The 576,716-nt window shown below is 38.9% G+C and overlaps 4 protein-coding genes across 8 annotated transcripts; 3 read left to right on the top strand and 1 right to left on the bottom strand.

Moving 5' to 3' along the window:
- Positions 1 to 11,011: 11,011 nt before the first annotated feature.
- On the top strand, positions 11,012 to 102,494 carry DNAJC1 (DnaJ heat shock protein family (Hsp40) member C1). The gene is made up of 12 exons (XM_065731387.1): positions 11,012 to 11,146; positions 43,122 to 43,223; positions 43,699 to 43,745; positions 50,880 to 51,045; positions 51,945 to 52,042; positions 53,119 to 53,212; positions 61,802 to 61,892; positions 70,243 to 70,409; positions 87,779 to 87,898; positions 100,454 to 100,502; positions 100,952 to 101,427; positions 102,276 to 102,494. The coding sequence occupies exons 1-12, from the start codon at positions 11,012 to 11,014 to the stop codon at positions 102,342 to 102,344; spliced, it is 1,614 nt and encodes a 537-aa protein (XP_065587459.1). The 3' UTR covers positions 102,345 to 102,494.
- A 4,241-nt stretch (positions 102,495 to 106,735) lies between these two features.
- MLLT10 (MLLT10 histone lysine methyltransferase DOT1L cofactor) lies at positions 106,736 to 215,076 on the bottom strand. Of its 3 annotated transcripts, none has more exons than XM_065731384.1 (20): positions 214,717 to 215,076; positions 211,488 to 211,567; positions 197,543 to 197,597; positions 187,080 to 187,189; positions 182,357 to 182,460; positions 179,760 to 179,853; positions 177,434 to 177,529; positions 169,237 to 169,332; positions 161,926 to 162,181; positions 159,752 to 160,318; positions 139,859 to 140,037; positions 124,637 to 124,754; positions 123,236 to 123,308; positions 118,770 to 118,924; positions 116,645 to 116,833; positions 116,140 to 116,228; positions 115,653 to 116,014; positions 109,932 to 110,034; positions 109,299 to 109,514; positions 106,736 to 107,143 (listed from the first exon to the last, which is right to left on the bottom strand). In XM_065731384.1, the coding sequence occupies exons 1-20, from the start codon at positions 214,883 to 214,885 to the stop codon at positions 107,075 to 107,077; spliced, it is 3,180 nt and encodes a 1,059-aa protein (XP_065587456.1). In that variant the 5' UTR covers positions 214,886 to 215,076; the 3' UTR covers positions 106,736 to 107,074. The 3 variants fall into 3 exon arrangements, with proteins under 3 accessions (XP_065587456.1, XP_065587457.1, XP_065587458.1); XM_065731385.1 differs by having other exon boundaries at positions 106,736 to 107,126; positions 214,717 to 215,075; XM_065731386.1 differs by lacking the exons at positions 197,543 to 197,597; positions 214,717 to 215,076 and having other exon boundaries at positions 211,488 to 211,560.
- A 13,232-nt stretch (positions 215,077 to 228,308) lies between these two features.
- On the top strand, positions 228,309 to 232,661 carry SKIDA1 (SKI/DACH domain containing 1). The gene has a single exon (XM_065731352.1). The coding sequence runs from the start codon at positions 229,946 to 229,948 to the stop codon at positions 232,448 to 232,450; it is 2,505 nt and encodes an 834-aa protein (XP_065587424.1). The 5' UTR covers positions 228,309 to 229,945; the 3' UTR covers positions 232,451 to 232,661.
- Positions 232,662 to 303,420: 70,759 nt separating this feature from the next.
- On the top strand, positions 303,421 to 543,363 carry NEBL (nebulette). 3 transcript variants are annotated; one of them, XM_065731351.1, is made up of 28 exons: positions 453,009 to 453,137; positions 455,517 to 455,596; positions 456,389 to 456,483; positions 456,579 to 456,650; positions 462,768 to 462,872; positions 464,935 to 465,045; positions 472,253 to 472,363; positions 480,098 to 480,199; positions 481,817 to 481,918; positions 488,540 to 488,647; positions 490,205 to 490,312; positions 495,000 to 495,107; positions 496,090 to 496,200; positions 498,895 to 499,005; positions 501,431 to 501,541; positions 502,177 to 502,287; positions 502,790 to 502,900; positions 503,358 to 503,462; positions 507,774 to 507,866; positions 511,980 to 512,072; positions 512,454 to 512,547; positions 513,572 to 513,663; positions 515,925 to 516,029; positions 517,162 to 517,333; positions 520,507 to 520,599; positions 521,442 to 521,570; positions 536,554 to 536,669; positions 541,395 to 543,363. In XM_065731351.1, exons 1-28 carry the CDS (start codon positions 453,103 to 453,105, stop codon positions 541,569 to 541,571), a joined length of 2,961 nt encoding a protein of 986 aa, XP_065587423.1. In that variant the 5' UTR covers positions 453,009 to 453,102; the 3' UTR covers positions 541,572 to 543,363. The 3 variants fall into 3 exon arrangements, with proteins under 3 accessions (XP_065587421.1, XP_065587422.1, XP_065587423.1); XM_065731349.1 differs by lacking the exons at positions 453,009 to 453,137; positions 455,517 to 455,596; positions 456,389 to 456,483; ... (18 more) ...; positions 513,572 to 513,663; positions 515,925 to 516,029 and adding exons at positions 303,421 to 303,721; positions 304,495 to 304,589; positions 374,482 to 374,566; positions 417,617 to 417,724; XM_065731350.1 differs by lacking the exons at positions 453,009 to 453,137; positions 455,517 to 455,596; positions 456,389 to 456,483; ... (20 more) ...; positions 520,507 to 520,599; positions 521,442 to 521,570 and adding exons at positions 303,424 to 303,721; positions 304,495 to 304,589; positions 374,482 to 374,566; positions 417,617 to 417,724.
- The last annotated feature ends 33,353 nt before the right edge of the window (positions 543,364 to 576,716 follow it).

Here is a 576,716-nt window from a genome sequence, read left to right as displayed (position 1 = left end):
CATCAAGGGCTTGTTCCTCATCATGTTGTAAGCTTGTCCTTTTAGCTTTGGTAGAATACCTTCCAAATCAGTGACTTTTTGTTCCATTCTTTATCTCTCAGTGAAATCAGCCTTGCAGTTATCTCAGTCAGGAGAGTAAAAGGAGATGGTAGCCTTTATGGACAGAATCTTGTTTACTGTATCTTTTAGAGCTTACCCTTTATACTCATTCTAAATATCTTCCTAAGTAGGATCAGAATTCTATGCCAGCTGGAAGAAGGATTTCTATCAGCTGTTTCTATGCTACATTCTTTCAGGGCTTAGCTGTCCCACACACCTTTGATATTATGTCTCTCATACTGTTACAGATAAGCTACCTCTCCTACTCTACTTTTCTATTCAATTATCCTTTTCATTATGGTATGCTCTCTCTTTATATTTCTTTGTAATTTTTTCAAAAAGTTCTCTGCTTTTTCATCTAATAAATATCTGCTTTTTCATCTAATATCTGATATTTCCAATCCTAGAGTAGAAACAGCACTATATTTCTGAAACAAATGCAAAAATTAACCTTCCCTAATTTTGTCTCGACTTTGCTTGCAGCTCCCGCTCACCACAGCACACTGTCCTATGAACTGACTTTTCATTTCAATTGTTTTTAATTTCACAATTCTTGCTGTAACTGCAAATAGAACATTACTTGGGTGCTGTGTCCAACTAAATAGCATGCAGTCTTTTCATACTCAAAGTGATTATCTAGTCTTTGCCTGTTCATCTCTCTAACAATTTTCAGTATGATTTATTCTTTCTAGCTCTTTGTTTATCTTCAGCTCTGGTCTGTAAACTTTATAGAATGGTTTTGTTTCTAATAAGCATAATGGATTTGCCCAAAGGCTGCTTTGGTTTACATTTTATTTCAAATCTTTGTGCAATCTTTTATGTGATTTCTTGCAAATCCACCCTGATTGTATTTTGTAGACTTCTCTGTAGAGTCTTGTTTTATTTCACAATTGCATCTTTTTATGGGTATACAGTTTAATACATATAAAGCAGCACACATCTCCTTTTTGATTTCTTATATGAAACTGATATGTCTTCAACTTTGCTTTTCTGCAACAGAAGAATATTGTGTATTTATTTAGTACTGTGGGGTTTTTTTTGTTTTTTGTTTTTTGTTTTTTTTAGGCTACCCTTTCACATTCTTAGGAAAGAAAGAAATACTCACTTTGCTTCAGTTTTTTAGTGTGTTTCCTTAGAGACACTCTGTAGTCGTTAATGGTTCCTCTAAGACTTCCTTTACTTGCTATTTTGTCTTCTACTTCTGTATCTATTCCATTGCCAGTATTATGTGTTTTTCTGAGGTGGCAGTGAAAACAAACTGAAAATTGGGATTTAGAAGTACAAGAAATTATTAAAACTAAAGTTAAGCTAATATTGGGAAAGATCTGTGTGTCCTTCCTCATTTGGATGGGTAGCACTGACTTCATGCAGCAAAAAATGCTTCAAAGTAGAATGCTTAGAGTGCTTTTTACCAGGAGTGTTACTTAGTGTTCATATGTGTTATGTACTTAAAATAGTCTCTGAAATTAAATGAGGAAGAAAATAAGTGGAATATTTATGCATCGCATTTAAAAGACCAAGGTTAAAAATTGGCCTGTAGTGCCTTACTGTTTGGGAGTTCTTACACTCAATTGAATTATTCAATGCTCTTTTTATGGAGGTGTTCCAGAAAACTGCTTTCAGTTCTGAAATGACCGATCTCCTTCTAACGGATAGAAACTTGGCAAGCCTCAGATGTAAAACAGCACAGAATACAGGTACAACCCTTTCATACAAAAATTATTTAAATAAGTATTCGATTTCTAAAATCAACATAGCTGAGAAACCCCCATTTTGTTTCACTTATTGTTCAGCAAGAGAGCAAAATGGAAACAGAAAGCAACAAGATCCAATTTGCTCATTTATCAACTGAAAAATCTTTTCTCCAAAATCTTTATGCCGCTTTGCTGTTCTTCCAGCAAATGTTTTGGTAAATTGCTGGAGAAAACGAAGACAGAAAGTAAGATAACAGTTCAAGATGAATCTTCCCACATGGGAAATAATACATTATAGTAACTCCAGTATAATCTGCTGTATCTCCAAATATAGCAGAAGTACAGAAAAGAAAGCAACGATGGTAAGTGCCTCCCAGGGTACTTCAGAGAAATTATAGTGTTCTGGCTGAGAGAGCTGACGGCTGAAGGCAATTTAGATGTTCAAACTGACCAGTTTAATTTTAGACTTAGATTGCTCCATTAACAGGCATGTATATTGACTGTGCAAGCAAGATTTTTTGGAGTGAGGCACACTTTGAGGAGACAACCTTCAAAAATACTGATAGAAGTGTGACAGAATCACCCATAAGATAACCTTGTGCATAGAGAAATGCATATTTAAACAATAGCCAGAAGACTGTCGTAATCACCATTTAGAGTTTACTTTGAGTGCCTTTGCCATTTTCTACAGTACTTACTATGGAGGTTCTCTTAGAAATACTTTTGCAAAATATTTTCTGAGTATTCTTTTCCATAAGGCAAATAGAATTTTCATGTAAATCATCAGATGAGTATCTTCAGCAGTGAGCCATGCAGTGAAATTATGGTTTTAGAAAGCAAACGGCAGCAGAATTTAACATTTTCTATAAAGACAAGTAGAACTTGCAGCTTAGGAGGGAATCACTCCTGCACTCATGCTTCTTTCCAGATCAATTTTCCTTTCAGTATTTCTGTACTCTAAAAACTCTGCACAGGTGATGAGATCTTGGCACAAACTGAAACTGTAAACATGTTGTTGAATTTTAGTCATGCCTGGGGGATGTCTGCTCAGTAAGAGCCTCATCCAATTGCCCACCTTCTATTGAGGAGCATGAAGAACCAAGGAGAAAGAATGTTGGATTTAGACATGCAGACACTCAAAGCAGTTCTCCCTTCCCTATAAGAAGAAGTGGGGGCGCCATCTGCAGCAGTTGCCCCATGACCCTGAGCCTGCATGAAACACCCGAAGACATGGGGATGGAGATGGGTGGAGGTGTGAGAAGAGAAAGGATGATAGCTGCCGGCTCTTGGTGTTGTCATGCAGAAAGAACAAAGGTAGAGCTGGTGGTGGGGAAGTAAAATTGCTGTGACCTGCAGGAATGGGGAAGCTGTGAGGAATGTGGGGCAGAATCAGTTACTGGGCCAGAACATGGGGAGCAGATATGTAAGTTGGCTCTCTTTCATTTACAGAAAAGCATAGGTTACATTTTTTCAATATTTCTGGGAAACCAGGCAACACTAACAGCCACATGTGTACTCAAGGGATAACTAAAAATCATTCAGAATCAAAACAGGGACCAAAAAACCACAGTTAATCTTTTCAGCAGCGAATGTCATTATTTTTACCCTGTGTTTGAACGCACTTCATTTGACATAAAATTTTGGCACAGTACTAGAACAGGATCATTACTGTTCCTGCTGGGAGCTGCCCTGTCCAGGGATCCTCCTTTTTCTCTGTCAGTTCCTCTGGGGCTGGCTCAGCCCACTGCCCGTGGGGTCTGGTGGCAGAACGGGGTGCCTTTACCCCTGCATGTGTAGGCCAATCTCACTCCATTGAGGGCAGGGAGAGCAGGCATCATGCCTCTCCTTGACTGGGATTGCCATTCCTGTAACACAGCACGGAACCATCGAATCATAGAATGGCTTTGGTCGGAAGGGACCTTAAAGATAATGTTCCAACCTTCCTACATCCAGCACGAAAACTGTGCATTTTGTGTGATTGTTGTGCAGGGCACAAGCTCGCCTGTACTTCTGTGGCAATTAGCTGCACAGCTGTGGCTCATTTGGACACACCGGCTTGCCTGCTTCACCTCCAGGTGTGTGATTTGCCGCGCATGCAGTCGTTAAGCAGAGCTTGCCTGGTTTGTAAGCACGATCTCTGGCCTGTGGTTGGTACGAGCACAGTCACTGATGGCTGGTGGCACATAAATTATCTGTCACTGACAAGGGAGTTGTGGGAGGGCAGCCTGCACCCAGCAGGAGGTACCGCAGAGAGAATTCCTTCTGCCCTTCCCTCCAATGCGCTGCAAGAATAGATCACCTACTGGCTTTAATGGAGCTTAAGTGATATAATGGAGTCCCTTGCTGGCCTGGAGACGGAGATAACGCCACTTTGATCCAGCACTGATTAAAACTGCTAGTCTGATGTTTGTTTACTGGCACAAAATAAATATGCTACTACAAAAATTAAGTTGAAAACTAGAATTTGTCTTTGCAAACACATCTGGAATAAATGGAGTAAGGACTATAATGGCTGTTCTTTAGCATATTGAAGATATCCTAAAGGCATACAAGGGACTTTGACATCAAATTCTGCCATATTTTCAGGACATTATTGCATTTTGGGCCAAAAAGAGAGTACTTGTTTGTCCTCCGAAGCACAGGTCAAATATTTGGGAATCTGTAATTTAGCTGTGTCCGTTCGCACTACTATTACAAGGTGGTTGCTTTCACCATTTTTCACATACAATCTTCATTTTAGGAGGGTTGCTACACTATTAAATACATACCTATAAATAAGTAATTTTTGCTTTGTAACTTTTTCTTACTATGTACTGAAAGCATGATTCATTAGTATGATGGAAATAAAAGTGGATCCAGATAATGCCATTAGGCAGGTTCCTTCTTCTGTGTGCCCTGCTAGCTGCTTCTCAGCATGCCAGTGCCTGAGAACATGTCTCAGGAGCATCCACAAACTAAGTGATCGTTTTCTGTACATGCCATGTGGAGAAGTCAATATTTATATGTCATACTTGATAGAATTCATTAAATATATTTTGCTAAATAACACTCTATATTACATATTCTTTGACTAATATTTGCCCACAGAATAAGTATTTGTTGTATGAATTGAATGCCTGGTTAAAAAGAATCAAATGAGTACAACATATTTAATATTTATTTGGTAGCACAACACAGTAGGCACAGAGGTGAGAGAGAATGCAAATACAGAAGGAAGAAAAAGTGATTAAAAGGAATGGACATAACATAAAATAATTCTATATGACAACAGTGATTCTGAGAAAAACAAACAGCAAGAGAAGTTCAGGAGTTAGGATTTTAGGTTTTTAAAATTAAATATTTTAGGTAACAGATTATACTTTAAATGACCTGGTCCTGTAAGATGGGGACCATTCAGGCTCTTCATGTTTGGGATATTTCATCTTCACTGATAGGTTCTTAGTCTGAGAAATCTTTGTTCTTGTTTTTTTAATTGCTTTTGAGTGACGTAGCTGTAATGAGCAAAATTCATACAGCAGTGAAGTCTATTAACAACAACAAAATGCTGACAATCTTGGAAGCTGTTAAAGCTCTCAGGACTACTTACTGGAGAATTTGGTTATGGAGAAATTGTACTGGGCAACAGGATTTTGTGAGAAATTATGTTGCAGAATTTTGGCAAAATTATTTGTTTTTTTTTTTTCCCTGAAAATAATGATTTGTACTCATGATTAAAGTAATATCTTGCTCTATTTTCTGATATAGATTCCTTGAAAGATAATGGAACATAATGATAATGTACAGACAGAGGAAGGATTTCCGCCATTTTTGTTACAGTTTGAAGAAAAGTCATTGATAATCTACCAGCAACAAGATGCTGTGATGTGTTTAACAACATATCACCCCAACACCAAGTGCTGTCCATGACTAACTCCTACAAACATTTACTGTAACAAGCCATCCCCTTGTGTTTTGGGCACATTGTGCTCACAGTTGAGCCGTCAGTCTGTGCATGGTCAGAGTTCTACGTTCAAATTTACAAAGTGATGGATTTTTGTCTTGTGCTTCACATCTCTTACACTTTTTGGTTATCTCTTCCTTTCTTGGGAAGGATAAATAATTCCTTTTTTTTTTGTTGTCCTTAATAGCAGGTTCTCAGTGGTAAAGCAAAGAAGAATACAAGGAGGGGCCAATGCAGGGAATTAAAATCAACTGTTAGGATACTGATTATAGATATGACTGAATTATTATAGGGAAGGTACTGTTACCTCCCTTAGTGCCTAGATAGTTCTCCTTGTAAAGAAGATAAAGCTTTAAACAACAAAATATTTAGTACCTCTGGCAGAGGGGTGCTAAAACCATGTGTACAGGAGGACAGAAGCTGCTCTCACATAGCAGCCATCTTGATCCACCTTTTCATGGTCAATCAATTCGCTTTCTCAGCTTTTGTCTTAAGGCAGTCAGAGTTAGAAAAAAAAATCAGAGATGTCCCTTTGGTGTATTTCTAGGGCTGCACACCTAAAAAAAGTATATCTATTTATCACTTCTGCAATTACTGTGAAATAGAAAAGGATCTTGGAAGAGTCATGCATCTATGAAACCGACAAAAATGTTCTCTCTGGAGAAATAGTTATTTGCCCCCTGGTGGTGAATTAATTTTTAAAAATATTAAAAAGCACTTTTAGGAAGTTTATTTGAAATTAAAAAATATACTAGTTGCTTTGGTAAATACAAGTAAAAGTAAATTGCTACATGATAATAAATATATAAAGTGTAACTAAAGAAAATCCTGTTGTGAACAAGCTTCACTGATCTTTGATAGCCACTGCAGAATAGAACAAAAGGAATCAATATCACCATTCAAAAAACTGATATGAGATCTTCAGTATTTCAAAATACGTTTCTTCTTTTTTTTTTTTTTTAGTTTCTGTGTTTAACACAAATTCCTTGAAAACACTGCGATGAGAATAATGAGAATACCTGATCTCCAGCATTCTTAATTACAGGTCCTAGATTGTTGTATCAGTGCACAATATCTTTAGATATGCTGGAAATTAGTAGTATCATCTGTACAGTCAGAGCTCTCATTCTGGGAGACCAGTAATAACATTCCCTTGATGGAAATATTAAGAGACCTGTACCTTTCTCTAAAAATTGTCTTGGGGTTTTCAGCTTGAGTGTGCCAAGTATTTCCATACATGAATAGAGCACCAGGATATTGTTCTTGGAAGATTAATAACAAAATTTACATAAAAATCATCCACTTTCAGTTAAAGCCACAAACCATTCTGAAAGATGTTGAGAACACCTTCTTTAAAAAGATAGTATAAGCCTTCTAGTCACTGATTTTGTTTGGTCTTCTAATTCTTGTGCCTCCTGAATTCTTCCCAAGATAGGTTGAAGTTCTTCAGGAAAATATGTATTAAAATACAATTATGTACTACTGATAAGTCATACAGCAAGACATTATTCATATACGCTGGAAAAAGGCCATTTATAATGATCAAACCTTTCATATGTTGCCTTACACTGCTAGGATATGGCTGGTCTTTGGAAGATGAAACTTTTTTCTGTCCCACAGTGTGATTACTTTGTAGGATGTTAATGTGCGTTCAGGTAGCTTTTTGGTTTGGAAAACATCATGACAGGGAACTGCACACTCAGACAGAGATTGTTTTGGTACAGGCACTAATGATGTAATATGGGGGGTGGGGGGAAAGAGTTACACAGTTAAAAGAGAGGGCTGAGCTGCCCAGACCAGGCATTAAATAGCTATTTCCTAAATAATATTCTTTCATGTCTGATGGACCGTAATAGAGTCGGCTTTCAGTTTTTAGCTGTGTTGCCTTTGTTTCTCTTTCCATTCCCACATTTCTTTCTCATTACTTTGACTTATGTCTGGCCTAAGGTAACAGCTGGTCCACACAAATGGCATATTCCTTACATAGATTTCACTGGGCAGCATTACTATAAAGTGAGCCCACTGCCCCCCATTTTACAACTTCCATGCTGGATGTTACCTTCCCTCTTCTCCACCCTATTCTGATTCACGTCTCTGTGGCTGCACTCCAGTCTGGGTCTGAGAAATGATGTGGCTTTAACAAATAAATCCTGTAAGAAGCCCACCAGCAGATTGCTGGCCTGGCAGGGCAGAGCACTCCAACACCTCAGAACAAGGCTGCTGCCACCTTGCCGGCTGCTCTTGCAGAACCCTATCTTCCAGTGCAAGTCCTCCAGCTCTCCTGCCAGCTGTGATGGAACATTCCTGCCCCTGCTTCACTTAGCCCACCACTTGGGGAACAGCTTGAGTTGAGCTCACAGGGTAGAGTTATACAAAGGTTTTATTTCCAGCAGGAAAGCCAGTTTAAGCCAGGCAGTTTCCTGCCTACTATGCCCTCTTGTCTGGCTCCTTCATCACAGCTCGTTGTGCCCTTGATTGTGCCGATGCAGCTGTTTCTGGGCTGTGCTGTAAATTGGATCACTGAAATAAATCTGAATTTTCGTGTGCGCATGTGTATATACATGTGTGTGAACAGCTTTTTATTTTTTTTTTTTTTTGAACCTGGATCATTTCAGCCATTTGATTTATAACGTGGCCCACAAAGAGGTGAATTAGCACAGCTGAGCGCAGCACAGAGGTGAGAACCAGCAGCAGGGCAGAGAGAGAGTGCAGGAAACCCTTCAGCCTGCTTTGTTAGCACAGAAACCACTGGCAATGTGAAGAACTACATAGCACCTAAACTCAATGGCCAGAAGAGATAACTGAAATAGGCCACTGAGCAGTCAAATTTGTGAACTGCTGGAGATAAGGCTTATCTTTAGGGGAAAAAAGGGATGATAAGCTCTTTCTGTGAGTTGTCTTCTGCCCATTGGAGACACCAAAACAGCATCTGTTTGGCCATGCAGAATATGACTGTGTGAACCTTGCTGGGCTTTAAAGGATGTTGGTCTTTCAGTGCTGTTAAAAACAGTCGTAATAATTGCTTCATGCCTCAGGCCTCATGTCTTGCTGTCAGTTAGCATCAGAACATAGATTTATTTAAACAAATGATATTCCTGTATATGTTTCTTGCCCTTACAGCTTGCTAAGGAGGGCTGATATGGTGATACCTGCCTGTGTGAGCAGGCAGAGAAAGCTCACAGCAGGGAATGGCAACACCACACTCACCTCCACATCTCTCAGCACTGTTAAAACAAAGAAGCTGCCCAGCTGGGGATACTGCATGCAGAATATGGTGTGAAATAATAAACCTTTCTCTGATCCTCCAGACTCTAGATGTGTTTTGGGAAAGAAAAAAAAAAAAAGTAGTAATACCTCCCGACATAAAAAGTTTTGGACCACAAAGAAAACGTTATGTGTAATTTTCTATGTTCTTCCCTACATGCATCAGTTCACAGAACTAAGAATTAGCTTGATCATCACACTTGGCCCATGTCAGTGGAAATTTCAGACATACATTGTTTCAGGCTCACAGGGAAAGCAACCATTGCTGAATTGGTGTATGTTTGTTAGGCATTTTAAGGTTCTCTCTGAAACCAGGAGAGAGAAGTGACTTTTAATTTAACCACATTACTTTGTATTGTGGAAGTCTGGTGTGAGTTGGATTCACTGAAATTCTGGAGAAGGGGGAGGGACTCAGTGGGACTCACCAGGACAAGACTGACTATGACTGAAACAAGAAAACAGAAAAATGAGAAGAGACTGACACTAATATGGTGGCAATTAAAGTACCATACTGGATCCACTTCACTGAGGAGGCTTAGAAGCTAATGAGGAAAAATGAAGTGCGTAATGGCAGGTACAGAATGAGGCAGAAAGGTAGAAGAGTTGAGAAAGAAAATATTACAGGTATGGAATATTGTTCATCTCACATTAAAAAAAAATCTTTAACCTCATTTAAAAATTATACCACTTTATTGTGCTCTCTATTTGACCCCAGTTCTGGAGTATTTTGCATCTTTAAGCTTTGTGCTGCATCCTCAGGGCAACTTTCTGAACAAAAACTGGTATTTCTGCACAATAAAGCTTCAAGCCTGAAAGCAAGATGAACACAGGCAAACCGTGCAGCTGTGGTGTGGAAAAAAGAGCAGGTGAAGAAAATAATTAAGAGGAAAGAAACCAACCTACTACAGATTCAGTGACTCCTACAAACTGAAACAACCAATAAATTAACTTATTCATGACTTTCTCATGACTCTGTGATTCTCTGCAAAAGGATTATTTATTTATTTTTTCTTTGGCTCTGTGATCAAGTGAAAGAATCACTTTATTTATTATTTTTTTAAGATCAGAATTAACAGTTAAATACCCCTTTTCGAGAAGAATTAATTAAAAAAGGGCCTCCATCAAATGTTGGTTAAATTATCATTTCCTGACAAAAAAGCTTTCCTTCAAAAAGCAGAGCCAGAGGCAGAATCACGATCCTATCAGCCCAGAGGGCATGCATATGGGATATGGAAACACGAGTTTAAATATCAATCTAATTAATATTTAAGTAGTTTATTCAAAGGGGAATGGTTTCAATAGAAGACAGTGTTTGAGACTATATGGGTTGGAAAATGGTAGTCACAGAATACGGTAAGGGTTGCGATACATACGGTAGGACCTGAGCATGTGTATTTCCTACGGTTACACAGATTCAAGCCCTTATTATTCCGAGGTAGGCAGGGTGTATTTCTAAAGCCGCTGCATGCGGGCAACGGCAACCGCGGAGCCACGAAGCCAGCGCTCATTTCCTCGCCCAGCATCAGTTTAAGCAAGGAAAGCACGAGAAGCCCGGAGCGCGGCGGGGGCCGCTGAGTGCGCGCTGTAACGCTGTCGGGTGTGACGGGGCACGGGAACCACGGGAACCGCGGGCACCGCGGGGCGGCACCGCTCTCTCCCGGTTCTCTTCTCCCGCAGCGGCAACGAGCAGCATCCCCTGCCTCTCCCAGCTGGGCCGCGCGCTCCGCCCCTCGTGATCCCGCTTGAGAAGGAGGAAAGGGAGGAGGAGGAGAAAGGCCGAGGCAGGAAGCGGGAGGTGGGGGGGGAAGGGCCGCAGCACCCAGCCCCCAACGGCCCGGCCTGCGCCAGCACTGCTGTTGCCGCGGCAGCCGACGTCAGGAGCAGCCGAGGCGGCGATTGGCCCGGGCGAGGCGCTCCCGACGGGGCCGGGCCCGCCCGCTTCCCTCATTGCCCAGCGGCTGCCGGCGCCGCGCTGCCTCAGCTGCGCCCGCCCGGCCACGTCCGCGCCGGGGCCATGGGCTGCCCGCTGTTGCTGTTGGCGCTGCTGCTGCTGCCCTGCGGCCGCGCCTGGGACAGCGGTGACCTGGAGCTGTTCGACCTGGTGGAGGAGGTGCCGCGCAACTTCTACGACTTCCTGGGGGTGCAGCAGGTGAGCGCGGCCCCGCGGTCCAAAGCGCTCCTGGAGCGCGGCCCCGCCGGCCCCGGGCGCTCCGTGCGGCCCGAACGTGGTGGGATCCCCCCTCCTCCCCGCGCCCGCCCGCTTCGGGCTCCCGCGGCCCCGCGCTGTCACGACGCGCCAATGCCCGGCCCGGCCCCGCTGCGTCCCGCCGCCCCTAGCCGTGCCCGGCCCGGCGCCGCCTGTTGCTCCTCCGCCTCGTGCCTGCGGCCGGGCCGGCTCAAGGGCTCCCAGCTCCGCGCACCGCCGTTCCTCGCCTCTCCCCGTTCTGCGCGGCTGCCGCTTCTCTGTGTGACACTGCGCATCCCCACGGGCTGCGGCTCCCGCTTTCCTTCACGCGTTGCCGTGCGGAGGGCTGCGGCCCTTTCCCGCGGTGGCGGCTTGTTCCTCTGGTTAGTTTCCATGCTCGTGTGGTCTCGATAGGAACGCCAGTTCCTGCACTGCGATCCCAGGTTTCCCAGTCTTGCTGCCCCTTGACGTCCCTAACTCGTGTCCTTTGTCTTGGACCCCACTTGATGTCCTCCTTCGTCGTCTGGGTGCTGCATTCTGCGTGGGAATTCTGCTCACCTTAGTGACCCATTCTGCAGTCAGTATTCCTCTCCTCAGGAGTTAAATATGGATTCTGTATAACATTACTTCACCAGTCCCCAAGAGGTGTTTATGCTGGTATCTCAACTGTATCTCTGTATTGTGGGTGATGCTGCTGGATGAACAGCTTCCTTGGCAGCTTATGGTCTGGTCTGATACAGCCCTCAGTTATTGAGGATAATAACTGGGTCTTCAGGTGTGTTTTGTTAGGGCTGTGCCTGCAAGGAGAGGGAGGGCTTTGCGGCATGGAGGGGTCCCGTTCTGGGAACTGTTGGCTGTGGTTGTCTAATGGTTGTTGGAAGATGTGGTCATCTTCATCTCTTTCTTTTACTCCTTAAGCATCTGGCATTAAATACTGAGGAATATCATCATGTGTGCAGGACAAGGTTTGTGGAGAGTGCACAAGGTTTCCTTTTGTGGGCCTGAAAATGTGGTGTTCAATTTTTCAAGTGCAGTTTTAGTGTTTAGGTAATGCATGGATACAGAACTTAGCGTTTCAGTTAGTGGTGCTTCTTTCTGCTGATATCATCCGTGACCTTTTTGTCTGGTGCTGAGAAGGTACCATGCACAATAAGACTGACAAAATATAATGTTACTTTTAGTAAGAGGATTCTCTGCTACTTCGTACTTCTCAGGTTTTACAGGATGATAGAAGATCTTAATGAAGAGCTCAGTTCTCCTTCAGTGTGTAACCAGGGAAGAAAGTGTGATGATGCAAGCCAGAGCAAATGAAGGTTAGGCTAGTCACAAGAATGGGCTGTTCGGCCATGTGTCATGGCATCCTGAGCTCATGGCAAACTGTATTTTGCAGGCATAGTGGAATATTCCTGTGATTACTGTAGTAGAGTATGCTATGTCAAAGTTGGTCTTTAACAGAAATGGGTGAGTGCTGGAAGGAACTATATAGGTTTACAGGTCTTCCCACATTTTATTCTTCTGCCCCTGCTGCATGCTTCTCCAGTGCTGCCCTGTCCCAGTGCCTCAAAATCTGGAGCAGGGCTCTGGCTGTTCTGGTTTGCATTGATGTGTTGAATCACTGCACTGGTTGGAGTTACGGTATGGGGAAAGTGGCTGGTCCTGTAGTTGGGTCTGGGAGTGCACGAATCTTGAGTATCCTGTCTTGGATGCCTTAAAACAAAGCGCCCTTTTACCGTAGTGTGTGCTGTTTGCATGTTTCTCAAGGTTTTCTGCTATTTTTAAAGCTGATTTAGTATACGCTGGTTATGTTGTATGTCAGTGTTACGGACTGGCCACTGACTACAGTACCCAGAACATTTTGTAGTTCTGGTATTGGTGGTTGTGTTCCTCTACACTCAGGTACCTGTTCTTCCTGGGACTTCAGCACAAGGAGGACAGGCCTGTGTGAGTATAGCCTTAGTGGCTGGGCCTGTGGTCTGTTTCATAATCTCTCATCCATTTTTTTTATTATTATTTCCTTCTCTCGCTCCGTATTCCTCTTCGTGTTCGTGGCCTTGTACTGTCTTAAGTAATCCTGTCTGCCTTCATGTATTCATGGGAGAGGAAGGCTCTGAGCAGGATACAAGTTCTGTATCAAAGGTGCAGTTGTCAGTCCATGCTTACTAACTGATATAGTTCTACAAACGCAGCGTATCAGGGTGCTGCGTTTCTCTAAATGTGTCACCTTGTGGCTTGGAAAAAAATGTCAGGGACAACTCTGATACATCTATAAGGCATTAAAGCAGTTTAACTTTTGATAGGGAAATAGTGCTGGCATTCTGTTGTACTTCATGTCCTATACCTCCTATGCAGTGTCCAAAGCTGATGCTGACTTCGTGTGACAAGGTTCAGAAAACACTGTGGCTCTCTTGCCTCTGGCTTCATTTTCCCCTGGAACTGAAGAGAAGTAGTGACTTCTGTGTAAGTCTCTGCTCACTGGACTAAGAGTTCTGCATGATGGCTTTTAAAAAGCCAAATTACCTGAAAATCTCATGGCATTGATGGGTAGCTGCTGTCCAGCACTGACAGCTGGCGTGTTTTACAACATTGGTGGCTGAGATAGAAGATGATCTGATGAAAATAATTTTTATTCTGAATGTGGAATGACAGAGGTAAGACTTGAGCTGTCTCAGTTATTTCAGTAACTGTCATTAGTGCTTGATCTCAAGCAGAAGTTGGCTGAGGTATCTACAGGTGCTCAAAGGGTGGTGAGGTTGGAAGGGACTTCTGGACAAGGTAATGGCCGGGCCCCAAGCTAAGTACCTGGATTATGAAGTATCTAATTATTATACAAGGACACAATCTATCTGTTAAGCCACTGCATGTGGTAATAACATAGCATATATAGGAAAGAGTTAAATTGTTACACTTTTATTACCTCTGTTTCGAACAATTCTTGAATTGTTATGCCTTCATATTTCTTCAGTTGTTCTTAAATCGATGATGTGATTTACTTGAATGGCACATTTAAAAAGTTACCATTGTAAAGAAGTTTGTCCTAGTAAAATGTGGAGACTAAGTTAACCTTTGACTTCAGGGAAGATTGTATTTCCACATCCCTCAGTTGGTTACTGAAGTTGTGTCCAAATGGGGAAAAGAGAATCAAACCCTTGACAGCTCAGGTGTAATAAACACTTCAGTAATCACTTCAGTATGGCCAGTTCTACACTGACAAAAAGATGAGGAACAGAGTATACATACGAAAACTCAGAGGAAGCAGTTGCATTAACCAGAGGCTGTGCAGACTTGGTAGCAAAATCACCTTGTTACCTGAGAGCGAGAACATACAAAAATGATTTCAGCTTTTTTGGAAAAATTCCAGGAAATCTGGTGGACAGCAGATCAAGCACAGATCAAGTTAATTGTACCATCCCATGCAGCTTTTGCTGATTGGTACTTGCACAATACAGTATGCTCTGGGTGAATCAGCTTGGTGTCGGCTGAGCCTCTCAACTTTGTGCTGAAGTATGCTGTTGATTAGGACTGTTTATATGACTTCAAGGGAATTACTTGCTCCTTTACTGGTTTTGGCTTGAAGTAAGGAAAGTGCTACAGGCCTCTGATGCCTTGTGAAACTTTGTGATATAGTTCTACAAGAGTTTTTATCAGAAAGTTTTTTTTAGGAAATGTTGCTTGTTTGCGTTAACAGCACTGCAGCATGCCGATTCAATGAAGATGTGTTAAAAACATGTGAGCTGTGTTGCTAGGATTGGCCAGTGCAGAGAAGTGTGTTCTGTCTCACTAGGACCAAGGAATTTCTGAATAAGGCTGTGGTTGCTGCTGGCAGTCAGGTAAGGGAGCAGGTTTGTATTGGAAGTTCTGCAGGGCCAGTGTGAAAGCAAACACAGTGCTCCTCCGAGCATCCTTTGATTCAGAAGGGGAGTTCCTGGCACCTCAGATTCCTGAGGAAGACCTAACACATGACTTGGTACCAACTGTGCATAAATACATAACCCTTTAAAATTTTGAGAGGTCTTTTCTTTAATGTTCTTATCTTTCTTGTGATGTTTACTTTGAATTTATTTTGACAGATCTAAATCATTCTTGTGGCTTTACTGGAAAAGCTGAGAGCGTTGTATCCACGTCACTGCCAGATTGTGGATCTGCTAGATGACAGCGTGGCACAGGCACAGCTTCATGTACAGAGCCTGTAGTCCTGCTGCCTGTAAGCCACAAGTATGCAAGCAGCTCCAGAGAGTGCTAGATGTGGGGAGCGATGCCTCGGGATCCTTTAGCTGTAGGAAGCCGCAGTGTCTCCAGAAGAGCTGGTGGTGGTGGGCTTGTAGGCCCTGCAGAGACCTGGAACAGACAAGCTGCTGTGTTACCTCAGCAAGCAGTGCACTGCAGGCCCGTGCCTGCCGAATGCCTGCCTGCTGCCAAGGAGCTGATGCTGTACTGTTTGCATTGCAGGGAGTTCTGCTGCTGGGCTTGTTCCAGGCTGGTTGTGTGGACTTGGTGGCTGGTTGTGCTCCCAGTATGTGTCTCACAGTTCAGTTCTAGCTGAAAGGGAACCACATCATCTGCTCCAGGACTGCTTCTTGATGCACAATCAGTGGGAACAATAAAAAAGTTAGCTTCATGTGATAAGAAATTGAGGTAGATGCACCTTTAAGGCTATCATTTATGGCTTGTGCTGAATTTTCTCTCTTGGCATTGTCTTTTAAGAACCTTACCAGAAATGAGCCCTGTGAGAAATGACATGGCTTTTATCATATTACCAGGCATGTGATGGAGTGCTGTATCTATTCAAGGAATGCTCTCAATCCCTCAGCAAAACCAGCCTATCTGCACAGCCTTCTGTCTCCCCAGGCTGGCAAGGTGCACACCAGCAGGACGAGGCAGGGGAGTAATGAGGGATGGCCCAGACACTGAGCAGTCTACTTCTTCCTCATAGTGACAAGATGGATCACACTCTTGAGATTCATTTTGGTTTATCTTCTGTCGCTCAAGGCTGTTCTCATCCATGATGCTTTTTAAGGGTAACAAGTGTTAGTAAAGTCATCTGCAGACTTTTCAGGGAAAACGTAGGAAAACCTAAATTCAACCTAGATTGAACCTAGTACTGGTTCAATCAAATACTGGAAGTATTTGGTCTACTGAGATAGAGCTTCATGCTCTTGCAGTTATGGCGTGGCTTTCTGAGATGGTCGTGTCAAAACTATGAGCTTTAGGGTATTCTTATTTTGTTTTGTAAGATTATTTTGTCTTTGTGTGACAGTTAGCTCTGTGACTTCAGGAAGGCTTGTGCCACATATCAGCTTGATGTCTCACTACTGTATTTGAGGAATTAAAGTTGCTGGGCAGATGAAACACATGAAACAGCTCAAATTCTTGATTCAGAAACCTGTTAAGGTTATTCTCTATTTTGTGTTCAGAATATATATTAGAGAGGCCTGGTAGCTCTGGAAGGCTTAGACTGATGTACTGTTCATCACGGAATTGGAGTTCTGTGTCCAAAAGAAGAAAAGAAAGATATGTTTCCTCATCTCTATTGCTCCAGACTGTCAGAAATAACTTTGCTTGGAAGAATTGCCCTAGACAACCAGTTGTGACAACTGTGCTAAGATTTGTAGCTGAAGATGATGCAGGATTTGGGTTTTTTAATTTATTTATGTTAAAGCAGCAGCTTACCATAAATAGCTTAATATCATGCATTCTGTGAGCGTGCTCACGCGTTCCTGTGAATAGCACTCCCTGATGTTTGTTGTTTGCAACTGAAATACTTAAAAACAGTTGAGACATCTAGACTTGTAGAACTTGTTGTTTCTAGTAAATGCATTTGCTATATTGTTTCCTAACTTTCTGCTTGAATGTTGTCCAAGGAAATCTGTTCTGTTGGTGTATTATTATTATTGTTATTTTGGCTTTGACTGTAGTTGGCTACTTTCTTAAAGACACTAAAATGTTTCAGAATTTACCATTGGAGGTAGTTTTAAACATTTACTCTTGACTTTCCCCAACAGCTTGCTTACATAATACTTTATAATTTTTTTCAGGTTTTATTTTTTCTTTTTGGCTCTGTAGGGAGATGGATGCATTACAGCAGCAAACGGCCGTGCTTGGGAACTGAGAGATCTAACAGTGTGTGGAGTGCTGTGAAAGGGGTGAAATAAGGAAAGCTTGTTTGCTTATTAATTTGGTCTGCAGCAGCAGTAATGTCGTAGCCGCTTCTCTCTTAACTCTCCATACTTTCTGCTTTGCTGGTCCTTTAAGCGTGTATCCATAATAGCTTGGTTTTCAAATTGCAGGAATAAAAAACAGGCTAGTTTAGCTCCTAGAAGTTCTGCAATTTATTAGCAATTCATTGTAGGGAACAACCAATTTCTTGTTGAGGGTAACCTGTGGTGGCCTCTGCTGCTTATAGAATGTTTTATGCTTGTTATGAATTCCTCTCCTTTGCTGGAGTTCTCCTGTATGTGCCTATGTTGGTGTCTAAACCACAGCCATTTTGCAGTGAAGATGAATGTGTTTTTTCTGATTGGCTCTGAGAAAAGTACAGTTTTAAAGGAGGTTTAGAGGTATATGTGTTGCCATTTTAACTTAAGAACCTGGCCAGATTTAAAATGAACGTTCAGCATTTAAAAATGTCCTTCAAATGAATCCGTGCTCCTGATGCTGTCGGCAGAGCTGCTAACAAAGAGCACTGATGCTGCCACACAGCTGAGCTGGGGGGATGAGTGTGAGCAATGACAAAGGGGTTTTCTTCTGTAAGAACAGGTCTGATGTTAACAGAAATAAATGGAGGAAATTAATGTACACCTGAAATTAATGTACACCTGAAATGTTGCTTGTTTTTCATGGTCTCTTAGTGGACTACGAAATTGATGCAGCATTTGAAAGCCTGCAGTTTTGCTTGTGAGTGTTCTTGCTTTTGCTTAGCAATATGCTGTGCCAGTTAAAAGCTTGGGCTCTTTTCTTTCAGTGTTGGATCCCTGAACAGTTGTGTGTACCCTTGTGTGTGTGCATCTCTCTCTCTATATATATATGTTCTCTGAAGCTTTAAATTATTTTTTTTTTATTTTTCATAAATCTAGAAGATCGCTGTTCTGTTGGTGATTTTTTCCCCCATTTTTGTTTGCTTGGCTGTCAGCCTTGTTTGGGTGTTACAGCTCTGTATCAAAGTGATTTTTAAACAATCCTAATGCATGTGGCAATACAGTTCTGCAGTCAGCGGTCTGAATGTAGCACTTTACAATAGGGTTTGTAGCAGGATGTTGGAAGTTACTGGGCTCTCATCCAACGGATTGCTTAGGTGCAAATTTTTTGAATGACTTGGCTCACAGGCCTTAGAAGCTGCTCTTCTTGGTGTCAAGTAATCGAGTGGTAGAATAAGAGCAGAAGAGAATTTGTGTAGTCTCCCATTTCTGTTAAATCTGAAATTCTTTCTTCTCAGTGTTAATCTGGCATTGCTGGGGAAAAAAGAATCAGAAGACATGTAGAAGTTGCTGAAATGTCACTCTTCAGTCTTTCGCTGACTAAAGAGTGAAGGAAGAACTAATGGAGTCTGGCTTTATCCATGGGCTGCAATTCTGAAATGCTGCTGTCTCAATGTGAAGTGCTTTTGCTTGTTTAAGAATTATTCAGTGCTGATAAGCAGATGAGAAAGCTGTGAAGTAGCCTTACTGTGCTGAGATGAGCAGTCCTTCTTTAAGGGGCAGTAATTGTTATTGTAGAATCATTTAGGTTGAAAGGGACTCCTAAGATCAAGTCCAACTGTCATTTAACATTACCTGTCTGCCACTGAACCATGTCCCTAAGTGCCACATCCATGTCTTAGTTAGCCCTGACACATTTTATCCATGAGTCTGGAGCCTGATCAATGCTTTAGTAGTTTCAGACTGATTTAAACTAATAATCACCATTTCATAGTCAGTGACTAATTCATATAGTCTCACCTTATGGAACACATACAGCTCTTCTGCTCTGGTGTCAGAGCATATGCCATTGAAAGTTTTGTGACAGTTTATTAGTAATTGTTTTATTGCATCTTGTGTCTAATTGCAGTGTTACAGCAAAAAAAAAATTAATCTGTGTAGGAGCCTCTTCTCATTTCTTTCTAAGAATTATTCAAAATCTTCTTCAATGGAAATACAAAATCTCAAGCTTTTATTTCAGTTGTTTAAAAATTAAATAGTAAAATAGTTTTCTTACAGAAGCCTCTCTTTGAGTACAACATATTTCTGTGAGTTTGTAATGTGTGTTGTTTGTAGTTTGTTCCTTTTTTTTTTTTGTACTCAGTACTTTTTCTGCATGACAAGTGAGCACAGCAATGTTCAAAATGAAATTGTGAACTCAAATGTTGGACTGTATCAGTTGGAACACAGCTGGAAGGTGTCAGCCACTCAGCTATGTTTTGGTATTTACAATGGTGAGAAAAGAACAAATCTCTTCCATACATAAGTTAGACCTCACTTTTATGTACAGGGTATAACTGGCTTGTGTTCAGGTTCAGATACACAGAACAGAGTTCCATGCTGTAATCCATTTAGCAAATCTTACTGGCTGCTGTGTTAATACTCGGTGCTTAACCAGAAAGCTGTGTTAATTCTGCACGCAGAAACCGCTTCCCTCCTGGACAGGTAGAGCTGCCAGCTCCAAGTTCTGTTCTGTAAGCATGGCTTAGTTGCACTTCCAGTGGAGTCAGCACACTCAGTCTGGCATTCACTCACCAGTGCCTACTCAAAGTGTGTACGTCACCTATGGACCCTGAGATTTCACTGTGTGCTCTTTCACTTTGTGTCATCGCTTAATGTACTGAGTATGGCCTGTCCCAGCACCGATCCCCAGCAGAACACCTTTGAGCTGCCTTTGTATCTACTCTGAAGGCCACTGAGCCTTGCTTTTTGTATTCTGTTGATTAGTCTTCTATTTGTAAGATGCTTTCCTACCGTCCTCTGGCAAGGTAGTTTCTTGGATGATCTGTAGTATGCAACATTGTCAGAATCATTCTCAAAATTGGTTCATCCCATGCCTGCTGAATCTTCTCCTTGTCCTCTTACTGTTGTACATGCAGGGCTCTGATTGTAGAGCTCTACAATTTTTTTTGGTTGTGTATTCAGCTGATTCTTTGGGAACTGGCAGTAAGCCACCAAATTGCCGATCTAGTCATCGTTCACTTGAAGAATGCATAGTTTTCTTGTCCTGCTTTTTCTCGTGTGCGATTAAGTATGTTCTCTCAGAGGCTCAGGCCTTTAACTAAGATATTCTGAAGGGATTCTAGAATATGTAATCCGTTTATGTTAGTTTTGTTCACTCTAGTAACTAGTGCTAACTCTCTAACCTCAGTCCTGGACAGTGGCTCTTCTTTTGAGAAGGTAAAAGGGAGGCCTTAGGTTTGTATTGTTTAGTTTCAGGATTATGCGGAGTTGTTCTCCTCCCTACTCCCTTCTGTCGATGAAACCTTTATACCTTGCTAATTCTATGGTTTTATTAACTTAGTCCTCAACAAGCTTCTTACTGTTTGGTGAAGTTTATCTGTTTGGATGCAATGAGATTACTTACTTTAATTGGTTTCTGCCAATTGTGATGCTGCCCATTACTAGCAACGTTGTTGCTCATTTCTGCTGGCTTAAGTAAGAACTTGGTTTTGCTTTTATTTTTTGATGTTATAAACTACTGTGAAAACATTTTTGTCCATTTTACCATTGAACTGTTAAAGCAAAAGACAGTAGACAGCTATAGTATACTATAGAGTATACTGTTTATAGTATACTATCACTTCTGCAAGCTTTTAATACTTACCAAGGTAAGCCTTGCAGCAGGCGATTGGTTCAAGTACATGAACTTTAAGTTAGCATATTAAAGCTAACAGTTGTACTGGGTGAAGTATTGCAAGGGTTTGGTGCAGTTCTGTAATAAACAATTTTCTCTTTCTGCCAAATACGGCGGAACTGACTGTTGTTCAGGTACTTGATTATAGTACAGGATAAACTTATGCTTGTAGGTATTACCTTAAAATAATTAGACCCTGGATGCAGTCCTGCCCTTTGCTTCCATGCTGTTTGAGCACCTTGTCTAATATCAAGAGATGCAAGTTTGGGGGAGACTTGATTTATTTGTTATCATCTGTATTGCTCCACAGAGAGATTGTTAGAGAACCCAGAAGAACGGACAATAATTAGTGTTGGGTAATGAAGGACTAGAGTGGGCTGCATTTTCTGGGAAGTCCAGTTTTGTAGGTACTGTGTATTCGGTGCAGAGTTCAGATGGCCTTAAGGTCACACAGATTCAGGGGAGAAGGGTTGTTGGTGAATGTTCTCTAGTTTGAGAAGTTATGATAATTGTAGAGCTGTGGATTGTCCTGAGGAGGCTCCAATTTGTCGCACTGTGACAGCAAAGTGAAATATGTTAAGTGCAATTAAACATCATTTAGTACTGCAGCCAATCGTTATCACATGTGCATTAGCTTTATCTCAATTTTGTGGTAAAACCAGAGTGTTGAATTCCATCAGATTTTGAAGTTGTAAGTTGGAGTAGAATGTATTGAAATACCAAAAGTTTGAGTAATACTGCATTGTCCCTATAAAACGGACACACAGAGAGAAAAATATACTTGAAGTAAAAATCCTGTCTTAATGATAGGAGACTTTGATCCTGATGTTACATTGTTTTTTAAACCACAATGTTTTAAAGATTGCAGTACAGAATATTTCTTTGCATTGATTTGAATTTGTGCCTGAAAATAAGGAACAGGATATAAGTAAGCACTAGAACTTGAGTTAGGACACTTTGGTTTAAAGTGCTCTCTCACTGGTTGCCATTTTGCACTGCAGCATGTCAGCTTCTCATTTGTGAATATAAACATTGCTTAACATTGAATACAGATGTCGTTTTCTTTCTTAGATAGAATTTCATTCATCTTCTTTGAGTTTGCTATTCTTAAAAGTTCAGCTTTTAACAAAGAACAACTGAAGTACTCTGTTGGTTGTTGTGTTTTTTGTTTTTGTTTTTTTTAATAAGGAAAACTGATACGTAGTTGTGGGCATGATGTCTTCTTAAATTTCTGTCCTAAAGAAAGGCTGTAAAACTTGTGTTTCTTCACTTCTGAAGTATGTAAAATGCAATAAAATAGTTTCTGTACTATTTTTCTCACAGACTAAGACCCTGCCATTGAATTTCCCCCATCGTTAGCAGGTGCTGGCTGTCCTGTCTGTTGTCAGGAGGAGGGTCCCACATGCCAGTTGGCTGCACCTCAACAGATTGATACTGTGGCCAGAAAAGAGAGTTCCGTCCTCTCTAGACTTCTTAGCTGATCAGTTTAGAGCTGCTCATCACACCTTCATTTTTTTTAGGCTAATCCGCTATTTGCCAAAAGCTTTACAGTTTTTACTGGGTATCACAGTATTTTAATTAAAAAGGTTTTTTTGTTTTTTTTTTACCTCATCCTCCATATTAAATTCCTCTTATCAAATTCTTAATCTCAGAATAGTGATAGAAAATGAAATAGTTATCTAAATGTCTTCTCCTTTGCTGTGCTTGAGCTTTACCATCCACCAAGACAGTCTGATGCTGGGGCTGCACAGTGCTGCTTTTCAGTCAGGACAGAGGATGTGGTCCTGGTGGCCACAGTGAAGCATCCCCAAGCTGACTAATGCTGTGTTGTCAAGGCTTTGTAAAGCCCTCAGGAACCTCCTGCATTGTGTTCTGTGGTGGTTGTCCATGCAGCCCCTACAGCTAATGACTACTCTCTTCTTTGAAGACAAGTTCCATGGCTTTTGCACTAGGTTATTTTTTTTTTTCCTTCTGCTGTGTTTTTCAGGGGTAGAAGCAGTGAACAGTCTAACAGTACTGCTTGAGTATATACTGTGACTTGTCTTCTCATTTTGTTTTTTTTCTCCTTCCATCTCCTCATTAAGAACTACAGCTATTGATCAGAGATACTGTAACTGTTAAAGCTTGCTCTAGGTTTTTTTTCCTATGGTTGTGTTCAGTGCATCCTTTTGAGAAATCCGCAATTAGCGTGAATGCCATCTAGTTCAGGAAAAAAAACTAAGGATTTTTATTTTCATTATTATTTTTTTAGGTCTCCAGAGCCTTCTGTTTGTCACCTTTGATCATGGAGGTTGTCTTTCCTTTTTATTGTGTGGTTGGTTTGTTGGTTTTTAAATGTATTCCTGCAGCTGTCATGTTTTACTGTAGCTTTCACTGCCCATCATAAATTCAGTCTTTCCTTCCAGCTCAGGAGCTGAAGTGGTTGTGTGCACCCTGGTCAACTTACATTTTAATTACTTCAAACAGTCTCTTTGTCTAATCTCTGTACTTTCTGTAGCTAAAGTTTCTGTCTGCAGTTGGTGTTGGCTTTTCAGTTGGGCCTTGAGACCAAATTGCTGAGCAGAAGGCAGTTCGCATCATCTCCAGCTTCACGCTGCCCATGGCTTTAGGCTGTGTGCTACAATCTTTCTCCTGTATGTTCTCATTTTTATACTTTTTTTTAATTATCATATATTTTTCCTTTTTTTGTCTCACTCATGCCATTTATTGAAGATCCTTTTTTACTTCTCCTTGTCAGTGACAATCCTACTCTTCATCATCCTTGCAGAAGAAATAATTACCCCAAGTTTTGTAATGTATGCTTTTTATTTCTTGTCTCTCCACAGTTATTCTTGAACAAATACTGGATATGGTCCCAACTTCGATGTATAGGTGTTATACCAGAGGTTGTTTGGAAAGAGAGTTTTTCACAGCTGTGTCTGAGGATTGCAGTAACACAGCATCTCCTGGCATGCAGCTGGGCTCCTAGGCCAGCGCACAGGCCAGGTGTTTAGCTCACCCCTTCTCATGTGGGCAGTGGGGTCTCTTTAAGGAGAGGCTGCTTTCCCGTGGCACAGCTGTGGCAGATGCTCTGTGTGAGCTGCCCTTGGTAGAGCTGTCCTGGTTTGTGCACAGTGCAGGTATGTCTGAGCCCTGCTAGGCAGTGCCTGAGAGGAGTATGTCTCTCTGCCCTATGGAAGTACAGATAAGGATAAAACACCTCTGGTACAGGGACTATTTTTTTTCAGTATATTTTAATCAAGTAATAGTTGCTTTTCCATTTTTACATTTCTGTAGCAGAGGTTGAATTCTCAAGCTCCATTGTGGATGGCAGGCACTGTACTCTCTAGGACATTGCCATGCAGTCTTTGTCAGCTTTTGTCATGTTCAGCACAGCCAGGTGGCTAACTGCTGAAGGGAAAGTCCAGTGAAATAAGGCAGTGTGCATGGGACAGCAGGTAGGGAGAGACAACAAATGCAGCTCATAAGTGAGGAAGTTTCTTTCAGAGATATTTCAAGTTGTGGGAAGCCATTGTGGGACTGCAGTAATTTGAAGCACTATATGTGAAAGTGATGGGTGACTGTGGGAGTAGCTGTGCCCTAAGTCACCCATGGGCAGATGTGGAAGTCATCAAGCTCTTGCAGTGTGGCTGCGTTCTGCTGTTGCTTTATTTGCTCTGTTTCCTATTTATTTCATTTGCACAAACCCTCCCAGTTTTTGGTGTGGTCGGTGTTGGTTTCCCTGCAGGTCACTGTTGATTGTGTCAGAAGTCTCAGCGTTCCACAGTGACTGCTGGCAGTTATCTCAGCTGTGGGGCACAAAGAGGCTCCATAGCTGCATACCTGCTGCACGAGATGCTGCCAGCGTGATGTGCTGCTGCCGTTTTGCCCTTTCTTTTGAGATGCTGCCAGTAGACAACATTGGGGCTGGGGAGATGGTTGTACTATTCCCTCTAATTTCGTTGTGGTCTTTCTTCTCGCAGCCAAATTTGGTATTTTTCCAATGTAAACTATAACATATGTTATTGCTTAAGATTTCTTTTTGCAATGAGACCTTTTTGTTCTAAATATAATGATGAGGAACATGAACGTAGATCTTTATTATGTGCAATTCAAGACAAAAATGGAACCTACAGAAGATATTTGGAAATAATTACTGAAATTACTGTGTGAGGCTTTTGAATGCTGTAGAGCAAAGGTACAAGAACTTCAGTGATGCACTCCATAAAGCTTTTCAGTATTCTATATTTATGGTTGTCTCTGTGCTATAGTGATCGTGTAATCTGATTATTGAGATTTTACATGTTTAAGCTCAGTTTTGGCTTCTTACCACTTGATGGCAGTGAAGGAGCTAGTGTTGCCAAGCAAAGGTTCAGGGCAAGACCCAATATGAATAACAAAAGAGGAGGTACAAAGGAAGCCTCTGACATTTAATATTGTTCACATTTCTAGGTGATATTACATATAGCACAAATGACAGTAGAGGAAGAAAAGCCTCTAGATGGAGCTTCAGTTCTTCCAGTGGGGAAGAGATTTTTATACTTCAGTCATTTACTCCTATTTATAATAATTATTTCAAACAGCAACTTTCCCATTTGGGAATGGAATGACACCAGACATGATCAATAAGTAATATCAGTGCTTCTGCTGTTATAAACATACTATCCTTCTGGAAGAGCATGAAATTCTGCTGTTTCTCTCACTCTTCAAATCCTGATGTCTCTCAATGTTTTTTTGAATATTTGGGTATTGGTAGAAATATGTTCTACAGATTAAGTATTGGAGTAATTATTCATGATTTTTTTTGTAAGGTTAGTTTGATTTATTTTATTATTTTTACTGTTGGGCCGGAAAGTGGTACATGAAGAGTAGTGCTCAAATTACAAACCGCCCTGCAGTATTTCCTGTTGTGCATGGTGCGGCCTCGGTGAAGGAGTGTTTGCTGTAACGTCAGATATTGCAGTGTATGTGTGTTTGAGGCCCTTTATTAGCAAAGGCTCTTTCGCACTTCCTACACCCATGTACACCTCTTGCCAAGCTGGTATGGGGAAATGAACCATATAATGGCCCCGCTATAGTAATTGGCTCCACATGGGTGGACTCCAGTACACAGACAAAACCTTATTTGAAGTAATTGGTGCTTTGTGTAGGTACAAGGGTCTGTACATGCAGATTTATTTTGGATCCTGGGTCAAACCTTGGCATTAGTTAAGGTTTCAATTTCATGCAGTGTCTTTGACATGTAAGTGATTTTGAATAAGTATCAAAAACATCCATACAGATAATAGCAAGTGAATTGATGGAACTCATTCATTTAAAATCCACGTTGCTGTTATTTTGCAGTTATAGTTTTTGCTTGAACACCGGTGGAAGAAGTTGGCTTGTTCAGTTTTGTGGAAGTGCAGCCTGTTACTAATTATAGAAAATACCGAAAAACCAAATGACGACTGTGTAACTACTAAATATCTTAATCATTAATAAGATTGTTCTAGTTCTGTGAAAGCCAGTGCTGTGAAAGCTCATGCTCAAAACAAAACAAAACAAAAAAATCACAGGAGTTATGAGACATTTACCTTCATTTCAGTTGCCATTCTTATTTCTAAAAAGCATTTTTAAAAAAGCACTTCAGTGCATCAGTTTGTGTGCTGGCTGGTGTCTGTAAGCCTGGCTGAAAGCCTTGTGAAATTGAGGCATTTCTTCATCATTGGTATTGAAACGAGTTTCTTATCGGTGTGTTCTGAGTAAAATTTGTTAGAGGATAACGAAGTGTTCCTTTGTCACGTGGTATAAGTTGGCTGCGTTTGTTTTCACATTGAACCACAGCAGCTAAATGCTTCCACCAATATGACTTTAAAAGTACAGCATGCTTTTCCAGCTGCTGCTATTTGATTTCGAGCAATTTGAAATTTGAAAGCTACCACCAACGTTATCTGAGCATTTGGAACATGAAATCAATTTGTTTTAGTAAGTTCGTGTTAATCTTGCTCTGTGTGCTTGCCAGGTTGAATGGCATAATTGCCAACAATCAGATACGGAAAGAGTACACATGCATGTGCACATTAAGCTTTGTTTTTGTAGGTGATTGTCTTCAGCACATGTTAACTCTACAAGTAGTGCTGAGGTAGCAGATCCCCAGAAGTAGTGTGTTGTTGATGTTGTGTCTCCTTGCCTGGTGGAGAGCTGCAGATAACGATAAAGATTTCATCTGTGTTAAAGACGGCACGTTAATTTTCATATTTTAAAAATCCTTTAGCTTCTTCCTTTTCTTGTATGACTTTTTGCTTTGAAATCTCCTCTTGCTTATATTCTTGTACTAATGCTATCATCAAAACTCTGAGGCTGCTCGATGGCTTTAAAAACCAAAAGCTTTTGGTGGCATTTTTATTTTTCTTTGTGTGCTGAGCAGAGCTCAAACAGTTGCTTCCTGTTTCGGTTGAAGGAACAAGCGAGTTCTTGGAAAAGGCGTAAAATGGCAAAAACTAGCAACCGGTGCGTGGACTGAATTGTCTCGAACGTTACTGGATTTGGAACAAAGAGTCAATTCCGCATCTGTGGGCAATGCTGAACCCCGCTGTTGATAAGTAAAATGCCGTGCCGCAGCTGAAGGCTGATGCTAACATGGAGCTCATTCTGACTCCTTCATAGCCGTGGAAAAGATACACTGATTCTGATTTTGAATGGGTGAGAATCATCTGAAGTTCCCCTTCTGTGGAAAGACCATCAAAACGATTTTATTTTACTTCAGGAAAATCTGATGATATAAAGCTGTGCGATAGCATCTCTTGCTATAGTGCTTAATGAGAGGAGGATAAATAAGCTCTAAGAAAGAACTTAGAATTGCTGGTAGAATTAACTTTTCAGGTTTTTGTTTTGTTTTACTGTGAGAGCACTTCAGAATTTTAATTTCATTGTGCTGCAGCACATTAATGCAGCAAGCAGCCACGTTTTGTTTGTGTGCCTTTATTTGATGTTTGCCTAAATTTCAGACCAATTAAAGAATTCCATAGATCTTTTCAGGGAAGAAAGCAAGAAAGAAATTTCCTTATTTTTTGTCTTACCACTAAAGCTTTTTTCTATCAGATTTTACTTGAACATTAACTGAACTAATATCCATGGGTGGTTGTCTTTGAAAAATACTTTTGTTTTCATTCAGTTGGTACAAACAGTGATAGAGAAATAAGAAACGTTACAGTTGTCACACATCCTGATGGGCCATGATCCTTTTGTCACTCCCACATTTCTGAGAGGTTTTTCCTCTCCCCCTGTCCCTTGCTTGGTGTCACTGAGGCTTATTAGTTGAAAAGAGACAAGTGGCAATGGGGACTTTTTCAGAAAAAGGGTACTTGTGTCAAGTCTTTCAGGTAGAAAACATTCTATAATGCATGTATATGCGTTTGTAAAGTTGATCTGGGATGATTATGAAAATTGTGTCCTCATTTCAGTTTTTCAGGGAATACTTGCTGTGTTAGGAATCCATTACAAATAGGACCTTTTTTGCGGCTCGAGATCAAATATAAACAGATTTTCATTGGATAAAATAAACTGTACAGGTATTTAAGTCTGAGTCAAGGTCTGTAAATAGTGCTGGATCAAAGCTTCATGCCCTGCTGTCAATCTGGGGCTACGATTCTCCACGTGGGTCGGCAGTAGCTGTGTCTGACTCTGTATAAGTATGGGCGTGAGTCCTGGGATTCCTAGTAACATGCAGAATTGCCACGTTCATATGGAAAATACTGCTTTAATTTAATGCAAATTTAAATTGATCCATGTGGGAATAGTGTTGGTCTTTATTTTAAGTAATTCTTTTGTACTTAATTCTTAAGTTGAGGAAAACTCTGACCAATATAAACAACATGAAATTGTGTTTCAAAAGCACTGCTACAAATATGTACATTCTTAACCTTTTTTTTTTCTTTCCATTTTTCTCTTTTGTTTAAAAAAAATCAAAGACTTAAATTGTTCATGTTTATTTGGCTTGACAGAGCTTGTCTTCCAGGGTACGTGAGGCTTTTTAATTCTTACACAAATGATTTATTTTGCAATGAGGTGCAGGTTGTGCAAAGTACAGCAGTACATCTTGTGTTGGTTCGTGGTGCCCAGCCCTTTGCGGCCGTCCAATGCTCCGGGGTTGTTTGCAATACAGTGTGCCCCCATTTGTTTTTTGACAAGATTCCTGGTACTTTTGATTAAAAAAATAAAAAATAAAATAGTGGTCTGAAAGTAGATGTCTTCATCTGTACTTCTGGAGTGCGCTCACGTGTGGAGCAGTAATACTGAATTATTAACGAAGAGCTCCGTTGCACCTTAACGAAATTGGTAATTAAAAAGCTGAGCCTGTTTCTCATGTGGCTGCCATTATTTTTAGAATCTCATTACTTTCATTATACTTGAGAGATTTTGCAAGGTGCTGGGTCTTGTCCTTCTTTGTCTGAGGCAATAAAAATACATATGCCTCGCAGAACGTGCCCGGGAAATGCTTCTGGGGCTTTGGTGGCAGAGCACAGCCAGCCCTGCAGGAGGGCCCGCAGCTGCCTGGGCACCGTGTGTCATGGGATTGCCCACTCACAGCCGGGCTCACCTGATGTGGTTCTGCCCTGTGCACTGCCCTAGGGGTTGGCCAGGGGCTCTCAGATACACCGTGCAGGTGCCACCTGAGCGCAGCCTCTGTTGTGCTTGGGAGTAAGCCTGTCTGCTTTATGACTGACTGAAGATCTGCGGTTTGGAATGGCAGGCTGATAGCCAGCCAGGCTGTCCTGCAGTTGGGTGGAACCTTTTAGTGTCAGAATGATTCTTCAGAGAGCATGGGCTTATTATTGCAGAGGAAAAAGACCACTGTTGCTTTTAAGTTGGCATCTAAAGCATGTCTGCACTGCTTATGCATGGGTTGGAAATCTTTTTTGCATTTAGAATTGACTTATTTTTCTACTATTTCCTACAACAGCCTTATGAAAAATCCTGTACTGCAGTGCCACTTCTAAAGACTTAGACAAATTTCTGGGGACATGTGCTGTAAAATTACTGAATGTCAGTTTTCTGAATGTCTCAAACCATAATTTGGTTTCTTTGTGCTTGTTCATTGTGATGATTTTAAATTCACTACGCTGTGTCCTACATAGTCTTTATTCAGGCTCAGGGAGAGATCTGGCACCGGTACACCTTCAGGCTTCTGTGCTGAAAGAGGCCGTTGTCTGCAAAAACGGTAACCTGTAGGTGCTGAGGGTGTTGGGGGGAGAAGACTGCGGGAAGAAGCAGCTCCATGGGTAAAGCAGTCAGATGGAAAGTGCCCCTGAGGACGGGATTCTGCTCTTCTCTCTGCCACAGAATTCCTATGTGATGCCAGGCGAGTCGTTTAAACGGAACTTTTCCCAAGTGGTGACTAATTGATTTGAGTGCTCTGCAATTCTGGTTGCATAATTTGAGATACTGGGGGCTTCTGTGCAGAAATAGAGAGCGCTTGCAGCTGCAGCTGAAGTCGATTGAAGTCTGTCCTCTAAGTATGGAATGCTGTTTGATACTAAGCACTTGGAAGAATCCTATCTGTGATAAAATTAGCACCCGGGATAGCTGTGCCTCATTTTGCAATCAAAAAAAAAAAAAAAAAAAAAAGATAGTAATGCATGCTTATCTTAAAGTTACCACAAAGGTGAATGATGCTACTGATGAACTCTGGTGCCATTGTGATAGGCTTCAAAACAAATAACCATGTCTTCAAAACGTGTTTGAATAGCATATGGTGACAGGCAGATGAGGCCACACGTGGGCAAATGTGTGCAGAACTGCACTGAGTAGCTCTCCCTGGGCAGGCACTTGTTCTGTGCAGCACTCAGAGCTGGGGCACAGCAAGAGGAGAGGCTGCAGGGAGCTGTCCTCCCAAACCCTCACCTGCTCCTTGACACCATTGCTGTCTTTGTTAAGAATGAGCTTTGTCAGATTTTGGGGTTTGTTTGGCACTGATGGGTAGAGGCAAACTGTAAGGAAACAGGCTTATGTTAGTCTCCTCCTTCCTTTCTTTCTGTTTCTGCAATTTCATAGCTCTGCAGCAAATGTTTCTCTTATTTTGGTCAGTGGCACTTAGCTATGACTTTCAGAAATAGCTTTGCAATATTTCTGCCGCAGCTATTTTAAAAATTATTACTATTTTCATTTACTTCTGAAAATGTCTTTCCCCACCCCCGTGAGTTACAAAGGAAGAAATTGCATCTGGCTGATGCAATTTCTTGGATTCGACTCCATGGCTGATGTTATGTGATAGAGGGAAACGTGGCTTTGGCTTATACTCAAAGGATTGTCAAGAGTGTTGCCTTTTCTTTTCTTATTTTCTTTTTTTTCTTTTTCCATGCAGCAGCTTGCAGACCTGCAGTTTCATTTCTTTCTTCCCTGCTTGTGACAGAAGTTACTAAATGTTCTTGCTTGTCTGTTGATCCTTCTTTAAGTCTTGACTTTCTGTTTATAACTTGAAAACGTGGGGGTCATTGTGCTGCATGGAGAATTTATCTTTGTGGCCACAAGTCTTATGTGAAGCAAAACTTTTCCTTTTGGTTTTGAAATGCTTCACATTTATCAGTGTTTCTACCAGAGTCTGTGGGATCAGAGTTTTATCTCCCAGCTTTCACTGTTATCTTTAATGCTGATAATCCTGTAATCCTATGTTGAGAGGCAAGTAAATGAATTAGTAATAGTCACTATCTTCTGCAGTCAGTTGGCTGAAAGAGCTTTCTGGTAGCGTAGTTAATGAGATGCAACCTGTGCCAAGTTTTTATTGCTACTCACTCAACTGCTAATTCCTCTTTTCCATAGGCATGGAAGAATGCATACTTTTCCCCTTTATTTTGATCTTTCCTCCTTTTGCAGTCTGTCTTGCTGCTGGCTTGGTTCAGCCCCCTCTGTGGTTCCTGCTTTGGCTGTGTCTGTTGCAGGGTGAGGAGGCAACCAGAGCCCACCAGTGTCAGGGGAGAATTCCTCCTATCTGCTTCTTGCTTCTGATGGTGAGGAGATGAAACTGGAGATGAGGCACATGGGTGTATTCCTTTCAGCTGTCCATCTCTGTATCTCCATCGTGACCCTACGTTGGGTCTCTGTGGGTGAACACTGCCTTTCTCAGTCAGTGGCTGGAAGACAGACCTTACCTTACGTTTGTTCTATTGCTTGACTTCAGAGGGTGAGAACTATTGTTTCATCTCTGTCATCCCTGTGGCAGTATTGCTGGGCTGCTTTGCTTCCCAGCAGAAGGCTTGTTATGCTGGAATTATTATCTTTTTTTTAAGTCTGGGTGAAGAGTGGAGTGGGTGCATGTGCTCACACAGCTGTTTGATAACCACCGACTGCTGCAGTGTGTTGCACTGGAAAACACTTAAAGTAGACAAGGAAGTGTTTCCTCTGCACTGATCCTCTCAGCTTATGCCCTCTGTACGTCCCTGCTCACTCACTGCCTCCTCTGGACTTGTCTGGGAGGTCGGAACATGTGGTTTGGCTGCAGCCTCAGGTGGAGCTTGCCTGCTGCAAGGGGTTCTCCACGTGGGCAGAGCCTTTAGTTCTGTTTTGTTCTCCTCCTGGCTGTCAAGGGGGGATGCTTATGGATTCATGTGAATTACTTCTTCCTTTCCTGCGGCAAACTGGGTCTCTCCAAGACAGTGCAGGAAAAGAGCAGTAACTGCTTGCAAGGAGTGGTTTTACGGGAAGCAGAGAAGTGATCATTCTGCCTCTCATTTGGGCACATGCAAATTTCCTTCTCTCACTTGGCTACACTGCAAACACTTCAATCCAAAAAACAGAGCAGTTTAGGGAGCAGTGTGCAGTGTCTGCCCACAGCTGCAATGAAGTGTGGGAGGCAGCCATCTTCCTTCAGGGTGGTTTGACTCATTCTCACTACAGATAATGTCAGCTAGGCTTTCTCGGTGACCCAAGTTTTCTGTATTAAGTTATTAGTGAAAGGGAGGGGCTGTCTTTTAAGTCAGTTCCGTCACAAGTCATGGAGTATGAATGGCTTTTCTCAAATAAGGACAAGATTTTTTTCATTTTTACTTAACTTTTAGTTGTACATTACTTCATTGTGTGTGAATTTTAATCGATTGTTCCTAATGGTAAACTTGATTTCTTTATCCAGATTCCTTTGAACATCTGTTGGCTTATTTACAGCTCATAAAGACTCTGACAGGTTTTGTGAATAGTCATTTGTGATGTCCATGTCCTCTGCTTTCTGCCTTATACCTTTAGCAGGTGTGTCTCTTTTTGTGCCAGCAGACTGAGCTGGTGCTGTGGGGCAGAGCTCTGGCTTTCAGCTCACTCTGTTAGAAGGGTGGTTACTTCCAGTAAAGTGGTGAGCTGCAGTAAGGTGTAATCCGTTAAGCTCGTTAGAGTTTAACTGAGACGTTTTTCATTAGGTTTTAGGCTGGGTTGCACCTTACATACAGGAATTTTGCTGATGCTGGCATCTGTGCTACAGCAAGTGATGGAGGGCATTCCTGTATTCTTTCAAGGAGGCCATGTACTAACTCAGCAGTGAATTACTGTATGGGTAGTGGCATGTTACAACCTCCCTGAGGTCTTCTGAGTCCCGAGGTAGTAATAGCTCATTAAAATGGTAGTTAATGAGTATAAAGGGATCATTATGTGACTCCTTTACATGGTGGGTAGGGCTAAATCCTAACTAGTTTGGTAGTAAGTAGTCTAAATAAAGATGGAAGGAGATTGATAAATGCTGCTGGTAGTTATTTATAAACCTGGCTACTTAAAGCACTGTATCTGGGGGGTAGTGGAAAAAGAAAAAACCCACCCAAATACATCTTGAGTAAATTAATAGCTGTTTCTGAATGCCTTTTGGAGTTTCTGGAGGTGTTCACATCCTATATATCTTAAAGTTACTTTAACATAGCTTGTGATGAAATGTCTGAGAGCATTTTGCTGTTTCTGATATTTTTAAACTAACAGCAAAATGCTCTATCAGTTGGTTTGAGGAGAAAGGAACAGAGGAAAACCCCTCTATTATTTTATTTATCATCCTGAAATCAGTAGATATTTTCTGTGCTGTGTGCCAAAAATAAATGGTGAAGCAATTATTTTTTCTGAGAGAGAGAGGAGAGAAACATTCTTGTTATGTGATATTACTCAAGGAAAATATAACTACACATGAGACCTTCATGATCTGGTCACTTGTTTATGCCTTTCATTTAGTTAATGTTATTTTCTGGAGAAAGTTAATAAGGATTTACCCAGACCAAATATGTATTTTATAGTAGATAATGAGATCAGGAAGGTTTTTGTCTAAAGTTCTTCCTGTCTTCTTCCATACTCTGGAAGGACAAACAAGCCACTGCAGACAGAGGTGCACTGAGATCTCAAAACTCAAGTTCAGACCATTTTTAGATGTTTCTAAGCTAATAAAAATAGAATTGTTACTGTGAAAAAGCTGCTTCAGCAGTATTATATTATGGTACAGGAAATGGCTAAACAATGGGAAACAGAGGATGGAAGCAAATACTGCGTTAAAATGTGCAGCATTTTGAGAGAGGTGCCCCTCAAAGTCAGCTTTGCTTGGATATGGTTTACTGCAGTATCTCAACCATATCCTCATTTAGATGTTTTTGCTGCAGAAATCAAGTATATATTTAAAATACACCAATCACAGAGCACTTTTAAATGAAAAGTTTCATTTGGTTTAAAATGTTATGCTGTTCGTTGGAAATTCCTGTCTGCTTTTTAACTTCACCTGGTTTAGAACTGCTTTCCTTCTGATGTTCCCAAGGAAACCTTGCTGATTGTGACTGTCTGCAGTGCCTTGCTAGTCTTAAAGCTCATAACTGATGGAGAAAGTCTTCTAAACTCAGATTGTATGGATGATGTATTAGTGAACGCTTACTACACAGTGATTTCCATAGTAATTCAGAGTAACTGACCTGTAACAGGAAAAAAAGGAGTATTGCCTAGTGGTTCAAGTCATGGAGCCGGGCCCACTGCAGTTCACGTTCATCAGACAGGAGTGCTTCCTGGCACCTCCTGGTACTGCTGCTCCTGTCAGTGACCTCTGAGGTGCTGTGAATATCTCAGCACCTTCTGGCAGGAGAAGCTGTCGCCTTTAGTATGACAAGAGTGCTGTCTGCTGACAGACACTGTAAATCCAGTTGAAATATTGTCAGTGTAATTATTAAATTGATCATCAAGGAGTTATTTGAATCCTAAAGTACAGGAATGTTAGTGATCTACTGTACCCTGCTGTGACAGAACCAATTAAAGCTGAGTCACACCTGATGAATGTGTGCAAGATCAGCCCTCCGTGGAGGCTCTGTTGGACTGTGCTATGGTGAGCTAGCAGTGCTGCTGGGAGGTTTCCAGTGCATCTACCCTGAGCTGCTTGTGTCATTATTCAGGTGCTGCTGCTCAGATGTGATGTGGGGCAGCTGCCTGGCACGTGCTGTTGGTGTCACAGCTGTGCCGAGCTACTCATGCAGGCAGCAGCATGCCACTGGCTGTGAGGGGCTGGCCATTGTGTCCGGGTGCCGTCCTGCACTTGTGTCGTTGGTGATTTCTGTCCACGTGTGGTCCATTAATCTTTCCCTTACGAAACTAACAGGGCGATTCTGTGGTTTGTCCTGATCTTCAAAAATTATAATACTGTTGAACAGCATCTTTTGCAGGTTTTCAAGTCTGGTGTTAGCTGGTTCAGTAGCGATTCTGCAAATCAACTAGATGGTTTAATACTGAGTATCAGTGGGCGTGGGACAGAGCTCCCAACCTCCTATTTGATACATCTTTTCATTTTTTGATAGGATGGTTCACTACCCGAAGTATGGGCTTTTTCTTTCCACCTTGCTTTGCACCTCGGTTTTATGTTACTCATGTTTTTGTCATTTGGTTAAAGAGTGTCATGTATTAAAAGAATTACTTAAATTGTGAAAATGACCAGGTAGCAGCTTTTATTTACCTGCTCTAAAAATGAATTGTGAAGCTGAGGAACAATTAAAAACATAAATTAGAGCATGGTTGGAACATTAAAGACAGCTGCGGAGGTATACTTGTTTACATGAGTTTTTAAATTAACATCTGTGTGTGGATGTGACAAAATATGTATGATGGAAGTGTAGGTGTCAGTGTCCTTCCCAGCCAATGGAGCTGAGGAAGTTACCAACAAATAGATGACGTTTATTTTGGAAATAGATATGTGCAGGGATTGCTCAACGTGTCAGTGCTGGGCTGATGTGTAAGGAAGAGGGCAGATTTTAACAGCTTCTGTGTTAGAGATAAATGTTCTCTAATGGCTTCTTGTATGGCTTTGTGATTTTTTTTTGCCTATACATCCTGTATCCTGCTTCTCGTGTACCCTTTCTTTCCTCATTTTTTTGGACATCAGAATTGGAAGTTGTTTATAAATAATTTCAAAAATGTAAAAAACCTCACATTCTTACCAAGGTTACAGGTCAGTTAAAGATGGAGTCACAAAAGTGGCAGCAACAACTCAGGTGGCATCGTAGTTCAGTAATGAGAAAGCAGCTAGAGCTGTGTGTAGTTTTTTATTATTATTACTATTTTTTTTTAAATTTATTTTGGTCTCTTTTTTCCCCTCCTGTAAGACCTTCATCATTAAGTCTGTGGTTGTAATCTACCTTTAAAATTTATGCTTAAATTGAGGTCTGGGAAGTGGTTGCTTGAAGGGGTAGAGGAGATGTGTATGAGAGTATGAGTCAGTTGTGCCAGTTCTGCTGGCAGGTCGTGATGGGAATGGGATAAGCAGTGGAGGAGAGGAGAGAAGGTCCTTGTATGGGTGTAGCTTTGCTGATTCTGATTTCCTCTTAATTCCTTACATACTTAGAAACATACTAAAGCTGAAATGTAGCATGAAAACTGTATAAACAATCAAGCAGCAGCATATTTTGGGGATTACATAGAAGGAGGGGTTGGAACTGTCAGATCCAATACCCGAAAATCTTCACTGCTGTACAGTGGTGCTCCACAGATGTGTGAGCACAGCACAGTGTCCGCTATAGCGAGAGGCAAAGGTGTTGAGCAAGAAATGCTCTGCAGAAGGCATCATGCTTTGCTATCCCTGCTCACCTGGGCTGTAAAAGCAGAAGTCTTACTGTGTAAACATACAGATAACATTATATAAATATATAAACAATAAATATATAAAATAATAAAAACAAAATAGCATTCATAGGGGGAAAAAAAGTGAAATAAATGGAAGATACCTACTTATTCCTTCCTTTTGAGCTACCAGAAAGAAAACCTAAAAGAAAATAAACCCTAACTCTATCAGGATTTCAGATTAGTTTGTTTTGGCTTGAACAATACATATATCCTCAGATATATAATACAATACATTCTCAGATATTGTCTGGGGGCTTTTCTCCATTCTGAATTTTAGGGAGTAATTCTAAAAAACCTGAGAGAACTATTGAGTGTTCTCTGCGTTTCAGATGCAAAGCTCACGTTAAATTGTACCTTACAGCTACACAGGACAGTGTTCTTTTGATTATTCATATCTAAATAATCAATTGCTGAAAACCTAAGTAAAAAAGATAAAAAGCTAAAAGAGTTTCAGCAGAGGAAAAAAAAAAAAGACAAATTCTGTTGTTCAAAATGGTCAAGAAAATCTAAGCCTGTGTAATTGTGCACATGTGCTGAAGAGAACATTCTTTTTTTGGTTTCTCAAGCATGAGGCAGCAGAATTTTCATTCATTTGGCATGCTAGGCTGAAAACAGAGTCTTCTTTCATCTGACACACTCCCCTGGAAACAAGCATGCCAGTTAAGGGATTGTGCCAGTTATCAGAAGCCTACAGGAATACATTGTGCTGGTTTGTATTCATTTTCATTTCATGAATTGCTTTAAAACTTAGCAAAATAAAAAAGCATTAAAACACCATTTTAGCATTATTTTTGGTTCTTACATATTTCCCTGCTGTGCTGTTATTCTGTTTAAATCAATGGAATGTTGAGAGATGCATGGCCCCTTCTGCAGCAGTGCAAATACCTCCTCCTCCCTGGGTGTGCTTGGAGCAGCCATCTGCAGCGGAGCAGCAAACATGGGTTGAACTCAATTTACATCCTTGAAAAAGAGGAGTGTCTTCATCCTTTACTTTTATTAAGCCTGTTTCTAATTGAAGGAAGGTTGTGTGGCTTTGTGCAGGCCTCATGTGGAAACAACTGCGTGGAAGGTTGTGATGGTGATCTCATGTTTGATGGTCAGCTGTAGCTTCTGTGTGGTCATCTGCTCTGGTTTGTGCTGTGGGTTTTGGTGGGACTCTGTGTGTCCTGTAGGTTCACAAAAGAAAAGTATGAAATCTTGTGTTTACAAAGCTTACTTGTTTCTTTTTTTCTGCCGTTCAACTTGTACACCTAATGGTTACCAAATGGGACTTATGCCCTTTCTTCTACACACAAATTCTGATTGAAAGATGGTATTGAAGGAATCATACATGTTTGAATTGCTCTTGAATTTAAAATAAAACCAAACTAAGGACTTCTAGTCAATCAGATTTAAATAATCAGGTTTATAATTCATAGAGACTAAAAAAGACACATTCTGTCTCATGAAGGCCTGCCCCTCCTGAGAGCATTAATAGGTACAAGATCTCATGTTACAGATGCATTTGCCTGTGCTCTGTACAGTCATCATTTTTGACTGCCTTATATTTCAGTAGTTCATGTGGCTGAAAACTCAGCAGCACAGTGATGAAGTAGATGCACTGGTGCTGTTCTCATGTAGCTCATTAATAAGCTATTGGGCAAATAGCAGGTCAGTAGCAAAGTGACTTCTGTCAAAGTGGTTGTCCTCTGGACCACTGCCTCCCTATCTCTAGAGAAGGTAATGCCACCTATTTGAAGACATCAGTGGGCATATTTAAAACCTAAGATGAAATGAGCACATTTGCTGTGTTAGAAACAGTTGCTAAATTGTAAGTAACTAAGTCTTGTTCAGTAACTGCATTGCACTCAAGGGAACAATTTAGGTTTCGAATTGTATATGTTAGTAAGTGAAAACTATGTAGACATTGATTATTTTTTTTCCCCTTGACCCAATCATTGTTTGCCTATGGCAATATCTGATACGTTATGTGTTCAGGAATTGTCTTGGGACTGCAAAGAGGCTTTTTTTTTTTTTTTTTGGAGCTTCATTAGTAATCGTAGTTAGAGCAATCATAGTTACATTAAGCATGGAAGGCATGGGGTAATATAGAGCTGTAACGCTCTACACCAATTTTTCTATTTATTATGAAGGTGGAAGTGAACTTTGCAGGTGGGACCCTGAATTAAATTACTGTAGGCTATTGAGATGAGATTCAAGTCTTCTAACTCTTAGGCATTTTCAGCAAGATTGTCATTTTAAAAATACAGAAAGCAAATTTACATTATTTTTTGTTCTGTTATCAATTGTGATAAAAAAAATCCATTCTTAATTTCTCCCTATCTATTTGCATTCTAATTATGCACTTTTCCTGATAGTATTGGGTAATGTGGAAATGACAGAGTAAAATAAATTTTAGTAATATTAATATATATTAAATAATAATATTGTCTGAACAGAAGAAGCTGCTTAAAGTAAATGGCACAAATAGACAAATATCTCCTCTTCTCCCCTACCTCAGGAGTCTGACATGTATCGTCTTTTAGAAAAAAATTCACTATGTCTTCAACCTTTTTAGCTTACTGTTAATGCCTTCAAATGTTTAGCTTGTTTCTGTGTCAAAATACTTGGTTGTAGTGAAAGGCTTTATGCTAAAATGTTTGAAAGATGAACTTTTTAATTCTACCTGGATGTCTTGTATCTAAGCACCTGATAACTCTACTTGTTCAGTAGTGTTAGCAATTAAAAACTTCCCTCAAGAATACTAGCATATATTTCCATGCATACAAGGCCAGACTGTAACCTAACAAAATATAGATTTGTTTTGTATTTCTGAGAACTAATTGTAGCATAAAACACTGTTCCTTTTTTGATTTGTCTGTGTGCTTTCCAGCTGTGTGCTAGCAACTGAGTGTCCATTGGTTCAGGTTGGAGCATCCATTTTGTGTTATTGGTTTTTTTTTTTCCTTCCCCTTCCCCCCTCCCCCCCCCCCCCCCCCCGGTATGTATGCATGATGGAGTATTGCTTCTGAAGTAGTTATGCTTTGCAGAGAAGATCTGGGCTTGGGAGATCCATTAAGCAGAAACAGGGTTGTAAAGAGATGTTCAACTTTGGGGGTCTTATGGGACTGTGTTGCTGTCAAAGGATAGTTACTGAGGAATAAAGCTGTGCTTCTGATGTTGTTTCCACATGAGAGAGGCAGTGTGGCAGACTCATCTGGCTGGATCAGTGGCATGACACAGGGTTGGAGAAACTGCTTACTGCTGTCTCTATCCATCTATAATAACATCAGTTCCTACTGCTATTATTTTCTCTTCCTCAAGTGTAACTGAGATTGAGGTGTCTAATGTACACGAGGCCATCCTTTCTTTCCCTCATCTTTGGATTTTTGCCTAGTAGATGAAATAAACCTTACTCTTAGAAAGCTCTGGCTCTTTAGTTTGGTGTTTTGCTGCCCAGCCATTAAGGAAAGTAGCAATAAGTTAAAGTCTGTTAGAGCAGCTGACTTCATTATGGTGGATGCTTCTTTATTAGTTTGAAAATGATTGTTGTTTGGATTCTTCTTAGAACTGTACACTGCTAGGAAGTTTTGTAGAGGTGAGAGGCTTTTAATTAAATTACTCCATTTTGCACCTCTGAGAATGTTCAGGAAAGCTCCTGATGGATCTGGAGCCTCTCCTGAAGATGCTTAACCTTACCCATAGGTAGCACTCATAAACAAAGCATTTGGAACTTGATTTTCAAAACGTATGTTTTTCTGCACAGTATTTTAAAGAATCAGCTAACTGGCAGTGTTACTGCCACTTTCCAAATTTATGTGGACCAGTAGTGGTTAAATAATTTATAGCAACATCTATATTTAATTTTCTATTGCTATTATTGTCCCCTTTTTGACCTTTGGGGGGCTTAATTACAATTAGCTGATGTGTTAATAAAGATCATTTTCACAGTTAAGTTAAGAATATACCAGTAAACTATATTCTGATTCTTATTTGCTGTAGTGTTGAAATACTGTATTTTGTATTAAGGAGGAGCTCATGTGGTTTATGAGGTAGCTGATTGGGTTGGGAGGATACAGCAAACAAAATGGTCGTTCAATTTTTGTGTAAATAAGACAGACTGTTTCTGCAAATCTAGAAATATTTATTCTCAAGGTGAAGCAACGTATGTGTTTAAGCAACTTTATTTTTTCAAAGCTGAATTTAGGATCTCTTGTTTTGTTTAAGTGTAAAACAGAAGAAGTTTTGTCTCAGCCTTGTACATGAAAACTTGTGCTGCTCCCATATGGAATTTAAATTGTCTGGATAAACTGAAAACATCATACTCTTCTTTGCTTGTCGTTTGTTTGAAATAGTTAGAAGAACACTGCCAGACAGCTCTTAAAGTGTGCTTCATTCAGGTTTTACACTGCCCATCACGAATGTTCCAAAAATAATACCAAGCACATTGAAGCTTGTAGTAGAGAAGGAGTAAGCTGTGGTCTGTCCCAAACACACAGTCTGGAGGGACTCATTTCTTGAGGTTTTTGTGGCCTAAATCTCTAATTTTTAAAAGATTTGTTTCTGTTATGTTTTCTTCTTTATTTCAAGTAATTCTGTTAAGCCTGCATCTTGTAAGTTTGTGTTTAGAATATCTGTTTCATCACTGTCTTCCTTCCCTTTAACCAACAGTTAAAAATAAACCTATCGTATAGCATCAGTTGGAAACAACTTGTTTGCAGTAATCGAGATGGAAGCAAGCTGTTCCTTACCCACTCAAATTCAGCTTTTGTGCGCCATAGGAATAGCTGTTGGAAAATATGAAAATGAAAAAATGCAGATGCAGTCATTTCAGGAGAAATCTTCCCAGTGAGTAATCAAAGCACCTTCTTTGGAGAGAAGGGAATATGGAAATTCTGGTCTTACATGAGGGGATAATACCAATTTCCTCAAAGCATCATTTCATAGCTGATTTTTCTCAAATACTGCACTTTTCCCCCACTTTCTCCTTTTTCTCTGCTCCTCTCCCAAATCTTTCTCTAATGTTCATTCCTGGCCCAAAGTGGTGTATGGCATTATTATACCTTGGTGTTATAAAACTGAAATTTTTAAAATGAAAATAATGATTTATAATAAAAAGCCTGACAGGCTAATTACAGTATTGCATTAATTATTATCTTATTTCAGCTCTGTTCCTCTCTCAGCCAATTCAGATCTGTCTTTTTGGTGTTTTTTAATCCCAGTTGACACTGTAATTTTGAGAGAGAGACTATATTGGGAACAATATATGTATAAAGTCAAGAAATTAAAATTGTCAGAAGAATATTTCTAAAATGTTGCCTTTGACATGTTTGCAATAAAATGCAAGTAGTTCTGTTTCTATTTGGAGCTTTGTAGATCTTCTGATGAGCCTAACACTTACCACATATTATAACCCTCAAAATCTTCCTTTTCTGGGTATCTTCATTGCATGTACTGCATGACAGTCAGTAATGTAGAAATTTGTTCATAGTGAAGCTAATTTGATGCATTTTATGTTCTGAATTTTATTTCTTCTCCCAAAACGTGTGCCAGTTTGTCATCAAAATACAGATTGATGTTGATGCCACAAAACAGCCTCAGGATTGTAATTTGAAGCTCCTCTAGCAAAATACACTTGTGTACTTCACTTGTGTACACAGGTGGTGAAGCTGAAGTTGAATGCAAATCCCATTGGTGAATTTCATGTAAATGTTAGGGAAGAGCTCACAGCAAGTCCCAAGTTGGGAAGTTGAGCACAATAGTTTGCAGAAATGGTGACTTGAAGGTATATTGGTTGTAATAATTTTCAGTTTTTAATTCAAACTTTCAGGTGGTGCAGGAGGTGCACTGGTTAATTTTTAAGCAAGAGAGCATTTGAAAATCTTGACAAATAGTGTTGTCATGAGTGTCCAGTAATGAAGAAGTATAGGTGAAAGGTACCATGGACATGGTGATCATTCAGCTGGTTGTACGGTTTGGTGGTTAGATTCCTCCAATGTTACTGCCTAATGTCCTGCACTTTCTCGTCTGCCTTCACCTCCTAATGAAGTGCTGGGAATTGTTTCTGACAGTTTGCTCTGTTTATGTTTTGCAGGATGCTTCATCAGCAGATATTCGGAAAGCGTATCGGAAGCTTTCACTGATTTTACACCCAGACAAGAACAAAGATGAAAATGCAGAAACACAGTTTAGGCAAGTAAGTGCAGTGTGTGGTTATATACATTTTGGGAAAATGAGATCAGGTTTTTATAGAACGATGGCATTTTACGAAGAGCAATGAATCTTTTTTTTTTACCTTTAAAAAAAATATTTACAGACCAAAACCATGAGGCTGTTGTCATTAGTTCTGCATTTAAAATATGCTGATGACCAAATATTGACTAATTCATTTAAAGAAGATCTTTTGGATGAAACAAATGATAACTAGTTTACAACTGAGACACGGGTCACTTTGAGAGATGAGAGGAGGAAAATGTCCTTTGCAGGAGTTGCTTGTTCGTCTCTGATGACAGCTTGTGTCTGAGTATGTCCCTGTTTCTTTTGCATACGGAGTCTAACTTGTATTGCTGTAAGGAGAGCTACCAAGGAGCTCTTTTTTTTTTCAGAAGTGACGTGATATTACTATTAATATTTTATGAACTCTATTCTAAAGTAATTTTTTTTTGTTGTAGTTGGTGGCTATCTATGAGATTTTAAAGGATGAAGAAAGAAGGAAGAGGTGAGTTAATGTGCTGTTTCCTACATAAAGTATTCATTTGTCAGTGATAAACTGAAGTCCTGTTTGTCTTAATTGTAAGTATTTGGATGATTTTTGCATAATTTCAGTTTATAACTGTTCTGACTGTGGGCTGAAGGGGGAAGCTGATAGGGTTTTTTTGTGTGATACACTCATTATCCTCCTTTAAAAGCAGTGGTATGAAAGAACTTTAAAATCTGTCAGTTATTTGGTGCAAATCGTTGTTTTAACATTTCTCAACTGTACCACTTATTTTAAGTTGTGTTAATTATCGCCTGTTTTATTAAAGCTGTGGTTGGACATACAGATCATTGATTGAACTGTCATTTGTAACTCAGTGTACCAAGAAATGTTTATTTGTGTGATACTTGGGGCTACCTCCAGTTTATGCCTTCTTTAACTTTTTTTTTTCTGCTGCTTATTTCATTGCTTTTCTTTCAAATGTGTTTGTTGTCTGTGGTATTTTAAACTTTGATGTGAATACTATTATATTTTATTGCTAATTGTCCTCTCAGCTTTGGGAGCAGGTCCAGCAGAATATGAAGGGGTTAGGACTAAAAACTGAGAAACTGTGCTTTTCTGGCAGACGTTGTTTTGTTTTTCTTTTTAAGATGCTGTCCAAATAAGCTCATGATTGTGAGGGAAACAGGGCCATTGTAAAAGTATATTAGGTTGGAGTTCTAGTAAAGCATCTTTTGGTTTACAAGTCTAAGCTGGGGTTTGTGAAGCATTTCTGGAAGTATTTTTGGTTTCTTGTAATGACTCCTGGTTTGATAGCACAGATAGTACAGTCTTTGATCCTTTCTTCAGGTGTCATGAAAATGTAGTTCAGAGAAGTACTTCTGAAAATCAGTAGTGTTTTTCATTTCTCCTCTTGCCAGAGATTATTTTAACCTTTCCTTGATTAGGACTTCCCAAGAACAAATAAGTAATCAGCTAAATTGTTTCAGACTTTTCAAAAAGTGTGTTGTCCCAAACATTTTCTCACTTGTTTGTTCATAACTTTGTTTATATCTGGTATGTGATGCTGCCTTTTTGGAACTCAGGGGATTACCTTGCAGATTATATGGTGTCTTTTTTGTGGAACCGTAGCTTGTGAAAATTGTTTTTAAGCCTTGTATACACTGTGAAACTTACTGATTTAACCAGCTTGTTTAAGCAAATGTTATTAATTAGTATAGCACAGTAATTAATAATGAGAAGCTAAAGAAGAGGATTGCTCTAGCTTATGTTGATTTCAGTGTCAATAACTTATTTTGTACATAGGCAGCATCTGCTGTATTTTTGTTTGCAGTGTGGATATGTGGTTGATCACTTCTTTCACTGATTAAGCATAAATATAGTTTAATAAAATAGCATTTACCATCAGATCACAGAATTGTCGGGGTTGGAAGGGACCTCTAGAGATCATCTAGTCCAACCTCCCTGCCAAAGTAACTCCCTAGACCTGGTTGTGCAGGTAAGCATCCAGGCAGGTCTTGAATATCTCCAGAGAAGGAGACTCCACCACGTCTCTGGGCAGCCTGTGCCAGTGATAATTTCCTGGAACTAATATGCAGGATAAGCTGCAGAGTTGGGTGGAGAGTAACCTTATGACTTTTGAAGAACAAGCTCAAAGTCCTACACCTTGGGGGGAGTAACTGCAAGTGTCAGTACAGGCAGGGGCAGACCTGCTGGAGAGGAGCTCTGCAGAGAAGGACTGGATGTCCTAGTGGGCAGCAGGTTGGCTGTGAGCCAGCAGTGTACCCCTGTGGCCAAGAAGGCCAACGGTGTCCTGGAGAGTGTTAAAAAGAGTGTGGCCAGCAGATTGAGGGAGGTGATTACTCCTCCCTCTGCCCTGCCTTGGTAGGGCCACATGTGGAGTGCTCCGTCCAGTTTGGGCTCCTAAGTTCAAGAAAGATAGGGAACTTCTGGAGAGGGACCAATGGAGGGCCACAAAGATTACTGGGGGCCTGGAGCCCCTTTTGTCCCTAATGAGAAAAGATTTACCTAGGACTGTTCACCCTGAAGAAGAGAGAAGACTGCAGGAGGGGTTATCAATGCATGTGAATAAATATCTAATGAGCAGGAGTCAAGTGGATGGGGCTAGGCTCTTCTCAGTGGTGCTCAGCGACTGAACAAGGGGCAGTGGGCATCAGAAAGGCAATCTGGAGTGTATGAAGTTCCACCCAAACATGAGGAAAAACTTCTTTGCTGTGAAGGTGACAGAGCAGTGGAGCTGCCCAGAGAGGTTGTGGGTCTCCTTCTCTGGATATATTCAGAAATTCCCTGGATACTTTCCTATGCAACCTGCTGTAGGGAACCTGCTTTAGCAGGGCATTGGACAAGATGATCTCCAGAGGTCCTTTCAGTTCTGTGATTCTGTGATTTAGGAATAATGTGAACTTGGAAAAGACCTCTAAGATCATCTAACCTTGGTGATTTTATAAACGAAGGTGTATGATTTCTTTAAGAAAACATTTGTTCCTCAGCTTTTTTACACAGTCTAATGGTAAACTCGCACTGAGCTTGTGAGTATTTGCTCCTTTTTCCTTTAAGGAATTGCTGCCTCATGTCCTTAAAACAAGCCTCAAGTAATTTTGCTAAGTGCTGCCTCTCTCTCATAATGTAAGATAACTCACGTGTTTCTTGCAGCCATGTGGCAAAAGAAAAGGGAGAGTGGTTACTTTGGGGCATTTTCCTACTTTGAATGTTATTTGGTTAGCTGTTGTGTGAAGTGATGGATGTAGTGGAAGAAGCTCGAGGTTTTACCTTCCTACCCATGCACAGGGTGCTGCACTCTTTGTCTCAGGGCTTATCAACTCACTGTTACCCTAATTCCAGAGACAACTATTTGGGTCTGCTGCAATGAGGCTTTCTGCCAGATTTTTTTTCCCCCTGGCAGCATGCTAGTTTTTATTTCTAAAGTAACTCAAAGACCTGCTGGGGTGAGATGGAAATTGATCTTGCAAATTAGTGGCATGTTCTGGTAGTTCAACTGGGAATCCCTTTGGAATGGGATGTGTAAATGGTTTGGGGCATAAGATTACATGGCTTTAAGAAGAGTGAGCTGCAGACCCTTTCTGGGGATGTTTGCAGTACCTGCCTGCCTCTGGCTGTTCATCTCAGGAGTGATGTAATCTGGCATTGATCTTGGTGCATATACAGAAGGCAGAAATAGTATGAACAGGAGTAAAAGGACCTGCCCTGTGTGAGTGAGCGACAAACTTGCTTGGAAACAATAGAACTCTGTCTAATGAAACCCTTCCTCCATGTCTGTGTGAATGTCAGAAGCGTTAATTGTTTGTGTGTGTGTGTACAGACAGGGTGTTCTGAAAGGCAGATCTGTTGGCCAGCTAAATGTAATGGCTGTTCAAAAACCTTTCTATTTTTGTATTTATTGGTGGATTTTACTATATCCGATGACAGAAGCCTGTCTTAAAGTATTGCAATTCTTCTGTTAAAAACTTTTAGCTTATAGAACTGATAATTTAGTTTGCTTTTCTTGAGAAAGGTTCATAACTGTCTGTGAATTATAATAATAGTGGTACTGTAGAATATGATAATATTGCCGTGGTAGTGCTTTTCACTTACACATTTTACCTGATGCATAATTAAAACATTCTGATGTTCTAACATGAAACATAAATGTGGATTGTTTAGTGTAGCATTGTTTAATGTTTAATGTTTTATGCTTTGTCACACTACATGAATTTCTACAGAAAAGTTTCTTGAGGGTATGTAGAAGTAGGTTCATTTCCTGAAATGTATTTTCAGTTATGTATTGGTAAATAAGCCTGATGATGATATTTTATTACCTTTTGATTATTTTTAATTCATGAAAAAGTTTGCACAGTTCCATTAGTTGCAATTAAATCTAGATTTTAATTTCACTGTTTATTGACATTTTAAGGAGCTTTTTACCTGCCAGGCCCATTCTCTGTAACGATGTGGACTTGATTACAGGAAGAATTTGTAAAGGAATCATGATATGCTTGCTTAGAGTAAGAAAGGTGTTTATCTTTGCTCTCATTACAATAATGCGTGTGCGTGCATAGGTATAAATTATTCTGGCTGATGTTGCACTGGATGCCTTTGACAGAATGAGGAGGAAAAGCCCCCAAATAAAAAATGTCAGTGGAATATTCCCATAGTTCAGAATAGATCTCATTAATTAAAGCTTATAGTATATGAAATATATCAGATCTCTGAAATAATTTGAAATATGCAGTGGCTGTATTAAAGGGAGGAGTAAATTATATTAAAATAGATGATACTGTAATTAGCTGCTACACGTAATGGATTTTTCTTGCAATATAACTGATTCCACAAAGAGGTCTAAAATGAAACTTTACAACAGAATGAAATTTTATTACTCGTGCAATTGGTTGCTTGTATGACTTGGATTCCTGTACTAACATAGAATCATGAGTTCTTAAACAAAGATTCAACTTAAGTTACAAGTATATATTATATAAATGTAGAGTTTTGTCTTTTTGTTAATATACTGGTATTCTGTGGTTTTTTAGTTTGCTGACTGCTACATGTCAGAGATAATGGGTGAGCATATACCCGGTGCAGAACATTTATTGCGTTCTTTGTGCATAGGTCTGAGGGAAAAGTACAGCAGATACTTTTCTTTTTTCTTTTCAGTTTGATTTTTCTTGTAGAGAGTAGCAATTAATTTACGTCACCAAAGGAAGAATGCTTTGTAACTCAGTTATGAATGTAGTTCTACACACGGATTAGCTGACTATCCTCCATAGTTAGTACAGATTTCTATAAATAAATGATTTAATGAGAAACCTGCTTTTAATTAAACCACGTCCTAAATTTGGAAAGCAAGATTTAAAAGTTATGGGAAGCTTCTGAGTTTCGGTAGGATCATTTTCCAGTTGCAAACCTAAATATCATTGGTATCCTTATTTTTCAAATACAGAGCTTAATTACTATTGAAAGCAGTGATTTATCTTTTAACAGTATATATTCTAAAAAGTGGGTTATAATAGAAGCTATCTTCCCTTAAAATGGCCAGTCGTGTGAGCCATAATGCTCATTGATAGTAAAATCAATAGAGCATTGATTCTGAGACTTAATCCTTGGAGACTGTTGTTCCGAACAGCGGACATAGCCTAGTAAATAAAGAGTGCTGTTTAAAGTGTTTAATGCAAGAGGCTCTGCTGTCTTAATTTATTTTTTCTTAACAGATAATTTATAATAGAATGTGGTTGTCAAACATTTTTTCCCAGTCCTGTTTTGAGCATTACGATATTGTTACCATTAGCGTATATGGACCCTATTTAAATCTCTAGACAAAGTTTCAATGCCTCAATTAACATTTCTTATTGTATAAGGAAACAAATGCTTAATAAATCTGTAGTTGTATTCAAGAAATTTGTTTCTTCTTGATTTTTGCATTTTTATTTCTCTGAAGCTGTCAACAGCAGAACATATTTTGTGGAGTCATATCAATTTAGTTTTAAAAAGAGGTTTTATCTGTTTTTTGTTCTAGAATATATGTATGAAATATTTCAGCAAATACATTACTTTTAAATGCTAAAACATTAAAACTTTTTTTTTGTAAGAATATAGTACTTCTGAGACTGCTTGCTAAGCAGTTCATCTGAGCAGTGAGTTTGTGTTAAGGCATCAGTAATGATCTCTTCCTAACTTACTGGGAAAGTGAAAATGTTGTTTAACAACATTTTCGCTAACATATTAATCTTGGTGTTCTCATCATTGTCAGGGAAGATACAATTTTGCAATACATATTTTACATACTCAGAACATTGCAGAATCTTCAAGTGTTAAATCTTTTTGCATAGAAAGAGCCTAACAACACTTGCCAGCTTGAGCAAATGCTTTATCAGAAGTCAGCTTTTCTGGATGTGCTGAATTAAAGGATATTATCTTATTTAGAAGCACTGCTTCTTTTTCTGCTTTAAAAAAAAAAAAATGAATTTGCCGGTGGACATTTTTTTTTTTAGTACATCTCCAAGGTATCAATTTAATAACTATCAAAGTAGCTAGTGCAGTTGTTGCATTTAAATTGATTTACATGTCAAGACTGGCAGTTTAGCAGCTGCGCTATTATTCCTGGATCGGTCAATTTACTTGAGAAAAACCTACTACTGAGTTCTACTGACCTGCATGACAATATAGGCCCTATTTCTATTCCTGTAATTAGGCCTGCGACTAACTCAGAATATTTTTAATTAAAATATTTTGGTCAATGTGTTGCACCAAATTAGGCCTTTCAGCGCAGATTTAATTCTGGAAACGGTGTGATTAGAATGGGTAATGAGCTGCGTTCAGTTTCAGATGAACAGGTTGTGCGTCGCCAGCGCATTCAGGTTTTGGCATTTACTGTAGGGGTCTGTGCTGGAAACTTCACTCTGAAAAGGTAACAAATAGGAAAGCGGCGGCTGTGAATGGCCGCGCTCGATCTTTAGCGAATCGATGATGTTGGCGCGGCGTAATTAAACGATGCTGCAGGCGTACCGAGATGCCTCGAGAATTTCGTTAGGAGAAAAGCTGACAAGTTGTCATAAACAAGGTTCCTGCAGAGACGGTAGGGTCGCTAAAATTAAGCGGCATTAGGTCAGATTGATTTTTGGAGGCAGCCTTTCACGCAGCGAGCGGAGCCGCGCTGAGCGGAGCGTGTTCCCCGCGCTCGGGCCGCGGAGATGCTCGGCTGCCCGCGCGATTCACGGCCGCGCTGCCGCCGCACAGCGGAACAAAAGCGCGGGCGCTTCTCCCCTCCCCCACCACTTGCGCTTTTAATTTGGGAAAGGAAGAAGGGGCGACCGTGGTCGAGGCGTTTCTCCTCGCTCCGCGCCCCTCCTGCCCGCGCTGTTAGCGCCGTTGGTGCGGTGCGCCGAGCGGGGCTGCTCCGCCTGCGGTCGGCTTTGAAAAAAGACTGCGTTTCCGTCTGGATCTTGTTGGTCCGCAGCTCCGTGCCTGGCGCTCCAGCAGCGACGCACCGCTGTACCAGAGAAAACGATTGCGAAATGAGCTTTCGTGCGCGCTTTATTCGAGCAGTCTGTGCGTTACCGTTTGTTTTTGCTGTATGATGGGATGGTTGGGCTGATTTCCTTTTTAGCTCTCCATGAAAGCCTGTTATATTTGCTACTGTAGGTATGATGATATTCTGATCAATGGACTACCAGATTGGCGACAGCCTGTATTCTACTACAGGCGGGTGAGAAAAATGAGCAATGCTGAGCTGGCATTACTCTTGTTCATTATACTCACAGTGGGTCATTATGCTGTGGTTTGGTCAATCTACCTGGAAAAACAGCTGGTAAGTATTGGTAATAAATCAAACTTGCTTCGATTATTAGCATCAAGTTCCCTGCGAAAGTTTGCATATTATAGGGATCCCTGCAGCTTCCCCTGTTTTGAATTTGATTTTTTTTTGAATTTTAAAATTATTACGCTTAAAATGGCAAGAAATATAGCATGAGATATTCAACGTGTCCGATATAGTAATCTTGAACCCGTTTATCAAGAATAGGTAATAGATAAGAGAGGTGATTCTTTGGTTTATAATTGGCAGAAAGAAGGAAAAATAAAAGCTCTTCTATCATTTATTGGTGCGGAGTCATGTGCTCCTGTAGTCATGTTTATGACTTTCCTAAATGTTATTTAAAAATAATCAGTTTTTATTCGTTTAGAAGTCATCCTTGCTTTGCCTTTGTTTCTAGCTAGAAGCTTTTTTTTTTTTCTTCCATTTTGGGTTTTTGTTAACATGGGTAAGCAGCATAAACTAATTTTTGTTACATTATTTTAGGGTTTTACATATAAAAGTCTATTGCAGTTATCAAGCTAGGAAGAAAAACAACCTAAGCATAACTTGAAAAATATTCATACATTAGCATCTATTTACTTTTTTATTTTCCACTGCATTATTGAAGTTGATGAATGAGAAAGGAGGCAAGTTGAATGCTTTCTCCTCTTAGAAAACTTTGATTGCTATGGAGATACACATGAGTGACAGAACTGGACTTCATGTGTGTTTAAAGACTGGATGCCATGGCAACAGTTATTGTTAAGATAGATCATTTTACTTAATCATGTAGGACCCCTAGATACATTTGCATAAATGCTACTCTAATGTTTACCCTTCACAGAAGAGTCCCAGTAACATTTGTGGTTTACATGTTAATGATAACCTGTAACTGTAGTTCTTTCTACATCAAGGATGAACTGCTTAGCAGAAAAAAGAGGGAGAAGAAGAAAAAAACCGGAGGCAAAAGTACAGATGAAGCCAAACTTGCTGCTCTTGAAAAAAATGAAAGGTGGGAAGAAACTTGTTTGCTGCATTTTTAAAACCTTTTAAGATTTTGTTTATTTTGTCCTTCCATTTTTGAAGTATTTGTATGAGAGAGATGTATGTAACATTCATCTCTGATGTCAAGTGTGCTGTTGTCCGTGTGCTTGCAGTTTTTAATACCGTAAACAAATGTGTGGTATTTATTCAACAGATGAGCACTAAGTGAAATATTAAGGCTGAATTAATGGCATCTTGTGTGTAGGAGGGTGCTGTTCCTAGACGTTGGTCTTTTTCTTTTTCTTTTTTTTTTTTGAAGATTTTACTACTACTTCTGTCTTTTGAAGATTTTTGCTTTTGATTAAAATTTCTTAATTTTTATTTATTTAAGCTTTAATTTATCACCATAACAAATTGGGAGGTTTTTATGGGTTTTTTAATGCATGTCTGATTTAATGCCTTTGTCTGATTTAACTTGAAAACATGCATGTTGGTGAAGGCTCGTAATGCTATTTTTCAGTTAAGAAACACGTAGGGAAATAGTGACTTTCAGGACACTCTAAAAGATACCACCATTTCTTCTATTGATTCATAGAAAGAAATAAAGGGTTTAAATAGTTCACACAGCAGGGGCATGAACTGGATCAATGCAGGATGGAGATCAGAGACCATTCTGCCTGTCGTCTTTCCTGATGACATCAGTGAGTAATGCTTCAGTGAACTGCAAATGACATTAATTTTTATGTATTGTTTTGTTTATGCTACAGTCTTCATATCTGGTTGTCAGCACTTGTGAACACTTGATTGAGGCTTGAGGTTGTTTTTTTTAACTGAAGTGATTATGTGACTTACGAATTTATTTTCTTGAAGGAAAGTGCTTTTCAAGATACTAAAATACTGAGGTGATTAGAAGTTGGATGTTGTTATGTGTTTTGAAATAAATATTCAGAACGTGTCTTTTGTATTTGTGCTAAGCATTTTTCTTACAGGAATTGGTAAGTGCTAATCATTTTAAAGGATAATGGAAGTGTTGTGAAATTTTTTGGAAGAGTTTTGAAATTGTATAGTAATAGTGGAAATACTTACAATTTTGTTTGGCTGTAGAGCAATGGACAAACCACAGTGGCATGACTTACTTCCATGCAAGCTGGGAATATGGTTCTGTCTCACTGTGAAAGCTTTGCCTCAGCTGTTCCAGGTAAAGTACTGTAACTTTAAATTATTATTTTTTTTAATTGTGGTATGTATAATCGTTACACTTGTTTATATTAATTTCCTGGCTCAAGCTTATACTTTCTCTATATCTCCAAATAACATTATTTATATATAAAAATATATTTTTGATATCATAAATATATATGAATGTGAGTATATTAAAAATTGTTATTAATCATAATATGTTAGGGCAGTCAGCAGAACTTGCTGCTGAGCACAATTACAGGAATGGTAGGAGATGGAAAATATATACACCTATATTAATGGTCGCGATCTCTTTTAAGCGGTCTCTTAAAAAAAACCAAAACACTTTATCTCAAATAAGCAAATGCTATGTATCTAAATTCGAAAGAACAGTGCAATTACTTCTGAGTGAGCTTTCTTTTTGAGGCACAGGATAATGATAGAAATGTATACCTGACTTTAACAAGGTAAAGTGGCAAATATATGTTTGTAATTTGGATACTTAAACATTGGGAGAGTTAGAGTGGCTAGAACATGTGATGTTTTCTACTTTGTAGACACTTAACTGATCGCTTTTGCTTTTTCTTTTAAATCCATTAAATTCTAGTGAAAAATTAGGTGTCCAATAACTCATGGAAAATGGGAGACCAGCAAGCCAGGGATATGGTGGCAGGGGAAGAACAACTTAGAGGAATTCAGTGCAGGAAGGTTTTCAGAGCAAGCAGGAAGCGAAGAGAAGTGGCTCTAGAGTGAGTTGTCTCATACTTAAAACACTGCTTTATTCCAGGGCTTTTGTTGTTCCTTGACGTGACATAGCATATATGTCAGTGAAAAAGCAATGAATTATGAGTAATCTGAAATCCTGAGAATTCCTTATATTGAAGCTGAGTTGTTGTAGTAAATTGGTTAAAAAATACTTGAGTATCACCTCTTCTGAAGAGCCGCGATAGCAGTGACCTCATGTTGGGTATGAGAAGAACAACGCAAAAGAAAATGTTTATGTTCTACCTAGCTGGTCAGAGAGACTTCTGGGCTCTTGAGTTTAAGGTTTTAGTAATAAATAAATAAAGCTGTATTCCTTGGTACAGATATCCTCTTTTCAAAGTAAGTGTCATTACCTTCAGCAATACACTAATGTCAATTTGAGACTTCAGAGTATTTGAGTCTTCTAGGGTAGGTAGAATCACTAGAGCCAGTTAGCTAAAAGATGAGATAACAACAGATACTGAGTAACTCAGTGTTATGTGTGCTTGTTATACATGCTCATTATTTATTAACAAGATGTTACGGGGTTGACATAAGGATATCTGCTGCAGTTTCTTGGTCTTCATTGGGTTAATCTAAATGAGTTTTCACTAATTTACAAGCCGAGAAATTATTATCCAAGTTGGCTTTCATTCGTATACAACTAATGCAATCACAGAATAAGTTTTAAAATATCATCCATATCAAAATATACTATATGGGACTGAAAAGGTTGAGTTTTAGCAATACTTGTAATTAGATGTAGCTTCTGCCACTCATATCCCTCAAGACTTTCAGTGAAATAACTGAACTGTTAGCTCAAATGAAGGAAACAAAACTGCTCGTTTGTGTACACAAGATCTTCCTAAAAGGAAACTGTATTAATTTGTTTTTTTCTGTAAGTGAAGAAGTTGTCTATTTAAACTTCCTGCCACTTTTCAAATTAGTTCATTTTGCCTAGCATCCCCCCCTGCATTAGTTAGTGTGAGTGTTCTTGCCACAACTACAGCTCTGTCTGAGGATTCGGGTTGCTGAGCTTCTGCCCGTGCCTGACTCTCATTTATCCAATTGAGTGTCTTTCTCCTACTTCCCCTCCTCCTTCAAAATGTCAGATTTCAGAAGGAGGCACTTAAAATAATTAAGGTAGGCCTTTACTGAAGAAAAATGCTTTGTTTGCATGCCCCTGTGATGGCCTATGCCATTTTATTGTAGTCTGCATTTTATGTCAAGAAACTAGGAGAAAAATGAGTGAGAGGAGGATGAGAGAAACTCAGAAATGATTGTTTTTTTAAGTGTTGACAATTGTATTTTGAGGGAAACTACGTGGGTTTTTATATCCCTGCATTTAGTGTAGTTCAATTTCAGGGTGAAAACAACATCTTAAAGCTTATTTCAAGAAGTGAAGGGAGAAGAAAACAAATGTATCATCAATCAAATATATCTGTGATGAGAAAGAAGTATTAAATGGAGACTAAATTACATTGGCTATTGTAGATTTTAATTTTTCTAATGAAGACACAAGAAAAAGATAGAACAAAGGATGCAAGTTATTTCTAGGGTCATGAGAATGACCTGGAAGAAGGCTATTTACTTAAAAATCAAAAATCTCAATAAAAATGCTTGTTGGAACTGAATGCTGGTCTCACAAAGAAATAACGTAGCTAAATATAGTGTGCAAGAATTTCAGTTCAAATGGTGCATGTAATACAGAATAGACAGTTTTGTTAATTATCTTTTTTTTTTTTGTGGCAGAAGAGTCAAGTGAAATGCAGTTTATTCCCAAAATAGCTGATGAGAGGTTTTTTTTTTTTTTTTTCCTTTGGATGTACAGACATACAACATAAGAACTGGCATTTCTTAAAAATGTTCTTAGTTACTTTTCTCAAAATATTTTATTCTGAAAACTGAAGATAAGCATGTTTGTTTGTGTTGCTGACAGCTGCATTTCTCCCAACTTCATGTGGTGAAGCTTAGTTACGAATGTGGTTATTTTTACACCAACTTCAGCACTAGGATATGTTTTTTATTAGTTCAGTTTCGTTCCAACTGTTGTTAGGAGAGTAATGAAGGAGGAAGCATTTTGTTTGTTTCATACAGAAATTGATTCTTAATAAGAAAATAAACTTCCCTTTTGTCTTCCGTCAGTAATAAGGTAGGTGTATTGCAGACCCTATTGGTTTGTTGTTGGAAGAGCTTCTGGTGCTCTCCAGCAATGTGGAGGCAGTTCATTCTCTATAAATACATAGCTGCAGTGGGTACAGCCTAGCAAGATTATGAACAAAGCTTTCAGTTAATGACTGAAACTTCTGTTTGTAAAGACCTTTGCATAGTATGAAGTGAATTAGAACAAAAAGGCCAGTAATTTATTTTTATGTAGACTACCAGATGGTAATTACTGTAGCTGATTTGGTAGCCTGGAATAGATTCAAACTAGTGACCCAGAGGTGTTTAATTTCTTGGCATTTTTTCCTCAGGTTTTCTTTTAATCCATGATTACATTTCAACACCTGCTTAAGAGATGGTTCAGCTCTGGCCTTAAACGGATTGGCAGTGTGTCATTAAACTCAAGAGGCTTTGCCAGCAGGGCATCTCCTTTGGCAAAGTTAGCTTTTAAGCAGGATTTGATTAGGTCAGCAAACGTTTATGTGGGTTGTTTTTGTCTTTTATATAAAATCAGAATGTGAGATTAAAATGAAGTATATTGAGTTTCGTTAAGTCTGCTTTAAAAATAGATTCTTGAAAGGATTTATTCAAATACCAAAAGTTAAATGTCTCCATAATTCATAGGTTACAGTTTTGAGTTGTTGCAGGCTAATGTACAGCACTGACATTGGTGTAAGTTGTGGGAGTGAGCAGATGCAGGATGTGTGGCACGAGTGATTGCCCATTTGCTCTGTTTCTTTCTGTTTTGCAGCGGTTGGGAGAACCAAAGTAGGGATGAAGCTCTTGACCCTGAGGTCAATTAGAAGCTTAGATAAAGGTCAGAGGAGGGTGGATGATAAAACAAGTATTCTGGTGTATGCAAGTGAGCAAAAATAATCTACCTCTAAAAGGGTGCTTACTATCTGATCCACTGGAGAAAAAAATGTGCTTTGTTGCTTAGTAGAAGTTTGAAGTGAACTTAAGACCCAAAATAAACTTGTCTGTCTGTGTTGTGCTGTGGTGGCCAGTTTTGCTGCACTCCTTCAACTGATCACTTGGTGCGTGTCCACACCTCTCAGCATTTGGAGGAGTGTAGCTTGTGAGTGCAAGGTGATGCTGGCTCTCAGTGCATTGGACTGTTCTGCTGGGTTATGAGGCTTCACTGGGCATGAATGGGGTTCCTGGTCAGGCCTTGCAGTTCCCCCTTCTGGCTGCCTTTGTTTTCTCACTGTGAATCCGGAATACCCATCAGATCCTGCATTAGCACAGTCCGCTGATGGTCACCCCATGCATCTGATGCTTGCTTCGACTGCCCCCAGCTATACACAACTGCAGGGCCTGCCCACACCTGGTACTGCTCCAAGGTCAGAGCATAATTTCCTGATTAAAAACAATATTTATTTACTGTTTTGCCTCTGAGTAAAGCTGCACAAATGATGAATGAATTTAAATCACGGTGTTTTTTTTTTTGTTGTTGTTGTTCTTTACACTATTTGTTGCCATAACACTTCATTTTACAGTATCTAAGCCTGTCAAAATGTACTTTTCCTCGGTGTGACGACACGCATTTTTAGTGCAAAGAAATAGCCTATTGAAGGTTGGATGGTGCCATAATTTTGACTACTTTACCATCAACAGTTGCATACAAATTTGTTCTTTTACAAGTGTGACAACAGTCAAAGAAAAATGGTACAAGAACACCGTGCTTAAAGACAAAAACCAGACTAAGAGCTTCATGTAAATATTAGTTGATAGATTGATTTCAGATTAATGCAGAGAAAATTATTTAAGTGTACTGATTCTTAATCTGCTTGTAACAAAGTGCCTAGTTAACTGTAAATTCAAAGCAGGAGGTGCAGGTTTTTTATTTTTGTGTGTTATCTGTCACTCCAGAGAAGTAGAATGTGGAGTTGGCTCTATGACAGAATCTATAGTGAAGATTCATATATGGTGAAGCAGCAGAAGTTGTTTCCATTGTTTGCCTTATTTCTATTATCTGTGGTCTTTCTGAAAAGCCAGGAAGATTAACTGGAGGAAAGAAAACCGCCACCAGCAAACCTTCTCCCCCCTACCCCCTCTCCAAAACAAACAAACCAATAAAACCTCATCGCTGTTCTTTCCCAAATGACAAGGAGAGGCTGGAGCCATTGAGTATTACTTAAAACTGAACATTTTAGTTACAGGATTATAGCAGTTTAAATAAATACTTTTAGCTATGTTTGAAAAACAAGCAAACAAAAACCTTAAAAGTCCAGTATTGAGAGTTTCTGTACATAGCTCAGTAAGAAGTACAGCTTTGTCCTGGCAATCTCAAATTTATTGGCTGGAGACTCGCATTTATTGACTCATACAGAGGAGAAACTGAAATACACTAATTTTACAGTATTCTTAGTTCCTGTTTGTGATTAAAATATTGAAAACATGTTAATAGTTTCTGTCATTTTATTGTTCATCTGCAGCACTTTTTGAAACTTTTAGTTTGGTGTTATAATAGTCACAGGAGCTTCCTATACACATCAGTTGACATGATTTGGATCTACGAGCTGCACAGTTTTCAGACCCTAAAACATTCCTTTCTCATTCCGTTCTTTCTTGGAAAGTGAATGTTTGAATCATAACATAGTAATCCAGTGTTCTTTTTTTTTTTTTTTTTTTTGCTTAACTACATGCATATTACCACTTCAATAGTGAAATAATGTATTTGTGGGGTTTTTTTTTTGTTTTTTTTTTTAACATCTCACTTACCTGCAAATGAGAAAATGTTATAATAAAACGAGTAGTTAAGTTTCAGGCTTTAGTTAGAACAGTTCCAAGCTTTGTATTTGTATGCATCTTTCCTCAGTCCCTTTCTACCTTCTGAAGGATCAAAATGTTACTTTTTTCCTGTTTATCACCTGTATGGTGGATTATGCATCAGGTACAAAGTCCTGAGGGTGTACATATTTTGTACTCTTGGGTAAAAAAAAAAAAAAAAAAAAAGCTTTAAAAGAAAGTTCATTACTGAATCTTCGGGAAGGAATGGTAGGTTGGAAATGGCTATACTGTATTGTCACTGTTTTTAGGCTAATGTATGATTACTTTGACCCCAAACTATTTGTACTGATAAAAAAAAGATTGTGTAAATCATTTCAGAAAAGTAAAATATCTGGACATAAATCTGTTTTGAAATTCTCTTCCTACTAAAACTCAGTATGCTTGAAAACTGATTTCTTAGACTGATAGTATTCAAACCACAGTTATTCATGTAAAAGCAGAAGTTTTCTCTGAAGAAACTCCTATGTTCTCCAGTATTTATTTTGTTGTAACTTAGCACACATAGTGTCCATATTGTTTGGCTAAAATCTCTGTTCAGGTATGCCTTCTAATTTCTCTTCACAACCTGTGGAGCTGTTTCTTGTGCTTTGGTGGTAAGATTTTGATTTTCAAATCTCCAAAATCCACTTTGAATCATTTTTGTTTTGCTTTTTATGTATACATTATTATATGTGCTACAGAATGCTCACTATCCTTGTGATGTTTTTTTTTCTGATTATGGTATCATATGAAATGTATGATTAATAAAATAAAAGATAAATGTTACATTTGTTACCTGCATATTACATCATTTCTGTGATAGATAATCCATTTTAAATCTTTAAAGCAGCAATACTAGTAAATTTCGTTTACATGCTTCTGACTAGTTTTCTTTGTTGTTCAGCTATTGTGTCTCATTTTCGTCTGAGCCACATTTCCAATTGTTCTGTGATTGACATGCTGGAGAGATTGACAGTTACCCCCTAGTGCCTGCTGTCTGGAGATCCCACAAGCAATAATGGATCTTACACCAGAATTTAGCATCAAATATTGGCTTTCAGTGTCAAATGGGTTAAATTTAAATGCCGGCTAATTGTAGCCATTTTGAAATCATATCCTTAAACAAAAGCATCTTTTAGATATTAGTATGTCTAAGTCCTATGTAGGTCACACAATACAAATGTCTCAAACTTGCAGCAGAAGTTAGTCATTACATTTGTGGCTGTTTCTATCTTTTCAAGAATGCAAATAGTCCAAGTCAGGAGAACATTAGGAAAGTTTCTATATGTGGCAAGTAAACCAGGAAGTCCCAATATTGATCCTAATTTCATGATTCTGTGTTTCAGCATTCAAACTGAATGTGTTTATCTTAGGCCCTAATGTAGTAAATGGTAGTCCTCCTGCATGTTATCTATGCATTCTTAGCCCTGGTTCTACTGAAAAACTACACCTCTTCCCCATCCCTTAAAACAAAGCTATAAGCCTGTGGGATGCTGTGTGCTGGAAGTGAAAATTTGTGTGAACTTGTAAAATTTCTTCTGTGCTAAGAGTGATCTCCAACAGAATCTTGGCAGAGAAATATGAATTCTTGTTTCCCAAACCCAAATGTAAAGAGAGAGAAAGTAAGAAAAAGTATTTTGGAAGAAGAGAAAACCTAATTGTGGAGTGTTGTCTTATACTGATAGCATTTTTCTGAAACATTATGATGCTCTGCTCAGAGTTAGAACAGGATTCTGTCCTCGTTGTCCCACATCCCCCGTGTGACTTTGAGGAGGTAGATGTGTAATGCAGCATAAAGAGCAATGTTTATGTATAACTTCTACTATTAGATGCAGCAGTAGTGACTGCTTAACTCAGTTTTAATTTTCAAAATTAGTTAGGATGTCTCAATTTGATTTTAATGAGTGATCTATGGTATTTTAATGGAAATTCAAGAAAGATTTACCAAGATTAATAATAATTTATTCACTGAAATTTAGATCACCTTTTTAATACGTAAGGTGGGACTGTGATGTAAAAACAAGAATAAATGAATGTTTGATTGTGAAGAGGTATATTTAAGTTATGCTAAGCTACAGTTGATTTTGATGTAATTCAAGTTGTGTTCTGTATGACTGGAAGTAATAATGTGCCTTTTCCAGTGTTTATATTATAGTTCCTTGGTTTTTGGATGAAAATAGAAATACTAATAAGCAAGAATAAGAAGACACTCCTTATCTCTTAATTCAACCGTCTGGTTGCTCACATTTAGAAAGCTTTCAACGTAAATCTATAACTATTAATTAATCAGATTTTGGAAACTTATCTCAAATCTTGTAATAAGATATAGGACTTCTAATTTTGTGTTAACTCGATAAATAAATTTTAGATTTGAATCAAATTATTGGGAGAGAAAGGAAACTTGGTTTTCATTTTTTAGCACTTCAATAGCAATTTAAAAAATGTATATATATTAAAAAAACAAACACAAAAAAGTTGTTTTTCAGAACAGTTAATGTTACCTTAATAAGTTCATGTTGAGAAGAGTGCTACCTGGCAATTGCCTTGGTTTGTCCATGCATGCACTGCTCTAATTAAAAACTCTACATTCTTCCTTAAACTTCCAGATTGCTGATGTGAGTGAAGTGGGTGCATGCACTCTTAAAAAGCTGTAGGTGGTGATCAGAAATGTTTTCCTAACCATTTTCCTTTTTAGGTTGTCAGTAAGCATGGTAATCTATAGTGTCAATGTTATTACATTAAAACCTTTAGTACATTAAAAAAATTTACATTCTAAGCAAATATTTTATGTACTGAAAAATCCTGTATTTCAAGGAAGCAAATGTATCTTAATATTTTTTGGGGGAGGTTAAATGAGAAATTAAAACAGAGCCATTGCAATAACTTGTTTGTATAAGGATGCTAATGTCATTGCAACATTTTCTTAAAGGATGCCAGACAATTATATGTAGAATATAAAGAAACAAAAATGAAGGAGAAAGAAGATGCCCTGGCTAAGGCTGAACTTGAAACACTTCAGAGTGAGTTTTTATCACTGTCTTAATAAACAAAGATGTAATATAATTACCCACTCAGTGAGATGTATGTGAACAAATGTTTTTATAATCTTCTATAATAATGTGCTTTATGTATTTCTGCAGTGCTGTTAAATTTAAATGGGCTTTTAATTTTGTGTCTGTTGGCTTGCTTCTGTAGAAGCTTAAACTCAGTTTATAGCTGGGTGGTATCAAGAAAAGTATGCTTTGCTGGGAATGTTGCTTTACAGAAGAGGGAAATCTCAAAAGCATAGATCTTGAAGTGTGAATTTTTACAAGGGACCTCTGCATTTTCAACATTCCTGTCTTATTTTCTTCTCCTGTAATTATTTAAAATAATATATTTTGTATTTCTTTTATATAAATTGAGTTGATTTTCATGATACGAACAGAAAGTGAAGATAGTTTGAATTTCTAGAAGTGTGGGTATAGTCTTTGGAGAGGTATTCTTGCTATTGTTGAAATAAATGTCTTCAAAGTCTTTACACTTTTATAAAAGACTAGAGAAGGCAATTAGCATTTTCCATAGGAAAGTATTCAGAATAATTATAATTAACTTCCTTACTTCCATTATTTTGTTTACACAATGATTAAACCTACCCTCTTCTGAAGACAATTTTTAAAAACTTTTGTTTGTATTTTTGTGCTTGCTTTTATTTTCTATACTTAACTGCATGCTTTTAAGTTCTATTCTGACAAGTGCATTGAGTTGGCTATAATAATTTACTAGCTTTGAGTACACATAAGCCTTTAGACGCTTAAAATATAGCTGCATTGTTTATATTTACAAAATAGCTTAATTTTAAAAAAATTAGTGACAAGATAAACTTTGAGCAATAATTCTGCTAATAATTCTGTTACCTAAACTTTTTTTTTTTTTTTTTTAAGAAAACAGGCAGTATTTAGCATCTCATTGAACACTGTGGACCCTTGCCAAATCTGGCAGGATTGTGCATTTGCAGCTGTATTTGAGATACTGATCAAAAAATGGGCCCTTGAAATGGGTCTTGACTTCAGTTATGTCAAAAACTTGCTAGATTGCTGGATAATGATGTAGTGCATTGTTGAGTCTAAATGGGATGTATTCTTCATTTAAATCCATGAGCTACTTTGTATATATTGTTTTAACAGGGTTAATTTTGAAAACAGAAGTGCAGATGAAGGTGTTGAGGTCATTAAAATTATACTTTGTGTGTTCCTATGTTTCACTGAATGACATTTGTGAACTTCTCAGTGTTTCTTCTCTGTGCATATCTGCCAGGCATCATGTGAGAGTTGCTGCTTTTACCTCCTCTTCCGAGGGCCTCTGCCAGTAGCAGTATTCACACTGAGAGGTTGCAGGTTTGGTGCCCTTGCCCCCTCCAGGTCTCCCTTGAATTGTCGCAGAAGCACTGCCCTGTCCTCTTGTCACACCAGGGTGTGACCTGGCATCTGACCCCTTTGTCCATCAGGAGGCTTGATATCACACATCTGGAGCAAGAGGAGGGATTGGTAGTCCCCACCTGTAATTAGTGGAGTTTGAAATAGGGCATAGAATTAATTTGGTCAACTATAGTAGTACTGCTGCTGGCCATCAGTTGCTTTTTCTGTAAGAAATGACAAGAAAAAAAATAAGAGATGCATCTATGTTACTGTAAGGGAAAAAACCCACCAACATTCTTTTTCTTGAAGCCTGCATGCAAAGCATCTGCTAACATTGTTTATTTCATCATATTGTTCTTCATTGTCCTCTTTGGATAAGCATAACAAGGTTGTAAATCTTCAAATGTGTATTTAGTGATCACCTGCCCCCATTCTTAATTTTGGAAACAATCCATGGAGTGTGAGTTCCTAGTAACAGTTCCATCTATCTAATTGAGTAAATGCATCTCATGCAGATTAGAAATAGCTACTTTACAGTGTTTGTTTTTTCATGACCTAATTGCTGGTTTACCCCCATGTCTGCCTGCTTTCCTGCTGAAAACATTCAGTCATCTATAGGCTCCTTGAACTAAAACCAGGGAAGGGTATCAGAGGAGGAATACACAGTTTGCCAGGTGGGAGAAAGAATGGTACTGAAATGTTGTTAAAGTGCTATATTTGATAAGGAGGGTGAAAAAGTATATCTTGGTGAATCAAAATTGTTCATAATTCTGACTTATTTTGTTAGTACTTTGCACTATTTATGTTCTTAGTTCATTCAAAACACTAATTACCTTGCAAAATATGGCAACTAACAGTACTGACTTTATTTCTAGGAAATATATTTTTTTGTGTGCAGTTACAGGTATCTGTGTTTTAGCCACCAGAACAGAAAGGGTTTATCTTCCATTTTTTTATATCCTTTTTAGGTACCAGAACACAAAATTCCTCTTTAAATGAGTGCTTTAATTAATGCAACTGTTACCTTTTCATTTTTAGTACTGTCACATTTGCATATAATCTCTGCATCTGGCAGTGATAGTCTTGGTTTTTCATAGTCCTGGGAAGTGAAATAGAATATATATGTATTACCTGAACTGGCTAATTAAACTAAAGATGTAAACATATATTATCAGGATAGATGACTCTGAGAGTTTTTAAACTTAAATTACAAAGTTTCAGTAGTTTTCAAGACCAATTCTAGCATCTATCTGGGACTAGTTCTCTGTGAGGTTTTCATCAGTGTTTTGGATAATGGGCTTTGGCTTGTATGCTAAGGCAGCCTGCATATGATGCTAAATTGAGAGGAACTGAGGTCCCTTGTTTTGTTCCAGAGTAGAGGTGGCCTCATCGTGTCCTATAGCCCCTCACGAGGGGATTTGTTTAAATAATTAATTTTAGTGTTATATAGTTGTATCTTAATTTCAGTGTGGATTTCTCAAGCTTTCAGGTTTTTATTAGTAGCATTTTTCAGTGCTTAAAATCTACAGACAAAGACAAGTTCTTACTTTCTTTATATAAAAACACTTCTTTAGCCCTTAATTTTTGTCTTTTTTGTACTGAATTGTTTTCCATTATAACAGCAGATATTGGACCCTGGCTTTGTACATAGGGTTCTAATATTTACCATCTTCTAATTATAAAGTCATGTTTATAGTGTTATCACTGTTCTGTTTACAGAATCACTGATTACATTAGCTCCCCAACACTGATAGCTCATTTCTGATCACGTGTGCTACCGTAACTTTAAGCTCTACATCAAAGGTTCCTTGCACACATTGCATTTAAGTGCAGATGTGCCTAAGGTCCTAAGCTGTGTAATTTTATTGGTGATCCAAAATGCTTTTGATTTGAATAATCCCAGATTGTCTGCCGGTCTATGTTCCTAAATCTTACTGTAGTTTCCTCTTCTCTGTAAACAGTCTTGCTGAAGTTTATGTAATCCAGCAATATACTGAAGGTGACTTTTCATTTATTTCCAAATAAATGAAAAACGTGTTGGATAATTGTGTTTAGTATTAATCCCTGCCAAGATGCAGTATTCACATGCCTGCTTAGCAGTGAGTTGCTGACAGCAGGTTTGGAGAAAATTATTTCATATAATGCATGCTTTTTTTTTGTTAGCGTGGGTGTGAATGTTCTGATCGCTTAATTGTTACCTATGAAGCCTATTTATGGCAAACTCAGTATCATCTGTTTTACTGACTGTTTTTGCAGGCTTGCCAAAGGGATTCCGAACTTGCAGCTCAGGTGCTTTTCCCTGTTGTATCAGCTAGTCTGTATGATTCCTCTCCCTGCAAAACTTGCTTCAAATTTAAAAAACAACAAAAAAGTTCATCTTAACAGACAATTTTATGAAGTTTGCTTGAAAGAGGCATGTGTTTTATTTTTCGTTTCTTGAAAGGCAGATTAGGTAGTCAATATTAAATGCTTAGTCATGTCATTGGAGGAGGTATTTGGGGTGAACAAGAAACTTGGGGAAGAGTGAGTATTCAGAGAAATAAAAGTCCTCAAGTCCTCATGAGGCGTTTTTTATGAAATTGAGGTTATATTCATCACTAAATATGCTTTTATTCTCTTTGCTCAAAAATAAGCTAACTTCTCAGTCTCTATACAATGTATGTATTTATCTGACTCTGCATTCATGTAATCCCATTGATTTTATTATGAAAACAAAAATGTGTATTTTTTTTAAAAAGTATTTTCACCATAATTTTTCGATATTGAATTTGTTTACTCAGTTTTTTCAGTAGCCTAAACTTTAGGACAACATTTTTTTCTAGACTTTTGGATCTGTTGTATTGTATCTGACTGTGTTGATGTACATGGCGGATGAATTTTTTGTGTCATGTTTAAGAAAATTTTAGTGCTGTAAGTGCTTGTTTGTCTTTTATAGTTACGTAGGTAAATGAACAGCACTGAAAGTAAAAAAGATTGCAGTGCCATATCTTAGTGACATGCCAAAACAGTGCTTGCTGTCTGCCTGTGTTTGTTCTTGCTTATCAACACTTGGGATAACAGTCAGTGTCCTTGCTTTCTGTGATTTTTTTTTCAAGTCATCATTGTCTTTTTTTCTGCGAGTTTTTCTTGATGCTGAAATGGAAGGCTTATAGGCCTTGTTAAGAGAAAGAACTCCAGCTTCATTGCTTGTACCTTCTTTGCAGAAGTTCAGCTTTTTTTTTTTTGTTTCTTCTTTCCTGTATGTAGTAGTCTTTTTTTCTTTGGAATTTTTAAATGCTGTTATAATTCTTTAAGGTTACATCATCTGACAGGTAAAATTAGGATATATTCTTCTGAAAACTTAAAAAATATATCAGGAATCTGTACTTTAATTAAAATGGTGCTATTCTTACATGGCATTCTCAATTCAGAATGCTAGGTGATTCCTCGTTGTCTGAAAATGACAGCTGGTAGATCCTAAAGCTAATAACCATTAGCCAGATACTATCAATTCTGCCGTTAATACAGTAAAATTTAAAGTGATCCTAAGGCAGAAGGACCAACAAGTCCAAATTATCTGCAAGTCATTCATGAAACTTCAGTGCCTGAATCAGTATGCCATAAACCAACAAAACATTTAGCCAGTTCTGGAATAGTGTTGAAGGCCTTTAGAAGCAGTGAGTGCTGCGTAGGTAAGACAGTCAGCTAATTGTTGTACCCTGCACACTGTTTAAATGTAGCAAACAAATTATATCTCTTTTTGTTAACTGTAAGATATAAATGCACTGTAAAATTTAATCTTCTAGTGAATAACTTTATGGTTGTATTGGTGGAAAATACAGAAGTTTAAAATCCTTGTGGTATGAATTCAGGAAATGACTAATTTTTCCTACTGCAGAAGGATGAGTAGTATCTAAAAGTCAGTTCACAGAATATAGTAATAAAACAGTACCTGTGGTGCTTATGATATTGGATTATCCATTGTTGCTGCCTTTTTTTTATTCTACCAAATGAACTGGAGGAGTTAGTATACTGTATCTTTACAGATAAAGTATATAGTATTCACAGAATATAGCAGTGAGACTAAGATGTTCATTTACCTTGTTGAGCTTGAAATCTGGCTCTGGTTTCACCAAGACCGTCCAGCTCCACTGTATTTAGTTGTGTGAGCACCAGTAACTCTAGCCGTAATTCAGGTCTGCTGGATGTTGGTGCCCACATGGGGCATAGGGATCTAATTGCATAGTCTAAACCCAGCACCATTAGGAAATTACAATATTAAGGGAATACCTGTGTTTCAAAACTTTATATCATATCACATCTTAAGATTATGGTTGTGGCAGCAGCATCAGGCCCAGTGGTCTGTCAGGCCTTAGCTGATAAAGGATTCAGCTCTCTAGAAATCATTTAATACATAAAAGACCTGATCCTTATTCTTAGAGAAAAGCAGCAAGTCAGGTCATGAGTGTCTTTTGGTCTTCTTACTGAAGTTCTGATAATGAAAATGCAGCATAGAAACAGGTAGATTTTATTCCTAGGTGTCTGCTGTGGACTTCTGATGTTGATGTTCAGTGAAATGAGTTTTCAGAGATGTGTTTTCCTTTCTCCACCTGAAAGAAGCACAGGAGTCAGTTTCCTTAAGTTGGAGCTTAGTACTGTGCATCATGACTTCTGAACAGCATTCTTCACAGGTGCACACAAACCAAGTTCCTTCTGGCAATACTTGAAGCCCATTAATGCTCCTCCAAAACTCCTAATGTGCCATTATTTTTAAATTGTAAATACATCTCCATCTGCCTTTTAAATAGTAAATATTCACCTGGCTTTTGAAAATTCTGAGTTGAAGCTGTTTTCAATGAGTTTTGGGGAGTCCTGTGTTAAAGGTGCTGTGACTTCAGTTCTTTTTATTTTTTTTAATTCAGTGTGTATGGCAGCCACTGCAGAATATAAAGGATATGCTGAACTTGTTCATCTTTTAGTATCTGCATGGGAGAAAGCAGAGACAGGCTTTTTAATTCTAGCTGAGAGTTTGTTTGAGAATATACAGCCATCTTCGTTAGGCGAGATTTCTCTTTGCTTTGGTAGTTAACAAACAGAAGGATGTCTTATCTGCTGTAGCTCTTTCTCACTGATCTGCCTGAAGAAAGTTTGGATACTGGCTTTGATACTGGATTTTAAAATGGGATGCATTGCCCTCAGGAAATACTGTTACAGAATTACTTCTACAAATAAAGAAGGAGCCTAGGTGACCTGTGTAGAGGTTGGGTTCTAAATTTTGCTATTTGCATCTTTTGGGAGGGAAAATTAGCGAGCAGTAACTTATGAGGTGCAAAATATGTGAAAAATCAATTATATCAGTGTTTTCAAGTAATTCCAAGTGACTACTTGTGGTATATTTAATTATTTTGCAGTTGAAATACAGTGATGAAAATTGTCACTTAAGGTAACTTGCTAGAATATTTTTGTTGATGTATTTGCAGTAAATGGTTTGTGAAGTCGTTAATTGTACTTGCAAATCTGAGCACTGACTTCAGAAGCTACTGCATGTAGTGGTGTTGGAAAAAAAAAAAAGATAACAATTGATACATATGACTTGGTTATTTAAAAAAGAAAAAAAACACTTTTTGAAATAGGCAAAAATTTTTGCACCAGTATTGTCAAGACTATTCATGCTCCAGTCGTTGTTTTTCTAAGTATTCAGTTCCTAGGAGCATGTTTGTCAAGTCCATGAAACATATCCCCAGTGCTATTCTCATATATATGGTGTTACAAAAAAGAACTCTGTGTCAGTGTCTGTAGGGAGCAGTTGTCCTCTTTAGGAATTAAAAAATAATATTTTTTTACAAATCATGAAAAGCATACTTTATTTAGCTGATTGGGTTAATATTGGGGTATGGTTACAAAGGCAGTTAGATAAATGTTGATCTTGTGGCTCACTGCTGCTGAAAAGTGTGGTTCTCTTTCTTGCCCACCATCTTTAACTGGCTTGGATATTTTCATTTTGTTTAGAGTGTGAAAGGGTAAATTCCTACTAGATTAGTGAATTGAATTTTTTACTAAATGATTGGATGGCTGTCAAAGCAGAAAAGGAAGAGGAGCACACAGGCTTGAATTAGAGAGCAGAAAGGTGGAAGCAGTGCAGAACTGCTAAAACTGGAGAGAGGAATAAGAAAAAGGAAAAAAAAGAATAAACTCAGATATAGCCGTGGCTTCTGAGTGCTTCCTTGTGCTCTAGATTCTTTTTCTTTCTGATCCTCTTACTCCCTAGATTTCTGTCAATTTTCAGTCAATCTTGAGGCTTTCTTCTGAGATCATGTAGTATATTGGATCTGTTTTCAGTTACTGGATTATAGGTGGTTGTTTTCCCTCCTACCTTGGTGTCTCTTGGTTTGCGGATCTCATTAAATTATATGTGAAAGGCTTAGAAGCAGGAAAGAGTGATCAGTTTGGGAAATGAGGTCCCACATTTAAATATTCCTAAAGGTATGATGACAGACCTATTTGTAATTAGTGGAAACTGAGAACAGTGAAGCTGTCTGCTGGCTCAGCTTTTACTCTACACAGCTAACCATAAAATAATACAGAACTGTCTAAAACTCACTTCTCTGCCTTCACTGTTTTTGTTTTAAGGCTAGCAAGACTTTGGAAATCTTGTAACCACTCCCTGTACTTTTGCTTCAACTAATCTTAATTGTCAGATGGTGTAGCATTTACAGGAGGTAGCTATGTTTTTGAGGTGCTCTACGTTTGGTACTGTTAAGTCATAGCTGCAGGTAGACGTGGTGCTAAGTATATACATTGCTATTTACTTTTCATAAAAATAAAATGATTATGCAGTTTAAGTTATCTATTTTTACAAAGAAACTGAAGACCCTTCCAAAATGAAAACCGAATATAGCATTTGGTGTTGAGGAGCTAAGCCTGCTTTGAATTCATACTTCCCTGTAGTATTTGAAGCACTACTTTTTCTATTTTCTTTTCTGTTTCTGTGTAGAGGAGAAGAAGCCTAAAGTCAAGAAACCAAAATCTGAATTCCCTGTGTACACTGTTCTGGAATCAAGTGCATACATACCATCATATGACCATGGAACTTCTATTGAAGAGATTGAGGAACAGATGGATGACTGGTTGGGAAACAGGAACAGAACACATAAAAAGAAGGCAAGTTCAAAATCTTTAACATAGTTATACATTTTAAATGTTTTCACTTGCTTGCCTCTTAAGAAAATGGGATAAGTACAACCATATTTGTGTATAGTTGAAGTCTAGAGAAATTTTAATTGTAGGTTAGAGATTATATCAGTGTTCAATGCAATTTGTGTAATGATACTGGAGATCTTGTTGTAATAAGATGTAGCTGATTAAATCATATGAAAGCTCTCTGTGGCTTCTAATATAAATACTATTCTTGTTCACTAAAAATTAGCAGAACATAGTGCTGTCAGATTGCATGAGGCTTGTTTCTCTCTCTTAATTGTGGTTAATAACATTTTGCTTTCCATAATAGATTCTTCTGTGTTTTGAAAAAAACAAAACACACATACAAACCCACATGTTCTTAATATCCATGTGCATTTCTTTTTGATTATGAAACTCCTGATATATTTTGTATATTTGATCTGACTTATAATATGATATATGCCTATTGCTAAGATTCTTGCTTCTTGATTCATGCTGGTCAGGATTCTTCCTGTGATTAACTTCTGGTAAATTTTATTTAAACATACTGGCTTGAGAATGTATAGTTTTCATCTTAGTTATACAGGTGACAGGAAAAAAGGTGTTATAAATTGGTCTAATTACTTGAAATCCTGCCTTATTCGACCAACTGAGGTGAGAAGGATTGCATTCAGGGTGAAGTTAGGGCAGCATGTTGACTTCAGTGTCAAAGTAGCAAAAGAAGTTGCTGTTGTCTGTTTACTGTGTGCTGAAGATTTTCTTACTCTTTGGTTGTATTCAGACCTGTGAAAAACTGTCTCCTTTTTTAGCCAGACTTTTTTTTTTTACTAAAATAAATTACATTTTGTGTATCAAACTTAATCATCTGCCAGTATTGTATTCCTATGTTTCAAGAGTCCTCAGTTGACAAGTTTCTTGCTATATGTTTTTGTGCCTATTAATTTTTTCTGTCTTATTTGTATATATATTTATATATTTATGTTATGGTTTTTTATATTTCCATAACAAATTTATTCTTCAAAAAGCTCAGCTTTTGACTTCTGTGTAAGGAATTGAAACTCTGAATCCTTATACACTGGAGCATAGTTGCACCCACTTTCTCTTAAGCAGGAACTCATCCTTAATTCTGAGATATGCTCTTAACTCCCAGACAGCTTATGTTTATAGTCGTTGCTTTGTGTACCTTAATGCAAGAAGTCCTTGTGGCTGGAGTCTTTCCTTGGATTTCCTTTGGATTTTTTTATTGGATGAGACTGAGTCCATTGCATCTGTGATTTTGCACCTTCAACACAGAGCAAGTAGAAATTGTGTTGTCAGAGACACTGTTAAGGGAACAAAAGTTTTATGTTCATCCTTTCAGACATAAGAGTCACAGAAATGAAAATGTCTTGAAGAACTCTTATTAGAAGGTAAGTAACTTGTTTTTCTATGTTTATTTGTGGAGGTTCATTGTTAAAGCTGATGAAATTGATTTATGAGCTTATTTTTTGAATTGCATTCTGTTACGAATGGAGTTAACATTTTAGGGATTGTTGGGCAATTTCAAAGTATACTGTCTGTGTAAGGTATTTGACTTGAACAAGCTGTGATGAGGTGTGCTTGACTGCAGTGCAACTTTTGATATAGTGGTACTGAGCAGCAGATCCATGAAATGTACTAAGAATTTGAGAATGTACGTTTACTGGCTGTAGTGGCCTATAGGAGCCATTCGTATATCAATACAAGGATGTTTGTGTCATGTAATCTGTAATAATCTCACTGGGAAAATAGCTGTACCACAAGTGAGTTGTTTCTGACTTTCATTCAGTGCATTTTCTGTTTTGGGAAGATGTCTTTTTCTGCTACACAGCGCAGATATACTGTGTCATCTATCCATAAATATTAATATTGGAGTTGCTGTCTCTGATGTTGGTATCCCAGGTCTTGCTTTACATTGTCCATGGGCTCCTTTGCTCTGTTTTCATTGGCTCATTAGAGGAGTTGCCAGTAATCTATGGACTTGTTTGGGAAGTTCTGTATCATGCCAAATGACCAGTTTGAAAGTTTATCTACACTCCCTGGAAAACTAAGATTCTCTATTTAGGTATCTTGAAGATGTATAAAAGGAAAATTTAAGATTTTTATTGTTCTATCTTCAACAGTAGTCTGGGCATTCCTCTGATGGTACTTATCTAGGAAATATTATAGAATGAATGAACAGAAAGAACAGATCAGAAATAAATTTTGCAAATAATATATTCTAAATAGGAAAGGTTGGATAGATTGTGTTTTAGCCCAGTAACTGGATTGCATTGTTTTTCCAGTCCATTCCAGGATGTTTTAGGCAGAACAGTAATCACTTCATGTTACTTACTGCCCTTTACAAATATATAGAGAGAGTGTTATTTGAAACAAATTTAGGTTCAAATTTAAGAACACATGAAGAGGGAGAAGCATGTTACATTTACTATGTTTGAAACCTTTTTTTGATTGCCTGTCCTATTCCTGTGCTTATACTGTTGAAAATTGTACAAGCAGACTGAATTGTATTGTAGAGCATGGAAATGGAGCAGTGAGACTCCTGAGACCTTTTTTCTGTATGAGAAATCACGTACTTTGCTAAGGTTAAATTACAAATTCATTGTAACTCTGTATGTGTTTAACAGAATGAGTAATGCCAAATAGTATTGTAGTTGAGATATTTTACAGATGGTATAGTTAGAAAGACTACCACGATGGAAAGAGACAATCAAAACAAAGGAAAATGCTCACCTGTGTCCTGGGCTCACAGGAAAGAGATCCTTCCCTAGTGGTGGTCAGCTGTTAAATGGGGTCTGGGAGAGGTGCAGCCAGGCTCCACCCCTTCTGGTTACACAGGTGAATTGCCTTCACCTGTGCTCCCATGGCTGACTCAGTGCTCACCTCAGGTGATCAAGCAGTGGTTCAGGCCATCATTCAGCAGTTCCCATACACTCTGTTTATGCAAACTGCATGACTCAGAGCTGAGAGGAATGGCTAAAAACTCATTCTCACGCCAGTGACAGATTCTTTCAGTACTTTGACAGAGTTTTATTCCTAAAGTTATTTTGTTTGGTCATTGAATGTTAATACTTCCAGATTATATCTTCATTCGAGTTATTAAGAGCAGATAAGTAGCTAAATTTACTTAACTTCAGCTTCTGATTTTTATCTGTCACCCAGAATGTAATACAATAAGTGTTCTGTATGTGCTTGTTAAGAATTGAGGAAAATGAAAAGTTTCAGTTTCCTTTTAGGTTGTGTTATTTTGTTGACCGCCGTATATTGTGAAGTATCGCATTACTTTGTAGCTAATTAACCCTTCATTTTCCTCTGGGCAACCTGGTAAGTAGGCGTGGAATTAAAAAGAGCATCTGGATATGTTACATTTGAACTTGTTCTGTCCTTCCTGCACATATTCATGCAAAAATATATGCGTTTGTCATTTCTGGACTCGTTCTTTTGATGAATCATTTCTAAGTAATTTCTCTCCGCGTGGGATTTCTCTCGTAATCTTCGTTCTGATCAAATTTTACATGATTTGTGACACACGTTTTCATGAGAGTTCATTGTTTGTGTGAATAATGTGTTGATGCTGCAGGAAAATCTAGGCCCTTGAGAAATCAATGTGAGGTTTATCATGGTCCTGAGTGGGTCCAGGAACATAATTCCTTTTGGTTTACAAATTCCTCATATTCTCCCACTGGAATCTACTCTTTATTCATCTCTGAAGATAGGATTCCTAGTTGTTCCTCAGTGAGGGATGAATACTTTTAACCTTTTGATATTTACTTGCTCTGTTAAGGGGAAATAAAGGTGGAGAAAGACAGTGCCTGATCCCTTCCAGCTGGACCAGATGTATCGATTAAAAAAAAAAAAAAAAACATGTTTCTCATTATTTTTGTTTTTCATGTAATCCTGCAGCACTTCTTGGCATTTGGGTGTTTTTGATATTGCTGGAACACCTGGCTTGATTTTACTAAAGTAAGAATAGCAACAACTGTTTTTGTGCACAGGGATGGGAGTTTTAGATAATGTGCATCTCCTGCATTTTCCACACTTTGCAATTAAACCTGATTCTGACACTTTCTGGTTAAAATGCTGTTTGTGCTTTTTTTTTCTTTTGGACCATTTTTTCATTGTACTTCATAGATGGGGTGCTGATAAGGTGTGAAGAGTTTTACTTGAAAGCTAGCTGTGTAACAATGATATAAAGTAACCAAACTTTCCCATTACAAAGTAGGTTTCTGCTTCACAACTTTTTAAGGCAAAAGGCTGTACAAATGCTAGATTGTTATTCTGTTAGCTTTAAGAGTATGGTTTTGACAATTAAACGTTAGTTATTTTATAATCTTGCTCATTGCATAATTGCCAGATAGCCTGCCACCTGCTCTCTTCTGCCTTGAATCTTCCCACATCTGTGCTGCTTTGAAATCTGAGTATGCGTTTTCTTTAGTAGCAAATAACATGGTGCTTGTTCTAATCAGACATCATATGACGGATTACCTGAGTACAGTTTCCAGGCTTTTAAAAAATGTTAATGCCTTAAGCAAGTAGTTTGTATCTTAGCAGTATTAAGGTGCTGCATAAACCAGATGTTTTAATAAGTTGCTCTTTGAGGGGAAAGGTTATACTACTTTAGTGTGCTACCTGAGGTCATCTAGTTTTGAAATACTCAGTTTTCTTTTTCTATGCAGTGAAACATATAGTATGTGGTAAGCATGTTTGTGTTCTAACTCTTTTATTCCTGGGACAGATAAATGTGAGCAAATGGCAGTCTGAGGGTTGCTCCTGTTGTCCTGCTAGTGTGCCTCGACCCTGACCCAGAGAGATTGCTGTAGGTTGAGAAAGTAAATCACTCTGTATGCCCATTGAATTTAAGCCTCTATATTGAGACTGCCAGCAACCATACCTGTTAGTGTCAGTTATGATGCTATTCACTAGGAGCTAGCCTGAGCTCATAATACATTTTAACCTGAACTCCAAACTCTCATCAAATGGTGATGACTTTGAGTCACTATTGATCTGGGCCATATCGAATTTAGTGACCCTGAGGTGAAAATCTCAGTATTCTATTACCAAACCCTTAAGCAATGTAGTTTCACTGAAAAGATAACTTCGTTTAAGAAAAAAAAAATCTGCATTAGCACGGTACTGAAAGCGTTAAGTCAGAAGACTGTAGGTTTCCTGTAGTTTATTATGCTTTGTGTTACTGCAGAGGATGCAGTCTTAGCCCAACTAAAATATTGTTTTTTCCATTTCAAAATAACTCTACAGTGCCTGTCCTATAGGTAACTCCTACAATTTTCATATTTACTTCAGAGTTAATGAAATTGATGACATATACATACTTCTGAAAGTAGTATTGGTGCCTACTTCTATAACATACTCAGGCTCTTGCCTGAGCTCAGTGAACAAGTGCAGAACTACATATATACATCTTTCTTCCATGGAGCAGAAAGATACTAGTAAGGCATTCATGGTAACAGCTGAGATGGTGAGGAGAAGACACTCTTCTGTTACTGTGTTTGCAAAGTAGGTGATAGGACTTTATTAATGCATTAGATGGTTGCCTCAGTTATTCAAGAACTGGATATTTTATCCATCCAGTGCACACATGATATTGATTCTCTTCCTTTTCCTATTCCTCATTACAAGCCACGTAGTAATGGACAAAAGAATACTTGAAAAACTTCAGTATCGTCAAACACCATACTCAACAGCCAATGGCTTGTTGATTTTATGACTTGCCTTTTTTGTTTACTTCTGTGACTGTTGAAACAGAGCAGTTTCTTGCAGAATCAGTGCATTTTACAGATTTCTGGCCAAATAGTATTTGTTTAATTTTGTTGAGGAAGAAGTGCAATTTTCTGCTTTTTGAATCCTCTTTCCCTGAATACAAAAAATAAGGTTTCTTTTAGGCTTGTACCTTAAATATTTATGCCGCTATGGACTTTACTTTGTACTTGAATACCAAAATATTATTTTTAATTTGCATTTTTCTTGGCTATGAGGACCTACATTTCAACTGCAGTATTAAACATGCATTGTCTTTAGTTTTCTCAGCATTTCTTATGGAAGGATGAAGTTGCAGATGATTATGACAGAATCCTTGAGTGACATCTCAAATTGGTGTCTTTAGTGCTATGATAGATAGAGATTAAAGAACAAACTGCATTTGCGAATACAAAACAAAGAATAGGAATTATGCTACTGATATTTTCAGAGAAAACGAAGTTGTTATGGCTGGCATAAATGCCAGAAGTGGCTTTCAGAAGAGTTGGAGAGTTGGGATATTATTTCATAATAATTAATAGTATTATTTCATATACATTTCTGAACACTTTCTGAACCACTGCTAATGTAAGAATGTGGAATTTATGCATTTCATTTTCTGTCTTTTTTCTTTGACCTATTACTTTAGTGTGGATAGGTTAACAAAGAATAGGAAACTTCTTATTTCTTCATTTATTCTTTTATTTATAGAAGGTGTTGGTGTGATTATATGTAATTCAGTAATATTTTACTCTCAAATATACTACATTCATGCTGCCTGCAACTAGATATCGTAATATATGTAAGCAGGAAAGTTATGCTGTGAGTCACTAAGGAGATTATAGAAATATAGTATAAATTATTTGATGTGAAATGGAAAAACGTGTAAAAACTACATACTTACATGAACTACCAGAATCATCTAGATTGTAAAGGAAACCAGCAGTCCAAATACATGTTCCCATAAGGAGATTTTCAGTGTACATAATAATATGATATATAAATGCTGTTATACTACCTTTTATTTAAACAAAAATTAAAAAAGATCAGTGGTGTATATGTACTGAATTAAGGCCACATAATTTATTTTTTCCTGATATTTCCTGATCTTGATTTAGTTTTTAATCTTTTTGTCTAATCAAATATAAGAGGATAGGTGCTTGTACTGTATGAACTAATACAGTCTGATTTCAACACCATGCTGTTGCTGTGTGGTGTCAAGTTATAGCTTTCAGACATGATTTATGTGCCTTGCAGCCATAATTCAATCTGACCACAGTTTTACACGTGCTTTTTTTTATATTTAGTCTTCAGTTTTGGGAGCTTGAAAACCACCCAGAAAATAAGTTGAAAACCACCCAAAAGCTCAAGTTAATTGTTTGAAGTGTTAATCTGTGCAGACAGATGTACAGGGTTTTTCAATTCATCTCTGTTTTAGCACAAGGCAGCACTATAACCTCTGTGTAGACGTCGGCTTGTGTCCAAACCAGGGCTGTGTAACTTCTAAGGCTAATGTCAGTTCTGTTACATTAATTTCTAGGACTTGGGATGGATGTCTTAATTTGCTGCATGTCCCAAGCCTTGTTTCATTTCTGAGACTGACATGGTCACCTATTGCAGAAAGACTTGATCTTGGACATAAGAGAAACCTTGAACTTGTGAGTGATAGGGACTTGATCTTTCCCAATTAGCCACTAAAAATCTAAGTCTTGCTGTTGGAAGTCTCTCTTCTGTTTTGAATCTTGTATCCATTTTACATACATTTGCAAGAAGCTGTTGTAAACGTTAGTCTTTATTGCCCAGCCTGGGAAGAGGTAGAAAGCAATCACTGAGGCTGCTCCAGCTTGGCCCATTTGGGTCCAGGAGGTGCTGGAAATCCCGACTTCCCTTGTCAGTGCTACCTCCTAGTCATCTCCCAGTATGAGCAGTCGCTCCAGTCTTTTAACATAGAAAGGAAGAGTAGAGGAGTAAGAAGGAGATTACAGTTGTGCCTCTACAGGGTAGGAACTGGAGGAAGAGGTGAAAGTAGTTAGTGTGAGCCTGTCCCATTTGCTCCTGCCCCTCCAGCATAGCAGGGTGAGCAGTCCAGCTATGACACACTGTATCCTTGAAATTTCACCAGAAAAATGAAAGGCAGGAGCTATAAATCTATAAAAATCTATATATATCCCTAAAATGTTTTTTTTAATAGGATTCACAATGTAGGGATCAGAAAGAATTTGCAGTTCATGGCGTTAATTTCTGTAGTGCAATACACTGGTTCTGTTCTCAGCTTTTTGATGTAAATTTGAAATGTTTGGACCTTCGTGAAGTAGTTACTTTTCTTGGTATGTGTTTGGCTGTTCTTAAATTGGAGAATGAAGCTAGCTTCAAATAAATCTAGTTTCAATTTATAATTTAAAATATATATTATTTTTTCAGTATTTCTGTATTGTCCTTTCCAAACAAACCAGTTAAAAAAATATCCAATTAGGTTCAGCATCTTATTTTGTTGCACAGTGTTGCTTCTTTCCTTCTCTCCCTGGGAAGTGCAAGACTTATGGTCACATTTCTGGATAATTTCTATGAATAAATTATAATCAAAGGTGAACCCCAGCAACTAAATGTACCAGGTGATGTGAGTTGTTTGGCTTTTGTTTATCCAGTAAAGATAAATGTGTAATCCTGCTTTGCTGAGGAATGACTTAATGCTATTGTCATAAGCTTTCTGCCACTTAGAGATTTTCAGAGAATCTCAATCTGGTTATTAGCCATTTTCTGTATGGCTTTTGACAGGCAGGATGCAGTCTTGAATATATCACCTTTAGTCTTCAAACCCTCTGTTGAGCACAGTTAAGTGTGCAATTGTATTCTATTTAAATGAATAGGAATTGTGTCCATATTTGGAGTGAAGTGCTCTTTGAATTGGGATGCAAATTATTTGGCCTGAACAATTCTTTATAAAATGTTGCAGGGTAATATATTACTTGCCCAAACCTGCAAAAAAGGAGAGCACTCTTACTGATTGTGAGAAATTGTACATTGTGATTGAGGTTTGTTTATCATGTTGGCTATTGGCCCTTACCAATGTTTTCAATAAAAAATATGGTGCCTGTGCTTGAGATGTACGTTGTCAAGGAGGGGAGGTTCATGCATCATTTTCAGTTGAGTGCTGTTCTGTGAAAGGAAAACCTGTGTTTTGCTTCAACCCTTGGTCTCCTACAAAGTGCACTTACTTATGAAAACAGCAGATTTTGTTGTGTTGTTTAGCATCAAATTTTTTCATACATGGACCTAGTTAAGAAATGTCAGCATTCTGACCATCCAGCATTCCTACAGAGGTGCTGTCGTCTTACTCATGAGAGAAAGTGGGCCTGGGTTCATTTGTTAAAATCATACATGAACGAAGAAAACACAGTGCTTCAAATTTTACAATTTTCTAGGTGGTGCTGGTAATTCACATTGGAAATTTGAATTATAACAGAAAATAATGTCAACGGAGTGTCTAGGTAGTAAGTTAGTAACTTTACATTTGTTGTGGGTTTTCCTGTATTGTTTTTTTGGGGATCCAGAATACCTCCTGTATTCAAGGTAAAAAATAAGAGATCAGAAAATCTAGGCTGTTCTAGGAAAGAACTGATGATAGTCAGAGCAATATAGCAGTGCTAGTAAAAATAATCTAGTTGCATTGGATGCCAAGGAAGAATGTAATTCAGATGGTGTTGAGGTAATTCTGATAGAAACAATTCAGAATTATGAAGACAGGCAAGGGTCAGCATAGCAACCACTATTTCTGGATAAGCCATTTAAAGTGAATGAAGGTAGGAGAATCACATTGATAGATGCAGACTAAGGTAAAAAAATAAATAAATACAAAAATCCAGAAATCATTGGGATAAAATCTTTTTTTATCATAAAGCACACTCGGAAGGAAGACAAAAAAGCTGAACAAAGGAGAGAAGCGGGCAGCACTGTGGATCAGTCAGTAGGACAAGCAGCTTAGTAATATCTTGTATTCTGTGAAACAGTCTTTGAGATTGAAGATGGTTTAAAATACTGAATGCTTTTTGATGTCATATGTTAGTAGTTTCAAAATCCCCATAACATGCAGTGTTATACTGAAGTGCATTAAGGAAGAGTGAGTTTTGTATTGATCAGACTGTTACGTGTTTGAGACTTGCTTAGTCTGCCTAGTATTTTGTGAAACAAATAATAACCTTGCAAGTGAAAACACACTGTAGTAATAAGGACTAATCATATACTTTGATGTATCTGCATGGCTTTGGGTTCACCTTACATAGCAAGTTGAACAGTATGGCCAAGGTCTTACAAACGCTTGATGCATTTTAAGAAAGTTGCCACCAGCAGTCTGTTGTGGACTTACAATCTTACACATTTATTGAAGTTTATGAAAGCTGCAGAATTGTTTTCCTGAACATTTAATAGATGTGTGTTCTGGAAGACTTCCAGTGTGATCTTCTCTATCAAATGGAAATTCTTTCAAAACTGCATTTAAATACCCGAGTAAAGTGTTGTTTAGAGAGAAAATTAAACTAAAAACATTTGGTACCTTTCTTTGGGAATTTGTCTCCACATTAATGTATCACAGGCCAAACCTAATTACCTATTCAACCTATACTTTATTTGATCTGCATGCCTGAGTGTCCTACAATCAAATTTACTGAAGAGCTTCTCACTTCTTTCTGCATTAAAACAATTGCCTTGAAGCAGCTAACAATTAAAAAATAAATGAGTTAACACTTTCTGTTAAGTGCTACCATTTAAGTTGTAATATGCAATTAAAAACTACATTTTAATTTCTGTTCAATTACATTGACTTAAGGAGTAATTTTAGTGTTATATTTATGAACCATTTAATTGTGACATTTTTTCTTTGGCTTCCTTGATGGAAAGTAGATTTGATTTTGAAAATATAGGAAGAAATAACCTTTTAAATCTTTTACCCTCATGGTTTGCTATAATGGTGAATAGGGAAAAAAAAGGAAAAAAACCTTCCACTTACACAAATCAGCTGGGTTTTGTATAAACACTACAGAAAATTTTCATTTTCAAGTCATGAAAATGTCATTGAATTATTTTTCATGTTTTTAAAGATTCACTGTATAGGAGGAACATTCAGATTGCGCTGTGAAAACACTGGTATTGGAAAACGTACCTGTGTGTACTCTGTGATGTTAACTGCTGTATGTTAAAGACACTTGCATATTAAATCTAGAATCGGAACCTGGTAGAACCTCACCCGTGAAAACAAATTGCAGAGCAGCTGCCTTTTGAAAGCTGTGTATTGGTGTAAAGCATCTATCTCTAGCAAGTTGGGTTTACTGTTTCTTGTCTTCAGCAGGTGCCTTCATGGGAGAAAGTACATGGTGTTAAAGGGCTGGTCAATTTGGAAGGATGAAATGCAGGGCCAATGTCTACCAGTGAAAGCCAGATAGGTTAAAATGAATCTAGCAGTATAGCAATTATCTTGTGAGTTAATGGCTCACCAGGTGTGTCATTTTTAAGGCACTTTTTCTGTCAGATGACTAATTACTACTGTTCTGGAGTATCTGCAACTTGCTGAATGCAGTAATAACTTTAAAAATTGTCTTGCTGTTTCACGTAACTGCTGCTTAGCTTGATTTATTTCTCATCCTTCTCCCCTCTTTTCTGTCTGTGAGAACACAAATTTTTCAGTGTTAAGGTATGACTTATTAAATGTCTATGAATAACCTGGCAGTATCATGTAAAATACCCACAGTTTCCTGCTGAGGTTAAACACCCAATAAAAGTAATAATATATTCATATGCAGTATTATTTATGTTGTTGAATAAGAGTGAAAATGAGATAGGGAGACCAGAAGACTTCATCGCTGACTCTTTAACGAAGAAATGGACTCAACTTAATTTTTAGGAAATACCTGACCCAGGTTGGAGCCAGCTGTGAAGAAAAGAATATCTCTTTCTTGAAACATTTGCTGTTGCTCTCAACAGAAAACCTGGTATTAAGGCAGATGAGTCCTTTTACTCCTGGGCTCTCCGTCTTCTTTGGGAACTGTTCAGTACTTACATAATTTATATTGTTAAATACTTGAAGGCTTTTAATACTGGAGCATTAGATATCATGTGAGGAACAGTATAAGCAAAAATGGTTATGGCTAGGATATTACCTTGACAAGCTTATGATCTAAATGAAGATCATAGAATTGCTTAGGCTCGATGAGACTTTAAAGCCCATCCAGTTCCAACTCCCTTTCAAGGGCAGGGCTGCCCCCAGCAGCTCAGGCTGCTTAGGGCCTCGTCCAGCCCAGCTTTGAACACCTCCAGTGTTGGGGCATCCATAGCTTCTCTGGGCAGCCTGTGCCAGTGCCTCACCGCCCAAAGCTAATAAACTGTACCTCCATATTTACAAAGAGTTGCTTTAAAAAAAAATAAAATTAAGTAATGTGTATTCCTTATGTTCTTTCATAACTATGTAATATGTTGTTTACATTTTTTATTTTGCTGAAACCAGAAAATATCCAACTGAAAATCTGAAGAAAATTTAAGGAAGATAATAATTGAATTAATGTGTCTGAGGACCAAAATGGCAAATGTGTTATTCTGATTATTTTCTAATTTGTCGGTGGAATTCAGGGACCTTTATATGTACCTGTGTATCTGATACATGTTTCAGGAAAATTAGCAAAAACTGAACTGCACGGTGTATTCTTATGGTATAATGAATGGTAATACAAAGAGTGAACACTGGGGTTAGAGACTATCAATAGCAGGATTATTTGGAATAGCAAAGGTAAAAACAGGCAGTAAGAACTGTAGAATGGGATGATAAAAAGGCAGAAAAGCTTCCCGGCAGGTAAATCTAGGGTGATGCAAATCTTAATGTAGTTAATGATAGTCCTAACTTCATGCATGAGGTGATGAGCTGTTAGCTGAGTTAGCTGTTATTCTTGAGAAGAGAGATCCTGAGAATTGTCAGTGCTTTTTTATCATTGGAAACAACACCTTACTATAATTCAACAACAACAACAAAAGTAAATAAGAAAGGAATAGAAAATAAAACAGAAGATTCCTTATTGCATGGATTTATGATTAATCACACAGACTGACTGTGCAGCTTAGTATCTCATTTCAAAGAGGTTGTATTGGAATTTGAGAAGGTTTAGAAAAAGGCATGAAGAACAGTGTTGTGCGTGAAATGGCTGTTACATGAAAAACCAGCTGAGTAGGCTTGGGCTCTTGAGCCAGGAAGAAACAACTTAGAGGGGAATGGGTACTATAGAATTGAAGTCAACTAGCTGCTGGCTCTTTACTCAACACCAAGAGCGAGTTGTCAAAGCTAGCAGGAGCTGTTCAAACAGACACAGTAATGCAGTTATTTCCATAATGGGTAGATATCTGCTGCTTCTCATGAAGGAGATACTGCAAATATAGAAAGTTTACATAGTTCAGGGGAGACTGGACAAACCATTGAAAAAGAGATTCATTAAGTTACTAAGTACATAAGATAAAAAAAAATCTTGAAATGAAAATAATTGGATGCTGGGGAAATGTTAGATAAAGTATGGGTAAAATAATTGCTTAGTTTCCTCTTAATGTTGGTATCGGCATATGACCCTGTTTTTGTTTTTTTTAGAGTAGGACTGGAAAGGATGAACAGTAAACAGAGTTATCACAAAGTCTATGTAAAGTTTTTTCCAGCTGTACTCTCTGAGCACTAATTGAGTCATTGGCCTAGCTTGACCGCTGCCTTTGTTTTTTGTTGTTTCACTTAATAAAAATTGTTCTGCTGGAAGTTGGATTTCACTAAGAGCTTTGAAAGACCAAAGGGTTATGTGAAAGTTTTGAAGGTTTGGATATTAATTGAGATCACTGATAGATTTAGCAGATACTTTGAGTTTCAGAACAGGTCTTTAGAATCCTAGCAGATCTTTAGTGTTCAGCAAAAAGTTGGATAACAAAGCCAGATATGTATGAGACTTGATAAAAGCAAGAATGACTTCTGACTTCTTACAGTGAAAAACACAAAATTTTAAGGGTATGGAAGAAAAATGTAAGAGAAATGAGACTGTTATAGGTAAGAAATTAAATTAGAAGTGTTTTTCATTCTATTCTTGTGGTTACTGGGTAGAAACACCACCTACTCGTAATTTAAATTTATTTGCAATTACAGAACCATTTGGAAGTTTACTAGGACCCTTGTACCACAGATATTTCTACAAATTATTTGCAAGGTAATTGCCTTCACTTGCTTAAGTCCGTAAATTACCAAAATCAGGTGACACACAAAATTCTGACCAGACTTAAAATATTATCGAAACTTCTGCATAACTTTGATTTTAATGTAGAATGTGCAGTGTACTGATAACAGGAAGAAAGTGCCTAAAGATAAATTCAATCTAAAAAAGCACATTACGATTTACTGTCAAGTCAGTATAAATATCTTCTATACTTTATAAGCTCTCAAAAACTGACCGCTTCCCAGTTGTACCAGTAAAATGATTTGTATTTCTACTGATGTTAACAGGTATAAAGACATTCTGCTGTTTTCTTGATAAATACTTTGTCTAAAAATTTACTTTCATGTCACTGAAAATAGAACTTCTTGAATTCAAAGATATATCCTAATAGTGTAAATTCTGTTTTGCTAAAAGAGATGGAAGTGAGGATGCGTGCAAAAGAGTAATGATAAACAGTAAACAGCATTCCTCTTTCTTTGCCATATGTGGCCCATTGCAGTTTGAGTGAACTAATACTCCAATATTGCCAGTTGAGTGTGATGAACCATGTTAAGGGATTTGTATTTAAGAGAACGCTATGAATTTTTATGTTTACACTTGCAGTTTATTTTCATTTTCAAGACTGTAGAGCACAACTCTGTACTTTTAATTTTGTATTCGGTACGGGAGGGTAGTCCCAGAGCATGGCTTTTTTGATGCAAAATCTGAATGCTTATGTAGTAACAACAGCTGTCCCCTCACCATGTGGTGCCTTGCACTGCTTTACTGTAAAGATGAATTTTGGCCCAGCATTTCAGTTATATTGGACACACATGGTTCTAGGTGACGGAGTGGTATGTTTATGCATTGATTTGACTCTGGCAGTTACAGTTGGCTACAGATTAGAACAGGGAGAATACATTCACACCATGACCACCCTCGTAGCTGCTTGTCGTGGTTGGATCACAGTAGGCACTGTTGCATCTAAAGACACAATTAACTGTTGCTGAGGAATTGCAAATTCACAAAAGCTCTTTACAGCTTTAGTGGTTCCGAGTGGATTTCCTAAAAGCTTTTTCAAAGATTTCCCAAGTTTATAGATGTTTTAGATCTTTCATTCTAAAATTGTTGGCTTGAAATAAGATTAATCAGTTGATGTTTTAATTTAGCTAATGAATTCCTGTGCTGTGAATAAGCTATATAATTTGTTTCAGATCTACAAAATAATTATAGTTATACCCTCTATTTAGGAAGATAAAATTAATTCTGATATTTTCAAGTGGTTAGTAGAGTTCTGAGCACAAAGAAAACACAAAGATTACCAAGAAGTCTGAAAATGCATCTTACTGGAAGGCATCTACAGCAAGTACATGACTGAAAAGATCATCTTGATTTCCATGTGTAATTGGTTAGATATGCTTTGATGTGGTAAGGAAAAATAGCTGTGGATCTATTAAAAAAAATAACAAAAACAAACAAAAAAAACCCGGTTTTAATGTAAATTAAATAAGAACTTACAGTTAACTGCATATTAAGGCTAATTTTGATGTATGAAGTTTGACTACCTTTTGAACAAAATTATTTTAACCAGAACGTAAGAATAATTGTTATTTAAATAATAGTGATAAAAACCTTTGTAAGTAGAACATTGTCCCCTAAACTTGCCTTCTGAAAATCTGAGGGAAATATCTTAGCATAGGATATGAAGAATACTGACTTGCTTGATACAGCAAAAATAATAATGTTGTTGTACTGTGTGGGGATCTGCTGTGTGTTTGTCCCATCTTCCTTCAGCCATGGTGCAGTCGTATGATTGTGCATGTAATGTGCATGAGATCGTTCTCACATACACACGTTATTTAAACATCCTGAATTCTCTGCAGTGACTCAAATATATATTACACTTGTATTAAAAATATATGAATATGAATGTCTGAGGCTTTCAGCCCTGAATAAAGGGCTACATGGATCCAAACCAGGACGATTGATGAAATCCTTGCTACTATTGGCTATTATTTACTGTCTTTTAAGTGGCAGGTTGTATTTATGCCAATTTATCTGCTTCAGGGAACACTCTTGATAGCAGAACAAAGTGAATAAAAGTAGTTTGCTTTGCAAATGAATGCAAATGGTGGAGCCTTTCGGGAAGCCCTTTAACAGGAGCAATGCACTTTGATTATGAGTGAAGCTGCCATTTGGACATGGTGAAAAGAGCACGCTTGAACCATTGATTGGGGGAGACAGTAAAAAGTCAGGAAGGGCCCCGTTAAGCTCGCAGTGCGGCAGGCGGATGTCAGTGTGGTTAGAGCACAGTGGGAGAATGACAGGCAGGATTAGTGTCAGGGAGAAGCTTTGCTGTAGTTGTGGAGATGGTCCCTGGGGTCACTCACCTCTGACTGTTGTTCTGTGCTGATGGCTCTGTAATGCAAACTGCTTGATATGTGCTGTTCATTATCGGAAATGGTGATTAGAAGAGGTATGTCATAAGGAATTCCTTAAAAATAAATAAAATGGCAAACTACTGGTGGTAACAAAGGTTGGGCTCTGCGGATGTCGCCAAGGATGCTGCAAATGTCAGGGATGGTTACTGTGCCTTCTGAGGCAAGCGGGATTTCATGGCTTAAGCTGCCGTAATTGTGTGCTCCCCGGCTTTGTTCACTTTATTTGGCCATTATGAAGACAGTCATTTCTAACAGATTGTCTGGTGTTGTTAGAGTACTGCGTTGCAATGTATTTTGGTTATTGGATTGCAGAAACATCCTGTTTGTGGTAGAGTTGGTGTGTTATTGCTGGCCAGGGCTCTTAGTGGAATATTAGAATCAACAGATTTCATTCCTGAGTCACACAAGAATGTTAAAACATGCAATGGCTGCAGTGACCAAAAGCTAGAACGACTTTTCTGATTCATTCAGTGAATGTTTAAAATATTATTTTTATATTTTCTTTCTTTTTGCTGAAAAAAATCTTGTGTGTGAAATTACAGAAATATCTAAAATTTCCTATCTTTAAGTTCATAAGTTTAATCTTTAATAAAGGCCTTGTTGCTTTATATCTTTACTGCAGTTTTCTGGTGTTATGTACATTGCATAAATGTGCTAATATAAATGAAACAGATCTGTGTATGTAACATACAAAACATATTTTTCCTGTGTTAAGGATTTTTAATAGCTCACTGTTGGCCTATTGTTCCTACCTGTTTTCTGCCATAGAACAGGGAGACCATACCCAAATATTTCAAACTATTACATTTTGGTGGTGTTTTTTTTTTTTTTTTTTTTACAAGACTTGATTAATTCATGTGAGGAATTTTTCCAGTATATTACCTCACAGATATATGTCCAATATCCCCGCAGTAATGAATGTTTTACAAATGTTTTACAGGCACCTGAATGGACAGAAGAGGACCTCAGCCAGCTGACAAGAAGTATGGTTAAGTTCCCAGGGGGGACTCCAGGTCGATGGGAAAAGATTGCTCACGAATTGGGTCGATCAGTGGCAGATGTGAGTTCACTCAGATTTGCATTGTAGAGAGAGTGACAAACCAGAACAAGACAGGCAGTGTAGAAGGCAGACATATACGGGGCCGACATTGTCTTTTGAGAGAGGCTACAATCCTTTTAGGACCTGGAAGTGAACCATTAACTAACTATGCAAGAAGCAGATGTCAGCCCATTTCTCCCTCTGCAATTAGCAGCTGTAACTGATCAGCTGTAATGGGGGATTCTGGTGCTGGGAGACTCACACCACTGTAACCCAATAACAGAAAAACGGTGCCACTTTGGGTTTTGTAGGGACCCTTTTAACTGCGAGCGAATATTTGTGGGACATGGCTAAAGATTACGTTTCTGTTCTAAGCCAGTCCTTCAAAACATAGATGAGCTAATGGTGTTTAGACAGATGGTTTCCATTAATTAAACTGAAGTATCTCTGCAAATTTTAAAACAAGTTATACATGTGATACTATTTCAGTCCATTTTTCTGGATTATAGCGTTGGTAATAACACTGTGTAAAATGATTAATATCCTTGTTAATTCATATTTTATAGTATTGTACCACATATCAAAGAAAGCTTGTACTTATGGATTTTAAGTGTTATGATCTTAAAACCCTCGGGGGGCCAAGCCGTAAAAGACTTTTCCTTTTCAAGCAATAGATCACTGGAACATGATGTAGTGTCTGCTGAGGACCCTTTGAAAGCCCTCTCAGCTGACCCTATTTTATAGGCTCTGGAGGGGTTAATGAGAATAATGTTTAAAGCTGTTGATGTATGTTTTGAGATTAGATATTCTTCATTTATTGTATTTCAGGAATTATCTTATATAATGGGAAACACAGCCTCTAGGTAGAGTGACCTGCTGTACCCTTTGGGCAGTGTGGATAATTGTTTGTTTTTCGTCCTTGTTGATAGAATCACAAAAAGATATTTTTAGAAGTTGCTTTTAAAGATTTTATCTAGAGTTCTATTGTTCAATTACTCGTTTATACTGGAAAACAAGCCGTTTACGTTCCTGTCATTTTAGAACAAGCCATATTATTTGCAAGTAATAAGTGAATGTAAACAAGAAGTTATAAAGCTGCTGTGCGAATGTAATTGATTTTTTGTTAGTTTGTTTACTCTGATTAGATTCTGTTCAGTGTTGTTCATCATAATAGCAAGGAGGAGTGACTACTAAAAAGCTGCTACATTTCACTAAAGCGAAGTTTAATAGGAGAAATATTTCACATGACACGTAGTAGGCAGTGCACATGGGATGGATCTCTGAGATTGCTTTCAGAAAGGATGAAGTTGCTGCTTACTGATAGTACAAACATGTGGATAGCTTCCACTTATGCCCATCACTACACTAACATATCATCTTAAGACTTCTTGCAGCTGTTTTTTGCTTTATTCCTTGAAACAGTTATAAAAGCATTCGATGTTCAGAATCCTTTATGTAATGTATTTGCATGCCATACTTACATGCTGGCAGGGCTGGAAGGAAAAATGAAGCTTCACGTCTCCCATGAGGTGAGAAGATCTCAGTACCATGAATTGGGTAGAGAAGTGAAAGATCTAAGAGTTGTCATTTTCTTCTATGAGAAAAGGAAATTTTGGGGGTTTTTGTGTGTGGAGCAAAGTCTGAGTATCATCCTTTTCACTTCCTGTGGCCCCTAACCTTATGATCGTATTGAGTGTGCTGTATGCAGTCTTCTATTTCTCTAAAAATGTCACGCTGCTGCTAATGCTAGGTCAGCTTTCCTGATACAGACTACTTAGCAGTGTTTCTCCTTCTTTCAACGTTGCACTGCACAGTTTCAGTGATTAGACCTAAGAGGAAACACTTAAAAGTTTCTTGGAAACTTTCTATCTTAAACCATATAGTGGCAGAGATGCTGAAACTGGGAACTACTTCAGGTACATCCTTTCTACTGCTGAACAGTATGGCAGCATATCCTTTATACTTGTTGAAGGAGAGAAAGAGTAGAAAGTACATGTGCAGTAGGGATTCCTAAGTTTGTTTTGCCTGGTTATCACTGTAAGAGAATAAAGAATATGATGTGAGAGCTGCAGGAATTAGTCCAGTGTTGTTGAACATAATGCAGAAGAAAGGTGCAGGCAGCATTTCCTGCCCAAACGGCTGCTCCCTGCTTCCACTGAAGAGGGTCAGGGAGAATAAGGTTTTTTGTGTGTGTGAGGGACTATTTTGAAATGGCCTGTACAGCACAGTTTGGAGTTCCCTTGTTTACATCTAATTTGACATCTGACTCTGGCTTGACTGAAGTATAATCAAGGGTGAAGGACTGAAGTATTCAAGGGCAAATTTGAGGACATGAAATACATTTTAAAAACTTCAGATCATTTTCTTGTATTTTGTCCTGTGAAACATGAGGAGCAGTAAGTCTTGGTTTCCTTTCACAGATAGAGAACTACATAAAGCATTCACAGGGTACAGTGTGTCCCTTTTTAACTGTTGAGTAGATAAGTATGTGTTAATAAAAAGTTTGAAGTGATGCAATCCAAAGCGATCTTTCCATTGCTGCTTGTGACTCCAAAGCTCTCTTCCTTAGCAGAAGTGTGGGGAAAATATTGCAGTACTTTTTAAAGAATAAGCTGAAGCTGTTCATGTGCACCAGAATGATGATAGTGAAATTTTCTGACCGCCCCCCCTCCCCTGCCGAGACAAAGTCTTTTTTTTTTCACTTCATTCTTTTTTGAAGTAAGTTCCTCTATAAAGCTGTATTAATTTCCACTGGCTTTTTTTTGCTCTTGGCTTTTGTCAACTTTTTGGCTTTGTGGTGTTCTTTTAACTTAGTTCTGTGGTTTTCTTTGTTTTGGAGTTTTTTCATCATTCTGGATTTTCCTCATACCATTATATTAATGACCCTCTGAACAGGAGGAGGAACTTCTAATGCTTGGAGCTTTAGCTCTGGTTTTTTGTTTGTTTGTTTGTTTTCCCCACACACGCACACACATACAAAGAAGGCATGAAAAGTTTCTTCCTTATTTCCAGAGAGATTTGTTTGGCTTGGAAAATTCCTCCATGATTTTCCTAGAACGTTGCTTTGATACCTCAGAGCCCAGTTTGCACTTGCTGAAAGAGTATTCTGAATAGAAGGTTTGGATTTTGAACCGTTCATGTTAGCAGAACTTCTTCAAGATGATTGTCATCTGAAGATAAACAGACATTAATTAATGACAAAACATTCAATTTGGCAATAAGTTGTCCTCTTTGTCATCTCTTTCCTGGAGGTGACAGTGCCATAGTGTGTCCCACCATAGTTCATAGATTCATAGATACATTAGGTTGGAAAGGACCTACAAGATCATCTAGTCCAACCATCCTCCTATCACCATCCCTACCCACTGAACTACTAAATCAAATCCCTTAGCACCTCATCTAAACGCTTCTTGAACAGCGCTAGGGATGGTGCCTCAACCACCTCCCTAGGCAGGCCATTCCAGTGCCTGACCACTCTTTCAGAGAAAAAATGTTTCCTCAGGTCTAATCTAAATCTTCCCTGGTGCAACTTGTGGCCATTCCCTCTCGTCCTGTCATTATTTATCAGGGAGAAGAGGCCCACCCCCTCCTCACCACAACCCCCCTTCAGGAAGTGGTAGAGTGCAATAAGGTCTCCTCTGAGCCTCCTCTTCTCCAGACTAAACAATCCCAGCTCCCTCAGCCGCTCCTCATAAGACTTGTGCTCCAGACCCCTCACCAGTTTTGTTGCCCTTCTCTGAACACGCTCCAGGGCCTCAATGTCCTTCTTGTAGTGAGGGGCCCAAAACTGAACACAGTACTCGAGGTGCGGACAGTGTATCTGTCCTCCATGTGTATCTGTCCGTCCAGTTCTGCAGAAATCATTAGTGGGTCACTGAAAGGCTTTATGAAATCCAACTGAAGGATTTTATTAAGTAATGCAACAGGTTATATTTTGCATTTGTTTTACACCTTTACAACTTTGCTGACCTGAGTGATGAAAGATGATGGGATAACATAACTGCTTCTTAAACATGGATGCTGTTTGAAACTCTTAGAAAGTGAAGAAGGAACTGTGAATATACTGCAAGATGAGTAGAATTCATAATGATCAGGACAAATTAGAGAGATCATATGCAAAAAGTAGGGCTATTGGTTGCAGTAGGCAAATTAAACAGTCAGTATGCAAGTGCACACAGCATTATAACGACAGGGTTCACAAATGAAAGATGGCAAACAACTAGAGTGCAGGAGAAATGCAGAAATTAGAAGAGGCAGTACAGGTCAACAAATAGCAAGTTTTCTGAAAAAAGGCAAGCATGATACTGAGAAAATACAGGAGGATGGGAAACCTGCATCTACATCTCTAGCTTCTGATAGTTTCCCCTATTACATGTAAGCACATGATTCAGTGTAAAGAGCCCAGAAGATAATAAGGAGAGTGACAGATCTTTAGAGATACACCAGAAAAGATTGTGAAGGTATTCTCATGGGCTGAGAACTGAAAGAAAATACGATGTAAGCATTCAAATATCTAAAAAGCGAACTATAAAAAGAAGTTGGTTGTGCTCTCTATCAGTTTTATAGGGCAAGAAGTAGTTACCTGAAATTTTAACATAGATGGCGGAGTAAGCCATGAAGGGGCAGAGATTTAAAAGGTATAATAAAGCAGTGAAATAAGCTGCTGGGCAGTATCCACCTTTGAAAGCCTTTGAAAAACAGGTTAGGGAAACATCTGCAAGAAACAACACCAATATAGAGATTCTGCCTCGGGTTAGGTCCTTCTCTTCATATGGTCTGTGATTAGACTAGCAAGTGCAAGCTATCTAGGAGGAAAGGGGGAGGAAACAAAACCCTCCTGCAATTGGAAGCATGTGTGAACTCATTTTAAAAAATGTAAAATTAAAGCCAGATAGTCACTATGGTTGGTTATTAATCACTGCATATACCTTACCTTGATACTTTTAGTAATTCCTAGCAAAGTCATCTTTCAGATGCTTTTTTCTTTTATACCATTATTAAAATCCTTTGAGTTTGGATTGGTTAGTTTTGTTGGAGTTTTTTGTTTTGTTTATTTATTTATTTATTTTGTAGGCATTTAAGTCTATTAATGTTGTGATTTCCCAAAATGCCTCACCAATAAGAATAAGACCCGTTATATGGATCTGCCTGCCAGATGCCCTGTCCAAATAGATGCTTCTACACAATGTGATTCAGGACAGTGGGAAAGTGCCAGCCAAAATCCAACAATAAACAGCTGTGTCCATACTGTAATGCATCTGAGCTCATGCAGCTGTACTGTTTCTGTTCGTGCTGTCTTATGTGATACCAGCATAGATATCTTTGCAACATATTCCTTCAGCTTAGCTACTTTAGGCTAGCAGCCGTGGTGTAGGCATGCTGTGAGAACGGGGTTGCTCTAACTTCGGTCATGTCAAGTATAAAGTATTTCTTGTCTCTCTTTAGGAAACCATCCTTCAACAGCCAATGAATAGCTGACCCAAAATGGATGCAATTGTGCTCATTTTATCAGTATGTTCCATTATTTAAATGGCTAATTGACATATTAATATGTGCATATTGGGGGTTTATCAACCTTTTCCCATAAAGATGATTTTCAGCTGGCTTAGTATAATGAAATCTTACTGCTTTCACAACCAAAAGCTTCTACAGCTTTTTAAGTCATTTTTATTGCAGTTGGCTGGTGGTATAAATTAGATTTTCAAGTATTTTGATTATGAAAGGGAAATGGAGTTCAGTTCACTCTAATCAGAGTTCCTGCCGGCTGACCTGGTTACCTGTACCACTGCTCTCTGCCATCCCCTGAACATCTGTTCTTTGACCCATTTTCCTTGCAGAATTTGTTGCTCCAGGGTTAGTTCTCATTCCTGTCCTCCAGTACTTAAGGAAATAATTGACCTTTTAAAACAAAATAAAAAGTTAGGTTTGAATTTCCTAAACACTATGAACGCCGTAGAACCTAAAATAAATTATGAAAAGAATTTCAAGGTGACTATTTCTGCAAAAATTACATTCTTTGATTTGACAAATGCTGTGCTTTATGAAGATTTATAATGATGGCTGGCTTTTGTTGAACTCAGATTGAGAAAAAGCACTTAAGTGTGGAATTATAGCAGCATATTTTACTTGACAATGCCTACCCTTACAGATTAAAAAAAAAATAAAAAATATTTGCTGAAAGGCATAAATTAATTTCAGTAACTACAAAGGACATTCAAATTGTAAAAATAACAGAGGAAGTAAAAGCTGTCTGGCATGCCAAACAGACTTTAATGTGATTATTAGGTACAGGTTTTTTAAATTAAAGGCAAAGAGATCTCAGATTTCATACTTGTGAAGTAATATCATTCACTTGTCTTACAGGATTTAAACTGATTCTGTTTGCTCCTGCAGTCACTAATCTCATGCATTTGTGTTGCAAAAACAGACTGATAGGGATTTGCTGCTTGTATAGAAAAAGACTAAGGCAGACAGGAAAACAATAGACAGGTGTATGTATTTGAGCAGACATCCTGAATTATGGTGAAACCTGAAAGCACAAGATTGGGAGGGAGTGATTATTTTGTGCTTTCTCATCTCTCCAACAGTTTCAACCTCAAGTCTTAACTGTGTGAGTTCACATTCATTGTACATTTATATGCCATTATAAAATAGTCCTCTCATTTTTGGTAAGTGCAAGCTTGTTACATTGCCAGCAAGCGTCTATATGAGAAGTAATTCGTATGTAGAAGTTAATGAATTTATTAGGGTTTGTTGGTTTTGGTTTTTTTTTTTTTGCTTTTGGAGGTTGCTTTTCCTAAGTCTGTTTTATATTTCATTTTGTGTACTGTGCATGTGTTAACTCGGTTATTGTAACCTCCAGTGGTGGATGTTCTGAAACAGTCCCTCTCAGCAGCTTGCATATATTTATGTAATCAGTAGTTCTTTCAGTTGCTTATTGAGATATAAAGACCTAGTTGTTGATCAAGGTCCAAAAGAGGTTATGAATATCTAAGGTGGGATTTAGATGGTATGTAGGTCACGTAGATCCCTAAATGTAGGAGTGAAATCTTCAGAACACCTGTCTAATCCCACAGACACACCAGCGTGCCTTGGTACTTAGTGTGAGGATTGCTGTTCACGGTTCCGTGATTGCACGAAGTTTTCTTCTGAGCTGTTGTACAACTGACTGCCATTTTTGCAGAATCAGGGAGCACGGAACATCTTATACCCAAATACAAAACAGATTGATTTTCTTCTTGTGAGGAATGACAAGAGCATTCCTGTCACTTAACAGAGAAAGCTATTTGCAGAAGCCAGTGGGACACCGACTTTAATTCAAATACATGTCTTATATGATGGTGAGGACAGTGCTGCTATAACTTTTCAGTGTGGCTTGAATAACAAAACATTCCCTGTACGTCCTGATGAACTGACTTTAAATTCCATTGCGTAGTTCAAATCTTAAGGCTCTCAGGAAAGGTAATGCATTTTGCATCAAATGTCATAAAATGCCCAAGCAATTGTTGCAAGGCTTGTTTGAGTCCAGCTCCTCTTTATTACCTACCTGAATTTCCGCAGATCTTAAGACTCACAAATGTAGATTGTGACTGACAGAGGAATAAAAGGCGTAGTTTGAAGTCTCTAGTATCATGACAGTCCTAGGCAGTGAGTTCTTCCTCTTAGTCCTGCAAAAAGGGAGCAATTATTCTTCTGTTTTAAATTAACTTTTCAGACACTTAAACCAAAGAGTAACTGACGTTCTAAATCCAATGGTTTAGGCCACATCCCAAGATGTATCATCCCTAAACACAGCTGTTGCATCTCTGCTGTAACTGCCTCCTCCCCTCGACTGTGGCAAGGTTTGCAATCACACACAGCTCCAAAGGTCATAACCATAAGAAAGCCATCCAGCTGCAGGCTGGCAGTGGCTAAGCAAATCCAGTTTTTAAGATCTCTGAACTCTTTCAAGAACAAAAGCTTTTGCTGGTCCAGTTCTCTGGTTATATTGCACACTTTTGAAGAAGTTGCTAACAATTTACTGAGCAAATCGATAGAAGCAGCATCAAAACAAAATGTGTCTTCTAACTGGTAGTGCTTCATTTCTACTAAGACCTAGTAAGTTGGAAATAAGTTATTTAAAAAAAAAGAGGAACAGAATGATTTGGCTTGATGTTTCACCAGTCTGTTAAAACTGGAAGACAGTGTTAGCAATCTTGAATTAAACTTATGGAAAGATGTTTTATAAGACATCGAATTTTGGGTCTGTCCTGTGAAAATAAAGGAATGACTCACTACTGTTGGCTGACTTGGGTCAAACCATTCTTGATGTAGTTGTGGTTGCTGTGAATTAGCTGTTTAGATTTAGACTGGGACATCAATTCAGTGCAACAAGTAATACTTTGCCTATAAGGAGAGAACCTCAAATTTGGCAGATTGTTCTGCACTGTTCCCAAAGATCAGCAAAGCCTATTTCTTACACGAAGACGAGAAGTAATTGAAAATCCTTCTGTATCCAGCTTCCCTTTATGAGAAAAATGTGATTTTGGCTCAAATTAGCTTCAAAGATTTAAGAAATTTCTCTTTGCTGCACATTAACTTCAGCTGCTTCCAGGCTGCATCTATACTTTCTGTAATTCCACAGATCTTGGATTTTTTGCACAACATATATAGATGGAAAGCAGAAAGGTAAGAACTGGCTGGATGGAACAGCAGGGTTTTTTTTTATTGAAACAGCAGGTTTCTGGTAGATAAAGCTGCCTGAGTTTCTCAGCATCATAGATACTAGATAACTTTTGCTCAGGAAGATGCTAAGAACAGTAAAACAGCTTTGTCAGTGTGTCGAGTTGGCAGCAGCACACCAAGATGGCATCCTGCTTTGCAAGCTTAGATACATCTGTGAGCCAGGTGACACGGGTTATCTCTTTGTCTACTCATGTTTTCTCTGAGTGTTTTCAAAACACAGGAGACTTGTACTTCTGTATTCACCTGGTGCAGCCCTGATCAAAATAGTATTGTATCCAGAAGAGGACAGCCTGGAGGCAGCAGGATGGGAAAGGCTTCAAAGCTGGATTGGCCAGTGCCAGCCCTGCAAAGCGGGGCTGGCCGTGGTGCTGGAAGGGCCAGCTTATGTTGTGGCTGCTGCTGTGGGAATGGGGAATTTGATCTTCACTTTCTGCCAATGGGCTGTTCATGTTTGTTTAGCATGGCTACGATCACCACGCCTGACTTTACAGGGCTTTCCCCCTAGACCAGTCACAATTCTGTGCTTTCTTTATGCCTGCCTTCCCAGCAGGACAAGAAGCATAGCCTCTCACCCGTGCTGTAGCAAACCTGAATTTTGCCTATGCTACCAAAAGCCTTTTAAGCTGACTCTGAATAATACTTTTTTTCTCCTGTACATCTCTGAAGCATTGATTGTCCCATCTGAAAGAGGTGGCAGGTGTCCAGGGTAACGAGATGTAATGTCAGGATGGTCAGGGTGAGGAATGTTTTTACTGCTAGGTGTCTTGTTGAGTAGCAACTGGTCTCGTGATCCAGATTAATTGTCAGGAGTACAAGAGGAAGCCAGCTCTGCCTGGCTTTCATTGCATAAAGTCATCCCACTAATCCTAGCTTTCAGTACAGTCTTTTTGTAGCTGAAGAGCTATTGAAACTGAATTCAGAAGGGAGTTCACAGAAGCAAACTGTTCCCGTGGCTTCTTTCTGTGTGTCCCACAGTAAGATGGCTCACTTTCTACTTCAGCAATTAAATTGCTCACAGCAAACATTTTTTCTCATCTTCCTTTGTCTGAGAAAAATGTTTCATTGTACATGTGATTACCTGACTTCATTTGTGACTTCACTTATCCCTGGAGGACTACAAGGATGCTGGGGATGTTTGGGCATGGAAACTGTGAAGATGAAAGTTGATTCCTATGAAACTATGCAGTATGCCCTTCTAGCAGTGAAGTTATTTGTGGAAGCATGAGATCTGCCCTTTTCTGTTCTAAAACTATTTCACAGTTGCGGTGCTTATTATTTAAGGTGTCCCCAGACCCAAGTTTTCTTCAGAGCTAACTAGTACTTTGATGAAAGCTGTTGTCAAATAACAACAGGCTTTTAGCACAACTTTTCACAGTAATGTTAAAACTCATAGTTCGATATACGTTACAACTATATTTTTTAGAGCATTAGGTACCAGCGATGTCAGTAATAATTAGAAGCATAATGCTACAACTGCTCCATGCTTTGAATAATAGTATTTCCAAGTATGTTATCTGCTACTTAATGAAACAGTAATAAATAGAGGAAGTTCTGTTAAGAGATGGAGTTGGGAACGCAACGGAGCACCTTCTGCTTTTCAAAACAACTGCTAAGAACTACCCAGCAGATGACTCTGCTTAGCACTGGTGAGCAGTGTCTGACGTTAGGGCTATCAGTGTGTGGAGGAGCTGGCACCAGAGGAGACTGCAAATTTGAGTGGCAAGAGCAGTGATTAAACTCCAGTACAGATTTCATATATTCCATAGTATGGATTGCTAATAATCCGTAATAGGTTAATGCTGACATGTTATGATTCTTCCCCTGTGTCAGCATCTCTAACAGCAAGGACAGTTGGAACTGATGGACAAATAAGTCTTAAGTCTGAATACATGATACCTGAACTCTGAGTGAGAAGAGCTAAACCTGGATTTTGCAACTAGAAAAGAAGAAAGCTATTAAAAAAAAAAAAAAAAAGAGGAAAAAAGAAGAGTAATAGATTAATCATCTTCTTAGGAAAGATGGCAGTGATGATAGGGAAGCTGTTGATGAGCTATCCGAGTTATGTCAGCAGGAGGTGCTTGACTGAACTTGTTCAGGTTCTGGTATGGTATATTGTCAGTATCTAAACCTTACACACAGCTGTTATTTCTGCATTCCCTGCTGAAGGTTCAAATTGAAAGTCCAAAAAAAAAAATTATGATTAATGCCTTCAGAAATCTTGTGCAATAGATGGAGTAACTTACTACAGATCATAAATCTGGGCTCGCTGAAGTGCTGGTGTCACCCAAAAAGAAGACGGGATGAGGTGAGCCTGGTACTTCTTACACATGAGGGAAGGTGAAACACCATTGGGATCTCAGAATAAGCTGAAGTCCTTCACTGTTTCAGCAGAAGGAGCCATTTTAGCCTTTAATTCAATTGGATGTAACATGAAGCAAAACTTGTATCTACTGTGGGACACCAGCACTAGCCTGATTTGAGAACATCCATCCTGTAAAAAATACCTGAATCCAAGTTATTAACTTGCACCACTTGCAGTGTAGGTTTTTGTTGCGTGTGTCTTCCCAGTTTGAAGGATGAATCAGTGATGTCAGCCTGCCATGCCATCAGTGCTTCAGCATGCAGAGAGCAGAGCAGTGGCAGTAAGGCTGCTGGACGTGTACTCGGCTCTCTTTGGCTCAGGGAAATCTCCCGTCTCTTTTCCTCTCTCCTTGGCTTTCTGAGTAGCTCGCAAGTCTTTGAAAGAAGTACTTTGACATTAACAGGTGGCTTCAGGATCAGCACTGTGCACATCACAGAATGGCTGGTGCTGGTTGGACTCATTTGTTCATCTCTGCGTTCTTACATTGTTCCTCTTTGAACAATTACAAGTTTATCACACTGCAGCAGTAGGGACTGGGTTTTTTTAATGCCAGATGTCTATCTCTGATAAAGACTTTAGCTAATTAGAGCTAGGATTTTTTTTTTTTTTTTTTTTTTGCCTGTGAAGTTCTCATTTAAATTTAATCGTCCCTGAAAATCAGGTTTAATTTGTGGGGGAGATCTTTCCTGTTCTTGTAGAGAAGTGCTGCACAGCCACGGGCTGTTCTCTCCCCAGTGCTGCTCTGTGTAGGGATAGGAGTCTGCTGCCATTAGTGTGCTCAGCTGGGACAGCTGAGGTCTGCACTGGGGCTCTGAAAGTGATTCATTGGAGGCTGAGCAGGATCACATGTGTGGGAATGTCTGACTTGAGATGGCGGTGTGCTGCTCAGTGCAAGGTTTAAGTCCAATGTCATATACCAAGGGACTGTTCACATCTGCAGCCCTGGGTGCAGCCAGCAGGGTGTCCCCATCCCAGGTGTGTGTGCTGTCACCTGGTTACTTGTCCAGTTTTTATTTGCATGGCTCAGACTACCTAATTACAATGTATAGCTTTGTTCACAAATACATCATGTTCTTAAAAGAAGGCATTGAAATCTGACATTCATTTAAAGTGTTCAGTACTTTTAAGAGTGCATTTCTTGGAGTAGTACGTTTTAAAATGCTTTTATGTGGGACTTGACTGTTGCAGCTCATTTGGCACAATACAGTTCTTAAGTGATGGAAGAACCCAACTACTTGAATTTTGTGTTGAGCCTGGGATCTGTAGTGAGGTCTGCAAGTTGGCAAAGCTCCACATTCTTGGCAGGGGGAGAGAATGCCTGCTTACGTCTTCACTGCAGTGAGGAAAACTCAGTGTGCTGTTAGATGCCCCCAGGCCACAGGCTGAGGCATTAACAGAGGGGACAAAGCAGGGATTCTTCACGTATGGATTCTCATGTGATAAACGTGTAATTTTTTAATGGTCCCATTTTTTCTGCCTCTTCTGTGCAGGTCACCATGAAAGCCAAACAGCTGAAGGACTCTGTGACGTATACACCAGGTGTGTGCTGCCAGCTCCTCGCCCGTGCTTGTAGAGAGCACCATATTCAGATGCCTGCACACACATGGGTGTGCTCTGCACAATTCTGCAGCCTGCCTTGATCAGGGAAACGACCTGATGCTCTCTGAAGGAGTGCTGCCTTTGTAGCTATGTCCTCCCAGTATTTCTTAGTTGATTTAACTGTGGGCTTTGTTCATTTGTTGCTGCTGTTGTGTTGTCGTTTGTCAGTATGGTAATTTACTTGGCACTTTGCATGTACCAGATGAGCTCATAACTGACAAAGTTCATTGCTTCATACACATGCCTTGATTTCTGGGTAAACGTAAGGAATTCAGCATGATCCATAAGGGCTTTGCCTGCTCTCTGTGCTGCTCCGGGTACCTCCTACTTGCAGTACCTCTTGTTTGTGGTTTATTTATTCAGAAGTATAACAGCAGTGCTTTGCACAGGTGTCACCAGGCTCTCTGAGCTTAAAACCTTGGCGCAGAATTCCAAGAACGCCAAAATCACCATGAATCTACCAGACCACATCATCACGCAGAGGGAAAGAGAGGAGGAAGAGGAGGAGGAGGGGAACTTCAGTCCCAGCCCAGAACAGACAGATGCCCAAACAGATCCCAAGGAGGGCACTGCTGGTGAGACCAGGCATCGCCGCAGGAAGATGACCAAAGCACCTGAAGTGCCAGCAGCAGCAAGGGAGGGACAGGAGGAGAAGGGCAGGGGGAGGCGCCAGAGGGATTTCGATAACGCAGAGCAAGAGGAAGAAAGTGGTGACGAGAGCAGAAAAAGAGAGAAGAGCCGTGCCTTCGAAGAATTCTGGACTCAAAATCAACAGAAACTTCTGGAAATGGCCTTGCAGCAGTATCCAAAGGGAACCTCGGATCGCTGGGACAAGATAGCAAAGTGCGTGCCTGGAAAAAGCAAGGTACAGTCACTGCTGTTTGGGTTAGAAGGTAAATAGAGAGGAAATGTATGCTCTACCAGTTCATGAGTATCTTAAGAAGTGAAGGTCCATGCAGGAAGGATGGGGCGTTGCTTCACCTGCAGCCTTATGTCAGGGCATCGGGCTGTTACTGCCACGTTTGCTGGGTTTGTAGGTATTTTCCATTCAATCAGTCTGCTTAAGATGTTGCAGAAATGTTGAGGTAACTCCTGTTTCATTTGGAGCTCCTCCCTCTCCTCTGCTATCCAGACCTTCAGTTGCAGACAAGTTAGATTTTAAAACAATTTTTGATTCAGAGTTAGTAACCAGCTGTTGGTTACCTGCTTTGCTTGCATTTTTACCATACTCTTCTCCTCCCATCTCATCAGCAACCCAAGCATTCCAGCTGCAGGTTTTAAATGCTCAGGCATCTGTCTTTTGCAAGTTTTACAATAGCACTATGATAGAGTTGTGCTAGAGTCCATCCTAAGCTGTGCCAGCTCCAATCGTGTGCTTCAGTCATTGTAGCTGCAGAAAATGCTTATCTGATCTGTGCCAAAAGCAGTGTGAGAAAGCTGGAGGTGTGGGCAGGGGCTGCAGGCAGCGTGTGGCTCTGAAGCTGTGCCCCAGTGCAGGACAGCAGCCGTGCTGCTGGAGGTGACTGCAGAACTCATCTTCAGCAGAGCTCAGTACCTGCAGTGCGGCTCACAGCGGTCTGACTGCTCTGGAAGGGACTGTACAGTGCAGCTGCTTTACATCTGCTCTCGGAGAGAGAAATTACCCACTAAGAAATGGCAACTAAAACTTAGAGCAGTACCAAGCTGTCAAATTATAATTTGTTTTCCTTTTAGGAGGAGTGCATAGGAAGATACAAGCTGCTTGTTGAACTGGTACAGAAGAAGAAGATGGCCAAAAGCTGAGTGCACTGAGCAGAAGACTTCCCATCATCTTCGTCAAAGTGGGGTTGTAAAACTCATATGCAGGAAACTGCAGTTTTGTACCTCGGTATTTCTATAATTCATGTGCCTTAGTAAGAGAAAGTATCAATAAATCTTTTGTCATCTTACCAACTGTCCTGTGTGTTGAAGAAGGGAGGTGTACTTCTGTGTAGGAGCTGCTTACACAGAGATGTGCTGATGTCTGAAGCAGGAGGGGCCTTCAGGAACCCCACCCCTCTGACCGCTGGGGTTCCAGCTGCTGTGGACACAGAACGCAGAGGAAATCTGCACTCTGAAACAGAATCTGAAAGTGCCATGTGAGCGTGGGGATAACAGAGCACTGCAGCTAAGGGCATGTCTGCACTTTTTTCCTGCTCTACTATTGAACTTCGTCGTTATGCTGAGATTACTCGTGATTGGTTTTCTGTATCTGCTGCATTCAGTGTGGGCTGAGCCCAGGGCTGCAGCGCAGGTTTATGGGCAGGATTGGTTTTCATAACTTTGAAAAAATCATACCAACCTTTAACCAGGGCACAGCAGGCACATAATGGGCTGTAAACCCATTATGTAAAGCAGAACACTGACTGTAATTTGTTGCAAAAAGACATTAAGGGTTCTTTAAAGAATTATTTACCAGTGTAATGGCGGGGCTCTTACCAGCCTTTGAGTTTCAATCTAAAATCAAAAGGAAAAAGCAGAAGTCCAAATCCTCTCAGATTTGGAGCTGGATGGACAGAAATCCTCCTGGTAACAGTGTGCCCGCTGTGCTGCTGCTGACAGAGTGGCAGCGCATCAGATTTGTTCCCATCTCCATAAAACTGGAAGGGAGAAGCACTTAGGAAAGATGGCAGCATTCTGTATTTGTTCTTTACCAAGTGGAACAACAGTTGGTTGTATATGGAAATCAACCTTAGGCTGTAAGGAAAGATGGGAGCCTAACAATGAATAACAGGGAAAAGAGTACGGACTTGGGAGGACTTTGATGCTTTTACCAATGGAAATCTTGAAAAGCCATGTGCAGGCTGTGTGTGAGACTTGCCTGTTACTCTGCAGACCAACACCTGCAGCTTCTCCAAGCCCCCGAGCTTCTGCAGGGGCAGGCACGCATCAGGAAGCGCACACCTCACCGTGTTGGTAAGCCCATCTGCACCAGGATACTTGAAACCGACAAACACTATTTATGTGAAGGCACGTCGTTAAGGAGCAGCAGCAGCTGGGACGCAGCCTTGTGTCACACTTGTCTTGTCGAGTCCCTGAAGCAATAGAGGCACGGCTGAGTGGGAATGCTGAAACACAGCGTTGGCCCTTCGTGGATGGAGGTGGCGGAGGGCCTGTGGCCATTGGGCCAGGAGCACAGCCTGCCTGCAGCACAGGCCCACGGAGGGCACAAGTAGCAGCAGCTGCCCAGGGAAGGGACACACGTTGGTCCCGACAGCAGGAGGACTGCCCCACAGCCTGCTCTCATCACACTGCATTAGGAGCAGTTCCTACTGAGCTGCTGCCAAACACCAGCCCCTTTGATGCCAGGATCTGCGAAGTCATTGAAACAAGGTTGGCTTCAGACTGCACCTGGCCTTCATGTGAATTTTGCTTTGATGTGGTCTCTATTTTTATTTTTTTTTTAACAAGCAAATCAGAGCTTTGTTTTATGTCATATATGTCCTTTTCATTACTTTCCTGCTGTTGTTTTTCTGTCCATCAGGAATATGAGCACCATACACCATCCACCACACCACACCAACCTCTGCCAAGTGGAGAAGTTCAGATTGCCCTGAATTTGGCCCTCTCTTTCCACCTTCATCACTGCTGTGCTTCTCTACATCTGCCCAGGAACAGCAGAAATCAGGCAGGCCCTCTTTGATGAAACACAGCCTTTAAGATCTGATAGTACCACCCCTGCCATAGGCAGGGACACCTCCCTCTAGACCACGTCCCTTGCAAAGAGAGGAACACATACAAGGAGAAGGCAGACATTAACCACTTCAGCACTGAGACTGCTCAGTGCAATGAGGATTTTGGATGCAGGTTCGATCCATAAATGAAGATGAGGGCACTTAACACTTTCACAACTGCAGTGGAAGGGTCACTCAGAATCCCCTAGAAGCATCTGGGAGCATCTTGGGCTGCTCTCCCCTCCTTTAGGCAGGAGGAGTTCTGGTACAAAAAAAGACCGGGATATCCTCAAAAGAGCTCAGCAGAGGGCTGCGAAGATTATACAGGACATGGAGCACCTCCCTTACGAGGGGAGGCTGAGAGAGCTGGGGCTGTTCAGCCTTGGAAAAAGAAGACTCAGAGGGGATCTGATCCACGTCTATCAATATCCAAGGAGGAGGAGGCCAAGGGACGAGGCCGGACTCTTCTCAGCAGTGTGTGGCGATAGGACGAGGGGAAATGGCCACAGACTGAAGCATAGGAAGTTCTGCACAGATGTGTGTGGGAACTTCTTCACAGTGCAGTGACGGAGCACTGGAAGCTACTGGAGGCTACCTGTGCAACCTGGGCTAGGGAGCTGCTTTGGCAGTAGGGTTGGACTCGATGATCTCTAGAGGTCCCTTCCAACCCCTACAGCTCTGTGAGCAAGTGGAAATGTAGGGGTTCAGAGTTTACATGCCCTGGCTCTCTCTTAATGCTGACTGTCCCAGCAGAAGCAGAAGGGCAGTGCCCTTCCTAGCCAGGGTCAGATGGTGCCTTGCTCTAGAGAAGATGTTTCATTAATTCTGAGCTCGTTCCTTTATCAGCTTTCTTCCAGGACTTTGCTTTCCCCCATTTGAAAATAGAAACGTTTGATCCTCAGCACTGGAGCAGAGGATCCAGCGTACCAACGGCACAGCCTACAGCAGCACGCAGAGCTGCTCGTCCCAAAAGCTGCTCTCAGCCTGGGGCCTGAGCCACGAGGAACGCACAGCACCTCCACGGACAGCAGGCAGAATTCCTGGAAAGAAGCAAGCTCAGTTTATGGGAAATACAACACTGCCGGCAACAACCCCGGACCTCCATCATCCTATGCACAAGGCACCACCGCACAGCAGCTCACCTCTCCCACTGCACGGAAGGGAGAGCTCTGCCATGAGCACAGAGCACAGCACTGCAAGGAGACGTGGTACGGAGCGCGTGCTGGCAGAGGCACAGCAGCCACGTGCAGCTGTGGCCACACGGGTGGGGGCCCTCTGCGAGACTGACGTTCACACGAGCAGGGTGCAACTATAAACATCATTAAAGTTTATTAACAAAAGCTTTGTACATATCTTTTCATACACTTGGAATTTTACATCTAGTGAAAATAACAGCACGTTTCCATCTTACCTTTTGTACAAATTGTTACACAATATTCACCAGTGGGGCGGAGGGTAAAATAAACCACCGGTTTTACTTCTGTCAAGTATCTACAAAAGCCTTTGTGACATTTCTTAAAAAATTCCCCGGAACATATAAAAATAAATTATTTTTTACTTCTTCAATTAAATCTACTAATTAGAAATATTACAAATCAAAATATCCCATGTTTTCTTATGAATTCTTCACAATACAAAACAGATTCACAAAACTTTATTTACAGAAATGAGGTAAGAACTGTGCAATGTTTAACTAAGAAACATATTGCAGAATTAACATGTTCTTCTAAATAAGTACACAGTGGAGGTCTAATTACAGCTGGGTCTCTCCCCCTAATAATCCCCACCGTCACGCTCGTTCGTGGCCGCAGTTGGGACACCTCAGCCACCGCCGCCTCAGCGCCGTCAGAGGGCAGCGGGCGGTGCTCTCACTGCTTGGTAGTTTATTAGCGAAAAGCGACCCAGGTAACGATCTGCCTGAGCTAGCTACAGTGGTATAAACACTTGGAGTAAAGGCAGAAGGACAAGGCTGCTGGTGCAACACCGACTCTTCCCGCTGCTCACAAGGACACGCCCAGTGCGCCATCAGCTGCTGGCAGCCGTGCCATGGAGCGGAGGTAGCAACAGGCACTTGGTTTAGGCCGAACACTACACCTCATTCTTCCAGTGTGGCCCTCTCATCTGATAAGAAAAACTTTCGTCGCTGGAACCGAAGCGGTTCCTTAAAAAACCTCAGCACTCGAAAACCTACACCAAAATTAATTCGCTTTCGACTCCATACTGTAATTGTTACGCAGGAAAAACTCCCGCTATATCACAACAGGAATTTAAAGGACTACAAACTCGGAATAGATTCCCTCATGAGTCAGATTTCCAAATGCAGCGTGTGTAAAAGGAAACAAACAGCGAGTCCAGGCTGCCAGCACAGCTCAGCCTGAGAGACAGGCTGCAACTGCAGCCGAGATCGGATGCTTCCGATGGGCTTTTAATTAACAAAACAAAGAAACCCTACTGCTCCGAAATCAAGGTAACTGTGCCTGCAGATAGTTCTCCAGCCTCTGGTTTTAAGATTAGTACTGATAAGTCAAGCAAATCTTTTTCTGTGGTTTAAGTTGGACTTAGTACCACTGTACTAACAAAATAACTGTGGTTTGCAGAGTTTTATCTACTTCACAGTCTGAAACATTAAATATCACATCCATTTTAGTGCAACAAGAAAGCAAATCAAAGCCTACCAAAAATATCCTTATGGAAATTATTAACCTTTAGCTGTGCAGTTAGATTCCTTGTTGCATTTCTTCCTATCTGCAGAAAGGAAAACTGCAGTTTGCAGGCAGATGAAGTGCTATCACAGCAGGACGTGCAGGCCTCAAGCATCGCTCAAATGTCAACTCTTCTCTGATGCAACTGGTCCAGTTTTATCGTTGAGCCTCTGTGTAAAAGAAAATACTTCTAAAAATCAGATTATAAAATACAGAGGTAAGTAAAACCGAATTGCAAATAAAGCAGAAATGAAATAAGCAGTACATGAAGCAGATGAGGTAAATCAAACACTGCTATCTAAACAGGAAGTTGTTTACTTCATGTATCACAGAATAAGAATGAGTAATTACAGGAGCAGAACTCTACACTTGCAGAACTCACAGCTGAGCTCACACTGCAGCGCTCAAGCCTGGCTTGGGCCTTCATTTCCAACAGGACCTCCTGTTCCCAGCTCCTGGTCTGCCCTTGGGTCCCAATGACAGTCAAGAAAAATACAAGGTGACCTTTGCTGCCCACTGCAGAGGGTTAAAATCTACCCTTTTCTAACAGAAGTGCAGTTCTCATTCTGTTGCTGCCACGGTTGAGGTTCCTTCATAAATTGTGAGAAAGACATTTCCTGTAAACGCTGAACAGGACTGAGCTGAAGCCTCACTTCACCACTGAGCACTCTGAAACGTTGGAAAAACCTCTTCCAATTTGAAATGAGGTTAAAACACTTAAGCTTTCTGCAGATAGTTTGCTTAAAATTCTTCTTGGATTAAAATAGTTCAATGATCAAATGCAATCTCTCAAATCTAGCCTTAAAAAAAAGCAATTTCAAAAAATACATATAAATTTCTAAGGGTTTCATTGGGAAGATGTTCTCAGATTTCCTTGAATTGTTTACAGCTCACTGTTATAGGAACAAAAAATATAACTAACTGCACATTGATAAAACGACTGCTGCCTGGTCCTCTTCTCCAAAGCCAGGAAGAGCCATTTGAAGCCATTCAAAGCAAGCACATACATCACACAAAGTGGATTGCTCTGATGCAAAGCCAGTGGAGGATCTCAACCTCATTCACTGTACATTTTTATAAAATGGAGATAATTCTTAAGCACACAAGAACCAACGCGTACACTTCTAAAGGAGGCAAAGCACTGAGCTGTGATATCATCCTTGTGCTCCTTCAGCTGGTGACCAGGAAAGGAGATGATCTTATCAGTGTCCTGTGGGTTGCAGTACAGTTCACAACACCACAGGAAAGGACCAAGCTGGCAAGTGACAACCATCACACAAAACAACTTATTAAGCAAAGGCCTCTATTTCTGATCAGAAGGGAGCTGTTTCTAGAAAACTATTGTGAAAAATTCATCATCTTTTGTGTCTCTCCACTTTTTGGGGAAGCACCATCCGAGGTCCAGCTGCTCATGGTGCCCCTGAGGCATCTTCAGGCTCTGTGAGTGGGGGGCAGAGGGGCGGCCAGGGTCTGGCCCTAAAGTCTTCCCACCTCCTGTTGCAGACAACATTCCTTTTTCTCGCTACTGTTGCTACTTCAGGAGTCCTCCAAGAAATACTGGAACTTTGTCTTCCTGTTCTACTCCTCTTTTGATTTTACAAGTTCCATATGCTCCTTCCCTTCATCCTCTCTTATCTTAATTGCACAACCCTGAGAGAATGAAGTCTATTCTTTCACTCCTTGAAGAGTAATAAAGAAAGAATTCGTCTCTTGGGGATGGAGGTTACAGGGCAAAGTTAAAGAAAATGGAACATCTTTCCCGGAAAAAATGTCTTGCCTTTTTCTCTATCCGGGAAAGGTTTTATTACTGTAATGAGCAAAGGAGGAACTGCTCAGTCTCCCAGCATACGGCCTCACTTCCCTGTGCCAGATCCAAGACACACATAATCATTGTCCAAATACAGATTTCACTGTCCCAGCAAAGGGCTCCCCACCTCTCAAGCTGCCAGCCAGTCCCTGCGGCCCAGGGAGGTCAAGTTTTTCAAGTGCTAAGAGGAGGGACTGGCAGTGGCACAGAGCTGGGGAAGGAGGAGGGCTGAGGGCTGGGTTAGAGTCTCAAGGGGAAGGCAGGAGCCACTGGACTGGAGTCCTAAGCCAGGGAAGCAGGAGCATGCAAGAAAGCATCGTGGTGTAAGTGACTACAAGATGTTACGTCACATACAGGATGAGTTCTGAAGCTCATTAACTGCAGCCCAAAACCTCAGAAAAATTAAATATACAACTAAAAAAAATAAGAAAAAATCCACCGTCTTTGAGTTGTGAATACACACACACACAACTTGCTTTGTATCACTTACGTTATGGAGACACTTCATTGAAAACGAGGTGAGAAATATACTTACTGTCACCTTCTGAGCTGCATTATCTCCATGAATTGTCAGAAATGGGTTGGTAGAAGCTGCATTAAGTGGCGATGCCTGTGTGCCTGAAAGTAAGTTGTTTATGGGTATCTGTGCTCCTCCAGTAATCTGCAGTTGCTGAACCTCAGACTGATGGTGGTGTTGGTGGTGGTGGTGGTGCTGCTGTACTAGCTGATACAAAAGGGCCTGATGCTGTTCCTTGAGGAATAAGATGGGAGGGGGTGGGAAAACAACCAAGAATTAGTTATTGAGTTATATATTCTCCTTGGGTTCTTGCTTATCCAAATCTTCCATCAGTGCAACCCTTAACCTAATCCCAGCTCATTTAGTTTACACTAACAAGGTTCCACAAGACTGGAGGAAAGGGAAGAAAGTGTCTGTGAAACTTTCTGATATCAGGAGCTCAGCTGAACTGAGCCTGCTGGCTTCACCAGGTCTCTATCAAAAGAAACACATCTGAGAAGACTGTCATCCTAAAAGGCTGAAACAACTGAAGCATTTCAAAAGCCATAATACCAAGTTAAACACATCGCTGATATTTGTTTTGGGGTAGGAAATCTATTCATGCCTTAGGCTATACAAGAAGAGTAAGTTATAATTAACTAGAAAACTTACTGATGTGAGTTGCTGAGTACTTAGTAACTGCTGGAATTGCTGGTGCTGCTGATGGAGTAGAAGTTGTCTCTGTTGGTCAGGAAGTAATCCTAGTCCCGAGGCACTGCAGGGTTTGAGAGGGTGATACTGTAGTTTATATGAAACTATGGGAGCTTTTTACTTCAGCATTCTTTTGAAACAGTCTTTCTATAAACAGACAGCTCCTATTAGTCATTTTGACTCCATAATGTCTAATATTAAATCCTGATTATTAGCATTTTTGATACATACCTAGTCACCACCAATCCAGGTAATGCACCTTTTCTTCTCATTTACTTTGAGCATTAGCAGCACCTTGCCTGTAAGTCGGGCAGCTCAGGAGACGTAAGCAGACCTAAGGCTACTTAAACTTGTGTAATAATTACCGTGCCTTAATTTTTCAAATGTTATATGTCATCTGGAACACAGCCTTCCCGTGACCGCTGTTGCCAGCCCATAATACTCCATACCTGTCACTGGAAGTTGTATGTCTGTCACTAAAACTTGTATTTGGTTCCCAGCTGAAGGAACGTAATGTCACGAGGCTCGCATCCACCTGTCACACTCATTTTCCTATCCCCACTCTTGGTCCGACTCTCATCAAATTCAAATCCCTCAAGCTCCTTCTCAATCCATCTCTTCTAACGCCATCTGCAACATCTTCTAGACGAGCTGTCTCCCTACAGGGCAAGCTGTACCATCAGTTGGGTTAGTACTCAAGTTGAGCACTGGCTATTCCGCAGCATTCTCAGGCAATGTTCTGCTGAGTACAACTTCAGCCAACTCTGAGAGCACTGCAGCACACAGCACCTCGCCCCGTACCGACAGCAGTGCCTCCGCAAGCCAGGAGGACAAAACTGCCAACGGCAGCCTGCCACAGAAGGCATCTTCAGCCCGCTGCTGCTGCCCTGCAGAGGCAGTTGGCCACGGAAACCTCAACTGTGGAGAAAACGACCACAGGCAACCAGAGCCAGGATGGAGCTGCCCTCGCTCTGAGGGTCTTCGCAGTGGCACAGAACTGCCAAACACTTGTTCTAAAGCCACGGGCTCCGCAGATTGTTTTAGGATACATACACATTTCAGTGAGTGTAAACTGTCTCTCTTCCACTCAGATTTCAGTGCTTCCTCATATAAAGTAATGAGATTCAAATCCAAACTAATGAACTAATCAAATTCATCGTTTTCCAAATCTCTCTGGAAGCATTACTGCGTACCCACAAGCAGTCAATAAAGCTGTGTGTGCACATGCACTTGTGTGTTTTTAAAGGCACAAAAGCTAATATTTACTTCACCCTGTGTTTTTTTTTTAATTCTCTTTTCTTACTGTATTTAAATCTATCACTATTGCCTATACCTTACCTGTAATTTAGCAAGCACATTCAGCCCTGAGCAGATCAACTGATGCTGCCACAGAATGAAGCTGGCAGCTACTCAACCTGGCTATGACATAGCTCCCATTCTCTCTCGGAGAGAGGAGAACTTCTGCAGCTATTTAGGAAATCAGGTAGGGAACTGATCCAGCTGACACCTTGCCTGGAAATGCAGACTTTCCACAGCTGTGCCAGTTCACTGTGAGGCCAACAGATCAGGGGTGGTATTGGAACAGACAACCAGGGAGACAGCTGGATTTACTCTTCTGGTACCAGCATTAGCTTTTACTAGTTTAAAACACCCATCAAATTACTAAGGTGCAGTTTTGTGATAGGTTTAAGCTGATCTTACTAAGCTTATCCTGCTGCTGAAAGGTTAAGTATTTCCCTTTCAGCTCTACGTTGCAGTCCCCTCCCCTTGCCCTAGCTCTTGAGGGCTCAGTGAGCTTTATCTCCCAGGAATCGAGCTGAAACATAAGCCAACACAAAACGCGCTGCAAGATCATCTGTTAATGTGGAGGAGGTCATTGTGTGAATGCACGAGCACTGGCACCAGCACGAAGCCGTGTGCAGGATGGCCAACAGCACAAGAGGATAGCTGGCTGGGATCAGCAGTAAGAAATTAAAGCAGCCATGAACCTGCACAATTAGATTACTGACACTAACCATCCTGACTCTCCACAGCAGCCAGTGCTCTGCAGCCCTGTTCCTGGATGTTTTTGCTTTTACTGGGAGCTAACCAGCCCATATGGAAATGGCAGTAGCATGGCTTTCTCTATGGCTGGAACCGGGCAGCTGACAAATCCACTTTATTTCACATTTCACTGGATTGCCTCAAAGCTGTGGGAAACCCTGGGCTGCACTACATTCCCCACAGTTACCTTTGCAACATTCACTGCTCTCTCCAGGTTCTCAAAGCACTTGTGCAATGGTCCTCTCCCCAAGCCAAGAGTCGGTTCTACTGACCCTGTGTGCTCTGTAGGTCCCTCTGCCTCTGATTAACCTTTTTCTAGATGAACTGTGTCCTTTCAGGAAAGCATACACAACACTGAAGGTGCAGACACATCAGAGATTTAAGGCAACATAATGATGGAGTCCATCTGGTGTCCTATTTATTTCCCAGTAATTCAAACTATGTTTATTACATTATTTTCACCTCTCCAGGGAAACTCTCAGGTTTTCCTCCTGACTGTGACAGGAAAAATAAGGTGTACCATCAAACAGGAATAAGGTAGAACCATTTCCCCCCTACACGTGTTTGCCTTCCAAATGGCAACATCAATTATTGGAAATCATTTCACTCAGTTTTAAATTCAACTGTAGGAGAAGCGTTTGTAACAGCAGCAAAAAATAAGCATCTTCAGCAAGGCCAGCATGATCACTATTTTCCTCTTTCTACCTTACTTTTTCTATACTGGAACAAGCCTTCTCTATTTTTTTTCCTTTATGTTTTACCTTAAGACTTATCTGGTTCTGCTGCAGCCATCATTTCTGCATTCTGCCTTCCCTTCCTGTTCTACAGAGGCACCTGAAGTACCCACGGGCAGCAGCTGAGATGCTTCTAGAAACAGAACCTCACTGCAGCAGGCACATCTGTGCAGCTCCTGAGCTTCCTGGAAGGGGCAGTTCACTGGATTTCACCACAGAGCTCTCCAAATCAGATCAGTCAGGAATGTAAATTTCTCTCCTTTGGCCTCTCACTGAAAGGTACAATCAGTCTGAAACTCTCTGTCCTCCACTCTTCTCAGGTTGCTAGCATGTAAAGAAACAGCCCTATCTTCTTCCTCAAATCACTTTATCTCCTGGTAGCATGCAGTCTCCATTAAGCTATCTTTCCCCCCAGAGAAAGGCAGAGTATTTTTCTCCACTGAATGAATGTAGGCTTTTACCTACAATTTGAAACTTTCCCAAACAGGAGTGTGTAAATCAGTGTTTTCTCACTTCCCCACATCCCACAGTTAACAGAGAGCTCATGTGAGTAAGAACAATATGCATAGTTTCTCATATGAAACTGAGCAGATTGTGAAGCTGGGAAAGTTACCGTAAGTAGCAACATACAGGAACATCTGGGAGGTCTTTATAATTATAGAACAATACCAAAAAAAAGTTTGAAAGTTGGACCGAGATCTCAAGTTTTCATCATCTTGGGAGTAGTGATTTAAACCAGCTCCGATGCTGTTTGCCACCACAGCATCCAACCATGCTCAGAGAGCTGGAAGCAGCATGGCAGCAGCCCCTCAGGTCTGCCCCTGCCTTTGACAATCTACCCCTCCCACTCACGCAGTTCAAAGAGCAGTGATACCTAGAGGAATTTAGCACTGGCAGAACAGTCAGCTCCTTGCCACAGGAACAGCAGCGGCCCCTGGGGCAGCAGAACAAACGCTGTCCTATGTCGTCTCAGAAACTTTGGTATCTCAGTCAGTGGAAAGTATTTATAGATTTTTTTTCCATTTTTAATTCATCCAAAGTCATCCCAGAATCCCCTCACAACACAGTTAAAAGAAAGGTGGGTTTTGTTCATATTTTTCACAAGAACGTTGTCAAATGAATAATGAAGAAACAGGAACAAGGAATGTATGCATCGCTACAGACATCACTCTGGCCCCAGCAAGCCTCAGTGCTTGCTTGGCCTCAACTTTCTTCCTCTAAATGCAAAAGCAGAAAGAGTGGAAACTTGTGGACAATGGGGGCAATTACATCACCACCTCAAAAGTAACGGCCCAGCAAAAAAAGCAGAGTTGTATGAGAACCACAGTAAAATTAAGTAAGGATCAATACAGAAAGAGATCATGCAGGAGAAGAAGAAATCAAAATGCTGACGAGAAACAGGAAGGGAAGCGCTGACAAAATCACACATCACAAACTTGCTGCAGCAAGTATGGGGAATCACAGGAACATTCCAGACTACAGCAGCAGTCGGGGTGAGAGCTAACTGCCAGGACCTGCTGCAGCACTGCTGAGCTGGAGCAGCCATGCCCAGGCTCCTGGGGACAGCTCTTAATGATAGATACAAAAGAACTTCTGCACTACAGACTGAGCTGAATTATCTTCGCAGTAATGAAAAGCATGAGACAACACCAGCACTGTGACCTGGCACTACCTGCAAGGGGACAGCATGATACAACGCCTCGGGATTACTGACTTTGTTGAGACTCTTGCTACAAAGTACTCCTCACACTTCTGGGGAAGGAAAATGGAAACTCCTGTATTCTTCCAAGATCTCTGACACACAAAGAAGAAAAAAATAAGAAATAAAAAGAAAAAAACCCCACAATCTCCTCAGTAAAAATACTGTAGCATATAAACACTCATAGAAGTATCAGGTGTTACAAGCCTACTGAAGCAAGAGCAGGCAGCGAGGCTGTACAAGAGCATTCACAAACTGCCAAAGAACAGTGAGGGAAGACACCAGCAGAAGCTACAGAAGCAGGAATCCCTTACACCGTTCCAATCGTGTGTTCCTTTTTTTGTGGAAGGGTAATCCAACATAACGTCCAAAAATAAACTCAAAGGCAAGTAAGTCACTCCCTATTTGCAGGCATTTTTTTCTACAAACAGATGCATTTCTCCTTCCTAAGCAAAGGCAATGAAAGGGATGGGGGAAGGGAAGCAGGAGTTACGAGTTCCATGAATCAGTATCCCTGGCTCTGCTCTACCCCAAAACAATTCCAGACTGAGCAGCCCAGAGCCCCTCCTGGAAAGCAGCTCTCTCCTTTTGTTACCCATTTACCTTGCATCTCAAGCAGCAGTTTTGTCTGCTTTTAGCAAAAGGGCTGTCACTACCACACAGACACGGACCTTTTTACACATTAAAAATCCTTAAGAACAGGACTTGAAAAACCTAATTTGGAGGCAGATGCAGAAAACTGAACACCCCACACAGCTGCACCACTGCTCTGCTTTGCTGTGCCTATTCCCCCACTAACTGCACGACCAAACACTGCTCCCCTTCTCCCTCCCCTCCACCCTCAGAACTGAACAAACACAGTAGCTCTCCCAGTGCTACTTGAATCCTGGAAGAATTGGCAGGACAAAAAATACAGTTTTCTGAACCAAAAGTAGATCTGAAACACATCTGCATAATTGCATTTGTTTTGCAACGTGACTATTAAAAAAATAAATAAAAGGAGACCAGTGTGATTCACATAACAGAAAACATCGTTAATGTGACTGTTCACACTTTGCCTTTCTTCTTACTTTCTTTCACTAATCAGTTTGACAATTGCAGGCTGAAGAAGAAAACATACCCTTTTACAGAAAACAGTTAAGAAATAAAGCTAAACTGAAGAATGGGAGACCTTATCAAGAGAAAGATAAATCAGCAAATTCTTACCTGTTGTTCAATGTAGTTGGCAGAGGATGCGTTGCATTGGGTGGCACGGTTGCATGAGTGAGAGGAGAAGGGTTCTGTGATATTGTTGCTGGGGTCTGAATTACCCCATTTAAAGCCCCTACAATTCCATTGATTGCCAGCTGGCTGGCTGGCAGCGCTCCAATTATTCCACCCACACCAGGCACTGCAGGAATGGTGGAGGTTACAGTCTGCATACCACTAGCTAGTGCCCCCACTGTCACACCATTGACCTGTTGAACTCCCGTGACTCCTGAGCCTTGCTGAGCTGGACTCTGCCCAGCAGGTGGTGGAGTGGAAAGAGCTGATGAACTGCTGGTGCTTTGTCCGCTGGAGGTTATCTCCTGGTGTAAAAACAAACAGCAAAACCCTCTCAGCTGCTTAAAATTTCACATAGCAGCAAAACAGAAGGACTACGATGAGTTAACTTGTAACAAGTTTAAGTCAAGAAGAAAGAAATAAGTGTTACCTGATTTAACACGGGAAGAGAATTGTCCGGTAAAAAACTGTTTCCCAGATGAGGGCTTTTACTGCTGCTCAGGGAATCCGTGCTAGGTGCTAAAGCAATTATTTCAAAAAAAAAAAAAACAACAACAACACAGTGATTACATTTCTGTAGCATGTGAAGAGATTCAGAATAATTATTTCAAAATAATGCCAGAGGCAAACACAGAAAATGTAAAATCAACCTCAGAATCACTGCTGGACAGTAAAATATTAACTACATGATTAGCCAATCAATAGACTCAAGCAGATGTGCTTCAGTCTGAAAAACAAAACAACCTTGCTGAAACAAGTAACTTATACATGCTTTCCAATTGATTTTAAACATGGGAGGTATTCTTTTAATCCCCACATCAAGATGTACTTACTCTGTTCTCGTACTACAACTATACACACCTTCCACCCATGGCATGTGCCATTATGTCACATAAACCATTCTAATTGCTTCAACACTTCCGTACTCCACTTACCTGCTTGAACAGGAAAGGTGTGTACTTGGTGAGAAGGGCTAGGATTTGAAGTCAGCGTTGGAAAGGGCACTGAGAGCTGTGCATTGAGAAGCTGAAGCCGTTCCTTTTTAGCAGTCAGGTTCTTTATCTGCTCTTCTAACCTCCTGTTTTCAACCTGAAGTTGGTGTAACGACTTAAGCATTCCTAAAACTAAGATAAAAACACGGACGTTATCTTTCCTGACCACGCTCCAAGTTTTTCTTCTTTCGGTAAAAAGTCACTCATGATGACACGACATGCCTTAAGTTTAGGACATGAATAATGCTAATTTACATATTACAAAATAGGACTAACAAATGGAGCTACGTGTGAAAGTAAAAGCAACATTGTCAATGAGAGATAAGGACAAAGGTGACTTACCTGGACCTAACTGGACTATGAAGTGTGGGAAAAAGTATGTAACATGAGATAGTAACTGCGTGCTGTACCTACACCATGCCTCTCTATGTACATGGAGCCTCAGCACTGGGGCCAACGCTGAGTAAAAACAGAAGTACACAACAACTCTGCTCCAAAACAAGGATACAAAACCAGTATTATTTTAGCGGTGCAGGTTAAGAGTCTAATTGGGAAAACTATTTCAGGTGTCATATTGAAAGTTTTAACATCATCAAAACAGAGAAGGTTTCAAAACTATGCATTCAACCAACAATACAGCCAACCAACACCACCTGCGTAAAAACAGAAGTCCGTGAAAGTGGAATTATTATTTTCACCTCCTGTACAGCAGAACCCAAACCTGGATAGACAGTGACAAGATCTCACCCATTGATAAGCTCCCACGACCCACCTCGCTGGCAGCACTCTCCATTTGCTTTCAGTGGCAATCTACAAATCACCCAGCAGGGAGCACTGTGTGAGCACTCCAGTTACCACCCCCCCCCCCTTTTTTTTTTCTTCTCCCTTCTTTTTTTCCTTTCTTCTTTTTCCTCCAGATAAAGAGCATCATCTTCTGTACTAACATGATTTTTTTAGCAAGCTCACTTTCCTCAAACTCTGATTTTGTTTCACATCATGGATTTCCCAACTAGCATTAGAGTATGACTGTAAAGGCACAAGGACAGCCATTTATTTATTTATTTATTTTAATTCTAAATTGTATTTGTTTAACATGACCTCTGGGCCTACTACAGACATAAGTCTACTGGTATAGGCACATCTGGTCATTTCCCAAGGATTTAGCTTTTATCCCTCCTCTTCAAGAACATACAAAGGAACCCTCAGTGAGCCCAAATGAGATGCAATAAGACTTAGCTAAACCTGTCCTCCAGCTATCATGTTTAAAGGATTATCCCTGCATGAATTTCCTCACAATTAGCATTTTTGTAAGGATACCATTCATAAAAATACCAACTAGATACCACTTTACACTACCAACAAGAAGAATAACACATTCAATAAAATATAACGACAGAAAAAAAAACAACAACAGGAAATATATATATTTTTTAAGGTATTCTATCACTGCCTTAGATACTGATAGATTCTGGAATACAGAGATCCAAGCGATCAACTCATCCCTTCTGCACTTTGCTACTCACTCTGAGACTATTGCAACCAATTAAACTTAACTGGAAAAAACAATCTGCTTACTCAGAGAACTCACTGAGAGACACAAGATACGAAACACTGAGTGCAGCAGGACACCTGCCTAACATTTGTAAATGTACCTTTTAAAAGCAGCAACAGAAATGGCAGTTTCTTAAATCTAGAAATAAAAAAAAATTACCACTGTAGATCGTATTAAACGAAGCAAACTGTGCTTTGCTAGCACACAGTCTGTAAGAGCTGTGCACACTGGCAGCAGTGGATCTAAGAGTGCAGGATGTTTTTGAACTCTGCAGCCAACCAGCAGGATCTACGCTTCCTCTGGCCTGACTCAACTTCCCCATTCGTAACGATGCAGAGACAGAACTCTCCTGTATCCTCTGTCATGCTAACATCTATGTTGTAATTCAACACTACGTCTATATTTCTGTTTCTAACAGAAAATAAGTGTTTATAAAATCCTTGGCCAAAGACTGAGTGGCAGTTTGGATAACAGAGGTAACAGAAAACTGTCCTGGAACAGAACAGGAGTACTTACTGTCACTGGGGGTGCCTTGTTCCAGTAGGAACTGCTGTCCTTCGCTCCACTGCCTCTCCAGGAGCTGTTCTATGCTGGCTGCCACGGGAGGCAAACTGTCCCCACAACTGTTTCCTGACTGATCGTAGCGGACCTGCAAGCTGCTTACAGGGGATCTGTTGAAAATATTGCAATTTATTGATTAAGGAAAGAGAATTAAGGAGAAATATTACCAAAAGCCCACTGAAGTTTTGTACCTTGTATCAGCCCTCAGCATCTACATATCTTACACTTACAAAACTAAGCTAATTCATCACTGTGAACTCCTGGTTCTCACTGCCAAGAGTTTCATAAAAATACAACGTAATATTTCACAGCATGAGAATTTATACTGGGAAAAACACGTAACCTCTTGCACAGAGACTCTGTAGCATCTAAGTGACAAACAACATTGCACTGAATTGCACAACAAACCCCTCCCTGCAGGAAACCACTACACGCAGTTCTACAGATCACCTAGGTTTAAAGAAAAATTCAAACCTTTAGAGAAAATTAGGGAAATAAAAGGCATTTATTAAAATCAGCACAGTAATAGCATTTATACCTAGAAAGGTCATACGTAATTCTACTGCCTAACCTGCACTAAAAAGAATCTTGTAAAGCACTTTTTTGTTTTGTTTTTTTTTACATGAAAACATTATTTGACAAGGAGCACAATGGACGTTAAAGTTGCCTCCTGCCTGTCCTGTGCACACTGAATGTACTTCCCCCCCCCTCCACTCACAATCACACATATTTTAAGGAATAATCCCTCCTGCCACATGTCTTTTCTCGTTCAGGAGAAAATGAAATATTCAGCACACAGCCACTATTAAAGCTGGGGAGCCCTCAGGACCTACGAGCAGGCTCCTTTTTCATTGGATGGGGCAAACTCCAACCTGTGAGCAAAACCAGATGCACAGTATATTTCTCAGAAACTTCTCCATTTCTCATCCAGGGCCAACACCAAAAGTTAGTTGCTTGGTTTGTTTGTTTTTAAAACAACTGGAGTGAGTCGAGATTCAGGCTGTTATATATATATTATATCAGCTGTATCAATAAATAGTGGCCCCACCACAGGATCACAGCTGTACTGCTCTACTCGACGCAGACTTACCAGTAAGACCACCACAGTGCAGTACGGGACAACATTCGTGGCTCAGGAAATCGGTGTGTTAATTATGACCAGTGCAATGAGCAGTGGTCACAGCACATTAGCTACCTAATGACTGGCAAGCATTTTGTAGGCAGCAGAGCGAAGTGATTTTTATGAGAAAAGGTTTTAAATAGGTGACTTAAGAGCTCTGTAGGTATTTATAAATAATTCCTCTTTTGCATACAGGATGAAAGAATAACACCCATTAAAAGAAGTCTGGTGAATGGGTAACCCAGGTAGTGCTTTTTGACAAGAGATGACAACCCAACAGCGGTCAACAGTTCAGCACAGACATGAAGTTAAAAAAAAAAACAAAAAAAAAACCTTGAAACTAAATGCCTGCAAGAGGTGCTGAAGTGATAAAGGTTCCAGCACAAACATTCTAAACAGACGCACTACACTCCAGCACAGCTGATCTTCATCAAACAAACAAACAAACAACACACAGGCACCCCAAACACTTCCCAGTGCATTTTAAAAGCCTGTAACACTGCCCTAACAGATTACTCCATTTGAATTGTAGATGAACAACAAAAGGCTCCTTGGGCTCAGGACAGTTTCCTGTCAGCTTCAACGCAGAAACAAAGCAACACACAAGTACACAGTCCTGCAATCCTTCCCTGGAAGCCTGTAGGGTTGGAAAGAAATATATATATCTAGATTTCTCCATCTCAACACGAGCCAACTCATCCTCTTCCAGCTGACCCTTTACTTCATCTCTTTGGTATGGTACAGTTTCTGTGTGCTAGATTTGAATCCTTATCCCATATAGCATTTGATCAGTTTCCTATAGGACTGTAAGTGTGCTGTACACACTGCTTTGATGCGGTCAGTGAGACAGCAATCCCTTCTTGGTTTCGTTTTCACACCTTGCTCACTTTCACAACTGATCTTTTTGGTTGCAGTGTACCTGTTTGTACTCTTACAGTATTAACTGTAAGCCACACAACTGAAGGGCACTCAGACATACCAACGTACACCGATGCAGATTCTGCAAAGCACGTTTTTAAATCAAAGGTTAAGGGTTGGGCAAAAAAGTTTAACTGCTACCTTGGGAAAAGCAGCTACTCCTTGGCAAAATGGAAACAGCTCCCCCACACCAAGTACATTTACATGTAACATATATTTCATATACTACACGTAGTATAATTTTAAATGAGAAAGCTTAAATATCAATCAGTGATTACAGTGGAGGTAACAGAGACACAACAGTGGGAAGGGTCCCTTCTGAAAGGGCCATACAGCTCATGCATCACACACACCTTCGCAGAGAGCTGCAATCTGCTGCCATCAACAGCAAACAGCCACTTCTGCAAATCTTTTTATTTTAAGCAACCATTTAAAAATTATGATTCTTTTCCAGAAGTTTGTGATTTTCAAATCTCATAAGCTTCAAAGGGATGAGTCAGAACTCACAGTAAAAAAATCATTGTAATACACAATGTGGGTAACATTAAAAACATTTAAAGATTTTTGAAGTCAGCTTCCCCCCACAGCCTGCTCTAAAAATTGTATTTTAAGTAACCAGAGTTGTTTATTTAGCTCACGACAGTGGGGAATTACCTAAATATCTCAGAAGTATCTGTGCACTGTTTACAGGAGCACCAGATTGCTGAGCACTGGACACATTACATAGCCAGAAATGCACAGCAGAGCAGCACTGAAAGGTGCTGGCTGATGAACTTCTTTTTTTAAGGCTAGATATTTCAAACTGATTTTTCAATCTTTCTGTTTCAGAGTAACAGCAGTGATTTTTTTTCTTTGGCACTTAATGAAGGAAGATGAGGAATGTGGGACCAAGATGGCTTTTGAATAAAGCAGTTTTCCTCTGCCGTTCTCATGAAAATCAGCTGAAATCTGATCACGGAGTAAGTACGGGACTATGCATACATAAACTGAGCATACACTCAATTAAAGTGCTTTAAATACATGTTAAAAAAATGTTTATGAAGTTTAGTTTCCAAAATAATCTACCTAGAGCCAGCCTGAACACAGCTCAGCCCACTGGCTTTGCAAACCTAAGCATGCACTACAGCTTGGAACTGCCACACGTGCAGTAATGATTACATAATACCGACATTCAGGAATCTCCCAATTGCTGAGCATTTCCCTTTCAAAAATCTCTCTAACTTTCTTCTAAGGATATACATAGGCACGGTCCTTATTTATGTAAATATTTATATGGTAATATACATATCTGTAAGAGAACAGAGTCTAATCTAATTCATAAATTTTCCATTTATCGTTTTAGAAGTAACACGTACTAGAAAATGTAAAAGTCAGTTCATGCATAAGTGATACTATGGATATATATATAACTACAATTACAATGGATATTCTCACCCTATGCAACAAGAAGTCTTCTGATTAATTAAGGAAAATAACAGAAAGGTCAACAAAAAGATGTGTACGTTAAATTACCTCATTTGATGATATTTATGATGTTACTACAACAAACACAGGACAAATAAAAATGTTACAATGCTATATCTTTCTAACTACCATTTTTTAGCTATTCTAAAATTCTTTCCAAGATAAAATTGCTATGCTCAGCCCTTCAGTCAAAAAAAAAAAAATGATAATAATAATCCGATAATATTGCTATATCGAATAATCAATATGGGATCCAGAATGGAAAACAAAGCCCTTCAAACAACAAAAAGATTTAATTACAGAAAAATCGAAAGCATCACTGATGTTATTAAAAACACAATTTTTAAATTTAACAGTCAATATTTTAAACCAAAATAACTTGATACAATTCCAACAGCAGAATGCTTACATCAGCCCTTTGTAGCAGAGGTGAACTGCAGCAGAACAAAAAAGGCTCTCTCCCTCGACAGAGCATTACTGCATATTTGTAGTGCTGAGGAGAATTTATTTCAGAATTTGTACCAACAGTTAATTTCTCCGAGCCTTCTCACTGAGCTCTTTGTCTCTTCCGAGACAGTGGGGTTTGGGGCCCTTTGCAATACGAACACAAATATAACGACAGTAACAAAACGAAGCAGGTAATTAGTACGCACGCCTTAAATGATGAGTAAATCCCTTTAAAGCAAGTCTCCATTTTGTAAGTCCTTCATTCATAAACCTAATTTTGTTCACATGTAAGTAAATTACAGACCATTTTTAGCTGTTTGTACACATTAGCTGTTTTTTTAATGTACATTTCTACCATACTTATACACACAGGCTTTTAAAACACTTACATATTACAAGCAAAAAGGCAGTGAGGTTTCCAGATCTTACAGCATTTCCTCTGCCTGCATTCTGCAAAGTAAATGCTGCTTACCGTGGTGAGAGACTTCCTCTGGGTGAGCCTCCTCTGCCAGCAAGGCTGCGGCTGTTATCTCCCACATCTTGATCTGCAGTGTAAATATTTCACAGCTGATAAATCGACTCTCCTTAGATAAGAGTTTTAAAGCTGATGCAGAGATCTTTAAAATATCTTAAATCTTAACTTCTATCCGCAGTTTCTACTGAAGAGCGAAGCCGTAACTAGTTTAAGATTGCTGAACTGTAGCATGTAAGGTGTTGTCCTTACACATTTCTGAGGCTGTACCAGGCCATGGATTATGTTCACTTCTTTCATTCCTTTCAGTTTTACAGCACAGAAGCGTGGTTTGCATTTGCAGTACCCTCCCCTCAGCCACTTTTAATTTCTACGGTGAAAGTAATGAATCACAGCTGTGGACAGCTAATCTGTATGCTTATCACAGCAAATCCTGATGCTCTGTATTTTTTTTAACACTTTGCATCCCAAAACAACTCGTAAAATAGGAAACGTGCTAAACTTACCACTACCACCTAACAAGCACGTGATACCCTGCAAATTTACTGAAAACTTTATGAAAGCGTGTAATTCACAAATTCCTATTTATAAGCTGAAGCGTAGGAAAGTCCCTTGCTAAAAACGTAGTAAAACAAACAAAAAAGGCCTCATTAAATATACGAAAACGTTTTGCTTGGAAGGACTCAAAAGGGTTATTTTCCCTATGGCCTCTCAATAAAATAACCCTATCTGCCCCCTTCAAGGTTGCCCTCCCCCTATTCTGAGTCAAGCGACCCCCGACCTCTTGGAGGGCAAAGACATGACTGATCCATTCTTGGTAAACTGCTAAACTCATTCCCTTCCCCCAAACAGGCATGACTACTACGACATGTCAACAAATCCCTAGGATGGAATGAAACAAAGCAAATCCAGTGGCTCATTAAAACCGGAGAGGAGCCCGAATGTTACAAAAATGTCAATCGGTAAATATTCACAAGATTATTGAATGCTGCAGAAGTTCTCTAACGGGATCTCTTTCACACCAAGTTGTATGTAATGCAATTTCATGAATTATGCAAATAGAGGTTTAAACTATTCACGACAAAACCCAGAGCTGTGTTGCTCTCATTGCAAAGAGCTAAGAACTGAACACATCAATCACCGAAGTCACAGGAGACATTGTTGCATTCCTGCCTGCTGATGGCTCTGCTTAAACATTTACATTTCAGAAAGTTAAAAAAAAAAAAAGCTGTTCTGAACTACCAAGGATTTACTGGCAACACCTAACAACTTTAAACAGAGACGCTTAATAACCAAATGCCGCGCAGAATTCAAAAATAAAATCTTAGAAGCTTCTGAAAAAATACTTCAGTTTAAGTCTGTAAAGTGCCAGAGCGTCTTCACCAGCACCAGGACGCTTACCTGCTTGGCTGTTCTCAGACTGAGCTATAAGTGCTGCCATGGTCGAATTTGGATTCAGCCTATTGCCATACATATGAGACGGAGGCAGACTGACAGAAGATCCAGGTAGGGTGTTTGCCTGCAAGAAACCAAATAAAGCTTGAATCCTTTTTTTTTTTTTTTTTAAATGAAGGGAAATACTAAATACACCTGAAAGAAGCCTGCCTAATGCACAACAGCTTGTTTTATTGGGTGGCTGTTCTTTTAAGTTGCATTTTCTTTTTGAAAGATAAGTGTATTTAACAGAAAAATCACTTCCCGCGCGTGAGTACAGAAACAGGACTGCAGTTCTTTTAAAATGCACCACGTACTGAAGTATGCTCTTTTATAGATATGCTAATTAAAACAACTCTAATAAAAATGTACCGTAGCAAATACTGAAAACACCTAAGCTGCATTTTAAAGCAACTGGCATGGAAAAAGGACGGAGAGACCCTGCAGTCCCAAAGTATGCACTCAATGCTAGGACTTAGTAGCATGGCGACCATGTGGTTATCCTCCTAATTATTTAATCTTATTAAACCATTTACAAAATAAGGGCAGGTAGACAACAGATGTCTCACAAATGCTTGGGTTCCTTACATCACAAGCCGGCTGTGGAGGTCAAAAGGTCCAACTTTCAGCTCTATAGTTTAACTACACAGAGCCATATTTCCTTTGCTCTGCAGCGTCATTAGTAAAACCTGCACACTATTTTGTTACTTCCTATTTTGATAGACTTGGAAGCCTGGTGTTTTTTTGTTTTGTTTTGTTTTTATTTTAAAGAACGCAAACAGCCATTACAAGTATGTTTTCTATACAATAGGGGGCTCAACGAATCACAGCTTTGCCCTGACCCCATATAAGGAACTGTATTTTTGGCAGTTGGCCAGCTCTACTTATTGAAGAGCTCCCAAAGTTTGTGTTCATTCATGTTGCTAACCACAATTCTGAAGGTCTCTGCTGGGACTTGTGCCAAACAAGCGAAAATGAACCCTTAAACAGATGAAGCTAAGGAGGCTGGCCAAAATCTTGCATAATCCAATGCAATAAAAATACCTTCCTCCTTGGCTGCTTATGCTTTTTCCCTTTCGAAGAAAAGATTTGTGTCAAATGCTGAGCTTCAGAGACAACCAATCAAAGAAAAAAGGCGCTGCTGCTTATTAAAAAGGCATTTCCCCACCTGACAAAAGGACTGCTTCCAAACAAACAAGAGGTTGCAATATTCAGGGGCGAACAAAATCACAGATACACAGCGTGTGCGACCACAGGTTTTAGAATGAACCTTTTAAGAAAATGTAAACGGCCTTTAGAAAGGAAACTTTTTTCAGAAAATGGAAAAAAAATAAAAGGGTGATCAGTAAGGAACTCAATTTGTGGGACATTTTGACATGTATAACTGCACACGAGAGACGAGGGAAACATACTGGTTATTACAGCAAAATATTACTGAGTATAAACTATGTCTCTGGAAAGAATCACACACTACCATTAAGTTTTGGCTTTCAGCCAACATATTAAACTTGATGAATGGACTTTTATGAATTCACACAACTGTTTTCAATGATGCTTTATTTACTATATACTGGTGAGAAACTGTGCCTGATACTTGCATTCTTCTACCGTCACAAAGTTAGAAAAAAGCCACAAGTAATTACTTACAATGATGAGGGTTTTTTCACTCCATATTTTAAAGGTATGTGCAAAACAGCCAGACACAGAATTGTAGTTTCAATCCAAATCTGGCTTCTATTTCTTTATTTGCACAACTGCACGTCTCCAGCAGAATTCATCTGCATTAGTGCTCAGTCTTAAAGTAAAGCAGGCGCTTCCACCTACTGATATAACATCTTCCAGAAACACAGTACACAGTGGTACTGTGACACTTAGAGCTAGAGAAGGCAGCAGTGCACAACTTCTGCTATAGGAGTTTGTTAGAGAAATAGCAGGAGTCCAAATCGACTACTACCATTCACCAGCAAACTTCCACTGCTTTCCTCTCAGAAAGGAAAAACCAAAAACAAAAAACCAATTCTTTCACTGAAGAAACTTTACAGAACAGCACATTCTAAGACACAACTGTTACTTGTTTCCACATCTGAGAGACAAGACTAGCAAATTAAAAATCTACATACTCCTCCTCATGTAAATAAATGGGCTGAGATTACAATACTGCCTGTTAGCTTTTGTACTGCAAACACAAGTTATTTGTGCTTAGCGTTAGGATGCTTCCATAAAAGATTCTTCTAAATTCCACTGAGAATTTACACAGAAACAGCAGCATTTACCCTCATTCTGTGTAATTCATTATCAGACTTCTTAACACTGTACGATAGCAACTATATAGTAATTTATAAACTGCAGGGCAGCTAAAATCAGCGTGGAGAATAAATGTTTATTTGACAGAAACATGCCCAAAAAGCCTTAAGAACCTTCTAAAACGTATCTAAGTATCTTGAAAGGCATTGCTAAAGTCTGTTGAGTAACCATCACATCACAAAACAGAAGACATCAAAGGAATTAAACAATGTTTGCCAAGTGAACTGATATAGCAGATCAAAAGACTTAGCATGATTTAAACAATATCTAAGTTGATTTTTTCACAAGCAGTGGTTCACCCTAAACTTAACCCCTGTTTATACCTTTAAAATAATAGTAACGGTGTCCTACAAGTCAGAACTACAGAAGTTCTAGTGACATCACATATCCTATGCAACTCTTCAAAGGAAAAGTCGTGTTAACAAAAACATTCAAGAAGCTGGAGATAAAATTAAAAAGTTTTTAAATGTTTTTATAAACGGCGATGTAAAATGACAAGAATAACGATTTGTGAAGCTTTATTATGTTACGTGACGACTTCATCTGACAGGAAAGTGGAGGAAGTGGAGGAGTACTACATTATTTAAAGGTGAAATAGGAGCTTCGTGTTTCGCTCACAGCCGAAACAAGCTGTAGCAAGCATTTATTAAAAATGCGCAATCATCCTGTCAATACACATTAAGATCATAGGACTGAAACATGCTCTAAAATCCAGAACTTCTAAAGCCATAGCATTCTTTGTTTCAACTGATTCAGTCAACGTAACACACGATCAAAATGTACAAACTAATAAAGAGACCGCTAAGCATTGATTTTGTAAAGGCTGCAAATTTTCCTTATGAAGGTTTTAGCAGAAGGATTTAAGCCCATCTAGAGGTATACAACACACTACTTTCATTTATAGCATGTTCAATAAATCAGTAAAGCAATAAGCAGCAGAGCAGCACAGAAGGAAGATGCACTGTTATTCACAGAATGCCCCATTCCAATAAGAGCAAATGACTGATACTTGATTGATGCTCAGAAACACTTCCTCCAGCAGGGATGTATTAGAGGGTATTCCTCTAATTAAAGAATTACGTCTGCAAGTTAACTAAACTTTGCTAAATACAAACACACTGTCCAATATTTAAAACCATTTTCTATTTTGCTTACGACTTCCAAATTTCAAAAGTTAAAAGTTATTTAAGAAAAAAAGAAGAGAAATGCAACAATGCATAGTTGCATATAACTGCACCCGGCCTCAAAAATTTGAGAATCTCTGAGCATGCCAATTCCCCTGTTCCTTTCAAGTTTTATGCTCTGAAATATTTTCTGATAACAGGCCTCATTTCTGTCTCAGCTCTATACCAGTAAGGTTTTAATACTCAGCGTGTGATGAGAGATGAAACCAAGTGTGAACAACTTTCAGGTCCCATGAGTAGGCTGACTGTTGAAGCTGTCAGGTTCAATTGCATCATTCCACATTATTCAATGCCCCAAACTGCTCCCTAATTGTTAGGGGCTTAACATATTCAAAACCATTGTTTAGGCTAATGCTGAAATGCCTACAGTTGAGTTTCCATAAAGAAAGGGGAGGGATTTAATTGTAGTTAAACCATTACTGAACTCTCCTCCTTTCATGATAGGACAACAAGGATGGCCTGAGCGACCAATTCCAAGACAGCATCTTAAACAGTTTATACCCAATCAACATATCTTTTTCCTTCTGCTTTTTAAAAATGGTCATTGCTGAATTCTAGCGTTGTGTCACATTGTGAAGATGCTTTAGAAATTAGTGACATCATTTCTTTACCTGCTTCAGCTGATAGAAGTTGTCAAGAATAACTGAAAGGGATGTTTTAATTTCTTATTTAAAACAAAAACATCATTGCTCTTGTGCTGTCTGTATCTCTTTAAGTTGTAATATTTACCTACCCATACTACTTTTTTTTCCACCACAGAATGATGCTTTATAGCACAAAATAGCTCTCAGTTCCAGCAACATGAGCAGAGCCCTACATATCACAAAAACCAAACAAACTTCTGAAAACTACATAGGAAACTACTAACACCAGTATTTAAAAAATAAATAAAAATGATGAAATGAAGTTTTTAAGCTATATTCTGCTACACTTACTAAAGCAATACCATGCAATTGCCCAGTTTCATGAGACATGGAAGGAAATTCAACTCCTGACCAAATGTTTACACCAGCATACTTTATCAAGAAGCTATCTTAAAATAATGTATTTTGGTCAGTGACAAGTAATATTTATCTGAAAAATCTTACTGTCAAAAATAACATCAAAATTAAAACCTACATCATAATTTAAAAGTTTGGATATTCAAACACATTCATGTTATGCACATTAAACAAAAAAAATCAGTAAGAGACATAAATTAACTGCTTTTCTTGACAAGGTGAAAGAGCTTGCCAATTAGGTTATAGCTCCAAAAGCAACCTTGCTTTCTGTTTTCTAGTTTAACTCAGACAAATGAAGAAAAGTTATTTTAGCCCTAGAATATTTTTAAGCCAATTACACGACTTGGAGCTTTGCATTGCATTCAGCGCAATGGAAAGAATGTGCTACCAGATTCTTTCAGTACCTTTAGTACCATCTTTAACGTCACTTAAGAGGTGTGGGGAGGAAGCAACTGCTACACATCATCAATCATTTGCCTTCTATGAATTCTGTTAGCTCATCATATGGGTTGACAATACACAGCTACATAGGGTTGTCAGACTGCAGTTAACTGCAGTGACACGCCAAATTTCTAGGAACCCCAAGAGGGAGTTCTGCCAAATCAACTGCTGAATTTCAGCTCTTCAGTACCTTTGCCACAAGTATCCAGACCTTGAATCCAATGAAAACAAAAATACCTGAAAGATTTCTATTCCAAGAAATACAGATGGAATTGAGACAACAAAGAAAATTCTGAATACAATACTCTGTTTCCACTTCTCTCCTGAAAGCCATCATACAAGTTTGCAACATCATTTTAAAATGCAACGTGATAAGCTCAGTTTATATTTTAATTGAATAAAAATGTTCTTTACATCTTTTTTTTTCTTTTTTAATTTATTGGTTGAATTAACTTTCAAGCAAACTATTGTATTGACTCCTTGATTAATACAGCCTACAGCACTACTGATGCAGGAACTGCACACGGCCTTTTACAGCTAATCTCATCTCATCTGGTATCACACATACCAATACATCAGCAATATCAGTCAACCTCAAATGTCTACTACAGCCTTTTACTCATTCCTTCCCCTAAAGGAGTAATGGGATTGAAAAGATTATCCATCCCATTTTCTGCCCACCAGTACCATCAAGCACAGGTCCCTGAAGTTTGGTGGGTTTTTGTTTTTGAGAGATAATAAAGGTGGAATTTTCTGAAATCAAATGGACTGTACATCCACACACAAAAATTGCTAACTCAGCGAAATAAAGAATTAGCTTAGAAGTGTGATCGGGATGCTGGAAAAACTAAAATGAAATCAGACAAAGGCTTTGTGATATCACAAGGGAAAAAAATAACTTTCCAATCAAAAAGCATTCATTAAAAATGTACAAATTGCTGTAATTAAAATGTTAGGAAAACTGTATATGTGGCTTATAAAATCATCCTATGTATACACCACTTACATCATTAGTACTTTTTATGCTACTAGCATTAAACCAGATGTCATGAAGACTCTTGCTTATCAACAAGCAGATTAACAAATACTATATTTGAGAATCAATTGTTTTGATTGAAAGTACAAATAAATCCTCCAATTAAATGCAATATCTAACCTTCAAACAACAACACTCATTTTCCAAGAAAGGCATGAATGAGTGCAACTGGGAAACTCAGTGGGATTTGAAAGGCAAAATGAAAAATTAATGGCACACCTTACAGAAACTCATTTATACCTCTGCCCACTGTACAGCAAGGACACATCAAGTCATTAAAAACCACATGGGTGGAAGGTCTATGTTCATAGACCATAACTTCAACTGTCTAACCAGTTTACTGGTCTCTTTCACAATAACTAAGCTGTATATTCCGTAAAATTTTAGCCAACTGGTATTGATAAATTAAATATTAAAAAATAAATAGGCCTGTACATAAACTTACTAGAATGCCATCTTATTACGCTCAATAATCTTTTTTCCTCTCTCTCCTCTCCCTCCTTCTTAAAAAAAAAAAAAAAAGGAAAAAAAGGAGAAAGTTGGATTTACAGAGATGAGACTGGGATTCCTCCACCTCCCCCAAAAACATAAATGCCAACAGAACTGCCACTTCCACACAAATCCCTTTTACCTCAAGTTTGTTTCACCATCCTTTCCATCTACCTCTGCTTTTGTAGCACTTAACCTTTACGTGCTCTACAAAGACAATGGAAGTAATGTCCTGCCTATGAATTTGTTTTCCTTAAGAATGTGAACCTATGCATCAGGAATCACAATTTCACTTTCGTAATGACTAGCAGAAAGAAAGGCTTGATTAGGAAACAGACCCAGTATACCAATTTAGCAATCTGTCTTCTTCATGAGTATTCCAAAGGAACCCTGTTTAGTATGACAAATAATAAATCTGAGAGAAAAGTAATCACTTTCAAGATCATCCACAATTTTAAAAATAGAGATAATGAATCAGCTGTCTATTCACACATATTGACATGTAAAATTTCTAAATAAACCTCAACAGCCTTTGGTATTTAAGTGATCAAACAAACACCTATGGTAGCAGAATTCCTGCTGTGTAAAAATGCTTGCAAGATACTCAACACTATAGAAGGCATGTAAGGACTGCCTCCACAACGAACTTTGCAGCTTGAAGGGAACAAAGGATACACCACATAAACTTGAAATCTGTTTCAAGTCAAAACTAAACATTTGGTCTCAGCTGAAATTTTATTTAATCTCTCCGTTGCGTACAGACTAGAAAATTTCACATTTTTCACATTCAACACCATTACTATTGTCTCAGGCAGCTAAATTGAAGTAGTGCTACACTCAGTTCAACGAAGAGGTCAATGTGCCTCAGTTGCCTGGAGACTGATGGTTGCTACAGCAGCACCAGATAAGCCAAGCTAAATAAGCTTCAGCTTGAAGGCAGAAAACATTTATTGCTAGACCGAAACATTGATGCAGTTGTCTCAGCATGCAGCGCTGCACAAGATCATGCAACTGCCTTTCAAGCTACCTGTACACTGCATAAGTGCATGTGAAGATAATCTCACTCAGGCAAGAGAAGAATATGAAAAGTAAAGATTTTAATTGAGCTAAATACTAGATTACTTGCAACTATGATTCCTTTGTTCTTCTACTTGAGTCACATGTTACAAGGAATTTTCCCTCTGGCTGTAAATTCTTCCTCCTTGCTACTCTCCTCCACCCCCACCCCAAAAATCCTCAGTCACATTGTACGAAAAGAAAATTAGATTTTTACCCATTTTGCCTAGAAGTAATGAAGAATTAAAACAGGTTTTAAGTGTCCAACGAGGAAACTGCAATGGCAAAATCTTTAGTAGTATCGTTCTTTTTTCATTTTTAATTTTTTAAGACTAAAATTGAAGTGGCTGTGACACAAATATAGTTTAGTGATTTAGGAAGGAAAGTCTTTATTTTGCACTGATAATTCATGTAACAATACACAACTCTTCTCTGTCTACGAATCACTGGGGGATGCATACAGAACACCTTCTAAATATACTGACATGAACTACTTCCCGTAGCAATGAGTCCCAAGGATGAACAACATACTTTTTTTTAAGAATAACCTTTTTGTTTTGGATGTGCTGCTTTTCCCTTTTTCATCTTTTTAAGTTGTGAGATAAGGAGCACAGAGTAATCTCAGCATCCAAACAGTCTGTGATCCATGGCGATATTTCACCTTTGACCCCGTGGCTAGGAGCCTCTTCTGAGAGATCTTATCACCAAGAGCTGTTTTGATAGTCAAATAAAATATGTTAAGTGGTTTTCATTTATCCACCGTGTCTATTTATTAGAGAATTCTAGTACAGCAGTAAGGATACGATTTCCTCTTTCTGGAATCATGCTGCTCAAACTATGCACCATCATGATTTCCAGATGGTTTAATAGTCTATTTTTAATTACTACTCCTATTAAACTAAATGCAAATCATCTTTGGAAATACAAATCCAGAAAGATACAACTAACCTGACCACACACATCTGTTAGACCTCCTACTTTTACGCAAGTTCTGAAAAAACAGAAACAAACAACCAAAAATACAACTATATTGGAATATAAATTATAAAAGAATAAGCTAAAATAAAAAAAATGCAGAACATACGGCATGAACAATCATATAAGTCTTGATTATAACAATTTTGTATCAAATAAAGAAAAAGTCTGGTGAGACCTGAAGTCACTATCAGCAGAGACTGTTTTTTGGAGAAGCCTATCAATAAGGTACTGTCATAAGCACTATCTAATGGTTTCTAAGAGTTTAAGAGGTTCCATTACAAGGCAGCCTGTGATGCAAACCAATACAAGTCACTAGGCTTTGCAGATAAGGAGTCCATCCTAACTGCACTCTGGGCTTCATATCTGGCATTCAGCACCCAAACCATTTACAGTAGGAAATGCTTTAGGAAATGACCTGAAAAAATGTGAAAACAACATAATGGTTTTTCCAAGCTATGGAAATCATATTTGATTACATGGCTAACGTAATTTATCATAATTAAGACAAATTCTTTCACATACAAAGAAAGGATTACACTATTTAAATCTCTCTGTAGGGATACTTTCAAAGTTTCTAGTTTTTAAGTCTTAAGATGCTCTGATCCAAATATGTCGACACAAGCAGTACACCAGATTCAGCCATTACATGCAGCTGCAATATGTACCTTGGGGATGCTCATTTAAGCAACCAACCACCTAGTGCAGGCTACTTGAAGACTGAGATTATCACGTCTGTCACATCAGTGTGCTAGAACTGAGGACAATTTGTCTTTTTTCATGTTTTCATTCCATCTCCTAAAGTGAAGCTCATTAAAGCACTGACAGCTACCACACCTGCCATTTTTCTAGAGTACCCATGAAGAGGATGGAGCATAAACCTCTTTAAATGGACTTATACTTTCACCTGCCCAGCTCTACCACATGTTAGAAGGTCATTGTGAAACTCCCTCCCTCATGTTTATTTAAGCTGAATAGCTTACAAATATATATATATATATGTGTGTGTGTGTGTGTGTGTTTCTCTGAACAACAAACAGAAGCGAAGAATATCTTCTCTGGTCATAGTGAATCTGAGAATATGACATCCATTTGTGGCCACAGCTGAAAGTTCAGCCACAGTATCAGTCAGGAATGTGCTTTTTATTGTCCTAATGTGCCAAATCTGCTTTCTGAAGATTTACAAAAAAGAAAAAAAATTTTTTGTAAAGACTACTTGCTGAAGCAGTATTTTCATGTAATCATGATTTCAGCTACAGAGAACATTCCACTCCCATTCTGGAAGGCATAAACAACATTGCTTTTGAAATTGCTCCTAACCTCTGTTGATAAGGACCAGAATTAACAACAATTCATTTTTCCAGTATTTTCAATTATTTTCCTGTGGGTGTCAGAATATAAAAGAAAAAGGGGGAGAAGGTTGCCTTTGACAGTATGAACAATGATGAGTAGATTTGAACCACGATAAGAAAAAATACTAAAATAGGAAATACAAAAATAGCGTAAATTAGCGGTGTGGAGAAAGAGCAGGGGGCTACAGAGACCCAGAATTAGGAGCTATAGTAACCCAGAAAGTGAGAAAATAAAAACCACAGGACAGAAGCGTCTGAAACATAAGGTGCCATACATTCAGCATCTGAAAAGATCTCTGGATTCCTGAGCTTTCACATTCCTCTATTGTTAACAAATAACTCCAAACCTATTGAAAAAATTAAGCCTTATCTCTCTCTAAAGGCTGCATCACACAAAGGAGGATAACCACCACTATATGAATGCTAAAGAAAACCCTGCTGTTTTCCTACTGCTCCTAAGGGGAGTAAAGCCAAACAGACTTCAGGGATAATGGAAGTGATTAAAGCAAACTTATTTCACTTAGAATTGCAACTGAGTAGCAGCACCTACCTTCCCAATTATCACATCTCCACCACGGAGGCTGTAGTTTACTCCATCATAATTAAATCCCGGACTAAAGTAACGAACAGCAGCTATTCAGTTTCCCTATCACTGCGCAAGTCACAAGGACTGCTGTTACAGATGCTTCTTTTCCTTCCCTCTATTAGCTGTTACTGTGGTCAAGGAAACACAGTGCATAGAGATGGGAACTTAGGGAGAAAACAAAACAAACTAAGCAGAAAGAAAAACAGCTTGAGAAAAGAAGGAAACCACTAGCAGAAACATCTTTCTCTCTGTCCTAAGAAACAGAAAATAATATTTAGGACTGTATCTGTAAAACAAGCTATTGTCATGTATGTGCAACACTGCTTGAAAAGCACCTCGCAGTTGTTGCAGTCATTAGAAGCGCAGACACCATCACATGGGAGGAAAATAAATCTAAAACCACAACTTAAATATATTGTTTCCAGCATAAAAATAAAATTCTGAAGATTTCTGCATAAGCTGCAACTACTATAATCTGAACCATGCAATACCAGCACAAGAGAGTTTATTAGCTCCAAATCTTTACAACAAAAGGCTCTGTTTTAAAGAAACCACTACATGCCCATTCTACTCCCATTGAAAATATCGGAATTGGATGACATGTTAAGTTTTTCTTAAAAGGAATACAGTTTGAGAGATTAATAATCAATGAGTGGAAGAAAACCAAGCCAAAAACCTTTGCTTCCGCTTCTGCAGTCTGATACTATATTCTGAGTGCACACAGAGCCCAGAAACAAATGGCCCCAGAGCGCTACTAGGATAATTTCCCTGATTTAGGTAATCAAAAAGAATAGACAGCTCAACCAATCTCAGTCTCTACCAAAGCAGTAAACATCTCCTTCCCTATAAAACACGTGACCTACTAAAACTAATTAAAAATTTTAAAACTGAAAGTAAATTAATCTCCCAACCACCATTTCCTGGCAAGTAGGGAACAAATGCTGCTGTACGATACCAAAAGATTCTGAGGCACCTACATCACTACTTCCAATGTAAATAAATATTCATCACTAAGAGTAACTTATCAGAAAGACCAATACAGCAGGCTGACACAGAACAATGCAACAGACCAACAACCATCTTTGCTATAATCAAGCACAAAACACAAAGAAATCCTTACGATGAAAACTGAGCACTGTGGTGCAACATAAGACTTGGTTCAACAATATTGAAATCCAAAATATGAGAAAGTGATTTTTTTCTAACAAAACGTTACTTTTCATGCAATAGTTAAAGACACGTTTCAGAGACAAAAGATGCAGTATTTAGCTGTTACCTGCTAAACAGGCAGTTCCTACCAACACCGAGAGTAACCATTCCCAGAAAACCAGAAACAAGTATGTGTATGTATACCCTTTTTGCCTGTATGCTTTCTCCTACATTTTCACAATTGTTAATTGCATTGTCATGCTAATGAAGTCTCACTAGATTATACAGCGTAATCTATCACAGTCTATGCCCATGAATTATAAAAAAGAGGAAAAGGATGCAAAAAAAAAAAAAGAAATCCATATATATGCCCACATTTCTTGCAAGCAGACCATCAACTCCCACCCGGTGAGGAACACCAGCATTTAAATTCAGTTATAGCACAGCATGGAACACAAGCTAATAATCTCTTCTGGATTTATTAGATTGGAATAAAAATTACGGGTGGCATGAAGGCAGAATAAAATGAGACAGAGAAGAAAAGGTGATTGCAATGAGGCCAGTCTTAAACAAAAAAGCACAGTGTTGGAGCCACTGTATCAGTCAACAGAATCAAAGAATTAAAATCCAGAATTAAATAACCAAACATATTTTACACTTTAAAACTGGAATTGTTTAGTTGCTGGAGGAAAAAGAGCTATTACTTTTTTGGCCTTTCCTTAGTGCTTAACATGGGCACAGTGGAGATTCAGCAGTACTGGTGTAACAGTACCACTTTCTAGTTTTATTAATATTTTGAGTAAATTTTTCCTGTACTAAATGTCTACCATGGCCTCCCAATCAAAACAACTCACCCACTTTTAAAAACTCAGTGTTTGAAAATACTTTTTCCCAAGACCTTCTCTTCAGAATTTCCTAATACCTTCACTTCAAAAAAAAAATCCATTAAGAAACAGAAAATATATGATCAAAGCCTTAGATGAGTGTACCTTAACAGCATATATTTGATGCTTTTCAGTACTATTCCAACTGCATGCCTGACCAAACAGCTCAGCAATCAAGTTTTGGCCATAGTAGCTCTCTTAACTACCAGTTAAAAAACAACTTTCTAACCAATACTTTTTACCTGCTGTAGATGCCCAAGTTTATCTCATCTTATAAACATTTTTGGTGCACCTAGGATCTTGGCTGATTTTCTTTTAATCAAAATACTACTCAGTGAATGCATTAGCACACCAGTATTTGAAGACTTTCAGGGTCAAGAAATGGTAACTGTTAATATTTACACAAGGTCTCAGTAAGCAGGCACATGGAAACCTCGTAGAACTAAGTAGGTAAACTCTCACCCTTAAAGTATAATCAGTCGTTTAAAGTAACTGCATGGTAAAATGGCTTGAATTAAGGAACAACTAGATGGTAAACCAGGTTCTCTTGACGAGTCTCTTCAAATACCTCATGAGCTGAAACTGAAAACAAAGTCCCAGAGTCCAGGCAAAACAAAGACACCTTAGGGGCAGTTTTCATGATCCAGCGTGAAATAAAAATACCTGCAGTGGGAAGATCTGCTTGGTATTTTCAAGTCTTTTAAGTTGGTAAACTGCATACAGGCTTTGTCCAATTGTTTTTTCAATCCATTTATCCTCCATCAGAGTTTAACAAATAGAAAACAATAGTGTATCACCTGTGTTAATTTAGCCATCTCATGTCAGCTTTGACTTTACAGACCTTTAGCTTATCCCATACAAGAGACTCTTTTTCAAGCCAGAAGCTCTAAATTTACTCGTTCCTTAAAGAGATGCTGTTTCTTGCCACTGCTCATTACTGATGTTCTTCTGTAACTCTTACAGATTTGCTATATCTGTTTCGAATAGTGATTGTTTTCCTTTTAATGTGAATTTCATTTGTCCTCTTACCACCTTGTCAACAAAGGCTGGTGAGGTCTTCCAGCAGTTTTGACAGGTGATCCTCATAATAGCTCACTGCATCACCTACTATAATCAGTAAACATGGCCTCTGTTCCTCCTTTTTTTCCCACATCATTTATGAATACACTGAACTGTACAAAAGGCCATAATGCTGACTGTTCCAAGATTCCAAAGGAAAACCTCATCACTGTGAGAGCAGAGCATATATACCTTATTTTGTGTATGCGTGTGTTGGGGTTTTTTTGGTTGTTTTTTTGTTTTGTTTTTTTAATATATTTTAATCAGCTACTAAACTATGACACAACCTCTTCCCTTTTCTCCTGTCTGCTTAATTGAAGGGACCTCACTGAGTTATTTTATGTAATACGCTAAGGAAAGGGGGGGAGAAGGAAAAAAAGAAAAAAAAGAAGAAAAACCAGTCAGTTGTTCCTTCCCCTCCAAAAAAGACACAAAGGTTGCCAAAGATACTGCATGTTTAAATTTATTCCCTTAAAATGGTTTCTCTCAATTTCTGCAGAGATGTCACCCAATTTTGGTTCCAAAAGTTCTGATTCAGAAATTGCACTGACACGCTGGGAATATACAAGGCTTGTGTCTTTAGAACATGAATCCAGAACAATTACTTTAAAATATGAACTACCACCTCTACCAACAGTGTTATGTGATACTGAAACATATTCTACACTGGTCTGCATGCAGCATTACTGCTATACACTTATTATGCACATCTTCACATCCATGTGCTGCATGCAAATCCATACACAAGTATTAAGCTTGACTTTAATTTTTCAGTTTTTATTCACTATCTTAAATCACTGCAGACTCTACAAACTTAAGAATTGGTGCCTTATATGCACACACACAAAGCTGCATTTGATGCATTAGTTGTAAAACAGATCCTCAACAGAGAAAGAAAAATACAAAAAATTGAAGTGCAAAAACATTATGCCCTTTGGACTGACTTTAATCATGCTGGCTCTTTACAACTATAGCTTCATAGTCCATGGTGTTGATAAATATAATCTTGCCCAACTTCAATTCATATAAAATGCTACCATAACTTTTCTGGTTCATTACTATGACCACACTGTGATTCCTTCTGCACTCTTCCAGTGAATCACATATCCCTTCACCTCTAACTACACGTCTTCATTTGTATAATCTTTCAAACATAAAGCTATAGCATGTCTGTCAACTCTGCAATCAAGATGTCAGCCTTGTCCTCCTGTTGGCCTAGGCAGGCTTTAGTTATCCATCTGCTACATTTCCCAAACAAACCCATATTCTTTAACTGATACCACCACATTTAGATGCAACATCCAAAATCTGCACTCCATTTTCTTTTAAATTCTTTTTTACTGTTCTGATAACAGACATTGGTTAGAGCACTGATGAACTAGCAGCATTTATGCTATCAGTTGCAATATAAACGGTATTATTATGTACTTTCACAGACTTTATTTCTCTCTTTTTTTTTTCTTTTTTTTTTCCTTTTTTTTTTTTTAAGATCTCCATACTCTACAGAGACTGGACTATGAAATGATGTGGGGAAACTTTAGCCACTACAATGTTTGCACAACAAATACAATGTTTATTAACCTACTTTCCAAATAAATGATCGTTTCTTGTAACACTGAAAATAAGCGGGTCAGTAACATTGCTTGCTATCTTAAACTCTTGTGATAGTTTACCTGAGTTGCAGCAACAACAGTAGTTATAGAAGGCGCAGTTGAAGGTGATAGAGCTCCCACTTGCTGCAAGTGGCCTGAAGCCTGCTGAGGTAAATGAGAACTGGAAACGGGAGTGCTAGATCCTGAGCCAGATACTGCATTTGGAAATGATACTGCTACATCATTGCTGCTAAAAATACCTGAAAAAAATTACAAAAATGATTACATGCATCTCTCTCCCCCCTCCCTGTTTTCTAGTAACCGTGTAAATACGCAGTAGAAAAATTAACAAGACAAACAAGTTTACTTAATATATAATGCAGATAGTTCCAGAGTTGAATTTCTAACCATGCTGATTGATAACAGTGCTTTCATCATGTGACGTTCTGCAATTCAGGGAACACAGACTGCCTCCATTCTACGTTTTACAAAGATAATGCACATAAAATATTTGTTCTAAGAACTACACTCAAATATTTAAGTAGTTTTTTTTTTTTTTGCTAAAATACCTGCCTTCAAATTAGTCTGCTATCTGACAGTACTGTTCCAAAGAATACTGTTGAAGTTATTGAAGTAGATAAGGAATATTCAGCTGATCATACACGATTTGAATACAAAAATACTTGGAATTCAAAGTAACATTTCTGAATGACATACATTTGTTCAAAAAAATAATTTTGACAACTATGAATTTCTTGTGTATTTTCAGAAAAAAATGACAGCAAATCTGAGGACCACGTCCTCAGATTTGCTGGTAGAACTGGTGGTATTTTGTTTACTCACAAACTAGAACTCCATCTGCGATCTAGGAATGGTTGACTAGCATTTCTGCCAGAGCAGCCAGCAAGTAAATGACTGAACATTTTAACATTAGTCAGAATTGTACACAACTTTAAGAGTTCACACCCCTCAGTGAAGCCATTACTTCTGTTCATCTACATGCAGGGTAAAGTTCATTATATAGATTGGGGAAAGAACCCTACTGACCAGAAGCCCAGGACAAGAAGTAGTACCTGTCTATGAAACTGTTAGGCTCCACGTGCATTAGATAAGTGAGCTGTCAGCTGGCCAAGGAATATCAAGCATGGTAGCACTGAACGGCAGTTAGAGGAAGAGTGCCACAGGGAGTAAACAGAAGTAGAATGAACATGGTTAGATCAAAAAAAGCAACAGAAGTGAAATGCCAGTTAGAAGGCAAAGGGTGGAGCAGCTTGTCACTCAACAAATAATGATCTGAAGAAGGCAGTGATAAGACACGCAATATTAAAAAAAACACTTGCCACCCAGCATTCCTTCTGAGCCCCAACATCTGGGGAGACTAATATCACCCAAACCCATACATGCTGTGCAAACACCAATGCATCTTGAATTTCCTGCCTGTATGAGCCACCAAAAAAACTGAAGAGAAAGTAGCCTAGCAGGGAAAGGAGAGATGAAAAACAGCCAGACACATGCTGACAGCATTAGTTCCCCTGTCTAAGCTAGGCTAGGTAAAAGCTTGCAATCTTCTCAACCTCTTCATGGCACAATTTCATACCTGCTCTACTTTTCTGCCGATCTTCATAAGCTTTTCTTCTCCCATTCAGCATACTTTTCATGGTCATCTTTCCCTTTTTTTTTTTGTCAACATTCCCCTATTCTATAATTATGGCACTACTAGCAGTTAAGATCCTGACGCATTCACATTGTTACAACCATTCTCCAACTGAATATGCCTCATCAAACTCACAGACAGTAAATTCTGTGGATCCTGCTCATGGTTCGTCCCTACACCCTACACAATGAGCATGGTTAACAAACAGTCTTGTTACTGAGCCTGTTCTCAAATGCAACATCAGCCACCACAGAAGCTAGAATATAATCCAGGTCCTCAGAAGAATTTTAGGATCTGTTGTAAGTCAATTTTAAATTAACAAAAATGAGGAGATCCTCTCCCCTCCACATTTTGAAAGTATCCTTAAAACAATTAAAGCCACAACATTTACTGAGAATGATGAGATTCTCCCAAAAACTAAACAGCTTTGTGAATTTAAAACTTAAAAATACAGAAATATCACAACACAGATCATATCACAAAAGTTAGTCACTACAAATGCTACAGGTCTCGTAAAGCATCAATGATCACAAGTAAAGAAAACTAAATACTTGGAGAAAGTCAAATTGTAAAAAAAACTCATTTTTTGCCAGAAGGGTAAAAAAAACATACAGACTTTAAAACATACTATCTTAAAATGCTTCTTCATTTTCAGAAGATTTTTAATAAGTGCAGAGCTTCCACTGCTTCTATTTTAATTGTAAGGTTTATTCTTCCTCTTTAAAATGAACTGCTGGTATTCCAGCAGACAGTTGTAAAACCATGGGCATCAAACTACTTCAAAAAGACAGTAAACTAGTTTGCCAATGAAACGAGGTAAGCTTTCTCCTTTGTTTTGTTTTTTTTTCCCATTATTACTGCTTTGTTCATTTCTTTTTGAACACTTGCTACTTCTTGCTGTTGCAAAATACCAGAAAATTCCATGCGTCCAGATACTCTGGGCAAAATACTTCCATTTAGCAGTACCTTAGGTAATACACAAAGTCAGCACACGCTCTGGAAGCAGTCATGCAATCAAGACTTCGTGCAGGCACTCAAACAACAACTGAATAAGGCACACACAAATAAATCCTTGATTTTTGCATCATTTCAAAAATACCTGTTTAAAAACTAAGTGCTTATCATAAAATCAGGAAAGCACACATTCAAAATATCTCAAGTCTATTAAGTTGTCCTTTCGTTCTCTGAAGGGAGAAAAATCGCTCTGAATCTATAAGGAATAATAACTGAAAATAAACCAAAGTTGTAAGTGCCAAACAAACCATTCACCTTGCAGTCCTTCTCATACTATTGAAAAGTTAAACAGCTGTAACTTGTGACAAATGGAGCACTGTGTCATTTGCCAGAGGCATAAACACCATTATTAAACCCAATCTTCAGTGTCTTAAACAGTACCCAATTCTTCAACTACATGTGGACATGTAGCACCATCCAGGCATAGCCTGACTATGCTTACCATAGCTGACACATGCAAAGCATGATTTCAGGTTCTGAGAGATTAAATGCACGTGTAGCCTGCATTGCTGGAGCAAAATGCTTAACAGAAAGGCAACTGGCAAACAAAACAAAACAAAACCATCTCTGAACAAGAAATAACTGCCTGCTTAGCACGGAAGTACATTAATATAGGGCAGGGAACAGATTATCAGATTATGCAGATTGGGAAAAGCTGCAACCGTTTTGCTGACAATCAATGATGAAACAGATAATAAAGAAAATAAAAGAACATCAAGATTAGTGAGAACTAGCTGTGCAGCAACACGCACCAAGTGGCACACAGAGCTATTTTAACGGTCTTATTAAAAGCCTCAAAAAAGTAGTTCCATAAGCAGAAGAATTAACAAATCAGATGAATTTTTCACTTTTAACAGCGCTGCCTCAATAAACTACATTTTCCCATCACAACCCCTGTAGCTGAAGTTGGACTTCAGTGTGACAGTTCCTTTCAGGTAACTACTCTATTTATCTGCAGCATCTACCACAGGTTGTTGCTCTCAGTATTTTGCAAAAGCTTAAGAAATAACATATAGCCAAAGAGCTTTTTTAAAAATGTAAATTTTTAAGTTTATAGAAGTCGCACAGAACCTAAGATTTGTCCTCCTACTTGGGAAAAGTGGGGGAAGAGGGAATAAACTTCAGTCATGCAGCAAAGCTCACATGAATCAAAGAAAAAATTGCATTTTAAGAACAAAAACTCCTTCACAAAAAAAGAAAGCCACATACATTTCCTGTGATCATCTCAAGAAATCAACCCTAAAGCCACAATTTTCCTCACAGAGCAAAATGGCAAAATGAAAGTGCCCTTTAATGACATTGTCTGTTGAGTAGTAGCCAAATTTTATTTATTTTAAACAAGCAAGAACATGCTCTAATAGAACGTTAACTGTGGGAGAATTATCACCTAGGTCATTAATTTGCAATATGGATGAAATATAAGTTTAACTGCACCTAATGTTAAACACAAGCAAATAAAAACCAGTTACTGTGACCAACAGCAGTCGCATGCAGAAAGGCTTAAGAAAGGTAGGTATGAAGTAAGATTCCTTTGCATAATCTCCCAGCAGTTAGAACCCTGTGATTTAGGGATTCTGAGCTTGAGGCATGTAGCCTTGGGTTTGCTTCCAGCTCTGTCCCAATGAATTCCTTGCAACCTTCTCTGAACCAATGCAAATTCCCACAGCGTGTCCTGTGGCAAAGCTGTACCACAGAGAGACTGCATGTCTGGGGAGAGGGACGCCAACAACACGGTGCTACCAGTAACTGTGCAGAGGAGTCATTCTGGCAGGAGAATTTTCACAGGTAAGAAATATTAAGTTTGAAGGAGCTGCAAGAATTGAAGTTAATTTGGGGAAATGGGTCCCAACACAGGAATAGGTTGTGAGGAGTGGAGAGAACTTAAATGTAACAGCAGAAAAAGTGGAGGCATGCCTGCTGGCACATAGGTAACAATTACCTTTGCAGAGAGTTTTGAAATCTTTAAGAAATTCCAAGGTAACTTCTCCCTTTCCCTCAACAAATAGGTTAGAGTATGTCGTTCTGATTCGTGCTTCTAGCTGGCACCATACACACATTTGGGACGCGTGCAAGAAACATCAGTGCCCAGCAAGAAGTGCATCATTCCTGTCTCATCTCTCCAAAGCCACCCAGAATTACTAGCTGAATGGATTTTCCTAAATTCTCAGCCCCTGTAACATTGCCTTTTCACTTTGTCCTTTGGTTTCTTACTGTGCAGACTCCTTTTACTCTGACTAGAGGTGCATGGTCTTCTCTCCACCACATGACTGGAACAGCCCGTTTGCACAGACAGGCTGCGATACCAAAGCCTATCCCGTTAGTCTTATCACATGACAGACTCACTGAGCCCTTCCAGTGCCCCAGGAATACGTTCTAGGGCTGAGCTAAAAGTCACTTAGAAACAGGGTCGTCTTGGTTCCTAAGTTCCAGGTGCCATCAGGTTCAATATATTATATTACATGAACACATCCTAAAACAAAGAGCAAAATTCTGCGATAATATGGTGATTACTAATTTTGGGGTAGTGTTGGCTTGGCCATTATTCTTCCACACAAACATGTTTAAAAGTTAATAGCACAACTCACACAATTTTTTTTCCCCTATTCACTTTTGCACTGTGATATCTATACTAAAATTAACCCCAGTGAAAGCATTAGCAGGGATCACTCTAAAGAAGAGTTTCCTAATTATTTACTTGTTTTGTAATCATGAACCTCTAGGTGTTCTGATTTTCCAGAATGAATCTTTGAGATGCTTTGTAACAGTCCGCTTAAGGTTCACATTAATTCAGCTTTATAGAGAATAAGGCACATTAAAAATGTAATTTTTATTCTAGTATGATTCAACTCTAGTATGATTCAATACAGAAAAGACCTGAATTTCCAAGTGTGTAAAAGCAGTTAAAGATCTTTGCAAGAAAAAAACCAAAACAGATATAGAAGAACAACTGAAAAAATCTTTGTTTCCTTTTATCACAGTAATCCAAAACATACAAGTTTAAGTTACTCTAATACAGCATATACTAGTAGTACTAGCTCCACAAAATGAGTATTCCCAAGCAAGATCATGACGTTTGTGATCTAACTTGAGAGGGAACCCGAGGAAGAACTTAACATGTTAGCTTAAGATTCCTGAGAACCTTCCATAGCTTCAGAACCAGTCTGACTGCAATCTACCTTAGCACTGGAACACTGAATCAATGGAAACACTATATTCCTCGTCACTATTATATAGAGTATTTAATTCCTTTAAATACTACTGCTTACAGTAGAAACTCTTCAGGTGCAATCTGTCTTATTAAAAAATATATCATATTCTATATATTAAATTTGCCAGCATTTATGCTGTGCAGAACTGAAAACTTCCTTTGCAAATACAGTCTTCTAAAGCTGGTCACAGTACTGGAAGTGGCTTGATTGCTGCCTGTTCCGTGCTACAACAGCCTACACTGTGACTCAAAAAACAGCGTAAGATGGAATAAAAAAGGAAGAGGAATAAGAAATAAAACAGAGAGCAGACAGAACAAGTAAGGACAAAAGTAGCCAGAGAAAGCCTACAACTAACCATTACAATTTACAGCTAGCTCTAACATGAAATTACAACTGTCAGGTCATCACTCCCCATAGTCTTTAGTATGCTCTAAAATCCCCAACAGACACGTATGCCTGCATTACCTCCTGCTTTCCAGTGATAAAAGATGATGCAGAATAGATAAGACTTCAAGGTCAAGTAAAAAAGTTTGACTACCCAGAGTAAGACAAAGCATGAAGTTATCACACAGAGAACAGCACTGCAATCTTAAAATCTCTCAACTGAATTTTCCAGTGATCTTTTTAAAACAACATATATATATATGTATATATATATATATATATAAAAGAATCAATATTAACCAAAACCAACAATCAAAGAACTATCTCTTGCTGGAAAAAGTGCATCGCACCACTTCTGCCTTCACGTATCCTGACCTCCCCTCTACTAAGACAGGTATTTTTATTGGAAGACACAGCCTGCATGACTCTATTTTCTATTCCTCCTTTTTAACTGACACTTTCAAACGTGTTCCAGCCTTTTGCTATTATCTTTCTTCCTTCACTCTTGGTCAGCACTGAATTCAACTCATTGATTTCAACCATCACCTTTATATTAAGCATAGCTATCAAATGAACCTCTCTGTTTCAAACTTGCATTTGTCTCCACTTTCCTTTTTGTCTGTATTACCAAGATTTCTGCCTACCTTCATTGCTCTCATTCCTATACACACTTCTGCCAAAACAAGAATATGCAAAAACATTCCTCTGGAATGAGGCTGGAGGAGGAAGGTAGTAAGCACCTTTAAAATATTACTCAGAGAAACATGGGAAGGAAAATAGCACGCATACATGCACACCTCCATGCACACCGGGCAGATTAGACAAAAAACCCTATCCTGCTCCAAAACAAACATGTAGGTAACATTACTCTGTCGCACAACCCATTCCTACAAAGCACTGTTACTTCTTGACAAGAAAGTATACAATATTAAGTAACCACTTCCCTCTGTGCTGCTTGAACTTCTGCACTGGTGCTAGAATACACAATCAGTTTTTAAAAATATTGCAATGTGGAAAGAAGTAATGATAAATGGTTTTCCTCTTTTTTTTTTTTATTCTGCACTTCATTGTGAACCTATACCTCTTCAACATTAAACAGCAAAAAAGCTCTGCTTACAAAACAGCAGAAACTCACCAAGTCCAAATTCAGCACACTTTCTCAGATACCCTTCAGATGTTTTATTTTTGTTCAGAAAAATGGTGAGCTTGCTTTCCTTCATCTCAAAGCTGGTTCAGAGCACTGTACACCTGGGAGAGTGAGAGGGAAACCCTATATCAAAAGGGAAAAAGCTAAACCTGTTTTACTAAAGAAAAGCAAATCTAGAGAAATTTCAGCATTTCTCATTACACGTAGACTACAATTTATTTATTTCTTTATTCTTAAAAAGACCTACCACTACAGACATCTGCCTCACATGAAGTTCATGCCTCCAGTATGAAAAGCAGAAGCCCTACACAATCTTACTGAATGTTAGCTTAAGATGTGAGGAATTTCAACAGGCGAAGTTTAAAGTTCGTTTGGATACGCTGCATTCCACACTCATAGAATTTACAATGAGTACAATGCTGCTTTTCCCACACACACACACCCCAATAAGAAAATAATTCTATATGGCTGATATCAATTGGAAAAAAAAAAAAACCAAAAAAACAAACTCTGAAGTTCATTACTAGCTTGTCTGATACCACTTAATACAACACAGAAATAATCTTGATCACCTTCAAGACTATCCTCACACAATCATTTTAACTGTAAATACCCCACTTAATCTTTCAGTAACTTGTGAATACAGCTATGATTGTTTCCGATATATGAATGAAAGCCTTGAAAAAGTAAATTTAATAAGATATATTTGATTTCCACAAGCAATGAGTGAATACACAACTAGGGACATAAAGATAATACTGAATACTAGAGGGAGAGAGGGAAACTGCAATCAGATACATTAAAGATTCAATATTGCCCCCTCTGAAAGTGATCGTACTGCTACCAGCGACACAAATGGAAGCACTGGGCTGTCAGAACAAAGAATGGACAAAACAAGGATACCTTCACATGCATTACTTGTAGTAATTTAAGTAGTCAGGAAGGTAAGTGAGAGAATTCCTGAGGCAGATACCACTATAACACACCTATGAATGGAGCACAGAAGAAGAACTAAAAACACTATTCACAAAATTAAAGAAAAGAATCTTAGAACCAGAATAAAACTGTTATCATTTTACTGCGCACACACAAAAAGATCATAAAAAGGGAACTGAGGAACTATTGACCTATCAGGCTCCTGCAGACAATCTACAAAGTTTTCACTCAAGTACTGAACAATTGACTCACTGCAGACCTGTATTTCACCCAATCAATAGAATATGCAGACCTTCAATCAGGATTTTCTACAAAAGGCTACCCTTTGGGATAAATGAACCTCTGAAAAAGATTCTAATATAACTTACCATTATGTATGGTATTCATCAACTTCGAGAAAGCTTTTGAGTTAGGAGAAAAAGGGCTTCATGTTAAGATCATGTTTAACAGACACACAAAAGAATATATGTATAGACAGGAATTTCAGTGAACAATAATATACCTGAATACATCTTTCTTGTATTAGAGCTCTGATCATTTACAGTAGCTCAAATTGTAAAACGGATTTATTTCTACCCACTATAATTTTTTACTCGTATTTCCTTTGTAAGTGTTTGTTAGCTTTTAAATGTCTGGTATAATAAGAACGTTCCAGCACGTGCCAATTAGCTGCATTCTAAAGCTACCATTACAAATAAAAAGTCAAATACTTCCTAGTGACATTCAGTCTCCCCAGCAAAAGACTGATTTTAATTTCACTGTCTACAACAAATTTGGAAAGTTAAACAATGCTGACATGCTAATTTTAATCACGAGGCGTCCTTCTGCTTCACTGATATACTGCGTGCAGCTCTGCAATCGCCAAGCCCAACACTCAACAGCCGTCTCTCCCGGACTTGTGGAGGTCACTGAGGAAGAGCTCAGATAAACAGAGAGGAAGAACTCCAACCAGTGGCAAACCAAAAAAGAGGCACACATGACTTTTCTTCAAGAGCTTTTCTTTTTTTGCCACCTAGGGAATGCAGGTCTCTGCCCATGAAGTGCCTATGAACACACTCATACCCTCTGCCAGTGGTCGCTGCAGTTCAGCCTAAGTGGTAATCCAGCACTTGGGTGCCCAGTTACAAATGATGGCTGCTGTGCTGATGGCACACCTCTATCACTTACACCACCATTTTATTGATACTCAAGAATAACGACCTCACGACTAAAAAATCATTTCATTTTCCATTTACTGCTTCACTCTTTCCACACCATTAATGAAAACAGCGCTCGGCACATACATCAGTTTAGACAAGATGACAGAACGTAGTGAACATCTCCGCAACGTTTCCGTGGGAGAACTTTGTAGCTGCACCAGTCCCTGCAGTCTGACAATTAGAAATGTTCATCATCTAACAGGGTGACTGACTTTCACAACTTTTATTCTTCTTTATTCTCCCCACAACAACTTTAAAATAATAATACTAACTGAAATAAAGTCAATTTTAACTTTTGGCACAGCTTCAAGAAAACCATAACACTAAGTTATGATTTTGAAAGTCATTAAAAAAAAAATCATGGCTGTTTACACACTGCCTAATTTTGAATAACTAGACAAAGGCACTTCTATGTAAAAAAAAAAAGTAAGTTTAGAAAATTTCCCTGTACCTAGAGTTACTCAAAGAAAATAGCAATACCATCAATAAATAGCAAAAAAAAGTAATTGCCACATCAATATTACAGACTTAAATATAATAGTTAAATATAATAGTTTAAAAAAATTAGTTTTGTAATAGAGAAAAAAACACAACAGACAAAATCCCGATTCTGTATGTTTTTGAAAACTGATGAAACTGATAAAAATGAAATAATTTTAATCAACCCTGTCAACAGTCTTCAGAGAGCTAGTGATACTGTACAACATACTTTAAAATGAAAACTATTGCTTTAACATGACCAAAAAACATCTATTACAAAAATACATAGAGCTAATATGGCTTTAGTGTGTTCATATAAATTAAATTATTAGGTCTAATTCTGCCTCAGGTGTAGAGGACATGATGCAACTGCTGCCTGCTACCCTTACAAGCTGAATCATTTCACCCACACTTACTCTGCAAAGCCTTTATTTGATTACAATGCCATCAATTTGTTCCAGTTATGCTCGATCTTTCTGTACTAAGGAAATCCTCTTTCAAATTTAAAGAGATAGGGTTTTTTTAAGTACTATTTTTCTTACTCAAGGACACTCTGGATAGCCTGAAGCTATACTTCTGGGTTTTGTTTCTCTAAAACTATACAGCATAGGGTCTACCAAACTGTCATATGCATCGTGTTCCCGAACATCACTCAGACCTTTCTGAGAGTTTCCAAGGAGAATGTACTAGATATGCCCCAGTGAATAATTTACTACTACAAGGCACATACTTTATGGACAAATTAGGAAGAGATGCAGTTGAAGAGCTGACAAAACAGTTCCGTAGACCCAGTCAGCACTACAGTTAACACAAGTAGCTGTCTGGCAACTCACGGACATAACTAAAGAAAGTGAGATAAACAAGCTGCAGTATAACTCATTCCAACTTCAACTATTAAACTATGCAACTATGGGAAAAAAAAGTTATTTTAGCATTCATAATACACTAAACTCTTAAAAGAACAGTACCATCTCCAGCACACACATCAGAATTTAACAGTCTCATACTGTGCTTATCACCTGTCCAACATGACTACTAATGAAGCTCATCCTAGGCCCTTGCAAACTCCAAAAAGAACAGAAGAACTGCTCCTCCACCACGGCTCCTAAACCTGTGTCAGTAGAGGGCAGATGAAAAAGAAGAGCAGCTGCCTGGCTCCTGGTGTAACATACACTACTGGCAGCCATCCTTTTCTGACTTTACCCCACTGAAGAGCCACCCCAGCCACCACCCAGCTTTCTCCTACAAACACAGCCAAGCTATTGAACTCCAATATGCTGACATGACAAGAAAGGTTAGGAATGGTGAACAGTAATAGTATCTGTTTTTGGAAAGTACGCTTAAAAATTAGAACTCACTCCTCCATTTTCCATCTCTGCTCCCTTATGAACTTTCTTCTCATTCGTGGCTGAATCCCTCCTTTGAAAGCCTCAACTTACGTTAGCAGCCATTGCTTGCTTTAAAACTCATAACTATTATTCCTCAGAATCAGTGCTCTTCAAAATATCAGGAAGATTTTGCTACTTCCAGCTTTTTCATTTCAAAATACATTAGAACTGACTGTATGTTAATACATTCGCCTGGGTTACCATCTCATTACTGCTCATTAACTGTTCTTAAGAGAAATGTTTTTGCACACAAAAGTAAAGGTCCCCCAAAAGAATGTTATTTGCCCTAATGAACCTCTGAATCCTTCAGATCAGGAATTAGTTTGAGACAGTTAGCAAAAACTTATTTCTTTTAAACCTGCATTTGTGATTTCCATATGAAAGCAAACTATATTAATGACTTACAGGTAGCTTTTTGTTTGTTTAAAAACATACCTGAAACTTCTAGTCATTCCTATCAAGAAAATCTTCTCAAACATGCAGAATAAAACAATGGGAAATAGGTATAAAACAAGTCAGGGAGTCAAGTACAAATGATACGAGAAGACAACACATGCACAATCCCCAGACCCACAATGAAACTTCTTCATCACCATTTACAGCTTTCCTGAATCTCTTCTAAATTAAAGTTCTTACAGCTGTACAGTTTGAGAGACTTCACTGTTTTGGATTTAAAAATTCCAGTTTCGTCAAGTCACTTAGATTAACTAAAATCTAAAAAAACCTTCAGGATTTTTTTTAATTTGTTTTTCATAAAAACACTGCACTCCTGCCTAAATATTTTTCCTCGTAAAAAAAAGCAGCAAGCTAGACCACCTTCAAAATTAACACCTTTTTTGAATATTATCCTTATGGCCTTCTTGCAGACACCGCAGGTTATCTACAAGATCTGACAACAAAAAATGAATTCTAATCAAAAGCTGAATAAAAACTAAAAGTATGATAAGAGCAATACAAAGTAGTGAGTTTACATCTAAACTAGTTAAGTTCCAGTTCAGTTCAAATTGACAAAAATTCCACTTTGAAGTGCAGATCAGGATTGGAAATAAAGCAGCTTTTCCAACAGTATGTGATAGTTTGTTTCACTTACTCCTTGTGTTCCCATCACACAAGCTCTTACAGGAACTTTGCTAAGTATTCTGACAGTATACTTCCTGCATACAGCATACTTCTATACAGAGCTCCTACAGCACTTTTGAAATTATGCCTGATACTCCTGAAAGAGGTTTATTTGAATAATCTAGAAATACACTGTTGGTCTATTTGGACAACTTTATGCATTTCATTTATGCTAGGGAGATTTATTGAAAACTCACATCCAAATGAATTATCACAAGAATCTCGCAGGTTTTAAGCAAATGGTAGAGGTAACATTTGTAAAGCATAAGGAACTGACATACAGTTAAAACGCACTGGGTTATATTATCACTCAGTATGGCTAAGCCAAATCATTATGTCAGGATAGACACTGGATTCTACAGTGCCAAATCTAGATTATTCAGTGGGCGTAGTTGTGTTCAGTCCAGCCAAGACTGACAACGTGCTGGCCTTCAAATTGGTATGGGGTCTGGCATTATCCCCTTGCAAGAGAAAGCTGTCTTCTCCAGCCTGATACTGGAAGTTTGACCCTTCTACTTAGCATCACAATGTAGCAAATAAAGTTGATGGTTTGTCTTGTGTTCCAGGAAATCCAGAAAGACCATCTCTTCCCTATCACAAAAGACAGGGCACATCACTTCTACCACTGAGGGCTACATGTAGTTTTTCAGTGGGGAATTGTCTTAGTTTCACTAGGACAGAACTGCATTTTTCAGTGTCTGGTATGACGCTGTTTTTCTTCTAGAAACAAAACGTTTTTAACACGCTGTTCTTTAAGATATTCTAAGCAGCACTGGACAACCGTTCTGGTTTCTCAGCTCATACTAAGGGCAGCAAGGGCAAAGAATCAGGACAGCTGACTGAAAACTGGCCAAAAGGATATTCCATACTGTATGACATCAGGCGCATCATACAGAAGGAGAGTTTTGAAGAGGGTGGGAATCCATCTGGCTCTCTTCCTTTTGCTGGGGGCTAGATGGGCATCTGTTGGTGGGTGGTGAGCAACTGGCTTGTGCATTACTTGTTATATGCACTCATACGTATAGTCATAACTATTACCCTTTTCCCTTCCTCTATCTTAGTAAATAGTTACATCTCAGTGCACAAGCTCTGTGTTGTTTTGTGGTTTTTTATTCCCTTCCACATGCTGCTAGAAAGAGGGGAACAAGCAAACAACTGTGTGGTGCCGAGCCACCTGCCAGGGTTAAACAACTACAGGAATTCACATGTTGCCGCCCCATGGACTGCTGCTTTGACTCAGGCTTATCATGGTAACACCACGTTTTGCCACCATTAATGATGCAACACAGGAAACTGTCACCTTCAGCCTCACAGCATTTCAACAAGTCCTGACAAACTTGTGTATGCTGTACCTCTTGTTATTGTGTGAGCATTTGCGAGACCCACCTGGTACAAAGTTTCTGTTAATTCAGCACTGCCAACATAGTTTTCAACGCTTTGAAGCCAATATTCAGCTCCATACACAGTCTCCTGGTCATAATCAGCTGATACACATGGATGAGCTGATCAATATGTTCTTTATTTTGTGCTGTAACAGCCATGAATGCCCATCCAGTAAATGGCTTGTCTTTCACACTGCTGCCACCACAGCTGAAATGTACCACCCACCAAATTCACTCTTGGGTTTCTGTAAGTGTCAATGAATATCAATGGAAGCCACTTTTTTCCAGCACTGAGGAATTCAATTCCACCCTTTTGCTTCATCCAGACTTCCATATCAGATGCCATTTTGACAGACATTTCTCAGCCCCTCTGCTCCCATCTGTCACATGACAGCAAAATGTTAACGATTCCTACTGGCAGGAAGGTTCCACCTCTACTGTCATACCAACATCTCCCACTGACATCACAGGCCAATATAATAAAATAGGAGGCATTACTTTCAGAGCAGACCCAGCATTTCACCGCATAGCAAGAATTTCTACAGTTTACAGGCCCCAACATCATACCCAACTACACACACAGTACCACACAACAGCACAGGTTATTGCAACCTTCAAGAGGCTTAGTTCTGAGATGTTTCACTCCCATGCAACTTGCTTAAGAAAGTAACATAAATGATTTGAATTACAAGGAAGTACAGGGAAATGGAGAGTCGATAATCACATACTGGGTCTACCTGTTTAAAAACAGGACAGAGCTTCTGGGAGATGCTGTACATCAAAATAGGATTCTGTCTACTGCCAAGTCTTATGGATTTGTCTTCAAAGACTCTCAATTAAAACCTCAATTATTTTAAGGTGTCTAGTCTTCCTTACACTACTGTATTATTTCAGGGGTCTAACTAGGGTTGTTCTTTAGTTTTGTTTGCATTTTCTTTTAAAACTTTATAGTCCCAGAAAGGATTAGGATAATCTACTACAGGCTCTGGACATCAGCCTCTTACACAGAAGGCAGTCATTCTGATCTTAATCCTGAAACAACTTTCACCCAATTTAACTTCCGATACTGGGGCTCTTCTCTTCACATCTAATAAATGTAATATTTAACCACTGGGTACAATTCCTTACGATTTTAAAAACCTGACTATAATCACCTCCAACTCAGAAAATCAACAGCAGTTTTACCACATGAACTGGATAAGTCTTTGCAGTACAAAACCACTGCAAATACATCACTTGCTTTCAGCTATGTCTGCTTTCTTTAAGAGACTGGAAAGTCTGTAAGATCTGAAAAGTACAACTTTCAAGGCAGAGTAAACAAAAAAAAATCCCAAGCCACAGCCGCTTTTACAGTCAAGCCTCATCTTTCCCTTCCCCTGCCTGCACACTTTTTATGTTCTCCTGTCACCTTTAACAGATTTTATGGAGTTAAAAGACTGATTGCTATCTCGCATTTGACTTACAAGGAATGCTGTACTCTAGTAAATTGACTCCAGATGCTGAAAAATGTTCACACTCAGAATTGTACATTTTAATTTTTAAACATACAGATATTTTCACAATGATATAAAATGATGTTTCAGAAGTTTAATTTTTTAAAGGAGATCCTCAGAACTAAACATTAAAAGTAGGGAAAAAAACTCCCATAGCTCATGACAAACATACCTAAAGCAAATATCAGCTCCTTCAAAGACACCTGCAGTAAAAGAAATCTTCTTTGTTTCAGTGTCTTTCTATTCCCCTCTATTTTTAAATCCTAATTCTTAGCTTTATAAAACAAGTTGAAGAACTAACATAACCCAAGTAGAAAACTGTAACTCCCAGTAATAATTTTCTTTCACACACACCCATTTTTTAAAAAATACAGTAATGATAACATCACATATTCACTGAATCTGCAAAGATAATCAGCCCCTGAAAGAGCAGACTATTCTGTTCACTATGCAGCAACAACACCAACACTGCCACAGCCAGTCCTCAGCTACGCAGCCTGGCTTACTTTCATTAGCCACAGATAAAATAGGTGAGTTTTTGTTAACATTCAAACCTAAACCTAAGATTGTAGGCTTACACGTGAAATGTAACTAAAGAGTAGAGTTTACAAAAAAAAATTCTAAGACTTCTTAGAAAAACTACCCCCACCAAACACTAAAGAGTTGTAGCTGCATTTGGAAAGCATTAAGCAGAGCAATTAGGTAGCTTTTACACCCTGTTCACTTTCTTCTCTGCTAGTACTGACAACTAACAAAGCATTCCTATAGATATCATACTGTTGCACAAACATCATCTTCCGATGCCAAATTTGCAAATAGTTTGTTATAGGTAAATATTCAGACCTACAGAATTTATTTTAATCATAATGGAAGTCATATTTGGGTAGATTTGCAAAGCATGGATTAAACAACTTCAAACAGTCACTTACTAATTATTTCATCTTTCTACAAAGCTGTTTTAAAAATACTAATGCCTTTTCCAGAAAAAAGAACAACCAAAAACATTTTTTAATCCAAAATGCATTAAATGTACATAACCAATTTAAACATACTGTTCACTGCTGATTACCAGAGCACAGTGAGTATAGAATCATCTTAAATAAATGTACAGAGATATGATATGACTTTGCAATGGAACTAGAAACCAACACCCAGAGTCAAACTAAATTTAGGAGTCTAGTTTCAAGTATTTAATCTTCAAAACTTCCTTTTTAACCTGATCGACACTTATGTTCTCATACAGCAATTAATTGGTCAGGTAAAATCTCGCTCCCACAGCTGTCAAGAACTTCTCTGATATAAGCTGGCCTAAGCAGCCTGATATGCAATCCACATCTCAGTTAGTAGAATTTACCTTCCCATCCTCAGGAAGCATTATCACTTCAGAAAGCCCTTGGATCTGCTTTCACTCTTTTTTTTTTCCTACAGCTCATTATGATAAGAAAACTGTCCTTTTCTTTTTCCCCAATCAAGTTTTGTTTCAAAACAGCACTCTAGCAGTTTCGAAAGCCTTGCAGTACTGGGAGGGGAGCTGACGTACAACAGAGCCGGGCAGCCAAGAGACATCCAAGAGGAAAGGCTGGGCACCTCTAGCCAGCAGCAGCCTGGCTAACTAACTGCTCTGGGTCCATGTTTTGATTTTTCTCTCACACCACCACCAATGAAAAGTTCTTGATCAGAAGTATCAATTCTTTCTGCACAACAATTATGGTCACACTGACTCATAACCAGTTCTGTGAACTGAAATGATCTCAAAGATATTTCAGTCTATCATAGCACTTAAGACTCTCTCCAAAAAAGACTTCTTAGCAATTTTCTGTTCTATATGTCTCATCTCAACTCTCCAAAATTATTTTTTAGGAGGAAATAAATACCACTATTAAATATAGTACTCTAATACTTGTATTATTTATGCAAAAAATTTAAAGGAACGTAGCTTTTATATCACTCTGAAATGAATATCACAGAGACGACAAATACATTTTTAGAAAAATATCTCAGCATGAACTTTGGACAAAAATTGGGCCTTGTGTGTTTCTTACACAGTCTGCTCAGTCCTGAAAGTCATTAATATCTATTATTAACAATTTGTGCTTTCTATCTGATCCTCTCTGGACTACAAACCAGCTTTTTAACACAGTAAGATTTCTTGCTGATAAAACATAACAGCAGAAATCACTTCAGAATAATTTAATCTATCCCCCAATAGATTTAGCTTGTGAGTCAAAGACTACATGGGAGTTTAAACACAACTTCTTGAAGACTTAGCCATGAGCTCTAAGGGCCTCAATCTCAATAAGTTACTTATGTACTTAAAAGCTCGACACTGTCTTACATCATCAGTAAGATGACCTTCAAAGTAAGATAATCTCCTTGCACAGGACCATAATGCCCAGAAGAGGCATCACCTCTGCTTGAACCAGATGAGAAAGAAGAATGAAAAATATTACTCAACACTTCAGCACTGTCAAACTCCTATGTAAAGCTGAAAATTTGTCTGGATAAGGTGTAAGATAAGCCCAGAGGGGCCAGTGCCAAAAATCATTAACTGTTTCTAAATAAGAATTTATAATACTGCTATACTTAAGTACAATACTGGGTTTGGATAGGTTTTTCAGTGTAAAAATACCTAGCAATCCTAGCCAGAGCATACTGAAGAAGAGCAGAATATGTCTTATGTAGAGAGAGAAGAATGTAGGAAATAGTAAGGTTGCCTCAACTGTGACAAAGGAATTCCAGAAGATGGGAAAAGCACAGGTTCTGAAAGCATGGGATAGGCATTCTGAGGCACAATTTGATAGCTAACCTCCAAAAAAAAAAAACAAAAAAAAAAACCAGTATTTCCTAAAGGAACCTAAAAAAAAAAAAACACCTGAAGAGGATTCTTTTAAAAGGTACTTCGAATTCTTTGTTAATATGCTCTAAGTCACTCCTGATTCTGCTTTTTTGAAGTAACACAATTCCAAATATGAATCATCAAACTTTTTGCCTCAACTTTCTCTACATTTCTTATACGTTTACATTACATTTAAGTCAGATAGCTTAGATTCACTTGTCTGTCCTATCCTGCTACCAGGCAATACAGAGACATTTTAAAGGAAGAGAAAAATCAGCATATCATACATGAGAAGATGTATGCACCTGATTAATACTGATACAGGCTTCTGTGATGTAACTATGTTTTAAATGCTCTGCTAAATCCAGAAAATGCTTATGATGAAGTGAGGAAAGAAGCACTACAACCAAAAGAAGGGGGAAAAGGGGAAAAAGACTACATTAAAACAATATGCCCAGACTTAACCATAAGCTAGTGGATGAATTTTCAGCTCAGATTTCCCATCTGGTTTTGTTTCTTTTCTGTCCTTTTTTCTTTTTTTTTTTTTTTTTTTTTTTTGCTTGGGGTTCACTATCTCTACCCCAGGATGCTGGGAAGAGATTTTCAAATATGTTCAACAAAGGCAAAATAGTCATGTCGTGATACATTTAGTGAAACCAGCAAGGTGTTCCTATCCACGTATTTCAAAGATTTTTCTGCAGTATGTTTAACATTATCACCAGTCAGAGGAATGAGATCTCAAAGAGGACTAAGGATGCGAGGACAGCTGTGGCAAGAGGAAGTCCTGAACTAGGAGCTGACAAGACCAGAATATTCTCAGATGAATACAAAGCAAGGAAACACAGGTCATTTTCTTCAAAACAAAACCTCGTACTTCCATCTGTTATCTCAATTACAACAATTTATTTTCCTTCTCAAAAAATGAAAACAAAGCAAAAAAAATCCATAACGATAACAAAAATGACAAGTTAGTGAGCCTCAGTTTGCTATTATTTTTACCTAAACCCAAAGGCTTCAAGGAAAACTTCAAAGCAGGACAGACTTTGGTACAGTACTCTGCAACATCATCTACACATAGGTTTACTGAAAACAGAAAGCCTATCACAGCCCAAACTCTACAAATATTTCAAACAGATGAAGAACAAACCAGCCAATTTCAACTGCTAAAAGCCACACACGGTCATGAAATTATCATCTGAAGTGAACAGGAGTCCAGATTCAGAATCACCTCTTACATGTTTAAACTGATATGTTCGTATATATGTTTTGATTTTTAAGTAAGCTAAATTGAAAAAGAAAAAAAGAAATGGAGGGATATTTAGCACAGTTGACATGCTTGAGTACTTATTTTCTCTATGTAACAAAAAGCATACAGACTACACAGTCAGTATACTCTCTCAAGTTATCTGAACCTACCACACAACTTCCTGATAATCTACTTTCATGCTATTCATTTTTCCCCCAAAGCCACAAAAGTGTCATTTATATAATATATAGATGATTATATATGTCAATCCACTACAGCCAACTACAACATAGTGGCACCTGTATATGGGACAAAACTTACTCTTCCAACTTCTATATTCTAAATTTGACTTTTTTTTTCCCCCCCCCACCAATGAGACTTTCAAGATAACTGAAATGATACTCTGTTCATGAAAAGCATACTCAGAATTAAGGCTAAAATAACAGAGGTTTTCTGAAACAAGAAAACAAACCCAGTGAATGCCTACCTGAACCCACTGGAGATGAGCCAACACTAAGACTTTGTAAACTTCCATTCCTGAGCAAAGTTGGAGATTTTTGAAGACCAGAGCTTGTCACACTTCCTGCAGCAGATGCCACAGATGAAGTTGGGGAAGCAGAAGAAACTGAAAGATGGGAAATACTTTCTTGACTTTTGTTTCCTTTGGGTCTACCAGGCCCATGTTTACTTTGCTTATTTCCTTTCCGTTTCTTCTCTGTTACAGTTTCCTCTTCTATTCCAGAAGTTTGAGCTCTTTTGTAAGCTGTAGAAGTAAGGCTTGAATTACCTATGTCTCCAGGTGAGCTGTCAAAGTTTTTAGATTGGGAAACAGCTGATGATGATGGGAGACCAATTAAGGAAGTGAAACAGTTGACACCTCCCTCTTGACTCCCAGTCTCTCCTTTATGTACATCTTTGGTTGACGAAGGCTGTTGAGAATGAGTGAAACTGTCACTTCGCAGATCTGTTTCTGTAAAACTCAAAAAATCCTGGGGAGACTGAACTGAACTTCCAGAAGATGACTTTATGCTCCCAGGAGTGCCCAAAAAGCTTCCTACAGAGGGGGGAAAAAAAAGTTTTTGTTTTTTTTCCACAGTGATGGAAATTCATGGAAAATATCAGTATTTTAAAATACAAAACTTAGAAGTGCAAAAACTTTATGAAAAGTGACACAAAGAGATACAGAATTTATTTTAAAAAAATTCATTTTTATCCCTACTGTTTATCTTCGTTCTTCTGGATGTGAACCTCACACCACTGAATTTGAGGCACAGAAAGGGTAAAAATGAATGAAAGAAGAATAGCAACTTCTGTTTTAAAACACTTCTGATATCTCTTGTGTATTGAAGCCTCAACAAACATATGACAAAGCAAGTTGTTTTGTTGCATTGTTTTTTTTCTTTTTAACACATTTTCATATAAAAAGAAGGCAGATGATAAAACATGCTGTGATCACATTTACACTATGCCTGCAATCTTCCTTGCCATTCTGCCTAAATCAGGGGTCTGACATAGGTCAAGTGAACAGCAATTGCACTTAATTTACCCTGGCTGAGGAAGTGTTCCACAGAAGAGGTATTTTTCAAAAGGACAGGAAAGCAAGTGGAGAAAAGTGTATAAAATTGGTATTTTAAGACTTCTTTACATTGTCACAGAACTATAAAGATTTTTTATGTAATAGAACTGCACCATTTCTGAAGTACCTGGAATGCAGTCATTTCAATGCTGAGTTAGCACATGCAAGACAGAAAAATAAGCACATTTACAAAATACAAACACCTATCTATTTCACTGAAATTCAGTAATTTTTTCAGGGTGAATGCATGCATGGGCATTATATTGTAAAACTTCAACTGGTGCCCACCATCTCACCAAGAAAATACTCCCTAAATAATGACAGTAAGTACTGAAACAAGTCCTATAAAAATTAGCATTTTATCACTAGTAGTCCATTAAATATTAATTACAATTGCTTTATGTTCATTTTTAAATCATAAAAAGTGTTGTTTTATATAGTTTTATTTTGCCACTTACAGTAGGCAAGATTTTTATTTAAATGTGAGATTCTAAAGGTTAATAAAGGTTAAGTTTCAAAAATTCAAACAAAAAACACTGCAGTATTTCATGTGAATAAAACTGAGTACGTGCAAGACAAGTTTGGAAGTGCTCATCACGTTAACAGATTAAAACTCAGATAAACATCACTATCTTTGAGGAAAGTAGCATATTTTAAAAGTGTGCAACCTTTAGTGTTACTCAGCAGTCATTCTACTCTATGTTAGCCCAGCTTTATTCTAATATGAACTAGTTAAAAAGTAGAGCTCCAAAACAGCCAAAGACTCCATTTCATGTTAAATGTTAACCCAGAATAGCTGTTCAGAAGAAACGAAACTTCTGGTTTTATCAGTTAAGGAAAATACCCTAAACAACCTAAACAAAAATATCACCTTTGCCCTTTAAAGATCCACAACCTTCTTTTTCATGTTATGACAATAAACATTTATTCCTGAAAAAAGTTACGCTTTCCCAAGTAAAACAACATTCTCATTACTGAGGATAAAGGATGAACTACTTTTCAATATGTAATCTTTCTAAAATATGTGAGATTTTCATCTAATTCATGTCAAAGCAAAAGAAGTATTACTGCATAACAATTAATACCTTGCTGAAAAGGGCTAGCTGCAGTCACAGTTGTTCCTGGATTTCTTCCAGCACCAGGCTTTCTTCCCCTCTGACCCGAGCTGTGACCTGCAGATTTCTTCCCTTTGCTCTCTGACCCTCTAGCCTCAGAAGAATCTTTTCCACTTGAAACGTGTGTAGAAACTTCCTGGAAATTTGCATTTGTAAATCGAGCTGTAGTATCTTCCAGACGCTTCAAGGAGCCTGACATGGAGCTGTTGCTAGTGCTTGTATACGTCTAGCATTGTGATAACAGAAGAGGAATTAAAGAAAAGAAACAGTAAGGTCACACAAAGATTTTTTTTTTACTACCAATACACCAACTAGAACCCTACATGCACTGAAATTTCCATCATAAAACTTAAAATAGTTTATTTCTTCTTATATGAAGAACAGTCCATTATCATTACAAATCACTTAGTTAAGTGACATTACAGTCATATCAATTTACTATCAAATTAGAGCAATCAGTGGAAGCCTACTTGATGACTTAGCTTATGCAAAGCTATTTTTTACTATGCAAAACATCAGTAATTAGTAATAAAATTTTAGTAATGCAATACAAAATCCTAGAAACAGTTCAATAAACTTGCCAGTACATTCAATTTTATTCATCTAGTATTCCTATTTAAGTCAGCAGAACTAGTCAAGGCACAACAAACTCCAAACAAACACAGAAATCCTACACCAAGGGCTAGAAGGAGTACCAGGGTCTCAAATTTATTTTTAGTAGATGAAGAAGAGAACCTTTGAGTTATACTTGCCATGAGACTGATATTTTGGCCTCAGGTGTGTATTTGTTTTCATAACTATATGTGCTGCATGTTTGTATATACATGCTGAATATGAGTTTTCTCCATGTCTGCTCACACAATTTTAATGATTTGGAAAACATACAAGACTATTTTTTCTATATTCCTATATGCCTGAAGGTATAAAAGAAGCCACTCTTTCAAATAACAAATTTAGAAGATTTCACATACTAAGGTAATTGGCAATAACACAAGTTACATAAAATTAATTGTTAAGACTGTCGATTAAAGTGCAATTACTTTGTGAAAAAGAATGCTCAAATATAACATCAACTTTGGTGGAAGAAGAAAAGACTTTAAACAGTGCAATCAAACGGGAAATGTTTTTTCACCAGCAACAGATCTGATGAAGGTTTCAAAACCTAAGCAGTCGCACTTTTAAGACTTTACAGTCTCATCACCAAATAAAATCAACTGTAACAAGCTGTTACACATTCAGTTCCGGGTGTCACACCAGCCTACCCTCGGTCAGCAGCTTCTTCAAAGCATGGTCTCCACACAAATTGATGTGCTTGAATTCTATCTCTACTCCCTTACCTTAGTGTTACTCTGTACTGTAGGTTTCTTTTTTAAGTTGTTACATACAAATAGCATAAGCCAAGCTAAGACTGACACCACATTTCAAACTACAACAGCAAGCAGACCCAAATTACTCCAGAGACAGCAAAGTAATACACAAAGGATTCAGAATGGTTAGACTTCATGTCTTGTTTTACAGGTGCCAGCCTTTCCATGCAGAATAGGTCAATGCAGGTAAATGAACTTGGTCTTGAAGGACTTTCCCCATTAGCTTAGGATATTCCTGAGGCTCTCTGTCCCACTTACATCATACCTATGTGACCTAGTGCAATAAAAAGCCACGCAAAGACAATGCTTCTAGACTCTGAAAAGTGGAGCACACCCTACAGAGAAGAAATGCTAAGAACCATTATGACTTGGAGGCCCACAAGTAACAATTTCTAAACCAATCATTAACAAATGGTGTTTCACATTTTCATACTGTTCAGGTACTGCTATTTTAAATTCCTATAGCAAATATGTCAAACCACAGCACCTAATAAAATGAATCTCACTACATAATAGTCTAAATGAAAAATATACATTGTTATGAACACACACAAAGTATCTGTAAAGTACCCACTCACATAAATAAACTCTGCACAGTCTGTCTAAAATAGAACTTCTTTTTAACTAGCAAAAATGTTATTTTCATGTACCTACCTAAGTAGAAATGCAAAATATAGCTCTTCAAATTTGTGAATACAATCCTATTAAAAACTGCAATGGAAATATATTACAGGCTTTCTGAGTAACAGTAAATAAAGGATATTAGCTTAGGTCTTTTAAAGTACAACATTAGGAACAATTTACCTCAATTTGACATTACTATACTGATAACTGTTTTCAATGAAGATGGAGCCAATTCTAAGGTAAACGTAGTAGTTAACTTTTTGAACTGTTGCAAAGTCCACAAGTATGCTCAATTTTCCTGAAACTGATGAGTCACTTGACCTGTGTTAAGAAGCAGTGGTTCAAATTTGGGTCATTTGAACAAAGGATTTCCAGACATGAAATAACCCACTCCCTACAAGTCAGCTTTTCCTGGGAACTGTGATTACTCCTGTTATCTAACTCTTTACTTTCCAGTCCTTATCTACTACCCCCTCAGTTGAATATTAATTGCCAGAATAATTCCCTATGGGTATCAACAAACACATTTCAATGCTACCTAGTACCTCTTCTCCATTATTGTAGGGTTGGTTTGGAGGGCTTTTCAATTGTGGGTTTTCGCTTGGTAAAAAGGAAATTAAGGGCTTAACTAGCTCCACAAGACCTGGCCAGGACTAATTAATGACTGGTAGGCAGTCATTTGCATACACTGCGCCGAGATTTGAAGTGAGGATATAATGTTTCATTTGCCATCACTAGAAAGATCAGAATAAAATGATTTAACTATTAATACCAAAGAAATATTCAGAGACTGCATGCCTGAATCCTGCACATGCATACACTGCAGTTTCACTCAACAGGTATTTTGTTTCAGCACGTGCTGTGAAATACTCTGAAACATACATGCTTGCTCAGAATATCTTGAACACTAATAGGATGTAACAGACACGAAGCAAAGTAAAATTGCAACAACTGACCAGAAATTTTTTTTCCCAGATTCTATTCCTCTCACTTTAAGGAGTTAATTACAACAAAGCATCCTAAGCAGATCTGCATATTAATTACTTTAAGAATCCAAAAGATGTACATTAGCATCCAAGATGAAAGGTCAGCACAATTCGATTATTAAGCTGACTGGTTAATAAAAAAAATCTTACACACTCCTAAACAGTTTATCTAAAATGCTGTACTCTAAAAGACAAAGGACTAATAAAAATGCCATCACCAATGGTGAAGTTAGATTGATTTGGCTGCTTTTTTTTTTTTTTTTTTTTTTTGAGGTGATGCAAGTGAGGGTGGCAAGGAAAACTGATCTAAGGATGGAGGGAGAACTTCCTTGGTTCCTTAATAACTGGTTTCAGATTCTGCTGTCTCCTGGAGCTCACCATACCTTCCCCACTCCCCCCAGAGCATGCTTTTTGTAGTGAATACACAGCTTAAGGCATCCCCAGCCTCTGCTCATACTGCCATCAGCCATTTCCCTTCACTTCAGTACCAACATCCCCCCAAAACAGAGATTCCTCTGATGTTGTCCCCCAAGCCCATTCCTTGGTTTATTTTGGAGAACTGAAACAACCAGTTCATGAATGTTCCTCCTGTTCTGCAAATCAGTCAGCAATTGCTACTGCAATTGTCAAGCGAACTCTGTGTACATCACAGCTCCTCTATGCTTCTCATAAATCACTTTCCAGGTTTTTTTTCCTAAAGTTTACTTCTCCATTGCCAACTTGGTACAGAGTTACTGTCACTTTCATACTTCACATATATTACCATGTGTTCCACAGCAAGTCTTAAAATCAAGGAAAACGTCTTAGGAAAAGCTTTAGATTCACTGTGAAAGCATAATATTCATAATAGACACAGCTCATCCCAATACTTGAAAAGCCTTTAGCCCTAATACAGATGTACAGAACAGTACTCTTAAAGAAGGAAGGGCCACAGCAGGACATCAACCGCAGCAGTCCCAGGTGTTAAGAAATGAAACCAACCAGAACAAACCAACAAAAAGGCATGTACACACAAACCCATAGCCCACAAACACCACACTGACGGAGTACAGAGATGTTCAGTCATAAAATGGGGATTACCCTTTCTTCTCGTTCCCTTCTGTATTCTACTGCAATAATATCAGGGCAACTCCCCTGAGAACCTGTCTGCTGACATTCAGGGTGACAACTCTCACAGATACTGGCTACAATTTGAAAGTGGATATGCTATCTTAGTATCTTGGGGGGGCTGAGTTTGGGTTGTTTTTTCTTGGGTTACAGATAAAAGATAACCACAAAAAAGTGACCATTTTTCTGGATCTATTAAGCTACACATATTTAGGTAAAAACCCAACCTCCCAAGGCTCAGAATACAAGAAAGGAGTTCTCATCAGGACTAAATAAAGGGCTGGTGGTTCTCAAGTAGATGCTAAAACTACAGTGAAACAGAATATTCACAACTTAGTAACAGAAATGACAGAAGAAAAAAGCCCTCATCTGAAAAGGCAAAGAGAAAAAGCCTAAGTTATTCCACTTCTTAAAACATTCAGCAGCTATGTCCCAAAAGAAAGATGAAAAAATGCCAGCAGTAATCAGGGATGTACAGAATTTCCTATTTCAAACTTTTTCCAACATAACCGGACCAGACTCAGCGGTGCCTGCTGAGACATCCCAGTGATGCACAGAAGTGCCTCTCGGGAGGCATGCTCCAAACTGCACACAGCCACTGCACTGGGGCTTCAGTATAACTGCTTCAAATTATATTTTACAGAACAACCAAACAGTCCACACATACTAACTCACATAATGTAAACTCATAGTTTTACTATGCAGTTCTTTATGAATACAACTTAAGAAGCCGCTCATCCAGATAAAAACATACTCCAAGGCACCACCTGCATAAATGGTCATTACCACTTTTACCACAAAGGCTTTCACCTCTTAAATAGGAAAAGATGAATTCATTTCAAATTCCAGCTCCCACAACAGAAAGATCGTGATAGCATAAGTGATTATAAACAATGATAACAATGTGCTCACTGCAAAGATCGACTGATGTGAAAAAGACAGCAAGTTCAAATCAATTCTGACAACACAATGTAAAAGAACACACAAAAGTAGAATAATAAAAAAAGAAAATGTTCTGAAGCAAATATTTTACCCAGAAGAAAGCAAAGCTTCTAAAATTACTAAAATTTCAAACTTTAGAGGAACACATTTTTGAGGAACACAGTATGACTGTATAATTTAGAAAACCAAATGCATGTAAATTGTGTCAAAGGGACTTAAGAAAAAAATTAAAAGAAGGCATCTGAAGAAACTGGACACAAAACAAACTTCCAAGCAGACATTAAAAAAAATAAAATAAAATAACATTCAGTAGCTTCAATAAAAAATTACCATTAAAAGTATCTAGAAAATGCTAGGCCACTTAAGTAGAATGAAACATAGTCAGAATGTAATAAACAAAAACAAACAGAAGTGTTGCTGTTTCAGTTCTACAATGAATACTTCTGTTTGTTGTTTTTTTTTTATCATTACAATTATAAATTTCTAGAATTACAGACATCTCTTGTTCTCAGTATTTACTCTAGTTCTACCCTGTTATTAGTTGTACTGGGTTTTTTTTGATAACACTATATATTTAACAACTTTTGAGGACTATCAAGAGGCAAAGTTTAAATATTTAAAGAATGTAAAAATGATTTAAATGTTCACATTATTTACAGATTTAACTACATAAATTGACTTGAAAAAAAATATATATATAGTACAGTTAATCCTGATTAACAACTGTATGGCTAACAACTCAGCAATGTTCTCGTTTTTAACTTACTAAACAGTCAGAGGTCTGTTAAAAATGTTTCACTGTTGCGAAAAATGGTATTTTATTCTTGTTCATCTTAAAAAGTGCACACCATTCAACTGCACACCTTGAAATTATGAAAAAATATTAGAAAATAGATTAGCAAAAAAACAATCCAACTCTCTCTCCCAGGGAGGGAGTTGGATTAAAGGATATTCTGACAGGTAGGACTTACAAATGTCTAATATTTCAACGTATTTTCTTTAACTCTTACACAAACATATGGTAACACCACTTGTTAACAAAACTTTTGATGTCAATTATGCTATGGAAGTACAAAAGGGATATATACCCAAGTCATACATAGTATAAAATTGAAACGAAAATGCTACAGTCCACAGGATCTTCTCACAAAAGAAAATTCTCTTATAAGCTGTTTTTAAGAGTTGTCTGAGACTCAAGAGAAACAGGTTCCAGACAAATTAACAAAAAGAAGTTTAAAAAAAATATACCACATGGACCGGTCAGTATAATTCAAGAAGTTCTACAACTATTTAAATAAAAATCCACCGAATTCCCAACTGCACACTAACTGCAGTATCTGATCACTCTTAAATCAAAAAGAACAAAGCAGTAAATCAACTATATTTTTTATTTAGAAATAAGAAATACAGAATTATTGTGAGATTCAGAAAGCCACTGATCAGTAGGTCTCAGTTGATTTATTGAAAGGATACAACAGAACTAGAAACAGGACTAGTCTATCAGAAGAATGAGTCACATATAACAGTTTTAACATGTACACATCTTCACGTCAATACTCATACTACCAAGAACAGAAAATTACACAAAGCATACTATAAAGCTTGCATTCTTGGTGATGATTCTTGAAGTTTATGGCATTCATTAGTTGAGAGAAGAATTACAGGGACTAGCAAAAGCTGGCATTTCAATTCTTTTACCCTGTCCTGATTTGGTTTCAGTACAGCACAGGCAAATAAACGTGTTTACTGAATAATGCACCTCATCAACAAAACTACACACAGTTAAAACAAGCTTCAGCATCTGAAGTACAAAGTACTCCATGTACCACTGGCTAGTTAATTCAGCTATGACTCCCTGACTTGCATGTCAGATATTCCCAACGTGAACGGAACAAGTGTTTCCCAACTTTGAAGTGAGAGAACTTCTTTCTTACTACTGCTATGCCATTCTGTAATACCATCATTAGAGTCTTCTTTTTATGGGGGGGGAAGAGGGTTGGAGGCAGATAACAGAAGCTATTCTTTTAGAGTACAATCAGAATAGTTTTCAAACTTTACCTCTGTATATTTCCTGAGTTATGAATTTCCAGCAGGCTAACAGGAATGAAAGAACACAGAACCCAACAGAGTAGGCTGCTGAAACAAGACTGCTAGACTGTCATTTTATAAGCTCTTACAGTATACACTGGAAACATTATCAGGCATCAGCATAAGTAATTAAAGTGGAAGAAGAGTAAAAAAATACATCAACTTACTTTCTCTGTAGTTACAGTAAGAGAGGGAACCAAAGACGGTGATGACTCCGACTGCTTCTTATATTTTTGCTTGTGTTTATCTTTCTCTTTATATTTCTGCAAGTTACAAAAGAAAACATGATCCAGCTTCAACTTTAACGTAGCCCACTTTAGTAACATCATGTTACTTAATGTAAGAAAGAGCGGTAACAACTTTGGTCTTGATAAATGTCTTGAATTTTTAATAATATATTCTTTATAATAAAAGCAAATTAAGGATTTACATTTGTTTTCAAATCAAACAAACTGAAATTCTTCTAGTAACTTATCATTATTTAATTCACTGTTGCTAATACCCATCTTGCCAGTAAACAAGCAGCTAAGGAAACTGGATTAAAAAGAAAGATATCAACTGCATCTCATTCAAAGGTCTTTTCACATTTCCACACCAAATATTCCTGTTTTCATGTATTTTCACCCTGGCACAGCATTTCTGTCAGGATACTACTATAAATTAATGGAAAGCTTTAGCTTTGGCTCCACTATTAGCATGAATGCCAAACTTGATTTCAGTGTCATTCCCCAAAAAGCCCATACTATTTATATACTGTTAATGAGTCCTCTGTGTTAAATTGAACTGAAAACTATACAAATCAAGTGTCCTTTCTAGAGAGGCTAAGCATTTTACTTTTTTAATCACAATGTGAAGCAATGGCAGCATGAACAACATGGAGCAACAGGGAAAATAATTCATTAATCTAGAGCTTTTAAAATACCGTGGAAATACTTCATACTGGTAGAAATTAGTTCTTAGAGGATTGAATAATCAGACTCAATTTTTATTTATTTAAATAATTCAACAGACAAATACAAAAATACCAAGTTTGACAAAATTAGCAATTCAACTTTGAATCCAGCACCAGCTGATTCCTATTGAGCCACTGAAAATGCTGATGAGGTTCAAAAGGTTAAGCTGACACTTAGAAGTTATTCACCTGAGTAGCCCTTCTAAAAGTCAGGATACGTTCTAAACTTTGAAAACAATCCATGGTGACCTTCTCCCAACTATCAATTAGCCAGGCACAAAAAAGAAAAGAGAAGTTGTTCAAAAGTGACTGACTGCACAGCCACCCTTACCAAGTACCACAACAAGATGTAATCTGTGCGTACTCTATTCAGATCTATTCAAATCTCTCTCCCACGTCCAAAATATCAACATAAGGTTTGCTAGGACAGGTTACCAAGGTGCACACAGACAGCATTGGCAGCTGTCACCAGAAGATGCTGGAAGGGTACCCCACCTGAAGGCCCTCTACACATGAAGATACTGATCACAGGAGGTCTGATGTTCTTTGCTCCATATTCCCTCCTGCTTTTAGGTTATACCTCCAACAAACCATCCCTCCATTCTTCCTCTTTTCTTGCTTTTCAGATATCCTACTTGTGAATGTGAATTGACTCCTGATGGAAATAACTTCAAAGTAGTAGAGAAAAATTCACTTGCAGGAAAACCTTAGAAATGAATGTTCAGGTTTTACACAGATAAGAATAAATGTTTCAACAACCTGCTGAGATGAAGAGCCTTAGCTCCCAGTAAACTGACTCCTTGCAGTTGCACACTCATCTCACCATAAAGAGGCATACATAGCATAGCAAGAGTTCTAAATTATTATTCACTTCTTGTTCTGGAAAAGGAGTAAGAAAGCAACATGAATTCCCACAACATTTAATAAATATCAAAACTTTCAGTCACATCAGTCTGAAAGGATGTACAAACCAACAATCTTTCCCATCTACAGAAAAAAAAATAAACAAACAGCTGGTCTTTCATGGTAACTCAGTGCATGCTTCACTTTTTATCAGATCTGCTTCTCTGATCAGCCTTAGCTCCCAAGACACCCATCGTGTAAGCCACTGGAAACCCTCCATTCTAGAGAAAGCATTGTATCAGCTGGCTGACAGCAGAGCAAATCTTCTACATGGGAAAAACAGCAGAAAATAAATACTCTTAACAAGGACTATAGCTGGCAGAGTACTCCCTCTGTCACAAAAACCATGACCTCCACTGCCTTTGGTTGCCCCAAGTTTTTTTTTAGCATATTTTCAAAACTAATTCCTTAAGTAATTCTCAGAAGCAAAACCAGCCAAATGACTCAAACATTATTTTTCAACCACTACTTTTCACTCCATCGAATAATTACAACATATAAGAATGCCCTTTTATCAGAGCACTCTTACTGTTCTTCTGTCACTCATGGATTTTCTGCACCATCTTTCCATCTCTGAAGCTTGAAAATCCATAGCAGTCACTGTCACAACTCATGTCCTTCATAAACAACTGTGTATAGTTCTTACTAATCACTGAGCAGTTTTTAGTAATATAGCTATAACAATTCCAGAATGAAAGATGCCCACAGTCCACACATTTCACGTTCAAGCCCTAATTTATCTCATCTTGACAAGAGTAGTCCTCACTCAGGTATCTATCATTTTATACAATATAAACCATAGCAGGAAAATTTAACACAGTAGCAGCATTGCTACAGTCACAGTAGTAAAAGAAAATATACAAGGGGTAGTTTACAAGATGAGGTGGAACATACTGACAACACTATTTAAGCACATACATATTCATCCCTAAGCATGAAACCTGTTAGTAACTGCCAATCCTTGACACTCTACTTGAAAGACTCAAAAAGCTCACTTCAGGACAGTGATCATGTCAGCTCTAGCCAGCAACCAGGAACTGGGAAGAAAAATTGACAAAAAAATCCACAGCTTCCATTTTATACAAGAGTACAACTCAGTGAACCACTCCTCTTTTGAATAAGCAGTGCTCTAGAAGCAATGCTTCCTGTTTCATTTTGTTGGCCCACGATGTCAGAGACAAACGCTGGTGGTATGACAGTAGAGACTGAACCTTCCAACCAATATTCCATTACATTTTGTTCTCGTGTGACAGATGGCAGCAGAGGGGAAGTCTGACAGAATGACGTCTGACACGGAAATGCACATGAAGCAAAGAGGTGGAACTGAATGCCTCCACACAGAAAAAATGGCACCCACTGACATTCATCGACACTTGGCGAACACGCACGGAGATCAAAAAGTAGATGTGTGCACAGTGAGGCAGCGGGTGGTGAGGTTCAGCAGTAATGACAGCCATGTGAAAGACAAGACACGTTCTGGGTGGCCATGAGGATTTCTATGAACGCAGCATTCACTCTCTCATTCACTGCTGGCTAAAGTACACAGCTAAAGGAGGTGACTGTGCTGAAAAGTAGCATTCTGTAGCTCAGACTTTGCTCTATCAAATATTCGTTATTTAGACACTTTCAAGTCAATGCTTAGCAGTGGATACTTAGTTCTGTTCACTTTACAACGTAGGAATTCATAAACTTAAGTCCCCAGTTAACAGAAAAAGGGAAAGATCACTTCAAGGGAGAAAGAAATTAAAGACCAAGGGAGCAACAAGCTGGTGAATATCACATCTGCACCTAGGATGATCTTGAAGCAGATCCTCCTGGAAGATACATTACAGGGCATGCAGGACAAGGAAATGACCTGGGACAGTCAGCAAGGCATCTGACATGGTCCCACACCATATTCTCATCTCAACATTGGAGAAATACAGATTTGAAGGCTGTACTATTTGGTGAATTAAGAACTAGCTGCATGATCACAGAAAGAGGGTTGAGATAAACAGCTCTATGCTCAGATGGAAGCCAGTCACAAGTGACAGCCCCCAGACATCTGTCTGGAGAACAGTGCTCTTCAGCACCTTTCTCAGTGACATAGCTGTAGATGCCTCATCCCTGCAGGCTTTCAAGATCAGGCTGGATAAGGCTGTGGGCAAACAAATCTACTGGTTGGCAACCCTGTTCACAGGAGGGGGCTGGAACTGGATGATATCTCTTCCAATCTAAGCTACCTATTATTCTATCTATTGTCCATCTTCACCTTCATATGTTACATACTATGAAACACTACACTGTCTTCAAGGTAGCTTTAAAGATATTCATCAAGTACATGCCAAGAAATATGCAAATACAATGGTAAATATAAAGTGGATACATTCCATTTTCCTGGTTCAGTAAGTTTAACACTGCAGTTCACCTTTAATTACAATACTTGGTGTCTGCTGAACACAATGTAGGTACAATTATTATTTTTTTCAATAAAGTAACAAGCATAGCTTCTAAGAACAGCTGCAAGTTAAACAAGCCAAAGAGTCACAAATCAAACAAAGTCAACATGAAGTACTAATAATTGTGGTGTAATCTAGGATCCAAAGCAAATAAGAAGAGTATCTTAAAGCACCATTTACTTCTATGTCTTTCATAGTTTCTGTTAGAGAATACAAATATAGGTACATACATTGCTCAAATCGAAACAAAATCAAGCAATAAACTCAATGACCTACTTTTAATATTTAGACAATATTTCATTTTCAAATTACTAACAACATACACTGCATAATTTTCTCAAATAAAAAATGTGCAAGTCACTTCAAATTTCAGTTTAATTTTTACTGTAGTTGTTAGAAAGTTACTCTCCTCCATCTTGTAATGTGGCAGAATACCAACACTAAGGAGTTAAGCAAAGGATACCATAACATACTGAGATTGAAGAAAAAAAAAATCAAAAATCACAGTCAGTGCAATAATGCCTTTACTTCAAAGTGTCAGAAAACTATTGATGAAACTAAAGTAAATACTCTCATAGTAATGAATAAAATTCAAAGACTTAATAATATGAGAAGTATATAATGGCTATTTTTAACTGAAAGTATTTTAGTTGATCCCTGCAGGGTAAGAAGGCAATCTGGAGAAGCAGTGTGATCTTTCTGAAAAAAGTCTTTGATGAGTGTAGAAAGAACTAACTACAGAAGCCAAAGTGAAATAGTTTCACAAAAGAAATAAAAGAGCAGCTAAGGCTTCCCTATGCTCTTCTCTCAAGTCCTTCTCTTCATCGTTCAACCTTAACAGACACAGATTGTTTTTCCCTAAAGGATCATTTTTGTGGCCCTCCTCTGGACATACGCCAAGGGGTCTACATCTCTCCTCTACTGAGGACTCCACATCTGGACACAGTACCGCAGGTGAGGTCTCACAGTGCAGAAAAGAGGGGCAGGATCACCTCCCTGACCTGCTGAACACACTGCTTGGATGCAGCCCACAATACAGTTGGTTTTCTGGGCTGCAGGGGCATGTTGCTGGTTCACGTCTGGCTTGCCAAGCACATGTAAGCACTTTTCAGCCAGGCTCTGCTCCATCCTTTCATCCCCCAGGTTGTACTGACAGTGAGGGTTGCCATGATTCAGGAGCAAACCTTGCACTTAGCTGTGTTATACCTGTTCACCTGTGCCCACTGCTCAGCCTGTCTATATCTCTCTGAATGGCATCTCATCCCTCACAATTGTGCCAAACAGTTCAGTGTCATCTGCAAACTTGCACTCAATCGATCCCACTGATGAAGATATTAAACAGCACTGGTAAAACAACTGGATAGTTTTTCAGGTCTGAGCAAAATAACTACAACGGATTTTCAGCTCACAGTTTCTGCCTTTTTCAAAGGAAAGTTTTAAGGGTGCCCGAAGATGAGATTATCCAGATTTCCACAGTACAAAGACGAAAGATAGTACAAAAAAAAAACCCACTCTAAAACTCTTAATCTATATAGAAATAAAAATACAAACATCTAATCAGAGAACAATCAAGATTCCAAACAAATCTGCAGAAGACAAAATAAGTCATTCTAAATAATAAACCTTCTCCTCCAAGATGTAGTATATCACATATGAAGTACAATAAAATAAGTCATCACATGGAGATGATGATGAATTTTACCACAAGAGCCTCTGTATGGGGACCATTAGGGCACAGCCTGAACCAGACACTGAGCACCTGGAGAAGGGACACAGCCAGCACTGGGAGAAACAATACACCTGTGTGACTGGAAGGGGCGGACCCTTCCCTAACCCCTCCCTAACCTTATATAAGGGCTGGCAGCTGCAAGGAAAGCATCTCTACTCTGAGACTGCCTCCTCTGGAGTGTTTGGTGAGCTCTAATCCCCCAGAAAACAGTGATTCCTTCTTTATTACTGTACTGTGACCTCTGCCTTTCTTGAGTGATCTAAAACTTGTTTAAATCAGCTGTAACTGCTAACACCTATTCTTACAGCCTCCATACCAAATTCATTTTACTGACCAATATTTGGCAAAGCATGGATCATTAACCATTAAACCTGTCAGACAAAGCTCCAATACAAAAGACCTTAGCCATGAAAACTTAAGTGATTTACAAATTCTGAAAACTGCGACTCTTTTCTACCAAACAATGGTTTAAATCATCAATTAATTTAACTTAAAGCAGCATCTTACAATACAACATATAAAGGAAATTAAATTTGATTACATGAAGATGCTATCACATGCCATGAGAACCTCCGAAATCAATCCAGAGGTAAATGCATTAAAAAGTATTGCTTCACCTCATATTACAGGTCATGCAATCTTCTGAGTGCTGTGTTTCAGTTTATGAAAGGTAGAAGAAACTTTAAAATCCTATTTATTGCAAACTTAGCATAGTCGTAGAAAAAGGTCAGGAGTTGCAAAGGCAAAACGCAACACTAACGATTTCAAGAAGAGCTCAGTGCAAGAGAAGCCAAGCAGTTAGCAGAACAAACACAAGATACATTGGTGTTCTCAAACGACTTCACAGATATTATAGCCTGAAACATATTTCCAACCAAAGTCATTTTTTTGTACTGGTCAGACACGCAAAACAACTCCAAGTATCTTCAAATTCAACTTTAAAGTTTTGTCAATTTGAGTAAAAATACACACATGTACTTTACAAAGTATGACCAGCAATGCAATAACGGTCCAAGATTAAGCAAATTAAAGAAAAAGTAAAGCAGATACTAACAGAGTTTTAATTTGCAGCTAATTCTGCACTGTCATTCAAAATAGTTTCCTTCCATACTGACATTGCTAGGAAAAATACTGCTAAGAACCTATACTACTGTTATTTTCAGTCAATTTTAATTTAGAAGTACTACTACATCACAGCACACATACTCCTTCAGCGCCAGATGAAAACAGAACTGTTCACCACTACTATTAAACAGACCAAGAGACATCTTTTTAAAAGGTAATCCTGGAACAATGAAGAACAACACCCACAGAGTGAAAGTAAGCTAGAAAATCCAATGTTAAGGAGACTAGTGGCTTGAAGACAGACATTTGTTATTAAATGCCACTATAACAATAGCTCCTCCATATAATACACATTTGATTAATACACATTTTCAACACGTACTTTGTTGGATTTTTTATTTTTTTACGTTTCTGAATAATACAAAATTAAGTCGACCCATACCCACAGAAAAATCTATTTTGTTGTATAGGATGAATGCAGGTGAACAGTTTTCATATATTCTCAAAAAGGAGGGTAAAAAACAGATTCAACATTAATTTGTACTGTTGTGTCACTGTTTGTTTGTTCTTTCTCTGTGTTGTATTTAGATGACAAATTTCCCATAGACAAACATTAATCCACAGCACTAGAAATGTAAAATAATAATCACCATATATGTTTAAAAATGATTTTAAATATGTGAAGTTAAATTCTTACAAAAATTCACCAATGAAGACAAGCTAGCAATTGATTTGCTACCTTTGTAACTTCATTGGCAAAATCCCAGGAGAATCACGAGGTATTCTGCCACCACAGTGGATCTGATCACCACTACCACTGAAATGTGTCAAAAAGAGATGTGAAATCCTTGAAAAGGACAAACATGCAACAGACAAACTTAATGAACTAGATGTTGATTATTCAGACATTTGCTGACAAATCTACTCCCTTTATTTTTGCCCTCCCAGTCACAAAGACTATACAAAAAAGAAAAATCTCAAATGTAAAGAATAAAGAGAACAAAGCTGCACAGAAACAGCCTTCCCATCAGAAATGTTTCAGCATGCGTATGAAAACTAGCCATAAAGAAACAGCAAAAGACAGGCATACATACAAACACACCTGAATGTGCTTCTTCACTGGAGCCTAGAACCTCTAGCTTATCACTTCTGTTATCCAGTACTTCAGGAACAAGGTTTCCTTCATGCTTTTCAGCAAAAGTTAAGCTAAATGTTTATCAGAAAGTTCTACTATTAATCAAATGTGCCACATAATTAGCAACAACAAATCCACTTACTTTTTTCTCTTTCTCATGATGTTTATCCTGAGAGTGAGAGGAAGAATCACTTAAACTTTGATCATATGACCTATTAGATCCCCGTTTGCTCTTTTTCTAAAAAAAGAAAATATATTCATTGATATATAAAAGGAATCATTTGAATAAATAAAAAATATAAAGCCTTTCAACTGATAAAAACACCCTACTACTTGAAGAAAAAACAACTTCAGTTACTGAAAACCTGACAAATAATTAACACTAGGAAAATTAACAAGACTACTGAATGTACATCAGAAGATGGCTATCCTTTTACTGACTTTTATACCTCCCAGACAAAATATATACAATAAAGAAAAAGGATGTGCCATTTTCTAAAGGTTAAAAGATTTCATAACATGAAATAGAAAAGATGCTGCTCAAATGAAGAAGTTGCATCACTAATACTGTCACATGCCTGAAACGCATCGTGAGGCAGCAGCTTTACAGCTTCACTGTTTATTATTCAAGTGACCTCTCTGCAGCGTTACCATTAAAATTGTTTGTGTTTTATCTAAAGACACCATTTTTTCCTGTATTTCCACAATGTTCAAGAGCCTATTCTGAAACCACAAATATTTTATGCTAGCCACTGCCCAAATTGTGTATTATAACTGATGTAGCTCTTAACTGAGTAGTTTATACAACTTCAAGTTAGCGCTTTTCCAGTCAAGGTTTTGGTAGATACACAGCACCCACCATTTTCAGTAATAGATAACAAATACCTGTATCAATCAGGCATCAATGGTCCCAATATCTCTAAAGAAATATTAAAACACTACCATGATCTTTCCAGTCTTTACTGTTCTTAACACTTGTAACAGCAAGCTACACATCAAATATGATGCTGCATCCTTACTGTTTTTATGGGAACTGCTGAATCACAGCCTGAACCACTGACTGATCACCTGTGGCAAGCACTGAGTCAGCTGCAGGAGCGCAGGTGAAGGCAATGCACCTGAGTGATCAGAAGGGGTGGAGTCTGGTTCTACCTCTCCCAGATCCCATTTAAGGGCTGAACACCACTGGGGAAGGATCTCTTGCTGGAGATCCGTCCCTTGTGGAGTTATTGGTGAGCCTCTCTTTATTCACTGGTTGTCTGTTTACCATCCAGATAAGCCAAGCAAAATATACCAGCCACCTTGTTATTTTCTGTGAATACTATTCTTTTGAGTTATTCACCCTACACTATTACCCTCTGTTTTAAATAGTAGTACATGTTCTCAAACACAGCTGCACTGGCACATTAAAACTGAATGTCTAAAAGCACAGAGCTTGCCTTCACTGCTGAGTAATGAATAGCTTTTGTTCTTTTCATATACTTAGCTCAATATTTAATTAAAAAAAAAAAGAAATTAGATTAATTCAAGTCTAGAAGGCCCTGACTTACCTTCATTACGAAACAAACTCATCAGTATTCACAGAACTAACCTCCCTGAGCTTATATTCTAGAAACCTAAATTGGCTCATTGGCCCTGTTTTCACCTCACTGAAACTTGAATAACGTCTCCAAAACATTCAGCTTTTCAGCAGTGAGAACAAGTAGCCTTCAAGTTTATCTGTATTTACAGCAATATATGAATTCCAATCTATATATTTTAATTTTCATAAGTCAATATTCATAAATAATGCTTTTAAAATATCACTAAGTCCTTTAAGTTGGCTTGGAAGAAGACCCATCCTTGGAGACACTCAAGTTCAAACTGGATGTGGCTTAGAGCACCTGATCTAGCTGTAGGTGCCCTTGTTCACTTTAGGGATTTGGACAAGATGGCCTTTAAGGGTCTCTTTTCAACTCAAACAATTCTAGGATTCTCTAAGTCCATACACACATCTGGAACTGCCAAACAGGTGTTAAATGGAAAGCTCAAGAGGTCTGACACAAAAAGGTGCTGAGAAGTTTCAAAGTTAATTCGTTTTTAAAAAAGATCAACGCCCAAGCCATGTTCTTGAGGTTGGGTTTAAGAGAACTAATGAGTAGGAAGTCCACTGTCTACACAGTGAAGACAGCAAAAGAGAATGACAGAGGGAGAAAGAAATTTTAGCCTCTATAATCCAGTGTACAGAACATCAAAGAAAAAGTATTTTCAACTACTGATTATGAAAATATGCAAATAAAAACACATGCTATTTCTGCCAGAGGAAAAAAAATACGTATAACCTTAACCCATTTTTATCTGGAATTTCAATCTTAAAAAAAGTCTAATCTTCTGAGCCACATGATAATGTTATTACTAGCATTAGTAGCAATTTAGAGTGAAAAAAATAATTTAGTGTCATTAATGTACAGAATTTAATCATCACTTACCAGCTTACTAAAATGGTATTTACAGTAGCCACAGTATTGGACATTATCTGCACCATTGCCTTCTTCTTCACAAAGAAGTCCTGCAAACTGTGCACTAAAAATGAAACAAACAATATTCAAGACAAGCAAATACCAACTTACACCAAAATAGCACAGCTGATAACATGTGGATACCTGTATCTGTATTTAATTAGAGGAGATTTCCACTAGCTACTTCTAATACCAAGCAACATCTATCCCACCTTGATAACTCAATGGAAACCTGTCATTACTTATAGCTCACGACTTTCTCCTAGATCTGTAAGTCACTGAAACAAATATACAGCTTGAAAAATTTGAGTTACTTTCACAAATAAATAACCATTGCCAACTGCTTGGTTTATTAACTCAAACTGAAGTCAAAATTATGTACAGAAAGGTTGGTTTTTGCTTTGTTTTGAAATGAAACTATAGTGTGGATCTAAAGAAATTCTTCTGAAGTTGTATATATGCTTCTCTGCTCTGCCAAGAAAATTACTTTTTTTAATTTTTTTTTTAATAGAACTTCAATGACATAATAAATCTAACTATATTTCACTGGTTTAAAAGACTATGGCAGGTTAATTTCTTTTAAAAGAAGAAAATGACTTACAATGTCACTTTGTCTGGGCTAATATTACCTTATTCAACTACATTTTTCAAATCAAATTTGCTTTTCACCATTAGTAAAATTGATTTATTTTCTGCATCAAAACCAACTTAGATATTGAACAACCAAGTATTCGGTTTCATTTTCTATATCATTTTCATTAGCATAATAATGCAATGTTACAAAGTGATGCAAGGAAGTATGTAAATGAAAGAACAACATACATGGCAGCTTATTTTCATTGTTTTTAAAAATCACTTTTCCCTCATTTATATATCACTCTCTTGTGCAATCCAGAAATACTGCCTACTAAATACATGCACACCTATAGCAGATGCCAGCTATAAGCAAAAATCTGTCATTCTAAGCTTGTCATAAAAAAAAAACAAAACAGATGGACTCCAGCTCTCTCTTCTTTAGAGATTAGTTTCTTAACACAGAACTGGCACAGCTTGATCTGGATCTCTATTTTCTGTAGTTTTCACACTTTCCTTCCATTTTATAAATATTACAGAAGCCTCGCAATATCCTCAATACAATATCAATGTAGTACTCTTGGATTAGATATCATTTTATGGTACATATCTGTCCACAACAAAACAAAAATTCTAAGAATTGGCAAGATTATGAATGGTAAATATTGTTTTGAATGTGATTCCCATGTTCTTTCTATACTCACTGACAATAGGATTTTGGAAGAAAGAGACAACAGATGAAAAAGTCTCTTCTTTCAAACAACTGGATGCATACTTTTTTTTTTTTTTTTTTTTTTTTTCTTACCTCCATGAGAAATTTCTCTAGATGGTATGCAAGTTTTCAGGAGCAAAGCCTGCTTTTACCATCAAGCCAAACTTGACACTGATTACATCCAATGAAAAGTTAGACACTTATGAAGTAAGATTTCAACATCCTACCAGGTAACTAAATACTGGAAGACCAAACAAAAAAAAACAAACAAACAAACAAACAAACAAAAAAACACAGAATAGAGAGGCCCCCACCTCTGAAAATGAGGATGTGCAGAGATGCAAAGAAATTAGTACTTAATTTGAACAAGATATTCAAAGTAATGCTTGATTACACTGAAGAAAATATTTTTAAGTAGATGTGCAAATACCTTTTCTTAGACAGAGCTGGCGTATAGAAATTATGAAGTGCAATGGGGCACTCATAAAACTGATGAGTAAATCTACAGATAAATGCACCTAGATCATCTGTGTAAATCTGCTATTACAAAATAGCTACAGCTGAATTTGAAAGAGTAAATATCCCCTAGAAATTCTGGGGTGGAAATCTCTTTGCTTCATCTTACTTGCTGACATTTGTTGTCATCTAATTATAAGGACTCTTTTAGACACCCATAAAGTGAGACAAGCATCTCCTGAATGCCTGCCAACCACAACAGCTTAAAGTGGAATGAATCAGACGGACATGGCTGTTTTCCCTCCAGCAGCTATAGATGAAACCTAAATAAATAGTTCAGGATAGATGTGTACCATTTATATGATGTTAGTGAGGTGCTAGTGCTAGTGACATCACTCAAATGTTTGAAAACCAGAAGCAGTCACTTCACTGCATTTTTAATGTATATTTCAACACTTTCTCCTACTGATTTATCAAAAGCAACATCAAAACAGTATGTCAATAATTCACATTCCTTCCCATTCCTGTACCCTATAAAACATATCTAAAAAAAGAAGAGAGGATGAGAAACACTAAACCTTACTTACATGAGCACAGTGCACCCAGCACAACATCAAGGAGTATTATCAGACAATTCCTACAGCTCCCAGCAATGTATATGACACCACTACCATACGGTCAGTCAACTTTAATAAAATTAAGCATTTCTACACAAACCACTTTACTGTATTTCTTTGCTCCAAAATAAAGCACATGTTCATTTTATAGTATAGAGCTGACTCTCCAGAAAATCCTTTCAGAGATGGTAAATAATAAATACACTTACCATGTAACATGAAAAGCTTGTCGACATCCGTGTTTATTACATGTCATGCATGCACCAGTGGCTGCTTTACTTTCTCTGCCTTGTTCATCACAGATATAGCATGTCTATCAAAGAGAAAATACGTAGTATGATGAAAAGCAAAGAAATAAGTTACATGTTACAGGAAATTCTAGGATGAGAAGAGTTGGATTTTGCAGCTAACCTTAAGTAATAACTTCTTATAAAGAAGTCTAATTACACTTGTTTGCAAAAGAAGATTATCCGGTAGATGCTTTGGACACGTGTAACACTTCCATCAATGCTAAAGCAGTACAAATACTAATTTATTTAAATTCTATACTGCTACTCAATCAGCCAAAATGGTTAAACAACCAGAGGCTAATAGCATTAGGCTTTCAGATTTTCCTGGCTTTCACGTTAGCATTTATGTCTTTTTAAGTTGCAATCATTTTGACAGTCATTTAACAGTACTTGTACCAATGACATTCAGAAACATCAAACTACACTGAGTGCCTACCATTACTAGGTACCATAAGGTATACATGCATCTATCTACAAAAACTACCAACAGAAAAGCTGCAAGCTTAAAATTTTACTTGCACATTTGCTGTAAACAATTTTCAGCAGTTTCATAGCATGCTTCAATATTCACATGACATTTCGTTACCTTCAATTAAATATTGTGTTTAACAGAGTTCTGCTTTAATTTCAGATGTAAGACAGCTCCATAAGCATCTTAGAAAGTAATCAAGTAAGAGTTTTCTGTAAACAGAGTTTAAATTAATGTACTAAACCTATCTCAAGCTTAAAAACAAGCTAAAATGAAAACAAGTGGTCCATTACCAGAAATCTTTTCACAGAATTTCTCTCAGTAAATTTGCATAGTGGCAGTTTATAAGATTTTTAGAAAACATTCTCAATAAAATGTGGGGAAGAAAAAAAAAGATAAAAAGAATTTAGTATATATCACGTTATTTTATACATAGCTGATGAACAGGGACACTTGTATGGAAGCTCACTATTACACTAGACATACCTACAGACTCTCACTAGCATTTCAGTGAGAAACATTAGTCAAAAGTACATTTTCTTCCATCATTCCTCTAATAACCAAAATGTCATTCAAAAAATCTATCACATCACATTTGTATCATCGGCTCCAAACTACAGTCTAAATAAAATTTAACTTTTAATCTGTTGATTGTTAATGAATTCAGATCAGTACAATCAAGTTCCTATTTCTAAATAAGACAGAATCTTATTGAAGGGACAAATATCAATGGCACGCTGCTATCCATAGGTATTCCATTGTAAAAGCTTAAGTGTAATTGATTTGTTCCAACTGCACTGCAACCTCCTCCAGAAAGGCAAGGAAATCAAGCAGAATGATAAATAAATAAATAAAAAGAACATAAACTGTTGTCTACTACCCCATGTCTAAGAAAACTGTCCCAAAAATCACTGAAATTGAGAATGAAAAAGGATATAATGCAAAACTCATGTTCTTTACAAAGTAGTGTAAATTATGAAATCAGAACTGCCTTGAATGGAGTTATCCACATTCAACACTTAACATGAAAAGTCAGTCAACTAAAGCACTTCTGTTACCACACAAGACCGAGATAGATTATTTATTTGGCATGGTTTCCTCTAGGCTTCTGAAAAGCACCACAAGCAGTAGCTAATATAACCCTAAACCACACCCTATCTCCTAACACTTGAAGGCTGAGGAAGGGGGACTTGATTCTTTGCCTTGCTCCCATTGTACCAGGTAATGCACACTACCCATTGGTCATTTGCCATGGTCAGAGACAGGCCACTTCTTACTTTTCCATACCGTGACTTGACACGAAGATTTTACAAGCAAACTAGGTCATAATCTATCAACTGCATCTGAATAACTATTTCTAAGTTTCAACATAAGATAGCAGTATAAGCAGAGTTCAATAAGCTCCAGAAAACTCAAGCTACAGTTACCACTATGTTCTGTCAAGAGTTTTATCTAGAGTTTTCCTCACTGAGGTTCAGAAGTGGTGTAAGCATTCCATTTAGTAAGGATACAGGTCCTGCTTCTTTGACAGAGCATGCTGCATTTAGGACTCCTTAAACTGATTTATAGTAAAATTAATGGAGAAAAAAAAAGACTGGACAGATTACAAACAAGTTTAAACACAACACTGTGGACTGCCTACTTAATACTAATATCTTAAGACATTTTGCAAAGCTGTCTTGAGTTGTCTGTGAGTAATTTTCCTTCACAAATTCAAAACTTCAAATCTCCACTGCAAAAAAAGGCAGATGTGAAAATGAGGCAAGGAAAGCCTTGCAAAAAAAAAAAAAAAGTAATCTGAGAAACTGTTCACAACTTGTAAAAGCTACCTCAGAGTATTGTCTATTTACAGAATTGAACTTAGAAGTCATACAGAAGTTTCTCACTGTTGCAGCAAATAATGGAATAAAATTTTAATAGCTGCCTTTACTGCTAGGTGGATCAAGAAACTCTAAATGCACTTATTTTTTAAATCAACTCTGAAGAGGCTCTTAAAAGCAATAATTATATTCAATTACCACAGCCTTCAAATGTACCTAAGACAAATAAAGCTCACATAAATCAAGTAAGAGATGATACATGCATAAGCAGTCAAGAAGTAACAAATATCTATTCAACAGGAGAGCGATTTCTAGTCCATCTCCTTTTTGGAAGCAGTTGTGTAAGAAGAGCTTTCCTGTTAACTCACTGTTAGGTCACCCAGTGGGTTTATTCTGTAACACAAGAGGCTTTTATCTGAGAAGAAGGTAAACTCCACAGAATGAGCAGCCAAAAGCCTCATGTGCTGGCGTCATCTGTGTTCCTCCTTGTACCCAGGATTACAGTGCTCCTGTAATACTACATATTTTACGGTATAAAATAAGGAAACAACTACATTAAAAAATCCTATGTAAATCAAGTAGTATCTCCTGGCAGAATTCCAAGGAGGTTTTTCTTTCTTTTAAAGACTATGGTATGAATTCTTCCTTATGGCAATTTTTGGTGACCTACCTTTTACCCCAATTCCATATGGAAGACTACTTCCATACATACACAGCTGCATACACAAAATCAGTCAGCACTTCACAACAAATCAAATCTTCCTAGAAATTGTTCTTTTCCAACCTAAGTTGACAAGCAGAATGAAAGTGACTGGAGTTGTGACCCCAAATCTTGCAATTTCTGATATATTATTACATTTTCAAATGTACTGAATTGGCCTGTATTGAAGTAGTTTTAGGAAAACAGGCCCAAATACAGACATCAACAAAAAAGCAGATAATTAAAAATCTGACAACAGGAACTCTACGCAATCTGTATGCCATAACTATTCAATGAAATGCTTTAAGTACATTAAGGAAGAATCATTACAATTAAAAAAATAAATGAATAAATAAAAATAAACAACACCATCTATGACTACTGATGAGGGAAAATGAGAAAATAGAAATTCTGTTTGCCCACAGTTGAGCAGAGAAAAAAAAATAAAAAATATGCAGCAGCAAATCTATACCACTTTATGTCCAAGCACAACACATTTATTAGTCCTGCAATTAATCTCACTATTGCATTTTCTTCCCAATACAGAAGGAAACTGACAGTCAAAGGCTGATACAGATACTCAGGTAGCATGTAATGAGGAAAGATGTACAGTTTGACTTTTCATACACTGGTAAGTAAGAAGAGCATAACAAAGAGCAATTATCAGAAAATGAAAGAGACAAAGAAAAGACCAACATCTTGAACAGGAACAAAGACAAGAAAGAAAGGAAAAAGAGTAGAAGTATAGTGTGGATCTTTCTGAGAGAGTAGGAAAAAAGAAGAAAAAAATCAGAAATGTAAACTGAAAAAAAAATTACAGAAACAACATGAGAAGGACTGGTTTCCCCATAGGAAATATGTTTTAAAAGGTTTATATATATAATAGTCTATTCTTCTTTTGCTCCTATATCCACCAACCATCATAGAATAAAGCAAGAGAAAGAAACCAGAATTAAAAAGAATAGCACCAAAAAAAGTCTAACTACTCAGAAATTCAACTTGCTGCCTACAAGAGGGAAAATACAAAAACAGAAAGGAGGAAGTAGTTAGGTGTCATGGGGAAAAAGTAGAGCAAGTGAAACACCAAGCAGAAAAAAGTAAGCTATCAGTATAAAATATTAACAATTTATTTTATATTTAGGAGCAGTTACTCCATTTCCTCTACAGGCAAATGATCCTATTATATTAAACCCTGTTTGCAAAAGCAAAAGTTGGAAGTTTTAGCCTTAATATATTGGTATTGCTGTTCTTGTTTATGAACTAACTATTAATACTTGAAGTAGGACTCAGTGGTAATTTATATCAACATTTCAAATAAGGTGTAATAATATTCTTACATATGGGAAATACTTCACATTGCTTTCAAAATAAGCCATAATTCAAAGATCACAATATTTTTAATTAACAAAACATTCCCTGCTCTGTATAAGAACAAGGAGACCACTGCAGATAACTCTGCAGCTTAACTGAATGACACAGCTTTCTCAGTTCTTGAATTTATCAATGAGCCACGGAAGAAAATATACAACATTATGGTAGATATTTATACGTTTAATGCAAACTACACTTTAATAACTGTAGTTTTAGACTACTAAAGCTCACAACTTTTCAAATAAATACATTGCATATAGACAAAGAGACACATAATTATACCTTATTATAACGATCATGAGGAACAGACTGCAGCACAATAGGTTCCATTGTAGCCACATTCGCAAACTGCACCTCGGGAATGTACAGAGCACAAACCACATGAGCCCAACCTACAAAAAGTTATAATTGTATTTAATTTTAATGTTTTCTACAAGCTCAAAGCACATTTCAATTACTGTACAGAGTACCTTTTAGAACACTCTTCTCCATTAACTATTTTAACTGTTCAGAATATTGCAGACATGAATGAGTTAAATCACGTTTATATTTCATTTTATATTATCCAAAGTTGAGATGAGCTGTAAAACATTCTCAAGTTTACTGTGTGGAGAATTCCTAAAAATATTACTTCATGAACTGCAGATAGCGGTGATTTATATAAACACAAATGGAAAAACATGTTATTTCTTTAAATTCCTTGGATTACTATAATAAACATTTATAAACTATGCAAATTCCTGGAAAAGGAAAATACGGTCTGAAGAAAGTATTCATGCAAGCACTACCTTCATGTAAGACTTTGTGTACATGTGTTATTTAAACAAAACAATTCTAAATTAACTAGACCCATCTATTCTCTCTCTAAAGCAAGAAATCCTATACCAAGCACACACACAAAGAACAAAACAAAACAAAACAAAAATATATATATATACTTACCAAATTTCTTCATTTCCTAGTTTTAAAGATTTAGACAACTTATTTATCCTAACTAGATCAACTCCTATATCCAGCCCTGTTCTAAGCCATTGACTTGAGGGTCATCAACAATCGCTCATTTATTTACTACATTGTGCTTTAAGTACACATCAAGAAGTGAAAGTTCCTAATTGCTCAAAATATCATTAGGAAGGGTGGGGCAGGGGCGTGGATGGAAGGGCCTATTTAGAAAGAAAACCACTGATTTCAGGCTTTCTTTTAATACCAAGATTCTGAGAGTTGCAAGCTTGTTCCAATAGAGGCTAGTTTCCCATGTGTGTGAAAAGACTGTCCATATTCTATCCTTAGCTACATTCAGCAAAAGCTAACCCAACATCAGAAGCAACAGTGCTGCCTCATCATCATAAATTCTTAACACAAGGAACAAGTATTTGACAAGTAAAAGAGCAGGGAGAATGAAGTACAAACTGCCATTTTGAGCTACTTCTAAAAAATTTCCTATAGACCATTTTAAAACTATTGCTAACAGACTGACTAGGCAAAGAAAAACAACTAAACACGTATGAAAACCATAGACTTTCTGTTCTCTGTTTGAAATATCTTCAGGGAATTTGTGTTTATAAGGACTTTCCTAAGACTTGAATTCTGCCCTGAGCAACAACTATCTTACTAGAGCCAGTTAAGCAAATGCAAACATGGTGTTAATGGTGAATATTTATCTATAAATCTCCTCACCCCCAAAAAATCAGAAAGTATTAAATACCCAGAAAAGTGACAGATAGCATCTAGATAGTGAAACAAATGACGTACAACATACTGATAAAACTTCTTGGAAAAGAGGTTCAAAACTGCACAAGGAACTAAGGACCAGGGACCTTCTTCACCTGTCTCTAGTATCTTCTTTAGATCCCACACGATCTGAACTTGCTGAAAAATGACAGTTTGTCCAGTAAGAAATTAAATCATAGGGAAGGTTGCAGCATTTTTACGATCATACATGAGCCACAAATGCCTAACCCTGCACGACCTCCCACTGGGACTCCAGAGTCCATGCACCCAACTCCTTAAATGTTCCTTTGGACAAAGCTTCGCCAGTTAAGAAAAACTGAAGCATGAGAAAGCAACACCCAGCTCATCCAGAAGAACCAAAACCAGCACATTCAGGAGTTCCTTCTTAAAAAAGCACAGGGAAGAAATTCTTCCCTCATGAATGTGGTTAAGGACTGGTTTCCAGAAGAGGCAGAAAAGAGGTGGTCGAGAACATTCAGTTTCACCACAGAAGCACCAAATGATAGTGGAAAACAGAATAGGGAGCAAACAACCATCATCTTTTTCCTGAACATCAAAAGATTACTGAAGACTACTCCAAAGCAAGAAACCAAGGATACCTACAGCCAAAGGAGGCAAGTGTGACAGCTCTCTGTCTCACTGATGGAAGAACTGCTACTACTAGTGTACAAGCAGACCCTACTTCTATGTCTTCTGGAACCAAGAGGCTTTTGCCTGCATAACAAAGTGAGAAATTGCCTCCCTCATCTTCCTATGGAGGGAAGTGAATGGCCAGGGCTTTGTTTCCTGCTCTGCCTCCTCCTAATGCCTTTTGCATTTTTAAACTCTATCAACATACATAAACAGCACAGAAAATAGAGAAAAAAAAATCCAGTATCGTCTTCCCCACAAAAACACCTCAAAAGTGAACAGTCACAAGGCTATCATAAGGCTATATATGATCCTTCACGTGCTTATTATCACAAGCAGTTTATTTCTAGCTAATTTGTATTCTTCACTCCATATTGGCCCAGGCTTAAAAGGCAAAATGAAACAACACACAAACACACAATATTTAGCCAGACAAAGCAGGACATCTTCACTGGAATGCTCAGACTCCTAGTTCACAGGACAGAACTCATACCTTCCTCTTCCTTGCCAAGTACTTACACCATTTGCTGCCTGCCCCAGAGAAACTGCTACTCCCTTCCCCTTTACACAACTCAGAGACTCCTGCAATGTTCAGAGCTGAGTGGTTTTGTCTGTTATTTCTTACAGGATGACAGGGCCACTTTCTAGAAGAAAAACATTCTGAAGATAGACCCACCCAAACTGCGCGCAAATATAATCTGCTGAAGAAGCAAACATTGTTATCTGGATTTATAACATTTAAGGCCATATTAAAATTCACATTTTCAATTGGCTTCAAACATATGCCATAAACTTCCTATTCAATTAACTTATTACAATATTTTTGGGCAACTATACATCTACCTCCACCCCAAAAAAGATGTAATTAAATTTAGTTCTTTTGAGCCTTCCCAACATTAAAGTGAAGAATATTGCTGTACACCCACATCTTAAGAGTAAAACAAAAACAAAGCTTTCTGGTCACGGACATCTTAAAAGTCAGTGTATTTCAATGGCACTTTCTAGTCTTACTCACTACTTTCAGTAACTACAGGAAATGCTAACAGAAATATTTATGCATACCTATTTTGCTTTATAAGGTAACTCAAGTGTAGTTATAACACTTTCCCTTAAAGAGATCTTAGGAAACAACCTCAATTAACATTAAAACACCATCAAAACCACATTTAAAAACATGTCCAAGATATGTTTCTGTAACAATAATAATAAAAACAGTTATTTCAAATGGCAAGAATTGAAATTCATACCTCAAAGCCTTCAAAAATATATCTTATGAAAGCTTTTTTCTTGAGCCCCACTGCCACCTATTTTCTCTCTCTCAGTATCTCTCAGAAAAGCGTACTATTGAGTTTTGCCAATTTTAGGTTTTGTTCTGGCATGTCAAATGTTTGATTACAACCTCAGAATCCATCCACATTTTACACATCTTTTGCTGAGATTCTGATTTCAGATGACTAACTAATCTTTGTCTCAGTACATTACATATTCAAATTACATTTAAGTGTGTAATATTCATTGACTTTCAGAGTAACAAATCTGGAGTTCCAGAATCTTAACTTAAAACAGCCTGTCATCCCAGTGACAGTGAACAGGTAACTATTTCATCACTAGTTAATAAAAGCTGTTGCCAGCACAGCATTCTATAACTAGAAACGAACCTGAACCAAGTAATATAAAATTAGCAAAGGAAACCCAAGAAGATAAATAACATAGCAGTACATTATCCTTCTAACTAAACTGTTGCCTTTACCGTTACTGTTTATCTGCCTAAAAACTAGATTCCCAAGCACTTTCATAAAAGAAACTTGATCACCTTAGACCGTGAAATTTAAAGCCTTGCTTTTATGATCTTTTACCTCACAGTAAAATAACAGCAACAGACTTTTACAGTAATAATCCACCCTACCACTCAAATACAGAGAAGGCTGAGAGCTAACACACACACAGGAGGCTCTGCACAATCAACGCCAAAGGAGCACAGCAGAGCAGTAGCAGCCAGGAAGCCAGAACCATGGAGTCACAGAGAAGTCCAGCTGCAATGGCAGCCTGGTCCCAAAACAGAACTGTGGGATGTCACCAACACCTCCTAACTCTGGTCCAACTCCTGAGTAAGACCTGCCTATGCATTCTGTGTGAGTTCCTAAAGAGTCCATTCTATTTCACTAAGGAAATTCCATTTCATTTCATTCAGAAACGCAGCTCACTCCTAACCCAAGTGAACTTCATTTTCTAGCATGTAAAAACCTTTCTATGCTGAAACACTGATTTTCTTATTAGGGTCACTCCAGGACCTATCCTAAGGATACACCTCAATCCGTTTCAACTGTGAGCTGTCTATAAAGTCCCACGCTCCCTCTCCCTGAAGTACAAGCTTTCCATACACCGGGGCAGATAAACTTGTAGTCATCTCATTACTAACCCTGGGGGGAAACAGAAATTTACCTTCCAGTCAGATCAGCAAGTTGATGAAAGGCATACTAAGGTTTTATGTTTACCATAAACAAAACCACAGGTGAATAAACAAACTGGCATGGGAAAAGCACAGCCCTCTCCTTTCTGCAAAGGTCTGGACTACAGGGAACTGCACTCCAGGTTTCACTGCCAGCACAACTGCTATCTGATCCCAAAACTCAGCCCTATCCCACCCTGAAGGGTGAAGTCAGAGAAGATGTGCATGAGACCAGAATTGTTACTGTTTGCTACACGGAAAGATTAAGTAATATTTTAAACCCTAAGTCTAAATGCGTCAGTAAAGCATTCCATACACCTCCATTTTAACCCTGACCCTCCTTTCCTGCAAAGATGAGGAAACTTGCAGAAAATATGAGGCTGCTGGAGGTACTGCAGTTTCCTGAACCTGGTAAATACTGCTTCAGAGGTAGCTGGAGCTGACACGGCAGTATTCACTACACTGTTTGATCCATTCCTTGAAAAGAAGGAAAAAGGCTCCCCGAGCAGCTGACAGCCAACCTCATCACTAGTATGCAGAATCAGTGACAATTTCTACTAAAAATAATAGTAATAAACCAGTTATCTGTGAAGAGAAGGCTCCATTCCACAGAGCTTTACTACACAATTTCACCTAATTCTGCATTTATCAATACTTGCTCCTCAATTAAAGAATAAGTACATATGAAAAATTCTCTCTGGTTCTTCATTTGGCAGCACAACAAATAGTTTGTTTCTGAAACAGCTCCAGCTTGCATCCCACTGGTCCACTAAGTAAGCTAACAGCTTTAATCATCTTATCTTGCATGCAATGGCATTAACAAGTCTCTTACTTGTAACTCTCTAAAGACATTTTATACAACAAAAGGAAAAAATGTCAAATTGTTCCCAGTATGGGTTCTTACATTGCATTTGTTAGTAAAATAAACAGTAAATATTTAATACAGATTATATGTTAATACGTGTATTTGTTAGGAAAATATTTTAGCATTGCTTATATAATATTACTGCCTTTCCCAGTAAAAAATACATATGCTAAATCCTGCAAATCTCTATAAAAGGTCCTGAACATTTTTAGGTTAACACCTCTTGCAAAATGCATAAGCCTAAATATATAACGTTATACCATCCATACTCTTAGACCTAATACCACTAAAACACATCAGAACAGCAAACCCGACAGTGAGAGATGCTGACACCAGCAATGCTAAGAGTAAGAAAAGCTGGCATGAAGTGTTTTCATAGACATGGGGGATCCCAACGCTGACCCAGGGGATGGGAAGAGGGCCTGAAGGATGACATAAAACCACGGCATTGTTAGCTGGCCTTTTCCCAAGCAGCTGCATGAAAGAAGCCTTGGTGAAAAGTCGACACAAAGAATGCTGTTACACCGCATTCCTGATCATCAGCCAGTGGAATCGGATTTCAAAGCAACAACTTGCACACCAAGCTGAAGCCTCTTCGGCTCAGAGAGAAATGCGGACAAAGATTACTGTAAGAGAACTATTTAAGCATCCAAAAAATATCCCCAACTGAACAATATGCCTTAAAATAGAACACGTGAGCATTTTTTTTAATCTATTAAATGTGTTTTTATACTCTGCCCAACTCCTAAGCTGCACAGGGAACAGATACTGCTACAAATAGCTGAGCTGCTCTTTCAGTAGCCTTCTTACACATTAAGACAGCAACCAGCAAGGAACTCCAGCACACAGCAGTTCTTCCTCATTTTCAAAACCTTTTATATTCAGTTCTGTATTTTAAACCACGGTGATGCCCCTAAACGAACACTACTACAAAATTTAACATGGGCTTTTCTTCATAAGCATATTCAAAGACAAAAGTTCTTTCAATCCTACTCTTATAACTTTCATTAAAAAATAACAAAACACAGACTTTCTAGAACTGCAGTCAGAGGCCACAGACCTGTTTTTTATGTAAATAGTTCCACAGGGTCCAGGTACAGACAAGATCCTCTTTCCCCAAGATATTAAGCAGGCAAAACATTACAGTATATTATTTATGTGTTCAAAGCTTATTTTTGAAGTTTCTGGCAATCACCATGCAATGTCCCATCACTATTAACAGATGAATTAATGCCCTGAAAGGACACTGAAGCAGCCTAAGGTACATTCAGCTCAAATCCAGGCCAAACTCTCTCTGGGCTCACCAGCAGCAGGAGCAGCCACTGCCACCGGGCCAAGACAGGCAGCTCATGCAGTTACCTCAGATAACTCCACCTCTAATTACCCAAATGGTCTAGAGTTAACAAAGACTGTAAAAACACGTACATTGCCCATGTATTCAGTTTTCAGAACAGATGCAGAAAACCAAGTGCTCGATGTTAAGAATATTCAGGCAAATAGTCAGGCAGAAGCCTTGTTAAAATTAATACTTGCGTTCCAATTTGAGGTTCTGTTCCAGATTCAATCTAGTATGAATTAGTGGCTAGTGTATTTTGTAATTACTGAGAAAAAAATCTGCATCAAAAAATGGTGGCCTGTAACCACATTAGCAGTCTATGCTATAGAACACTAAATGATACTGTTATCATTTGGCAGCTTAGATGGATACAGATTTGCTTCTCTAAAATTTCACATGCAGTTCTGGTAAGGATTATGTATTATTCGGAAGAGGAAGAGAAACAGTAAGGAGACGGGTCACACTCCATACAAGGAATACCCCACCAGCCTGGGGCTCCCTGAAAGGAGAGAGAAAAAGAATACGACAAGGGTCTAAAAAACCACAAGTGGAACTGAAAATAAAATAACTGGTCTTTGTCACTTCCCTGGATTTAACAACTGCTATGTGTCATCAAATAAAACTGCGATTTAATGGACTCACAATCTGCATGCAAATGTTACAAATCATACTGATCAACTGTGAGAGGTCTTGCTATGGACACTAACACTCAAGAAGAAATGGACAAATTAAATGTGTAACCGACATGCTTAAAGCACACTTAACAACATTTTGTTTTCTCTGAAAGCACAAAAAAGACCACTGGTTCAAGAAGTCCCAAAGCATACATACCTGCACGCTGGGAACGTATTCTGAGAAAGGATACAAGAAATTTCCCAAGAACCAAGTTCATACTGATAAAGAGAGCATGATCCTCTCCTCTTGCTATCGCATACTGACACTTCCAATTTACATAGACGATATAGGACAGAACTGCACCAAAAATGTTGCATCTGTGGTATTACTGAAAACCGTAATTCCTTATTTATCATAAATGAGTCTGGAAAACCAACCATTTCTCCCTTGGCAACTGTACCAATAAGCATTATTAAGGAGTATTAGATGTTTCCAAACAGAACTATACAACCTAAAAAGGAAATTTAAAGAAACAGTGATCTCCAAAAAAAAAAATCAAGTGAGTTGTAACAGGTTAAAAGTAAAAGGGAGGGAGGAGAAAGAACATGCACAAAAGAACAAAAGCAACACACACAACTATCACTATTCTTAGTAAGTAACACTTCAAAACAACACGAGTTTGATTCATGGACTATTGCGTCATAGATAAATAGATATTATAGTGCCCCAGTGTTCTTAAAGACAAGATAATACAACTAGGTAAGAGCTATAAGCTTAGGCTGCTTTCAGGGACAGCTGTACAGCTGACTTAAGACAGCTTATGTACAAGCTGCTGGTAAAAGAATGGTCCTGGTCATCCCCCCAACATCAGCATTACCACTGTCAGCTGAATCAGGGAACTGATTTAATTTAACTGAAAATGAACACAGGAAAAAGTTTGAAACACCAATGCCACCACAAAGGAGGAAGCAGTAATGCACAGTAAGGGCCCTACCTGCAGTAACAGTGCCTTACTGTGGATTAAGAAAACCATGGAACTCTACAGTAAAACTCAGTAGGCAAAACATTAAGAAAAGAAAATACAGCACCTTCAACACCCCAAACAAAGCATGTTTCTTACACTGGTAAAAATAAAAATATCCAGAAGACTGCTACCACAAAAGAAAAAAAAAAGTTATCTACAAAACTAGCAGAACACGTATGAGTTATCTGCACACTGAAACAAAAGTTGTGTTGACTTTCTAGTCAGTGTTGGTGGAAAAGAATTTTTAAAATTAGGTTTTACCTTGAGATGCCCAGAACATGACCTCTTACAATACTACTGACTTTGAAATTCTTCTGTCACAATCCCTTATATTAAGCAACATTTTTGAGAGTCGGACAGCTTCAGATTAACCATGTAGGTTTCCATGACACAATACCAGTTGGGGTCCATTTTTCCAAGGTTCACATCCATCTATAAAGCTGTTACTAAAAGTCCAGTTGGTCCATAAAGCAGGATTTGCTGCATTCACCCCCACAGACATCATATATTATTAAGGGAAATTTCCAGACAGTAAAACACAAATTCTCATGACTTCTCTGATATCAGCTTTTCACTGATAAAAACTCCTGGTTGTGAAAACTAAAGAAGAGATGATACCATGTGTCCAGTGTAACGCCTTTGCTATTTAAACTCCACTTCAATCAGATAGAGCAATTCTCTTTCAGACAGAAATTCATAATTACAAAGAATATAGTTGCAAGAGAGAATCAAAAGGATGCTCAGATATTTGATGCACACTGTCAAAATACACTCTCAAGACTTTCTGAAAAGAAAATTCTTCCAAATTACCATACAGAATAGCAAGGCAATCCCAAACACTACTTTAAGTACAAAAGCGGAAAACCCTTCAGCTACCTCACGCTTCACTTGCCATTCTGAAGAAATTAATTCAGTGCTGCCGCGTATTAACCTGTCTGAGAGGCTTAGTTCTAAGGCTAAAGTACTGTGCTGGCACTTACTATGGTAGTTTCAGTGACACACTAACTTAATACAATCTCCTAACACTCACGAATGACATAAAATTCACTAACATGTTTGAGATAAGCAGACAGTACAACGGTGAGTACCAGAATGTATGCTATACATTATTGTCAAAGCATACTGATTAGAAAGGGAAAGAGGAGACCAGCCCAAATGCAAGCAGGCCCTGGCTCGTGCAACTCAACTGTAAAAGAAATAGCAAAGCCACATCAACTACATCAACACTGAACTGAGATGAAGATAAAAATTCGGTAGAATACTATGTATGCAGCACAAAGTCTCCAGAACACAATTAACACAGACTGCCCAAATGATGTCAGGAATCCTGATCAACCTTTCTCCTCTGACAAGAGGAAGGTCACAGTATCAACATTACTGGGCTATTTACAGATAGATGATGAGTGGGAATTTGGAAGTAGCTAATATAGACAGAAGATGACAATCCAGAAGTGACTGGGAAGTTAATTGAAAGATTTCATTCACATCACCCAACTATTAGTAAAAACAAACAAACAACCAACACATGATATTCCATGGAGATTTCTTTTAGCAGTTCTACCGGGTAGGAGCAGAACTGATCATAGATGATAACCTGAAGGACACAATTAAAAAGATGCAAAGGATAGATGCAATTTTTCAGCTCTAGCTTCTTTGTTACTGAACCTATTAGTAAACCAAACATGAAAGAGCCATCTTTGAAAATGCACCGAAGTATTCAGTCTGGCTACAGACATAAAAATTCACTTTCTCCCATGAATGATGCACTTTGAATAGCTTTCTATAAATGTTCAAACTCCAACTAAATATACATAAAATTTATCTGTTTTCCTTGTAAAATCTTGTGTTAAAATGCAGTTTCTCCTTTTATCTACAAGTAAATCTAAGAATAATGATTGTTGTTCTCAAACTTAAATTCATCCCAATCTGGACAACTGCAGGCTACTGTAAAATAGTTATCACTTTCCAAGCCAGCTAGTGTGATAAAACAGCTGATTGTTTTCAGTTGTTATTAGGAGCCCTACATTTTCTTTTCACAGTCTTATTCCCCTCACACAAAATAAGAGAGTTCACAAATAGTAAGAATAAAACTTACCCCCATTATCTGTTCTCTTTAAAGCACCATCCTTATGAGGGCATAATTCACATCTCTAGGAAAAAAAAGCAAAAATAAAATAAAAAAATGGAATGATCACAGAAGCATTACAAAAGAAACCATTCAAATCAAATCTATTAGGTGTCATTAAAAAAGTAACCATTCTATAAAAGTGAATGGGCATATTTTTCCTTAACCCCTACTGTTGTATTAATGCTAGTTTGTCACAAACAAAGCCTTCTCCTTTGGATCTTGAAACCACAATGTATTTAAGCTATTCACAATTCTACCTCCAACTTTTAATCCCTGGATTCCACACCACAGAATTCTGGATACATGTCACCAAGAATGGGGTAGACTCACTTGACAAGAAACTTGGGCACAGTCCAAAGACTCCCTACTGTATGTCTTTCTCCTTGGATCTTTGTACTCACCAAAACGGTCAATCACAAAGATGTGCCATGGATATAATTAGCGCAGAGCACAGCTATAATAAGAACTGGCTTCATAGTCCCTGCTGACTCACACTTAACCCAACACGCAAAAAACAATTTCATTTTCTGTTTCATGAACTGCTCAAAAGTTGACTCATCCCTGAAATTCCAGAAGACTGTTTGTCTCGAAACATGCAGCTGGGCATCCTTTTCTTGTGACATACCAGGATCACAACAGTGAAATCTTTCTGCTACCACTGCTTCTATCAACTACCCAGCATCAAGTGTACCACAAAGTAGAATCAATCAATCCCAAATCAGTCCAGAGACCATAGGAACTGAACAGGTTTGATGCACATTCCATTTAACTAGTCCAGATTATGTGAAAAGGAACACTGCTACAGGAAAACCTGTAGCTAGATATCATTTTATTGCAATCTTATTGCAAATTAGAAACAACCCAAAGCATACCAGGCTTACAAGCTTTTTAAGCAACCCCATAACAGTCAGATCTTTAGATGCATCCTTTTATCACACCCTTCAAATGCACGCAGACGTCTAGCATCAGGACAGATCTTCTCTGTTTCCTGAACTGTACAGTTCTCTGTTACCAGCCAACTGCAAAGTCAGCAGCTGAAGGAGCCTATGACACTCTAAGTGCCTCAAAAATAGACTGTGCAGATCTGGGGAATTCCTGAAACTAATACAGATGAAGAATATCTTCAGAACTATTTAACCTGCAACAAAACTAGTATTAGCAGCAAAGAGGCTTTCATGAAGGGAAGAACAGAAAAGTTTTTGAATTCTTGCTCAGTACTGACAGATGCACACAAGAACCTTTATGATTCCTCCTTCCTGACTTTTGCTTCACTTATCCCTCCCTCACATCAGCCCACAAAAATGGTTAGCTATTTATTAAAAGGCAGCATTAAGTCTGCAGTGAAATTCAAATGTCCCAGTGTTTGAAAACCTCCAAACTGTACCATAATCTGCCTGCAGACTATACCACTATTACCACTTATTTTTCAAGTCAAGATTATAATGACCTTCTTGCTACTGAAATGAACCATGGGTTCATTCCTTGTCCATGGCAGGGGATTGGAACTAGATTATTTTTAAGGTCCTTTCCAACCTAAGCCCTTTTATGACTCCATTATTTCTCTTCAAAAAATCTTACATATGTAGTGTATGTGCTGCATCTTAGCACTTCATCTCTCCAAACACTACATGCAAGCTGCTGAGACACTCAGTAGCTGCAGGTTAATTTGAATGAATTCCATATACTCTGGATTAAATTCTCAAAGCAAGAAGCCTGGTACATGTTGACAATGACTGTGCAATAAAGTTTGTTTCCACCCCAAAGCTGCAACCCCGTAGAGCTTAAGGGCAATGAGATGACATATCTAGCACAGAGACAAGCTAAGCTATTAACATAGTTTACCTTGCCCCACCTCCACAAACCTGAGAAAATCTGTCCTGCATTTTCACTAGTGGCAAAACTAGTTTAGGAGGTTCCCTTCTTCTTCCCTTCACCACTCCCTTATTAATCTCTCCTTCCATCACTCCCACAGTCGCTAAACTCTGCAGGGCTGCCCATTTCACTGATCTGGTTTAAAGAAGTGAAATAAACTTTTAGTATTTTTGATTCAGGTTGTATTTCTGATGCCATTTACAGCATAATCCCACAGTCAGCTACAACAGCAAAACTGAAGGCGGGAATGGCAGCACTGCAGCATAAATAAGAACGAACAAACTTCGTCAACAAGCTTTGCCACAGAACAAAAAATTAAAAACAATCACAGGATACTGAGTGACAAGGAACGGAACCAGCTATTTATGCCTGAGTTCAGAATGCTCCTTTGTCTCTTCAGAGCTCAGTTTCAACTCATTTCTTTTTGTCTCATATCCCCATAGGGTTCAGGTCCATTAGATCTACCCTCATTATTCCTCTGTAGCCCTAGCTGCAACCAGTAGAAAAGAAATAAGATATGAGACAGAAAACTGAACTGGATGAGGGAGCTTTGACAACGAAAGAAAACTGAAGTCTTGGGAATTCTGCAGAGTATCCTGCTGCTGGCAAAGAGCAGAACACCTGCACTCAGCTCTCAAGGAGCTGGAGTTGGGATTCTGATGATATGTAGCACTTCTTGTGCTGTGAATTCTGCCTACTATCTGCAATAAAGTACCATCGTAATACCCTAATATACCACAGAGTGACCCTTTGGCCTTTTTGCTCTAGGTTATGAATCTACTGGTTCCCAGCTTACACACTCTCATTTGTTACCTCCTCATTTTCAACATGCACCACAGGGCAGAATCAGTGCCCTTGCCTGCTGGGCCCCACATGCCTCATTCACGCCTGATTGAGAAAAGTAAGTAAAGTAGCAGATCATTTTTCCATTACATTTTTTAACTAACATTTACTACTAGTTTTAAAATCTTAGAGCAATATACTTCAAAAATAAATAAATAAATAAAAGCAATAGCTTCAACTGAGAATTTGCAAAGTAGCTCAAAAAAAAATCCCAGGTACTTTTAAAATGCTTAAAAACTTGTTACAGAAGATTCTACAGGAGAAAGGAAATTAAATAGCATCCACGTATATGTACCTCAAAAGTCCAGTTACTTTTAATTTCTAATTTGAATGTTTTCATCCAAAATCATGTCTCCTTGAGTTACCTTATGGACTGACCTTAATGCTGAAGTGAACAACAGCTGAATCTCTCTACTAAATGCCACATCTGCATACAACTCACACAATAGAATAAAGCTTCAATCTCTGTGACAGTTGAAGGCATAAAGGTTCTATATGGATGGCCAGATGACCTATAATATTCAAGCACTGACAATGGCTAGGCTCTCTCCTCCAGTTGTGGGTCTCAGCCCTCGCAAAGGATTTCTGAGATCTATTGTTCATGGAACTACTAAATTGACTGGGGAAAAAACAAATACAGCATAAACAGGGCAAACTCCTAAGATTGATCAACAATTCAGACAAAACATCAGGTGTGATCATGCAAATGGGAGTACCAGAAAGGCTGACTGTGATGCAAAGGAACAGTCACATCCTTTGCTGTGTGCACTGAGGGGCATCAGTGCACGTGGTGCTGTAGATACAACCAATTGATTTAGATTTGAGGAAGAAGACTGGAAAAAGGAGCATTACTGGCTTACTGAACATAACGTGCAGACTTCATGCTTCAATTTCTTAGGTGGAACAGACTGAGTTCACAGATATAGCTTCTGTCTTAAACAAGTAAAAATAACCAAGAAGTAAAGAACAGTAAACTAAAAAGAATAAAGTATGGAAGCGTACACTAAAGACTCATCATTGGAAAACTTTAGAAAGAAAGACCAAAACAGTTCAAGTAAAGCAAGAGCTACATAAACTCAGCTTTCTATACTGAATTAGTCAGAATACAATTCAGCTTCGCTGCGTTAGGTCCCAAGTTTTCTCTTCCATTTTGAATAAATACATCATTTCATTTTAACCAGGAATAACGACTATTAAACCCAGCAGCAGGTATTACACAAATTAATTAATTTGGGTTAACTTTATTAAAAAAAAATTCCATTTAGAAAAAGAGGAAACAGAGAAACTGATTTAATCCATCAGACCAGCTTATCCATGTTGAAATGAAGAGACATATAGTAAACAGAGTAGATAAATAGGACAAAGGCTATAAAAGAGAGAAGAAAAAAAGGAAGGTAGAAATACAGTCTTGTTCTTCCCAAAGGGTTCTATAAATATGAAGCAAGTTTCATACAGCATAATGTGGAGATGTACTGTATAAAGTGGATCTTGCCATAAGAATACAAAACAAAACAAAAAACACATACAAAAAAAAGGAAGTAATTTACCAAACTGAAATCCAAGGTAGGCCAATGGATCCATTCACCTGAGTAATGACTGTCCAAACAAGCCGAGCCCTACAGGACTAAATTCCCACCATTGCAATAATGCAATAAATAGCATGTCTCAGTATGACCCGTTAACCTAAATAACGCAAAAGATCTACAGCAGCTAAAATAGACTCCAGCTCCTAGCTGTTAGCTGAGAAATTAGGCTGCAGTTCCAGCTGACTTCAATTCAGATTCACTTTAAGCTAACATAATTGCTGACTTCTGCCAAAAGAAGATCACTGGCCACCCCCTGCTGTGTACTTTCTACTGTCTCCCTTGCTCTTGGAAGAGCAGTCATTCGACCATATGGAAATCCTGATCAGCAAGCTAAAAATAAAATACTTCTTTTCCCTGCCTAGTTTTCAGCCAGATCACTTCGAGTCATCTCTCCATAAGGCCATATGAACAGCAATGCTAGATAATGAACATAACAGGAATGAAGATAAGGAGTAAGACAAGAATACAACCACATTTTACTAATAAACAAATTTCTTGTGCCAATATTTTTCCCCAGCATACAAACATTTCTAATTTTTGAACTAGCACCAGCCACGTGAGGCCTGATGTACTTACAAGCTTAACTTCCATCTTGAACTGTACTGTTTCAAGAGGCTAGGACACAGAAGATAGTGTATCAAGTTTTATCTTTTTTTAAGCTTTTTCTTTCAATCTCTCCTCCTCATAATTTTTGGCCCTCTGACACAAAAAAAAAAAAATACAAATGCACTGAAATGAAAACACTGAACATAAGAAAAACTGCAGACTCCACACACGTACACACAGAAATAAATAAATAAATAAACAAACAAATTGGGGTAAAGCAAGCTTCCTCTAACAAACGGATGCCATACTCTGAAAAGACCCGCATAAAAACAGAGTAAGTATAATCTAATTGTCTGTTGTTTCATTAACAGAAAACCTAACTCAAACTCAGCAAATCCACAGAAGAACACATGCTTGACAGTCTGCAAAGAGGTCAGGTTTTCCAAGATTAAACAACCAGAAGGAAAAAGAAAATCACAGATATTTGCAGAGTGGGGCAAACCAGCATGCTGGAAATTTAGATCTTGGCATATCAATAGATGAGAAATCACAGGTGGTTAGTACAAAAACAGATCCAGCAACAGGATGTATACCAGACTGACCATGTCTACATCTGCTGGTAATAACCTGCCCCAGCCCTCAGAATCCAGTGACATTTCATTTTTCCATTCACCACTTCAAACTGTCTCACGTGAAACAAAACTGATACTGCTGACATACTAACCAGAGATCAACCTTGCAGCACCTGAAAACAACAGAAAATCCAGTCCACTCAAATTCACAAGAGTTCCTAAGGACTGCTGAAATTACTCAACTCAGACCAACCTCAGACTACTTACTCATATAAATTTTTTTACTCTGATTATTAATATTTTTTCTATTTTTTTCCTTAGAACTAATTAGGTACTTTCAAGCCTCCCATTAGAGATTACTTCTGATTTCTCACAAGCTCCCTTACTAGTACTCACAAAGTCAAAATTTCATATTTTCAGCTCATTGTTCAGTGGAACAAAAAGGATTAATTATACATAACTACTTCTTTAAAAGCATCTATAGGAATATATTGCCCAGTCAACACAGATAGTCATTATTGTTACCTACACAGCATGCAGTATTTATGCTATCTATATAATGTATCTGTCATGTAACCAAATACACATTTCCTTGTATCAGTTTCTGAACCACAGCTTGATAGCAAGATAACTTATCAATAATCTCAACCTGCAGGATTTCAGAATTATGACCTTACTCATAAACCCACAGAGTGTCCACCTTCCACATCTTTATCTTAGATGTCTCTATAAATAATAGCTTTCAAGCATACAAGTACTTTAAGCAAAAGTCAGCAAGTAGCTAACTACACAATTTTTCAAACCAAGGTATCTAAAAAGAGGCAAATGAAAACTACTTAAGTTCCAATGCTCCTAACCCATGATTTATACCAGGCTCCAGTATTCACATGCTGCAGTGAAGAACCAACAGGAATCAAAAGATCTTCTACCACCACCGGGAAAGCATTCAAGAATCCCCAACTGGCTGACACCACTAATAGAGCAAACGAACGCATACTGTCACACTTCTAAAGTGCCATGTTCTGCAACTTGACAACTTAAGAAATTAAGTCATCTCCCTCTTCAAACAATCATTTCTTGATGCTGACAAATTTGCCAAATCTCTGCCCCATTTCTATTCAGTCATCTGTCCCAGGAGGAGGAGAAAACTTTTTTTTTTAAGCAGGCAGTTGACAGGTAAGAGAAAAACAGACTGACTACCAAAAGTATTTGGGGCTTTATACCTGGATACATTACACAGACTCAATCTAGTTCGCTTTATCAAGAGATAGATAAAGATATATGCAGATTCAGTTAGCTCAGTCAAAGACATCTACAGGCAATAAATTTACTGAATATGACAAGAAGATTAAAGGCACTCAACATGCAAATCAGCATTCTTTCAAGACCATCCAGTCAGTACACACTACAGGTGACAGTCAGTCATCCTTTAACTCAGTGCAAATCAGGTAACTACAAGAGATAACACCCAGCACAACTGAACATGAGCAACAACCCCCAGCTCCACACAGCACGTATGGAAATGTGGCCAGTCCAACCTCAGGAATCCCAAGTCATAAATTTCCCAGAACATGTTTAAGCCTACCAAGTCCTGATGTCACCGGAACATAAGCTATAAGCGTACACAAAATTTAAAATGCACACATTTATCCTTACTGGAAACCATCAGAAGGCTTTGGATTCTGAAAGTATTGGGATGTTGAAAGTTTGCTGAAAGATTGCTGAAAGTATCCCAATGAAATCAACAGCTGAAGAAAAGTGAGTTTGAGCTGGTTCACTTCAGTGTCTTCCTGAAACATGTTAGTGCTGTACCCTAAAAATCCTGAGGTATAAAATTCTAGTGCACACTTTATGACCCCTTGGTAAAGAGCTGAGAAGCTCTTCGAAGAATTTTTCTGACTGGATTTAACAAATTTTCCACCAATTAAGGAAATGAAACTAGTGGTCACAAAACATTTCTGTGTAAGCACTAAGCATTTCTGATGATAGAAAATATTTTGCTTTAGGCTCTATTCTCATTTTAGTTACTCATTTTGCCACAGGACATTTAGATTATTTCATGGGTGCCCAACCTTTTTGCTTGCCTGGGCCACCCGCACTGAGGGAACAGGGGCTGTCAGCAACATCAAATCTACAGTATAGTTAATGTACATAAGTAACAAAACTTTCTTTTTTATGTATTTTTTATTAAAACATAGAAAACAAAGAAAAAAAATAAAATTAGTGGGATATTTGACCCTGTTTTTATGAAAATAATGCATCAATGTCTGGTTCGATTGAAGTGGTTGCAATTTTAGTGAGCTCTCAAGGCATTTGTCAGAGATTTTGGATGAAATATTACTTTTCATCCTTGACAATTACTGCTCACAAATGTATGCTCTGACAAAAAGTGACTGCATGAACAAGGTGTGACTACGAAGTAAAGGATATTCTGCTCTGGGAAAAAAGGTCTTATAAAAGTCTGGTAAAGAGACACAACCAAAATTCTATTGGAATTGAATTTCTGACTACAACTCCACACCTTCCACTTGAAAACTCACAGTACTTATGTTGACAGAAAACAGAATTGCAAATATACCAAAATACTGATCTTCAAATTTATTCTCAAATTTATTTATTTTACTCATATTTCACATTTTTCACTGTTCACAGGACTGTTTAGCCAATGCAACAAAGTGCATGACATTATTTGCCATGTCTTGAGCTTGCCATGATTTAAGTTATTTCAAATGCTATTACGGTTTGAAACATAGCACAGGTAAGCTGATTCTCACCTTGAAGACATACATTTAATTCATTTCAATGAATGGTCAAATCCACCAAAAATGCAAAATGTGAGAGCTGTTTTTCATCTTCACATCCTGGCACAAATTTTCCTTTTGATCCCATAAAGGATTGTCTCACACTTTGCAAATCATGAAGTCTTTCTTAGTGTTTTAACACAACTTAGACATCTTCCTTCAGAAAAGGTGACAGCATCTATACTTCTAAGCAACTCCTGGAATAGGCAATGATGCGATCCCTTGGATTTCATGAAATTCTTAACTTTGATGACAATCTGCATGACATACCCATTCTTAAAGCTTTCACACTTTAATTTTCTTGATGCCCAACAGTGATATTTCATCAAACTTGCATTGCAAGCATCCCTTCTATTAATTTTTAAGTCCCTCTTTTTTTTTTTTTTTTTACCAACCATTGTCAGGGTGCCATCAGTAGCTATACCACATATGTTAACAAACGTTTAAGAAAACTGTCTTAATGTATGTTTTTTTTACTGCTTCAAGCAAATGAATAGATTTAGTTGTGTCTTTAAATGGCACCAAAGAAGCCCTTTCTTCAATGACACTGCATTTGTTATCAGTATCTACAAGGAAAATGGCCACGCAGAAATCAACAGCTATGTCTGTAGCATCAACAGTCCTACTAACATTAACACCAGAGACTACAGGATCCTACGTAACTTTGTCATCTTTTGAGACACAGTGTGATGAAGTTAAAGGTCTGTCATCATTACTTACATGAAAATGGTCTGAACATGAAACATTATTCTCTCCTTACTCAGGCCATGCAAGGCAAACAACAGTCACTGGGTTAATAGGCAAGAAACGTACATCACTCAATCCATATGGGTTCAGGATAAAAGCGTAAATGTCAAGTCCTATGCCCGTGTATCTTCAGACAGGCAGTTTACCTCACTTAGCCAACTACAAATAAACATGTGCTGACTTCTAAGCAGAGAGGAAGCATGGGGATATTACAGTAGTTTCTCATAAACTTATTAAAAAAATCTCTTCCGGTAATTTATATTTTACAATCATTTCTCTTACTGAGAAGTTTACTATTCGCTATTGAGCAGAAAATACAAATGACAAATATAAGTACATTTTTCCCCTGCACACTCCAAACTAAAGCAACTTTACTTACTGTACTGCTAAAGTAGTTGTAATTATAGTCTAATAAACATGTCCTTTAGTATTAATTACAGATACACACAACAGAGCATTCATTTCCAAATTTCTTTAGGAATTACTTCAAGGAGAATCTTCAGAGAGAACACACAGCAAAATAATCCTGAAATTCTCTATTCAGCAGCCAGTATTTCACATAAAGGGAAAAAGAAAGAAACCAGTAAGTCATTACTAACCACTTTCTGCTTCTAAAATTTAGTTCACTCCTACTGCAATCATATTTATCAACATGCATTCTATTTAACAGATACAAGTCAAATAATCACACCAAAAAAGACTCTCGGCACAGGCCCAGAGATCCCATTCCCACAGCAGCAACTTGTTGTGCCAGAGCTGTCAGAGCTCTGATCACAAACCTATATGCTTCTCCAAATAAGTCTGCAATCCTGTTTCCTCCTCCTGTTCAGGCAAAATGCAAGCAGTGCTACATGCATGGTTATTTTATATTACATAAATGCTGGGGGGAAGCGAGGGCTAAATTATGGATACATCATACAACCCTTATGAGCAACTTTTCAATAACGAACTTGCAGACGCGTGATGAAAGCTTTAAAAGAAGAAAAAAAAGAGGAATCTGGAAAGGCAAACTACACCCATTGCTATATTATAGATAAAAATAAAATTATTCTCGAGTGTTCAGACTGCAGCTCATCTGTGCAGCAGATGCAGGAACAGCTCAGGTCTGGCAGGACTTGCAGCAGAAACCTATCACTACAACAGCACAACGTACCTGAACTCACACTGGACATAAACACTACAGCTGTATTTCTACAGTCTGGAAGCCCTAACCATAAGGTACTGTGTAATCAGAACTGACTGCACAGTCTGCCTGTCTCCACAACAGATTCCAAGAAGTACATGTAAGTGTCGAGACTCCAGTAACCCTTGACTCAGCTGACATCCAGATGACTACTACTCCAATGTGGCTAACGCCACAGGGAGGCACGGTCCCTCTGTGCATTCCCCAGAACTCAAATCCAGGTGGCTTATGAAGCCAGCCACGCAAACGTCAGGACTCCGTTCCAAGCCTGACTTCATAAACCAACCCATCAAAAAAGAACAATACAGAAATGACAAGTGGAAAAAAATCATCTTTAACAAGCTTAAGCAATTTCAACCAAGTACGTTTTTCTAGATGCAGTGACATGCTTACAACATGCACATTCCAGTAAAGAAAAAAATTAATATTGTGTTACTTCACTTGCAATACTGCAAGTAAAACAATTCCCACGTATGATATGAACTGTGCATCCCAGAATTCCAAACTACCAAGATCTCCTCGTCTCTCTGAATCAAACTGCATCCACAAGGACCCATGCAGCTAAAAGCCTGACCACACAAAAGCTAACTGTGCAAACGTCAGATGTCTCTGTGCTGCCTGGTATCTCTATCACATGAATTACTCTCCAGCTCCCTCATGATAAGCATAAGGAAGAATAGCTTATAGTAAAACACATTGCCTATTTCTATCCCAGTAAATACCATAATTAAATCATTCTTGAAGTAAGATTATCAAGAAATATGTCTTGAACATAATAGCAAGATGGGGGAAAAAAAGTTTATTTCTGAACTGTTGTGCTATAAATTCTGAACTTAACTTCTCTAGGCTCTCTTTGGATAACAGCACTATCATGCTCTGAAGAACTTACACACATCATGAAGCTTCCTCGAGTCTCAACCCCAAGCCTTTAACATTCTATTTCCTAAGTATGCATTCCCTCATGGACCCTAATATTAATTTTTCTTACAGTGACATGTATCTGCCCAGTTTTTTGATTCAGAAGTTCTGAAGACATCAAAAATGCCCACTGTGCAGTGCTGTAACAGTCAACGCTGACATCAGCAAAACTGAAAGCAATTACCACCTATCTTGAAGGGAGTCAACATACCATGAGTCAGTTAAGATAAGTCAGCTCACTTAGGAGTCAGGCAATACTTAAAAGAAAAATAAATAAATAACACCCTTACACATTTACAGTAAAAAAGGGCACACTGTGATTACTTCTTACTTATTCTTATGCACTGTATATGCATGATTATAAGTCAAATAGTGACCTAACATCTCAATATGTACATTAATCAGCTTAACTTTACCAAAATTGCAGTTTCTCTCACACACACAAAAATACCACTCCAACATAACCAAGGCACAAGATGACTTTCAGCCACCACACTGTGCTCTCCAACAAACAGCTGACCATCCGAAACCCAGAACACTGGCAACGACCTCACTATCAAAACCACAGAAGTCAATCAACCAGGAGGGCTGCATTGCTTACAAACCAGCCACTAGTTCCTCAGACAAGTAGTATGTACCAGGTTAGCTGAAAAAAAAAAAAAAAAGGGAAAGAAAGTAGACAGCACAAAGACTGAAAGTATAGAGGAAGATGATTTCTAATCTGCTGTTAAGTTGTCTGAAGATCAACCTACCTGAGTTACATCTCTTACGCAAGTCTGCTTTGTTCAATTGTTAAAGTAAGTCCAAATTTAGTGCAAGCAACTAACCCTTCTTGGATTTGACTGCTGCTTCAAACAGGCAATAAGAAATCTTTTGAGCACGCGGCATGGAAACATCTGCCTTAAGACTTGGGTCCTTTAACCATTAAAGGTAAGCAGAAGAAGCATGTTCAACATGAAACAGTTAATTTGATTCTGGCTTTATTTCTACACAAAAATGCAAACGGAAAAAATAAGCCTTCAGCCTCCTACAATGATGAAGGGGTTGCTTCTGTAAGTCAGTGCAGTACACTTTCTGCGTCTGATAAATTATAAAGTTCCAGTTCTCTACCAAAGCCAGATTGTCAGTTCAGCTTCTATACATTAAGGACTTCACTGAGACACCTCAGAGACAGCAACCATGCTTGTAATTCATGAGCGAACATGCAGTTCTTGAAACATTAACTATTATCAAGCTGTTCTACCCCTACCCCAAACATGAGGTCGTTTAAGAACCATTTAAACATATGCTGTATTACAAATAGGAGACATTTTTACTTTTTAAGAAAGAAATCAATAATCAGCTTTTTTAACTGTACAGTACACAGACATGAGGTGGAAACACAAATACAAATATACTGCAGAGAGAACTCAATTGAGCTAACTGCCATATTTTCCTAAACCAGTTCCATCAGGGAAGGAAAGCAGTGCAATGCTCATCAAAGCTATTTTCTTTGGTGGACTCAGTAAACCATCAGGCAGCAGTGATACACGGCTTATTTCAGAAGTCAGCACAGTTCTCCTTCATACCTTAGGTCAGGAGAAGACAGGAGTAATTATACCCCAAATCCTGATGAGAATTCCCTATTATGAACCAGAAAACCCTTCCTTCCAGCCACTATCCCTCTTTTCCCCCCTATAATTTTTCTTCCATTCTCAAACTGTATGTATCAAATTCACCAACACGATAAAAAATAATAATTAAAAAAAAAAAACATTCCTCTTAAAACTTCACACTGCTGATGATCTTCCCAGGAAAAGGAAAAAAAATGACCTTTCTTCACAAAGAGTAGTGGTTTTGATTTTCTGTTGACAAATATTTGGAGAGCACATTGATTCCAATCTGTTCTTGCTTCCATCAACAGATCTGCTCTGAAGGAGTAGGAAACACACTCTTGGGCATTAGGAAAATGCTAGATGTGAGATGGGAAAAGTAGATGAACATGTTTCTTCAACTCTGTGCCAAAAATTTCACACCCTGGGGAAGTCTTCCTAACATTTTTATAGTACGTTATATTAGAAATGAAAATAAGAAACAGCAAGCAGTTCACATAAACATCCTGCCAGCCACTTATGAAACTAAAAACTCGGTTTTAGGCTCTTTGTTTGTCTTCAACTTTGAAAATTAAAAATAGTTCACACTGACCCAAGACACTGAACCGCCTCTTTTGATTTTTGTACACATAATTTGTTTTCAGATATTAAAAAAAAAACCAACTTCATCTTTCAAAGCATTCTCATTTTAGCTTTTGCTGGAAAACCAACTAAAAGCAGAGATAAGCACGATTCTCTCTTACTAAAAATGTACGTTATTAACTCAAGCTGCATGCTGTCAAGTAAAAAACAGAATAGAACTGCATGTAATCATGAAAAAAGTGGTTATAATTGTTTCCTTGGTTGGCTGTTTTTTGATCAGAAGGATTACCTGAGTCCCCAACACTTACCATTAATAAATAAATAAGAGGACAGAAGAACATATTTATTTATTTAGAACTATTGTACCACAATTGCCAATTCAAAGGATGCACTAGATTCTGAAATTAACAACAATAACCATAAAAATATTCAGCAGACAGACATACACAAGACCCCCACCACAGATAAGAAGAAAATAACCACATGAACAGTTGTTTCAAGAAAAAAAGTCAGAACAACTAGAGATTGCCTTAAAAAAGTCTTTCAGAATAGCATCTAGATGGAATTACGACAGAAAACAGAGCTACTTTCTACTGTTACTGAGATACTTCAGCAAACATTACCCACATGATAATCACAAGCAGCATGATGTAACAAACAAAGCACGTACCACTCTGGCCGCTCTTTCCTGAGATTCACACTTTCTGCAAAACCAAGGTCCAGTGGGTACTTGAACAATTCCATAGCAAGCTGTTTTGAACAAGACACAGTATTTCAGCAAATTTTCAGTATCACTACGGCATTATACTATGCTTTTTTGTGAAACTCATATTAATACATCTCACATTGATAATCCAAATTCACATGTATAAAGAATGATAATCTTCCACTTAAATTTATGAAAAAATATTTGGTTCAATTAATTTTTAAGTCACATAATAATTCAAGAGCAGCAATACATTCTATATGCAGTATGTATTGCTAGTTATTTACCAGCAAAACAAGTAGAATATCTTACAGTAATAAGCATTCATCATTTGTTGAACAGATTTTTCCAAACAGAAAGCCAAAAGCAGCTTGAGTTGTTTTAACACATTCACATGCTTGTTACAACCATGCTTTCTTACTCTTTGTGAATAACATAACCAGTTTGAAGTAGGAAGTCTATAATGAACTTACAGACAAAACGTTGGCTTTTTTGTCCTGAAAATTCATACGAAGCTTTAAATACAAACCAATTTGAACATCTGTAACTGTAACCAGACTACAACATAAACCCTTAGGAAAGGGATTTTTTGAGGATTTTTTATTTAAATTTTTAAAAATCTGGGGAGATCAGATCATTAATATTTTTAATTAAAAAGGAAAGTTGAGAACATATTGCTATCTTCCAGAATAAATCCAAAAACACTGTTGTTTTTTCATTAGCCTGTATAAACAAAACAACAAATAATGCAGCAATAGCACATAAAACATCTTTCCTTCCACTACACAGCCATTCCTTCCACAAAATACCTTTCCTGCTACAAAGAGTGATGAAACTATTTCCTATTCTATGCGTACACCTGGTCATCCTAAGAACAGTTGTCAGATTTTCAAATACATCATCCAAGCACTGACAGACAGATAACCTCTTTCCACCATACAACAAACTTTTTTAACATGAGAAAAACCTTCTTGTTTTAGTTGCACAGTATTAGCTACAGACAGGAGGGGTGGGGATTCTGAACACCTCTATAAACTGAGAGACTTTAAACATGCAAATACACATTTAATACCAGAAGGCCGAGCAGAGTAAGAAACAAACTACAGAATGCAACCTGGAGATGGGGTTGCCAATGAGACCCAAAGGCAATGCAAGTTGGGCAAAGACCATAGCTGAAGTACTTTGTACTAATACAAGAGTACATCCAGAGCCTGGAAGAATTCCACCACAGCTCTGTGCTCTGACACCCTGTGATACTATTTCTTGAGTTTCACAGCTTCCTTTGGTTTCTTCATCTGCTACCATGCAACAAAAGCACACTGATGAATTTTGTACTTCACAATTTGACAGTGGCTTAATGCTGGAAAAGGTAATTCCTCTGAACTAATTAAACCTACCTACAATAATTTATAAATGGAGGTAAGAACATCTCATTGGGAATTCCTCTATCTGATTTTCAACCAAGGAGCACCAGCTTTTACCTTGGCAACTATTATTTCTACTGCAGAAAGAATACAAAAAGAAAACTTAGAATCAGCATGTTTCTTCCACCACCTTCACATGACACATCAAATTAAAAAATGTTACCAATACAATACAGCAAAACACAGTTTTCCTTTTCTTATTATCTCAACAGCACCTGGATAATTTAGAGGCAGGACTCTGGATGCTTCCTTTTGTATTCAGTTAAGATTCAGACCTGAACTTCAATAAGCACAATGCTCCTGTACCAACTTACTTCACTCCCTCCCTCTATTAGGGATACCTCCTAAACCACACCTCCCAATTGTTACGTTTTCAGCTCCACGAGTACTGGGAGTACCACACTGTTCCTATCAGATCCGTTCACTGATATCATTAGTGAGACTCCAAATCTAAAGGAAGATGCTAAACATAATACAATAGTAATAGGTGGTTCAGATATGACTTCTAGAACAATTGTTTTTGTGTTCTTTTTCACGACTCTAAAATTCCGCAACAGTTAACTTACCAGTTAACTTCATTCAGCTCTTAAGACAACACAAAACTAACTCAAAACTTGGCTGATCTTTGACACTAACAGCTCCTCTCTGCCTGATCTCCAGCATTAAGAACAACTGAATTCTTCAGCAGATCTCCTTAAATTATTACTGCTACTTAAGAACATATACATTAAACAAACAGCTACTCCGTCGTCTTATTGTAGGACTAAGCATGAGAGATACAATAATAGTATTTTCACATGCAGCAGGCATTCAGACTAGTAAATTGGATTAAGGATGTTCTCTCACCTTGTTTATTCACCACCTAGAAGGATGAAGAGAATCACCTATGAAGTTCACCTGACTACTTGGGAGTTTACAGTGAGAAACTACAATTTAATTCCTTATTTCTGTTACACATAAACCAAAAGTGATTGTAACTTCCTTTCTTACAACGTAAGCAGCAAAACCCAGTCTCTCTGTTCTCAGAAGAAGGGTCGGCCCGCTGACAAAAACAAAACACAGAACACGCCAGCTCCTGCACTGAGCAGGAAACCAACCAACCGGTCTCACTAATCCAAACAAATCCTGCATCAGCCGCCGCAACCGGCATCCTCCTGCTGCACGACCACAACAGGAAGTCTCCCTGTCTACTAGGCGACCTCGGCCAAACAACACTCACCGACAGGCGGGCAGAGGCAGAAATCACATGACAGCTGAGCTGCCCCACATGCTGCCACCTAAACCCTCCTCCTCTGCTACTGGCTGACAATTTATCTAACTCGGGCAAGGCAGAGACAACAGGGATTGAGAAGAGGGAGAAACAGATAAAGCAACGACTACCAGGACAGAGAAAAAAAAATAATAATAATGACAGGAGTTTTCAGCAGGTGAGGCTGTTAACAGACTAAAAGGACTAGGAACCACAAGCACTGCATGGTCTGAGGGGAGGGAGAAGGGACGAAATGCTTTAAGGGCTGTTCCTTCTCTCTACCAGTCACAATACAGGAAGTCACAGCGTAGGAAGTCTCACGTGAGGGAAAAGACAGACGGTGAGGCACGGGATGACAGGCCGGGTCAGCTCAGCGAGCACGTGGGCCTGCGGGCAGGGAAAGCGCTCTGGGGGTGCCAAGAGGGGACGAGGGGAGGGGAAGGGAAGCAGCCAGGGGCACGGACACGGCCCCGCGGGACAGGGACCCCACGAGGAGGGCGCGGGTCCCCCGCCCACTCACCTTGATGCACTGCGACATTGCAGCCGTGCCCGTCGCAGTAGACGAGCGGGTTCTCGGCCCAGCCCCTCTCGTCGGAGCACACGCAGCAGCCGCCGATCATCTCCTTCATGCTAGTGGAGAACTCGCCCTCCAGTGACACCGGCAGCAGCAGCGGCTCGCTAGAGACCATCTAAGGGTTAAACACACCGCCGTCAGCGCCGCACACGCACACACGCGCTTCGCCCCTGCCCGTCCGCTCCCCGCCGCCCTCAGGCACTCAGTCACTCAGCCGCCTCCGCCGCCACCGCCGCCACGGCGACGATTTCGGGCCCATGGCCGCGTGCCGAGCGCCGCTTCTCGCCCCCGCCGGACCCGGCGCCGGGTGCGTCAGTGAGCGCGGGGCGGCCCGGCGGCGGAGCGGGCGGCGCGCAGCAGGCGGCGGGCAGAGCGGGCCGCGCGCAGGCGCACTGCGCGCCCCCGCGGGGAAGGCCCGGGCCCGGGGCCTCCTCGCGATGGTTCGGAGCCGCCCAGGGAACGTGCGCGGCGGCCGAGCGCGCGCCCACCCCCCCACCACCCCTCCTCCTCCTTCTTCTCCTCCTCCTCCTCCCTCCCCAGCTCGGCTCCGACCGCCGCGCCGAGAGAGCGTGCGCGAGCCGCCCCTCGCCTCGCCCGGCCGCCACCTGAGCGAGGGCCCGGCCCGGCCCGGCCCGGCCCGGCCGCGCGGCCCCGCGCCCACACCCACCTCTGCGCGCTGCCACTCCGCCTCCGCCGGGCGCGCCATGTCGCCGCCGCCGGGCGGGCCCCGGCCTCGCGCTGCACCGCGCCGCGGCCCGCTGCCGCGGCTGCTGGCGGGCCGGGCCGCGCCGCGCCGAGCCGCCTCCCCGCGTAGCCCAGGCGAGCGCTGGCCGGGCGCCGCGCTGCCCCCCTCCCCTCGCGGCGCGGGGGCGGGGAGGTGGCAGACATGCGCCCCGCTCCCACCGCCATGTCGCCGCTCGTGCCCCCTTCAGGGGACTGACGGAGTCGCCCCCGCCGCTCCTTTCCTCCCGCCCCGCGGTCGCGGCTTTTACCGTCCCGTTTGTTTGCCCCGCGACGCGGTCGCGGGACTCGCGCGCTCCCGCTCCCAACTGGTCCGCGTCTGCCTCCGTCCCCTCGCCGCGCCCGCGGAGCCGCGCGCTCCCGCCGCCCTCGCGCCGTTCCGGTCCCCGCTCCGTGGAGGCTCCGGGAGCCCCGCGCCGCTCTGCCGCCGCCGCAGCGGAGCGGGAGGTGCGAGCGGGAGGGCTGTGCCGCTTCACGCGGAGGTGCCCGTTCCCTCCCGGCGGTTGGGGTGGGATTTACTGATGTGGGGCAAGCGGGCATTGTTTTTCTAACATTTTTATTTATCCGGAGGGGTGTGTGTGTGTGTGTGTGTGTGTGTGTGTGTGTGTGTGTGTGTGAGGGGGGGGAGGGGGATTTTTTTAATTTTTATTTAAGTAAAACAATTTTTTTTAATTTTGATTATTAGTATTAAGATTAAAAATTAACGTTAAAAAAAAATCGCAAACCTGTTTGAGCGGAGGCAGCCCGCGCTGAGGACAGTCCCGAGCTGCACGCTGCACACAGGTACACTGCTCCTGGCACGGCTTGGGAGCACAGAAATTCACGCGGCCCTGCCCTGTCCTTTGTCACCCACCCCACGGGCACTATTTATTTATTTTGTTTCTTCATCTGTGTTGGGCCAGGAAGCTGTCTCTGCTTTATGCCGGTTGCCGAGCTAAAAGGCAGACGTGTAGAATTTGTGTGGGGACCTCGTGCTTTTCATGACAATTTTGCAAGGCCAGCTCAGTCGATTTGGGATCTGCACAAATCACTGCTGAGCTGTGTGCGTTCCTGGATGTGTAGCTACCTGGACCTATACATACACACGTTTTATACATTGTTAACTAATGTCTGTGGGAGCAGGGAGAAGGGATCTGTGTAAGGATGTGCCCAGCTCCACCCCCAGAGCGCAGGACAGCTCAGGTCACGGTCTTTTCTCTCCCTGAAAGTTTTAAGTGAAATTAGATAAATAGAGGAAGAATGGAGGCTGAAGGCAAGGGGAGTGATGGAGGCAGCTTCCTCCGTGAAGGCCCGGCCCAGCGCAATTAGCACAGCCATTTGGGACGTGCTATTACATTTCTCTCTAAATACATGCTCCAATATCCCTGTTTAGAAATTTTTAACGCAAATGACAAAAATAAAAAATAAATAAAATAAAATAAAAGAATGCGGGAAGGATATCGGAATGTAGAATGTTTCAGTTTGCATTAAATAATTTAGTTATTGCTCCAGAAAAAGCCAGCCCACAAAAAACCGCCCCATCTTAGCAGGGAAGAACACACATCTGAACTCGGAACTGTTTGTACGATCAAACATACAACACTGTTTTTATTACTTTAAAGTCTTGTAACAAAATACACTGAAAATTGCAGGTGTGAGCAGTGACTAAGTGAGAAAATAAAGCACCTAATAGAACCCACTGTTTTAAAAAAATGCAAATTATCTGCAGATAGATACACCCTCCTGGCCCTTCCTCATTTGTGTCAAGAAAATGACATCTAATTTAAAAAGCATTCCCAATGATTCTGTTAACCCTGACAAGGAAAAAAAAATCACGGTACAGCAGCAAATCTGTCCTTTATTTCCCTGACAGGTAAATTAAAATAAATATACTTTTGAAAGGAAAACATATTAAGTATATTTTAATTTGTTGGATGAATGTATACATATAGTAAAGCTTGTATTGCAACAAACAATTGTACATTTTTCTCACAGCTTTTTTTTCTTTTTTTAATTAATTGGGATGGTTTTCCTGCAACTTCATCTCTGAAAAGCAATGTGTACAGTTCCTAGTAGCGTTGGGTTTCAGGCTTTGTTGTTTTTTTGGTTTTTTTTTATGTAATTCTGAAACCCAGTTTCTAGCTTTATAAAAATGCATTGCTGAAGAAAAAAAATTGTTCTGCAACATCTTGGTTAAAGCTGCACTGAGAAATCAAGAATACATTTGTGAGAAACCCAGAGCAGAGTTTTCAAATAAAAATATTTTACTGTGAGAGTATTTAACACCAGCTTAATGGTGAGCAGCTTGAAATTTTGCTTTGGTCCAAATTCAGTCTAACCTAATACACTGAACTGTTTAATAAAAGATTTGTTGTGGGTTTTTTTTTTGTGCATTTCTGTTCAGTTCTTTCTATAGAGAGAATGTAAATGAATGGAAAGAAACTCCATGACTACCACCTTATGGTGCTGTGTAATATTTGATGGAGAAATTTAGATAACCTCTCGATAGCTCTGTAAAACAATTGTTTAGAGGAGACCTTTGAAATGCAAAATAGGAAAAGAAATGCATTACCACTAAATAAATACTGCAAATGCTAAGCCCGTAACAGCTATGGAATCAGAACATAAAATCTTGTAGAGTATATGTTCTTATGATTGTACTATTTAATAAGTGCTGACACGACACAGAAGGCCAATTTTCTTTTTGAAAAAAAAGAAGCCTGTCCTTCTTATAGTGATATATAAGAGATTAAAATAATTAGAGAGGAATATAATTCAGGGGTAAGAATGAATAATTTCATTGTTGATCTAAACACAAGGAGAAAAGACAATTCTCTTAAAAGAAACATACAAAATCTATCTGCTAGACAAGTTTGGTTATAAAAAACATACAACCAGATGATACACATCCATGTTTTTTAGATATTTTTTAAAATAGAATGAATGCATAAGTGAATGAAAATTACACTGCCCAAACATAAAGCATTTTAAAACTTTAAGGGATTGCTCATGAAAATGTTAACGTAAAGGATTGTGTGCCACTTCAGCTTCATTAGCAAAAATAAAGAGGTATTCACCTTAAATTTTTACTACCATTAATCACTTCCAACAACAATGCTAGGGTCTGCATACTTGCTTTAAATGTCACTGCTTTTTTTCCACAAGGTATACAATCACTGTAACTTCGGTGAATAAAACAAAGCATTGAACAAGCAAAAGTCTTCCCTTCACAAAGGCACGTCACTGGTTGGATGTAAGCATCAGAGGGGTCTTCCACGAATAACAGAAAAAGCAGAGGTTTTACACAAAATGCGTTCTGTATTGCAAAACATGAACTGACATCGGAGTTGGAATTGTCCAGTGGGAAAACTCACTTCACAGGAAATTCTTTATAGCAAATTTCTCATAGCCATTTTTAGTCCGTTTTCAAATGGCAACTTTGTTGGGAAAGCTTTGATCTTTACCTCAGTACAAAAGGACACACGCTACACAGTGAGCGGATGCAACCGAGACCAGGACAACTGCAGTAACTCGGATGTTCGCTATATGTACAATAATACTTCCCCTGTTTATCTCTTTAAAATAGATTGATGTTCGTCTGCCTTTTGTTTCTCTGGGTATAAATCATTAACAGTCCTCATGGAAATACATTCTAATCGTGGCTACTTGCTTCACTTCTGGGGAGGCAGCAGCAAAATGGTCACCCTACACAAAACAGAACGCGGCTCCTGCATGCTGACCTTTGCACGTAGTGTGTTCTAAATGGCAGTCCGCCTCGATCCAACAAATTATTTCTGCCCATGTGCAGTTAGGATGTATATGGCATGTCCACAGAACCCACGTTGAAGTGCTGATGCATCTTTACATGCTTACTCTTAAATTACACCAAGAAAGTAAAGTTTTCTTTTCCCTTCTACTCTTTAATATATCAGTCAAATCAGCCTCTAACACCTACCCAAATGCAAGCTGCTCAATAGTGAAAGCGTTCTAACATTCGAGATGCAGTGACTTCATCACGGGGAGCTGGCACGTTGCACATCCACCCGTGACACGGGTACAGGTAGCAGCACCAGAGGTCACGCTGGTGCATCTCCTGGACACTGTGCCCCTCCACATCTTGTGCTATTTTCTTTTGTGAGAATAGAATTACAAATTTTCTAATTCCTCAGAGTGCAAAGGAAGGGGAAAGTAATTCCACCAACTATTGTATTCATTTTCTTGGTTTTAATTGTATTATCACCTTCGGAGACTTTGGTAAATTCCACGCAGCTAGCAGAGATGGATAACGGTGGTGGTTTTCAAGTACTGTTTCTGTTATAACGTTGGCATTTAAATGTTAATTTCTGACTGAGGTTTACAGTAAACACAAAACAAGGGATTTTCTTTGAATGAATCACCTCAAACCAAAATTCTAAATGAAAGAATCCTAGCACCGGATATTTTTAAGCGCAGTGATTATTTCCCTGTGAAAGACTTAACATTCCCTAAGTGATAGAAGCTAAAAGATTTACATGTGACAGTTAATTTATAATTCTCTACATTAAAAAGACATTTAAGCGTTAACCACATTTTTATGTGAGTCAAGTCAAAGCAGTGATAATTACAGTATGATACAAAAGAACCTGAAATAAACTTCCAGCAAACCAAATTGAATATTAATGCCCGTTAAGCCCCAGAAAGCTGCATTAGTAAACTCTGGAATTTAAATTATATGCTACTTAAACGTAACATAGAGCTTTTCATTAAAGCAAACATCATTTCAAAGTTTGGATTTTTAGGAGGAATATATTAATTGATTGGATTTTTATTAAATACATTTACATAGCACCATGCCAAAACCAAGCCTCAGATTACTGTTCCTGCCCAGGCATACCTCAGCATAGGATTTGCTAAATTAACATTCCATATAAATTAACAGCCTTTTCTCATGTTCGTGGTGTTACGATGAGCAGTGTGATACTGTATCATGTCACTGCTCACGTGCATTTCATTTCCATTTAGGAACTGTATCTGTGCTACCCACTATATAGGAGAAATGACATGCTGAATTTCCCATCAAATATCTTAAATACAGACCCATCTTAGGTGGATTTGTATAAACAAAACACATATCTAACATAGGCGTGGGAAAGAAAAAGCTAGTTTGGTATATGCTAAAGCAAATTGGAGTAAATCAACCGCATCCATGGGCTGTATCAACAGTACCGCTCTGCTTTTCCCAGTACCATTTGGACACAACAATGTTACTTTTTTATTTAAAGTGTTTTCTTCTCAACAAGGGGCCACCACTTCCCAATCGCAAAAACACGCCCCAGAATATGTTAATTAATTGTATTGTGTCTCTGAAAGAAAAGAGGTTGCCAAATGCAATAAAAAAAAAAAAAAGTCTTTCGATCAGAGAGCTCCGTTCCCACTGGTTACCATCTAATTTCAATTCCCCACATATGTACGAGGAAGAAATATATCTATGTAGATTTTGACCACGAGGAACTACCGAAGAGCGAAAGGCTGGCACGGCCATGCTGGGGATCTGGGAAGCCTCACACTGCTGGCGGATGCAGGGCGCGAGCCTCGGCCCCGCTTTTTGTCACTCTTACATGGGCACTGCAGAGTGGGGAACCCGGGTCATTTTTGTATCGTGGTACTTCCCCATTAAATGTAACAACAGTGCTCCTTTCAAAAAAAATTTTTTAAATAAATTGTACGTGAAATACAACAACACGTTCCACATAAATAAAGAGCAACAAAGAATGGCAACGTGCAGGCTTTCTCTGTATTTTTCCCCATCTTCCCTTTCCATCAGACGCCTTTTAAATAGTGACATATTCTTTTAGTAAATGCAAGAGCATTAAACGGCTTTCTGAAATGACGCATTCTAAATTTGCAGTTCCCTTTTGAAAATGGCCAAACAGCAATTAACAGTAAACGCATCTCCAGAACACTCAGCAGGAGAGGTAAAACGGAACAAATAAAATCTTTTCTCCTCGATTTTAAAGTTATTGCTTTTAGATGCTATCGTGGTGGGGTTTTTCTATTAAATATCTCCATCCCCCTCAACTTCCCACTAACAGAAATGCTTTTTCCCATCCGAACTGAAGCGGGCTTTGATTTGGAGGAGTCCCACAAAGGAGCGGAGCTCACAAAGAGCGAAAGAGGAGTCCCGAGCTGTTATCTCAGACAATGCCCGCGAGCAGGCAACTTCCCGGGGGGCGGGGGGAGTCACTACTGAATTATTTTCAACCGTGATATCCATTAATATCACCCTTTAACTTCTTCTACTTCTTACTCACGAGCTTGCAGAATGTTAATTTTGTGGCGATACATTTAAAAATTTTAAAATAAAATAAGAAATAAGAAATTTAAAAAGCTCGACACCAGCTCGATTCTTCTAAACAAATTTCCACACACTCTGAACTAACTTGCTACAAATGAGCACCGTTCTCGTAGAAAGGGTTCCCTTACAAAAATCACATTCTCTGGAAAGCGTTCCCCCCCGCAAGCAGAAGCCCTTTCCGAGTCAAAGCGCTCTTCGAGAGCCAACGTGCGGGGCCACGTTTCTCCCGCAGCGGAGCGGGGCACTTGTTGGAAATCGCCTCGCACATCGAGTTCGGCAGCTCTCCTCCACGCGAACACACGAGAACGTTCCTGTCGGAACGGCGTACCAGAGCTATGTAATTCCTAATGATTTCTAAGGGGGGGAGGGGGGGGAGTTGGAACAGACGCCATTCCTTTCCAAGCACTTTTTTTTTTTTTTTTTGAACCAACGTACAACAATCATTTTGGAAAACGAAAAGAACGAAAAGAAATCCAGACTTCGCGGTGCTTTTACGGAACAGAAGAAGGTTAATCTCCGTTTTTTTATAAACAGAACATTACGAGGAGTTCCTTCCAAACTTCTCTGTCTACGTTTACGATTCCAAACGCTGCGGCGCGGAGCGGTTCCTCTCCGTCCCTGCGAGCAGAGCTGCCCACCATCCGCCCACAAACAGATGTTATTTACGCACGAGCCCGCCGCCGGAGCGGGCTTTTACCTTTGCAGTAACAGTGAGGTACAGCCCCACTGGAGCGCGGCGCTCCCGCACCGAGCGCCGCCGGAGCCGCCGCGCTCCGGACTGCGGGCTGTGAGCTGCGGGCTGTGAGCTGCCGCACCGAGCTCCGCGGCCGCGCGGTAGGAGCCGCTCCGCACTCCTCGGGCCAGAGGACGCCGCCGGCTGCACGAACAATGGGAGCGCCCGCAGAGGGCCCGGCCCCGCTCTCCCCGGGTCCGGCGCGCTTCCTGCCCGGCTGCTCCGTCCTCCTCCCGCAGCCCCGGGATGCCCGGCTCCCCTTGGAGCTCCGTCGGCTCTCGCCCAGGGCACCGCGGCTTTACCCTCCCGGCTACTCACCCTCGCACTCTATCGCCCTCAGCGCAAAGCGTGCCGCGGGGCGAACGGGACGGCTGGGCTGGCCCGTGGCCAGCTGCGCTCCGAGCCTATCCCGGGGTCGGCGGGACGGCCTATGGGAGCCGCGCAGCCCCGCTCGCCGCCCTGACCTCCTCCCGCCCCGCGTGCCGTGAGCGCTGCCGGCGGGAGGGGAGGCAGCGCCGCGCGGCCCCACCTGGGCTGCAATGTGTGCCGCTTCCCTTCAGGGGACGGTGCTGCGCACAGAGGGCCGCGCAGCATTGTTCTCCGCTGACCCCGGGTCCCCGCGCCCGGAGAAGGGCCGAGGAGAGCCGGGGAAGGTACGGGCGGGCGGTGAGGGGACGAGGGAGGCCCGCTCTGCCGTTCCCCCCCTCCAACACAGCTTCTCCATCCCCTCGGGCACGAGCCCTGCTCCGCTCGTTCCCACGCCACGCGGCGGGACGCGGGGCGCCGGTGGACAGCGACGGACGGGACGGGACGGAGCAAGTGAAGCCACGGCTCCATTTAAATAACTGCACAACGTTAGGATTTAACTTCCCACTGTTCACATGGGCGTCACTCGGCCAGCGCCAGGACTGACTTCCTCCAGGACCCCGAGGATCGCCGCTAACGCGAGGCGCGGCCTGGCCCGGCCCGCTCCACACACTCGGCCTTTGTGCCGCCCCCTCTGCCGTCCTCTCCCCGCAGCTCGGTGACCCCAGCCCTTCCTCACGCACCGCCGCCGTTCGAACGCGGCGCGGCCCCTCCCCGCCCCCCACCACCGCCGCCACGGGGCCGCCCCGCCCCAGGGCGCTGCCCCCGCTCGGCCGGGGCTGGGGGAGGGGAGCGGCGGGGGAGGGGGCGTTCCGGGAGGCTCGAGCGCGGCACGAGCGCGGCCGGCGCGGGGCATTGTGGGTAGGCGAGCGGCCGGCGGCGGAGGAAGCGGCGGGAGGAGGGGAGGGGTCAAAGGTCAGCGGCCGCCGGCCCCGATGGCGGGCGGCGCCTCCGCGGGCGGGCGGGACCGCGCCGCGCCACCTCCTCCGCGCCCGGTTCCTCGGTGGCCCCGAGGGGCGCGGGACGGGACGGGACCGAGCGGGGCTCGGCAGCCTTTGTTCCCCGGGGCTCTGTGGAGCCCCGCCTTTACCTTCCGTGCCCCCGTCAGCTCCGCGCCGCCGTCCGCCGTGAGGTGCCCGTGGGGTCGGGCGGAGCCTCCTCCACGCGGGGCCCCGGAGCTCCCGAGGGAGAGCGGCGGTGCTCTGTGCCGCGGCCGCACGTGTGGGAGCCTCGTAAAGGTTAAATGCAGCGAATCTCGGCCTCGGGCGGGATGAGCCAAGCGCGAAGCGAGCCCGGCCCTGCCCGGAGCACCGAGCACAAACAAATGAGCGCGTCCCATAGAAACATCAGCCGGGAAGTTTGAAGGGAAACAGCCCCCGAGCGGAAGCCGGCGGCTGGATGCATAACCTCGCCGTGTTGCGGTGCCCCATCCTCGCACAGCGGCCGCTTTCCCTCGCCTTGGTTTTTGTTCTCTTACGTTTTGGGTTGTTTTTTATTCCAGAACGCCGGGCAGACCGCGCTCTGCGTTTCCCGCACATCCCAATGGTGGCCCCAGGGCACCCCCTCCCTTCCATCCCCAAACCTCGCTTTAATCTGATTACGGTGGGATCTGCTGATACCGTGAATATTTGAAATGATCGCGGGCTCTAGGGGAGCGGAGCTCTCTATGCTGCCGTTCCCCCCATCCCCCCGCAGAGGCACCCCCTGGGCAGCTGCAAAATGAATGCAGAGGTGCCCCCCCGGTGCGGCCGTTCTATTTCCTTGGGCCACGTTGCGACCACGGGGTAAAATAAATAAGGAGTGATGGGGGGGAAGGAGGCAGGAAGAGGGGCTTTTCTTTGATAGCGTTTGATTGGAATTGAAGCACTTTGGGGCTGTAAACGTTCGGTATTTATCCAGCACACATCAGCGGGCGTTGTTTTATCACCGTCGTAATGACGATGTCCTTTGAGCTGAGTGATGGCAGCGATAAGGGACGTGCCCGGCCCGACTCGGCACGGTGCGCAGCGGCGAGAGACCGCGGTCCGTCCGTCCCCACGACACGAGCTGAGCGGTACCACATCGCCGATTTGGGGCGACCCAGAACCTCGGATCCCGTCCGCTTCAGGCTGCGGCGCGGCTTGGGGACGCGGATCCCCGGTGCAGAAATTCAGAGTGATCACCTCCGTGCGGGATGGGCTCCCTTTTCCCAGCGCTCGGTGCTGTACCTTTGCCTAATTAAAAATGCAAACTTTTGGGAGCCTTTCCGAACAAAGCCGCGCCAAATCCCCTTTACGTCCAAGGATTTGCAAATTTATAAAGGCTGCATTGAATTCAGCGTGGGTCAAGGGGCAAAAAAAGGGTAGGAGGTCACCGCGTTTTGATTATGGGTCAGTAAACAACATGGCATGGAGTATGCGGCCAGAAACTCCTGCGGAAAGTGTCTTAAAGCTGCGGGAGCGCCGAGCTCGGGCAGAGCCTCAACCCGCCGTGATTGTGAATCGCACCAAATTCTCACGTGCGGGGGACGGGCGGCCCCCGCGAAACCATCACAACTTACAGAGCGCTCCGCGGAACTGCACAGCGCTGCTTTGTTTGCAAAGGGGGAAAAGGAAAAAAAAAAAAAAGCCCTCCAACTCCTGGACACAGCGGTGCGATGATTTTTGTTCAGGCCGATATTTGGCACTTCTTTGTCCTACGTATATAGGAGATTTAGTTGAACATTCTCATTTGTTGTCACAGCAGAATTTACGGCGATTTTTAAGTCCTACAGTCACATTTGGCTGACTTTAAAATAGCAGAAGGATCCCATTATACTGTTCTTTGACCCCATTATATTTACGTTCCCGGCCCTTTGTGATAGCCCCTGGCTGCTCGCTGCTCCTCCCCGAGAGCGGTGCGCACGGCGGGGTCTGGGAGCGGGGAGCAGAGCAGTGATCCTTCGGAGCGTACATTTCTGCCGAAGTCGTGAAAGCAAAAGGTTTATTTGCGTCTTGTCAGTACCTGAAGGCGCGGCCCAGCGCTTAAGAAATAATAATTAATAATGATAATTCTCTAATAAGGTGGCAACCCCTGGGTGGAAATGGCACACGGCCTCTCGGGCTGCCCTGGAGGTTCCCGAAGCGCTCTCCCATCGGCGCAGCTGCCGGTGGGCATCGCTGCTGCATTTCCCACTGAGCGCTCCGTGGTGTGTGTGTTGCTCCTGCGGGGGGAAGAGGTCAGGGGGAATTGCGACGGTATTTAAACATCACCGTTCTGTGAAAATAAATCAAACCATCGCGAAAAGGCGAATTTCCAGCGCTACACTTATTATTTTTTTTTTCCCGGAACACCGTGGTTAAGCACTTCCCTGCGAGCGTATATATATATGAACACGAGTTCACAAAAATGAAAGTATGCGATTTATAGAAAATGGGAATAGGTCTGCAGCGGACTACTGCGAATATGTTTTTTCTCTTTATTTTCTAAAGAGGTTTCTACTTCGGACAAACAGCTCCGGGGCTGGAACACCGCTCAGTGTAGAGTGCAGATTGCGCATTGCACGCTGCTCAGCGTGAAAAGGAGCGCGGCTGATTGATGGTGTGTGTGTGTGTGTGTGTGCCCGGACACACCACCCCGGAGCCGTGTGTATGTGTACGTGTGTGTGTGCTCGGCCACAGAGAGGGCACCTCTGCGTCCTTCTCCCAGTAAACGTGGGACAGACCGCGGCCCTTCGTCGTGGGCATCTGTGATCGCGGGCGGGGTGACACCGTTTGTAAAATTTACAAAGGAAACCCCTGGCTTCTGTGAGCCCCGCACACACAGCCGGGTCTGCACATGGATGTGGACACACGGACGTACACGCGGGCTCCGATCGAGTCAGTGACTGCACAACTTTCCGCGTAATTGATGCCAGACACCTTTAATTGTTCATTTTAATTCTTTTGGCCGGCGTTCACGTTACCGATCCCGGCCACAAACGGTGATCGCTATCGATCGCAATCCCCTGTGTGCGTACAAACCCACCCGGCAGTCCCCGGCCCTTCGTGTGCGTGCGCGCGGGGCCCGCGGCCCTTCCTCGGGGTCTCCCGGCGGGGCCGGGCCCGGATGCTCACCGCGCCGGGGGAGAGCTGGGCCGGGCCGGGCCGGGGCCGCGTCGCCGCGGGGGGAGGAGGGCTGCGGGAAGCGGGCAGAGGCGTGCGGGGTGAGGGAGTGCGGGGCTGGGTGCGGGTGTGGGTACGTGGGGGGGGACGTTTCCTAGGAGTTCTGTTGCCTTCCTCCCTTTCCACACGGGCCTCCTGCTCGAGCCAGCGGCCGTGGCCGTACCTTTCTGAACACGAAGGGTGTGCAGACAGCCGCTGCTGCTCCCCGGCGTTCGGCAGCGGTGGAATTGCACCAACAGAAATAAGGCATTTTGGAAATAACTGCCGGGCTGTCACCGCAGGGTGTGTGTGCCTCTGTGTGTCCCCGCGGGAATTTCAGCAGGGACCGAACCGCCCAGCTCCGTGCAGATAAAGGACCTCGGGACTCATCGCGTTTTGTTGTTGTTGTTGGTGGTGGTGGTGTGTGTGTGTGTGTGTGTGTGTGTGTATTTTTATTTATTTCTTTTTTTTTTTTTTTTTGGTAACGTCTTCTGAAAAGCTCTCTCGGAGTTCACTGCTCCCTCACTGTTGACTCCAACGCCTTAACCTTAAAGCAGGGGGAGGAGAGCAGCGGGAGGGGGTGGGGGTGTTGGCAGCATATAAGTACATCAGGAGGAATTTTTAAACGCCCGTATTGTCTCTCGCTCTACAAACACCACGAGGGTTTCCGTCCCACGCGGGCAGCGCGTTACCCCGCAACTCCGCGGCCGCCCCCGGGTCCCTCCCGGCCGGGGCACAGCGCGGTGCCGGGGGCAGAGCCGCGGGCGAGGGGAGCGACGGAGGCATTGTTCGGCCGCGCGGCGCGGGATGCGCCCCGGAGCCTCTCCCGTACGGGGGCCGCGATGTAATGGGCTCTAGCTCTGGTTTCCTGGATGGGAATGCTGCCCTTAGATTTCAAAGGGAAGAAGTAGACATCGCGGGCCGGGCACACATGGATTAAGTTGAACGGCGGCGATTACATCTGCGCTGAGAGCAACAGTAGTTCGAGGCTGACTTGAAACCTCAGCCCGTGACTCGGAGGCTCTCTGCCACAGACTTCCTCAATTTCCGGATGCACTGCTCGAAATTCCCGGCTCGCTCTCGAATTCCTGCGGCACGGGGGGATCGCGTGCTTCCCCCATGCCGAGCCTTTTTCGGGGGGATGATGCCCTTCATTTTAGCTGTGCCTGACGCGGTAACGCGACCTCCGCGCACCGTATCGCCAATCCATGGAGTGGATATTGACAGTCGGGATTGAAGGTTGTTTTTTTTTGTTTGTTTGTTTTTTCCTTTTTTTTTTTTTTTTTTCCCTTGCCAAGCCCCGGCAGTCGGGGATGTGTCATTCCCCTCGCGGATTCGTGTGACTTCGGGCCACACGGCCGTGCCCGCAGCTGAGCTCACACCACGAGCATCACTTGGACGTGACACGGAGCGGCGTGCCGCGGGGCAGCGAGTCCGGAACCATCGCTCCTCGCACTGCCATAATTCCGCATTCCCAAGAAGAGGTTAAACCTTCACGTTGATGTTAAGGGGCTGCTCCCATGGAACACCGCACAGTCGCGGAAGGGCCGCCCCTGCCCGGCCATGCCCAGCGCGGGGCAGCCTCTCCGTAGCCCCTCGCAGCCCCGCTCACGGTGCACGCAGCGCTCGGTGTTGTTACGTAGAGCCCTGGAAGCACCTGGGGTATTCCGCCTTCTCCTTCCTCCGCTGGAAACGATCGGCGCGCAGCAATCCCGACGCGGGCTCCGGGACCGTAGCACACCGCAGCACACCGCAGCTCGCCATCCGGCACGGTTAACTGCGGGAAGTGTGCGCCTTTCTGCCTTCTCTATGCTTTGTTACGGGTCTGACGCCAGCCCGCGTCCTCCTCCCCCTCCCGCAATATTCGAACCGCGGCTCCAAGCGCTCGGGCAGCGCGGGGTGCGGGCAGCAAAATAGCCCCGGCTGCACAGAGCGAATTGCGCAGGAAAGGAAAATCAGAGCAGCCCGCACATGTAAGTATCCCTCGCTCCGAGCCTTCAAGTTGGGAGCGCCGGGCCCGGGGCGCGGAGCCGCACAATGCGCGGCGAACGCCGCTGCCGAGCGGCCGCGTTAGCGGAGGATCTTCCACCGCCGCGCTCACACTTCCGTCCCTCACACTCACGGCGCGCACAAAAGAGCAACGTTGGTCCGAAATAGCCTAAAAAAATACGCGAAACGCTACGAAAAAGCACCGAAATCCTTCGTGGGGAGCGAGCGAGGAGCAAGCCGGAGAGGTCGGAGCGTGCTGGAGCCCGGATTGTTTAATAGAAAGATTTATCTGCGAACTGTATTATTTACTTTGGGAGGGGAGGCGGCGGTATGAGGGTATGCTAATTAGCGGGAGATTTTTGGGGGGAAGGGGTGGAATATCAATTTTTATTGCATCACCTGTCAGGAGTGTCCAATCAGCGTTGGCTTTAGGGGAATTAATTGATGAAGGTGTCTCCGGACGAGCTCACTTCACTCTGTCATTTTATTTGTAGCTAAAGCAGCGGCGGGAATAGCAGCTGCATTGCTTTTCTCTTCCTCCCTTCACATTCCATTATCATAGTTTCCAATGGAAAAGCAGGGAATGAAAGGGAACAGGTACTGATCTGCAGCAGCAACTTAGAGAAACACTTTGGCAAAGCTGATTTTTAAGATTACATATCGATTGTATCCTCACGGTGGTGTTTTTTTTTTTAATTTATTTTTTATTTTTTAAATTTTGTCTAAAGTTTGGCACTTCACCCACCAGGAATAGCAGCAGCCTTTGTTGCGCTCTGTTAGCAGGATGCCTTGAGACAAATACAGCATCTGGCCGAGGATTGTGTGTGTGTGGCTTTTTCTTTTTTTTTTTTTTTTCCTTTTTTTTTTCCCCTATATATTTTTTTTTCTTCTTTCTCTCTCTCCACAAATGCCGGGAATGATTTAATTCGCGAAATGGGAGACCTGAAGTCGGGGTTTGAAGAGGTGGATGGCGTGCGGCTCGGCTACCTCATCATTAAAGGAAAGCAAATGTTTGCACTCTCCCAGGTTTTCACCGACCTGCTCAAAAACATCCCGCGGACCACCGTGCACAAGCGAATGGATCATTTGAAAGTCAAAAAGCACCACTGCGACCTGGAGGAGTTGAGGAAACTCAAAGCCATCAACTCCATCGCGTTCCACGCCGCCAAATGCACGCTCATCTCCAGAGAGGACGTGGAAGCGCTCTACACCTCCTGCAAAACCGAGCGGGTCCTCAGGACAAAGCGGCGGAAGCTCGGCCGGGCCCTGGCGGGCGGCGAGCTGCGGCCGGAGCGGGCGCCCGCCGACCCCTTCCGCGGCTTCTGGAAGGAGAACAAACTTTGGCTGGGTTTGAATGACTCTCCCCGGCCGCTGCTGCCAATCAGGCGGAAAGCTCTGCGGCCGGGGGCCGCGGCCCTGCTGCCGGCCTCCCATCTACCTCACCTTTTTAGTAAATACACTGGCCACGGCTACCCGGAGCTGGCCCGGGCGCCTCGCAAACCCCCCGGCAGCTATGAAACGGCGACGGGCGGCTGCGCTCCCCTTCGCGCCCGCCGCCCTCCCGCCGCCCGCCCCCCGCCCGCCGCCGCCACGGCGCGGCCTCGGCTCCCGGCCGCCGGGCCCCCGCCCCTGCCCCTGCCCCTGCCCGCCCGCTGCCGCCGCCGCCGCCACGGGGCCGCCGCCGCCGCCGCCGCCGCCGTCGCCGCCGCGCTGGGCCCCCCCCGGCGGCCCCTGGCCCTGGCGCGGCCCTGCCGGCCCCGCGGCGCCCCGCGGCTGCCTCTGCCGCTGCCGCGCGGCTTCGGGCCTCCGCCTTCGCCCGCCTTCGCCGAGAGCGGCAGCAGCGACTCGGAGTCCAGCTGCTGCTCCGGCCGCGCCGCGCACGACTCGGACTGCGGCTCCAGCCTGTCCAGCTCTAGCGAGGGCAGCTCGGAGGAGGAGGACGAGGAGGAGGAGGACGAGGAGGGCAGCGGCGGCTCGGACTCCAGCGAGGGCAGCTCGGAGGAGGAGGAGGAAGAGGAGGAGGAGGAGGAGGAGGAGGAGGAAGAGGAGGAGGAGGAGGAGGACAGCACCTCGGACTCCGACTCCAGCTCGGTCTCCAGCCAGGTCTCGGTGCAGAGCATCCGCTTCAGGCGCACCAGCTTCTGCAGCCCTCCCGCCGTGGTGCACGCCAACTTCTTGTACCATCTGGCCGCCGCCGCCGCCGCCCCCCGGCCCCCGGCCCCGGCCCCGACGGATCCCGGCGGGCCGCCCGCCCTCCGCCGCGCCGCGGGCTGCGTGAAGCCGGAGCTGCCCGAGGAGTGGGGCCGGCCCGGCTGGGGCCCGGCTCTGCGCTGCCCCGGCGGCCCTGGGAGCTGCTTCGCGGAGATAAGGGAGCGGAGGGCGGCCGAGATCACATTCCCACACTCTGAATTTCCCAATAACGCCAAGAGTACTGACCTAACAATTAACTGCGTTGCAAAGGGGGCCTCTTCACCTAGCCCAAAGACAAACAATGCATTTCCACAACAAAGAATACTCAGAGAGGCAAGGAAATGCCTTCCAGCAACTACTACACACTGTGCAGATAACAATACAATAGCTGCTAGGATCTTAAATAATGATTCTTCATCAGCGGCTGCGAATTCCGAAAAAGATTCCCAAATCCCTCATTGTATTGAATTTGCCACGGATTTGCCCTCGTTACGGACCGACCCCGCGGAGGACGTCGCCTCTCCGGGGGCTGCGGAGCTGCGGAGCGCCGAGCCGGGGAACGAGGTGCTGCCCTTCCCGCACCGCGTCCGCGTCAAAACCGAGGAGGAGGCGAGCGGCGAGGACGGGCCCGACCCTCCGCCCCACGAGCTGCAGTGTGAGTGCAATGATCCCGAGGAGGAGTGTCGCGGTGTGACGGAGGGCAGCGAGCAGGACGCTTTAGGAACGGCCAAGGAGGATTCTGCATGCACTGAGAAAGAAACCACTTCCTTCCCCCCGCTGACTCAGAGTCAGGGCCTCTCATGCACTTTAGGTACTCCAAAACCTGAGGATGGGGAGTATAAATTTGGAGCGAGGGTGAGAAAGAACTACAGGACGCTGGTTCTGGGCAAGCGGCCTGCACTGCAGCCTCCTCCGCTCAAACCAAATCTGAAATCGGCGCGGAGCCCGCGGCCCGCAGGTAAAGCCGAGCCCGAAGGAACACTGGACGATCTCACGGCCAACAATAGGCGCAGAAGGGTAGCCGGCAATGTAGCATCAGCGGTGAAAAGGCCGTTTAATTTCATGGCAAATTTTCCCTGTCCACCATCGCTAATTATTGGCCATGACGGGGATTTGTTGCCAGCTTACTCCTTAAGCACCACTAAGGACTCGCAAGCACCTCACAGGGCCCATCCCGTATGGAAATGGCAGCTGGGCGGCTCTGCAATACCTCTCCCACCTAGCCACAAATTCAGGAAATTTAATTAATAAAATACTTTGGAAAATATTTGCTGGAACCACCTCTCGGTCTGTGCGCTGCGTGAGCCCGGCAGGAAGGTCGGTGCGGCCCTTAACGCCGTGCTCGCTGTTGGGATCCGTTGTGTCATTTGTGGAGACAGAACCCGGATTACCGTTTTCTTTCCCGTTCCAATAGTGGTTTTGGTTTGGTTTGCTTGGGTCTTTTTTGTTTTTATTTTTTTGTTTTTTGTTTCCCTTTTTTTGTTTTTTTGTTTTTTTCCTGATACATTTGGGTATTTTTTGTTACATTCCACAGCGTACTTCAGGCAAAGACTCAACTCAACTCAGTTACGCCGGTAGAGCTGGAACACTTTACTGTTTGAATGCTAATAATGCACCAGTACCTCAATTCAACTGCTGCAAATAAATGTCAAAAGGTTGAATAATAAATACTAGAATGAGCCATTAAATTTATGCACTAGATTTCGAACATGGCAGTCTAACTGTTAATTCAGTTAAAGTTTGTGAAGTGCCACGGCCGCACAGGAGGGCCGGCCGCACCTCGGTGCTCGGAGCAGGGCGGTGCGGTGCCCCGGGCCCATAGCTCTGCGCTCAGCCCCTGGGGAAGGCGGGGGCCGAGAGCTCTACGAAATGGGGGATTGCAGTGTGGGGAAAGGGTGTCCTTTCGCTCGTACAGCCCCTCGTTGCGATTGGAAGCCTTTTTTTGTTTCACCCAGAGGTCTTAAAAACAAGGTTACTGTTACCCGCTCACTCCTTGCCGAAGCCGTGCTCCGAACGCGCCCCTGCAAACTTGCACAGCGCTGAGAGCTCAGCCCGGCCCGCAGCGATTTATGGGCAACCCCGCGCGGGCCGCAGGAAATAGCGAAGCAGTAAATGCGGCGCAGAGAGCGGAGTGAGGGGCCAGGAGTGGGAACAGCACACCAAACGCGAACCCCGCGCTGCTCGTGGCTCTCTGGCCCTGAACTCGGGCGTGCTGCCCCGTGCTGTCCTCAGCCCCGAACCTCGGGGCTGTCGGTTTTTGTTTCCAGGCCGTACTCTCTATGTAGCAGAAAACGTTTCTACCGCACGTGACAATCAGAGGCGATTATCTCTATTTGCACTTAATATCGAAATAGTGGAGCGGGCGGGGGCGAGGGCCTCGCCTCGGAGAGTCATGCCGGTATAATATATTGTGATGATGGAAGCAGTAAATCAAAATGATGGAAATTTGCACTGTTGAAAAGCATGCTTTAGCTTTATTTTCAATTAAAAACACTGTTTAAAAATTCCTGATTCCCTACACTTTGAATTATTGCAGTTTATCCAAGCCTTCCCCTCCGTTTGGGAGCTCCCCGGTTGCATTCGGAGGAAATACGCTTCAAGAGGTTCACTGTTTCCCTCCCTGCCCCCAAAGCCCCTCCAAAAGAAAGAAAAAAAAAAAAAAAAGAAAGAAAAAAGAAAGAAAGGCCTCCGCTCAGCAGCCGGGCCCGGGGCCGAGGGCTGCAGAAGGGCCCCGTCGTGGGGGGACGGGCGCAGCTCCGAGGGAGAGCGGCCCAAAAGTTTGCGGCCCCGGGAAGGCCGAGCACTGAATCAGCGGGGTTTCGGCTGAAGGACTGCTGGTTTCTTTCTTTGGATTGGCGCTTTATTTATACTAGATCATTCCTAAATTAAATGTTAAGGATTCCACTCATCGATCAATCTCGGGAGGATAATTTATCGTAAATCAAAGGAAAAAAAAAAAAAAAGGAAGAAAAAAAAAAGGGAAAACAAAGCCACAACGTGATGTTTACCGTGTGACTCAAAGTCAACATTCTGCCGGCGATCTGCTGCCGCTCTCGGCTGTTTCATCCCTGCCTTTGTGGTGCCCCCCGCAGCCCTCGTGGCTCCGCGCACGCCGCCGCCCGCGGCTCTGCGCTATCCCCGCACCCTCCTTTTCCCCCATTGTAAAGCCCCGCTCTAGGAATACCTGCACCAAATATAGTTAGAGAGAGTAAACAATCGCCCTTCGGCGGGGTTACCCTTCCCCCGCACGCTCACATCACTTAGAGCTGCCAATTGCAAAAGGTGCTCTGCATACTCAACCGCGCTGCTGAAATTACGGCGGTCGTGAAAAATCGTCTCGCAGGGTGGCTCGGGGGCCGAGGGTTTGCCCGAGTGAGTTTGGGGACGAGCAGACCGTGGCCCGATTTCCAGAGAGCTGTGAATACGGTAGGAGTGCACTACTCCGGGAAGCCCCGGCTCTCCTTTGCCTGACAGAGGTCTTCTCAGCACACGCACACACACACACACACACAAAATCCCAAATTCAAAAGCTGCAGAGATGTAATATGCAAACTGGAAGCCTAAAATTTTGCCGTGTCAATTAAACAACGTATCGCTTTCAGAGGAACTCCGTCCCCTGACCCTGTTTACTTCCAATTACGCTGTGCTGATGTGGCTGGGAATTGTAAATTGCAGAGGTGCCTTTTCGGGTTCCTGAAATAATACTGAGGGGGGGAGGGGAGAGAGACACACAGTGATCCCAAACAGGCCCTGCAGGGCCAGGGACGTATGGCGCCTGGCCAGGGTGCAGGCACCGAGTCACACATCCCCATCGCCACACGTGTGCACTCGGTGCTGTGCTCACGGGGCCCCGTGGTGTCACTGCGCTGGGAAAGGCACCAGGTACATAACGCACTGCGATGCGAAATACGGTACTGGTCCCAATTCGGGTGGTCAGAAGGCTGCTGGAGATGGCACTGTAACAGTGCTGCACCAGAGCTCATTCCCGTTCCAGCCTCACTAATACAAACTCGAGCAAACACCAATAACGCATTTCTCCCCTAACGGTAAGTTTTAACTTGAGGAAAAACGAAGGTGATCACATGGGCCAGGCCACAGTTTTGTCGTGATGTTCACGGCAAAGAAAATGAGATGGCACAATTTCCCTACTCCGGGTGCACAAAAATCCACAGAATCTCCATGAAGGAAAAGCAACGTGGCACAGCGTGCGTGTTCCTCCCAGGTACACAACAGGCCGAGCTCCCTGCACTGCTCGTGAGGGAGACGTCTGCGGCCAGGCCGAGGACAAAAGACAGTTTGGGACCGCGCTGAACGCTCCCGAGCACCGAGAAGGGAACACGTGCGGTGCTCGGGCAGCGGGGATGCTGCCGTACCGGGCACCTCGCGGTACAGCCCTCCCTGCCCGCAGCGGGCACTGCTTTTGCAGTGCGGTGCTGCAAGCTGCTGTACTTTGGTGTCAACTTTGCTGTTCTTCCCTCGGTGATTTATTTATTTATGTTTTTTTTAAATTATTATTATTATTTGACGCGATCCTTTTCCCTTCACCAGATTTAGGTGCTAATAAAATTTAAGTTTCTGCGGAAACGAGAACGGCGCTACCACGTTTTGTCTGTCGCCGTTTGCACGTGTGAGCAGTGAAAGGAGAGGTGCGCAAAGAAAGTGGATGCTTTCTACACAGGGAGATGCGCTCGCTGCGGGAAGCGGCTGCGGATAACCGTGGTTTTCCTGGGTGCGATGGCGACGAGAAAGAGCACGCAGCTCCTCAGCCACGGGTCCGGCTCCGAAGTACAAAAGAAGGGCGAGCACGGAGCGGAAATAGCGGCCGGGGCCCACCTCGCCTGAGCCACGCTCGCGGCCTCCGCCATTCCCCTTGTAGCCGTGCTCCGAGCGGGCGGCTGCGGCCCGGGGACAGCGGGAACAGCGGGGACAGCGTGCCGGGCGTTCCCCGCGCGCAGCCGCTCCCCGGCACAATGCTGCGCCGCGCCTCGGCCCCTCCGTCCGCGCTGCTTTCGCTGCCGGGCGGCCCCGCGCCGAAGGGCCGCGATGTTTGGCGCGAGGCGCTCACAATAGCGGCCGGGAGAGCGGACGGCCCCGGACAGCGCCCGGCCCTCGCGATGCCGAGGAACCCTCTCCCGCACCGGCCCTCGTTCGCCGCTGGCGGCTCCGTCCTTAGCATTGCAAATACGCCGCAACAGCTGTGTTTGTAAACAGCGGCACTTCGGCGGGAGCCGCTCCTCGCGGCGCCGCCTCCGCTCGCCGGCACGGGAACGCTAAAACGAGGGCGAACGGGGCAGCGACGAACGGCCCCCGGCTCCCGCAGGCCGCGGGCGGTGCCGGGCCGCTCTCGGGGCGGCCCCATCGCGGGGCACGGCGCGCCTCGGGCCGCCATCTTGCCCGGCTCCATGCCGCCGGCCCCGCGCGCCGCGCCGCGCCGCGTCCCAAGCCGCTCCCCGCTGCCCCCCCCCCCCCCCGGGGTCCGCCGCGCAGCGCTCCCCGGCCCGCGCCCCCCGCCGGCCCCGCGCCCGCGGAGTCCGTGTGCGCCGCCCCCCCGCTTTGTGCGCGGCGGGGAGAGGCCCGCGGGCCCCGGGAACGGCTCCGGGGTCGTCCCGGGAGGGGACGGGGAGAGGCTCCGCGCGGAGCGCAACAGGGCCGTCCGCTGCGTGCTGCGAACCGGCTGTAAAGTGTGTGAAATTACGCACCGCTCTCTTAAAGAGCGGCTAATTTATCGTAAATAGCGCGGGCTTTGTAAATGGCTTTATTATGTTGTTTCTTGTTAATTGTTGAGAAAATCCCCATTGTTGAGTGTGAATGGCTTTATGAGCTAACCTGGGCGCCGCTGCAATCCGGGGGCAGTAAATGGCCGCTCCGCTAATGCGGCCCGGAGCGGGGAGCAGCGCAGCGCGGAGGGCCGGAGGGACCGCGCGCACGTGGAGGGGCCGCTCCGCCTTTGTTAGCGGCCGCCGTGGCCCGGCTCCGCCGAGGGGCTCGGGGTGGGGGTGGGGAGGGTCGGGGTGGCCCGGGCTCGGCGCCTCCGGAGTGGCCTTCGCGGGAGCGAGCGCCCGGGGCCGCGGGGAAAAGGAGCCGCGGTCGCCGCCCCGGTTCGGGCTCTGTCCCAGGGATCCGTTCCCCGCCGCCGCCGGAGCGGCCCGGGCCGCGGGGCCCTCCCCACCGCCGCAGCGCAACGCGCCCCGCGCGCACGTGTCGGCCCATTATAAACCATAAATCGCGGTGAATTGCAAATCCCGCTCGAGGAACTTATATCGGGCCGTTCCGTTCCCTGAAACCTCGCTCTCTCTGATTTCGCCGTGAGGAGAAATCCCACCGGGTTAAGCACTCGGATTTCTGCACAGTCCGCAGCTGCGGTTCCCCCTGGCCGGGCTGCGGGCCCAGCCCCGCGCTGCCTCCCGGGGCCGAGGTGCAGACGCAGCCGAGGCATTGCTCTGCCCCGGGCGCCGCAGCCCCGCTCCAGCCCGGTCGGTGCTGGCTGCGGTCAGGTAGTGCGTTTATCTCGAGACAGGATATTCCCGTCAACCTGCATTGGTTTTCCCCGAAGAGAGTTCAGCGGGGTAACGCATCCCAGCAAACCCTCTCCTTCTGCCGCTCCGCAGCTCCGTGTGACATTTCGTCCCCGCGTTGCCCCTTCTCTGCCTTCTCGGCCCGGCTAACGGCCCGCAGCGGGGAGCGGCGCGGGGGAACGGGCCGCTCGCCTTCGGAAGCGGTCGCTCCCATCCATGTACGCGGACATGAGAGTCTGGGAGAGGGCACACGGCGCGTTATAGCCGGGGGAGGGACGGTCGGGTTGTTCCCTGCGGTGACATCTGCCCGGGGAAAAGGATGGCCGTACGTCGGAGGGGGAGGGGAGACGGGATGGGAATGAGCAGCGGGTAATACTCCATAAAATAGTGTCCGACCCGAGCTCTGTGATCTCGGAGCTCCTTTTATATTCCAGGGGAAGTTTATAGGTGATTACCTGGCGTTACACATTTCGGTAGTAAAGTGTCATTAATTCCTCGATGATCTCTGCATCTTTTCCCCATAAAGGAGCCTCTGTAAGATGCATTACTCGTGCCCGAGCCCGGCACTCCTCGAGTCCCTCCCGCGGCCCCGGGGGCCGATAAGGCGAGGGCTCCGCGGATAACCGAGCTCCGTCCCGAGCTCCCGGCTCTGAGTTCCGTGCCAGAAAGAGTCGGTGGAAAGGGGGAAGGCGAGGGGGGGGAGGGTTGGCTTCTGCGGACGCTCCTGGGAGCGAGGAGTCCAGGGGCTCCGCTGCCTGCGGCACACGGGGCTCCTCGGGGCAGCCCTAACGCGGCGCCGCAGCCCGAGGCCTCTTCGTGTCCCCCGGTACTCCGCCGCTTTATGGCTCCGGTGCCCGCAAACCGAGCTCCGGGGGCTCCCGGCGGCCCCGGCCCGAGGTGACCGTGGCTCCGTGCAGCCCGCCCTGACCCCGCCGCAGCCATCGTCCCTCGGATGATGCTGCGTTCAGCGCTCGCGTTTTTTTTTTGCCACGCTGATCGCGTCTGATCATCGGGAAAGACAAAACGCACCAGCATCTGATCGTTTGTGTCAGAATCCAGCGCGGTGACAATTGCACGGAGCTGGTTTTAATTTTATGCCCAAGTGTTTACACATCGACATATGGTAAATTTATCTTCATGAAGAAAGTTAAGAATCAATAGCGCTACGAGCTTGGCGCACACGCGGCAGCGCCGAGCATCGCCGCGTCCCTCCCGGCCTCGGGTCCGCGGCTCCGCTGGAAGGAACGGCCGATCTCGGCTGGGCGGCCGTGCCCGCAGCACCCCTATGGGGTCGGGGTGCGGAGAGCGGCGGTTCCCCCTCTCTACCCTCTTATTCACCTACAGGGAATGCGCTCGCCGCTCCTTGCAGCGTCCTGTCCAGCCCGGAGAGCGGCGAACTGCGCCTGACTAAATATATATATGTGTATATATACACGCGAATGTATACATGCACACACACAGCCGATGCACACGAGCGATCGACATTTGCGGACGATGCCGGAGCACACATTTGTCATTTCCCCCCGCACTTCAGAACTGCCTTTTCCCATTGCCAAACACTGCTCGAAGGAGATGGAGACGTCGCAGAGAAACACCGTAGCCGCCCCGGCCCGCAGATGCCCGTGCCCGTCCCCACCTCGCGCAGCCACAGAGTTTTTTGTAGCGCATTTACCGAGAGGAAAAACAAAAGGAGTGCGGACTGGAAACCTGTGGGGGCACGACGAAGGGAGAGAGGGCAGAGAGAAACATCGCACAGCGGATTATGAGGTTACGGGACGGGTCACGTAGGATAGTTAAGCAAAATCATGAAGGGTACTTTATATAAATCCCCCACAGTTAAAAGCAGTTCGCTCCGACGTTGTAGTCGCACCCTCAGGTATTTGCTGAGTTTGTTCAGCGGTGTCTGTGAGATTACTGGGAACGTGTTCAGTGAATACACCTTTATTTACCGACGTTTGGGTTTCATTTTTTCGCATGTGATTCCCGAAGTGTCTGCAGCCCAAGCTGCCGTGTGCTGAGCGGGGACGGCCGCTGTGTCACCCGCAATGTCCGGCGAGAAGTGGAAACGGAGTGGGACGAGCAATAGCCACCGCATGAAGGAAGGGGACTCGGAGACGCGATATATCCAATACTTGGGGTGCACACGGGAATAAAAATTCTCTCCGGGATGCAATGAGTGGGAACTCTTTGTTGGGAACGAAAACCCGCGATTCTCTGCAGCTCTTTTTGTTCGGGTTTGAGAGTCCGGAGAGCAACTTTGAGCTGCGCGCTGCCACCGGGGCACCGCGGAGCAATGCGCGCTCCTAGAGCCGCCGTTACCGCGCTGCGTTCCGCGCAGCTCCGCGCCTCGGATGCCCCTCGGGGCAGTGGCGTTAGGGAAACCCGGGACAGGACGGGACGGGGCGGCTCCGCGGTACCGGCACTGCGGTACTCGGGTACCGGCGCTGGAGGGAAAGGCACCGAGCGGCCCCCGCAGCCCCTGTGTGGATCGGCCAATTCCAGCGGCACAGCCTCAGCCCCCCTCAGCTCCGGCCTTTTTCAGCTTTAATTATTAATTAAAAGTCGGCATGGAAATTAAAGAGGGGCAGGAGAGGGGCGAGGGGTTTCCGCTCCTCGCGGGAACCCGCCTGGGAGAGAGGGGGGTGAAAGGTGCGGGGCTGCCGACCTCTGTCTCTCCGCAGTCCTCACGCACCTCCTTCCTCCTTCCTCCTCCTCCTCGGGGGTGCCTAAAGAGCCGCGCTCCCGGTTCGCTCCACTCTCGCCCGGAGGACGGGAACTGTTGGGTGCCGCATCCCGGGGGTGGGCCCGGGGGGCTGCCGCGTTCCCCAGCCCGTGGGGTTGAGATGCCACCGCCGGGCCCCTGATTCACCTGTCACTGCGATCACGGCCCCCGAGCACTGACAAATATTCACAATAAAAGAGTGAAAGGGTCCCTTAAGGTTCACTGATTTGTGTGTAGAACTTCGGGAAACTGCAAATAAGCGAGAAAAATTGTCCATTCTTGTGAAGGGAAATACAAGTCTGCACGTAACCGCTCCGCGACAAAACCCGAGGACCGGCCAAAGCCCGGCGGCACACACCGCGATCCCCGGAACAATTCCATTTCCTCTCTCCCCTCTCTCGTCCTTTCCCGGTCGGAAAAGGGGATGGTGAGAGGATTTAAGCCCGGGGAGAAGGGCCGCGAGAGGAGCAACGTCCTGAGAAGCGCTGGGGCGGGTGGGAAGCGCCCATGCTCGGCTCGGGGGCAGGATGAATCCCGACCCATTGCTTTTCCTTTAAGTGTGCTTCAGATTAACTGCACTAGGGATCCGGCAATCAAGGCCTTTCTCTTTAGATAATTCTTTTTCAGTTTCGTATTCCAGCGTCGGGCGCGATCGCTGCGCGTTCGAAGGGAAAAGAAAGGACTGATTTTTCCTCTGAGCATCAAACTCTGGTGCCACACAAGTGCTATTTTCGCAAAGACAGCGCTGAACTGCGGGCTGATGGCACCGGGGGATCCGTCTCGCAGCGCCTTAGGCCCCGCAGTCCGCTGTTCCCGCCCCGCTCAGAGCGGGGAAAAGCATTTTCCGATTAAATTCTGCCTTAATGGAACTTGGCAACCGGCAACAAAACCTTGCTTAAGTGAAATGAAGAGACAAAAGGCGCTTTAAACGTCAGGGCCGGGGGCTGGGCAGCCCCTGCTACTAACTTGAAATGGAAGCGGCGTTGGGGCGCGCAGCCCACGCGGAGCCACGAGTGGGATCGCGCTAATTCCTCCCCAGGCCGGGCCGGGCCGGGCCGCGTGTCCTCGAGCTGTCCCCCAGCCCCGGGGCCAAGCACTTTGTGGCCGAGCTCCGGAGATGCGCGGCGGCTGCGCCCACCGAGCGGAACTACTCCGCTCCGCGCGTCCCGAGGGGATTGAGCCCCGTCCCGGCCCCACGCGTGTCCCGGCTCGGCCCGGAAATAGAAATATAATATCTCCGCAGGTATGTTAGTTTTTGACAGATTTATGGCACTGTTCGCTTTCATGACATCGGCTGGCTCTCCCAATGAGCTCAAGCCCAGGGGCAGAGGTGTGAAGGCGCAGTGCCCGCTCCGCGCACACCCCAGGGCAGCCAGAGGTCCGGACACTGCGCGATGCGCGCAGATAATGCCGTATTCCGAGCGAGCGATCAGAGAACCGCGGCATTGTGAGGGCGAACGGGAGGAAGGCAGTGACGTGGGAGCCCACAATGGCATTTCTGAATCACTTCGTTTGATTGACGTCCGGGGGCTCCGTGACCCGAGGGAATAGGACTCATTACCGTGAATACACCAAAACATCAGCCGGGATTAGAGCCGCGGATCTTTTAAAAATCCCATTTCAGTCGAAATTATAGTGGGAAAATACCAATTCTAAGAAAAATTAAAAAATAAAAAGCAACATAAAGAGAGGGGAAAGAGATGACTGCTTTACGCTCCTTTAATGGCACAACCCCTCAAAAATAGAGGAAAAAAACAGCGTTAAAATTTTAGGAGGCGTTTAAGAGTAGAAAACACACTTGGCGAACCGAAACTATCGCCAACAGAATGCTGGGTGCGGGGCAGTGGCGTTTCGGGGCTGCGGCCGTGCCCGGTCTGCAGAGCGCTGAGTCCCGAGGCAGGTGCCGCTCCGGTACTGCGCCCGAAATCTTCAGGAAAAGGGCAAGAGGGGGAAAAAAAGAAAAAGAAAAACATTGAAAAGGTGAGGAAAAGCGTCCAAGCCGGGCTGGTCGGCGCGGGCACAGCCTGGGCGAGGTGTGGGCTGCAGGGATCGCAGCTCTGAGCTCTGCCATCCGCTCCGCCGGCAGCAGCCGGGACCCGCGGCCCCGCGCCGTGCACACGAGCATCAGCCCGACGCCGCTGCGCCTTGGAGATCATCTTCATACGGAGACGTACGAATAAATTAATTCAGCTTTAGTTAATGACTGCTTTATTCTCATTATTCTCGAGGAAAAATAGAGGTCGCGTCCCATTACAGATAGGATTGCGTTAATTTATTTGCGCTCATAAGCGAAGCCCCTCCCGACGACACCTCAAAGGGTTACGGGCGATGCTGCTCAGCCCGCGCGGAGCGGAACAAAGCGGTGCCGGCGCGGAGCGGGGCCCGGAGCGGCCTGCCCCCCCACCCCATAACCGCGGGGACGAACGGAGGGCGGAGGGGCCGAGCCCCGCACCGCCGACAACGCCCCGCGGGGCAGCGCCGCGGTCCCGTCCCGAGAGGCGGAGCGGGACCGCGTTAGGGCGCGGGGCCGCTGCCGGTACCGCGGGTCCCCGCTCCCCGTCCGCCGGGGGAACAAAGGCGGCGCGGCGGGGCCGAGGGAGGCCGCGGGCGGAGGGCGGAGGGCGGAGGGGCCCCGGCTCCGAGGCCGCGGTCCCCGCCCGCTGCTGGCGGAGACAAACGCGGACCGGCAGCGCCCCCTGCAGGGCGGCGGCGCCGCTGCACGGCCCGGCGGCGGCCCCTCCCCTTAAAAAGGAAAGCGCTCTTAAGGTGGAACGGAGGTTCCTCCGCGCCGCGCCTCGGGCGGCCGCGCTCCGTCCTCCTCCAGCCCTGAGGCGGTCCCGGGGTACCGCATCCGCTCGCGAAGTGGACCCGAGCGCAGCTCGAGGCCCCGCGGCCCAGAGACGGGCGCTTGGAGAACCCACGCGCGTCCCGAGAGCGGAGTGCACGAAATCAGGAAAGAAAAGAAATGTTAAAAGAACGGGCAGAGCCCTCGCAGCGCGGACAGGCGGCAGCGTCGGGGAACTCCGGGCACTGGGGGGACACGCGCGCGTCACCTCCGGCACCCGCGGAGAAACGCTCGGAAGGAGCTGAGAGCAGCTCCGAATATTCGGGGCAAAACCGCTGATGTGTACTGACGATTCTGTTTTTTTTTTTCTTTTTTGGAGGGGGCTGGGTGGTGGAACCTAATGAAGATAAATTCGCGCTCCAGCTGCCGCGCACAGGCCATTAAGCACGCCCAGGGTTCCCTCTCGTGTTTTAACTGTGATTTGTGAGCTCCCGTGGAGGAGCGGCGACGCGAGCCCCCCGCGCAGCCTCGGGCAGCCCGAAACGCACCGAAAATGTTTCAAAATCCCCCTCCGTGTTTGTGTTCCCCCCCTCCCCCCGGTCCTGGGGTCACTGACGACGGCGCGGGGCTGCGCGGGGAGATCTCCAGTGCTTGAAGCGCTGGGACAGGACAGTGCCCGGTGGGGAAATAGGGCAGCGTTCTCCGCGCATCGCGGAGAATCTTTCTTTTCTTTATTCCTTCCTTCATTTATTTATTTATTTTAATTATTGTTATTTGTTTTCTATTCTTTTTTGTCCGCTTGAAGTTCGCGCGCAGCAGCCGAGGAGGCAGCTCTGGGTCTGCTCCCAGTGGACAGCGCGGCCCTGCGACCCATGCGTTGGCACCGAAATCGGGCACTTCCGTGTATTTCCATTTTCCTCTCTTCATCATAGGGCTGCGAGCACAGAAAAATAGACAAAAGTACGGATAACGCAGGCAGAAAGACGCGCCCTGACACACTGCCCGAGGGACGCAGTTCTGGAGTGGGCGAGGGATGCTTCAGCTCGGGTTCAGACGCGGGAGAGTTACAAATAGAGCGCCGTGTGCTGGGGAATCCAACTGCGGAGGAACGCAGTGATGTCCCGGAGGGACGAGCGGTGCCCCGCGAGCGGCAGTCCTGCACTGAGCAGCACAACGAGCCCAAGCTATCGCGATTAAAGCACCTCGGGTCCCTTGTCTCCTCTCTTTATCAGAATATTCCGCCGTCTTTGGTCGAAGGAACCCTCATCCAAAGCATTTTGTTCCCGTTGCCGGAATGAAATGCATTTTCCTGCCCAAAGTAAACACGACGCGTGTGACACACACACACCGGCGGGGCCAGCAGCGGGATTTGAACTTTTAAAGAAACCGATCTGTGCCGTGATTGATGCCGTGTCGCTCTGACAACAGAGAGCGTGCAGCTAATTGCCTCTATAAACGAAAAAGATACTGCCCTCATTTTATCAAACGCATTCTTTGTCCGGGGCTAAAACAAGTGTCACAGTAAATGAAAAAGACTGTAGACATTAATAGTTTCCCGGCAGTGAAATCCGAAGGAGAACCCCTCGTCGACAATCAGTGTCTGGTCGGAGCTGGAAGGAGGTGCGGGTCCACCCCTTAGAGGCAGTTTCCTCTTCCAGGACCCATCCGTTGGGTGCTGCCGGCTGGGCAACCACAGCTGAAGGTCCCTGCCACCTGGAGCTCGTGGCCCTTGAGGTCCTCGTGGAGGTCCCTGAGACCCCTTCAGCCTCTTCTGACCCTCTAGTCTGGATTTTGGCAATCGGGAATACTAAGACAGGCTGGTTTATAGGGCACAGCCCTTCCACCAGCTGCCACGAGGTATCGTGGAAAAGGGACTGCAGTGAGTTTCCTTTGGGTTTCACTGAAGAAAATAATGATTCTGGCTTTTTCTCTTCTCTCTTCTTTCTCTCTTCTTTCTCTCTTCTTTCTCTCTTCTTTCTCTCTTCTTTCTCTCTTCTTTCTCTCTTCTTTCTCTCTTCTTTCCCTTCCCTTCCCTTCCCTTCCCTTCCCTTCCCTTCCCTTCCCTTCCCTTCCCTTCCCTTCCCTTCCCTTCCCTTCCCTTCCCTTCCCTTCCCTTCCCTTCCCTTCCCTTCCCTTCCCTTCCCTTCCCTTCCCTTCCCTTCCCTTCCCTTCCCTTCCCTTCCCTTCCCTTCCCTTCCCTTCCCTTCCCTTCCCTTCCCTTCCCTTCCCTTCCCTTCCCTTCCCTTCCCTTCTTCCCTCCCTCCCTTCCCCCCTCCTTTCTCCCCTCCTTTCCTCCCTTCCTTCCTCCTTCACTTCCCTTCCCTTCCTTCTTCCCTCCCAGAAAGACATCAGATTTATCAGACTTTTTTCTTCTTTATAAATATAATTTTATCTTCGAAGGACAACAGTGAGTCAATGACCATTAAGAAGAAAAAGGGAAAGTTACCAGCAATTTTTATTCAAAAAGGTAACTGCAGATTGTGTACATCTGACCAAATAAAGTTTTGCCTTCAGCCAATACCAGAATACGACTTCAGGGCTCCCTCTCCCAGCTGCCCACATTACCCTTTTCTTCCCATCCTTCCCCTCATCTCTGTGCCCAGGCAGGGTTACGATGCCTTGTCACACCCTCAGACTTTTTTCAAAGGGACACTGACATTTTGAAGAGCATGGAGAAGAGCCCCTGACCTCCACCCCATACATTTGAAACTCCAGACTGCCACACAAAACTCTCTGGAAGCATATATTCTCTTAAAGGACTGGATTACAACATGAAATACCCCACGAGCTGTACAAGTGAGCTGTGGAGGGTCTTTTTAACACAACGAGGAAAGGCAGAGCCTGAACAAATAATTACAAGATGAAGTGGACAAATTTATGTGTAAAGGAAAGCACTCATTTGTCAGATAGTGTCGAGGGAAGTGGCAAATTCAGTTATTGATTTTTTCTAATTTCCTGGAAAACATGCTTTTGTCAGACACAAATTATTGGACACAATTGTAGGTAAAGTAGGATGAGATCTAAGGACTGGTGCTAAGCAAAACCCTATCTGCTCCACGTGGACGTGGTGTTCTTGTAGATTCACAGAATTAATGTTAAGGTCACAGTCCTTCATCTTAACCCCAACTGTGGCCAAGAAATATGTGGGATCCTGAAGCATGGGTGGCTTCCCTGGGGGCTGCCAGGTTCCTTTTTTCTTCTGAGAGCTCTAGTAATGAACTACCTCCAAAGTAACGTAAGGTTGCACAATTATTTATGCTAAGATTGTTTATCCTCTCCAATAGTTTCCCTGATCTTTGTCTCTAAGATTTTTCCTTACTCCGTGGAACAGCAAGCACATTCCTTGTGCCGCTGTTTCCCCAGCTGAACCTGCCCTACAGATAGCATGAACTGTGCAGTTATGCCTATTAGTCACAGTGCTCGGCCCTGGTGTTAGACTAATTTGGAAAGACTTCCTGCATAGCAAGGAACAGCAGGATTTGATCAGAGCCCGAGATCCATCACAATGCAGCAAAGCTTTGCCAGGAGCCCATAGCACCTGGGACACTTAAAAAGCTGCACTGCAATGCTGCAACAACACGAGATCCCTCGATCTGCTGGATCCTTTCTGTCACTGAGTTCTGGGACAGTGATTTGATTCAATAACAATAAGAAAAAGATCTGACAGAACAAGGACAGAGTGGCGAGAGAATATTGAGTCTTCAGCCACACTCTATTGTGGAATATTAAGTTAGTGTTCCCCCCATGATGTCCAGGCATCAGTCCCGATGATGCCTGGTGACATTTCTATTGCCTCCAGTGAAAGAGGGCTATTTATCCGAAGGCATCTTGATCAAAAGAAACACAAGGAAATAGATTGTACGTGAAAATATTTTGAACTTCCTTTTGCTCGATTCAAACAATTGCTTTGGTCCTAGGTTATTAAATCTCGACTTTACCCCAAGAGAGGTTGCTGTTGCATTACTATCCTCTCCTTTGCTGCAGGGATAATCAAACATTTCAATAGCTTTCTGCTGACTGTGAGGCTGTTGTTACTTTTAACCCTTTCTCAGCCCAGTCAAACAGAAATGTTAATGAGAACATTTTCAGGCAGCGCTGGGTCAATCTAAATATCAATTAGTCTTTAAAAAAAAACCGGACTCCTCTTTCTTTACTGTTAAAAAGTAATTATTTCACAGGGACGGAAGCGCTGAGGGGAAATTCACTCTGTGAAATCGGAGTCACCGGTGCCGGGCACCCATACACATTCCGATAGCATTTCTGTTTGAAATGCTGCCCGAGATCTCCGAGCCACAGTTCGGGATCACAGCAGCGGTGCGTTCTCTGTTTTAACAAAAGAAAGCTCCTCCGTCTTTCAGAAAAAAAAGAAAAAAGAAAAAAGAAAAAAAGTGGTTTACATTAAGCTGTCCATTTTTTTGCCCCCTAAAAACATCCTCCCAATAAGATTCACAAGTGTTTACATGAACGTCTGACTCCATTGGCTGTGAAGGGGGAGAGCTATAAACTTTCCCCGTTATTCCGTGGTTTTAACTAATGTAGCTGTCACTGAATTTTCCTCTCGGTTCCCAGGGCAGTAGTGGGAAAACGCGGTTTTCCAAACATCTTTCTGTAGGATGCCGTAAATAACAGCATGCGGGGTACGAGCCCCGTGGTGGTGCGTGACCCCTCGGGAAAGGTAGGAGTCCGGTTTTATGCAGCCCTGCTGCGGCTCCACCGCGTCCGTAGGAACCGGGAGGGAGGGGCACGGCCGGGCTGCGCCCGCCGGCGGTTGAACAAGAAGACAGGGGAATGGGGCTCCCATCCCATCCCATCCCATCCCATCCCATCCCATCCCATCCCATCCCATCCCATCCCATCCCATCCCATCCCATCCCATCCCATCCCATCCCATCCCATCCCATCCCATCCCATCCCATCCCATCCCATCCCATCCCATCCCATCCCATCCCATCTCCCTCCTCCTTTTTTTCCCCTCTTTCTCCCTCCCTCCCCCCTCCCCGCTCCCGAGCAGTAAATGTTTCCTAAATGGCTTCTTGCCTCAATCGTTCGGCTCTCCCGGAGGGGCCGGTGCAGGCACCCCTCCGGCCCTCTCGCTCCCTCCGTCTTCTTTCTGCCCCGTGTGCCTCCTCCCCAGTCGCAGCCCTCTGCCCCTTCGCATATCCACTGCTACGGGCGCAGCAGCAGAAGCAGAAATACCCGCGGTCAGGTGTTCCCGAGGAGCTCCAGAAGTCTCTTTGGGAAAGTAAGGGTGGTGCAAATCTGGGAGTTGCCTGTTCAGGACAGAATCCTTACCCGGGGGTGAAGACAGTGAAATAAATGTATTAAATGCTGAACCTCAGTGGGATAAATATTTCCATATATATGATCTAATTAATTACATAAACTCGATTAATGCTTTGTTTCTGTCATCGTTTATTGACTACCGAATACAAATCTCATGGAAAGAAACAAAACAAAACAAAACACACCAAATCCTAATAATACATGACTGTGCAATTATAGACTGTCTCACTGTGTATGCAAGAGGGACTACATTAAAGTCGTGTAAGCAGTCTGCACTCTGGCATCCTCACTTCTCAGTACCTTTCCTTGTAGGCTCACTTTTCCGAAGGTGGAAGCAATCTCTCTGTATCTTTTTGTTGTTGTTGTTGTTTTCCTCCTCTTAAACGTGGTATTCCCAGCAACTGCTGCGGCATACCTCGTTAGCAAGCTCTGAAACCTGAACCTTCAGCAGGGCACAGCAGCTTGAGTTACAGGACTACCCGCGCTGGCTGCATCCAGGATGACAGCGTTATTTTGGGTGTGGAGAATGGGTTCCCGGGGTCATGCCGGCAGCGGGCAGCGCCTGTGCACTCCTCGGGCCCCATCCCCACCCCCAGATGCCCCCACTCTCCATTACATTGAGTGCTCCCTGAGCCACAACTTGGCCTGGCCATCATCACCACCACTTTCAGACTGAAAAGAATATCCACCACTTTACTCCTTGGCCAAATCATAACACAGAGTCACGGTACAGAGGGAAGGCTGGATTTCAAAAATCTTCTGCAAGTGAGTTGAAGGCATCATCAAGTCCCAAACATATTCTGTAAGTGTTCTATAAAGAGAAGTGCTTTGCAGCACAAGCTCTGAGGTAACCACATGGTTTACCAACATTTTAATTTAATCATGTACATTCCTGAACACCACTGACAAGCTGTTAATTGCATGTGTTTTCCACCTTCATTTAAAAATTGTTAGTAATTTTGACATTGCAAAGGATGGATTTTATTATTGCTATGTGTGTCTATGTTTGAAAATTTACCACTAAACTGATACTTTTGTTTTTTTTTTCAGAGAAGTGCATAGGGAAGAATGTTTTTCTTCTCTCTTCACAAGAACTCTGCTAATCCCTGTCATATTTCTGCAGGCCACTGCTGATTTTACTAAAATGGAGCTGCTTACTTTTACTTTTTGTTGTGCACTATTGTAACAGCCTAAGATGGCATATAAACACCTTTTATCTACTTTCCCTCCTACTGGGCTTGTAACATCAAAGATCATCCCATTCATCTCTGTATCAAGGCGGGCTGTAAGTTTTTATCTGACAGGGCTGTTGAAAATCAAACTGACTTTACTTGATCACAGTAGGATCTGCATGAAAATCCGTCTGTAAGTTGAGTCATAATACTTACCTGTCTAGGTCAATTTGAGAACAACAAGAATGATAAGCACGTAAAGCTGAAATGCTGTTGTTTCACAGTAGGACTCTTCCACTGTTGATATAGCAGAAGAGGGTGGTTTAAATAAATGCAGAGCTGCGTGCAAAGTCATGTGGCTGTATCTCATAGATTATTGGATTGTGATAATTTTTATCCCACTTGCCATGACTTTGTATGTCATATTGCCTGGGCATTATCCCAGCAAAGAGTAAGGATTAAGGTATGTGAAAGAGTAGGGTGGAAGAGCCAATAGAGATTTTCTGTTGAACAGGGAAAGAGAAAAATATTTGTGTGTATGCCATGATGTCATGGGAGAAAATATACTGATGGCCTTTATTCATTTTTTTCCCCTCATTTCTTTTCACTTTTTTCCATTATAGAAAAATGTGAAAAATGCTTTCCTCTTTCAAATGGGAAAGACAGTATGCTACAATGTCACCACTTCAGTGCAGACTCATGTACTGAATAATTAGAGCTTATTACAGGTAAGTGAGCAAAATGTGTTTTTCTAAGAGTTAGCCTTGCTTAAAAAAAAAAAAGGTGTAAATTGACTTAGTTGTATTGGCTTCACACAGAATCATAGATTCATGGAATAATAGAATCACAGCGTCATAGACTCATAGATGGTTTGAGCTGGAAGGGACATTAAAGGTCATCTAGTTCCAGCTCTCCTTCCATGGGGAGGGACACTTTCCATTAGACCAGTTTGCCCAAAGCCCCATTCAACCTGGCCTTGAACACAACAGCTCCAAGGATGGAGCTTCCACAGCTTCTCTTGGCAAGGGTAATAACCCTAAGGAAGCTACTTCTGTAAGTCTTGGCCATTATCTGCTTATTTGGAAATTCAGTCATTAGTGTATCTTACTATAATTCGATCAAGTTAGCCAGATACAGGGGTGTTCATATGTATACTAGCGGTTGAGCTAGTAATACTGATAATATAACTAAAAAATTATTAGTAGAGCCATTTAACTAAAGCTTTCTGACTCTGTTATGCAGTCGTAGTTATAATCTAGCCAAGCTTCAACGGCTCAGACTGAAGCTTTCCATAGCAATATTGAGCCTGAGGCAGAATTCGCAATGGAAAGTTTCAGCTAAAAGATTTCTCTAAAAACGAGAGTGAGAAAATTGCTTTGTTTGGTTTATGTTAACAAAAACAAACAAACAAACAAACAAACAAACCAAACCAAACCAAACCACAACAAAACAAAAAAGCAAAAACAAAAGCAGAAAAGGTGCAATGTTTTCTGTAATGGTGTCTTGGTCTAGTACAGAAAAAAAAAAACTAGTAGTGCTTGGAAAGATACTTTTATCTGCTCCATCAAAAATGCATATGAGCTTGCCTGAGTTCCGGTCCTCATGGAAGTTACAGTTTGAGAATGCTTGAGTTTTTGTGCTCAGGATCTCCCGAGGATCTGACCCAGCTGGAGCCCTTGCTTATCCTGGCCTTGGAGGTCACCATGGGGCTGAGGTCCCTGGGAGGGTTGCAGCCAGGTGAGGGGAGGCAGAGAAGTTGTGGAGTAGGTGTGGGGATGTGTATAGTTGTTAATGTTGTCATTTTTGAGAGCTATAACTGTTCTTATAGTTTTATCCTTAAAGGCATTTATTTTCTTGTGATAATGGGTAATTTTAAAAATTGTTCAGTAGCTATAGACAAATGGCTATGAATACTGCAGAGTAAAAACATTTTATATTTTTTTTAAATAAAATTTTGATGCTGCTGAAAACAGGTGTCCCACGACCCCAGTGGAGATGGATATCTGTAAATGCGTTGGATCTGTTAGAGCTGTTATTTCTCTTCCTTCTCTTTTGTTTGCTGTTCTCACTTTTTTTTTTTTTTTAATGTTCTTGGTCCTTATCTTAATGTAGCAAGGAGAATAGTATTCAGAAAAACAAAACACTTTGGCTAAACCAGAACAGCTCATGTTGCCCTCAAGAGGAAGGAAGGATGCCTCTTCCTGCCTAACTGACGGCATGCCACGAAAGACGTTACTTATTGCTAAGCTTTCCCCTGCATGTTTCCTGGATATGGTGGAAAGCAGAATGATAAACATCCTTGTCTGAAGCTTGCACAAGTTAAATTACAGAGACAAATCACTCTCCAGACCTTATTATTTTATGTCTTTGGCAGGTTTTGTCTAAAATGAAAGGTAAATATTCCATATGTATCCATTCCATTATTATCTGCATATATACAAGTGAAAAAAATCAAGGAAGAATGGACTCTGGAAGACTACCATGTTATATTTTATTCAGAAAAGAAAGAAGTCTGAGTAAGGAAGATGCAGGTGCAGTGGTAAAGTTCCTGCTTTCATGCTGACTCAATCCTGACTCTCAACTTCTAGCATTTAAAAAGCAAAACTTAACGATAGAGTTGAGAGAAAGTATAACAAACATAATTATAAAAGCTTCATTAATTATTATAAAATGGGAGATCAGGTGGATGCCAAAGAAGACTGTGTTCTAGATTTTTTTTCTTAAGGGATGACACATCAGCTTTTTTATCAGTGCACACAGAATTCTCAGCAGTTTCTCAACTCAGTAAAATTCCCTTGAAGAAGATCGGTGCCTGGGATTTTTTTCCCACATTGTTCCCAATGTACCACTGGGAGTTTTATCCACCCTCCCTGCAGGATGGGCACCCACCTCTGCTCTCACTTACAGTCTTGTTCCTGGCATGTTCATGTCTGAGAGTCTCAGGCTCTCCGGCACCTCTTGGCATTGTGTTGTCCTTGGGGCCTTGCATCTCCCACATCTATAGAGAGGCAGAACACCTTCTCTGAAAATCAAGACAGTGTTTGTATGATTAGAAATAATCTAACTGGAAATCAGATGGATATTTGGGCATTGACTCAACAATTGTAATTGTTTGAAGGGACCTTTCTCACTGAGTCCTGTTGTTTTTGAATGAGAACTTTGGGCATGAAACCTGCAGGATGATTACTCTTCATTCCTTTTATAAACCACCTTATAACACATTTTGTTTATATATTATACAGTATATAATATAATCACACAATTACCTTAATTACCTCAGGACGAGAGGGAATGGCCACAAGTTGCGCCAGGGAAGATTTAGATTAGACCTCAGGAAGCATTTCTTTTCTGAAAGAGTGGTCAGGCACTGGAATGGCCTGCCTAGGGAGGTGGTTGAGGCACCATCCCTAGCGCTGTTCAAGAAGCGTTTAGATGAGGTACTAAAGGATTTAATTTAGTAGTTGGGTAGAGATAGTGATAGGAGGATGGTTGGACTAGATGATCTTATAGGTCCTTTCCAACCTTATGAACTTATGAACTTATGAACTTAAGTTTTTGGCACTCTTACCACGTGTTTCCTCTGTCTCAACGTAGATGCAGCCCCATGGGCTGAACCACAGTGCTAGACAGTTCATCAAGGCATCTGCAGCAGTCTCAGGCTCCTTTTCATGCTTCAGTAGCTCAGCTGGTACATATTTTCCAAAGTGTCATACACAACCATAAAGCAGAGATTTCCAGATGGTATTTTTCAGTTCTTGAAATTAATCCCTATGAACTCCAGGCAATTGCTCTGGTAAATGAACTAGGGTTTCCTTTGATAGAACTTTCTGTGGAGAAATAGTAATCAGGATCCCTAAGTTGGTATTCTTGAATGTGACAAGATCAGAGTGAACCTGTGCAGGATTGTGCCCTGGAAAGTAGCAGTCACACTTTCATTTGCTTTCTGTTGGGCTGTGGATGTTTATTTGGATAATTTGAGATTCCATCTCCATGGATGTCTTTCTAGGATGTGCTTGATGAGGAGTTGCTGAAGGCTGTTATTAATCTGTGTACACTAAATTTCTTGTGAAGTAAATGTAAGCGAGGGGAGCTGAGGACTTCCACAATAATTGAACTCCTCAGTTCTGTAGCAATCTTTGTTTCATTTGTAGAAACTCATCAAAGGGTTCCTACCAACCTCACCAGTTTCCTGTGCCACCTGGAGATTCTGGGGCCTTGCAGATTCCCACAATCTGAGAGACGGGTCCAAAAATGTAAGCTTGACATGGTTCAGAAACCATTTTTTGTTTCTCTCCTAAGCTTTGTATTCTTCCCTTGTCTGGATAATCTCTTCCTTAAACAACAAGCTCACACTGCCCATTCTGATAACAGATAAAACTGTTTTAGATTTGTCATCTCCTGTGCAGATAACCTGTGGTTTAGCCAGTGTCTCTGCTGTGTGCTTGCTGGTGGTGGGGACCCAAAACTCTTAGACTGTCCTTGCTACCTGTGTGCTCAGGATGCAGCTTCCTGAGTACTGTTACTTATTTCTTGACATTTAAACCTTCAAAAGGTTCAAAAATTGCTGCCAGTCCTAATGTGTCTTATTTAATATGAAGGCTTCTTCATTACTCAGAAATATATTTTATCCTTTTGTTTGCCTATATATATAAGCAGGAAATTATCTTGACCTTCCTGTATTCCTGTATTACACCTCACCCAGCCTGTGCGTGTTTCTACATCTCTTTCAGAACTTCAAGGGTTTGCAGATGGGAATGTCCAGGATTAGGCATGTTGACCAGTGAGGCTAACCTCCAGAATATCACTTAGCTGCACTGTAACCTGATATTCAGGGAATTTAAGCTGGGAATTGCCTGCCAGGAATACTCTCCATTTTAAGTGCAATCTGATGTTGCAGTTGATCAAATCCTAACAAGCTTGCCTTTATTCCTGGATTCTTGGAGGATATACTGGGGCGGTGTTACTGAAGCTGTGCTAATTGCTTCCTTTTGCTGCCTTATACCAAAGCTTCTATTAACTCAATCTCCAACTCATTCTGTCCAAGCTACCTTTCCACCTATCACCGCTGTTGTGGTCAGATGTTTCGAGGTGCTGATGTTTCCACAGTCTGATCTTTCACTAGCTGCACCTCTTGCTCAGCCTTGGAAATGGCCTTTGTGTTCAATTCAGCCTATAACATCCATCTGCTGAATGGCAACCCTGGCTTCTCAAAGCTTCAGCAGCACAGTAACAGATTGGCCTCATCAAGTTCAGAAAGGGATGGATCTCTGTAGCTACCTGCAACAGGTACTTGGCGATTACCATTGTTTTGATCTGTGTAGAAAAAACTCTCTTTTCTTGCACCATGTAGTTTTTTTTTTTTTTTCCCAGTAGCTCAACTAAAATCATATATCTGAGCCATTGCTGCAGTGTGCTTTTTGCTGCTGTCTTCTAAACCAAAGGTTTTTTGTGCAGCTCTTTGCATGGCTCATGTTAGCAGTTGCTGTTGGTAGCTCTTGCCTGGCAGCAACTTGATTACCTTGCATCCCTTTTCCCTTAGTGTCATTGCCCACTCAGCATGGCCTGTGGGTAGCACCTAGCCTGGGATCCAGTGGGAAAAACTTTGTTTAATCCAGTGTAGGTCAGAGCTTCTGTCCTATAGCTATAGTAATGGGGTATTTGCTCCACTCCCATCATTTCATTCAAGTGCAGAAAGATTTGACAAAAGGAGCCCTCCTCTGTCAGTTTTTAAAGAAACCACATTTCTCTTCCTAAACTTTCATTTCTCCATTTGCAGTCTGTAGCAGAACCTGTGGCTTTAGGAAATAGAAAGCTGAAGGGGCAACAAACCTCTGCAGACTGCTGCAGAATGGAGATTTGCTGTCTGTCCTGCTTGTGTCAAAATGCAGGAAGAGAATTCTTGCTTCTGTCCACCAGATAACACTCGGGAGCTGCTCTGCTCCAAGTTTCTCTCTACTAGGCAACAGCAATGTGCAACTCTGCCTTATTCTCCATTCAGCTCTGCCTGTTCCCAGGAGTTTTATGGCTGCAGACCCCTTGGCACAGTGTGTTGTCAGCCAGGCTGGTCTCCTGATGAGCAGGGGCATGTCACACTGTGGCACAGACCTCTACACAGTGTGACACAGGCCTCTCTGTGGTGTGGCACAGACCAGACCACCACTATCTCTGCCATCTGGAACAATAGCAAGTGCTGAATCATTTGAAGTGGATATTCTAAACAGAACTTTTGCTGCATCTGTAAATCTTTAAAAAACAAATGGCAAGGCAAAACTTTGACCTTACAGCCCTGTTTTGTGTTACCAATCATTCAGTTCTTCCAGCTCTGAAGAGAGGATGCAGGTGGCAGAGGATCTTGTTAGAGAAGCTTGTTAGGATTGATCAACTGCCTTCAGACACATTCTATGGCCAACTGTGCAAAAGCATGTAGGATAACTTTAAAACTCTGTATCTTTGTCACTTCAGATGACTCCTCTTTGAAGGAATGTTACTTACTGTCTTCTCTTGGTGAGAAGGGGTGCACCTTGTGCATTGGTGGAGGACTTTGTGTCATCCCACTCACTTTTGACCTCTCGTGGTATACCTGGAAGATGGCCACATTGAGAACCTGTGTTACTGCAGGTCACATCACCATGCTGAAACACAGCTATCCAGTACACTGACCAGCATCAGGTTTTTCCTACCCAAATTACAAAGGCTTTTCTGTTTTTACATTCCTCATAGCTCAGGTCTCTTGAAACACTGTTCTTTCCTTTTCTCATTTTTCTTGATCTTGATGATATTAATTGGCTTAACTATTATTTCAAGTCTATTCAACATGATTTGTTTAATGTCAGATCTTGTGAGTTTCTAGAGGGGGGCTGTTTCTTTGTTTCATGCCTAATAGACATCCTATACCATGTTTTTATCCAGTGAAGAGATAGCAAATGTGGCCAGAGCCGTGGTTAGCAGTCGGTGGTGAGCAGTTTGCAGAAGGAGCCGGGAGTACACTGAGCAACCAAAGAGAGCAGAAGAAGCATTTCTTATCCTCTGAGGGGGCTTTTTGTCCTGCTGGCCAGCCAGAAGATGGTAGGATGTCCTGCTGACCAGCCAGAGGATGGTAACTGGCACAGTTAACATCTGAAAACAGGTGAGGGAAGAAGGGTTATTTAAGCCAAAGAGCAGTGTTGGGTCGAGTGAGATATAAATAGCCAGTGAAGAAATGTAGGTTGGAAGTTACAAGAAAGCTTCTTACCATTAGGAGAGCATGGTTTTGGAGACTTGATGGTGTTTCCTGAGGTTATGTGGCATGGTGTGTGTGCAGCAACTGGGAACTCCCTTTTTGAACTACTGTTAGGGATTTAAACCACTTCTTTGTTGCTGACGTGTAAACTAGGATCAGTGTTTCAGCAGCTTTCAGATTTAAGAGGCTTCCTGCTTTGGTGACAAAATAGCATATTTTCTCAATTGAGATAAAACTGAGGAAGGATTAGTGTTTTTTATTTATTTGTCCGATTTTCTCCTTGTATGTCATTAGGGCAATAAATCTACTATAAGATGTGGATATAAATATTAAGTACATTTTATACCTTGGTACATTTAATAGCTTTGTGATTCTTAGTGTAGTAATTACTTGAAACTAGAAGCTGGTATCCAGCATGGATAAGAAGCTGAAGTACAGTCTCCCAGAAACGAAGATCCGGGGTTTAGTGTGGATTGCTGAAAATGGAAACCCAGAGCCACAGCAGACTTTGAGTTGCCCCTGCTGTGTTCCTCTCTCTCTCCAAGGTGAGAAGATGTCAGATGACAGAAGCCTGTTTCTGTAGGTAGGGCGAGAACTGTTAACTGTGAATTTTAAGTCTTGTGGTGGGAGTCCTGCAGCTCCTACACCGGATCCATTTAAATACTGGGATATGTTAAGCTAATAAAGTTACAGTCTGGAACTGAAATCCATCTCAGAGTCTGTCTTCAATAGCCTCCTTGTAGTGATCAATGACAGCAAGCCCATTGCTGTTTGCAGTGAAGGATTTGCTTGTATTTGCCTGCATTTGCAGACAGTGTTTCAGATAATGGTTTATAGTTCCTGTGGTTTTTTGTTGCCTAGAACATGGCACAGAAATTTTACACTCCTCTAAATTGTTGTCAAGTGCTGCAATTATGGTTTAGTTATATATGTGTACATTTTGCACAGCTGTAACCAAATTGTTATGGTATAACGTTGGGAGGAGAACCAGGACCTTTGATTCCAGTGGTGTTGCCATGTCAGTAGTTCCGACAGCTTTCCCCTTCCACTTCTGGGTAGACATATATACAGGATGTTTTCATAGCTATTGGTAGCCCAAGAAAGAATAATTAGCACGATCAGGGCTAGAAATTTGACAGCAGTGGTTTTTCTTATTAACAAAACATGTTTGTTTTAAGTCCTCTTTCCCTTTATTATTGTGCTTACTGCCAAGACATTAACACTTTTAACATATATTTGTTTAAAAAATAAAGACTACATGAAAGCTTGCTTAAGTATAAATAAAATAAACTCCAGGAATCATAAAGGTATCAAATGCCTTATATGTAAATATGACTAACCATTCTCTAATTGTACTTCAAATGTTCTGCAGTTCTTGTTGGGATGAGGAGGTATAAAAGCAGAAGAAAAAAAAATCAAATAATTCAGATATCTGATTTCCCAAGACCATGGATTGGCTATTGCCAAGGCTGTGATGAGTAAGTCCAGTTTTCTCACTTCCGATCCTAAGATGAAGGAAGAAATGGACTTACTGCAATTCCCCAGTCCTGCCTTTCTACTGAAGCTCTAAACGCTTTTCAGATTTCTTTTGTGCTTTGTGAAATAGCCTCAGGCATTAGTTAGACCTCTCAGTTAGAAGTATAGCATAATGGTAAATGTTTTGACTGTCAAAACCATTCCTGTCATTTGTAATACAGCAGTGAAGTCCAACAGACATGTACATATACTTGCAAACCAGAAGTACCTTTCCATTTGGTTTGGTTCTGGTCACAGTGAGTGTAAGTACAGCATGTTTGATGTGTGCAACCACAGGGCATTTTGTTTATTTTGTTGGAGAAAATGTCTCCCATTAGACTCAGGTGAGTGCTTTAAAAAGCCCTCAGTCATGCAGATTTCTGCAGAGACTTCAAGTATTCAGACACCACTTGTATTATTAATGTTTTCACTATATTTCTAACTCCATGTTACACTTATAGATACTTTGGATTGCATTCTTCCCTTGAGCTGTGTACTGCCATCCTTCCAGCATCATTTGTGTCAAAATTAGTCTGAATATTTCCCTACAGGGGAAGGCAGGAAGAGGTAGGCGAGAAACGGAGATCACATTCATCACTTTGGAAGTTCTGATGGTGTTGAATGAAATCTTCCACTCATTCAGTTTCTATGGCCTAATATTCACCACACTGTGGCTCTCTGGTTTGTGCCCATAGTGCACTGAATTCCCAGATGGTCGCTGTATTGAAATGCTAGCCAGGCCTGGGACTGTTCAGCTTCCAAGATCAGGCAAAACTGTGTGCATTGACTCTTACATGGCTAAAGGCCAATCTGCACCTAACCATGTAATAAATTACAGATACATACAAATCTTTCATATTCTGGAAGATATTTTTCATTTAGCATACATATATATGTCCCATTAAATCGAGTAGCAGTTAGCATGTTCATGAAGAGGAGAATAACTTCTGTGTTTTGCTGCTTACAAGGCATATGCTGTTACGATATATATTTTTAATTGATTAAGAGGTGGGAACAGTAACAGTGTATTTGATCCAAGTTTTTTAGCAATAGACTCTTTATTGGCCTCCATACTGTAAAACATTATTCTAGGCATGATCCCAAAGGAATTTTTAATCATCAGGCTAGATGAAAAGAATATACGTTTCTAAGTATCCTGGAAGTACTAGTAATTTAAATTACAAGTTTATCTTGTTAACATTTTGTTTGTTGGGCAATAAGCCACAATTCAGGAATGTTGAACAGAATCTGACTTTTTGAAAATACATGTTTCAGAGCTTTGGGAGCTTTACCTTCTCAGACCTTCGCAGCTCCTGCAGTAGGATCCCATACATCTGTGAGAAATATTCTTGTTATCAGTAGAGGAATGGTCAAGATACTCTGAGTTTGGAGTGACTGGGGCATTCCAGGTTATCATTTTACATGAGCGTGTTTATCCATGCTATGAGGCCCCTGCAACTCATCAACCTGTCCTAGGTGTTATAGGATCAAAAATGATCCTATAACATCCATCACATCAGAAGTACAAAAAGTGATTTTTCTGGTATTTTCAACGTAGTGACCATGGCTGAAGTTGCAGCTTTAGCTCATACTTACAGGTAGTTGCAGCGTTGCTTTGTGAATGTTGCACCGTGCATTTACCTGCTTGGGACCATAGCTCTTGCTGAGTGTTTATCCTCCACCCACAGTCTGAGCATGGTCTTGGCAGTGTTCTCCTGAAACATGTTTTCCTGATCAAAAACTTCTCCTATAATTATATTTACTTATCAAATAATGCTCAAACATTTTAATACTAAGGGCCAATATAAACAATATTGACACTTAAATAAACCAAATGGTTGTTCCTGGTCTATAGACTCTTTTCCAAAAACATCACTTTACTTTCCTTTGCAAATGATTTATAGTATGAGATTATATCATTATTTTCATAAGTTCATATGGTATGAAAATGTAGCATGGACTATCTCAGAGCAATTGAAACAGGTGATGAAAACCATGAAGTTAAGAAAGTACACAGTTGTATGATAACTATTCATATGTCTGCTTTGAAATAAGAATATGCCACGTAAAAGTTAAGTTTTATGAGCAGACAAGTTAGCACGACCTCTTATTAAGGTCTTCTGTTATTTTCTACTAAAAGACCTAGTTCTCAATTGCTTAAAACTGTGCCATCTGTTGTCTGCTTAGACTGAAATTTCCCTTACTGTGAACCTGGGTTGGTCTGAATTTATTTGGAAATCTTCAGCCAAAATGCTTCATCTGCTGAAGAAAATGGACAACTGCTTTAGCTATCTCCAGAGTTTTTAGTAATGTTCTTTAATGGTATACGAGCTTCTTGTTTTGGAACATGTTTCTTGATATTGGAATGGGGATTAATAATCTTTGGTTGGGATTTTTTTCTTATTCCGAAACAGAAAAGCTGGCCAAATGTACCTATAAAATGAAGTCACACATTACAGACTGTAGTCTCTATACTTCTATTAAAAAATCCTATGTGTGTAGAACATCTTGGGCCCTGCTAGGTAGTATGTGTGATTAGAAAATGCTTGTCACGGCAGAGAGGTGATGGTGAACCCTAGCTCATGGAGGCATGTGCCTGGGGCAGTCTAGTATTGTGAAACCACCCCCAAACAGGATAGCTCAATGGGATAAACACAGTCCTGCATGGACTGTTATTTTGTGAAAGACATTTGGCAGGCAATGTTGAGCACTTTAGAGCCATCATCTTACCACGTTCAGTAGTAGCATTATGACCCTGAAGGATGTCAAGGTTCCCATTTCACAGATCAGTGATCTCACTCCTGATCTTCCTCTGGGTCAGGCAGGGGGCACAAACAGGACACGACTGTTCTTAGTGGACAAGACTAGAATTTCATTTGATCTCTCTCCATTAGCCACTTTTTTGTGCATGTGTCTGTGTGTTTCTGTTTACCAAGAACCCAATGCTGCTTTCTGAGATGTATATGCCTCTGTACTTGCTGTGCCCAGAGTAGTGAGCTTGAAGAGATATCTAAGCAACCCAGTTGTGGTAAAGGTTTGCTGGATGGCAGAATGGCTAATGCGGGTCAGAGGTTTTCAATAAATGGAATGGTGAAAATTGAAGGTAGAACTGCAGTTTTCTATCTTTTCCTATTTTTTCCCTTCTCATTACTTGTCTTGTTTGACCCTAAAAATAAAAGGTTTAGGCTTAACTATTTACACATGAAAGCTGAGAGTTATTACTTAAACCTTTTTACCAACAAGGGACATTTTATATTCTTTGAGACACTGCCAAGTAAAGAAACGATAAAGAAAGATTGTTCAAAATTTGGCATTGCAAGTATTTTATTTGCTTTCCCCTTTTCTTTCCAGGTTTTAAACATTTGTCCTTGTAGAAGAAATGTTACAAGTGAAAACAACTTTTTGGTAGCAAAATCTCAGTGCCCAACTGAATTTACTTGGGCTACTGGGGCTGAGCCTGCTATCTTATGCTTTGGATAGTGTGTCTTTTCTGGCTGAAGGCTTGAACTAGGTGGTGATTCCAGATTTTGAGGAAAATATATCTATGAAACAATCATCAGTGTTTATTTTAGATTTTCTACCCCATACCTAAAACTTCATGCATGACTTCAAAATAAATATTATGTTCAGCTTTTGAATGTAGAATGGTATTATTAAAGTGAGTAATATATTGGCTGAAATTAATAGTTTTGGTTATAGTTCTGTAAAGATGAAACAAACACTCCTTAACAGGGTGCAGCAAAAGCCTAAAATGTCCTTGAGAAAGGACTCTGAGCAGAGGAACTGAAATGCAAAGTAGGCGCTTTTCCTAACTGCCCCGGCCCAGCAGTGCGATGCTTGCTAAAAGCAAAGAGATGGTTTTAACAACTAATAGGAGCCACCAGAATGGAAGGCACGGTGGAAAAGCTTTCCTTTTTCTGACAAAAGCAGAAATAAGCACCTGTGAAAGAAGGGCAGCTCAGACAGTGGCTCCGACTGTGCTGAAGACCCGGAGAGCTGTGGAGGCTGATGTGAATTTTTAGTTAGACAGGCATATAGAAATCCAAGGAAAGATGTCAACTCACAAAGAAAGAAGATAGACTGGCTGAAAACATCTGCAAGGTATTTACTGAAAGCATGGCTATAAAATAGTTTGTAGAGTTCAGTTAATCTGTACAGCCTGGTAAGAAAGGGTATTTCATGCAGTCTATCTATTACAGGCCTCTATTAGTACCAAAATAGTGGAGAAGACTTTACTTACTGTGATTAAAGTAACAAGCTTTCGTATGGATGCACTCTTGCATATTAATAAGTAAAAAATTCTTATTTTAATATAATTACTGTAAACAGGAATTAGCCGAAGAAACTATTAAAAATCATGTTGTATGGGAATGATTCTTTTATGAAGCAGATATTTAATTTGCACATCATGTTACCTTATGTTAATTGGCGTCTGTTTCAAAAGAAGAATTGGCAGAGATGATATAATAATCATGCATGCGATCATACTGGTTATGCTAGGAATGATTATATTCCATATCATTATAAGAACTGTGTCAAGAATGACTACCAATTTAAAGAGGAAAATGAAATGTGTAAGAAATAAATTACTCATTTGAAAAAGTAGAATTAACTTTCCTCAATCTCATCAATAAATTTCAGAAAGGATTTGAGTCCAGCATTGGAATTCATTGAGGAAAAATGTTGCTTTTATTTGTATTATTTAATATCTTCTATAAAGTAGAAATTCTTAATGATGTTAGCATTTTTTTCTGTATTCCTTACAGTTATTTTATTCTCTTAGGAGACTCATAAATCATTTCTGTTTAATTTGTGTATATGCGTACTTTTTTATATACGTACCAGAAAGTAAATAAAGCTCACTATTTTCTCTAAATAAAATTTTCTTCACTATAAACCACTCTCAAATTCTGCTGTTTGCTAGTTTCAAAAGAGGTGAGCATTTAGATTCTGTGTTTTATTTTTAGTAGTGGAGAGTGGAAGAATACATAAGAACAAAGCTCCTTTTTTATCTGCATTTTCTTCTTATCCACAACATTAGATTCATGTCATGATGAATCACATCTGCTTCTAGCCAAGAGGTACACAAGCAGATTGCATGAATGACATGGAGCATGTGTATGGTGACATTCCTGAAAGGTCCCTCTTGCTTTCATTGTGTTTCTAAATAAGTTTGAACCTGGAACTTGTTTCCCTGTAACCTGGCCATTAGACTCTTTTTCCACTGGCTTGAGACAGACAACTTGGTGTGTTTGCCCGGCTCAGAGCCCCATTTGTACAAATTTACTGTGCCAGAAGTTACATTTAAGCATCATACTGCCGTGGTTGTTTCAGAACAGGATTCTGTATCATGGTAAACGTTCCTACATAAACATTTACCCATGTGGAATTTATGCTGTACATTTTTGCCTTTAAAAAAAATCACATTTTTCTTTCTTGAAGTGGTGAAGACAACTTTCACATATGCACCACTGCATTACCTTTCCTGTTTCCAGAGAAAAAAAACAAAACGTTGTCTACTATAAAGGCTGGTCTTTTCCTTAAGTTTACAACATTATCTGCAAATCTATTTGGCTGAAAAGGATGAAGAGGCAGAAGTCAAACAAATGAACACTGCTGGCCATACCAGAAAATCCTCTGCAAAAAAATAACGAGGGAAGGCAGCCTCAGTGTATTCTATTTCACACTAAATGATGATAAACATAACATAAATTACTTCTTCTAATAGCTCTGTCTGTACTTTCACCTGTGGACATCTGGTACTCGCCACGTTTTGGACATGGATGGAGAATAGTGTATATGCTGACTTAGCTAGAAATGAGACTTCAGGGCAGAACTTTAGAAAACTCTTCCATGAGATGATGTGTCTATGAGTAACAGGGTACCATGCTCCAAGGAGGCAGAGTGAACCAAACACAAGTAGGAGGTAAACAGGCAAATTTGCTGGAAGAATGGTTAGAATTACATACATAGAAGAATTGCATTCTGAATCGTAAGTGTATTTTATTGTGTGATAACTTGGAAGTCAGTACCCAAGTAAAGTTGCTCAAACACTAATTGAAATGACAGCGAATACATTCCACGAAGATCAAAATGGGATCAATACTGAACACACTAAATTGTTGGTACACTAGCTTTCATTTATTTTGTTGTGCAAATCACCATCTGAACTGTGAAAATGGTGTAACTTTGTGTTTATTTGGCATTTACACATGGTAATATCCTTTAACTAATTTGTTTGGGTGGGGGAGTTTGGATCTAACTGATCTTTATGGTTCCTTCCAAAACAAGACATTCTATTATTCTACAATTGCATGCTGGTGGTACTGTTTCCCTTTTGTAACACGTTGACTGTATTTTATGCTGGAGAAATCCTTGGGAAAGGCTGTGATGTGCAGGGCTGCTGGTGTCAGCAGGAGTTTGCCTGTTCTGGGGACAGTGATGGGCAGACGCAGCCCCACAGCTTGGTGCTAGCAGTGTGTGGGCTGGGGTTGGCTGCCACCTCCCTGCCACACCATGAGAGCCTCAGGCTGGCCCCAGAAGGCCTTGGGACAATTAATTTTTCTTCAGAAGTCTTGCCCCACTGAACTCGTTGGCAAAACTGCAGTTGACTTCACAGGAGTAAAGCCTGTCTCTTATTCTTGCTAGATTTGGGCTCGAAATCTCAGCTTCCACTAGAGCTAATGAAAGTCACATGCATGTTCCAGGAGGAGAGCAGAACTCTTTCATCTTTTGAGTACCATGTTTGTCTGTGGCACTTCCAAGGCTGCATCAGTTATCGCAGGTCCGTTTATTTTAATGATGCAGCATGAGCGTCCTAACTTCCTATGAAGGTACTTTGTTGTAATTATCTTGTATGTCTAGGGGCACCACGAGGGGTTACATTTATTTTACTGCCAAAGGACTGTTGTTTCAGCTGCAGTTCTATGAAGAAACAATCACATCTCCAGCAGTTTGTTAGATTAATCACAGGTGTGTAATCCCAGCACATACCCTAGAGGGTGTATCTTTTGACCTGTTTCCCTTTTTAAAGGGGAAACTCTGAATTAATATCAGTTGCATTGTTTACCATGGTTTGAGTTGGTTTTTTTGCTGGATGCTCTGAGAAACAAACCAGAAGCTTCTGTGACCTTTATTTTACTTGTGTGTGAGTACTGTAGTCTAATAAACCTGAATTGCTTGTTGGCAAAATCACATGGAAAACTGAAAATGAATGAAAAGAGATGGTCCAGGAACTAAGTAAAGACTGAAGAAGGGAGGAATTTGTCCACTCTTAGAACTTAGTGGTGCTTTGGTGTTTTGTTGGAATTATATGAAAGTTAGTTCATCACCTCATCGTTGGCTATTTTGCAGTAAAGCAATAACTGAAGATCACTGATCCTCTGCAATCTATGTGGTGGTTGCATAGGTTTAAAAGTGAACCCTCTTTGATATTAACACCATAATTGTTTCTCCAGGACAAGAGTATCTCAAGGATGTGCTGTTTTTCAGCTTCATTCAACACCTCGTGTTACAAAATGTCATCAAGCACAGGTTAGGGGGCTCCTGGGGATAAAACTGATGGTTTTCTAAAGAATAGAAGACTTTTACATTTTAATCAAGTAATCTTCCAATATAGAAATGAGTAAATACCTGGGAAGTATATTTTTGCAAACCACAGCATGTTTAAAAGCCTCATCTGAGTGAAGTTTGATGCTTATATCAGAAGGGACATTCTTTTGCCTTTATTGTGAGTTGACTTCTTACAGTAAAAAAACTTAGGAACAGATTCTCTGTAGAGGAATGGATTTCTGTATGTTAAGAAGTAATATGTGTAATGATTCATAGAAACATAAGAACTGTGAGAAACAGAAGACCAGTAGTGTGTCTTCAAGTGATTTTTTCTGCTTATTCTGCTCTTCTTCCTTTTTCTTTTTTCTTTTTACTTGAAGCAGGAAACACAGTGTGGTGGTATCAGTGTCTATCATAGCCCTCTAGAGAGATGTGCGCACTTGGAGACAGTGGGATGAAGTACTGAGGGTTCAGAATATCTGTATTTTCAAGATTCCATGCTGAGCACTATGAAACAAAGCCAGACCAAAGGAAAACCATTGCAGGAGGATCATTCCAAACCAAGACACAGCTCCGCATCAAAATCTTAATCAGTGCACACGCACCCAAACAGGCCATTGATTGCAAATAATGAAGGACTGCTGGAGTAGGTGTTGTGAGGGCTGGGGGTGGACTGCAGGCTTTCCTCAGTGCAAAGCCATGCTGACCACTGCTCTGTGAGGTAGGTGGACAGTGAGTCACGGCAGTCTGCAAAGCAGGGGGGAAATTTGGGGAAAAAAACACTCTGGAAGGGGTTGAACCCTCACCTTCCTGCTGTCTGTGTTTCTCACTCAGGGTCTCCTGAAAAGTCTGGAGTGACTCATGGATACTTAGGAGTTGGGTCTAATGCAAATCTTTGTGTGCCCTGAGGATCTGCTCAATATGCATCACGAAGCACAGGAACACTTGCTATTGTTTTAGCAGGAGTGCCTCTAGGAAAGCAGTCAGGTTGGTCTTGGAGAATGAGGCAGAGCTGCAATTCCTCAAGATATTTATATGAAATGTATCCAATGGGAATTAAGATTCCTCCTGGGATTTCCTTATTGGATGGAGTACTAACCTTTAATTGCAAGTAGTAACCTTTAACTGCTATTAATTATCTATTAGCTCCTTTGGTGGGTCTAGAGAATACAGCTGTGTGACAGGAAATCTTGTTTTGGGAGAATGGATGTATGGAGTCAGTTCACCCTGAAAAAGATATTTGTGGGAAGAAGAAAAGAGATTTAAAAAAAAACAACAACAAATGTGCTTGCCTCAGCTGAGTGTTTGTTTCTCATAATATTGTGTTTTGTAACAGCACCAACTTCAAAGACCAATTAGCACTTCCATGAACACGGTATGACTGCTGAAGCAGCTCATGTGCTTCTTGCTGAAAAGAAAGATGTTTTCTGCTAGGGTGAATTCCTTTAAGGCATTTCTCCAAACGTAGTTTTTGAAACTTAATTGAAATTGACAACCTATAATTCTAAACTTTAAAAATGAACTCTTTTTTTAATCTTAATGGTCTTCTTTAGAGTTGCTCTGATTGGTGACATATACCTGCTTGGCTTCCTACTTAAGGGTGCTCTGTAACAGTAACAGGAAATTAATAAGAGAAAATGACTAATACTGGAAATATAATACTTAATGTTTTAGGCACTGATAATTTGTCAAATCTAGGCTGCAGTGATCCAAACTATTAACAACCACAGTGTTATAACAGGAGGAAGAAACCTGGCTTGTTCCTACTGAATCAATCCATATGCTAGTATCTGCTTTGGCACCTTGAGGAAGATTACTAACAGCAAGGAGGCATACTAACTTTATAAAAAAAGAGCAAACCTCCCATTTTGATTACTTCCAATAAACGTTCAGCTCTGCAAGTACTGCCAAAGGACCACATAAGACCTAAATAAAGCCATCAGCGTTTCTCTGCACTGGGATAACCTGGACCTGTACCAGATATTTCTATTGCACAATGCTGGGAGTGTTTACACTCTGTGTAAGTCTTGGCTGGAGAGAGTTGTAGCAATTGCTGCAAACAGACTCTGGAATCAGTTTATTAATATTTACAAGCAGAGGTAACTGAATGATCATAAATCCTATGCCGGTGGAGCATTTTATGCTGCCATAATCATTTGAATTTTAAGTTGGGAAATGATGACTTGTGGAAGCTTGCTTTTACTGAAATTGATGGAAAAATTTTGCAGTGATTGTTATTAAGCAGAATTTCATCTGAGATCTCTATTTGAAGGATTTTTTTTTTAAATTAGAATGAGAATGATGCATGTTGAACACTTCACTGCAGTGGGGTGCAGAGGAAGCCCCTCTCCCTCAGCTTTGGGTATGTATTAATTGAGATGCACAGCTCTTCTGAACGGGAAGGAACAGCCACTCTGCTTATAAAGAACTGAGTTCCTTCCAGCTGGATTAAAGACAGGGGGTATCTGCAATCACTGGCCAGATAGGCCTCACTTACTTGTATACTCACATGCAATTCACATAAATCTGCACACTGTTCCCTGATATCTCACTGGGCTTTATGGGATACCCTGTGAAACTCCACTGGCCAGCACTGATCTGACCATGGTCCTCTGTTGCAAAGTTGGCATTAAATATGAATGCCTGGGGTGTATATCCATAGGCAACCCTTTTTCTTATTTTCAATGAAAGACCCATACTGGAGCATATTAATGCATTAAATCCCTCCCTCCCTCTCTCTCTTTCTCTCTCCACCTTGAAAGGCTGCTTTGAACCACATCTGTTTTTTTCCAACAACGGAGGGCTGTGTGAGCACTGCTCTTAGGATTTGTCCTGCAAAGTGTGGAGAAGCCCAGATTTGATGTTTTGGTGACAGTGTTCTGATTTTTCTTCCTTTAAAGGACTTCCTCATGATGGCTGTGTGCTGTAGTGTTAGTGTGAGATGATTTGAGGATAAAGTCTGGGATCCTGTGTGTGCTGAGTGGCTGCCATTGTTTTCTATAAGTACTTCACAAGGCAGCGTGCCTACCTAGCAAGAGAAAGGAAAAGAAAGGGGAAAAGGGAAAAAACAAAAAAACAAAAAGAAAAAGGAAAAAGAAAAAACCTCTTGATACAAGATAATTTTGTTCTAAAATTCTGTTGTATCCCAGATGTGTCTGATGTTTTATAGTATTTGACATGTATGTGTTTATGTAATGTGAGAGATGGTAATCTCTCTGAAATTAGCTGTGTATTGCTGTTGCCTGTTCGTCTGCTTCACATGCAATTGCTTTGGGATTTAATGCTGTGTAACCCTTCCTGGAAAAACAGCCCTCTGCCTGCTGCTTTGGCAAAGATTTGAAATGAGAAGAGAACATAGCAGAATTACAGAGAACACTGATTCAGTGCCCCTGTTCAGTGACATTAATATCAACTGTGTTTCTATTTTTTAAATCTAGGAAGCCTCATTTATTTATTTATTTATTTATTCACCTAGCAGAAATAAGAGCTTCTACCCAGAAAATGAAGGCTTAATCTGTATTTTGATTTCTCATCACTCACTGTAACGATGCATTCAGAGACACCTGAACACACAAAGTAGTGCCAAGTTGTTGCTGAAACCCTATTACAAGGGAAGGACTTTATGAAAGTTACTTTTCTTCGCCCCTCTAATGATAAGTAATTTTACTATAATTATTTCCACCTCAGTGCTGGTACTGCACTGATTGTACCCTTCCAAGCTCCCATTTTGCTGATTATTGTAAAGGGAAGCACCAGGACCATCTTCGGTGCAGACAGAACATGGGCCAAAGTACCACATGGATATATAACTTATGTAATCTTTCAACAGAAAGAGAGTAACCTAAGCACAGAAAAGCTATTTAACTGCTGACATCTTAGAATTATTTGAGTTGGAAGCAACCCTTACAGGTCATCCAGTCCAACTCTTCTGTAATGTACAGAGATACCCACACTAGATCAGCTGCTCAGAGTCCTGTCCAGCCTGACCGTGTCTCTAGAGACGGGGCATCCACTGCCTCTCTGGGCAACCTGGGCCAGTGCCTCACCACCCTTACTGTAAAAAACTTCCTTATACCCAACCTAAATCTCCTCTCTTGTAGTTTGAAACTGCTTCCCCTTGTTCTATCATGACAAACTGTCCCTTTCTTTCTTACAGCCCCCCTTTCAATACAAAAAGGTTGCTTTCAGGTCCCCCCAGAGCCTTCTCTTCTCCAGGTGAACAGCCTGTCCTCATAGGAGAGATGTTCCATCCCTGGGATCATTTTCATGGCCCTCTTCTGGACACATCCCAACAGGCCCACATCTCTCCTGTACTGAGGACTTTAAATCTGGATGCGATACTCCAGGTGAGATCTCATAGTGCAGAGTAGAGGAGCAGGATCACCTCCCTGCTCATGGTTCTTTTGATGCAGCCTGGGATACAGTTGGCTTTCTGGGCTGCAAGGGCATGTTTGTGGCACATGTCCATTATGCCATCCCCCAGATCCTTTTCGGCAGGGCTGTATTCCATCCCACAGCTTGTACTGATAATGAGTGTTGCCAAGACCAAGATACAAGACCTTGCACTTGGATTTATTGAACCTCGTGAGATACTCCTGGGCCCACTGCTCAGCCTAAGTCCTTCTGGATGGCATCCCACTCTTTGAGTGTTTCAACCACACCCCACAGCTTGGTGTTATCAGCAAAGTTGCTGAGAATGCACTTGATTCCACTGCCAGTGTCACTGATGAAGATGTTAAAGAGTGATTTTCCCAGTACTGATCCTTGTGGGATGTTGCTCATCACTGATCTCCATCTAGACATTGAACCATTGACCACCACTCTCTGGGTATGACTTTGAAACCAGTTCCTTCCAAATCGAACAGTCCACCTGCCAAATCCATACCTTTCCAATCTGGAGAGAAGGATGCTGTTTGTCACCACATCAAAGGCTTTACTGAAGTCCAGACAGATGACTTCAGTGACTCATCCCTTGTCCACTGCTGATAACCTTGTCCTGGTCATTCCCGTTACTATTTCTCTTACTGTAGCTTCTTTTTTTGTCTTTGTTTTTGTGGTTAAGTTCATAGGCTAAGTTGACAGCACTCTGTCAGCTAAAGGTCCATGAAAGGGTATAAAGCTGCCAGATTTTAGTGGACCTGTGTCCCTCCTGCCACTTTTTTCATTATTTGCCACTTGTTTTAAATGTTAGGAGGGTCTCTGGGGTCCTTGATGCCGCTCAGGGTTGGTATGGGGTATCAGGGCCATCTGTTTGCTCCAAATATGCTGCAGTTAGGCCAGGCAGTAGCAGCAGCGGGAATTAATGCAACTGTAGAAGATTATTCACTTGTGAAAAAGATGCTGTGTCATCCTCTGGGCTTGGTTTTTACTAGCAGAAGTGCTTCCTGCTCTGTCCTATTGCTGAAGATGTTCTAATGCTTTGCTCCTTCCTTGTTTGCCAGGGAGAGGAATTGTGTAAATAAAAGGAGCTGGGAGCAGCAAGGATCTGGCAGTATTTAGTTGGAGTAGATGAAGGAGCCAGAGCTCACCTCAGGACTGCGAGGCTGCAGGAAAAGCAGTTTCACTTTGCAGCTAATTCGTAAAACACTGCAGTCACCTGAAAACTGAAGATTGAGTTGGGATCAAAGAGTAACTGCTAATTCACAAGTAGATTGCACAGAAATTTGTGCAGTGTTAACCTGAGATTGGATGCAGTGTTTCTGTTTTGGACAATCTCATTCCTGTTGGAAAATAGTGTGAAATAATACCCATGTCAAAATCACTTCTGGTAATGCCATAGGAAAAAAGACTCAGAGATATCCTGAAATAATGAGTGTTAATCATTGCTGAAATATAATACGTAAGCCTGAATTGTTAGTAATATAGACATGTGTTTTCCCTTACTCAACAAGTACACTGCCTATGTCTGTAGCCAGAATCTCTCTGGAGAAAGTTTCATGCAGTGACAAGCTTTACAATGCTGTGTGACCCAAACTTAGCACATTTCTCCCAAGATTTAACTGTCATATACTAGTTAAAATTTGATATCTGTAGTAACGCCTTCTAGCCATTTACAGTAATATTGCTTCTTTCTGCTAATATTTGATGTCTTGTACTGCATATTGTGATTGACTTGTGGCTGGAGAGTGAAATAAGTGGAAATAAAAGAATTCCTAGGGGTGATGGCTGATTAGAGGAGAGAGAAAAATAACACTGCCTTTAAGATACTATGTAACTCTGTGGGAATAGAGTAGTTAAACTCAAAATTGCGATCAAAGATTTTTTGATAGATGAGTGGATGTAAAGGTTAAATGAGATGGGCTCTGCCTACACACCTTGTTCCCCCCCAGGTTACGGCTGTCATGCTCTCTTCAGTGTTACTATTTCAAAAGGAAACAATGCAGTGCATTATGACAGTGTTTTTTATAACACATCTGCATAACCTAGAGAGAGGTTTTAGATGTTAAACCAACATGTGACTCTGGAACTCAGATATTGAACATGAGTGTTGAAGAAATTTCCTTGTTAGTCACTTGAGTGGGTAGAGAGGTTCAGGTTGGGTATCAGGAAAAGGTTCTTCACCAATGGGTGGTGGGCATGGAACAGGCTGCCCAGGGCACTGTCCCAGGTGCAAGAATTCAAGGAGAGTCTGGGCAATGCTCTCAGACATAAGGTCTGATTTTGGGTGGAGCTGGGAGTTGGACTCAATACTTACGAGACCATTCCAACTCAAGATATTCTATGATTCTATGAGTGTTGATTCAGTAGCGTCTCAGCTACAATAAGCTGTTAGTTGTCCTCAGTTATTTGCTCTAAATGGAGAAGTTTCTGATCTGAATAGTTTCATGATGGGCTTGCCTAACACTGTAAGTCAGTCACAATCTCATTTTTAGCAATTAAATACTAAGTCTATCAGCAGATAATTGCCTTATCCCCTTTAGTTACTGCCAAAACAAATAACAACAGGTCAAAACACATCTTTTTCTGTGCTTTGAATTTCCTTAAGAAAATAAAAGGAAAGCACAAAATCCATTCAGAGTACCTCCGCAGGGCTGGCTGCCTTCCAAGGCTTGTCCTGCTCCCACCTTCATCCTCCTGGAAGAAGCAGTAATGAACACAGGAGTCCTAATGAGCACAGAGCCGCCACTCCAGCCTTCAGCATGGCTGGGAAAGCATCCCACCTGCCCCATACCTTCTAATACAAATATAAGAAGATGACAGGAGAAATTAGACAAGTGCGCTGCTTCCCCTGGAGGCGGAAGGTGACACTTCAGAGCTGCAGTTGGGCTCCTCTCCATCCTGGCTTTTGCAGCTTGAGGCCTTCAAAGGCTGAGGGTGTGTCACTGCAGCTGCTGCATCAAACCAAATCAAAGAGATTTGGTTAGTATAAACTTCAAAATCAGTGCCATCTTTCTTTCACAAAATACTTCAAACACAGCAAGAAATGTCATCTGCCAGATGATGGGGGTTAATCTGCTTAATCTCCCCTTTTCCTCACATCTGAATGTAAACTACTGGCAGATACCCAATTATTTCTTGTCAGTCAGAATAAATTTTTCATTTCCACTACTTCAATCAAATTTTAAGGGAAGAGTTCTGGTACTTTTGTAATATCTTCTTAGCCCATGAAACAGTGCATATCAGGATGGACAAAACGGCAGCCACCAGCTCCCAACTGTCACTCCATCAGAAGAGAGCAATTAAATGATTCTGGACTAAATGTGGTTTTGGATTGAAACCTCTGAGCTCACTGGAAGTGGCAGGGGTTGGAGTGAGACTCACTGATATTATTTGTCGCTGAGAATCAGATGTTCAAAACGTTTGTGCATTTGGTGAAATTGCATGCATTTTTCTTAGCAGTCCTGAAGCACAGGAGTGTCCCCCAGCCCCTGTGAAAAATCTTATGGCACAAAGCAAATAGGTGTAAGCATGATTCTGTTAGTGTAGCATCTCTTAATCTAATACAAGACTGGAAATGAAGTATTCAGCTTTAAGATTACAAAAAAGAACAATTCTAAATCCCTTATATCAGGTTAGACACCAAAGAAATCAAAATGGAATTGAAACAACCATTTTTCCCCTGTGGATTCACATCATGGCTGCAGAATGGTGCAGTCCACATTCAAAAATTCAGTGTCTCCTACGATGTAACGTAGTCACACTGTAACATTCAGTTGATACCTGTATAAAACCTCACTAAAACTTAGTCACATTAAGATAATGAATGAAGGCTTTACTGTTTGTAGCACTAAATAACTTGAGGTATATTTTGGAATAATAGGAACCAACAAATAAGTTCACAAGCACGATCACTTCATGTTTAAGTTGGCATTATTTTTAATGGGATGATTCGTTTGCTTTTTGATACTAAATTAGTTACCTCAGCTTTTCCAGCTACAGAAGATTTTTATGAGCCTGTTTTAAATGGCTACTTTAGAGGAGAAAATCCAGACGGCAATTTTCTTTAGTACTTCCCTGCATTTAAATAGCCCTTTGGAACCAGTCATGGCGAGATGGCTGCCAAATTCCCAATTGCTGCTGAATGAAAAACAAATATAACAAACAGTTGCCAGATGGGGCAGTATTTCGATGTTTTTGGCGATAATACATGTGCATGCGAATTTTTAGTTTTGCATTAGTCAAATGGGGTGGTTGAATGGAAATGGATCCTGGTGCGGCCTGGAGGGCAAAGCTTTGCTCCTTACCTGCTTTTCTGGGTCTTCTCTGTGGGACTGGGAGGTAGCAATAAGGGCTCGCTAAGTCTAGGCATGGCTGAAGTAGAACACAAGTGCTCAGAATCTGTGCTATGGCATGATTAGGTTACTCTGGAGAATATTTTTACATCAGGATTTCCTGTATTTCATAACACATCCAACAGTTAATATTGGCTGGTCGTCAGCAGCCAAAGAGTGCGAAGAAAACTCAGCTCTCTGTGAGGTAAAATTAGCAGCAGAGCACTTTAAGATGTCATGCAAACCCCTCTGGTGTTAAATGTATTTGTTTGTGATCTTGAAAGTAGAGAGACAAACAGAGAAAGAGAGACTACAAATCAAAGTTGTCTGTGTTGGTTGACCACTGTAAAAGAAAACTATGATGAAGTTAGCTGAGATTCAAACCAGTGAAAGAAACAAGAAAAAAGATAGTAAATTTGATGTTGGAAAATGCAAAGAAGTATACAGTAGATGGAAAATCTAGTGTGTTTCTATTCCTTTGAAATCACCTTGACCATAACAACTGCAAAGTATCGGATTGCATACGCACAGAAAAGTGAACAATATCAGGGTAACTTCACAGAAACAAACGGAGCTCACCTCTTGGGGGGAAAGTCCTTTTGCTCCAGAGAGGTACAGCAGAATTAGAATAGTGAGAGATGGCCAGGACTGAAGAATCTGCATCTAACCACAAATATAACAAATATGGAGGATAAGATTCAGTTTCTTAAATGTAGCCCTGGTGTCGATTTTGTTGCAGGAGGAAATCTTCCCTAATGTCCAGAAAGGCACAAATCTCCTACAAGTCCTTTGCTTCAAGTGGTCTTGGAAAACCCAAGGCAAATCAAACAGCACTGTGTTTAGGCAGCAAAATTTAATGTTCTCATCTTGCCTTTTTTTCTCAGGACTGTTTAGCCCAGTGGCTAAAACACTAAATTTCTCATAAATCCCACTCATGCCTGGACAAATTGGTGCGCAGTAGAAGAAAATACTCATGATGCTATTTACTGTGCTTAGTGGGGAGTTGTGATAACCAGCGTTTAGACTAATCACTACACAGTAATTCTTCACCTGATGTCTGTATAGCCTATGTTTGCTAGAAGACTATTGGGAGAGTTTGTGATCTTGTCCATACAGTATGTTTGAGCTGCCTGTTTCATTTGACATCCCTCATAAATTGAATGTCCTCGCAGTACAATGTCATGCGACTGCCCAGCTGGCAACCATGTGGTGACAAAGAGCATGGAAATGTATCTGGGATAATTATGGAAAAAAGCCAGGGGCACAGGTTTTCTGTTTCTTTGTTTTTTGTTTTTTGGTTTTTTTTTGGCTAGCTGACATTAAAATTAAGGAGGTCATGCATACAGCTACTGTGGTCTACATTCAGGGAGCTATTTTCACAATAGTGAAGGCTGAACGTTCCTTTTTATCCTTAAAAGAGAGCTTAAGTTCTGATTAAACTGCTTGGGGTCACCTGCGGTGCACACAATGTTGCATTAGTAAGTAAGCATTAGTAAGTTAAATATAAGCACTGTTAGCTCTGCCTGGCCCTGCATTCAATCATTTTGTCGAGGAACTGCACTGGCCAACTTTTTTCTAATCCTTTGTATAGTTGTAGTGAATCAATCTGATACACCTGACATCCTCTCCCTCTAATGCTGTTAGTGGTATTTTCCATATTTACCCTTGAGATTGTATACAATCTATAGTACCCTAATACTCAAAATATATGGGCAGTTTCCAGACATGTTGCTGGCCGTGCTCAGCTAATGGGAGAACTGACTTCAGCTGTAGGTATGACCTGACTGAGGTAGTGCTAGCTGATGAATTAGTGAAAGACAAAAGAGTCTTATGGTTGTTATACAGATTTCCCAGTGTTTCCAAATTCCTTTCTAAAGTAGAGTGCCTCCCTTAGTAAAGCTCTTCTTCCTCAGCTTGGCCTCACAGAGGGGTGCTGTTCGTCTTCCCCTCTTATTCTGGTCTCCTGCAGCTCAGACATCCCTCTTGGCACTGATGTCCTGCCTCACCCTGCTGACATGGCTGACAGAGCTGCCTGTGGGCAGCCACCCTCTCCCCCCAGCATGACTCCTCTTTACAACTCTGTGGCTAGGAAATTCCAGGCCTGCTTTTCCCATTCCTCCTGGTTTTCCCAACCTAAATTGCATGAGCAGACCTCATCCCAGGGAAGGTTCCCACAGGCCCCAGGAGGGGTGCTTGCTCCCTGCATACTTGGGAAACACTGCTGGGACTGAGAACCCTGCAGATTACTCAGCTGTGGATTGACTCCTTCCTAGAATGATGTGAAGATCATGAGTTGTGAAGAGCCAGCAGCTGTGTTGATATTATCTTCTTGGCACAAGTGCTACCACTATTCCAGAGGATCCTACCTTCTGAACCATGAAAACCCAAAACTTATCTCCCAAATAATATGCTCTTTAGTCTTGCATGTTATGAAACTTTTCTTTGATGAAGCAAATGGCTCACTCTGTGCTCCCATTTGTCTGTGATATCTTGACACCTGTTTTTTTTTACTCCTATTTACAGTGGAAAGCTTTTCTTTCCTGTGAGTATTCAGAATTCAGATTCCTTTCCTAAATCTCAGTTTAATGACTTAGAAATGTGCCTGGGGAAACTTCATTTTTTCATTTTCCTGCTAATATTTACCTATACAGAGGAGCTACTTTAGTTTCTTACATTGTAGTGCATAGATCTAAGACTTGAGCAAGAGACTAGCTGGGCCGTGGGAAAAGGTGGTGGTGGTTTTTTACACATATATTGTTGGCAAATAGTTTTAAGTGTGCTTAAACATATTTTGTACTTTCCATAACTTACCATTTTCTCCTGTGATATTCTTGAAATGCAGCAAACAGTCAGAAAATTGGAGTCTACTGCATGCATCCTTATGAATCCCACTTTAGTAGTCCAATGACATATTGACCTCTATAATGTTGAACTTAATTTGCTGTCAGCTTAACTTTTTTTTTTTTTACATTTTATCATTTATTGCTTTTCTTGTATTCTGTACACTTTTCTTTACTTCTCTCTTCTCTGTTTCCATTTCCTTTTCCCAAGGTAAATATGTTCCAAATATTTAGTTACTGCCTGTGGCAGCCACATTAGAGGTTCATCTGGCCCAATTTAGTGCTGCATGTGGAGGCCAGCTTCAGAGAAGGAATTACAGGCTGCACAATTACCTTTCAGTTCCCCGTAGAACCCAATAAGTCTAATTCCCTGTAGTATAAGGGCTTATAGCCTCATTTTTATTTTTTTTTCTTCTAATGTGTGAATTATTTCTACTCAATTCATGCAGTACATCTAAACATTTTTTTCAGGTCTTTCTTTCCAGCAGTTGGCCTGCCCTTGTGAATGAATTCCACAGACCAGTATTACATGGTAGTTTTTCTGAGGAAATAAGTGTTTTCTTTCATCAAATCTATGTATGTTGCTGCCACTGGCAGTCTCCTTTCTCATGTAGCCCCCTCAAAAAAAGTTTTTCTCTGTATATTTTTCAGTTCTCTCCTTCTCTCAGTTAAACAGTCCCAATCTCTATCTGAAAGTTCTTCCTACACTTCTGTTCATTTGCCATCTGTCTCTGAGATCAGCTGACCAGAGTACATCAGTTCAAATGCAGGCATTGATTCATACAATGCTATTTCTTGTTCTTTCTGTCTCCCTCCACAGATGCTCACACTTTGTTTAGTTGTTTGTTCACCTCTGTAAATTAAATGCGGCCACAAGCATAAGTCAGAGGTCCTGAGGGACAGTACAAAGTGCTGTTTGTAGCCCAGTAGTTAGAGCACCCCTTAGCCAGTGCACCCACTTTTTTGATCTGTGGTCCACATGTTTCCGTCCATGGCCCATTCAGGGCTGCACAGAGGCCCCATGTTAACAGACAACAGAGGCAGAGAGCAGGCATGCATTGTACATCCTCCTTGCCTGTTCCTGGCTACACAACTCCTGATGTGGCTGTTCTTCTGCTGTGGGGAAGGTGGGGGGCTCACGTCCCTCTGGAAGTAAGAGGCTGGCACTGATGAACCCACATGGTCATTTTGGGTTCCCTGTATTACTTTCCTGATAGGAGGTTTTCCACATTAATAACAAATATACAGTCCTATTAGGACTTCATACTGCTCTTCCTTCATCAGCCTCCTGTGGCAGTGAGTTATGCAGTTTAATTATCCAAATTGTTAAATGGGACTCTATTTTACTGTTTTGCTGTATTCTGTTCTAAATTTAATCAAATGTTCCTTCACTGTTGCATTTGATTGGTAGACCAGCAATCCTGTATCACTGTTGCTCTTCAGAACCTACAGCTTTTTATATTTTCTCTTTTTTATTCTCTTTGTGAAGCATTTCCAAAGAAAAATTCAGCAGTTTTGCCCTGTTTTCCCATAAGAAGTTCCTATACCCTTGATCATTCCTATTTTAAACAAAAAAACCTATACTTGAGAGATCAAAAGCAGCAACACTGAGAAGAGAGCACTCTTACTGTAACTACTTAAACAAATGAAAGCACAGTTTCTTAAGTAAATATACAAGGCAGAGCTTATCCTCCTGAATTAGTGAAGCACCAATTACAGTATGAAAGCCATAGTCTGTTGCAAGTCTGTTTCACAAAAACAGTGAAAGTCAGTATTCTTTAGCAAGGTGGCTGAGGCACACTGATGCAAAATAAATGAAAGTACTACATTTTAATGAAGAGTTCCTGCCTGTTGATTTAGATTGCTTTGTTCTTGTTTGTGGTAACAGCTGTGCTGTCTGATGGAGGAGGAAGCCAAGCAATATCCACTGAGAGCTGCTGTCATGAGGTGGGCTCACCCAGGCCTGCAACCCTTGCCATTACTGCCATTACATCAGGAGGTGAGGTGGGCATAAGCCCAAGCCAGTGCTGGGTTTGTGTGGCGGTGGCTGTGCACAAGAAGCAGGAACTGCAGCAGGACTGAGCAGGTGATTGCTATGACATAGATATCCCTGTCCTGTCTTGATGCTGTCCAGCTCAGGAGCCAGTTTTTCGGGTAGATATTGCGTGCAGCAGATCTACTTTGCATAGACTGTATATAACGAAAATATTTTTCCTGTGCAGACAACTAAGCAATGGGGCAGTTTCTCTATACCAGACCAGACAAATCCTTGAGCAACCTGTTCTGCTGTTGTTGACCTTGCTTTAGGCAGAGGGTTGGACTAGAGACCTTCTAAGATCCCTTTCCATAATATGTGTTATCCAATCATGACCTCCATGTCCCAAACTCACACAGGAGAATTTGCAAGGTGAAGCAGTAAGCTGAGTCATGCCCTTTTCCATGTCTTTCCCTCTGTCCTCCTCCTTGTAGGAAACCACTTTACAAAAATAATTAAATTTCAGGTGAAAGAAGTGAGAAAGAAAGTATGACCAGAAATTCTGTGCCTAAATACTTTAATGTACACCACAGATGCAGGCGTTTGGATTCTGAATATTTCCTTGCATGATATTCTTGAAGGGGTGGCAGAAGTAGACAGTGCTGCATGAGCTGCTTATGATCTAAGATATTATGCATGGGAAGGATTTAGATGACATCTAAGGGGAAACCAGGGTCATGACTGAAGCAAGTTCATTATTTGGAGTGATTCAGACCATTGGCCTAACAGCATCTTACAGTTGGGCCACAAGTCTCAGCATTAACTGTCTTCCTTGCTGCTGCCGGAAGGCTGACTGACAGTCAAATATTTAGTGGAGCTTGTGGCTGGGCAGAAGATGGCTGAGGACAGTGCTTGGAAAGGACAGGTAAGAAACAATCTCTGGGGCAGCTTGACCCTGGAGTGTCAATAGTCCTGCAGTAATGGATGGCCACAATGAGATAGAATGGCAAAATGAAAAGTGAGGCTGCAAGCTGCAGGCAAGGTGCATACTTAATTTTATAAAATAATATGCAAGATTGAAGGAATGAGACTAGATAACATGTACAGCTATCTGAGTGTACATCTCTGAAACTTTGTGAAGGCCATAATGACTCCCATCTTTGTTCAGTCTCACAGGAGAATAGTGAAGTACTGCTTTCATTGGGTTGTTCTACAAAAGTGTTACTTTGAAAATTCTTCTCCTTATTTCATCCTTAGGTGTTTTTCATCAGGCAGATCTGGATTTCGGATTCACTACTAGATCATGCTTTGCTGTGGTATGCAAGTGCTGGCCTCTCTTTCACTGACTGGATTTTATACGATATGGCAAATGTATGTAACGAACCATTATGTTCCAGTGTTACAACATACGAGGCAGAAACATGTGCACAGTACATGCTTAGCATGCAGGCTTAAAGACCATATAAAGACTTCCCCAAGACTGAATACTAAAAGTATACCCTAAAACTGCATCTTGCTGGTACAGTGAGAGGGATTCTATCTTTTTAATAACTGCAATAAAGTATATTCAAAGCATACAACAATAAAGGAAGCAGATAGTTTTCATTGAGGTCTGGGATCGATTTCCACATCAGTGAGGAAGGAGCTAAGTGAAAGGCATGTGACTGCACGAGTGAAATAGCAATAGCACTGGTATCCTAGCTCACAAAGTCGTTCATCAAAAATCTTCAAACAGTTGGCTCAAAGCCTAAAGAGAATATAAGTTTATGTATAGATGAATAGTCCAGAAATCCTTGTTGCTGTTAGCACAGAATGTAGAGATAGGGGAAAAAAAAAAAAGAGAAGGGTTCCACTAATGATCTGCTTTTAGACACTGATAATTTGTATTTCTCTCTGAATGCATGTAGCCAGATCTTCTCCAATGCTGCCCAGGCTTTTTCTCTCAACTTTAGTAGTTCTCTATGTGATTTGAAGCATTATTGTGAAGTTTAAGCAAATATAGTATTGCTCAGTACAATGTTTAAATCGTAGAATTATTATACCTCAGTCTTTTTCCATTCTCCCCTTGTTAGCCAGTTCTGGCAATATGTATTTCGACATCTCTAATAACCTACCTTCAATATACGACCCGCTATTTTTGCAGCAATATGGAAAGATTCCAGCGAGAGGCGTCTATACACACATCACCCTCTGCTGAACAGGTTAACAACATCCCCTCCCAAAGGTGCCCCCCGTACCTGCTGCCCGCCCTACCGGCTGCTCCCAGCAGATGGTGCCGCTCTGCAGCAGAAGCCCTCTGCGGAGGACACGGCCCGGCGCTCGGAGAGGGGAAGTTTTCCTGTCCGCAGATTTCAGGTTGCCAAGTGCACCTTTTACTCTGTGACATACCTTCTTTATATGATAATCTACAACAGCTTTTTTTTTTTTTCCTCACTTTCCCCCTCCCCCCTCCTTCCCGCCTTAATAATCTAAATTAGTTGCTGTGCTGTGGGGGAGATGAAGGGAGCAAGAACCTTAACAAAATCACAAAGAAGCTCTGTTCCACAAGCTGGCTTCTTAAGTGCTGTCTCTATCATGCAATAGGTACTTCATTCTGCTTTCCACCTACGTTTACCACTGATACAATTTTTGGAAGTATTATGCATACTTCTGAGTACGTAAATGTATTCAGTGCTTCCACCTGGAACAGTTGTGGAGTGAAGAAAAACTCTTCTGCATGGAAGTTGGTGCTAGGGGTGAAGGGCTGCTGCAATGAGCCACTGCTCCCACAGCTGTGCTAATAAAGGAGGGAGACACTTCTACAGTCCCAAAGGACTGAGCTTGGTCCATTTTTCTGGTTCTCAAAATTCTATTTTATGTGCTTTAGCACAGTAAACTTTTTGAGTTATCCCATGCAATGTAACAGGAGCACCTACCATGCTCAGGTGTAGTGTGTACAGCATTGCAGAGCCACCCAGCACCCTCCAGACTCTGGCAGGTCACGGGTCCCTCTGCCAGGGACCAAACAAAGGTGGAACTGAGTGACAGGGACTAATTGTTTCACTTAAAAAGCATATGGACATCCTAAATGAACACGTGGAACTAACACATCTTTTATTGCTGTTTCAGTTTCTCTCTCCCACTAGACTTTGCCAGAAGATGGTCAGGTTCACATCTAAAGAGTGATGGGTTGGTTCCATTTACCAGTGCCCGTGGAGCTAACAGTTTTTATTCCTTCTGCAATTGGAAAATTGTCTGTCAATTAGTCTGCCTGTCATCTTAACCACCTTTCTGATTAAATCTCTTCTTACAATTCGCATGTAACCTCCTCCATATCATCTCAGTAGAAACTGAGGAATTTGTAAACCTCTCAAGGCTGCAGTGTGTGAATCTCCCTGGCTTGGCTCATCACTGACAAGAAAACATCACAAGTGATTATCTCTGCATGTCTCATCCTGTCACAGTGATTCCAAAAGCCAAATATTTGGGCCCAGTTGCAGCTCTTCTGGGAGTCAGTTTCAGCCAAACCCATCTTAAATGAGTGGTACACATGGATGGTGTCAGAGCATATATTTATTTCTGCTTACTATTGAAAAGGAAAAATCAAGAAGTAGCTATTAATTGTGTTCAATAAAATTACATTTCATCTCAGTTTTTTGGTCTTCTTCAATTAATATTGACTTTGATCAGACTCAGCTGCTGACTATTCTGTTCTCTTCCAAATTGTGTTGGACATTCTGCTTTACAGACCATTGCTGTGATTGGAGGAGCAGTGGGCTATAGCTGCTTGGGGGTGCTGCTTCATCAAAGTCTGGAGGCTGCACATTCACCTTCCTTTCACACCAGTGAGCCTGGATAGGAGCGTTCCAAACAAACTTCGGGTCTGGTTTCTTCTCTTCACAAGTCTGACTAATTATAGTTCGTGACAATGCTGTAACATGGTACGGTAAGGCACAGGTTATATTTAAACGTAAAGACATCTCCACTGTGGCAATAAAGGCAACACATTTTATTATTTGCTTTTGAATAACTACGGTTTCTTTCTTAAAAGTTATTTTACAAATCACTAAAACTGAGGTATGTGCACAGTTCTTTATGTTAACTGCAGAAAAGGTGTAATGAAGCTGACATTTGCAGTGGAGTAATAGCTGAGATATTCTACAGAAGAAAAGTTTCAAGTTTTATATTTATTGGAAATAAAACATATTTTTGGCTTCTAGTCTAACAAGTTTAGCTTGTTCCCAGCAGTTAATCCTCATTTGTATTTAAGTTGCCACTTTCCCCAGCTATTTATCCTTATCCTCAGGAGCTGTCAGGGAGCAGACACGCTGCCAAGAAGCCATCCTCCCGGAAGATAGAGGCAAGGGTCTCCTCCCAGCAGGAGCTCAGATGCATAAGAATGAAGTGGGCTCTGTTCTCCCTTCGCAGACACACAGTGCTCCTGCACACTGCTGACTTGATGAGAAAAAGTCCCGAACATGCCCCAGACCCCGAGACACCTGGCCGGCTTCTTTAACCTTTTTGTGGAGGCCTTCTAAGCCAAGTAATTTATTTATAGCAATATTTATCCCTCTCAGACATTTTCCTGGGGCAGTCTCTTTCATACTTCTCTTCATCTGATTAGTTTCCATAGTGACACTTATTTGTAGAGTTTAGAGTTGTTCCTAGCAGGTTTCTGCAAATGCCAGCCGCATGTGCGCCATGTTAATAAGACAAAGGCAGCCCTAGTTCTTTCCTTTTGGTGGTTTGATTTTGCTCTGTTTGGGAGCACACTTGGGGAAAAAAAAACAAACCAAAACAAAAAGAAGTGGGGCAGAGGCTCCTTTGGATCCCAGAAGCTTATTTTTCTGGGTGTTACTTTTGGTTGAACTAGTTCTGTCTGAACGTCAGTGGCAGGCTCTGAAGTGCTGTCTGCCTGCGTGAACTATTATATAAGCGAGGGAAACCTTCCATTATAGCAAAGCCTTGAGACTGCTGCTTTATTTAAAATGCAGAATTACATGAAAAAGCAATTCAGTTGAGTGGTGCCTTGTAGGTTGCCTTTTATCCCAGGCTGAAGTAGGAACTTGTTTTTCTTCTAGGGAAATTACTACTATTTTAAAAATAGAAGAACGCAAAAATCAGATGCAAACTTGTAAACATGTACACATGTACACACACATCTTAACAGCATGCTGTTCTGTGAAAGGGCTAAACAAACATCTGCAATCAGGGGATAAAAGCGATCTCCACACTGACAAGAGCAATTTCAGGAATATGGCTATTAAAAATAAAAAAAGAAAGCTGATTCTTTGCAGCAATCATAATGATTTTGTAAGAAAAAAATGATCACTGTAGAAGGAGACCTAAAATTTCAAAATTTGTGCTTTCTCGCTCCTCACCCCTTCTGAATCTTTATAAAATGAAAGCAATCAGTGAGGGGGAGGAAGACAGATTTGTGAAGCAGAAAACCTCCTTGACTTCAGTGTAAGGCTGACACTAGAGTGTCAATTCCATGTAACGTTTGCCTTCAGATACGCTGCAGAGAGGAGGAGAAGGATGTCCTCGATGCCTCCCATGCTGCTCAGTAAGAAGGGATCTGCTGTGGAAACTCAGTGAGACAGATGGTGGCTGCAGGTTAAATCTTGACAAGAAATCAAATGAAATCTCCAGTGAATATTATTATAGGGAGGAGAACACCACTTTCTCTATTTAGGTTGTCTACAATTAAAAATATTACCGAACTTTTTTAGTTTGTGGAAGCCCTTAGAAACTTGGCAGGGAGAAAGTGCTGTGACTATAAAAGTGTTTTGCCCTTGTCCTATGAAATTCCATTCAAATTTGATTGATAGATTTAGTCTGACAGAAAAGAAAGGATGATTTTTAGTTGAATAATGAACAAAATAATGGCAGTATGTCAAAAGCAGTAGGTAAACACAAAAATTCTCATCTAGGACTGCTTCTGTTCCAGCATGAAGCACGGTGGTGCTGGGAAGGACAGATGGCCTCTCTGGGGCAGGGAGGGCAATTAAGGTCGTCCTTCGGGCCCACCACCCTGCAGATGGGTGGCAGTGGCAGTGGCTGTGCTGGGCAGTGGCAGCACCTTGGTGTTCTGGCAAATAGGCAATGTTATGTAGAACAAAGTGCTGCCTGGCAGCTTGGGAGCTGCTTGAGATCCCAGCCTCAGCTCCGAAGTGGATTGTATCTTCAGGCAATCCTATTTAGCTCATCTTACCCTTTGTGCTATCAAGACAGTCATATTCTTTTCCTGCAGTAGTGATTACACATTTAGAAGGCACAAAGAAATGTGAGTACTTAAGAAAGGCCTTGAGGAAACAAATAACTCCTCATTAATTACTGGCATTGGTGGATCACTGAAAGAAATATGCCCTACTAATTAAAAAGTAAGGATAAAAATATCAAATGCCTCCATCATTTTATGAGCATCAGTCAAAGAGGTGAGAAGAGGCAGCACATGGTCATGATACACATACATGACCACGCTCACAGCGTGTATAACTGCAGGTTACGAAGCTGTCTCTGTGTACATTGGTTACCCAGGCAGGTAAGACTCACATGGATGCACTATGTGCCCATTTATCAATCTTTCTGTCCTTTACTCTCAGGAATATTTGAAGTTGGCTAAATTCAATCAAATCTGAGAAATGTAAGAACTCTAAAAGTAATGAAAATCAGTGTCTTAGCAAAAACAGAGTCCCGGATTGCCCTTGCTTTGGAGTGTATTGTGACAAATCAGTTTACTATCTAGTCCATTGGTACATACTTCAGTTGGCCTGGATGAATTGGCATGATCTGTCTCAGGGAGACAAGGCATGTGCCTTCGTGGGGGACAGCTGGAAGAACTGGAGGTCACAGTTACCTTAGTGGGATATGCTGAGACAGGATACAAATCTATGGGAGAGCAGACATTACTAGATCTAGGACTGTTTAATGATTTACAGTCAGCATCTATATAAAGAATACAGATTTAAGGGAAGATTTTTTTGGTGTTCAAAGCTGCAAAGACAATATTGTTCTTTTTCAAAGTATTTAGGCATTTGTGTCTATTGTCTGATTTCACAGGAATAAATTGAGTTTTGTGGTACTGCAATATTTTCAGGCCATAAACAAATAGTTTACTGTAAGATGAAATGATATCCAACAAATAGACTTGATACTCACATAATTAAACTGTATGATAAATTGCAGGTCCAGAAATACCAAAAAAGTTATTAAATGACCGATTTTGTCTTTACAGTCATATTTTACCTCTTCTTTGGTAGATCTTGGACACATCTTGGACAGATATACCAATACCACTGTATGGGAACTGCTGAATCACAGCCTGAACAACTGATTAATCACCTGAGGCGAGCACTGAGTCAGCTGCAGGAGCACAAGTGAAGGCAATGCACCTCTGTGATCAGAGGGGGTGGAGCCTGGCTCTACCTCTCCCAGACCCCATTTAAGGGCTGACCAGCACCAGGGAAGGCTCTCTTGTTGGAGATCCCTCCTCTGTGGAGTTATTGGTGAGCCCTGACCATCTGCAAAAGGTGAGCTTCTCTTTATTTACTGGTTGTCAGTTTACCATCCATATAAGCCAAGCAAAGTATGCAATCCACCTCGTTATTATCTGTGAATACTATTCTTATGGATTGTTCACTCTACAACCAGTTGAATAATTACCTGTGTGTTTTGGTTGCTTCCTATTTGCTCCTTGTGCTAAATGCATTTATACAATGATACCCTATAATGAAGTTTATCTTATTCTCTAATAATTAAGTGGTAATTTATTTGACTACTGTGACCTGGATAAAAAAATGCATTCTATGAGTAATGTCTGTTTTAGAGAGGAGTGAGCTGAATAGCATAGTAAAACCAAGCTAAGGTTTTAGCAATATTTAACCATGCAGTTAGGATCAGATTTTGAAGGTGCTTTATAGATACTAGATGGTTCCCCCCAAAAGTATTCAGCCTATAGGCTAAAACCTCCAACCTCTCTGTCTCCCTCACTGCCCCCAGCTTCTTTATGGCCCTAGAGCAGTAAACAAAACACAGTGTCTCTTTTCTGAGCCTGAACTCATCAGCTGAGGCAGTGCCTAATGATTTAAGTGCAGTATACGTGCCAACACCATGCAGAGATATGAGAGCTGCCTTTGAACCAAACCTGCTGGGGTAGCAAAATGATTGGTACTAAATCATCCCCCTTGGAGCGATTTGCAGCCTCGCCTTTCCTGTTGGAATGTACTTGCTCAGGTGAAAGCACTCTGTGTACACAAGTTAGTTTTCTCCCTCCCCTCCCCTTGTTCATCTTGCAACTCTTACTCAGTACATGGTCTGTTTTGTCTCTGTCTTCTTCCCTGCAAACAATATAAAAGTCAAGCATCTATTCTAATAATGACTTTGGTGTATCTTGTACATCTTTAGATCTCTTGTCATGATTGACAGCACTGTGCCTTTTATTTATCATGCATTAGAATTTCATAGAGTAACACTGCTAGTTGATGATGTGAAAAAGCGATGTAATACAGAGTATGGCATCCCCTGCTTCAGAGCAAGTACTTTCCCTGCCAAACCCTGCCAAATGTGCACGTATTAAGTTCCAAATATTTCTTTCTGTGCTGGAGAATATTAGCTTAGTTTCATAATTTTAAATAGGATTTGATGACATTTCCTAGGCTGCTTCCACCTCCAGAAAAAAAATCAACATTCAAAATACTCACATTCCTCCCCAAAAAGCTGAATTTTACTTCTAGTTGTAGACTCTTCAAATATAATAAAAAATTCCTCCTCATGTATTTAAATAGTGCATACATTTTATTTAAGGATAAATAGCTGTTAAAATACTTTCAGCTCATCTAGCAACTAAAAAAATCTGTAGTAAAATGTTCAGATGTACAGGATAACACTCAGAGCCTTAGGAAAAAGTACTGAAACAGCACCAGAAACATCATCAAAAGGACACCCAGAAAAGTGAATACATCTGGAAGACTTTTCTATCATAAAATCACAGAAGCACTGAAGGTGAAAAAGACCTCTAAGATATCATTTAGCTTATAAAACAAAGTGAGTTTTCAGTATTCCTGTTTTGATTTTTTTTCAAATGTGATTTCCTTTCATATAGATTATTTCAGAAAAAAGACCAAAGTATCAACAGATATTACACTCATGTAATATTCATATTCACCTGAGCTTTATCCCATTTCACAGTATTTTGCCTATAAGTTTAAGCATAGATGACAAAAACTGATGTCCAATTAAAAAGCTGCTCAGGAATGGTTGAAGTCATTAATGACCTTGGATTTCAAAGCAGTTATAGGAAGAATTAAGGAATTAATATTAATATGTGGTAACCTCATTAGTCATGAGGCCCTGAAGCTATAAAATTTGATACCAAATCTAAATTGGGACAACAAGGTTGAATCTGTACTTTTCAATGAACTCTAGGTAGGGGTAGCATAACACCTAGTTTTGTTGCCTTTGTTTTAATGATTAATTACAGATCCTTCAAAGTAAAAATTGCAGCACACTGTGTAACTTGAGGCATGGGTTCCAAAGTCTGTGCTGTAGTGTGTACATCATCTGCAGTAAATGTTACCCCATAGATATGCATCTCAGAATCTGAAGTCATAAATAGTAGGAAGGAGGCAGATTCTGTGTCAATAAAGGGGCTTAGAATTAAAGATTATTTTTAATAAGTTCAAAATAGGAAATATTTTTCTACACTTGATTCCACTCTTTTTTCTTATATGCATGTAATTCATGTAGATTGAATACAGCAATACAAAGTACATAGTATTTGAGAGTCATACTCTCTTGAGTTTGAGAGCATATAAAGAGCATGGGATGAACAAATGCACAGGAAATAAAAAAAACTTAGTTCCTGGGAACTTTAAAAAAATAATTTCACTAGGAGCCAGTTAGAAATATGCAAAGGGATCTGCAGGATCAGTGAATCAGTTAGAAATATGCAAGGGAGCCAGTTAGAAATATGCAAAGGGATCTGCAGGATCAGTGAATCAGTTAGAAATATGCAAGGGAGCCAGTTAGAAATATGCAAAGGGATCTGCAGGATCAGGATCAGCTCTTTCAGTTACCAGACCTGAAGTAACAAATAAATGCTTTTAAAAGAATTTTAATGAATTTTTTATCTTCTTAAAGAATTATTATTTTTCCCAAAGTTCTATTAAACATATTTGAGATTGAGTTCTCTCAGGCCTGTGTGAATGAATCATTATGAGGAAAATCTTGTGCTTTAGAGATGTGTTCAATTTGTGCAGCTGGCTGGAGGTGGGACACAGCATCTCACTGCTGTGTGCAGAGTAGTGCTGCAGCCAGCCTGGAATGAGAGGCATCAATGATGCATCCTCACAGTGGGTTAGTGAGCTGCGTAATGAGACACTTTGCTCTGCAGGTTCTTCATCGTCTGCTCCTAGGCTACCATTGCTTACAGACTGTGTGTGCTCTGATCAATGCACTGCCTTTGTGGGCTGCTTGTTAGCTTTTCAAACAAAATTCCCTTGTCCTTTCTCTCTTATCTGAATGAAGCTCACAAAGACATTCCCAAGACCATATTGTCTTTTAAACACTTTCCTTCCCAGCTGTCTATAAACTAGTTAGCCTAATTCTGTGAGAAAGTGGTATCACAGTTACCAATATCATCTCATTCTGGTTTTGTATTTCCTTATGTCTTCAACCACTTTTCGTCCTTTGCCTTAAACAGCCAAGTAGCTATGAAATTTAATGTCTTCTGAATTTGTTTGGAAAATCATAGAATGGATTCTGAACCAGTGTATAAAATGGACATGTCTTACAATATCAAAGGGCATCAGCTGGGGAGGAAGACCCCTTGTGATGTCATGTTTTGGAACTGGCTGTTTCCTGAACTTTGCAGGTCTGAGGATTTGCTCAAAATCAAACCACAGTGTGTTCTTAACTTGTTTGTATTTAAACTTTCCTCATCTTTATTTTGACCACAACTTTCAGGATTCTTTATCCCTTGAAAAAAATGTACAGGCCATCTGAAGTGGATATTTAGGGCTTTTCTCAAAGGCAGAGAAAGCTGCATTGATGTTTAGAAGTAATTCTTTAAAATGGGGAACTGATTGAGCACTGGCCAGGTGTCTATAACTACATGATTTTTGGAGAGGAGTCTGACACAGGAGCTTTCCCAATACTGGAGGTGGTGTTCTGTATTTGTTGGGCCACTATGAAGCTGGCAGCACCTTCCTCAGCTCTGTCACTGCTGAACACCAACTTTCAGTGCGTTAAGTGGAATGAAGCCAAAGCCAGGGGCTAAGGACTTCCTGGCCTCCTCTTGGAAACCTGTGCTCATGTTTCTCTTTTCAAAAAATGTGCAACAGTGCAAGTTATTAACATGCAGATTCAGCAGAGGGAATGTTATGTAAGCATGTGCTGCCTTCCCTCTAACCTCAATTTTGCTTATGAAGAAAATGCAGAGGGCTTGCAGATCCACACAAAAACAACAACCGAGATTCTTCAGGCACCTCTGACCCACTAGTGCTTGTCAGCCCTACGCTATCTGAAGACCCCAGTTTTCATCTCCCTTTGTATTCTTTGGTTATTCTTCGTAGCTCTCACTCAGCAAAAGGGAGAGAAATAGATGATATCTCACTCCAATACAAATTCTGGGTGCTTTCTCCCACATGCTTCCATCATCCTCAGTATGATTAACAGCTAATGAATTTTGCAGATTTACCATCAGCTTTATGTGCAGATTCAAATGTAATTCTTACTACTCAGGTGCTCCTAGTTGTCGACTTCTACCCGCTGTATAAGTGAAATAGACTTATTCACAGTTTTAAGTCATGATAATTCTGTAACACAGCTTCTGTGCAGTATATGACAGTTCCTGTTAGCAGATCGCTGATTCATTCTACATGGAAACATTCAGCGATACAGACATTTAATAAAATCAATTGGAGTTTGCAGGCTTATGTAGATAGATTTCCTGGTGTCAAAATAATAATAAGAAAAGGATAATCATTTTTCTTATAGATTTATTCAGAAGATAGTGATTTTAAACAATTATTAAGAGACAGTTTCTACAAGGCAGCTATTTAAATCTCATTAGTTTTTCAAAGACTTCCATGACAGTGGAAACTGATATATCACACTTTGAGACAGTCTTTGGGCACTCAATTCAGCACTGTTTGGAGTGTGTACTGTGGCAATTTTGCATCTCTGGAGAAATGCATTTGCTAGACTGCAGATAACAGGTTGATCAGTTCAAATTCTCAGAACAATGAGTTGTATCTGCACACACTAAATTTATTATTTTTTCCTTGAAAAAGCTCTTTCTGAAATTTTGAATCGCTATTTTCTGCTAGTTCAATTAAAGGATATGGCCAGGATTTCTTTTGGCCATAGTTTGCCTATTCTGGGCTGCAGTATTTACTGCATTTTAGAGAGAGGTATCTCCATAGTGGATAAATTGTTTCAGTCCCTGCACTGACTGATGAAACTAGTACCAAGCCAATGTTTTAATAAATTAAGGAAAAGAGTTTTAAGTATCACACTGAAATGAAAAGACTATGGAAAATATAATGGTCGCACAATTTCTACTAAGTAAATATTTAGCTTACTTGAATATATGCATCCTTCTCAGGTTATTTAGAATGTCTTATGGAGAGAGCACTCATTACTTTGGGGAGAGGTAAATACATCCATTCAAAGTCCATTATAGACCTTCCAGGCAGAATTATACTACTACTACTACTTCTGCATACATAGAGTACACTCAGTGACTGTTCTTTTTTATCAACATTTCCTATGGATAAATACCTTCTGTTTTCTATCAAGATGACCATCCTTGAGATGTCAGGAAATAATGTTCTAATCCATCACTAAAGCAGACAAAATAGGCTGGCACAATGTTGTGCAATAATAAACCTGCAATTTTCAAAGTTGGATGGTGTACAAAATAAAATTCAGTGAAATCCTTAATTATAAGCAGTCATTCATTATCTTGAGTGAACATTGAAAGCTGCTGGAATATTGTAAACATGAACATTAAAGTTAAAATGGAAAGAAAATTCAACATTTTGAACTATTTTTTCCTCTGAATAAAATGTTTTGACCTCTTCCAGGAAGGTGTGCACTTAAATAATCTCTTTACACTTAACGAAGCTTCAAGAAATATAAACATGCATGTAAAATCACCTAAATAATTTTGCCACTGCTTCCTTACAACTAATAAAATATAGTACAAAAAATAACAGCATTTAGTTCTCTTTTTGGACAACTGATGCCGTCACTGCTTCAGTGACTTGGAAAATTGAGGAGCTATCTAGCTGAGCTGTATGACTTGTTTACAGACCAGTTGGTTTTTAGATTAATATTTTGATGGAATTTCACTTGCCTTTATTTAGGTAAAGCCAAATTTTATCTTAAATAATTTGACAAAATATTTTGAAGGAAATACAGTATTACTTTACATTATTTTCCTACTCTTTAGATAAGAGATACAATCTTCATTCTAATTTAGATTATTTTTGCCTTAGAAATGCTGTTTTCATTGTTTCAGAATTACCCATTTGCTTACAGCCACTGTAGATTTTTGTAGGGCAAGATTCTGCCTTTGCCCAAATCTTAACTATTGCTTCAGATTGTTGTTGCATAGATGTTTGCTCCTGTGGTGTTGTTTAGATCCACTGCTGGATCCTCAACAGCAAAGTTACAAAGGAAGTCCCCACTCCAAACACAATGTACTTCAAAAAGTTGACCTGTCCCAGTTCTTGTCTACAAACAATTTCAGTACTATCTTCACTATTTTTGATAATAACTAAAAACTATTTAGGTTGTGTGGGACCTCTGGGCATCACCTCACTCTTCTCACAGCTAATGCTGGGTAACTTTACCCCTGGCCTTAATGCCCAGCAAGCATGTGTATTCCATCACCAGCTCTCCCACGCAATTTATTCCAGTGCTTTACTGTCCTTATTCTTACATTTTTTCTTATAATTTAACCTGAATTTAATTAATAATAGAACAAAAAGTTTATGGTCTTTTCTGTATGGTCCAAGAAAAAAAACTATTGACAAGAGGGAAAAAAATAATAATCTATTTCCATTGCTATAAGAACAGCCAGCTTCATACAAGGTAGCTAATTAATCTGCTACAGTTGTGAAGGCTGGAAATGGGCTGTTTTCTCATTATTATTAATTTTCATTATTATTTCTCTTCAGTACTTTGTAACAAATATGTTTTAATATTGCACATAATTTTGTGCTGGGATTTGTCATCCCTAATTTTATTAACAATGTTGCATATTTTAGCTCTGTAAATTACATTTGGTTGTTATTATTATACTACCCCCAATATAAATCTGTGGTTGTATTTCAGGAGGTCTGATTAGTTAGCTGAGGGTCTTGACTTACATTTTGAACAGTTTGCAGGGTAAGTTAATATGATGGCAAAAAAAGAATAAAGAGATACTTCACATGGTAGTTACTGTATGTAATTATTAGGATTTGCTTGACAAATTCTGGTATAATTTGAAAATCTGACAGCTTGTGGGTTTTCTGACCTATCATTAACTGAGTGGATTAATTTTACAACTACAACTTATATATGATGAATCTTTCCTTAATTATTTCCCCTATTTTCTTCCTTTCCAGGACTACAAATAACTTTAGAGTGCTACAAGTGCTAGAAAAGTTATACCTTGTAGGAGGAGTGTATTTGAAAACAAATTAAAGATAACAAACTTTTGAGAACAGATATTTTTATTTGGTTTTGGATTATTTTTTAATGCAGTTGAGTTATTTTTTATTCTTCTAAAAATAGGGTCAGTACTCTCACTGAGGAGGACAGTTTTCTGAAACGTTGCATAATATTAACTTAAGACCTGATCCTTTGTACAGTCACCCTCCCTCTGCAGAGGAACTCAGAGGTACAAGGGAAGTAGGAAGATACCTTTTGGACTAAGCACTGACTGCTTTGGTGTTAAGATCTTGATGTCAGAGCTAGCTGTAAATGCCTACCCCAGTTTAGATGTGGGTAAGTACAATCTCAATTTTACTTATGGGGAAATTTTTCTGATAGGATATAATATTTGACCTGCTGTGAGTAATCCTGCCTAATTTAACTGGATTTATGGAGACTAGATGTACTGCAGTTATACCAAGCATTTATCCAGAGTGATATCTATGCACTGACCTCGATATTTATGCCAGTTGGAATGTGAGCTGAGCAGAGGAAATTGGCAGCCAAGCACCAGCTTGGAAATGCCTAGAAATGATTGTAGGGATGCTCTTCTTCTGGGTTCTGAAGGCAAGCACAGAACAGGTCGTGGCTGTGAGGATGGGGATGGTGGCACAATTTCTGAACAATAGTTGCAGGAACACATATTTACTGTACTAAGCAGTGTATATGTCACGTTGACATTTTTTCCTCTTAAAGTCATTTTGATAGCAGTAAACTTCCCCACTTTGATGTTATCTGTGCTTTGTTTGAAAGTTTTCCCATAGTACGGTTTCCAGGGTGTTACACTAATAAATTTTCTCTAGGCACAAAGAATTTGTTTCTGTTGGGAGGCTCTCTGAAAAGTAGCTGAGGGTAGTTAGCATCTATTTGTCAGGGACTGATAGATAAACAGCCCCAAAGTTTAATTCAGTGCTATAGTATCTGGAATAGCCCCTAGAAATCTGATTTTCTTTCATCAAAAAGTTAACTACAATGGAGGACAAATCATAGCAGTAACTTCCTGTCCACTTATGCTAATTGATGCTGTGAAAGGAGCTCATGACATTTAATATTGGTGCCAGCACGTAACCAACAACACTGTTTTCTGTTTATGCTGAACCTCCTCTGTAGCACATGTTGTGTAGCCTGTTGTATTTGAACCCTAACCTCACACATGTGGATTTCAGTGGGAGTCTTTCCACTGGTTGTGGTGTGTGTTGGATGAAGCCCAAGCAGATCTACAAAGTATGTCAACATCACTGCAATCTGGAGGTGTCTTCAGGAGCGAGCCTTGGGCTGTCAATCACAGCAGTCAGCCTCCACACCACACTGCTGGGCACAAAGCTTTCCTTCAAGGCTTCGCAGAAGGGAAGGCAAGGTCCTTACAGCCCTTAGCTCACTCCTTTGCCTCTCATTTGTGATTCACCATAAAAAGTCCTTTCTGATATCTGTTATTATTGCTCTTAGCAAAGGGACTGAGAGCAGGCAATCAGATTCAGCCTGGCTCAGGTGTCGGAACAGCTCTCACCCCACCCTGGCTGTCTCTGAGTGAGGAGTGCAAATGGGGGAGTTGATTAACACAGATGGGAGGGCACTTAAATCATGCTGTGGTCAGAGGAAGGAGAGCGGAAAGGATCCTCTCCTGCTCAGATGATAGCATCCTAGAAAAGCTGCTGGCTTTGAAATGTGTTTCTCTTTACTATCTAGTGTGCAACAGCTTCTATGGGGAAAACGGCAGTAAGTATACAGTGCCTGTGATCCGAGGTGGTGGGGCATGCTGCAGCACTGCATCCCAGAGCAGTGCAGATGCCAGCAAGACAGATGTGAGTCACCTGTCCACCACCAGAGCAGGGCACTAGTTTTAGGGAGAAGGGAAAGGCTGCTTAGAAATCTGGTGCTCTAGCCATACAGCTTAATTTGGGAAGCTCACCTAGAACAGCAGTGATTATTTCAGTACTGCAGCATGAGTCCTATGTGATGTGCTTCTTGAGACAACTGCAGTTGCTGGCTGTGGACAGCTCAGCTTTCTTGGTGAGTCATATGCTGCTGAGGATGCTGAAAGCCAAGCACTCGGGAGTTTTCCCTCCTTCCCTTGCTGGACCAAGTAGGTCACTCTCATGAGAATTTGAAACACGCTCTGCTGCCAAGCCACCATGGGCAGCCAGCTCAGATGGTCTGCAGAGTACAGAGGGAAGGTGCAGACACAGCAAAATGGTTTGGGCTTTTAAAATGGAAATGAAAAAACAAAATGTTCTCTATAATTAATATTATAATAACTCCCTTTGTGCTTATGTTCCATAACTGTATCCTTCATGTGGCAATACAACCACTGCTTGCCACTGCACAACTTTAGATCCACTTAACAATGCTGTTTTCCTTTGTTTATGGTTCAGTAGTCAAGGGGAAATTAACTGGCATCTCAGAAGTGAAGCAATATTTGTGCTTTGCTTAATGCTCCACATAATAACTGCATTCTCTAAGATACTGTTTAAGATAAGTCACAGTAAACTGTTAGGGGAAAATGAGAAATTCACACTGAAAATCCTTATTATAAAATTTCACTTGTGATATGTTGCTGCACATTTACTTCCAGAGCTAGCTCTGATTCTAAACCTCAAAGGAAAGAAGAAAAAGTAGTCCATTTTTGAAGTTCTTTCTTGCTTTGTGTAATGTTTTCGCATCGCACTAAAAATTAACTCCTCCAAAATGCAACATTACTGAGAATCTTGCTCAAGGTGTAGAAGTTGAACTTCTGGCTGAATATTTACTTTTTCTCTTCTCTTTATATACATATTTAATTAATGAATGAGTGTAAAGATGAAAAGACGGATATCTGAGTTTTAAACTCTATCTTCTTCATGACAGTAGCATTGGATCTGCTGTTCCCCACATCCTCTAATGCAGAGGGGAAGTAAATACAAACACAGAAGTGTTCAGGCTTAAAGAGATGACATAGGTTTTATGAAATGTGTCTGTACTTACAGCATAATTTCTGGTCACATCATAATTTTACTAATTAAAATAGTTAAGCTTAAAAAACACCTTTATATTTATTTATTATTAATGCAGTTGTATTTAAGGTTTAAAAAAAAAAAGATTGTCTTTCTCCATCCAAGGTTCATGTAGTCAAATAAGATAGTTCTGTATTTAGGTGCTGGTATGAATTAGACTTCACTCTGGCCCTGGTAAAGTTGCCTATGGAAATATGCTCTGAAAGATGTTGGAGAGTGAAGAGATTTTGCCTTTAAGTCATTATCCGTGCCTTTTCAATGAAAGCAGCAGTGTACTAGGCCATAAATAATGCCTCTCAGGTCTCTAGTAGTCCAAATGGTGTGAGGGTGAGGACTGAGCCTCTGCCTTGGCCTTTTGACCCCAACCCTTCAATTCTTTGAAGCATGGCTGTTACAAACATAGGTATAAGGCAGAACTCAGTGACATCCTTAACACATATGAGCTGAGCTTAAAGTGAGATGGGCTTTGTTAAACCTATGAAAGAGGTTTCTTTGGTTTTCAGCAGTATTTGGTTTCATTTTCACCTCTCTGGTATGTTGAGAAAGGTGAATAATCCTTGATCCCGCTTCCTGTTCTAGTAGTATGTTCTGTAAGCTTGAGACTAGGAACATCATTGCAGAAGCCCATGTTCCTATTCTTGTTGAGATAAGACTCTCAGAAATCATTATTTTAATGACTTAAGCCTGTAACATACCTTGACTTTTTTTCCCATTTATGTATAGGTAATAATTTAAAAATTGTAAGATTTTTTTAATAGTTCTGGTGCTCATCTTTTCTATGTTCAAAAAATGAAGAGTTAAAAAGTAACATATATTGGAAAAACACTAACACTGATCCACAAAGAGATTTCACTTGTTACCATCTGGAAAGGGATTTTTCTAAAAGTCCAGGAATTCCCCATCCTTCTCTTCATCAGTGCAGTATTGCTGCATCACACTTCCTCCTCTCCTGCTCCCAGTGCCACAGGGCAGTGGCAGCTGTTTGGCAGGCTGCAGTGGGCCATCCAGCTGTTCCTGGCATGTGGGTCAGAGAATGGGAGGGAAGCCATGGTGCAGTGTTGCAAATGAGTGTGATATGGGTCTAGCTGCAGGGGAGGTAAGCTGGGAGCCAAACGTGTGAGGCTCCATCTCAATGTGTGAGATTTGACAGGTCTGTGAAGGCTTTAATTTTAAAATCTTGCTCACAGGGTTGGAAATAGCCTCCTCTGAAGCCTGGAGTTGGGCTTACTAATGATTCTGTACCTGTACTGCAAGAAGTTTTCTTGTAGCAATGGAAGAAGTGTATTCCCTGTAACACTCTCACCCCGTCTATGGGGTAAGTGTATGCAGTTACTCTGAAACAGTCACGTAACCTTTTAGAACACTAAACCGAAGGATCCGGTCCAATCACAGCCCAACCCTTCCTGTATTTCACCATGTCATTCAGTTTAAAAAAGGAAACCTTATTTTGAAAAGCTTTATAGACTAATTTCCATCTACGCGAACTCTTTTATTTAGGCAGGAAGCTACTCTGCTACTATTTCTGGAAATAATGGGAAAGTAGTTGCATAGACAAGAGCATGAATACTGCCATTGTTGTCCTTTTCTTCAAAGCTACCAGAACCCTCTTATTAGTTTTTAAAATTCACTTTAGAACCCAAATTTGATCTCCAAATCCCTATTCTTTTAGGCTAAACATAGGCCAGTAAACAATACCCACAATTAACAAATAATCTTTTATTTCCATTTCATCTTCATAAGCAAAACACAATAGCTTTATATTTTTACTCCACACAGCAAATAAAATGTGGCAGTTATTATGTCAGGCAGAATAATTAACATTTTGTCCTTCTGAAGCTGCTCAGCTGATGTAGCACAGAGCCTTTCTCCTGGACTGTGTTGGATGGATTTTCTGTGGAGGTAAAATTTCTGGAAATCTGTCTGGATTGGGATGAGATAAGCAGTTTTGACAAGAGTCAGAGATGACTGCAGACAGTTTTTTCCTTCAGCTTCTCTAAGAGCTCTGAAAATATCTTTTCATTATCGATAGTTCATGAAAATTAATTAAATATTTGTTTTAGCTCCCCCAGTCCTTATTTATTCTTCATTTGTTTTTATTCCTGCAAAATATGTTAGGAATCTAATTCTGTCTAGGAAGGGAGAGGAAACAGTTAAACATTAGAGCTGGTAGAAAATTTCCCAACACGTTCAGAGCAATATACATAAAGTTTTGCTCCATGTGTCTGAAACATTCTGAGTTGTAACTATTGAAATATGAGACTATACAACAGAGAAAGGAATAATAGTAATACTAAACTACTAATAATGTTTATTTCTAAGCACTGCCATTGAATACAGAAGTTTGGTTTAAAAGCACCCTGATTCCAAACTACTTTCTATGCAGACACTGTTTTGTGTTCAGTGAGTTCCTCACTTCCACCTGCAAGCTGAATGATAAAATGAATGGTTGAAATGGGGCACTGGGACTAACATGCCTTTGGTAGCAAGGAACACTGTGCTTTGCCTGCACCTGTTTGCATTGCTTTTAATCTATATACCATGTAAGATTAATGTGAAGAGAGAGTAGGCAAGCTTCTGATATTCGAATATGTTGCTGAGCTGTAAGATAGGCTGAATGCTTTTCCCAAATCTCAGAAGGCACAATTTACAAAGTACTGGATGTTAGTTGATGCTAACTCATTGTGCTCACATACCTCCATCTCTGGATGTGTTTTAAAAAAAGCTATCATTTAAGCATGCATTGCCAAATCTTCATGACAGCCTGTGTATTGCCATCCACAAAACTGTACCTGAGTTACAGAGTGCATATGCTTTGCTGATGCTCAGCTGCTTTCTCTGAAACAATACATATGCACACGGGTAATAAGATTTGGACCAGAGTGAAGTTTTGAAACTGCTTTCTGCTTGCACATGAGCTGTTCTAGGTTCAAGAAAAACAAAATGAGCCAGGTAACAGCCTTCAGCAGTCCATGCAACAATCTGTTTTTCACTAAGCTTTATTAAAGTTCCCTTTTGCCTTCAGTAAAATACAAAGACAACCCCCCTTTTTTTTTTCCCCCATAATTTGAAATTATCAGCCAGGTATCCTGAAAGATCCATTAATAAGGGAAGGCCTTGACCCCTTGCATAAAATGATAGAAACTTCTGTGGCGCCTTTAATGTTGAGGGAATAAAATTCTCTTCTTTTAGACAATTCTGTTGTCACGCTGACTCCTGATTATCACTTCATGTATCTGCTGAGGACATGGATGTTGCAGGTTGCAATACTCAGTTTGCATGCATTTAAGCGAAGAAAGGTGACTCTAAGAACAGAAAATGCTGCTGGCAATTGACTGTCCACTTTCTTTGTAGTGTTCCCTTACCTTGTTAGATTAATCTGAGTGGCTAAACATTGGCTAATTCTGGGAATGTGTGTTGAGATTTCACTGCAGAGTGTTGTTTGGATCATATTACAGAAAATTATGAAGTCTAACCATGCTGGCTTTGGTTCAGTGTTGATAGGAAAACATTCACTTTTGGTTTTATCTTTTCTAAAGTTGAAGTTGAAAATAGGCTCTTACTGACCCTTGCATATGAAAAGTATGACTTGCTCTTTCACAGCAAAGAATTTAAAAGCACGTTTCTCCAGCAGCACCCTGGGTAGCTCTAAACAAGGTCACATTAAAATTGCATTGTTTCTATTTGAAATGTAACTATGCAGTTCTTTCTTTTATGTAGTTAAATGTAAGCTCAGACAGGAAGGGTCAGAAATTGATTGGCAGCTCCTGTGCCAACCAATACAGGTTTAATGCTCTCTGTTCCTACATAATTAAGGACAGCCACAGAAATTCACAAAACCTCTTTCAGCATAATTTATCTGTATTGCAGTACTGCTAAGAGGCTTCATCTGCAATTCTCCATGCAGTGCCTTAACCATGAGATCATCCTTTTACTTAAACATGATACAATATCTGTTATCAGCTGGAACTTGCACACAAACTCTACGAACTGGTTACAGTAGTAAGGTTGAATGCATTATTGTAACTTGTTAGCTATCTCACCTTTTATAACCTTAAAAAGAACACATCTGATAGGAAAAAAACAAAAAACAGTGAAATCTGTCAAATTATTTTCCTGATGGGCAATAGCCATGTCCCTCAGTGCCCTAGCAACGTGGTTCTTGAACACCTCCAAGAATATTGACTCCACCCATTCCTGGGCAGCCTGTTTCATCTTGGGATGCAACAAACAACTTGCCAACATGTACCAGTTGGGAATTAATTTTTTACTCTAACCTGATGTCCACCTTCTACTAATATCTATGCTTGTGGCAACAGCTCTGTAGCTAGAGCTACAGAGTATGGTTTTCACTCTTCTGTGCGCCATAGTCCCTCTAGTTATTTCTAATGAGCTATGGAGCATTTTCACCTGTAAACCATCCAAAATATATATTTTCCTTATAAATAACTTTTGGTACTCTCTATCTGTGATTAACTTAGCTGGGTCTCCATCCCACTTCCTATTACAGGCTTGAGGCAAAAATACAATTCAGCTGTGGTCTTAGATGGATCCCTAAATGACAGCTCCTGCGGAACATACAGAGTTACTATGAATTCAAGTTTCTTTTACCAACACATGCAGATGCCTAGCATTCAGAGTTCCCTGAATAAAAGCCGTTATATACCTCCAGTCAGACCATCCAGCAGAAAGAGCAAGGCAATCTGTACAGCACAGAGGCAGCAGAGGAAGGGACTCTGTACTACAGGGCACGTATGTTCCTATTTCTATCAGTTAAATTCCATATTCTAATAAGCTGATTGGTCTTCAAGTGTTTATGATAAATCAAGCTATCTTCTGAGAAGACAAATTTTACATTCCAGATTAAAATCTGGAATCAAAACATCAAAAAATCCTATTAATGACTTCTGAAATCTGCAAATTGTAGCAATGGCCCTGACATGGACCATACTGCAGACTGCAGGAAAGGAATCCTGGTTGGTCAGCAGTTTCTCTGTTTTGTACTGCACAAAGAGCCAGAGCAGATGATAAACATTTACAGGACTGCCTGCAAATCTGCTTTCCTGTTGCTTGCATCACAGCTAGCATCTCAACATTATGAGTCTCATTGTGTGCCAGGTGTTTATGTCTAGATGAGGCAGAAGAAGCATTATAACTTCTGTCATTTAATATTTAAAGCCTGATTAGGTATTTCTCATTTAATCACATATATTATTAATTTCAATTAAATCAGCCTTTCTCCCCACGCCTTCAACCAGTCAGTGCATAGAAGTTGGGTTGCCAAGGAAGAATGATTGCCAAATATTCCAGTTGAGCTGACTGCATTCTGATTACTTAATAACATTCAACTATGTGCAGAATTTGTCCTTGCTGTTAGGCACACAAAGCTCTGCACTACTGAAATGGAAAAACTTCCCTCGCCTCAGAAAAGCCTGCACTGTATTGACTTATGGTGTGGTTTGTGTTCCAGGTAGTTAAAGAGGTCCACAGCTAAGGAAAAAGGTACAACTTCTTGCTGCATCCACAGCACTAATGAGCCAATCAAAAATGGCAAAAGCCTACTCTGAGGAGCTGAATTTATCCTTCCTGCAGAGATTTGGAGAGGCATATTGGAGCCTCCCATGGGACCGGTGTGCCTGGTGACACAGCCACATTTCGGAAGCAGAACCGAGCTCTTAAAGTCATCGAGACACAAAGAGGAGGGAACGCACGCGCGTTCCTCGCTGCACTGGTGGGAGCGATAGGTCTGCACATCAGAACCTCCCTGAGGTTGCGTGATATTCCTATCACACATCCCTCCAGGTGGGGCTCCCACAGCTCTCAGGTGACGCTGCTCTGCTGGAACGATTTCACCGAGACCTGGGCGAGGACAGCCCCGTTTCCCCCTCGAAGTTTCAATGCGTTCAGCGTCGTTTTGCCTTTTAGAGAATCAAACACCTCTTTCCTCCCTCCTGAAATCACTTTTCCATCCCGCGTCGTGCCGGGCTGGGCTCCATCCCCAGGCCTCGGGAACCCTCCATCTCACCCCCTCCCCTCGGGATGGCTGCTGCGCGGGGCTCGTCCTCCTTTCCTCCCTCCCTCCCCTCTCTGCGGGCCGCGTTTCGCTGCTCCCGTGGGCTTGGCTTACGGCCGCTGCCCGCGCGGGGCTCGGCGTGAGTCACTCCGCCGGCGGCGCGGAGAGCCGAGCGCGCAGGCACACGGAGGCGGCGGGGGCGGGTGGATGCGGGGCGGCGAGCGGGCGGGGGCGACTGGCAGCGGCTCCCCGCCCGCCCACTCACACATGCTGCCGAGCCGCAGTCAGCTGGAGCGCCGCTTCCTCCCCAGCCGCCGCCGCCGATGATGACCTTCTCGCCCGCCGGCAGCCGCTGAGGAGATCCGGCGTCCCCGCGCGGGTAGGGGATGCTCCATCGGCCGCCCGCAGCCCCGTGCAGCCCGCCCGCCGCGCAGCAGCCTCGGCCGCAAGGAGCCGCAGCCCGGGAGGAGCCGCACCATGAACCCCCAGTGCGCTCGCTGTGGGAAAGTGGTCTATCCCACCGAGAAAGTCAACTGCCTGGACAAGGTACCGCGGCGGGGAGCGTGGCGGCAGGTGGCCCGCACGGTACCGGGGGCTGCGGCTCATCGGCGCAGGGCGGGCGGCGGTCGCCGTGTCACCGCGCTGACGCAGGGCTCGCTCCGGGCCGCGGCCGCAGCGGGCACCCCGGCTGAGGGCACGGGGCCCGGCGTGGGCACGGCGGCAGCGGCCGCCCGCGACGCTTCCCGAGGGCCGGAGTCGCCTGCGCAGCCCGTTCGCTGGGCAGCCGGTGCCTTCCCCGAGCCGGGGCTTCTGCAGCCGCTTACGCAACGGTGCCCCGGCGGGGCCGGGGACAGCGCCCCGAACCCCGGCCCTTCCGTGGCCGCTTCGCAGAGTGCTCCGCGCTGTGGCACTGCGCCCGGCACCGACCCGCCGGGAGCTACTCGAGGGAAACGCCGTCTTATGCACTAAATGTAGTTTTCTATTGAGTGTACCGATGAGCCAAACATCGCACCTCGGGTTTCTTCTTTTTACTAGGCAAAAACGCCCAGCTCTTGCTTCGGTTATCTTTAAAACAGTTCTGGCAAGGTCACCGTGCTTACGTCTCGGTGTTCGCTTCAGCAGAGAATTTGCATTTCTGAGAGTGTTACAGAAGCTCCTTCAATTTTGCATGAAAGCGATTCCTTTGATGTAGTTTACAGAAATGTATAACGCGTGGCCAAAAATATTGACGTGTAACTGTGTTTTTACATGTCCTGTACCCTAAAATACCTTTCAGAACATCGGGATTGTAAGTAATGCTACTCTACATTTCTTTACAGTATTGGCATAAAGGATGTTTCCACTGTGAAGTTTGCAAAATGGCTCTGAACATGAATAACTACAAAGGATATGAAAAGAAACCTTATTGCAATGCGTAAGTATTGTAAATGTCAAGTCTTGCAGAAATGCACATGAAAGGGAAACCTGACTATGGATGTTGTCAAATAAGTATATAGTGCTGTAAAAACTTAATCTAGGATGGAGCAGTGCAGTCCAGCGGTGTTCAAATCTTTGCAGATGGAGTATTCTACGTGCATTCAAGTGGCAGATGAAGATATTTGATTATGATGTGTTTGAGCAATGTTTTAGTATCAGATCTCAGGATACAGGTCCTTTCCTCCAAGAAAGTGCTGGATCTGGTGCTGACTCCTATTACATTCATTACTGACCTGCTAGGTTACAGTTATCCATTATGCAGCTCTCTGTTAAGGCTTATGGACCTGATCAGCATTTTGTAATAAGAAAACAAAGTCCTCCTCTGTTGTGTAGTTTACCAGAGGCAATATCCTGTGACAGATCGTGACAACCTATTTTTAAAACTGTTATGCTGTTCAGAAATCTCAGATTACTAAGGTAGATGTTCACAAAATCCCTGCTTCTGGTGCTTTGTGCTATTTTGTGTTTTCCTTTTCTCTTACATTTTGATAAAGAAAATGGATTAATTTCAACTGTAGAGTATAATCATGTGGTATTCCATTCCAAGATTTTGTTGTTATTTGGGTTTTGAAGAGTGCTTTGATGCTTGGCTTGCAGGTACTACAAAAGAGGCTTTTGAGGACACACACATGGCAAAGGTGCTTATTGCTCTTTGTACCATGCCCCTGAGATTTGTTAAGTGCATTTCAGTACATTGTCATCTTCAGAAATAATATATTTTGTTAAAAGGATATTTCTAAAGAATTTTGATCCAGATCTGATCACAGTGTTATTCCAAATGTTGCTTTTATATTGCCATTATTTTTATATTTACCTGCTTAAATATTTATATATGTTAAGAGAGAGGAAGTATAACTATAGGCACACCATATATATACATATATTTTAAGAAATATTTTCTTACAATCCTCTTGAAATATTTGTTTCCTGTTGAAGTAGGGGGACCATGGCTGGCCTTTGTGGAATAGTTCAACAGTACATACTCATTTCTTCCAGGTTAAACTTGAAGGCAATGCCTATTTGTCTGAAATGTGAGTTTTGTTATAAAAAGTGCTGTACTGCTGAAACCTGAAACACCTGTTTTGGTGTGCTTAGTTGTCCTTAAGTTGTTTTAGGAGCACGTGCAGTTGTGCACATTCTAGCTTTCCTTGAAGTGCTCTGTGTGGCCAGTTGGTGTCTAACAAGCAGTGGGGAAGGTTTCTGACAAGGTAGACTTGTTGAAGCACAAGTGGGATGTTGGAAGTTGAGACTGACAAAAAGCTTACTGACCCTAGATTGGGTCTGCTCTTGGTAGTATTTGAGCTGAATTTTAAGTACAGGCTTATATAATTTACAGTGATTAAAGCTTTGATGACACTTCGGTGCCTTTTACCTAATGTTCTGGAGTTAATCTTAGTGGTGACACTTTTGACTGCTTGATCTTTCCTTCTTTGATGCTTGATAACAGTTTTCACATAGTTCATGCTATTGCTTGGGGTTTCCATGCTGTGTTTATTTTCTTTCTGTTGAAGGAGAGTTTTTCATTTATGTAGTTATGTTGCTCGGTGCCTCTTTCTATTCATAAATGAGGGGGAGTGAGGATGATGGATCTGTTGCGTACTGTTCACCTGCTGTTCTTCCTATTAGCTGCTTTAAGAACTTTTGTCATATGAATCCCTATGTTTGCAATGTCCCTTAAACATGATTATGAAACAGGAAGGAACAATGTAAAACCACGGAAAGTGGGTTTATTAAATAAGAGACAAAATTTTATGTATTTTTACATATCTACGAAAACAATGTATACTTTGTGCATATAAGTGTGATTTATTTATTTATTTTGAGATACTTTAAAAAAACAGTTTAAAGAATTGTAAGAGTCCTACAGAACTACTATGGGAGACCAATGTGCATTTTGTGTTTTCAATGAAATTTAATATCCTTCAAAGTAGGAATATGTTGTCTGTGCAAAGATGTGTTTTGAATACACAATTTATTTAAATTACAATATTTTGACACTGTACTCTTGCATCTCAAAATTTCCTTATTTGCAAAGCAGATGCCATTATAGTATTTTCAATTATGATGTCTTATCCAGTGTTCATTAGTATGAAGCAAATCCATTTTTATGTTAAATACTTCTCGATCAGAAAATCAGCAAAGAAAAGAATGCAAATTTACTCATACAAACACCTACAAGCACTTGACAAAGAACAATTACTCTTAACTGTTTATTGAGCCCATCCATCAATGAAAATGTAATTTGTAGATGAAAGTGAAAAAGTATGCACTAATTTGAATAGGAGAGCATTACCACTAAATTATTTAATGTGTTTGGAAGCTGTGGTTAGCTTTTTATAAGGACAAGTTGGAAAGCATGTATCTGCATTCCTGATTCTCTTTGTTAGTTCAAGAGTTAGATAACATATTCAATATATTTTGACCTTTGAACTGGAAGTATTCCATTTTTTTCTTCCCAGGTGCAGCAATTAATATTTTTTGAGTATTAGTAAAAAAGCAGAAGTTACTTTGACTGTAAAACATAATTATTTTTCCATTAATACAAGAAAAAGATACAGGTTGTGAATGTTTCACTTCAATTAAACTTTTGGTGCACAAGGACAAGGGTTAGAAATTAATGGATTAATGAGGACTAGTGAGCCAAGAAGTAACATATTATGAAATACTTCAGTTTCAGTTTTCAGTAGAAAGGAGCACAAATACTGGTTAAAACCCTGCTTTTTTAACAGCAAGATTTTTTTTTTTGCTGGTTACATTTTCAGCTATTGGTTATATGCACTGCTTGTGTTACGGATACATTGACAACAAAAGTAGCTATTGGGTGGCAGAAGTAATACAGATCATGAAGCTGGATTTCCCAGTACCGTGGTTTTGATACCACTTTTGTAAAATTGTAGATTTATTAAAGGTCTTGTAACTAAGATAAAAGGCAAAACTTTGTGTGGTAGCATCTAGTGTGGCTTTAATGAACTTCACAGAACTCCATAACAGAAAGTTCACTCTTGATGTGTCCATTAGACCTTTCAGTTCTCTTATCTAAAAGCTTACTCATTTTTCTTCTTACTATCTCTTCTATTATTTACATAACTTGTAAGTTGCGTAAGTCAGAATAGCTTCTACTTGTTTGTGTAGTGCCTAGAATACTGGGGCTTTGATCTCAGCTGGGACCTCCATGTGTAATAGTTTTCTCATGGTTATATTATGTTTCTCTGTTTACTTGCATTCACATTTCACTTGAAAGGCATCAGGCAAAAAATTTCGTATGTTTGTAGCTGCTTAGCATTTGGGTGCTTCTAGGTTCAGCTAATAATGTTAGTCTTAGTTTCCATTTGCTGTCAGATTTCATACACACTTCTTTGCCAGAGAGCTGCCTTATTTGTGCAGTAATATCAATGAGGCTAAGAACACAGACTTATAGTCCAGTTTTGCATTTCAGCCTGGTGCTGTGCATTGCCTGAAGCAGGTGAATTAGCCACACTCTGTGACTCTGACTATTCACATAAGTAGTAAAAGAAGTATTAAGACAACTAAAGTTGCTTTTGGGTCATACAAAAGCTTGGTCAAGTCAACACATCTTTAATGCAAATTGGAACCCCTATTATGCTTCAACACCTGCAGATAGAGAATATGAAATGCTTATTTAATAAATATGGAAATGGCAAAAAATAATTTTCTCCTTGTCAACTCAGAGCTGATTTTTTTTCAACTGCAAATAAGCAAATTGATTTTAGGAAATGAATGTCATTTTGGCAACTAACTCTCTGTGTACTAGTTCTCGAGCTTGTTAAATTATCGGTAGGATGATTACATAGTAACTAATTCTTACAAATATTCATGTAAATACTTTATTTTTATTTTTATTTTTATTTTTATTTTTATTTTTATTTTTATTTTTATTTTTATTTTTATTTTTATTTTTATTTTTATTTTTATTTTTATTTTTATTTTTATTTTTATTTTTATTTTTATTTTTATTTTTATTTTTATTGACAGATTCACTAGACCAAAACATAAGACTTTTTTATGCAAAGTGTAGAAGCGGAAAAGCATATTTTTGGAACATGCTTTCCACGTTAGCTATACCTGCTGATAGAAACAGACTCCCTACAAGTCTGAACACATCCAACAGTGATGTATTTTTTAATTTCTGTGAAACCTAATAGCTTCTCTAGATCTGATATACTCTCTTGCCAAAGGAAAACAGCCTAACTATTGGAATAAATCCTTCTGAAATAGTTGGTATCTAATCTTTTGCTAATCACCCACTTACAGGGTAGCTTCATTCAAGTTTTTGTTTATGACAGTTACCATATGGATGATTACATAACTTTGAAATTTAAATCTACTGCCATCAGTCTTAGCATGAGTTACTGTCATGAAGAAAAGCTCATCATCACTTTATTTTTTCCAGGTTTATTTTTTTTAACTCATGCCAGTAGGATATAGATATGCAAATACATTCACAATGTGAACTGTGATGTTAGAAGAATTGTACTACAGGTTGAATCTACAAATGCAGACAAACTTCATGTTTTAGAGTATGATTGGAAAGAGATGAAAAATGTCAGCTATTTTATAGCAACTTGGAAATGATAAAAATGTGGAACAACATTTTGGAGAGTCAGATAGGTTGGAAGGGGATGCAGTTGCTGGTGATTAGATGTAATCCATTGCCCTTAAAGAGGAACTTCAGAACAGGGGCTTGATTTTAGCTGTGAAACATGCGGAAGTTTGCTTTCTACAAGTAAGGAAGCTTTTAAAAGGTGAACAGGTGTGTGATTATATGATTCATGGTGAAATTAGTTAGCATTATCTTATTTTTCAGCAGTGATTTCAGTGGATGATTATTTCTGAATTTATATGTGACAGGAATTAAAAAAAATGGGTAAGAAGAGACAAGAATAATCCTCATGAAATACACTGGAGATAGTTCTAAGATTTACAGGAAGGAGTGCAAAGAGTAAACAGATTTATTTATTTATTGAATTCTCCATCATCAATTGTTACCGAATGCCATGTTAAAAGGATAATAAAGATTTTGGGTTTAGGAAGCAGATGGTTTTATGCTATGATTACCCTTACTGACAGTCATGTTAAAAAAAAAAAAAAAAAATTAATATTCTTCTCTTTTTGAGCTTTTCAGCTGTTTCAGATTATTAGTTTGTTAAAAAATAAGCTATTATATAGACTAGCCCCACAAGGTCATTCATACAAAAAGAAAGTATAAAGTGAACAATGCAAATAACAGAATCATTAGAAAAGTGACTCGAGTCAGAGCCAAATGTGTACTTCAAGTAGTTATTTCTGGTTCAGCATCTTGTGAACTACAAACTCCTGTACTTGGAAACATCTGTTGTGTCTCCTGTCGGTCCTGTTTTTAAACAGCTCTAACTTTGCCCTCACAGATAGTATTTTCTGTTCATTCTTGTTTATCTACCCTCAGTTATCTCTGAGATTTCTGTTTTGAACTGTAGCACCCAATGCAGCATTACCACAACTGGTAGGAAAGTGCGCCTGTTCAGCTTTTATGTGTGTTTTCTCTTAAGACCCAGTACTGTCTTGGACGCTTTATTGTTACTATTTTTTGTCATTGTCAGTTTGTTGTGGACTATATTCTTATCTTCCTGTGCAGAACTGTTGCCTCAGTGGTTGCTGTCCATTGTCTGAGGAGTTAATTATTCTTGGTTAAGCATGGAATCTTCTACTTGCTTCTGACTGAATTAAACCCTTTTTTATTTTTTTTTCCCTTGGCTGATTCTCCAATTTGCCAAATTCATTTTATGTTCTAATTCTGTTCTCTAATGTGCTTATGGTCCCATCCTGTCTACCTGACAGCCTTCCCACTGGAGAGCCTGCAAGCACATTGGAAACATGAGTGCAATCTTAATTTCATCGTCCACATCACCAACTGAAAGCACAGAACGGTATTGGGCCCAGCGTGCACCTCTGTGCAGCCTTCCTTTCTGACAGTGAGCATTGATGAGTGAATGAAGTATTTTCTTCTCTGCCTATTCATGAAGTGCTAGATCAGGTGTTGAATTCTCCATATGAAGAAAGTACATAAAACTGAACAAATGTAATAATTGCTAATATTTATGCAAATTCCACTTAAATATGAGGAACAGATACAGGCACTTCTGTGGAGCAGACTTCTGCTTCTGTGGTATCTGAATTGGTTAACTGAGTATGAAGTCCTAATTAGTACTGATGGTACTGAGTAATGGAAAGGCAGGTGGGACAAGAAGCCAAGTCTCCTTGCTAGGAGAGCTGAAGGAGCTTCTTAGGCAAAATTTATTCAACTTTCAGAAAGATGCTTGATGTTTGTGTTTACACTGTTTGAACAAGGTACAAAAGAACAGATTGCTGAGTTGTTGAATGCTGTGCATGAGATTGATGGTTAGTTGCAAAGGAATCACTAAAGCATAGTCATCACTGACGCTCTGGTATTGGAAGAGTTGGGAAACGTTTTGATCCCCTGACTGCATTTCAGTAATGGGATGCAAATAATTTTGCAAGTTCCATTTCGACATGTTCAGCTGGCTGTGTCCTGACCATGTGTTTGAACAAGACCTGTACACAACACCTCATTTGAAAGTGCTGGTGGTTGGGTAGGGAGGGAGCTCTGTGTGCTCCCTTGGTTCAGATTGTTGAAGGCTTAGAAAAGCATATTGGAGTGCTGCAGCTTAGCTGCAACCAGCCTGCTTCCCTGCTGGTGCAAATGGAGTAGAAAAACTGCCCAGAGGGAGACGAGCTACATTTTTAATGTCAGAGTGGGTGAATTCATAGACTGCAACCATAGCATCTAGTATCTGATATGAATGTAGGGCCTGTGTTTGGAATTCTGTCAGCTGGTGTAATTACTTCAAAGAGGTGGTTACAATTTGGTGTTACTTAGGACATTGCTAGGGAAAATAAATAGGAAGTGTGGAAGTGGCATTAAACATTTTATTTTTATGTAAGACTACAATAAACATGATATTCAAAATTATGACATGCTTGTAGAAATCCTTGCTCTTTGAAATTCTGATTTATTGCCAGTCTATATTTTGGTTTATGAAAATACATGATTTTAATTTGTATGGTTGTTGGCCCCCACAGACTGCAAATAATTTTTCCTAGTAAGAGTGTGATCATCTCTTTAGAACTCATAGTCACAGGATAAAGAGTGAGTATTCTTGGGATGCTGGAACTAGACAGTTTCATTAATTGTGTTTGTCTTTGCTTGGTGGTGTTTTAACCACTCTTCATTCTCAACATATGTGTTTTTTAAATGGTATCACTTCTTGTGATACCTATATAAAAATTGGTGAAATTTATTTTAGTTGTGTTTACTAAAATATTTAGGCAACGTAACCAGAACAATAGATGAAATTTTCTGATTCCAAATAATTCATTTATTTGCACTGCACAGCTTGAGCTTTGGAAGGGGTAATAACTGGTTGTAGCAAGCCTGTGAAATCTTGATGGTATGTTTTGTTAATAGTTTTGTGATTTAACTGTTTGGGGATCTTAAACTCTCTTAGCCATATAATTTCCTGTTGTATTTGCTAAGGAACTTAAATTTATTTTCATTTTTCTGAATTTGAAATTGTGTTACTCTGTTAATATCATTGATGATTAAAAGTAAAGGTGCTGATTACCTGTGTAGAGCTTGAAGAAAAATGTGTGTTCCACCCCATCATGTCGCACTGAATTTTCAGAATAGGTGATGTCAATAAAGAATGACAGCATTGTGCCAATCAGCTCAGTGTCAATGAACAGGTTTTGATGTTTACATAGAGTATCACTGGAGGCTTCACAGAATTACCCAGGGAAGTTACAATTGTGACTGAGGTCAGTTCCTGTTATTTGTATAATGTAAATGTTGCAGAGTGCTTAAATTTTTTTTGTCAAATTTAGGTATTGTGTAAGTTGCACAGAGTTGAGTTGTGTTGATGTTTAGGTTCCTTAAAAAAGAGGCTGTAGGCAAGAAAAGCTTACTATGAGGAGAGGTGACTGAAGTACTTGTTGAATAACTGGTCTGTCTGCATAGAAATGTAATCAGCTGGCTCATTCTGCACGTAATCATATCATCTCTCAAAACAACTTACTGAAAAGCCAGGAAAACACAGTTCTCTTTCTTCATTTGCAAATTAGAACCATTTCTCCTCTCTTGATGTTAGAGTTGATAGTGTATCAGAATTGACCGTGCTGTTTTCTTTTGCTCTGTAGTTCTGAAGGCTGAAGAGAACGGGGTTGTTACCTCTGTAACTTTTATTTGTGCCAGGAGGAAGAGTCTGAATGATGAGCAGTGCAGAATTTTTCATCTCTTGTATTTCCTCCTCCACCTGTCTCTTCCTCCTCCACTCTTCCAAATCCTTTTGTTCTCAGTTGCGTTAAAATTGTATGACTGTAGTTGATTCCGTAAAATCTTGAGGGAGGAGGACATAAAAATATGCCATCAGTGTCACAGTTGGGAGAGAACTAGAGCAGCTTATTTTTAGAGATGAAGAAGTAATTGTAATTTGGCCAGTAACTATTCAAGCATATATTATGAAAGCTTTCTGGGAGATGCACAGGCACCTTTCAAAGAGTCTTTCTTAAAATATAAGACTATTTAGAAGCTCAGTAAATTTCCTTCTTTTATAATCTTGCTCTACAGTTTCAAAAAATTTGAGTGGGTTTCTTTTTCCTTAGGAGAGCTCATGTTTGGAGGTAGTCCATCATATTCTACTTCTTGAAGTGGCAGCGTGTTTCATGCAGGTGTATTGGTGTAATGCCAGTTTCACATATTTAAAAACAAATATGTATTGCATTTTAGTTGAGTTATATTATACCTCAGGTATTTTTTTGAACTTGGCAGACTAAATGGTAATAGCTGTTTTCATTTTATTTTGTTTCAGTTTTACTCTGGAAGAATTCAGTACTTGTAATACAATTCCTTCTAGCATCAGAATACTATAAATAGAAATATTTTTGGAAAGATTGAATCAACAAGACACTGCTTTTAGATTAGTTAAAATGAAATAACTATGCTTTGTAGAGGGGAAAAATTGGTAAAATGAGATAATTAGCCTAAACTAAGAAAACAAAACAAAACCAAACCCCAGCATATGACAAACAGCACAGATATTGCTTTATTTAAAAAAAAATCCATGAACTCATGAACTATTCCTGCAGAACAGTATCAAGTGCCATGTATTTGATACAGTAAATAGTGTGTGCAGGTGTTGTATGATGATATTTATGTGCATGTGTGAATGCTAGAGTGGGTTTGTCAGGGCATAGAGAAAGAAGAGGGATCAGTGAGTAGATTTTTAGCAGCAAAGGTGCTTAACCAGTGGCTAGCCAGGAGACCATTACAACAGCACTGTGCTTTCCATGGTGATGGCTTGGCTGCAGTCTGTGTGTTAAAGAACCTGCCTTAAAGGACTCACTTGATCATGTGTTTGATACAGTGGTGCTAGTGGTTTTGTTGATGTTAGTGTTTGAGAAACTGTATTGAAATGATATTGATGGGAGGGAAAAGAGAAGGAAAGCCTGTTGGAAAAAGTGTGCAAAAACCAGTGCTGAATGGCCTATTCTGCTGGTGTATTTGATATAAATCTTGCTTAAACATAAAATAGGTTTGTGAATTTTATTTTGCAATAGTTGATGTGATTTTGTCAGGCTACCAGGGAGCAGATGAAGTTTGTTCCAATAGCTATTAGCCTAACTCTGTGGCATTATCACAAAATTGTTGGAATTAATGGAGAAAGGGTTAATCAGACTGGAGGAAAAGTATCATAAAATACTTCCTTGAAATATCTGAAAGGGCTTGACAGGCCTGTTGTGTTAGAAATGTTGGAAGTGCATATTAGCATGGATGGAAGAAGATGGGAGAAGGAATAAGAGAAAGTAGCTTAGATTTGGCTGAGTTAATGGCCAGTTTGCTGCAGCTCATACTTCTCCATGCAGCCAGGTTTCAGTTCTTGCAGGGTGATGCAGGATACTCAACCACAGTCTTGAGTGCTGTTAGTTACGGTGTTAGCTTAACAATAATAAATGGATATTCAGAAAACAACGTGAGATACCATTACGTAGAATATGATTTTGTTTATTGGCATTGTAGGTACCAAAGATTTAGTTCTGCTTTGAGGAACTTAACAGTTTTTTTTAAAGTGTTATGAAGTTAGAAATTCATGAGAAAACTTGTGACAATAGGATAAAATACAGTTTCTCACTGAATGTGGTGTACACTGAAAAGTGTATCTGAATACTGATGTACTAGGCTATATAATTTGCAATCAAGATGAAACTAAGAAATGTGGTGAGAATTGTGAAAATGATTAATATCATCTGGGATTAGTTTTTCTGACAGTTTAACACAGGTAGAAGTATACTGGAATGTTTTTTTCAGTGAGATGAAAATGGATATTCTTCTCTGTAGTAATAAGTTAAATTTTGCATTTACCAATTATGGACAGCTCAGCATAGCTACATAATTATTTTGAAGTATATATTTAAATGTTGTGGATCTGGTTTTATTGACTCCTATGCTTCTTCAGTACCAGTGAATGTTTTCCAAAAACTTAGAAATTTTTTTAAAATAGAGATTTCTGTGCTTGTCACTGCATGAGGTTTGGAAGGAGATTCTGAAGTCTGAACAGAAGCTGGACAAGTTTTACATGTAATAAATCTGTGCTGAAGATGTTCTTTCAGGGTGACTTTTGCCTTTGTGAAAGAGAAGCACCAAGGAGTAACACACAAAATCCTTGCACTGACTAAATGCTTGACTTTCATGACCAAGCTACTGGTGTTTCAAGCCTCATTTGAGTCAGAAGCAGGAATCTTACTGCCCAAAAGGCAATGACAGATTATATATCTTCTATGCAGAATAACACTGTACATGGGTTATATTAACAGAGGGAAAATTTAAGCTTGTCAAGCTGGGTACAGATGCAAAAGACTGTAACATGTTTTTAGAAGCTGAAGGAAATAGGGTAAAAAATAATTGTTTATCTCTAATTACTTATTCCACCCTGAGGGGAATGGGAGCTCCTTTTTGTTAGTAGCATGCTCCATCCTATCTTTTCTGTTGTTCTGTAGACAGACTCTTTTTTTAGGTTAGTAGATCAGCCTCTTTCTGCCATTTTTCATTTTATGTTGGCAAAGCCACCTTGTAGTTCAGCTTCTCACTCTGATGAGTTTCTCTTCTCTATTCCAATTGCATACTTCACGTGTGACTAATTTAATGTGTGATGTGCTATGACCACTGCCAATGATATGAGACAAGATGTCTCCCTTGTATTTTCCATCTGCATTGTTTGTTTACATCCTGGATCTCAATTGTAAATGTCTCATGGTCTTTGGATGTGTGTTTTCAAAGTGTTGTTGCAATAAGGCACTACTTCACAACTGGTATATGTGACATTAATAGATAAGGTAATAGTAGCTAACACCTCATGCTGGAGGAATTGGAACTGGACATGCAGAAGCAGAGCAATTACTATGAAACACGCACTGATAGCGTGTTATATTAATACTTCATAGTAATAATTGAGAATACTTCTATACTTGCTCCTTTTTAAAAAAAATCATTTCAACAATTCCTGGCTATAAGATGTTTTGCAAGAATTTTACATTTCCAACATATTTTTTTCTTGTTTTTTACAGTAGTGTTAGAACACTTGATTCCAAGGTCAAAATATTTAGCTTTGCCAGTTGGGCTTATTTTGCTTAGATGTATTTTAGCATTTTTTTAAATTAAAACATTAAAATATTGTGTTAGTTATTTATGTTTGCTATAGTTGTGCATTACATTTAGTGTTATGATGATGGTTTACAAATTATAGAGTCGTAGAATGGTTTGGGTTGGAAAGAACCTTAAAGATCATCTCATCCACGCCCACTGATATGGGTAGGGATGTATTTCGCTAGACTAGGTTGTTCAAAGACACATCCAACCTGTTTTTCAACATTTCCAGTGACAAAGCATCTGCAGCTTTTCTGGGCAACTTCTTCCATTGTCTCACCGCCCATGTCATGAAAAATTTCTTCTGTGTATCCAATTTAAATTTTCAGTTTGAAACTTCTGTTCCTTGTCCTGTCACTGTAGGCGCTGTTAAACAGTCTATCAACTTGGAAGAAAATAAAGTATGCTATTTTTAGGACTGTGGAGTCTTAATATAGCTGCAATTCTGTAACATAGCATCTGATTTGCAACCACTTTGGTGTTTTTTTTTTTTTTTTAAAGAAAAGACCCTTGAGTATGAGAAGCTCTGCTCTCTCAGAAGGTGTAGGAGGAAGTTTAAAGGAAGTCTGTAGTACTATTGTCCTCGTGGAGCACTTTGACACAGGCTTTATAGCTCTGTCTCCAATTTAAACTTTTCCTTATTATACATACTTTTTTTATTGGGGCTTTATTAGTAATGGTGTTGTTTCTTTTTTATACAGATTTAAATTAAAATTTCTGGACTGCTCCCCATTACTTTAATGTGTCAAGTAACGTGTTGGAAAGGGAATCTAGAAGGATGCTGAATATTACCCTTGGAAGCAAAGTATTAAGCTAGAACACAATTGACTCCAAACTGTCCCAAGGCTGTTAAAATGTTCACAAGGACAGCATCTCAGTATATTCAAATTTATCTTCTTCCAAACATATAGAATTAATTTATTTTGAATTGGATTCCTTACTTTAACTGGATTTTGCTCACTGTAGGATCATTTTGAGAGGTTTTGGTTTAAGGTCTAAAACTGATAGTGGATAGTGATAGCTGGAGTTTTTGGTCTTGATGCAACACAGGTAAATTTAGATTTGTACATCAGAGGACTTCCTTTGGAGCTCGACGTCTTCTGTAATTGTGTAATTAATACACTATTATATAATATATAATATACTGTTAGTATCTTTAAACTTAAAATAATTAAAAAATTATGAATAAACATGTTTCACATTCCATGCACGATGATTCTGTTTTCATATTTAAGTCTTATTTGAAGGAAATCTTTCAGAGAAGAGTCTCTGATTTGCAAAGCTGTCTTTTCCTACTGGAAATGCGGAGTGTTTTGTAATTTGTATTATGTTGCCAGGAGCAACTGTCTCATATTTACAATGAAAAAGAAAGACTGTAAGGTTGGGAGATTTTAAATTTGACTCATTGGTGCTTTCTTGTTTTTCACAGTGAATTGAACTATTATGATTTTGTACATTTTTCTGTTGCAACATAAGAACTATTTGCTTAGTAACTGTGAGCAAATTTCAGTTGTTATAAATGATTTCTCTTTCTCAGATCTGTATGCGGACCTACAGACCTGAACCAGATGCTTTTTGATTCTAGACTTGAAATACCGATACGTGCTAAACAAAGTATTCTCATCCTTTGTTTATTGTAGTGAAAAGGTATACTGAACTGTAAAATACATTATTTGAAATACATTAATACTGGAAAGAATTATGTAGGTCATTTCAGTGCATACATTCCTTGCAATCTTTTGCAGATTTGTTCTGTTTCATTGTTAGTTGTAAGAAAGCTAATATTGATTTTCAAAAATTATTTTTCTGTAGTAAAATAAGAGAAAAAGAAGTAACCTGGTACCTTCTTTAAAGAAATATAAATCTCAGAAAGCCTTCAAGGCACCATTTCCATATCTGCCATGAAATAAGTATACTAAAAAATCATTTGTTTTGGTTGTAGTAAATTAAAGAGTAGATGGGCAAGAACTGGGAATGCATTGGCATTCAGACTTCTATAAATAGGCAGGCAGCCATCAGTTTTCTCAAGGAAGTGATGGGGTTATTTTTGAATAGGGACAGCACAATCACAACTTTATAATGTGGAAGGCACTATACACAAAACTAGTGGGTACTGTTTGAAATAGACATCTAAGATGGAAAGATTTTCCATATGCTACAATCTTTACAGCATATACTAAATAGACCTTCATAAACAATTCTGTTGATGCATGGGAATTCATCCTAGCTGTTTTGAACTTGCAGTAAAGATGGGTGAGAAGTATAAAATACTGTTCCTGTAGAAAAGACAGAAGGGAAAAGATCCTGAAAAGTCAGAAAGGCATTTGTGCTATCATTTTAAAAGTAAAGTACTTGAAGAACGCACTCATCAATTACTTATTTGTTTGGTTAGTGTCTTGTCCTTGTGGGCCCTGCTACCCAGACAGCTTAGATGCATAGAGCTGATGGGGAAAAAAGTTATAAAACAATAAATGTATGTGATGAAAGACTGGAGTTCTTCATGTCCTGGAGCACTGTTTCAAGGAGTTACCAGTAAAGGGTAGGAAAATTGATTGAAACACCATTGTCCTAAATGTAGAGTATTAAAGGAAGGTTGGCAGGATTAAATACTGAAAAATACATGGTGCCAGTTTTTCTGGACAGTGTTTTGAGGAGGATAGCTGAAGGTACTTTTCAGATAGTTGACTTTTAGAACAGTTGCTTGTCTCTCAAGCATTTCCCATTACAGATAAGTGATAGTGTAGATAGCGCGTCTGAAAAGTAACTGAAATAGGTCTCTACTTACTCCACATTCTGTTTTCTCATTGCAAGATGTTAAGAAATACAGCCTGTTGTACTTTGAGTGCTCAATTTGGCATCCTTGTCCCAGAGGTAAAAGCATTCTCAGAGGAATATCTTGTTATGGCTTGATTTCTATCTTACTGTAAGCAGAAAAGCTTTTATTGACCTAACAAATAGATGTACATACTAGGATAGTGGAGAATGCGGTTTTATTTTAACTGATATAAAATTTTAAGACTAGCAGCCATTTCTGTAAGACAAGAAATATGTAAAGCATTGTTGAGAGAAGTATTTACTACATGGCAGCAATGGTATAGAGAAGAAGCACATAAAAGGACACCCTGGATGAAACTGGAATGAGGAAAGGCAGAAATGTGACATTCCAGGAGGGCTGGGGTACAGATGACGTTGTTACTGCATGAGTATTCAGAGTAGAAAGGACTCTGCACATATTATTTGTTCATTCAATGTTTAAAACATCTAGTCCTGACTTTTAAATTCTTTTACCTAATACTGGCAAGTTTCCCTTTCTGTTCCGTCTACATAGATTGTTAAATGATTCATCTTGCCATGGTAGCTGAGAGCCTGCCAGGAGCATGTTAAGGGACATGATTAATGTCTGTCACATGTTTTTTCTCTCATCTTCTTCTCAGCAGGTGGTATGTATATGCAATGTGGGTTTTTTCTTTTTTCTTTTTTTTCTTTTTGTAGGTTTAAAGAAAGAGATTCATGTATCTTTGCAAACAATGTGTAAAGGAAGAATTTTTCAAAGTGGGATGTGTACACTGTAGAATCATAGGGATTGGAAGGGACCTTTGAAGATCACCTAGTCCAACCCCCTGATAAATCTAGTTTCCTGCAGCAGGTTGCACAGGAAAGTATCCAGATGAGTCTGGAATATCTCCAGAGAAGGAAACTCCACAACCTCTCTAGGCAGCTTGCTTCACTCTTCTGTCACCCTCAAAATAAATTTTTCTTCATGTCTGTGTGGAACTTGCTATGTTCCAGCTCGTACTCATTGCGCCCTGCTCTGTCACTGGGCACAGCTTGAGCAAAAAGGATTAGTGGTGGCCCTGAGTTTCTGGAAACTGGACTGAGTAAGGAACAAATTTCTTCAAGGAAAGTTTTATCTCAATTTTGGATGATTTTAATTTTTATTTTTCACTTGTGTAGATACTTTTCACAGAGCAAAGAGTGGCGTACTGGGAAATGGGTCTTCTTCCATTAACTCTGGGTTGCCTTTTAAAATACTAAGTCACATTCAGAATAAGGGCAGATAAGTTGAACTTTGTAACTCTGTAGGAAGTCAGCATTCACAATGGAAGAAAGTTTTCATATGCTTATAACTTCTTTTGCTTAGGGGTATTCTGTTATATTCTGTCTGGAGTTTCCTTACATTACCTTATACTGCCTAGTGAATATCTGAGTGTTGGAATGATAGGGACAAAATAGCATACAAAATCGTGTCGGTTATTAGAAAAATGCTTATACTTAAGTGTATTTGTTACTAGAAAAAATGCTTTCATGTTCTACATGCAGCAAATAAATTAATTCCTGAATTACTATATTGTTTCAGACCTTACATGTAAGTTAAATTTCTTAATAGTTTTAGTATTAATACATTATTTAAAGTAGTCTAGATTTCTGTATAGTTTGGGTAGCATTAGGTAGAAGAATGAAATGAATATGGCAAATAATGAAACTTGTTCGAAGAAATTTTGGAGCTTTTCTGAAAAATATACTGGGATCGATAGATCTTTGCACGGTTCATTGTATGAGGGAAGTGCCTCCAACTTGTACTCACAGGTTTACCTTTTCTATGTGTGTAAGATAGTTCAAAAGCCATAAACAGTTATTTTTCTTTTAATATGAGCACATTCATCTTTCCTTGACTAGTAAATATGATGTTGTATGTGATTATTGTTACCTTGGAATTTTAATCTCAGTTTCAGAAGGTCTTGGTTACAGTTGCTTAGTAACACGTTACAGAAACAGATCTGTTGATATATGATAATATATCTACAATATCCTTATAACTAAATACGTTGTAAGGGAAGCAAGTACACAATGTGGGTGTGGATTTCAGCTGAATGTTTCTAATAACCTCTATCTTCACAAGGTATCTTACAATAAGTGTCTTTGTACTGGTTGATCTGTTATGTAACTTACAAAGCATGTGATTTACAGTGTTGTTCTTTGTTTGGTTTTAGTTTTGGATGATGTTGACTTGCTACCTTCAAACACTGCCATTTCTAAGTGAGCCTGAAAACTGACAGTGTGGCCACCTACTTTCAGGGGACTGCAATTCCAGTGTAGTAGTTATAAGACTTGCATTAGGAACAAGCTGTAGAATAGTGAGGAGCTCATGGCTCATTTTTACACAGTGTTAAACTTCAACTGCCAGGAGAGAGAGAAGTATGTTAGAGATTAAGTGTCACAAGGTTTGATTTAAATAAATAAATAAATATTTTTTGACAGCTAGGGGAAGTATCTTGGGAAGTGTTAACTGTTGCATATGTTTAAGTATTTGTAACTAATGTTTTTTAAGGTTTCTTGGAATGTTTGAGGTCTTTCACTTCTTTGCAAGTAGGACTCAAGATTTCTGTTTACGTCCTCTGCAGTGTATTGCAGGAGAATTCAGAAACTGAGAATTTTCCAACATTAGCATGCTTTTTCTGTATCTTATCTGTGAAAGCAAAAATTAAGCAAGCACCTCCGAAACAGATGGAGTGTTATTCAAAATCCTGGAGCCTTAAACACAGACCAAGGAATAAAGGCACATAAATTTTAGCAGATTTATATATATGAAAAAACTACAAAACTAAACATCTTCTATAATGAGGCCTGAATTCAGTATGCTGTTCTGTGTATATTTTAAAGCACAAAAGTTTTCTTTAATTCTGAACATGTAAATAATTCTTAAGCAAGATATGTGGATGCTTTGTGCTGGGCCAAACATGCTGGTGTTATATGATGAAATAATTATAGTTTTTCCTCTATATGCTACAGTTTCACTGTGAAATAATGTCGTTCAGGTTCCTATCAAGCTCAAAAAATTCATTGTGAATCTTCAGAATTTCTTCTGGTTTTATAATGTAAAAATGCGGAGGGAATAACTGATATTTTAACAGTGGCATTCACATGGCTCTGTTAGGTTTCTGCTTCCAAACCCTTGTAAGCTATTACAGTTGTTCTGATACTGTCACGTCCCTTTATTGGAAAGCGGTGGGTGGCATTCATCTCATCTACCTCCAACGCATCCCATGCCCATGTATGTGAGCTGAAATAGTTGTTCTGATCGTCCGTCTTTGTAGTCAGTGAAGAAATAAACGCATTGAGTCAGATGAACTGAAATTTACTTTATGACAGAGGAAACTGGCTTTATTCATTGTTAATTACGTGGGCTTACTCAGAGAGTTACTTTTCATGAAACGAGACTCGTCCTCTGTGGGAGCTGACTTACAGTGGTTATCCCTGGTCAGCTGTTAGAGCCAGTGACCTCAGTTTTTTGAAACTCCTACCAACTTCTCATATTCTCATGTCTTGTACTTAATAGGTACTTAAGCAAATTTGTGGGAGAGGGAAAATTTCAGTTCCTCCATTTTTTGTTTTTATTCCGTTTTAGTGTTCTGTTACCTCACTGCACATGGACCTCTAGGAGGTCATATCCCTGCACTGCTGCCTTCTTGAGATTCTAGTTATTCATATTATTAATGTAAAAAAATGTTAACATCTTTGATTTCAAAGTATTTATGTTCCCATCTAAGACAAACAAGATTTGTTCTGTCATCAGTCAATAGTTGTTCTGCGTTTGCACTTTAAGTCAATATTTTTTTTCTACAGTTTAATTTTATTCTTTCAGAATAATTTGATTAATGGTCATTCAGCATATGGAAACCCTTTCAATGATCTTCCATAAAAAATTAATTTGCAAAGTCCAAGTCAGCAATTTATCTCCTCATTTTGAGCTCTCTATTTGTTTCATAATCTCCTGTGTTTTTCCTAGCTGTTATTTAATCTTTATTTACATGTGAAGGAAGAAACGTTAAAATTCTTGGAGTAAAGACCTCTGCTTATGATACTGTACATGAAGTAAATCTTAAATTGAAATAATAAAAATCCATCCTTGACTTCTTGATAGAAACTGAAACAGTATAAACTACTACTAATGTAACTTTTAAATTAAAAGCTCAGAAAACATTTTTCTTACGTCGCTGTTAATTTTGTAGACAATGGAAGTGTATTTTCAGAATTATTCAGCTGGATAGTTGTGAGGTTTTTTTTTTTTTTTTTTAAAGTGTATGTATTTACCAGGCTTTCTGGAAGTGGTAGCTGGCATGTCACTATGATTCCTAGTCAGCACTGCAACAAAAATGTATTCCCTTGACCACTCTTCTAACAGTCGGCAGTTGTGGCTCTTGTTTTACGATGTCTGGATTCACTTCAGAAAGAAAACAGCAACATGTTGTGATGCCCTGCCTACAGAATGGCCCGAATTCTTCTTTTTGTATATATATTTTTTAATTCAGTAGATTTTCTGTCCACAGCAAAGCATTGCACTGCCTTTTACCACATGGAATCATTCAGCTGGTGCAGTGACTTCCACATAGACTGTCCCCACTTTCATTCTGCTTTTTTGAAGTGCTTGCTTCCCAGTTGTTTTAAAATAACAAGCCTGCTACTGATGCTGCTTTTAGACACCAGCCTGAGTATGCCACGTGACCATCACTTACAACTTTTGAAAAAGGCGAGAAACAAATAGCTGATATCTGTTTGGTGTTCCAAAGATGGACCATTTCGAAGTAGAAAAATTCTAATGCTGTAACTGGGATTATAGGAATGCAACTGCATAGGTAAGTCCTTCTCTGATCTTTTTAGATTCCAGCCTAGATCTGTACAGTTCACACACAGTATGAATAGAATATTTTTCTAAGAAATATTCTTACTTGCTCAGTGTTTTTTGTTTATGTTTGATGGTTAATGTCAATGAGCTGTCTGGCTAACGCACAGATTCAGATTTAAAGGGAGCTTAACAGTTGGCCCACGTATGAATGTTGCCTTTGACTATTTCTGTTGTCATTCTTTGAGTAATTTAAAAAGTTCTGAAAAACCTTGAAGCTAGAGAGTATAGTGACCTGAAACCTGTCACAGTGAGAGAATGCACAGAAGTACTTCCTTTGTTGAAGAGGATAATTCTATATTGAAAACCTTCTTTCATGAGAGTTAAATGCTCAAGTTCAACGTTTAGACTCGGATATTTTAACTCATGGAAAAAATCCATTTAATTTCTTACTACTTTTTGAGCAAGGTCTTTCCTACTCATTTACTTGCTGAACTAAATTTTCCATGAGATACACATTTAATATTTAATTTCTGGCCTAGTTATAAATGTACCTATAATCTCATAAGTATTATTCTGACATTATCTATAAAATGAAATGGAAGTTATGAATACAATTCTTTCTCTGCCTTTATAATATCTTATGCAAGAAATATTCTTCAGCCTACACATAAATTAGAATTTTCTTTGTTCATAGAATAGTTCCTATATCATTAAAATGGATAGTTTTTAATCACTAACATTGATTTACTTGGAATATTGATTTGATCTTTGCCCAGCAGAGATACAGAGAAAATATATAAATAAATATATAAAAATAATTATTTTTACGCAAAATACAGGGAATAATAGTAACAACCTATTTAAAAGAGAGTATATGCCATATGTATCCAACACACTAGTTTTGTATTTTTGTTGCCCTCTTTTTTATGTTTAAAATTTTTACAACAGTTACTTGTATGTACATTAAATACATCATACGTTTTGTATGTGGCCCAAGACAGATCCTCTCCATTCAATGTGACTTAGACAAATAAAAAAGTTGGACACCCATGGTATATACTGTTTCTTATGTTCAGGTGTTCCTTTAGGTAATGGTGAAAAGGAACAAGGGGTGGAACTAGCAAGGAACTACTAAGGAACTTAGTAGGGGTGCTGAGTTCTTTCATAGTGCTCTGCTAATGGTCTGAACTGCAGTGAGAGAGAAAACAAGACATGGAAGTTCCTTAACTTGCAAGGTGACGGGTATGTGGGATAAGAGAAGTACTCAGGAAATATTAGAGGAAAGAAAAAAATGCTGAAAACTTGTTCTTGGTCTAGTTGTTCCATAGGAGTAACCTAGGTAAGGCACAAACATATGTTGTAAGAGGTGCATGAGGAAGTGGTAACACCTAGCATCATACCTGAGACTATTTAAGCTTACCAGCACGAGTGACCTTGTATGTACATGATGCAGCTCTGTAGTGGAAAGCTTTGCACAGCAGCCAAAATTGGCAAAGGTACATGGTAATAGTATTAGAGATAGAAAAGTGTCACTTTTATCTACCTTAAGTGGAAATAAATCAGTATTCATCATGAAACTCTAAAACTACATCAGTGTAAGTATTTTCACTGTTCCCTTTGTCTTTTCTTATAGATGTTCATCTATATATATGCAAGTGATTCTATTTGTTCTCATGAATGTGTTTTGAATTTAGTGTAGTAGGGCACTACTATGTATGAAATAGTAAACAAATGGCTTACAATTGAATGTATTTACAAACTTGAAGAAATTTAAGTATAACTTTTCAGTTACTAGGTACCTGTACCTCCTATTAAAACGCACATTGAAGAATGATTGGAACACTGAAGACAGTTTTATTGCACTATTTTACAGTTTGTAAAAGGTGCAAGGAAAGACTCACTGTGAGTGTCTGCAAGGATGGGGGGCATTCACCACTTCTCTGGGTAACCTGTTCCAGTGCCCTCATTGTAAAAAAAACAAAACAAAACAAAAACAAAACAAAACAAAAACAAAACCAAAAATAGCCTTTTCCCTATATCCAATCTAAATCTATCCTGGTTTAGTTTGAAACCATTTCCCCTTGTCCTGTCACAGCAGACCCTGCAACAGAGTCTGTCCCATTCTTTCTTACAGCCCCCCTGTAGATACTGACAAGCTGCTCTCATGTCTTCCCAGAACCGTCTCTTCTCCAAACTGAGCAGCCCCAGCTCTCTCAGCTTGTCCTCGTAGGGGAGGTGTTCCATCCCCAGGATCGTTTTTGTATCCCTCCTTTGGATGTGCTCCAACCAGTCTGTCTCTCCTGTTCTGAGGATTCTGTATCTGGATGTAGTACTAAAGGTGAAGTCTCACCAGAGCAGACAGGCAGGATCCCCTCCCTCACACTGGTGGTCATGCTTCTTCTGATGCAGCCCAGGATGTGGTTGGCTTTCTGAGTTGAGGACGTATTGCTGTCTCATGTCCAGCTTGCTATCCTCCAGTATCCCCAGATCCTTTTTTTGGTATCCTTGCATCTCTCAGCTTGTACTGATAGTGAGGGTTGCAAAGACTCAGGTGCAAGACCTTGCACTTGGATTTGTTGAACTTCAAGAGGTTCACCTGTGCTCACTGCTCAGCCTGTCTAGGTCTCTCTGGATGGCATCCTGCTCCTTGGGTGTGTTGACTGTACCATACAGCTTCTTGTTGAATACTGGAAAAAAAAAAGTTAAAAATTCCCAAACAAAGGTAGGGGGAATGTCAGATGAATCTGAGAGAGCTAGCCCCAAATGCATTAAGGGTTAAATGTTTCACCAGCAGTCTTTTGATGAGGATTACAACTTAGTGACTTAATTTATTGAGTAATTAGGGATCAAACTGTCTGAAAAAGATAAAATGTCAAGATGTTTTTTGTTGAAACTTTGTTTCTAAGGAATAGAAAAGAACTCAAGCAAGCGTGTCTAGAAAACCATATCCTGCAAAGTATGTTTAACTTACAGAATTTGAGAACAGAAGAGAGAACTGTTGGTTAAAGAACATAAATGAAAATGTAACAAGTTATCTTCAGTGTGCTATTCATCCTGTATTCCATTAATGTCTTGTCCATCTTGATTTTGTTGTGTGCTTGTTGATCAGCAAAGCATAAAAGACCACTCTTAGATTTAATGAGTATCATTTGTCATTCAAGCAGATTTTGGATTCACTGCATCTCTCATATTACATACATAAATGCATTAAGTATTATTATATAACATATATATTAAATCTCTTCCTTCTTTACTCTTTTGCTTAATACACAAAACCAATGCACAGAAGCTATTTGATGCAATAGATGTCTGTCCCACGTCTTGCTGACTGAGTGCTAAAGTCAAGTAAATATTTATTATCATATAATTAAATATTATTTATCATCAACAAGATGCTCTCATCAAATCTTTACTAAATCTAGTAAACTCCTGTTGCTGTCATGAAAACTTTCTTGTCCTCATCGTTCTCTTTGAATTTTCTTCTTAGGTGCATTTTAACATGTTGCTTCCTGTTCACTTAAATAAGCATTTATTCCAGTTTTGTTGATGAAGTAAGTGATGTTGTTAAGATGACTTCGTGTCACTGATCTGCCTTGAGTTGACTGTTTATTTAGTCTTAAGACAAGAGAAAAATAAAAGAAAAAAAAGGTACAAGGCCTTTATTTCTGGCTTCAGCTCTGCTCTTTTACTGTAGATTCGGACTCAAGACTCTGGCATTAGATATTTTGCCTGTCTCTTTTATTTATATATTGTCTAAGTGCATTGTTTCTCTGTGGTCTGTATTCTGGTGCTAAAAAGTATTGTAGAAATCTCTATAGAACTGGCTTTTCATTGGATGTACACTGGACTCTGGAAAGTAGCTGATTCAAGGCCAGCTTGGATGGAGCTCTGGACAGTCTGAACTGGTGGGTGGCAACCCTGACCATGACAGGGGGGTGAACAAAATGAGCTTTAAGATTATGTGTTTCTATGAAGGTGTTAGCTCTATATCAATAGTTACCAGGCAGACAGGAAGCTGAGCTGTGGGAAATCCTGAGGTGTTCATGATGACCATCTCAGTTGTTTCTGAGCCCTGCAGTTAATGTTTGGCCACCTTGGGACTTAGATGTTTTCATCTTGCCCATTGAGATACAAAGATAAAATATGCTATCTGAATGACTGGTTACAGTCTGAACCAGGAAGTGGTTCATCTTCCTGAGAAAGTAATTTGTATATTGTTCAGTGAGAAGAAAATGGTATTCCTACATTACTCCTTCATTCTCTTCCAAAATTCAGTCATGGGGTCTACCAGGACTACTAGTAGCTGGTACCCATGCTTTTTAGTAAAATAATAAAATCTCTAGAGTGGGTTTCAAACCAGATACAGTATCTGAGGGGTGGCTCTTACAGTATATGCATCTAGATTTCCACATACACAGTTACTCTCGGGATCTGAGAAAAGAAATCAGTGAGGACGTAGAAATTGCGTATGATATAGTGACAGTAGTCTCAGCTAATGGTACCACAGATCAAATGCTGCAGCAAGGCCATGCTCTGCCATTTATCTTTGTGTATGTGGCAATTTTTACTGTACACAGGCTGGCTGTGGTTATGTTTTTTTACACTGTGGTTTTTAACTTGCACAGACCCCATCAGTACATGGGGCCTCACTGTGCTCTGGCATTGAATAGGTCTAGGAGGAGGTGAGATGCAATTACAAAGCAATGGAGAAACATACTGCTTTGGTAAACTGCCTATGAATTCAGAGATCTCAATGCTGGTTTTGGTTTAAATGTTATTTCTATGTGACCTTGGCAAAAAAAATATTCCAAGGATTTTTAGTTGCAAAATATTATTTTCTAGAGGGGAAAGTAATGTATAGGTGATGCATTAGAAAAGCTTATTTACATATTTACTTAAAAAAAAAAAAGACAATATAATTTTGCCTGTCTTCCTACACATCTCCAAAACTGATCAGAGCTTTGATCTTCCCGTGACTGAGGTATGTAGGCCCTTGGTGCTCTGTAAATCAGGGCACTGCATCGGCAGTGCGCAGGATACTAAAGAGCTGCTTAGCAACACACGCCAGGCCCAGCCCATTGCAGCTGCCAGAGAATCCAGTTTTGGAAGTGAGATCTTCTATTTAAATATTTCTTGCAGTGTACAGAGAACTGGAAAGGAGGGCAGTAAGCAGAATGAAAGCAAAAAAACTGTGGAGGAGGAATAAGAAATAAAGAGATGGTATAGAGGTTCTGAATGAGGATCCAAGTCAAAAGGAGAAGAAAGTAAAATTGGAGAAAGAAAGCTACAAGATGTTAAGAGGAGATGTGATTAGAGAAATCAGCAGATATCGGGAACTAGAACGGCTAGAAGAAGGATGTTTTTTTTTTCTTCATCTCTAGGATGACTACTTGAGGATAAAATGTTATCAAAATGAAATCACATTGAAATAACATGGTACAACAGTGATGATGGGATTTCTGTATTGCATTTCTTTTATTCCCCACTTTTTAGAATGTATTCAGAGACAGTTAAATATAATGATGCTGTAATTACACCGAATACTGTTCACATTAAAATGGTATAGTAGCCCTTATTAGAAAAGACTTACAGGAAACAAGCAAGTTATGTGTAAGTTTTTATGGTTCTAAACTAATGCAATTATGATTTCTCTTTATTTAAGACAGCATAGAATCTGAATCACTTAGAAGTGATACGGGGGGTTGGAACTAGATGACATTTGAGGTTTCCTCCAACCCAAGCCATTCTATGATGTCCTTTCTGTCCTTTGCTATATAAACACAAGTTGAGAGTTTAATTGATCCTCAGAATTATGTGGGTATGATTAAACAGAGTGTCAGCAACACTGCTGTTTTCTTTCCAGCTTTCTTAGCAGCCACAATTACACTTTCCTCCTTCTGTACGCTTCTGTATTGCTTGAAAGTGCTGAAGACTCTCTTACCCTTGACGTTATTATTGCTAATTCTTTGTTTGACGGTCTCATCTATGGTCCTCTTCATACTCCAGCAAATTGCACACAACAACAACAACAGTTTCTACCTTGCCACATCACTACAGACTATTTTACTCTTGCAGTATCTGGATATTTTTTATTGACATTGGTCATTAGTCGCACAAATAGAAAATGCTTTTTTCCTTCAGGTGTCAGATTTCTTTTTATTTTCAGGTTTGGGTATGTGCTGTTTAATTTATGGTACCTTTTAATTTGGGAAAAGAGATCTTCCATCAGGCCTGTCTTCTAATGTGGTGACTCATCCCCAAATATCCTTATCTGCTTTTGGGACTTAATGTACTAGGAGTGCATAAGCAATAGATTATCTTTCCCTCCTTACATCAGACATTCCCATGCGTCCTTCTGGCAATAAAATGAAAACACGGTAAAACCTGTCCACCACTTTCCCCCAGGCTCTTGTACTACTGCATTACCTTGACCACCACTGATTATGTCTTTCTCTTCTGCATAACCAGAACTGTGGTATGTACCTTTCACTCCTTTTCCCCTCAGTTTGATGCTGTTTCTTACTGCATTGCACTCATTTCATCTCCAGTAGTGTCTTCCTTGTCTCCACTTTTGTTCTAAAATTTGGCTTCAGCAGTTTTCTTGTTGCATTTTCGTTATTTCAACGTCCAGATCCCTCTCTTGTCTCACTCCAGCCTTTCTAAATGTGGTCAGGAGCTACCCTATTTTGTCTAGGGTATTGACTGTATCTTGCCGATGATACAAAAACTATTCATTCCTTTCGCTTGTCTTTCAGGTTTTGATTCCATTCTCATTCAAATCCTTCCTTTGTGAGCAAGCATTCAAAGGGACCCTTAAATCTTAGCTTTTCTTCTGCATCCTCCCTAAGGCTTACTTTCTAAAAGTAAAATGACTCCAGGAAAAGAAAAATAAAAGCCAGAAAGTGAGAAAAAATCACCCTTCCTAACCTGGTTCAAATGCAACATCCCTGCTTTCTTCCAGCTTCAAATGCATTGACCTTCATTGCTGCTTTTCCTCGGTTGTCCATGTAGACTATAAACAGTTGCATCAAAGGTTGAGTCTTTTCCTGCAAAGTACTGCCACTTTGGGAGTGTTCTATAAAGGGAATATGGTGATGACAACTTAACAAATTTAGTAGGTTTAGAAATTGGATACATTCTCGTGTTTGACATTGTTTTTAATAGAAGATGCTAATGAAATGCTAACAGGATGACTTCTGCATTATGCACCTTGCAATGAAAGTGTAAGATCTTAAGCTTTTTTTAATTGCTCAGAATCACTTTTTAGAAATGATTTCTTCCATTCTGCTGACACCATATTTGTTATGTTCTCATCCATCCTCTGTCTCCTCTTGGTAAAGTTTGCAAGCTGGATTTTCCTAACCCGCATGAAATACAACAACTGTCTTACTGAATCTGAAATGTCCTTGGATGTTAGATAAAATAGTATTCAATTTCCAGAATGAGTCAAGAAAGGAAAAAACTCAAAGTAAGTTCTGTGCACTTTGAATGAGTTTTGCTATGTCGATGAGATCATGAGCAGTATAAAACAGTTGGATGCATGTGCTTGTTTTAGGCAGTAATTATGTCTAAAAAAAAAAATATGTTTAAGTCTTGGGGAGGGTGGTGTGGAAATAACTGGGAAAGACTACATGTGTATGAGGGATAGAAAGAAAGGCTAGAAAAGTCTGAGGAGGACAGTGCAATTCATCTCCCAGAGCAAGTGGAAACTGGTGGGGCTGATGAAAATCAGTGGGATAATCCATGTGTTTTTTGTAGGCATTAAGATGTGCAGAAGCAAGAGGTCATGTTGGCCAAAGCATGAATGATAGCTTTAAAAAGTAGCACATAGAGAAGAACCAAAGATGAAAATTTTGGCAGAAATAGCGATTTGTTCACGTGTTGCAGCCTAGTTGTTTCGATCTGCAGTAACCTGCATTGACTGTACACTTATTTTATGTAGCCAGTAATCTTTGTGTGTGTTTTGGCTGTAAGATGTGTACAGTTTAGAGTTCTGAAGGGTTTCACCAATTCTTAAGTTAAATCATAGTCTTGATTTTTTTCCTTTTTTCTGTCTGTAAAGGTATAACTACTGACTTTTCCTCCCAATTCTGAATGCTTTACGTGTGTAAGTGCATATTTAAAGTATGCAAGGAATGGAAATTTCCACTGTCATTTTCCTTGCAGTGAAATATTTTTGCCTCCCACAGACTGTAGTAGTATTATTCACAATCCTACGCAGGGTATGCCTGATCTGCTTCTTCATCCTGTCGTGCTCAAGCAGAGGCTGAGGTATAACTTTGGATGGCACTTTACAAGTACATGTAGGTTTGCATCATTTCCATGGCTCTTTGAGCTGCCTATCTCAGAAGAATAATTAAAATACTGGAATATTTTTATAATATTGTGGAAAACAGATTTAGTGAGATAGTCTTGCAGAAGTGTATTCTGTGTCTTACCTGCATAAAATATCCAGCATAGTTTTTTGTTTATTGTAAAGGTAAATAAATTCACTCTGAGAGGAGAATAGCCAGTAATTAGAATTTTTCAGCAGTGACTTGGATATGCCAAGACATTCAAATTCTTTGTTTTCCAGTTTTGTATTGTACTCCAAGGTAACATCAGCTCTTAAAGGTGGTACAACAAGTATTTACTTCTGTGTCAGCTATGGTTGTAAAAAGCACAGGCCTATCTGCAGTGTTTGGACATTATCTGTGTTTGCTTCTTAGTGTTCTGATTCTCAATGTTTTTTGAAGTTACGTCGGATCCGGAAGAGAAACTCTTTTTTCCTTCCTAGTATCATATGTTAAAATTAACAGAATTCGAGGAGAAGATGGAGCAAAGAAATGCAGACTGTACTGGTGAACATTTAACTCAATTTCTGACGTGATGTTTACATTGTAATGTTACGTGCTATACATGTGCAGTGGAAAGCCTTGTCAGCAGCTGAACTGCCTTGAGCAGGAAAATTTTAGTAAATACGTGTATGTCTGAGGCATCCCTGTTATGAGAGAAGCTGAAAAGTAAGCGTCACTTACTGCTGGGCACACAGCACTTCTAACAATGGGATGTATTATTTCCATAGTGCAGAGCATTTGTAAGAGCTTCAAAGCCACGCTTATTGAGATGAAAACTGTGTTCCCTTTGTTTTCACTTCTCTTTTTTTTTTCAAACTGAGATTGAATACTTACGACCTCTAACTCTCCCTACTTCTTGTTTGCTCCACTTATGAGATCTGTGAATCTTCAGAAACTATTCTGCTTGTAATTGCAATCAGCTGCATTGTTGAAAAACTTGGGTTAACCGCTGCTTGCTGTAGGTTAGGTTTCTCGTGACTGCTACAATTCATGGCTTGATACTGGGTGGGTGCATCAGTAAGAATGTTGCAAGGGTGTTATTTCACTGAGCTGTGTTTGAGCACCTTCCAGCTAACTCTTGTTTTCAACTGATATTGAAGAAGCACAAGCTTTTGGTGGCATGAAATAACACTGGAGCTCTGGCAGAATGACTGGGTGTAAGGGCCAGACTGGCTGATGTAGTTTGCCTGGGAAAAAGATGCAAAATGCTGTCATTATGCATTTAACAAAAATTACGTACAGAGCTAATTGGGTCTAGGCATGTTGCTTTTTGGGCAAATTCTGATCATTTTAACTATTTGGTGGTAACAGTGGTGAGATAGCTTCATTGTGTGTTAATCTAGAATGAATGTATCCTCACAATATCAAATTTAATAGCTGCAGTTCAAATGCTAGAGTTGTATCTGTGTGTGGCACAGTGTCAGTATTAGTATTTCCAGCTGTTTAGTATTGAGCATTAATTTCTGAGATTGTTAGATGCTGTGAATTAGAATGCTATCTTGTTTGAATTACTTAGAAAGGAAATTAAGTACAATTCAACTGAAATGCTTATTCAGTAAGTTAATGTAATTGAACAATAGATTATGCAAAAATCAAATGAGAGGATTATTTAACAGTTAGAAATCTCTCATGAATAGACATTGGGAGAGCCTGGAGATGAGTAAGTATTGCTTCCCTCTCAGATCTTTAGTAAAATTATTTTATAATGGTTTAAAATACAATATCAAATCACTTCTTAATATTAATTTTGATGAGTTTGAGAGAATGAAAAATCCATGAAAGTTACAAAATGGTTGATGACATCCACAAAAAGCTGTGCACAAAAGGTCAGAGAAATTTTGCATGTTTCAGTGTATGAATAATACATTATTTTTCAGAGAATATTTTATGAAGTGATTGTCCTTTGTTATGTTTATGTGTGAGAATTGGGTTTTGTCACCAGCGAGAAGAATTAATTTTCCTGTAGCTTTTTCTTAAATGCTAATTTATTGCTATGAAAGATGCCAAAGTGACAGATCTGAAGAATGAAGCCCTCTATTTATCTTCTGAATGGATGGAGCATGACTAGCAGTGAAGCCTTTCTCATGCTCTTTTGCCAGTGTGCCACAATCTTTTTACCATGTTCTAAGCATATTTTTACCAGTGAGAGGTGCTTATTCATTCCATAGTTTCCCTAATGGACTACCAAGGGTATCAATTAGTGACAAGTGAACAGTAGCTTTGCAGCTTGGATACCTGCCCAGTAGGAACAGAAACTACCAACTCATTCACATCAGACATAGGACACCATCACTGTGGTGAATTATCACCAGGCATCTGAACATGCAGAAAGAATTTCAGTTCATCTCACTTGTCTTTAAACTGTGGAATTTTCTTCTTTTTTTTTTTTTAACCTATGTCATTAAATTGACGGAATTACAGATGCTGCAGTAGAAAAACAAGTAAATATTAGATGGATATTGTTTTTATGTTTTCTCCTTTGTATGTGCATGCTTTCTCAGTGCCTTTCTGTAGACTCTGTATGGGCTTGGTATGAATGATGCTTTTAAAAAGCTAGGGCAAGAAAATAGGATTACTGTGGCTTAGAACTAGCATTTATATTCCAATTTTATTTGCAGTGTTCTGCTTTATTTGGTTATGGTACTGAATTTAATTCCTTGGTCTTTCAAGTATTCAAACAGAAACAAGAAAAAAGCTTAGCAGAAAAAAAGCATGATGAATTGGAATCTTGTATAAAATGTGCATAAGATAAAAGCAATGCTTGCTTAGATTAGTTGTCTTAAATATTCAGGTAATAGAGCTCTCTATGTTCTTAGCAATTTTCCCCGTGTCTAATATTACATTGCATCAGTTATTCTCTGGCAGATTTGTTCTTGTGAGTCTTTCAGGCTTGTCTAGACGTGCTCATTGAGATTGAAATCTCATAACTCACTACTGCTTCCAGCCCCCTTGCTGTGAGGCTCCTGTTCCAGACGCTGACACGTGCCACCAGAGCTGGTCAGCTTGGGCTGCAACCGCTGCACCACTTGATGCACAGCTCACACCTCTCACAGGCTGCATGTGCAAAATATACACAGACTGCCTTGCACTTGTAGCCTGGGCACCTACTTCCCTTGGCACCAGGTCAGCCAGGCCATTCTGTCCTCCTGCCTTAGTCCTGGCTGCCACAAAATCCACTGGGACCAAAGCAAGTTTTCACAGTTTGTGTTTGGTGGCCTTCTGCAGTGTGACTATATAGGCATAATCAGGAAAATTAAGTTTAATTAGCAAGAAGGTGAATTAGTAACATACTAATTAAATCAGATTAAATGAGGCCACTTATGAAGGAAAATGTCCACTTGGGGGTTTAATGTTTTAACTAAGGCATTTTAAACTCAATCTTGAGTCAATTTGTTCTAGTGTTCACAATTATCACATACAGATACGCCTATAGAATTTTAAATAAGAAAATAATGTGATTTCTATTAATGCCGTGTTTTTCTTATTATTTTGCAGAAAAGTAGATCTGCAACCTTTATCTATCTGTAAATGAAAATATTGGTAGGAGTAGTAGCTAGTTCACAGTTCAGTGTCTCTTTTCTCTCCGCTCCTTTCTCGGGCTCCCAGCAGTTTCCATTATAGAGAAGGATTTTAGTTCCCATTCTAATGCAGACTGATCTCCCCTATTTTGCTACTCACGCATGCTCTCATACCTAAGAACATGTGTACTTTTTTGTCCTACCTTCCAAGGACTCTAAAACATCACACTCCAGACTTTTCTGATTGTGGTGACCCCTCTCTTGATGAATATTTCAATACTTCATGAAATGTTAAGTATCTGTGAGGATTGAAGATTAAAGACGACCACACCTGAGTAGTTAGTGACACAACAGTTAATGCAAGATTGTGTCTAATGATGCTTTGAGTCAAAGAAAATTATAGGTCAAAGAATATGAGGTAGTATTTCTGAAAATAAAAGTATTTCAATTCAGTTCACTCAGAAATTGTTTTAATTTTTGGCCCTTTATTTAAATGAAAAAAAAAAAGAATCAATTTTTGCAGCCTTCATTGTAATTGAATAAACTTAAGTGATTTGGAATGAAAATAACATTACTTGATTTTCCCATTATTTATGAGGTGAATTAGGACAGCTTAATTTAGCAACCTTCTGATTCATTTTAGTTTAAAAAGAGAAATAACAAAATCCCTTATTGTCTAACTTTGTGGTCAGCCAGCCTGGCCTGCTATTGGAAGGTCCCAGTTCTGCCCTCCTTTCTAATGCTCACATCGCTTTCTTACCTTCTTTGTGTGGATGAGCACAGTGCTCATACAGCTAGTGCTAGGGCTGAAACAAGAGGGGTGGTGAGGTGTTAAGAGGAGAGATGGTGCTGGATCCCATCTTTTGAAGCAAGATGGCATTGTGTTCTTACATTGGCTTAAGCTGAGTGAAATTATCGTGATTTCCTCTGGAATGAGTATGTGGCTTTTAGTTCCTGCCCTAAATTCAAGTGAGATAATGGTCCAGACAGCTCCAGTACACGTGAAGAAGATGCAGTCAAAACAGTAGAGAAATAAAAGCTCATCTGATCATTCTGTTATCTTTTTTGTCCACATGTTACTCATTTAAATGTGCCTCTCAGTTAGCTCCTGCTTGCAAAAAATGTACTATGTTAGCAGTTACAAACTTTTCTCATGTGTGTTGGAAACCCTCACACCTTGTATCGACCTGGTGACTAGGTTTTGAACTACCACATTGCTCCTGGTTCTTTTTGAATTGTTTTCATGCTGGAGAACACTATGGAGTAAGCAGACAGGCAGGATTTTTTTTTGACAACCTTGAGAGCAGATGTTGTTACACAGTGACTGTAAAGGACTGTCGCCTAGCCACATAATGGGCACTGACTATACTGTGTCCTGTTCCTACTGATTCTGTGGCTTGGCTTGACCAGATGTTCATACCATAACAACAGTAATTATAATGGAAAACACTAAAATGATGGCAGTGCTTTGAGCTGTCAAGTTAGGCACAACCTTCCTTTCTCCTCCTCCAAATCCAATTAATTCCATCTGCAGTTTCTTATGATTCCCAGTGGTATTTATGAAATAAAATCTTAACTTTTAATCTGAGAATTAATTGTAAATTAATAGTGCTAGTATATAACAAAGAAAAGGTTTAATGCAAGTCCACACATTCACTTTTCCTTTTTGATTACATTTCTGTGGTGGCTCTTCCAGAACTGATACCAAGCTGTGAAATATATTGTAACATAATCAGAAAAGTGTTTAAGTGGTGATGAGAATGATGGCTTTTTTTTTTTCTTTCATACTCATAACATAGCTAGGTTACTGATATTTTTATTGAAAAAAAAAATTGTTACTGTTCTATGAACAGTCTTTTGATAGTTTTAATGAATTGTTCTATTTTTTATAATTCAAGGTATGGAAATGATTGTGAGTAAATATAGATGACTGAAGAAAATCGCTAAGGTTTGTGTTTCCATTGTTTTTATTTTATTTTTTTTGCATTTAAGTAGTGCCAGAATTACTTGTAAAATGGGAGACTTGTTGCCTTATTACTTTTGGAACAGTATTCCTGAGCTGTATTTTGAATGTCTTGAATTTGTTATTTGCTATCATTTCTCACTTGTTTTTAACTGAAGACATTTCTCATTTTAGCTTTACAAATGTTGAAGTGCTTTTTGTTGTGATGTGAATTTGCAGTCTTTTAGGAAAGGTAATGTTTTCAACTTGAACAGCGCAGTTAGTCTGATGATGATTAGCATCTTTACTTGTTAATCAGTCTGTGCAGCTTTTCTCTTTGCCTCTCTCTGCTTCTCATTAGTGTGAATGGTTACTATCTATTCAAGATCTGTATGACACTGGAGGAAATACCTACAGCTCGGCTCTTGTTTTGCCTTAAATTGTTGATTCTGCTATTACTTTGGTCTTTTATGGACTATCTTTTATCACTTCCTACGTTGTCCATATGTGTTGAACCATCCTTAATAACAGATTAGACCTTGGCTTGTCTGCTGTAAGACTTATCAGATGCTTCTACCAGGAGGAGCGTGTGATCAAAGGAACTTCTACTAGAGGGAGAAAGCTATTTAGAGAACTGAAAATAAAACATACTAAAATTGCTCCTTTGCATGCATCCCTGAAAGCCATTTATTTCTGTATCTTTCTTTGCGCTACAGGTTTTTCAAGACAGAACTATTTTATCTTTTCAGCATCAAGCATTTTGTTGACATGCTTACATGATAGTGAAAAGGAACTACTGCAGCTAAAGAAGTCTTGTTATGAAAGTATTTACACTTAATAAGTGCTTTCTAGAATTGTTTAGAATTTACTTTCTAATCCTTTTCTGTCACTGAGCGAATTTGAAAGTTGTACGAGTAACTTTATGATGTTAAGCTTAATCAAAAAAGGTTTTAACTTTTCTCAGCATCTGTATCATTTTTTCTTTTCCTCAAAGGAGTCATAAAATTATATTTAAGCACCAAAATACAATGTTATCCTGCGGCTAGGTTCTGACTGTCAGTTCATTTGCTGTAGTTCCTCTGGAGCAGGGAGCTCTGTGCCTGCCTGAGCTTGACACCTGGGGGTCTCACTGGGCTAAAACTGCACTGCTTAGCCATGCAATGTCTGCTTGTCTGCCTGTCCTCTTCCTGGCTCCAGTGGCAGAGCTGTGCTCAGAGGGAAGGCAGATAGGACTTTCATTTAGCACTTCTAGTTAAGTTCCAGCAGTCAGTTTGGATTCTGAAGCCTCTGAGCACTGCATACATTAAACAGTAACATCACGAAGGCCAGGTAGGATAGTTAGGAGGAGCAAGACAATGCTCTTTGAAACTTCCTAAGCTGGAAGTGAAGACTGTTAAATGAAATAAACTGCTTTATTCTGTAGGAGGTGCTGGATGCTCTGGAAACTTACTGCAAATGTTATGAAAATTGGAGTTCAATTTTGTGTGCAGCTACTGGCTTGGCCAAATGTCAAAACAGGTTGGTTTCCTGTTGATTAGTAAACCTCTTCTGGGTATGTTGATCGAAAAACCAGGCAGTGACCCTTCAAACATCTCATAAGTCAAGCCAGCATCCTGGCTTCTCCTGGTCTGAATTCACGCCAAGAACTGGGAAGAAAAATCAACACTGTCATTGAACAATGTTGCCAATGGATAGTGGAAAATATGTAAGCTTCTTTCCTTGTCCTGTTTAAAGAATTTGACAACTTATTTTGAGATACTGATGACTCTCATTAATGGCAGTGGTAAGGATTTTATTTTTCTTGCAGTGAGAGAGAGACTGTTTGTTAACATGGGACAGTTCATTATTGCTGCAAGAGAACCAGCCCGACATCTACTGCTGCCATTGAGCTTCAGATCATCTCTCTCTGGAAAGAGTTTTAGCATCATGTTGTGGCTAGGAGAAGCAATTAAAATCAAAGTTTTGAGAAAGAAGAAAACTATGCTGCTGCTGCTTACTTTTCAGGTGCATGACAGACAAATGCCTCTAAAAAATGATAAGAAGTCTTGGCACTGCCTGGATATTTGCTCCATGTAGCTCATTTAATGTTTTGTAGAAGGAAGGAACATTACTTCTTATTTATAACAAGCTGGGAACAGCAGAAGTATACATTGGAGTGAATACTTTTGCTGAAATATGCTAAGCTCTGTTAGTTATGTGAATTAGTTTTTGTTGTAACTGACACAGTTCTCAGGACTATCTAGGTTTTCTTTTTTTTTAATTAAAAGTAAAGGTGAGACATTACCACATGCAACTCTTATTGGTAGTGTTATATGTCAGGCAGTTATGAGACGTATTTATTTTGTTGTGTTAAGTGGATATATAAAAATTTGCATAGTATAAGGTCAGATATGTTACAATCTACAATGTTAGATTCTGTTGAAACAGAATCTATGTCCATGTCCTCTTCTGTCCCACTCCTATGGATCTTTGTACTTGGATTCCAACTGTTATAATCTATGCTGGATTGTTGTTTGTGTACATATGCGTGTAGATCTCTGGCCTACACCTCACCATGCTAATGACTGGAGATTATGAAAACACTGCAGAAATTACTTTTGAATAGAATGCATAATAAAATTTCCACAGGAGAAATTATATTTCTCTGATAAACTATGTAGTTAATGCTGGTGCTTGAATCCTGGTATGCCTTCCACAATTACAATGTCCTTGGACAGCAATTTACAGTGATGCCCCAAATGACCATCTGAACATGGAAACTAGCCTCTCTGCAATCTCTTCTCTGCTTTGCTGTCAGGACACAGAGCTTTTCGAATCAAGCTTAGTATGGTTGGAATTGTGTAATTTTGTGCTGAAAGGCTGAAAACAGCCACAAACTCTTTGTTAATATAAGCTGCTGTGCTGGTCAGGATCTTATGAATTCATTTCCCTTCCCACATCTTGCTGATAGAGGCTGGAATTCCACCTCTGTCATTTGACCATTATTGTTGGTATCTCTCAGGTGTGAGCCCTATGATGGCTGTTGAGAGATTTTATTTTGTAAATGATGGTTTATTCTTAGATTTTTTTTTCTCCTTGTAGGAATTAGATATGCTCTTATTATACAAAGATATGCAGATTTTAGTGACTGATCCATTTGCTTTGTGCAGCCATATGTCTCACTTCATCTTGATCAGCTAATAAAGAGTTTCATTTTGATAGTAAAAGGAAGCTGAACTGCTGATTAAAGTTGCCATTTCTCAGTGAGCTCTCTTCACATACTGCACTTTCAGAACACAAAATTCTGGTGGTGTGCCCTGTTGGTTGGGAGTTGGTAGGAAATCACATCATTTAGGAGAGGCATAATTGTGTGAAATTTGGAAATTATATCTGGCTTTAGAGCCGCACAAATTGTTTTGATTTGTTGGCTTAATGTTGTAGGGGAAAAAAAAACAAACAACACTGCTGGTTTGTCTTCATGCTGTCTCCACTGAAAACTATTGGTGACACGTTGTGTGTGTGCAAATTGACATAATTCTACTGCCGTTACTGTAAACAAGCAAATTCAAACCATCTGAGACTCTCCTCTTGTACGTTTTGTCTACATTAGTTTGCCTCACACTAGGAAAACAACTGCTTTCCTACTTGTCTTCCCACAACGGTGAAAGATTTACAGCTTTCTTCCATGTGAATGAAGATTGCTTCTTGTTCTCTTTCCAAAAAGGAACCCAGAGTTCAAATTGCTGTGTGCTGATGTGAACGGCACTTTCAAAATCAAGAACATTCATGAGAAATAGTCTGTGAAAGCATCTACTATACATACTTGAATAATTTATAGGAACTAAATGCTATATTGAAACAGCATCCCATATTCAGGACTCAAGTATTAGGACACAACACTGCTCTGTGACTCCCATCATAAAACAGAGGCTTGTGTATAGATCCTCGCTGTAATTGCTTTCTTCTGGCTTACCTCTCATCTAATGCTTCCACCCATTTCTAGGTCCAGCCTGCTGAGTTGCTTCCTCTTTGCATCTCTCAGCTGAAAAAAAAGTCACAGAAAAAGCAAATGTAAGTTGTTGGTTCAGAGATCTTGAGGAACGGCCATTCTTTGTTTTACCAGTTCTGGTTTACATCTGATCCTTTTTCTTCCTTCTCTTTGTTATAGATCACATGCTTTGCTGTGGAAAGCTTTCTGGATATAACTGATTACATTCACCGTGCTAGGCAGCTTGTTGCTGGGAAGATACTTTACAAAGACTATTCATAGCATGTGTCCTTTTCACATGGATGAATTCATGTGTTCTTTAACTGCTGTATTTCACTGTGCTTTTCTTTTGGAGTTAAGGATTATAGTTGTGTAGGAGATAAAAAGGAGACTGTGTTGTTACCTGGAATTCTTTTTTCTTCTTGTAGCCAATCCTAAAATGAAGACTAAAAGTTATAGAAGTAGCCAGATGGGGTCAAACCAGAGCTCTGTCTTATGTGTATCATATTTGTAACAGAGGCCAGTAACAGATGCTTGTGAAAAGAACATCTGTATATGTCAAGAACTTCAAAGATTTATTTCATATATTACTAGTTTCTAGCGCACTATGATGCGGTACTTTCAGAGTTAAAGTTCTGGCTTTCTGTTGAACTGTTCTGGATGGATTTTTTTTTCTAATATGTTTAATATCTTTTTTTCTAAATCAAACATCTGGCTTGCTTTATGTTCTGTTGCAGATTTATGGGTAAATCATACTACATAGAGGTTGAGTAGGCATTCTCATAACAAGAAGAGCAACAAGTGAAGATTTTGTTGTTTCATTTCTAGTATTTAAAGCACCAACTGTATGTTGTTAATGCGGTGTTAGGGGGACATATTTGAGGTTTTCTGGGAATTTCCTCCCAGGTTGTCTTTCTACTCACTTTTAGGACTGAATGGTTTTGTAGTAGACTGGCTTCTCTCTAGGGGTTTCCTCACTCTGATTCCACATCTACAACGAACAGAACGTAAACCTTGCTTTAATATTTGTAAGCCATCTTTAAAATATTGTGTTTTTAAAATAGGCCAAAAATGTTGAAATAGACTGTGTGAAAAATAATCATTAGATGAAAAGAAATCTTGTGTTTGAAATCAAGTGAAACTCGATTAGATTTTTTTCCACCCATCAAAAAAAAGCAATCTGTTATTTTGAGTAGATGTGAAACTTGTGTCCTGGACACTTCGAGTCATTAAAGAACCTCTAGCAATTCTGGAAATATCAGAAATATCTGTTGCTATAGTGCCTGAATTCTGGCTTCACTGATGGTATTTTGTACTTCTGTTTATTAAACTGGAATTCTATGGCAAATATATTCATTTTTCCTCCTAAAATGATCTTTCTTACTTGTAAACAGTTCACTCAGTCTTCTAGCAAAAAAAAAGTAAGCTAGTAAAGACAAGAGCTTAAATCACAGAATAATAGTTGAGGTGGTAGGGAACTGTTCAAGATCCATCCCTGTATGCAGAGTAGTAGTCACTAAGTGCAGGTTGCTCAGGTCTATGCTCAGACCCCTCTTAACAGCTCCGATGCTGGATGCTCAGCAACATCTCTGTGCAACTTGAGCCAATATTCAATCACCCTCACCACTAGAAATTTTTTCCATACTTTTAAACAGAATTTTCTGTTTACACTCATTGTCTCTTGTGCTTTCACGGGGAATCACTAAGCAGTCTGTCTTCTCTGTTCTGTCCATGCCTATCAATTGTGTGTACGTGTGCATTAGATTTTCCTGTGAACCATCTCTCCAAGCTGAACAGTCCCATCTCTTAACCCCACATATGACTTCAAGCCCAACATTATGTTTGTTGCAGTTGACTGGACTCATTCCGATATCTCCTTATTTTCCTTGGTGTGGGAAGCCCAGCATTAGGAACTCACATTCAGTGTTTTGGGCAGCTACACCCTTAGAGCCTTCTCTGCAAAGCTACTTTCCAGCTGGTCCAGGCTGTACTGCTGCATGCGATTATTCCTCCTCAGGGCCAGGATTTGGCATTGCCCTCTGAGCTCCCTGTCAAGGTCTGTCTGGATGGCAGCACACCCCTCTGCTGTACCGGCCACTCCTCCCAGTTTTCTGTCACCTGCTAACTTGCTCAACATGCACTGTCCCATCATCCAGGTCAGTAACAAGGGTATTAAAAAGCGCTGTGCTCAGTGTCATTCTTAGGGATAGACCATTAGTGACTGGTCACCAGTACAAATTTCTGCCACAGACCACAAAACCCTCTGATCCAAGTTTCAGCCTGCCTCAGGGTGCATTTATCTAGCCCATAGCTCCTCAGTTGTCTGTGAGGATGATATGGGTGTGATATCACGTGCCTTGCTAAAGGTGAGGTAAGCAACATCTGCTGTTCTCTTGCTTGATCAGCGAGGCCAGTCACTCCGTTGTAAAAGAGTCATCAAGTTGGAATAGTCCAATTTATCCTTCATAAAACTGTGCTGACTACATCTAAACACCTTCTAATCCTTTTCATTTTTGGAAAAAAATTTCTGCTTTGTTGGGTTATTTACTCCTTGATCCCTACTGCCCAGGAATTGAGGTGAGGGTATCATGGGTCTGTAGGTCCCCAGAATCTCCTTAGGAGTGACACCTGCCTTCTTCCTGTTTTCTGCAACCTTCCCCAATCAATATGCACTTTCCAGGATAATCAAGAGTAGCCTTACAGTGGCATCAGCCAGCTCTCTCATCATTGAGAATACATCCCATCTGTTCCTATGGACTTGTGTATTTTAAATTTGTTCAAAGGTTCTGTAGCCTGATCCTCCTCTATCAGCAGAAAACCTTTCTTTCTTCAAACTTTCTCATTCTCAACAGCCTAAGATTCCTGAAGGCTGTTAATCCAATAATAATATTAACCTTATTTAATGTATGTGTGCTGTGGTAAAAGTTGGTGATTTTGAAAAGTGATTTCTCCTTTTAAAGCTGCTAGTTGTATCTGTTGCATTATTTAGCCTTGTGCAAGACACTGCAGTGAGTGCTGCAAGTTATATTCTGGCATCCCATGCTAATCCTTATGATTAGGGAGGCCTAATGTAACCATTTTACTTGGTTAGCTTTGTGAAGTGTAGTCACTTGGTAGTATGTATTTTTATTCAGTATCTGGTATGGGGACATGAAGGTAGAATACCATTGGTGCCAAGTCCACCAAACAGTAAATTTAAAAAGCTGTACAATCGGAACTTTCATTAACAAAAATCATTCTGTTTTCTTAGAGGACGTTTTCATAGTGACATTTCTTCACTTTGTACCCTGTAGCTTAAGAGAACAAACACTGAAGGAGACCATGAGCTCCTACATTCCTTTTCCATTGGTTTCACACATCCTTTGTTCTGAACTGCAGCCCCCTCCTTCAGGCTAAGCAGATGTAACAGTTAATATTTCACTTAATGTTTTTTGGTATTTGGATGCTCCCTGTGAACTTTGTTCCATGGATGCCGGTAGATTTGAAGAATATGGATTCAGGGCTTGGTGATGATTTGTGTGAGCTGGTATAGAATGCAGGTTTTTTAAGACAAAGGAATGTACAAAGTTTTGTAGTGCTCCACTCTGGTAATGGGGAAGTTAAAAATAAATTATTATTCCCATTATAGAATGAGATATCTTGAAAAAAGGACATATATCTGTGATCCTTGTGATGTCCATAGGAATCTACTTGGTGTGTGGATACGGATAGTGTTATACCATTTTGATAACTAGCCTTGACAGTAGATAGTCAACAGAAGTCCTCTTGGGAGCTCTTTGATTTATCTTGAAGACAAAAGGAATAACTTGCATAGCTTCACTGGCCAACTATTTATGTAAAAGTGGTCTTAATTTAGAATCAGATGGTAGCTTGGGAATGTTTTATTCTTGTGAGATGACAAATTACCAATTTAGCAACCAACGGTGCATGTGTACATGTCTTTATAGAACTGAATATTTTACTGCCTTTTTTAAAACTGTCCATTATAAAAGTGATTACAGTTGAGAATTAAGTTCACCCAAGGATTTTGCACCCTGCCAAAGCAGGAACCATTATTATCATTGTTATTTTGAGTAAAACAAAGCTGAGAGTAGGTGTTTTAAAGGCGCCTAGAGGATGGTTATAGGCATTCAGCTCTCATTTAGGGAGCTGGCGCACCACTTCAAGGTGCTTATAAGAATGTAACTATTGGGATATGTCCCTGAGGCACAGTGCTGTCTATGCAGTGATAGTCTCAAGAGGTTCTAAACAAGCTTATTCAAGTACTAGAAGAATACTGCTATGTTAGCACAAAGATTTGCCCAAAGCTAATTAACCCTGCAGAAGAACTAAGTGAAAGAAGTGTGGTAGAGAGCTGTACTTAAACTGCAAAATAGGGTTAGTGGGAAAGAACAGGCAGTTTTCTTGAATTACATTAATGGATACTATGGAGTTAGCCTGTAAAAATAAAGGCATATTGCTGGGAATTTTATGAAATAAAATTACACTAGATCCACAAGGCATGGGTTCACTCATCAGGGAGGTTATTTTAGCCCTTTACCAAATCATGTCATGTATGATCTTCAATCCATATAATACTGGTATAGTTTTGCTGCACTTTTTCTGTTCCTTTCTTCTCATCATTTTAATGCTGTGGTTCTGAGTAGACCTTGGCATATACTGTAACTGCTTTTTTTGAGCCATATTTGCTCTGCATGCAAAGCATAGTGACTCATAGTTGATAACCAGGGCCTTAACACCTACCATATCTCTTCCTCTGTGTTGTCAGATAAGAGCTATGTAGTTATAGAAGTAGTTTAGGGTATGTATATGCTAGCAACCAAACCATGTTCAGAGGAAGCTGCTGAAGTGTGATTGAAGTACTTGACGATTTCTGGTCCTTTTGTCTGTTCCTTGTGGAGCTGCAAATAGAATGGCACAGTCCAGGTGTTGAAATAAATGAAGTAGCAGCAACAAAACACCAGCTTGAAAAAAAATGGTGTTTGAATCCAGTGGTGCTCTGCTTGCAATTAAGTCCTGCTGTAAAGCAGAGCATCTGAGAACATTTCATAGCAGAAGCACCTCTGTGTTCAAAGTGGTGGGGCAGTGCAGTTGGTCAGGGACACAGCTGGAGGTGCATGGGTAGGATCTGAGGCTGCAGGGCCACATAGGGCTGAACAGCCTGCCATTCACAAATACACGACCCTGCTGGAAAGCCAGGCACAACTGTTTGTGGAGGATATGAGAGCTGCAAGGAGGAGGCAGCAGGAAAAGACTCCATAAAGAATAAAGGATATAGAATCATAGTACCACATCAAAATGTTTCTTGAACACCTCCAGGGATGATTACTCAAGCACCTTCCTGGGCAGCTCATTCCAGTGCCTAACCACTCTTTCAGAGAGGAAATTTTTCCTGATATCCAACCTGAATCTGCTCTGGTGCAACTTAAGGCAATTCTCTCTAGTCCTATTGCTAGTTACCTGGATCATGTTGAAATAATAAGGTCAGCTTCATTGAGAAAATGTTATAGAAATATAAAGATTGCTTCTGTGTCCTGAAGTTGCTGAATTCTTTTATATTGCCTGCAATTGTCAGTATGCCACTGAATTGATAAGTCTAGATGCAAAGGTCAAAGTCAGAACTAGAGATCAAATGAGTTGTATAGTCTGGAAATCAATTCCTTTCATTGAATTGGAAACCTGAAAAAGGTTCATGGTCATGAAAATAAATCTAATTTTTTTTATAAGGTTTACAAGTAGAATGAAGTGCATTAGAATTAGTAAGTCTTTAAAAAAATTACTGATGTGTTATATTGATGCCATTGTAGCGACAGATGACCTAGATTGTTTTGCAGGGAAGGAAGAACCATTCCCCTGAGAAAAAGTCACAGCTGCTTATCTTGGCTGTACAAAAACAAAACCTTAAATATTTATTTATTTGTTTATTTTAGGTGGAACATAGTTTCATTTTTATTCAGAGTGGAACATAGTTTCATTTATTCACCGATAACAGTGGAATAATTCAGATTTCTTTTACCTTTAAGGAAGTGTTTAGATATGATGTGTACTAAAAATACCTATGACAGTGGTCATTGTCAGGCCTCTTTCCTAAATCTTTTGCTATCATAAAGTTGCAAATGATAGCTTTCTACAAATCACTAATAGCAAAATAGAATTTAACAAGTGATTATTGTTTCAGAACTTTCCTTTCAAGAGCACAGTCACTTCCAAAAACCTAGCTAATGGAAAAACAGTTGTATCTGACTAATTCCTGTAAGTGACTAATTTTAATTCTTTGTTCTTGTGCTTTAATCAGTGTCAGTGCAGAAAGATTAGCATGAAAAGATATCATTTGTTTTCAGATAGTACAGGAAGTAGATAGGGAGAGAGCCTATGTCTGCCCCATTCTCAGTAGATTGTGTGCACTTGAAAGTGCTGCTTTCCAGGTGGAACAGGAGCTCTTTATCATGCAACACAGAGGAACATAGCTTGATGAAATCTCTATAAAAATTGAATTAACAAGATATTTAATTTTGAATACATGAAATTGTACATTTTAATAAATGATTTGAAACTTTCTAAAATTAAAAGTGTATTTTATAAGTAGACTTGCAAAGCCTTATGGTTGAGCTTGTGAAAATTTGTAATCTTGAATACAGAATATCTCTAAATACTATCATTTTAATGAATCTTCTTGATGGCATTTAAATAAGGATAGATCAATCAAAGCAGAACTAAAACATGTCAGCAATTTAAAGGCAAAATATTTTTGACTGCACACATACAGTGATGCCATGAGAAATACAGCAATTTGCTGAAAGCACACGAGTTGTCATGTTGGCACGGTTTTAAACAAGAAAGGCCAAATGAGGCTCAATATGACATTTTGGAGTTCATGTTGGGAGTAAACATGCCACAATAATCAACTGTCTTGTCAAAGAGCTACAAAAATAATTATATTTTCCCTCTAGAACAAATCCTAGAAGAATTGAGTGTTTTAGCTTTCTGGGAAAAATTAATGTGGATATTCAAAAGCGGAGACCATTTGGGCTAAATCTGATAAGAAGGATGAAGTAAACATCTAGGAGATGTTTGTTTAATCTGTTTCTTTGAACACCAAAATGATGGACTTACCTTTTCATTAAATGTCCTTTTAAATCTGGTCTGTAGTCAGGTTTTATCCCATTAGCAGGGAACTGTAGTTGAAACCACACTTTAACTGTAAAATATACTATTGACTATTTGGCAAAATTTTCCAGTTTTTTTTTCTGACGTGTTTATTGTTTTTTATCAACTTATTCAAAAATTATTGTAAATAAATACTAGCATATATTAAATATTGCTAAATACAGTTTAGAAGCATTTTTTAAAAAAATATTTTTATGTAGTTGGTGGAAGAGGTTTAAATTAGAAAAATGTATCTATAGTTTTCATTTGCATAGTAGCAAATACAATGATGTTAATTTTTTCTTGTGAATTATCATCTGAAACCAACAAGACCAACTTAGGGGAACTTTCCCATTGGAAATGTTTGTGCAGAAAGCAAAATACTGTCAAATTCCATAAAGGACTTCTCTGTAAATCACAGCGACTTTGGCAGGCAGGATTTTAGGAAGACTAGCTTTATTGACCACACAGAGTGACCGGTGATGGATGCTGAGGGTCTGAGTAATTCCTATAGCACTCCACCAGTGTTGTTTTGTTCAAGCATGAAAAGGCTTCTGTTGCATACAAAGCTGCAGTTCCTGAATTAAAGGAATTAAAGAGAATCTGAAAGTAAATCTGTAGAACTCATTAAAAGAAGTTTTTAGCAAAGCCTTGCATCATGACAATACAGGCTACAATGCTAGACATTGACATACAGATTTCTTTCCCCCCATAAAGCTTTTAAGGGGTTACTTAGAAATGATGTCATCTAATTTAAGGACTGATTTTGAGACGGTTGCAAATATATACTGTATACCTAAGCAGAAATGCAAATATTTGGTACTCTGCAACATTTTTTTGACTTCCTGACTACATTTTGGCTGTCTTTTTTTTTTTACAGACAAACAAGACTGTAGCTTTCCTAGCTATGCTAAATGCATGCTGTGTGTCTGTCTGATCATTCCTCAGAAACTTTTAAGCCTTTTGGTCAGTTTTAACCAACTTTGACAGAAGGTTGAGTTAGGCTGATTGCTTGTGTGAGTTTCCCAGAAAGTTACCCAAAGAGAAGACAGAGAGAATGTCGGCAGAAGAAAGCTTATGTTAAAGTATAGTCATGAATTCACCACTTCAGGGAGGTTATGGAATGTGTGTGCAATATCATCTTCAAAAGATTTATCTACAGAAAACCAAATTCCAACTGTTCTTGAAACTGCTTGTTTTTCACTACATTTCACCACTGCTTTTCTGTGGAACTCTCTTTGTTGCCAGCTTTTCCTTTGATTTCTTTTACACTGGAAAAGCTGCATCTCAGAATTACCTTCTAAAATACCTGCATGTTCTTAATTGCTGATGAAAGCCTTGGTAAAATCAGGCTATTAAAGGGTATGCTGTGACCTTGTTTCTGAGATTTCAAGAGTTCTTTTTGGCTAATTTATTCTCATCTAGGGGAGAGTGTTGTAGTATCTGTTGAAGCAGATAGCACCAAGGGCAGTATGAGGTACTGTTCGGGTTGGGGGAAGGGGCTATATTAGAGTGGTTTCTTGCAGGATGAACGATGGTGAGGTATTTAAACTAGTTCTGGCTTTAGACCAAAGAGAAAAATTAATGGGCTGTAATGCTGTTGGCTTCGGTTGATGAAGTGCTTAGTGAATGTTACTCAACTGAAGAATAAATATTCTTGATAAAGTTGTTGAGAGAGAGGAAAAGACACTGCAGGACATTGTAGCTTGATAAAGTTGAGCATTCATTTAATCTATGTGTTAATCATTACCTTTGGTTTTAAAGTTTTGGAATAAGGCAAGTCTGTTTACCAAAGTGTGTTTAAGAATTTGAGGCGGCAAAATCAGTGACTTAATTACTAATGTTTATTGCAGTAACTACATGGCAAATTGTAAAGAACTGAAACAGTGAAGCTTTGCCTGACTTTACTAAATGTAGGTCTAGGTACCAGATTTCATTGCATTTCTGTCACGTTCTCATCAATAGCATCTCTTTGCAATTGAGGTTATTATGTTTTTTTTTTATTTTATTATTTTTTTAGCCACTGCCACTGATATCTCCTGTGTATATCTTTGGTTGGTCATCCTAATTGTGTAGAACTTTTCAGTGAAGTGTATGATGGCATAACGGGTGTTTGTTTTCCTTTGAGATAATATTTTTGTCTTCTTTTATAGAAAATTTGTTAGTGAGAAATAAGTTCTGATTGAAATCTGTGACAAAATATCTGGATGCTTCGAGGAAAGAAATTTTAAGTGCAGCACAGAGGCAAGAAATTCTGAGGAAGTGGCATGTTTTTATTGTCTTGTTGGATAAGACACTGAATCATAGAAGCTGTTGTCTCTTTTTGCTATTTTGCAGATTCACCTTTTGTACCACATGTAATTCAAATTTGGAGAAGATTGCTAAATTGGTTTGATGTTCTTATAACTGTTGTAAGAGACTTAGTGCTGATGGAGTTGGTAAACATCTCTGACTATGGTACCCTATATTATCTTTTCAATATTGATTTTCTCTTATTAGTTTTTATTATTATTTAATTAAAATCACACAAAAATTGTAATTACATTTGATTTTTCTGATCGTATCTACAATAATCAAGCCATTTATATGATAGAATAATACTGATGACATGTAACTTTAAACATTTCCAAAATAAGATGAAGATACACAGGATTTTGTCTTTATAAATATCTACTTTTTGTATAAGTAGTGAAAGTTAAGTTTTCATATTTACAACCTGACCTTGAACACCTCCAGGGATGGGGCATCCACCGCTTCTCTGGGCAGCCTGTGCCAGAGCCTCACCACCCTCATAGCGAATAATTTCTTCCTGACATCAAATATAAACCTACTTTCAATTTAAAGACATTACCCTGTACCTTATCACTACTTTTCCTGACAAGAAGTCTCACTTCAATCTCAGAATGTTGGCTTCTTAAATGCTGAAAAACTCCATGCACAGAATTTTGATGCAGTTTAAAGGAATAATCCCTCCTGAGTTTTCCCCTCTTTCTCCAGTTGGCTGCCAACTCTCACAACTACAAGTACCTGTATTATGGAGACTGTTATTGGCAAGGAAAGCAGCAGACTGGATGATTTTAAAAAGAGTTGTTTGTCAGAAACAGTCTGGGAGGAGATATTGCATTTCTGAAGCAAGGCATGAACCAGGTGATATCTTGAACTCTCTACAAAAGCCATATTTTAGGATTCTGTATCATTGTATTGAAGCAAAGTCAGTAACTATTATGGCTTATCAAAGTCAGCTTTGTTCTATAATCCTTTGGAAAAGAGAATACTTTGCAAAAAATAACTAGAGAATACTTTTAATGATCTCTGTCCCTCTCAGGATTTTTTTTTTCAAAGATCTACTCCATAATTTACTGCAGTACAGCTAATCTGACATGAAATGCAGAATTAACCTTTTATTTTTTCTTGAGAACATTCTAAGGCAACTTGAAAATACATGATAAGGGAAGTAAGAGAAAGAACAAAATGATGAGTGTGGAGGAGGCCTCATCCTCCTTTCACAATGTACTGACTGCCTGCAGATCTGCTGGAAGGTCACACATCTGCCCAGCAGCCATATTCCTTCCTGGCTCCTCACTCACATCTCTGCAGCAGACCCTTTTCCTACCAGCCCAGGTCCAAGCACTGATCTGCTGGTATGTAAGCAAATAAAAGTTTTGCATCTGTAAGAGAGCACCAGAAATCTAAAGATGTCTTTGGTTTAGTACCCTCTGACCACCAGTTCACTGATTTTGTGGATATAAAAATATAGTCAGTTAATTATTATGAACAATATCTTATTTCTAATTAGTGCACAAAGACATATACAAATAGTATGTATGATGTGTGTTGTATTTTTTACGGAAAATAAGGTATGTGCAAATGTACGTACCACAGAACTTTCTGTTCTTTAATGCTAAGTTGTGGATTGTGGTAGAACAAAAGCTTTATATTGAACAAAAAGTGACTGTATTTAATTATTTTTAGTAGCTTTAATGTAAAGGTTAAATATTATATATATTATAAGTAATATATTATTATATATTATAATATATTATATTATTATATATTATCATTATATTAATATCATAATATTATATATTATGATATATTATAAATAATATACAGCATATATAATAGTAAGTATAAAATGAAGTAATAGACAGATATGACAAATAGTGTGGGAGGAGATAGCAGTAATTAGGAGGCTTGAATTCTTTGTGTCAATCTGCGTGTCTTCAGTGGACAGCAGGGTATTTCCAAAGAGTTGTTAAAGAAGCAGCACTTAGAGTGAACTTTGAACTTTTATGGTATCAGTATCACCTGAAATCCATTTACAGTCAGTGGAGAGGAATAGTTCCTTCTAAGATGTGCCTTATGATCTATAAGAGATATCTATAAGAGTCTCTATATTAGCTATTAGTGGTGTCTAGATGACTAGTCTCAGATATCAACACATATTCTGTAGATGTATTTGATTAGATGAGTCTAATTAGATGAATCTCCTGCCTGAGGGGATGAATCTTGACTGCAAAGTCACAGCTTGAAGTTTTTGGCAGAATGAAAATTTGCTTGCAAATGAAAATTGTGGAGTAAGAGCCAAAGTTGCATAGTCACTGAATTGCCAAAAGAAATTAGAAGATGCTGAGAGAGGAACTCTTGGATGAAGGAAAAAAACCCAAGCAACAGGCAGCCTAGGAGTTGGTCACGAATGCTAAATTAAATGTCACAAATTTTCAGTGATTGCAGGATTGGAAAATTAAGGATGATTAAACTGCTTATTGTTGCTTATGACCCAATATCTTTGGTAAATTGACCACGCATTCTAGGCTGCACTCTAACTACATCTTCCTATAGCCAGATTACAAAAATACTCCCAAGTTTCTTCCATAGCTAGAACGTAGTTTAATGGGTAGTTTCAGTCATGGTATATGATTCCTTGGTTTTTAGATAGAGAACTTGAAAACCAAAGAGATCTAGAAGTTTACTGGATAAACTAGTTTTTTAAAAAAATCTAGATGTCGCTATAAAAGTGGAATTAAAACTGTAGTGACCATCAGAGAATCTGATGCTAAAAATGAAATTTTGATGGTGTTAAAAAAAAAAAAAAAGAAAAAGTGTATGATGTTTCTGGAGGTACTGTGAAACTACAGATAGATTTATTTCAGTTGGTTCTAAATTTCAAGCATGTTACATGATTGCAGGCCAATGTAGTCGGAGTTTTCAACATTCCGTTAGCTTAGGCTACATGGCTAATCTGTTTAGTAGAATTAGAATAGAATAATGAAAAAATAATGAATTCTCTTCTCTGTGTCTTGCCTCTAGGAACATGAAATAAATTGTCATAAATTGATGGTTCCTGTTCCTCTCTTTTACTGAATTTACGGAGAACAGGGAATAGGTTTACTGGAAAAATTTTTAGAAATTAACTGAGATGCCTCAAAAAGCTGTAAGATACTGTATAATGTGCATGGTGAGGCTTCTGTGATTCTCTGTATAGAAAACAATCATCATCCTGTAGGGTTATTTGTAAATATTTTATGGACTAGTTCTATAATCACTTGCTTTTCTTGATTGTGAAATATAATTCTTTGGAAGACTTTGCCAGAAGTGTGACAATGAAACTCGGAATACTCTTTTTATTTATTACAAATGTCTATATAAATAAGATTAAAAACAATTAAACCTGAATTACTTTATCTACAAATTTTCAAATGGAATGTATAGAGCTGCAATCAGATGTTCAACTCAAAAATGTGATCACGTATCTCTACTAGACTTTTATAATAACTCTTCCCATTTTAGAGAAATCATGATCACAGAATCACAGAATTGTAGGGTTTGGAAGAGACCTTTAGAGATCATCGAATCCAACCTCCAGTATCCCTCACTTCACAATCATTTCTGATTCATGCCATTGCTTTTGGCAGCACACACATTTGTGAATATCTATTTTCAATGATGAAGCATGGGAAGAGTAAAATTCCATCTAAAACCTATGATAAATACTTTGAGTACTCACTAAGAATTGCTGCCACCACCATTGAACTAGACTGGTTAGTTTCACAAAAACAGAGTCAGGAGCTCATTAGTTTTATGTTATGTTTTTGTTGCTCTCTTTTTTTGAGGTTTAAATAAAAATATTAACAGTTAAAGAAAGTTTTGTTACTTGTATTCATAAACTGCATTATATATTTTATGAAGGCTACTCTGAAAGTAATGCCTCCTATTTTATTATGTTGTCCCACAACATCAGAGGCAGATGTTGGTGGTATGGTAGTAGAGGCTGAATCTTCTCAACAATATTGTTACATTTTGTTGCCTTGTGACGGATGGCAATCTGACAAAATGGTGTCTGTTATGGAAGCACATATGAGACAAAGATGTGGAATTGAATTCCTTCATGCAGAAAAAGTTGCACCCACTGATATTCATCAGCACTTGCTGAACTTTTATGGAGACCAAACAGGGGATGTGAGCACAATGAGGCATTGGGTGGTACATTTTTGATAGTGATGACAGCAACCGTGGGTCACCTCTGCTGGTGCAGGTTTTGATGAGCGTAGCATGCAGGCTCTTGTTCATAGCTGGTGAAAATGCATAGCTAATGGTGGTGACTACATTGAAAAATGTTTCATAACTGAGAATTTGCTCTATCAGACTGAGTTACTGTGCTCATCGTAGCTGTTGTAGTTTCCATGAAAATACATAGGAGGCACTACTTTTGAGGTGGCCTATGTATATGCAGCCCAAGACAATTCTTGCTCACTCAGTGAGCACCAGGCAAGTCAAAAGATTGGACATCCATGAAGTAATAAGGGCAGGTGATAAGATCCAATGATTATAACTGAGGGAAGAATGTCAAGACTGATTAGTTTCTCATTCAGGCTCAGCATCTGATGTCCTGTCTGTAGAGGTTTGTGCTAGATTGCTATCGACTGAGATCCCTTCCGCTGTTCTTGAGGAAGGTCAGGGAGAGTTTTCTTGCAGAAAAAAAACTTGCTTAGCATTTCTCCTTGATGAAGTTACCTGTGCCTGGTATCTTAGTTTTATACTAACTTGCAAGTTTTTGTATCATGTACTGAAGTGTTTTTGGAGGGAATTGAAAACCAGTGCCTTTCTCCAGCTCCCTACTAATGGATTCTAGGTGCATGTGTTTGCTTTAGTGTCTTTCTGGGCATTTTGTTTGATGGGAAACCTACCTCCAGAACAAAAAACATGCATTGGTGGCATTTTACTACCACATACAGACGTTCATGTTTTTACTGAGATGTTTGTGTAATTGTTTCAGTCTTGCTTGTTTTAGTTAATGCCCCATTGGTTATTTTGCTGGGGTTCAGGTAGGCCAGCTGGGCCCTGCACAATGGAGGCTGTGGCTGTTCCCAAGTAGAGCAGTCTGACACAGGTCTCATCAGCGAGACCTGTAAAGCTTTTGCAAAAGAAAGCAAGAGGAGAGAGTAGCAAATACTTAAGCTTGAAGGTGTTCCTTACTCAAGCATAAAGCTGTTGGTGATTGTTTTTGGTAAAGTATTGCAGATCTGCTGGCAAAATGTTATTTTGTGTGAATGTTGGTTGTAGGCTATAGCAATATAAATTGTTTCTTCTCATTGACTGTAAACAAGTGCTAACAATTTATTCCATACAGTGATGTCTGCAAAGTATGCTCAAAATCCATTTTATTCTGCTTTCTCTGTAGATGAGTAAGCCCACACTTCAGCTGAGCAATAAATTGACAGTTATTTGCTATGGGAGCTGGCATAGCTGTATTTGATTTACACCTTCAAAAGAGATATTTATTTTTTATTTTGGCTATCATCAAATAAGAAGTCTAAGAGTTTAAAAACAAACTAAAATAACCCTAAAACAAAACAGAAAACAAACCATAACAAAAGAGCTCTGTGTATTTGTTTGCTTTCTTGTTACATAGATGCTGGCTAATGAATTATTAGTCAATTTTCCATATTCTGACTCCAGTTATGTGATTATCCAAAGATCAGCTTTTGACAGTTTTCATGAGTTTTCTGTCTTTCCTTTCCTCTCTCCTCTAAGCTCAGCTCGCAATGACATTCTTTCTTTCATCTCCTGCTCCCGCACTGCTGTCTTTAAAAGCAGCAATCATACCCTCCTTCATGTTTCCTTCCCCGCAAATCTTCCTGATTGTAGTCATGAGGGAGTCATTTCCCCTGCTATGTAGTTGTTGTAGTTGTGATTTCTAACCTAATCAGTATCTCTAGAGATGTTTAAAATTTAGCTGGATCTGTATCTTAGGCCCACGGAATGCTGAGTCATTTTCTTTAAACCACAATAAAATATATCTTTTTGCTGCTTCTTCATTTGTTTTTTTCCACTGGTTTTCCATTTTCTATCTCTTCTCCTTTGTCCTTTTATATGCATGTAACTCTGTACATGTGTATATATTTTATTTTCTTAGCATGGCTGACCCCTGCCTGTTATTTTCTGTCCTGCTTTGATTTTCCTTTTATGCCAAAGAGTTCTACTTCACTGTTTCTGTCCTTCTGGCTTTCCTGGGTTTGTTGTAGCCCTCTTGCAGGAATCAGGCTCTCTTCTCAGTGCTGTGAACTTAGATTAAAAAAAAAAACCTTAAAATTGAAAGAGTAATGCCTTTACAAAGCACTGAGTTGTACTCAGGGTTTATGTCAGTAAAAAATCCAGGCAGAATAAGTTTGAAATTTCACATAGAAATTTTCATGAATAAAATGCTTCTTGTTTCTGTTACCTTTGAAATGGGAAGTCCTTTAGGTCTAATTTAATGCACCTGAATCACAAAGGGCTCATTCCTGAGGTTCATCTAAGGAGGAGTCACTGGGAAAGCCTCCAAATACATAGAGACATCTTTGGTCTGGTTTTATTTGTTTTAAATATCTTTTAGCTAAATCAAGCACAAAATCTAACACTTGGACACCATATGGATTCATGATGTTTATGAGAAGTATTACAAGGGATATGAGATCCATAAATCAGGGAGTGGCCTCCATTGATCTGTACGTGTGTATTCTTTTTCCTAGTGACAGAGATACATAGTCAAGTTTGTATTTCTTGACATTTCAGGGCAGATCATATGCTAGAAAGCGCAAGAGATTTGCTTGCGCTTCACGTTGTCACATGTTTCTAAAAAAGCATCCTGTCCTCTTTTCTTTTGGAAAAAAAGATAGCAAAGTTGGAATTCTGTTCTAGTAATGTTGACCTATTTTCCATCTATTTCTGCCTCTTCATCAGTTAATAGTGAATTGGCAGGAGTTCATGTCCAGTTCTCCAGCCGCTCTCTGCTTCCCTTAGTTATGAAACAGTAATTTTTTTTGAGACCTTATTTTCTCCAGCCTCTCCCACAATTTTTTTTTTCCTGAGATAGATTAGTGCTACCATTTTTTCCTGCCCAGATCTTCTTGTATGCTCTCAATTCAGATGACTAACAGCAGCCTCTCAGCAAAAGGTTAGTTTTCTAATCTTTGTAAAATCTGTCTTTAATAGCATACAGAGTTCAAATTGAACTGATCAAATCAAATGAAAGGAAATAGAAAACACAAGACTGCTTTACCTAGAAACTTGTAGCTAAGGCTAATGTTGCTCAGGTCACCTTTGGCAAGCGTGTGCATTTGAGCTGCATTGCAAGATCCATGCTATCAGATTCACTAGAGAAATAAATTGAAAAGTAATTAGTGGAACCTAAAGTTATACCAGTGACCAAAAACAGGTCCAAAAACATTTTGCATTTCCTGTTCTAGCTGCATATATGGGTTCTACGTTTGAAAGAGGTGGTGTGTTTTTAATTTCTGCTGCATCATTTTTTTCCTTTCTCAGAAGAGATCCATAAATATGCATTTATGAACATTTTAATTCTGATAGATATGTGATCCGCATTCAAAGCATGGTATAACTGAAGAAGTCTTTCAGTTAAGGAGTTTATTATTTTAACATTTTTTTCATTATTGTTTGTATCTGATATTTTGCCTTTTGCTGGTGTCTGGGGCATGTGTCACAGGAAATAAAGTGCTGTGTAGCTACCTTGGTATCATGAGGCCTTTTGTACCCTGTAGTCTGTAAGGGGGGGCTTCTGTAAGAAGTCTTAACTGGGCTTCCCTTAAGCTAAGTTCAGCTGTTAGTGGGATGCAAAAGAGTAGAAAGCTATATTGTGTTCTCATTGGTGTGTTTCTCAGTGATACTTGGGTCTGAATTGCAGTCACATAAAGCAGACTGTCCACTTCCATCAGCTGACCTACTAGTTTCAACTTCTTTCTGTTCCAGTGACAGCCCCTGCTGCTTGCATTCATTAGGAACAGCTGCTGCTTACTCTGAGCTGCCTTCGCTTCCTTCAAAGTCAGCTGTGGCTCTAGTGCTTTCTGACTTCTGGGGTCCTCAGTGGAATATTTTGTAGGTGTGTGTACAAATATATGAGGACTGATCCAAAAGTAATGCATGTTTTATTAAGCTGGCTCATGATATGTCAAAGATGGATGTTGGTGCTGTGGCAGTAGAGGCTGAACCCTCCCACCAGTCCTCCGTTACATTTTTTGCTGTGAGATAGATGGCAGCAGAGGGGCAGTCTGACAAATTGATGTCTGACGAGGAAGTGTGTAAGAAGCAAAGGCATGGAACTGAATTCCTCCATGTGGAAAAAATGGCATCCATTGGTATTCGTCAATACTTGCTGAATGTTTATGGAGGTGAAACAGTGGATGTGTGAGCACAGTGAGGAGGTAGGTGGTGTGTTTCCTGTGGAGCCCAGAACTACAAACAGTATTCAAGCTGAGCTCACATCAGTGCTAAATAGATTAGGAGAATCACCTCTTTTGACCAACTGATTATGCTATGTTTAATACCTCCCAAAATATGTCTTGCCCCTTGACTGCCAGGTCATGCTGCTGGCTCATGCTGATCTGCTCTCACCAGAACCCCAGGTCCCTTCTGCTGAGCTGCCCTCCAACTACTTGGTACCCATCTCTGCCTGTGTCCAGCATTGCTCTGTCCCAGGTACGGCACCCAGCATTTGCTCTTTCTGAATTTCATGCCACTGATGAAATGGCAACCATCTTTTCCTCAGGATGAATGGTTCCCTTAGGCTGTGATCACTGTGTAAGTGCTTCAGCTACCTGACCATCTATTTCGATCTTGTTGATCTCAATCCAGTGTATTGATCTCTCTGGTATTGATGTCCCAGTGCTGGTTGCAGTATTCTGGATGTGGCTCAATGAGTGTTAGGCAGAGGGGGATAATCACTTCCCTCAACCTACTAGCTGTGTTTCTTCTAATGGACCCCCAGGTGTCTTCCCATGCAATGAGAAGCTGTTAACCCACACAGGGTGTGAGCAGAGGGTTTAGGCTGTCTAAAAAGATGGGGAGTTTTAAACTGCAACTCACATTGTCATGCAAGTAGTGGGAGGCAGATGGTTGACACTTCTCTACTAGTGATCAATATGCCACCTTGGTATGTCTCTCTCTGCCTCCATCTGTTGTCAGCCTGGTGGTGGAATAACCTATCATGGGACATATGCAAGGCTACCATTGTATGCAGCACCACACAGGGAGCATTATATGTATGCTTAGCTGTACTGCTGGCCCTTTTTACAAGAATTATTGTTGGAAACAGAACCTTTTTCTGGCATGTCAGAGTCCTTGTTCATTTATTGTTTCCTTCCCCACACTTTCAGCCAAGAATCAGTGGGCAAAGGTTTAGCAGTGGAAGTTTGAGAAGAAACCGAGTGGTAGAAGAAAGGGACAAACAGTGAATGGTACTAAAAGAGTTTGAGTTGTTTTGCTGGAAAGATTTTTCCTCATCCTAGCACTGATTTTACTTTGATGATGATCTTTTGCAGTCGTATTTCCCTCACTGACACTACTTGGTAGTTGTTGCCTTTGAGAAGAAGAGCACCTGCATGTTTTTTGTATGAGAGCTCTCAGTAGTGGGAAATTTACTATTAAAGCACACTAGTTACAAGAAACTGGTGATTATACAATTTTTTTCTGTTTAAGTATTAGTAGTAAGGTATATACTAGATATATAATTTTCAACTTTGATTCTGGGCATTAGAGAATGAAGACAACACCATCTCAGGAAGTCCAGTTGTTGTGAATAGGAGGATAGGTACTTAGACTTGTCTTTTAAAAGCATCTTGTTCTCATTCTTTTCCATTTTACCTCTGTTTTTTTTTTTAATGAGTAAACTCTCTAGTCTGTTAGCTCTTCAGTGCATTGACATTATTATACACATGAAATCAAATCATAAACATTTGTATAACCAGACAGAAACTGTAAAAAGGAGTCATTATTCTGTCCTTTAAATGGAGTTCTGGATTATTTGTGGTTTTTGAAAAATTGCCGTGGACAACGAAATACAGATTACACTGGAGGGATTAATTTGGAAATCTTGATGGAAAGTACTTCAATTTTAATGGTTTTCATCCTGTAAAGGAAGATTAGTTTTATACAGAGATTTCTCATCCAAGTTTTTGACCATGCATGGATGCTTATCTCAACTTCAGTGCGACTTCTGACAGTCTCCTATATCATCCTCACAGACAACTGAGGAGGTATGGGCTAGATAAATGCACCCTGAGGCAGGCTGAAACTTGGATCAGAGGGTTGTGGTCTGTGGCAGAAATTTGTGCTGCTGACCAGTTACTAATGGTCTATCCCTAAGAATGACACTGAGCACAACACTTTTTAATACCCTTGTTACCTACCTGGATGATGGGACAGTGCATGTTGAGCAAATTAGCAGGTGACAGAAAACTGGGAGGAGTGGCCGGTACAGCAGAGGGGTGTGCTGCCATCCAGACAGACCTTGACAGGGAGCTCAGAGGGCAATGCCAAATCCTGGCCCTGAGGAGGAATAATCGCATGCAGCAGTACAGCCTGGACCAGCTGGAAAGTAGCTTTGCAGAGAAGGCAGTACTTGTAGTCACGCTGGGATACAAAAAGTGAAATGTGAGCAAGCAGTTCAGCCTTACAGTGAGGGCCTCCTTTTCTAAGGTGGTAAGGAAGGGCATTGCTGGATGATCCTTCCCTTCTTTTCAGCTCAGGTGCTTTGTCCAATGCTGGGATCTCTGCTACAGTAAAGACATAGATGTACTGAATGAAATGAAGGGCCACAAAGTTGAATGTGAGTGTGATTTTTCTAGTGTGAGATGGCTGGCTGTACACTGGACACGTTGTGGAGTGTTCAGAAGAGGACTGGGCATAGTCCTGAAGCAGACTGCTTCAGTGCAGTGTACTTTGATGATTTTCAGAGATGGCATCAATTCTCAACTCTTCTGTGGTTCTGTGATTTAGAAATGGAGGCAAGAAGGTGCAGAAAAAACAAGCAGAAGAATGTATATTGGTACTGTTGAAATGTCAGAGCAGAAGTCATTCTTAAGCTTCTTCCTGGAAAGCAGGGAGGCTGGGAGTCCAGTGAAACAACTCTATATGGGATATTTATGCTTTGTCTCTACTAGCAAATTAAAAGATTGGTATTAAACTCAATTGAGTACACTGTTTAAGCTAAAAAGGTGCCAGGCACAATTGCTTTTTGCTCATTACTCAATCCCAGACAAATCCTTGGAATGATTCTGAACATGGTCAAGAAAATTTTTGCTCTCTCTTGTCACTTTTTATGCAGTGATCTTGTTTTGGATAGTAAATGAGTTGAGTAGTTGAGGTATGCTGCTCCATGCAAATTAGCTACAGTACCAGAGAATGTTGCTAGATGCTTTTTGATTTAATAGCACAGATGTAGCCTGAAAGTCTGGGTGCCTGAATCCATGGCTGTCAACCCAGCAACCTCAAGAAATGTATGTTTTGCCAAAGCTCTTGCTCCCATGCTTTTAGGCTCGTGATTCAGATGTATTTTCAGAGCAGGACCTCATCAATCTTTAATGACTGATGGAGAACCGGGAGACTAGACATTGTGTCTGAGCCAGAAACCCCCTGAGATTGGTCTCCAAGTGTTAAATTCCTTTATAAAATATAAAAGAACCTTAAAGCACATGAGAAGACATTAAAAAGCTTGCATTAAAGGAGTGAAAAAGACCATATAAGTATTTATATGGGAAATTTAAATACATATTTTAAATTCCAAACAGCAATAGGTATGCTGTGTTCTTCCATTCTATTTTCTTGCAGAGCAGAAATTGTTGTTTACACAGTTCTCTGCTGACAGTATTCTTTGTAGCTATCTTCACAGTATATCCAACTTCCCATTGAAATGTAACATTTAGTCTTTCACTAGTGAGCAATGCACAATGTGCACGTTTTTAACAGCTTTGGCAAAGCGAGATTAAATCAGTATGTCCTCCAGCTTTTTCCAAAGATATCTTTTTACTTCTCTGAAAGTATGGATCACGATTTTTTTTTTTTTTTTTTGTTCAAGTACTTATTTTGGACTCCATCATTGCCTTTCACTATTTAGATTTCAGTGAAACTGTTAAGTTTGTCAAATACAGTGTGGTCAGCTGTCATCCAGATATTTTAGTTTTCACTTGGTGTGCAGTTTCCCCTTTGGTTTTCTTGGCCACTGATCCGTTCCACAGTGGCCTCAGCTTTTCAAGGTGAGGTCTTTGTCACCTTGAGTTCAGTAGAAGCGATGTGACTAAATGCCTTGGAAATCTTGGCCTCTGGGTTTTGATAAGAAAGCACACAGAGCTCCATCAGACAGAGGCTCGGGTGTGGGAGGAGAGGCATCTGAGGGAGCTTGGCATAACTGCTCTTCTGCAGATTTGAGCAATGTCTCAGTTCTAAGCAGATGGTTAAGAGATGCTTTCAGCACTTGGAAATGCTTTAGTTTGCATGTTGAAACTGTTTTTGTATTGTGCATTTGTTCTTGTGTTAAAATCTGTGTGTGGAAGTACTCTATGCTCCTGTCTGGTTGTAGATTGTATTAGAATGTCAACATCCATATGAAGCCCCCAGGAATACAATAAAGAAAGTATGATTATATATTCAAGAGGCATTGGCAGAGAGGTTTAGTTTTGGCAGAAGACATATGGCTCTTTGAGCTTTAAAATACTATATTAGCTTTTGAATTATATGGAAAATACAGAGCTTTTGGAATCTAAAATATTTGTAGTGTAACTTAAAACACTTCCATAAAGATGGCCATGTGTTTTACCAGTGATGTGGGCGGGCTGGCACTCAGGTGAGTTTAGCTGCTGAACTGTTTCAGAGGTTTCAGGCTTCATCCTCACTGAGCTGCAAGAAATTGGTGAAATCAATTCTAACTTCCATGAACGGGCAGGGTGAGCTGGTTCACTGTGTACAAATTGATCAGTAAATCTGTAGAAGAATACATGACATCCAGTAGAGGAGTTAGTGGTTCTGTGGAGACTGAATTAAAGTTGCTGATATATAATTACATTATTTCCAGATTTTTTGGGGGTTCATATTTATAAAATAAGTGTTTTATTTTTCTTTGTGTGATTTTTATTTTTTACTACTTTATGTAATTGGAACAAAATCTGTGGAGAAAGTCATTAGCACTGTTCTGAAATAGAAAAAGAACAAAATTTTCCTCAAATGATATATCAGCTGAAGTAAACCCCATCAGTTTAAAGGAATCTGTCATCTTGCATCCTTGATTTATTAACTTCTGAAGGTGATCACTGAATAGCGTAGTTTTCTTTTATGCTAACAGATGAAAGGTGTGGGACCAGTCACGTCCAGCACAAGAAACAGTTTTTCAACCATGACACTAGCAGTAGGTGTTTATGAACAAAATTGAGTTACTGATGTTTTTCCTGCAAGTCATAATGAACTTAAATACAACTACAAATATTGTGCTTTCCCTTTCCTATTCTCTCTCTGTTTATCTTCTATTCAAAAAGATGCCTTCATTTTATTCCAAATGGATTCAGTTGCTCTCTAAGGGCTCTGATTATGGATGATCTTGGTGGTATGTTTGCAGGAATTTAGTAACAGATGTAGAAGGGGCCCAGACAGTGACATCTTCCAGATTTGTGGCCCATCTGCAGCACTGAAGAATAGGGAGAACTGGGGCGTTTCACTTTCTTTTTTCCCCACGATTATGAGTTCACACCTAAGTTTTCCATGCTCCTGTGTTCTAAACACTATTTAACAGCTATGCTGAGTGATTTGAAGCACTGGCTTTTCATTTCATCTCATGCATATCACCTGGTTTTTCCATGATTAGATTTCTTCTCTATCTCATATGTCCCTTTTTTTTTTTTTGCTCCGTACAGCAGTGTGACATTGCACCTTTTCTCACATGTAGGTTGAATTTCTACACAGCTTATGGAAATTACTTCCAAATACTTGGTTTATACTTTGGGAAGGCTAAAGTATTTAAGTTGTAAAATGACTCAGGAATAGTTTGCATTCCTCTTTAATTCAACTTATATTTTTGTTTTTGGACTGTTCTGCATCCCAAGAGCTCCCTTTGTTAAGGTTTCAGCACCATTGAGCAGTTGCTTTTCTCTTTTCATGAGAGGAGATGGGAAAAGTTGCTCTGCCTTTTAATCCAGAGCTGCTGGAAGAGGCAGATCTACAGGGGGCTGGTGGGCTTCAGGCTGAGGAGTGAAAAGCTCACAAGATGGCAATCAAGCTCCAGTTGTTTGAACTGCTTTCTCTGTGGGAACTTGTGGATGGCACCTCAGATGGCATCCAGTACAGTTTGATCTCTGAATGGACTGTGTCTGTGAGATTTAGCCTTTGTGTCTGAGGATGTGATGAGAAAGCTCATGCACTGTGTTATCTAAAACTTAATCATTTGCCTAAAATACAAAGAGCTGTAACACCAACTCCTATACTCCAAGGGTGGTGGATTTGTTCCAACAGGGAGAAAAGGGAAAGCAACAAGTAGAGGGGAGTATACAGGTTGTGTAGCAATACTGGCAAAACGTTTATGGAGCTGCACCTGATCCTACACGACTGCTGAAAATAGTTAGCAGGCCATAAGGAACAGAATGCATAATGTGTGCAGTGTTCTGGGGGTGTCTGCAAGACACTGTGTGAAAGTATGCTACCTGGCTGTTGCTTTGTCACAGTAAATAAAGAAACATCTGTGGTTTGGTCTGAGTACATACTTTTTAGATTTGGTGTTCATGGACCGTATATTGTGTGTACTATGACAGCCTATTCCAAAACTTCATCACTTTTGCCAAAGATTTACATTAAAAAGTTATAGTGTAGGCTTTCATACACCCTTATTGCTTCATCAGAATAGGACAAAGCAGGAAGAAAGTATTCTTCATTTGCAAGCAAAGTCTGCATGTATTGTACAATAATTTTGTGAAGGTGAATGTGTATGAAAATATAGCAAAAGCTATATATTATGAAACTCTTGTGTGGTTTAACTATTTTTTCTTTAGCTATACTTATTTTAGGTAAGTGTATATATTGCAAGAGAGACAGTTCATAGAACTGCAGAAATAATGTACTTAAAGTTTACAATACGTGAACGAGCAACTATTTCATTTTTTAAATTATCATAAATATTTAATATAAAAATGCAGATCCATGTTTTCTCAGGGACTTTTATGCAGAGTATTACCTGATATGAATTTTCTGCTGTATTACAGAAAAAAAAACTAACCCCCTATGAACCCTGCTTAAGACAAAATAGTTTCTAAATAAATAAAATATAAAATTGATGCCAACTACAGGTCATCTGCTTTATTTTTGATTCTGAAAAAAAAGGATAATTTTTTTTTTAAATCAACTGTGAGTTTGTATACACTATTATTTGGCAACCCTGTTAGAAATGCAAAAACAGAATGCCATCTCCACCCTACTAATTTGGTCGTTTGATACTTGGCAAAAAAATAGCTTTTCCATATTTTATTTTGATACATATGTACACTCTGTTTAATTCAGTTATTTTTTTTGCTAGTAGCTTGGAGTTGTTGGTGTTGGCAAAGCTTTAGAAGGAAAATACTTAATATTGCAATTACAGTCAAAGAGGTAACAGTGTTAACACATTCAACACGTTTTTTTCCATCTCACTTCTATCTCCTCTCCCATTTCTTTTTTTAAAAACATTCCAGCTGCTTAGATTACAATATACTAGTTCTCTTTCTGTAGTAACTTGGAGAAAAAGTCCCTCTGAAAGGAGCAGTGTGTAACATGGATAACTGTACACTTCAGGATGATACCCACAGTTCTTGAGGAGGCAAGTCAGTTATGACTCAAGGTTGGCAAGCTGCTAGCTTAGCAGATACTTTCTGTCTTTTAGGGGCCTTAGATTCCCCATCGTGTTGACAGCCATCTAAACAGTAATTTCTACAAGTTCAAAAGAAGTATGATGTCTGTCTAGCACTTATTTCTCTTTTATCCTCCAGGTGATTTTTAGTGTTCCTTTTGTACTATTGGTCCTACTTCCCATGTCTGGGAAAGATAAGTTTGAAATTCGGAAGGACTGATGAATTGTCTGTGTAGCTTGGTTTTATAGCTTTGCAAAAAAAAATAAAGTTACTTTTAGGAGTGATTCAAGTTTTACTTTCATTTCTAGATGGACTTTGTATAACTGTGACACATATTAAAAAATGTAGATGTAAATCCTGAAACTGCCCTTGATTTACAGTCAGCTGCTCAGGATTTACAGTCACTTAGGGCTGTACCAGATGGGTGATGGTGTTTACTACCTACAGATATTTCCTTTATAAACATGCTGTCGCAGTACCGAACCAATATTTTTCCAATATTCATATGGTGAATGCAATTTTTATCTTGTATATTTTGTTTGTTAATGCTGTGGTATTTAATGAAAATAAATTTTCTGAAATCCTCAGTGATTAACATTTTGAGGGAGGTCGCTTTCAACATACCTTAAACTCGTGCTGCTGGGTGGGCTTTTTGTGTCCTTCATCAGTTGTAAGAAAGCTTACCTTATAATACAAGCACATAAGAATTGATTGTCATAAGTATAGTGCTGCAATGTATAACTGACTCTGCTAACTGCTTTACTGTGAGTGAGGGATAGAAGTTGATGAGATGTAGTACTGGAACATCAGGGGATGTATGTTTTTTAAGCTGTAAAGATGCCATTTCATGTAACATAGCATTCATTTGTGAAAGAAAATCGTTAAATAAATTACCTATACAACCTTTGATAGATTTTACTGAATAAAATTAGATTTCACTACCTGATGAAGATTCATGAAAATTGATACCTTTTATTAGAAAACGGGGGATGAAATTACAGCATGGAGCAGAAAGGACATTATAAAATGTTGGCCTAGCCAGATTTGGTAGTCTTCATATGTAAGATGGGAATCCTTGGAGTTAGAAAGTACAAAGATGCTAGCTTGTGGTAAGCAGAGGAGGCATTTATACAAATATTTGTTATCCTAAAGGTTCTTGTGACTTGAAAAATATTCCAGAATTCAGAGAAAAAAAGTGCATGCACACTGAAAGTAAGAGCAGAATTTAGAACCTGCTTGCCTATTTCAGTGTTGTGCTGCTTGAGATGCAGATTCATTCGTGGTACAGTAATTGACAGGAAAATTTAGGAAATTTATAAGAAAATTTGTCACTGCTGGAGCCATGAATTATACTCAGGTCAACCCTAGTACTTGAGCAAACTTCTAGCTCTAAGTTTCATAAATACTCATCATAGCAGGCTGTGCTGAAGTAGTTGGACTGAGCTTTTAGGCCTGTGCAGTGCACACTGCTTTTTTTGGTATCTCTGTGTCATATTACTTGCATTCTTGAAATTCTTGCAGATTTTGCTGTTCCAGTCAGTATTTTTATTTTTTGCTTTGTGTTGCCAGAGATTCCTATGCCTTCCCTGAGCTTTTTGATCATGTTCTGCAGGTCCTGCTCCGACAGCAGCTCTTGCTTTTCAATCTGCTGTCAGTGTCCATTAATACGGTGCCGGGGGGTTCCTGCACAGCTCAGGGCTGCCCTGTAGCTTTCAGTGTGTTTCAGATTCATTTATTTCCCCAAGCATTGCCATCCATGCTGAGGAATAGCTAAATCTGAAAGTAAATTATTGAAAAAGTGAGAGCCTGGCTCCATTGATAATTCGGAGTGTTCCGCTATTGAAGTCTGTGCTGCTGGGATTTTACTTTTTTTTTTTTTTTCCTGAACCTGTATTCCAGCTGATGGTATTATACCACGTCTTTATATTATATGGTAAGTTTCCAAAATATGAACTGGATGTTCCTTTCTGCTGTATTTTTTAAGATCTTTAAAAATGAAAAGCTTTAGACCTGAATTTCTCAAGAAGCAACTCACATGTCTCCCTAACAATGGATTTATACGAATCTGGGAGAGAGTTAAAGGAAAGAATGAGAGAAATATAGGGTAGGAAAAATATTACTAACAGAGGACACTAAGACTCTGACCTGTGCCCTGGAGCCAGTTACTGTCAGAATATTTAATGCAGTCCCTAACCTTAACTTTTGTGAGCAGCCCCAGATCAGAATCTCTGCAGACAGGTATCAAATGCCACAGTGGCAACAGCACAGTGCTGGGTGATGTGGGTCTGGTTGTTCATTTTCTCATAAACATGAACTTTTAGTTAGCTGGCATACATGGAGCAACCTTCCTTTTTTACTTCAAATAAGAAATACAGATGCGTGAATTAAATAAAAAAAAAATCCCTCAAACATCAAAGGACAAAGATGGAAAATATTTTCCAAAACAAATGTATTGCAGGCAGATTATCTGTTATTCATATAGCAGGGTAGGTGACAGAGAATCCTGTCTTCAAAGCTGGTTCAGAGGAATTGTCAAATCTCCCTCGCCCACTTCATTGCCTTAGTTCTACAGAAACAAAGCTGTATTACTCACTACCTAGATTATCTGTCATCCAAAATCCTTTATAATCTTACATAGTTAAATAATCCTGAACAGAATGTTCAAAACAAAAAAGAAAACCCATGGAAATCCCAGAGCTTCAGAGCAAGAATTTCAAAGCAAGAAGTCAGCTGTGGGCAAGGTTTCCCTGCTTCTGTTGCTTTCTTTGTCACTGTACATCTTATATTTCTTTATCTACAAGAGCATGGTTTCAACGTAAGGAGTGGAAAGCAGTCCCGTGAGTCTTCGAACCTGGTGATGAAGTGCCAGCCTACACACAGCCTGGCTGAGGAGAGTTTAATATCTGGTCTCATCCTGAGTAAATTATTTCATCTAATTTCTCTTACTGGAAAGTTAATTGGTGATTTGTGTTTCTCCTCTGTGTTTTTGTGCTGAATTGAATTGTATTTGTGGATATGGGCTCAGATCATGATTAACAAATTGAGCCCTTAAAGGTCTAAGAAGGAACTTGCTTGCCTGGTACGAGTTTTTATGAGCTTGGGTTGCATCCAAACTACTACATCATTATCCACTATTCTGCTGTAGTTTGAAACACTTGCGTACATTATACTGAAATGCTAGTTGTAAAAGCAGTTCATGTGTTTTTTGTAATAGTTCTAATGCTGATTTATTTATTTTTATTGATTTATTTTTTTGTTAATTTTGTTTGTTTGTTTCAGCCTGTATTACTGCAGCTGATATCAAGTGGTTTTCTTTTTCCTTTTCCTTTCTTTTTCTGAACTGCCTTATCTTCTAGAATTGACTTTAATTTGAAGAAAAGTTGTTACAAACAAAAATTAGGACCGCACAGATATAGGCTAATGTAGCAGACACTGATGATAATTGGTATTCTGAAAAGATTTGATGGATCGGTTATTCTTAGAAAAATGGAAATAATTTCCATTTGTGCAGCTTGTGGATATTCTCTGTTTGAAAGATAACACAATTTGTATCTTGTGGATAATTTACAAATGGATACTCTAAGAGAAGAGATAATTTGGCAGAAATCTAGTTAAGTGTTGTTATTTTGTAATTCTGCAACTGAACAGTTAACATTACAGTTAAAAAATATACTCAAAATGTTCTTAGTCATATCTTAGATCAGAATGAGCAAGAATGAGGCATGAACATATTACTTCCAGAGTAGGCTTGAATTTATCTCAAGCTTTGAATCTGACCTTTTTCAGAGCCGGAAAAACTGAATCTTTATCCCATTATCTCTCAGAACATGATTTTTATTCCTTTTGTTGGTTTGAAAGTGTGGAAAAGCTGATGAAAGCCTTACAAGTAAACAAGTAGGTGGGAAAATTTCTATGATTAGTCATTTGAAAACCTGGAAGACTTTCAGGTAACTTCCTGAATTCTTGAAGGCTTTGCTGTTACTGTTTTCGAATCTCAAAAGTGAAGGAGTTTTCTCATAGAAACAGGGATTGAGTTGGGATTTAATTTATTTATCAAGCTGTGCGGCTGAAGCTAGCGATACAGTACACAGCAGAAACACCATACTGTGTATGCTGATTTGTTCTGGACCTCCTTGTATAGGTCTTTATACAGGATTAATCCTAATAGCATTAGCGTGGTAAGACATATTGCTAAGTAGACTTAAACTACTAACAAAGACTTAAAACAAACAGAAAAAAAATCCTTTGGACACTGCTATTAAATAGCTGGCATGACATCAACCTCTTTAACCAATTCTCTGCTTTTCTCAGACATCATCTCAGACAAAGGGAAACTGAGCAATGGATTATCAGGAACTGCAATATTGCCATGAGCTTTTTGAATTAAAGACTCTTGCCACCCATTTATTCACCCTTATTCAGACCATTCTGATGAGATGTGATACAGTCTTAATCTGATAGTTAAGAAGCGGATTTGATTATTTTAAAACTATTTAACAAGCCTTCTCTTTTGGACAGAATTATGCAATGTTACAATGCATAGTTTTCAGATAATAGTGTTCAGATAATGTCTTAAATACTGATATTTTTAGTGATTCTGAATACACAGTATCAGTAAGCTTAAAACAAAAGTGAATACTGAAGATAGGATTTAAATTTAATACAGAAGTTTTTACAGTCAAAACCACTAAAAATGTCTTTCTGGTTGATAAACCATGTAGGTGGCTTCATAAATTAGCTATAGTTAATTATGAACCCAAGCAGCGTGCTTTGTTAATCTAATTTTGCTAAATGATTCTTTTTTAAATCACAGTAATACGTTGTGATGAATAGTTAATATGATCAATGTATAGGACGATTTCAACATCAGCAGTTTTTTCATTTCAGAACTAGGTGGTCTCTGGAGGTCCTTTCTAACCCCTACAATTCTGTGATTCTATGTTCAAGTATGAATACTGATATAACCAGTATACACTGTAATTTGAAGCATATCGAAGCACCACGGGTTCAAGATGAAGAATACCTTTTCCACTTGAAATGGAAGTACTGTTTCTAAAATCAGTAGTGACCTTAAATTACATCAGTGCCTCAGTGATTTGTTCTGCTTGTTGAGATACCTGTGAGCTTCTGAATACTGATTGTGGAACCTACCATTTCATTTGCAAGAAATAAAAGCTGATGTAGGATGGGGACAAGGTATGCTTTCATATGCTTCAGAATAAAGGGGAGGATAATTTCTCTGCTGCTGTTGCCAAGAGAGTGTGAAAGCTGTGTTTGTGACACCTGCTCTAGTGTCACATGCAGATTTCACACGGGTTTTGGCAAAAACCCACACGAGTTGGCTCCCACTCTGTGCTCTCCTCTTTAAGGGAATGAGTACAGGTGGTTGCTGTGACTGTAGTACCAGAGTCACGGTATGTAATCAAGATAAAAAACAGTGCTATGAAAGTTTATGGGAAAGCTTTTGTCATTCGACATTTTCCTGGCATCATGTTTGAATTGTGTGTGGCAATGGCTTTTTTTAAGGGGCAAGGATTCTGTCATCTACAGGATTTTTCTCTGGATTTCTGAGAGGCTGCTTTTCTTTTCTTTTCTTTTCTTTTTTTTTTTTTTTTTTTCCTTCCTGAAATCCTCCTTGTATATCTGCAGATCCAGGCTGTGAGGTGGCTCACTGCCTTCTCCATCTGTCCATTGCTGCTTTCCAAGTGGGGCTCATGACCCTCCTGATGGTCACTCTGATTTTTGTTTTTCTCTTCTATATGAACAAGGAAGGGTAAGATAGAAGAGGTGAATTAAGGATGGGGCTTTTCCCCCTCTTTATGGAATTATCTTTCTGTCCCAGGGATTAACATTGAGCTGATACCATTTGCTTCATGCAAGTGCTGATTCCATTTTGTGTCCTCTAAGTAATGCCTAGTTCTGTCCCTCTGTGTATTACTGGAGCTGTGACTAAGCCATGTGAGAACCTCCAGTCTGAAAAGGAAGATGGGCAGTTGCTCTTGCAGCACACACAACATTCCCCTTTTTGTATGTGCTGAAGGACACCTTTCCCAGGTAGCGCTGATTTCTGAGGCCAGAGTCTTGGTAGGCTTGGGAGGACTTAGATGTACTGACAAGGGAATAGGCTGGATGATGTCGTGACTAGGTTTTTTTTTTCTTTGTTTTTTCTTGTTTTCAGTGATGTGTGCCTACACAATTGGCTAATGGGTGGGAATGTATTTCACCTTAAATTTTTAAACTTGCCATGATGTTAATCCTCCATCTACCAGATAAAAATTAAAACCACACACTCCATGGAAATGAAACTTGTAAACAGAAAACAAATCTTCATAACTTTGATTACAAAGACAATGTGTATTTTCAAAGCACAGAAATTTTCTGATGGAGCTGTAGAGACCGAATTAGTTTCTGAAGGAACACATTAGAGATAATCTTGAGTTTGACCATGGAAATGTTTGATACTGAATATCCTCCATCTCTGAACTCTTCCTTATATACCGATTAGTCTTTCTGTAGAAATTAGTCTACCATGCTTTTTTTGTTTTACCCTTGAAATGTTAGAGGCAAAAGTGGATTAATGGACAGACCTGAGAAGTTGTGAGTGGTAACTGAATGCACGAGTGACTCCTATATATGTGTAAACTGAATCTTTGGTTTGACACTGAAGGTTGTTGAAATGAATTAGTAACAATCTGATTCCTTAGAGTGTTGCTGTGTCATAATAATACTTTCTTTCAGAATGGCCTATCTACTTCTGTTATTTCTATGTTTTGGTGATCTTTCTTATAATATAGTTTTTTGTTTAACTGTAAATTTGCAGGATACATTCATGAAAATGAATAAATCATATTTCTGTAAATGGATTCTAAGTGCAGTGAGTAGGATTTGACTATTAAAGATGTCTAAAATACCATAGAAAATAGTAATGTTATAAATGTGTAAAAATTCAAATAAAAAAAGAGATGACTGACAGATTGCAGTTCTGAGCTATTACAAACTTTGGTAGTAGATATGATTCTTCTGTGTATAGCAGTGTTTTGACACACTTGTTATTGAAGGATTCAAGTTTCTGTACCTGAAATGGCCGTACAACCTGGCTAGATTCTTCAGGTTTCTGCACCATGATACTCCATCTGTACTAATTTTATGTAAATTTTGTGTTTCTGAAACACATTTCAATTTTAAAGCATTTAATCTGTTTTGATCACATGAATATGCCAAGAATAATGGAGTTAAAGATACTTCTGTTCCCTCTTAGATCTGTTACAGAAACTCATTCATGCTGTTATTGCAATGCACTACTAATAGAATATTTTTAGAGTAAATGTTTCTAACATAGATCCAGTAAACTATGAAACATGTCTGTACACCCTAAGAAAGATTGCTGAGATGCATTTGACTTTTTATCATGTGTAAATGTTTACCCTTTGGCTTTGTGCTTCTTTTTTAGACATTACCCAAAGCAGTCCTTCACTACAGTGGCTGATACTCCAGAAAATCTACGCCTGAAGCAACAAAGTGAATTGCAGAGTCAGGTAAATCAAATGACTCTTCTGTTTTATAAGTATTAGATTACTAGCCCCACTCTGTAGTTTTTCTAAACAGTGTTAATATTTCTTCTTACTGAGCTGAAGTAGCATTCTAATTGGAAGAAATGTTTTTAGGTCAGAATAACATTACAAAACTCAGGGTTTTATGTCTGATTTCATAAATGTAGTCATACAGTTGTAACTCCGGTGACATTACTGAAGTCATTAATTTTCAACTGTATGCTAAGTACCTTTTCAAATAGTTTTTAAAGTTTGAAATCTAATAGCTGAATCCAGAGAGATCATTTGCCTTAGATGAATGTAATTTTTAGCTTGCATCAAACTTCAAAGCTGTGTGATTACAAAGAATTAGTCATTAGCAAACATTTAGGAGATCTGTCAAAACTGACCTGGCTGAATGATCCATTTATAAATCTAGTACGTCCTGGTGAGCTCAGATATGGTTTATTCTGTAAACCAGATGTGAGAAAATATTTGTCAAAACTTACCTATGTTAACAGGACACTGAAATTAAAAGGGTAAAGAGAAAAGTGAAAAATAAATAAAAGAGATAAAGACACATTGACCCAAACGTTGTGTTTGCTTACTAGTATTATGTAGTAGGTTTAATACTGTTTTTAATGATATTAATTCCTTAATATCTGATCTTCCCCCTCTAAAATATCAGTTTTGTATTGTTCGATTTTATGCAATATTGGAAATTATCCTGGCTGTGTGACACAACTGGGGATATTTATATCCCCAACTGTATCTTGTGAAAGTTGGCTTTCTATTACAGTTTTATTCTGAGTTTAGTTTCTCATTATAAATTTATAATTTATAAAATTAAATTCTCATTATAAATTAACAGTTTTATAGTAATCACTGACAGTTAACATAATGAAGCCTGGAGCACAATTAGACAGGAGGCATTAAGGGCTTTTCTGTTTGGGAACCTCTTTGTAGGTTAATGGGTGAAATCAAAGGAAAGCTCAGCACCAAAGAAAGGTCAGCACGGATATTTGGCATAAAGTGTCCATTAAAAAAAAATTACTTTTTTTTGTTATGGCTGTTCTTAAAGCTCAAAGAAATTATTTCATGCTGAAATTCTACCAGGATGAAAGAGGAGAGTTTTCTAGTCCAGTGTTCTGTGTACCATAGTTAATATTGTGTTAACAGGAGTTAACACGAATGTCTTAGTAATATTTTGTAAAAGTCTGCTTAAAATAATATAAATTTTGAGTATGCTCTTTTCCTCTTTTTTGAAGAAAAATTATTGGATTCAGGACAATAGTTCATTTTTTCTACTCTTTCTGTCAGTTTTTCACTGGAAGTTCAAACATTCAGCATAGCGAGCACGATGATGTAGCAGTCAGAGTTGATGGTTTGCCTGGGCTCTGAGAAATCCAGAGGGATCATTTCTATTTCAAAAGACAGTGCATATCACTTTACCCACTGCGGGCTGTGTCTTGAACTTTTTCTTTGATGGGGAATTCACACGTCACCATAGACTCCATTTTGATCCTGGGTGACACCACATCCCTTCACCAGTCCAGAAAATTGTCACCTTCAGCCCCGTTTTGTTTCAATAGGTCCTGACCAATTTACTTATGGTGTTCTTTTTGTTCCTATGTGAGCACTCATGAGACCCACCTGGTGCAAATTTTGTGGTATTCTGTTGTTGCCACCATCATTTCCAACACACTGAAGCTGATTTCAGCTCCATACACAGTTTCCTGATCACAATCTACTGATTTGTGTGAATGAGCTGATTGTGATTCTTTTCATTTTGTGTTGTGACAGCTATGCAGGGTCATTTGGAATGTAGCTTGTCATTCATGTAGCTGTCACCACTGCTGAAATGTATCACCTCACTGCCTCACTATACTCACATCCACTGTTGGGTCTCCATAAATGCTCAGCAAGTGTCAATGGATGTCAGTGGGTGCAACTTTCTGTGCATGGAGGAACTGAATTACACAGCTTTGTTTCGTATGTGCTTCCATGACAGATGCCATTCTTTCAGACTGTTCCTCTGCTGTTATCTGTCACACAGCAACAAAATTTAACAAAATATTTGTGGAAAAGTTCCACCTCTAGTGTTGTACCACCAACATCTGCCTCCTGGGCCAATATAATGAAGTAGGAGGCATTACTTTTGGAGCAGCCATCATACAGCAGCAAAAATATAGCTACTTGTAAGAAAAGTCATAACTTTTTTTTTTTTAAATGCTAATTCACTTCATTGTTGTTTCACAATGTTTTAATGCTGAAATAAAGATTTCAGGGGCTTTCTGTAATCTAGTAAGTGTGTACATGGTTCAAGGAAAACATTTCCTATCAAACCTAAGCTGGTTGGATAGAATCCCATTAGTATTACCTCCAGTATTCATCAGTGCTTCTTGAATCTTCTGCCAGTGCAGAGATCATTTGGGACCGAATCAATTCTGTTAGGTAATGTAAAAAATTATGTTAACTTCTCATTAAAATAAAAGCTTTCTTACAGTAATAGCTGCTATCTAAGTTCTAAGTAAACATCTTTAATGCTTTCAGTTCTGAAAAGGCACAACTTTGCATTTAGCTGTGGGACTCCAAGCATCTTTTAAAAAAAATCATAGATTTAGAACTATTGTTTATCCTAACTAGCAAATCAGGAGGAATTGGTAAAGAAAGCACCATTAAATCTTTTACAACCTGAAAGACGTGTGCATTTGTAAATGTGTTGTTTTGATTTTCATTTAAACAGCAATTGACAACATTTTAAGCTGAAGTGCTGGGTCCTCTATCAAGAATCCATTAAGGTCAGCATCAGGTGCCAACCTGTCATGTTGGCATAACAAGACAAGAGCAAAACAAACAAAACCAAAATACTGTTCTCTAGAGGAGTCAATAGAAAATAAATTGCTCTTTAGTACACTTGAGAAATTATGTTGTTAAGAAGTCAAAAGGCAACATTTAAAAGCTTTCCAGAGAATGTTTTCCTTCTGTGCAATATAATTTCATAGTTTTTGCTTCTGTGGGCTTTCTTTCATCTCTGTAGTTTGGAGGAGAGACAAATGCACATTAGGAGAGGCTGGCAGTTTGCTTTTCATTTGGTAAAACTCCCCAGTTTGGAATGCCTTCACTCTGATGAAAAATGATGTTTTAAGATCTTTTGTTGTCTAAATAATGAATGGTGTTTCAAACAACATTTTTCTTTATGCCCCTCTGAAGAAAAATCCCTACCTTCTAATTTCTTAATTTCCTTCATTCCACAGATGTTTTCTCTGTGGACTTACTATATGCTCATCTCAGACATTTCCTCTCAGCTGTGTTTACTTGGAACCACCTTCGTGTACCTTCTTTGGCTTTCCTTTGCTACTGCTCTCTCTAACTTTCTAACAGTGTAAACTGATCTACAGTCTTTAGTTCTTGTCTGTAGCAGTGCTGTGTGGATCAAATGTAGTATTTCCAGTTCAACTTGCAGGAACAGAGATGTTTTGCAACAGTTCTTGGCGGGGAGGATATTGAACTAACAGATCAGAGGGAAGGCTAAGGCTTAAGGTAGATTCTCATACTCCAACACTGGGAAAATCAACTTTCTGTTAAGTCTTGGGGAACTTGATGTAAAATTACAGGTGTCATCTACTGCCTCCTTGTCTTGATCTCCAGTCACAGAATGAGATTGCTTCCGTGGTAGCTCCTATTTTTTCCATCTGGCAGAAAACATCCCTTACAATAGAGCAACCTTACTTGTGCAACCTGCTGCTTACTGCTTTGAGCAGGGTGGTGGGTTGGGTGATCCTCAGCAGTCCCATTCAGTCTCAACTGTTCTCCAATTCTGTGATTTCTCTCTGCCCTTTCCTCCCTTGGTTCTTTTCTGTTGTTTCATTTATATCTTCTTTTTTCATGCCTTCCTCTCTAAGTCACCCTTGTTCCAACAGTATGTGCTAGCAAACTTCCAGGCTGATGTTTTTATTAATTGTTTTTCCTGATTTTTCAAGTGTCTGCTCAATTCATATGCTTTTATGAAATCTCTAAAATATGCTGCCACATGAGAACAAAATGCTGAATAGATTACTAAAGCAATGGATTTCCTGGGGTGCTCTGAAAATGTCATGGAGAATGCAGCCATTGGAGCTAGAGGCAAAGATAAAAATATCCTCCTGTCACGCTCCAATATAAAGGAGGGAGATGAGGTTCTTTGATTATGTGTACACCTGGTGTGAGATTAAGAAGCAACAGTTCAAATGTTGGTCCGACCAGTTTATTACCACTATTGACCAGGGATATGGGGAAGAGGAAGGCGGACACTGTTACTAATAAGGGTGATGGGGAGGGGAAGGCGAGCAGTAGGAAAGATAGGAAAGAAGCAAGGATTTGTACAACGCAGGGAAAGTCACCAGCCAGGATCCTAGTGGCGGTCCAGTTGCAAGCGGCTCTCATGGTCTGAAGCAGAAGAGCAGGGATGGCAGAAGTGGGGAGAACAGCAGCAGCGACAGACAGCCTTGAGCAGCAAGCAGTTGTCCTGGAGAAGCAGCACTGGGCCAGCACAGGAGAAGCAGAGTGGGGTCAGCCCAGGAACAGCGTCAGCCAGCACTGGAGAAACAGCGAGGGGTCAGCTCCGGGAGGGGCAGCAGCGAAAAGTGATCAGCTCATGAGGTCTCTCCTAAGAGAAGGCTTCTCCTAGAAGCAGCAAACAGTGATCAGCTTGTGAGGGTTCAGATGGTAGAACACCTTGAAGGAGCGGTGAGGTCCAGGAGAAAGCAGCATGTCTCGGGCAGCAGGCCCAGGAGGGAGTTCAGCAGCAGGGTTCAGCTCATGAAGTTTCTGATGGAATAATACCAAATTTCATGGTGGTCGATCCCTCTTTTATCCTCTATTTCTCTTGCCTACATGACAAATCCTGTGCTAGCGTGCCAGGCAAGCATCTCCTGAGATGGCTATCTCCCCGGAGATGAGTACCACACACAAGAGTGTTCAGCGGCCATTGAGCTGCATCTCATCTCTCTTTCGTTGTCCCAGGACATGCCCATCTGCTTGTTCCTTAGACAAAGGATTTTGCAACCCTTGCCCAGGACTAGCTTGGACATGTTCAGACATGTTCATCAGCAAACTCTGAGGCAATGGTATAAAATAATACTCTCTTACACCTCCTTTAGCTAAGCATATGAAGAGGAAATATAGCATAGCAAGCAGAGAGGCCTGGTTGTAGCTATACAGGTGATTTTGTAAGTTGTGCTAGATGACCTTGGAACAGACTTTAAAGATAGGATTTTTACAGATAGCCTTCAAGTGCAGATTTATTTTATCAGCTTCTCCCTAAAGGCTTCCAAGGATTTTGAACCCAGTATACCATATGTGTATGCATGAAGAGAGAAGAGAGCAGTCTTCTCTTCCTGCTGTTGCTTGTGAATGGCATGTCACGAGTCCTGGACTAGTTGGTTGGGTTTGTGTGTTACAATAACCCCAAAGTTCTCCAACAGTGCCCTGTGTGCCCCTGCACAGTAGCATTTTGTCAATCAGGCTCACCTACTACACGTGCTTTTCTCAACTTGCGGTTTGTTCATCTTCTCTGAGGACTATTTAAACGACTAGTGCTGTCTGTGTGAGTCAAAGTCATGTTCTTGCTGTGAATAATACAAAACTGGAGATGAGTACAGTGAGGAGAATAGATTTCTGTCTTCTGGGAAAATGGGTGTCACCTTTTCTGATTGTTGCTGGACACATGAGGGATTCTGTCAATTGCCTGTCTGTTCTGGACTGGCTCCTGTTACAGAGGATACAGGCTAGCACTGCTCTTATAGCTACTATGTTTCTGCTATTTTTTGTGCACTTGCAGTTATTAGACAAGCTGTAAGATTCAGAATATGACAGTATTCTTTCCTGTTTGCTGCTCCTCACTATTACAGAGGCTAAACCAGAAAGTGAAGATGAACAAGTTGTAACTCTCAACTGGTCAAGAGAGACCATAACACAAAGCAAAGACACTAACCAGTGCGTAGTACTAAATTGCCCTCATAAACAGATTGGGGGCAGTGAGGGAGTTTTTTCTGTGGACTTATTATTTATATTTATATTGACTTATTTTTCTGTTTCTGACGCATCTGTTGTGTCCTGAAGTTCTTTCGATTTCACAGGTAGAATTACATATATTTGGATGAGATATAAGATAGGATTATAGACTTAATGAAGTAGAGAAGAATGGCTTGCTTAAAAGTTAAGTTGTTAAGAGTTAAATTTGTTGATTCCTGTCCTGAATATGTATCCTACAGTTTTGTTTTCTTTTTTTTTGGTACATTTTCTTCCTGATATCTTTGACTTGCGTAAGTAAACAATATTTTTTAAATAACTTCAAGTGGCAATTTGCTGATCAGTGTAACATAAGTTGCTTATAACTGCTTATAACCAAAATAACTTTTATTACAATTTTGAGGGCTGACTATTTATTTCTTTTTGTGCTACATAATGACTTGAAAATCAGTACGATGAGCAATATGGATAAAACCAGTAATTTTTTCTTCAGAACCAATATTATTGTGTATATAAGTGTCACAGAACAGCTACAGGCTTCATTGCATATGCAAAACAACTCCTTTAGACCAATTATTTTGCAGCATTTTGTCATTTGTCTGCAAAAATGATCATGGAAAGAACACACTGGGAAGCAAGTGTGAATACTTAACAAAACATTCAGACAAAACTTCAGACAGGTTCATGGGTCAATGTATGTAAAAATATCTACCTACCTTACCAAAATTTTTTACTATTGATTTGATGATACAAAAATAAGTGCCAGCAGTGGTTGTGGGACTTTTATTTTTTTACATTGATGCTTGACCAATATTCTTAGTGATTTGAAAAGCTGATATAATTTGGTAGGGGAAAAGCAGAGCTTAAACTATATTTAAAGAAGAATGATAGCGTTTGCAGAGACTCAGAAGAAAGCAGTGCAAACAATTCCTGCTGGCCACAAAATAATCAGTAGCAGGAGAAGAATCACCTTTCCCTATGCCAAGATGCAGAAATAGTAAAGAAAATAATCTTGAATAACTTGATGTAAAAAATGGTCAGGTTTTCTCTTTCACTTTTTTTTCAGATGTGCATAATGTATAACTGTGAAAAGTGAAGAGATAATACATCTAAGCGAAGTAGAGATGTTTCTTATGCTAAGATGAGGGCAGAATGGTCATGATTATTAAATAGAATATTTATTGAGCAAAACCACTTCTATAGACTTTCTTATGGCTCTGACTCTGTAGAGGAAGTAGGACAATACCTAGTAGAAAATCTAATGATCAGAAAATCAAAATTGGATAACCTCTAGTTATACAGTAGAAATGTTAGAAAAGAGACAAAAGAAAGCCTCAGAATTTGTAGCTCTTGCTTGCAATCATAGTTGAGGAATAATTAACTGAATCAGCATTAAACTAGCATTTAAATTCTTGTAACTTTTTATGGGGACAATGAATAAAACCCCTAACATTAAGATGTTATCAGAATTACTATGATTAAAAAGTTATTCACTTAATCCTTTATATTTTAGTAATTAAGAAAAAATGATTATTTTTTCTGAGTGAGGAGGGAATGGGCGCTCACTGAGCTTGGGCCGTGCTAACGCATGTGGTTTTTTTTTTCATGTGTTACTGATCCTCTTGAATTTCTTCTCTGATTTTTATTTTTGGAAGCAGATCTTTTGTTAATTGTTGCTCTATGCAATTATGTTGCAGGAAATAGAATGCTGTGATTCATGTTAGTTATGTTTTTGACTCATTACTGCATGGAATTTAAATTGAATTGAGGGGAGAATGCTTACATTACAGAGAATTTAAGATCAAGAACAGAACAGTTTTCATAAGTGAGTCATCCAAGGACTGCAAGTCAGATGCTGAGGGCACTTGTATACTGATACCTAGAAGAGGGACAGAAATAAATCAGTTGTGCTGAAAAGTCCTGTGTGCTGGTTTATGTACACGTTGTGTGTGACTTGTTTCCCCTTGAGTGGTCTGATTAGTACTCAAAACACATAGCACTGGATCTTGGTACTGGGTCTTTGTATTGCACATGAAGCCAAGTGTCCAGGAAATGTTATTGCACTTGGGGTGTTTGAGGGTCAGAGTCTTCCTAGCTGTGTGGAAGGGTTCTGCAGGTCAACAGGAGTGGGAAGGGTCTGTCTGTGCTGCCCCTTGGGAGTGTCCCCTTGGCTGATGCCTACTCTGAGCTCTGCTTGGTCATGCCTTGTGTGCATGTCCTTATTCTCAGTAGTTCTTTAGCAGAGCAAGGAAATGAACTCAGCACTGTGGAGAACTGAGGTGCTGGTACTGAGTTAATTCCCTTATGCTCTCTTATTTAGCACAGCTGTTGTAAAAAGTAAGTCTGTAAAAGCCAGAAAATGAGTCTACATCACCTTTTCTTTCCTCTCTGGTCTTCAGATGTGTCTTTCATGAGCTGCCATGTATAGTCAAAAGGGGTCCATGTAGAGTCAATTCCTATTGATGCTGCTGCTTTTTTTTTTTTTCCTGAAACACTTCATTCTTATTGTGATCAGCAAGGGGAAACTTGACTAGATGGGTGACTGGTCTGATCCAGTGTAGAGTAATGGTAATAAGAATTAATAGAAGGAGCCTGCCTTTATTCACCCTATGATGGAAAAAGGAATTTTCAGGAAGATGATTTTAGTCAGTGTACCACTTACGAGAACTTATTTTATTTTCTTTATGTTGTCACTGTCACCTTCCAGGATGTTCTTGGTCTTCGCCCTAGACTTCAATTTGCGTAATGGAGGGAAAAATTATGTCTTTTTTTTTCTCCACAGGATGTAGTAGTGGGTGGCATATTTGGTAATTTGTCAGTGGCATATGAGTAGTTTTGTTAAAATCCTTTAATCTGAAGTAAAAGCTTAAGGTTTTTTTATTTTTTAATTTATTTTTATTTTTTTCAAGTGTGAAATTGTAACATTTCTTCATAGACCAAAGCACTGGATTAACCCATTTGGTGTTTTCACAATGCAACAATTAATGGATTCCATTTAGTTCCTCGTTTTAGACTCGTATCTTTTCAGAGATACTGACCTCTTTCTTACCAAAGAATGGAGCTAGTCATCTGTCTTACTATGAATAACCAATTTTTCTATTCATCACTTGCAATTTCTTCATAAACTTCAGAGGCGCTGCACTAAGACATTCTAGGGGCAAGGTTAATTTTTCTCTTCATTTTTTCATGTCCTTATTCTCATGGCCTTACATTAATGTGTTCAAAGAATATGATTAAAGGCTGCATTTGTCTTAATTGTATTGGTTCTTGAAAATGTTTTGAAGTCACTTCTTATTCCCTTGTGAAGTTATTTTCCTCGAGGAAAAGCCATTTCTGTTCCTCAGGCATTATTATTTTTTTCTGACGATGCTAGATGCTCAACCTGTCAGTTTTGGTAGTTCAAGGAATTCTTGAATATGCTCATTGCTCAGGGTTGTGTTGATCCACAGATATCCATGCTTACCTTTCATGTGAGAAATCAAATTGATATCATTCACACATCCCTGAGTTTATCAGTAGATTGAGAGACCAAATTCTGCTTTAACATACCTCTAGAAATTGTCTCAAATCCATGTTTATTTCATATCTGAATATTTTATTGTGGCATGCAATAAACTTGTTGCATGTTATCTATAGTGATGGGATGTCTAGAATTATTGAACAGAAGTTCTGAGTGTGATTATTTGATGCATTTTTTTTCGATAGACTGCAAGCACTCTTTAGATCTATATCAGAAAAATAAAATAAAATATTGATTATCCACAGACTTCTCCCATGTGATTATCTGTCATGTGTGTCTGTTTCTGAAGAGTCTTAATAAGTATACATTTTGTTTAGCAGATACTTGCCTCTGCTAAAGCATTTTAGATTGTTAGATGTATCTATATAGCAGGTGAGAGTTGCTGATTTTCTCTACTCTTTTTTTTTCCCCCCAAATGTAACAGAAAAAGTCTATCCAGATGCATATTTTTGTTTCCTGCAAAACACGTTGCCATTGTGTGCATTGGCAGCAGATCAGTACCCCTTAACTCCATTATTAATTCCGTTTTTGGTCAACTTTGGTTCTGTAGATGCCCTTAACAAAATGGCCAGCAGCATTGCTTGGGGAAATCCGAGCCTGGTGAGAGTGTCACACTTTTTCAATTGGAAGTGGCTGATATCTCTGTTAATGACACAAAAAACACTTGTAATATGCCAAATGCAACTGTAAGAAGGAAAAGGAAGAAAGCAGCCTTAGCTTCCTTGGTGGTACAAGGCCAAAACAGCACATGGAGCAGAAATTGCATGGTTTTGCCCTTATAGAATATTGGGAATTAAAAAGGAAGGAGAGATTTTGGACAGTCCTACCCCTTTGACCCCAATAAAAAACACAAGAGTGTTCGTCAGCGTTTCAGTTGGTCATTTTCCTGATGCTTAGGTTACTTATTGATGGGGCTGTTTTAGATCCAAGAAATATATTGTCCTTCTGATTTATTCTCAGATGGTACAGGGACCATTCAGAGTTCAATGATTTCTTGTAACTGCTGCCTTGCAGGATGGATTGAGGTCTATTCGGGGTGATAGTTTGTCAGGTTGTGCTATGCTTGCAGGAGATTATGTTGATTGGCTTTCAAGTGAAAGGGTCATGAAAGAAAAGAAGAAAAAGACCAGGATTAGTCTAACGTTTAACCTTGTCCAAAACAATGTGACTGGAGAAAAATACTAAATGCTCTAATTGCATCAAATGTTAGAGCTTTAGAGCATTAAAAATATATATTTTTTGTTTTTTTTTTTTTCCCCTCTTCTTGGGGGAGAAGGGGAAAGTAGAACCTTCCTGGAGCACAGTTTTATTTTTTTTAATTTAATTTTTTTAACAGTAGACTGTAAATGTTGAAGGGCAAAACACATAAGCTGTTTAAATTTAATAATGCCATTGCCTTCCGCCTCTTCTGTTACTTAGGCACTGCATACTCAAAACAGAATCCCAACTTAAAAATACTGATTTGATATTGAAGGGCAATGTGTAAATATTTTGTATTTGTATTAACTTACAGTTCAGACTGATTTTAAATTTAAACCTTTATGTACAAATGTATCTGCTTGGTAAATGCATTTTAAATCACTTGCAAATTCAGTACTTGAATGAAAGAAATTTTACTAGGTGAAATTAAGCATCAGTATCTTTTTTTTTTTTTCCAAGAAGACAAGGCAAATCACTCCAACCAAGGGTTTAAAAGGAAATATACACATCATAGAATCATAGAATTGAATTACTCAGGTTAGAAAAGACCTTCAAGATCATCAAATCCAACCTCAACCTAACTATAATACCCTAACTCTAAAAACCCACGGCTAAATCATGACCTCAAGCACCACATCCAGAGGTTTTATAGAATCACAGGGACAGTTTATAGAATCATAGGATGTGGATGAAGCCTTTATATACCAGTAACTGTGCTCATTTTTGTAATATATGATGACTTAGTAATATTGTAATATAATTATGAGTGAATGATTTGTTTACATAAACTTAAATGGGATTGCAAGGTCAGAAGAATGGTACAAATTGCTGAATCCTGCCAGGGAGGGAGCAACAAATATAAGGTTATTGAGCAGGGGATGCTCCAGCTCCTGTCAATAAGGCTGGGATACAGGGCTTGGTTTGATCAAAGTACGTTGTTTTGACTCCTGTAAAAGAAGGGGATCAGAAAGTAAATTAGTGGTGTATATAACACCTTATGGTGTTGGAGCAAGCACGCTGATGCTGTGCCTTGTGAACCCTGTGGCCTTTGCAACCAGCCTGAGCCTGCGGTGGCTCCTAATGGACTAAGATAAACAGCAGAGACTTATGGTGCTGTTGCTGGTCTCTCCAAGGTGACAGTTCCTACTACAATAGAAACTACTCATCCTTTTCCATCCTTTTAACTTCAGCTGACTCACTCATTAAATTCCCTCCTTTTCCAGTGTAACATCATTTCCTGTAGTCCTTAAGCCCAGCCATCTCTTGTGGCCCTTGTTCCTCCTTCAGGTTAACTCCGTTTGCATTCTAGGCTGCCAGGTTCTGAGATCAGGTGATTTGCTGTTGTAATGCATGAGTTTGGGGTCCTCTTGCTAACATGTGAACTGAGTGCCCAGCAACTGGAATATTTTGAAATGAGCAATACCAACCATAAACAAATCTGTCACCATAGGGGACTGTCTGCAGGGTCCTTGACCAGAGCCAGCAGCTGCTGAGTGAAGTGGAGGGATGGGGAAACAAGGCCAAAAGAGGATGAAGGAAAAATGCTGTGCTTAAGGCAGAGCCCAAGTTCAGGTTGAGTCACACTTCAGTTTGAGCACATGGAGAGCTGTGCTGTGTGGAACACCTGGCTGTGGTGCACACTAACTGAGTTATTGTTACAAATATGCATCTTTCAATGATGGATTAAGTTAATAGATGAAAAATTTTAAATTTTTTGTACCCTTTGGGCATTGTTCTTTAAGTGTCTGAGATGTAACTGGATGGATCAGGACATCTAAAATAAGTTGTGAGAACTGTGCACCTAAAACGGTCTGTTTCTATCCATTAACTATGAAGGAAGTGTCAGATGACTGTTTCAGCTAAAACATTCTAAGGTATGGTGAAATCCAATGCACTGTATCATATAAAGCTGTATCTGAGTACTAACTGACACAATAATCATCAAATCTGTCTTTGCAGAGGGCTGTAGTCAAATGTAAGAACAAAGTATTGAAGAGAGACAGGGCATATGAGAAGTCTAGTGAAAAGCACATCTGCTATCCTGAACCAGCAAGTAGTGAAGAGCTATGCTTGTCATCTTATTTTTATAGCACCCTGTAGAACATTCTTGTTCTCAAAAACATGGTTAAGGGGGGTCAACCAAAAAAGTTTTTTGCATCAAAAAGCAAGCATCAAAAACTTTTCTGGTTGACGTTTTACTTCTGCTGCTTCCTCCTGTTCAGAAAGGATAGGAAGAAACTTCCTGATGACCACAGTTATTGGAGTTATTTATTTTAAATAGAAGCATAGGATGTGCAGAAACATGCAATTTCTACTCTCTGAGGCAAGGCTCCCACCTGCTTCTGGTGAGTTGAAAAATGGCTCTTCATAAATGTTCTTAACAGGCTTCTCTGTTTATTTTTTCTTTTAGACTTTGTTTAATGGCAAGTGATTTGACATAGGCATCAATTCCTGCAGCATTTAAGTGTTTTTGATTCATTACTTCTGTCTGTTTTTAAGAAAACTGTGTTTTACTGTTTAAGAGTTTACATGCATTTGGGAGTTCTTCATTTTGCTACTGAGCTCTCTGGAGCCATTTGGGTTTTATATCTCCCTGATGGATGAAGAACCTCTAGATCAGATATACAAGGATTATAGGAACACGACTTTTGTTTTGGCAATAGTGAATAATTCTAGTGATTACATTTTTATTTTATTACTCTTCTGAGAAACCAGGTTGTTTAATTCACTCATTATGACTCTGATCAATTTTTTGTCTTCTCTCGTGAGCTTTAAATGGGTAGAAGTGTTTAAGATCTACTGCAGTGGCATTACATAGCCCAACATTACCAAAACACAAAGTGCTGACTTTAAGTGTGCTTAGCCACATAATTAGAAAAATGTAGGCTATGTTAATATGAGAGACTGGGAATAACATCACATATAGTGAGAAACTGACAACTGATCATGGGGGTTACACTTACTGCTTACAAGGCTGATTTGGGAATGACTGATTTTTTTTATATGCTAGAAATTACAAATTCAAAATATTGTTTTTTCTTTTATAAAATGGTGGCCTAGAAGTAGTAGACAGTGGAAGTTCAGAAGCTGAAGAAACGCTTTAGAATTTGAGTGCTTAGCTTCCTAAAAACAAATGGAAGAAATTTCAAGAAGGTAAAAAGAAGACTTAAAATTGACATTTCTTTGAGGTTTCAGATTTCACTCCCCAGTGTTTTGAAAATTTTTGTTGGAAAATACTTCAGGAAATATTTGACTCATCTCTGCTCAAGAGTCATGGAAGGCTTAGCTCTTTGCTAAGTTAGATGAACAGCTTCCAGGTAGCTTCTCTTCTCTCCCTTTTTATATCCAATAGAAAGAAAAAAAAAAAAAGACAGTTAAACTCCGTTTCCCTGAAAAAAACTCAAATTGAGAACTTTGAGAATTCCTCTATAAACACACCAAACTAGGCCCTTAACTTGAGCAAATTGACTTTGTCTCATTGATTTGCTTTGTCTTCCAATTTAGATGAAATTCTTTTTTTTTTTTTTTTTTTTTTGTGTTGGAGAGTGGCAGCTTTTGCTGTCAATGAAAACTGCAGTGTTTTCAGCATGGACATTGAACTCCTTTAATAAATGTATTCATTTGATTTTAAGATCATCCATATGCTTTGTTATGGAAAATTTAATTTTGAGACAAAGCACAAGGAGGAATAATCTGATAAATAGATTGTGTAAGACACTCATTTTAGCATATTAAGTGAAAGTTAGTTTTCTCTTCTTCTAATAAATAAAATAAATATTATCTAGTAAAATAAATATTATCTAGTGTTGTCAAAAATTGCTTTGTTTTTGTAAATGATGTAAACCTGAAAGGTTTGCCTGGTGAGTTATTTTTATTACCTATAAATTTTGCCTCTCTATTAAAATGGAGAAGATTTTTTTGGCTAGATTGGAGTCCTTCAGCAATACATTCATTTCTAACAAGTGCTGAAAAAATGTGGTTTTAATTTTTTGCTCACTTTCCTCTGCTTCAAAACTTTGGGTATGTCACTTAACTGTGGGAATTACATCTTGACATTTTACTAAAAGCAAAGGAAAGTAGTGCTCTGCTGCAGCTAGCTGATGGTGTAAATTTACAGTGTGAACTTCTTTACCTGGTGCGGTCATAGCTAGATGCATGGGAACTGAGAGTAGTGTGGTTGATGCCATAGTGTGCATAGAAGTGATTTTATTCAGCTGAGTAGTTTGTGTTTCAAAATATCTGTACTTAAGTATCTTGGATTTCTCTATGATATTGAATTAAGCAATGCAGATATTGGGTCTGTAAATAAATGATCTGCAAAAGCCTTCGCATGAAGAAGACTTCAGGGTTAAGACTGGCCAAACTCAAAATATCAGATAGGAACTTCTTCGTATTACTAGATGTATTTTACTTGAGAATTTTTTTCCAGTTGTTTGCTGAAGTAACTTCAAGTCTCAGAAGTACAGAACAAAACAATTAAAGGCTATTAAATGGTAAATAATAATTTTGTAAAGAAAAAAGAAGATGCATAGTTTTACACTGGAATGCTACTTTAAAAGAATAAAGTTAGCAGGATTAAACTTAACATTTATCAATAACGCTACTTTACAAATAAATAGACCATTTCCTTCCTGTAATCTTGAGGATGACAGCAGTAAATTATTGATCTGCAAACTCTTTACTGAATAGATGTCTGAGGTTCATTGTGCTTGCCAGGTTGATTCATGTTCTGTATGTAAATGGCTGAATGGCTGGCTGTAGTTTCTACCTTGGTAATGAGCTACAACAGCAGTGTGGAGATCGTAGATGTTGTCTGTCCAGGGGAAAAGGCAGATTTTTCACCTTGGAAAGAAAAGGTTGGGAAAATGTATTTCCTGTTTGATATTTCATTTGAAAAAGCCGATTAGAAAGATACACGTGACTTAAATTGCTTTATATCCATTCTGTCTTCCTTATCACAATTTTCTTCTTTGAAGTATGCCTTCTTTGCAGCAGAAATGAAACAAATATTAACAACTGTCTTGATCCTGATTTGGAAATAAACTGCTGTAGCATATTATTTCTGAAGGGTGTTTGCTTTGTATATGTTTCAGTCATCTTAGGAATGTATGCTGTTGAAAAAATAGGGGTTATGGCCCTACTTCCTCCTTGTCTCTGAATTAAATCTGACTTCTGCTACCATAGCATTGCCTGTTCATGTACTGCACAGTCCAGTGCTGGTCATTTGTAAATATTTTCCATGCAACTGTTTTACTGTAGTTGCTTTTTCCAAACTAACAGCCTCTGTCCAGTATTTTTGTCTGTGTGGGGGGTGGTCAAGCAGCTGCTTTTTCACAACTGATGCAATTGCTAATACGTTTCCTATGCATGAAGGCAGACTTCTATTCAGTCCCCCTGGGGACAGTAAACATCATTTTTATCATGTTGGAACTGCAGGCTCTGTCAGCCCAGTGAAGTTGTTCTCAATTAGTATGAGGCGGTCTGGTTCAGGAGGGAATAGCTGCTCCTGTTCAAACCCATTTTTCTTTGAGCATTGCCTACACTGATTTCCAGCTGTTACTGTGAAGCTTTGGGGAGCTAGTGGGGTTCGTTGGGAACATCTATCTCAAATGCAAATGTCTGAGTCAGTGTCTTGTTGAATGACTGGAGATTCTCATGCAAAAAAAAAAAACAAAATAAAAAAAAAAAAACACCCAAAAACAAAACCACACACAAAAAGCAGTTAATGCTCACTTAGCTAATTATCTCTCAATGTACATGATCATCTTTTACAGTCCAGTAATTAAAGAAAATTAAGTGGACCTCTCTAATTTGCATTGAGAACAGTCTATTGCCAATTACTGAATTTCATTAATTAGTGCAAATGAAAACAAGCACTCTTTACAAACTATAGGTAGAGTAACATATGCTGAGCCTGATGCAGTAATACCATATTATTGTTTCACTACCAATAACATCCCTTCACAAGCAGAGGAAGTTAATACATTGTAAACTGAGAGCAGAATTTCTTACGATGATGTTTACACTTGGTTTATTGTGTTTAGATGACCATCCTATACTGAATATTTTTTCTAATGAGGTTTAAAATTGCATAATGCTTCTTGAATACCATCATCTTATTTTCTAGTAATGAAAAACCAAACAAAATAATCCCAATCCTTTTGAAAATCAGTGCAACTGAATTATCAGCCACTGCTTGCTAACTGCTATGTATTCGGAGCTATTACATTTTCTTCCATGAAAGTACATGGTTTTGCTTACAATTCCCTAGTGTGGATGCATTACAAGCCCAGCTCAGACTTTCCTTCCAGAAGGCTCCTCTCTCTAATTGTGTTTATAGCACTGAAGCTAACACCATGTGTCCTAGACAACAGTTTGTGTTCTGTCTCCATTAGAGTTGTTTGACTGTAACGCCTAGAAAGTGGGCTGTCTTGCCTGTATCCAACCTTTATATCCTCTACCCATTGCTTTAAGCACAATTATCATCCAGATCCCAGTACAATACTAAAACATGGGCTAAATAGTTCCTGATACCAAAGTTTGTTAGAGATTACTTGCAAACCTAATCATTGAGAATCAAAAGACTATTTTGATGTATTGAAAATTTCTTTGTCTTTTCTCTCTCACTCACGTGAACATCAAATTATGGTAAACCTTTCATGCTCAGCTGAGTCTGGGTGAGAAACAGTTCAAACCTTTTTGACTTAAATTAGTTAAATTTATCTCCAAAGACCTAATTCTTTTGCTACTTTCACTTCACAGTGACCCTCTTTCACAGCTGTGCATCTTTTTATGGCCTCTCCCACTCGTTTTGAGGTGGTAGCTGAATTTCCTTTACAGGTATCTCCCTAGTCACAGAAACATAAACTGATGAAAGCCTGGATGCCTGGAACATTCCAGAACACAGTTTACAGTTAAGAAGGTAGAATGCTTTATGCAGAAGTGCCAGATATATTGTTTATGACCTAACAGCAAGAATAATAATCTATGAAGATAACCTGCTTTTCACTTTAGGCTACCTTTTACTTTTCTGTTGTGATATTGAAAAGTTTGTTGGAAACTGCCTGCGAGATGCAGGATCCAAATGCTTTAAAGTATTCTTTGTATATAATGTAAAAAAGGGAAAGTAAGAAACTAGGGGAGATTGTATTTCTTTGCTTATATTCTGCCAGATGTCATTTTTGCTAGAGGAAGATCTACTGAAATAAAAATGATGTTTGGTAAGCTTAAACTTGTGAGGAATGAAACATAAGATCGGGATTTCTTTTATCCTTAGTCCTTTATATTCTGAATTTTGAATCAAAGAGTTAGTTCCCCCAAGTGCCTAGACCCCATTTATTTTCATTACAAGTAGGACACCTAAATATTTAAATCAGTCCTAGGGATTCAGATGATTAAGTTGCTTCATAAGACTTAGCCTTCTAAGTCATGTAATAGCTTTTTGAACAGCTTATTCAGCCCTAAGGTTGTCATTCAAAACTCAAAAAATCCAGACCAGTTCCATTAATAACTCGTTTTTAATTATCTGATTCCATAGTTTTCATACAAGTTGGCTTCTGAATTTGGTTAATTTGAAGTGAAAAATAGTACTAATATAACTGCTATCTTCACCCCCCCCGATTCAGATATTATCTTTGGGGTAGGTGAAGTCTTTAACTGAATGCTCCCTTCATAACTTCTGCTCTCCGCAATCCTCTCAACAATCTCTCTATAGAATAAAAAGAAGCTATATCAAATTCATATGTACGTATGTCATAGAATCAGAGAATGGCTTGAGTTGGAAGAGACCTTATAGCACACCCAATCCCAATTCCCTGCTGTAGGCAGGGTTGCCACCGATAGCTCAGGCTGCCCAGGTCCCAGTCCAACCTTGCCTTGAACACCTCCAGGGATGGGACACTCACATCTTCTCTGGGCAGCAGTGCCACTTTTTTCCCCTGATTTGACAAAAGTGAAGCCCACACCAGGATAAGCAAGGTTGATAATAAACTTCGGTTATTTTGCAATAAAAATTTGCTTTGATTGAACATCTAGAGCAAATATATTAAATTTAATCACATATCTGAACTATCACAGATGCTGAAAATAACGTATGAAATGTTCTGTAGTGGATCTTGTGATAGGAGCATGTTCTCTCCATATGCTAATATTCCAGCTGCACAGCTTTGGGTGCAAATTCAATTGTAGCCCTACAGTACAGAGTACTCTGCACTTGCCAGTATGAATCAGACTGTATAGCCCACAATATGTTGATATGCTACGATGCTACCTAGAGGACTTCTTGTTACAACAGCAGCCTAAAATATAAGGATAATTATTTCAATATGACATTACACGATTTGTGCATTTTATAATACCATAGCTTAACACAAAAAGCCTGAGTTTGTGCAGAAATAGTAATACTGCATAGAGCAGTTTCAAAAACTTCTCTACAAAATACTGAGCTCATTAGTGAGTGCTGCACTATAGCTGGACTACTTCTTGGGAGTATTCAGTGGAAGGCCAGCGCTGTGGCTTGACTGTGGTAAGCAACTAAGTAGCAAGCAGACACTCACATAGTCCCTCTCATTTCCTATGGGATGGAGGAAGATTAAAGGAAAAGAAAACTCATTGTTGAGATTAGAAAACAGCTTAATATGCAAAGAAGAAATGGAAGAAGGGAAGAAAAACAAGTGATGCAAATGCAGTCACTCACCACCTTCCTTGGATGGATGGTACTCAGCCAGTTTCTGACCAGAAGGTATGTTACCTACCTAAACACCCACCCATCCTGTCTGTTTTATTTCTGAGCATGATGTCAAATGGCATGCTGTATGACTTTGATTAATTTGGGTCATCTGTCTGGCTGTGTTCCCTCCCAGCCAATTGAGCATCCTGCTATCTATTCACTAAGAGGAGCAGAACGTGAACAGGGTTGCTGCAGGCCTTGCTGCTGAGCAATGCTGTTCAGCCACAGGTAAAACACGAGCACTGTTTGGGCTGAAAGTCTAAAATCTAGCACTGTGTGAGCTGTTATGAAGAGCTGTGACTCTACCCTACCCAGACCCCATACAGCCACACTGATGATAAAAGAGATGGAGAAATTCCCGTCTGAAGAGAGATTGAAAGGATTCAGTTTTTCTAGCCTGGAGAAGAGAATACTAAGGGGAAGCTGAATCACAGTAATCCCATAACTGAAAAGTTGACTACAGAGAAGGTGGAAGTTGCATGGTGATAAAGCCTGCTTCTTCCTACTCTGTAATCTGGGGAACTTCTCATTTTAAGTCTCTGACCTCTAAAATGATGAAAGATGTCTTATTTTTAACACCCTAGAAGAATAATATCCAGTCAGCACTGTCATAGCTTCATAGTGCTTTTAGTAATACTGTTCAGTTGCTTTTAGCAAGGCATTTCTTGTGCTTAGTAAATATTCCTCAGGGCCATTTCAATTTGGATTTGAAACATACTTTTGTTTAAATAGCAGTAAAGTTTTCTTTCTATCTTGTAGAACAATCTAATTTTAAAGCTCAAATAGGATGCAAGCTCTCCTTGGACTTATATTGCAGGTGTATTCTTTTACCATTTATGTAAAAAATTTGAAGTTGTTTTATTTTTAATTTGAAGTAACATTACTGAGATTATGCTTTGGAAAGGTTTATTTTCGAAAATTTTTAAGAGATCATTATAATCAGGCAGTAAACTTAAAATCCCCATTTTGAGATATATATATATACTGAGTTATGTATCACGTTTCCTGATAGCACCATTCAAGGCACACAAATCATGAGTGCATCAAACCCATGAGGAGTGTGAGGTGGGGGGGTTGCTGGAGTTCATTGAGAGTGTCATGTAAAAAAATTCTCCCATGTTGATCCATTCTTTCCAAATATGATCAGTATTTATTGTGGTAGAGTGGCCTTTTGTGGGTTAAAAGGAGAAACTAAAAGCAGAAATTGTGGCAAAATGATTAGAGTACAATCACACATGTGAATAAGTAATATATGCTATAAACATTTGTCTTGTCATTTTTAAAGTATAAATTGAAGAAGGGCAATAGATCAGAATCTGTCCTTCATTAAATGAAGAATAGGTTAAAGCATCTGAATTATGTGGCTGCAGCACAGTGGTTATATAGGGACTCTCAAACTCTAAGGACTGTAGAAAGAGAGTTTTAAAAAGACAAAAAAGGGAAATAACAAAAGCGCAGACTAGTGCAACTATTTATTTATTTATTTATTTGTAGACTGGTTTTAGTCATAAAATAGAAAATGAAGGAGGGTTAACTGCTGCCTTCTTCCCTCCTGGGAAATATATGAAACCATATGTTTGAAAATAAGAAAACTTTTGATTCTGTGGCAGCTGATGTTAGAAAACTCCTGAGCCTGTGCAGTACTGACCTCATGTGTTTCAGGTTATAACAAAATAAATACGTACAAAACAGTCTTACAGTTATGAAATAACATGTTGATGCTTTTTCCTTAATTATAGGAAGAAGGGTGAAACAGTAATGCTATCATCCAGTTGAGCATTATAAACACACTCATCTGTGACTTCAGTTTTATTCTGTTGCTACCAAGCTATATATGGATAGTAGTTTCTGCCAAGAAACTACATATTAGGACTTGTATTTTCATAGGAGTAGTAGATTCCACAGTTTTTTGATCTTTTCTTCTTTAAAACGCTGTTAATATCACTCTTAATATTATCTCGTTTTCTCTCTTTTCCTATCTGTGGGGAAAAAGGTCTGTTCACCGAATGGAAGCCCAAAATGTGAATTAGACAAGGAAGAAGGTATTCATAAATGAGGCTGAAATTCCTGAAGATCCTGAATATAGTCCATCTGTTATTTATTTCCCATTTTTTTTGTCTTGCCGCTCTGTTCATTTTTTCAGTTAGTTTCCTTTTGTTCCCACAGTCCTCTATTAATAATCCATACCATTTTTCATATTTTTCACCTTATCAAGCATTTCTGTCTCTTAACTTCTCTGATCTCTTCTACAAAGTATTCTGCATGCACTGAAATAGTACATTCAATTAGCAGTCAAAGTTATAGTTATTTCTTCACTAAAATTTTGTTCAAAAATTCATGGTTGCTTAATTTATTTATTTATTTAGGTAAAATGAATAAGGAAAGCTTTATGTTGGAGTCTCTTCTTATGGTAACTCTTGTTTGTGGGAAGTAATTGATTGTTATGTCACTTCAGGAAGGATTGATTATGAACATAAAGAAAAGTGCTCCATCTCCACTGAGGGCTTTGTGGGGGCAGGGAGATGAAAAAGAAGAGAAAGCAAAGGAGAGCCAGGGAAAGAAGAGGTTAAGAAGAAAGTAGTTTAAACATTTAACCCCCTCAAAAATGGTGCTTTGAAGGATTATGGCTAGCAGACCTTTTCAGAATGTTTGATTCCCTTTCTAATTATTCTGTAACACCTGTATCACATTCTGTAATGTGATAGGAACTGTAAAACTAGCTGAAATGGGAGTAAATCCACCTTGCATTTTCTACTCATTTCCTCAAGCTTCCATGGTCTAATTTATGTTAAATATGGCTAATAGACTTCCTGGCTTTTTATGCAGTGATACAACATTAGTTTTTAGGTGGTGAGTATCTTTTATGGTCATAATTAATGCTATAATCAGTAGTCTTTACAGCATGAGCATTACATGTGCATTTCTAACCTGTACATTTAGGATTTACAAATGTGCAAATTAACCACAAGAAATTATATGATTCTTAAGTGTGGGCTTTACAGTGTGTCTGTAGTATTTTCAATGAAGAGAGAAGAATTAATAGATGATATTTCAGAATGTGTTGCAAAAAATATCCCTGAACAAAGCTTGCTCTTGCTCTACATGATGAGGGTCAGTTGACCACGAGTGATGGCTCAGCAGGGGCTCACAAGCCTTCCTCAGCCTCATCTACAGACCCCTTGTACCCCGGGATGTATGGAGGTAGCACATCTGGCAGCACTGGCCTGGAAGCAGGAGGTGTGATGTTGGAACTGTGACACCATCAGTGTTGCACTGACTGGCAGAGCAACACATGCATGTGAAAAGCATACACTGCATCCATTCAAAATGTGGCTGAGCATCTGTAGCTGCGTATGCCGCCTTGAAAATTCCTGGCAGAAGTTCTAGCTGAATCAGATAGATTTGCACCTGGCAGTTCCACAGTGCTATGGTAAAAGGAATGGGCTGACCTAAACTTCAGATTTATGTGGATTTAGTTATGGAATTCTCAATGAAATCAGTGCTAACTTTAAGGGCTCGGTATCCCTTCGGTGTAGTTAAAATATACCACTCTTGGTAGTTGCATTTTTGTTGAGGAGAAACAATAATGTCCTGTTTTGCTTACTGAATCTTTCATGGTTGCGAGTTGGGTAACAGAAGCACAGAATTATTATAGCGAAATCTGAAGATGTCATGAAAGGGTCCATGGGAAAGACAGTGTTTCTCTGGTCTCTGCTGAAAATCTTCTGATATTCAAGGAAGCAAGATATGATATGGATTGTGCAGAAGATTTCAGTCTGTAGTTAAAAGTAAGTTGGAATTTGTTTGACCTTTTTTCTGAACATTCTTTCCAGAGCAGTAGGTGTCTGAGGTCAAACTGAAATGTGTCACTGGTCAGTGTCTGAATTTAATTAGTAGAGAAGGACTTGCAGAACTCTGAAGCACAAGATACTCAATCATTACTTGCTCATTTAAAATAAAACCAGAACATGATCTGTTTGTGTTTTCCTTCCACCAGCTGAGACAGTTTTCTTGAATTTATTTGTTTCTAAATTCAAGGCTTAAATGTGAGAAATGTTGCACAAAAGTGTTGTGTTACCAAGCTGTTTAATCAGTTTAGTTCATGACATCTGCAATGGTTTATGTGGACATTCACTACTATATATCACATTTAATAACAAAAAGTTAGGAAAAGCTAATGTATATGCTGCACTGATTTCCTTACTTCCCAGTCAAAATTGCAAACCTTGCATTGATTTAAAGAAAAACTGAACTTAGACATTTTACTCTTAAAGAGGCAGAGAATATTGAGAATGGTTACGATGAACTGAGATACAAGTACTCACTGAAACTCAACAATTTCAGGTGGTTCAGTATGGATGTCTCAAGCCAAAACATAGTATTAACACTCAGCATCTTGATAACAAATGTTTGCAATAGCCCTTTTTTTTGTATACTACTCTTACCTTTTAAAATAATTGTAGACTTCAATAGCTTCTAGAGAATGACTTGTCTCCAGTCTGAATATACTGCACAGTCTTGAATTGCGTACACAGTCTTAATAGTTTTCACATCAAAGAGAGCGTAAGCAAGAAATTCTAGGAGATTGAGTGTGCATGATAGGGAGTTTTAGCTAAACAATCTGCCTTTGATGTGTATTGATTATTTCCGTTTTACTCAGATGACTTTTTATCCTTGCCAAAATGCAATTTAGATATGGCTTTTTAATTCTAAGTTAAGACGAGTATTTGCCAACACTCACCAGAGGTATGTGCCTATTTTTTTTCTTTTGTGTAACTGGATTTGTTTTATATTGACTATTAAAGAATAACAGATATGGAAATGAAGTTTGAAGTATTAAAGTTTAGAGTCGACACAAATAATGTTTTCTCATGTCATTTTCAACTCGTTCTCTGAAGAGCTCTTTACCTCATCGCTTAATCATGTATTTTCTATCCTTTAAATGCTAAATTATTAACTCAGGAGAGTGATAGGGGCCTGAAACAAGGATCATTGGTCTCCTGTTAACTAGTGATCCCCCAGTTTGTTACTTTTTTTCCATGGCATCAGAGAAATCAGGTATTGTCTTCCGACAAGTACTGCATTGTGCATTCAGTAAAAGATGCCAGTGCAGAGCCCTCAGTGCCAGGCTTGATCTGAATACCCTTCACACACCATGGGGAAGTGGCCCTGTGGCAGCACTGATGTATTTTGGGGGGGGGGTCCTAATGTTTCTGGGGAGTGCTCTCTCTGTACTTTGTGTGCTTGGTGCTTTCTGTCATCTCTGTTCAGCAGGATTCCTCTTGTTAACTAATAGTATTCTCAGTTGGCACTTAACCAGTAATTAGTATTTCAGAGGACACAGTATGTGTCAGGATTTTAGCAGGCAGGTGGAAAGGAGCAAAGTTCCCTAGACCTAGTGATGGTGAAAAGAAGTTAATCAGAAGAAAAAACTCTGTTACCGGTCAAGAATTATCTCACAACAGAGCTGTGTTTAATCTCCTTAGCACACAATATGATTGTGATGACAAGTTTCAGTACATGCAACATGATAAATGGGTGCTATTCTTTTATGACAATGATGATTTTATACATGTTGGCATTTATGGAACACAGTTGTATTCTGGTAGAATATTCAATCTTTGCACCGTGTTTTCATCTATTGTTTTTTCTGACATGGAATAAGACCATGAAATCCAGTGGCAGAGCCCATCATGGTCCCTGTTCGCTGAACAGCTTCTCTGCCTCAATTTTCAAGTTAGATTTGCTTTCTAGGGTTGTTATTTTTCTGTTTCTACTTGGTGGTTTATTTCATTGCTAAAGTAAAAATCAACACTTTGAGACAAGGTCTTTAAACTCTGCCTGCAAAATTGTAATTAGATCTATTGTGGGTGTAGATTAGTAATGTGCAAAAGCAGTATGTCACATAATTGCCTACTGCATATGTGCAAACAAGAGTTTTTTCATGCAGATGAATAAAGCTACAGATTCTTTCCTCTCTCCAGTCTGAAAAATTAGCCTTGCATGCGTTTCATATTTTAAAGTAATAACTGATTTTAGGTTAAGGACTGTAAAAACCATCTTGAAGCAATGAGACTTCAGAGAGCGCTTATGTGGTTCGTGCAGTTATCACTATCTTTGACAAAAAATTCCATGTGAAATACAAATATGGTTTCTTTTTAATTTAATTTTAGATGTCAGATCAATAAATGACTGTCTTTGGTTTGGTCCTTTGTACTCACCTACAGTTCTGGCCCCACTGCTGTTTCCCCCATTCTTCTAGTCTTACTCTTCTGGCTTGAATTACCTTGTTTGGAATCTGAACATTTCAGGCTGTTTCTGCAGCTCTGTTACTGTATAGTGTGTGTCTGTGTGTAAGTGGTTTGGCCAGGAGCTGGAGGAGAAGACAATGATAAATCATTAGCAAAAATATTGTAATTAATGTGTAATATCGCAATAATTGTTAACTTGTTATACAGTTCTATTTTAGGATGGCTATGCTGTAAAAAAAAACAATGCTGTTTTATAAGTTGCTCTGCATTTATCATTGCAGTCTATTTGCTGGATTCCCTTTGCTTTATGGTAGCTTTTATTTGTCTACTTGTGTATATTTTAATAGTTAACATTTCCTATTTCTGTCTCATTTGATGCTAGTGCTATTAACAAAGAGAAAACTGAGACCAGATGGTTGCCAAACAGTGAAGCCACCTGGTATTTTAGCAATGCCAAATATATTTCCCCCTCCATTTTTCTTTAGAAATTTTGAGACAGGTCCAGGATCTGTTGAGGACCCCATCCTGAATCTTCTAAGCTCCTTCTCTTTTGTTCTTCCTTCTCTCCTTCTTAGGTCATTCCATCTCTGGGGCCTGGCCTTAGCCCACTGCTGCCTCCATTGCCCCCTGAGTCCTGCTGCCCTGCAGGAGTGGGATGAGAAGGGTCCCTTCCCAGCAGAATTACCAGGGCCAACCTGCCTCGAGCTTGTAAGGAGGTCTCTGCATCTCTAAGGCCATTTGTGCTGTGTAATAAACAAGCACAAAGCCAAGCACCTTGAAGAATAGTGCATGTTGGAGGCAGCAAGCTACAGATCTCCAGCTGATGCCTTGTTGATTTGAGGGCCAAATCAGAAATGAAACTGTTGTCAGGGGTGTGACAGTGTGAGGTGGAACTGACATAATCACAGATGTGATGGTACAACAGGGCACGCACAGCATACACTTTGCTCTCATCATTGCGAGTTAGACTAAGATAACCAAAAATATTTTTTTGCCAGTACAAACTGAGTATCTGCTCCTATCTCCATGCCAGTGCCGTATGCTGATCTGAGCTGCACCATGTGTACAGTGACAGACGAGCTGTTCAAATGTGTAGTTCTCACACATTTCCAAAGTCTGGTATAGGCAGCGCCTGTGTCTGTATTGATACATCTGAGACAAGCAACATTCACACACTGTATTGACACAGGACCTGGACTGGGCAGGGGATCAGTTCCTCGCCTCACTGCTACTGGTTCTCCTCTGCCTCTGATGATCTATGGACCCCAAATACCTTGAGTCATGCTGAAAGGAGCACTGAGTGGTCATGGATCCAAGAGCTCATGTGTCAGTCTTAGCACCCTGATTGGATTCCAGCAGAGAGGACAACTGCAAATTTGTCAGCTCTCAGCAGAACCAAGGTTACTCCAGTACCAGTGGCTCTTGTTCTGGCAGCTGCTTTGTTAGGAGCTGTGTAAATTCAGACCAGCAAACAGGATGTGCCTGAAAAGAGCTTATAGTCTATCTGTAGGAGACAGGAGAACACTGTAAGAGATGAGGAAGTGAAGTTATAAATGTGATACTGGTTAGTGTAATAGCTGTCTCTGATGCTGGATACGATTCAACTGTATCTGTTCATTTCATAGAATCATCTAGGTTGAAAAAGGCCTTAAGATCATGAAGTTCAACCATCAACCTAACAGTACCAAGTTCACTACTAAACCCTATTCCTAAGTGCCATGCCTGCTTGTCTCCAGGGATACCTCCAGGGGTGGCAACCATGATGCTTTCCTGGGCAGTCTGTACAGATACTTAGCTACTATTTCAATCTAAGCCTCCCCTGGCACAATTTGAGCCTGTTTCATAGAATCATTAGGGTTGAAAATGACCTCTAGTATAATTTAGTCCAACCATCAACCCATGACCACAATGCCTTTCTCTAGGCAGGAACCTACACATAATCAACAGTTGCTGGCACCTAGAGAAAGAAGCACAGCTTTTGGACTTATTTCCAGACATCCCATTGCTGCTATGCTGGATCAGAGTTGATACCCCAATGAATATTCCCAGAGATGCCCAAAAAATGGGCAGCTGGCTTTGCAAAAAAGCCCCAGGTCCTATAGTTTAGAGGTGGAGGTTTCCTCATGTCTTACCACTTTTCACCTGGGAGAAGAGGCTGACACCCTCCTCTTGCTGCAACTTCCTTCCAGGGAGTTGTAGAGGGTGAAGAAGTCTCCCCTTCTTCAGACTAAACAATCCCAGCCTCTCAGCTGCCCCACATAAGTCTTGTTTTATAGTTCTTTCACGTGCCTTTTTATTCTTCTCTGACTTTAGTTTTGTACATTTCTTTCTTATTCTGTGGTCTGATGGTGTTTACAGCAGTACTGTACTTCTTAGAGCCTTCTGTCTTGTGCTGAGCATGTGGTGCCTTTATTCCTTTGCTCGCCATCATGTAAGGTGCTACATGATATACCTGTTTCCAGTATGGATGCAAATGTCAGCAGAGGCAGTCATCCTCATTTGGCAGGTTTTGAGCTTCACTATTGCACTCCTTCAGTGATTGACTCGCTATTGACAAGATCTCCCTAGGTAACTACAAGTCATTGCGCAGAATAGTCTCCTTCAGACACCAACTGTGGCTGAAGCTGGATTTCTTGAGGTCAGATTTCTTCAGTGCAGGCCTACTGCAGTGCCTGCAGACTGCTTCAGCAGCTGGAAACATTTCAGGGAAGGGGCATCAGCATGGCTTCATTTCAGACTTCCCATCACTTTGGATAATGTTTTTGAAGTACTCCTTATTTTCCCAACAAGCAGAACTTAAATTGTGCATTTAAGCTTTGCAATCAGTAAATAATCTAAAAACAATGTATCAGTGTAAATAATACCCATAAAGAGCCTGCCAGTGTTGCTCTTATTTAGCCTGTCTAAGCAACCAAGGTGTAATGTGTTTCACAGAGGTAGTTGTGTGGAATGATAAAGATGTTGCTTTATGGGGCTTTTTCATTGTGAAGAGATAGGGTTTGTCTTCACACTTTTTTGTACTGTATTAGTACTAATTTTACAATATTTAACGTTCTCCAAAACATGGAAATGTGCACTGAACTTGGCAAGACACCGCTGAATCAAACTTTCTAGTGTGGTAACATGTTTTCCTCCACTAGAGAATACTAAGAAATATTAAGGAAAAAGGCAGCTGTCTTTTTGAATCTGGGAAGTTTGTATCCAATCTCTGTAAGTATGCTGGTGAGCGCATTGTACATTTGCCAATAGTTGTGCTTTTTTCTGTCGTTCAAGCAGCTGAGAGTTGGTAGGCTTTGGAAGAAAGTCTTTGCAAGTAATAAACATTCACTGGAATGTTACATATGAAACATAGATTCAAGTAGAGCAACAGCAGACTATGTCTTGACTTGTGGAATTGGTGCTGCAGACGAGGATTTGCCACTCACTGTTAATTGTTTATGTCTCTGCTGTACTGGGAGGCAGGAGGTATGCTGATGGACTGTCAGACCATTTAGTTGGGTCCTTTTTCAGCCAGTTTGATTTGTACAGCTGCCTGTCTTGCTCTCAGAAGTACCCACCTTTTTGTGATATACCTCCCTGGACATGTGAATGGAACAGGACAGACTGAAATCCCTGTTGCATCTTGCCTGTAGAATGTGATATTCCCTGAGATATTAAAAAGGGGAATAGTATGTGGGTTGAATGTGGGCTGAGCTCTCTCTCTTTCAGATAAACAAATATTTAAAAAATATGTGAACCATTGCATATCTAAGAAAAGCGGTGTATTTCAGTATTTTCAGAGACCTCTCTCCTGGTTTTCCCTGGTCAGTAAAGGAGAAAAAAAATCCAAAGAAAACAAGCTCTTAAAAAAACAAACATACCTGTCTGTGGCCTTGAGTACTTGAAACAGGATTATCTGTAACTGTTTTCCTCTTCACTCCCTCTTGCCCACTGTTGTTAGCCAACATCTCAGATAAGAAATGCAACATGCAGCTCTGTCTGCTCCTCTGAGATGCCTGGCCTTTCTTTTCTGAAACGGGTTTTCTTCTTTCCATAGTGTTTTGTTTATTTGTTAATTTATTTTAAGTTTTGATTTCATTTCTGGAATAATTTCTCTATGTTGTGGAGCCTTCCTTTTCTTTCTGCTTTTTTTTTTTTTCTGTAGGCAAGCAGGCCCTGCTGTTTCACCCCGCTTTTCGCTCTGATCGTAGCACAGCCAACTGTCACTTTTTAGCCTGCAGGGAACCTTCTGGTACTAACATTCCTGCCTTGTTTTTATTAGAAGGGCATCTCTCACAACATATCCCTCGCTGTTTGAAGCAGAAGTCATGTGTATTCAGTAGGAATGAATAATGGATGCATTTAAAGGGTACCTTGCCCTTCTCGTTCCTTTACACATCATAAATAACCACTATTTTAGTTTGGTTTTACATATTGCTCTACAGGCACAGCTTGAAAAATCTGGTGATTCAGCTCTCAATTTGAAAAAATACCATGCTGTTTGCAGCTGATAGTCTTTGCATCTGAAAACTGATTGCTCACCACGATAAGTTGTGCACAGCAGCATCCACGTGTAGCTCCAGAATTCTGGAGGTTTAGGAAGCTGCTCACATATTTACTTTGAAGCAGATCATGAAAATACAACACGAAAGGAGTGGTGCAGACAGTGCAGTGTGGCGATAGTGGGGCTATGGATGGAGTTCATTTCACGTGGCCCTAGATACCTGAAGTGGAAGTACCAAAGTAGTCAGCTATAGTCTTTGTGAGAGAAAAAGGCGTTTTTAAGGTGTTTTAAGTATCTTCCTCAGGATGAGCCGAGTTCTCTAAAATGCCTATTTATCTCTGTTCACTGCAAAAGCAGAGTGGTGGATTAGATTGCATGGAGATGTCTGTATCAGAAATATCTACTTTTTGTCTGAGGAGGCTCACTGGATTGGTGACAGTATTAAGGGATAAACTGAAATTACTACAAATTTTCTTATTAACTGTAACAAGCTTTTGCTGAGGTTCCCAGAGAAAGTCCTAAAATTGAACTCCATGCACAGGGAATGATTTAATAATCTGATCTCAGTTAAAGAATGTTAAAGTGGGAGTTTTGAGCAGCAAGTATTTTTGATGGCAGTGGGAAGTAAAGTTTAATTGTATTTTCATCATCTGTTTCACCTTGGATAAATGACAAATGAAGTGACCTAATTTGTCTGTTACTATCAGTTCTGTTCAAACTGTCCTCAAGTTATTGTGCTCTCACTGTGCTGCTTTACCCTTGAGCATGTGGCTGAGACTTTTTGATATGTGGGTCTTGGAGCTGCAGTAGCCTGTGCCAACCTGTGTTTCTTTGCCAGTCAGCACTGGCAGGTCTGGGGTCCTTTTCCTGGGGTCCATGGGAATGCGTGGGGTGGTGCCAGGGTGATGAGCCTGTATCCTTCTTGTGAGTGATAGTGAGTGCACTACATTGCCTACGTCAGTGATACGATTCTCCAAAATCAGCCAGGTAATCTCAGCAGACTTGTCAGGAAAGGGCAAATGTGCAGAGAGGAGAAAGATCCCAGTGAACATTTAAAGGAAATAAGATGCGTGTTTATGATTGGGGGGGGGGGGGCAGGGTTGGGGAGAAGAGATGATTTCTAGACTGTTTATCAGATAATCTTATCTGTTTGTTTGTCTATTTATTTATTTAATTAGTTTTAATGAATGTATTGGTATTCATCATGAAAGACAATTTGAAGGTGCTGGAAACCTCATGATGATTCCAGCATCAGAGTGAATGCAGAAAAGCCAATCAGAGTCAGGTTATGGGAATGATTTTACTTGTTGCTTTTGGCATCTTCTGATCTCAGTTTATGTGGCTTTAGTTCTGGAACTGTGTATGACTTTTCCATGTTTCTCATAGTTCTACTTTGCTTATTGTTATTATACCTGAGACTATGCTGATGCAGATATTAGATTTGCATTTATAGGAGGCTGTTGAAATACTCAATTCTAGAGAAAGTTAATGAACTACTTTGTATGTTATTTATCTAATGAACCACTCTGAAGATTAATCTTTGCAGTGTTTCAATTCCCTCCACAAATGTCTGTTTTTTGGAATGTCACAGCAAAAACAGTTTTCCTTTGTATTTTTTTTGCACCTACAGCTGAAAATTTTTTAAGAACAGCTGACATTCAGAGCTGAAAATAGATGAAAATTTAAACAGGGATGGCTGATTTGTCTGCTGTATATTTTCTGGTGTGAAGCTACCTTTTGTAGGTGTACAATTTTCCATTCATGTTTCTTCTCTACACACTTTAAAATGAAGATCAAAACTGAGAATTTACAGCCTCAAAAAACTATTTACTGTTACATTCTAGCTTGAATTTAACCAAAATTACCCAGTGGGTGCCAAGCTGCAGGCATTAACTTAAGTCTGGTTTTATAAGCCATCACATTTTGTTTTGTTTTTTTACATCTAACTTTTAGAAATAAACTTTGTCCTAAAGCACTGATCTGCCTTCAGCAGCTTGAGGTTTTATCTTCATTATTGAGTGGCAGAAAGATACCTTGGAGGGGAGAAAAATCCTGAGGATTTCAGACTCTGCTTAAAGTTAAATGGAAATGGTATATAATTCCTCTTTTCTGTGCTCAGTTACACAGACAGAGGAACTGCTTGCATGAGATGTACATAATATAGCAAAAGGGACACTGAGTACTGCGGCTATAGATTTTGCAACTACGGTTGTGCTGCAGGCTTCCACTTGATACATCGATTTCCAAGATGCCAGGAAAGAACAGAACAAGCATTTGTAAGGGACTTCTGTAAGAACTCCTAAAGCCAAATGATCCATTAACTCTGGATGATAGACATGAGAGACCCTGAGTTTGTTGAGTCCAGAAGGTGTTATTGCACTACATTTCATCATTTTTTCTAATGCCTATAATGTGCCATATACATATTGCTCAAATCAAGTTTTTTCAGCTCTGTTTCCTCTGCACTTTGTTCTGACCTGCATTCTGGTCCTTCCCAGCTGGATGGATTTCTGTCTCTTTCTTTTCTAGAAGAAGAGGTAGTGGACACAAACTGGGATAAAGGAGTTTTCATCTGAGTGCCAGGAAGCACTCCTGTGCTGCACAGGAACACTGATACAGGCTGCCATAGAGGCTGTGGGTTTTCCTCCCTGGGGACCTTCAGAAGCTGAGGGGACATGGCCCTGGGCACCCTGCTGTGGATGTTCCTGCTGGAGCAGGGGTTGGGCCAGATGGACCCAGAGGGCCCTGCCAACCTCAGCCATTCTGAGATTGTGCTACAGCAGCAAATGTTCCCTGTCTTTTTGGCAGTTGTTCCTGAGAATTTTACAGATTTTTTTTTCCCCTGCACATCATGTGCTAGCTTCTGCCATCAGTTAGTGTTTGTTTTGGTTACCTTTGGTAATATATGACTGCATCTCGCCCACTTGGCGTGCATTATAATTTCCTGTGGTCAGTGTTCTTTACATCCTTTCTGGGGTCAGTCTTCACATCCATGGCATATTTTCAGCTCAGTTTTTGGCTTGATTCTTTGCATGAATTTTTCTACCACCTTTGGATTTATATAGCCCTTTATTATTTGGAAGATTTATTAGATGGTATATTTTTTTCTTTCATTTTGAAGGTGCAGACACGTAGAGGGATGGATTATTATTATTATGCCCAAAACTGTCACGGTTGTGGCTGCCTGACTTTTCAGAGGAAGTGCATTTTTGGGTTATCTCTCTCATACATAGGTTCATAGGTTCATTAGGTTGGAAAGGATCTACAAGATCATTTAGTCCAACCATCCTCCTATCACCATCCCTACCCACTGAACTACTAGGGAGGAGAGGCTAGCGCTGCGGGGGTACTATAGGGGGCAGGGGCTAGCACTGCGGGCCAGCTAAAGGCTGTGTGACCGTGTTCAGCATGGCACTGAGCCCAAGCTAACACATCCTGCCTCTCAGCAGGGCTTACAGGATCAGTGCTGATGTCCTGGCAAGCCAGCAGTTTTGCATTTTCTGCCCACCCTAGAGGGAAGGCAAAGCAGGCTTGCAATTTGCTGTGTACTTCCTTCAGAGCATGCTGCTCAGGAGCTCATCATTTTCCTGAAAACTTTCCTTTCTGATGGGTAAAACAGCAAGTTTAGTTCAGAATCTGCTACTAACAGCATATTCCAGGATTAAAAAATAATCTGTATATGTCACATTTAATATGTTTTTAATTGTTCCCTTTACATTTGATAATTAGATGGTGATGGTTATAATAATTACTATTATAATCTGATAATAAAGAAGTTTACAAGTTTTGTTTTTGAGGGGATTATTAAAATTTGCCACAATTTATCAAGCTGCATTTAGATTTTAAATATCAATCTTTATGCCTGATGATAAAATATAGCAAAGGCAGAACAACCTCCACTGCGACGCAGTAGGAAATTCTTCACCTCCTCAGGCTTCTGTTCCTTAGAGATAAACTAGTTCAAACACAGAATATACGGAGTGATAGGGAGTGGATGGAAGATCTGACAATGTTTATCTGTCATAAAGGTTGCTGTCTCATTTATACCATTGCAGTGAAACTGCAGCTGTAGTTCTGCATGGAATTCATTTACTGCTTCTAAAATGCTAGATTTAAGGTTTATTTCACAAATTGAATGGAAGATAATTACTGATGGAAGTCGGTGGAAAATAGCTTGATCTGCCACTGACTTGTTCTTTGTGCAGCTTTCTCTGTGTCTGCAGACTTTGGAGAGCATTAATGCTCTATTTTAATAGGAAAGGATATGACCTCTGCTTTGTCCATTGGCAAAACAAGGTGCAAGTCACTGCAGAAACATACTTAGTGGCATTTAAATAATTTCTTGAGTAGAAGTACCTAAGCTGTTTCAGTGGAAGTAACTTGATGGAGTAGAACATAAGTGACCTGTTTGGATGTAAGTCTTCTGAAAGTCTCAGACTGCCCTTCTGTCAGTGGTAATTTGGCTTAGATCCCAGCTACTGTTTGCATGCTGTCGCGATACATCCAAACTGTGGGCTCAATCTTTTTCCCATTCTGAAATTGTTGATCTCTCACTGCCTTCAGTTTCCTGTCTCTGCACATCTCAGAATCTGGAACTCTTTTGCCTTTGCTTTTTCTGTGAGCCGGTTTCACTATCTGAAGCATAAAGAGACTGCATTACAGAGACATTATCTGCAGAGTTACTATTTATACATTTTAATTTACTCCCGTCCAGTGTTTTAAATGTTCTGACATTCAGTCCAAGATTCTGGTTAGATGTAGTTCCCTGGCGAACTGTGAAGGTCCTCAGGGAAGTACAGTAACAAGATTTGCAGATGGCTGGAAACATGCTCAGGGATACCCTATAGGACACCACTGAAGGACTTGCCCAGTTTCTGAATGATGTACATAGAAAGACATGTATTTAATGCCAGTGATGGCACTTGAACCTTTCACTCTGCATGACTGCAAATGCTTTTTGTAGACTTGTTGTGCTAGCTGTTTCAGATTTAACACATCTTGGACTGAGAAACCTTTTTTCTCACGAAAAGTTTCAACCATTTCAGCAAATGTTTTAGAGCTGTGATTTGTGAAAATAGCTTTTCTAACTGTATTAAAAGGAAAATTCCTAAAATGTGTATGTGCATTCTAACAACAGCTGGGAACAATTGCCAATTTTTTTTTTCTTTTTAATTTAACTTCTTAAGGTTTCCCTTGTTTTTAACACAGATTCCTTTAACTGACTAAGGACTAAGGTAAAACTAAAGGACTAGAATGAAGTATTTCACTCTGCAGTCCCTCCTTCCAGCAGCACTCATTGGTGGCCTTTTTTGTGTTTGTAGTTCCTTGGCTGATGTAAGAAATACCTGACCTATGGTTTCCAGTTCATATAAAAAGGACAACTTAGTCTGCCCTGTGGGCTGTTCCCACTTCCTGCTTTCCAGGTGCTAGATTTGCAGCGAACAGTTGCTCTAATCAGATACCAATGTTTTACTGCCATGAGAAGGAGCAGTTCTCAGGGTGGTTGAGGTCTTAGAGGGGACTTACTGCTCCCTTGATGTTAGCAGAAGGTGAATGGGATTTAGAACTATAGACAGTGTTAGAAGACATGGAGATGAAACCTAGCTTTGTCAGTCAGGATAATGTTAGGGATCCTTCTGAAGAGAGATTAGTCAACTAAAAAAAAGTCTCATTAAGACAACTGGGAATCACTCTTTACATTTGATTTACCTGTAAACATTTTCCAGCTGGATTTCTTTCTTCTGTCTTGCCATTAAGTTTGTAAGAAGCAGGATAAATCAAGGTAAAACCAGAAACTTAGTTGCCGTATGGAAGAGGCACATCCAGACAAAGGTATCCTTGCCAATATGTGCCTCTAGGTCTTGTACAGTCAGAGAGCATTTCCTGACTGTCTGCAAACACCAGTGCACAGCAGATGGTGACCTTTGGGAAGTACTTATGTGAGCTGGGCACAGAAGGAGCAGATGGCTCTGGGCAAGCCTCAAACAACACACCAAAACAAATGCGTAAATATCTGGAGTATGGTATCTGCAGTTGACTATGAATGTGCCTCTCAGGGAGATGTCAGGGTATGAGGCCCATCCTCCATTTCAACCTGTGGCGCATCTTGGCTCCTTCCTTGCCCTACTTCAGTTGTGGTGATGCCATTCTGGGGGCTATGCATTAGTTTTGGAGCAGATTATCAGTGTAGCTACCTGATCCGTACAAGGATGTGAATAAGTGGTTGTAAAGGAAATAAACTCTGCCATTGCCTAGGCTTTCTGGGATTTAACATTTGCTTGGAGTGGCTGAATAACCTTTTGATGTACAGATGGATTGAAGAGTTTCTGAGATCTGCATTATTGACAGTTCAGTGATGGTGAGAGCATGAGGATCCACCATACTGAATTCCTGCTGTGCCTGTTGTTTGTTTAGTTGATTTGGAGTAGATATGTGCTTCTGTTAATACAAATGATTCTGGACTAAGGGTAGGTGCCAAAAAGCCCAAGAGAGTAATCACAGAGCCATTGAATATCCTGAGTTCAAAAGGACCCACACATGACCACCCAAAATCCAAACCTTATTTCTGAGTGTGGTGTCCAAATGCTTCTTGAGCTCGATCAGGCTAGGTTCTGTGACGAGTTCTCTGGGGAGCCTGTTCCAATGTCCAGCTACCCTTTGTTGAAGAACCTTCTCCTGACACTCAACATGGACCACCCTTGGGGCTCTATGAAGAGGAGGCATCATTTCTTCTTCTAGGACAAGATCTAATTACATTAAGATGTGCTGGGGGAAGGTTCAGGTTGGATATTAGGAAAAATTTATTCTCAGAAAGAGTGGTAAGGCATTGCAACAGGCTGTCCAGGGAAGTCGTGGAGTCACTGTGTCTGAATTTTTCAAGAAATATGTAGATAGGGATATAGTTTAGTGGTCGTGGTGGGGATGGATCAACGGTTGGACTAGAAGATCTTAGTGATCTTTTCCTTAATGATTATTCTATGATTCATGAGGCCTGGGGAACGGGAACGAAGGGCTTATCAGAATGTTGTTTGCTGTGTCCAAGTTAATGGTGAGGGCAGAGGCTGTGATGCAGACAGGAAACTGGTGCTATTGCCCTGATGTTGTGATGAAGAGCCAAGGCATGCTGTGGGCAGTGTTAATTCATGTCTGTCACAGGTAGATTCACTTCCATCTCGTGGTGGATTCACCTCTATGGGCTTCTTGTCCTCTGGTGGATGGATGCAGCTGTGCCACTTGCTATTCTCTGGACAACTGATGTGCCTTGGCCATACACTTTTCTCTGTCTGATGGACTCACCTGGGCCTCCTGCCACTCCCTGTTGGATCCACCTTCATGATCTGCACACTGCTGGTTACATGAGCTCTGTCCGCTATTTTTGTGTCCCCTCCAAAGGAACATCTCTCTAACTTTTCCACTGATCTGCTGCTGTTCTTTGTGCACTGTCATAGAGAATCCGACTTAATCTTCAAGCACACACTGAGTAGCCTTCTCATCTTCAGGCTGAGACAACACCCCCCTCTTCCAGGACTCAAGGCCCATAGTAGCCCTCTGAGGGGAGCCTCCTCTTGCCCCCCTGCAACATTCAAAAGAAGTACAAGTCCACATTCACCCACTTCCTTGGGAATCCATGCAGAAGAGATGCTATCTATTCCAGAGAGGTGAGAACTGAGGATGGGACTGTAAGCCATCCTTCAGGTAAGCATGCTATAAGTTAAAGGATGGCCTTCCAGGTAATTCTGGCCTGAAGGCTGCACAATGAATAGGGAGCTGGACATGTGAACCTTTGACAGCACTGCAGTGACTGCACTGATGAGAGCCATGGCATGATGGTGTCCTGCCAGGCCAGCTGTGTTGCAGGTGGATCCACCTCCATGGGCTCCACACAACAGCAGTCACAGTGCCAGCCATAGCCTGAAGGCCATGAGTGATCTTCCTCCTTACTTGTGTCGTGGAGTTATCTTTAGATCTGAGTCCGTGATGGGGACACAAGAAAAAAAAAGATAGTGAAAGAAAAAATAAAACTGCCCTGTCTTTTGCAATGTGGTTGTCTGAGCAGAGCAGTGCGCTCCGGGAGGGATGGTGGAAGGGGGTAGCAAATGGGTCTAAAAACAAACGAACAAAAAAAACCCAACGATCTGAGGAGGAACAGTAATTTACTAAATCCAACAGAATCTAATAAAATGAGGGAGAATAATGTCCTAGATATGTCCTAGATCTTATGCTGCAGGGGAAACACACGTGCTGTTCTCCGTGCCAAAATGTAGAGAGCGCGCATGGGAGAGCAATTGAGTGGTTTCTCACCAGGAGCTCCACTCCTCTTCCTCTGCCCACCAGAGCATAAACTCCTTAACTCCCACTGCTCTATATGATGTTCTGATGTGGAATACCGACAACAAAAAAATCACAAAACCACAACAACTTCTTGGGGCTAGTTAGCAACATGACACAGGGTTCTTGTGCAAGGAAGATTTATTTATTGCTGTGTCTCATATTCTTCTAAGCAAGCCCTCTTATATTCTAACTGTGTATTCAGTACTTTTCCACTAACAATTCATTGGCTAAAAAGCAAGCAAGTTCCTTAACCAGTCTTCATAAACAGCAGAGAGCTTATCTTATGCCTAGCCACAAAACATCTCTATTTATTTTCTCCAGTCCTCTTTCCCACCACCATATTATCAGCAAGGCACTATTCAACGAGATTGAGCTGACCTCTCCATCTCACACAACTTGTTCTCCTCTGTGTGTCTCCACCTCTCTGATTCTCTGAAGCCAGTCTCTTTCTTCCCCCATAAAAGTAGGCAACCATCGCCTGGTTCTCTTGATTCCAACCATGGTTGGATATTGTGAGAGACCAGTAGCTCTGTGAGTGCTGGGCCAGATGCTGGGGGTTTTATAAGGCCCACAGCAAAGGGTTGAGCAATGGTGACTACTGTGACAGCATGAAGCCTCTGAAAATGGCTATGATGGTGGGAGTTGTGTTTGGCATAGGATGAGGAGGGAGCTGGAGAACAAGGTGCAGGAGGGTAGGTGGAAGGCAGTCCCTGTGCCCAATGGGAAGCCAGTCTCTCTGGCAAGTAAAATGGCATGGAGGAGCTGTCCCCAAGAAAAGGGCCCTTGGCCTCCCTAACCTTCTTCACTCCTCCTCTTTCTTCTTTCAAGACTGGGACAATCTTTCAGGCTTCATTTATATTTTCTATATATGTTTCCTAGGGAAAAATAATCTTGTTTTTTTAATAGGTGACTTTGCTGCCAAATACCAAGTATATCTACAAAAAAGTGAGCAGCATTTTCACCAACATGAGACTTTATGTGGAAAGTAAGAAGGTAAACCCTATGTCCTTGGCTGCTTCATGCTGAGTTCATAAATAGACATATATATGGTCCCATCTTTGGGCCTTTCAAAGATATCTTGCTGATGTAATGGATTTAAGTTAGATTTGTAAAAATCTGTTGGATCGCTTAGTCCTTTCACTACAGGTCTGTGCAGAGTTATTTCTCATGAAGTATTTTCATTTTAAACCTTTTCATTCAAGGTGATTTATTACTGTTTTATTTCTAATGTTTATGCCACACATAGTTTCTCAAAGGATCAATTTTTCAGGGCACTCACTGCTGAAGGTACTCTGCATTTGTGAGAAGGCACTGAGTTTTGGAGCCATGAGGGAGGCATTATAAAACCACTGGCTGGGGAGCTTGGTGATGAGTTGCTAAAATGCAGCTTTGTAGGAAATGGCTGGGTTTATGATACTATCGTTATAGATTACGGACACATCCATTTCAAAACTAAATTTCAACAGTTCCAATTATTTAAATCAATAATTATAGCAACATTTGCAGCCCTTATACAGGATATTCCTTTCTTCTTAAAATTGGCTTAGAGCAATTAAATTGAATTTTAGTCCTTGATTTTGGGGTAACAAAAACATGTTTTTCAGGTGCTTCTATTTTCTTCTTAATTAAAAATACTATTTTTTAAATTAACTGCTGACTGACTTCAAATTTTAGATGTTTTTTCCCCTCTTCATCTATATATAATTTTGATATTGGTTAGGAATTTCGGGATCTAAGTGTCTGATGGCATTTTTATTATTTGTTATTTTTTGGAAACTTAAGAGGCTTTGTTCTTTTGAATTTACAGTAACTACTGGTTTTGGAAATTATATTTCACTATTGTCTTAATGAACCATTATGTTTCCTTGCAATTTTTATAAATACTGCATTTTGAAGTTAGATGGTAAAATCCCAGCGATGAGTATATTAACTCTGCTAACACTTTAAATAATTTACATTTTTAATGATTTCGGAGCAGCTGTTCTTAAGGATGTTTTTAACTTTACTCCTGTGAAGCGATTCATTAAGAGAGGAATCCTTTTTATCTGAAGGGCTAAAGTTGAAGTTAAATCTACCTAATTCCCTCCCTCTTTTCTTTTGGTGTTCTTTTACAAGATGAATAAAGGTCCTTTGAATTTAAAGGCCGCTACATTTAGGACAAATAACAGGAAATGCTCTTTTGTACAATAGCTAGTCTCATAGGCAGGGCTGAGACCATTTCGCATTGCAGGATGGTGTTTTCAGTTGCTTATAATTCTGCTGAACTTTAAGCAGTAAGACCAAACATTTCCTGATGATGTCCGTCTCAGGCCCAAACTGGAATTTTTATGCAAAACGTTCAACTTTTTCCAAGAGTGAGACTAGAACGGACTTTTATTCCTTCCTTTAAAATTCCGGATGCTTTTTTTTTCTTGGACTGCGCTGCTGTCTTAGTGTTTAGGGCTGACAAGTTGAAGATTTCTGAGATGGAATAAAGCCTTTTGTGTATGATGTGTCCTCTGCTATGGCTGTATGAATTTCAGCTTGCTGCAGCTCAGCCGTGTCCAACCCGTGTCCCACAGCCACCCCTGCTGCGTGGCCCCAGAAGTGCGCCCATCGCTCCGCAGCAGCCATGCAGCGCTGCCCAGGCTGAACCTGATGCACTGGGAAGTGGTGACTCAAATTGTGGCAAACAATTTTATGCATGTTGATATGTTGACTAGACGCAGTCCTGTGAGTGGTGAAACGCATGCAGCCGTGCTTTGTGTTTTCATAAAGGGATTTGAGAGCAGTTTTCATGATTGCTGAAAAAATGAAGTTTTTTTGGTGTATTTGCAAATCCATTTTCAGTCGACATGTAACTACGTTCGCTGTGAATTTTCAAATGGATACCTGTGCAGTCGTATTCAACTCAAAAATTCAATCATGTGTTATGTTTTTATTGTTTTTTAAAAAAGTGTTTTAATTAAAAGAATACATATTATATATAATTGTCACTTACGTATGTAATCTGTGCCATATATTTTATACATGACCCACAATTCCTCTTCATGTAGCCTAGGCAAGACAAAAGTTTGGACTCCCATGGAGAGGTGGAGCACAGGGAGAATGTTCCCTTGTTGCTGTTATCATTTCCTACAGAGCTGTATGGATCTGTGTGTGATAGGCCTTTGTTTGAGTTTAATTCTCAATAATGCCGTGCTAGAATTTTTCCTAATGAAAATTGGATATGTTAAAACTGCATTTAGAGAAAACAGGAAGATTGTGGAAATGCACATCTAGAATTAGGATAGACAAGACAGATTATATTATATAGCCTAGTGAAACTTTACTATTGTGAAATAGGAGTATTTTTTCCCTGTGTATCACCATCATAACCTTATGTGCAAGCTAGGTCAGGTAAGGCAAAGCCAACCCTGAACAAAGGGTTTGATGCATAATTGAGAGGTATTCTGGATATCAGTTGCATAGAGCAGAGCACTGCTTTTCTTGGAACTGCTCTGCCAAGTGTTGTAAAATTTGTCTGCATCAAATAAAGCCGGGGATATAGGAAGCAAAAGGAAATGGTGATGGATAAAGTAGTTGAATTCAGTAGCTCAGCAGTGGTTCAAGATTTTTCATATTTTATCTTGTTTATTTATGCTGACATTGAAATGTCTGGGACTGATTTGCAGAAATGCTGGATATCCATGTGAGTAACTTAAGTCTCTGACTTGAACTTACTCAAATTTTGGGATTCTGAAATTGGATACCCTGAGATCATTGTTGCTGTAGGTGAGGTGCAGATAATGACATTCCTACTTTCCATGATTCTTTAAGAAGGCTAATGACTGATGAGAGATATAGAAAAACTCCTGAAGAAAGAAATATCTCTACCTTGACAGTAGGATTTGATTGGTCTGGTACAAAAAAATGCTATGACCAAGTATAGAACTGCTGTGGATGGCATAAAGAAGGGGACCTGTCAAAGGATGACATATGATTACCTGATTAAAGACAATATCCTAATGTATTTGTACAAGAGGGACAAATTGAGCTTGTAAAGGCAACTATTTCTTAACTTATGGATGTTTTACTTTGCAATCTCTTAAATACTCTTTTCATGAAGCAATTTTTTTACATGTGATTTATGTTTCAACTGGGGAAGAGGATGGTAAACTCATTATGAAGAGTCTGAAATGTGAAACTGTGTGGTAGAAGACTACAAATTTAGTGATAGCTATTTTTTGGTACGTGAAAGTAAGTACTTGCTTGGTGCTATGTTGGCATACAGTGTTGTGTAGTTACTGCTTAGAGAATGAGAGATCTCTCTACAGTTGCAGTGTGTGTGGAGGTGAGCCTTCTTGGGACCTTAGGGGGCAATTGCTTCAGCAGTAGGAAATTTTGCCCAGTTGCTGTCTGTCTCTGCTCTTGGATGAGGGAGGGCTTTCCCTTTAAGGGCTGAAAGCCTTTCACAAGCGCTTTATTTACAGTAAGAAAAAAATACCACTTGCTAGTGGCACATTGTGGAAAATAAAAACATCCCTGTTCTTCTGTATTTTCTATTCTGTAGGTAAAATACAAAAGAGACTTTGAAGAAAGCAAAGGAAGAGGGTTCAGTATTGTGACCGATACGCCCGAGTTACAAAGGCTGAAAAGGACTCAGGAACAAATCAGTAATGTATGTGACTGCCACCTCAAGTGGTTGTAGGTGGAGAAATAATGTGTCTAAGAAAAGGAATGTTTGTTGATGTCTCTGATGCAGTCTGTGAGAGTGGAGAATCTGATTTTGGTGAGTGATTTGTGTATGCTAGATTTTGAAGTGTGTGCAACTCTATACCGTGGACTTGTACAGCACATTGGCAGCGTGTGTTCACCTCTCCAGTTTTCATCAAGTGTGCTCATAGTATTTTCTATACCAAAATGTCATTACACTTTTTTTTTTTCTTCTTAATAATCTGCTGGGAAATAAGAGTACTTTCATACCATTGATTGAGATATAAACTATATAAATTACATAAGCTGTCAAGTAATATATATATATATTTTAGCAGGGGCTGTTGAAACTTAACCTACAAGATGAAGCTTTCTAAAATCAGATGAAACTTTAAAACTGAGCTTTAAAAGAAAATACATGTGAAACAGTGTTTGGAAGTTGAGAAGGGAATGGAAAATAGAAAACCTTGACCATGTGTTTCACTAGCTTAGAAAGTGAATGCAGAGTTCTTTCAAGAGTGGGATTTTTAAAAATAGGACTTTTCCTGAGTTAGGTTTTCACCAAAAAAGTAATTTATGCTGTATTCATTTGTAATACACTCAACTCACTGCATGATAGAGGATTGGGTGGCACATAGTGCAATTTGTAATACATGTAAAGCAGGTAACAAACAGTGTGTGCTAGAAACATACAGAATACTCGTCACTGGCTTTTCCTAGCTTCTCAACAGGTTGTTGTCTACTAGAACTTTTCTCTGTGTGTTCTTTTTTAAAATCATTTTAGTGGTAGACTACTAACATGGCAGTAGACTACAATTATGATCAGAAGAAATTTTTTTTTTTTTAATTGAAAGAAAAATATTTTTTCAAGTTGGGAAATCATTGAAAAAGTCACTGAATAATAGTAATTTTTCACAGAAATGGAGATGTACCATTCTTGTTGAAATCTTCACTAGTTAAGATTTTGATGTCCAGGGCTGGTCTTTGAGGTGAAAACTTGAGGTTTCATTTCCTGGAGCCTTGGCCATTTGGTAGAGCCGTTAATTTAAGAGCTGTGCAGATGATCCTATGGGTAGATAAGCTCATATCTTGTGTTAACACTGGGGACGACTGAAATTTCTGATCTGTGAGAGCGAAGGATGCATTCTTCACAGTGCCAAAAAGCATGGCCATTTAGACTTCAGTTTGGGATCTGGGAAACTTCAGTGAGTCCCTGGTTTTAATCAGCTGAGTTTTTTATTCAGACCAGGAACCTAACTTAGGTCCTCTCATGACATACATAGCTTCTTAGGGCGAGAGTGATTCTTCTGTGTGGGGTAGTTCTGGAACACATCAAGGAGATGAAATGAGCAGCGCTCAAATGCTTAATCCCTTGCATGGAACTACTCTGTTAGGAAAGACTGAGTGTTGTATCCTACAGCATGCCTATTGTGTTTGTTTTGGATATCAGCCAACCAAGAAATTTAATTTAGATCTTCTAGGCACTGGAATGGCCTGCCTAGGGAGGTGGTTGAGGCACCATCCCTAGCGCTGTTCAAGAAGCGTTTAGATGAGGTGCTTAAGGACTTAATTTAGTAGTTGGGTAGAGATAGTGATAGGAGGATGGTTGGACTAGATGATCTTATAGGTCCCTTCCAACCTTATGAACTTATGAACTTATGAACTTATAAGCATAGTACGCTCAACATCAGAACACAGGATATTATGACACAGCTCACTTACATAGTCTTTATCTTGTTTGAAGTAAGTTGGGTTTTCCACTGGTGAAATTTGGAAAACTAAAGTCAAATTCAACAGGTTTTGTGAGATGGGAAGCATTTTTCTCTCCAGCTCTATTTTGCATTGGGATAAAGGTTTTACTCTTCTAGCATATTGCATAGTGTATGATGCTTCTACCTTATTGCATAGTGTATGATGCTGTCTGGCAGTAGAACCAAACATATTTATCTGCTTTTTCTGACCCAGAAATATCTTTCTAAAGGTGAAAATGGTTTCATTTTTTCCCCGTTTCCATGCACAGCTCCCTCTCTCTTCATTCCAAACCACCCCAGCCTTAACAGTGCAAATTTGTTCCTTCCAGTCTTAACACAGTTTTATTTTCTTGATGTATATAGGTGACACAGATTTTAAGTCATGGACTCCATTAGTAATAATTAATCTAGATAGAATGGAATTTTAAAATGTGCATTATAAAGGAAATGGCATTTCATTTTCATTTCTTTAAATTAATGTCTTTTGATTTATAGCTTTACATCCTAGAAAGATAATTCTGCATTGGCCACAACTTGAATCTAATTAGCAAACTCCTCTATTATAGAAATGCATTCCACACAGAGTAGCATTTATGTTTAGCAGATAAACAGTATGCATCATGGACTAAGGATCTAAATAAGGGTACAAGACATTGAAAGGTAAGCACTTAAATAATTTTAAAATAATTTTACTGTTTATATGTAGCAAAATGGAAGAATGCTAACATATATATATTTAATTTTCAGTTTTGTTTTGGTTTCATCTTGAAATATTAGAAAGTTCTTTGAAAAAAAATTGTAACCACTTCCTTGAAAGGGTAAGTGTATAGCAGTTTTTGATGGAGATAAATAATTATGATAGGTATTATCTAATGGAAGTCTTTGTAAAATACTCTTTTGCCTTGATAATCAAACTTTGAAAGATAGATTAAAACTAACATAGTGCAGTGACTTTTGAAAGAATATCTTATGCTATCAGTGTAAACCCTGTGAGAGAAAAGAGAGCAGGGGGAGTGGGAGGAGGGTTAGGGTTAGGTGGAGGGAGATTGGATTTCAGTTGCTGTTTTGCCACCAGTAATACTTCTTCTGAAGATGTAGCCCAAAATAATGGAATTTGTTTTGTAGCGTGGCGGATGTATCAGAAACAGAATGGTGTTTCTTGGAAAAGAAAGAAATGTACTCTCACGTTTCTTATTCTTTTCAGCATTAGAAGCCTAATTTCTGTGGATGTATAGCATGCTTGTTAGAATCACAAAGCCTCTCTGGGACTTTCAGGATCAGCTACTGCAAACTACAGCTGTTACAGCTTCTTAGTACTGAGCTAGCTTGAAATGCGTAAGCCAGGCATGCAAGTATGCTAATCTAGATTGGTGTAGAGAATGCTACATAAACTAAGCAGCTTTTTTTACTGATGAGGAGGACTTCCAGCACCCTTTTTATGGCTGAGCAGGCATTTTAAAATTGGAAAAACTTAATGAATTAATATATGTAAAATGCTTATAAGTTACTGTTTTTTTTTCCTCAATTATTTCAAATATAAGGTTTTCATCCCTTTTCTGCAAATGAAGTTTCTTGGCACTGAACACAAACAAAATATTAGCATATCAGTACAAACAAAATTTATGCTGTTCATGCAGAGAAAAGTGTTAACTTTGTTCAATGCCTTGTGGTATTATTTGTCCATTTAGAACTTTGAGAGAGAGGATTTTCATTATGAATTCAAATATACTGAAAATTAAAACCAAGAAATATATTTTTATACGTGATTTTACCAGTAGGCTAACTGTAAACTGATCTAAGTTGGTAAAAGAACAGAATAATTAAAGATGGCAAAAATCTATTTATTGATCTCTCATAACACGTGGCTAAATGAAGAAGTAGGCACTCAATCTAATAGTCTTCCCTTTGGGGAAATAGAACACTTAAAACAGTGCAGCAATGAGCTGCAACTTCTTACACTTTTATGTCTAGCTGCATGTTTTGAAGCATGTTTTATCTATAAAATAAATAAAATGATAAAATCTTAAAAGTTATAAATAAAGTGATAAAAACAAACAAACAAACAAATAAATAAAAATAAATAAATATAGTCATATATAGTGATATAAATAAATAAATTGATAAAATCTTAAATCTTTTTCTGGTAAATCTCTGCAATGTATATAGCAAAGCAAAGGTCCATAGAAGTTGATATGGTGTGAAGCTTTCATTAAGGTAAAGGCTGGTTCTTGGATAGCAGAGTCTTATTGATAGATTGTGTGGCTGGAAGGGTACACGGAAGCCTTCATAGGGGTTGTTCTTATTGTACTGAGTCCCTGTATAGGCATTTCTCATTTCCACTTTCATGCTAATATGAACTTGAATCATGTGGAAGCAAGTAGCATCATATGTCTGTGCCATTCTTTCATATGAGGGATTGCAAAATGTGGTCCTGCAATTTCTTTATATCTCAGTGCTTCCATTTCCAGCAGGTATTAATTATATGTAAAGTGGGATCTATACATTAGGGTAAAAAAGGAAAATAAGAGAACAGATCAGATTTGGTTTATGAAGCATATTTCTAAGGTATCCCACTTTGGTTAACACCTTATGTGAAGAAGGTTCTTAGCAAAGAGAAGTTAGTTTTATCATTCCTCTATGTTGAGGAAGGTGGACTCTGTACTGATATTAGTGAACCTAAGTACGGTTGATTTTGTAAAAGCTGCAAATACAGCCAACTAGTTTTATTTAGACACCCTATTTCCAAGGAGTAAATTAACAGAACTCTTTCATTATTTGAAATTTAAAACATTAATTGAATTGAATTGTTATGTAAAAATGCATTTTTTTCTTAGGGCTATATATTTTTTGATGATATTTGATAGAATTTTCTAGCAAATGAAAATCTAACATTCTTAAAGGCAGCATGTGAATTTGAATGTGAGAGGGTACAATGGTTTGTATTCAATGTCTTTGATTTTAAAAAGTTGCATGTTTTTTTTTCTAATTTTTGTTTTATATTAAGTGTTAACTGCCTTCAGTTCAATTTATACAGCTTCAAGGGAAGTGATGGAGGACTAAATATCTGTTTTTTGGAAAAAGACATGAAGAAAAAGAATTGGACATGGCCTCAGATGTGATACAAATGTATATATATATAAAACCAAAGGGGAGAAAGTCGTGTTACTACTGTACTTGTGCACATCTGTGCATCTGTAATTAGAAGCTGAACCTAACAGATATTGAGACATAGCTCCATATTTGGCATGTATTCGCACAGTTGATCAAACTGTTTACGTGCTCAAACATGAGATCGTCTCTCAAACTTCCAAAACAGATTGTAGAGAAAATTGTCAAGAGAAGATGCTAAGAAGAAGGCCTGAAGTTTCATTTGTAGTATTACAGTGTAATGCCTGCAGATATTGTCTCTAAGGACATTTTTCCCTCCATTGAACTCAAGTGAAGGAGAAGAATAGCATGAAAGGAAACAAGAAAAATTGATTGCAACATGAATGTCTACATTTCACAAAACCAGCCATGACACATCAACGAAGAGACTGGGTAAGCATGTTAAATTACATACTAAATGAGCTTATATTATTCTAGTCACTGCTGGGATTTTCACTGCTTCTGAAGTGATTCACACTGGTCTGACTGTCTATATTCCTGAACATTATTTTTGTTGTTTCATTTTGAAAATGTGCACATAATCATATACCACAACTGTATGCATAAAAAGAGTAGCAGTTTATGAACTGCTGCATGCATGTAGCAGATGTACAAGACTCAGATGCTGATTGCCTTCTGCCCCTGTGGTCTCTGACAGCTTAATGCAGCTCCAGTAGCTATTCGTTACTTGGTGTGCTATAGATTTAATTGCACAGAAACACATTTCAAATATGCTACATAAAACTCATGCAATTAATAACTTGTATTTGGTTGCATTTTTTTTCTCTTTGAAAGATAGAAGGTTGAATATGTAATTCCTATTCCTAATGTAAGTGTATCTCTGTAAGAAGATGGAGGTTGTACTGTGCTCTTGTGCTGTAAAGCGTATATGTACAGAGTCATTTCCAGCCTTGTCCCAGTTTGGGACTCCTTTTCTAGTCTTGCTTTCTATACAAATAGAAATTCTGAGAAGCCCTCTGTCCTTTGGCTTTCTTATATTTCTGTGTTGTAATATTTTGACTTTTTTTCCAAGTAAGTATAAATAATTCTGCCTTTAAGTGCAGACTCCTAATAAATGCTTTAGAAATGATTTAGGAAAAGAATCACTATTTTCTGCAAAGAGCTTCACATAGTCTGTAACTTTCAGAAATTTGTATGATGACTGAATACATGCTTATGAAAAGATGAGTGTAAGGAAATGTAAGTAGTATTTTAGGTAGAACTCATGCTAAGTGAGCAGCTGGAGACCTTTGAGGATGCTTTTCAAACTTCAGTGTATATTCAACTTAAATATTCTATGATTCTATGAAAAATATTTCATTATGCAGGTTAGGAAAATACTATGTTAAATTATCTTCTGTGTATGTGAGTTCTTTTCTTACATTTTCAGTAAAAATCAGATTATATAACGACCTGTTGCTCTCTTCACTTTTTCCTACTTTGATCTCCGTGTAGAATAGTCAACAAACATTAAGCCTTGTGACACTTCCTTTCATTTATTATATTTTTTTTGTCTGTGCCAGACAATATCCTTTACACCATAAAATATTCCTGTAAAAACAACCAGTAATTTCCTTCTGGACTTTTCCTTAAAGCTTCTGTCTCAATTCTTTACTATATGGAATTAAATTATTTTCAGAATGTTTCAAGAAATGGGAAGGTCTTGGAATCCAGTTTTATGTAGCTCTTATTTACATAAAGAGCTAAACTGTGGAGATGAAAGTATTCACACTTAAACAGTAAGTGGCATACAGAGTAAACTTTTTCCTTCTATGTTGGCTGTCCATTAGAGGTAGAGAGAGGCAAACCTTTGCTAACAAATTTTACAGGAGGATATCATGGAGAATCTGGAGCAGTATGGTTCTGCACAAAAGTGGCAATGACTTCTTTCAATCTCCCCATACCCTTTTCAGATACTCTTTGTTGGTCTCCCAGTTTTCTTAAACCCTGTAATATGTATGACCATAAATCAAAACACATGGAAAAAAATAGGTTTATTTATTTATTTATTTATTTATGACTCTGAAATGCCAAGATGAAGAATACTTTTTGGATGGTCAGCTGCTCAGTGCAGTCATTGTGTAAGGATCTGTCAGTACACATAGAACTGAGTAATGTAGCAGACTAAAGTACAGGAAAACTTGCTGCAGGAGTGAGTCACTTTAGGTCATATTCCATAGGTGTAATGAAGCCAATATCCATCCATAAAAGAATGATGCTCTTCACCTGAAGATCAGCTTCCTGGTCCAGAGCTGGAAAAGCTTTTTAATGTATCAGGAACATGTTGGAATATGACTTATTTTATAACACAAATGGAAAGATGCATAATTCTTCAACAGAAAGAATGAAAGGATTTTTACCAGTGAGTCACTGGAAAACAAAATTGTTCCCAAGAGAGGCAACTGTATTTGGAAAAGCTGTTAGTGCTAAAAGCAGGAATTTGTAACGGACATCAGTGGATAATTTGAGCTATTATATTCCATGCTGCCTGTAAAAGCATTAAATGTGCAAATTCAGATGGGTGTTTGGGTAAGTCCATTGAAAAATTAAGCCCAAATGTATAGTGAACTTTTGGCAAGCTAAGAATACGTGAAAAACACCTCTGCATCAGCAGATTGTCTAAAATGAATCTGCTTGTCTGTCAGAGCTGGCTGTTTGGACTTGAATGGCATATGACCTTGGGACAATTTCTGCTGGGGAAGGATCTCTTTCAGCAGCCCAACAGTGAGCAGTGATAACTGCTTAAAGAACCCTCACAAATGTGAGGCTGAAACTGACCTTAGAGAAGTAAGGGGAAATATTTTAGCTTAAATGGGTCTGTGGCAGTTGAAGGAAGCAGATGTGGCACTCCTATATGTGCTTTTTAAATAATCTTATTCCCTCTGGCTTTATTCTTAAGAAAAAAAATCACTCTTTTTGAAAATCAAGTTTTTTTATGATTAATAATGCTTCATTTTTTATTTCCTAGGATTTAAGAAGTCTTTTTAATAGAAGAAATTTATGCAAATATTCCTTATTTTCTTCTGTATCACTGTGTTCATTAGAAATTAAATGATTGCAAAAGCTATCAAGCTCTTACAAAGTTAAAATATGTCTTAAAGTTTCTAAAAGTTTTCAGTTTTGTTCCAACAGAGAATAGAATAGTCTTTCTGATTCTAATTGAAATAAATACATTTGTCAGAATGACTGTAACCTTGCTCACTATATTGACAAGATAAAATGAGCTCTGTGGTGGAAATAAAACAAGCTATCTAGAGACATCCATCCCTACAGGTTTGAATTTATTGTGTTGTTTAAATGGGTCAACACATGCATGAGAAATGAATGCTTATTATAAACTGGATCTAAACCTGTAGACTTTAAGGGAAATTGAATCAAATGGTAATCTAAATACACTGATAGATGTGTTCTGCTATATTTTCTCCTTAAAAAACAGCAACAAAGGTAGGCATTACAGAGAAATAATAAAAACATATGTTTGTGCTATGTTAGAACAGTGTAATTCAAATCCAAAAGTCATTGTATTCATTTATGTCATTGGATCTAGTAAATTTTACTTTGATAGTGTTAAACCTGTATTTGGTTAAACTGGAGTTTGAGTTGATGGGATGCTTTACATAAGATATACTTTAATTTAGAATGGTCTCTTTCTCTATGATCAAAACATTTGATCCAATCTAGAAGAATACCTCTTGGGCTTTTTCTGGTTAAAATAATAATAAAAAATAATAAGCATCTATTTTTTTTTCACATTCTATTTATGATATAATATTCTGATTAAATTGCAAGGCAAGTTTCTTATGAAAAAAGTCAACAATTTAAGAAATAAATAAATAATCTTCAAATATATAATGCAATGTTTAATGAACTTCATTTTAATCCATAGCAGTTACTGTTTCTTGACAGCAGATGCAGAAGTAAAACCTTACATTAATATGTACTTACTGAAAACTCTGAACATACTAATTGGAGTCTAAAACAGCTATGTAAATGTAAGTGTAGAATTGACTGTTAATGTCTTTTCACTTTTTGCTCCAGAATTGACTAGCATGTGTACTGCTTTGTACTGTTGTTTATGCAACAACAGCAACAGAAGAGTCCGTAATGAATACAGGTGTAAAAAGTGTCCTGTGGCAACTATTGTAATCATCAATCTGTTATCTGACAGAGGTGTTTTTTGTCATAAAATGCAGGAAACTTAATGACTTAGTTGATTCGGAAGGTTTCTGATATTTAAATGTATGGCTTTGGCTTTTTCCATTATGGTACTAAGCAACTAAATAATTATGATCTCTCCCTCCACCAGCTTTTTTCCTGTGTCACTTGAATATATTTAAGCAGTATCAAAATCACTCATTATTTTTAATGAGAATATATTTTTGAAGCCTGTCATTTTTACGTACAGTAAAAAGAAAATGAAATAAAATCTCTTTCCATATGAATTCAACTTGAGAGCTAATTAAAATAAGTTGTTAGAATGTCAAAAAATTAATTAGCCCAAAAGTTGAACACCAGGAGTTAGTAACTCCAGAGATCCTTGAGTAGTTAAGTGCTTGTAAGGAAAAGATTTCCTATTTCATATTTTCCTATATTGTCCATTACTGGCTTATCATTTCAGCTTTCTGTCTTATCTGATGTTTTTATACTGCACATCAGTTGCTAGGGCAGCATCTTATGCAGTAAACCTCCTGCTGAAGAACAAGATGCTCTGCTTCTTCTAAAGCTAATACCATCTTTAATCTTGATCCCTGGAGCTTTGAATGTCTCACCCCTATAATGTTCACAGACTTCACTGACCTTGACAGCAGGGGTATCTGGTCCTCTGTGGCACTCAGTTATTTTTTTTACATGTTAACACATGTGTCTGTGATTTCCTTAGCCTGTCAGTAGTTACATTAGTTGTGACAAAGCCAGCACTGTAGTAAGTGTAATGATTAAACTTTTTAACCATCCTTACACAAGAGAAGAAGTAGACTAAGTTTGCATATGACATTTCTGCTTATGTCTACAGAGATCATAGAGACTAAGTGTTTACTTTCTCAAAAAGCAGATTAGAGTATTGCTTCCTAACTGTTTCAGTTCTGTTCAAATAATGGTTTAGTTTCAGAAATGTTTGTGTACTCTTTTTTAAGTTCTTTCTCTGGCTTACACCAATTTACTCCTCCTGTTAGCAACCACAGCATTCTAATGTAAATCTTCTACCTATTTTTTCAGATCAGCTTTGAGTTTTTTTTTTTCTTCTGCTTTTTCTCACTTGGTAAGTTAGCGAGCTTGTTCATACCTCCAGAGAGACGAGGTAAAATGGCAGATAATGAAAAATGTCTGCAAATGGGGGCAGTCTGAACCTCAGTCCTTGGAGTGGCTAAATACTTGCCTTTCACAGAATCATGGAATTGTGGGGGGTGGTTGGGACCTTTCTGAAGAAAACGATATTTGAATGGTGATTATCTTGAAGTTCAAGGCTGGTTGTCTTTATCCTTCTGAGCCTCATTCCTGCTGCCCCTGCTTTGTTTGCCCCTACTGCCTTTCCCTTTCTCCAGTAGAGAATGATGGTGTAAATTGAAACCCTAACCATTTTGGCCAGTCTAGTACTTTTCCAGCCCTAAGAAGAGAAATACGCTTCTAAACCATGTCTTACATTGATGATGTTAACTGATTTTTATGGGATTTGGCATTAATAGGGTAGCTGTTCTGTTTCCAGAAACCTGAGAAGAATTGCGGGGCTGGTGTGAGTTTTGGCACAACAGATTTGATCTTTGAGGAAAATGGAAGATTGGAATATGAGGAAGCTGTGGTAAGATCCAGCGTGTGCAGCAAGGCAAGATCTAGGTGTCTTCAGGGCTGTTACTCAGTGTACCAATACTGAGCAGAGCTGGAGTCACTTGGTAGCACTGTTCCTACAGGCACCACCAATAGGAGATGGAGTCAGGGAACCTGAGAAGGCATATCCAGCTCACTTCATGTTTTCTTGCCTGCTCAGCAGGAAGGCCTGCTCTGATGTGGCTAGGTTGCCCTTGCTTTCAGTGTTGTGAGCACAAGGGAAATGGCCAAGGAGTTTCTTCACCTGTACAAAGAAAGCTGTAGATATGAGCAGGGCAAGAGCAGCAGGCATGGAATGAGGTCACTTGTTTGGCATTGCTTTTTGTTTAACATTCCTTTCTGTGCAGCGTGTGGTTCTGGCTCAGATAATAGCTGGCAAGCTGTCTTGAATTGTGCAATTATTAGCAGTTGGGTTCCTTTTCATCAGAAAATTGCAAGTTTATGGGAGGAAGGGCTCACAGAAGCTTGGTGGTGGTAGAATATTTAGCTGAATTATCAGCTCTGAGGGTAATAGCAAAAGATATGAGAGGCTTTGGCATTATTGAGGGATTGGAGATTAAACAGTCTGCCTCAAAAAGGGGTAGAAGGGATACTGAGATAGACTTTATGAATGAACGAAAAGCCAAGTGGAACACACCTGTAAAGTCACAGGTAGCATGAAACTGGAAAAGAGAATTTGATTCTTCACTCTTTCTTAAGATGTAAGAATGAGGAGCATGGAGTGCAATTTTCAGGCATTGTGTTTGAAAGAAAAGCATGACTTCCTTCATGACACCTGATTGCCCTTCTGGTCTTTCCATTACTTTCTGTTATGGACTAGAAAGCCTTTCTGAACCCTGAATGACATTTTTTTGAAGAGATGGCTAAGATGCAAATGTAACTGGGGTATGACAGATGTTCCTTACCTATGTAGATTGTACTGGTGTTATTTTTTGAGTGTTTTCATTAAGGTATTCGGAAACTAGCCAAGATGTAGTAAGACTGAGGGGAGGTGAAGGCTGCTAGGTATTTAAAGGTATTAAGAGCCTTTTAAAGCAAAGAATAACCTTCAGTGTTCTTGCATGGACACTGCAGTTAACTGACCAGATATTCAAGAGTAAGGTGGTTTTGGCTAGCATTTTAGCTTTACTGGAGGTGCGTTTTTCAAGTGTATCTCCTAATTATAGAATATGAAGTGGATTAATTACAGTTGAAACTAAACTGAGTGATGCACTCCAGCTGCTAAAGCATATACAGTCCTTTGGACCAAACTTGAGCTATCCCATAGCTACTCCCACCTCCTGTATAGTATGGAGTTTATGCACTCAGCACCAACTGTTTCATTTTACAGGTCTGATCCTATTGTGCTGCAGTACTTGCTAATGGAAGCATTTCTTATGTTATCCTAGCTAGGAACTAATTGTCACTTTAAAGTTGCATTCCTATTGGACTCTAAGGTGATACTAACTATAACTACAGGCTTTAAAATTGAGAAAGTGGAAGGATGAAAGAAGAAGTGGATGCTGAAAATCAGATTGTTGCATGACCTGTGTTTGCCCTATCAAGGGGTCACTGAGACTTGTCTGGACTGTGCAGTAAACTTGTGATTTATATTTGTGGAGGATGTCAGGAAGAAGATTCATGTCTGGATGTGCAGGTGCTCCATTAGGATTTAGAAAGACATGGATTGATTAGGTGGTTATTGCCACATGCAAAATTAGCCTGGTCATAGACCCCTGACAGGGAAGCTGGGTTCATAACCAGAGCACCATGCTGCAGCTGATAGAGCCTCAAAATGTTAATGGTGGGTAATTAAGATAACTTTGGAAGTGAATAGGTTTTTGCTCACACAGTCATGCCTGATATTCTGGGCATGAATTTTTAGGGATGCCATGATGCAGTTACTACATGTAGGAGCTATTTTTGCTGTGATTTTTCGGTTTGAATCAGTAGAAGATAAGCACCCTCAGTGCATGTGTATGTATGTAAATATGATGCAGGTAGCCAGAAATGGAGCTGTACTGGTTACTGTTGCTTTGGGAGCAGTGTATAAAAATGTACCAGATGTAGGAATCAGACTTGGAAGCAGAGTGTATCCCATAGGTATAAATGAGACTTAGGATTTATCTGGTAGGCTTATTTCCATAGGAGAAGATGTTCCTATGGTCTAGAACATCTTGAGGAACATGGGCAGTCTGAGAAGTGATCCACATTAGTAATTTGTTTATATTTTGAAATATGACCTTTTCTGACAGTGTCTCCAAATAAAATGAGAGCTGGAGCACACAGTCCTCCTCTGTCAAAGTAATAAAACTGGATATTAAAATGTGGATCTGATATTTATTTGTTTTTGTATCCTGCTCAGTCTTCAGTTTCTGTTCTGAAAAGTGTACTGTACAGAGATGGGTCCATTTGTTCAGCTCAGTTTCTTATCAGTTCTCAAGGACTGGCATGACAAAAAGAGAGAGTTTTCAGTAAGAATTTCCTGTTTAACAAGCACTTTGACTCACTCAATTAAAGAGCACTGGATTGAAAGAATCACTGAGCTAAGTCCTCAGCTGTCATCAGTACCACCTCACAGAAATCTTTGTTACACATGCTTTCAGCCTGATCTTGAAGCCAGTGGGATTTTTGGCCTTCAGCAGGTTTTACCTTAGGTGCTGCTTGTTTATTAGTTTATGTTAGATGTGATTTAATGCATGGGTCAACCAACACTACTTCGTAGTAGGACTGCAGTACATCTGGATTAGAGAAGTCTGTTTTTTATTTCTATCTAACCTTGCTGATGGCATTCCTTGGTACCTGTGGAAATTTGCATCTCTTCCGGTCCCCTTTCTACATAATGTGGATAATCATACTGAGGGCCTTTGGTGAAGTTCTAATGATAGTGATAAAACAGATGATTGGTATGGCTGCTGGTTGTTGTTGTTTATAAGTACAAATTTTGAGAGACAGCACAAGAGTGGGTGTTTTGAGTCATCAGCTCTAATTCTCTCTCTTGTGGACAAGTATGTCATGTAAACTTCTTAACACATTTGCCAAACTGCTGAACTCAAAATCCATCCATCCTTTTATTTATTTATTTTAAGATTGTTTTCTCACTTTGTCTACTGGAAGGTAAAAGCCACATTACAGTTTCCACAATAAATTCATGACTAGGGTATGCCTGTTCGTATGCTGGAGTTGTCTTTTGTTTGCATGGCACATTTATCTCCTGTATATATTTAGTGAGAGGTGTGATTCTCAGACTTCGTTATGTGATGCTGAGCAAGTAGATAGTCTTGATGTGCCCTTGCAAAAGTCTTACTGTTCCACAATGTGCTACTTCTACCTTTTCTTATGGGAACTCAACTTTTTTGAGCACAGAAGACCAGAGTGTTTTTCATAGTATTTTAAGAGTGTTTTTAAAAATACTTTGTCCTGATTCATTTTAGTGTTGAATTTGCTTTTCCTTATGGCAATTCTGGTATCACATAGTCATTGTATGACTGTTTCAGATATGGAAATATGACTCTATTATATTTGACATATATATGACATCTATTGTATTTGTATCTTGCAGTAAATTCTCTGAAGAGTATATTTTTCTATTAAGTAATATTAACTCCTGTCCTATTATTCCAGATACCACATTCAGTCTTTTTTTTCCTTAACTGGAATGCCTCATTAATAAAATTATTTTATAAAATGAATCCCAATAAGACTCTTGAGGTGGTTCCTCCTGGGAGCCCTTCAGCCCTTTAGCATTGTTCTGCTGGCTACATGGCTCACTGAATTCTTGATGCAGTCACAAAATCACAGAATCATAGGGGTTGGAAGGGACCTCTAGAGATTGCTGATTCCAGCCCCCCTGCCAAAGCAGCTCCCTAGCCCAGGTTGCACAGGTAGGCGTCCAGGCAGGTCTTGAATGTTTCCAGAGAAGGAGACTCCACCACCTCTCTGTGCAGCCACCTGTGTGCCAGTGCTCCATCACTGCACTGTGAAGAGGTTCCCATGTACATTTGTGCAGATCTTCCTATGCTTCAGTTTGTGGCCATTTTTATAATAGGAAAGCAGAGCTTCTCAGGAGTGGAAGCAAGAGAAGTTATGCTACTTACTGAACCTCTGGAGATTTATTGTTTTCTTCTGAGTTTGATTGTATTTGTGATGCTTCATTAGTGAGTTTAAAGATATTGAAGGCATATCTTTGAGATGTTTCTCCTAAAAAGATTCAAGGCAGTTCAACAGTGTGTCTCTTTTCCTATTCTGCAAGGTGGACTGGCAAGGATCCAGAACCTGCTACTTGTTTTTTCCTTTTCTATGTAAGAGACAAGGATATAGTTTAGGCACTACAGAAATTGAATAACTATATAGTGGATTCCTTGAAGAATGGAAAGGATGTTGGAAGTCTTAGGAGAATACAGAAATTACCAGTGGAAAGCTTTATTTTTTTTTTTTCCAAAAATTTTCAATCCTTTACTCAATATAAAAATGAATATTGAGAAAAAAAAGACAATGCAGCAAGGTAAGCTCTGAGAAATTTATTGTCTGTTAGTCTTTCGTTTTCCTCCTACAACTCTTGAAGCAATGTTCTGAGTTATTGCTTATTGAAATGGAGTTTGTAAGTACTCCTTAATCTTTTAAAACTGTATTTCTTACTAGAATCCTGAAAATCTTGTACTTGCATATGGTTTTGCTGACATCTCTGGATTGTCTGTGCTTTCCTGCACATATGTCTTCCATACTTCTGTCTTATACCTGTGTATCATTGGCAGGCTGGTTAGAAATAGTCTTAAGTCAGCATAGAGGAAATCAAAGTTTTTTAAAAGCTCTTGCTTTTTTTTTCTTTTTATGCCCCCTGGATTTTCTGAATATCTACATTCATTAGGTTTTGCTAGAATTCTATTAAAAAAATGTTGCATTAGCTAATAATTATGATATCAATCCCCTTGTCTTCTGCTTTGTGGTGACCTGCTTGACAGAGTGTGAGAATGGAGCTTTAATAAGTAATTATTATGTTTATTATTATTAAATGTTATTAATAAAAGTACTAATAGCTAAGTTGGTGACAAGCTGTGCTGTCTTGAAAAACAATTTAAAAAACATCATTTCTTCTTTCAAGGCTTTTTTAATGTGGAGTCCATTCCTTTGTGGAAAATTTCCTTTTATCTTCACTTTGAAAATGCACTTTAAGATTAAAAACATTGATAACATGAGAGTTTTCTGGTTAGTGAGAAATCTGTGTATGTTTTTTAAAAAATGGTACTCCTGTTCATTTTTTCCTATAAATGTCCTTCCTGACGATATTGGCTCACAAAAATAACTCTCATGTAAACTGTTCAGATCAGTAAACTGAATGTATGTAAGGTTGCATAGAAGGGATGTGTGAACAAAGTGTAATTCATCCACTGTTCCCATCTGCGTACTTCCCTCTGACACTTTTACTCTGTTTCCTTCTTAAAGGAAAAGGAGGTCATTAAAGGTAAGCTAGTCCTAGATGAGAGATGTAGATGATCTTACGTTTTCCCAAATGTTTTGGAATGTTCCAGAGGAGCTTGTTACTTTTTTTTTTTTTTTTTTTCTGGCTAATACTAAAAATATTTTAAAATTCATTAAAAATCTTTGGGATACTTGAAACCTATATACCTGTTTGGAAGCAGATTTTAGTAGCCAATTTTCATAGATACATAGAACGGCCTGGGTTGAAAAGGACCTCAGAGATTATCTAGCATCAATCCCACTTCTGTGAGTGGGGTTGCCAACCAACAGACCAAGCTGCCCAAAGCCACATCCAGCCTTGCCTTGGATACCTCCACAGATGGGGCTTCCACAACCTCCCTGGGCAACCTGTTCCAGTGCATCACCACCCTCTGTGTGAATTTTAACCTAATTCAGGACAGTTTCTAAGCCTGTCAGGTTTCTAAATCTAACTGACTTCTTAAGCCAGTGAACTTTACCCTATGAGAGCAGAATTAAATGTGAATTTAACTGACTGTGATATGTTTTTATTTATGTGTGAGCAGACCAAGAGAGTAAGCTGTGTCTGAAACAACTTTGTGATAATTGTAACTTCTTCACACTTAGTCAAGTGTAGAATATGAAGATTATAAAAAAAGCCAAAACATTATAATAGAGAGTATCTGAACAGTGAAATTGAAAAAGATTAAAAGTGCAGATAAATACATGTGTAGTTTATGTATATAAAATAATGGCCTCAGAACTGATCATTATGCCATATGACGATGCCATCTCACTGATTAATATGTGTCAAAAAATGAAATAAAACATTAGAAATAAATAGGAAAACAATAGAAAAGGAAAACCTTCATTATACCTTCTGTCAAAATCCCATATTCACCCATTGTTTGTATAATTTTACTGATTTTTATCTTCAAGTTAAAATAAACACCTAAATCAAAAAGATCAGGAAAGGCATCAAGGTTGATCAAATTCATTGAGAAGAACGAAGGAATCCAGTCTTAGAATATAACAAGAGTTTATAAAGGTGTTAGAGAATGATCTACAAAGTAAAGAAGGTAGACAACGAATGACCACACTCCCTATCTTCTAGTACTAGAACTAGAAACAAAGAAAGCTGGTCAGAAGCACAATTAAGACAAACAGGAGGAGTTGTTTCTTTGTGAAAAAGCATTAAATGATGGAATTTTTATGAGAAGATCATGTGAGTGCAAAAAGTTTATATTAGCTCAAGGACAGGGGAAGCGTTTAGGAAAAAAATCCACTGAGGGAGAAACCACACCAGGCTCAGGAAATATGCCATACTAAAACCAGTTGGAGTCAGAGTATAAGTGGAGGAAGTATCATATATTTCCTACGTCCTCACTGCGACTCACTAATGCTTGCAGCCGTTCTTGAATAAAGAACGCTAGGCCAATTGGACCTCTGGTCTGAGCTAGTACTAGACACTCTTAAATTCTTAATATAGAAAGAGTGATAAAACATTCATATAATATATATTTAAAATATGAAATTTAAAATGTTTATGTAAAAGAAGGAAAGAAATTGATACTGAATACAAATCCCTATCAAAATAAGAAGCATGTAGAAAGGCAAAGGAGCCCATTATAAATGGCTAACAGATGTAAAAACAATAAAGTTTTTAAAATAAATATTCATTATAAGATGTAGTTCTTAGCTACAACGAAGATAACTTCTGCCAATGTAATCTTATTTTAAGGCAATGGAATATGGTTTTTAATGTGATCCTTTCCAATTTGTCTTTGCATTTTGCATGTGAATTTGTATTTGAAATCAGTAAACTCTTAATTTAATTTCTTACATTTATAATTAGACATTTCTTTTGAATTACATCAAGGAGATATAAAAAATTACAGCCTATTTGGAATGAAGCAGAAAGGCATATCCATTCCCCTTCATGATGATACTTGAATCTGGACCACACATGGCTGCTTGTTTAAAGAGTGCCGATGATTAACAAGGCATATCTGTTAGAGGGCTGACTGGCAGGTTTCGAGATGTAGTTGTTACTAAAGAGGTGTCTCAAGTGGGGATATTTTTATTGGTTTCCACAGAAGCTGATCCTTGGTCAAATACTTTTAAAATGTTTTTATTAGTACTCTAGACTGTGAGATGTAACCTTTGTTGGTAAATGATGCAGATACAAAAGTAAATGATACAGGAAATAAAGAGAAACATGGCAATCATTTAAGTACTGTTACAGAGTGATTTCAGATTCTGAGTTAAATGGTCAAAGACAGAATCACAAAATACATACTTTTTATAGTGTAATGGAAAATAATACGTTTATGAAACAGGAAAACAAAGGATACATATCACAAGATGAATTGGTTTTGAAAACCAGAAAAAATTTAGATTTCATTCTAGTTAATTACTTCCCTTATTTTAGTACTGGGGCAAATGAACTAGTATGATCTTGGAGGTTCAGTGAGTGCAGAGCTGGGCAGAGGCAGAAGAATGCATTTACCAGTGACTGCAGGGAATCAGGACTGATAATAGAATGTTGTATCCATGTGGCAAGATGGGTTTTGAATCACTGTATTCCCCTTCTGTATTCCCCAGAATACATAAATTACCCTGGGCTTTGGAAAGAACAGTGTTAAGCTGTTCAAGTTCCAGCTATTTTTTCAACTGTGAGAAGGGAGTAGCTTTAGTATTGTGTGTAGACATTTATGTAAGAGAGAGATATCCAAAAACTGGGACTTGACGGCACTCCTGAGAAAAATATGACAAAGTCTTGTAGCTACCTAAAGACAGCAAAATGGAGGTAAGATTTTATCTAGAGATGATATGGCCTGGATCAGATACTTGTAGATACTACAAAGAGGAGAGATCTTAAATGCAATGTTACTGTCTTGCTTAGCTCAGCATCAAAATAATTATGATTGGGACCAACAATAGTTTTCTTCCATGTATGTGAGAGGTCTTGAGCCATTTTTTATTCTTCTGCACAGTGTTTGTAGATTCTTGTTCTCTGCTGGACTGCTTTACAATCCTCAGATGAATACATATATATGTGTATATATATATATGTATTATATATATGCATATACCTATATGCATATTTAACCTATATATATATACATATATATATATACATATATATGTAACCTGGATCAATAGTTTGGATTCAGTGAAGGGCTTTGAAATGAAAAATACAGTGTTGTGAGAGAAAGGGGCAGGCAAGCTGCAAACAGAGTGTACATCTGTATGAAAAAGATATGCTCTCATTTGTTGAAGAGTTGCTAAATCCTGGTATTTTTCCCATTTCTATGGCAATCTATTAGTCCTGCTGTCTTTTACACATTTTGTGTGTGCCTTCTCCATGCTCACACTGTGGCTTGCAGTGTACGGAAAATGAGTCTTGCTTCTATTGAAGCTTGCTTCTCTTGACTTGCTATCTTAGCATATCCCTAACTTCACTAGAGTATCTAGTCTTTAAAATGTCCAACGTTCTTTTCTTGCCAGTGCATATGCTTTACTTTCATTTGTTTATAATCTTTGCTGACTGCAAGACCCAGGAGAACTGGAGGAATAACATGCTGGAAGGCCTTCTCTACATAGTCTGTTGTTGGGTCTTTCAGCACATAAATAATTGACTTCCTCCTTTGAAATTCCAGTGACTATGTAGGAGTTAAGCAAGGTATAATGCATGATGAAGGGCTTCCACAGAGATGAACAGCGTCTGTGATGTTCAAGAATTACTATTTCTTAAGGTCTGTTCAGTGAACCCAGCAGATCTGGGGCAACTGTAGAGTCTGGAAAGGAACAAATGTTAAAAACAACTCCTCTTCAAAGCTGGTGTGCCCAGAATCACTGCTCATTGGTAACTGAAGATTTTTGTCCTGAGCTCACTTTCTCTTTTGACCTTTCAATTCATTTTAATGTATTCACTTATTTCTTCTGTCTGCTGTATCAGCATGTGAGCAGAAGTTTATGCTGTTCTGCTGCAAGTGGGAAAATTGTTTTTATTAACCAGTATTGATGGAATTCCAGTGGATATGTGTTGATTATAATATGTTTTTTAACATTTACATTCTGCTGCTAAGAGTGATAGGTTCAGGAGGGGTTTACCTACACTTTCCAGGAGTTAGGGAAGGCAAAGAACAAAATTTATAAAAATGAATCACTGGGTCATTTTTTACATAGAAAGAAGGCTTGTGACTGGCAGTGTATTTCAGGCTGTGGTTTGACAGTCATTTGGAGTTGATATGCCACTATGCTGCTCTTGAAAAAGATGCTACAACTGCCTGATGTGACAGCGCAGGGTATGTGCTCATCCATCCATGCTGGAAGCTAACACTTGTCATGTGGCAAGGTGGGAGGTCAGAATTGCTCTTTTAAATGACAATGAAGTTCTGAATTGGTATAATTGAACTGTGAAACTTCACTCATATGTTTGATACTAGATAGGAGGAGTGAGGAAACTAGTGAGGTAGGTAGCAAAAGTACTCCTCATACTGATGACAGCGATTAAAGAGCCACCAGGCCAAAGGTTTGACAGAACTAATTTAAATTTCAGTTTAAGCTATTACAATTGCTTTATGTGTGGAGAAAATTTCACTAAAGGTGAGATTGGAGATGATAATCTTGTCCCTTTCTGTAAGAGCCTGGGAGCAATGTGAGTGGCTCAGACAAATAAAAGTTTTCAGTCTTTCAAATTTTCTGAATTTTTAAAACTACAATTATAAGAAAAAGATAAACTTTAGGAAAAAAGCATTTCCATTTTTCTTCTTTTCATGAAGAATTAAGAAAAAAGTGAAATTAAAAATTCAAAATTTAAAAGGTGAAATTAAAAAAGTTGACATGAATAGACAATTCATATCCTTCAGTTGCAAAAACAGGATTTTAAGAAACAAGGTTGCTTCTTTGACTTTTCTTTTGTGCCAGCTATATGTACTACAGAATAAAAATACACTGTTTAATTGGACAGTTCAAGGGTAATATGTGGGATAATATGGGAACTGCATTAAACTTCTTAAGTTGTTAATCTGCAATTTCAGTGTACTTTGCTACAGAGAAAAATTGTCTTGTTATAATCTGGTTTTTAATTCTCTCAGATAATGGGAGCAATTCATCTTGCAGACACTTCATAATTTTGTTTTGGTATGTGAATTACCATTTTGTATGAGTCTCTTGGCATTTTCATGCAAATTACCTTTTCATCAAGTGTTTTTTGCAGTGTGATTTTCAAAAGATTAGTGTTCAGATTATGTGGATGAGTATTGAATCTGTACAATTAAAATGTACTTCAGAAAGAGAGAGGAAGTGGTCTGAGGATGTGTTGAGACACGGTAGTAAGAATACAACTCTTGCAGTGGCAATAAATGTTTGTGTAGACCCCATGTTACCAATTTGCCTGTAGTGATACAGATTTCCCCTTAGAAAGTATAAAGATGATAATTTTTATGGAATTGGTAGCAAACATTGATACATTGATTGCTTCATGTTTGTAATGTGAAACATTTTCTCTTAGGAGACAAATAATTTTTTTATTCTGAGCTCGAATTGGGAGTGTGCATAAGGCTTTTATTTTCTGTATGGTCAGAGATTGCCTCTTAATGTCCCTGCTGGTTGGCTATCTGTCTGTTTCTCATGTAACTGTTGCAAAATGCAAGTCATGTTTTCTATGACTTGTGTATGATCTGCTACTTGTTTAAGTAGAATGTGCACTATATTTCTAAAGGGGCTCAAATTGGTCTGTTTCTTTATATGGAGCAATCCCTGGTTTATTCAAAATATTAGTGACAATTTCTAGTAAACATAAATAATATATGTGCATTTTTTTCCTCTAAGTTAGATAGATAATTTGCATTTATCATTTCCTACTGCATGCAATTTTGATTTTAGTGTTAAACATGACTACTGTGATGAAATTCATATGGGTGTACTTTTTTGCCTGTACCATGAAATCTTTATTACTTTACATGCAGGCAGATATTTACCTGTATGGAGCCTGTTGTAGGACTGTAGCCATAAAAACTCCACTATAAAAACCTGGGATGTACAAAGAAGACATCTTGTGTAATTCCTAAATTTAGGATAAAACAATATTTTCCACCTTCCAAAGATGAAGCAACTTAGTAAAATGCTGCAAGTTACTCTAAAGATGCCTGGGCTGTATTCTGTTCTTGAATAATTTTTGACAGAATCGTGGTTATGTAGAAATCACTGTAATTAAAGAGAATGTGATCTCAGCTGATGTGTAAACTTGTATATAAGAATATAGATTTATTCTGTATTCTGCTGTTAGTTGTAGAAATGTCTACAGATGGAAAAAAACTGAACTCCAAGCAGAATTAGAAGCATGAGTTCAATTTCCTCTTTATTAAATGTATATACATTTTTTCAAAGAAAATACTGGAAAATGAATGGATATAGATTGAGATTGCTGACTGATGAGAGGGCTATGATACAAGAAGTAAGTTTCTCTTGTTTTTCCAAGCAAAAAAAAAAAAAAAATCCAAAACAGCAGTAATCAGAATGGATGGAATAAGTTCATCTGTCTTAGTATTCCATCTAGCACTGATATGGTCCCTGTTACTGACAGGTCAACATCTATTAAATCATTAAAAAATAAGCACAACCTTGTAATTAGATTTGAGCTTTTGGTTTTTAGATATAATTACAGCAAAGTACATTTGTATATTCATGCTATTTATTTTGATGCAGTAATTACTATATGAAGTTTTAAGATTTTTGACAGACCAAAAGGGGAGAAATATGCATCACAGTGGTCTTTTGTCTAAAAGTTTTCAGGATTGGTTTCTTTTAATCTGAACTCCGATTGTTTTGTGCCTATATGTCTCTTTGGGACAACTTTTTCTTTTTTTGCTCACCTTTAGAAATTGTATTGTCCGTTCTCCTTATTTGACACTCACTCTTAATATCTTTGAAACTGTTTATTTTGACCTAATTCAATGGAAGGGTAGCATTCCTAAACTTTCTGATTGTTTTGTACAAAGTGTTATGTGCAGAAGATAAAGTCATCTTATTCCTTGTTTGCTTGTGCCCCAGAATGGCTGTGCCCTTGATTTGAGCTGTGTGGCACCCAGCATGCTGGGCTGCTGCCAGGAGTCCCCTTGGGCCAGCCACTGACCAGCTTAAATTGTAGATGTGGTGTGGGAAAGGCCAGGGCAGGTCAAGAGGCGCAGGGATGGCATGGAGATCTGAGAATTAATGTCTCACTTGGCAGGGACTATATGTTTCCAGACAGACTCTGACTTCCCCTGACAGCCCTTTTTAATCCTGTGACTCATGAAAAAATCAGTTCATTCTGAAGTCACTGATACAAGTTTTTGTTCACAACTCCAGTTTAATGTGGCCTTGAGTAAAATCATAAGGTTTTTTGGTTGCCTTTCCAATAGTATTAGTATTAACCATATTTCTCCAATCTTTTGAATTATGAATAAAATTGAACATTTCTTTTAAAGTATTTTGTGACTTTAATGACCTTTCAGTTGGCTTTGTCTGTCTGTGGTCATTTCTTCAGTCACATTTGGTATCTGTTGGCATTTCTGTAGGAAAGACTAAAATGTTATTACTAATGCCTAGAGGAAAAGTGTAACTTAAAGAAATTTCAGTAATCATTACAGAGTCCTAGTATCAGTGTACAGTAGTGAATATTTTATATAAACAAAATTTGTTTCTGTTAGAGAAAACATTCCTGTTTTGAAGGGAGAAGAATAGTCTAGTTTTAAAGCAATTTGTGTTACTGATGGGTAACCACTTCTGTGCCATATTAGTACAATTGTACCGCAACTCCTGTTTTTAAAAAAAAATAAAAGGAAAATTAACTGTATCCAGAGATATAGTGATGATACTGAAGCATTCTTGATTCATAGCCTTCAGACTTAATTATTATTTTTTTATTTTGTTGAAGAATGATCAGTGAGAAAATGAGTAGTTAAAGATTCAGCATATGCTTGAAAGCTGGGAGAGAGAGATGGAGTAAGAGGAAAAGCTATTGGGTTAACATTATGCTAATATAAATATTGTTTCTTCCTGACCTAATGCTTTATTTGTGCATTGTAACAGGATGTACCCAGGAAGCACTAAATGTGACAAGAACTACAATCTGAATTTTCTTTGTTTAAATTGAAGGCAGTCGTTGTTAACGAGAAGTACCATCTCTGATTCTTTTTGTTTAAATAGTACAATGTGACAGATTAAATACCTCTAAATCACAGTATCACTCTGACTGTTCTTTAGTATTCGCCGTGATTTAGTTATATTCTCTCCGAGATTTCATGTGATTTACTAAAAGAACTTGAATGAGTACTTGCCAGGATAGTATTTTTGTTGAAAATAGTGATGGCCAGCCAAACCAACATATGCTACATTTTGATATTCCAGTTTGAGTGTAATCATCTGGTAACTTGGTAAGAATTAAAGACAGATATGCACTAAACTTTCTTTAACACTAAACTTTCTTTAGTAGTATATTTTTAAGCATTATTTAACTGTTGTTCCAAAGAATGGTAAGCAAGATCTCTTCTAAAACTAACAAACCCTCGAAAGCAGTCCTGCTCTTCATTGATGGTGACTGCATTTCTTTTCCATGTCAAAAGCTGTCAGCAGTTTCTGATTTCTTTCATTTAGTTTTACTAGTTAGGCATTTCCATTTCAAGTAGTTACCCTCTCCCTTATTAGGAATTTGTCTGCCAGAAATAGCTTTTTGACACTACTTGTCATAGGTAGGAAAGTAGGAACTCAGCTGAGCTCCGTGGCATGTTTTTCTTAATGTAACCTGCTCTTGCTATGATCAGTCTTTATTTATGGGAAGAAACTGTCCTACCGTATCCCAGCATCTGCTTAGTAGGGACATCCTGTGAATGGTCATTGACAAGAAGACTTACTGGGATTGAACTACCCTGCTTGGCTTTGCTGTGGAGTATATTTGGTGTGTAAAGAATTTTTAAAGATTGGGCTCATCAAACTCTCATGTACCCAGAGAGAGTGTGCTCCAGCTCAAATGGAAGGGGTCTTACACATGTGGAGTCTGTGCAAAGATAGCAGTGGTAGAGAAATGGCTATGAGGTGAGAACAAATAAGAGGTTAATCTGTGGGAGGCATGGGAAGATGAATTTGCAATTTTCACTGTAGCTGTCTTCATCTTAGCAGTTTTGCAGGAGCTGACCTTTCTTCCCTTTCACCCTTCTCAGCTCTTTGCCATATAAGCCTTGCATTTGTGTAGACTGTGTGCTTACGATATTACCAATGGGACCTGTAAGATCTGCTCTGGTTTTCACAATATCATGGGGTATGCAAAAATTTTTCTGTGTAGGTGGTCTCACCAAAATTAGCTTGGGTCTGGTGTTTGGAGACTATGGTAATGCTTTCTGGGAGTGGAATAGTATGACATAGCCTGAGGGCTATGCTCAGACTAAATGAATTTGGAAAAGAGAAGCAGGAGGCTGATGATTCCAAAGGTTCTTTCAATCTGTCCAGGAGGAACTTAGCTGTGTTTAGGGTATCCAGTGACTGAAGATAGGATAAGAAGGCTGAGGCAGGATGAGCATAACAGTCATCCTGACATCCTGAATTGCTTTTGTATGAAGGCCTCTGTAAACATTTTCAGCTCTAGGTCTCAGAAGGCAAGATTTACTCTGCCAACTTTTCTGGTTTTTTTTTTTTTTTTCCTTCCATAAATCCTAAATGATAGTGATAGCTTTGTGCAGCCAAGCACCACTAGTGAATGGAGGTTGGAAAACTGAATGAGAAACCACAGTTGTCTTGAGGAAATCATGTGGCTGCAACTGTTGTAGGAAAAATTAACATCTTTTTAACCACTATCCCAGAAAAATGTTTTTGTTTCTGGGAAAAATATAAAGCTAAGGTGGATAGAATACTAAAAGGAATTGAAAAATGTGTGCAGGAGACGTCGCCTCATGTAAATACAGCCTTTAACAAACCATTTCACCTGCACAGAAAAATCAGTCATTACAGATGAATTTGGCAGTTAAAACAAGTCTACGGCAGGGAATAGAACAACATGACTGAAAATTAACTTCAACACAGTACATTGCACCATTTCAAAATAGTGGCAATAGATGTGGAAAATAAAAGAAAAAAAAATACATGGTGTATGGTAAGGCTGTGGACTGTTCCTGGTGATGAAATACTTCCTTTTCTATGTTCCTGTATCTGTGTTTTCTTTCTCTTTCTTTCTTTCTTTTTTTTTTTTAATTTTTACCATTTTTAATGCAGTATTTGTTTGCCATCCACAGTCATTCTTGTCTTAAACTGTCTTTGTAACTTTGTATTTTTCCAGTTGAGTTTTTGAAGTATGGGTGCAAAGACACAACATTTTCAAAATCATAAGCTGGGGTATGGAGAGCACGTTATTTCATCTTACTATGTGAAAGAGTTATTCAAAGGACAAACATACACTAAAAAATATATATTATAGGTGTTGCCAGCTTCTGATTCAGCAGTGACATGGCTATGTCTCTCCAAGAAGAGCATTTTTTTTCCAGTAACACAGCATTCTGAATGAATTTTTGATGAAAGACTGAACAGAAGTCATTAATATTCACTGTGAATAAAAGAAAAACTCTACTGTCAACTCTCACTCAATTTTTCTCTTTATTCCAAACACCGTCCATCATTCTGAACTCTCATTCCACCAGACTGCCCAGAGTAAATACAGAACAAATTCTTCATGCTGATATGTTTTGAACAAACAATTCTTAGTTATTTATAAAGACAAAGCTCTTTCTTAAAAAAAAAATTAACTGAAAGATGTAGGTGTCCTGAGGAGAGATGATGGGAAACTGGGACACCATATGACAGAACGTGGGGCTGTCAAATTGTAGCTGGGATCTACAGACTTCTGATTGTCTGACTTCTTCGAACAAGTGATGTAGAGGAAGATATTTCTACACCTTTATAAATCTTAAATAATGACAGACCATATTGAACATAATTTGATTCAAAACCTTTATATTCTTTTTCATAATGAGCAAAAATGTGAAAATCTTTTGGTCTTTTCCAATTTAGATATGGATTGGCACAAATAATGTTTATTTCAGTATATAACAGGTGATAGAGGAACAATGTTCAGTTCCACATTATTTTTTCCCATGGATAGAGAATACGAGTAGACTTTTTTCCATACCAATAAGCACATATACTGCTTTTGGCAGGGTATTATTGTGCAGTTCAGAATGTGGTAGACTAAACCATGTAGCAGTTCTGTAAAAGAAGGAAACCTGGGTTTTGACTGTTAACTTAGATTTTTATCTTCTATTTATATCTAATTGCTTTTGAAGTTTAGATAACTTCAGTCTGTTTTTTCAAGCTCTCTGAAACTCAAAAAAGATCCTGTTTTCTGTATCTGTAATACATATATTGATTACACTTTTAGAACGTATCAGCTCTGGATCTCTGCAGTTTGCCTGAAAAGATCCCATCTTATGGCTCTATATCTTATTTACTCAATAAAAGAAGTCAGGAAATGTTAAGACGTATTAACACAGTCTTTGCATTCTACGGGCAAATATTCATGCTTTTGACTAAAAACTAAATATTGAAACACAGAAAACGTCTAAGCTGTTGTTTCTTCAAATATGATTCAGATGCTAATCCTATTACACTATTTTACATTGGGAGCAGTAATATAATGGGTACTGAGCACTTCTAATATTTTCTACTAATTGCAGATTCTACCATTTTTATGCAAAAGGTTCTTGTATAGTAGAGAATCTGTCATATGTTTAGTCTTAAACATAATCCCACTTTGGAAGAACTAATCTCCTAGGGCACAATTTCATGTGGTCATTATTGATGTGAATATGATGGCTATCTATTTTAGATAGCTATGTGCATCATTTTAATTATTTTTAAAACCTAGTATCTGTTTATTTTTAAAAAGTCCTCTCTTTTCTGGCTAGAATACAATGGTTAAGTGGTCGATTAAGGTACATCATTAATCTGAGTCTTCAGCAAAATGAGTTATAATTTGTTGCAGACAGAAAACCTATGAGGAATATCCATATTATGTTGTCTGGAAGTCATTTACAGAAACAGAAACAATTCACAACAGAATTTCTATGCTTTTCAAATTAAGGCAAAGCAGAAAAGCCTGATAAACTTGAACAGGAAGTAGAGGCAAACAAAATTTAGTCTAACAAATCTTGATTAAATTGGATAAATTACATATTAATCTAGATTTCTACATGTGAGCAAAATTCACTTATCTGCTTGCATAACTTGTATATGTACATCTATTAAGTCAGAGTTGGAACCAAGATGACAGTTCACAGAATCACAGAATTGTAGGGGTTGGAAGGGACCTCTAGAGATCATAGAGTCCAACCCCCTGCCAAAGCAGCTTCCTAGCCCAGGTTGCACAGGTAGGCGTCCAGGTGGGTCTTGAATGTCTCCAGAGAAGGAGACTCCACCACCTCTCTGTGCAGCTGTACCAGTGCTCTGTCACCCTCACTGTGAAGAAGTTCCCACACACATTTGTGCAGAACTTCCTATGCCTCAGTTTGTGGCCATTTCCCCTCGTCCTATCACCACACATTGCCAAGAAGTATCTAGCCTTGACCCTTTGCCTCCTGCTCGTTAGATATTTATAGATGTGGATCAGATCCTCTTTGAGTCTTCTTTTTTCTAGTCTGAACAGACCCAGGTCTCAGCCTTTCAGATAGAAGCATCTTTACAAAAAAAGCTAATTGATGTTTATCTGTTCAAATCTTAGTATTTTGTTTGACTCAAGATGAGACAGAGGCCTTATCATTCATGGTCATTAAACCTGAGAGCAGACTTAAAATGCTTTGTCATTTTCTCTGACTTGCTTTTTTTTTTACTTTGGATTATGATAGTATATAAGAGCTATATGTAATTTCTTAATTGTTTGGACTTCAGAAGTTCTGCTTCTTAAAAGTTGTGACTCAAAACATGTTTCTTCCAGGGGAAATCTCTTTCCTAGCCTTAGTTTTAAGGTGGTTAACTGTTTCACGTAGTGTGGTTGGCACTGTCCTTGAAAGCATCTAACAGTATATGTATATGGCAATTAACTGATTATTATTATATTTTTGTGTGTCTATCAGTGTGTGTTACCATCTAACTTGCATTTTTTAAATTTTGGTCTCTTAATTTGATATTCAGTGCTGGTAGTCTGATTAAATGATATCTGCATGAATCTCTTAAGTCGTGAAGTTACCCAGATAATTTTCTGAAAAACTACTCAGGCTGGTCTCTCTGGTCTATTGTTACAGAAATTGTGATATTAGGAAAATTCTGCAGTTGTGATGTAAACTGAAGTCAGATAATCTGACTTCTTAAATTAAGAAGGTGGAGACTGTGATACCCACAAAAGCTTTCGATGCTAAAGTGAATGTGGTCCAGAATGCTATTTTTGCAACTGTGTGACAAGGTGTCCGAGAAGAGTGCAGCGAATCATACAGAGCTATTCCATCACTGTGTCAGTATTTAGCATCCTCCTTCCAAACTGTTCCTTGGCTGCCTGTTGCTTCCATCCCATCCAAAGCCTTTGCATGTGATATAGAGCCTCTCTGCCCCCCTGCAATTGCATCTGTTTGCCTGGCAAAATGTTTGCTCTAAAACAGGGCTGGTGTTTAGACTAAGGAAGACTTGGGACCATTTTCCTTGGTTCAACTGTGATGACATTCATCTAAGAAGTGATAGATCCTGCTTCCAGCCCTGAATATCTTCGAGCTCACAGATGGGTGGCCTAATCCTGGCTTTGTTGGGGGTCCTGTCAGGCATATTGCTGAAGTTGTGCTATGGTGTAGAAAGGATCAGAGGGTTCATGGGTCAGAGGCCTCAAGAGGGAGTGGGGCTGTGTCTGAGTGGTGTGGTTGTCAGGCAAAAGGGATGGAGTGACTGTGTTCTGGTTCCTACTGCAAAGGCGCTTTGTGCATTTAATGATGATGGGAAAATAACATTAGGACAAAAACGAGATTGACAAGACACTGATACTTTTTTTTTTTTTAACCTGTTTATTTTGTAACTGTAGAAATTTCTGCCAACAAACAAACAAAAACAGCAATAAAACCCCCAACCCTGTGGGTAGCATTTATCAAGTACTGTGCTGTACAGGGTGTAATATCCAGGATTAAAATATAAGTTTAGGGCATCTGAGTCTGACATTTTGAATTCCGACAAGCTTATTGGAGCTTCATCTCCATCTTGCAAAGAGTTGATTTAAAAAAATTAAAAGGCAATGAAATGTGGAAATAACTTCTGTGGCTGCAGAATACCATACATGTATATAAGATTAGGCACTTCCTGCCCTTGGGGTTTGCAGTTTTGTATTACAGATTATCATTATTGCTTACACTTTCTGATGAGATTGAGAAATTTCTTTGTCTGTAGTGTAAAGCTGCCAAAATACGTTTACCACAGACCTGAAGGCAAATATAATTCTAGAGGCAGCCTTGGGCTTTGGAGGGCTTTTTGCTGAAAGGCAGGCTCAGACTTCCCATGAGATCACTGGAGAGATAAAATGACTAAAAGCTCTTCAAAGCTAGGCCTTAGGACCCAGCATAGATTAATTCTCTTGTGATGGTTTGTATATAAAAGAAAAAAAAAATTACCAAAAATGCAGTTTATATGGAAATGTACCCAACAGGACTTGAAGTTACTTTCTAGTATTACCTAGTCTTTTTATTTCAGTATAAGAACGTCATAATATAACTTTAATTTAGGATTCAAAAGACAAGGAAGGATTATATGCCCAGCTTTCAGAGAGGTTATTTTACTCATTTCATGCCAAATGGCTGCTACCCGTGTTCAAATTAATTTGCATAACAAGTACCTACACTGTTATTCTAACCATTCTAATGGCGCATGTTAACCTAGTTGCTTGCTAATTATAATTCAGTATGAAGTCCAAAGTTAAAGACTGTTCTGTTCTTCTCTGACTTTTTCTTTTATTACTTTTATAGCTTTATTAACTCTAAAATTTGTTTTAAAATCTTCAAACCGGTGACAGTACTGTAGGTGGAATAGTAGAAACTAAGTTAGTTTATGCTGGAAATGACTTGACAGAAAAACAACTGAAAAAGAACTGGGTAAGATGGCACTAAAAAGCTTGGTACCAGCATTAGAATTGTAGGGCTGGGAGAGGAGAAATGTAGGTTCTTCACAGGCTTCCTTTCTTACTGTAGAGGTGCTGCTTTACTTCATGGCTCCTTGTTTCTAGCTTGTAAAGCTGAATTATAGGATGGTCATGAATCATCAGATGTATAGCAAGTAGCAATTCTGTAGAGTAGGCCTGAATTCTCTAAAAAATTCCAGATGTTCTAAGGAAGCAGCTTGTTCTCTGAATAACTCCTGCCACACATCCCAGTCCCTGGCTGTTCTGGGTTTATCTGGTGCTGTGGGTCAGCAGTGAGGACAAGAGCAGGTCATCCAGCTGCAACCACTAGAGCCATGGCTGCTCTCATTTATCCCGGGCAACAGCCCAGCCCTCAGATGCATACAGACAGGGAGAGGACTTGTTACCTTGTGTCTGTAGCCCTGTCAAAGGCTCTACTCCTCTATTTATAAAATTCTTAACAATGTTATCCACCTGAAGCTGTAAAAAGGATAAAGTGTACCAGATAAAGCACTTACTGTTTTTTAATGTTATTAATGGCAACAAGAGATCTTGCCCTAGGGCAGAATTTCTGGATAATTTGTGATGTATGAAACACTTGGTATAAGTATATCTTTTGCCTTTCTCAGAGGATACTTGCTGCACTTTTTCACTTGTTGCAGGCATTAGCTTTCCTTGATTTGAAGAAATGTAGTTCAGTGTACTTTTAATACGATAATTTAGGTGTACTGTGTTACACGAAGAGCAATGCAGGGCTAAATTCGTATTATTAAGTTATAGGAACTATTATTTCCCATAGTAAAATTTGAGAACTTCTTTTATGTATTCTGGTGGCAGTTTTCATGAGACTTATGCTTACTTAAAAATGTGAGTATCCAGGTAGCTCCAAGTAAACTTCCCCTAATTTCAGTGGAATTGTTTACTAGGGTAATTGTATTCCAGGAATGACAACAGTTATGTGGAGAAGGAAACAGTAAGACACTTGAAGAAAACAGTGCAGTGTAGAAGAGAGTGCTCTAGTGTGAAAGCATACGATGGAAGTGCAAAACTAAATATAATAACATTTACATATATGCAGATAAATATTTGTTTGAATGATGGCAAAAATGAAGATAATTTAAAAATAGGACAAAAGAAAATCTTACTTTAAATCATGTGGAATTCAGTGAGAACTAATGTTATTAATGCTCCTGATTTTCTATGGTTGTAGCAAAAGTGCTGGTCTGTTGATTTTTTGAAAGGTAGTGAGAAGAGAGGTAACGTTCGTGCTGAATTCTGACAATTGGAAGAGTGTTGAGTTTTCAGGTATAACAGCCTATTCTTTGGGCCTGAATAAGGTTGCACTCTTGTAAAACTTCTGATGTGTATGTCTGCTGCAGTATGCACTGTTTCTTTGTGAAGTGCTCGATGGGCTTGTATTTGATATGTGAAGATTTCTGCAGGGAATAAAATTTTTAAGCTGATGTTTTGCAGCTATGCTGTAGGCAGAGACTAAAGCAAGAGGTAAAGTTTTATGTAACTTGATTTGGAGGCTAAAAAAAATTGCCAGATAATGAATCAACTTAATCTCATTCAGTTATTCAATAAAATTCTGTAAAAATATTGTGTGCATTTCTTTGAATGTAAAAGTATGTTGCCAAATGCATGTCGACACTTCTAAATTAGGTGCTTGCTGCTTCATCAATGATACAAGCAGAAGTGTATTTTTCAGTGGATGATGGAAGAAGATGTTTTTATCATTGTATCACTGTTGTCATGGAAACTTGTGTATATCATTGTTAAATAGAGTGTATGTAAGGATCTGGCATTCCTGTGTCTTATTATTGCTAGCTATTGTATGTATTTTTAGTCTGTTTTCTTCAACACTGTAGGCAGCGCTTAAGAAATTGTAAGTTGCTCTCCTGCATCACAACTGGAAACTCAATTACAGGATTAGGTGGTCCTGAGAGCCCTCAGCACGAAGTTCTTTGCTATCAAGTTCTTTTCAATATAGAGTTATTAACAGTTTTATTTCCAGATCCTTTGTAGTTTATTATAAACACTACAAAATAATATTTATTCAAGCAAATTATTTTGAAATAGAAGCTTTTTGGATAGAATGAGCCATACATCAATTGTTGTATATTCAGTCCCTGAAAAATAATGGATATTTTCAGACTGTGTTTTGTCTTTGAATATGCTGCTAAATTCAGAATAAAAGCTCTCCTATATCTTTGTCTTAACGTGGAACACTATGCTAGAAGGGAAGCCTGACTTACACTCCAGATTTAAACCATCCTGGACACAGCATATGTGAAACTTACTGTCCTGTTTAAATCTTACAATGAGCACTGTTCACACAGTAAAGGACAACTACTCAAGAATCAGGGCTTTAAGAACGTCAAGGACATTCTGTGTTTTGCACAATCACAATACTTATTTATTTACTGATTTTGTTATTCTGCCTTCACCAGCAATTCCTTATGATGGAAATTATTTGTCTTGACACAAAAAAAAAAAAAAAAGTTGCTTGATAAATTTTTCATCATTGACCAAGGATCTTTTTTTTTTCTTTTTAATCTTCAGATTTTAAAGCTAAGATTTTGAATAACTGTTAATGAAGAACTTAGTTTTTATTTAACAAATAAAAATTAGAACAATGGAAGTTGTGTATCACATTTAGGAAATACCATTTTTGAGGCTTAAAGACTATTGTGCAAAAATAGTAGGCACTTGCGTGGATATTGTCAGGAAAATGACACTGGGGTTTTGTGTTTTTTAGAGTTCAGTGTCTGAAAAAGTTTTATACTGGTTTATTTCAGTATATTGTTACTCATCACAGCTAAGTTTACATCTGCATGGCACAATCCTGTACCATGGTGAATACTCCCACTTCTGATTGGGCCTGCATGATTCATTCGTCAGGATAATTAGCTCTATGGAAAAGGGTTTTAATAACTCAAGCAGTGTCATGATAGCATAGCTACACTGCTACTGTTTAACCAGATTAGGTTAGATACTGTTATGTGAAACAGTTTGTATTGTACAAATTTCTAAATGGTCTGTCATATTTGAGAGCATGTTTGCAAAATAAAACAATCTCTTCTTATGATATACAGGGCATTGAAGAATAATTAGGTTTTCTGAATTTCACAAATCAGTGTCCTAAGATCTTATTTTTATATATCTTTAAAAATACCATTACAATTCCTTGATTTAGCAAAATTTTGAATAAGAACTTCCATTGAATGAAAATCTTTGCTTAGATGGTGAGATATTTGCAGTTTTTGGGCTGCTGCTGACAAATGCTGTGTTAATGATCTGACATATACAAGCTTGTGGTTAAGCTTTTTCTTTAAATAGAACCATCACTTGAATGACTTTTGCTGATGTTAATTGATATTTCATATTCAGGAGAGGATAAATTTGGCAGTCCGGAAACCCATGCTTTCTGTTTGTGATTGCAGTGCTGATAGCCTAACTATGAACTTCCTTGGGCAGTGCTGCTAGTAACTTCCAGTCTGATAGATGAGTATTTCTAGAAATGAGGAGTAATTGAATCTCAGTGCTTACAAATTCCTTGTGTGCCTTTTGAAAAGAGACCACCAGCTGTGTTCTGTTGAATTAATTGTACTTATTTCTGTGATGTGTATATCTGTCCAGGGAGAACAGAAAATTATGTTCTTTTTTTCAGGGAAGTCTGTGGGTTGATTTTTAACTTACTGAAAGCAGGATAGTTAAAGCATTAAAACTCTGTCTCTCTTATATTTTCAGGCCAGAATTGCTAAGGATCTCTCTGTAATGCTGTGCACTTCTGTCTTTGACTTGCGATATAAATTCAAATACCTCTTGAAGAACACTGCTAAGTATGTTTGAGGTTGTTGTGTTCCGGTGCCTTTTCTGGGACACGCACAGTGAAATGATAAAAATTCCATTGTGTGTGTGGATGGTGCAGATCTCAGAAGGGTTTTTGGGATTATGCCAGGTCCAGTGGTAGTGTTTGTTCTGTGATGGAAGTGAGCGTAACTGCTGAATTGCTGTGTGCATCTGGACCAGGATGAGAGGAGGTCTTTGATATTTCTGGGTGAACATCACCTGAATGCATTTCAAAAAATACCAATGAAGGAGCAAGGAAATGGCACTGCTCTGGACAGGTTTGGCCACAGCTGTGTGTAGTCTACACAGGACGGTTGCCCAACTGTGTGACTGCCTTGTGTATGTGCTGGAACAACTCATACTAATGGGGACTTGATTTCCCTTATACCGTTTTCCAAAGCTGTGAGGCTAAGCTTGAACTGAGATGTGAGACATCCATGCAGGATGGCTGGAAGTAGAAATTTGGTGATGTGCAGAATTTCCTTACAAAATTGGCATGAATTTATATTCAATAATTCCCTGAAAAACCTGTTGTGTGTATGCAGAGGTTCTGCAGATATTATCTATAATTCAGTTATAAAATCTCATTTTACTACACTCTATATGCTTACAAATATTGTGTATACACAGCTCAGCAATCCGTTCCAATACAGGTTTCTTAACATTCTGTGTATCTGGACTTTAAGCAATCTGTGTTACTTCATGCCAGAATGAATGATTACAGATTCATTATATACAATGGAAAATGGTTCAGAAGAGTAAGTTTGGAGGTTTTGGAAAAAAAATGCGAATTTTGCAATTCATCTCTAGTAAAACAGTACTTCATAATCATTTTGAAGACTTAAAGATAAGTGTGTGACTAGATCTTTATTCAGACTGGATGTAGTATTTTAGAGGTTTTTTTTAAATACCTGTCAACATACACAAACATTTGCTATGGCAAATGTGCTTGTTGAATCCAGTTTATTTATTGCCTCTTCTGGAAATAAATTCAGCTTGTTCTTGACATGAAGTCTGTTAATGGAACAATAATGTATTTTTAAGCTATACAGCTCTTAAATGGTCACAACAAATTCCGCCTATCCCTGGAAGAGTCCTAGGCCAGGTTGGATAGGCCCTGGGCAGCCTGATCCAGTGGGGTTGGAAGTGTATGGTCTTCAGAGTCCCTTTCAACCCAAAGTATTCCTTGAAAATTCTCTCTGAATTTTATCTGGATATATTTGAATTCCAGGGTTGCTGTACAGGACACTGAATGTTATTAGATAGTGTTCCATGTTCTGAGGAGGAAAAAAAAGTTTTGCAGATTTCTGTATCATATAGTCTCTAACTAAATCTGCTATCTGTGGAGTGCTATACTGACTAACTTCCATGTATACTGTAGTATTTTTTTCCTTACTCCATTTTTTTGCACAATATTGTATTTTTCTTTATTATAATGATTTCTAGTGGTTGTCTTGCAATCCCTGTAATTACGAAAGTTATGTGGAACACAGCATGTTTGAATGCTCAGTTATACCTGGCATAGGTGATGCAAAAAATGTGAAAAAATGAAATTCTATGAAATCAATTCAAGATCATGCTAACAAGAAAGTAGATCTTTATTATAAAGAAACCATTACAGGAAAAACTCAATTAATATATAATAAATTATGCTATGTTCAGTTATGAAAAACCACAATGTAAAACAAAATACAATGTAAGCATGCTAAAATCTGAACACGCTCCCATCAACCCAAAACCCGAACAGTTTTATTTGGTCATTTTGACTATATTTACTTTCCATGACAGAAAATAGAAAAAGATTTCCCATATTCAGCAGCCTTTGCAGCTACTGACAGCTCAACTATTTCTTAACTATTTTTCAGTGTCTTCGCATACATAATTTATTAAATGTAGAAAGGAAAGGGAAATTAATGGTGGTGGAAGAATACTGTATTTAAAATAGTATCACAAAAGCTTTGTTGCTACATTTCTGACACTTTTGTAGATCTTAACATGTGGTGCTTGAAATCATGCATAAGTCCGTGGCTTAGGAATATATCTTCTATGGCAGTAGTTTTCAAAAATGTCCAGTTATTGTGCATACCCAGCTTATAAGACTAAATTTCTCTTTTCCGCAAGGATGAAGCACCCTGGGCTCCAAAGAACTGTCATATTAAATTAGAGGTGATCCACACCTACACAAACCAGGCCTTCAGATTTCAGCCTGAACATCAGCAGTGCCAATTGAAATGTGGACTTTAGGAACTTATATTTGAAATAACAAGATGAAAAATCTCGAAGATTTCTGTACTATTAATCCATAACGAATTCTATGTCTTGATGATTATATCCTGAAAGCATGAAAGCAGTTAGTTCCTTTTTTCTTAATATATTTTGTTTCAGTCCCCAGAAATGTGTGTTTTTAAATAAGATCAAGGGGGTATTGTGTTTGGGCTCAAGTACTCAATACTCTTTGAATGGGTTTTCCAAGATCACACATTCCTTATATCTTTGCCAGATTGCAAAACTCTGTAGTGGTGAATCACTCTGTTAGATGAAGTTCAAAATCATGACCTGTATAAAATGAGAAGTAGATATGCTACAGTTTAGAAAGAAAATGATAAAATTCTGGTTACTGTGACTGGTCCTGTAATATGTACTTACATGTTTTACAGATGTAAACACGGTGACACCATATCCTTTAGAATAAGGATGTATTTCAGTTTCACTTTAGCTGGACTTCATATTGAAAAAGGTTGGTTTTGTGATCATGACATTTGTAATGGTGAATGAACTTGCATGGTTGTATAAATACATAGCTATATATGTTTTTAAGCATGCAGATGTGTTTATATCTGTCTGTTCACAGATTTAGACTTCAGCGAACTTCACTGATTTCAGGCATGCTGTAGAGTCTGAGCTCTTTCCTGCAACTCTGAACCTTTTTAGGGTTTTCATGTTTTCTCCACATATTAATTAATAATATGGAAAGAGTTTAAGGAATTGTTTATGCTTGATGGAAAAACTCATTTTCCTGGTGAATATACTAGCTGCCACATCTACTGGAAAATGAGAACAGTGTATTTTTTTAATTGGACCAACAAAAAAAAAAAAATGTTGTGATGACCACTTTTGAAGTCTGCATGCCTTGAATCTTAGAACTGCACAGTTTTCCCATAACCATAGTATCAATGTTCCTCTTTTAAGCCTGTTAATTTTGCTAAATTACTTATGTTATGAATTAATTGAATCACAGCGTTTTAATTGTGTTCATAGTCATTTTAAAAATAGTTGACTGGGATAGGTCATTTAATTATATTTTATCTGTAAGAAGGCATTAGCTCTGCTGCTACTGATAGCTAGCAAGGCCATCTGCAATGCCTTTCAGTTCACTCACACTGAATTTTTCAGATAAAGACTGTCAAGTGCTTCCTAAATAAGGAAGGATCCTTGGTAAAGTTAAGTGCGGTGGAGGGCACAAATGAAGCATTGATTCCAGGCATGCTGTAGAGTCTGAGCTGTTTCCTGCAACTCTGATCCTTTTTAGAGTTTTCATTGTTGTTTTCTCCAAGTATTAAAATGCGAGTATCTGTCACTCAGGAATTCACAGAGGATGAAAATGAGAATGGAGAAGAAGGAAGGGTGAGTTAACCCCAATAGCTCTGAAAATTAATTTTTTTATTTACTTGTTACTCTTTTAGGACAAGAAACCTGGAATGATTACCTTTCTTTTATAGGTCTTCCTCAAGCCTGTTATTGAGGACAAAAATATGGAGCTGGCCCGAAAATGCAGTGAAATAATAAGTGATGTAAGTGACAATGATTGTTTGCATCCTTACATTTCCAGTTCTCTTTTTGGTGCTTTTATTTTTATCATGTGTATACATTTACAGTACCTATTTATTCAGAAATGTACCATGCAGCTTGTGCCCATCCAAGGCTCAAATATAGAGCACAGATAATAGAAAAGCACAGCGTACTCTGATACCTTGAATTATTAGCTGTGGAAGGATGAGCTTCTTGGAGCACTTAAGCTGTATGAAGCATAGGACCTAGGAAGAAGTTCCAAAAGTTGGGTCTCAAACAGAAGGTGACACCCATGAGAACACTGGCCAGTTTCACCAGAAAAATGCAGTATGTTTTGCCATTTGCTGCTCAGTCCTATTAAGTTTGGTTCGTTAGAATAGAACTGGGTGCTGTACTCACATAGCTGTAAAGAGAGAAGATAAACAGATGAACTTTGGTTATTGTCTACTAGTATTTGGTGATAGAAGCTCAAATCTGCATAGTGTATTATTATTGACTTGCAATTGTGGGGAAAGCCCACTGAAATGATAAGGTAAAATGAGTCTGAAAAGTAGCTTTTCCCCCTCACTTGAATTGCAATTGGAATGATTGTTGTATACAGCATGTTGAGGATGGTGGCAAATGAGAAAAAGTCATTGGAAAGAGACTTTCTTTAACAAGTGTTCTAGTTAAACTGAATTGGGGGCAGTTTATCTTGTGTTATGATATTACCACAGCCCATGTTACATTTTAATACAAGGTTCAGGATCTGAACATAGTGAATGATTTTTTGAGAGTAGCACATACAGAATCTACATTTTAAATGATTAAAAAGTATATGTCAGAAAAGATTAGGTAACTCAGAATAACAGTACCTTAGAGATGTAGGTTTTACAGTGCTGGCTCAAAAGTGTGACTTATTGAAGTCTTTGTCCACGGAGCATCTGGTAGTATTTTCATTTTCACAAGAATATTGCTGAAAATTAGAAAGATCCTTAAAAGAAGCTACCATTATGGCTCCTTTGTAATCTCAAGCTATTTTAGGAAGTAGTCGAGATTATTACTATTTTTACTGATGGCTGTCTACAGGCTCTCTGTGGGAAATGATTAGCATCTGCCACAATACAGCTCATGTTAATTCATGGGAAGGCCAAATAAAAATGGAGATGGAATAACAGACTGACCCAAAATACATGTTGCTTCTGTACAATTTATTTTTCTGAACATGGTTGCTGTTCTTCAAGGCAAAAACTCCTCAAAAAAATGTTGACGAAATATTTTCATTGAAACGAATTACTACTGTGCTGTGTACCCATTAGTAGTAATGTTGACAGTGACTGTTGGTCTCTACATTTAGCAGTTAATTGTATTTTCTCTAAGTTTCTAAAGGTTCTTGGAGGCTAAAGTGAGTAATTAAGATAAACCAGGTTCCTGAAACCTGTAACAGTGTGGAGATGTGAGCTTTTGCTGAAAACTTGTCATGCATTTAGCCTGCAAATGCTTTTGATTTTCATTGAGACATGTGAAAGATAATGGCAACATGTCATTAATGCTTTCAGGGCCATAGTAATATGTAATTGTCCAGAACAAATTTAATTTCAAAGATGATGTTCTTTGTTTAAAAATGACACTCATTTTGTGGGCTTCATTCAGCCTTCGCTAAAGTCAGTAGGTGTGTTCTGATTGACTTGGATGGAGTGTGTACATGCTTAAGGAATGAATTGGAATTTCTTGTGACCAGTGATGTCATTTGTTCTATGATGAGTTCTTTACCTTGCACACTTCACTGAGAAGCCCAGTCAGCTGCAAGGAAATTTGCATTTTGACACAAAAATGTTGAAAACTTTGTATATATTCTCCATGCCCTTTAAAAAATTTTTTTTTCCCATGAAACTTTGGTCAAACTGTTGCTTATGTGAATGTATTGTTGGTGAATAACTGTTCATTTTAGCTGTACAGTGTTTTTGGGGGTTTTGCAGTTTTGCCCCAAGATGACCTTGTAACAGCAGCTCTTGTCCTTGTGGACCGTGAGACAGGGTGGCTCTTCTTGTCAATCTGGTTGCCTGCCAGCACAGCTCCTCCATGAGAACACAGAAACAGGAGCTCTCGTGACTCGAGATACTGTGATTGCATTACCCTCACCCTGCATTCTTTTCAGGCTGACTTTAATTTGGCAATACGATTTAAAAAAATGGTTGTGATGGCATTCCTGAGTGGACATGCGACGGTCAGGCTTGAACTGTATGCAGGAGGAAGCTAGGAAGTGTTTATGTGTGCCTGCTCTTCAGGAAATCCCCATCTTCATTTGAAGTTGGCAGATATTTGTTCTGTGGCTCTGATACACCCTGAGTTGTTTCTCCCTAAAGCCATTTCTTTTAATCTCCCTCTATTATGCAATATTATTTCATCAATGCTTTCAAAACTGTCATGTATATTCAATATAAATGAATTACCTTCCATTCCTTTTCTTTTCTGTATTTGGAACTGAGCCTATCCATTTGCTTGTATTATTTTTATTTTAGTATCCTGTCGTTTCTTCTTTGTTCTGAATATGTAGTGTAATATTGTGAATGCTTTTTGGTAGAGGCAGACACTGTATCTTCTGAAGATTCTGCTGAATTTTAGTCCTGTGCGGTACCATTGCTTTTTGTCACCTAGAGCAAAAATAGTATCACCATCTATCTGTCCTTGTATGGGAGCCAGCTTTGCCTCAGGAGACACAGAGGGAGAGCTAAAGAGATGTTGGGTCAAGTGTAGTAGTGCCTTTCCTCAGGTATCATTAGATGTGGGATCACCTAATTCAGGCTGAAACTATTCTTCTGCATTCATCATTAGTAGTCAGAGCCTCTAGATCAGGGGTACTTTGAGTTCCAAATTTCTTTTGAGTGGTAGAATACTATGGGGCAAAAATATTGTATGCTTGTCCTCTTCTCACACTTTTTTCTATATTTCTGTGGTCACAGAAAGTGGTTTTAGATAGATCTATGATCTGACGCTGTTCTTACACTGTTATGAGAGATTATAAACGAAGAAATGAAGAATTGGACAGGGAACAGTTAGTGGAAATAAAATTCTCTTTTGATCCTGCCTAAGAGCTAGATGAAAGTTCAGGCCTTTTTGTGACTCTTCTAAGCCTGAAGGGGTCTTTGAGAGGTGACAGTTCTACAATGGATCTTGGCATGTTGGTCAACATATCCATGCACATCATCAATGGTGTCAAAATATTGAGCAGTTTTTCATATTTAAATGAGACAAGTATGTACCCCTGAATACAAAATAAGGGTAACTGCTTCGATTAGTCCTGGATAAGGCTGATTGCACTTGAATTTTTCCTCTTGGAGCAAGCCATGGACAATATGAATTTTCCTGGTGAGCCAGGAACCTTCAGCCTAGAGACTGGATGACCTTTTATAACGTTTGCTTTTGGTCATATACCATCCATTGAGGAAAAGAAACAAACAAGTCAGTTTGAAGCTTATCCTTTCGGTGAGTGTCTATGAATTTTAATCCAGTGTTACTAGATAGCTGTGCTGCTGATCAGAGTAGTTTTATGCTATGTCTGGGAGGAGAAAGGGCTCAGGAGAGAGCTATTAAAAAGTGTGGTTTAGTGAGCTCCTGGGCTTCAAATGTATCTCAAAAGGGCAGTGGTGGCTGTAGGCCATCACTTGCAAGTTTTTCCTATGGTCTGTTTTTTTAGTCTTCTAAGGATTACCATACCTAAACAGAGTGTATTGTGGTGAAGGGTAAGTCACTTAGAGGCAAGATTTCCTATTCAGTATTTTAGATATTTGATTTTGTAACCCCAAAATTTTTGAAGAATATTGATTTCTATGCATATTTTTTTCCCAGCAATTGATTATGTTCTGTCATAGCCAAGTGTTTCAGCCTCCCATTAACTTCATTTAAAATAAATACACTTTTTAAGTGCACATCATGACTACTTTATGCTTGTCTCATTTTCTCGTCCATTCACACCAGATTCTAAGTGATGTGAACACTTCTATAGCAGAATGAAGTGTGCTGAATTTAAACTGGACACACATTTTGTTGTATGTCCTCTCTAAATGCCTTATTTGAACCTTTGTGGATGTCCATAATAAATACGAGTAATAAAGGAGTGACATGACCCCTTTATTTTTTTTTATTATTTTGTTAGTTTGATTTCTACAGCAGAATGGCTTTGATTGTTTCTTCTAGTCCCCTTCCCCCACCATTAAAAGATACCTCAGGAGGTTTTCATGCTTGATTTTTGAATGTAATTATTACTCTAATTAAAATGGATGCAATTACAGTTAGCTCTCAGTTATCTGTGCGTGATTTATCTAAGTTGTGAGCAGCACGGCTCTCCATCTCCTCTGCCAGAGCCCCAGTTTTACAGGCATCCTAGTGGGAATTCAATCACACTGAACCAATAGACAGCTCTATTGATAATCCCATAGTCTCCCTCAACCATATTGTGAATAGCCATAATTCTTCAATGCTGTTTTTTAAGCGATTCATGTGAACTTTCACACTTTACCTCATACACACTCTTAAAAACTTGTGCATGCATGAACACAAGTTGGCTGTATAGCCAGCTGCTCATCCTTGTCATGACACTGCAGTTTTTGTGCGTTATTCTGTGGTTACCTAGAAGCACAGTAGCACATAGAGGTTACATGAACTGTTGAATCAATGTGGTCATTAGTGAAATGATAACATACAGTAATTTTACACCCTTAATTCCCCAAACAGTTTTTACTTAGAATACACTGTAGTTCATAAAGGGAGACTGTATTATTCAGCAAAGAGATATAAATTCATTCACTGGTTCAAATTTGGATGAGCTCACTGTAACTAAAATTATTTCCTTTGTGATCGTTATGTGGTCAACAGTCTGAAGTGAATTTAGCATTATATAATTAATTTTATGGTGAACACAAAGCTTCCATTAAAAAGTTCAAGAGCTGATTCTGTGTAAGCTACCATTCTCCCTCATGAATTTTGCAAGTCACTTTATGAGAATGTAGACAAGAATTTGTGATATCCATTAAGGATGCAGATAAGGAGGAAATTAATACCACTTATTTCTGTAATGCTCAGGTGCAGGTCATGTTGCCTCTGTCTGCTGCTTGTCAGCAAGCTGAGAGTGCATCAGTGCATGGTGCTGTTGAGCAGAATGTGAAAATGAGGTTAGAGAAATGGTAGCAGATAATAACCAAAAAAGCTTAATCCTAAATAATTCAATTTGCATTGAGTATACTATATGAATTGACTATACTATATGAAAAGAAAGACGTCTCACTAAAATCATTTAAGGTTACTTATTGGCAGTACCTTTAAAAGGTACACATGGAAACTGTCTATCTTTAGAATGTGTTTAATTAATCTTGTATTCACCATTCCAGTTTTCATGTAGAAAAGATACCCAACACATTCACTGTCTGTAGACATCGTGTTCTTCACAATCTCACTTGTGCAAACTATGATGTGACTTTATCAGTAGGTGTGTGGTTGTTTCATATAGCTGTGTATTGTAGCTGCAACTATTGTCTGGTAGGTAAAAGGTTGGGACTTAGTGCTAATGTTTGAAAAATAAGCACTTGCTTTTTTGCAAAATACATCGTGTATGTGCGTGACTTAAGAAATGGGCTGATTTAAAAATGTCTTGGCTTTTTAAGAGACCTGATATTACCTGCATGTCACAACCATAGGGGTGCTTTGTAGGCAGTGCTTTGGTAATGGACTTGTGAATTTATTCAACTCTTGGATTCCTAAACTGATGTTTGGTTATGTTATACAGATTCTGGACTTGCAAGGTCTGTGTTGGAAACCAGTCTTTACAGTTTTATCTGTGAGATCACAGAGAAAAGCCTCGATTCATTTTTCTTTTCTTCAGAAGAGCAGAACATCTACGGACAGTGGGAAAACTGTGCTGTAGATATAGGGAAAATTCATATATTTTTCATCTTTAATATTAAAGGTCTCTGTGACTTTTACATGCCTGATTCTGTGTATGAGAACTTGGTATTTCCCTGTGTGGCCTAAGAAGTTTTCAAGCCACTGAGAATATTATCCATAAAAATAAATAAAATGTAAGTAGCCATTGTATATTTTCCAGATTTTGAGAACAACTAATCTTTTCTTTATCCTTTTCATAGGTACACTACAAAGAAGAATTTGAGAAATCTAAGGGCAAGTGCATATTTGTACCTGACACCCCTCAGTTAAAACATGTGAAAAGTGTTGGTGCCCTTATTTCTGAGGTAAGATCAAAAAGATTGAAGAATTCTCTTTGCTTCTTATTCTTGGTAAAAACCCTGTGAGTTGAAGATTTTATTTATGAGCCGGGGAAGGATGGCTTATTTTAAACAATAAATCTGCTTAAAGTTGATGTGATTTCAAACACTATAGTTAGTGTATAATATGTGCCCACATATACTTTTACAACCTTTTTGTTTCAGGATTCCAAAAGATATTTTATTAACAGCTCTGAGACATTCATAATTGTGCCATTTTGTGGGTTAAGTGAGGAATAGGAAAAGGATTTCTTAGTTATTCTGCATTGATGAGCTTTGCAAACTACATGTGTGCACTAACAGCCTGACTGCCAAAGAGTAGGAGAGAAGGACCTGTTACTGTGTTATTACACCTGCTCTCCAATGAGGGAATTGAAACAGGGATCAGGTGAAGGCCATCTGCAGGTCACCTGTCAGATCACTTGTAAGTGTGCATACCCATATGTAGAGGCTAAAAATGGCAGCTTCTAAAATGATAGACCACAGTTTACTCCCAGGTCTTTATGTCCATATTTTGTTCAAAATTTAAAGCAGATTGTGTTTCATATTATCCCATTGTTGTGCACTCCTGCCTATTGCAGCTAGATACCTTAAACCCAATATGATGGATTGTTTATCTTGTAAATTACTGACCTCTAGTGTCCCATAACCTGTCTTTGCAAAACTTGAGCACTTCTGAAATTCTTTCTTAACAGAAGTGAATAAAGCCCTCTGTTTTGGGGGACAACTACAAATGTTGTAGCAAATTATTGGTATATTTAATATGTAAAGGGGAATATAAAAAAACCTGCTGTATATTGCTCAGAAAGGTAATAACATTAGACAGACTCATTCTGTATGTCTTTTGTATGTATGAATACTTCCTCAGCAATAGGTGAAATGATTTTATAAATTTGGAAAACTTAGATCTGAAGCAAAAGCCTTAGAGATTTTGAGCTATGAGGGCTGCTCCGAAAGTGATGCCTCCTATTATATGTTGGCTGATGATGTCAGAGGTGGATGTTGGTGGTACAGCTGTAGGGGTGGAGCCTTCCCATCAACATTCCGTTACATTTTGTTGCTGTGTGACAGATGATAGCAGAGAACAATCTGACAAAGTGGCTTCTGACACAAAAGTGCATATGAAGCAAAGGTGTGGAACTGAGTTCTTTCATGCAGAAAAAATTGCACTGATTGTCATTCATTTATGTGTACTGAACATTTATGAAGACCAAACAGTGGATGTGAGCACGGAGAAGCAATGGGTGGTGTGTTTCAGCAGTGGTGGCAGCTATAGTGGCTCACCTCCACTGGTGCAGATTTTTAAGAGCATGGCATACAGGGTGTTGTTCGTGGCTGGTGCAAACACATGGCTAATGGTTGTGACTGTGCTGAAAGATAGTGTTTTGTAGCTGAGAATTTTCTCTATTCATAGTGTTATCGTGCACCTTCTATCTATTGTAGTTTCCATGAAAATAAATAGGAGGTATTACTTTCAGAGCAACCTTTCAATTTTTTCAAACCTTTTTATGAAGTATTGCAAGTTCTGAATGCTGGAGAAGGCACAAAATAAATAGAAAGGCATTCAAAAAAAAAGTGTCTGCAACATGAGAAAATTAAGTAGAAATGATGACAGACGTTAATTGCTACTTTGCATTAATTGGTAAAATATTTTTCTGTTGACATCTCACTGCTAACATTGTGCAACATTTTGGAAAACAGTGAGAAAATACAAGTTTGGTTTTTGGAAATAGCTTAATATAATGTAGAAAAATATGACTGCCTTGGTTTATTTTGTACTTCTCTCTTCAGTTCTAGAATTTAATTACCAGGTTCTTTGGATTACTTTGAGAATTACACGGATCCACTTAAAGCATTTTAAAATTAGTACTTTAAAAAATCTATATTTTCTTGACAATTTATGAGACTGCACTAGATTTTTCCAGTTCTAATGATCTTAGTGCCATTTTATTTAATAGGGAATATATGTAGTATGATTACTGTATCTGACAACTTTTTCATGTTCTGTCACCTTTTTCTTTCCCTGTAGGTAAAATACAAAGGAGCTGCTAAGAAAGACCTTTCCAACTCTCTTTATCAGCAAATGCCAGCTACAATTGACAGTGTATTTGCAAAAGAATTATCTCAGCTGCAGAGCAAGGTGCGACTTTAAAATCATAAAAATGATTCGTACATTAATTGTATGACAGAATATGATCAATTTGAACAATATTGTTGAATGGATAGCTGATTGCCTGCTTGGTTTATTTTGGGTGGGTTTATCATCTAAAGTTTGTTATCATAACTGCTTAACTTCAACAACTACTCAACTCTGACAATATGACTTGGAGTGTTTATTAAATATAAACATTAAAAAGTGTAAGAGCAGGCAAAATCCATTAGCAACTCATCGATGCAATAGGGAGTTACTGAACTCAGTAACATTGTATTATGTTTATATAATATGCAAATCTTAGTTAACAACCATTTCCACTTAAGTGTTGGGTTAGCTTTTTAAAATGTTTGAAGCAGAACCAAAGTGAAATAAATAAATAAAATGCATTTAATGACATCTGAAGACACTCACTTGTAACAGTAAAAATATTTCCAATGTCATTAATCATTTATGTAACACCACTGACAACAAATTTCATAGAATTAAATTTATAGAATCAAGTATATTAAACATAGTGTAAAACACACAAGCAATTAGTAAAGTAGTTACCCTAGTTCAGTTGTCTCCAGGGGCTTAAAGATGTAATACCCTTATTTCAGACAGGTAACACTTAGCATAAATTGATCCCAGTAGAATTATGAATATTGAATATGTGTAACATAAGTGAAGTTGTAGATTGTTTCTGTTATTCATGATAATTACAACTGATAGACAGTCGTGGTTATCCTCCAAGCAGCTCAACATTTTTCTTCTGCCTTTCTCCTCTCTTAAAAGTACTGTGTATTGTTTTATTCAGCAAGCCTGTGGAATGAATACACTCCTAAACTCATGCTATTGATAGTATCCCAGTATTCATTCTGTTTAATGCAGTGATTTTTTTTGAAATGGCTTGATTCAAAATGGCGTGTTAATCAAGATCACAGTAACCAAATTCAATAACAAAGTATAACTTGTCATAGTTTGAAATAGTACATGTTTATACTGGAGTTAAATCAGCATAGAAGGTGCAATAGCATTAGTGTCACATTTCATTGCAATGAGAGTTATTAGAAGAAATAAATGAAATTTAACCTCTATAACATTTTAAAACAGTTAGCTTGATTTTTAAAACGTTACTTAACCAGCTTGCCATGAGGTGTACTAATGATTCATTCCAAATTAGTGATTTTACATTAGTTTATGCAGATGTGGTTAATTAACATCAGTGCTATGGCAGAAAAGATAACTAACTGAGTCTAAAAATGAAAATGCTTGATTTATCAAAGAAACTTAAGGAACAGTCTGACATTTTCATTTCAGAATTTTGAAGCTTTTATTCAATCGTCCAATAGACATAGAGAAAAAAATATGCGTATACGCTGAGTTACATTAAAGCAGACTTTTTTTCCTGTAAAATTCATGCCATTCCGATAGAAATAGATGCTTTATAAATCTTAATCTTCCATAAAGCTTCAAGATATGCTGACACATTTTTCCAACTTGTGGTTACTGTTGCAATGGACCTGAATTTAATGCTACTTTGAGAGACATCCTGGGGGATTTTCTAGGATCTTCTCTACAGTATTCAAATCTAATCCATATTGTGCCTATCACTGTGGTACCTAAGTAGCTTATACAAGGCCTTCAGATTTCAGCTGTGTCAGGATGCAGCAGAGAAGATCCCTGCTGCATCTTTCTAGCCAGGATTGTGGATTTACAGGTCACCAAGAGGAGACTAAGTGTACCCCACAGGGAGAAGGAAAACGGCACTGGCAGTCTCCATGTCCTCTGGCAAACAGGTTGTCACAAGCACAGAACCATAGTCTGTTTTTCAGACTAATAAACTGATTTTAAATAGTTGCTGATTTCCTGAGATAAGGAGTATGTGTCCTTCCCGTTCCTGGTAGAACAGATGCACACCTTTGGCTCCTTAGATCCTTGAGCACACAGTAGCCAAACCTCACAGATGCTCTCTTGCTCTGTGATATCATATTCTTGACAGGGCCACACTCACCTGCCAAGCAATATGCCAGAACTCAGCATCATGGTCTGTATAGGCCTGAGCCTGGCAAATGGTCTTGGGATTTGGTGTTTGGTGCTGACATGATGCTGCTATACTGCCATACCTAGCAGCACCATTATTTAACTTACCTAGATCTAGCCCAGTTTATGTATTTTATATACCATTTCATCATTGATGACTTAGCAACTCAGGCAACTAGGTAAATTTCCCTTTTTTATGATGAGAGGTTATTGCCCAACTGCAACTGCCCTTCACTGTCATCTCTAGAAAACAAATACTGCTGTAACACCACTTAATCCCTTTGCATTCTGTGACTGATATGGCAATTGTCACTGATTTCAGCAGAGCAAGGTCTTCATTCTGAGGAACTGCAGCTGTAGAGTGTTCACAGGATCTTGTCTCACTCCAGCAGCTCTGTTTTTCCTCCTGTGGGGCTTGTTCCCATTGCTATATTGATTAATGCTCAGTTCCCTTTTCAAGATATACAGGAAAGCCTAAAATAAGAGAATTTTTACTGGCTTTTGTGTGAACGCAATGTCTGCTTTTCTGTGTCCTATGTAAAGCTGGGGATGAGCAACCAAATTTCTCTCTCTCTCTCTCTCTCTCTTTCTCTTTGTCTCTCTCTCTTTCTCTCATTTTTCATAGCTGCCCCCAGAATAAGCCACAGAGGGAAGTCTTCTCCTCACTGCAGTTCACTGTCCTTGCCAACCTGCAAAGCTTTCACAATTTCTGTATTCTCTTCTCTGCAAAAAGAAAATAAAGTTGACAAGAAGAGTCTAGGCAGGGAGACCTCTGCTTGATTTTCCTCAGAGAAAATGTTCATTTTCTGGAAAGATTGCAGTCTTCCTTTGGAAAATATTTCTGAGGAAAATTTCAGATTGCTGCTAGCTTTGTGCCAAGTATTTTTCCTGTCTGAACACTAATGTAGTGAATGCTTTCTTATGCAGAACATTTTTTAAAATAAGATGTCACAAACAATGATAAAGATATTTAAAATTGCTTGGAGGGGAAGCAGTTTTGAAAAATAGAAGTATGTGTTTCATCAGTATTTTCATCATTTCATTTCTGTCATAAGAAGAGATTGCACTGTTTTTCTTCTTATCTGAAATGAGTAATCTAACACAAACTGAAGGCAGTTTAATTTTCTCCTTTGACCAATATTTCACATAGTAACTGTATGTCAGTGCTCAACAGTGTTTTCTGTTTGTTTTTAAAGATGATGAACTAAGTGAATCTTAAGTAATATTTTCAACTTCTAGAGAAATTTTACGTTTTTCTTGCTTGTGGACAGATTCCTTCTGTTCAAATGTACATTTTTGAGTATTATAAAGCTATTTGTGTAGTTTACTGCATACTTTAAGGATGTATTACATGTTTTTGGACTGTTTAATGAAAATATTAATTTTTTTATTTCATCAAATCTTGTTTTCAAGATTCTTTTTTTTTTTTAGTAGCAAGTACCAGTCTCCTGGACTTCTTGAGTTTTGTTTTACACAAATAGATTGAGTAGTCAGATTATTTATCTGGAGATTAAAATGGTGTTTTCTGTGTTTAACATTTCCTTCTGCTAAAACCTTTCTTATGGATCTCAGATTCAGAGCTCAACTTACTGACTCTAAGGAGAAATATAAAATATAAGAAATGAAATAGTAATAATATCCCAAAACAGAAGATAAGTCAGAGTTAAGTGAAAAGACCACAAAGATTAACTTAATTCACAGGTGTCTTCACACACTGGAAAACTGAAGAAAAATAATAAAAAAAAGAGTAGTTATATCAGTTCAATCTGAAGTCACGCTTAGAAGCCATGTATTCTGAAATTACTAAATGGTACCACGACAGAGCAGAGCTTACATGAGTGACCTATTATACTTGATCTCTCTGGAGATATTATTTCATATGTACATAAGTTGCAACAAAAGGAATGCCTCCTATTTATTTCCATGGAAACTACAATAGATATAAAAAGAACAAAAACATTATTTGATAGAGCACATTCTCAGCTACGAAACCCTATTTTTTAGAATAGTCACCACCATTAGTTGTGCATTTTTGCCAGTGGTGAACAGGGAACTGGATGCCACATTCATAAAAATCTGCATCAGCAGAGGTCACCCAAGGTTTCACAGCTGCTAAGACAGCAACATTACTGAGAAGATATTGCCTACACAGGCTATCTTTCATCTCCCTGAACAGAAGGAAGGCAGAAGATGCCAAATCTGAACAATATGATGGGTGTGGTAGGACAGCCCAGCCAAGACTGGCAGTGTTCTCCACAGTCCTCAAACTGGTATGGGGCCTGGCAGGAGATGGTTGCGGGAATGGTGTTGCAGGAGAAAGGTAGTCTTCTTCTCTGGTCTGACACTGGAACTGCAAGACTTCAGCTTAGTCAGTCTCACAATGAAGTAGTCATAGTTGATGGTTTGTCTGGGCTCCAAGAAATCCAGAAAGATCAGTCTTTTCCTAACCCAAAAGACAGTGCATATCTCTTTTACTGCTGAGAGCTGTGTATTATTTGATGGAGTATTCACTTGTTAATGGGCTGTCATTTTAATACCACATTTCATGATGTGATCCAGGAAACTGTCATCTTCAACCTTGTATTGGTTCATTAGATCCTAACAAAATTGCATACGGTGTTCTTTCTGTTCCTGTGTGAGCGTTTGTAGGACCCAGTTGGCACAAACTGCAGTTTTTCAGTGTTGCCACCGCCATTTCCAGCACACTGAAACTCTTGTTCAGTTCCCTGTTCATAATCCACTGATTCATGTGGATGATCTGCTTGAGACACTTTATATTTTGTGGTGTGACAGCTGTGCATGGCCATCTGGAATGTGGATTGTCTTACATGTCTCTGTTGCCGCTGTTGAAATGCACCACCCACCACCTCAGTGTGCTCACTTGTACTGATTGGTCTCCATAAGCATTCAGAAATTGTTGAAGAATATCAGTGGGTGCCATTTTTCTGCATGTAGGAATTCTGCAACACACCTTTGCTTCACACACTCTTGCATGTCAGAAGCTACTTTGTCAGACTGCCCCTCCGCTGCCATCTGTCATGTGGCAACAAAATTTAATGGGATATTGGTGGGAAGGTTCAACTTCTACTGCCATACCACCAACATCCACCTCTGTCATTGAAGCCAACATCATAAATTCACAACAGCCCTTGTATATTGGATAAGTAAGATTTCACTTAACCGAAGCTTGGAAATTCAGAATGAGATACAAACTAAATAGTAACATATAAAACAATCGTTGTAAGAATATTGATGAAATAATTCTTATAAACATTTTTTCATGTTTGCATTGGACTGATTTGCAGATCTGAGAATATTCTGCATACTGTCCAAGATTAAATCAGGCAGCTCTATAACTCCTCTGAACCTGTGATTCTTTCAAGGTTGAATAGGTCAACTAATAAGATTGATGTGAAAAGGTTAGAAAGAATGTGACTATGAAATAGCAGCTCAGGTATTCCTGCTTTGAGCTAAAGAAATGGTCTTATTATCCCAAGTCAGTGGACACTTGATGGTAGTTTCTGTTAATTTTCTCTTTCTAGGAGTTGATAACTTTTGATTTTTAATGTCTTGACTACATAGCTACCCTGCCAACATTAAATTGTAGATGTTAAAGTGGCAAAGTAGCAGTGTAATACAGTATATATAAACCATCGTCATTTGAGTCAACTTCTTAGGATGGGAGGTATCTTAAAAGTGACAATGTGAAACAAGGGAAGTAGAAAACACATTTTTGTGGCATATGCTTGTATAGTAGTTACACTTTTGCAGATGATGATGATATATTTGCAGTATTTCTGTCTCATTAAAGATCATCGGATTTACCAGATGCAAAATGCAATCAGTATAGGCAGTTTATAGACTTTTTTTTTCTGTATCAATTTAAGTTGAATGTGTTTCCCCAGAGACATGATTAGTGGATTCACTCTATGTAAAGAAATGTCACATTTTAAGTTTCCTAATTTGATGCTTTTGTTCATATAGTAGCAGAGCAAAAATACCCAAACAAACCAAATAAAAATAACCTCCAGTCCTCTTTGTGTTAATTTCTCATTTTATGTATCATTCTGTAATCTGAGATAGGAGCAGATATGAATATACTGCTTTGGGCACCCTAATCTGTGGCTTAGATGCAATCTTGTAGACTTAAACATGAACAGATACGATATTTTCTCACAGTTCTAGTTGAACTGTCCTAAAATAATGTGAATCACCACAATTAGGAGTTCCTGACTCAAGAGTTTCACAGTATTATTTTATTGCTCCTCCTGATCGGCTCTCTATCTTAGTATTTGCTGTTTTCTTGGGGATTATTTTAATGCTTGCTCCTGAGATCTATTAGAAAATGAATTTACTTGCTGCTTGCTGCTTCTTCAGGCATAAAAACCTGGTGAATTTTTTAAATATAAGCCTAAAAGCTTATAAAAAGGATAAGTGCAAGATCAGCTTTTCAGGCAGTTTCAGTATGTGGGTGTGTGTACACACATAAGTGTAGTACACTACAGTGGAAGCTGGATGGACACCCAAGATTGAACTCAGTTTCAATTGTAAACATAAATTTATTTTTAAACTCAACAATCTAATTCCATTTTCCTTTATTCTGATCACAGTAGAATGTTAATGTTATTTTTCTTGGTTAACCTAGGGCTAGTCCAAATGTGTTTTGTGCTAGTAATTTCCTAACAGGGCATGAAATTGATGCTTGGGCTATGAGTATTTCATGTAAATCTTTTCATTTACAAGTCATGCACAGCATCTTTTCTGTTTTCTAAACACAGGAAAAAAATGCTGAGTAAATATTTATTTAGCTGGTAGATTGAAGTATGTTTTGAGGATAAAAAACAAACACCTTTCTTTTCACTTTTGTTTTTCTCTGGGCTTTCTCTCCTGTTTAAGGTTGATTTTCTGTTTTGTATGTGCATATTTATTTTTCTTTATCCTGTATACCCATACCTCTATTGCAATAATAGACTCAGAGAAATCTCTCTTCTGACTGTGGCTCATCTGTCTCTTTTGGGCAGAAGCTGCTATCGTTTAAGGGTTCTGGTTCCATTAAGGAGCTTAATAATTTATTACATTTCTTCCTGAATACAGATACACTGCAATACTAGATTTATCTTAGCTCATAATATCAAATGTGCTCACTAAAGTATGATGTTGCCCCTTTCAGGTTCTGTATAAACAAAAACATGACGCTGAGAAAGGAACTTCAGGTTATGCACATATGAAGGAACCTCCGGATATTAAACATGCCATGGAAGTCAATAAATACCAGAGTGATGTAAGTACTCCCCCACCTCACGAGTCAAACTCATCAAGTAATATCAGTTTGCTTGTTTTGGGTATGTACTAGCTGATAGGAAATGGGATGTTTTCATATCTCATTAATAGGTACTCTTTTACTTTATGCACCCTGAAATATTTTGGGACACAATGTGTACATAAGGTTTGCCATGAACGATGTCATGTGATTTATGATAAAGAGCATTGGAAAGTGTTTTTTACTGTTCTTTAATATGCATTTTTATTGTTAAATGCTATGAATTTGAAGTAAAATTACAGAGAGAGGTTTTTAAAATTAGTCTGTGCTTACTTGCAAGTTAAAACTCTATACTCTTTGCATGAACTGTGATGTGGCTTCAGTGCCTCTCACTATCAACATTTGGGTGGTTCTGTTAAGAGGAGAAAAGGGGGGTAATTTCTCCCCTGTTATTGGACACTTTTATGAACATGAATTACTTTGCTCCCATGTCATGAAGTACATTCCCTAGTGAGTTCCAAAGAATAATTTCTGACTGATGTCACAAAATCTGTGCCATAAAGTGGAGTTTGGTACTTCATACTAGCTTATGCCACTGACCAAAGTGTTTGTGATCATAGACTTAGTTAAATAATTTAAAATAAATTTGTCTATTTAGTGTTTTTTAAAAATTATTTTTTTTACAGATGCTTGTATATTTCTTGAAATATTTTAGGTTTTCACATTATAAAATCCTAGTAATAGTATTTGAGTTTTTATTAGCTTCAAGCCAAGTTTTGATTTCATAGTCCCTTATGCTGTGCTCTATTTATACACAGACAACTTTGAAGAAAAATGTGTGTTAGTTTTTGTAAAAGTTTATGAGTAAAGCAAAGCTTAAGAGAAGATTGGCTGGAATAGTGAAACTGTTTCAAAGGGAGCACAAAGTCTTTAAAAACACCTTACATCTAATTACCATCTAAGTTGTGATCCATTTCTGTTCTGCTTAGATAACAAATTCAAGTCAGATAAGTAGATGATTTTACAGCTCTCTTGTTTCTCAGATAAATGGAATATTTGTTTGCTGCTAACAGTATAGAAAATGAAGGTGTTCATTTAGAATTATCTTAAGTTTACCCTATCTTCCTTACTGGCAGTGTAACAAACACTCAGGTTATGCAGGCTGAAAGTAAATGTCACTGTTGGATATATGTTCGTGTGTACAGAGTCTTGACAGCTGGCCGTTAATTAAAAGGCCGCTGTAAAACTTCAGGGAAGCATTATATTAGCAGAATAACTTTTTCTTCTGCTGGGAAATACTTGAGCTGAAACTCCCAGAAGAGATTTGCAACCTACCTAGATTACAGAATTCCCTCTTCTTGACAAGCTCTGTCCGTATCTGGTGTTGGAAGCATCAGGATGTCAAACTCTCAGGGGACATAAGGTGAGAATGTGAACTACTCTCTCCATAAGCACAAATTTGTTTTTACCTAACTAGGAATGATTGCAGCACTTGTAAGAGAGATGGAAATCATTCTCAGAGTAGGTGGTGGAACTATGAGGAAAATGAGACAAGTTTTAGACTCAAAATTCCTCATGATCTGAGGATTAGTATGCTAGCACAAAACCCATTCCCCTTCTACAGCTGCATATCACCTGCTAACAGAGTTAAGGAGAGCAGGGTACAGATGTGTGAGTAAATGAAATTCAGTCGTTTCATCTTCTTTCATCCATAAAGCAAGCAAAAAAGGAAATGGAGGCAAAGACAGGAGGGAAGGATGTTTTGATAAGTGAGGACTTTTAACAGCATGTTAAAAATAATGAAAAAGTATGAAGGAAGGTATTCTTTGCCTGAAAAAATTTCAAAAAAAAAAAAAAAAATCAAACAAAAGTTCCAAACCCGAACCAGTTAGTTTCATCTGTTTAAGAAGAGATTTCTTTCTGGTTGCTCATGGGAAGCTACAGTGCTATGAGGTTATATCTGTATCACACATAAAGGAGCAAGTTATGTAAGTTCAGTTATTGTTCATCAGAGTTACAAAACTCCATTAGGTCATTATGTGAGCACCATGCTGGATTTAGGTTGTGGATTTCTTGCTTTGCAAGTAAAAATGTTAATTAAGAGCCATGTGCATTTTCATCTTTGTCAGAGTAAGGAATAGCAAGCATCCCAGATGTGGAACATTTCTCTTTCAGAATGCAGGATATTTGTAGAATCATGGCTTTGAAAGTGCAGTGTAAAAAGAAGAAAACTACTGGGGGAATAGAAGGACAAAGCTTTTTATCCACCACTCAGTACAGCATACCTATGGGAGCAGAATGCATGTTTACCTACAATGGTCTGCCAACTCAATTCAACCTTTACATACAGAGTTTGCATCTAATAGGATTAGGATGCGTTTAAGACTATTTACTTGGGCTTAAAATAAGGCTGACATTTATACTCAACTCTGTGAAATGTGCAATTTCCTTTAAAAATTAAGACTGTGTTCAACTTACAATACATTTGTGCTGACATTTGGAACCTGTCATGTGCTGTAGGCCTTCACACCACTTTGAATATCATTAAAACATTGTATAAGTGTGGGCTGAAGCTGAATAATAGGGAAATACTGTAAAATCTCCTGAACAATGTGTTCATGTATAAGAAAAACATTTTTCTCTTCTTCATTCTTCCACTGAAGAAAATTGCTTTTAACAAAAGTGAGTTTTTTAATGATAGGGAATTGAAAAATAATTTAGATACTACACAATGCTTTAACAAAAGCATGTTTATCCACACTAGAGTACTTTTCTCTATAAATTATGTTTCTGTTTTGTGAAGTGAATATTAAAGATGTGACTTTGGCATACAAAAGCATTTGGGAAAATGTGAATTAGAGCCTGTCTTAAGTCTGTTCTTGGCTGACGTCATTTGCCTCATCTGGAAATTTCCAAACTTGAAACCAAAATTAGATGGTGGTCTGTAGAGAGTGGTGGTCTGGTCACAAAACTGATTTACCTTATGTGAGAATCAAATGGATGGAAGAAAGGAAGAAATTCAACAGTGAAATGACATGACAATTAGGTTTCTGAGGAAAGGAAAGCACTTGCCAGGTTTTGCATGCAGCATTTGATAAAGATACAGATCCCAGTGGTTTTTTTTTCTATTTTGTGACCTGATCCATCACTGAGTACTATGAATTTCAAAACGATGTTAAGTTTGTAGCAGTTAATATGTTCTGTGTGGTTAAAGTTACACATATTTTCCTCATTGTATGAAAGAAATAAGTGGGGATGTTCTCTTTTTACTAACAACCCATCTGCAATAGATTCATCTGTGAGCATTTATAGGCAGTTTACAGATCTGAAGTTGAGAGTGTTTTTATCTGTCCTCTTAGTTTTTATACCAAACAGTGCTGCTTTTAAAGTGTCCCTTGACAGCTGAGCGAAGTTTTGTTATTCATATGTATATCTATGTGGTCTTTGCAATCCAAATGATATTGGTAGCAGTAGTTCCATTAACAGTCTAAATTTGAATATTTAAGTAGTGTATAGTGTCTTAGGAGTACACTTTTTCCATGTTCAAGATATTGTGCAGTCATAATCCATGCATTTACATACTTTCTCATATGACAAAATCATCACATCTCAAATGTGCTTAAACAACGTCAGTAACGTACCAGGATGTTGGTGTTCGTTTTGATGCAGATCATACTAAATTCAAGCTTCTCCTAGTTCTTTGTTCAGCATCTGAATTAGAAGAATCACCTTTTCCTGACTAACTTTCTGCTGACAGTGGTTGTCAACAACAGGTCCCTCTGGACCACTTCCAACTGGTGCTGAAAACGATGTGTTTACTCCTGATATAATTGGGACTAATCAATTTTCAAGCCCATTACTGGAAAGGAAGATTGCATCAATCCGTAATGGACCAGAAATGTGTTCATCTCTTCTATATGAGCGGGAAAACAGTTTTTAACACTGTGTGAGAGGGGATCTGAAAAGCTTTCGCCAATGACCATTGTCACCAGTTAGTTATTTTCTTAGAGTTGATGGACCCCAAAGTGCAGGTGAGAGAAAAGGGTGCAAGGGCACAACTGACAGACTGTAAGTGAACTCACTTTTGTTTGAAAATGCTAATTGAGGTCTAACAGTAAGAGACAAATTCTTTTGCAGATAGCTGTACCCAACTTCTTGCTGACATCCATATCTGAATCTCAAGAAGGCAAAATGTGTACAAATCTACTTGTGCACATTTTAATAATTTGTTAAATATAGATTGGAGTAGCTTTGGAATCAGAATAGAGGAGAATATAAAGTGTTGCAAGAAAGGTCTGAGTCCCTTAAACCTGAGTGTGCTTGGGTCACTGTGTAGTAGAAATTTCCATCTGTTGAATGACAGCTTGAGATGTTTTATAGTCTCGTTTGAAATCTGTTTACTGTGTAGCATTGTTGTGCATTCCAATGAACTGGTAACATCACAAAATTGAAATGTCTTCAGGACCCTCAGCTGGAGTTAAGTCTAGCATGTTTATCCTCAGTGGGCCTTTTCTCTTTTCATGAAAGCTGGAGATGGGGCCCTGTTTACACTGGTCTACTAATTTTAAGGAAACCCTGAATTTTTTTTTATGCTTTGCAAAAAATACTGGCAGTTCAGAGTGTGTTTGGGGATTAAAGATGGGAAATGGCTTTTATTCATTAGTTTTATGGATACTTTAAAATATTCAGCAATGTAACCACTTTTGTAATTTCAAATTACATGTAGAAAAACACTTTACATTGTTAGTATTTGTAATTTTTCCTTTTTTGTCCTTACTTTTTTCCCACTGGTCTGCTATAATTCTCCACTTAGCTTGCTCACTGCTGCTCTTTAGTTGCCAATGTCTCAGTTGCTTTTTCCTGCACAATGTCCAGTTTGAGCAGACATTTCTCAGACCTGTGGCCCTCCCAAGGAGGAGCATTTCTTGACCCTCTAGTGATGTTTTTTGGTAGAACTTGAGCATCGCTTTGAAGATTGAGTGAGGGCACTGTGCAATACCTGGAAGTGCTAGTCAGGATCTGAGCTCTTCTTGATTAAGGGGCTGAACAAAGCCTGGAGAAGAGACCTTCCATGTGTGTTTCTGCTCTTTCCTTTCCTGCTGCTTTCCTTTATTTATTTTTCACTTGAACAGGCTACTTTTTCTCTTCTCTGCCTTCTGCCTTCTTGGTGCCTGTGTGTGCATGCACTGTGCTGGCGGCTTTGCCCTTTCTGCATCTGTTCCCCTCCTCTCACAGAATAGCTTTCCTTTTACTGTTCTAATGTAGCAGTATAAAAAAAAATCACTAGATGGAACAGAATAGCAGCTGTGTAATAGAGGCCAGCACACTGTCCCTATGGGAGAGGGTCAGCATCCAGGGACTGAGGTTATTCAGGAAATGGGAAACATATTTTTTCTTTCTTTGGCCTACCTCTGACAAACTACTGTTCTGCTGCATAACATTTTTATTCTCACTGGAGTATGACAAGCTGCAGAATGGAGCAAATACATATTGCAGACATTTGTAAAATGTTAGATGACTTTCCCTGAGACATAAGTAATAGGTACACTGGTTTAGGTGCAGGAAGAATAATAATTCACACATGGAAAGCTATAGCAATTGGCCTTGCATCTAATATAATTGAAAACTGTGAAATACAAAGGACTGTCACTGTCTTATTTTTCCTCTCCTTTTCCCCCTGAAATTAACCACAATCTATTATTTCATGTACTGTATGATTGTGTTATTTGGAAGCAGTAAGTGACCACATTTCCTCAACTTTATCACCACTGTTCTTGATTCTCTGTTGTTAAATTCACTCAATTCCTAATTTCTATTTTGAGCACATATGCTGTCCTTTAATTTGCAATTTACATGGATGATAGGGTGCTATTCACAAACCTGTTTCTGCTGCTTCTGTGGTTTTCACCTCACCTCATGTGGTCATTAGGATGAACAGCATATAATTAACTAAATTCATGTAAAGCCCTGAATTGCAAATGCTTGTCTGTACATCTAGTTTCTTAAAAATAAATAAATAAATAAAAAAACCTGGAGACTAACCAAAACAAAACTTCCAGTGGCTTTCATAGGCTGGAAGAAACAGGTTTCGTTTTATTGATAGCTGGGCTATGTTCATGCAACTTATTTGTTTATTTATGTTATCATTGATTGCACTTGTGTGTCACTCATTGTAAGTTAAAAAATCATAAAAATCTATTTGTGGGCGAACAGCCAGCAGATTGAAGTCTATTTAGCTTGTCTACTTAGCTGAGGCCATATGGTTGCAATATTACTTTCCTGTTGTCTGTGAAATATATGCCAAAAGTAAGGTTTTTTTTTAATTTATTTTTTACTTAACATTTCTACAAATTTGTCACTGGGTGCTGCACTTTATGATTGCTAGACTTGCAGGTGAATTTGTTGCGTATTGGCCATATTAGAACTGTGCACTGGCAACAGGGGGTAAATAACACTGGTTATAGTACATGAAACTTCAGTTGAGGGAACCATTCAGGACTTCACGGTGAGGGTGACAGCACTGGAACAGGATGCCCAGAGAGGTTGTGGAGTCTCCTTCTCTGGAGATATTCATGACCTGTCTGGACACCTACCTGTGCAGCCTGCTGTAGGGAGCCTGTCTTGGCAGGAGAGTGGACTCAATTTCTGCAGGTCCCTTCCAACCCCTACAATTCTGTGACTTTTTGGTGGTGAAATACAGTTTTGAGAGGTCAGTTACCACTGTTAAACAGTAAGAAAAGAAAATATACAGCTGTCTAGTAGAACAGGAATTATTTTGATACTTTGTCTCATGTGGACTTTATGATCTCTGACTTTTACATGGAATTTCAACTTGACAGACACTTTTGAATGCCGGAGATGATTAAGAAAATCATTCAGAATAATTCAATAAGACAGCTCTTAGAAATTGGCTTGGATTGACATGTGGTATAAAACAAGGGAGAAGAGGAAGTCTATGGACTGGAGTAAGAAAGAGGATAGCTTGTGGTCTGTGAGCTTTGGAGCACCTTTGAGGTCTAGATTGCTTCTGTGGTTGCTTTGCTAAATAGAAAGTGCTTAGACTCTCCTACCCGTGGTTTAATATTCTGACCAGTCTTCTGAGCCCATTCATTATTGTAGCAGCCCCTGCACAAACAGAAAGATACAGTCTTGTGCTCCACATGCTGGAACACTCAGCCTTCCTGTTCCCATGATTGTGTAAAGTAGAGGATAAGTGGAGTTGCGGGGAGTATGAGTGTGCTGGGGAGGGGCTGTATTATTTAATTACAACCCGGCCTCATGGCTGGCTGTTACTGAGAGGGCTGTTCACCACGGTGCAGTTACAGACTCTCATCAGTGTAGCTGCAATCTGCTAGGTTGCACATCCTGGAGGCATTAGTTTATATTAAAAAAGGATACAGTGTAGAAAAAAGAATGCTATCCTCTTGCAAATCCTCTGAAATTTAGTGATAAAACCTAATATTTGGGTCTTTGCAGTGCTTTCATTCTCTACTGTACTTCCAAGTAAAACCATTTTTCTTTTTAATATTATATTTTGAGCTTTTGAATTTCTTCCTCAGCCTGTTAACCTGTGTGTGGGTCTTACTAAATAATCCCTGTCAAACAGGACTGTGTAGGAATAAATTAGGTGGAGTTTCATTGAATTTGATTGCTGAACTGATAGGTCATTCAAAGATGATTTATAAACTTGAAACTTTTCTGTTTGTTTTAAGCAAAACTGTTTATTCTACTTTTTTTTTTTTTTTTTTTTGACAGGTGTCATATAAGAGGGATGTGCAAGATACTCATAGATACACTGAAGTGCAGAACAGGCCAGACATAAAGATGGCAACAGAGATAACGAAGATAATAAGTGATGTATGTTCTTCTGATATTCTATTTGTATTTTTTTTGGACATTATGATTCCAGTTTCAGTCAAATCATTCAGAATGTTTTTAAAATTCTCATATTTACAAGCAATAGCAGAAAACAAGCAACCACAAATCTGATAGGGAGCTTTGGAAGGGAGGAAATAACTCGCCTGGAATGTTACAAAGTTATGGATTGCTTGCTTTGATGTTGACAGCCTGACATTTACAATTGGTGACTAAAGACAGTGTTACATTTAGTGAAGTTGGTTTTGTTTCAGTTTCACTCATTCTAAAAATAGGATATATGCTGATGTGTGTGCAGAACTATTTTCATGCTAGTAGGAAAGAATTGTGCCTTCCAGTACCCTTTTTCCTCCTCCCACCCTGTACAGCAGCAGCAGGGACATGCAGCTCCCACTATCCTTGGGAGAGCCTGTGTTGGCAAGCAGCACTCTCCTGCACGTGGCTCTCATCGCTGAGCTCTTCACTTAAATTCTTGTTCCTCCCACTGTGACATCTGCTAATGGATAGGTCAAGGAGCAGAAACATTAATATGTGATGCTGTTTAATGTGTTATTATAGACTATATAAATATATATAGACTATATAAATATATATGTGTACATATAACTATATATATATATATGCAAATATAAATCGTGAACCAACTTTAAACATTTGCTAATAGTTTTATGTGAGGCTAATTGGGCATCTCTTTTTTGGAGAGTTGTTTCTTGTGGAAATACAGCTTTAAGGGAGATGAGCTTCATTCACCTTTGGACTTTAAGCATTTTTTGAAAAGTAAAACCTCCTGTTAAGTCTTATGTTCAGTACCCAGAGTTACAAATTGCTATAAAATCCCGTTAGACTTAGAGTGACTTTGGATCTCGTTTTCTTTTCTTTCTCTCTGTTAAGATGACTCCTTGCTGATTCACAGAGCCTGAGTAATGTAAGAAACCTATTTTAGGCAGTGGCAGTTTAGTTTGCTATATTGCAAAGCACCTATTGTAATTTTATCTCTACTGTTTTCTAGTGCATTTTGAAAAAAAATAAAACAGCAATTTGCATGGGCAGTCGTTCAGCTGGAAAGATCACATAACACCAGCCCTGTGGGACTAATTCCTCTCTGTTACACCAGTGCAACCTTACTGACATCCAGAGAGACTGCAGTGGTAAAAGTGAGGATGAAATCTGATGTGTATTTCAAAAATCTGCCCCGCAGCCTAGTTTTGTTTCAAGGCTATTTTCAGCTGCTACAAATAATCTGTGTAAACTGCAGACCATGTCTGAAGAAATGCTGAACCACTGTAACTCATTCTGCCTTGATTGGGAGGAGTGGGAGAAGAGCATTTTTCGGGCTTAACTCGTGCATTTGGTTAAAGTTGAATTTCACGAATGCTGTGCATTGTGTTTTATAACAAATAAATGTTATGTTTTTAAGGAGGTGAAGCGTGAATAGAGCTGTTTTTCTGAACTGATTAGAATATTACTGGGAGTAGTATCAATGAAGATCACTAAACGAGACTTCATTTTCTACTATATTTATAGCTTACATTTTTCTTGAAAAAAACAAAACCAAACAATGTAATAGTGATTCATAATCATTTTCTTGATGTGTATAAGGCTGAATACAAGAAAGGAAGAGGAGAGATGAATAAGGAGCCCGCTGTACTTGGAAGACCTGATTTTGAACATGCTAAAGGAGTTTCTAAACTTCTAAGTCAAGTAAGATTTTCTGTCATTTTACAATGACTTCATTCAGATATCTCATTCCTAGTAATTCAAGAAAATATTTAGATTTTTAGATGATTATCTCTAATTGCATGAAGATTATGTTCTCAATCCCCTTTCATATGATATTGCTATGACTGGTAAATTTAAGACTCCTAGGAAACAGAATATACATTTTTATGCAAAAATGCAATGAACTTTGACTCTTGCAACTATTCTGTGGTGGAAGTAGTATATATTTATATATATTATCTAGGATTTCTAAAATATTAACTATATATAATTTAGAGGCAAATTTTGCTACTCAATTTGAACTGAACTTTACTCTGTGATGAATCCCACTGAAGTAACTGTGGTCTTTTGTGTAACTGCTTGCTAATGTGAGTAATGGGATCTGAATTTGGCCTGACATGTAAACTGCCTGCCTTTCCTCCCTCTGAAACTGAAGCTTTTATGTACTACTTTCTGTTATACATTAACCTCAAACACACACACACACACACACACAAAAAAAAGAAAGAAAAATTGAGAAATCACTTTTATTCATAACTAAAATAAAGCTGGAACATAAATATTCCCTATTCCTCTTGTGATTCTTAGATTCTTCTACTACTACAGATATCAACTTCACATCATGAGAAGAAGCTGACCTGCTTTTTTTTTTTTCTTTATAACAGTGCCTTGCTTAATCCTTGCTAATAATCCCATCAGCCTACACTCAGTGCTTTTTTAAACCAACAAACAAATTCTGTCCTGCTGTGTGAGGGGGATAACTCCGTTTGATTGGAGAAGGCCATGTCAATCTTCCCACAAATAGGAAAAAAATAGCAAACAACTGGAGTAGATTAGAATAGCCTGCAGATCAGTGTTGTGTAACAGCTCCTTGTGATTTGTCAAGGTGGCAAAAGTCTTCTTTAGAACTAGAATAAAATGTGAATAATACGTCATAGAGAACAAGCTACAGAACAGTGTAGTGTCTGTCTGCAAGGGGTTGAGCTTCTTTTGATGTCAACACACAGTGCCCATGTATATCTATTGCATGACTTCCTGTTTCACACTGGACAATGTGTGGTAAACAAAAGACCCTTTTAAGTGGTCTTTTGTTTTTGGCATCATGCAGACTGTGAAGTCAACCCGTGCTTTGTAGGAGGAGCCAATGCTGTGTTATACTGTTCGGACTGTGGTGTCACTTCTAGGGAAGGAGGTGCTTGTCTTAGTATTTTTTAAGAAGAGTTAATCTCTAAATTTAGTGCATGTCGTCTGTTATTTCCACCTAATGGCAGGCCACACATTCCATTACGACTTGTTTGAGAATGTAGTGGGGTTGCAGCTGCCTATTGTCACAGAGAGAACCAAGTCAGGTCCCTTTCCAATAGCTCTGCTATCTTACTATGCTTGGTACCACTGAGTTTTTAACCAGTGATAGAAACTATCAAAAATAGCAGCTGGATCATAGGCTCCTAAAGGCTAGTGCTGTGTAAGCTGCATGACAGACTTAGTGAATGCATATCTTATCTTGTTTTTGTTAGAAGTATATTTTCTCCTGGACAATAAATGCTGTATCTGCCAAAGTAGTTGTTTTATCGTATGATTTCTTCAAAGCCATAGACAAGGATGGCTCCACTGCTAGTAGAGATCCTTCTGCAGAAGGAAGAATTTAGTGTGCAGTTTTAACTTTTTCAGAGGATCCAAATAGTGCAGAAGGTGACCACTGCAGAGACAGGGCCTGGGTCCCAGTTTTGACATCCTTCGATCCTTTCTCGTCTCCTCAGTCTTACATTGATGAATAGAATACAATAGAATAGTTCAGTTGGAAGGTACTTTCTAATCAACTGTCCGATGAGGCTGTTTTCAGTATGTGAGATAGGCCACATACTATTAAAAACAGTGGCTGGGCACCTTTAAAGATGACTGGGCTTCAGCTTGACACTCTGCTGCCATCCATCTGTGTAGAGTAGCATGGAAGCTGTAAGTACTAAGCGGCTTTCAGCAGCAGAGGGGTGCATTCACCAATTCCCTACCTCCTCTGAAAGAAGGGCAGTGACCATGAGTTGTCCAATGTTTTTATATATTATTTGAATCATTATAACACTTAGACACACTGACCATAAATCAAGAGCATCCTGTACAACCACAGAAAAATTATTATGACCCCTGTGTCCAAGAAGCAGGGTGATGGGTCAGGATGAAGAATGCACCTGTGCTGTAGGAGAGGAAGTGCACGAAATGTATGTCAGCCTCATCAGTCCTTTTTATGTAGGGATCATGAAACAGGCTTGTAACAATTATAAGATTTTAAAATAGTAAAGTTAATGATCTTTTTATTGTCTCCAGACTTTCTGGGTTTTAGGGTTTTAATTTCTTTTTCAGCAAATGGAAGCTTTAGAAACTTTTTGTGTTGAAAGTTGATAATCTCCCTTAGTAGCATGAATCTATAAGCTGTGACATGCAGAAAAATATTAGTTATTTGACCCTCACAGTAAATTAGCAAAGTTGGCAATTCTGATGGATGTAATGGGAAGAAAAGATGATAACATGTTTTAATGTGATGCATATGGGTAGGTAATTTAGGGAGTATAGAGAACAGGAGCAAAAAGAGGTCAGGCAGTGTGGGTGTAACAAAGGGAGAAAGCAATCAATGCAAGCAGGAAGGCAAAGTGAAGAAAATCGTGTTAATGTTTGACTGGTACTCAAGGCTGTACCAAATCAACGTACTTTCCCTTTCTCTTTAAAAACAAATAAACAAAAAATGAACAACCAAAGTCTTGACAACAGCAGCAGCAAAAGCACTAGCTCTTACGACTAGAATATATACCCACAGCATACTGTAACTTCCTTCTGTTGATTTGAAAATGAATTTGAAACAGAAGCTGTGCTAGCCTTCGTGAAAACATGAAGCTTGTCAGTTTGCTGAAAGTACATTGTACAATTTGGGTTATTTTTTTGCTTTTTTTTTAAACAAACTCTTCCTTATGTCTTCTTTATGTCATCTAGTGCACTTGAGATTTTTCAGAAAGCTGCTGATATGAAGCATTCCCATTGTGCTGCTTAATAATTGGTTTTATGATAAATAAATTGTATATTCATATTTATATTAGATCTGGTGCACTGTTTCAGGAATAAAATTGTTAGAGGTAGATTTTCTCTTTTTTTCTATTAAGCTCTGCTAGTGCTTTTTATCTATCAGTATTTTAATTCAGCTCTTTGTTTCTATCACATTTTTTCTATGATAGCAATAATTTATAAGGTCATTAGCTTAAATGTTTCAAAATAAATGTCGTACTTCATACTCATAGTCCAACAAAGAAAGCTGCATTATTGGTTTTTTTTTTTAATGTTTTCATATGGTCATGAGGAAATGCTTTAGCTGCAAGTGTCTGCTTCATCCTGGGATCCCAGTAGTTGAATGATCCAATTTTTTGTAGTTTCTTTGTAAATCTGAACAGTGGGTGATGTCACCCACTTCTGAAACTGAACACTCCCTGTGTGAACAGCTTTGAACTACAGATTTTGATTTAGGAATGTTGCTGCAAAGCTTCAAAAGACACTGTTCTGTCCAGCTGCAATTCTGACTTTTATAGGCTTGTGCAAAGCCAATGAGAAGTTTGTTTATCCAGGCTTTATTTAATTCCAGCTTGTCTCTTCAGGCATGTTGTTGTGCTAAAAGCCTGCAAAATCTGTTCATTCTTTAGCAACAATTAGAAAGCAGCTTCCACACATTTATTTTAAATTAACCCCCCACACAAGAAAAGAAAGAAACTTAAGACTTTAATTAAGGTGATCAATAAGCAACCATCATTTTAAACCCCCATTAAATTAAACTTTCGCTTAATGATGAAATTCGTAGATAAGCTTCCACTAACAACTGTCATTTCTACTCCCATGTTTTTGCTTGCTGTTCCACCACGTTACAAAGTTGATCAGAATCCCCCTACAGATGTTTTAGAAATCACTGACAAAGTGTTTTTCTCTCTTATTTTTAATTGAAACCCTTTATCTCAGGCAGGATTTTTCCCCTCTGAACTGCACTCATAACTTCCTCCTGTTCAAAATGAAGCTAAGGCACTGTGCAAGCTACTTCCCTTGCACTTATTCATTGCTTCTTTCTCCCCCCTCTCCCTTCTCCCATGTCTCCCCCACCTCATGATTTCTTTCAAAAGAAAGAGGGAAATAAGAAAATACTGATTTAAAAGGAAAAAAAAAAAAGGAATGGAATGTGCGTGTGTAGCTTTCAATGAGGGGAATCCCTTATGACAAGTCAGAGTTAAATTACTGCTGGAAGTGCTCTTGAGATACTGTCAGGGTCATCTGATATTATTGTGCTGCCTCCATTTTGTCCCAGGGCGACATGTGCGGTGGTGTTAGAGCAGGGAGCAAAGGTAATAAGCAGTGCAGCCAGACAAGGCAGCAGGACTGGGTAGTGCTGGAACAGTCTTCACTGGCAGAAATGCACTGCAGTTGGCTTGGATGGCATTCTCCTTACATTTGGGAGCCTTCCGCACATTGGCACCAAGATGCACAGTCTGGGGTGCATTGGCTATCCCTCCTTTCCATAGCAATGATATGATGTGAAGTGACACAATGATTCATTACTGATATTTTTAGATTGATATGTATTGTTTATATATATTAAAAAAAGACATTAAATGGTTGCAGCTGAAAGACTGCAGGCCAGATGTGAGGACAGGTCCCTTTGGCACTGTTGTTTTCACACTTAACCAGTGTACCAAGGACCATGTTGTGCATTCAGGCCAAATGCATAGTCTGAGGCCATTTTGTGACTGGGCAAATCTGCCTTAAGTAGTTGGGTGGTTTAACTCTTGTGCACAATGTCCTTATGATGTGTGTGGGGTAAAGGAGAGTCGTGCTCGTCATGATGACTTGATCTCTGTTTTCAGAGGCTTTCTAAGTCAGATTTTCTAGCCTGCTGATTTTTATTAGAAGATGAGTTCTGGATACACCAAAGAGAAAAAGCCCTCCAACTTAGTGCTTTGGTTCATACACAGAATATAGGTTTGCCTTTGACAAAGGCAGGACCTTTATATTCAGATATTTGCTTTTGCAATTGATCCAAAGCCAAGGCAAATACTGAACAATGTGAACCAGATGAATCTACCAGAAAGCAATAGATATTCCTTTCTAGAGATAGTGTGAAAGATTATGAATGGAGTTCATCCTGTGCTCAGTTGAAGTTTCTTTTAAAAAGTTAAAATGTTTTAGAATTCCCTTTCTTTGCAAAAATTAATCCAAGTATTAGAATCATAATGTGTTCTTGAAAAGATAGGCTAATATTTGTTTGACAGGTTTTGTTTTGGTTTCTTGTTATCCTGATTAATGAAATATTGGGTACTGTGGCTAAACGTAATGAAAATATATAAGCTAAACCATGTTGAGATTTTTTTTGAGTGAAAGAAGAGCTGAAAAGCAAACAAAAGATTCTACCCACAACTAAAGCTGAGAAAAACAAAATTTTTGAAGGATATTATTTAAGGTGGTTTAGTCTCTTTATCAGATGTTCATGTGGGAATGGAGAGAGAAGGAATAAGGAAAAAAAAAAACATGTTTATATAATGCAGAGTGTGGCAAATTATAATGGGTGTTGCATAGGCTCAAATATCAGGTGTCAGACTAACATTCATGAAAGAAGCAAAATTCAGAGCCAACTTTTTATCCTCCATAATACCCAGCTGTTAGAAAGCAGCAAGCCATGTGTGCAGGCTCCAGATGTTTTATGGTCATACACAACAAGGAAGAAAGATGACTGAGATTTACTGTTTGCTCAATTTCATTTTCTTCTGATTCTGAATTCGTTTTTTTTCTAATCATTTTTGTTTAATTTTTTAAATTTCATTTACATTTGCTGCCATTACCTCAACAGTTATTTATTGCTCATCTCCCCTTACATGTCTAATCTGTCCCTGTTTTCCTTTTAACAAAAAGTAAAGAGAGTAATTTAATTATGCTTTCTATCACTGTAATGAGGGGGGCACTCTCCCTGAGAAGGGTCTGTGTCGCAGAGAGATTCCTGGGGGTCTCATGGGAACTTTCTGACAGAATGAGAAGTTGCAGTTGGGACTCTGGTGATAACTTGGCATACTGCTGGTAACACATATACCCGGTGGTGTGAATGAAGATGGTCAAGTAGGAAGTTTGATTCTGACTTCATTTTGTTTTCAACAGCTTGAAATTGTTGAAAAAATTGCAGTGAATGATTTATTTCACAAGTGTAATAATCTCTTATAATTTTTAAGAACACATTTTTGATGTTAATTATAAGTTGAAGGATTTTTCGTGAATAGATTTCTATTGCTAGACAAGCAGTTCTGGCTTATTCAATTATCCAGGACATATGTGTTTTTTCTCAAATCCTTCAGCAGCGATGATCACATGTGATGATCTTTTTTATTTATTTTATATTTCAGTAAAATTCTGATACACAGAACTTATTTGAAACCAGCACTGGTTAGAGGTGTGGCTACAATGAGCTTCAAAGATCTTCAATTTTTCTGGATTTATGGATAAGGCAGTTGTGTTTATTAAGCTCCTTTGTAGCCTGAATTCTCTGTGTCTTCTTTAAGAGTCAAATGTTTTCATTTTTTCTTTTCTTGGCGGAAGGTGAAGTACAAAGAGCAGTTCAAAAAAGAAATGAAGAGCCACCAGTACAATCCTCTTGACAGTGCTTCCTTCAAGCAAGCACAGATTGCATCCACCTTGGCAAGTGATGTAAGTGAATTTGCTTTGTGTTTTACATCTGTTTGCAACTCAAAAAATCTAACATTTGTTCCCAAGCAGAAGTTTCCCTTTTTACAAGTTATTACTGTGAGCTTCAGTTTCTGCTATAAAATGTGTCTGTATAGCAGGTACAGCATGTTGCCTGTTTATTCCTCTGCTTCTTGCAAAACGCTTCTCCAAGGGCCTGCAGAGTTTTTCATAATGAGGTACATCTCTCTTTACTCATTTAACTCTGTGTTTTAAAATATATGGCTTCATGCTCTGAGGTAATGTACTCTGTCCCTTTGTATTGAGGAAAGACAATTACCAGTGCAGAGGGATAATCATATGGCCTGTATTTAGAAGTGCCACCTTCTTTCCAGTGGTTGTAGAGGCAGTTAGCATGAGTTGCTCAGAGCTGGATGCCTCTCTTTTCAATTTCACTGTGGCTTTTTATTTTTTTTGGTCTGTATTTTAGAGTAAACCATTTCTAAGATTCTGTATGGGTGCTGCTGTTGGAGTCAGATTGGAGAAAAAATTTTTATCAAGCGATAATGATATAGGGATGATACATTTAACAGTGTGTCTAATGCTAAGAATGTGAGCTCTTTTTTGAGGGTGTGATCCCCTATAGCCTAAAGACAACCTTTACTTCTGTAGCATGTTGTTTCCCAAATGTGGGACATTGTTCAAAGGAGACAGGGGAGGCTGGCTTTGGGAAGGATTCAGCAGAATAATTTTTTCCGAAATCTAAAAGCTTATTAAAAAAATAATAATTTAAAAAATTGTTAAATTGCTTGTTGTAAAAGATATTTACATTCTGTATTGTTGATTTGAAAGTTGACTAGCTCAGTGAAGACTATGATATATGTAAGAAGGTGACTAAAGGTACTGGCTTAAGAGCTTTATCATCTAAGACAGCTAAGTTCGGTAGTGTTCTTCCTGTGAAAATGGGTGTCCAGATATCAAAAATATGGAAAATCCACTATAGGCTGTGATAGGAAGTTATCTTCTGCTACTTCGTTAAGTGATTAACTTTTGCCACAGATTATTATATTTCTTAACTTTGCAGAAAACAATATGTATTAAATAACATATCCTATAACATTGTCCTTTATCTGTTTTATGTATATCTTTTTTTATTATGGGCAGTTAGTGTAATATTTGAATCAGGAGAGAGAGAATAATATTTCAGCAACATTTAAAATTAATAACCACAAAGCATTGCAGAAAATGCACATTTAATACCTTTTCTGCAAAATTGTTAGGAATAAACAGAAAAAAAAAATTAAATAGTCGGAAATATCATGCAACATGTGATTTTGTGATTTTTGTTATGTCTCTTGAGTAAACCTTCGAGTAGTTCCCAGGTGGAATGAGTCCTTTATTGATTTTTTTTTTTTTGTTTCTTAATTCTCTAAATAATAGTAAACGAGCACCATCTAGTGTCTAATATAGATTGTTCAGGCAAGTGCCTAATGCTTTGTGCTTCTGGACAGACTTACTGCGTTGTTAGCTGTGAATTATGTTGTTAATCTTTATTTTACCTAAGCTGAATTCTTTCTGCAGGTGAATTACAAGAAAGATTACAAGGAAAGTCTGCATGATCCAGCCTCTGATCTACCAAACCTGCTGTATTTAAACCATGCTTTAAATATCAGCAAAATGCATAGCAATGTAAGTTGCCTTTATAATAATGATCTGGAAAAAATATATAGTAAGAAATCTGATATTTATAGATAATTTTTTGCTACTAGTGTCATGATCTCATATATAGCAATTGTAGTGTTGTAACCGTAGTAGTTGGGGGATGTAAGGGAAGAAAGAACTTTAGGGAAGAGAGGCTCTTTTATTAAAACAACTAGAATACTAGGTAAGAATCACACAGACTTCTGTTACTTAATTAATTTTTATTACATGTCTAAAATCTTCCACATTTTTTTCTTTGTTGATTTAAGTTATTTCTTTTTGTGCAAATTTATCTTGTCTGAGATCTTAACATTTCCTTCATCTGCAGGTCTCATTACAGAAGTGGCAATTAGGCTAGTTTAATATTTGGAGCTTTGCCATAAGCAGCCTATTAAGTGTTAGCTTCCCTTAGAAAACTCCATCCTGCTACATAAAAAGACCATGCCCCTCTGTGGAGCTGGTGCTATGACATAAGATACTGATGGTGAGGTTGAAATAGTATCAGAATCATAGAACAACTTGGGTAGGAAGGGAGCTTAAAGACCATCTATTTCCAATGTCCTGCCTTGGGCAGGGTTACCACCTATAGATCAGGCTGCCCAGTGCCCGTCCAACCTGGCCTTGAATGCCCTCAGGGATAGGGCACCCACAGCTTCTCTGGGCTGCCTGTGCCTCACCACCTTCCAAGTAAAGAAATTCCTCTTAACATCTAACTTAAATCTCCTCTCTTTCAGTGTAAAGCCATTCCTTTTTAACCTATCACTACACTCCCTCTCCAACTCTCCTTGAGGCCCTGTTTAGGTACTGGAAGGCCACAGTGAGGTATCCCAAAGTCTTCTCTGTGCTGAACAACCCAGTCTCCATTACAGGAGAAGTGCTCCAGACCTCTGACCAATTTGTGGCCCTCCCCTGGATCTGCTCCAACAGCTCCATGTCTTTCTTGTGCTGGGGGCCCCAAGCCTGGATGTAGTGCTCCAAATGGGATCTCATGGGAGAAATAGGCAGGAAACTTGTGGCCTCTGTGCAACGCTGAAGCTTCTCTCCCCCTCCAGCTGCGCCTATGCTACATGTGCAGTGCTTGGAGGCTGATAGGCTGCATTTGTCTTTTTCACTCCAGAAACAACAACACTTCTGTGGAGATGGGTGAGAGGGTGGTGTTGGGAAGGAGGATTACTCACTGTTGGCAGGAGGTGAGAGATTCACAGGGAAATGGTCAGTGTTAATGATCAGTAGTAGCATACTGTATCATCTCCTGAGTCAGTGCCTGCTTAAAGAGGCTTATGCCTAAAATAATCAAAATAATTCAACCTTCCCATCTATACTTGATTTTCGTGTTTCTCTTTAGTGAATTGCTTTTTGTCTGCGTCACTCTGATATGTGTGAAGCTAATACTATCTTTTTTTTTTTAAATGGATTATAAGAAGTTCTTAGTTTTCACTTCCTGTGTATTTCTTTGCATTTTGGCCTGATTCTAGTTTCCTTCACTGTCATGTAAGATTGGCATTTTTTTTTACTGATTGAATGAATATCCTCAGAGTGAACATGATCAGGTTATCATCTGTAATGAGGTAGAAACCTGGACTTTTGTTTGCAAGAAGTAAAGCTGCTTACTTCTTGCAAAATGTATTTATTTGTATACCCTTTTCCAATGACTCCTTAAATACTGTGTCTCTGATTTTTATGTTGTCCAGATGCTGGCGGATATTTTTAATTTCTGTGAGGAGAAAGAGGAATGCTTTGTTAATTCTTAGAGTCTCCATTATCTATTTGTCTTCCACAGAAATCTCATTTTCAAAATCCTTCTCAGATTTGACCTCCCTCTGTCATCTCTTTGATTTTACCATGGCTTTCTCTCCTGCCTTTCTCCACGCTTCTCGAACACCTTCTTTGTGTTCTCCCTGTCCCTCTATAGCATGTACCAAATCTGTTGTGTGTGAAAGAGACTGTGTCATTCACTGATTTCCAAAGACTCATGGTCAACTTTTACTTCTGACCAATAGTACGAAACACAGAAGTTCTTACTATTTTCCCAGCTTTGCTTCTTCCTTGATCATTATTCTTCTCTTTGTTTTTTGCTTAACATAGCCACATCTGTCATGGTGTGATATGTTGCAACCTGTATAGTTAATTGAACTGATAAATTAATATGTTAAATTGAGCTGATTTGCCAATTGACCTGGAATGTAAAAGAAAGTCCATGTAACTTTTTGAAATACATGTACTAGAATACAAATGCAAAACTATTATTCAAGTCAGCTTCCATGGCAGTAAATTCCAATAATTCATAGAAAAGTGAGATGAGCATATTTGAACACAAATAAAAGGGCTGTCCCAGAACTAATGCCTCCTATTTTATTATTTTGGTGCACGTCAGAGGTGGATGTTGGTGGTATGGCAGTAGAAGGGGAACCTTCCCAACACTATTCCCTTGCATTTTGTTATCATGTGACAGATAGCAACAGAGGGGCAATATAACAGAATGGCATCTGATATGGAAGTGTGTATGTAACAACAGAGTGAAATGAAATTCCTCCATGCAGAAAAAGTTGTGTGCATTGACATTCCTTGATGCTTTCTGAATACTTATGGATGTGAGCACAGTGAGATGATGGGTTTCAGCAGTGGCAACAGTGGTGTGAAAGTTAAGCCACGTTCTGGATGGCCATACTGATTTTTTCGAGTGTGCCATGCAGGCTATTGCTGGTGAATATGCACAGCTAATGATGGCTATTTTGAAAAATAGTGTTTAGTTGGTGAGAATTTTCTTAATCAAGAGTGTTATTGTGCTCTCAGTATCTGTTATAGTTTCCATGGATATAAATAGGAGGCATTACTTGTGGAGCTACATACATTATGATTTGGACTTGCAGGAGTCGTACTGTATGCATGATTTTGATGAGTGAGAGTTAACTAGGAGTGACTTTTCCCTCACATGGTATACATGTAATTTACTTAGACATAAACTATGGAGATGCATCAGTTAAAACTTCTATGTAGCAACACTTAGTTTATTGCTTTGTACCTTTTATATTTTTCCAATTTATAAAAACCTTGAGGTGGTTATGAACTTCAGGCTAAAAAATGGAACTTAAGTTGTTTTGGATTCTCTGAAGCAAGGTGACTAAATAGACTTCAGAATCCAAATCTGGTGTCTTCAGTGTTGTGTAGAAAAAAAATGGTGCAATTTATCTCATTTGATTTTATAGATTTTTAAAAATTAGTTCAATTAATTGAGGAATATAATAAAGGTGTGAAGTCAGTATCTGTAAGTGGAAGTAATTTTTCATTTCTTTTTCACGACAGAAGCAGTTTTGTGACATTTATAATTATTTCCACTAGGAGGCAAACACAGACCATCACATCCTTGGCATTTTAAAATGTAAAAAATAATGGTTATTTTCTAGCTAACATAAAACTCCGCTTTTTTATAAACAGAACAAACATATTCTCTAGGAACTTAGAAAAGTTATTTTTATAATAACCTTTCATTGATACATCACCATCAATCTTTTTTCAGAAAACAGATATTTTAAATTCAAATTTAGCAGGAGAACTCCTGATGTGGAAAGTGAAAAATATACTCAGTATTTAAATTGCAAATCTTCTGCTTGTATTTTTTGTGTTAACATTTTTGTTTTTTTTTTGTTTCCATATGCATATAAGAAACCATTTAAGCAAAGTAAAAGCTATAACTTCACCCTGGATACAGCTTAGCAAATCCATCACAAAGTGAATGTAGTGCTTCAAAGTCAGGTATACATGATCATAAAAAAATCTTGGAAAGAGAAAAATGCAGCATTCTAACAGTGATTAAATCAGGCATGAAGCTGCATTACAAATTGCGTCGATGTGCAAAGCATAGTCAATCTGAAGTACCCCACATAGAGAGAGTTTGTTTTTCCAGGATTCAAATCTAGTGCAGAAGTCTGAGGATGGAAGAGATTCTGAACACTTTTCTCAAACTCAGGCATCAGTATTTCTGAAGAGGCAAATAAATTAAAATGACATTTATCATTTTGAAGATCATATTTTGATGTATAGCTTTTCTTCCTTTTTTTTTTTTTTTCTTGTGTAGAATATACTACAGAGTGTCTTTGCTTCATGTGTTAGCATAGAGTTGGATGTTAGTGTCTTAGCCATGTGTGCTTAAATATGATTTTGCAGCTAGCTCTAAGGTCACGGCTATTGGTAGCTGTGAGACGAATGTCCATGCAAGACTAGCTTCCATGGAGGCAACAGTTCTCCTTTCTTTTTCAACAAAAATGTTTCAAAATGTTACTCTGGAGCCTGAAAAACAGACCCGTGGTGGCTGTGAAGCAGATTTTGTTGTTAATTAGAGTAATTGTGTTGTTCTACGGAAATATGATGGGATCATACTGCAAAGCTGCCAAGTTTTCAGCCATAGGTCACTCAGCAAAAATCATGCAATTATTTAAAGGTTTGTGATTGGTTCTCCTTTCTCCTGCTGTTTTCAAAATGCATCATTTTTAAGTCTGACATATTGAGGCAAAGGAATTCATGACTCCAGAAAAAGTTTCCTTGTCTAGCTACCTTGTTTCTCCAATAGATTTAATTTTGGAGGAGTCTTCTAAGTCAAAAATCTCTAGAGAGATGTAGCAAGCAGTCAGATCACACTTTCTCTCATCTGCTAACAGTATTTATTTTCATTTTCCAGGTCAAGTACAGAGAGAACTATGAGAAATCTAAAGGCAAATCAATGCTTGAGTTTGTGGATACACCAATGTATCAAGTTTCAAAGGATGTTCAAAAGATGCAAAGTGAGGTTAGTAAGATGTGTGTCTGAATGTCCAAAATTTAGATCAGTAGAAAGACTAACAAATGTCTTGCACACAGGTTAAGAAAATAGATGAAATGATCATGGAAGTTTTATAAACTGAGGATAGGGCTGAAATAGCACCAAGTTCTCCTTTCTATAGCTCAGTTCTTCCTTCAAGATAGATTTTTTTTCTCTGAAAGCTGGAGATGCTAGCACTGTATATGGCGTATGTCTATAAATATCAAAGAAGCAGGAGGCAAAGGGATGAGTCCAGACTCTTCTCAGCAGTGTGTGGTGATAGAATGAGGGGAAATGGACACAAACTGAAGAATAGGATGTTCCACACAAGAGTGTGTGGGGATTTCTTCACGGTGCAGTGACGGAGCACTGACACAGGCTGCACAGAGAGGTGGTGGAGTCTCCTTCTCTGGAGACATTCAAGATCCGCTTGGAAGCCTACCTGTGCAACCTGGCTTTGACAGGGGAGCTAGACTCGATGATCTCTTGGAGTCCCTTCCAACCCCTACAATTCTGTGATTCTCTGATAACTTCTGAGAAGTGGGAAGAAGCTGAAGGGGTTATCTAGATCAGGAATTAATTTTTTTAAAGCAACGGCTTTTCTTTCCTCCCTTGAAGACACAGGGACAGTTTTAGACTGTAAGTTTGGGCAGGGGATCACGTGCAAGGTAGCACAGGCAAACTCTCTGTGGGTTAATGGCATTTGACTTCTCTTTTCTGAACTAAGCAAATTGTTTCTTTCATATATCAGGTTAAATATTCTCTTTGGAAATATGATACATATGTATATTTATCTAAATTGCACATATCTTGTATAGATAGTCTAAATAATGAAATGAGTAGTAACATTACTTATTAGTGTGATAACTAACGACATAGCTCATTTCTGTCTCTTTTTATAGTGTTCTTTCTGAAATAGACTTGGAAATGTATATGCATACACAACTAGTTGTTGTTTTTGCTTCAACAGAAAATGTATCGCAAAGATTTTGAAGAAAGTCTCAAGGGAAGGCCCTCACTGGATTTAGACAAGACCCCAGAGTTCTTGCATATAAAGCAAGTCACTAATCTTCTGAAGGAGGTAAAGGATTTTTTCTTCTGTTGTTATTTAAGATATAAATGTAGTAAGAATTGGTATTTACTGATGTTTATTTTATGAATATAAGGAATTTATAAAGTTCAGCACACATGAACCAGAAAAACAGAGTTAAATGAACAAATCAGATGATTGCATAGAAAATAGATTGCTGGCAGGACACTCCTTGTGAGAACATTGGTTTTGAAATTTGTTCCTCTCATGGGCCCAAAAAGCCCAAATTTGGTGACCTTCCAGACATGCTGCAAAAGATATCTGATGGGATTTTGGAGAGGTTCTGGTGTTTGCTTTCCAAAAAGATGAAGGGGTTGAAAGACAGATTTTTGTTGGTGTCCATACAGCAGTCTTTCCATTTGAGTAATTCAAGTTTATGATAGTGTGTTATAGTTACATGGATAGCTGATTGTAAGTCACTTTTAACTGATCTAATCGGAACAGTTCACTATTAGATTTGTTATGAATGAAGGTTAAGAAGAGTAAAATTGCTTTGATAGTACATAATCTGCTATAAGCAAATTATTTTAGATGTTGATTTTCTGTATGCTCGTTGTTCTTCAGTTGTATATGACATTAGGAGTTAAATCACTTTTTTCTTTCTGTGACTGAGAATACATATATAATTAGCCTTTTAATTTTTATAGTATTATTCAAGTCTTAACTATTTTCATGTTCAGTTTTGAGTATTGGTTGATTCTATGCATTAGATTTATTATTTAACAAAACTTAGAAGTAAATGTATTGGAAAATTCTAAACTTAAAATGCACGGTTACAGGTATCAGAGCTCCCAGATCTTCTCCATTTGAATTTGAGATCCAACAGTACCTTGTTTATATTTATTGTATTAAGAATTGATGGTATTGGTATAGCTCACAGGTATGGATGAAATTGAGGCTGCTAAAATGAAAAACCCATGAACCTTGTTCCTTGCCTTGTTCTTAAAATAGATCATCCCAGTCTGTGCTGTGGGAAAAGACTTTCATTTCATATATTTCTTTATTATGCATCCTCTAATAAATAATTTATTTTGATAAACTTGTCTGTCAGGCAAGGCTCAAGCTTGATCTAGCTTGTACAGTATCATTCTGTGCATACAAAACTCCCTTGTGTCGCTCATGTGCTTGCTGACTAGGGAAAAAATGCAAATGCTTGCATTTCATTGTGTTGATCTTGCTGCTCAGTAAGTGTACACAGAAGTGGATAGTACATACATAGTGGCAGAAGTGCTGTGAGTTTACAACTTCAATAACTTTTAGTTAACTTCCCTGTGTAGTGCTACATGTATTTAGCTGTTCTCTAATTCTTAGAATTTACAACTCATTACTTAGGGAATAAGGTGTATCTGTTGAAAAACAAAAGAAAATGGAAATAGTATTTTAATGTGTAAAGATACTGAATTTCAGATTTTATATCCATGTTCAAAGAGCAGAATCAAACCCCAGAGATTATGTAGATCAAATCAGTTATTATCTTTCAAGAGTCAGGAATATAATGTACTTGTTTCTCAGTGAAGGATAAAGCTCAGGATATACTTTTGTGTGAATATCTATAATAAGATTTAAATACTATTTAAAACATGAGGAGAACCTGCTGTTATTAAAAAACTGATTATTCAAAAATATTCCTGTTAGCTGTCTTTTGGCAAATTCTGTTACCTTCCTACTATAGATGATTCTGCAAATATTTAAAATTTTTGTAAAAATAGAAACCTTCTCTGAAACCATATTCATGACTGTCAGAAGAAAGAACTGAATTTGATAATTCTAAATTAGAAGTTCTCTGCTTGTTATAGAGGCTTCTTCTGGTGATATAAGGAAGCTTCTTTAAAAAATCTGATTTATTTCTGTTTATAAAAAGGCTTATGCTGAGGCAAAGGTGCTACTTCCTGTAAAGTTAATACAGGTTTAAGAGTATTAATTTGTGTGAATGCAAATTCTTCTGAAAAAATATTTTCTTCAAAATTCTATATGCCTTGCATTAAGAAACTAAACAAACCAAGCTGTATTAAGAACAATTAAAAATCGTACAACATGTAAAAGATTTTTCACTTCTACTGGACTTATGTCAACATTCTAGGTATTGGGAAGAAGAAGAAGAACTAAATGTCCACAGACAGATTCTTGTGTGCTTTTAATTTTATTCTGAACGTTTGAGTGCTCTGGAGGCTGCAGTTGCTCAATGTTGATAGATCGTAACAGTGAAGTGTCTGAAGAGAAATGGTAGGAATATTGTATTTACCTTATGCTTTATCAAGCAGTCATTTTGACTGGTCCTACCTGGTACAGTGTTCAGGGAATCCATCCTAACTGTGATTCCATTTATGAAAAGGAGGTAAAAACGGCAGCACAGCAGGTACTAGTCTGTGTATAAGCAAATGCTTCTGCATTTAACATGTAGATAGACAGCGGAGGCCCCTAAATAATGTGCTAGCACTGTACAGGAGAGGGCTGTTTTTCAGGAGCACAACAGGAAAATACATGGCTATATTAAAACCTTTTGACTTTTGCAACGTTGTAGCTTTTGATTTGATAATTTTTTATTCTATTTTAACTTTGAATCCTTCTGATGATTCATATTTTATAGGTATTTCAAAGAGGCCTTCCAGATGTTCAATAAATGGCATTTCTTTTCAAGATCTTGCACACAATATTAACTGGAGAAATCTCTCTTTAAATCCTTAGAAAGAGTATAGAAAAGATTTGGAAGAATGGATGAAAGGAAAAGGAATGACAGTGTTTGAAGATACGCCAGATTTGATTAGAGTGAAAAACGCAGCTCAGATACTAAATGAGGTATGTTGTGCTAGTTAGGATTTTTGATGCCAGAGAAAGTTCACTCTTAATTGTACAACTCTATGGAAAATATTCCATTCTTTAAACATAATCTGCAATGAAATATGTAAGAACTTAAAGTAAAGCTGGTTCTGTTTTGATTTATGAATATGGAAAAAGTTTGGAAAAAACTTGAGACAAATATTTCTTTTTTTGAGACAATGAAAAGGTCAATGTAAATTGTTAGTTGAGCCAACAGGTAGAACATTTAAATTTGTGTTCATTTTTCAGTCTGGTTGTTCAACTAGTGTCACTAATACTGCAATGGAAAAAGAGTTGAATATTAATGAACTTCTGAAGGAAAGTCAAGGAAGTAATTTCCAGTTTTCTGAAACTTGTTTCTCTTATTTAAAAGTAAATATTAATAATGTCTGTCAAACATCTTTGAAATAATATTTATCCAAAAAATATGTTTTACTTCTGAAAGCTTTTTCCCAAAAGTAGAGTTGCTCCTGAAGAAGTGAGTTTTCTTGAGCTTGCCTTCACAACTAGACAAGTGCAGGTTCTTTCCAGGGAATGTTTTTAGAACTGAACTCTGGTGTCAGCAGTATTGATCTAAGTTGTTCTGGAGATTTCCTACAATCAGAAGTGTGACCTACTCCCAGTGAAGAGTTGGGACTAGAAAGAAAAGACTCAGTGGCCTTGTGTCACTTGAAAGTCATCTTGAGGAACTTGTGTTCTTGTCAAGGCTGTGTACTCCTTTAGGACTCAGTCTCCAAAGCTAGCACCACGTGTCATGTGAATGTTTGTATATAGGAGGGCTGCTCCAAAAGTAATGTCTTCTATTTTATTATGTTGGCACACAATGGTAGAAGCAGCTGTTGCTGGTATGGCAGTTGAAGTTAAACCTTCCCACAAGCATTCCCTTACAGTTTGCTGCCATGTGATGACAGCAGAGGGGCAGACTGATAAAATGGCGTCTCATATGGAAGTGTGGATGAAGCAAAAGTGTGTCACTGAATTCCTCAATGCAGAAAATATTGTACCTATTGATGTTTGTTGATACTTGCTGAATGCTTGTGGAAAACAAACAGTGGATGTGAGCACAGTGAGGCAGTGGGTGGTGCATTTCAGCAGTGGCAACTGTGACATGAAAGACAAACCACGTTTTAGATGACTGTGCACATTTTTACGAGTGTGACATGCAAGCTCTTGTTCATGACTGCTGAAAATTCATAGTGATTACTATGCTGAGAAACTGTTTTGTAGCTGATTCTTTTTTCTATCAAATAGCGTATTTGGGCTCTTTGTACCGGTTATAATTTCCTTGGAAATAAATAGGAGGCATTACTTTTGGATAACCCTACATCTTTACATATTTTATATGTATTTGATATGTGTATTTGTTTACACAGATATATTCTATAGCCATAATAACCAGAGATACTGCCATGCATAAGGCCAACCTTACCAATGTGAGTAAGGGCAGGAATACACAGCTATAACTCCTGAGGTTATCTTTTCCTTGTTGTGTACACAGTAGGAAGTTGGAAGGAAGCATTTGCCGTTCTGCTTTTAACAGAGAAGAAATGAGAGATAGTGTCTTCTCATCGATTAACTAAAACTTGAACAAAAAAAAAAAAGGGGGAAGTTTGGAGTTTGGTTTTGGAAGTAGAGAGTAGTTTTATCACATTTCCTCATCAGAGTGAGACAGAAATAGAGAATTGAAATCATTTTTGTTCTTGTTACTTTGAGTATAATGTATTAAAAAGTACAACTACTGTATATAGTATACTTCAGTATTACTTTTTAATATCATTTGGTGATAAACAAGAAATACATCCATGCTTGAATAAGCTGAAGATGAAATATTAATTTTGTTTCCTGGTTATTAGTTATTTATAATTTATGTTGAGGGGAGAAAGCAGTAATCATGGATGAGTACAGCCACTTGTCTAATGGCTGTGGTTCAGGAAAGATGTATTAAATGAATAAATTAGTTTCTTGTTCTGAAAGGTCAGTGGAAACAGTTCGGTATAGTATTAAATTTCTAGCATGTAATCTTCATTAAAAAATTATTTTCTTAAAAGTAAATTGTGTTTCAATTAGTCTGGCATCAGGTACCAGCTTATTACACTATGTTTTGCTGAACTAAACAGCCTCTTTATTTTAGAGGATAATTACAGCAAGTTGTATGGCTCATGCCCCCCTCTCCCAAATTCAGTGGTGTAGTTTTGTATATTCAGTGAATATCTCCTGAAGTTTTTCTCCTCTAGGTTTTTATGTTTTCTTGTCAAAATCTTGACAAGATTCTCGAGAGTTTTAACCCTCTAGTTGAGATTTTTGATTGAGTTGAAAATGTGACTCTTAAATTAGCTCTTGTGTAAAAATTTACCCATAACTTTCTGACTATTGTGAACCTAATGTATAAAGTTTTATCTTACAGAAACAGTACAAGAAAGACCTGGAAACAGAAATTAAAGGGAAGGGGATGCAAGTTGGTCCAGATACTCCTGAGATAAGACGAGCCAAGAAAGCTTCTGAAATTGTGAGCACTGTAAGTACTGTGCCTGCTGCAAGCTTTGCATTTGACAGAATGCAAATTACTGTTGTTGAGAGTTCTGCATAATCTAGGCAGTAGGCATACCACAGATTCACTAAAGACCTGGTTTGATGAGTTTTATGGAGTCTGAAAGCTGTGTAGTCCACACATGCAGAAGCCTAAATGTTCTCAGAACTTTGACCCTTAACCAAGCTTCGCCTTGACTGTGTTCAGTGGCTGCAGGCCCTCCTACTTTTAGGTCTAGATAGCAGCTGCTTGTATAGGTAGGTCCAAATGATAAACACAGCTAGAGAAATGCTAAAGGCCTCATTGTCTGAATCTCATAAAGAACAGGTGAGGGGTGAAAATTCCTGTCTGCATATTCCTCTGGTTGTGGGTGTTGAAGTTGGAAAGACAGATAAATATGAAAGACATTCAAATTTGAAGAGAGCAGTCTGTTAAATTTTTTTTTAAACCGGATAGCAGCTATAGCATAGTTGTATTGTAAACAGGTCCTACAAAGATAATAATGTTGAACCAAAAGTTATTTGATCTTTAAGGAGACTGCTTAGTTGAATTTAACAGAGTAAGGCAGGAAAAATGTAAGGATTTGATTTCTGGACATGTAATTCTAGTATTAATCTTTTCAGAAAGAATATAAGAAAGACTTGGAGAATGAAATTAAAGGAAAGGGAATGGAAGTGGGCATGGATACCCCTGATATACAACGAGCAAAGAAAGCTTCTGAAATTGTAAGCCAGGTGAGTACAGATCGGATCTATTATTTTTGAAGTGAAAAGGAATGAGATGTTAAAAACACCTGTGCTAAAAGGAATAAGCACTGCACAGTTGTTTAAAGAAATAAAAAAAAGAGAAATCAGATTACAGAAATTGAAGCAGTTCTTTTGAAGGCTAATCAGTGCTATCAGTGTAGCTTTGAAGACAACATGTACAAATAACCATGGAATTAGTTACACTGCATACTCAGGGATATGTTTTTAATTTTATTTCAGTTCACTGCTCTCTATTTTACTCTAATTTACATTATTTTTATTTTATTTTATTTTATATTTTATTTTATTTTATTTTATTTTATTTTATTTTATTTTATTTTATTTTATTTTATTTTATTTTATTTTATTTTATTTTATTTTATTTTATTTTATTTTATTTTATTTTATTTTATTTTATTTTATTTTATTTTATTTTATTTTATTTTATTTTATTTTATTTTATTTTATTTTATTTTATTTTATTTTGCAGAAAGAATATAGAAAAGATCTGGAGACTGAAATTATGGGAAAAGGGATGCAAGTTGGTCCATTTACTCCTGAAATACAGAGGGTCAAAAGAGCTTCAGAAATAGCAAGCCAGGTAGGTGTAGTTCAAGGGCTAACTTTTTTTTATTTTTGTATAACAATAAGAGCCAGAAGTACATTGCTGAAAATACTTCACTAGCTCTGTAGAGGCTTTCAAACCTATATGAAACGAATTTACACATAGAAAAGTCTTACTGCCTGATTCTTATTTGTCTTTAGGCCTGTCATGCCATGTCAGTCATCTTGTAAGTTTTTAAATGTACTTGCAGATCTTTTTACATTACCCAATGGGAAGAAATACTATATATTTATATCTCTTCACTGTCAGTTGTTCCACACAGATAGTGTGGATGTAGTGGTCACACAGTGATAGGAGAATCATGGAGGAAAGAAGTTGAAATAAGTACTGTAAATGGCTGTTGACTCTCATGAGCATAAGCATTTTTTATTGCAGATTGGATATTCTAAGCTCTAACAAAACAGAGAATTGACATTTAAAAATTATTTTTCAGAAAATGTACAAAGATGAGGCAGAGAAGATGCTCTGTAACTATTCTGCTGTCCCAGATACTCCAGAGATGGAGAGGATAAAAAGTACTCAGAAAAACATCAGTTCAGTGAGTAATAAGTGCTTCTCTCTTAAATGTTTTTAGATATTTTCAGCTTAAATAGTCTCCCTTGTGCCTTAGCATGAAATAGGGAACTTATGAGTAAATGTCCTTTGAACCATTTGCATAATTTTCCTGGCAAAGTCTGTATCACTCATTTCTTTCAATGAGAAAAAAATAACCAGTTTTTCTAGGTGTGACACTTATTTTGGATTGCTAAACCACTTATACTGCCTTTCCAAGCCATAATCATTTTTTAAAAGAAAGTTTCTTTTCTTTTTCCATCCAGCCTCAGGAAGTATTTTATTTAAATGGACAAAATTACTAAGGCTTCTTACTGTGCATATAGGATTTTTCATCTCTTTATCATATGTACAGAACACTAGCATTCTGGTATAAAATCAGAACAGAGCAAGTTTCATAAATATATGTCTAATGATTTTATGATACACTGGTTACATTTTTAAAATTTTATGCTAGATTTAAGTTTCAGTCTATCCTTATATATAAGTTATGAACTATGATTTCGAAGATTGCCCACTTGATGATTGTTGTGTTCAGTTCCATTTCCTCTTTGGGCCCATTAACTCTGCTGTTAGTAATTTTGGATTTGCTTTTAATATTACAGAAGAAGAGAATGAGGGTAAATTTAGCCTTCAGAGCCAAAGGCTGTCCAGTTAGTCTCTGTTTTTCTGGCAGATTAAATAATACTAATAAAGCCAATGATTTGAGAGAAAGGCATATCAATCACTCCAATATTTTAGTGTTATCTGACACAGATGTAATTCTTCAGTTTAGAGCTACTGTCAGCTTCACGGCTACAAGTACAAGGTCTATTAGTTTGCCCCAGAGATAGTTTCCTGGTGCTATCATGTATCTCTACAGCTTCCTTAGGGAATTAAGCGCCTGCAGGGAAAGGAGAGAAGTCTCTGAGGGTGTTCTAGGCTGCTTTACTTCTCCTTTAACCTCTTCCACCCATTAAGTGTTGGCTACTTTCCTTCCCTCAGATGAGAACAGCCTAAAGCTACATCTTCCTAATATAAGCTGCTGAGAGGCACCCGATCCCAGTTTTGTTTCTGGTAGCATGTTGCCTCTTGGTTTTGAATGGTTCTTGGCTGCATGGTGTGAAGGTGATTAACACTGTATCTGCTGTTGCTGGCATCCTACACCACAGCCACATAAAATGAAAGGGATCCCAGCTAGCCCCTGTTGATCTGCTTTCCTCTCTGCTTCAGTCTTTGATAGCTTTTGATGAAGCCCTCAAATAGGTCAGCAGATCTAAGCAGGGTGGGCTCACAAACAGTTAGATACCAGCCATATAAAAACCCTACACTACTTAGTTAAGCCTTTACAAGCATCTATGCATCTGACCATGTTGCAGCCATGTAGGCCAGTCTGCCAAAAGTGACAGTCCTCCTTGTTAGTGTACTACATAATATGAAATAAGAAGATTGTGTCTTTGAGCTTATATTGTGATCACCATTTTTGTGTATCTGAAGTGGATCTTCCAAATCTAAGAAAGCTGTTTGTAAGTGAGACTGAATTGCGAATTTATTTTCTTTCTATTCATTCTAATATTTCAGCATTATTGTGCAAATTAGATTATTAAGGTGAGTTCCTTTTTACTGACTTAATGGAACACCTCAATATAGAAAAAGTTAATGACACTTAATTGGCTTCTGATTTTTGGATTTTGTCCCAAGTATTTTCCTGTCTTATGGGATGAAAAAATGATGGCTAGCTCTGCAGTAAAGATCAGCGCTGCTTATGGCTCACTAACTCATTTGGCAGGATACTTACAGTAGGTTTTTTTACTGTATATTCTCTTTCATAGAAAAATTCCTTGCTTCAATACTTTTTACCACTGCCTCCTTGGTAGGGAAGAAAAGTGTATTTTACTTCAGTCCACTATTTAAATCTTTAAACCTTGTACTGATAGCATGTGCAAAATATTTTTCAAGTTCTTCCTCATTAACTGTTTCTGTTCTCATACAGTAAAACAAAATTCTTAATTGTTAAAGGCTTTTGTATATTTGGAAAATTACTTATATACTTAATTCTCTTCTAGAATGTTTCTCCTCTAGGATGTTTTTGAGAAATACATTTTTAAAAGTAGTAAAATAAACATTGGTCCATGAAAAGTAGAAATGCTAGATCGCAAAGATCTGTTTTACAAACTCCAGGACCAGACTTGTTTTTAAACTGCTAGTCTGGAAATACTGGAATGGTAACATCTGTGACAACAAATGCTGAAATAAAAATAAAACTTAAGGAGTTATTTAAATTACTCCTTGGTTATTTAAATTAAATCCATATTTGGAATTTGTGGAGCAGTTATTTACTGTTTCCTTCAGTAACTCTGGATGATTGATTCTACTGATGTGCTTTTATTTTATACTTCATTGAAACAATTGAAATTAGGAGGAGAATTTCATGTAGGTCACTCTGAAAGTAAAGCCTCCCATTTATTTCCATGGAAACTACAACAGATATGAAGAGCACAATAACACTATTTGTTTGAGTAAATTGTTAGCTACAGAACAGTGTTTTTTCAGTGTAGTCACCAACATTAGCTATGCATTTTCATCAGTGATGAACACTTGTAAAAATCTGCACCAGTAGAAGTGACCTGTTGTTTCACATCTTCTTTGATGGTATAGTTGCTAGGAAAATATTGCCTGTGCAGCCTGAAGAAGTGGAAGTCATAAGATGCCAAATCTGGGCTGTATGGTGGGTATGGTAGGACAGTACAGCAAAGATTCACAATGAGCTCCACAGTCTTTGAAGTAGTATAGATCTTTGCCATTACTGTGTTACAAGAGAAAGGTTGTCTTCTCTGGTCCAGCTCTGGAGCTTCTAGCCTTCAGCTGAGTCAGTGTCACAATGCAGCAGAGTTAATGTTTGTCTGGGTTCCAGGAAATCCAGGAAGATCACCACTTTCATATCACAAAAGGCAGTGCACATCACTTTAACCTCTGAGGGCTGCATCTTGAACAGTGGTGAGATCTCCTTGGTGAGGAATTCACATATTACCAATCCATGGACTTCTGTTTTGACACTGGCTCATGGTGGTGACAACACATCTCATCACTGATAATGACGCAGTCCAGGAAATTGGTTCCTTCAGCCTTGTACTGGTTCAATAGATCCTAAATGGGTCCTGACAAATTTGCATATGGTGTTCTTTTTGTTACTGTGTAAGCATTCATATAGTCTACCTGGCAAAAACTATGCAATATTCCAGTGTTGCCACCATGGTTTTCAATGCACTGAAAAAAATATTCAGCTCCATATGCAGTTCCGTGGTCACCAATTCACATGGATGATCTGATTGATCTCTTCATTTCACGGTGTAACAGCTGTTCATGGTTATCCAGTATTGTCACCACTGCTAAAATGCACTTCCCACCACCTCACTGTGCTCATATCTGCTCTTTAATCTCTATAAACATTCAGCAGTGAATGTTTGTGGGTGTAGTTTTCTCTGCGTGGAGTTCTATTCCATCCCTTTGCTTCATACAAATGTTCATGTCAGATGCCATTTTGTCAGACTGCCCCTCTGCTGCCATCTGTCACACAACAACAAAATGTGATGGAATACTGGTGTGAAGATGTAACCTCAACTGCCATACCACCAACATCCACCTCTGTCATTGTGGGCCAACATAATAAAATAGGAGACTTTTACTTTCACAGCAGCCCTTGTATAAACTGCTAGTGTTACTTTTCAGAACAGAGCCTTGTTTTTAGATACAGTTCACAGCTTTCTGGCTTGAGTGCAGAAGACAAAAATTGCATGACCTGGATTGTAGCTCTGGCTTTTCTGGTTATTTTGTCATGAATATGTCATTTTATAGTTTGTTAAATTAGAAGTAATAGAACCTATTAACATTTTAGAACATTTTAAAATCTGAAGAGTAAACCCAAAATTAAAATCTCACATGTACATGCATTTTCAATTATACTGAAATCAGTGAGATTACTTGAGCATAAAGTTGCATTTTTAAATGTTCATTAACACTGATTTAAATTTTAATATTATTTCTAAAGTTAAAACTATCATTACAAATGTTTGTGCATATTTGAAGTCAGCCTGAAGGATTATAATAGAATGTTTGGTTTACAGTTGAAAACAAACAAAATGTTTTTATACTTATTCATAATTGTTCTGATTTATAAAAAAATGAAGTATTTGCTTTCTTAGCAAAATCTGTCATCAGACCAATTTGGAACTTGGAAAATTGCCTAGATCTTTTATGGGAACTTGTACTTGCAATGCTAACATTCTAATAATTACTTTTTCTTTTGGGGGAAATAAAGGTGTTTTATAAGAAGATGTTAGGAGCTGGCACAGCTGTTAAAGAGACTCCAGAGATTGAAAGAGTAAAGAAAAATCAACAGAATATTAGTTCAGTAAGTGTTATTAGCATTAATTATTCTTAGGTGAGTAAATGGTGGTCAGATTTGTTTTTCCTTTTGTGTACTAAAAATTCATGTCTTTGTGTCGCACATCTCATTCCAATACTATTTCACTGGATTTCAGATATAAAGCTCCATTCCAGCATAGTTACTTTGAGTCCAAAGGTAGAATTTCAAATGGAGGGATTGTCAAATATAGGAAAAAAGACATTTTGGGAAAGAGTTTTGTCTTTCAAGAGTGAGAAATACAAAATGTGTTTACTGATATGGCTGAGTTGCAGTCATAAGTCACATGACAGAAAAGAAAATCTTTAATGTTGCTGCTGAGTGTGCATGTATTACCAAGGATTTGGTACAATTTGCACTTTGAGAAGAGATAAATGGATGCCCATCTCAAACTTTGTGAGATTGAGGATTTGTGCCTTGATGTGTGCTGAAAAGTTAATGTCTTAACCTTAAAATCTAGTTACCTCAGCCATTTATTTTAAGAGTGATCTCACTCACACACAGACACAGACACAGACACACACACACACACACACACACACACGCTTAACTAGGAGTAATCATACTCATACTTTTTACTGGGCACATTTCAGAGTGAAGTAGAAAAATGCTCTTGTGTGTGTAGTGCTTGAGTGCTCAAGCTAAAACAGCTTTTGCTGTTTGAGAATGTCTAAGCAGTGCTGATGAAAGGTAGATCAGTATGCTGGTAAATGCACTTGAACAAAAGCATATCAAGAGAAATACAAAACGTGGTCATGATTTTAGTGGTAGTGATTTAGTAGCATGCCTTTTGCTGTGCTAGCCTACTAAGAGCTAATATTTTACAAAATGTTTTTTTTTTGCATGTAGTACACATGGTTACTTAGGTTTTGTACAGTAATTATTAAAAGGAAAGAATGCCAAATTTAAAGGCAGCATGAAATAGTTTTAAACTATTTGCCAGTGAAGGGGAAATTCTATGATGTAATTTACAAGAGTCCAAGAAGAAAGACAAATTACACCAATTATCACTGTATTAGATTTAAACATCTTACACATATCTTTGAATTTAGCCAGGATTTAGGACAGATTTAAAACTGCTGTGCTAGTTAAACTTAATGGAATTTGATACTCATCAACAGTGCAAAAACTCCAATTAAATAGGAAAGTCTGACCAAAATAGCAGTCATCATATAGTATTAAAAAAAAATAAGGCCATTGCATCATGTTCTGAAAGAGATGAGATTCTTCCACATGACATCTATTGGAGGCAAATCTCAGAACAGTTTGTTTTCTCATCCTGGAAAACAAGGTGGTGGCAGCCAGCGTGGTTGAGCTAATCTCACCTGTTCTGATGAGTGGGTAGGATGAGAGTTTTGTGGCTCACAAAACTTTAAAAGCAAACATCAGACCCATGGATTATAACTGAATCTGAACCAAGAATATACAAATGACTAAGAGGGTATTTTAACTTCTTTATATTAAAGGAGAGGCAAGATGGGTACAGCATGAGGAATGAATTTTTTGAGGGAGAAAACTGTGCAAAATTCATCAGGAAACTCTTGTAATATTTAGCACCAAAAAGGCAGGTTAAGACTTAAGCAGTGGACAATTTGAAGTATTTTAAGGAACAGTAGCACTGCCAATTTTTAAGCTTACCTAATGCTCTCTATTAAAAGATTCTGTTTTCAATAGTTTAATATTTCTGTCAGTCCTTAACTGTCTGCCCTGAAATTTTCCATTTCTGATCTGTGCTTTGGGCTGTTTTTGTTTTATCTGTTTGATCATTTATTTATAAATTTGTGCCAAAGTGGCTTCCAAGAATAACTCCACAGAAAAACAAGTTGTTTAGCCTGTGTTAAAAAAAAAAAAAAAAATTGGCAGTACCATGCCTTGGAGAAGAGAGTTGAAAACTATCTAGCCAGTGGTATTTGCTACAGTGGATTTAGTCCAGAGTCTAAAGGGGTTGGCTATGAAATGGAAAGGCCAGAGGTGAGGATGGACAGGCAGAGTGGTGTGTTCCTGTGCACAGGTGCATCCTTCCAGAGGTGAAACAGGACCTGAGGTAGTTTAGATTCAATATTTCCTTGCTATCTGCGTGAATCTGTGATAAAAAAAATATTCAAATATTTTTCCATTAGTCAAAATATTACCAATTTCTTTAATGATGGTGTCTACAGAGGTAACAAACTGTGCTTATTCTCATGGTTTTGGGCAGTTAATCTAAATGTTAAGGTCTACTGCAAAAAACAACAAGGGGCTTAAGATGAAGGCACAAAAGGAATGTAAATACTTTTTTCCATCAGGAGTAATTGCCTCTACCTTCAGGGAGCATTATTAAGGTCACCAAGTCAGTACTCAAGAACGTGAATACAAGTCCCTGTGTATAGGCCTAGTGATCCAATCCTTAACCATTTGATTTTGTACAATCCCGCTGAGACAAACCTGCTTTGGTTTTCTGATTAACAGAGCACAGTTCAGTGGGAGTTGTCATTTGAATTCAGGAGCAGTATAATCTTTTGTTTTTTAAATGATGTTCCCAGAGTAGCTGCTACACGTCTTGGCTCTCTCTGGTGAAAATAGTGCTTTCCCTTGTCGCTGTTCTGTTTCTTCTGCTTTCAGAGCATAGTAAAGCAATTAATTTATGTAAAAACTCATATACTTTAGTGAGGAGAAGCATTAGTGATTTCCTGAGGAAATCAGAAATTCTGTCTTCAGGGCAGAAACTGAAAACAGTTTTTAAAAAATAAAAAGCATGAAAAAACAGTCTTCATTCATATGTGAGCTACTCAGTGAGTAAGGATCATTGATTATGTATAATGAATGAAGCAGAATTCTCTTGAGAAAAACAGCTTTTGTTGATAAAGGAGGTTATAGGACATGTGAAGAGGAAAAGAATATAGTAGTAGAAAATATATTAAAAGCTGAAAATTGAATTTATTTGTATAAGGTGCAGAACTAAGGTAAAAATGATGAAGTTATTTGTATCATTTTATGACTTTTGAATGCTTGGTTTTGCAGCCGTAAAAATTTATTTGAAATAAATTTTTTATGCTACATAAATATAAAACTGCACAAAAACATTAATTGTGCTATTCTCTTATTCTTAACGTCCTTTGCTTCCTTGAGTCTTGCTAATGAGAAGTGTTTACTAATGTCATGCATCACTGCAGACACCATTTTGAATGTTTTTTGTGAATGTTGCTGTTGCATTTACCATTTTAAAGAAGACAGCAGCATGCCATATGGTAAAGGATGACATGGACTCTGATTATTGTTTATGCTGCAGTGGAATAAGAGATTTGAAACAGAGTATGCCAAATACTGAACAGATATTTAGTAACAGACAGAAAGAAAAAGACATTGCACTAATTTTTCCAAGATGACCCTGTTGGATAGCATATGGAAAAACAGAAAATATGATGTCTTTCTTTTTAATACTGTATACACTTACCTCATGGTACTTCCTCATTAAATTGAGTTCCATTTTTGGTACATATGATGTATAATTGAAGAAGTGCTTCTAGTTCTTTGTGTCTTTCAAACTGTGGATTCTACCATATCCAAACATACTGCTGTTCAGAAGGGATGTGGCAAAAACATCACTGATCTCTGACAGCGTCTTCAAAGGCATAATCCATCCAAACATCTGCAATCTTCGTAATATATTTGTGCATGTTTTCAGAGAACTTCAACCAGACTTTGAAGCTATCCACCCTTGCAGAGTCACATCTGTAGAATATTTTGTTTCTGGGCTGGACTGGCAGATGCCTCAGTAAGATAATACAAGACCAAGTCATTGTCAGTGATGCAGATCTCCGAGTAGTAAATGCAGCATCTCAATTACCACGAAGATAGCTGCAATCTAATGTAATGTGTATTCATGCTGTAACAGTTTTAGGATACCAGATTTGTTGTATACATTTTGTCTACATCTTATCAAATAAGATCTATCTGAGACCCAATGGTCTATTTCAGAAATGAAATATATCTCATTCAGGTCAGTGGTTCTGGTAGGTCTGGTCTAGCTGTGCAGTGCATGCAAGGAGTATAAAAGTTGTGTTTTATTACTTGTCTCTATCTTTTATGAGTTGCTGATATTTTGTAATATTTGTTGTACAGATTAAATACAAAGAAGAAATTCAGCAAGGAACACCTATTTCTGATCCACCTGAACTAAGGAGAATAAAGGAAAATCAAAAGAATATAAGCAATGTGTGCCCCGTTTTCATCGTTTGCAGTCTTTGTTGTGTGTTGGAGCCTCTGTGAATATGTGTGTGATGTTTGTGCTGGTTCCTGTTTGTCCACAAAGACTAATTTAATCAGTTAATGATTAAGATGATAACTCCTTAGCCTTGCACTTTGACTAACATCAAAGAGAGTGAAACATTCCCATTGAAACATCAGTTGTTCACCTTTGAAACAGAGGAATAAGAGTAGGGTGAGTATTAAGTATTGTGGTTGAAAGATGGTGATATTTACTGAGGAATGATATTTTCCAGTCAAATCTAGTGTGCTCTGTAACGATTTCTAATGCACTATTGTATTCCTGTTGCTTGGAAGTCTTTGTGTAATACCTTATGCCATATTTACTAGGTTCAGTATAAAGAGCAGCTCTGCAAAGCTACACCTGTGAGCATCACTCCGGAGATTGAAAGAGTCAAGAGGAATCAGGAGAATGTCAGCATGGGAAGTTTCTCTCATTTATTCCTTTGCATAGTTGTGGGGTGCAGAGGATCAGTATGACGTTTTGCCTCCAGAACCTGTACCTGTTTGTTAGTTAGGCACAGGCTCATTAATGCAATTACTTGAAAACCTTTTAGGGAGCAGTTTTGAAAAGCCACGGCTTGGTTCAGAAAATGGCATGTGCAACAGCATATCTCAATTGAAGAAGTGGCTGCAGTTTTTTTGAAACGTTATAGCATCTTGGATATTTGCAGGAAATCTTAATGGATATATATATATATATATATATAAATACACAGAATATTCTTTATCCAGCTTTTTTTTTTCCTTTTAGTATTATTTTTTTAATGGGTAAAACTGAAACTCCGGGTCTCTCCTGCCTGGCAAGAGACTGGCTCTTCACTAACTTTCCCAACAGAGTTTGCTAAATGGCTGAAAAAAACATTAGAAAGTTATAGTGTTTGTAGGAGCATGTGAAAGAAGGTAAGGAATTTTGAAGTACATTGTTGCATTCTTGAGGAAGTTGTACCTTGTTAGTGAGCCTTACTCCTTGCTGGGACTTCTATCAGCATCCATATTTAGTGGGGCTGAATATACAGAGTATGTAAGTTAAAACATGAATCATATCCTTATGGAATCTCTGCGTGTGGAGAAATACACATTTATGGTGTTCATTGCTGAAATTCAGGTTTTTCATTTGCTCTGAGTTTGTTATGTTATTTGTGGTTTACTCCATTCCAAATAGAAGATATTTCTCTGTACTGCTGAAGACTGGTGTGGTAAATGATGAGATGCTGTGTGCATATGTGTGCATATTCACACAAATGCATTAAGAAGAAGACTTTACAGAAAGAATTCAAGGCTATGCTTCAAAAACAAAATTTTATAATCTTTAATAAACTTGAAATGCATTTCAGCTTTTCACTTGTTTCCTGGTTGACCTTTTGAATCATACATTTTAATGTAATACAATTTGATATTGCTTTAGCTGACATAGTATGTACCATTTTATTCTGTTAAATAATAGGTTCACTACAGAGAGCAGCCTGGCAAAGCTACTGCTGTGAGCATCACTCCTGAGATAGAGAGAGTCAAGAAGAATCAAGACAATATCAGCTCGGCAAGTTGTTCGACTCTTTTTGTCATTTATATTTTCAGTGACTGGAGGAATATAAGAATATGCTTTTGCATTTAGATTTGATATGCCTAATAAATGCAACTGTGTCATTCATTGATAATTTATTTTGTAGCCTTTGAATACATGACTGCACATATGGGCAACAAAAATATTAAGACTTATGGTTATTACAAAAAATGTGAGTGGTCAGTCATTCTTTCAAGAACCTATGTCTCTTGTTACCAAGTTTCAGTTGCTATATTTCAGGAGTAAGTTATAGTAAAGGAATATGGATAAAGGAAATGAGAACTTAACTTCAGTGCAGATTTCTTTTTATTTCTCTCTCTCTCTCTCTCCTTCTTTTTTTTTTTTTTTTTTGTGATTCAGAGCATAAAAACATGCAGTAATCCATTCCACTCTCCAGCATGCCACCTTTGTCAAAGTTGAGTAGTCCTAGATAGATAAGATAGGGTAAGATATTATCTATATCTATATTTATCTTAGTTTATTTTGGCTTGTAATACATGCCTTTGAGGGGCACAGGGGAGAGGTCACTGCAGTACCATAAGAAGCGGCAGACAGCAGTAAAACCCCTGCAGATGGTAAACAGAATAGTCTTCCATGCAAAGCTGCTTTCTAAGGTGGGAGAATTAAAAGTAATAAACATTTTAGAACTGATTGTATGAGTGAAGAGTGAAGTAGCTTGGATTTGTAAAAGGATTTAAGGGCCTTGTAAGTAACGACATGTATCTTGAATGTAATCTTAAAAATGTTCATATATAGATCCCAAAGTCAATTATTTTTGGGTACGTTGTTAAAAATAAAAGGGAAACTTCCCCAAAATTGTAGACTTATTTTTTTAATTATTATTATTCTTGAAAATTAAGCATTTTTTTCCATTTGACTTCTTTATGTCTCTAGATTTACAGGGATAAGTACTCATCTGAGTTATTGACCAGTAGGTGAAAACAAAACTATGCTGACCATAATTGTTCTGTTTGGGGAACACTTCACAAAGCATTCAAAGGCTGAATATACTTAGTAAGAAAATTCAGTATTTCATGAAGGGTTTGAAGAATAATGCAGTAGTATTATTTTGTGTATTACTTCAAAGCTTATATTTTATAGGTATGTGCTTAGCTGATACGTAGCTTTAAAGTGGAATTAGACAATCTCTGTATTTTTAAGGTCTAGGACCAATGTATTCACTAATACATTGATTGCGTTTTGAAAATAGTCTTGATTTCTCTCATCACAAATACACATTGAAGTAGATTTGTGCAACTGATTTGAGGGGCAATACTTTGAATGCAATTGTATAGGTAATTCTATACTAAAATTCGGTACACAGGTTACAGTACAAAGTAGGAGTTAAGAGAGTCCAGTAGTAAAAGAATGATGCAAAAAGACAATGATGGTCATACTCGAAGATCCACTGAGCCAGAAGAAACAGTAAGGATACTCACTTGGCAAAGAAGACCAACTACTATTACTGTTTAGCAGTTCTAAATATGGGATTTTTTTTCCCTCTTTTTTTCCCCCTCAGGTAATTAAGCGTGCATCTATGCTTCTAGCACAAGTATGTAAAATAGCACAGAAGAAGCTAGTTAAGAGAAATGTGATGTTTTGTACTTAAAACTGCATAAAGCACAGATGTTCTTATCGAATGTTCTCATTGAAAACAATATACCACATTTGGTCTTGTTTTGGATGTTGCTTTGTGCTGCTAGCAAAAGCTAGCAACCAAGCAGGAGTAAGAAGGCTGCCAAAGCAGAACTTGTCTCGTAGCACTTGAAGTTGCTAGTGACCTAGTTCTTATGCTAATCCTGACCTGGAAGTAGTCTGAGGACAGAATTTGGGTCTGCATGGGTTGTCATCAACCATATGTGTATGCTTTGAAAGAGTCCAAGACAATTAACGGTGGTATCTTTGTATTAGGTTGACCCTAACTCATAACCAGTTAACAGCTGATAAAAGAGGTATTTCACTTATTGTGCTAATAAAGTCTAGACTTTCAGCTTTCAGATAACTTTTTTTTTTATTTTTTTAAGTGATTGATGGAATAAACATGCCCTTTGATTGTGGAAGTACAGTAGCCCATTTGTATCCGCTTTTCAAAATTACGTCACTATGAAATAAGTAAAGAATGAAACCAGATTAATACTGAGCATTATGGTTTGGAAAGAATGCCATTGCATAGTGTGTTTCTTCCCATCCCTTCTACTGTAAACAAAACCTCCATGTGTACTGTTGCTGTTTTGCAGGTGAAGTACAGCAGTGATCAGAGGCAGATGAAAGGTAGACGTAGTGTGATTCTAGACACACCTGAGCTAAGGCATGTCAAAGAAACACAAAACAACATCTCAATGGTAGGGTACTTTCTTCCTATAACTAGAACATATTAAGGAATGGCACTTGACTTCCACTGGACTTTGCCTTCTATTAATATAGGTAACTAATGAAACTCTCTGCTCAAATGTGGAAGGAATAGTTTCTTCTTATGCCTGTTGAGGGAGTGTTTGCTAACTGCATATGACTGTAATGAATGTTTTCAAAATACTAATAAACAGTTTTCTAACAGATAAATGTCTGTTCTTTTTTTTTTTTTCCTTTAAAAGAAATCCTCATTTGAGCATCACACAGTTTGACTGGATTAGGTGACACACTGCACCTTGTGCCTGTGCATGTTCCTGGTTTCTGTGTGACTTTTGTTCTGGAATGAGTTGTTTTGTGTGCATTTGCTTGTGTGAGAATGTTTGTCATTTTTAAATCTTTGATGATTAAGGATTAAAAAAACCCAAAAACATAATAAGGGATACCACCTTTATAACTCTTACTAATTACTGGTTTTGTTCCAAAACTTTGTTATATAACACTTTCTTTCCTAATGTCTTTGTTTTCCATTTCTTTGATTTATTATTATTCTTTTTTTGGAAAGTGAACTCCTTAGAATAAGTGCAGTTTGTTCTAATGTTTATTTTATATTTATGTTAAAAGCCAATTGGCATATGATAAAAGAGCAAAAAAGTACCTTTTCAATTTTTGAACCTGTGCATATAATCAAAATTCTGAGTGAATGAAAGTACTTGAGTTCTTAAGAACTGTTACTGCTAGAACATTTTCACTGGCAGATGTAGTTGTCTACAGCACTAGAGAGCTATCCTAACTTAGAGATGAGGATAGACCAGATGATCTCCTGAGGACTTTTCGTGTTCTTAATGGTTTGTGTGTGTGCAAGATGATGCTTTACTGCTTGAGTTAATGTCTTACTCGATGGCAATGCAAAACAAATCCAAAAGTGATAATAAAATATCAGGAAATCAGGTCAGGGAGGCATTCTGGATGGCCTGCCTAGTCTTTTGTATCTCATGTCTATAACAATTCTATTGTGATACCAAACCAAAAGAATGTAGTGCCTCATAGAGCAACAAATATGCATAGAATAGCCATTTGCTATTAATTGTTGCTTCGGGAAAAATGTAGTTCCTCTTGTTTTCCTAGGTTAAATACCATGAAGATTTTGAGAAGACAAAGGGCAGAGGCTTCACCCCAGTGGTGGATGATCCTATAACAGAGCGGGTGCGGAAAAACACCCAAGTTGTAAGTGATGCAGCATATAAAGGGGTGCACCCACATATAGTTGAAATGGATAGAAGACCTGGAATAATTGTTGGTAAGTTGTTCAATAACGTTGCTATCCAAAACACTGTGAGAAAGATGCAAGCCTTTCCTTGTGTTCTTCATTACAGCAGAGAAAAATTACTCACAAATTTCATTTTCACTCTTTTCTCAGTGTGAAATTTGTGTTGAACCAGTGGTTCAATGCCAGATACTAGGGAAGTAGTAATAGGAATTTTATTTTTTTTTAATATGGTTACTCAGTGTTGCTGCTTTGCTTCTGAATACTGACTTCATTTTATATAGAAGAGCAGTGATTAAAGTTATGGTTTTCCAAGGTTTAAACGTTGCAGACTGGATCACATTTCCCCTTAGACCTGTAAGCTATTTCTCTAGACCTGACATCAGTCCATGTACTACTTATAAAATTTCACACAGCTTTCTAAGTAGCACAAGGTGTAGCTCATCAGTAACTTGGTAGATCTTTAGTGAGCCAGAAGTGAGTATTCAGAACTGATAGTCTGAAAGGTGATCGAAGATAACACCAGATATTAGGGTGTAGGATGCAGACTGTTTTTATGTTAGGAGACAGATTATTGCAATAGCAAGTCTCAGAGGACCACACATGCTGGATCTAGGGCAACAACTTGTTCAGATCAATCCATTTATGTACAACCGCAAATACTTGATCAAGTGCCTTGCTTCCTTAGCTAGAGGGGGTGCAGCCTAAAAGAGAGAAGCTCCTGTAGGGCTGTAGTTAAATGTGCAGTTCAGTGCGTATTTTAAACCTTTTGCTGCACTGCATTTCCCAAAAGTAAGAATTGTGAATGCAGTCCAGTATTCAGTAACTGAAGGCTCACTAGCACAGATTAGGATTAAAACCATCTCTGAGAAATTTTTGAGCTGTTGTGACTGAAATATTAGTATGTTTTAGTACTGTTTGTCAACCTGGAATATTTCTGTATCAAAATAGACAGAAATTCTTAGCTCTCCATACCTACCAAAACAGCAAAAACAATGCCACTATTTAAAGGAAATAGACCATGAAAAACCTGAGAGCCTAATATCCAGTGATATTTCAGTTAATGTTTTTTCCAAATGTTTGCAATTATAACATCTTGTTTAAAAAGCAACAAAGTGTGCTCCTTGTTCATGGAATGTCTTTGACAGCTAGAAAAAAGCTGCAGACTGCAAAAAACAACTCTTACTCTCGAGCTTTTTCGTAGCTGATAAAAGTTCAGTCAGTTAGAAAAAGTATGTTAGAATCCATCTAGTTGATTTTTAAAGTATAATCAGTGAAGCTGTAACAATCTTTTCAAGTGCCTGATTGCTAAAATTAATACCTGTGCTCTGGAAAATAGGCACTAGTTTTAGCTACGTTGAAGCCATCTAAAGCCATCAAGATAAATTAATCCATTTGAGCACTGGCTCTGTGACAAAAGAGACTTCATGATTCTCCCATGAGTTTAAGGATATTTGAAATTGACATAAATTACCAGGATGTTAAAACTGTTCAGTGCTACAAATTGCCAAGATTCTGATTCTGTGTACATTATCTGAGATTACAAAGACAGATAAAATCAATACAAAACAGTGGCTTCTGCACTCTTGCTGCCATGAAGCCAGACTTTTTAAGATTTTTTACTTATCAAGGCATGATCAACCAGGAAAAGGTGGATACTCGCCAGTTTTCCCACCCCTCTCATGTCTGTTGGTGTTGTAATTTATCATCATTAGGACTAGCACATACTTTATCAAAAGACTGTACATTGTCTTTTATTCCTCTTGTCAAGAGAGTGTTGTTGGCAATATACTTCACCCTATAGGAGTGAAAATAGATAACACATAATGTACATACACTGAATCTATTCCAAGGCTATAGGATTTGTTTCATTAGCTCCAGGCTATTAATCATTTCAAATGCGACATATTTGGGGTACCCACAGTCCTGTTTTACCCATCAACCCATTATTTAGCTTTATACCACTCAAATAGCCAAAAGGACCAAGATGGGAAGACAGTTATTTTTTTCACTTTCATTGCAGTAAATCTTGAAGACAGGTCTGCCCAAGAAACAAACCACCAGTGAAGAAGTGTAATCTGATAGATTTATGCTTTAACTGATGATGATCTTTATACAAATTTTATTTTAAACTGTTTTAGAAAGATTAAGTGGCTGTTATACTTTTTTTGGCATAGTAGTAATTAATTGTATATATTATAAATTGCTGTGAGTAGATTAAGAAGTCACACCAGAGCTGATTATGCATTTATCACAATCTTCCTATTGTACAACACTAATTATTTGTTAAAAATTAATATAAACAGTACTTGAATCTGTGTTCTATTTTATGCTCTGTTTATAACTAGAGCTCAGACATGAAATTACTTTGTTCTCATGGATTCTTTTTCTTTCAGTATCCTATTCAGACTTGAAGAGATGTTTATTTATTTGTGTGAATTAAAGTTGAACATTATTGAATTGAATGAATTCCAAAAATGCTTTTCAACATTGTGGTAATGGATCAACATTAAGTTCGTGTCCCAGTTTGTGTCCCAAATTTTGCTATTTGGAAAACAAATAGAATTACTATTTAAGATCAGGAGTGGGCTTCATCTTACCCAAATGTGGGTGTCTAAAATGTAGATTTCTACAGCTGCATTTGTCACTCTGCTTCATCTTTATATTAGTGAGGAAAGGTAAATATTTTTTATTTTAAATAACTTGAGCAAGTAGAAGTTTATTTTGGATAAGATATATATATACCTTTGTTCTACCTATACTGTATACCCTTGATTCTGCTTATTTATCCAATTTGCAAAGTTGACTGTAGGCTCATAGGTTGATAATGTGCATGTCCAGCTATAGAGCTGGACAAAGGATGCTGATGGTGGGCTGAAGAAATCATCTTCTAGCTCTGATAATTCTGGTTTTCCTGTAGAAAAGAACACTATTATGTGATACTTGTTTCCATTTATTTAGGCTTTGGAAAATGCTGCACTTGTATTTAGAAAAGGAAAAATAAAAATGGGGGAAAAGTCTCTAATGTCAACTCTTTAAATAGATGCAGCTAGTAGTTTAAGCTGGAAATTAATCCCTTTCAGTCCTTTCAGGTGAACATCTAGATGTTTAAGTTAATTTTTAGATGAATGTTAAAACTCACTGCTTCCATACTTCTACTTCCTTTGTTGTTTGTCTGTCCTACCATTTCTGTGCTTTGGGGAAAGATCTTAAGGTTTGGCGCACAGATCCTGGCTCCATCTTCGACATTGATCCTCTGGAGGACAATATTCAGTCTAGGAGTCTGCGTATGCTTTCTGGTATTGCTTATATCCTGAATTTTCATCAAATCTGCTTTTTTTGTTTGTTTGTTTATGAAACAAAGCTGATGGAGGAATTTTTCATTTCAATACACCAGCCATCTGCTTTATTTTTGCTTTGTTTTTGTATATATGTATATATATGAGTGCTTTGTAGAAGTATATTCTAGGAATTTCAGCCATAATCACATGTGCAGATAAGAAATAGTGAAATAAATCTTATCCTAAATAACAATTACTCATAACTCTTAGGAATAGTCACTTGTAAAACATTGACCTTTTTAGTCCTCATTATCTATAGAATTTTCAAATAGCTGGGCATGGCTAAAATTTTAGAGATATAAAAAGTTGGCATATTTATGATTTTTTTCTTAATGCAAATTTTGCTTATTTAGCACATGATATTATTTCTTATTATATTATTTGTATTTCCAAGGATAAAAATTTATCCTTGTTTATAATTTAATAGTAGATGGGAAAGTAAGGAAGTTAATGTAATGGACAAAAATATATAGGCTCAGCAGGTTCTTTTTTTCTTTGTTGTTTTTTTAGATATATTTGTTTTGAATGCTTAGCTTTGCGCATGTATCTTCTTTGCTAGTGAAAGTGCTACCATTTCAGCTGTTCTTATAAAGCAGAGAGCTAAGTTATACCTGATTTTTAAGCAACTTTCTGAACTAATAGTGTTAAAAAATGTAGACAAAATTTTGTATAATTATTTTTTTTGTTTAAACGCTATCAGTGTATGAATATCGGTGTTATCAGTGGTTGTTGTTGCTATTATTGTGCTTTTCATTTCTGTAATCTATTTACTGTGATATTATTTCTTTCTACCTTTGTAGAAAGAGCAAGCCGTTACAGTAAGCAGTTCTCACATTCTACAAGTTTGGGAGATTATAAATCAGATGGTTCTGACACGAATCCTACCTTTTCTTACTGCAGTGAGATAACAAGGCCATCTGATGAAGGAGGTAGCCCTTATTCCCACCTTTTTCACTAGTAACACTGTCATAGTGTATTGAGACCTCACAGACCTGTATTAACTCAATATCCTTGTATAATCACAAATCTATAAAAACTGTGTGTTGCTCTGATTGTTAAGGAAGCAAAGCAAAATACCCAGTCTGCAGTTTCTTGCATGACATTCTGCTTTACTGTGTATTCTTTTTAACCATTTTGAGGAGTGCATTGGTTCAAAACCTCTAACTACCATTTACAATGCTGAGGTGAAGGTGCATTGTGTTTTTGCATGAATCAGATTTTTTTCTCTTGAAAAACAAAATATAACTCAAAAAACAATCTTCTCAACTGAAAAATTTAAATTTACCACGTTCTTTTTAGTCAGAAAATCAACCATATAAATGCATTTTATTGACAATTGTTTCTTCCCATATCAAGTCGTGCAGGTTCTTGTGGCTCTCTTGTTTCCATTCTAAAAGGAAAAGTAGGAAATTCTGACAGCTTTCTCTTACGTGGAAGTTTTTTTAAAGACTTTTTTCTAATGGTTTTTATTTTAGAGCACTCTGCATATTTTTCTCAGTAGTTCCATCTCTGGAGACTGAAGCAGGGAAAGGACTGGAGTGTTGCATGTGGGAGGATATAAGATATGGAAATTAATTTGTGTTGTATGATCTAATGCCAATCATAGAAACCAAGCTAAGCTGCTTAAAGCTGTGTGTGTCCTGGTGTAAAGAGCGGTGAGATGAAGTGAAAGCTGCAATTAAAAATTTAAATTGTAGTTTATTTCAAGCCCATTGTATTTAGCAGGTGAAGAAAGAACATGCTGCAAACAGAGGAAATTCTGGTTTAGGATTAGTCACATTAGTTAGTCTAACTTAGGTTTAGGCAAGCAATTTGTGTCCAGTGTTGTTCAACATCTTCATCAACAACCTGGATGAAGGGATAGAGTCCACCCTCAGGAGTTTTGCTGATGATACAAATCTGGAAGGTGTGGCTGATGCACCAGAAGGGTGTGCTACCATTGAACAAGGCCTGGACGGACTGGAGGGTTGAGCAGAGAGGAACCAGATGAGGTTTAACAAGAGCAAGTGTAGAGTTTTGTACCTGGGGCAGAATAACTGTATCAATATATCATGTATCAATAAGGGGGCTGACCTGCTGGAGAGAGGGTTTTGTAGGGAAGGGCCTAGGTGTCCTTTTGGGGAACAGGTTAGGCATTGGCCAGAAGTGTGCCTTTGTGTCCAAGAAAACCAGTGGTATCCTGAGGTGTATTAAAAAGGGAGTAACCTTGTGAGGTCACATTTAGAATACTGCGTCCAGTTTTGGGCTCCCCAGTTTGAAGAAGACAGGGATCTCTGAGAAGGAGTCCAGTGGAGGGCCACAGAGATGATAAAGTGCCTGGAGCATCTTCCCTATGAGGAAAGGTTGAGTAACCTGGGTCTGTTCAGAAGACAGGGGGAATCTGATTAATGTGTATAAGAATCTAAAGGCAAATGAATGAGGCGAGGCTCTCAGTGGTGCATAGTGATAGCACAAGGAGTAATGGCCTAAAACTTGAACAAGTTCCATACTAACATATGCAGTAACTTTTTCATGATAGTTATTTTTCAATAACTTTTTCATGACAGAGCACTGGAACAGGATGCTCAGGGAGGTTGCTGAGTTTCTTTCTCTGAAGATATTTAAGACCCATCTGGGGCCTACCTGTGATCTATCATTGGGAAGCTGCTTTAGCAGAGGGGTTGGTCTCGATCTCTTGAGGCCCCTTCCAACCCCTGCAAATCTATGATGCTGTAATTTAAGCTTTTAAGAGCACAGAAACTTGCCATTAAGTGAGTTGACCTACATCACCTTGTGTCTACAGGAGAAACATATCTCCTGCTAGAACAAATTCCACATTTTGCCATGATGGCAGGAAAGTGACTGTCACATTTGTATATCACTAGAGTAATGCTTTGTGATGTTTGGCCTGATGACAGCAGATGAGTCATGGCACTGCTGCTAGGGTTGCCATCATTGTCATCACTCCTGTTTTGTGTGTTCTTTAGAGGTGAGGAGAGGACTTTCTATTGGTGTTTTTGGAATAAGATCACCTATCTGCACTGGAAAAGAATCACTGTTATTTTATCTATTCTTTGTCTCTCTCTTTCATTTTGCAATAATTTGTGCGTACATTTGGTTTTTCTTATACTTGAGTAAAAGTATTTTTCTTAAGGTTTTTCTTCTTGCTTTAGTTATGAAAGTCTATTTATGCTGCTTTCTTTCCATCCTGTTTGAACTGCAGAATGTTTTCATTTTGCTTTCCAATATTTTCCCATCTCTCAGTTTTTATTTCAATTATCTTTTTCTGTGGGGCTTTCTGTTTAGTCCCCCCACCTCCCATCCTGCAATGGATGAGTTTAAGGACTTCCCACCTTTATTCTGATGTAAAGAGTCTTCTGCTAACACTCACGTCTCACATTTTTCCTTTACCTGGAAAACTGCCTCATTTTACTCACACTGGCACAGATTTCATCAGAGTATGAAATTCTTCTTCATAGCCTTTAAATTTTTGTTATCATTCTTGAAAAGAATCTGCAGATGAGAAAACTGGAAAATTAATATTAGACGTTTCATTTGTACTACATAATAATAGATCAGATTCAGAAAAGATTACTGTAACTGTCCTTTGAGTGATAAATATGGGAATTGGGCATGGTGGCACCTTGACTCCAAGGTTTATGAAGACAGTAGAAAACACAGCACTACAGTATTTTCCTGTGGGACACATTTACTTCTCATTTTAAAGTATTTATATAGCTTGAGGTGGGAGTAAAGTCAGTGAGAAAAAAAATATATATCCTATAATCACTCTCCCCAGTGGCATGTCCTCCTTGTGTGGTATGAGCCTTCTGAAGAACGGCTTCAGAGCAGCTGAGCCTGCTGCTCTCTCTCCCCTCCTCCGATATCTCCTTCTCTTCCTAGGCCACTCTAATATTTATGGTTCTGTATCTAAAATTTTTGTTAGTAGGATTTGTTTCAGGCTTGGACACACACCCATAGAATCATTTAGGCTGGAAAATATCTTCAAGTGCAACCATAATCAATTTGAACCATGTGTACCACAAAAAACTCTTAAAGAAAGGAACTGTGCTGCAAATTCTGCGCCTGGTTATTCTGGTCAGAAGACAAACCGTTGAAATAGAGCGAAAGACCTCTTCATTTCACATGGTGGATTTGCAGAGATGCTCCCTGGTATTTGGGCAAGAAGTCTGCTTGTGTTATGACTCTTTTGTTGTGCCAACAGATAGAAGAGGAAAGGAAATAGAATTTGTTTCTTTTCATCTCTATCTCCTTGTCGGATTTTGTACCAAAAAAAGAAACCAAAAACAACACAAAAAGCCCTCTGCTTATGACAGTGGAAAAAATCTCCATTAATAACAGACAAGTCAAAGAAAATATCAGGAAATAATATCTGGCCTCTTTTGATATTTATAGAGGTCTGTCTTCCGTCTCCAGGTGCACCTGGTAGGAGTGCAGGGCAGAAATCCTTCACTCTTCTTCACATCTATATTCAGTTGCTGAGTTCTGTCATTCAAGGAGGTCAAATGGAATGACACAGCAGTTACATTTCCTCCTCTGGCAGCCCAGGCAGAATGGTTCTTTTATGTTAGGAACCTGAACTCTTTTTCCATAATGTTGTTCCCTGGAGCCTGGTAATCAAATATGGCATTTAGAGGGAGAAGGGATGTAGATTTTGCAGGACAACTATAGGCTTTTGTAGGTGTTTAGTCCCCTTTCAGGTGCACCAGTAAGCTGCATTGCTACGGAAGGCAGACCACATCAAAACAGCAATATGGACTCCCTCTTTGTAAGGGTTGCATACAGACTTCTCTTGTCTGCCAGACTCTTATACCTGTTCATGAGTTTTTATTTTTATTTTGGACTAGATGATGCTTTGGTTTTGCTTCCTTTAATGTTCCAGGCCCCAGCAGGTTCACCAGCCTGGAAGTGGTTTCCACTTAACAATATAGTGCTAAAATATTTTGCTTTTTCATCTTTCAGTGTTTCTGTTCTTAAGTGTGTAATGCTGTGCAAGTCCTTTTAGTTGAATAATAGACACCTGTACCACAAACCTATTGTAATATCTTTGAACTAAACTAAATACTTCTCTGTGATTTTATATGGGCACAAGTGCATGCATATCTGATTGGTACCTACCTGATAGCTCAAATTGTTTATCAGTTTTCATTGATGGAGAACTTATACTCCTTCAAAACTGATGACTTTGAGTCTCACACTATCAAATAGATTTTTTTTTGAAATGATATAGTTTCCTTGTATAAATTTGCTCTGAACACGCTGTTCCCAAAGAGGACAGACAGCAACAGAGCTTTCTCCCTTCTTAAAACTGTGCCTTTCATTCAGAGGAGGTATGTTTTGTTTTTTCAGCTTCTGCCTCCTGTTTTGCAATCATTCTTAATGTTCAAAAGGGCTTTTTTTTTTCCTAATTAAAAATGTCATGATAGGAAGGGGTGTTTAGGAAAACAGTGAGAGGTTTCCAGGTAGAAAAGCAATTCCTTTCCACTTTAGTTTTGAGGGAAATAAAATGCTAAGTTAGTTGCAAGAGTTCAGGTTTCAATTACGAACAAGTTGAATGTGTTTTTTATATGTGTTAACTTCTAAATAAATTACAATGAATAGAAGATTTCTGACAGTGCTTAATATGTTATTTGGTCTCCTCTGAGCAGTGAGTTTCAGCCTTTTAAGCTGTTTAAGTCTAGGAATCTAGAATGGCAGTGGGACCTCATGTATGCATTACCTCAAGCTGTCTGTCCTACTCTGCATGATCAGACTCTTAGATAATGTCCTCTGCTTTCACTGAGTGCTTTGTTATTACAGAATATGAGAGAAATTAGTCCAGAAAACTATAGACTTCATTCTCTTCCTAAGAGGTATTTGTGTAACGTTTTTTTTAATGTAAAACTTGAAACTTCTTATGGAACTCATTGAAGGCTAGATTTTGCTATCAGTTAAGTTTTATTAAGGTTTGATTTAGGGCTGCATGTATAGAACTAAATAACCCACATTGCTTGTAATACGTTAAGATTGAAATTGTGATTCAGCTGAAAGGTCATTTTCCTTCAGTGTGTGCTCACTGAGGATGAGTTAATGATCCAGGGAGAGCTTTGTATTTCACAGTTCAAAAATATTTTGCTTAGATTCCCTCTGCTGTCTTGGATTCCTGTGCTCTCCCACATCCTTGAGAGTTCACAGCATAAAAAGGCAATTCCCACACATTCAAGTGGAGGGGAATGTAGAGAAGACCCCTTTTTCAATTTCTGTAGTATGGAAGCAGTTCAGGAGATCCTTCTGTTTGCTCTGCAGCTGTCTCAGATGTTCACTTTTCCTTGAAACAGTCGGTGAGCAGAAAGTGGTAGGGAAACGGTGTTATGACTCAAAAGTTGGGAGTGTTAATAACTCCCTTGTAAGCAGTTGTTTCTGTTGTTCAGACTGCTGCCTTATAGCAGTTTTGATGCACTTTGGAGGGTTTTATACCCAGCAGACAATAAATATCATCCGTAAATGTATGTGCAGTCACAGACTAGATGCTGGTGGCTGCTGTTCTTGATCACTGCACAGTCTGGTTATCCCCACTATGTAAATGCACAACTGCATAGACATCAGAGTGTGGCTTCCATAAGATGAACTTGCAGGGTTCTTTCTTGATACAAATGGACAGCAGTTGATGTTCAGTACATATGAATTCAAAATGTAATTGAAGGCATGTGGGTTATGTAACGTATTAATGTAACCTTCATTTTACTAACTCTTTTCTTTTGTGAGGAAGCCTAGAGCAAAAACCTGCCTTGAATAGGGTTTAAGAATTTAATAAGAAATTGCAGCTTCCTCTGGTACTCTGTGCCCCACTAGGACCTAGGATGCCTCAAGCTGACTTTCAGACATTTTGTGCCTTCATAACTAAAAGACTGTGGTTCTGCGTGCAAGGAAAGGAAAGGCGTAATGTTCTCTGTTTTCACAGCTGAGACACGCTGCAGTTTAGCTGGAGTGTCAGCCAAAAAAGTCAGCTTGTAATAAGGTTTACTTGCCAGTGACAGCAAATACTTTCTGCAATTCATATTCCGAATTCCAGAGCAGGATGCCATGTGATTTTGTTATATCCCTGTTGCAGCAGTAGGAAAAAGGGAGTTGCTGTTAGGTATTATGATACAACAGCTGCTGATACTCATGTAGGCTAAACTTAACTGTACAGCTACCAGTGAAGACTAATTCCTAAATAATATTCCTTTAGTTTCTGCTGTAATCCAGATGAAGTGAATGGGGGCACTCCTTTTATATTTGAATTGCTAGACTAGTTCTTAAAATGTAATAAAGTGTAGAATATCTATGTAGAATTACATGCAGAAGGGCTTGTAGACATGAGATGAAGACCTTGTCTTCTATGCAGATGTAGTCAGAAATATAATTTTCACAATTCAGAAGGGGAAGTATATACTGTTATTTAATGGAAAAAATGTGCATGAGAGACAGTTTATTTGCAATACAGAGATTTGGACCCCTTAGGGAAGCCAGAATGTCAGAAAAGAGATTGCCCTGAAGAAAAATGTAATGGAATTGACTGTTCCAACATTCCTTGAAGTATGATGAGTTATGGAATAGGCCTTAATTAATGAATGACCTGACACACAGACTGTGATGGGAGAGGCAGTTTGCTAGTACTTCCCAAATTCCTGCTTCACCCAGTATATTGTATGGACTACTCATTCAGCTTTGACCAATATTAATATTATTAATATTCCTTCATGCAAATCAGGAATTTTGGTACAGGTGAGAATTTAGTGTTTGTCCTCTGGAATAACTGACATATGAGATGGACCCTTCTACAAGGAAAACAAATGACAAAATAAAATACAAGACTCCATGTGGTGTTAGATTATATTTTTTTATTCCTTTCAAGATTTCTTTGACATATGCTGAACAGCTACATGTGATTTTCTGTTGTAATTTACTTCAAAATCCAATTTCAATTTATAAGAAACTCCTGTTAAAAGCTATAATTATATGATTCTGCATTCCACACAATAATCTACTTCAGTATGTATTGTGGGTACATATATTTAGGCTTAATTATTGATGGATGATAAAATGATATAAAATGATCATGCTTAAAGCAGTCTATTTGTCTAATCATGACACTAATGAAGCATGGTTTAAAACATTTTGTGTTATCTTTTGTAATAAGTCAGTAAGTAGTCTTGAGAGTAGAAATGATTTTTTGTACCATAAATATTTAGTTATTTTAAATACAATATTATTCATTTTGTTGATTTTCTTTTTCCCAGAGCCATTTTTTTTTCCCCCAGGTATTTGATGTTTACATGGCTTATTGGTTATATCTTTATAATGTAGGTTATGGAAACTTCCTAAGCTTGTAATGTTCTGAATTTACCATGGACTCCAAATAGTTCAGAGCTTCTAATGAGGTCAATTAACAGGACAGGTATTTATTAGCACCCTGTGTGAATTAGGCCATAATTCCTGGTTTTTATTTCAACAACCTAATTATATCTGGGTTTGATATTCCAATTTACTAACGAATACCGACTCCTGTTATGGATAGTATGCAGACAAACTGCTGCTTCTGACAGAGCACCACTGAGAGCAAACTGCTAGCTAGGACATCTGTGAAAGCAGCCTTACTGACAAGCAAAGGGCAAGAAAAAGGAAAAGCAGGGGAAAAAAAAAGGAAAGAAATGAAGGGAAAGCTACAGTATGCACAGGAGAAAATGCCACGATGTGTTACTGTGTTATTCTCGACAGTCCTAAAAACAGCACTGTTCTGTATCAGGTCTCAGCATCTCCAGTCTTCAGGTTAGTGGTTTTTGCATGTTTATGCAGTTTGACTTACTCCCAGCAAATTTAACTGTGTTGTACTACTCCTCCTGTCTCCAAAATAACAGAACTCTATAAAAGATAAGAAAATCATTTTAAAGTGAAGCAGAATACATGTTGCCATTTTCTAGCCTATTTGAGATGTTATGCTAAACAATTTCACTTCAGAGTTGAATGGAAATTTTTCAGTGTTCTTCATCAGAAGATAGCATTTTAATGCATTTTTTTATATACAGGAATGGCTCACTTGTGATTGATGTCACAGCGATAAAAAATAGTTTATTCAGTTTTGAGATTGTTGAGGTTATATCTTGACTTCTTTGTAAAATTGAAACCAGCTTTATGTTGAAATATGTTTCACTCTGAAGAGTAACGTAAATTGTAATAAAGATTTACGTTGATAAAAATTAAATCTAGGTCTTCTGAAATGTTTACCAGATATTTTCTTTGCTTGATTTTTTAAAATTTCCTTTTACATAAACCTCTGTGATTTTTTTTTATTTTATTTTTTTTTAACTTTTTGGGACAGGAGCATTTTTGGCAATGAATTCTGCACTGTAAAATCACTCCTGAGATTTCCCTGATATTGCTTCTATCACTGAACTTTTCTGGTTGTTCTTTATACTCCTGTGGATGTTTTTTAAAAAAATTAAATTATGTCCTGTAGAGTCACTGTCTTTTGAGTTGGAGGGGACTGTTAAAGGTTATCTTGTCCAGCTTGCCTCTGATGAGCAGGGTCGCCTACACTAGATCAGGTGCTCAGAGCCCTGTCCAGCCTGACCTTGAGTGTCTCCAGGGATGGGGCATCCACCACCTCTCTGGGCAATCTGTGCTGGTGCCTCATTGCCCTTATTGTAAGAAACTTCTTATATCCAATCTAAATCTTCATTCTTTTAGTTTGAAACCTTTTCCCTAGAGAATATCCCCTTCTTGCTCAGTACTGTGGGGATGCTGCAGAGTTCTGTACCTCATCTCCTCTTCACCCTCTCTAACATCTCTGAGAGTCCTTACCAGTCTTTAAGCTAATGGAACAGTTAATGCACCTTTGTAATGCAGACCACATTATGTCTCACCAGAGGCAGAACATCTATTTGACCTGTTTCTTCAGTATCTTTTCTTAATGTCAAGCAACCAGCTTATACTAGCTACATCCAACTTAATCATGCTTAAACTTCCATTTCAAATACTGTGGTCTAGGATATGAAGAACCTAAAATATACCTTGCATGCTAGCACACAGAAGCATTTAGTTGGGATGCAGTTTGGACCTGAGTGTTGTGACATCTGGAGGGAGGCATCTGTGAGAGGCTCAGTTCTGCTGTGATCTAAAGTCAGAGCTCAAAGAGAACCAGGGTCTGTGGGAACTTATTGGCACAATGGAGCCAGTCTAGCAGTTTGCTGCCTTCTGCTGCCTGTGGACTTGGGTATCTGATCTTGCCTCCTCTCTTGCACTGCATGTGTTGCTGGTCTGATCTCTTTCTGAACTAAGCATCCCTTGGTGAGTGGTGGGGATCAGGTGTCACCTCATGCCTCCTGCGGAATTCTTCCAAAAAAGCACTTAACTGTGGACTAAGCAAAGAATGAACTTTAGCATATCATCTTTAAAAGTCTGCTAAAATCAAACCTGCCATAGCAGCAGAGCCACTTCTCTTTTCATGCCTTTCACTATCTTTCCTCATAGTATTTGTCTTGCCTTACTTGCTGCCAAGGTATCAGATCTTATTTCTGATTAGCCTGTGATATAGGCTTTCTTTAAAACTCTCTTTAAATTATCATTTGACTACAATTGTTTCTTATATACAGCTGCTGATGTTTTGACAGAATGTATACTTCTGCAGAATTAGTGTACTAGGCTTCCTTAAATCTCTCCTCAAAACTGTTTGTCAGAATGCTTGTTGGCTACCACTATGCTGTGCTGAGTGCATCTCAAGAACTTGTGCAACAACATACGCAGCAAGGGAAATAAACAGGAGGAATTACAGGGTGGGCAGTTGCCCAGAGAGGTTAGTGAAATCTTCATCTGGAATTCAGAATTGACTGCACAAAGCTCCAAGCAACATAACCTGTCTTCAAGACTGGCCCCAATTTTAACAGGGAGCAGCCTCTGCAGATCAGTTCCAACCTTAACTTTTCTATCATAACCTTTATTATTTTGTTGGTACTCTTGTACTCTGTTGTCTCTTTGGTTCCACTTTTGATTCCTTTATTTGTTTTCAAGCTCTCTGAAACTGTGTCCCTGTTTCTTATGTATAATATTATATATCATGATTTCTATAAAAATATATTAAAACTTGTAATATATAAAGAAATATCCCTTTCTTAATAGCCCTCCTGGCCCCAGTGTCTGTTTGGCACTCACTTTTCCTGTCTTTAGTCAGGTTAATCAGTATCTTTTCATCAGAGTTCTTGCTGACAACTTCAGTGGGACAGCACTGGAAGAGAAATACTACTTCATCAAATAAGGGTAGCTGAATAAGGTCCAGAGTGATGTCAGGTGCATTATTGTGGAAGTAATTTTGTTTTTTGAATTGAATTCAGTTAGATTTGGGAAAGGGGGAAACTTGAAAATATTCAAATATGCTGGCTTTGCTCAGGGGTGATAAGGTACCACTTTGTTCAAGGATGTGATTGGTAATGCGAATTGTAACCCAAAGCTCATTAAATGTTTTAATGTTGGAGAGCAGCAGCCAACACCTGGTAAAAGTGATGGTAAGAAAAAAAAGCACTGAGTGGGAGTGAAACTGAAGTTACCACGATTACATTTTCTGGGGATGTCTTTTAAAAGTTGTCTGTTGTTATTCCTCACTACCTTCAAAACAGCAGGAACAGTTAACCCAAAGGCTGTGAATCCTTACGTGTGGATTTGTATATCTCAGAAATGGTTGAGGGGGTTGTGCACTTTGAGCAATGACCCATCCACCTAAGTACTCCAGAAGTGTGCTCTTACATGTAGACCTCCCCATGTACCACTACATCACTGCTTTGACATTGCTCCATGGATTTTCTGCTCTATTCACCATAGGTGAATGATTTCTAAAGCAAGAGCAGAAGAAATAAGGAATTGGAAACTGTGAGAGAGAGATTTTCTAAAGAATGCAAGGGCTGCTGTGGGTGATGCAACCTGCAGAGAAGAATCCAGCAGAAAGGCAAAACAGAAGGACCTAAATATATGTGGAGCAGCAGCCACATGTTTTAGGGGAACTATTCCGTAGCACAGAGATGCATGATAGTGCCATATTCCAGCTTTACTGCACTTTTATGTCCCTCAGAAAATCTAAAGACACAAACTAGTAATTACTGCTGTCCTTTTTCTTTCTGCTCTGTCATATTGCTGTTGTTATTGCAATGTTTTAGTGAGTTCTTTGCATTCTTTGTAGCTTGGTAGTGATTCCATGAGTAGAGATAACACCAAAGCATGAAATGAGATAAATGCTTAAGAATGAATAATGTCTATAAGAACAAGTGAAGGAGTTATTATTTTGCATATGATCCAGAAAACGGTGTGGACTACAGTAAATGGTGAAAATGCAGTAGTTAACTGCGTGGATATATAGTTTTACTGTGGATTATCTAAGTTTTGCTATACAGGGGATTTCAAGAGAGTGTTGGTAAAACACTGTATCTTGGAAACTGCCTTTTAAATTCTTTTTCTTTTCAGCATAAACTATTATAAACTTTTTTTAAACTTTGTAACTGTGTAGTACTCTCTTGATTATTCCTTTCCTATTTTCACAGCCTGACCTTTTTATTTCATGGTTGTTCTCAAAGCATGTCACTGTTTGCTGTCTGCTGCAGTGCCTTGATACCAACTATCATTCTTTAAGTTTCTTCTGTTTCTTGGAGGCATATTTGTGTTTGTCTTCTGTCGTGTTCATTCATTTCCTCTCTTTTCTCTAAGGAAGCAAAGAAAGAAAGAAAGAAACAAACAAACAAACAAAAAAACCTATAGTAAGCAAAATAAGATAAATTCCTTCTAGGAGGTAATTTAAAATAAGTATCTGTCTTAATTCATAAATTCAGAAAGACAAAAAAATAAAAAAAAAAAGAGAAAGTTTTGATACATCAGAATGCATCTGGTAAAGTCTTAATGCAACAAGAAAAAGCTTCTACCTATACTAGTGGGAGCAATGGTCAGCCCTCAGATCCCTCACCAATAAATCTGGCTTCAGCTAAATGAATTTTGTGTTCCACCACTGTGTTTTATTGCCCCCTTAGGTTAACTAAAACCATTGTTTTTGCTGCTGCTGCAGTCAGCAATGTTACAGAACTTTTTACTTTGATCTGAACCAAAAGATTGCAGGTAACTATGGATAATGGTGATGAAGGAAAGTCAAACTCTTTTGCCTGCATCATTTAATCTCACTTTGAACTATTTTTATGTCACTAAAAACACAGCTCCAAACTGATGTCTCTTCACTGATATGTTTATTTTGTGCTTCTCAGCTGTCTTCCAAATAGACAACTGACTGAAGGTTGCTTAACACTTTTTCTTAAATGTTTTCTGAAAAAATAATGTATATTTTCTTTAATTTTTTTTGCAGCCCTAATGTGGCATTCTTTTAATGGGAAAAAGTGTGGAATTATTCATTCAACACTGATTTCAAATATGCTCTCTCAATAAGACTGATGGATACTTATTGAAGCTATGTGATCCTTGAAATTCCTCCTTTTGTTTGTCTAGAATGTTCTCAGATACTTTCAAGAATCTTCAGTGCTTTGGAAGATGTGTTTTATTTTCTTGGGTTTACGTTTTCTGCCGTTGCAGGGAAAATAGTGACTTTGAGACAATTTGACAGAATTCTCTGTTTGTGAGAAGCTGATTGCAAAAGAGGAAAGCATATCTCAGACCCACTGCTGATGAGTGTCACAGGGGTGGGAGGCATGGGTTACTCTCCCCAAAATAAACTTGTCAGCTTGGAGAATATAATGAAGTAAACCATTAAACTGATGGGATGATTGGTAGGAATTAAGAAAGATCCATTTGGGGGAAGGAATCATGATTCAACAGTTTCTCCTGGCACCTTCACTTCTTTTAGGAAGAAGGAAGGGATGCTCAGGATAGGTTGTCCTTGCCAGGGAAGAGCCACAGACCTCTGTGGCTGCAGAGGAATCGAGATGCTGACTGATCAGCAGCCAGTGCCTGCTTCAGGTACTGCTTCCTGTGAAGTTAAAATGTTCAAGCTGTGCTTGGTTTTCAACCCACATGGCAAATTTACTGCTGGTATGGGGAGATGAGGCTCTGTTGTTTCCTATGAAGTGGCCTATGTTTATGCTGGTGGTGGTTTAGATAAAATATATTCATTCTGGCTTGATCACAGAGCCTTTGATTAAATTATATTTTTCTCTATTTCCTCACAAAGGACTATATCTGGTCATGTGCAAATATCTTGAAGCAACACTGAAACATAAATTATTTGATGAACTACTCAGGACTATTCACTTAATGCATGATAATCCTGTGAGTGTGTTAACAAGCAGCAATTCTGTGATGATTAAACTGCTTTAAAATGTCTTTGTACTCATATGTCATTAGAATGAACTTGGCACTTCTAAAACATCCATTATTCATCATGTTCCAGTGTTGCATCTGACTGTGTATCACTTTAATTTCACTCACTTAACAAAGCAATCTATTCATTACAATAGTTTGCAACATATTTTCTAAATCAGAAAAAATCTGGTTAAATATGCAGTGTTACTCATCATGAAAAATACAGTAGAGTGAAAAATAACATCCCAAATCATAATTACATAGTGAATTTGAATATGCCAAGTAAAACTAAATGGACATCTTAAGAAAAAACTTTGTTGAAATCAATAATGCTGTTAGCTGGTTGTGTAAAACACTTTGCTGAAAGCATAAAGCTGACTTTTCTACTAGAAATATTTCATTAAATAGTATCTCAGTAGTCTGTGTTGATCTGCTGTCGTAATCACTCATGAAGGAGACAAGGACAGAGCATTATTAGTGCAGACAGAAATACAACAATATATTGTCACATATATATTTTACTTTTTTTTTTTTCCTTTTCCTTCTTTATTTGTTTATTCTGCAATGTCTGGGTCCTGCAATTCCTTGTAAATGCCACTAAATCCTATATTAATTTTGATCCTGCCTCAGTCAGTGTGTGATCACTGCTCAGCCCAGCACACCCAAGCCAAGTATCTCACAAAGCTTCAGACTGCTGAGGTGACTTCTGCATGAAAATTTTTCACTTGTGGGCTGTATGATCTCAAAATGATGGCTTTTGTCAGAAGAGTTAGTAGAGTACAGGATAAATGAACCAGAAGGAGTTACTTATGCTTTCCTAGCAAACAACATATTTAAGGAGTCCTTGGTTGTATTAACTCTTTCAGTGGCTCTTGATACAATGAAAGTATGGGTATTAATCATTACCTATGGATAATAGAATACCTAAAATAGAACTGATAAAATAGTGGGAACAAAATGTGTGTTGAAAAGAAGTAGTTGTGTGGTTAAGAGAAAGACAGTGAAAGAGATGGACTTGGAAAGATTCAAATAACCACTGATCTCTGTGCTTGGCAAATAATGGAATCAGAGTGAACTAAGAAACCCAGCTGAGGACTCACAGGATTACATTCTTTTTGTTTGCTTTGAGTCAGTTTTTCTTTGTTCACAGACCAGTAGGTAAGAGTTAGTTTGCATAGAGTTAGGAATTAATCATAGTTATTTCTTGATTAGAAAACATTTGAAATGTTTCAGCATATAGATTATCATTCTTCCCTTGAAAAAATGGCTGTTTATGGCACATGATATTTGGTGTGTCATCTGTGGCAATATCAGTGCTGTGTTAGTGGTGTCTGAAGACTCAGGATGCCTTTTTATAGTCAGACTCCTCAAGGTATGTTAAGCTTTTCCTTCCATCTAACCTTGATAGTGTTTGTGGATATATTGCTATGGCTTTGCCTATATTTATTTATAATTCAACATATGGAAAGCTTTATGTTATGCATGCAAATAATTCTGAATTCACTATTTCATACAGAGGAATTGTTATTTACAGTGCTAATAATCTAAAGGTTCTACACATTTTTAGATGAAACCCTTCCACTGACGTGTGTCTGTTTCTTTACCACACAGCCCCCGTTCTCCCTGGGGCATATCAGCAAAGCCAGTCCCAAGGATATGGATACATGCACCAGACCAGTATGTCATCTATGAGGTCAGTGCATTCACAGCCTCATTCAGCGGGCCTGGTGAGTATTGGATTTAATAACCAATTATGCTTGGCAAGCAATGTTATCAACCATTGTGAAACTTCTCAAATACGAGTGAATTGGTCTCTTGAGTTCTACAGTTGGACTACCTACCTGACTGTCCTAATTTAAGTCATAGTCCAAATATAGGAGAGTTATTAAGTGGCTGAGGGCAGTGACAAGAACTTTAATGTCAGGATGTAGTATAAAAATGTACTTAACGATCTCCAGAAGGCAGAAGAGTACATGTATCTTCTACCTGAGAAAAGCAGTAAATGCTTGGATAGTACAGGGTGAGCTTTTATGTTACACTGTGATGAAATCGGACTCCTAGTGTAGGGTGAAAAACATAGATTTCTTAAGATCATTCTGTTGGCATAAAGTTGTTTAAATTTTTTTGATTTAATCATTTTGTACTAGGAGACTTTCTGCCGTCCTTATTACTCATCTTGTATAAAACTTAGATTAGATTCTGTATTGGTGTGCCCTTTCTAATTCAACAGAACAGTCATGTACCCACTTGTGTTTGATCCAAATTGCGTTACGCTGTCGGGAAATTGAAAAAAAGCTTTATCACCGAACTATGGCCACAATCACAAAGTTCCTGATTGTGGTGAATGGGAATATAAAACTGGAATGAATTTTTAGTTCTGAAAGAAATGTGAAGGAGAACTGAGTAGGTATGCAGCTAATGTTTTTCTTTGGACATGGGAAGGGAGGGACAGAGGGAGTGTTGAGCATTTTTCTGTTTGAACACTCTGTATATGAAGTTATATTTTAGTTGTTACCATATTTTTGTTACCATATCACTGCATACAGACTTTGCAGTGCAGATTTCATCACCTTTTACCATAATAATATCAACTTGTGTAACTGTTTAAATTGGTGTATATTCACTACCTCTTTCACCTTGTTTAGAGGTGAAGTATTTAATTCTGAACGAAACCTAAAGCTTAATAGAGAAAGGAAGTTTTGTTGAGCTGGAAGAAAAAATGAGTTGTCCTTTTGACAAGAAATTGTATTTTCTTTAAAACTGAAACTCTATAGTATTTTATATTATAAAGGTGGTTTGGGGATGATTGTTTTCTCAGCTGCTTTGGAGCTGAGGGGGCTAACAACTGGGAGTTCTAGTATTCAGTTAACTGCATCTTTGGGTGAGCCAATAACCTGAGAAACTCTTTGGGTGCCTGCATGACAGCTGTGAGATTGTTGGTGCTGGAATCAGCCTTTCATTTCAAAGGATATCTCAAGGTACTTTGGAAGCTGACTGATTTACCAGGCAGAGCGAAAAAAGTGGGGGAGCTGGAAGCCTGGGCTTTGCCAGCAGGTTTGCTAGTGAGTGGGAAGCAAAGCTAACTGCCTTCAAATGCTGGAATGGAGATGCCTGAAAATCTAGAAATCCATTTAGCAAACTTTATAGCTCTGTGAGTAGGTAGAAAGCATTATTTCAATCAGATTGAGAATCGTCATTTGCCTCCTTTCATAACTGGAATGTGAAGGTAACAAGAAATGGAAGGGAGTGAAGTTAAAATATTTGAAATATGAAGAATAGACTGAGTCCCTTCAGCAGTATTTTTTATCCTTTTTGTGAAACAGTGTTGTTACTTGACATTCTTTTGAGCTGTTTATCATGGGAAAAAAACAAAACCAATGAGTGTTGTGGTTTGAACTAATTGTGTTGCTGTTTGAGTGAGTTTCTTTGAAGACAAGAAACAGAACATTTCTGGAGGGAGAAAATCAAGCACTGCTCTCCTGGTGCTGCCTGCTAACTTGGCAGCCTGGTGAGGAAGACAGCCCTAATCTCACCACCCTCGGGGTGACTACTCTGCTCCAAGAGAGGCATATCTGACACAATTACAAAACCGGTGTGCTCCCTTGTCTTTCTGCTGTCACATCAAAAGACTTTACTTTAGCCTGTGCAACTTGTCCATATGTGCATGGCAAGTTACACTCAGCTGTTAGAATGGCACAAAGGTGTCTCAGAGCCCCTGGCTGGGGGCTGGGGATGTGCTGAAGTGCAGAGATTCATGCAGACTGAAGATTGATGGCAGCCTGTGATCCTAACACAGTTTCTGAGTTTTGTTTTTTTTCTTGTATGAATTGTGTTATTTATGATTCTCAGCTTTTGCTGACTTTCTACAAGCAGTTTTGCATAATGGGCTGTATTAAATTGTTGCTCACTGTACAGAATGGTTTGTAACAGCTCCCTGAAGGTTTCAGGAAGGCTGTGTTTACCTCTTTGGAAAACAGCAGTGTGTTCTGAACCCTTCAGATGTCTAAAAGTGGTGGGAAAACAGAATCCACATTGCAGGTTGGTTTTCCCTGTTAGCTGCTCTGTCTGAAGGCCACTGCAACTGCTACTGTTCCTGACAAGGTCTGATCCAGAAGATTAGGATAAACAGATGGATGAATTGGAAATATGCATGTGTTATCTCATGTCTGGGTGCGAAGCTGGGAGTATGACAGTTAGACTTCAGTGCTTCATAAGTACGAAGCTTACTGGTTTTTTTTCTAAGCAGAAGCTACAGATTAGACCTTTGGAAGGAGGAGATAAGAGCCTGTTTGACCCCAACCTTTTCTTATATCCTCTTTTGCTCTCAGACCTGCTAAATTCACTACTGACAGAGGAATAATTCACTAAAATGCATTCTAAAAATCTCTGCTTTCAGTCCTTTAAGCATGGTAATTCTCAATTATATAGCCCTGACTACATTCTGAAGTGATAATTAGGCATTAAAATCTAACAGGATTATTATGGAGATTTCTCCTGACAGCCATTTAGCACCTAATTAGGTGTTAAGGCCATAAATTTAGGTTTCTCAGAAGCATTTAGGGCCCTAATAATTTTTTTTTTTTTTGTAAGTTTAAAATTACCATGGTGTCTTCACACCTTTGCCACCACAAAGGAGACAGCAGCAGTATGTGCTACATCGTGATGTTTTAAAGACAGAGACCATCCTTTCTGGCTAAGCAAATTCTCTGATTTTTCCAGTGTGTGTTAGTCTTATAATACACTTAACTTCTTCTCCTGTCTTTGCCCATCTAAAGGAGACATCTTAAGGATGACTCAAAGGAAAATTCATTCTCTGACTCTTGCCACATATGAACTTAGCACCATTCATATTAAATGGATACTTTTTTTTGAACCAAACTAGTTAAAAGGACTAACTGCTGCTGAGCTTCTTATAGTAGCATATCTTTCACTGGTTTCGTAGTTAGTTTCAAGGGTCAGAGGAGGTCATTTGAAATAGTTGGAAAAAATAAGATTTTTAGAGGCAGAGACCATTCCCTGGGGTCTTTTGACCACTTGGTTTTTGGCTTGTGAATCTCGAGAGGATTTTTTTTTTTAGGTGATAGAACTCTTCCAATTGTTTTCTTTGTGGTTATTTTTTAAAATCTATTTTTTATATCGCCTTCCATGTACCCTTGGAAGTTGTGGAAGAACTACTAAGAATCATACACCTCAGGCTGAAAATCAGTTTTGCGTACAGCTATAACTGTGACTTGGGCAGTAACATTATGAGGCAAAGAAAAATTGCATGGAGTAAGATATAAGTACAGTTTAGAGTAGGCTTGTCAGATAAGGTAGCAGTCAAACAGGAGTTACTTCCTCTAATTTTTAACCGTTGTACCAATGATAAAGCCAGAGATAAGACCAAAAAGTGCATTTTTTTTGCATGGAAACAGTAATTAGTTGCCCTATTAAGCTTGGGTTAGATGATCTCACATGATGAACAGATGACCTAGTCACTGTGTGTATGCAAAATTCCATCATTTGTGGAAATCGTTTCATTAAAAAACAAACTCAAATACCATATATCAGATGGAACTTAAACTAATCCAGAGTTGTATTCCTCTGCTAGGAAAATACTTTATCAGAAAAATTCATCTAGATATTGTAAAATATAAAAATGTATATATCTGGTAGGGCAGTTGGTTACTATCAGTGATGCTTGAATTGCTCTTCATTTCATCTGAGAGACAGGGAAAGGAAAAGAAAATGCTCTTGGGAATTTAAGAATGAATAAACGATAGCATTTTGTAAATTGTCAGTGGTAATAAATACTCCATTTAGAAAGAAATTGGAAATCTTTGCTTACAGCTGACAGAAATGTAGAAGAATTTGTCTTAGCTAACTACAGAAATTCTTGTTCTATTTAGATCAGCCTTTTATCTGAGTATGTAAAAATGAATGCTATAAACATCATTTTTGCAGACTTTTACATTTTTTCTCTTGTTTTCATTAGTCAATAAAAATATTTGTAATTCTTGATTTAGAGTAGATATCCAATGTGATGAAGGACATTCGAAGAGATGACAAATTAATGATATGTACTGAAGATACAGAAGAAGCTTTTTGGGAATTATTCAGATAGGCTATAGTAACTTGCCAGGGCAGGACATAGAAATGTTACTAGTCAATATATGAAACAACAGCTGGAATATTTCAGGAGACAGTGAGTAGTCTTGTATTTGTTTACATGAGGGCTTCAGTCTGTAGATTCACAAAAGTGATTATTCTGGCACTCAGAAAAAGCAACTATATTATTTGAATAGGGTAAGAGGTGTATTGCTTCTATTCAACAGATAATTTGTGTGATTTCTGTCTCTGCCCTGCTCCCTCTGTTCTTTTTCCTGCTCTTGGAGTGGTAGTAAAGAAGAGAGAGAGAAACTATTTCTGCTTAGGCCTGAGACTTTACAAATTTGTTTTCTTTCCCTCAACAGAGAACATACAGAGCTATGTACGACTACAGTGCTCAAGATGAAGATGAAGTTTCCTTCAGGGATGGTGACTATATCATCAACGTGCAACCAATTGATGATGGCTGGATGTATGGTACTGTTCAGAGAACTGGGAAAACTGGAATGCTTCCAGCAAATTATATTGAGTTTGTTAACTGATTTTTGTCTCTAGTCCTTTGAGCTTTGTTATGATTTACTCAAAATCTAATCTTTTAGAAAAAGTCAGATTAATCTTTTAAGATCACATGTTCATTACTTTATCACCACTATGAGGGTTTGCATTCTCACTCAGAGTCCAATTTAGAGTCCTTTAAATCAGGATGACTAACAACAAGAGCTTTGAAAACAGCATGGCTTACAACAATGCTCCCTCAAAATAAAATAAAAACCAAACACATATATGGAAGCCTGCTGATCCTATAAAATCAATTAGCTGTAGAGGGGAAATACCTTTTCCCTACATTTCAAAGAGATTGTTTTTCTTTATAGTAACCATAAAATTGATTCACTTCTTATGGGAGATGTTTAATGTTTGAGAAGTTAGAATCCTCATAAAAATTAAAAAGTTAGAGAATTCAGTCATTTGAAATAATGCTGAGTAATACTTTCTTAAAAAACAAACAAACAAACCTACTCCTCATCAGCCTTACAATAAAAAGGTTTATTTTGACAGTAAAAATTTCCCAACTCTCACCTGCATTTATTCCTAGATTACCCATTTTATGTTTTTCACAGTAACCTCTTCTATCAGCTTTGCTTGCATCCTAGTCCATCAGTTAGATCCATGCCTGGTTTCATGGTTCTTCAGTATCTTTCCCACAGAAAATTCCTTGCAGAAATTGTCTAGAGTATAAAAGCTATCAAGTCTTCTGTTTCCTTGAAATAGTACTTTGCATTTAAATATAAACTTCCATTACGGCAATGTTTCTTCCTTTACTTTCTCCTGTACTGCTGTAAATAGTGTGTGTGAGGCCCTGGTGCTGTGCAGTCACACCAAGCATGCAGGCACATCCCTTTTCACATCTTACCACAAGTAACTTGCTTAATGGCTGCCTTGCTAATGAGCTAATGTACCTACCCTGCTGCAGAAATACTTGCACCTCCACTGAGAGTGGAGTAGAGCTCTAGTTATTGTAGTGCATTTCAGCTCAATGGCCTATTTCAGTTTCCTCCAGAATTTTTGATGATCTGCCAGTGAGTTGTATGCTTACAAAACGATTAATGAAGGAGAAACACAACATTTTTTTAATTTAAAATCTATTCTTTTTCTAAGTGAAACTGAAGGGAAAACTAGCCAAACAAAAGTCCAATGTACTGCATTCCATTAAGCTTTGGTTTCCAGTGTGAGTGAAAAACAGTCACAATATTTTGCTGACAGACCTTCGCATTTGCTCCTTGCCCATTAATTTAGGATTAGGAAGTGAAGGAGCCAGGTTTCTGTCTGTGAGGCTGCGAGGAGAGGGTCAGATACCTGGTGACATAACAGACCTTAAGAGAGGTTGTGTCACAGGCTTGGAACACAAGGAAATTCCTTTTGCTTTAAGCGGATGCCAGTAAGGTGCTGTGGTCCCAGATAAAACTGTTAGGAAGGACAGGAGAATTAGTGATTCATGTGGGAACTTTCTCATGTGGATGTATACAAACACAAAGAAATAATGAAGAAATAATGTTTTGGCTTATAATATGATTTGTGATATTCAACCATATGAGAAAGAAGTTAATTTTGTAGTAGCTGTCATGTTGATCCTGCACTGACATCCTTCCATTTCTGAAATGTTAAAGTAGAACTAATTACAGGATTTATAGATAATTTGGTATTTCATATTTCAAAAAATAAGGAAGTTTTCCTTATCTGTTTAAACAACAAAGAAGGAAGATAGTACAGATTTGTTACAGCAACTGAAAGCTGTCAGTGCAAATACTTTATAGCTCCATTTCTGCATACATTTAGGAAGAGTTTAAGCAGTTTTTTTTTTGTTGTTGTTGTTTTTGTTTCTGTTGACAAGGGTCCTGGGCTGCCAAACATAGGATGGGTTGTCTGCATGAGAACCCCCACCCACCCAAAAAAAAAAAGAAAAAAAAAGAAAAAGATTTCGAAGTGGTGCTTTCTTGTTTGCTGCCTAATTTCAAAGCCAAGCATCTAACTTTAATAAATAAAAAAGTGGTTTAAAACCAGGAATGTGAGCCTGTAAACGTGCAATCTGTATGGCTTGCACTGCTGTCATTTAAAATTTGTGAAAGACAAGGGCTGTAACAGACCCTTTTGCATTACCAGTAACTTCCACATAAAATTTAGTAGCTTTGCAAGTCAAATAGATTTTTCAAAAGTCTGCTGTGGTAGGCACAGCTAGAAACTCTCAAAAAAGCAGTCTGTTTATGTATTGGTTTTCATCATCAGCCATCAACAGCAAAGAGAGAAATCCTTTCTTAAAGTGGCTGGCAAATTTTTCTGATGATGCCTGGGGCAGAATTGGATGTCACTTGCTGCTATGCTGCTCTGTTAGTTCTGTAATGCTGACAGCAATACAAACAAGTTAGCAGTTTGCTAACCAGACATGAAAGCAAAGAAATGGAGTGAACAGATATTTTGCATCAAGTTGCAATTTTTAGTCACTTACAAAAAAGCAAGTCTCAACACTAACTTTCTTCCTAAGTGAAGAGATGGCTTCCAGTGTTGAATGTCTAGTGAAAAGTAAATCAGAAAATGAGCATTTGATCTCACTGGAGAACTATGTTGTGCTAAACAACTGAAATAAAATTTCTTTGATGAATTTTGAATATTCAGTAGCCTGGCAAAGCACCTAAAGCAATTGCAAAATAAAGAAGGTCAAGAAAGCGAAGCAGTATGTGAATTATATTTCTCATGAAAGTGGTGTGTCAGCAGAATTGTTAAGATCTGTTTTAAGGTACTTCTTTATGTAGCCAAGTTTTTATGTTATATGTACTCAGTAATTATTGTTCATTTGGAATATTTCCTCTTTTTTAATATAAAACAAATCTTTTTTCCTATTGGACAAATGTGTTCTAAACAGTGCTATCAAAGCCCACAAATTATCTAGTGCTATTTTCAAATTGTTTTATAAGATCTAAAATTTGCAGTGTAGGGAGAATAAGTCAGCAACCAAATTGTGCCAGCATAAACTTTACAAGGCATGTGTTGGAGCCTGTTACATGCAGTGGTATGTAGGGGTGAACAGATGTTGTATGCTGTCCTGTCACCTTTAAAGCGTGTATTCCTTTTTAACACAGCATGTTCTCCTCACTGTGCTTTTTTTCCTGTTAACAACATTTTTCTGGGGAAAATGTTCTAAGGAGTAGAATTTCCCAAGATATTACGAAGTTCAGGCTGGAAGTTATACATTCCCATACATTCCCATAAGCATTTTAGAAACCAGGAAGTTATGCTAACATTCTTACTAATCTATGTATAAATATAGAAAATTACATAGAGCATATTCATACATAAACACAAGAACAAATGGGTGCCTTGCTTTTCATTACTCTTTCTTGCCTGCCTAATCTTCATTTTCTAAACAAAGCTACTTACAGATACTGCGTTTTTCATTATGGAACATTAGCATTTAGTGTTGATGAAACAGGGTTTTCTTGATTACATTTGATGTACCATAAACCACTTCAACAGATTGAGATTTGACAGAGATTCACCTCCCATGGATTGTATTTGTGACAAATGTGTCCATACTGAGTGTTCCTTGGGGATGCCGAAGGTCTCCAATGTTTGGAAAGGGTAATAATTTTAATTTTTATTGTACAGTGATGGCATGCCATCTTGTACAATGAAAAATAAATGATATAATGTAAGTCTTTGGCAGAAAGTGGTACAGGGTATAAAATATTAGATTTAATTATGTTGATTAATACTCCATTTGAGATACAAAATAAGCTTCAGTTAGTAAATATTTAAGTAACATACTGAAACAGACAAAAGATGCTGTTGAAAGATCTCCAAACTGATATCATGACAAATGCAAAGTACTGGTGAGCTGTAGAAGATTAAACCATTTTGCAATGCTTTAGTGATTTTCTCCAGCTTTATGCAATAGGAATCCCATCTCCCCCTTTGAAAGAAAACCTGAAAGCTGTATTTCTTAAACTGCCTGCATTACAACAGTATATTGAAAGGAATTTCATATGCTTCTTGTGTCTGATGAATAGAATTTGCATATTGTACTTAAGTTGTAATCCAGTTGTTGTTGACATTCGTTTAATTATTATTATTTTAGAGGGGAAAATAAGCTATACTGTAGCATCTCAATCATGTGTATTTAATAGTACTCTTAGAAATTGCTAGACCATTGGAAGACAGCAATGACTGTATTGACATTGATTAGCATGATGTGGAAAATCTCAGCTGTTGGTTTTTGCAGTGTGATATAAAAAGCAAAAATGAACCGCTGTGCAGTTTGGCTTATGTTTGCTTTCAAGTGTGTAAAAGTTTTAGTTATTTTGCAAAACTACTGTATTTGGGAGTATACAGTTCTGAAGGTAATTTTGTTTTTCAGAGGACAGATATACTTACTCTTGGATCATATGATGTATCATCTTAATTTGGCTTTTGTTATGCAGAAAGTTAACACCAGCTATTAAAATATATTTTAGTAGAAATGCTTTAATTCCTTTTTCTTCCTCTACACTGTGAATATTTAAGCCTTGGTGGACTAGAGCAACATCATGCTGCCCAAAGTACTAACCTATGCAAACTAGTTCACGTTTTAGTTGATGTCACAGTGGATGTAACATAACACTTTATTTCGCGGAACATTAAAAGTCATTCAAATAAAACGTTAAACTTAGCACTATGTATGTATTATATTCATAAGCAATCTTCTACTGAAGCTGTATATTGTTCTAGCTAAGTAAGGATGCTTTGATTTTTCAAACAGAAGTGAAGGTATAGCACTATTTCAAGCTTTATCTCAAGAAATGTTCTAGTAAAACAGCAGTTTATTTCAGAAATGCACTCTTCTCAAAGGGTTAATTAGCTTTTTCAGTCTGTATATGTAACCCCTCATTAGAACAGTGAGTTACATTCTATGTCCCCTCTTTTGTTTAAATAAAGAAAGGTAGCAAGTGAATGAGGTCCACTGATTTGACTGATTATGGTTGTCTGATCTGTGAACAGGCGTTTGATTAGGTGTGCTGTCAGTACAACACTAATGAAAATAAACTGGGTTACTGTCCTCTTAAATACAGCTTTAAATACAAATATGGGTCTTGGGCTATCTCTGTTTACTTACATGAATAGATTATTTTAACAAAATTGTATTAAAGTTTAAATTGAAATAAAATTCAGAAGTACTTTGGAACTGTTCTATCAGAAACACCTGAAGAAGTTCGTTTTGCTTAAGGATATATTTTATTAAATTCAGTGTTAAATGCACAGTCCAGGGTACTGCACTCAAATTTTTGTAGAGTGTTTGAAGAAGACTGATAACATTGGATGAGAACAAATGGCGGATATAAATTAAGTTGGTTAGTTCATTCTAGGTAAGTTATATATATCTGCCACCACGCTAATTCAGGAAATACGTTAGCACTTCCTGTGAAGTTTAATTCATCACAGAGCTTTGATTCTATATTCTGCAATGCTTTTGTATATTTAAATGCCTTCAGTATTCCAGAATCCAATTTATATACATACCATAAGAAACAATGATTTTCAATAAGAAAAAAGACTTAAGAGCTGCCAAAATGCACTTTGAGTACTTGGAATGTAATTTATTTGCAAATCTCTCCATAATCGGCTAGAGCGACTGTTGTACTTGATTTAACTCTATCCTGAATATATATTTCAGGTGAAGCTTCTCTTCCATCGAGTTGCTGATGTTAAGTCAGTAGGAGTGAGGGCAGGATGTGACAGTGTTTGTTCAGCAGCTGAAAGAATTGTGTTCGTATTCAATAGCAGTGTCAAATCTATTTAGGTCACTCCAAAAGTAGTGCCTCCTAATAACATACATGAAAACTACAACAGATACAAATAGCACAATAACACTATTTAATAGAGCAAATTCTCAGCTACAAAACTCTTTTTTTCAGCATAGTCACCACCATTAGCTATGCATTTCTGCTAGCTATGAGCAGATATCTGTATGCTGTGCTCATAAAAATCTGCACTGGTGGAGATGATCCTCTGTTTCACAGCTGTCTTGACAGAATCCTTACTAGGAAAATGTTATGCATGTAATCCATCTTTCTTCGACCCAAAGAGGTAGAAGTCAGAAGGCACCAAATCCAGACTATACAGTGGATGTTGTAGAATACTCAAGATTGGCATTGTGTGCCACGGTCTCGAAACTGGAGTGGGGCCTGGCATTATTGTGTTGCTATAGAAAGGTTGTCTTCTTTCCTGGCCTGACTCTGGAACTGCAAAACTTCTGCTTAGTCAGCATAGCAGTGTTGTGGTCAGAGTTGGTGGTTTGTCCATGTTCCAGGAAATCCAGAAGGATGACCACTTTTCTATACCAAAAGACAGTGTGCATCACTTTACCCACTGAGGTCTGTGTTTTTTTTTTTCTGTGTTGAGGAATTCACATGCTGCTACTCCATGAAAAGTTTACATACAGTGTTCTTTTTCTTTCTGTGTGAGCATTCATGGGACACAGCTGGTGCGAACTTCGTGATATTCCAACATTGCCAGCATCATCTCCAACACACTGAAGTTGATATTCAGCTCCATGCACCGTTCCCTGGTCATAAATTACCCATTTGTGTGGATGAACTGATTGAGATGGTCATCATTTTGTGGTGTGACAGCTGTGAATGGCCATCTGGAACATGGATTGCCTTTTGCATCATTGGTGCCACTGCTGAAACGTACCGTCTTCCACCTCACTTTGTACACATCCACTGTTTGGTCACCATATACTTTCAGTAAGCATCAACGAATATCAGCGGGTGCATTTTTTTTCCACATGGAGGAATTCAGTTCTTCTGCATTGCTTTACAGGCACTTGCATATCAGATGCCATTCTAACAGTTGTCCCCTCTGCTGCCATCCATCACATGGCAACAAAATGTAGTGGAAGGAATGTTCAACCTCTATTGCCAAACCACCACCACTGGCCTCTGACATCATGGGCTAACACAGGAAAATAGGAGGCATTACTTTTGAAATTGCTCTCATAACAAATGACTGAAATGAAAAAGATTTTCAGTCATTACAGACCCCATCAACTATTATTATCAAAAAGATCTATGTACTGGTTCTAGAAGGTCTTGTTGAGACCTGCCACACTGTGTGCTGGTCCAACTGAATGTTTCCAGCTATCACTGCTTTTCATGCATCCTTATTTCTGCTCTCAGAACTTGCCTTTTGATTTTCTCTATTGTTTTAGTTGACAAGAGTAAGCTAATTACACAGTGAGTTATTTGTGTTGAGAGAATTATTGCCTGATGAGCTGACTGTGACAGGTGCTGCCTGCCATCCCTCCTGTTGCTCAGTTCACCAGCATAAGCAATGGTTCCAGTTCTGGCCTGCAGCATAACTCTTGTTTATCCATGTCAGCCTATGGGATGCACTGACATGCTGTCGCCAAATGATACCAATTAACTATAGTCTTTGTGGTTGTGGTTGTTCTTTTCTTTTATTTCCCCCTCCCAAATTGTTGCTTTTACTTTCATTGTTTCACTGGTCTAATTTATTGCATAAACAGTAGTATCCTCATAAGGAAAGAGCACGATGTGAGTGGGAAGGAATGATGGAGGTGAAAAGGCACAAATTTTTTTCTTCTTCTTTTGCTGCAGAGATTAATGCAAGTCAATATATGTCTGAGAGTGCCAGCTGAACAGCTAACCTGAAATCTGAGCAATACTTGTATGACTGTGCATGGCTTGTTTTCGTGCTGTAGTGTCAGAAGGGATCATGGTATAGTGTGCAGATATTTGGTACAGCTTTTAAGCAACTGAACCCCAGAATCAGACCAATCACTGCAGCATTCATAAGGGCAAATTTATCCTTCCAGAAAATGAGACTTCAGAGGGAATGTATTGTCAGTTGGTTTAAATTGTATGTTCTTATGCTCTGCTCGAGGAAATCCTTTGAATACTGAGCTCATAGTACTACAACAAGTTCCTAACTCTGAACTATGCAAGTACCAGTATGAGATGATGTGTCATGGAGGTCACCTGCTCCACAAAGATAATGGGTACATGCTGAGTACTTGCTTTACAATGACAGCAGAAACTGGAAATTCATATGTGTGCACTGTGCCCTAAAGAGGTTTTAGGCAGTCCATGGCTGTTACATATTTTTACTTTGGTTTCTTTTTCATCTGATTGCTGCTGATAAAAATCTACATGTGGAGAAGGCTTTTTGTATTGCAAAGTCTACTGGCTTGTGGCTCTACTAACTCTTCTGTGTACAGAGACATATACAATTTTCTCCATGCATTAACAGCTGGCTCTTAAAATCCTACTTGGAATATGAATGTAAATTCTCTGTAATTTCACAAAAATAGGCAGCTTTTGTGATGGTTTTTCAAGTCATAAATTACAGCCTCCAGGATTCTGTTGCTTTGGACAGTATCATTGCCAGGATGTTGAGACATTTTTAAAATGTCTTTTTTGGACCTCTAATGAACTAAGACAATTTTAAATTGGTTGAAAAATGCCAGTGTTCAACGGTTGATTGAACCCATGGACATGCCAGATCATCAGAACTGCATTTGGCACTCTCCTCCCCATTCTTCTCTTCTCTCCCAGCAGTGGTGCACTGGCTTCATTGCTTATCTTGGCTTTTTGCCTCCTCTTCTTTCAACAAGGGTCTGTCATTGAACCGATTGGACTTGGGGTTTTTATGGTCAGGCCTTCAGAGCACTCTCTGACTCCTATAGTTCCTACATTCAGATTCAAATGTTTAGCACAATTTAGCTACCTTTTCTTCTTTTGAGCACATTGAGCAGAGAACTGACGTGCCTGTTTATCCTAGAGCATTGTTTCTGTTGGCTCAGCTATGAACAGTTCTCTGTGAAGAAGAGTCATCCTGAGGGTGCTTTCATTTTCCCACTATCCTTCCTTGCCTCTTTGTCATTCTGGATTCCTCCAAGCTCAGCTGCTATTTTCAGGAAAGAAAGAGATCATGAAAAATCACTGCCTTATTCTGTCTCTCATTCCTTTATTCGGAGGATTAGCATCTTCTCTATATTTTCTTTCTTGTATCCCACACTTTGGGCTGAACTCTTAATTCAGGGGCCTTTCTGTCTACACCAGTAATTGATTGCCATGTAGGTGTAGTGTGTTGTTCACTGTGGATGCTGTGTTGGTAGGCAGTAGCCTGCTTACTGGGACCTTCTGTTTCCTAGTGCTACTCATTCTGAATTCATCAGGCAGGATATCTGTTAGTCTAGATTGTCTGTACCAAACATTCAACCTTTCTATAAATAAACGTGCCAATATAAAATAAACACTTCTTCCTAATTTATGTTTCCTCTCAGGATGACGTTGATATCTTACAGTTTCATGGCTTCACTGACCCTAGGAAGCATAGATCTAAAAAATGAATTAGTCTCATTAGGCTCCAAGGTATTGTTAAGGCAGACCTTGATGACTGCAGCTATTATGCATTGTGGATGTCTCAAGTTAGATGGGATAAATGATGTATTAAATCTTGCTGGCAAGTAGTTTAAATGAACTGAGCTCATGGATTTATTTGAGTGACCTAGCTAGTCAATAGCCAGTCATTTTCATTTCTACTCCAGCAGTTCAAAACAAATACAAGTATTAGATGTCAGTTATCTATAATCAAGCAATTAACTGTGGAGTCTATACAATTTCTTCAGTATTATGGAAGTGGAGAAAGTTAATTGCATAGTTTTAGTAAACCATGTGCAAGGTGGAGCAAGCAAGCAGGCTGCATGCCAGGGTAGGTAGGCATTTGGGTTGACATTTGGCTTACTTGCACTTCCAACCTTTATCTTTTCTTCTGTTTCAAAAAACTCATAGGAAAGCTCTGTTCCTCACAGCATGACCTATTGTGTTGTTTGACGAAGTAATCTTTGGTAGAAAATAATAGTTGCAAGGGCAGGAATAAGATCTTAGAACATAACAATTTAAAGTTATGCTTTTAAAACATGAAGTTTCTAAGGTGCTGTTACTTAAATGAACTTCTACTTTGGTCTTCTGCATTTTCTGTTGACCCTTAACAACCTCTAACATTATTTTGCTTTGCCCTGTTTCTTGTCAAGTCCATTTGAGAGAAGGGAAAAAGACCAGAAATATTGAAGTACTTAATCTTCTTTGCTATGCGATGAAATATTCTTCATCCCCCAAGCTTTTTTTTTTTTTTTTTCTATTCTCAACCAGAATACCAAACAAGTAGTATATTCCTTGTCCAAATGCCACTGGCTGTGGTGCTCTGTTACACAGCTGTAATTATTATGAAAGGGAGAATGTACTACAGTGACAACAGCTACATTCTTAATATTAGAGCAAACAAAAAACAGAATCCTATGTGAAATTTCTCAGTTTATCAGTCCTTCAAAACAAACAAACAAACAAAAACCCAAATGTGTATATTACTGTTGTACTAGTACTCTGTCAGATTAGTAAAGTACAACTTTGCAGCTTGGTTTCTATTCCAGATGGTGTCAACTAAATGCAACTGAAGCTGCTTTTGGACAGATTGATTTTAGATTTTGTTTGGACTAATTGCTGTTTGTCTTTTTGTTGTTGCATTACTGTTTTTTTTCTTCTGCTTCTCAAGATACAACAGCCAAGTCAGAAGAGTACATCAAACATGCTCATGGTTGGGCCTTTTGTCAGTATGGGTATATATGTTTTCTTAATTTAAGCCTTTCTTCTTTTTCCCAGCACTGCCAGATTGGTCTCAGATGTTTTGAATATGTGCAGGATGCACTCAGCATCTTACAAGAACGGAACTGTGATCTGAGGTGGTTCAAAATGATTCAAAATAGAGGCAAATACACTGGTTACAATCAAGCTAGTTTGATGCATGACCCTTGATATGTGTGCAATTCTATACCCCACAAAATTTTCATTCTTTTAAAAACTGCTTATTTAGGGAATACGTATTTTATGGTTACACAAATTTTGACTAAGAAACAATACTTTTTTGGTAAAATAACAACAGGGCTCTCATGTCTTATTGCAATGTACAGTGATCCTCCTGACGCAATGGAGCATCCAACTGGACTAGAACTTCACAGTATAGGTAGGTGGAAAAAGCCTATTTAGTCTGAGCACTGGTTTATTTAAAAATGCTTTTTCTCAATTGAGTTCTTTATAAATTTGTACTGAAGTGTTCTGTACAACACTGAGGTGTTCTGAACAGTTTATCTGGTTTTGGAAAGCAATGTGGGGAACCCATGAATTATGTCACAGTAACTGGACCTTGTTTCTTAATCCAGACCAAGGTTTTGTAATATGCTGTGGTTTTTGTCTGTATCATGCTGTTTGTTCAACTGAGGCAAAAAAAAGATAGAGGGAGAAGATGATTATCAAGTATTTAGGTTCAGAACTACGGAGGTGAGAGGTAAGTAGGATTTTCAAATGATGTCTGAAAGCAGTAGGATTAGGCCTATCGGTCAGACTAACGGGAGGTAAAGTGTTACTTGATCTGGTGCTCTTCAGTACAGAGATTACTAAAGAGGTTAAGATTAGAGTCAGTCTGGACTGTAGTGACAATGCTGTGGTCAAGTTTATGGTCTTGAGAAATATATGTCAAAAAGTGGAGTCGAGACCTTGAAATTCAGAAGAGCTAAATTCCATCTGTTTAAGGAATAATTGGATGGGATTCTCTGGGAAGCTATCCTTAGGAATGGAACAGAACTGGTGGTTCTTACAGGGCACCTTTCTAAGAGCGCAAGATGTCTCCAGTTTATAACTAAAAAAAAATAACCACTAAAACACTGGAGGAATAGGAAGAGCATTATTGGGGTAAAATCTATTCATTTTTGCTTCAAGTGAAATTGTCTTTGAAAGCACTCAATGCCTCCCTTGGCCTACAGTACACCAAGTACATTAGGAATTTCCTGAAAACCAACCTTCATAGATTCTTATTTTTTATCTTGTTGAAGTGCAGAGCAGATTTCCTCATTTCTTTTTTATTTGTTCATTTTCCTGCTGTGATGGGAGCAAAGGTCCCTTCATCTTGTACAACTGCAGCAATTGGTGATGAAGATGAGCAGAAACTGCCAGTGGCTGTGGTTATTTCCTATAATCCTCCTGATGCATATACTGCTGATAGCTACATCACTATTTGCATTTTTTTACTTCTCTCCACAGCTTTAGAAAAAAAAGCCCAGGAGCTGAGATCAAGACATAATATCTCTTTTCCTCTTTTCTCATGTATGATGAATGGGAAACTGAGGAGTAAAATGCATTTGTGTGAGATTTTAAAGCAGCCTTAAAGGACTGGGAACCATAGCTTCAGTTTCCCTTAGCAATAAAAAAGGCAGCCATGTCATACTGGCACAAGGGGGCAGATGTGCACCATTAAAAATTCTTGGTTTAGAATTGAAATTGTCTATTTATGATCAGAATTAGCAGCAGAATGGTCTGGTATAAATGTCTTGTTATGTGCATAAATGGGTATGTTAATTGTGTTTTAAATACAAATTGTACTGTATATTTAATTAGAATGATAACTAATATTTCTACATAAAATCCAAAGGCTTTGGCAGCGTGAGCTGATTGCAAAATCTGTTCCCTGTTGCACACAAACAGCAGTAATAGTGAGGGAATAAAAATGAGCTTTATTTCTTGATTTATTATTAGACTGGATGAGATGAGCCAGTCAGCTTTTGTGATTTAGCACTTAAACATATTGGCACCAAATATTTATGTACTGCCTAAAGGTGTCTTAGTGCTTAAAAATGCTTACCTTCTCCTTGAACAGTGATAGTATCTAAGAAACTTGTGGTGGTGACTATGGTGATGACTTAGAACTTCGTTGAGTTAAACTCGTGTGCAAAATGCTCGACAGGACTGCAAGAAGAGAGGCCATGGGGGGGCACAATCAAGGAGTAGCTGCACTAAGATTCTACAGCAGCAGCAGTTTCATTATGCTGTTAAAACAAAATCTGCTGTAGGGAGAACTCCTGGTACATTGACAGGATTTTCCTCCCTGAACCTCTCCTTGCTGTGACATGCACTGCATCTTTATTACCTATCTACTCCAAATTTGATTCCAAGTAAATTAATATAGTTGATACAGTTTCTTTTTCTTTTAAATGAGAAGACAAAATACAAATGCTAGAGATAAAAGCAGTAATTTTATTTCAAATCATTCCATTAAAATGAACTTTTATTGCTGCCTGAACTTTGATTTAACATAGCAATTTGTTGCTCAGCAATACCAGCTTGAAAATCATCTCCTATTTGGATTCATCCAAATATTTTTAAATAAGCAAGATAAGAGGTTAAGCTTTGCAGGATTGGTGGTATTTTGTGAAAACTTTATTCGTACAGCACTGCTGCTGCATTGAAATTAATGGAATTAATGCAGGAGAGTACAGTGTGCCCCCTATCCTAACCAGAGGAGTACAGTGCTCAGTCATATTGGTAAAGCCAAACTTTTCCTCTCTATATATATGTAGATACACATACACACACCTCTACTTACACACATGTATATGAGAATTTGCAGTTCAGTGTTGACTTGGGAGACTCTAGCTTTTCTGAATCTGAGCTTACTCAAGAGTGTTTTATATCTCACTGTTTTATTATTATAACACAGTTGAGCCATCAGACAACAAACGCTTGCCTTGAAGCAGTGGAGGCTCTGCTCAGTCAGAGATCACTAGATGCTTCTTCCTTTCATGTTTCCAAACCCATTCCTGAGCCTAGCATGGAGCGTTGCAGCTCGGATATGAGGATACACCTTTCCAAGCTGTTAGAGTCATCTGTGATTGAAATTTCCTAAATATTTGATTTCTTCATATGGCCTCCTGAACTGCACTGCTGACATGATAAAACATTTCCTTTTCTTTATATAGCTGTTCTCTACATGAGCATAGCTTTAATCTCTCTTCTACACTTGCCAAACTTATTATTTTCCTGAGAATTTCTTTGTATTCATTTGCAAATCATTTCAGTTCTCTGAATTTCCCCCATTTATCTTGTTTTCCTCATTGCCTAAAATCAGTGCAGCTTCAGCAGAAGCACTGTACGAAGAAGAACTTCTACCTTGCTGAGCTTCATTATTGTGATTGAGAAGAGTGTGGACAGCATCTCATCCATTGGGCACTGCTAAGGATTGGCTACTACTGCCCTTGGTAATTCTTAGGAAATCTGCCACTGTTATAGCTCCACTTGTTTCTTCTATATTCTTCTGCAAAACTGTATTTGTTTTACTACTTTATTTTACCCTTCTCAGGGGTAGTGCTTGTACCAGTGTAACTGGGCCCTCTGTAGTTCTACCCTACACTTGGGTTTCCTGGCCTTGAAGATCCAGTTAATGCACTTCAAACTAGGGTTGGAGAACACAGCAGCGGAAAAATAAAGTTGATAATCAGAGCATTTGGGATGAAAATGCATTTAAACTCAGGCTGCTGTGCAGAGCTGGCTGTGTGGCTTTACCCCTCCAAGTACAAATGAAGACTGGCTCCAGCCACCAGGGCATAGCCCCTGGGAAGCACTACATTGAAGGTTCCTTTCTCCCAAATTTCTGTGTAGCCCTAGAGAGATTCTTCTCCTTTATGTGAGAGTGTACTAAAGTGACTACTACTAAGTGGTTAGCCATGACTGCGCTATTCTAAGTCTTGAGTGTAGATGCAGTGGTTCCTTTTATGGAGCCTCAACTACCTTGAATTTTTGAAATAAATATTTGTGGTTTATTTAGTTTCTTAATTGTTCTCTTCCTTAGCCTGAATGCCAATGGGATGCATTTTTGAAAATAAGTAATAAGTAAGCATTTTGAAAATAAGTCTAAGTATTCTTTTTTTCACTCGTAATAACTTTCTAGTTCTATGTAATCTTCTTAGAATTCCAAAACTGCCTTCAGCTTGTGTATAATATTTTTACTCTACAGGCAATTACTTAATTGTTGAGTTTCTGGATTCTTCCACTGCCTCCACTGTGTTCTGTGAGTGTAATAAAGAACAGAGTAGAATATACAAGAGCTTTAATTTAATCCCAGAATTTTTATTTTCATAGAATCATAGAATTCTTAGAGGTGGAAAGGACTTCTAAAGCTCATCTAGTCCAACTCCCCTGCAATGAACAGGGACATCCACAGTCCGGAGTATTATCCAACCTTGCCCTGAAAGTCTCCAGGGATGAGGCATGAACCACCTCCCTGGGCAACCTGTGCCTGTGCCTCACCACCCTCACTGTGAAAGACATATCTAACCTAAATCTATCCTCTTTAAGCTTGAAACCATTTCCCCTTGTTCTATCACCACAGGTCCTGCTAAGGTGTCAGTCCCCTTCTTTCCTTCAGCTCCCCTTTAGATACAGAAGGTTTAGGTAATATCAGGCCACCTTGAAGCTTTTTCTTCTGGCTTAACAGTCCCAGCTTTTTCGGCCTGTCCTGGTAGGAGAAATGTTCCATCCCTGGGATCATTTCTGTGGCCCTCTTCTGAATGCTCTCCAGTGGGTCTGTGTCTCTCCTGTACTGATGCAGTACTGCAGGTGGGGCCTCACAAGCAGAGTAAAGGGGCAGGAGCACCTCCCTTGCCCTGCTGGCCACACTTCTTTTGATGCAGCCCAGGGTAGGGTTGGCTTTTTAGGCTGTGAGGGCATATTGCTGGCTCATGTCCAGCTTGCCATCCACCAGTACCCCAGGTCTTTTTCAGCAGGTCTCAATCCTTTCATTCACTACATCAGCTGACTCTGGGACGCGTCTCATCAAGACACATAAAACTGTGGATGTTTAGGTTCCTCAAGTGGTCATGAACCTTTGCTTACAGTGGGAGGGATGTTGCTTCCCCAGTGCACTCCTACCAAACCAGTCAGGTTGAGGGCTCTGTGTTGAGCAGTTATCAGAGTAGACCAAGTCAAAAAAGTTGTTGGGTCCCTCAGCCTCCTCCTTGTCTTTTGTTACCAGCTTGTCTATGTCACTCACTAGAGGTGTACACCCTCTTGGACTTTCCTTTTCTGCCTGAGGTACCTGTGGAGGCTTTTCTTGTTTTTGGCACCCCTTGCCAAGTTTATTTCAAGCTGGGCCTTGGCTTTCCTGACCCTATCCCTACACAGCGTAGCAGCCTAACAGCTGTATTTCGTTTATAGCTAAGTCATTGCCAAGTTGTTATTAAAAGAATTCTGTTAAAATTAAAATAAGTTATTGGAATTAGGAAGACTGAATAGTAAAATAGAACTACTTAGGATATCATAATCTTTTAAATTACCTGCTGGGTAACCCAGGGTTGAATGTGCTTCCTTTACAGTATGACCCAGTCCCATAGGAAATGTGCTAACATTGCAGAACTTGTTTTTAAATTCGATGCATTATTTATGCAATTTGATTGAGGTCCTTTCCAACTTCTTTTATGATGAATTAGTTAGTGGTCTGTGATGAGGAAATGACTGTCATTGAAATACTTTCTTTGTTTCATCCTTCAGCCCTAGTTTGTCTTTTTCTCAAGTTTTAGTTGTTTATGGTTGTTATACAACATTTGACAAGACCATTGGTACTGCCAGATACAGTCCCTTCTTGTAGGTTGATCATCTTTGTCCTGACATACTGTACAAATTGTTTCAGACCTTCTGTCTCTGAGAACATGGAAGACAATATTTTCTCAGTTTTAATGGAAGACTCATGATAAAAATTGCTGTAGTTATTGAGTGTTTGTAAAGCACCAAATTATGTTCAGCTAATGACAGTTTAGTGCTGAAGTTCAGCACATCTCACAGCTGGACATTAGCTAATGAACATAAGGCAGTTTAAATGCAAGAACTGTTTATCCTGTCAAGGAAAAACAAGTTTTGTCCGAGAAAGCTTTTAAACCAGACAGTTTTACAGACATGTTGTCATTGCTCAAATTAAAAATATTTATCCACTGCCAGTCCATGCTGGTGAAACAAAGAATGGTGACTCAGTAACAGGTCATCTTCTGGGTGTGGTTTGTTCACAGGTCTTGACACGCAGAGCTGGAGGGCAATACACTGCCATGCATAAAATCAAACTATTAAAACGGTGCATGTGCTTTAAAATCACATTTGGAAACAGGAGGGGCACCATTTCCCTTGACCATACTCAGTTTGTGTTTCTGGCATCATTTTTTATTTTCGTAACTATTTTTTTTTCATTTTCATAAATATTTATTGGTTTCAGTATGCAGTCTGTTATGCCAGGTGAAGGTCCACGTTGATGGACTGACCACATTTTTCTGGTACAATGTTGGGCTGCCTTATTACACCAGTATTGCTACTGTGTCCCAATATGTCTGTTTAGTGCTTTTTATAAGCAACATGTAATGCATAGGGATTTTTTAATGAGTTTTCCTTAATTAGTGATGTTTGATGTTATGCAATTAAAAGCCTTTTAATTTACATTGACAAGTAAAAACAAGTCTTGTTGAAACAATACTGAGTTTACCAGTGAAAACTTGGAGGCATATTTCCTGGTGATTTTGGTGACTAGTTCTGTTTTTATCTGTGCTTTGAAAAGCTCTTCCAGAGCAAGCAGACAGGTGATCTGCTCAGTCAGCCCTAGCTTTAAACTTGAGAAGTGACAGGTGAAAGAAAATGGAATAATAGAACACAGATCTTTTTTTTTTTCTTCAAGATCTACAAACATCACTTGTCATTTCAGTCAGTAACTCTTGTTGACTCCATGCAGCAGAATTCAATGAGGATGTGATGGATGTTTTGAAGTTGCATAACAAAGCTCGAGGTTCACCTCTTACTTCCCAGGTAGCTGATTTTCAGGTCCAGAACTGCAAGAAAAATTTTGGCCTATAGAGATTTCTTCTATTTCTTGATTCCAGATTCTTTGTTTTGTTTATGCAGTGAACTTGTGAAATGAACCACACATTTACATTTCTACTTTTAGTCTGAGATCTTAGTAGGAGAGCTATATAGGTTCATGAATCCTTATTTCTGCTTATAGGAATGCATATGATCTATGTTATCCTCATGCAAAATAAAAACTCAGTACTAAGAATTAAGAGGTAATGCCAAAATATGTTTGGATACCTAAGATCAAGAGTGCCTTGTTGTGTGTTAGAAGTGTTTTATGTTAACTCTCCCTTGGAAGAAATGCTGTTGATCTAGAGAAGAGACACAGTTTATTAATAGCCTATTGGTAACCGAGTAGCCGTTGTTGGCAGTATATGTCATGAATGGAAAACAAATTCCTCTCTGACTAATGTCTTCTTGCTTTCATCTAAAATGAACAAGTGGCTAGCAAAAATAACCACAGTTCTGTGGGTTCTTACCTGACAAAATGTCCTGCTGCCAACAAGAAGTGGAACTGGCCATGCCCATCCAGCCCTTCATTCCTTCCTGCATCCTCAATACAATGCCAGCAGAAATGTCTGTGCAGCCTTAGAGTGAACCAAATCCAGCAACTGAGCATGACTTCAATTTACCCACAAACAAAGCATGTTAGTCTTCTCTTAGGTCAGTTCCTCACCCCAGGGTGATAAAACCCACTACTCAGTACAAGAAGTCAGCCACAAAAGAAGCATGTCAGAGCTCATTAGTAGAAGACAAGTGTCTGGGTAGAAAACAATTCTCTAGTGACATTATTTTCATTATTTTCATTGTCCAGTAGCATTGTTTTTATTCTTTATTTAGAGAGTTTAAGACATCTTTCTTTTTAAAAAATTCAAGTGTCTGGTAAGACATATACAGGTAATTTTTTGAAATAAATATATATATGTATTTGTCTATTTTTAGGGTATTTACAGTAAAGAACAGTGAACTTTCAGAGCTGTATGCATACATGAAATTGAAATAGTAAAAAGTAGTCTTTCTATGTGGCTAACACCAGATTAATTTCATCTGATTTAGGCATATGAGAAGCTGTGCTGCTGTGTAGTGGTTAACTGGAGACAGTCACATTACTAATGTATTTCATATAGATGAGACTTGAGACAAAGCATAGTTGCTGATTCACATTGCCTGTTTTTAGTAAGAATTTTAAAGTGAAATTTTGTGTTAAGGTAGCAACATAACCATTAGAATTTAGTATCTTTTGACAGTGTTATTCCAACTTCTTGTTTGAAGAAAGTTTGTTAAGATTCTTAAGTTAAATACATTTTGCTAAGCACCTTGGGTAAGCGTATTTTGGATATCTTAAGATAGCTAGCTTGTATCCTGTCAAATGTAAAGCCATGGTATGCTAAATAAAACCTGCAGATAGGTTTTAAAAGTTAGGTAAGAGCTTGTGTTTTGCTGTGCTGAGCTCTCAGAGTTGTCAGTACTGATTTAGCTATAGCAAGGTTAGCTTGGGTATGTTTATCTGAACCCCAGAGACTCCAACAGACATTCCCTTGCATGTTTCTAGAACACATGAAAGAAATTATAATGTAAAGTACTCATTACAAGACAAACAACAATTCAGTTTCTGGAATCAGCAAAATTTAATGGGATTCATGGGTGTTCGGGAAAGGATTGCATTCTGAGATACCATTGTGCTTGCCAGAGTGAAGACCGGAAGAGGTTGTGTTTGGCTGTTTCTCCTGATTGTATCCAAGGGTAAAAATAGAAATGAAGATCTAAGAGTCCCGAAAAAAACAAGTAGTCTAGGACTTGTTTTTGCTTGAGCTACACGAATGCCAAACTGCTAGAGTGAAACTCAGACTATACTGATCTAAAGATGGATTAACTTTTGCCATTAATTGGTGGTAAGAACATGTTTAGAAGACCTAAGCTTTTGTCAAAAACACCTCCAGTTTTCTTTCTTAAAAAAAAGAAACTTCCTGTAGTACTTAGCTAATCAGTGCCCTTTCACTTGAGTCTTCAACTTTATCAGACTGTGATGGAAAATGGATGTCTTTTATTAAGATCTGTCATTATATGGTTATCTATTTTGTATGTGCAACCAGTCTCAGCACAAAAATGTTCTGTATGAACAATAGCTGCCTCTTGTTTTCTGTAATCTGTAAAGCAAAATGGAAAAATGTGAGACCTTTAAAAATAACCAATCTATCATTTAATGTTAGTATTCAGTGTTTTAAAGACCTATATTTAGAAATAAGCATGTTAACCTCTTCTGCTTGGGTCAGCATAGATATGCTCACAATCAAAATATAAATGTTGGGTTGTGTGTGTCCTGTTTTCCTGTTCAGATCTGAAATAAGATAAATTATAGAGCCAGCTGTGTTTATAGGTATTCACAACCACTCTCTGATAAAAGATCTTTTCCTTTCTGGTTCCTTACTTGTGGACTTAAACTCATTAGCAGTAACAAAATCATTAACTTTAGAATTTATTTTCCTCTTTTGGAATAAATATATTCTCTTCATCAAAGAAAAGATCATGAATGAACTTAAAACTAAAGATTGTGGAAGGAGAGGAAACTATGTTTGCATGCCTAAGCATTCTGCAAGCAAGTTAAATCAACAGAAAATGAGCTTTGACTTAATGGGACAACTATGACGGTAACTACTAGAATGACAAAAATACAAACTCTTTTCAGTTTTTATCCCTTTAAAAACGTTATGGCCTTTTGAATACTCTTTTTCTTTTCTTTTTCTTTTTCTTTTTCTTCTTCTTTTTCTTTTTCTTTTTCTTTTTCTTTTTCTTTTTCTTTTTCTTTATCTTTTTCTTTTTCTTTTTCTTTTTCTTTTTCTTTTTCTTTTTCTTTTTCTTTTTCTTTTTCTTTTTCTTTTTCTTTTTCTTTTTCTTTTTCTTTTTCTTTTTCTTTTTCTTTTTCTTTTTCTTTTTCTTTTTCTTTTTCTTTTTCTTTTTCTTTTTCTTTTTCTTTTTCTTTTCTTTTTCTTTTTCTTCTTCTTTTTCTTCTTCTTTTTCTTTTTCTTTTTCTTTTTCTTTTTCTTTTTCTTTTTCTTTTTCTTTTTCTTTTTCTTTTTCTTTTTCTTTTTCTTTTTCTTTTTCTTTTTCTTTTTCTTTTTCTTTTTCTTTCTCTTTCTCTTTCTCTTTCTCTTTCTCTTTCTCTTTCTCTTTCTCTTTCTCTTTCTCTTTCTCTTTCTCTTTCTCTTTCTCTTTCTCTTTCTCTTTCTCTTTCTCTTTCTCTTTCTCTTTCTCTTTCTCTTTCTCTTTCTCTTTCTCTTTCTCTTTCTCTTTCTCTTTCTCTCTCTTTCTCTTTCTCTTCTTTTTCCTATTGAATTTCTATCCCATTAATCAGGAGACAATTTGCACATGACATTATGCTAAAATGTCTTTGGTGTTGATGGAGGCTGCCTGTCTTAATTTTTACACTTGCTATAGCCGATCTAGTGGTGTAATTTCCCTTTTGTTGTTAGCCTTTGTCTGTCAGACATCTTGTGTCCCAGAATAAGTAAATATCATATTTTTGGACACGAGAGGGTAAGATGCTTCCCTTTAGAGACTGTTGGGTTTTTCTTCCTTTCCCCTCCCCTGTGCCAGTAAGCAACTGTCGTGTACTTGCTATCACTCATGAAGGAATTTTTTCTCTTTGTGTCTGCAAGAGCCTGTAAAGTGCATACATTTAAATATATTTAAAGAAATTCTAAGTTAACATAGTATATAGAAATTCCGTTGAGAGGGACTCGGTGAAGTGCTCTCCCTGAGAGAGGCTGCAGTTTAATAAAAGCAACATAATAGATTTTACATCTGAAATGTAGAGTGTCAGACTTGCTGTGCATCCCCACAGCAATCATATATCATCATTAAAACTGAGCGGATAGTGAGAAATTATTTGTAAACATGACTGAATTGTATGCAAACTACTTGAGTCATTACTTTGTTTTAAAGGCTTGGTGAGAAGCAGGCAGAAGAAAAAGACTAAATGAGCTTCAAAATCTTCATTCTATCAACCTGGCTTTTTTCAAGTGGTTGAAGAAGGGGGAACAGCCAATTTGTCTGTAAGCACAAAATATGTCACTGCGGTTACTCCAGTTCATCATCCTGACATTTACTGAATGTATATACATAGAAGGGGAGCTTGGCCAGAGGTGGCATCCCTTGTCCTGCTATCAGCAGCATTTTGTGTTGCACTGGATTGAGCTCTTTTGATCCAATTCCTTGCTGGCCTTAGAGCTCAAGTAGCAGCTGGGTGCTCTGACAGCTGTTAGGAGCAGCATAAACTGCTCCGAAAGTGCTGCCATGACTCCTGTGCAATTTGAAAGCTGTCATGAGTGTTATATGAATCACAGAAACTGCTAAACTCTTTTGCAGCAGAATGTAGCTTTCAAGAGCTTTAGGCTAGGCAGCAGGGGGAAAATACTGATCTGAACTTAAATTTTTGAAATAAGAGTCAGTTTTAATAGCTCTAGAAAGCTGGTGGGCTTTGCTAAACAGTGGGACTGTTCCAATAGCAACATACTTTTAGAAAGACAGCCATAGCTAATAGAGTTGATAGAGGAAACTATTTGTATAGAAGACATAATCACAGTCTGAGATTGTGTCCTCCATTTCATTCCAGGGAAAAAGGAATTTGCTTAAGTCCCAGGAGTGTCAGAACCATGTAAAATCCAATGTAGAGATCATAAAAAAGAATATTCTCCAAATTCTGTTTCTGTTTTATTTATTTTTCTAGCCAGAACTTCATGGTTAAATATTAATATTCTAGGAAGGTAAGAGGAGATCTTTTCTGGATGGATGTTTCCATAGCTTCTGCCTCATTGCTTCCTCTTTTGATAATAGATGGAGATGGCTTTTGAAAGTGTGATAATTGCCACACTAGCTTAAACACGATAAAATTGTAATAATGAATTTATTTTCAGGCAATTGGATAAATTAATTGTGGTCAAGAAGGTATCAGATTTCACATCATGCTGTCAAACACAGAGACCAACAGTATTATAATGAAAACAGGAGTAATTACCGTTTCAGCTCCTGAAAAGTCAAATAATAGTGAGGATGTTACTGCAGGGTTGCAGCTCTCTGAATGTGGTGCTCTGCTCCAATTTGCAGTAATAAGTGAAGGTCTGTTCTGTGCTGACATTCTGATTCATCGGGCAGTGGGGAAGGTTTCTTTTCTCATAGGACTGGGATATGTTAGAAATAGCCAAGTGTTCATTTTGAAATCTGTTATCAGTGTTACTATTACACTTCTCTATCTTTTGCACCTAGGTTTAGTATGTGGTCGCAGTTGAGTGATATTTTATTGTTACAAAGCCACTGGGGATACAGTGAGGAAGTTGCTGTAATTAGCAAACAATGGAAAATCAAGTTCAATCTGAATTCAACATTAAAAATAAATAATGATAATTACATTCCACTGACAAATTTTTAAGTCGAATGCAGTAGAACCTTCATCCATTGGGTGGAACTGGTCACACTAATAATTGAATTTAGTATTTTTGTGTTCTTGCTGCTGTGTGTTATCAATTAATCAGTGCAAAGACCTTAGGAGATAGGTAGGCTAACTGTAGTACTACTCTTCTGCAACAGATATGATTCAAAATGACAAATGACTCATGAAAGCTATGTAGTGAGAGAACTGCAGGATTGATATTAAAAGCATAATGAATTTACAAACATGCTGTTTCACTGGTAACATTTGTTCTGCATAAATTGCCAATAAACAGAGATGAGTGCAAAGCTCCCTTCTGATAGATATAGGTAAGCTGTAGAATACATTTGGTGGAACAGTATGTATTTTGTTTATATAATTTAGAAAAGCTGCTCTCTGAACTTCATTACTTTGCCAGCTCAATGTAAAATAAAAGAGAAACAGACATGATAGCTTCTAAATTATAAAGAATTGTGGGTCTGTTAGTAAAAAATAACAGATACCTTCAAAGTACCTAAATCTCTACAGTGGCTTTATGTCTGTTGACCTATTGTAGCTTTGAGATGATGTTGAATATGTGTTTATATTGAGAAAAGAGAAGCAGATTTCTGAAATCTTTAATGGGCCTGTGCTTTCTTCATCCTCTTCCTGTTTGAGAAAAGAAGATGGAGCTGAAAACAAAGCAGTACTTGGTAGACAGTGATATTAGTAGTGACTTGGTATATGTCCTGAGAAGATTTTGATGATCCACTCAATCTGTATCTGTAGGGCAAACTCCAAAGGTATTTGTATGTGTTTTTTATCTTAGATGTCTAAGGTATATCTGGCTAACAGCACATCCCATAAATTAAGGAAAAAAACAACAGGCACGTGAGTATAAGTATCCTCTTTTTATTATATCAATAAAAGTCTGTAAATTAGCCCCATAGAGTGCTAATGTGCTGTGTCTGAAGTGCTTATAGTGTCTGAATTAAATCATTTGCAGGAATCTCCCTTGGAAAGATGAGATCTTGACCTTTTGGGTCAGGCTATGCTTTGCTTTCCTAAATTAAAAGTTAAATATGCCAGCAGGAAAAGGGAGGTACTGGTGCTTCAGAGGGGATTCTGATGGAAGGCATCTTGTCTCAGACAGTGGATCTGAGCATCAGTTGAATTCTGATCACTTTCATAGCTAGGAAATAGAAACTGACACATAAATGCCTCTCAGTTGTGCTGGTTTTCATGCTTTGTTGTGCTTACTCCTTCTCTACACTGTTAAATGCAGCCTTACTTTTCCTCGCTGAAAATATTTGAGTCAAATATTTTTGTAAGTGCAATTTTCTGTTTTGCATATAGAATACATGCACATATTACGAAATCTGTACACTGTAAAAAGGGCCAATGACAACAACAACTATAAAGCCATTAAAAGCAGCAGCTGTGTTAGCTTGCACTGTGATCTCATACACCCCTGTGAGGGCAGGAAATAGGGAGTTAAACAAAATGTTTGTAAATCATTCCCTAAGATTTAGGGAAGAAATTTTGTTAATATTCCATTAATTTCTGTAAAATTTAGTCTAATATTATCACAAGTAAGTTGGACATGGAGCTCTGGTCTCTTTCCCTTTACTGAAGTAAAGAAGGGCATGAGACATCTTCAGTTTGGGATTTGAATTGGATGGTTATACACATAAATGTCCTAGCACCATTTTCCCACCTTGCCTCTGTCTGCCAGTGCAGCAGGTCACGAGTCAAATCATCTCTCCCTTATTTCCAAGCCCTAAATAAACAAAGTGAATGCCCCTGGAGTCAGCCATGTAGATGCCAGCTTCAGCTGTGCTATCACCATAAGGCTTCCCTCACATCCAATGGAAGAAGCAGTTGCAGGGTGAGATTCATCTCACCTGTGCTGGTTGTCTACTTAAGGAGGAGAAGAATTGTACCCTGGAGTCTGTTGAACTCTAACTAGTTTGCCATTGACTCTGAAGGAGGACAGGGCAGCTAGCTCTGGTGTGTTTGCCTCAGAGACAAGCATTGTTAATCATACGAATCTCACTGAGTGCGACTGAGCACAGAGCAGCCAGGAGCAATTTGGGGCAGCTGGTTGATCACTTCGGTGTTGGTTTCTTGGGATACCCACTTTGCAATCTGTCTGAATCAAATCACGGAATCCCTACTGCACCCAAGCCAGTTTGCAACAAGGAGACATACACACTCCAGGTACCCAACTCAGCTGTTCTTTAGGATGTTTTGGTTTTTATTTTGTCCATTATAGAACCAGAGGAGTTTTTAAGCATAGAATTCAGAATTTAGACAGTTGTGCGTAAAGTTGGTAAGCACTTACTTATATTCAATTCTACTGTTGTTTTCACTCAGCATTTATCCATCTGTACAGCTGATTAATGTGACTGGTGACTTAACTAATATTAACAGACTGTGCTGAAGAGATGTTATTACATTAGAAGTGATTAAAGATATATTCCAAGAAGCAATGATTCTCAGAACCATATTTGTTATTGAAATGTTGACAACATTGCTATCAGGATTTTAATATCCTGCTTGATAATTAAACTTCTGCCTGGCAAAAATTTCCTCTGGGTCTGCTGTATAGGAGCTAGATATTGCCTCTAAGTTACTGAGGAGAATTATATTCGTGTACTGGTCAGGGAAAGATTGCCTCTAATGCTTTTGTCTTGGTAATGTTTCACAAAGATAAGCCTAAAGTTACAAAGAGGAGCTGCCAGCTCAGGAGAAAAATTGACGTTCTCCAGTCTTTGAATCTTCCAATGTGTCTTTTGTTTCAGGCAAACACGCTTTAGGGTACTCTGCACTGTCAGATTTTCATTTGACATGGGGGGTGGTTAGGCTAAGGGAAAGAGGGAAGCTTTGTGAAAGACAACAACATCAAAGAATGATGAGTTCCTTGCAGATGTCAGTGTTGTACGGTGCGTTTTACATGAATTGTGGGTGTTGTTGACTCTTCTGCTGGAGTGCAGAGAAGAATGTGCTCTGCTTCAGTTCACTGTTCAATTCTCGATTTCCTTTAAAAATGAATGAAACAAAGGACAGCTTATTAAAGAGGAGGTGTTGTTTCAAGGCTGCCATGGAATGATAACTGTTATTTTACTGTTTTACTAATGGATTTCTTATTTTTTAAGTCTTCTCTATTAAAATATGCTTAGTGAAGCTTCCTAGGGGAAGAAAGATTGTAGTAATACAAGGAATGCCTTTGCATACCCTTCCAAATCCCCTTCTGGATAACTATGTTCACTAATATCAATCACAGTAACAAAAGGGAAAATGCTCTGAAGAATCACAGTTCTCTTTGTGCTTTGAGAAAATATGCAGCTAAAATGAAGGGCTGTACTGTATTCTTATTGGCAAAAAGATGTTGGAGAGAATGCCAACACCAAGCAATGCAGTGCAATGTCAGGTAGTAGCTATCCTGTTTTTTGAAAACATATTATCTGTGTCTCCCACTTTGTTAGATACCAGAGTTTAAATTCCTATAAGCTAGCTTTAATCATATACAGTGTAGACAGCTACACCTGAGCTGTTCACCCTGGAGGCCCTTTACAATAAGTGGAGAAGAGTATGTGAATTCAGGAGTTTTTTAATTGCTATTTTATGATAAGATGAAGGATTTTAATAAGGGCCTCGTCTCCAGCAGTCATACTGACAGGACACAGGCACACCATAGGGATTGTCATATTTGTCAGAGATATCTGATATATTCTAGGACATGTCAAATGGTGCTAAATGCCTCTGTTTGAACATATAAGCCAAGGTGTGCCTGTCTCACACTCAGTGCTGCCTGGGACTTTATACATCCTCTGATACCAGTTTTCCAGTAGCTGTTTTACTTTACTGTGCTACCTGAAGCATCTTGATTGAGCATTTCCTCTACACCCCATGCCACAGTACAGCCCTCCTCCTAACAGTTGCAAAGGCCAAACACAGTTATATAAAACTCATAAAACACTAACCTATCGACCAGGCTACACCTTCTGCTCTATGAGAGCACACTGATGATGTTTTAGGTGGATATTTCTCCTCAACTAATTGTAATTACTATATGCACGTATATATATCAGGACCAGCAAAATCTAACAGTCAATGAAAAAGCCTTGTTTTATGTCTCCCTAGTGAAGTTGCACAGGGTATGAGTGCTCTGTTCTTTCTCAAAAATCAGCTTGTATCACCCAGAAATGAGGCTAGATACCCAGTTTCCTAATGATTCCCAATTTGTGCAAGTTAGACACCTAAACTGAAATTAGATTCCATCATACCTTCATGAATATAGATCTTCCTATTCTTACAAGATCAGATTGAGAATGAGAAAGAAAAATAGAGAATTAGTCATGATGATGATAATTTGTAGCACAGACTTATTTCCTTAGCTGTTCTCCTAATTGTTTTGAGGCATTTCAGTCTCAGTGTACAAAAAATTTCAGTAACTTGAATGAATTGTATTACTGCAGTCACAGATGGGAAAGGTAGTGCACAAAAAACTATGCTTGTCATTATTTAAATCTTTATGTCAGGTTTTTAGAGATTTGTGTGTGGCCGAGTTTAGGCTTGAAATGGATGTTCTGATGTTCTGCATGCAGATGTTATGCGTAACTTATAAAGATACACATTTCTAATGGTTTGCCAGATTGGGGCTTTATAGAATGGTTTTGCCATTATTTTCAGAGTGACATTGCGTTAATTATGTAATTTTAAATTCAGAAGGATAAAGTCTTATTTTTTTCTTTGATAATAACATATTTAACAGGTGTATTTCAGACTATTATATCATTCACAAAAATTGCCTTATAGCTTTATCTAGTAGTTTTTATGTCAAGCCAAAAATGAATGGGTAAAACTTGGAAGGGGTAAAGGAGAGTGAGCATAATTATGCAAATACGTCTTGGCAATGAAAGGAGGAGTTTTTACTCTCTAGAGAGATCTGGCAAGATTTTACATTTGGAAGAGAGTGAAGGCAAATGATAATGATCTCTGAACTTCTGTATTTAAATCTGCAGCTCATCATTTTTAAAAGGATTCTTTGAACAGAAGACTTTATTCAAACCTTTGTTTAGAGTTCAGAAAGTTGAGCATCTGATTGAGCCAAGGCATCCTGCTGAGCTGCAGAAAAGCCACTTTTCCGTGGCTGATGGCACACAGAAAACAGTATGGCTGTCACTGCATCCTGCTGCCTTTGATGCCTCAGGTCTATTAGCTTTGTATTATTTATAGCTTCATAGAGCAGGAGTTTGCTTCATCACAACTCTGAAAGGTCTTCACTTTTGCCTCTCAGTCTGTAATAAAAACTATTAGACTGTGCTGTCACAATATCTTCTTTCTCTAGGGTCAGTGTGTAAAGGTATGTGTGTCTGCAGGTAAAAGTCTATTGATCAGAGTGTTGCTTGGATAGAACATCTGTTGTGATGGAGAAGGCAGATTTTAATTTTTAAGTTGTTTATGTATATGTATGTCTGTTAATGCAAAAACTTCAACCCCCACTCACACATTCAGAGCTCTGAGGGAAACAGTCAGAACAGCTGAGTTTAAAGTAGTCATTGTGTAAAATCTTCTGTGTCAATTTTATTAAATATTTTGACAGAATTCAAAGTTGGGATTAACACTTCCACCTTGTCAGAAAAGTAACGTATGGGACCAAATTTCTAGGGCTGCTCTGGCGGCTTTGCCCTGCGTCAGCAACACTAAGCAATAATAGAGCTAGGTTAACCAGACCTCTGGACCTGGTTTACAGCTGCTTCACATAACTGGAGCGCTACAAAGCAGGCAGCATCTGCTGGTGAGCCTGGCCCTACGTTCGGCCGTCTGCTGATGGCGCTGGTACCAGCGAGATAGTTGTGAATGACCTCACGGTGAACTGTGTGAGTGATGCTTGGGAACTCTGGGGTTGGGCTGCTGGCAAGGCAGAGTTACTAGATTCTATTCTCTAATGAGTACATGGCCAAGAGCCCTTTCTGAATGGCTGTTTCTGATTTGTTTCCCTTTGAGGCAAAGGAAGGTATCAAAAGGCAAAGTTTATTATGGCACTGGAGCAGGGAAACTTAAGGTCACTTTTTCTGTTAGTGTTTCTTATGTTTTGTTCAGTGTTTCTCTGCTTCCCAGAGCTCTTCCAAAACTGCCCAAGTTTCTCTAACTTAGAGCATTTTTGAATAAAAGGGGAAACTCTTTGTCTTTACTGCCTCTGCCTTCTGTTCAGGACTGTTCCCCCAGCCTGATGGGGTTGACACACATCACAGTGAGCATCGACCCCTTCTGGCTCGACTCTTACCAAAAGGCTGTTTTGTTCTCCTGTGGCACTTCCATGACTTGAAATCACAGGCAGCTGAAGCCGTGCATGACTCAGGGACGAGCCCTCAGGTTCCACTTGTTACACAGACAGGTCACTGTGTCAGGCTTGTGCCATCCCTGGAGATCTCTTTCTGGAAATTTTTTGCATGATACTATGCAGGCTGTGTTTTTGAATGCTTGTGCAGTGAGCATGTCTTCCTTACAGGCAGGGTTGTAGGCAAAGCCTTTAAATTCATGGTGCTGAACTTATTCACACTTTTTGTGAAATAGCAGCTTTGTGAGCAAAGGAAATAGTAGTAGGGATTGACTTAATAGGCTTCCTCCTGCTGGAAGAGGCTGATATTTGGAGGCTGACGAACAACCCCTCTGAAAATCTTCTACAAGAATCTGTGCTATCCCAGAATGTGTTGTCAACAGACAGCTATTTGCATATTCTCTAATGAGGCAGCTAAAAAGTCACTTTGGCTCTAAGAAATCATTTTTTGGCTGAGTAGCAACTGCTTCAAGTAATGTGAGTTGAAAGAGGGAGAAGGCTCTGGAAAAATGGGACCTGGGACCCTCTGAAGCTCCCATCCGTCAAAGTACACAGCATCTTGCTGGACTCCTTGCCAAGGTGGGACAAGCAGGAGTTGCCAGTGCTTAAAATGGTCTTTTCTCACTTCCAGCTTCTCCAGAAACTTAGCCCTTCTTTTAGAGCAAAGAGTTATCCTCAGCAGATTCCCATCAAGTGCATTTGTCACAGGAAACCATTTATCAGCTTCAATTGAGATTACTGGGTTATACTCCTCCTGCTTGTACACAGTATGGCTCAGGCTGCCATGCTCTCCAATCCCTGTAGTGATTTTTGGACTCCTGGTGACTGTATGGTGTCTTGATTCAATCTTCAGAGACATCAGTGCAGCAAACCTCTGATAGTTTACAGGTTTTATTGCAGTTCCCTTCCCTTCCTTTCTCTTCCTTTCGCTTCCCTTCCACCAAAGTGCTTCACTATTGAAAAGAAATCAGCTCTGAAACAATATTTTAGAGCAGAATAGATGAATCGAGTGTCCTACTGTTCTCTCCAGGTGGCTGCATCATATTTCTCTTTCCGACACAGCTAGAGGGATATTTTCAGCATTGACAGCCTTTTTTTTTTTTTATTTTATTTCAAATGAACATGAAGAAGAAAGGAAAGAAAATATAGCCAGAAAAGAAAAAAAAAAAGAAAAGGAAAAGATACAAGAATACTCCTAACACCATTTTGACAATGGGAACAGAAACAGTGCTGAACACTGCACAAAGCCATCTGGATACAAAGATGTAGACACAGTGTGTGAGACAATAAAACACAATGGTGATGGCTAGCAATATAGCACAATAGGTTAATAATTCTCACATGTCTTTTGCAGTTGTCCTGCAATACTCTCTCCTGTGTTAGATGGGATGTTTGTGTGGGTATATCCAACATGTGTGAGAGAGAAGCAGTAAGGTGGGAGGGCAAACCATGTTAAAACAAGTTTGCTGACAAGGCAAAGAAATGTGTGAAAAGCCCTGCAGCAAACATTCAGTCTGCTCCAGATTACAGCAGAGGACATCTGGTATGCAGATGGCCTGGGATTAGAGGAGCACAAAACTGCTCTGAGCAACACACATTTTCCTCTTGAGTCGGCAAGTGCACATGGTATCTGTAAGAAAAGTTTCCTCCTGCCATCCCAGCATACAGGAGTTGAGCAAGGCTGTGTGTAAGGAACTTCTGTTTCCTGTCAGCCCCCTTGACTCTTCTGGTTAATCCATTCAGATTGTGTTATATATTATCTTGTAAAGCTGGCTTGGGCTACCAGCACTTCTGCCTGAAGAGTTTTTGAAGTACGTTTGAATGCAAATAATTTAGCTTACTATATGTATTTTTTTCTAAAAATCCCAAATGCAAAAATGAATACTTCAGATGAAGGACGGTAGCTAAAAAGAGCTGGCACCAGTCTCATTCCTCAATGATTCTTCCAGAAGAAAGCAAATGGGCTTATTTTCCTTGTCCAGCAGGACAAGGAAGTAGGAATCTGTGTCTTGAGATTCACTTTGTAGACCACTAATCCTGAGAGAGTGCAATGAGAGTGAGCATATTTCCATATCCTACTTATGCACCAAGAATGAGTTGGCAAAGAAGCTCTCTTGGCTTTTCCAGTGGGGACTGATTTTCATCATATATATTAAAATCTGTAGGGCAGAGTTCGTTTTTAGCCTTACCAGTGAATGAATGGCCTGTCTAGTTCTTGACTGTGTTTTCTTAACAACATCTTTGCATATTTGGGGAATTTCATTTGTGTTGATGATTTGAAACAGTAGAGGGTGGAAAGATGGATGCTCAGTAGTCAAAAGTGCCTCTGAATAGGCACCAATGACTCATTGTGATAACAGGCTGTCACATGTGAGTTTTACAGTGGAAAGATAACAATGACCAAAGATGCGATCCAGATTCCTGTCATAAAACACTAAGTTGTTTCTGATTCTGGTTGCCTGTTTCTTTCTAGTACAATCTCTATTCACAAAAAATACATACAGACAGCCCTGGCTCTAGATATAAAAAAACCAACAACCTTGTGTCAGCTTCCACCTACTTAAAATATATGAGTGTGATGGCCCTTGCAGTGGATAAGTTGATTTTTATCATATCATGTTGTATTATTGAACAATGTGTTGTTGAGATACACAAAGATCCCAACAAAAACACAGCATTCACCTGAAATTCATATTTTGTTCCAGAGCAGGTACAGTTGCTGCTGCAGAAAATAGATTATCTAGGATATGTTCCACAGATTTATTATCTAAACCACAAAATATCAATTTTTTTTACATTGTTGTTTTGTTTATTTGTTTTGTTTTGCAAAGATTTGTGCTTCCTGAGGAAAATGTTATATTTTCTCCATTCTCTGTTTGTTTGTAGTCAGTAAGACACTGCCTGAAAGGCCATGATTATTGTGTAAGCTTAGTCATTAGTTACTGTGGTTACTATGGTTATGCTTTACTGCTTTTTCAGCTACTACATGATGTTTACTTTGAAATCTGAAAAATTTATAGAGAATGTGGGTATTTTGTGGAATTAATTTAACAGATTTCACTTAATACATGAAAATAATAATAATAATGTTATATTAATGTTCCTGTCTTTCAAGAATTCAAGAATTTTGCTCATGTTATTCCTAAAGTGATTTGTATCGAATTCTGTGGGCCTTTTAGTTCACATTTCTGCAGGGTATCTCTAACATCATAAAATTTTGATGTTTAAAAAGTATCTCATTTGAAATTGTGGCAAATAGATTTTCAAATATAGGCAGAAGTAGCATTTCATACAAAGACATTCACACTTGAAGTGATATATCTGTGCATTATTAGTTTGACTACTGCATCTCTACCATGCCTACAGGTTGTACAGTATATAGTACAACAGGAGCTTCTTGGCTGATTACAGTAGTTGTAATGATTGGAACACAAAGAAGTGAAAATGCAGCAGATATTTTTCTTACCTTGCAAAAAAAATTAACTAAAAAGAAAATCTGTTGGGCTGCAGATTGAGAAGATGTACTAATGTGTAACTGAAATCACAACAAGCTTCACTTTCCTGCTGCTTGAAGTAAATCTGTAAATGGAACTAGTTGGTATCTTCATCTTTTGCCCCTCAAATTTTAGAAGAATCTGCAGTTCTTAATTTATTGTTCATCTTCCCTTGCTGAGTACAGAAGCCTTTCTCTCGGATTGTTTTCTGCTTCTAAAGCTACAAAGTTGTTACCTGAGATATTACATTAATTTAGTATTCTCTCTCTAGCACAAATTTGCTGGTAAAAAGTTGAGTGTAGATGTGATGTTTCATCAACACTGGGAAAACCAAAGTGTTAATCTTGAATTACAGTGTGTGAATATTCAGAGATGAGTTCTCTCCTCTTAATTTAGATATCTGTAGTAGAGATGTTTGTATTAGTGGTCAGTGGAGAGTAATGAGAATTTCTGGAGTACGATTCATCCGATCTGTTTTACATTTCTTAGGATCTTAGATCTCCGAGTGTGATGAATTTCAGCCCAAGTTTATTTCCCCACTGACATTAAAGTGAGTCTGGTCTGCCAGTTGAAAAGTGAATGCAAAAGGCATTTGCATTGAACATATTTACATTTGAGAGCATGGCTCCCACTCTGACATGCACATGTTCCATCCGTTCTGAATTTGCATCTGCTTGCACACTTCACACTTGCATTAACTATGACTTTTATCATTTTATTAAGAATGTGAATACTTCTTATGTTTTAGGTAAGGCTAACATGAACATGGAGCTAAAATACTGGGGTTGACAATCCAGACTGATGCACATTGTTTTTCAAAATGCTGCCAAGGAAAATATATTTTCTTTAAGAAATTTCTTCATAAATATGGCTGCAGGTATAAAATTGGTGTTGTAAAATTGGAGAAGCAAAATGAAAGGCTGTGGTTGCTTATGTATGCAGGCTATTAACTTTAGAATCATTAATACTGGATTCTTAAAGAGTGTGCAAAATAAACACATAGTATGAATTTTCAAAGCATTGGAAAAGAAACAGTCTTTAGGCTGCAACATAATAACTGACATACAAGGAGAGATAATCTGATATGGACATTTTAATGTAGAATATTTCCTTTACTGTGACATTGCTCAAGATGTTCACATTAGCTAAATTAAGCTCAGCAGACAGTGTTGGCTGGGATTGTTTAATGAGCCAATCAACATTTAATTGGGGTTTACTGTCAAAGCATGTATGATGAAGTCCACACAAATTAATAGTGGTATAAATCTCTGAATCATTGCAGCAGGAAATAGATGTAATAGGCAGAATTTTAAATATTAATGTCAAAGCTTTGGTAAGGGCAAAATATGGCAAAAACTGACTTCATTTTATGTAGATCCGAGAGAAATTTCTTTTACATTTGGAGGTCTTCTGCTTTATAGAGAACCTAGCCGTAAAAACAAATTGAACATAAATTTCATCTCAACTTTTACTTCTCACACTCCAACAAAACTTTCTTTTAACTCCTCTGACACATTTAAAAATAAAGTATTTTAGAAAAGTGTTACCTAGATGTACCTTTCATATCTTCAATTTTTGAAAACACTGCATTGAGTGGAGACAATTCCTACAATTCTAGCATGGAAATGCATTAAGTTGTCTTTTGTCAAGTAGTCACATATTAATCTAGCAACATTAATCCTTAAGATTTCGCTTTCTCAAGAAAATGACAGTTCTGTCCAACAAATTAGAGGAGCTATTTACCCTTTTATACTCCTACTTGTGGTTGATAAGTGCTTTCTCAGCAGAAAACAGGGCGATGCAGCAGATACATAAGATGAATGAAGTGCATATGGAATAAAACGCAGAAAGATAGAAATAATTCAAAATGTTAAACAGTCTGTCTAGAAAACAAAGAGACAAAATAAGTATTTCAGGAAATAGGAGGAAATGAGTGACAAATGTGAGCAAACTTGGAAAAAAAGCATTACATGAGAAATGATATGATAAAAATTTATTGAAAAATCTAAGGAAAGTTGAGCTGACATAAAAAATAACTTCACAAATGGCTAATCCACATGTTTGCAACATTAACAGCCATTCTGTTGGGTTTTTTTTTGTTCATATTTTTGACCAAGAAAGTGAAGTTCAATTTAATATTTAGTTATTTTTTCATAAGTTGAGGTGTGGCTCTGATGGTACTC

This window comes from Cyrtonyx montezumae, unplaced genomic scaffold (genome assembly GCF_038088225.1).
Source record: "Cyrtonyx montezumae isolate F1298 unplaced genomic scaffold, pur_monq_1.0 scaffold_14, whole genome shotgun sequence".
NCBI classification, from domain to species: Eukaryota; Metazoa; Chordata; class Aves; order Galliformes; family Odontophoridae; genus Cyrtonyx; species Cyrtonyx montezumae.
The sequence above is the reverse complement of the archived record's forward strand: the minus strand, read 5'-3'. Positions and strand labels throughout refer to the sequence as shown.

What these genes read in the sequence shown, in the direction of transcription:
- SKIDA1 (XM_065731352.1), top strand. Translation starts at nt 229,946, where the DNA reads ATGGGAGACCTGAAGTCGGGGTTTGAAGAGGTGGATGGCGTGCGGCTC.
- MLLT10 (XM_065731384.1), bottom strand. Translation starts at nt 214,885, where the DNA reads ATGGTCTCTAGCGAGCCGCTGCTGCTGCCGGTGTCACTGGAGGGCGAG. An exon ending in CTCATGATCGTTATAATAAG is followed by an intron (nt 182,461 to 187,079) that starts GTATAATTATGT and finishes TCTCTTTGATAG; the next exon opens with ACATGCTATATCTGTGATGA. An exon ending in TTACTGTAACTACAGAGAAA is followed by an intron (nt 162,182 to 169,236) that starts GTAAGTTGATGT and finishes TCACAATGCTAG; the next exon opens with ACGTATACAAGCACTAGCAA.
- NEBL (XM_065731351.1), top strand. Translation starts at nt 453,103, where the DNA reads ATGAAGGAGCAAGGAAATGGCACTGCTCTGGACAG. An exon ending in CAGCTCAGATACTAAATGAG is followed by an intron (nt 499,006 to 501,430) that starts GTATGTTGTGCT and finishes TTTATCTTACAG; the next exon opens with AAACAGTACAAGAAAGACCT. An exon ending in AAGACCTGGAATAATTGTTG is followed by an intron (nt 517,334 to 520,506) that starts GTAAGTTGTTCA and finishes CTTTGGGGAAAG; the next exon opens with ATCTTAAGGTTTGGCGCACA.
- DNAJC1 (XM_065731387.1), top strand. Translation starts at nt 11,012, where the DNA reads ATGGGCTGCCCGCTGTTGCTGTTGGCGCTGCTGCTGCTGCCCTGCGGC. An exon ending in CTTTGCCTCAGCTGTTCCAG is followed by an intron (nt 53,213 to 61,801) that starts GTAAAGTACTGT and finishes ATTTTCTTAAAG; the next exon opens with GATGCCAGACAATTATATGT. An exon ending in ACAGAACACATAAAAAGAAG is followed by an intron (nt 70,410 to 87,778) that starts GCAAGTTCAAAA and finishes AATGTTTTACAG; the next exon opens with GCACCTGAATGGACAGAAGA.